Consider the following 513,799-nt stretch of genomic DNA (forward strand, 5'->3'; position numbering starts at 1 on the left):
TCGAGTAGAAAATGGGTTATTAGCAGCAGGACAGATCAAGGCATAAGCACCTTGAGACAAAAGGCTAAAATGCTTGTGTTTATCCAATATATCCTATATTGTTTTTAAGGACCGTTTTTAAAAGTCCACAACGGGCATATCAATTAACTTACTTGTTGTTACTGCGGTGTTTTTTTGCTAGATATATATAGGCTGTCTTAAAAAAATCTGTTTTAAGCCAAATACTATTTTCACTCAGCGACTGAGCTGTCGGTAAAACCAAAGTTAGTATAGACCAAGTTACTGTCGGTAAAACTTGGGTAAAACTTACTTGTATGCCGCACGTGGTTAAAAGTAACTCCTATCTGTTCAGTCATGCTTAAACATTTATAAAAAATATAAAATGTTGATAAAATAACCCGAAAAATAAGGTAATTTAACCGGGAATGATAAATAAACTGTTATTTGATGCAAAAACTACAGCCAGACAGCAAAATCCATTCATAAAACCGTGACGTAACAATGTATTATATAATGGGCATTATTCGCGTCAATATGCCTCTTATTTTCTGAGCAGTTTCGGTGTATTCCTAGGCCGTGTATTGAGTTGGCCATGGGGGAAACTGTATGAATATTAAACATAAACTAAATACTGCACTTCCCGAGTATATACATACATGTACATTATTGCGGCCGACCGTACCATGATACCTGTGACCTACTGATAACTACATGCAGAAAAGTATCACGCGTGCAAATATAGACTTCTACTTTTACAAATACAAAACATAAAAACCTAACAACATAACACTTCATCATTGATTACAAGACACAAATAACATCTCAACGTGATTACGTGCTAATGCCGATACACGTCACTTTCCTATTGATCCGTTTTCATCAAAAAGTCGGTTGTATTGTTGTTATTTGCCACGATCATTTCCACATATCTATAAATTCTTCACTTAGTCTTAAACTTTTTGACTAAAATCAAATCATAAAATAAGTTAAAATTATGTGGTTAAATTATATGTGGGAATGTTTAGGTGAGCATGAATTACTACCATTCTCCCTTTATTAATTAAAAACACTTCAAAGCTACATCATTCGTTATAAGACTGTTGTTCCAGTTCCTCACACACGAGTTATCACATGTAACGTGTATGGTCCTGCACTACATTCTAACGGCCTATACTGCCAAATAATAGACTAATGTAAGCTTTCATAACCAATAATTTAATCACGTATTTATGAAAAGCAATAAAATGATACGCGGATATACAAGGTTCGCTCTTACACAAGACAAGTACCAACAAAATTCACCAAAACAGTCCAATCCCGATACCATCATGTATTGTAAGTTGCACAACAACTGCCGGGTTTGTCCAAAATCAGTCCGGATGTAAAAGTCACAAACAAAAAAGCGCGCCAATTCACCAAGATCAACTATCAGCAACTCGTGAAGTTACATCAAAATACATAAAAGCAACATACATATAACAATGAAAGAATAAACACGACACATTACTATGACACGGTGATAAACGCAAATGGTGGTTGGCTCAGAAGATAAAACTTTATGGGTTTAGTTTGGTGGCGAAGTTGTTTAAACCATGTTAGTCATCGGTATGGATATTTCATGTATTCCACCTAAAACAGTATCATTAACTTAGGCCTACATGTTAAAAATATTGTTTCTTCAACTAATGGAACACACGAAAGTGAGATGCAGTTAATGTTAATAGTTATCTAGCTTCTTTAGTTTAATTATTTTGCATTTACCTATTTCAATTTAATTATTCTGCTTAAATATGGGTTTCTTAAACTGTTGGGCACACAGTTAGTGTTGATTGTTTTGTTAGTTTTAAACTAAAAAGTCGTTTTATTTGGGCATCATATTTAAAAATAATTGTTGAACCTGTAGTAAAGGATGTTGTACTTTCGCTTCTTCCAATGAACGATGATCGTTACTTGTAAGATTTACCTCACTAATACTTAATTTCGATATTTTATCAAGACATCGGAACATTGGCCTTATATGTTTGGTTGCTGGCCCAAATATTGATATTTCAATCTAAAAATATAAATAACGTAGTAAGGGAATGTTAAACAACTTGGCCTGTATTTAGTTATCTATACATGTTATTGCTATTTCTACTTTTTTTTGTCGATTCAATATTTTCCTGGATATATCTTCCATGTAGGGGTTCAGATTCATGTCATTAGAGCTAGATACCAAACGAAGCTTATCCATCACATCAAGATGAGGAAGAAGGGCTTGTGTCGTTAAAGTGCCCATCCGCACATCATTGATGTTTAATTCTTTGATCTACAGTAAAATGATCATTCATTTATCAGGATTTAATTTCTGAATCCAAACAATATTTTGGCCAATGCAATTCAGAAACATACTGTGATTACAGTATGACAAAATATAAAAGCTACCTGACAAACTTATGTTTATTAATCTAACGGAATATTTCTAATAATTTTTACTTTTCCACGTGGAAGTTGTAAGATTTGCATTACATCGTCATCAGGTTGATATTTATACAATTCCCAATACTCTGACCACCGATGACCAATGATGCCATTCACTGTCAAACTCTAAATAGTTGGAGCAATTAAAACCAGACTGTCAAATAAAATAAACAAGTTAGGTATTGTGTGTGGCAATCAAGTTTGTTTTCATTTAAAAAAGCATGATGTTCTGTATTTATATACAGTAGTTGTTGATTCGATAGCGACCAGATTAACAATATTTCATTTAAAGTGCGTAAACACACCCCCGTTACTTTTATTTTTTGTGGTAAATTCAAAAAGTGACCGTTTTATTGTTTCCAAAAATACGTTGCTTATTCAACTTGGTCCAGTATAGGCGTAGATATTCGTCCTCAAACAGTGATCACTAGCGCTATCCTTTTTATTACTACGAGCTCCGGGATTGTGACGTGGAAACGTACTAGTCACGTGACTGATTCATTCGTAAAAGCGAAACCTGCGTTTTTTTTTTGTTCTCTCGTTTTTCGCTGAAAACACTTTTTTTCCACGCAGCTTTCAAATCAGTTTTATTAATTTCACGATGTTTGATGTGGAATATCTTTGGTTATACAGAACCGATTAAAACAAGTAAGGTGTCGTTGAAATCAGAAAAACACCCTTTCGATTAAAGCGATGTACATTTGGGGTGTGTTTAGGCCTTTTAAAGACGAAAAATTAGACACACTGACTTGTGGGTTTGCATGTCGTTCAACAGCTTCGTGTAAGATGATAAGACTTTGTACAGAAAGTTTTCTCTCGTCCAAGTCAAGTTTGTCCATCACATCAAGATGAGGAAGAAGAGCTTCTGTCGTTGAATCTGTCATCTGAACACCTCTTATATCTAATTCTTTGATCTAAAATAAAAACATAATTTATCAGATATTTCTAAATTCAAACAAAAGTTTGTCGCTAGTAACAAATTAACCCATTGTGATTACATTATGATAACAATAAAACACTGGTTCTTCTTTGTTAGATGATAAACACATTGATATTCATCCTTTTATATTATCGATTATCGTCAAAAACTTAAACAGCGAAATCGGCCGTTTACCATGCTTTGCCTCGATAGCATTGTAGTCCTGCAAAACACGCCGAGTCACCAGCAGTTGTTTTACTCGGTACAGCAGTTACTTTGCTATCGCGTGTCGCTGTCGCCTTCAGTTTTTGATATGCTATATGTTTGATTGATATGTTGCAGATTTGCATCGTTTTAGTTAGTTCAACCCTACTAAATGTTACTTAAGTTAATAAAAAAAAAGTAGATTTGGGAGTTTCCGAAACACACAAACAAAGGTAAACGTTTCTACCTTCGCTTGCCTTCCATGTAATCCACGAAAGAAAGTTTCAGGTGAAGCTTCATCCAAACCACGCATGTTGAGGTTCAGGTCGTGAGAAGTTGTGAAGGAGTTGAACGCAAACGTAAGATCAGAGGCTTCTGTGGGATACATAGGAAACTTCATCCTTATATACTGAGGCATGCACTCTTGAAATCTCTTCGATATTTCTGCATCGTTGGCTTCATGCACCCAACCTGAAAATCTGATGACTTCTTCACTTGTTTCATCATCTTGAAGTGAAAACAAAGACTTAAGAATATTCTTCTTCTCTTTGTAATCTTTTATCATCGAAGCTGGGAAAATCACTTTCAGATCTTCATATGAAGTGGAGTTGCACATACCAAACAAAAATCTTGTGACCATTACCCAATGCGGATTGTCGAAAGTGCGCATACATTTGCGGAATTCTTTCTGCGGCATGAATAACATTAGGTGCCCTGCCGCAAAAAACTCCTGCCAGGTGAGATGAGTAAAGAAACTTCGTTTCTTTCCTTCCAAGATCCTCATTTTTAAATGATGGGACTTCTCAACATAGGTGTGCAGAAATATATCAACAGTTTGTTCGTTGATTCCCACTTCCTCAAAGTCGGCTTGCTGAAACACCAACTTTCTTGCGGATAGCCCTTTGTACGCAAGGTGAGCAAGTTTAACCAGTTCTTGTCCAAGTGCACGTTCTGACATGTTTGTTCTTACATGATCCGAAGCTTTGTAGTTAGTAAGAGTGTGAATAAACACGTCAGTCATTGAGTTGATCTCACGACCCGATGACACGCTTGAATGAAGACAAGCCACAATCTGAATACAGTTGACTGGAATTGAACACAAAGCATCCAAATTTGGACGCTCTGCCAAAACTTTTTCCACGGATTCAAGGTTGGCTTCACCACAGATCTGTTTAGTAAGATTCTTTTTTGCAGGTTTGTCCATACCACGTACCTCAGAAATCAAACCTTGACGATAATCGGGGTGAAGCTCGTAAAACTGCCCTGGTCTTGATGTGATAAATTTCACAGCATTAGGTAGAAGATTGCCCATTAACAAGTTCTTAACAAAGACCTCAGGTATTTGCCTACTTTCCAGTTTACACGCATGTAACTTTTTGTTGGCTTGTTGTGTACTCAGTTCATCCCATCCATCAATTAATATAACAACATTTGGATTGTTGTACAGGAAATGAACCAAGGCTTTGTTCTCTTTATCAGAATGATTCCACTCACTTAAGTTGCCATATAGAAGAAATTCTAGCAGACTAACTTTCTCATCTGGATTAAAATTCTTCAGTGAGACGTGGAACAAAAATTGTGTATCTGGTTTTACTGATTTATCTACAATAATACAGTTGATCATCATCTTTAAAAGAGTGCTCTTACCAACCCCAGGTAGTCCAACCGCACAAACAATGTTACCAAATTTTACTACATGCATGGCTTTGGCTGCAGGTGTATTGCACTTATTGATTGCTTCTTCTTCTGCCACTTGTTTTGCGACATCAAACAGTTCCTCAATATCTATAGAACCCCATGGTGTGTACATACGTTGCAAGTCCTCACGTTGGTTTCTATGTAACTTCCATTCATCATCTGATATTTGTCGGACCTTGGTTATTAAAAGTGGAACAGGCTTAGTGATACGACCTGGAACTCCCGCTGGCAGGAGGGCTTCTCCGCGATTTTCATCTATTAGTCTTTTTAACAGTTCTTTCAATTCTTTAACTGCAGAAAATTAGGTATAACCAATAAATGATTGTAAAGCGCAAACTAAACGCCACTCTGTATCTAAAATAACAACGAAGCAAGGTATGGGAAAAATGAATGATTCTTAGTATTGTATAAATAACTGAATGAATGTAACTTACTTTATCCTCGCGTGGCCGGAAAACGACAATCGTTATAACACGGGTGTGCACCTCGCGCCAGCTTACGAGTTACCAAGTATGTTACTTTGTGGGTGATTATTTTTTTTGGATTTTTATGTATGGCTGATAATTCGGACAACCCATTAGTGACCACTGGGTTGGAGCAATTGCCGTTCAGTGTCTTGCTCAAGGACACATACGCCCACAATGGTAGCAGCGACGAGCCTTGAACCCATTACCTCTGGGTTAGAGGCAGGCGCGCTAACCACTACGCCATGGCGCCGGACGTGAAAAGGAAATTCGGACTTATAACAAACTTAAAAGTTGGAAAGTTTAAAAATATAGCTGACTTTTTTTCTGTATCAAAAAAGCTAAATAAGGTTAATATAATCTATTTTACGCCTTCCCACAAAAGAAAAAAGGCAAATATTTTTACAGTTAGTGTGCCAACTAATAAACTTACTCAGTGCATCAATGGTTGAAGGTAGCGTTTGTAGTTGGTTGATTGTTTGTTGAGTTTCCGATGACTGCTGTTGTTGCAGTTTTCGCCGTTGTTGTCGATGCGGCCGTTGTTGCTGTGGCTGTTGTTGTTGTGGCTGTTGTTTTTGTGACTGTTGTTGTTGTTGTGGCCGTTGTTGTTGTGGCTGTTGTTTTTGTGGTTGTTGTCGATGCGGCCGTTGTTGCTGTGGCCGTTGTTGTTGTGGCTGTTGTTTTTGTGACTGTTGTTGTGGCTGTTGTTGTTGTTGTGGCCGTTGTTGTTGTGGCTGTTGTTTTTGTGATTGTTGTCGATGTGGCTGTTGTCGTTGTGGCTGCTGTTGTCTTCGCCGTTGTTGTCGATGCGGCTGTTGTTGTTGCTTTTGCGGCTGTTGATGCGGCTGTTGCTGTTGTTGTGCCCGTTTTCGTGGTTGTTGTGCAATTTGTGAACTTTTCTGCTGTTGTTGTTGTTTTTCATCAGGTATTCTTTGGTGTTGCACATACTGTAATTGTTGTGGCACATTCTGTTTTTGATGATCAATGGTTAGATTTTGATGCATTATTTGCACGGTTTGCTGACAATAGTGGTGATGCACATGTTGTGTTTGGTGAAGATGAAGTTCATTTTGTGTTTGCTGGTGAAAATGGACATCTTCTGGGTTGTTAATCGTCACGGGTTTCTGTTGATCATTTGTTGTGGTAGGAGCAGGAATCGTACTTACATCTCTTCCTTCCTATAAATGTCAGGCTTGTATAATGTTACCTGAACAGCGAAAAGTAAAGATTGTAATTCACCTGAGTGGAGTTGGAGGCAGGTATGGACACATTCCGTAACAAAAGACTAGGTTGAGATCCGCTTATCATAGGATGGTTGGTTTCATCGTTGCTTGGTGGAAGAGCTTCATCAGAAATTCTTACTACCTGAAATAATTAAGATCGATAAATGCTTTACTGTTGTTAAATATAGGTAGTAACTTTGAGTAGAAATGCGCAGCAATATAGAGTATGTTGCTATTTTCCAAGGGTAGTAACGTAGGGGGACACAACCCCCGGACCAAATTTAGAATGAAATCAAATCTAAACTTGATTTGGTGAGATTATAGGAGGCCGTCGTAAACGTTCATAAGTGCACGTGGACGCGAAGACTTAATTAAAGATCATTTGCTTGGGAAACCCCACAACCTTTATTTCTGTAAACGGCAAGATGGGACTCGGCGTCAGGCGTGCCTTTATCAAAAAATCCACTTTTACCGATACCCATTCAATGTTAGACGAAAATTTGTTACATTATTAATATCAATAGTATTCTTATAGTAGCGTGTTAATGAGTACGACATTTTTAAATGGCTAAAGTAAGCATACAAAAAAATGTTCGTTTTAAATGCTGGTTGAGTCATTTTAAAACTGCCGATTTTTGTTTTGCGAGCTTTGAATCATCAATCCAGTGGTCTAATAAAATTGGCTGAAATATTTCGTACAATTTAGCCTCATAAAACTAGTTTTGAATTAGTACTATCATTCCTTTAATAATTGACAATAATTACCAATACGAAAATATATTGAAACACACGAGAGAGTTATTTAGCTTTGGCGATTCGCACAACAGGTGTAATTTTACAAATTCAAAAACAGCACGCAGGGTAAGACGGGACAGTTTAAAATCGTTTATATTTTTAACAAAACTAAAACTAGTTTTATGTGACAAAATCAAAATGTACGAAATGTTCAAGTTTTTTATGAAACTATGAAACTAGTTTAATCATTCGCACTCAAACTACAACATTTCTTCGGCTTTACTATGATTTAGCGAGCAATAAAAAATGGCACCTTACTATTTCGCATATTTTTACCTGTTCAAAATATACTGTTTCTGTTTTACATATTTTTATAATAGCCTATAGTAGGGTGTGGGGAGATGGGACACCATTAGCACATAATATCCAGATATCTTAATCGAGTTTTAAACAATTAACAACGGTCTATGAGAGTCATGAGGACATAGTTTGATATTTCTTGAATGTTTTTTGTTTACTACTAATTGGGACGAGAAAATAGAGTTAAAAGTGTCTCATCTTTCCCCATCCTACTGTATTTAAAAATAGTATAATCGGCTTTGACGCGCGTTTTAAAAAGTCGTTACAATGCTGTCAAAAATTCTGTAACAACATTTTTCTGTTTATTATTAAATAGGGTTCCGTAAAAGAAAAGTTAAAAAAGTTTTGTCTGACAAAGTGTCCCATCTTCCCCCACCTTACTATGTGAAAAATATACGAAATTTAGTCACTTATACTTAGAGATAATTTATAAGAAGTTGCGTGTGCAAAAAATAGTGTTGCAATACCCAATTTTTAGTAAAAATATAGATTTAAATAATATTTATACCATGTTATTACGGACTGTCGCGTGTAGAAAGTAATGACATTTTTTCAAATCCTTCCTCAAATATTAATTTATAGCCAAGCAACCATCCGTCCCGGTGGTAGCTAGTGCCGCCACCTTAGTTACGTTTGTCACTTAAAGCACACTAGATATCCGCGTTCATGAACTAGCGCTTACTCCTTTCGGTATTACGTTATTTTAAGAGTTAAAACCTGAGGTTTGGTCTATTGGGTATTTTGTCATTGGCGGTAAGAAACTTACTTCCAACATAATATTCTGCGCCGTGATGCTTGTAACATTGCTTATCGCACCCGGATGTACGCACGTATACGCTTTGTTTGGAAAGGCATGAACGCAAACATGACCTTTACCAGAATCCAGACAGTATTGTTTTAATCTGAACGTCTTAAAGTTAGAGTCGACATAACCGAACCATTACCAAGTTTATCCTATTTATAGTAGGATGGGGTAAGACGGAACACGTTTTAATCTTTTTATGATCCCATTTGGTGGTAAAAAATAATGTTTACAAAATTATAAAACCGTGACCCGCGACTGTAAAAGATGTTGTTAAGCCCACACATGTCAAGCACCGTTTTCACATTTACGTAGTTTTGAGGAAATTCTAACTTGGTAGTTTTTACCACAGTCAACATACTCGTATCTATACCGGTAAGAAATGTTATTGTATCTGCGCAATATCATTGTAAACATCATGCTTACTGTGGGCTGGCAAATCCTATATGAATCTGAGGTACATTAACACACGTAACGCAGAAACGGACTATTTGTAAAATTCAGTACATGTTGTAACTTTAGTTGATTAATATTTCTTTTTATCATTAAATATTTTCATATTTACGGATATGTATAATTTATCCTAAACCACTTACTTCAGTTTGATCCTCAGTTTCCATGTTTTGGATTCTTTATTTACAGAATAACATCTAACACTTTCGCTTTACACTACAAAAAAACAATTACACATCAGTTGAATGAATGAATGAATGAATGTAACTTACTTTATCCTCGCGTGGCCGGAAAACGACAGTCGTTATAACACGGGTTTAACACCTCGTGCCAGCTTACGAGTTACCAAGTATGTTACTTTGTGGGTGATTATTATTTTTTTTTGGATTTTTTTCATTTTTATGTATGGCTGATAATTTGGACAACCCATTAGTGACCACTGGGTTGGAGCAATTGCCGTTAAGTGTCTTGCTCAAGGACACATACGCCCACAATGGTAGCAGCGACGAGCCTTGAACCCATTACCTCTGGGTTAGAGGCAGGCGCGCTAACCACTACGCCACGGCGCCGACACAATACACTTACATTAATAATATTTTTTTAAACATTCTGAAACATTACGATGCTAAGAAAAACTTTATATCATTTAACTACCTGATAAAATAACTTATACTATATAGGTTTAACAAACTAAAACCATAGATATCTACAAACAAACAAACGATATAATACATTACAATAAACCTAACGTAAACGCCATTACAACAGTAAACTACAGCTCTACAAATTAAACTAGCTGGTGACTGGGCGTACAACACAACAAAACCGTTAATTACATGTCGCAGGCAACAGGAATAATAATTCTATCGAAGCGAGACGAGGTATAGTGAGTGAACTACTACCACAGTTAGTTTTCAATACTGATTATAACATTCAATATTGTACTCTAGTTGGTGTATCACAATCTTTATCTTAATAAACAACAACGTAGCAAGTAAATTCACAAACAAGTTCTTACTTACAATATGTTTACCAGCTTAACGCCTTTAGCAAATAAAAGTTTAGACCTATCAGTTATATCAACAGAAGGACTAACAAGAGAGCACAACCCTAAGCACAGTCGGGCGTAGCACAGTTGGTTAGCACACCTGCCTCTAACCCAGAGGTAATGGGCTCAAGGCTCGCCACTGCTACCATTGTGAGCGTATGTGTCCTTGGGCAAGACATTTAACGGACATTAACGGACATTAACGGACGGGCTCCGACCCAGCGCCCATCAAATGTTTTCATTTTTAATTCTTTTTTATACAATATTAATTCTTTTTTTATACACGGCATACTAGGCCCTACTCTCTAGTAGGCCGTGGTACACAATAAAATTATAGTTATTTTTTACCGTGACGAAGCTCGTGTCGTGAGAGTCTGTTAAACAGAGAGCAAAATCCAGTCACAAGAAACTGAATCCTGGTACTAAAGGTGTGTGAGTGAACAACAATGGCTGAATTCAATTATAGTAGGTTTTATTGATTGTCTTTAGCTTTTAAGAGTTTTTACAATATTTATGTATTTTCTCAATAAATTAAAAGCTACACAAAAGATTTCATCTCCTATAATTTCTCATCTATATGAATTTAAAATTCATTACATAACGTTTTATTTAAATAAAGGAGTTGTAGCGGTTGTCTGTTGTTTTGAGCATAGATTTAATCATATCAGTTACCCAAATTTAACTTAAACCTTTTCATTCTATTTACTCGTCAATTATAAAACCGTATTATTACGACACCTATAGACCGTTGTTAATTGTTTAAAACATGGTCACGATATTTTGGATATTATGTGGCAAAGGTGCCCCGTCTTCCCCCCACCCTACTGTAGGGTGGAGGAAGATGGGACTCCTTTTTACTCTATTTTCTCGTCCCATTTATCGGTAAACAAAGAACATTCAAAGATTTATAAAACTATATCCCCACGACTCCCATAGACTGTTGTTAATTGTTTAAAACACGATCAGGATACTTGGAAATTATCTGCTAAAGATGTCCCATCTTCCCCCACCTCACTATATATAATTAAGCGACATATCTTGTGCTTTACCAGTGACCATAGGAAATTCCATCCGCCCGTTCGGCGAATTGACGTCACTTTCACCTCATCCCCAACAGATTCGTGAGTTTCAACCATTAAGAAACATCTTCCAAATAAAATGTTCTTTACAAGCAGTAGTCGTTTGATAACACATATAAAAGTTATTAAAACAGTTTAGACAAAGGAGTTTTAACATAATGACAGACGTTAAAACATGGTATAGGTAAAACTATCTTAGAAACAGTAAAAAGGCTTGTCTGTCAAACGCAGCACAGGAACAATATAATAAGCTCACAGTGCGTTGTATTCCATTTAAGCAGGAAACTACTTCATGAATAATTTTGTCTGATTACATCAAAACACTAACAAGCTTAGTTTAAATGTTCACACTTTAACAACAAATAACAAACAAACTGAAGATTTCTTACGTCATTTCTGATCTATTTTAATTACCACAATACAACATATGATAATCATATTATTTCATATGGTGTATTGTATGTATTTCACCTTATTTAAAATTCAATAAAACTATTTTTTTTTACTCAAATCACACAAAACAACCAATTCAAGGCACATTTTATTTATTTGTGATATTTTGTTACAAGATATTGTAAATCAATGATTGCAAGGTATCCTAATAAATAATGTGAATTACAAAACCATAACTTGACTGTTTATAAAAGCTTTTAACCGACACCAAATATTAAACAACGGTCATGAAAATATGAATGGAATGAAAAAAACAATTCACAGTAAAATATTTAAATTATGTATTTGAAGTGAAATAAAAATGGTCAACACTCAGTATCCAAATGTGAATACATGTTAGCCACATGTGCATTACATCCCAACATCTACATAAGGTTACTCCAAAGTGCTGATCAATATTTTTAATTCACGAAACTGACTTCCAATTTTTCCTGAAGTTTGTTGTTTGCTGTCAAGTAAGACTCTGATGTCAGCCAGATAGGAATAACAAGATTTACTCTTTTTGTGTCTGAGGAGAATAATGTATGTGATCATCATGTAATGATATAGAATAACCAACAGAAGGAGATAAATATAATAATAGCAAGCAATAGACATAATGGCTACAAAATACATATCCAACAAAATCAACGCCAACAATTTGTACGTTCAAGTTTAACAGATATTTCGCCTAAAACGGCATCATCAGTTTCTTTTTTAAATGGAGATTTTAAAACTCATGGACTTGATTTTCTTAGTTAGGTCTTTCATAACTAGATCGTGAATGTTTACAAGCGACTTCATTATCACAAGGTCAGGGTTAGATTTACACAATTTATAAGCAAGTACTATTATATTCAGCTGATATCTTAGTCTTATTAAAGCACAGATTTAGTTTGCGATTCTGTCTTCACTATTCCACTTATACCCTTATAAATGAAACCAAGTATATGATAAATGACAATATTATGACAAACTGACCTTTCCTCACGAGATATATCAACAACTGTAGGCGGGGTTTTCAAGTTCGATCGAATAACTTGAGAAAAATTCTTCAAAATTAATTTTAACGCGGAGCAACCGACGGAAACATACCTGGGGTAAAGTGGGTGAAGTTGGGGTCGGGGTCGGGGTTATAATAATAAGAACTTACGTTTCATATTTACTGCTGATTAAACTTTTAACCTGGGGAAGCATCACCACACAGAGATCAAGCGTCCATAAAGACCTGGGAATAATATGAAATGAATTTGTAACTTTAAATTTATATATTGTAAGTGAGAGTTTAATAAGATGCATCCCTTGCATTATACATGGCTGTTTTGTTTCATAACCAAGAATAGTGTAGCACGCACATTCACTAAATGGTAGCAGCATCAAACACAGTGTTTTGTTAGAAGTCGAGCTGTTTAAAACCCAAGCTACTGCATTGATACTGTCACCTCAAACCCACAATAATATATTAATGTTGAAAGAAAAAGTGAATAAGGAAATTTTAATCAAAAATATCAAACTAAATGAATATTGTACAAAAAAAAAACTGCAAACATGATTCAATGTCAATGTACGGTCAGGAGAGTTTTACATAAATAATGAAATGTTATCATTTCATGTCGTTTGTGGGAAGTGTTGCAACAACTTACGGTTTAAGCGTGAGAACGTTTAATAAATCCACAATCAGCGCCTGGTCGTCCATTTTTACAGCAGAGTTAATTGAAGTCTAAATGAATATACAAGATTAAGGATAATATTGTGTTTGTGTATTAAAATAATAATGACTTGATTTATGCTTAGAATCAAATAAATTAATTTCAACACATGGTAATTCATGTTGTCCTTTTACAAGCTGCAACCTATAACATCATGTAATAAATCAAAACAGAAAATCACTGAGACAATATATAAGCAAAGGTATAAGATATTTGAGGGTCAGTTTTGGAGTTAAAATACACTAAGCATAAAACACTAAGAAACGTTCTCAACTCAAAAAAATAATAAACTAACAAAAACGAACCATAACGTCACCGGTTGTCCACAGAGCTCGGACTATCTCAAGGTTTTTATGTCGGTTCGTTAAAACCATCCTCATGGAAGATACTCCCTTAGTTATGGTGGTGACAACTTCATGGTCGGTTTTGGTCGCACAAAACATGGATGGCTTGTCTTTCTTGGCCTGGAACATGGATGTTAACATATGATGTAACACACATAACAGTGTAAGGCATACCTGGCGATTATAAATTGGGCAAAACTTATTATAAAGCCATAACCCATGTTCTTTCCTGTATTTTTATTTCGATGTATATGACTGCAGGTTTAGTGTAACAAAAAACATAAAATAAAAGTTCTTTATCTTCACACCCAACATGATGGACAACCCATTTACATTAGTTTGTTTTGCAAGATGTCAACTTAAACAAACACACAATATTATTGGCAATGAAAATGTTCACAATGGTAGCAAGTTGCCCAAACACACAACACTTAATCAATAAAGTGACAATCTATATTACCGGTAAAAAAGCGTTCATATCAAGACCAATAGGATCTTGTCTGTCTGATGGAATAACGGTTGAAATACCAAGATCTGACGCCGATTTTGTTGGCAAGTCATTTGGCTGCAAAAATATAGTTGTTTATTTATTTTGTTAATTTAACTATTTCCAATGTTGTACTTTATATGAAGGGAATCTTGAGTGTTAATTCAATTCAACAAGGATCTTAGAGAAGAAACCCTTTTATTAGCAATCCAATCTCAAACAAAAGAGTATTTATAGCTTTAATGAAAGGTCAATTGTATTACGACTTTAAATACGAAAAAGAGGTATAAAATATACATTGCAAAGTTTGTAAGGTAAAATACTGTAAATAAAATCACCACTATTAGCAATTCGCATAAAACATTAATTTGCTAAACCAGGTGGTGTTATATGTTAGGATTAATTATGAAATGTTTAAATAGAAGTAATTGTTCTTATATTATGTAGAACATACATGATATCAAAATACTGGTTGAAACATACAAATATATTATGTAGTTCTGGGATAATTCTTACTTTTTGTTGAAATATTTTCTTCGAATCATCGTTTGTCAACAAGTTACATGCACCAGGTTTTTCAGGAATATTCTGATCAGTTGATTGTAATTTGTCCCAATTTAATATCGTGCTTGGTTCATTATTATGTTGGGCATGAGGTGCAGGGGTTACGTCTGGTGTGTTCGTGACAACATTGTTTGGTTTCTTTGGTTCTTGTGCTGTGGGCTGCACATTGCTGGCAGGTGTTTCATCGATATTTAATTTGCGCTGGTTTTCATGAAGGTTTGTTGTGTTTGTGGGGTTGGTTTTATCCTTGGTTTGATCTGTGTAATAAATGATATGAATGTGCTTGTATGATGTCACTATATTTCCTTGGTGTGTCAACAGTGATTGAAGGAAGATTTCAAATAAATAATTCACCTAACTTATGAATGAATGAATGTAAATTAGTTATATTATTTTGGGTTTATCTTGAATAAAAAATATGTTACATCTAATTTAATAAACTAGACAAGAAGAGAACAGATGTAATGAATGAGCACATATCATTATAATATGATCTATGAAGAATATGTTTAAATACATGTTGTTCAACACTAGAGATATGTTTCGAATTATACGCATTTAAATTCTGAATATTTTATTTACATTTTAAACTATTTTTATTTATTTTTTTATTATTTTTTAAACTTATGTTGCCATTAGTTAGTAAGTTACAATCATAAAACTTTACCTTTTGTTGCGTTGTTGTCCTTGTCTGGTGATCTTGCTAATATGGAAGGAAGAAAGATTTAAACATATGATATATTCAAATAATATGAATGTTGTTGCCACCAGGTTAAGTATTATGTGAAAGAAATGTTCGGGCGTCTTTGTTTTTGTAATCTGCTTAATGGCGTTGGTTCTTCTTTAAAATCACAAAATGAAAACCGCCAGAAAATTTCTTTCACACTTATAATTAAAATAACTTGTGCTGAAAAACAATATATTCTACTCATTAATCACAAGGTTCCTAACATAATATGAAAAAATGAACACACGCATACAAAAGTAACAACAATTGAGTCTACCTAATACTGTAACGATTAATAACAACTCATCCTTTCATTCAAATATAATCATTTAGAACCATAATACAACTGTGGGGAAGATGGGAAACTATTAGCATATAAATCTCATATTTCCTATGTGGTTATATATAAGAAGAACCATCTTACTTCACCCTACTATGTGTTATATAATAAATATCTAAACACTAAACTTACCAAGTGTTGACGTTGGTTTAAATATTTCATCTTTGGCTTGAGGGTTGATTTGTTTAAATGTAGATTCCGAATTATTGTTGTTGCATTGAACAACCTTGGTCAAAAGATAACAATTTCAGTTTAAATGTAAGTTATTGCATCTTTGTATTAAAAATGACAACAAATAAATCCTATTCATTTAAAAATAATAATACAGAGCCTTGACTATATTTATAAAGTAAAAAAAAATAAGAGTTAAATATTCAAGCGCTAATTTAACATACAATACTAGGAATGTGCCAAGCCAAGCCCAAACTCAGTTATAAATTTTTTTTAATCAAATATTTTTTGTATGAAATTTACATTTTGCAACACTGGGAATTATAAAACTAAAAGTCTCTTTAACCCCAAACTAGGTGTTCTGTATTATTTTGATTAGGAACCTTTTTTAACTGATGAGGAACATTTTCTATTTAAGTCTTCCTCGTTAATGGCAGCATAGGCGCTCGGCAATAATGTTTATGGTGGGAGGGGGAGGGGGAATTTGGACATTGAGGCTCGGCGAACCCGAACTTTTACAACTTCAGCACATTCCTATGCAATACCCTTTCTTTATACCTTAAACATTAATAGTAAAATACACGATTTATCAAATATATGAACCAGTATCACCTGTGGTGGATTTGGCGGAAACTTGGCAGGAACTCCACATGTTGTGTGCGGACGTGTTGTTACATTTAAATGTGATCTGGTGGAATAAACATAATGTTATGTTATAGTGGTGGGGAGTGGTTGCAAGCATTACATCAAAAAACATAGTTGCCAATTGCCATGTTGTTTTACGAGGTTTAGTCATTTCTCATTATATTAGGAAATGTTAATCAAGCTGTAAAATGGAGCATTTTTTTTAATAAACAGTTTAAAATCTCGCCATATTTTTACAGAAGGCACTTTTTAAATACATCAACAACACTTCAAAATACCGCCATAAAAAGTTTAATATTTACCTTGAACTTGGTTGATTTGGTTTGGCTTCAAACTTAATGGACTCTGATTCATGGGTGGGCGATGTTTGAAGTGTCTGTTGCAATGTGATCGAATATATGTTATATGTGATTTCTATTTGAAGAAAAGACTGATTATGCCATTTACATAAATGTGGTACATAATCAGCCTTGGTGTTGGGGTAATGGGACAAATCCGGCATAAATTCCTTAACAAAGAGCTTACCCACATAGAATAAATCATTGTGTTTTGAGCGAAATATTTATATTTTATACAATTCGTTTAACTTAAATTTGGTCGGTTACTTTTTCATAGGAATTGATCATGGTGGATGATACATATTTACACTATCATGCTATAAATGATGCACACTGGTAAGTTGCCACATATGTAACTTTGTGGGTAATTATTTATTTTGTATCAAAACTATATTTTTGGACAACCAATAACTGACCACTGAGTAAAAGCAACTGCCCAGAAATACCAAAAAGTAATAAACTTTAAACATTTCTAGTTTCTTTTAGTGTATTGCCCAAGGAACACATACGTTTATAATGGTAGCAGCGACAAGCCTTGAATCCATAACCTCCAGGTAAGAAGCCCTACACTACTGTGGAACTATAAACACTCAACATATATTGAATTTAGATTAATGGATCTATAAACAATAATATAATAGACATAAAACCTACTTTACCTTGAGGTCAATAATATGAACATACACAATGTTCTGATAAAATGAACATCCCATCTGGAAATAATTTATCATAAGATAACTTATGTTTAGGTAAATATCTTAGCATTTAAATAGGATCTTATTGCATATTATATATAAGTTATTATATTTATATATATCGTGGTTTAAAGTTACATCTACTAACTACAAAAAAAATTCAATTAAATTGACATATAATAAATAAAAAAAAATAATCCAAGTAGAATTATAGAAAAAAACAAAAATTTAAAGATTTCACTCACAAGTTTTTCCCCGGATATTGTGATGTCAGCGGGTTTTCCCCATTTAACGATGACCGAATCAAGATGGTAACACATAGGATCATACGTGTAGGTTTTAAACATATCCTACAATATTGTTCATTAAATAGAAAGTAAAAAACAACATAACTATAAAAAATGTAGATTATTCAGTTAAACTTATTGATATTAACGCACAAAAAAAATATAACAACAGACAAATAGCAGAACCTGTGACGCGGTATATATCTGGTCACCGGATTCTGAAAACATAATTTTTCGAATTCCATTAGCTTCCAGTGGTGAGGTTGATAAAAGCTTGAATCTTTCAACATCGTATATGTTCGTTGTTCTGTTGACATATGATAGTATAATATAGTAGGGTGGGAAAAGACGGAACATCTTTGATTCTTTTCATTCTATTTTCTGGTCCCATTTGGTAGTAAACACAGAACATTTAAACAATTATAAAACCAGATCCTTTCGACTCTCATAAATTGTTGTTAATTGTTTAAAACACAATCAAGATATTTGGATATTATGTGCTAAAGGTGTTCTGTCTTCCCTTACCCTACTGTATAACTAAATAACATTTTAATGAAAATGTGTTTAAATATTTCAGTTTTAGCAGCCAGGCTCTTTATTATCGTAGCTTTATTTATCTTATTTGTTTGTTATAAAGATGGTTATGTAAAGTATTTATAGAGTGATAGATTCTGCCCTGAATTCCAGGTCTCATGGCATGCTATGTTGTAGGACTTCACCCATACAGAGCAAAATGTGAACATACAATGTTGAAGTAATGGGAAAACTGTGGAATAAACCCCAGGTTTTAATGGCATGTCCTGTCCTATGACCTTTCATAGAATGTACATAACATACATATAACATAATATGGCCACCTGTCAGTAGAGCCGGTAGCAAGAAGTAATTCACGAGGATGGAAAGTAAGGCAAGTCACCCCCGCACTGTGATCATTCAACTCATGTAATAATTTACCAGCTGTAATATCCCATAACTGTGACAAGGAGATTTGTTAAAGAAATAACAGGAGGGTACTTTTATATATTATATTAGTGAATCAGTAAATATTTATAAATTATTAAATATAGGAGGAAAAAGTTTTTAATAATTTTGTTTAAGTTTCAAACAACCTAAATAAAAGATATGACAACCAATTGATGCCAAGTATGATTATAACATCGTGTTGATTTGAAACAATGTATAGGATACATATACTCTTAAGACATGTATGTCATATGTATGCATATATCTGTAGATGTTGAATTGGTAAAATACCTATAAGGTAACTAGGTGAAGTAATTTTGCACTTTTAAATCAATGAATTAAACATATATTCAAATACATTAGTTTTAGCCACGATTGAATCTTACCTTACAGGTCTTGTCATTAGACACTGAGCCGATCCATCTTCCATCGGGACTAAACTGAACACAATTCACGCTATCTTCGTGTCCCTGTGAGTGGTGGGGTGATACCATAATAGTATAAACATATTTGATATATATCTCTTAGAAATTGATAGTGAAAATCATAATATTTAAACAACGAAGAGAATCAACAGCAAAACAACATTGTTAAAACGCGCTATGAATAAAAAGGTGTAGGAGAGACTGTCAGTTAAATACATGGCTGTTGCACCCAAATAAACAACATATATGAACTGGCATGGGCGTAACATTATTCCTAAGGTGGCATGTCATTCTCATCTTTAGAACGAGGGTGACATAATGTGATTTAGCACTCCAGTCTTACATCCCAATTACAACGTTTACAAACAGCTTTAAAAACACAACCTCCATGCATGTATGTGTGTGTTGTAGCATCAGCAGTCTTACAGAAGATGCATCACTTTTGAGGGAAGCACTTTGAGTGGAGCAAGCTATTTTTTTCCTGAATTCAAACTTTCTCAGAACTTTTATAATGTAACACAAGAAATAGCTGCACGTGTCTGCGCCTAACCTTGGGTGGCAGGTCTTGAATAAGCGTCCAACTATACCTGCCTTTCCTATACTTAAAAATATTTTCCATATTTGTCAAGACAACCATGCTAAATGTCCAGGATTGTCTTGCATACACTATATAAATAAACCAATAGATCACCTTATAAGTGAATATGCAGCCCTTCCTCCTGATATCCCACATCCTTACTTTATGATCATCCGAACCTGATGTAACAAAGTCACCATACGAATGAAAATCAACGGAACGAACAGCAGCTTTGTGACCCGTTAGTTGACGCACAACTATCAAAACATCAATATATTTACACATTTAATATTAATTATTTTACACGCCATATTTTCAACAACAGACACATAACTTCCACCATGTTGGGCAAGAAATAAATTATTGAAGTAGATATTTATTTCTGATGAATACGAGTGCACAACATATATTGTAGTATTCATAGCATATTCATTAATTTTTTACACTACTAACTTCGTGGGCTCAGTATATGCAGCATGGTAAATTTTAAATTGTGATAAATAAGTAAAAAATTTAAATAAACTAATAAATAAGTTTAAATCAACAGGATTACTAGGGATGCACATTACAGAATAATTAGGTATTCTAGGATATCCTAGAATACTTTATTTCGAATCTAGAATTCCGAATCTAGAATTTCGAATCTTTTTTTATTTATAGGAAAAAATATTTTTACCCACATAAGTCAGTTTATTGAGTCTCTCATATTAGTCTTGTTTGATAATGAGCTGTAAAATGATCAAAAATTGTACTATTGGGTAGTTTTTGCGTCATGAAACGTATAGCAGGCTATGAAAAGACGTTGCAAAACGTTTACTCTCGAAAGTCCCACAAACACAAAAATTTTTTTTTTCAAAAATATTAACTTTTAAAAATTCTTAATATAGTGTATGAGATGACACATGATGACGTCATTAATAAGAATACCGAATCCCGTAATTAGATTCGAATACAAAAGGATTCGAATCTTACAGATTCGAAATTCTGTAATGTGCATCCCTAAGGATTACAACATTGAATCCACCTTTAGAAGCCGATAGATTCCATATTCTCAATGCTCCTGACCTTGAACCAGCGCAAACAAATTCTTCACTTGAATTAAACTGAAGAGTTTCAACAGCTGATGTAAGAGGGGATAATGTCTGGAATGAAATAAATATTAAAATAAATATAATGCATTATGTTCGCACTTCCTTAGTGCAAAACCACTTGCTAGTATGTTGATTATGCTTGTAACAGTCTTTATAACACGGACGTTCTGTTTCACCTCGTTCATGTAACTATTGTTTACAGACAGACATTCCAACCACTCTGCCACAGCGGTATTTATAATTTCTAGTACTGCATACTGCCAATAGAAACCCATAGATCTATATTATAGATGTTTAGTGCATTGCTTTAAATTATCACCGATGCATCAAATTATTGCTAATGCATAAGCTTACGTAAAAATACATAAAACTAAAGTGTTAGATTAAGGTTATGGGTTTAATAGACCCCGTCAATATTATATTTAAACAACCTACCATGATACAATTAGGTGACCCAACATGCCACATGTTAACTTTCCCATCTTCCCCACCAGTGGCCATCACACGACCTGACTTTTTACCAAGCGTTGCGGAAGTAACCACCGACCCATGCCCAACAAACTCCTCTAAAATAAAGTAACGAATATAAAACTAAATCGTGTAACTAAACTCATTAGGCGAGAAATATAATTACAACACAACAAAGCTTTAACGCCAATATATAAATGAATAAACGAGACGTATATACCGGGGTCAAAAAAATTGTGTAAAAGTTGATCATATAACGTAAAAGCGCAAATGTTTTATAAGCAAACGCACAAAAACTTGATGTAACAATTGCAATTATAAAGCAATCGTTAAATCTGTTGTGCAATCAAAGCTAAAATAATTGACTGAGCTTTGTCTGCACAGTTCGGAGTCGAGTACCGCAGTTGGAGCAAGAGGGCCACCTGCACCTCTGCCCACACACATCATGTCGTGTATTTATACGAATCCATTGATTTTACATAAACTGAACAAAACTATATGCAACTGTGCTTAGCAAAGTATTTTCATGTTCGATATTAAAAACTAGTATTTTCATTGATGAAATTTCCCGGATTCGCGCAGCTGGTGAAATACATTAGAAACGATAATAAGTCACAAAACCTAGTTATACAAAATGTTGCTACATTTTATCGCCATAACACAACTTCATTCTACTTACGTAATTTCCATGTAGTTTTGGTTGAAGATGCCATATGTTCGTTGTATTAGGGTTATCTATCAACGAATAATAAATATAATCAATCCAAATATAACGAAAATTACGAATCAACCCACCTCGTATGCAGCATGCAGGCAACAAATTGTTCAATAAACCACAGCAACAAACTTTATAAAATGTGCTTATAATAAGTTTGCTTCTACACAAACATAATTCAATAAAATATAAATTTGTTATATATATCTGTGTGCGTGTATGTTTAAACGTTACAACCAGAAAGCAAAACAACTTTCATTCAACAAACTTCGCCGACATCACTAAGGATTATTTGCACTCTAAATCAAGCTGTTTGTTCAACTAACATAAAAAACATACACAGGCGGGAACAATTGAAATTTAAAAATATTCTTTTTTTCATTTACTATGAATGTTAAGTTATAATAATGTGAAATTGCCCAACAGCATAGACAAAACTTCCCACTTACCAAATCCAAAAGTGGTAAAAAAGAATAGGTAGTTATTATTATATGACTGACCAAAATTGTGACTTAGCATTTTGTAATTGTTTAAGGCGGGGTCGGATTCTGGTTTAAGATACTTCGTAAAACAATATAACATAGTTGTTTTCACGGTACAGAAATTTAGATAAAAAAACAATCAATACCCACAGTGTCTATTTATTATACCTTTACCCTCTTGTTTTTTATTTCTTATCGATTTTAAACTATAAGCATCTTTTAAAACAGAGTGTATAAAATGACCATTACCAGCCAAGTAAACTTTTACTTATTATAAACCAGTCAGTAAGCAAAGAGATTGGTTCAAATCTCTTTGCAGCAAGTAATCCATAATTTGGCTGTTTACATTACAGTGGAAATTTAGAGTTGGAAATTTAGCAAGTTACTAATCTTTTCTTATCTATTATTAAAGCAAGATAAATACAAAGTATATGTTTCACGTGGCGAGCATCGAAGACTAGACAATAGATTGTTGCCAGTTTCGTTTACAAAACTTCCCACCACTATTTTTATAATGATGCGTGCCCGGTCATTAGAGCTTTGCCCTCTTGTTATTAAGAATCACCATTAACTCTGTCCACTGACATAAACATCAAGTATGAAAAACAAGTAACGCAGATCGCCACACAGGATAGGTGTAAAGCAAAAAGGAACTTCGAAAAATAAAATATGTTTTTCAATTATATTTGGCAGAAAATTCTACACCTAAAACAATAAATGTGCAGAAAGAAAATTTGAAACATGATAAAAAAGAATCAAAACAACGTAATGTTATCACACATGAACTTATTAATAGAATCACAGTGCGTGTAATATTCAAACAACTTCATATCAGTATTTCTAAACCTGCAAAAAAAAAATTATTTTAAAAGACTTTAACAAAGTAAAAATAGTAAAATTAATAACATTAACACCTGGTGATATATATGATTATTAGTGATTGTAATACAATATATAATTTATCTGCAAATGACATTCATGAATGTAACTTGCTTTATCTTTTAGTGGCCAGGAAACGACAGTCGTTATAACATTGGTGTTCTATTTGAACATCTCATGCCCGCTTGCGAGTTACCATGTACTTAACTTTGTGGAAAATTGCTATTCTGTCTGGCTGAAAAGGGTTAAATCAATTGCCAATCATTGTTTGTTCAAGGGCACATACGTGACGATACTTCCACTATGGTAAAGCGACAAGCTTTGTACCCGTTACCTCTGGATAAAGGCAGAACCACAAACCAACTTTGCTACAGTGCTTGTGGAATTTTATGCTTACAATGGCTACCACATAATGTTGGAAAGCTACTTCCAGAAATATTATGTTTATTATAATGCAATGATATTTATTTAAACTAACCAATATCAGATGTGTCTTTCACAGCAATAACTAGGCAGTAGTGTTGTAGCAGTTGTTGCAGTAATTCACTTTCATCCAGCATTTCCAATCTCTCGATTCTCTATAAAATTCAAATTGCTTTTGTCACTGATTGGTAAAAGTTATTTGTTCCAAATATTCAGTATAATATACAATTATAGTACTACAGGATAAATGTGTTACTGTTAGCACCTAAATCCTATTATAATTCACAATCGTTTTTACTAATAAACAACTCTCTATTTAAGTCAAATGAGAAAAGGGTATGGAGACATGTCCCATCTTATCCCACCCTACCATATATGTACGCAGAACGTATCTAACAATGCTACAGATATTGATATCAAACCAACACAAACCTACCTGGCGCTCGGGTAATCTGTTATATATCGTCCACATGTCGTCGCAAACAACTTTTGGCCAACCATTATGAACAAATCTTTCCAACTGAACTTGTTTATTCTCACAAGCACCAGCCCCATCTAACCAACATTGTCGCAACTGTAAACATACATGAATGTTAACAATAGAAAAACCCTATTAGAATGACACTGTATTGTAAGAAAATCTGGAGTGACTTAAAAATGCTTACACTTACGGTAGTAAAATATCATACATCCATAAAAAAAAATATTACATACATGGTAACTTGTAAACGGGCACGAGGTGTATGAAACAAAACACCTGTGTTATAACAATTGTCATTGCCACACCATGCAAGGGTGTATAAGATAAATTCATTCGAATCACGTAGACATATTAAAAATTAGAACCTTGGTCTATGCCACACCTTTAACAATAATAGATAAATTTGAATTGTATTATTTAATTTTAATAGATAACAGGACTGGTTTAAACATTTCAATGAAATCTTACTTTTAAGTTATTGATCATGACTTGAGCGAAAGCATCATTCATGTTTACTTGTTCATAGTTGATGAAAACACAATCTTTAAATTTGTCCGAAGCCCATTTAATTATTTTGTTTGACTTGTCTGGGGCCATGTATATTAAAACACATTCAGTGAGAAACAGGGTTGGGTAACTGGAAAGTAATATTTTAGAGTTAAGGACAGGGTCAAACAGTCTTGTATGAAAGTCGAATATAAATCTTAATGTATGTTGGGGTAATGAGTGAATGAGCCAAATCAGGCTTTCTTAGGTTCTCAAAAAGACCTCACCCATATAGAAATAATTATTGATGTAAATTGATTAAAAATCAACAGTACATTTAACCATTTCGTAAAACTATTACCAAGTTGCTTTAGGTCTAAGTTGCCCTGTCATACATTAACAAATATTACATGATATGTTAAAACCTGAGGTCAATTTCAGCATTCACAAGTTGTTCTTCCAGTTTCAATGTATCTCTAATATCACAGCTCAACAAACGATAAGGACCGCAGTGTAAGTAACTTTCATCTGGAAATATAAAAAGCACAATGGGTCCAAATTTAAAGGTTTGGGCAGCCAAATCACATTTTAACGCTGCTACCATTGTGGCGTATGTGACTTTGGGTAAAACAGCAAACAAAAAAATAAGACTAACGGTGTAGAAATGCTTATAGATGAGATTTTGGGCAACTACCATCATATCATTATAAACTTAAAATCTCTTGTTCAATCCATTTTAAATAGGAATCTATAATGTTAGTAATTTTTGTGTAGTGGCACTTGTTGTATATTGCTATGACGGGATCATCTAACAACACGACTATGAGTGCTAGATCAGAAATACAAACAACAAAATCAATAACCATTTATTTTAAAGAAAGTTTTAAAATGTAATTAATATTTTACCACGTTGGGTTTCAATGTTTGGCAAGCACGAACGAAGAGCGGGGTTTCTCCTGGAATATTTAAACTGAGTTACAGTTTTTGTTATTTACAACAATTCTATTAATTAATTTTTATGCATGGTTTAAATCATGAGAATCAAACCAACACAAGAGAGGAGTTAAGAGGTTTAGATATGTGGTGGGTAAGTCAAATGTATCAGAATTGAAAAACTTTGGCATACATATATGTGGTATTTTATTCTTGTTAGTGGTGGCTCTTTAGTGGTAATGAAAAAATGGGTGCAAGGATATTTATTTTAATACTCTGGTGCTAAAAGTTAAGTTTAAATGATCTTAGCAAAAAATGTTTTCTTTAATGAGTGGAAATTAAACAACATTAAGCACAGTCCTAATACTGATCTAAGTCTTAGCATGTAACACAATGTCTAGTAATACCCATGTTACAATTATTAGCATAGGTAATTTACAAAAAAGAGCAATCACACTCTACACTCCACAGATATATAAATAAATTATCAGTAAATATATATTTTGGGTAATTAACAGAAATAAAAGTATTCAAATACAAATTAATTCTAACCCAATGCATCGCATTTTTCTTGCAACAACATCAATAAAATCGACTTCAAAATATCCATAAGGAGTCAGGCCTGCTGCATGCAATCTCCAGTAAGTTGTGTCAAGCCCTGCACCAAGACTTACTATCTGACACCGACGCTCAGTTACCGACACAAACTGTACAAGCAACTTCCAAATGGCTTCAGTTCTTGCATAGTAGCCTGTAAAACTTGTATAAATCAGACCACGCAATCAGATTAGGAATTCCCAAGTTTTTTGATCATAAGAGTGATTATCTAATTTAACTCAACAACAAGTTAAAGGTTTTCTGCGAACTATGTACAAAAACTAGATTCATATATGATAGCTTTATATTCTGACGAGGTACAAGTACAAATCTTTCGCTTGTTTAATATTAGCTTTATATATGACAACAAGTACAAAGTCTGGTGCCGTGGCTCAGGCGCCTGAGTCAAAAACCAAAGTGTCCCTGGTTCAATGCTTAGCAGTACTAACACTGATCAGCATATGAGTCCTTGGGGAAGACACTTATCAAACATTGCTCCAACCCAGCGGTCACTAATTAGTTGTCCAAATTGTAAGCCATATCAAAAACAAAAATCATGCACAAAGTTGAAAAGCGTGTTAACTTGTAATAAACAAGGATAAAAAAATGGTGCAAAAACTATGCTTCGGGTGCGATTTGGTGTCGCTGCATCGGTCGCATAAAGGAATAAGATAAGTGGCAAGGTATAGCATGAACTACGATGTATGGACATGCCTCTACTTATCTCTGGCTGTTTGCGTGATGTTGATCTATGAACCATGAAATTGATATATTCATCTTTCCAATAACCTCGACTGACGGCGTATCTGGAAGTAAAGAAATATATCAATAAACGTTACTTGTTTGTCTTGTATGGTGGAACAACAAGATTCATTATAACATGGATGTTTGGTTTCGCACACCTCTTAACAATCTATAAGGTGCCATGTAAGTAAGTTGTGAGTATTTATTTGGACAGTGCATATGGAAGCAAGCAAAATAATATTTTAACTTCCCTTTTAAGAACACTAGTTTGTAAACAACCATATTAAATCCCTTAAATCTTAATTATTAACAGACTACTTGCTAAAACCATTAAAAACAGTAATTACTAATTAATATTCTCAAATGATTTTTTAATGAACTAATGTTTGAGCGTGGTAGCCTATGATAAGTGTTATCCTTATTCTATAAAAGATATCTGAATTTCAATTAAAGTTGATTTAAAACACAAAAGATTCACATTAAGTATTCTTGTATAGTAGAGTGCGCAATATATTATATAAACAGTATTTTTGTTTGTTTTCAATTCTTACCGTTTGCACATCGATGCATCATCACATGTACTTTGTATTGCTACATCACTGCTTTGAGACATTCAAATATTCTTTGTTTACTTTTACTGTGAAACAGATGTTATAAAAAACTGGAATTAATTCTTTCCTTAAACCAACAACAAGGATCATAATATTTATCATAAAAATACACAACAACAAGATATACTGCGGTAATATAATAAGTTTTCTAGTACAATCTATCATCTTTATTTTAAGTATATATATACTTAATATTGTATAAATACAGCAGCAATACAAGCGGTTCACATAAAAGCAGTAAAGGTTGATATGTCATCATACAAATAAAAAATATCAATATTTCATTTCAACTGTTGATGTAAATTGTAAATTTTGCCGAGAACAATTCTGTCACGCAGAGTTGTAAATAAAACATAGTAACTGAAAAACTGTAACAACGCAGGCACAATTAACTGGTCCCATTTGCTCGACCAAAGCAATAAATGGATTTGAAACATAGCAGCAGTAAAATGGAAACCAAGGAGCCAATTGATCATTCGTAACGGGTGGTCAAACATGAAGAAGAATCTACAATGTGAGGATTCAACAGGCACTGCTGTGTTGTAATTTCCAATGGACATAAAAAGTTTGTTTTCAAATTTGATCACGATACCACGAGGGTATGCACTTGCTGGGTTCCATTTATATGGGACGACATCATCTTTGTATTCTTTCTCCAAATCTATTTGATCAACAAGTTTGTAACCACCCAATAAGCTTGCACACCTATGCATGCGCTCGAGGTATGATGGTGGCAACAAATAGTACGTCAACATCGAAAATGAATTAATCAAAACTGATGCAGTGTGTTGAAGCGACCACACTACGTCATATGAATAATTAGATTTGGTGAAGAACATAGGCACCAAACCAACATAGTAAGCACAAATCATAGAAAAGAAAACAATTTCCGTCATTTTAAAGTTAAAATCCTTTCGTAAAAAAACAACACGTTCACGTATTTGCTCAGGGTCAGGTATTGTATCAAGCCCGTTAAAAGCATCTTTGGCCCAAAAAGTACAATCAGGCTGGTATTGAAATTTATTTGAACAGTTTGGCAAATTATAAGTCTTGCTTCGAGGCTTGGGTTTTTGAAACAAAGAAATAAATTGGCTAAGTTTGTTTCCTTTTGCAAACCCACACAAAGGAAACCATAATGCCACGGGATAACATAGGAACAAAAGTTTCAGGCCCATGCCCAAACCATACAGTACATAAAGATTCTTAACCAGTTCCATAAACCATATACTCCAGATAATAACTGAACATACAATCCACATCAATAGCAATAAAGGATTGTCAAAGCCAGGCCGCAACTGGTCCCAGAGTAATGTCCATAAAACTCTTCTTGAAAACAAAATAATAAGAAACGTTGTAAGGTTGCTGTCAATTAAATGAAAATTTAAAGTTGTTGTGCTCGGTGGTAATGTATTTGGATACCACCATACCGTCTTGTATATATAGATGTATTGCCCAAACAAAGCTAGCAGAAGATATCCGAAGAAGAAAGCTTCAAAAGCTAATCTATTCATTGTAGGGAGTTCGGGTAATATCGGCGGTTTGACAACAACAGCAATGTCATCATTTCTTCCGCAATTATCCATTGTATTGGCATTGTTGGTCAAACACGGTGCAGATTTTTGAGAGTACTTGATTTCTGGCCTTAACCGTTGACCGTGGTTTGCTTGATAAACGGCTTTACGAACAGGCATTTTGCAATACTACGTTTCTATTAACTACTACTGTATCAATAATAACGAGGTTTTACCAAGGTATACTTAGTGTATAGTACACACACACAGCGGCAACTTTTGAGGCCATTTACGAGACTCTCTTATGGTAATATCATAGAAATCTAGGGACCTGGAAAATTGGCGTTAAAGTCTTTAATTGAAAAAAAAAAACACGGAAAACAATATTGTAAAACAAAATCATACCATATTTAAACTGAATTCTCCTAATTTTTTTGGAATGTCCGTCTCTTATCTTAACCAGAGCCATAGAAATACCGAGTAGTCTAACCCATTGTTACGTAAAAGACAAATTGAACGGCAATTTGGGTCCAAAATAACACAGTAGGTATAGGGAAAATGCAATTTGTAAAAAACAAGTGTTATTTGTTTTCTGTATCAAAAAAAGTCAAAAAATGGAATTAGAAGCGGTTGATTTGTGACATTTTAGACATTTAATGGGGGTAAATTTATATGTTTTTTTTTCAAAAAAATGTTTGGTAATGTAAATAGAAGCTGTTTTACGCCTTTCCACAAAAGGAAATCGCAAATAAAACTCAACAAGTTCGTTTAAATTCATTGCGAAAGTCACCGCTTTTGCTCTATTTTGAACACACACAGACGGCAGTTGGACTACTCGGTGTTTTTACGACGATCTTAACCAGATACTTACTGCCGCAACAACATAACCAAAGTTTTTATGGTAGAAGGCGCCATGTATTAAACTCTATGAATACGTTTTAAAGCAAATTTGAAAATTCTTAATAATTATTTTTTGTTGTACTCCACAGCCAGCAAGTACTTTGTGTTGTATAGCTGCATAATGCCCGGTGGGAACCGTGCAATAAAACCCAGACTTCATCCATATGTATCTACGTGCATGTAAAACCATAAAGACGAGACGAAACGTGATCAAATGTAAAAGCTCTTTCTGCTCTCGTATTCTCTTTTCTAGAAATATTTAATTGTTTCCTTTTATACGGAAATTTACGTGCAAATTGTATTTGCTCATGTACAAACGCAAAGAGAAAAAAGCAGAAGCTTATAGTTATCTTTAAACAAGCTAACATTGCTTCAGACATCTCAGACAACTCAGCAACGATAAACTACGATGAATCGCAAAGTTCTTTTCCTTATGCTGCTTCTCGTCGCTGTTCAGGTAAACTCTGCTGGAATTCTACATTCTTCCATAGAGTAGTATTATTTAAATAAAACTAACAACCTAATTGTGCAACAGGTGGACTCTTCATCCGCTCGTCGTCGAAGGATGTGGATCATTTGGGACGAACAACCTAATGAAGAAAATACATTTGAGTAGGTTGATTATGAATTCTGAATTTTAACATTGTGCATCGTTATTTGCTACCAAGGATAATTTTTGGATAAACAGATACTCATGTCGTATAAGTACAACCTGATATAGCAGGCACGGTATAGTGGCCTCATATAAGTTGTTAAACCATCCTCTATAGCATTAATGTCGGGTTAAACCAGCAGAGCATTAATGTCGTGTTTATGAAATGTATCTGGCTGCCGTGTGGCAGTTTGGGCGCAGCAACGCTTATTTCTTTTATCTAAAACGCCTTGAATGCAAGACTCTGGGTTTTTGTTGTAACCAAAAAGACAAATTAAGGTAAAATATGAATATTATACAAACTTGGGTGCTGAAATTAGGTGCTATACTGTCTTGTGCTTAATTATTGTATTGTTTTCAGTATTCTCACCCAGTTGATAGAGGACCACCCCTCAATACCAAGCAATTATGTCGAATAAAATGGTAACGTAAATTACAAATTGATTATGTGATTCAATACTCATATGTTAAAAACAATCGGCAAGTATAAACGAAGTCCAATAAGTGTTTTATCCGCTTAATATTAAGAAAACCTTTATATTTTAAATATTTAATTCAGAAAACTTACACTGTAGGGCTAGGCCGCCAAACAGCGTCAAGCTGATTAAATATAAGTAACATAAAAGTGATATATATTTTTACAGCATTGGCAGTTGTACGAACTTGCAACAAATAAACAAAGAATCAAACACATGCTTGTTCTATCCTTTCGGTCATATATTCGGTAGTCGTGTCTTAGTGACTATAAAGGGCACAAACAAAGTAATGTCGAAACCGAAGTATATCGGGTTCGATGCTCAAATCAATTTGCTTGTGTCATTCGGCAGTAGCATCGTGGTACAAATATATCAGTAACCAACAAAGCGGTTTTCAGTTGCCATTGGTGACTGTGAAGCAGTATGGTAGAACCATAAATATCTAAATATGTTTAGGTATCTATTGTAGAACGCATTTTTACATGTATTATAAAAACTTATTATTATTACGTATAAGGATTGAGTGATTGGTAAAGAACATGTGTAAATACGCTTTGTACAACTCCCGTACCCTTGTATACTCACATTAGTTAACCTTGTCGTTGCTTAAAATCGCTTGTTTTCGTGAATTTGGATAAACCAAAGAGATTAAAACCATCTCTTTGGATAAACCGTGGTTTTAATCTCTTTGGATAAACCGTAATCACGCAGTAATTAGGTAATGTTGGAAGTTAATATTAATCATATGTTGTTGAATTAAAAATATTGTTTCAATTAAGATTAAAAATGTTTGCTAAAGTGTCCCATCTTTCCCCACTCCTCGCAGTAGCAAACTATAATAGTGCATGTTAAACGTGGCTCAAGTTGTATTCCACAGCCAGCAAGTACTTTGTGTTGTATAGCTGCATAATGCCCGGTGGGAACCGTGCAATTAAACCCAGACTTCATCCATATGTATCTACGTACATGTAAATCCATAAAGACGAGACGAAACGTGATCAAATGTAAAAGCTCTTTCTGCACTCGCATTCTCTTTTCTAGAAATATTCGATTGTTCCCTTTTATACGGAAATTTCCTTTTATGTTTAACAACATACAGATACCACGTTGGAGACTCACCACTCGATTTCCCTTCGTCTTGTTTCACTAGTAACGTAGAATGTAGATAACTACACTGGTATTAATGATGTGTATGATATTTTTGTTCAATGAATAACGAAGCGATAGACTCCTTAAGATAAGGACTGGAACCTGCTATGCTGTTTGTAAATTAAGTCCGAGGGTTAACTTAAGTCCTAGATTAACATGACTTCTAGATAAGTCAAAATCTTGGTCTTGTCTGCAGTTTCTTCAGCTGCCCACACCTTTTCAGCCCTCGCTTCTGACGTAGACGATGGTGCTGGGCGTCAGACTGACGTCAATTGCTTCAGAGCTGATTTAGGTACTACAGGAAATATTGAAGGCGGTTCTTTAGGCCGTTTTGCCGCCACCAACTGACACCCGTTTACAGTTGAAAGGATTTCTTTTGCACTTGGCATGATAATACTCATATCGTGCTCTCCTTAGGATCTATAAAAAATACGCTTTGTACAACTCCCGTAGCCTTGTATACTCACATTAGTTAACCTTGTCGTTGCTTAAAATCGCTTGTTTTCGTGAATTTGGATAAACCGTAATCACGCAGTAATTAGGTAATCTGAGAAGTTCATATTATTCATATGATGTTGAATTAAAAATAATGTTTCAATTACGATTAATGATAATACGGTATAAGAATAGTGCATTTAATGCGTCCCCACTTAAATGCTAATAGTTTGATTCAGTCGTGATTCGTTGTGTGGATTTCTTATCTCACAAACACGTGCCGTCCCAGACATTGTTTCCGCTATGTAAAGTGCATAAGGAAAGTAATCGTTAATTAATCGCTCATCGTGCGGTTTTAAATCTGAAAATACAGTCTAAAAATTATAAATATATATTATGATTTGATTTAAATCAAGAGATTAAAAACAATGCTAGAATTAAGAATTGAGATAAGTGCGGAATAAACTCACGAAAACAACAACAACAACAACAACAACAAATATTCGACGAAAAAGGATCTATATGACCACTAACGTGCTCAAAAGCTATAGCAGTAAGGTGAGGAAAAGACTGTTTAAACTAGATTTTCAAAGCGTACAGTATTGTTAGGTGTTATCTACGTGTATTCCTAATAATAAAATTACTTATTAGTAAAAATAAACAATGATTATAAACTGTTTCATTTTACCCTGTGTGTTTTAGAAATCGTTAATTTACGCTTGTTGTGCGAATCGCTAAATAACTCCTCGTGTGTTTTAATATATTTTGTGAATTGTTCTCAATTAATAAAGAAATGATAGTACTGATTTGTAGTATTACCCAAAAACCGTCTTGTATTTTGATTTTGGAAGTATTGGACAATGTGTGCTAAAGTGTCCCATCTTCCCCCACTCCTCGCAGAAGCAAACTATAATAGTGCATGTTAAACGTGGCTCAAGTTGTATTCCACAGCCAGCAAGTACTTTGTGTTGTATAGCTGCATAATGCCCGGTGGGAACCGTGCAATAAAACCCAGACTTCATCCATATGTATCTACGTACATGTAAGACCATGAAGACGAGACGAAACGTGATCAAATGTAAAAGCTCTTTCTGCACTCGTATTCTCTTTTCTAGAAATATTTGATTGTTTCCTTTTATACGGAAATTTAAGTGCAAATTGTATTTGCTCATGTGCAAACGCAAAGAGAAAAAAGCAGAAGCGTTTATAGTTATCTTTAAACAAGAAAACATTGCTTCAGACATCTCAGACAACTCAGCAACGATAAACTACGATGAATCGCAAAGTTCTTTTCATTATGCTGCTTCTCGTCGCTGTTCAGGTAAACTCTGCTGGAATTCTACATTCTTCCATAGAGTAGTATTATTTAAATAAAACTAACAACCTAATTGTGCAACAGGTGGACTCTTCATCTATTCGTCGTCGAAGGATGTGGACCATTTGGAACGAAAAACCTAATGTAGAAAATAAACTTGAGTAAGTTTTTTTTTTATGAATTGTGAATTTTAACATTGTGCATCGTTATTTGCTAGCAAGGATAATTTTTGGATAAACAGATACTCATGTCGTATAAGTACAACCTGATATAGCAGGCACGGTATAGTGGCCTCATATAAGTTGTTAAACCATCCTCTATAGCATTAATGTCGGGTTAAACCAGCAGAGCATTAATGGCGTGTTTATGAAATGTATCTGGCTGCCGTATGACAGTTTGAGCGCAGCAACGCTCTTTTCTTTTATCCAAAAAGCTTTGAATGTTACACAATTATTGTATTGTTTTCAGTATTCTCATTCAGTTGATGGAGGACCACCCTTCAATACCAAGCAGTTATGTCGAATAAAATGGTAACGTAAATTACAAATTAATTATGTGATTCAATACTCATGTGTTAAAACAATCGGCAAGTATAAACGAAGTCCAATTTATCCGCTTAATATTAAGATACCCTTTATATTTTAAATATTTGATTCAGAAAACTTACACTGTAGGGCTAGGCCGCCAAACAGCGTCAAGCTGATTAAATATAAGTAACATAAAAGTGATATATATTTTTACAGCATTGGCAGTTGTACGAACTTGCAACAAATAAACAAAGAATCAAACACATGCTTGTTCTATCATTTCGGTCATATATTCGGTAGTCGTGTCTTAGTGACTATAAAGGGCACAAACAAAGTAATGTCGAAACCGAAGTAAACCGAGGAAACCGCTAAATAACTCCTCGTGTGTTTTAATATATTTTGTGAATTGTTGTCAATTAATAAAGAAATGATAGTACTAATTTGTAGTATTACCCAAAAACCGTCTTGTATTTTGATTTTGGAAGTATTGGACAATGTTTGCTTAAGTGTCCCATCTTCCCCCACTCCTCGCAGAAGCAAACTATAATAGTGCATGTTAAACGTGGCTCAAGTTGTATTCCACAGCCAGCAAGTACTTTGTGTTGTATAGCTGCATAATGCCCGGTGGGAACCGTGCAATAAAACCCAGACTTCATCCATATGTATCTACGTACATGTAAGACCATGAAGACGAGACGAAACGTGATCAAATGTAAAAGCTCTTTCTGCACTCGCATTCTCTTTTCTAGAAATATTCGATTGTTTCCTTTTATACGGAAATTTCCTTTTATGTTTAACAACATACAGATACCACGTTGGAGACTCACCACTCGATTTCCCTTCGTCTTGTTTCACTAGTAGCGTAGAATGTAGATAACTACACTGGTATTAATGATGTGTATGATATTTTTGTTCAATGAGTAACAAAGCCATAGACTCCTTAAGATAAGGACTGGAACCTGCTATGCTGTTTGTAAATTAAGTCCGAGGGTTAACTTAAGTCCTAGATTAACATGACTTCTAGATAAGTCAAAATCTTGGTCTTGTCTGCAGTTTCTTCAGCTGCCCACACCTTTTCAGCCCTCGCTTCTGACGTAGACGATGGTGCTGGGCGTCAGGCTGACGTCAATTGCTTCAGAGCTGATTTAGGTACTACAGGAAATATTGAAGGCGGTTCTTTAGGCCTTTTTGCCGCCACCAACTGACACCCGTTTACAGTTAAAAAGATTTCTTTCGCACTTGGCATGATAATACTCATCTCTTCCTCTCCTTAGAATCTATTGGAAAGAATATAACCTTTACATAGGGCGTCCCTTCATAGTTGCCTCTGCAACCATAAAACAACTGCAACAACATGACATATCCACCAAAGCAGAAAACAACACCCAAAACCCTATGGGATCGCCAGCTATACAGTTTCAAAAAGAGAAACAAACAAAACACACAGTTTTAAACGATGATAGATATCAACCATTACATGCAGTTGGTGCTCAATATTAAACTTCGTCACAGGCTTGTTTAAAAATATTTTTCATCAGCGGTTAGACGCAAAAATAGGGGAAAGTGACACAAATTTAGTTATTTCACTTTAAAATAGATTTTTTGTTCTTAAAAATGACCTCAGTTGTTCAAAGTATATATCATCATTAAACTTTCTCTCAAATACCCTAATATTCTATTCTTTCTCAAATACCCTAATATGGGGTTAAATACCCTAATATGGATACCAAGGTTGTGTCTCTAGCTTCTCTAGAAGTCATTTTAGCCCAGGACTCAAGTTACAAACCCCGAGGTCGTAACCTTTCAGTCCTTATCCTAAGGAGTCGATGATTGCAGGTAACATATTAAAAAATATAAAAGTTGGGCGGGTAAAAGAACGTTTAAACTTAATTTTTAAAGCGTGAAGTATTATTTCGTGTTATTTACATGTATGTCCAATAATAAACTCATTTATTATTAAAAGTACAAATAATTTTAAACTGACCCGATTCACCCTGTGTGTTTTCAAATTTGTTAAAATTCACCAGTTGTGCTTATAGACTTCATTCATATGTATCTACGTGCAAGTAAAACCATGAAGACGAGACGAAACGTGATCAAATGTAAAAGCTCTTTCTGCACTCGTATTCTCTTTTCTAGAAATACTTAATTGTTTCCTTTTATGCGGAAATTTCCGTGAAAATTGTATTTTCTCCTGTAAAAAAAAACAACAAGAAAAAAGCAGAAGCGTCTATAGTTATCTTTAAACGAGAAAACATTGCTTCAGACATCTCAGACAACTCAGCAACGATAAACTCCGATGAATCGCAAAGTTCTTTTCCTTATGCTGCTTCTCGTCGCTGTTCAGGTAAACTCCGCTGGAATTCTACATTCTTCCATAGAGTAGTATTATTTAAATAAAACTAACAACCTAATTGTGCAACAGGTGGACTCTGAATCTGCTGATCGACGCCGAAAGACCTGGATGGTTTGGGACGAACAACCTAATGTAGAAAATAAACTTGAGTAAGTTTTTTTTATGAATTGTGAATTTTAACATTGTGCATCGTTATTTGCTACCAAGGATAATTTTTGGATAAACAGATACTCATGTCGTATAAGTACAACCTGATATAGCAGGCACGGTATAGTGGCCTCATATAAGTTGTTAAACCATCCTCTATAGCATTAATGTCGGGTTAAACCAGCAGAGCATTAATGTCGTGTTTACGAAATGTATCTGGCTGCCGTGTGACAGTTTGAGCGCAGCAACGCTTATTTCTTTTATCTAAAACGCCTTGAATGCAAGACTCTGGAAAGACAAATTACGGTAAAATATGAATATTATACAAACTTGGGTGCTGAAATTAGGTGCTATACTGTCTTGTGCTTAATTATTGTATTGTTTTCAGTATTCTCATCCAGTTGATAGAGGACCACCCCTCAATACCAAGCAATTATGTCGAATAAAATGGTAACGTAAATTACAAATTGATTATGTGATTCAATACTCATGTGTTAAAAACAATCGGCAAGTATAAACGAAGTCCAATAAGTGTTTAATCCGCTTAATATTAAGAAAACCTTTATATTTTAAATATTTAATTCAGAAAACTTACACTGTAGGGCTATGCCGCCAAACAGCGTCAAGCTGATTAAATATAAGTAACATAAAAATGATATATATTTTTACAGCATTGGCAGTTGTACGAACTTGCAACAAATAAACAAAGAATCAAACACATGCTTGTTCTATCCTTTCGGTCATATATTCGGTAGTCGTGTCTGAGTGACTATAAAGGGCACAAACAAAGTAATGTCGAAACCGAAGTATATCGGGTTCGATGCTCAAATCAATTTGCTTGTGTCATTCGGCAGTAGCATCGTGGTACAAATATATCAGTAACCAACAAAGCGGTTTTCAGTTGCCATTGGTGACTGTGAAGCAGTAGGTAGAACCATAAATATCTAAATATGTTTAGGTATCTATTGTAGAACGCATTTTTACATGTATTATAAAGACTTATTATTATTACGTATAAGGATTGAGTGATTGGTAAAGAACATGTGTAAATACGCTTTGTACAACTCCCGTACCTTGTATACTCACATTAGTTAACCTTGTCGTTGCTTAAAATCGCTTATTTTCGTGAATTTGGATAACCAAAGAGATTAAAACCATCTCTTTGGATAAACCGTGGTTTTAATCTCTTTGGATAAACCGTAATCACGCAGTAATTAGGTAATGTTAGAAGTTAATATTAATCATATGTTGTTGAATTAAAAATATTGTTTCAATTAAGATTAATGATATTACGGTGTAAGAATAGTGCATTTAATGCGCCCCCACTTAAATGCTAATAGTTTGATTCAGTCGTGAATCGTTGTGTGGATTTCTTATCTCACGAACACGTGCCGTCCTAGACAGTGTTTCCGCTATGTAAAGTGCATGAGGAAAGTAATCATTCATTAATCGCTCATCGTGCGGTTTTAAATCTGAAAATACAGTCTAAAAATTATAAATATATATTATGATTTGATTTAAATCAAGAGATTAAAAACAATGCTAGAATTAAGAATTGAGATAAGTGCGGAATAAAGTCACGAAAACAACAACAAATATTCGACGAAAAAGGATATATATGACCACTAACGTGCTCAAAAGCTATAGCAGTAAGGTGAGGAAAAGACTGTTTAAATTAGATTTTCAAAGCGTACAGTATGGTTAGGTGTTATCTACGTGTATTCCTAATAATAAAATTACTTATTAATAAAAATACCCAATGATTTTAAACTATTTCATTTTACCCTGTGTGTTTTAGAATTCGTTAATTTACGCTTGTTGTGCGAATCGCTAAATACCTCCTCGTGTGTTTTAATATATTTTGTGAATTGTTGTCAATTAATAAAGAAATGATAATACTGATTTGTAGTATTACCCAAAAACCGTCTTGTATTTTGATTTTGGAAGTATTGGACAATGTTTGCTAAAGTGTCCCATCTTCCCCCACTCTTCACAGAAACAAACTATAATAGTGCATGTTAAACGTGGCTCAAGTTGTATTCCACAGCCAGCAAGTACTTTGTGTTGTATAGCTGCATAATGCCCGGTGCTGGGAACCGTGCAATAAAACCCAGACTTCATTCATATGTATCTACGTGCATGTAAAACCATGAAGACGAGACGAAACGTGATCAAATGTAAAAGCTCTTTCTGCACTTGTATTCTCTTTTCTAGAAATATTCGATTGTTTCCTTTTATACGGAAATTTCCTTTTATGTTTAACAACATACAGATACCACGTTGGAGACTCACCACTCGATTTCCCTTCGTCTTGTTTCACTAGTAACGTAGAATGTAGATAGCTACACTGGTATTAATGATGTGTATGATATTTTTGTTCAATGAGTAACGAAGCCATAGACTCCTTAAGATAAGGACTGGAACCTGCTATGCTGTTTGTAAATTAAGTCCGAGGGTTAATTTAAGTCCTAGATTAACATGACTTCTGGATAAGTCAAAATATTGGTCTGGTCTGCAGCTTCTTCAGCTGCCCACACCTTTTCAGCCCTCGCTTCTGACGAAGACGATGGTGCTGGGCGTCAGACTGACGTCAATTGCTTCAGAGCTGATTTTGGTACTACAGGAAATATTGAAGGCGGTTCTTTAGGCCGTTTTGCCGCCACCAACTGACACCCGTTTACAGTTGAAAGGATTTCTTTTGCACTTGGCATGATAATACTCATATCGTGCTCTCCTTAGGATCTATAAAAAATACGCTTTGTACAACTCCCGTCGCCTTGTATACTCATATTAGTTAACCTTGTCGTTGCTTAAAATCGCTTGTTTTCGTGAATTTGGATAAACCGTAATCACGCAGTAATTAGGTAATCTGAGAAGTTAATATTATTCATATGATGTTGAATTAAAAATAATGTTTCAATTACGATTAATGATAATACGGTATAAGAGTAGTGCATTTAATGCGTCCCCACTTAAATGCTAATAGTTTGATTCAGTCGTGATTCGTTGTGTGGATTTCTTATCTCACAAACACGTGCCGTCCCAGACATTGTTTCCGCTATGTAAAGTGCATAAGGAAAGTAATCGTTAATTAATCGCTCATCGTGCGGTTTTAAATCTGAAAATACAGTCTAAAAATTATAAATATATATTATGATTTGATTTAAATCAAGAGATTAAAAACAATGCTAGAATTAAAAATTGAGATAAGTGCGGAATAAAGTCACGAAAACAACAACAACAACAACAAATATTCGACGAAAAAGAATATATATGACCACTAACGTGCTCAAAAGCTATAGCAGTAAGGTTAGGAAAAGACGGTTTAAATTAGATTTTCAAAGCGTACAATATGGTTAGGTGTTTTCTACGTGTATTCCTAATAATAAAATTACTTATTAATAAAAATACCCAATGATTTTAAACTGTTTCATTTTACCCTGTGTGTTTTAGAATTCGTTAATTTACGCTTGTTGTGCGAATCGCTAAATACCTCCTCGTGTGTTTTAATATATTTTGTGAATTGTTATCAATTAATAAAGAAATGATAGTACTGATTTGTGCTATTACCCAAAAACCGTCTTGTATTTTGATTTTGGAAGTATTGGACAATGTGTGCTAAAGTGTCCGATCTCCCCCACTCCTCGCAGAAGCAAACTATAATAGTGCATGTTAAACGTGGCTCAAGTTGTATTCCACAGCCAGCAAGTACTTTGTGTTGTATAGCTGCATAATGCCCGATGGGAACCGTGCAATAAAACCCAGACTTCATCCATATGTATCTACGTACATGTAAAACCATAAAGACGAGACGAAACGTGATCAAATGTAAAAGCTCTTTCTGCTCTCGTATTCTCTTTTCTAGAAATATTTGATTGTTTCCTTTTATACGGAAATTTACGTGCAAATTGTATTTGCTCATGTACAAACGCAAAGAGAAAAAAGCAGAAGCGTTTATAGTTATCTTTAAACAAGCTAACATTGCTTCAGACATCTCAGACAACTCAGCAACGATAAACTAGGATGAATCGCAAAGTTCTTTTTCTTATGCTGCTTCTCGTCGCTGTTCAGGTAAACTCTGCTGGAATTCTACATTCTTCATAGAGTAGTATTATTTAAATAAAACTAACAATCTAATTGTGCAACAGGTGGACTCTTCATCTATTCGTCGTCGAAGGATGTGGACCATTTGGAACGAAAAACCTAATGTAAAAAATAAACTTGAGTAAGTTTTTTTTATGAATTGTGAATTTTAACATTGTGCATCGTTATTTGCTAGCAAGGATAATTTTTGGATAAACAAATACTCATGTCGTATAAGTACAACCTGATATAGCAGGCACGGTATAGTGGCCTCATATAAGTTGTTAAACCATCCTCTATAGCATTAATGTCGGGTTAAACCAGCAGAGCATTAATGGCGTGTTTATGAAATGTATCTGGCTGCCGTATGACAGTTTGAGCGCAGCAACGCTCTTTTCTTTTATCCAAAAAGCTTTGAATGTTACACAATTATTGTATTGTTTTCAGTATTCTCATCCAGTTGATGGAGGACCACCCTTCAATACCAAGCAGTTATGTCGAATAAAATGGTAACGTAAATTACAAATTAATTATGTGATTCAATACTCATGTGTTAAAAACAATCGGCAAGTATAAACGAAGTCCAATAAGTGTTTTATCCGCTTAATATTAAGATACCCTTTATATTTTAAATATTTGATTCAGAAAACTTACACTGTAGGGATAGGCCGCCAAACAGCGTCAAGCTGATTAAATATAAGTAACATAAAAGTGATATATATTTTTACAGCATTGGCAGTTGTACGAACTTGCAACAAATAAACAAAGAATCAAACACATGCTTGTTCTATCCTTTCGGTCATATATTCGGTAGTCGTGTCTTAGTGACTATAAAGGGCACAAACAAAGTAATGTCGAAACCGAAGTATATCGGGTTCGATGCTCAAATCAATTTGCTTGTGTCATTCGGCAGTAGCATCGTGGTACAAATATATCAGTCGGAACGAATATAGTAGGATGGGGTGAAGATGGGACACCTTTTTATTATATTTTCTCGTCGCAGTTGATAATATATGGTAAATATATTCGAAATTTAGTCATTTACACAGATAATTTATGAGAAGTGGCTTGTGCGAAAAACATTGTAGCAATACCCAATTTGTAGGAAAAGGGTAAAATTTACTAATAACTAATATCACTGTTCTGTTATTGAAAACGTTAGTGGTCATATAGATCCTTTTTCGTCGAACAGTTGTTCTTGGCTTTGTTGTTGTTGTTGTTGTTGCTGATAGGGCGATTATTTTCCGCACTTATCTTATTTCTTATTTCTAGCATTTTCTTTAATCTCTTGATTGAAATCAAATCATAATATATATTTATAATTTTTAGACTAAATTTTCAGATTTAAAACCGCACGATGAGCGATTAATGAACGATTACTTTCCTCATGCACTTTACATAGCGGAAACACTGTCTGGAGTTTGGAGGGGAACGACCTGTTATATAAGATAAGAAATCCACACAACGATTCACGACTGAATCAAACTATTAGCATTTAAGTGGGGACGCATTAAATGCACTACTCTTATACCGTATTATCATTAATCGTAATTGAAACATTATTTTTAATTCAACATCATATGATTAATATTAACTTCTAACATTACCTAATTACTGCGTAATTACGGTTTGTCAAAATTCATGAAAACAAACGTTTTTAAGCGACGACAACGTTAACTAGTGTAAGTTTACAATAAACACATGGTACAGGAGTTGTACAAAGCGTATTTACACATATTCTTTACCAATCACTCAATCCTCATACGTCATAAGTTTCATTAGTTATAATACATGTATAAATACATTCTGCCTACTGCTCCACAGTCACCAATGGCGAATAGAACCCGTGTTGTTGGTTACTTCAGATTTGTTTTTGATCGAGCCCAGTCGACCGTTGTAGTAAAAGGATTAACTAATATAGCAGGGTGGGGGTAGATGGGACACCTTTTTATTTTGTTTTCTCTTTTCATTTGGTAGTAAACAAAGAATATTTAATGAATTATAAAACCGTATCTTCACGACTTCCACAGACCGTTGTTAGTTGTTTAAAACACGATCAGGCTATTTGGATAATATGTGTTACAGGTGTCCCATCTTCCCCGACTCTACTATCTTATGCTAATTAGTTTAAAACGTGTTCATTCATTAGATCTGTGATCTCTTGTTGCAAGGATAATGACTTTATCATTCAAACAATGCCAATTTTTCAAGCAATATATTTACTCTAAAACAGAGTACTATGATAATATGAAGCAAAAATGTCTATAGTTCATTAAGTTGTTTATGCTTGTGACAGCGTGACACCAGTGGAAAGTCCCTTAAATGGCCGCTCATGTTGCGGCTTTGTGTACTATATACTTGAATTACTGTGGTATACGTTAGGGGTTTACGATTTTGGGTGCCAGTGAAGAATCTCCACCCCCACCTTATTTGGTAACCCCTAACCCCTATAACCACTAACCCTAACCATCAACACCTAACCACCTAACCTAGGGGGTTGGGGGTTAGTGGTTAGGGGCTAGTGGTTAGCAAATAAGGTGGGGGGGGGTTTTGATTAGTTCGACTAAACAGAAAAGGTTGAAGAGCACTGCATTAAACAACAAGCAGTATTATAGTTTGAACTATATTTGCATTCCAAAATCGTTAGGAACACGAGGTTTGCGGTTAAAGAAAAGACTAGTTTCGCAATTCCAAGTGATGCAAGATATAGAATGCATATAAAAAACTGTGGAAAAGTGGCTAAATTTGTTTAAAATGTTCAAGACTGAATATTATTGCTGAAAGTTGGTGAACTTTGGGTGCTAGTGAGGAATCCTCCCCCCCTTGCCTATAGAAAAAACGAGAGACTAAAAAAGGAAAAAAGAAAATCATTGGACCGTAACGGTATTTCCCCATAAAAATCATATATTAGTAAATATATCATATATTATTAAATATCCCGGGTTATGGTACACCTGGAGCAGCAATCTTGGTGTCGTTGGAAAGAAGAAGCGACACTTTAATTACGTATCAAAAAATATATTAAATAATCAAAGTACTTTTAGTTGGGTGGGCCGTCAAAGTTGACACGCGATAAAATAAAAAAATCGCTAACAAAAATTAACAAAATTTTGACACACGTTGATGTATAGCAACATGCAGAACATATTAAAAAATTGGGGTAATACCGCCACTAGTTTTCACTTTATTAATATTTTCGCAACCCCCACTTTTAGCGTATTATTCATAGACCGATTCCATCGTCGCTGCACCTAGTGAAGTCGACTCCCCCCCTCGAATAAAAGAAACTACTTCTCTTTGAAATTAAATATCTCAAGTTATAGTAAGGCTAAAATAGCAATCTTGGTGTCTTTAAAAAGAAGAAGCGATACTTCATTTACGTATTAAAAAATATATTAAATAATCAAAGTACTTTTAGTTGGGTGGGCCGTCAAAGTTTATCAAAGTTTGACACGCAATAAAATAAAAAAATCGCCAATAAAAATTAACAAAACTTTAACACACGTTGATGTATAGCAACATGCAAAACATATTAAAAAATTGGGGTAATACCGCCCCTAGTTTTTGATTTATTAATACTTTCGCAATCCCCACTTTTAGCGTATTATTCCTAGACCGATTCCCCCATCAACGGCCCACCCAACTAAAAGTACTTTAATTATTAAATATATTTTTTGATACGTAAATGAAGTATCGCTTCTTCTTTCTAACGACACCAAGATTGCTATTTTAGCCTTACTATAACTTGAGATATTTAATTTCAAAGAGAAGTAGTTTCTTTTATTCGAGGGGGGGAGTCGACTTCACTAGGTGCAGCGACGATGGAATCGGTCTATGAATAATACGCTAAAAGTGGGGGTTGCGAAAATATTAATAAAGTGAAAACTAGTGGCGGTATTACCCCAATTTTTTAATATGTTCTGCATGTTGCTATACATCAACGTGTGTCAAAAGTTTGTTAATTTTTATAAACGATTTTTGTATTTTATTGCGGGTCAACTTTGACGGCCTACCTAACTAAAAGTACTTTGATTATTTAATATATTTTTTGATACGTAAATGCAGTGTCGCTTTTTCTTTCTCACGACACCAAGATTGCTATTTTAGCCTTACTATAACTCGAGATATTAAAGTTCAAAGAAAAGTAGTTTCTTTCATTCGGCGGGGGGGAGTCGACTTCTAGGTGCAGCGACGATGGAACCGGTCTATGAATAATACGCTAAAAGTAGGGGTTGCGAAAGTATTAATAAATTAAAAACTAGGGGCGGTATTACCCCAATTTTTTAATATGTTCTGCATGTTGCTATACATCAACGTGTGTTAAAGTTTTGTTAATTTTTATTGGCGATTTTTTTATTTTATTGCGTGTCAAACTTTGATAAACTTTGACGGCCCACCTAACTAAAAGTACTTTGATTATTTAATATATTTTTTAATACGTAAATGAAGTATCGCTTCTTCTTTTTAACGACACCAAGATTGCTATTTTAGCATTACTATAACTTGAGATATTTAATTTCAAAGAGAAGTAGTTTCTTTTATTCGAGGGGGGGAGTCGACTTCACTAGGTGCAGCGACGATGGAATCGGTCTATGAATAATACGCTAAAAGTGGGGGTTGCGAAAATATTAATAAAGTGAAAACTAGTGGCGGTATTACCCCAATTTCTTAATATGTTCTGCATGTTGTTATACATCAACGTGTGTCAAAATTTTGTTAATTTTTGTTAGCGATTTTTTTATTTTATCGCGTGTCAACTTTGACGGCCCACCCAACTAAAAGTACTTTGATTATTTAATATATTTTTTGATACGTAATTGAAGTGTCGCTTCTTCTTTCCAACGACACCAAGATTGCTGCTCCAGGTGTACCATAACCCGGGATATTTAATAATATATGATATATTTACTAATATATGATTTTTATGGGGAAATACCGTTACGGTCCAATGATTTTCTTTTTTCCTTTTTTAGTCTCTCGTTTTTTCTACAGGCAAGGGGGGGAGGATTCCTCACTAGCACCGAACTTTGTGATGTACCCTTGTAGGGTCCCTTTAATTAGTGCATGGTCAACTATGTCCCAAACATTTACTATGTCCACTGTGTCCGCTATGCCCGGCTTTAGACAGCGAACCTGGTGGACATGGTGAATACAATAGCAGACATGCACTAATTAAAGAGACCACCCTTGTATTTGTATACCCTTTTGCACTTGCACACCCAGGGGTATTTATGCGCCGTGTACACCAGAAAATCACTGATATATTGTGTTATTGTGCGCAGTTGTTTAATGTGTCAGCAATAAATGAAATATATAATAATCGTCTACAAATTTAATTTTTGTTATTTCGTACATGGTAACTGCCAACTGGTAAGTGGGTAGTACATTGTGTAATAAACAAAACACACATGTTATAATGACTGTCGTTCGAAAGACTAATATAAACATTGTTTTTGTTCTTTTTCTATTCAGCACTCAGCATTAAACATGAGCAATCCACTAAATGTAAAGATTTCTTTGCAACCTTTGTCTGAAACAAAGATTCAAGAAATTGCGTATAATGGTCGTGAGACGTTTATTCCACCCCTCTCCATGTCCGAGAGCTTGACAGATCTTGCAAACCGAATCAACTTTTTAGCTGAAGATGAATCAGACGTAGATCAGGATGTGGAGAGAAAACTCACCCCAGGCAAGCAGTGGCCATGGGAAAATATAAGATCGCATTTACAGAGTGCGCTGATTGAAATGAATGTGTTGGTTGATGTGATGGCCATCGCACAAAATAAGGACAGCACGTCCAAAGATAAACAGGAATCAACCGACCCAAATCGTTACTTGATGTTTAGCTCTGTTGCTAAGGAAGCAGAAACACCCAAACCCATGTTACAAATGATAACTAAAAAAAGGTGCTTAGGAGCTGCTGGGAAAATTCTTTTAGATGGAGCAGAAAGACTAAACAAAGCTAGAAACGAACTTTCTACTCAACAAAACTTTCACGCACAACTGCTCAAGTTAAGACAAAGATGGAGAGTACGTAGACACGGAGATAAAATTCTTGGGGACTTGAGTTACAGAACAGCTGGTTCTGACTTCTTGCATCATGGCTCATTTGAAGTTGTGAAAGTATCAGCGGATGATATGGATCATGATGATGGAAACGAAAATCTCCCGTTGCGTGTTGTGATGAGTCCAGATTTAAAAGGAAGATCAACAATATCCGTGATGATCATTGACACTTCAGGCACAGATCAAATCACAGACATGGCAAGCCTTAACTATAATGATGAAGTTGGGTTTAATACTTCAAGTATGCACGACCCATCCTGGCATAAGAAGCTTTGCCAGGCTCAGAATGTATTGTATTGTAAAGAGCTGTTTGCACATTTGACCAAAGAAGCTGTACAGTATAAGAATGTTGGTGCAATCGCACCCATTGTTGTGATAAAGGACACAATTTCTACTGAAATATTCCCATCCATCCGATTAGTAGTAAAACTCATTCATTCTATGGATACTGATAACCAGCAAAGCCAAACTGAAAATCCATCTGCATTGGAAACTGTCTTCAGTTTAAAGTTCACCTTGCTACAACTTTTGCAAGAAGTGCATCGAAGAAAACTAGAAATATCGCCACCTCGGCCTACAAGTGCAGTGCTAGGGTTGACGCCACATATGCGAAGAGCGGCAGTTCAAGGTAACACCTTGAAACAATTGACATTGGCATCGGATAAGAACAACATATCGTTCATTGAATCTTTGTTGAAAATGGCAAAACATCATGTTGTGCGGAAACGAGTTGTTTCATTGATTCAGACCGTCACTAAATCGTTTCAAGATCCAGATGTGCAAGCACATTGGTCAACTATTGGCAACATGTTTGAATCTAGCGTTCGAATTTTAATTGCTAGTTCTGGTTTTGAAAGTTGTTACCGCACCGTTGTCCAGCTTACATTATATTCTGATCACATCAAAGCGTTGCAGCGTGAGGGTCGTGTACTAACGCTTTCAACAGAATATTCAGATCTCTACCTTTACTTTATAACATTAATATCATCACACCAGCTACAAACGGTTCAAGCACTTTCGAAAATATTAAACTGGTCATTATTACACATGGCACCTCATGCAGGGGTGTGTATAAATAACAGCGTTATAAACCGAGGAACGATGTTGCTTGCTTCTCCATCCAATGATAGCAAGTTATCACTCAGTATTACCCACAACACAGACCACTCAATTAGCCACAATGTCCGAATCCAATTCTCAAAATCTCTTGATTTAAAGTTAAATAATCAGGTCTTCACGGAGACTCAAGACAACCTTACTTTGAGTTCGAAATACCTTGGGTTGGGAGGAGAATGGAAAATAGTTAACTGGCAAAATTTGCATGGCCGGCATTTTGTGCAAAAAATGGAAACTTTATTAACAAGTTTGGTTTCTAATTTTTAAAAAATATTTTGTTTCAATCCTGTGCTATAACAGTTCAATATCTGTCACTACCCAGTGCTCACTACATTAATAAAAATTGTAGTTTTTTTATTTTATTCCTATTCGTGTCCTAGTCAATCATTTCTGTTTTTTAATTTGTATTAGCGGGGTCATAATTTTTTCTTTTTTTTCTGAAACTGCCATAATACTTTACATTCATAAAAACTTGCTTCACATTAGCAGTTATTATTAAAACTGTTTACATCGGGCAGATAATGGCATATGACTGATATGATAATACTTTCACTTTTACAGATTAAAAAAAATTGCCACCTAGTTATATTTTAGAACGATTATATAATGTCAAATGACATTGAAGAAAAACCACCAAACGTTGAATGTTTAGTTGATAACGATATCGATGCATCGCCATCTAAACATGTGGTTACTAAAACACGAGCTGCTCAATTGGCAAGGTCGGAAAGAAATCGACAAAAAGCTCTTCTTCTGCGACAGTCCAAGTTAGCCAATCAACAGATTAATAAAAAAGATGGAAAAACTTCTGTTGGTTGCACAAGGTAAAATAATGTTTTGAACTCTTGTTGGTTGCTACAGTGCAGTGAAATATATGTTAGAACATTTATCTCCTAATTAAAAGATAAAGTAATTCAAAGCTTTATGCATAAACCATTGTAAGTATGGACTCGATAATACTAATGTGCTAATATTTTGGACATATGTGTTCTTGGATAAGACACTTAATGGCATACCATGATAAAGTCTCACTGTATCACAGACGAAACAATGCTCTTTTAAAATCACCAAAAAAGCCTTTTTTCCTTTCACTCTTACATTTTTGATATTACATACTTGTCGGTTAATATTCAAGTGCAGGTTTCATGTTGTATTGTGCAGGGTTGTTGACTCGGGTGCCGGATTCCTCATCGAGGAAAACTCACAAGTTGAAGCAAAGAAAATGAAAGTAACAGAAGAACCTGCACCAGTAATAGCTGGTGATCTCACTATTTGTATAGAGTGCGACAAACCTTTCCTGGATTCTTATCTATCAAGCACATATGATCATCCAGTGTGTGACAAGTGTAAGGACACTGAAGACAAACACTCAGTTATTACAAAGTCTGAAGCAAAGGTGAAAGATGTTGCAAAATTTCTTTAATACAGCTTTAAAAACTGTATACTTTGAGGAGATTTGTTTTTTATATGTTTTTAATAAGTTTATATTTTCCAGGAAACTTATTTGTTAAGTGAGGTAGATCTGATGAAACGCGAACCACTACTTAAGTGTGTTGTTCGTCGTAACCCAAGAAACAACAGATGGGGTGATATGAAGTTGTATCTTAAGCTACAGGTACTACAGTTTTTCTTATATAGCCTATATATCAATGTATGTGTGCTGTGACAGTGGTTGGCAGGCGTGGTTATGACCTAAATGTTTTTGGTTCAAGACCTGTCGCTGCTATAAATGGAGGTTTGGGTCTTTAGTTATACTTGTATAGTCATATACATATAGTTTTTGTATCATTTTTATATTGTGAAAACTGTGATAGTTTGTACTAATTAAACCAATATTGGAACATACGATTTTATTTGTATTTTTTATCAGAATGCAAGTATCTAAACCACTGAGTCATGTTTTCGGACTGGGAACAAATATATTACAAAACAGATTTGTATGTTACCCTGTAAAAGCTTCCGGGTACAATAATTAAATCTTGTACATACAATCTTGTATAACTTCAAAATTAGTTTGTTTGCACAAATATATATGCAATACAATGTGCTTGGTTGGTTTAAATAAAAACACAGTTTGAATACAGTTGGTAATATGCTCATATGAAGTAGTATTGTCCCCCATCCACATACATTAATAGTAAAATACAAAACCAAACCTTTTGTGTTGAATAATTACTTTAGTTATTTATCTAAGGTTGAGAAGCGAGCACTGGAGGTTTGGGGAAGTGAGGAAGCCATTGAAGATGAACATGAAGTGCGGAGAAAGAAGAAGGAAGATGCAAAGATAAAGAAGTTTAATAAAAATATGAAACAATTAAGGAAAGAGGTGCGAGTAGTATGTATGGTAGAGTTTATCACTGCCACGTTTTTATGAGTGATGGATGGGTTATTAGTTGGAACTAATCTAAGGTGTCTTGAAGCTCGTCCGATTAATTCACTGTAGCTGAAACGTTGTGTCTGTTTCTCGTATTCACAACAACACGTAACATAGGCGGCACTCAACGTATTTAGTTTTACTTTTGAATCCTATTATTTTATTGCCTGCATTTCCATTCTCTGCCTACTACTAATCACAACACGCTTATATACGCTACAATCACATGACGCAAAAGAGACAAAGAAACTGCATGATAACTGCAATGTTTAGATACAAAACTGCAGGAATGTTTTGTTTGCATCCAGACTTTGCAGTTTCGTTTTAAAATTTTCATGACACGTTATTAGCGTTTTTGATAAGCTGATAGAATGACCCAGAAACTGACGCGCACGAAATATACCAACATTCGACGCAATATATTTCTGATAAATTTAGCCTATATAGTATATACTTTCTACTAATTAATTGACCATGCGTCAGCAGTTGTTTTAGTTGAATAGTTAACTTTATTATCATCAGTTAAACAATAACTCCTCATGACATGCAGGTCCGAAGCAGTTTATACTCAGTTAAAGTGCAAGGCCACCAACATAGTTACGGTGAGGAACAACATATAGGAGGAGATGAATATAACAAGACTTGTTCAACATGCGGACACCAAGTTACCTTTGAGAAGATGTAAAGGTATTGCTGGTATATTTGAGCATGCTTTGTTTTATGTATAATGAAATTCATTAAATGCATTCATATACTTACATTATTATAACGTAACCCAAAAGTGGTCCAAAAATATGTATTCATTTTGATCTCTTTTTTATTTTTCTTCCTATTTATACGTAATAGTAATGAAAAGTGAAAACCAATAAATGATGTAAGTTGTTAAAAACATCTATGTATGTATAAATATATATGTATTATGGCGGCATAAACCATGTGCATTTAAATTGTACTGCAACATTTTTTCTCTCTAAACATGTGCAGGGAAATTAATAAAGCAACCATAAATATTAAAATAAAAAGTAAACAATAAACCTGTAAAAAAAGGTGACGTCATATGTTTAAGCACCCCACTTTTAAACGTAAAATTGATTAAACTTTGCTTTTGGATGTCTATACAAACAAACAGAGCCGAAAAATATTGTATTCACCACATTAATCAATGAGGTTCCCTTTGCTTCACAACTATGAATGTAACTGTATGTTTACAAGGTCATCTGTGACGCGTATAGATGCAAATGTATCAGCCACATATTCTACTTTAATTATAAACAATTCTTTCATAGAACATTTCATTGTAACATCAGGTATCATGTATTTAAGTAATATTGTTGTTATGCATACTAACAAACACCGTCATTGTTGCAACCCCTTCCACCCGATGTCTCTCTTCACTAAACATTCCCATATTCATTCTTCACCACTCAGCACCCAACATCCTTAACTTGCTCCCGCATGTTTTTCTAACTTCCAGTTTTTTTGTTGCAGAGTTTTCGGGCAGAGTTTAGCCGAGTTAATGGCTGCCTTCGAGGGTTTGTTGAGCGAATGTATATTTGTGCCACTAGATGGATCCAACACTCGCAACATTGAGGTGTTGGGCTTGTGTTTCGATTTAACACGCTGGCTTGGAACTAGGGGCGGGGGGATATATTTGAGCAATACGTATTATCACTGTGCTCTTTTAATACAATCCTAACTCAAAATATATTGTTGGTTTTGTGGTATACACAGCTCTATAAGGTATGTTTTGGTGTTGTTATTTCAAACACATAGTACTGTGAGGTAAGATGGGATACCGTTAGCAACTAATTCCTACTTTTTCTAATTGATTTTTAAACAAATAACAACGTATTTCATGGTCGCTTGGTGCTGATATATATCTGTAAATATTCTCTGTTTCCTACCAAATTAACGAGAAAAAAAAAGAATGAAAACATGTCCCATCTTACCCCACCATCCTGTATACAGAAGAAATCCATGATAGCCCAACTTACCCCATTCATTATCAGAGGAAGAATACAACGTAACAACTTCAACCACGTCATCATGATATCTGGATATTTCATCACGGTCCGATGAAGTTATTGGACGATTAGTTTTCATTCGTCGTTGAATCTCTGACCTTGTTAAGCTGGCCTTGCGGTTTTGTTTTGTTACGTTTTGTGTCATGAAGTCACTGCACCGGCGAACTTGGTCATTGTATTGGAGTCGCTCTGGACTAGGTGACGTATCACTGCTGTCACTCATGTAGTGACGCGGTGTTTCTTTACGAGTTCTACGCAAGGTTCGCCACTTACTCCGTTCTTTAACCAGATCATCAAAGTCAAAATCTTTAAAATATAAATTTAAATGATAACGTTTATGTAAACAAACGTTTCAACGTTTCTCGTTCCTTTCAGTGGTCATTTAGGAATGTGAAATATTATATGCTAACGTTACCCCATTTTACCGCAGAGTACTGTGTAAATAAAAAAGAAGCAAAGTCTATCATGTTAAATTATCGGCGCCATGATATACTGTAGTTAGCGCATTTGCCACTAACCCAGAGTTTATGGGTCAAGGCTTGTCGCTGCCACCATTGTGGTCGTGGGCGTAGTCGTATGTGTAAGACACCTAAAACGTGTAAGAAGTTTAAACGACTCTCGTTTCTTCGTCATGCGAGGATAAGTAGGTTACATTCATCCATTCATTACAAACAATATAGATACCCGAACTTTGGTCTCTCAAATTTCCCCAACTTTCCATTCGCCCCTTATGATATTGGAGAGGTTTAGTGAATGAACCTTCTTTGTTGGTTACTACAGAACTTGAATCGGAGGTGTGCTGCGTCTCCCTAAACAACAAGTAGATTGGTGCAAACTATATAATATTTACTGATTTACAATAAACTTGGCATATTTACATTGGTGTGAGTGGTTTCTCGGCTATGTCTGTGAATCGCATCCCCCGCCTTCTATGAGGGGACCCAATGTGGAGTAAGTTTGGTAAGTGAGTGACTTCATCAACGTTATTTCTGTTCATTGAATGAACGTGGCCCATGTCTTGGGGTGGGCAACTTGCATGGGTAAACCTTGGGCGCATACCAATCAAAACCTGTTGAGGCTGACTGGGATTATTCTGTCTTTGACGAGTCATCGTGTTCATGCTTTCGAAATTGTTCCAGCTGTTTTGACTGTTTATGATTTCCGAATCATTTTTGGGTCGTGGGTTTAATTTCACAAGTTTTTGTCTTGGCATAGGTATTGGTTTTTGCATTACATTCTGCATATTGTGTTTGTGTGCATAATGAGTGGCATTAGGCATTTGGAAGTTGTCATGCATATTAGTAGATTCCCATTGGTTGAAAAATGGTCTTTCTTCAGAAGAATCGTCACTACTGCTACAGTATCGTGAATCTGGCCAACCGGCAGAAGGCGGTAATGAGTCATGGTTCATATTTGCAACTGGTACCTTTGATTTTTGATTACTCTTTTTTACAGTCACGGTAATATCAGAGCAATTGTTACCAACAGTTTTAATTGTGGCAGCACTTGAATTTATGCTCGCAATTTTAGTGAAGTCGGATGTTTCCATACCCAAATTACGCGATGGCTGTTGTGTGAAGTCATCATCCGGTTGATATAATTCGGATTTGGGCAAATCAGAACTCGAAAATTTCTTACGCATTCGTTGTACATATCCAGGCTCTATACTACCATATTCTTTCTCATCTTTAATTTTATTTCCACGTGGTTTGCCTTTCTTTGGTAGTTTTGTCATCGAGAGTATTGATTCGCTCTTGCGGTACCTAACAACAGCCTCATTTTTTGTGTACATGGCGCTGTTTAGTAACGTGTTCACGACTTCACTTGCCCCACTGCTGTTATTTACTTTGTGTTTGTTCTCTGATTTCAGAAACGGGATGATATAAACATTTGATTCTTCTTTTAAATTATCTTCGTCTTGCTGTATACCAACAAACACACCATGCAAGGATGTTAAACTGCAATCTGAGTTTTCCGTTCTTGCTTCAAAGTGCCTGATATTTAGAGATGCGTTGCGCATACTGTCGCTTGTACAGTGTTTCAGGCAATTAATCAAATGCGATCTGTCTATTTTTCCAAGTAAAAGGTCGTTTATAAATGCTGTTCTTTCGGAATAACCAAAATCTGCTATATTTACACCAAAAGCACCTTGGAAATTTTCTGTACGGTAGCTAACCCCATCGTCTGCATCCATAATTCATTTTTATTTAACTGTACCAAATAACTTGCGGCTGAACTACAGTTACAAATGTAATAATTCAATTGATTCAAATTGTTAATAAACAAAGGGTATTATTTTGTAATCACCGTTTTTCTAATGCCATAGAAACAATCGTAAATAAAGTTGATATAAACTTAAAACCCAAAGCTGTATAAGCTACCGATAAGAAGCATGTGAGATTTTGGATCCGTTGTCGCGAAAATCTGATTTCCATCGGCTATTAAAACTGATTTTTTAGGAAATCTAACATTCTGGTTCCGAATAAAAACAACAGTTGTTGGATGCGACATATTTTTTTAAAGATTTTTCTTCTTAATAAAAGAATGATGCTGTATTTTACACTAAATTATGACGTATATATGACCATCAGTGACCACTACCGTTAGAAGGTCATCAACAACGAAAAAGAAAGATAAAACATACATTTTTACATTGAATAAAATAAAAATCTAAAAACATGTATATATTCAAGTAATCTTCGTTTGGGATTTATAAATATCTGATAAAATTGTCCCGTGTTTGCGCATGCGCAGTAGCCGATGAAAATCAGATTTCCGCGATATCACCAAGGTGGTCGAATTTAATTTAAAACGAATATTATTACGAAGGGGACGTATATAAATATTGTGGAATGGCACAATGCAAAACACGTTGTCTGCAAGAAACTGTGAAATAAGCTTTTAGGTCTAAAACTAGGTACTGACTGCTGTCACCTTTATAGGCGTGTGTGTCCTTTTAGGCAAGGCATATTTGGAATTATCTAAATCCAGGGGTTCTTTAAGGGGTATCTAAATCCGGGTGCTTTTAAAATACGATATGTTTAGGTATTTATAGTTAAACCTAATACCCACAATTTAAGTTAACATATTCTCTTATTGAAATGGACAAACCAAAGAACACGATACAACATAGTGTTGTATAACTATATTGTATAGTGTTCTTTGGACAAACCACAGTACATTTCAGTCACAGTATACACGTTTACCAACTATACATTGTAACCACTGTACTTTAGTTCCTGAACTTTTCTAAAAGAAAGTTGCTGAAACACGTGTCTCCGTTTACATTATTTTAGAAGTGATTGCAAAATTTAAAATGCCATCTGAAGATAGCGGAATAAACTGGGCAGATGCCGCCGATGCAGCTAAGTCAAGTTGGGCCGATCAAGTCGAAGAAGAAGAAACAGTTAACGGAGATTTGCCGCCGTTATCGCAAAGTGTTGTGGGTGATATCAAAACTGTCGTCGAATATAAATATAATGAAGACGATAAGAAAGTAAAAGTAGTGAGAAAGTACAGAATAGAAACACAGAAAACATCAAAATCTGTAGCGCACAGAAAGTTGTTGAAGAAATTTGGGAAATCTTCAAATGACTTGTCTGGACCAAATAGAGCTACGACCATCATCTCAGAGGATGTTCAAATGCAGTTCGTAAGTACAAGAGAAGAAGAGATGATGCAAGAACAAGAAGATCCAACATTATCCAAGTTCAAACACCAGTTGCAATATTATATGTTTTTCAAGAATTTCAAAGCGACCGCTCCCAAAGATAAAACCACTGAAGAAGAAAGGAAGCCAGAAGAAGAGAATGCAAGTAATGCACCAAGCAAATATGTTCCACCGAGCATGAGAAGCGGAGGGAATACTGTTGGTTCATCGATGCCATCTGGACGAGGCAACCGCGATGAACAAGCTACCATTAGAGTCACAAACCTTTCCGAAGAAACCAAGGAATCTGATCTTCAGGAGCTTTTCAAACCATTTGGTCCACTTCAAAGAATCTATCTTGCGAAGGATAAACATACACAACAGTCCAAAGGTTTTGCTTTCATAAACTTTTACAACCGAGATGATGCAGCCAAAGCTATTAAGTCTGTGTGTGGGTTTGGGTATGACCATCTCATCCTTAATGTTGAGTGGGCCAAACCTTCCACACCATCAACAAGCTAACTGTTTTCTTGTTTTGTTAGAAAAGTATTTTAAAAGAAACTTTTTGGGGGTGTAAAGAATAGTCTACTGTATCTTATTGTTGTTAAAAAGAGAAAACTTGCAAAGTAATATGGGCTATAAGATGTTTGTTAAAGCATGGTAAAAATATTTGGTGAAACTGATTCTACTATTTTGTGAATATAATGTATGTCACAGAAATCTTTTGAGTGATAAAGAAAAGATTAATGAATGGTTGAAATATTTTGTTGTCAGCCAAGTGCTTAAATGAATGCAGCCCCTCCCCAGTCTGCAGAGTATGGCAGTTCATGACGAGATCTCTCGCGTGCTATCATCAAAAATCGGCGTGCAAACCACATGCACCACAATCGGAAATTCCACTTAAGTTAATACGTATTTTTTCATTGTTTAATTAATTGGCGTGTGTGGGACAAATTATGGCGTGCATCACCAAAAGTTGGTAAAAAAACGCTGGTGCACCTGCCATACTCTGCAGACTGGGCCCTTCCTAACCTGATCATTTAAATAAAAAAGTCACATTTATCAATTAAAAGCTTTTGATTGCACACCAGAGTTATTGAATATAATGCGTTTAAACAATGTACATAACAAAGTTAGTTTTACTAGAACAATCAATTTCACCATAAACATAACATGTGTAAAAAGGTGAAGTCAAAAAAAAAATAATATAGCAATGAAGAAATAAGAAGCTGACAAGAGTCTTAAATTCCATCACCATGCAGAAAAAATGTTATTAACAACACAAACTTCTTCATAAAACACTTGTTGCTTAATATTTTCAATTTGTAAGATGACGTTTTCCATAAAAATTGACTTTCTTTTCAAATGCTGGCGAATCTATGTTAGTGTTGATTTTGTAAAATGGATTCATCACAAGCTGTAAAGAAATATGGTGGATTGTAGTAGATACAAATACAATATTAATAACTGGAGCCTAGACTAAACAATATATATTAAATGAGAATTAAACATTGAGTTGTCAGAATATAACATAAATGTCAAATATAAGAAACAGTCGGAAAAAAAATCTTTACACCTTTACTAAATCTTGTCAAAGTGAAAAAATACTGAATTAATGCATAGAATGAAAGTATAGAGACGACCAGGTTTAGTGGAAGTTAGTCTCCACATAGCGACATGTTTCAATGAAGCTTTACCTTGCTATAAACATCATATACATCATTAAAGAATGACTTAATCCCTTCTTCATTTCGAACATTATGTAATATGATAAATCGCATGCGACTCGCAGTTACAAATGCTGAAACAAACCTTGATCAAAAACAGAGGTGTTACTTTCACTAAAATACTTCTAAATGTTAGTTTAAGAAATTATTTATTTAGGTTCGGTTCATAACTTTTTCCTTTGGGTAATAATATTAAAAAAAACTTTATTTGTTTCTACGATTACAGTTTGAAATTTTTTTAACGAACAGTTGTTAAAACGCACGTACAGTTAAAACTGTATACTTAACCTTATAGGGAACGTACCTTATGTAAATCCCATGAACACTCTTTATTCGGTATATTACCAATATTACCAGGCATCTTATCTATTTGTCAGTAAAGTCACAAAGTGTATGGTATCATTACTTTTGGAGGAGCAAAACAACAACGAATGCAAACTTGTATATGGATAGAGATTCAAAATAAAGAACTTTTCAACTGAACCTATAGCGACATGCCAGATTATGTTCAATTTTTCAACTTAATTTACGACAAGGATTCATTTTTTCTAAAGAATTGATGCAGCAGGTAGAATTGGGATATGATAAAAATGTAAAATAGAAACTTTATTATGTTTTAAACTCTTCAAAGTATATACTATGCTAACTTTTTCTCCCATTGGGTAATTTTAAACAGCATTTATTATATTGAATGAATGTTTATCATAAAATGTTCATTATATCTCGCTGGTACTTACTGTATCACAAAGGTATAAATGTTACATTTTTTTTCAGTAAACTAGAAACGGTCAAAGTTGTTTGAAACTTTTTTTACTACATCAGTTTTTTTTCTCACATTTTTTTTAGAAGCTGTATTGTTTTTGAAATTTTGGTGGTACCTTTAGTTCACACCAACGTCACGTTAGAAATCAGCGCTTGTGTCCGCCATTACGGAGCCCACAGAGCGTGAATCGCCTATACAAATGCATGGTCGACGTGTGTTTATTTGGTTCTTGTAAGCAATACAAAGCTAGAAAACATGTATAGCTGTTGTTTTAACATTTAAAATTAAAATTCTAATATAAATCTTGTTATATAATATTAAATCTAGGAATTAATGTGAGGTAAACTAGTATTTTGACTGGTTTTCAGCGTACAATGTGGTTTAACAGGGTACTTTACGTTGGCGATTAATACTAGCAGCAATCAGCTTGTTTTACCCAATAGTATATGATCATACCTACGAATCTACAGAACCATTCTTTACTACATTTATAATCCAACATGAGTGGACATGCAGCTCCAAACTGCAAGTACTAGTAGGTAAGGCGTTCACGTTTTTTAATTTCATAAAGTCCCGGAACACCGAAAAGGTAGCTTATTAATTCAAGTAGAGGACCAAAAATAGTAACTTAGTATTGTTTTCCTCAATATCACTTCGATAATAGGCAAATTTTACAAAGATACCTTAATTTTCGTTGCCGGGTATACGTGTAGGGATGCACATTACAGAATAATTAGGTATTCTAGGGTATCCTAGAATACTTTATTTCAAATCTGGAATTCCGAAACAAGAATTTCGAATCTTTTTATCTGTATAGGAAAAAATAATTTTACCCATATAAGTCAGTTTATTGACTCTTTCATAGTAGCCCTGTTGGATCAGATGCTGTAAAATGATCAAAAATTGTACTATTGGGTAGCTTTGCGTCATAATTTGGGTAGTTTTTGCATCACGAAACGTATAGCAGGCTTTGAAAAGACGTTGCGAAACGTTACTCTCGAAAGTCCCACAAATACAATTTTTTTTTTTAAATTATTAAGTTTCAAAAATTCTTGTTATAGTTCATGAGAAGACGAGTGATGACGTCATTAAACAGAAAACCCAATCCCGTAATTAGATTCGAATATAAAAAGATTCAAAACTCATAGATTTGAAATTCTGTAATGTGCATCCCTGTATACGTGTTAAGTTTTTGAGCCCAAAATAAAATCAAGGCAATTTACTCGCAAAACTGCATCTAGATACACCAGTATATGTTAGTGTTATGCGTTTTTGTTTGTATTTTTATATTTTAAACATGTTCTTTTATGTTTTTGGTTGGTATATTTGATATTTCTGATTTTTTCGATCGAGTGTTCAATAGAATTTGATTTTGTATGTGAGGTTTATTATTGTGATAAGATATAACATTAGTAGAAAGCCATTTTTATGCGCAGAAGTGCTGACAAAAACAGCACCCAGCAATGATAAAATGCTATGCCGTGGGCTCCGTAATGGCAGCGACTATGACATCATAGACAGGGAGAGCAAGACTCATTGTTTTACAATCCGTTTCCTAACTTGGTCTATACTAACTTTGGTCCACACATTTGAGCATTTCTACCCATATACAAATTTTCTTTTTTAGTATTCCCCTTAAACTATACACATACCATTCATTAAACTTATCAACAGTTTTTAAATACATAGCATTGGTGCTCCACATGTGTTCATCAACCAAGTCTAGTGAAGCATGAGCAATGAACTGGTTAAGATGCCGGTGGTCTTCTCTCTGAATAAATGGTTGGGAATATAATCATTTTTTAAATAAATAATTGTCATTTTTTTATTCTCTAAACAATGCAACAATAGTTATTCCTCAGGTGTTCTGTGTTGTATGAGTTGGCGACTTTGTCCTTATGTCTGATAATTAGGACAATAGATTTAATGAAAAGTGGATAGCTATGGCCCACAGGTAACGGGTTCAAGGTTCGGCTCTGGTACCATTGTGGGCATATGTGTTTTCGATCAAGACACTTCAACGCAACTTTAACAACCAAGTGGTCACTAATGGGTTATAACGAGTGTAAATAGATTTTATTTATTTATTTCTTACCTTAATATCTGATGCTCTTGAAGTCAATTCCATTTCAAACACTGGATTGTCATTGTGGCCAACAATAACGAAGTAATAATTCCCGGACATTGTGAACAGTTATCGATACCTGTTACCAGTGTCTGTTGTGCGTATATTTAATAATACGCGTATGTTATAGAAACATTTTTCACAACCTATTTACAGTTTTGATTAGTTAGCTTTATGTCGCCCTCAAGTGATCGATCTTGGTCAGGGATTTCCCCAAAGACTTTCCCACATAATTGTGCACGCTGGTGTCACTATCAATCGTTTAGCGTTAAACAGTTTTTGCAATCTTCTTGATTGCAATCAAATAAGAATGTACATTTTCCAAAACAAAAATACAGCTTGAAATAAAAATTACGTGTTGCATGACAGAACATGATCACTTAAGTCTTAAAAAAATCTGTCACCCTATATTTAATTTGGTTAGAGGGTCTGTTAAGGTTAACAGTCGTGTCCGATGAGAGTAACACTAAGCAAACACAGGTTTTGAACACACTATAAAACAAAAACATGACAAATATTATTTCTATTCATTAGACGATATTTTGTTTCCTGTCAGTAAACCGTTCAAGCTTGTATTAGCCGGCAGTGCAAAAAGGTTATGGTGAAAAATATTACACCATACCGAAACTTATTGTTGAGATGTTTTTATACCGGGTCAAAAAACTAAAAAAACGCCGCGGCAGCATTTTTGCAATTGTTTATTGTGAAATGCAGCTCAACATTAACATTTAGCCTCGTTGCTGCTACCATTGTGGGCGTGTGTGTCCTTCGGCAAGACACTTAACGGCAATTGCTCCAACCCAGTGGTCACTAATAGGTTTCCAAAGATAGCAACACACAAAAAAAATCCCAAAAAAACAATTACCCACAAAATAACATAAATTTAAACCTTGTAAGCTGGAATGAGGTAAGCTGGAATCTTCCGTGTTACAACGGCTGTCGTTTTCCGGCCACTAGAGGATTAAGTAACTTTTATTCATAGTATGATAAAGTAACATGAGACGTAATAAAAAAAACAAACAAAAAAAAAACAAAAAAAGCATGAGACGTGTTTTATTCTTTTTTTTTCGTCCTGTTTGGTAGTGAACAAATAACATTTACAAAATTAGATATAACCGTTAAACCATATCCTCGCGACTCTATAAAGGCATTGTTATTTGTTTGAAACATGTATAAACATGTGGGATGTGCTAACGTGCTAACGGTATTGCTGCACAGTATAGGCTATCAGAAGAATCCTGCCAACGGTAATATCGTCAGGTCGGTGAAGCATGTATTACCCAAAATTCAATAGTCGAAAGACTTGATCAGCAAAAGACTAATTTATTGATTTGATTCTGTCATAATGAGCAATTAAAGAAACGAGTCCTATACTCTATATGCAGTCCAATATTTTATATGGTGTTGCTGCAGCTGTTTTCTTATTCTTTTTGGCTTTTGGTCTAAATTTTTGTGTTATAAACGAGTCTCATGTAAAAATAACCTAAGATGGCGCGCGTATTTAAGTGCTGCTCCATGATATTAGATAAATTTCTTCAACGGGGCCCCGGGGCGCTAATTATAGTACTGTGGGTTAAGATGGGATACCGTCCCATTCTACCCCCACCTGCTATACATGTATTGTAATAGACAATATGCGACGCTACCGATTGTGTAGGTGTAATCTATGAATGTATTTTCGGGTTAAAAGAAATATTTGTATTTATGTTTGTCGGTATAAACCTTAACAGTTCAGTTAGACACTGAACTTATTACATAAGGTTTTTTATTATGTTCAATCGATCATGTGGTTTATATGATAGGGTGGGGTGAGATGGGTGGTGTTTTCAATCTCTCTTCTTGTCCTATATCTGCTAGTAAACAAAAAGCTTTCACAGAATTATTTAAAAGTATCCTCACGACTCTAAGGGCGTTGTTAATTGTTCAAACCACGATTGGGAAATATGGGAAATTCGATGCTAACGGTATCCCATCTTACCCCTCAGTACTAAATGTACAAGAAGCATTTATTACACAATATATTAGATAATTTTTTTACAAAGCAATACGCTATATTCGGTGCGTCACACGTCAAGCGTCATGCGACAAGGTTTAAATTAAGGTCCTATGCGCCAACTATAACGCATTGTACGATAAATCAATTGATTTCCCGTGGCACTAGTAATTATAATAAAGTCGATAATTTTAGCAATTTTAAAGCTTTTCCTTTTGTTGCTTTAGTTTTAAAGTTTTAATTATATATCTGCGTTTTGTTGGTGTATATTATGAGAACAATACGTCATCTCGTTATTAAAGTAAAGATTATTTTTGTAGATGCAACTTCTAAAATAACGCATGGTCGGGTGTTTAGGTATATTTCCCATGTGGATATGACGTTATAGTTAATTATTATTCTGTATGAATATTTTATAAAGGCAAAACCGACACGACTACAAATTAATGATAAACGCGCACCTAAAACAATAGATATATATGCTGTACGTTTGCACGACGTTTATAGTTGTTCTAAAATAACAACCACATCGCAGTTGGTCCTGACTGCTATGTAAAAGCAATTACATGTTCCCTAATGAGTGTACTTAACTTTATTCGGTAATTGGAGCGATTATATTAAATGTTGTTTTAAGACGTGCACGTATTGCACAAGTCTATATAGATATTAGATGAACACAAAATATGGGAATTTATTTGACTGAAATATCAGTGAGGTTTATTCCTAAATGGTGTGAACATTTTATTGACTGTAGGCAACTAAATTGGCAAAACAAACGGTGTAAGCCCTAAAATGGCATTGTTGTCGCTTAATCCGGGTTTTCTATGTTTAGCACACATTGGAAATATCGACCTGCTTATTCGGTGTTTCTGGTTGAGCCGCTACGATGCAAAATATAGTAAATTATTAATGCTGCCGTATCTCGTGTGGCGAATGACATGTCCCCCCAACAGACCCGGGTTGCAGAATTACTTCTCAGTAGAGAATAGTCGCCGCCAGATTGCAACAGCATGCGTGTTTGTCTTATATGTAAAGTAGTCGTTCATGTATGTTTAATAATTAAATAATTTTATTCCATCTTCTGCAGTGAGCGTACCAAGTTTTGGAAATTAAAGCTAAAAGAAGCAAAAGTACTATTGTATCATTTTGTCAGAAATTGTATTTGTTTGTTTTGCTTTTGAAATTGCGATTGGTTTTGCTTTGTCAGTTACATACAGATTGTACGGATACCGAATATTTTACAGATTTGTTTTATGTGATAATACGCCGCAATGGAAAACGAGAAACCCACTAAAGTGTCAAGAACAAAACTTAGCTTGCTAAGGTAAAGTATTGGGACAATTCGTCGTTAATATTCTGTGTAAAACTTATAATCTTTTAACTTAACCTTTTTTGACATAGAAGGGATACTGTATACCAAAGAGACAGAAACAGTAAATATTATTATACCCTTTTTGCATGGTAAAAAGTTAATGCGAATAACGATCCGCATTAACTCGTCATAAGATAACTCGCTTACCGCGTTGTTTTGCATGGTCATTGGTTTATGCGCGTATCAACATTGAGTTAGCTTATTTTAGCGTAATATTGTTAAATCTAGTTTATAAAATAGGTTTTAATACTTTATGGGGCTATTACCAGCTAAAAACTGTAAAAATAATACCCGAAAAAGATTGGGCTCTTAAAAGTAAAACTGTACTTTCACCTTACTTTTCTTTACTCGCATAATGCGAGTAACAACCAACCTCCTACAGCAGATGACACGCTTATGACGTTATGCGTGTTAACTTTGTTTTTGCGAGTAAATATGAGAGTACTTACGCGCAAAAAAGTGACCATGCAAAAAGGGTATTAGTATTACTGTATACAGTACTATGGGGTAAGATGGGACACATTTAGCACATACTATACAAATATCCTGTTCGTGTTTAAAACAAGTAACAACGGCCTGAGGATACGGTTTTATAATTCCTTGAATTTTCTTGTTTACTACCAAATGGAACGAAAAAAAAAGACTAAATGTGTGTTTCCATTTCTCCCGCCCTATATACTTTAACCTTACACTAATTGTAGATTCTGCAATAGCATAATTCTAGTGAAAAGCTGCGAAAGTAATAATATCATATTCAGTGTTATAATAATGATTTTTTATCGATTTTTTACGCAGACAAAAACCTCTTGAGGTTTCTACTGAAAAATCACCGTTGTTGGATAATGTTGAAAGAATTTGTGAAACGCCGGTTACATCAGGTATATGATAACTTTCAACTTTAAAAACTGCTTTTTTTTGCATCGTCAAATTGAAGCACTTCCAAGTACAGTTGGGTGGTGTGAAATAGTCCATGTTTTTATATTCTTCTATCGTCCCATTTGGTAGTAAACAAAGAATATTTACAGAATTTTATAACCATATCCTCACAAGTCTATAATAGAACTTTTTATTGTTAAAACACGATAAGGAAACATGGGATATTATGTGTTTACGGTATTCATCTTACCCCTTTGTATAATGAAGGTTTTAATCAGTTGGTCGCCTTAGAACAGTCCAAACCCACAAGCCACGTATATGTCTTGTAGTTGATGAATATCTTGTTGATCTTTTTACATTTCCAAATATTTCCGCATTTTAAACGAGCATTTTTATCCAACAGCACGAAACGACAACCCAAAGTCGATATTTTCTGTTTCGAACAACAACGATAGACAAGTAGTGAAACTACAACGAGGTTTGTTGAATAGTAAGTGGACGTCATCTCAATCTATGGAAGAACCAACCAATGCGTTTGAAGTCAAACCTCCGTTGGCTGCCCAACCTAACAATGAAACACCAAAGCAAGACACACCGATATTAAACCCGCCATCCAAAGCGAAGTCACACGACGAGTATACGAAAGGCATCCTTGCTGCCTTGTTGGGTGCTGGGGTAATGTATGGGTTGACAGGAGTGTTTGTACGTTTGGCAGGTGATCATGGGGTGGGATCTATTGAGACTCTACTTGTTAGAAGTCTGGTTCAGGTGAGAATCAACATAGATTATAATGTGTATTAATGGCTTATAATATATTTTGCTATATTAGTGTTAATGAGTCAGTTATTTTCCCATCTCCCTTCTCTACTCGATGTTTTAATTAACCCTTCTTAGGCATTATAATTTAGATGAGTACAATTATGTTATGGTATATTACTGTGGGGCAAAATGGAAAATGTTAACACAAATATGTTTTCAAATCGTGTTTTTTTTAAATTACCGCTCTTTTAAAGTCGTAAGCATATGTGTTAATATTCCTTGTTTTTCAAATGAGAGGATAAAAGTGAATGGAAACATTAACCGTTTTACCCCACCCTATACGATATGTATGACAAAACACTATTGTATTTCTAATATTAATTCATATACACGCAGTTTCTTTTATTTGGCTCGTTGATTGGAGCTCACAAGATATCGTATCGGCCACCAGAGGGCAGAGTGTGGTATTGTGTTTTAATCGCAGTGATGTACAGCCTTGCCACCATTTGTTCATTTGAAGCTTTCAAGTAAGTTTTGTGACCAATTTAAACAAAACAACATTTTAAGAATGAAAAAGAGTAGTCGAAAGAAAATTGTATTGCGGCCATACTAAATGTTCTTTGTCAAAATATTGCAGAAGATGCTAAATGAAGGGACCAAAATATTCCTAATTTCTTTACCGTTTTGCTTTTTACGACCAAAAGAACATTCCCGCATTTATTTCATAGACATTTCTATAGTTTTAAATTTTAATGAAAAAATAAATGAATTATTAAACCCCCTTATATCTACATTAACAATAACTCAAGAAAATTTGGAGAATTTCAATTTTGGCAAACTTATTTTGACAAAATTTTGAGTCAAAAGTTAGTGCCAATTTTCCGTTTGTGTTTTTGGTAGATACGAAAGGATACGGTTATCTAAGTTCCATAAATATCCTGTGTTTACTACCAAATATAGGGACGATAAAATAAAATGTTAACATATTCCATCCCCACCTTATTATAGTAGTTTAAATATATTGTAAACCTCATGATGGATGCATCAACATTACAGCGTCATTCCACCTGGTAACGCAATTGCAACACGAGGGGCTTCAAGGACAATATTTGCTGTGGTTTTAACTTTCCTTATCACACGGGAGAAGATCCAAATAAGAGATGGGGCCGCCGTATTAATATGTATGAGTGGGATCGCAATGATAATAGGTTGGCCCACTTTATATTTATGTCTGTATGGGTGAGGTCTTACAGCGAAACACGCCATGGAACCAAAGATTTTAGCCAGAGTTTGCCCATTACCACAGCAAAGTATAATGGGTGATATTCTACAGAGTAACCTGAGATTTTGGCTAGAGGCGAACAATTGCACAACTTTTTTATATTACTACTTGACAATTAAATTTGGTTGAAAAGAAAAAAATAGGAATCTAATTTAGATTTCGTGAATAAACCACGTGGTTCATTATTCAGCTTCCAGTTTGACATCAAATGAAAAAGATTACGTAGTTCCTCATGGGATGTCAGATAACAAGGTCTTAGTGAACGTGTATGGATACATACTTATTGTGGTTGCTGGCATTACACGAAGTCTCGGCATGATCACGGTGCGGAAAGTCAAAGGTGAGAATATACCAATGTTTTTATTGCATGAAGTTATAGGCACCGAAAATATAGAAACCAATTTTGGATAAAATTAAATAAATAAATGTAACTTATCTATCCTTACGTGGCGGGGCAACAACAGTCGTTAAAACACGAGTGTTCCACTTTTGTACCGCGTGCCCGCTTAAAGGGCCTAAACACACCCCACGTCACTTTTATTTTTTATGGTAAATTCATAAAGCGACCGTTTTATTGATTCCAAAAATACTTTGCTTATTAAAATTGGTCCAGTATAGGCGGAGATATTCGTCCTCAAACAGTGATCTCTAGCGCTATCCTTTTTTTACTACGAGCTTCGTGATTGTGACGTAGGAACGTACTAGTCACGTGACTGATTCATTCATTAAAGCGAAACCTGCGTTTTTTTTGTGCTTTTTTGCGTTTTTTTTGTTCTCTCGTTTTTCGCTGAAAATACTGCCTCTCGCCTTTCTGAATGAGAGCGGCCACGCTTCAACAATTTTGTGACGTGTTTGTCACGTGGGTAGTACACTTCTCAATTTTTTTCGCCAAGCAACTTTCAAATCAGTTTTTGAATTTTACGGTGTTTGAGCTGGAATATCTTTGGTTATACAGAACCGATTAAAACAAGTAAGGTGTCGTTGGAATTAGAAAAACACACTCTATCGATTAAAGCGAAGTACATTTGGGGTGTGTTTAGGCCCTTTAAAAGAGTTACCACGCATGTTACTTTGTGGGCGATTGTTAGTGACAAACGCACAACCACTGCGTCACGGCGGTGGAATAATTTAAACACAATGCAGACTTCATAAAATCCGTTAAATAATTTTAATTGCCTTACTCAACAAGATGTACTTAGTTTTCAATATGTGTTAAACAATCATTGTATTTTGAACATACTTTGCCGCTATGTTTCATTAGAAAATAAGGTTAAACATCCATGATTTTACTTCCCCTTATTTACTTTTATTAGAAGTTGAAACCAAAAGTACACTAAGTTTAATTTAAAACTATTTCATGCGATGTAAACTTCAGAAATCAGTCAAATATTATGAATTGACTAAACATATAACTTGACTTAATTCAGGCGAAGTTCATTCGTTCTCGGTTGTTCTGTATCACTCAAGTTTAACTTTCTTAATATCCATCGGTCTAATGTTCGTTCGTCCGTTCCCATGGCCACCAAGCGCAGCAGGGATCGGTTACACGGTGGCTGTGTGTGCGACGTCATCCGTGGCAACCTGGTCATCCAACTAGTAAGTTAATATTTGTAATCTCCCGAATATTTCTATGTTTTAAATATAATGTAGTAATTATATATTTTTCATATTATGTTAATGAATGTATGTGACTTTTTATTTCAATGAATGAATATTTCGGTTTATTTAACGTTCGTTATAAGACCTGTGTACTATTTCATACGTTATCACCTGCGTATAACTTGACGGGTGATTATTTTATGACAACCCATTAGTGACCACTGGGTTCGAGAAGTTGCCGTTAAGTGTCTTGCCCAAGGACACATACGCCAACAATAGTAGCATCACTTAGACTAGAACTTTTTTTTGAAGAGTCAGGCAACCACTTTGTCACTCCGCCCGTTGTCGCCAATGATGTCACATTGAATTTAAAATTGATGATTTATCTAACTTTTCCTGTTTTACCATCAGTGCTGTTCAACTTATACACCCTGGGTTGGCGGCGCTTGCCCAGAACGCCGACCTTGTAGTTAGTATCACCTTGGAACATACAATCTTACAAGTGGCCCCTCAGCTGCTGGAAATATTGGGCGCTCTGCTTATTTTGTTTGGTGTGTCTGGACTCACGTTTTTAAAATGGAGGGAAAGCAAAAAGGAAGCAGAGTTAGGAGATGAAACATAGACTTTTTCTAAGAATGTAAAAATATTTTTCTATCATGATGTGTCGTGTTTTGTTGTTTGTTTTTCACTTCAAGTCTTTCTTGGTCGTCCAATATGGTTTACCCGCAATCTAAATAAACCATTTCAAACTCTGTGAACTTTGATTATATATAATGGCTCATATAAATTATACCACGTACAATTTCCAACATAACCTATACCTAAAATTCTACTCGTTTGCGCAGTAGTTCCGATGCGCAATATAACTTTTACGCAATCATTGCTGTTCGAAGTCACTTTCAGTTTTGCACGACCACCGAAAAAGTATGACGATCAACAATCAGCATTTTAATAACCTTTGGGCGCGGGATTGCTTTTCGTATTTTTTCCGTTTTTGACCAGGTCTCACTTAATTGGATTTTGCAAGCAAAGCATAGCAGCTAGACCAAAACTTTTTTAGGAAGTTAGTGCAGTGTGAAATTATCTTCAAATTCATATTTTTATTTTTTTGATGAGGTCATCATAAAATTGATGTCGTCATAATAAATCTTAGATTGTTGAATATTTCAGAAAAGAACAAAAATATTAAAATATAATGTATTGTAAAAACCTTCTCTTTGATGTATGATTTGTAAAACAAAATCCTTTAATATGTCGATTCTAAACCACGTACTAATGGGACCAAAATGTATTGAGTTAAGTGAGGTTTTTAACTTATGGACTGTTATTGCTACAATAAAACCAACAATAAACACAATTTTAATAACCAAAATCATTGAAACTTTTATAAAACCATCTTGGAAATGTCTTTTAAAAAACGATGAATGTTTGACAAACTAAACGATAAACCTAACAGATTATTTGGAACTCGCATTGTAAAATTCAATCTTAATTTTATTCGATCAAAAATAACATCATAAACCTTCAACTGAACAAGTATGCATGTTTGCGGTCAACGTCGATTAAGTAACTTGATTTTTTTTTTTTATTGTAACAAGAACTTTTAAACTTCTGCATACGTGTAAACATTTTCATAAGAAATAAAGGAATACGAGATACAAAGAATCAAAGATTGGATTTCTAGGTCGATAGTTGCCGGAACCTTTAGTTGGTTCCTAATGCAAAGCAATTGAAATTCTTACAGCTCTGTGTGTGAGGACCAACCCTCTTACAAAACAATGTAATCTCTACGGAAAAATCTTATTTAGATTCTAAATCGGAAAATTCAAAAAATATATGAAGGAAAAATTGCCAACTTCGACTTGCAACGGCATTAACCGGTGAACAATATATAAAGGTTCCGGAGCTCCATCTCTTAAACGTCATATTTTACATTTAATAAGCCATACATACAAACAACGCGGCCCTTGATGGCAAATCTGATTAGACAAAAGTATAAAAACTGAGGTTGCTGAATTAACAAACATAGTTGCCAAATACACAAGAGAGGTATAAGGTTAAATATGCCAAACATTAAGTTAGCATAATGTCATTTAAAAGTTACTTGTCACTTCCGTGTGGACATCAACGTGTCTTAAAGACTAATGACCAGGTTTGTTAAAGAAACAAGTTGTGTCACAAACGAAATAGTGGAGATTGTGGATGAACATGATTTTCATAGTTGTTGCCTTATGTTTGCCCCATGGGAATCCCCCTAACCCCTGAGCCGTAACCCCACGGATCGAACCCCATAAGTAATGGTTAGTTGCTGGTTAGGGGATTATTTGGTGAGCCGTTTCAAATATAAAACAACCGTTTCATATTCACACAACTGTTGAAATAACTTCAGATATTCTGTTCGATTCATTCTTGGCTTTCACACGAATCTTATCCTCGACGTCACTGCCGTCAGAGCCGATGACGTCACCATGATGACGTAATACTTTAAATCTCTCCAACACACAACTAGCGGTGATTCTAGCTTCAGCGTCATATTCCCATGTTTCGTTCAGTATGGTGTCAACGAATTCAGAGAGACCCTTTATAGGGAAGCATATTATTAACCCCTTTTTATCGATTTGTTGTGTGTTAATCTGCCACGCTAAGATCCAACATTTATTCATAAAAACCATCACACACATGGTTGTTTTCGTGAAAAATCGTAAGCAGGCACGAGGTACATAAAACGGGCTGTCGTTGCCCCGCCATACGAGGATAATTAATTAACATCCATTCATATATTTCTTGGGTTTTATAAAAGGTCGCAATAAACACAGTCGGTTTAGAGTCAGGTCAAATAAGTAAGGTTCATAAATATAATCCACCTGGTGCTTTTTCCATTTCTCTGGAATACTCGGTAGTTGGCGCTCTTTGCACACAAGAAGCAGCATTTGATCTTTGGTGGGTCGGTCGTTTATTTTGTCTCCAAACGGTGGTTTATACGGAGACGCCATGCCTGTATTTACATTGATAGGTAAAGATTTACAGTAAGTAACCAAGGTAGCGACGTGTTCGTGTGGAACTACAATATGCGTGCACTGTAGGATAGAATAACATAAGCAACTCCCATAGCATGTTATACAACTCTGGTATAACTATAGACTTTGTGATATAAAATAAATCCCATGAACATTAATTAACATTATTTTTGCTACAAGTTTCTATCGCGTTTTATACGAACCTTCTGAAGTTTCACAACGATTCGCCATCTCCCACAAAACTAAAGCCATCGCGTAAACGTCCACTCGCTTAAACATCTCAATATCTGTGAGGTTAACCAGTCTTTCCAATAACTCGGGAGCCATGTACCTTGATGTTCCAACCTGGCCTGGTGGTAAACAAGTTGGTGAGATAGATAAAGATAGTTTTACACAGATGTGATATCACATGTCTGCTCGCTAAGAATATGTAGCAGTGATTTTGAACTTGTAGTACATTGAATGAACAAATGTAACTTATTCATTACAACAACAGGCGTTATAACACGAGTGTTCTGTTTCATACACGTCGTTCCAGCTTACGAGTTACCACGTTTGTAACTTGATTAAGTACTTTTGTTGATATTTATGTGTGATTGATAATTTAGACAACTCATAAAGGGCCACTTGGTTAAAGCCATTGCTAGTAATTGAGACAATAAATGATTTATTGTTTTGAAGACACTGTGCACCATTCAACGGTTGTCCATTTAAACAAAAACTCACCAGCGTTTGCAAGTTCATCACGACTCAACTTCGGGTCCAACTTGAGTGAAAGCCCGAAGTCAGCCAACACGCATTCTCTCCTGCCATCTTTCACAAGGATGTTACAACTTTTGACGTCTCTGTGGGCGATTGGTATCTTGGGGCGACCCACGTCATCTCTCTCCGCATGCAGGTATGATAACCCTGACGATGAAATAAATTGAATGAATGAATGAATGTAACTTATTTATCCTCGTGTGGGTGGGCAATGACAGTTGTTACAACACGGGTGTTTCGTTTCATCCACCTTGTGCCCGCTGTACGAACTACCATAAAGCAGTTTCTTTGTAGGTCCGGTGCCGCTGCATGGTGATGAGCGCGTCTGCACTTAGCCCAGAGTTTTTGGTCTGTAGCACACAGTTTAAATTGCCAAAAAACATTCACTCACTAAGTGCACACGCGTTCATCACTTTGCCACCGGACACACAAACAAACGGTTGCTTTAACCACTTTATTGAAAACCCTGATCAACCGATATGGCAACAACTGAGTAAATCGATGTAACCAGGTTGACAAAATACGCAAGATATTTAACGCTATGAATATATACATAATAAATACTTAAATGCTTTGTTATATTTTTTTGCACATTACCTTTAGCTATTGAGGTTGCCATGTCACAAAACTGATCCCAGTCAAGAATATTGGAGCCCAAAAAGTCAGCTAAACTTTTCTCTTGATAGTAAGAAGTTATGAGCCAATACTGCAACCGACCTCGCACTGTGTGTTGCTCAGAAGCATAAAATTCAATGATGTTTTCGTGTCTCATCCAACTACAAACAATATATAAATATTAGAATTAAATATTCAATAATGTTACTGTGGGGTAAGATGGGATACGGTTAGTACTTAAATCCCATATTTCCTGACTTTGTTTTTAACAATTATAATACATAAAGGTGGGGTAAGATGGGACACCTTTAACACATAATATGCGAATATCCTGATCGTGTGATTAATTCTTTGAATGTTTTTTTTGTTTACTACCAAATTGGACGAGAAAATAGAATAAAATGTTGTTCCATCTTCCCCCACCCTACTATAACGCTCAATAAAACAAACGCGAGAGTATCCACAATTATGCTTATAGTTCTACATCAAGGAATTTAGGCTTCCTACAGTATACCATCTTACCCCACCTTAGCCAACAATACTATATATATGTACAGAGGCGAAAAAGTCCAGATAAAAAAACTCCCACCTTTCAGTTAGCATGTCTTTTTCTTGTCTCCACGCCCCATAATTGTGGAGACGAAATACTTTCACTGAAACAACTTGAGGAGGAGAAGCATCTTGTTGTAGATTTGCTTTCCAAACCTCAGCGAATCTTCCTTTGCCTTGTAATAACAATGATAATTACCATAATCTTGTTTAACAAATTTCATGATCGATGATTCACAAACGTTTTTATCTTGATGGTGATAAATCAAGAAGTAATCCTTTTGTGCAGAAATATTAATTACTACTGTGGATGGCTTGCATTAACACATAATATCCCATATTTCTTGTTTTTAAACAAGTTAACAACTTTCTTTTATAGTCATAAGGATATAACTTTGTAAATACTCTTTGTTTACCACCAAATGTGACAATAAAACAAACACGCCAAATATCCCTTAATCCCAACACTACATGTCGCACTCGCCTTAAAAACAAAACATTTCTCGACTTGAAAACCAAGTATGTTTCGCGATCATGTATTGTAGGGTGGGGGAACTGGGACACTTTAAAACATGTTTTAACAGCAATAAGCATAAAAAGAATTCTTCCTACATTATTTCACGTCCCACTTTACCCCACCCTACTATATATGTTGTATAAAGCAACCCTTACAAACAACCTTACCGATTATTTTTTGAAGTTCGATCGGTAAATGTTGGTCGTTATGGTTGAGTACGTTTCCACGTGACCCACGACTATACTGGGTAGCAACGCTTGATGAATATCTATTAGATGATAATGGTTATAACCTCGCTGTCACTGAACAAGGTTTAACAATTTCGTTATAACTTATGATACCTGTATCCCTGGTATAACTTGCCACACTTCACAATATAGGAATCATAGTCATTACAATACAATATATTACTTCAAAGTTTACCTGTAAGCTGAGTAACTATGTTTCCCACTATCATCCCAACCATCAATAAGACTCGCATCATCGGAGGATAGTCTGCTCCCGGATGTCAATTTACTCTCAAATTCTTCATCTTTTAACCTTCTATACCGGCCTACACTGTACCACACCACAGCCACAAGAAGGCAAAGGAGGAGAAATCCTACCAAGACACCAACGATGATGGACGACAAATCTGTTGTTGAAATTTGTGTTTATATCTAATCTACCATTTCTTGTATTTACTCATAATCAAAAAATATTTATTCTTGCCTGGCGAATAACAACAGTTCCTTACGTGCTATTTCAACTTTGTGGTTAATATTATTTTGGCGTTATTTTTGATTTTTCCAAAACGTATGACTGAAAAGTTGGATAACTCATAAGTGACCACTAAGTTGGATAAATTGCCGTTAATTGTCTTGCTTGAAGACACATACGCCCACAATGGCAGCAGCGACAAGCCTTGAACCCATTACCTCTGGGTTAGACGCAGGCGCATATATTACCCTCGGTATTAGTGACATAATATGTAGTAGCGTCAAAAGCACAATTTCATTACGATTAACTTACCGTATTTGTCTTCAATTATTATATCTTCGTCATCGATTGTGATTGGTTCAAATGATATCATGTGATTGCAGTCATCTGAGGCACATTCACACGTCACAACACCCTTGCTTACGTCACAATACCCCTCTATCTGACGCTTAGTGTAGAGGTTTAGATAGCTGGCTCTTGTTGGACATAACTAAAAGAAATATTAACTTAAAGATATTTGTTCACGTTTATTTCAGATGAAACAAATAATAAAGTTCATAAAATTGGTGGCATTCATTTTAATTTGGTCGCAAAACTAAAGTTTTATGGACGAACCAAATATCCCAAATCAATAACGGTTTAACGTGGTATTAAATAAACTTAAAGTGGTGGCAGCGACAATTCCTTAACCCGTAGAACAATTGGCACCCACGTCCACGTAGTGACCGAAAATGCCCGCTGCGAAAAAGTGATAAAACAAAATCAAAGAAAAGCAAGAATTAGTTTATCACCTGTTGTATACAAGCCGCCTGTACGGAGTGTTTGCCAGTGAAGTTTAGAATAACGTTGGTGTAACACAGACCAAGGCAGCTACAATCAACGGTGGGACAAGGTATTGTACATGATGTTGAATTGCAATCGTTGGCATCTATTTCAGCGCTACATTGCCGACAATGTATGGATGAACCGGTGTGTAAATATGACAGCAAGGATATTAACATTAAACACTTCATTTTGATAAATAATTGTTACTGTTGAAAAGTAAATATTAATTTAAAACTATAAATGACTAAATACAATAGGAGTGGGACATGGTATTCGGGTGGGGTAAGATGAGACATGTTTTTATTCTATTTATTGTAGAAAAAAAACAATATTTTATAGGAATTATATAACATTATCCCCACAGACTGTAAATGATTATTGTTCATTGTTTTATGTAAGATGGGATTAAGAAGCTAAAGGTATCCCATCTTACCCCCACAGTACTATATATGCATAAGCTGTTAAATGTAACTAGTGGGACCTCGTATAAAGGTTTATAAATGTTGGAAAGCCTTGGAAAATAGGATCGTGTGATAAAACATTGCAATTAACTTTAACGCGACATCGCGATTCACCAGGTTAAATAACGAACATAATGTACAATAACATTAGTAAATACTAAAAGTAATTAGGTTTTTTATTCTTTATACGACCCGGATAAAGACTATTAAAAATTAATGACAAAAAAGTTTGAGACGAAAAAAAGACGAATGTTGGAATAAAATGATTTTGTTTTTCAGATTAGCCAAAAAGATATTACTTTTAAATCATTATGGTCGCATATCTATCTAGTATTCCTATATTACAAGCGAAAAACAACCGAAAAAATACGATCAAATGTAAAAAATGAACACTTCGTGCAAAGAAATGCTTACTTAAGGCACTTCCCGTTTGTTTTATTATTTAAAAAAATAATAATGAGTTTTGTGATTAGCAAAGTTGTTGCGATTTGACCTAGATAAGGAAGGGTCAATTTATAGAAAGGTAGCTGTCTATGTATCTAGTCAACATGCTTTGTCTTTATTTCCGCCTCACTCAAATTCTATTATTACGTCATGAATCGCCTGTGTGACGCGCCAACACATATTATTCTCTTTCATTCTCCTCGTGCTCGCATTCCTCTCAGGCGAGACAACTTCGGAAACGAAATAAATAAAAACCTTAGAATTTTCAATATTTTTCACAACAGGCATAAGATACGGTAACAGAAAATTAATTTATCGATAAATTTCTAAAATCGTGGCAACTTTATTTATAAACGTTGTCGAACATAGGAAACCATGTCTTGCAATCCAGAATTACAAAACTTTAAATATAATCAACCTCGTAGTTTTATTCCTAAAATAAAATATAGTAAGATGGGGGGAAGATGGGACATCTTTTTTTATTCTATGTTATCATCCCATTTGGTAGTAAACAAAGATTATTTACAGAATTATATAATCGTAGGTTGCCACATGACACTAAAGAAGCGTGGTTAGTTGTTAGAAACCCGAAATATTGGACAATATGTGCTAACAGTTTCTTACTCCACAAAACTATATAATCATACCAACTCGGTAAAGATATTAGGTAACGAGCTTTGTTGAAAGATACGGCGATATTTATACATAAATATACCTTTATACTTAACTGTAAAAACAAGCTACATATACTGCACTAACTCACTCAAGCAACTTAATTACAACATTAAGAAATGGTGTTATTGTAGTGTTTACTCCGCCTATATTATGCGTCAGGGGATTTCACACCAAACTAACCAACCAACTACAATCCGTTGTCGCCTCAAGCTTTCACTGTGTTTGCTCACGCGTGTCGCTTCAACAGTTGGGAGAAAATGCTTGATTTGAGAAAACTAAAGGAGTTATTTCGTCCCCGCTGATGGTAATATAGGACTTATTACTATTTTCCCAGCCATAAGTATCAGATAACATACTATCAACAATATGTATATAATTGCGAAAGATGTTACTCTGTTTCTATAAAATAAATACTTACTTGTTAATTACATTCCACAATGCTTTTGAACCTTTGAGTTAATGTATGGAAAGCTTCACCATACAACATACATTCATGGATTCTTTTGTTTGTGTCTTGTTCTATTTAGTTGTTGGATACAATCGGTTAATGATTGTTAGACATTTCATGGAGTCGTAATATAGAATTCGACAACCAGACCAATCCAGTGTTTGATCAAACTAACGAGCCAACCTATATTGATACAGTTAGTAATTCTAAATAGGAACCAAATATAAAGTAGTTAATTGAACTTAATGTAGAACAGTTGTAAGCCGAACATAACAGGAGTAGAAAGTTGACAAGACAGAACGAGGCTGCTTTATCTTCACGGTGTGCTCAAGGCCATTTCATTCTGTGTGTTTGTTAGGTAGATAGCAAGTTAACAGTAATATGCGCTTACTATGCTTTATGTTGTAAGTCGGAAAATACGGTTTCAAGAAATTTGTGTAATTAGTAACAATGAGACATCGTAAGTTAAACCATTAAGTATAATTATTATGTTATAAATAATATGATTGTTTATATTACTTATATTACCAAGTTTTCGCGTAATCCGCAGCATAGTTTTATTCACGGGTTTTCGTAAACGTGTATCGTCAAAAATTAATAGCCTGTCTAAATGGTAAAGCTAGTTTCAATAAATATTATGGAATTGATTGAATGAATAAATTAAACTTATACGTTATGCTCGCGTGGCCGGAAAACGACAGTCGTTATAACACGGGTGTTCTGTTTCATATATACATCGTAGCAACGTACGAGTTGCAATGTAGGTTACTTGTAAGTGATTTTTTTACTTTTTTTATGGCTGATAATTTGAACAACCCATTTGTGACCCAAACCGTTTATTGCTTATTTCGTTTAAAGATTTTTTCCCAACTACTACAACTTACACCAACACTGAGGTTACAACCGATGAAATTATTTCAACAAACATCCGCGGACTTCGCATTCCATTCACAATTATTGGACTTCTGTTTTCCGTAGCAAGTCTCTATGTTTTTCTTTCCATTACTATTCACCGCCTGAGGGCGATAAAGCGCCAGAAGAAAGAAGAAATCGCCCAGCGCCAACAATCGGTGAGATCACGGCGAAGCAAAGGTAATATCTCAACTTTTATGAATGAAATTTATTCTATTTCCTTAGTTATATATGGCAACACAGGTGTAATGTGGGGTAAGATGGGATACCGTTAGCAAATAAATCCCATTCATCCTGATCGTGTTTTGAAGTCGTGAGATTATACGTTTATATATTTCTGTAAATATTCTTTGTTTACCACCAAATTGGACAGAAACCAAAGCATGTCTCATCTTACCCCACTCTACTCTTATATCTTGTAAGTTGGCACAAACATTACAACCAATATGTTCCCCTGTCACATTATAACCAACAGGTACTTCACCTTACATGGATAACCTGAGTGTGGTAGCTTCCATGTTCGCCTTCATGAACTGTGTGAGTGACCAACCTTTGCTTTATATCAAGTCTCCAACAAACGTTACTTGCAAAATTATTCAGGTATTATTAGACATATAGGTGTAATGTAACATGAGCCTTTAGTTGTATATATTTGTTTGTAATGTACGTACAACCATTAAAATATGATATAACCAATTAGGTCTAAAACACGCCCAGTATAGCACATAAATAAAAGAATTCTTGGGCGAAATTTAATCATTTATTTAAAACGTATCCAACTCTAAAGAGATTCAATTATGTTTTGCAAATTCTATTGTAAAACAATTAATATTAACTATCGATTCTATGATTTGAACAACACAGAGTCTTTCTTTCGTGTTGTATTCGGCTGGAATAGTTTGCTTATATTCATTCTTATGGTTTCGACAACGAGCTTGCTACAAGAACCCAACATTATCTGAAATGCATGGCAAGTTCGCTCGTATTCTAAGCTCTATCATTCTACCTTTGTTTATCATCATGATGCTGGCAGGTAGGTCTTATTATAATTTATAATAATAACTTTGATTTATATCGACGATTACGGTGTGGCGAAGATTAATTTATTACAATTTATTATAATTATTACAATTTTTATTTATAATAAAACTTGTTATAGTTTATTAGAATTTATAATAATTTATTACAATTTATTATACATCTTATATATTTAATATAGTTCTAATTGTATTATTATAAATGAAATGTTATAGGAATGATTTTAACTGGGGCATTATGGGAGTTTACTACAAGTGACATTGGTTGTGTGGAAGTCGCCCAAACTCGAACTCCGTTGATAGTTTTATTTACTGGCGCTGTTGCAATGCAAGGAACTTTACTCACGCTCTTCGTTTATCCTTTAAAACGACATGCAGGGTTTGCAACGTCTAACGTATTGTAAGTATTTGCTAGATATGTTTTATCAGTTGTATTACTTCGAATACCCACCAACCAAAAGTAGACTTTATGTTATAATTTATTGTCCTGTATCTCAAAACAATGAAAGTATAACGAACCAGGCGAAATGAGCATTGTAATGACAGCAAAACTTGTTTCTACAGTCAATGCTTACTTTTATTACAGGCCATCCGATAAGTTACTCATGGCACTGGTGAAGCGATCTATTATAACAACAGGTCTATGTGTTCTTGCCGACGCCCTTGCATTTATAATTGCCGTTGCTTTACCGACCAACACGCCGTTCATAGTAACGAACCTTCTATACGATGCTAACTTAGTTTGCAACGTTGTGTGTGTGGTCGGTTCATTCGCTGACTGGCGACAAAGGTTAGCACCATGGCTGCGGAACAACGCTGATCGTTGCGAGCTTATTGGTTCGATGTCGAGATCGAGTCGTACAACTGCCCTAACTACAACGACTGTTGTCTAGATTAACATGAATGAATGTTTCTTGTCCTAACCTCGCGTGGTAACGAAAATCGTTAGTAACCACTGGGCTGGAGCAATTGTCGTTAAAGTGTCATGCTCATACGTCCCCAATGGTATACCAGAAAGAGCCTAAAGCCGACCTATTCGTTGGGGGCGCGCCACTAAAACCACAGGTCGTTCTCTCCTAGTGTATGATTCAAATCAAGGTTGGTAACAAATTTGTTGAAATTTGTATCAAACATTAAAACCTGTGACCACTGTTGTTTTTCGCAAAGATATCTCTTCAACATATTTGTACTACCTATACAACGCTATATAGTTAAATACATTAGATGGCCTTCACCCCTTCATGTGATGAACTATCACCACGACACGTTGCTGCGTCAGCCTTCTCTTTGCACGGAAAATATCATAAAAATCTGCAAACTGATTTCCTTTTATTTAAATATAGGTCTGATTGAAATGACAAATTAACTCAGACAGTGTTGTCGCAGTTAAAGGGTCCAGCAGACGATTATCTGATCTTACAAATGGAAGTTTATCTTACATGTATAATAATATTATATACTCCTGTGGGGTAAGATGGGATACCGTTAGCACCTAAATCCCATATTTCACATTGGTGTTTTTAACAACGCTGTTTTAGAGCAGTGAGGATACGGTTATAATTCTGAAAATATTCTTTGTTTACAACCGAACGATAAAATAGAATGCAAACATGGACCGTCTGACCCCACCATACTATGTATGCACGTTGTATGACAAAGGAAAACTGCTTTACTGGACCCGCGTTTAAAATATACAGACTGACGTACACGCAGCAGTTCCTTTTTCACCAATCACACCGTCATGTTATGCTTTTCTTTTACGTATTTCCATCGCATGTCCAAGCACCATATACGCATCAACCCCTCACCGTGCGCAATCGAGCTATTTGACATTTGTAGGATACAATATATCAATTGATGTTCTAACAATACCGATTGTCGTTCAAACAAAACTAATTTTCATACAATAATATACATAACATGTTAAAAACATAGCAGAAGGGCAAGAAAAAGAATGTTGAAACTTGGATTTAAAACTGTTTCATATTATTTCGGGGGTTTACATGCATAGTTCTAACAATAAATTCACTTATTAAAACTCCCTCACCGAAGCGGAATCGAGCGATTTGATTGCAAACGTTGCGTACCCAGTCTGTATGTTAGATAATCGCATACTGATCGAGCTCGTTGTAAAGCAGATGACAAACTACGAAGTTGAAATGTCAAGGCTTACTTTACATTCAAACTACAACAGCTAAAATATAAACAACAAACCTTTTATTTATATTTCACAATAAATACATCAAGGAAATCGAGTGTTTAAAGTTAAATCATCGTTTCATGCAAAGCTTGTGTAACAGTGCTTGCATTACCTTTTAGAAATCTAAATAATGTCAAAGATATAATTGCAGCAACACGGTGGAAGAGGTTTTGGATATTAACCAAGCCAAGTATAAGTATAGTAACGTGAAGTTGCCCATCATTTTGTAAACGTGTAAAATAAATTCGATCATGATATTCAGTTTAAAAATGCAATAAATATCCCGGTGATCACCATCAACGTTAACGTTGCTACAACATTGCAGTGAGCGAGAGTACCTACCTTAGTGCGAAGCGGTCTGACGTAATACGAACCACAACAAAAGCTTTCTATACACCATGATGTAATAGGCAAACATGACGTATACGTGACAAATATGTTCTCGGTGTATTTACAATTAGCATATTGAGTAAGCTAAAACTGCGACCAAACCTTACGCAATGCCATTAAAATTGTAAAAATGTTTTATAAATTTTCCAGGTTAATTTGATGCATAAAGATGCCTTGTGTGTTATACTCGAATTCTTACTCGCGGTTTTTACAGTACTGTGTATTGTGTATGGTGGGTTTTTCTTTATTTACTAATAAGTGGGACGATAAAATCTACCAAAAGCGAATGATAAAATGTACCATCTTATCCCAGCCACAAGGTTACACTGGGATCGGATCAGCAGTGATTCCCCATTTCTCTATGAAGTATAATTGATACTTCTTCATTTCGTAATCGGTCATGACAATGTCTTTGAAAAGCACAAATTCACCAACCGCTCCGTGTAAGTCCCTTACTAACGGTGAGTTACGACGTGTGATAACACCGATTGCAAACTTTGTATCAGATGGACTTAATTCTGCTTGAAATCTTTGAAGTAACTTTCCGTTGCACCATACACTGCTAGCATCGACACCGCCATCCACATTCCACTGGACACTGACAACGTTCCAAACATGAAGTGCACTTGGGTTGGCGTTGGTCAGGTTAGAAGTGATTTGTATATTATACCCGACGGTTCCTGAAACAACTATTCTGTCACTTGCCAATACAATAAATTTATCCCACCCACTGTTGTGTGTTCCGAATAGCCCTTGCCAATTACTTGCATCATTTTTAATGTTTTCTTTCAAATTGTCGACCCGGTAAACTATAAACACGGTAACCAGGTCGTTTTCTCCATTTTTAGGATTCAGATCAAGGTTGGTGATCAGTTTGTTGGAAGTTTTATCAAACACCAAAAACCTGTGATCATTTTGTCTTTCTTGTGACAGACGTGGTTGAAATAGTGAGTTCTTTTGTAATGCTGGCAACGGGGATAAACCTTCACCATAAACCGCTGATACATTTGATGTTCCTGAAATTTTTACATCTGTGTCGTAGTCCACACGGTATTGCACTGTAGCGGTTGATGTTATGTAATCTGAAAAGGGCCGGGTTAGATTTTGAATTTATTATAATACAAACGATGCCCGAGAACTTAAATCACAATGTTGTATAGAAGGGTTAGAGAAAACAAGATATTTTTAATTTTTTAATTTACGGTATACCGTTTGATGATAGACAAAACAGATGTTACAGTATCATTCAACAGTATTCTCACGGTTCAACAAAGAGAGTGGCAAAGACAGTTGCGGCGTTGTTAAGGGGGCAATACGGCTTAAATTAGGAATTAAATCGGCAAAAATACTGCTTTGAATTTATATATTTAAATATAATAATGAGATAATGTATGAAAAATATATTTGAAATTTAGTCATTTGCACATGAAGATAACTTGTCTTGTGGGAACAGCAATAACCGATTCGTGGTAAAATATAAACTTTATTGAAAGTTATTTTCAAATTTATGTGGTTACTAGTTTATATGCATTTGTAGGATGCAAAATTTATCAATTCATGTGCAAATAATTCCCTTTGTTCTAATAATACCCACTATCGTTCAAACAACGCCTATTTTTATTTAGTAGGGTGGGGGAAGATGGGACACTTTGTCAGACGGGACTTTTTTTTAAATTTTCTTTTTACGGAGCCCCATTTAATGATAACCAGGAAAATAAGGCTACACAATTATTCGAAAGTATTATCACGACTTTATAAAACGCCCGTCAAAGCTGATTACTGTTTTTAAATATTAAAAAATATGTAAAATAGAAACAGTATATTTTGAACAGGTAAAAAAATGCGAAATAGCAAGGTGCTATTTTTTAACGCTCGCTAAATCATAGTAAAGCTTTATTACGTGTTATTTACGTAGATTCCTATTTATAAATACACTTAAAAATCAAAATTAACAATGATTTTAAACTGTCCCATCTTATCCTGTGTGTTTTCGAATTTGTAAAATTTCACTTGTTGTGCGAATCGCTAGATAACTCGTGGTAATACCGTCATATATTTTAATTCATGTATTTTATATTATATTTTAATTCAGCTTGAATATACTGGACAATATGTGCTTAGGGATTCCGCCTTACACTTCACTATATTATATGAATGAATGTAACTTGCTGCCTTATCCTCGCGTGACGACGAGTCAACGATATCAGTCGTTACAAAACGGGTGTTCTGTTTCATACATCCAATGCTCGTCTACTGATTACCACGTTTATAACTTTGTGTCAACAAAGATTCTGTATGACTGACAATTTATACAGCTGATTGCCCAAGAAAACATACGCTAATAACGGTAGCAGCGACAAGCTTGGAACCCGTAACATTTTGGTAAGATCGGGGCTGGCGCGCAAACTACTGTACATTGGCGCCGGACTTTATTAAGCAAGAATACTTTATTAAGCAAGAATTTTGTTTAAATGCATCGGTAAAACAAACACACGGAGACAAAGCCGATCAACAGAAGACAAGCAATTTGTACCCTGATAACTATTGTTAGGTAACACAGTTTTCTGTCACCTGAGATATGGTAGATGGCCCACTGCACAGTGAAGAGCATTTCCCCCCATCCTGAATCCTGATCAATTCGTTCCAATTCCAACACAGCGTTATAGAAATTGATTTGAATAACAGTAACGTTAAACTTCTCAACACCTGTGATGTATTTGGGATTTGCTGTTGCCTCGATATAATAAGGCATCGAATCCAAGCATATTTTGTAATCCAGCTTCACGCTTAGCTTCCTCGTTGTGGAATGAAAATTCATTTCAACAAAACCTCGTTTAATTGTTGAGTATTCTGCATAAAACACTTATGTAAATAACCACAGAATCTGGTAAAACTACGAAAGTTAATCTGGTAAAACTACGAAAGGTAAAACTACGAAAGACTCTCACCTTTTAACTGAAATGTTTCTGCAGGCCAAAGAAGAACAACCACAACAAACAACCAAAACATTGCAATCCGGTTTCTATATTAGCTGTCTCGTGAACGGTGTGCTTGCGACACTCATAAACTCAACAACAATGCCGCTTTAACAAACGGCATACCAATGTATGCCCATGTATGCAACAGGCCAAACAAGGCAGAGTTCCTCTTCATTAACCGGGATATCCATTACATACCGTAGGACAAGCGTTATCATAGGACAAACGTCATCCAAATTACACTGAACTAAATGCTGGCGTGTATTTATTACACGGAAGTCTCCAATATTATGAAATGTTTAACCATCTACCAGGAGCAAATAAAATACGGATTTAGAAAGTAAATTGTCAGACATCTTGTAACACATGACCTATAACTATAAGTACAATGGGGAAGATGGGACATTTAAGCACATAAATTTCCAAAATCAAAGTGTTCTGTTTCATACACCTCGTGCCGCTTACGAGTTACCACAGCATATGTAACTTATTTATCCTCACATGGCGGGGTAACAACAGTCGTTATAACACGGGTGTTCTGTTTCATACACCTCGTGCCAGATTACAAGTTACTATGTATGTAACTTTGTGGGTGATTGTTTTTATATGGGGTCAGCCCGTTAGTGACCACTGGGTGTATCAACTGCCGTGAAGTGTCTTGCCTAACAGACCCCCACAATGTTAAAAGCGCCGATTCTTCAACCGCATGGTTAAGGGTAGCTTATATCAAGCAAGAGGTTTACAATATTTATTAACCGGAAAATCCATTACATGACGTAGGACAAGCGTTATCACATGATACCTACGTCATCCAAATTTCACTAAACTAAATGTCATACACGGTGTATAATACAGTAAGGTGGGGTAAGATAGAACACATTTCAGTCTATTTTATCGTCCCATTATTTGGTAGAAAACAAAGAATTTTTACATAAATATATATGGGCATATCCTGACGATCGTAAAATAGCGTTGTTAATTGAAAAAAAAACACAAGTAGGAAAATATGTTTATACTAATGGTCATCTAACCCCAGAGTTCTTCACCTATGTTCGTGAAGAAATTAAATTGCAAAATATCCACCGAAATGTTAAACCAAACATTAAGAACAAAATTTCTGTATAGAATCATATATTGTATTCGTTTTGCTTCGATTATATTCGTGACGTAATAACACAACAATGACAAAATACTGACGAAACTTTATTATAATGACGTCATTAAAACCGAAATAAGTTTATATCAGTGTTACGTCACAATTTTATAAATATTCACATAAATAAATGATGGCGTGATTAAATTATTAGGCTTGCTGAATAAAATAATTCCGATCCGAATTCGGGAAATAAACATAAAACACACGAACGGTGAAATTTCCGCGCGAATATAGAAAATACATCGGGTTTTGGCGATCAGTTTCAGCACAAGTTCGACTGTTTGCACATCAGTTGTGCCGGTGTTATCAATAATACGATCGAGCATAAATACAATGTCGCAGCGCAAGCTTAACAATATCGTCAAATCATTTCAAATCTATTCATATTTACAACAGGCAGCTGATGCGGGAAATCACTCATTTTGAGATATTACGACGTCATCACCATTGTGACGTCATACACACGTGACACTGCAGCGCGATAAATGAATGACAACACTAACATGAGCGACAACATACGTTGTAATGAAAGATGGTTCGAAACAAAACACTGGTTAGTCGTCAATGTACGGTTAGTGCATGCAGTTATACAGAACATGCAGGCCAGCCACGTTAGTAGATAAAACTGTTTCGTATAAAACGAAGTAAAGAGTTAGTTTAAAATCAGTGTACGTTATTTCACCTGCAAAGATATAAGTTAACTTTGTAAAATGTTTCATTTGATCAACAAAGTTTTAAAAACGTTTTGTTGAATACACCACGCATCACGTGTCATGCTTTCAAAACATGCAAACTTAGGGAGTGAGTACAAAAGGCTGGAACAGCTGAGCTGTTCCAAGCGCTTACATGCACATTGCACAAGCAATATACTCACAACGTTTGGTGACGTGGAATGTTGTTTCATGTATTACTGAGGCTATGTATGTATATGTTTGTATGTTTGTATGTGTGTGTGTGTGTGTGTGTGGCGCATAGCGCTGAATGTTTTACCAATGTTTGTACATTGAATATTACTCAACTGCTGTGGTGTTGTCATCTGAAAATATTGATAATATATTTGGGTTAGATTGGCGACACACGGCAGCAAAAAGTTGAATTATAAAATCTTCTTGCTACGTGTTTAGAATAATACTGAATATATGCGGGTTCGAAGCTACTGTGCTACAAGAACAAATCAAAGGGATCTTTATTATTATTTGCCTCCGTGGTGGCTGGGTTGGGGGTCGGGGTGGAGAAAATATCAAAGGGGTCAGTGGGGTCAGGGTGGGTAAGGGGGGAAACACCATTCGAACATGGGGGTTGGGAATTAACAGGGGCGATTTGGGGGCCAGATATTCCAAGCAAATCAAAATCCATGATAGAATCTTGTTTTGGTGGTTTGTTTATTCCATGATTATCACCATTGATCAAATCAACAATGGGTGTGTCGTCATCATACGGGTACTCGAAGTGTGGTTTGTCAAAGTCATCATCGAACGACAAGAGTTGCTCACCTGTTTCAACACCGTTGGTGACGACTGGTTCTTGTTTCATTTGTTTCGATGAAACGTCTTCATCCACTTCAACTTGGTTTGTTTCAATATCTTGTGCTTGCGACACTTGGTCCTCTGTGATTAGATCAGTAGTTTGATATAATTGATCCGTGTGTAGCGCATGTTCATTCACATCTGCAGCTAAATCGTTGTTTTCATTCGTCATATCTTCGTTGTTTGAAACTTCGACAGCAATATCTTTATCCTGTTTGTTGGAAAATTATTAACAAAATAGAAATAAACAAAACTAACAAACATTACATTAACTTCTGCTTCTTGTGTCTCTGGTTCATCTGTAATAAAAACACAATGTTAATTACATTGATCACAACAGACAAAGTGCGTTAATGAATACTTTCTACCAAGCATGTTAGCTTGTACTTTGAATCAAGTCTTCTGTCCTTGCTGGAAGAATATATAACCTAGATTTGATATTTTCTAACCATGTATGAACAACTACCAGGGCTCTTTAATATAAAGTCGAAAGGGTGTGGTTATACTGGTGTAAATATTCTTTGTTTACTCCCAAATGGGACGATAAATAGAATAAAAACATGTCCCATCTCACCCCACATTATTATACATGATATCTTATAGTTCAATTATACAGCCTACCTTCAGGTGTGGGGCTTGGTACAGCCACACGAACTGGCGTAACAGCAGCTGCTTCATCATGTTGCTCAGATATTTCCCCCTGTTTATAACGACACGTATCATATAATCACCGTTTATCGAGTTTAATAAATTGTTGAGAATAATTTATACCGATGACGTAAAAACGGCGGTTTGATTGCGACCAATAGTTTATTGTTATAACTTGCGACGGACGACAAGATTAATTTCATTGGTGGCGAAATTTATTTAACTTTGTACCACTTGTAGCGTAAATGTGCATTGCTAATTCTTTGTGTTTGTACAAAAGAGACGATAGCTCAGTGGAAATGGGGATAAATAGAAAGCACCACAGTTGTACTAGCGTGTTCGATACGCAAACCCGTGTTAACCGGTAAAAAAATAAAATATTTGATTTCTTCTTTGGCCAGCAAAAAGTTTTATGAGAAAAAAAACTGGTGACGATTTATGGGAGTTCGCCGTTGTTATAGTAACGGGTATGCATTGAAAATAAATTTACCTCTTGAATATTTTCTTGTGTGGTTTGTAATACGTATTCCCCTTCATCGTCCGACTCATCACGTGGTGTGTCCTCTTGTGACGTCACAGTAGGCTCGTTGACGCCACTTTCAACAGGTTCCAAACTGGTTGCTGGCTCAGGTTCGGGCTCGTTTTGCTCCAACGTTGAACTGGTTTCAACTGGTTCTTGTGGTTCCAGTACTTGTGGTTCCAGTACTTGTGGTTCCGGTTCTTGTGGTTCTGGTTCTTGTGGTTCCAGTTTTTGTGGTTCCGGTTCTTGTGGTTCTGGTTTTTGTGGTTCTGGTTCTTGTGGTTCTGGTTCTTGTGGTTCGGGTTCTTGTGTTGTTCCTTCTGCTGCTTTCTTTGCAAGCTGTAGCAAACATATTATATAAAGCGAGGCTTGCCAATATTTCCATGTTTTCTTTTATCGTCACATTTAGTTGTAAACAAATAATATTTACAGAATTAAAAAACCGTAACCCCGCAACTCTAAGAGACCGTTGTTAATTGTTCTAAACACGATCGGGAAAAGGAAAATTTAGATGTTAACGGTGATCCATCTTACCCCACAATACTATTTCTTGGTGGACATAATGATTTACAAAGATTATTCAAACGTCAAATGATTGTTACGCTTGAACTCCCTATGGGAAGTAAGATGACACCACATGCTTATTATTTAACGTGAGTTGGTTTCCGTGCAATAGTTTCGTCATTCATCGCTCATTTATTTACTTATAATAACTGGTGAAAGTGGCGTAAAGGAAGTACTTGTGGTGGCCCTGATATTTTGTAGTGAGCCAATTGTAGAATAAATCCCAGCTCCCATGACGTACCTCGCTGTAGTACCTCACCCATATACACTATACACCTTACTTCTCTCTCCCTCTCCACAGCTTCCCTGGCTTCCGTCTCAATATCAATGGGTTGCTTTCGTTCCTCCTCTTGTGCGACATCTTGCGGTTGGTCGAACATGTCTTTCACAGATCTACATTATTATTCAACAAGTTTAAACGAATATAACTTACTTAAACCATGCGCGGCCGAAACACGACAGTCTTTATAACACGGATGTTTATACACCTTATACCAGCTTAGGAGTTAACACGCACTTGTAACTGTTCAAATAATTGTTTTTTTAAAGCTTTTTTTAATGCAAGGCTGACAATTGCCGCTTAATATCATGTCGAACGAAGTCTATATATATCATACCATGGTGTAATTGCATAAGACACAAACACGGAAACAACTTTTATAGCCACGGCATGTGCGGAGGAAAACCAAGTAGCAGTTATTCATATACGATAAATCAAATCAAATCAAACCCATACACTGCGATATAAGGGACACATACTTTAAATTTTGTGCGGGGACGATATCGGTGTCGTCACGAGTGCCTGCCGGTGGAGGGCGCACCACTTCGCCGGTTGGTGTCGCTACAACTTCCGTCGTTCGTTTGGCGGGAACAGGTCTGTTGGTTTGATGGTCGTTAAGAAGGATATATAATGTAATGTATGCTCATGGTTGGTATAATGTAATGTATGGCTGATAATTTGGACAACCCATTAGTGACCACTGAGTTTGGAGCATTTGCCCAAAGACACATACGCCCACAATGGTAGCAGCGACGAGCCTTAAATCCATTATCACTGGGTTAAAGGACATATCAACGAAAGATCGAAAATTTTTGTACAGACAGAGATGCACATAGGTGATCTAAAGGTATCACCAGTATTTCAAAAAAACGGAACAATTTCGCGTGAGTAAAAACAAATTCAGCCTTGCGGCACAACATGAGATTTTTTATTAAAAAAATTCACTGAACTTGACCGTTGTTTTGTAATCACAAAGAAGAAGCACTATACCAATTCCGAAACTGAAATTTTCCTTACACGTTAAAAAACTAAAAACGGTCAAAGTTGAGTGATTTTTTTCTGATATCCCATGCATTACCGCGGGAAATCCCATGCATTACCGCATGGCCGACTTTTTTACTTCAGCGGTTGAATTTGCGGCTTTCTTTTTAAGAAGCTGTTTCGTTGTTGAAAACTTTGGTGGTACCTATATATCCCGTTTGAGTATTTTTAACAATAAACAAATTAAGTTTCGTCGGTATGCCCTTTTAAATACAGGCGCACTACTGCGCCACTGTACCGAACAAATGTGACGTCACTTACATCACGTGACAGTAGCAACCACGAAGTAATAATCGTGATCGGCAACATTTATATAAAACCACCACGAACAAATATGAAATGCTAATTGACTTTAAATAGCATAGACATTCTAATGTATAACGTTGTGTGAACATTTCGGTATCATAAATTACAACTAATTCTTCAGCAATATATAACCAGCGTTTAAATTTATTTATCTCTATTTCACACAAAACTTTAGAACAAGGTTTGCCCACCAGACGACGAGATATTTTATACGAGATTTTTTGTTTTTGATTTATGTTTTAGCGGAAAACAACCAATTACAAATTTGTTCTTTAGAAAAATTGCTACATGACGATATTTTGATTTTATATTTTTGAATTGAATGTCGTCATCATGGAGAGGACTTGCGTATATGAAGAACTTATGTTTTTGTGACGCAATAATAGAAAATAATTTGCTGCTAAGTTAAACATGAACTTACCGTTCATTAGAAGGGGATGCCCCTTCCTCGAAAACCTTCTTTGCGTCTTTAAGACTTTGTGAAGGAACGTATTCGTCTATCTCTGACTTACCCGCCTCGTTAACAACGTCCTGTGTTGTTTATATTGATTGAATGAATATATCTTGATAATCCTCACGTGTATAACACTAGTATTCTGTTTTATAAACCTCGAGCCCGCTTACGAGTTACCACATGTGAAACTTAGTGGGCGATTACTTTTTTATGTTTGGCTGATAATTTAGACAACCCATTAGAGACCACTGCCGTTAAATGTGTTGCCCAAAGACACATACGCCCGTGTAGTTTACCATAGTAAAAACATCAAGCATCAAACCAAGCGCCATCCGGTTATGCCGTTGAACTTTGTCAAGCCACTAAGACAACCGACACAGCCACACACAACAACGCACTCACCGCAACAACGGGTTTCTTTTCCACCTTGATCTTGTTCTTTGGTGTATATTCGGTTTTAGTGGGCGAGTCAAACATAGCGGCACGTGACTTGAGAAAATCTTGTGACAAACTGTAAGCGGGAAGCTCCTTCGTTCCTGCCGTTGGAGGGCGCACTATACCACCTATATAATGAAAACAATAGTTGTTAAACTTACAACAATTTTATATTAATATCGCCGTGGTTCGCCACCCTGCTTCTAGCCCAAGGTATAAGGATTCGAGACTCGTCGCTGCTACCATAGTGGGCGTATGTGTTCTTGGGCAAAACCTTTAACGGCAATTGCTCCAACTCAGTTGTCAATCACTAATGGGTTGTACAAATTATCACAAAGTTACATACAACTCGTAAACTGACACAAGGTGTATTAACACACGTGTTATAACAACTGTCGTTTCCACTCGAGGATAAATAAGTTACATTCAACATTAGGATATTAGTCCACCGCATATTAATTGTGAGCTCACAATCAAATATTGTTGGGTTGGGTTAGTAAACATGCTGCAAGGTTCAATATAAATGACGTAAACAACCTTAAGCCACGTATTTAAACGGTCAATTAACATGATATGGTATAGTGAGGTGGGGTAAGATGGTCCATGTTTGTACTTTTTCATTCATTTAGAGATAAACAAAGCATATTTACAGAGTTATATAACCGTATACTTGAGGCTCGTGTTGTTAAAAACATGGTCGGTAAATATGGGATGTAGGTGATAACAGGATCCCATCTTACCCCACAGTACTATACACGTGACATCGGTTCAATATTTACCGATACCTTCTTTCTCTTCATATGAACCCTCAGCAACAACTTTACGTTGGTTTGAGCCATCATCGCTACTGGGGTAACTCACTGTCGAATACGAGGTTAGTTTTAACATGCGGGTTTTATACAAGGTGGTTTGATTAATATATACTTGGAATTGGAAATATTAGTTTCTTTTAAACCCTGAAATGATGAAACATGCATAGCATAGATATGAAGGTTTGTTGCATCTTTATGCCAATTATACTATGTGACGGTTTTGAATAAAAAGTTTTGGTTTCGAACCTAAGTATTCTGTTAATATTATTAATGAAAACTAAACAGTTTGTGATGTTACGGTATTATTGCAATTGTTGTTGAGAAATTAGGAAAATAAACCTTCACTTACATGCGGTGAAACAGATTCATTGTAATAAACAAAGGAAAAATTTTTCATACAAACAATTCATTCAAAGGAAATTTCCAATCTAATTATTTCCAACCAAATATTAAAATAATAATCAAGAAACGAAACATGGGATGCACCTGTCTCCTCATTACCGTTCACCCAATCCTTGCTCTTTAATCTTCGGGGTGGGGGGGCTGATGACGTAGGTGATGACGCAGTTGAAGATGGTTTTTCGAACATACTTTTCATGGAGCTTACTTTAACAGCAGGGACATAGTCGGGTGATTCCTTTGTACCAGCGGGTGGGGGTCGAACTACATCCGCCATGTCTTCGTTTTCGCTGACGTTTGACGTTCTATCGCTGTGCTGTTGACCCGGTGACCTTGAACGTGACCTTTGACCTATTGATGACGTAGATGCGGTGCTGTGTCGACTGGTGCTACGCGCTGATGCGGTGGGTTGGGGATCAGGGCTTCGACCAATTCGTGGCGGGGAATGAATGTTCGAATCGCCGCCTGAGCTAGCAGATGGGGGTCGGGATCGCCTTGGCTTGTTGTCGCTTGTTTCAAATATAGCTTTAGTTTGCCGAAGGTCGGTACTGGGTGTGTAATCAGGTGTTATCTTTGTACCGGCAGGTGGCGATCGCACGATCTCGGTGGCCACTTGTACACTTGAAGTTTCAGTTGTTGTAGATTCAGTGTGAGTTGTAACAACAGGTTTATTTGATTTCTGTGAACGATAAACAAAATGTTGCCAATCAACATATACTCCAAGATAACATGGGAAACAGTTGGCTACTAAATCCTATTTTCTAAGCGTGTTTTCAATAATATTGCTTTAAATGAGCTGTGAATAGAATTCTGTAAACGTTCTTTGTTTACTATCCCTTGGGACGAGAAAACGGGATGTCCCATCTTACCCTACCCTACTGTATGCGGGGCATATATAACAATATATAATGACGTCATATAAACAATATAGCGACAAATTTGTGACGTCACAAGAACAGATTTATAATTATTAGAACATGAAACACTATGGATGATTATGGTCGACAACTATATGACAAACATAAGAAAATCCTTCTATATTACGTCACAATGATATATTACGTGCTATGGTACCATACACAGCATGAGAGGCGGCGGTAATTGAATTTGCAGTGAATTGCTTTAGCGGTTTCGTTTTCCGCACAGACAGGTCGGTTGAGGTTGACAATCAATAACGTAGCATCTGTGTAGCGTTTAAATATAATGGACGCTCAATATTCAACAGGGCTCCACTTTCAGTTTAACTTACGGCGCAAAAAACGCACTTAGGGTAAATGCCAAAGCGTCTTTTGTGACGTAATAATAACATCAGGTTGTTCCAAGAATCGTAAACCACAATAAATTATCTGTGGTTACTTTATATATACGACTAATATTGTTATTATGGGACAAACGTATACACTAAACAACATATGGTGGTTTCGAATCTTTGACGTTTTCCAAATTAATATGTCTACTTTACTTTTCGATGTTAAATCACTGTTAGCTGTTTATATGCTACACATAATATAAGGTATTTACGTTACAACATCGTCATTTATCTAAATAACACCAAACATAAGCGAAGTATCCATCACACACCGATACCAACACATGTGAACATAAAACCCTCTAACTTAGCTGATATAATAATGGTGCTTGCCTCGCTAAAAAAATCAAAAGAAAATGATACTTTGATGATATAATGCAACACATACAAACATTGGTATGTACTTTACTTGCGACATCGATATAAACGTAGCTGAGCTCATAAACCGTGTATTTAATACATAACTCATCGACCTCCAGGTTATTACACAGGTCGTCTGATAAAACGTCCCTTGGTACAAGGCATAAGGAAAGATAATGTTGTAATGCTGTTGGCTGTGGGGAAAGATTTACCTCTTGTTTTTAACAATTAACTAAGTCGGAGGCCACGGTCATAACATGCTGTAAATATTTCTTTTTTATCATCAAAAATGACAGGAAACTCGAGTGAAATGTCCCATCTTACCCCACCGTATTATACGTATTATACAATGCATAACTTGATTAAAATAAATAAATATACAATCTACTTGACACATTTACATAGATACATAGATAGAGACAGAACACAACTTTTTACCAAGTTTGGTTTGAAACCAGTCTGCCTAAACCAAACCTGAAGACGCAAATTCACCTTCAATATTTGTTATTATCATACACATACCTTTCCAACAACGTCTACAATTCTGTGAACTATAAAATGTTTACACTTTCAGTTTAAACTATAAATAATAATAGCGATGTAAAAAAACAAACAATTCAAATGTAACGTTTAAATAATATCAATAAATAACCATTAAAAATCAAACCCTCTTATGGCGTCACATATGATTGATTGACTTACTTTAAAATAAGCATTTCCCATCTTGGTGTAATTGCTCACTTACTTTTACCTTTGCACCCGATAATCATATGAAACACACGGATTGTACTCAAGCATAAGTGATCTAACACCACAAGCTTCGATACACCGGTCACTTAGTTTCATCACAACATCGCATAATTCATGAGTTGGACTCCATTGTATAATTAGCTTGTGCATCAATTATTTGTATGTGGGGTTCAAAACTCAGGCGTGTTGTTGAACAAACGGAAAATACACCAAGTTTAAATGACTGAAATACCTGATCGAATGATTTGAACGTATTTTCGCCTGTGTAGTTTCATTCGCAACTTTACAGGGCAAAAATACCACAGAAAATTTTGTTTCGAATAAACACGGCAATACGAGCACATAGAGTCATAGATGCTTTTAAAACTTTATACACATTCTTGTTGAACAAATAAACAATGAATAAACCTTCAAAACACCCCAGCCGTTGATCATGGTCATACATTCCTACTTTTACTAAAACACAACATTTTCGACATCTTCAGCCAGGTGCCGGTATAGCGATGACGTCACCATTCACGTGACCACGCATATGAATAATTCAAAGAAATCCAACACAGGCGACACAACAGTCTGCAACGTCACAATTGCCACGCCAAGTTACGTGATATATCTATATATGGTAGGGTGGGGTAAGATGGGACATGTTTTCATTCTCTTTCTCGTTTGAATTAGTAAAAAAGTAAAGAATATTTAGATAATTATAACCGTATCCCGCCGTTCTAAAACAGCGTTGTTAATTGTTCAAAACACGATAGGGAAATATGGGATATTATGTGTCAACAGCATCCATCTTACCCCCAGTTCTTTCCCTACAAACATATAACGACATCCATAATATCCGTAAACGCCAGCAAGTGAAAGTTACGTGTATATAGATTCCTTGCCTGGCATAACATATAGAAAAGTCAAATACATGATAATTATAGTCAGCCGAACCCACATGTATTAAATATTACTAACGAACAAGATTTATATTCCCTTTATTAACTCAGCAGTTAACAACCTTCGGTACCAACACGCCCAATATCTTAGATATGTCTACAATGTGTAAACACAATATTGAAACACGACGACTTCCGTATACTTATCATGGATACGTATCTATATTACACTGACAAGCAGAATGTATATTTTAAACTGCGTAACCAAATGATATCCGCTTATAACTGAATATAACATGGTTTATATTACATTTAGAAATGACCATATTTTATACTGTATAGTTTACAGCGTGTACCCGGCTCATAAATGATCATACTGTAACACGTCTCTATATTTCATTGACCGAATAATATACATTATACTACATAACCGGCTCATAGCATCTTATATTAAATGCAATACTTGTAGTAATAACTTACTGACCGCTCTGACTCAAGTGAATCTCTAATAAACTGACTTGCCGGCCAAGCGAGTCAAATAAATGACGTCACCCGTCAAATAAACGTGGCACGCATTGTATTTGTTGGTCACAAAATACTAAATTGGGTTTTGTCGTTTATAGCACTTTCTAATTGGTACAAGTCGCAGGGCGGTCGTAAACAAACTACACTACAGTGTCGTAGTTGTCACACACTACAAAGCACTGCTGCGGTGAAATACGTTCAACGAAATCTTGTGGGGGAAACAGTTCGGTTTAAATGATTACATCTGTTCTTGCATGGGGAGGGAATGTATGGGAATAATATTTAGGTAAACAAAGATAATGCTGGGAAATCTGATTTTCCCATTTCTCTGCACATTCCCACTCCCATGCCTTATAAATCAAGCCACAGTTAAAATACGACGTTTGACTATAACATATACAACTGTGGGACAAGAAAAAAAGGGGATACCGTTAACACCGAAATCCCATATTTTCCGATCGTGCTTTGAACTCGTTTAAACTCGTGAGAATACGGTTATACATTTCTGTAAATAATCCTCGTTTACTACCAAATGAGGAAAGAAAATGAAAACACGGACCATCTTACCCCGCCCGACTATACAACATTCTGTTTATGTCAAACTAACCTGACATTAAAATTACGTTAAATTAAATCGACTTGTAGACAAGGAAACACGTATGCTGTGAACAATCCAACAACATGAGATCACATGTGTTGTTCTGCCGTGGTTTGATTTGATAACTTCCTGGCTTGCTAATATTGGAACCAGGAGTCTGTATTGAACTTCCTACACCGATGCACTGGCTATGCGGGCGATCATACGTGTGCTGCTGAAACTTATAAACAATTCGCCAGCTTGTTCCCTTATAACTCGTTCGGCGGTAAGACCGTTTACATCTGTCCACAATTCAATATTGTAAGTCGTATTATCTCCTCGCAGCTGTAAACTAGCTGTTTTGATCGTCATACTGCAGCATATTAGACAACAGACGGCCGCATTGAGTGAAATAAATAATTCACAGAAACCATTTAAACCAGCGGTGTTTAGTCGCAACGATGGTTGTAATTGCCGATCAATCCTCACAGCCGAACACACGTTGAAAGTAAAAACACTTTAAATGAAACGCTTTTAGTCATTACACGGTATAGGCAACATATGCAATATGTTAAGTGAACAATTAAACAATGGGTTCCCGTGAAACGAAATATGAACGTGGTTTTGTTCACCAACTAACATATATACTTAAACAAGTGGAACAGATCCCGCTAAAAGGCATGCCTAATACACCACCAGTCAACCACTGTGCTACACACGACCACGCCCTAATATATGAACACCTTATCTCACAAGAAATATTTCACAATATTCTCCTCCTAACCTGACGACGTTATATGCTTTGCTACAACAAGATACCAAACTAACAAAAAGTCCATGATTGTGTTAATTCCATCTTTAACTTAAAACACTTCCTATTGAGGAAAGAGCAGAAACACAAATATTTTCGACCACGCAACACGTATGTCAATATTAGATCTTGATATGCACATGAGAAGATTTAATGTGTTCGTTCTGCAACGTATCTTGTCTTGAGTGAAACCTTCTTATGGCAAAGCTGCCTCATTTCTTATTCTAACACTTCGTTGGTTTTAATAATGCAATAGAACATGCATACATATGAAGTATCAACATGATAAAATAACTTTGCTTGTGAAATAAAAACGTCTGACTAAAATACTTGCCCAACTATTTACATGGCAGAGCAGGTCTAATTCAAGATAAAATTATTATACGGCGTGTCATAATTTGAAACTATGTTGTAATTAAGTATGCGACGTTATTTTAACGTTTAAAGAATAAACAACAATAATAAGGTTGATGTAATGTCAATGTACATGAAACAGCGTAGACATTTGTTGTTCGCAGAAATATATTAAAGGCAACTGTATACACCAAGTTAAATATGAGGGGTATGACGGGACATCTTTATCACATAAGTTCCAAATATCCTGATCGTGTTTTATTAAACAATCACCAACGGAATATGGAAGTCAGGAGAATAAGGTTATAAAATAATTCTTTAAATGTTCCTTGTTTACTACCACCTTAACCGAGAAAATAGAATGAAATAGTGTTCCATCTTACCCCAACCTACCATATCCACCAAATATACCTCACTAGACTCAAAACAAATTCAACCAATATCTCAACTATCTTAATTGGCCTTGCATTGAAACGCACATTAATGCACATATAACTGGTGGTGCTTCACACTGCAATGTGGGCATAAAGGGAAAGACTTTTCATTACAGGAAGCAAGAACGATCAACTACGTCATGTGTTGCTAAGCAACCATGCAACGCATAAAGTGGCTTGTGGTATGCATCATACGTAAGCGGTGACTGAAGTTATGAGTCGTTACATTTACTTCTCGTTACTTAGGTTCGTAGGAATATGTTGAGTAGATACCACGTATCATAGTATAAACAAACCTCACTCAATGTAAATAATGTCATGCAAAACAAATACTTATTAAAAGCAAAACTTACTTTTCACCTTTGAACACCAGAACACTTACAAGTTGTTACGGTCTAACTTAAAAATGACCAAATAGATTACAAAGCCCAAAGGGGTATATAAACAATAATAGAACTAAAACTGTGGGAAAATTTGATTAGACTAAGTTTAACAAAACGACCACCTAGTTTAAACTTGTAAGCAAAACGTCTAAAACCTAGTTAGCGGCAAATAGGGTTCACGATGTATAGATTTAAACAAACCAACATCGTGGTCCTTGTAGATCCTACTGGGTAGAAAATCGACATCCATGCCCTAATATAGAATATAGTGACGTAACACTTGCACCAATGAATCTCATTGGCTGAGAGTTTTTGAGTCATCGATTTTATTCGACGTGAGCAATCAAGCCGGTGTCTCGGTATGTCTCATGGGATATATAGTGACTTGTTGAAAGAAAGATACCTCGCCAACTTGTTTATTTGCCTGTCACCTCAGTCATAAGCATGCACAAGCACAACCCACTGAACCCAGTAAGATTAAGTGTTACTGAATACGTCATCAACAAATATCAAACACATCGTATTTTGTTGGGTTTGAACTTATGATTTTAAGCAATGGTGATAGTTATAGACAGAGCAATCATATTTAAAAAAAAACAGTCTCGTTCACTTCTTTGATTGTTATAACTGTGAAAAAGTTTACCCTGGTCCAGTGATCATGAATTTGGATGAAATAAAGGTCAGGATAGTAATTCAGGATATAATCGAATTGTGTTGTATGACTCTGATGTCAGTTTTGGCTAAAATGGCATCACCGGTCTTAATATAAATCTAACAGAATACAATTCGTTGAGTTATGTCGAATACGTGTTTCGCATGGAATTTGATCATGACTGTTATTATAACAAGGTATTAGGGAGCTAGTTAAACTAAAATGATAAGAAAAGACGACTTTGCAATTCTGTTCTAGATTGAACAATATTATTTATACAAACTAAAACAAAAACTAACTTTAAGCTGTTACATTGTGACGAATGTGACGTATTAAACTAATCAACTATCATGGAAACGAAGACACCCATACACAATAATTACTACGAATCGAAATGTTATAACAGACTTCGTGTCTTCGCGTATATCACGATACCTGATTATTACGTCACGGTAACACACGAACGTTATATTTATGATATTATAATTAAAAGAAATTGTCTTTTAAATAAAACGTTCATTGAGGGAAATATTAACATTTCACACGACTATAATTACCACCACTGACGCCTGACCCTATACTTAATTTTAACAGCTCACTTGCCCCATCCAGTGGGAACAAGTACTAGAAAAACCATCCACTATGTGGAGGTAAAGGGTAACTTACATGCATATATTACACATGTAGTTCCAAACACGATTGTCGCAAAACATAAATTGATTATCAATCGTTATTAAACAAACGCGGTAAAGAATATGTTTCAATTTAGATTACGTGATTACGTATAACTAGAATTCGACTAATGTAATCTACAACACTGGATATTTCCCACAGTCGTATACTAATGCATTATTAAACTTAATACACAAGTATCTCCTACCTTCTGTGATATACGACGTTCCACCTTCGGTCTGTTTGTGACGTCACTCTGCGTCATAGACTTGTATCTGCGAAGGGGAATTTATATCACGTGTTGTTTGAAAATGTCAATAAAACATTGAATAAAAAGAATAAGCAGCACATGGGGTACAAATGGAAAAATATTAATTAATTACACTTGGCTGATGTAAGCCAATCAGACTTATAACACGGGTAATATTATTATTTTATTGTGCACATGGCTGTGCAGTAGCTTCATACACCTTGTTCTTAAATACGAGTTAAGCTTCGAACAAGGTGTATGAATATAACGGTGCAACTTGTTTTCGTGACACCAATCATAGCGTCACATATGCTTGACTGCTCAACATGAATGAATGTAACTTGCCTTATCAACGCATGGCGAGGTAACAACAGTCGTTATAACACGGGTGTTTGGTTTCATACACCTCGTGCCTGCTTACAAGTTACCAAATATGTTACTTTGTTGGTGACTTTTAAAAAGCGGATAATTTGGAAAGCTCATTCGTGACGACCGTTTTTGTCAAAGAAAAATTGTCAATGAAAGGTTTTTACAACGGTAGCCGTGATAAATCCGTGAACTCTGAGGTAGAAACGAGCTAACCACTCTCCCACGTCACCGGACATTCATCAATATTAATATCATGTTAATTGCATTGTTGATTGGAAGTCGGTTTAATAATTGCTTTCGTAATTTCGATAAGTGTAATACACCGTTAAGTAAGTTTGTAAATAAACGCAAGCGATGTTGAAATAGAAAAAAATGCTTGGTTGTTAAATACGAGCATTATACATTGTAAAAAATCAAAGAAAACACAAAATAGTGAATCTACATCTAATTGGATTAAGATGGAATAACGTTAGTTCATTAGTTCCTAATTTCCCAAGCGTGTTTTTAATAACAAACAATGTTTTTTTAGAGTCGTTAGAATGCGGTTGAATGACTCTGTAAATATTCTTGGTTTAATAACCAAATGAGACGGCAAAAGAGAATGAAAACATGGACCATCTTACCCCAGCCTAACAGCATTAAGTTCAACCAATTGTATAATAAGAGATATGTTTCGTGTAAATGCATTGTCAGTCTCTCTTATCCAAATATAATGTTACCTTTTCAATCTATCTTTAACCGAATCCTCCCCTATCATTTCATCATACACGGGTTCCGATGACTTAACCGTTTCAATGTTGCGGGAATCTGTGATAAAAAAACATCAATGTGATTGAGATGGTCACTTAAATACCCTCGCATGACGTTATAACATGGGTGCCCGCTTATGAGTTACTACGAATGTAACTTTGTCTTTGTGGGTGATTATTATTTTGGATTTTTTTGTAGTGTTGACAATACAGCCAATAAAGACATATGGGTTGGAGACACATTAGTAAACAATACTAAATCAAAATATACACATAATTACAACGTAGTTTGATTTATATTTATATAATTAGAACAATCTCACTATAAATACGTATGTGGGTATAGTATAGCCTATTGTTTCGTATGTACTGAATTAGTAGTATTACGAACACGTAGCAGTTAGGCACCCGCCACCCGCTACTCTTACTTAGTGTTAAATATTCAAACACGTTATATATCGGCAATTATAATTAATAAAGGATGTCGTTTGTGTTTATAACTTCCGGGCTGAACAATAGTTTGCATTATGCGTGCCGTGTGCAAATATATTGTTTATAATTCATTGTGTCATCAATGTTAAAGTTTTGCGCAAATCTCATTAAATAAAGTTGAATTGATTATTTAACTTTTTAAAAAGGATAGCGAAGGTCATATTTAAAAAGCGAAGGAAAACAATAGTAAAACGAGAGTCGTTTAAAACGCGCTATGGATAAAATGTGTGGCATATCAAGGAATATAAACGCTAACTATAAACGAATATGTTAAGAGAATATGAACAAGTTAAGTATATATAAGAGCAACAAGTAGCATTCTACCAACTTACCGTTTGTCGGCAGGAAGTTAAAATGAAGTTCTAGGTTTGTTTTGCGAGACAAAAATATTCGCATTTTTGTCGGGGTCATTTTAAACTAACTACAAGACTCTAAATTATGAACGCTGCAAAACACGAACCTTCTAACGACGTCTTTACTTCGTAATGAACCTTTGTCGCGGGTTCCTTGGGTTTAATCTGTGAAAAAAAGCGGTGGTAATAACGCAGTGATGCAAGGTATCAACTAGTTATAAAGCAAACCATACATACGTCATACAGGTTGAAATATATTGGTCAACACTGTATTCGACCTATTGATTATAGGTCACAACTACAATGATGGTATATTAGGTATCAATACATGGTAACTTTGTTTCAGTCAATACACAATCCATTTAAAAGTAATTGATACGCGAGATTGGAATGTGTTTGATTACCGATGGGGACGTGTGTTAAAGATTTCTGGTGGAATATATTTGTTTATTTTAATTCATTTAAAAGGGTTATAAAGTATTGTTTCTGGCACACCTGATATAATAATTAATGAAGTTTGTTTGGTAAAATATATTTCTAGCTCAAGAACTATTTAGCTTTAAAACTTGATATATTGAACCAATTAAACATTGAACAGAATTATTATGATTTAGAAAACTACCATACACCCTACCATGCTTGGTTGGACATATAACATACACCACACAAGTTTTCTATATCCATTCAAAAATAACTTTATGACACAGAAAATTCAAAATTCAAAATATTTTAAAACAAAATTGTGATGTTTTTTTCGCAGAGACTGATGGTGTGATGTAGGTGATATCTTTTATTAAACAATTGCTTAAACTTGAATTTTGTCTGTTACGTTTTTGTAGAACCTCATTATATTGAAATGCGTGTTATAAACAGAAGACCTTTAATTACTGGGTTAAAAGCAGGTCTGCTATTATAACATTTAACTTTTTATAACATTATAACATTTGATTATAACAAATAACACAGATTAATGATTGGGTAACACTAACATGTTCATATACATCATTGTTGTTGCCTCCATTTACAAATAACTTAAGGACAATTTCAACTAAATATGTAATGCAGGTAATAAATACTTAATTTGAATTAAAGTTTTCTGTATATTACTTCAGTTGCTATTTATAAAGTTGATGCAAAAGTAAACAATTACTTACCTGTTCTGGTTTTGGAACAGACGAGTTTTCGAACTTTTTCTTTAATTCACCAAGTTCAACTTCATACACCTCGTCCGTGGGTGCGTCATCCGGGCGGATAACATCTAACGTCACATGGTTAATTGGTTCCGTTGTACGAGCACTGTGAATGCATGAGTAAGTTGATATCTGGTTGTTTTAATTCATTGTAATAAAAGATGGAAGAACTGTTGAATGGCCAATCCCCACAGGTTGTATAGTAGGTAGAAAGTATCCACATATAGCTGTGTGAAACATGGGTTATATTGTTTTGTATGTGGGGATAAATACGAGTTACCAACTTTGGGGGTGTTTATTTTATTTTAGAACTTAGATTAGATTAGTGACTACTGTATTGGGGAACTTGCCGTTAAGTGTCTTTCCTAAAAACACATACAACCCCAATGGTAGCCTCTGCTATAGGAAGGCATGGTAACCACTGTGACATCGGGCTTAAAAACATTTCAAATAAAATTTACATATGTGTGTTCCTTGTGTCGGGGCTCCTTGGCGCCACCGCCTGTTCATCTTTCCTTATCTCGAAGTGCGACTTGATGCTCGATAAATCCACATTAACCCCGTCCACATCCACCCGTGGTTCGCTTGTCTTAGGTTGTTGGACAAATATTTCATCTTGAAACCTGCGGTGTATAGTAGGGTGGGGTAAGCTAATGTGTAAGAAAACTATCCACACGTTTAATCACTTGTATAGTAAGGTGGGATAAGATCAAGATATGCGTTCATTCCCTTTTTTCATTGCATTTCTTGGTAGATCCACAATTATTTACACACATATATATATATATATATAATGGGATCCTCAAACTTTACAAGAACATTCATAATTGTTAACACAATTAGGGAAAATGGGATATTATGTTCTAACAGTATCCATCTTACCCCACAGCACTATAAGTTGGTCATAATGCAACAGCTATGAGCACATAGTTAGTTTATAGATATCGAGTCATTTCCTCTTGGGACAATCTGGCATCAAGCAAATGTATTATACGGCATTATGTTAATTGTTTGGAAAGTTAATTTCATTTTTAACCAAAGACAAGTTATAAAAAAGATTGGCATCAGTGATATAAGAAAGTATGAAATCATCTGAAATTAGATTTTAATTTTTAAAGATTTAAACATTTTTTAAAATGTAGGTGGCATTTTTGCTGTAAATTTATATATTGATGAAACAATTAATATGGTGGGAACTGTGAAAGTTATTAACTGTATCAAGACAATGGAGACGATACAGGACAGTGAACATGATGGTGGAAACATCCCCCAACTTTATTGCTTGAAAATATGCTGCTATTTACGTGAAGCAGAGACACCCATATTTGCAGATGGCTGACTATGCTTTGTTTGTTGTTAATGATTCACTAGTTACTGCACACGCCGGTACTAAGGTGATGTCATATTCAATATTAAAACATATTTATTAACCTTGATTTAAACTTTCTCGTCATGCATGGGAAAATTGAACGAGAAATTGATGAATAGTAATAAAGGCAAAGATATTTTTCATTTACTTATAGTCCTGTTTGGTAGTAAATAAAGAATATTTACAGCACTGGACTATGGAACTAAATAATCGTATCCTCACAACCCTCAAAAAGAGTTGTTGATTGTTAAAAACATGATTGGAAAATATGAAATATTATGAATTAAAGGTGTCCCATCTAAGATGATCTCACCCCATGGTACCATGGTATAATATTCACACATAGTAAAACCTGTGTAACTATAAACATACATTTAATAAAATGATTAGATTTGTATGGCAGTTAAATATAAAGGGCATGCAACTACAAGCAAAACATATATCATGCTATGAAGAATGATTGAAGTTTAGAAGAGTGACTTGCTGTAACTAATATACGTCATGCACCTTATTTTTTTCATTTGTGGTTGTGAAGACTTTCCTTTTAGTGAAGAACTTTTCCTGTTATATAGTTAGTAAGGAAGTAAAGTTACCGATATCTAGCAGAGAGAGTAAAAGGTTACAAAGTTAAATAGTTGTCCATGCATGCTGTGCGAAGTGTAAACAAGGCAAGTTAAATAATAAACCAAAAGTTAGCTGCATGCAAAACAATTAGTGTTTCAAACAGCTTAGTTATGTTCATTTTAAAACACCACACATCTATAACAAAATTATAATTTACAAGTGAAAATAAAAACAAGTTTTAAATTACGTTTAAGTTGTGTGTTTGCAGGGTGTATGCAATGAATTGTATAAATAATTGATTATTGTTTCATCTTATGATGGATATATACCAAGGAGGGAACGTTCACCAATTTAATGTAATTCACTTGCAGACAAGGCCTTAAAATATTTATGTTGATAACGCAGCAAGTTTTATGGAATAATCGACCTGCCACAAGTTGATTATTAATCACACACACCAATGTTGGGTAATAATAATAAAGCCAGCCAATGCTAAGGTCATGTAAGGGAATGATAAACAGGCTTACAAACTGTCGTAGTCAATGCTCATATTACACTTTTATCATAAACATTGCAAAAAAAACGTGCATAACACAACACCCTACACAATACAAAGAAACACAAGCCCATTATATGCACCACACCTGGTGTGGCTCAGTAGATGTTTTTTGCATTGCATTAACATTAAGACCAAAAAGTTTATTTTATTTTTTCAAGTTTTAGGAATGTGTGTCTAACTACTCCTGGATCTCAGGTTATTTCAAAGTTTAGCATATGTACCCCACACGTGTATATCTTACACAGACATACATTCCCCAAGTATATCATAAGTAACCAACATATATTTGCCATACATACTTTGAAACGGAATCTTTGATAGCTGTTTTGCTGATGGGAGACTTAACAACGTTGGTTGATTTCGCATTTGATGAACTCTGTAAAACATGAAATTATTCCCAGGAATTTAACTAAGATATTTTGGTTTGTGGAAATTTAAGTCTTTAAGATTTGATGATTGTGGGTTAAAGGTAGTGATTGGAAATTAGCAATTGTTAGCTTTAAATTAATGAGGAATTGACATATTACAATTGTGATTTAATTTACACTGTAGTAGCATTTGAATAAAAAGTAAAAACTAATATTATGTTTCTTTTACTGAAAGATTTTATACTAAAGCCGTGTATATCCCTATATTTAGGGAAGGCCATTTATTATGTAGCACTATAGCAGTGATTAGTTGGTGGATATTGAATAGGTGGAGAAAAAATATTCAGCAAAACAATTTCCATACAAGTACAATATACAGTAGGATGGGGTAAGATGGTCCATGTTTTTATTCTCCTTTATCGTCCTATTTAGTTGTAAACAAAAAACATTCACAGGATATATAGGGGTGGCCTAAACACTCTGAAAGGGTGTTGTTAAAAACATGATTAGGAAATATGGGATTTATATGATATCCCATCTTACCCCAAAGTAACATATTGAACCAGTTGGTGTCTTGGGAAGCAAAACCCCCTATCACAAATAAGCGGAACAAATATGTTAGTGGACTTGGAGGTTAGTACAGAACATAAAACACTTGGACACATAACTAATATACCAACAACAACTGCAACGACAACATAAATGGATAATTAAATGAATAAATAAACAATGACTCCAATATATTGCAGTGAATATATTGTCTGAAACAAACGTGTTAAAACTTTCCGAGCAATAGACAACAAGTGAGCAGGCTTCTCTTACCCAGGTACTCGTATACACCACTGGTGTTGGGGTTTCCTTTGTTTCAAACTTGCTACACAACCGACGTAAGCGCGTACCACGAACTACCATAGCATAGTTAGCAGTATTGCGGCTCATTACGACACACTAATAATCCAAAGCAGCAATAAAGCAAAAGTTTAGCCCAACATTAAAACTTAAGACAAACATATCACACACAAACATGAAAAGTATGCTTGATAGATATTTATGTTGCATTCTCTTCACTTTGACCTAATAAGTTCCAATAAACATATCATACTACACATATTGCATGAACAAATATAATACCGGGTGTGACATTCTCCGCTACTGACTAAACTAGTCGCCGCCTTATTAAATATTCTTTTAACTTGTTTATAAGATCATTTATATGTTTATTGTATCTTTATTTACAATCCACAACTTATTGTATATATATTCAAACAACAAATATTCCACCAATAGTGATGTTAGCAGCCCACACCATAATTTCTCTCATTAACCAGATTTTAAATATACAAGACAAGTAGACAACAAACGCATCACTTTCCAAACAATGCTAATACTTTGTATAAACCAATAAACCACTAACTACAAGCAATAAACAAATCTTTCATCTTTCCATCATAACTATCTATAATGGTTTATATACAAACATTAAAGTAATGGCTCATTGACAGCAATTGAGAAAAGTGGTATAACATGATGTAGAGAATATAATAACAGGAAAATTAGGCTTTTAAAGATGCTTGATTAAAAGTTGTAAGTGATTTATTGTGAGTGTGTAATATGAGTGAACTCGCTGTTTGGTTTATCAGAGAAATAAGGGAAGGCAGATAGATCAATTATTTGCAAAGTAAGTCAACAAGGAAGTAGGCTATTCAATAAAGCTATTCATGTAAGGAATTGCAAACAAATGAGGTGTTGTCATCATAGATGGTGAAGTTTTTATAATACAGGGAAGGCATGGATATTTAGACACACATCATTATGGAACAAATTTGAATCCATTGCTACTGATTAATCTACTGTAGAAAATCCCAGTGGGCATGCATGACACCCCAGGTTTGGGACCAATATCTCATATAAAGTTGACACATGCTAATTCACAAGCATAAAACACCTTTGTTAAAAAGCTGATGAGAATTATTGTTCCAACCAGGACTAAAATCAATGCACTAATTAACTGTCAATCAAACAGTAAACACCTCATACCTTGGATGAGTTTTCAAACTGTGCCTTCAGTTTATTAAGTTCCACGGCATAGTTTTCTTCTTTAACTTCTTCTCGGTTAACAGGAACTATTCAATGAAAAATAAAAGTTTTTATAATGTTGGCTAAAACATGTAATATATATAACATGTGTTTTTACAAAACATATTATGTAAAAACCCTTTTTTATATGATGCAAACTGTAATAATAAATTATTCTAAAGGAGATGTTCCGCTAATTTTGTGTGTGTATACACGTTTTGACGCCCTATTGAATATACTTAGAAATGACACAACACCCTAATTATGATAAAAATAATATAGTGGTTTTTCCACCACACAGAACAAATAAAGTTACATTACCAATATTCTCGGGTAGTAATTGTCGTTTGACAGATTTTTCCCTTGCTAATGCAACTGCTGCAGGAGCTTTATGACTTGGTGATGGGGCAGGTTGGGATGCATTCGAAACCTCCCATTGTGACCTCATAGACTTGATGTCGGGCAACTCATAATCTTCAACAACCTGGTTAATATGAGATGTATGTAGCAGGTTAGTATTATTAATAGATGCTAAAAAGATAAAACAATTATTCAGCTACAAAGCTACATACATGACAACTCAAAAACAGAACACCCGTGTTATAATGGCTACCGTTGTCCACTAAACAAGTTACATTCATGTTGATAAAACTAATCGTAAACTGTAAACATCAACAAGGTATAATTACTATAACCATTGTGTGAATTATAAAAGAATTTGTATATATTTATTTATTCTAAATTACTTTGTGCATAAACAGTATTACCATATTTGTAAATACGCAGACGCACAGTTACAAATACAGGATAAATCACACGGTACGAAACAGACCAAGCATAGCCTTATAACCATATAGAGGAATGTGAACGAGTGCTAAGACAAGGTGTGACCTACGCGACACGAACTCTGAAGGAATTTGCTTTCGTATTATCGACATTCCTAACCGATGTCGTTTGTATAATCCATGTTATATGCAACTGCTACCAGTCATGGTCGCGCTTAAGTTGGGTGCATGGGGAAAAATAAACAAGAAATGGTAAGATGGTTTCATAGCTAGTTGGTTGATGTTGTTCAAATGTGCGTGTAACATTAATGGGTGGATGTCGGTTGTATTTATAAACTAATCATCTACATTCTGCAAGGAGACTTCTAAATATAAATTCGCCTCAAGGTAGAAAGTTTTTAAATTCACTTTCGAACAAAGCAGGACGCTTCGCTGCACAATATACGGCTCGTTGGTTGCACTTTGTCAAAAACATTGAACAAGCAACAGCGGGCAAATAAAACGGTCGGTTACCCTTTATATATACTCGTCTTGTTTACACGATAACTCAACTTAACGAGAATACGAAAATTTTATTCCAGACCTTCGTAGTTTCTTTCTTGCAAACAATATTACATTTTTACCAAAACAAAGACATGGATTCGATTCCGGATTTAGTATTTCTTTATAAATATATTAAATACAGAATTTGTATCTTGTTTTACGTTGACATAAGATGTACACAAAAAGGCATTAAGTAAATTAATTTAATGGAAAAAACATTTAAATTGTGAAAACTTAAGCGATCTGCAATTAATTAATCTTCGTATTGTAGCCGAAGGCATTTAGTTTCCAAGCCGGTAGTTACCGTTTAAATTGGCATACTGAGCTAATGTAGCAGTTTTATATTTTTACTAACAAGAAGTTTGCCAAAAGTCTTTGAAACATAGTCAGTAAAACACTAAACTATTCATGGTTTGCATTTTTATAGAACGGCAGTAAAACGACTGTTAAGTTAAAATGTTCGCTGTGTCCTATATGCGATGTTTTAATAAACCCATAATTAAACTCATGGCGCCCATGCATGACGTAACAAAGAATTCTTGTTCGCCAATCAAGAGGTGTGTTATTATAAGCCGAGATGAAATACGAATTCCACCTACACCGTGTGCGCAATGAATAATGAAAATACTTGATGCGAATGAAATATATATATCATGATAATTAATATATAATGAATATTGTGTGTGAACGATTCGAAAGTCATTTTTTTATAAGATGTTTTAAAACCTGATCGATCTGTCAATAGTTATAAAAGTGGCTACGTTTCATCAACACAATGAAACTAATTAATTCGTCTTATTAACCAATCAACGTAACGTTTTATATCAAATATTGAGAACAACTTAAGCGAGTGAGGTTCTGTAGTTTGCCCTGGATCAATAAATGCATTAACAGAAACTAAATTAACCATCACGCGTTGCCATGAAAGTAGTCGTCCAGTTTATTGATTAATTAATAAAACTGAGTGACAAAGTTGAACTACGTAATGCAGTGACAAACCACATTTTGCACCTAATTATAACGTAATGTGGAGAAAATCTCATATTTTGTGATTGTGTTTTAAACAATTACTACTTTTAAAGTCGTGAGAATATGGTAAAATACAATTCTGTCAACATTATTTGTTTTCTACCAAATAGGGAGAAAAGTGAATAAAAACTTGTCCCATCTTAACCCACCCTACTATACGTAAAGTTCATGCTTTTATCAACAAAACGACATGGAAGCATAACAGTGTAGTATCGGTAACAACGCTCTAATCTTCCCCGTAACCCCTGGGGAGTGATCACATTAATCCTACGAAAGAACAGCCGATGCAACAAATCCGATGCCAAGGGTCGCCTAACTGTGTCACGCCCTTTGTCCTTCTATTAATATTCTTAGTGTTTCTGTGCCCTGGTTTACACGATGTAGAAAAACTTTTATTTGAGTGCATTTAAAAAGACAGTTTAAATAATTAAATATGAATATAAAGATTTGGTGAGTTTGGAAAATTGATGGAAATCGAATCTTCAACTTAAACATATTTAAATGGTGCTTTGGTGCATATAACGACATAATAAAACTTTTCAAACATAATTTTTTAACCATTTGAATGAATGAGCGAATATAAGTTATTTGTCCTTTATATATATATATATAATTGTCAATAGGGCATTTCCCATTAATATATTTTTCTGGGAAAACAATTTTCCCTTCCAAAACAGACTCACACACAAATACATGTGTAATAGTGTACAACTAAAACTAATAAAAACATCCCATTTGTTCAATATAAAAGCAAGCAACAAGGACTCAAAATTTATAATTTCCTTTTAGGACTGCAATATAGAAGCATGCCATAATGGATATAAACACATTAAATATAAACACAAGCATAAAATAAGGTTCAGGTTTTTAATTTCATACAACGTTGAAGAAAGGTTTGCATTTTGTTTTATATGAATCAGAGGTACCTTTGCCAAACATATCTTTATATTTATAACAAAGCAGATATAAAGAGGTAACGAAATATAAGTTAGTTTGGCCAGTACCACTGCATTCAATCAAAAAAAGTTAAAATAGCAGTGGCTCCCAATTAAGATAAACCTAGTTAAAAAATATATATATTGAGAGCATTTTTCGAAATACTTAATCATCCGTAGTAATCTTACTTAATGAAAAGCTTAAATATTGTAATGCTCAACTTAACGATTAAACTGACATGCAAATACAAGAGCTAATTTAGCTTCAAAGCACTACAAGAGATCAAAATAAACAATATAATTAAAATTAACTTATAGCACTTTTGTCTAGATACCAACATTGTTTAAATTTGTGAAAATCTTTTCAGTGAATGAAAAATGTTAATTTGTTAAGAAATATGAAAATAAAATAAAATGAGGTAAAAAAGTGAAACTATGCCAACTCAGAAGCCTACAAAATTGAAATCTGTCTGAAGATTAATTAATTTATAAATTGATTAATATTTAAGTGGTTTGTTTGTACCGGCATTTTTAAAGAGAATGTGTAAAACCTCACTTACATGTTAAATAGTAGGTGTACCAACTAAAAAATGTAAGTATATATATATGTTTTAACAGATATGGACGCTATATCCTGTCCTTTCATTCTATTTATCAATCTTTGCAACCAGAATTAAAGAGACAAATAAAGTTATTAATATATTATTATTCATAAATGTATATTCCTAAATATGAGGCAATACTTTCCAACACACCTGTTCATCAGCCTTCACAACTTCGGCAGTCGTAGTATGTGTTGTAGCTTCTTGTCCACCATTTTGAAACTTTTCATTGGAGGGACTTTTAGGTGAAGCAGTTTTAACCACAGGTGACTTAGGTGCGAGGTAATCTATGGTTCCTATGTCAGCTTTTGAACTCCACAGTTGTCGTGTCCTGTAACATAGATATATTATATATCTTTGTATATATTAAACATATCTATATCCTTGTTGCTTATGAAGCACATAAAGACTCCAAAGTTACATTCAGTCGTTCATAAAGTATAATATTAGTAGGATTAAAATTATCAATGTTAAGAATTGCTTATAAAGAAATTAAACTCATGCTTATTTTATTTATTTTTCCGAAAAGATAAGGTGTTATTTATATCACTTCATTATTTAGAGATTGAGCGAAGGGAATAAAACATTGCCAATTTAAAAAGCCAAGTAAAAGTAGCTTGGTTTTTGGACAAACTTAGTTACTTTTTATTAAACATTACGACTTTGGGGAGAAATCTAAATAAGCAATAGTTTGACTCACTTGTTTAGATTGTTCAAGATACTTTCCTCTTCATGTTCAGAGTCTGACATTTCAACTTACAAGTTACCAGACTCACAAGAAATCAGGAAATCCTAATGAACTAACAGACAGAATGTTACTGATAAAATAATATTTACAAATCAAACTAATGGTAATGATATGAAGACGTTAAGATGGCAGTTTGACATTTATAACCAGCAAAACACTCTTTGTGACCAAACTTAATGGCGAAACTTGTAGTGGTATCAAAAACATACATACATGCTTCTTAGTAATGAACCTTAATACAAAGAACTAATTCACTACGTGGCCGAAGCCATACACGATACTAATAAAGCACACGTTGAGAATGCCACAAGAATTTATTAACATACCAAAATATTACACATGACGCCCTACATAAGCGCTGCAAAACTAACAAACGAAGTAAACTAACTCAATAGAAAACTAAATACGAAGCCATATAAAACGATGAATCTTACAGCATGAAGCAAATCGTACAACACAACCATATACGCTTACAATGTAGTACCACTCACATACGACCACACGCCACTACATTCATCTGTCTAATATGAGACGTTGTAGTGACTTTGGATTTCAAACTCGCGTCTCACATGCTCGTATAATGCTCAGTAGCGCCCTCTGACGGTTGATAATAAATAAACTAGCTCTTGTATATCTTTCGAAACTGCATCAGTATAAGTATTTTTTATTAGTTACCGTGTTACCCAATATGTCAGTTTAGAGCCGAAATAAATGAACGACCATCTGTTGATATGCATTAAATATTGCGACGGCATGATTATGATATTGACGTAATATTTCCCAGCAAGCTAAAATGGTAGTTTTTCTCAAATTTTAGTTTCTAAATTTGGTCTAAGTATTTTTAATATGAATGAAATTAACTTGCTTTGTCCTCACGTGGCTGGAAAATGACAGTCGTTATAACATTAGTGTGGTTTCATACGTTTCGTGCGAGCCTACCAAAAGCTAATGCAACTTACATTCATTAGGTTCATTCATTCACAATCTATGGGATTATGACAGTATTTTATTCCGATTTTGTGTTTAATTTTTGTATTGTGATTATTTTAAAAAGGTATAAAATTGAATAGCGATTGAAACACAGGGGGTATAAAACCTTAAAAATCATTTAATATTTGTTCACTTGAAGATTAAAAAAGATTTTGTAATACTTGTTGCTAACTAAAAAATAAAATAAAAATTGAGAACTAAACTCTGGTTGACATTCATTCTAGTACAAGTAATACAACAAAGATAAATAAAAAAGTAGAAACGTCAGGTCAGTGATGCGTAGGTAAGGTCGAAATAGCACTGCATGGTTATATAAAAATAGTTAGAAATATTAAAGTTAGAATTGCACACTGTGTGGTATGCCTAATTATAATAATTTGGAATATCTTGAAACAGATCCACAGAGGTGTCTAATAAGTCAACGATGGTTTTAACTTTATGGTAACCAAATAAGTCCATCATGTGTCCACATACTGACTGTATGTTAAGTACCATAGTTAGGTTTGTGTCACCCCTCCATTTAGTAGCTTGTTGTGTAATGTTTCGCTTCGTGCTGTACATGCCATTCCCTGTCGCTTGGGTGTTTTTTTGCAACCAATCAAGGACATCCTTGTGCTCAAAATTAAGACTTGTGGAAACTCCACTATTAAGAAATGCTGACATTTGCTTTAACACTGTTTTGGGATCCGTTAAAATATCTTCATATCTGCAAATAATATAATGACAATGATATACAGAAATACACACTGCTATAATTTGATTAAATAAAAATTTTAATGATTGTGTTGAAAATAAAACAAGCACTTTGCTGTATTCTGTCTCTGACACTTCGTTAAACCCATGAAATAGCCAACCTTGCCAGCTACTTAACTGCAACAACTAATTTCTAACACCAAGCAACGGTAAAATAAACAGCAGACCTTGATTAGGATTGCTTTAACCACTTTAAATGATGTCCAGTAATATAAAAAGTTCTAAAGCTGAAATTTACTACTATCCTCAATCCATTATACTAAGATGTTACATGGAAAATTTATGCTATAAATAAGAAGAAATGTAGAAACCTGCACAATGAAAGCATCAATATGAATGCATTACCTGACAACCATATAGTTGCCTTGTAGCCATTTATTATTCGGATTCGATCTTCTGTTTTTAAATGCTTCTAAGTTAGATGCGTCAAATTTACAATTGACTTTCATTTCTTTGGTTATATTCCCACGTCCAAAATGCATTCGTAGTCGTGACAACGCAGTGGCGCGGGGGTCGCGAACCAAGTGAATGATTTTAAAACTTGTACCAACTTTTGCCCTGACACTGCAAAAAACAATGTTTATTAGCAATAGTATTTGCCAAATGTAACCAAACTATAACATAAAAATACACTATTGTTTGAATTAAAATTGGTTGACTTTATATGAAATTTTAAATTATATGTAATTAAAAACGAAATTCTATATAAAATATAACGGTAACTAAATAAATAAACTAAAAATAATGATGAGATCAAAACCTTGTTAAATGATCTAAATGGCACGCTCGAACGGTTTTTATGACTCGTAAATGGGCATTGTTACATTTCATCTCTATCTGCCTCACAGTTGGGTGCTTGTTACATTTCGAACATGTATTGGTAGATGGGCACAAATCTTTCGTACATAATGCTTTAGTGCTGGACCTGTGGTAAAAATATAAACATTTATTGTCAACCAACAGTAACTATTATTTTTGCGGGTTAAAACCAAAAATAAAACCCAGTGTCATGCCGCATTAGATAAAGTCACTTAGTTAAGGAAGACAACCAGATTTAAAGCTGATATAATTATAAGCCTCTGTGTCATACACTTTAAAAAACATGTTGTCAAAATAAAAAGCACTCGTGTTATTCTATTGGTTTTACATAAGTACATTATTATAAACTCAATAAAAGAACACGAATGAATATAGCTTCTTTATATTTGTGTGGCCTGGTAACAACGGTCGTTATATAACTTTGTGGGTAAAACTTTTTAGTAAGTTTTTACACAGCTGATAATTTAGACCTTCCATTAGTGACCACTGGGTTGGAACAGTTCCGTTAAGTGTCTTGCACACACAAAATTACAAATGCAACAGTGACAAGCATCAAATCCAGAATACTTTGGTTGGGACGTGAGGTATCTAACCCCTTTAACCAAAGTGCCAGGTTAAACATAAGTTTCAGTCGGCCCACACACCTCTATAATGATAACAACAATGACTTACAACTGACCTGAAGCACACCGATGATTGCTTGCATTTCATCAAGTTAGTTATTCTACGTTTAAGATGGTCTTTATCAGATGATTTGTGAACCAAACTCTTGGCCTCACTTAAACTATGTTCTATAATTTCCACGATTTTGTTCATCTTACAAGTCAATGCACTAACTAAAGTAGAAATCTTTTCTTGGAGATTGACATCACATCTGTTAGTGAATTAAAACTATTTACAGATTAATACATAGTAATATATATATACTAATTTGTTTAAGTACAAACTTTTTTATACTTACAAGTATAATATAACAATCTTACCTATCTTGCAATGGAAATAAAGGTTCAAAGAAATAAAACACATCAGGATTTTGGTTAAATAGTTGCCCGGTGAATGAAGAACCTGTTCTCATGGATGTCAATATAACAAGACCTCTTCTTTGCATGTCATCCATGAAACTTGTGCTTTGGTTCGTATTTGCAGCAGCGGCGTTTAATGCATTCATAATAACTTTGTCATTATGCAAGTTAAAGCTTCTAATATTGTCTCTTTCATCTTCGAAACTGAACTTCACAGCAGTAATGTTTCTAACCGTAACAATTTTCTTGTCCACGTTACGATACCGAACATAATACAACCACAAGGACGCGCATATTATAAACAACATCAGCAGTTGAAACAGTTTCAGCTTTTTCCACCGACGCATTTTAAACTATATCTCCAATTAAGGCGTGGCAATTGGTTAGGCCCAGTGACCAGCTCAGAACTAATGCAAGGCAATCGGACAGCAGCGCAATGGTAGCCTATTCGACCGCTATCGGGCTAGTTAGAGATACAGTACCCACAGAAATAAAAAAGAATAGAAGGCGCATCTCCAATGTCGGCAAAGGAGAGAGCACGATACACTGTCTCTCTTTCGCGGGTCGTTCCCGTTTACTATTGTAGTCAATGGAGTCGATGACGTTTTGTGTAGTTTTTCTTCGTTTTTTGACTTAATTTAAAGTTATTGTGTAAAAAAACTATTTCCTAATACATATATATTTCTAAAAAAACGTTTGTTTGAAATTTTTAATTAATTTTTTTAAATAATTAAATTTCCTAAACAAGTCGTAAACTGTAAGCGTTAACGTACCAAATAACTAAACCAGCCTAACAAACTTGAATAGTTGGTGTAGTTTTTAAAAGAAACAGCTAAAACCGTCCAAAAATACTATGCGCCTATCTTTTACAATGGAGACGAAGGGAAATGGGGACGGAGTTGGCGGTCACGTGAATAGAAAAAAGAATATATCACGGTTTTGGAAAGTTGCGCGTTCTACTCTTTTTTATTTCTGTGACAGTACCCCAAAAGGTAACGAAGCGCAAGGGGGCGCCGAGTAAAAACTGAATACCCACTTTTCATCTATCATACCTCATGGTCTACTAAAGATATCATTAGCATTTTTTGAATTGTTGTCAATTAATAAAGAGATGATAGTACTAATTCGTGGTACCAACCAAAAACCGTCATGTATTTTAAATTTAGAAATATTGGGCATTTCCATCTTCCCCCCTCTATACTTTACTTTTTAACATAAAGTGATTTAACCAGCTAATCCGCATGTCCATTGCAGCTATACCGATACCTACAGGGAGTATCTTTACCTACCTACACTCCCTTACAAAACATGAAGGCGTTTCCATTGATCCGCAAACCGTACTCTACCGTACTTGGTATTTGATATACAATTTTAACAAACCTCATGGTTCAAAATGGCTTGAAGCAATGGTCGTTATAAGTGTACAGCGTACCCATATGCGACCACAATAATGGTAACAGCGATAAGCCTCGAACCCGTATATGTTCTGGGCTAAAAGCAAGGCGTTAACCACGACTAAATGTAATGACCGAGCACAGGAAACGTACAAATAGTTTGTTTTGTGCTTCAGATTCAACTAAGAATAATATCTCGGGTATTGAGGCGTGTGTACATAAGCTACCATTGTTCGAATCGTCAGTGGTATAGAAGCGCTTTGCTGTAACTGCAGTTCTTAGCTTGTGTTTATTAATGTTTACTTTTCCAGCAAACGTATAAAGAAAAAGGTAGTTTACTTATGTTTAAATAAACGAAAGAATTTATGTGTAAGAAGTTTTGTAAATTGCTTGCAAAAAAATAGCACTAAAGCAATTGCTGCATAAAAGACATTCCTTATACCGAAGAAAGCAAGCTGTTGGTTTGGTACATCATATCTTTATATGGTGTCAGTGTACAGCGTGCTACAAGCTAATGTTTAAAGAAAGTTGTGCTTCGGTTTCGTTCCTCGACACAATACAAATTAGATCATATTACATAGCTATGATTGTTTGTGGGTATTTAAACCGATCGTATCACAAGTCAGCAGTGTTTACCGTAACATTTTACATAATGTTTAACATTTGAAGAAAATTACAAGATAGGCAAATATATCATTTATTTATTTTTATTTTAGTTTTTTTAAATAAATATTTTTTTTATTTTGGAAACACTGAATTGGCTTTTGGAACAATCTGGGCTTTAAATTTCACGCTATGGTGTTCGAGCCATCAGTTGACGTGGGTTCAGCGCAGGCAGGGTGAGTATGTTTTTATATGGGTTATATAGCTGTTCTTATGTTGGAACTTTTATTCGCAGAAAAATGGGCGCAAATAAAAGCAAGAATAAAAACAAGAAGAAGGGAAAGTCGGATGAAAATACAAAGAAAGAAGCAACGATAGCGGAACTGGCACATTTAAGTAATATCTACTTATTGAGCACGGTAGTGGTCATATAGATCCTTTTTCGTCGAACAGTTGTTCTTGGCTTTGTTGTTGTTGATAGGGCGATTTTTTCCGCACTTATCCTAATTCTCAATTCTAGCATTTTCTTTAATCACTTGATTGAAATCAAATCGTAATATATATAGTAGGGTGGGGGAAGATGGGACACTTTTTCAATCTATTTCCTCCTCCAATTTGGTAGTAAACAAACAATCAACGATTTTTTATAAAACTTTATCCTCGTGGCTCCTATATAGACCGTTGTTAATTTTTCAAAACACGATCAGGGTATTTGGATATTATGTGCTAAAGGTGTCCCATCTTTTCCCACCCTACTATATTTATAATTTTTAGGCTAAATTTTCAGATTTTAAACCGCACAATTAGCGTGTGTGCACCGAAGCGTAGACGAGTGCTTTTTTCTTATCGTCAGCTTCGGCATAAACACCGCGTCTCTCGTTTCTTCGCTCGTTTAGTTTACTGCTTGTCTTAAGTTTAATGAGTTATAATACACGAATAAATGTATTCTATCTACTGCTCCAGAGTCACCAATGGCGACTGAAACCCGCTTTGTTGGTTACTTTTGATTTGTTTTTGATCGATCTCAGTCGATCATTGTAGTGATAGGGTTAATTAATAATATGCTAATTAGTTTATACCGTGCTCATGCATTAGATCTGTGATCTCTTGTTTAAACTGGTACGTTAGACTAAGATGAAAGGTGTTTATATTCTCTATTTATAAAAAAAAAACAAAGAATATTTACAGAATCCTATAACTGTATTGTCGTGATTCTATAGGAGGGTTTGTTAATTTAAAACACCATCAGGAAATACGGGATAATATGAGCTAACGGTATCAATCTTGCTAGTCATATTGAATTGAATAGTTTATATAGATGTGTATGATGTTTAACTTTAACAGATGAAGATCGTAAAGATATTCAGGAAGATGAAATAGAAGAGAAAATTGAAGAAAATGGAAGTTCAATTATCGGTGAAAAGAAAATGAATAAAAAGAGAAAGTTTAAGAAAAGAAAGAACAACAAAGATCTTGAAAGGGAAATTGTGTTTTCGAATCGAACCATCAGCAATCTATCACGAGCTCTTGCATCTAACGAGTGGCTCAAACTTGCTTATGCTTTGGGCTTCCTACCACAGGTAAACTTATCTACTTATCACGATTAACCTATTGTGGGTATATGTGTATTCGCGGAAGATACTTAACGGCAATCCAGTGTTCCCTGATTCATTGACTATATTGCCAGGCTTATATATTAAACATAGGAAACATCAAATAAATTATTGCTACGAAGTTACATAAGCGGTAACTCGAAAGCGGGCATGGGGTGTATGGAACAAAACACACGTGTTATAAATAACGACTACCCGATACACAAGTTAAACTCATCCCTCAGGTATATTTTGCATTATTTTCTACATATCCAGGGTATTGCGCACTTTACTGGAAGGGCAAGCTCGGCACAGAACTCGTACAGTCAGTGTAGTTTAATGTTAAAGACATGGAGGGGTCTGACGTCACACGAGGAGATTCTGCCTCGACTCTGCGACGCCCTCCAACGGATAAGGAGACACGACTTGGCTTTAAAAGTTGGTCTTGAGTTGGCTATTAAAGGTATGAATTGTGTTTAATATATTTGTAAGATATAAGTAGATTCAGTACAATCATTGCACCATAACCAAATGCATTTCTAAAACAGCACGTCCTTAAACATATTTATCGGAATGCATATATAATAGATTTTGAATGAATGTTTTACCCTCGTATGACAGCAATAATAGCAGCGTTGAGTCTCGAACCCAGATTTCTGAGTCAAGCACGCTAACCATTTGCCACGTGCCGGATTTATATTAGTCTCTTTGCCCCAGATATTATGGGCATACATATTATTATAATACAACTATAATATTCTGTATATTATTTCAGCTTCACCAGATAAAACCAATCAAAAAGACCCCACATTACTTCCCGAGTTGTTGAAACTAATATCAGAAAACAGCGATGTTATAGCGCCACCTTACGAGTCGAGCAAGATGACATTATCCGACTCAAAAATAAGTTTCCTGGCTCGACAAATATTAGCAAGAGAAGAATGGAAACGACTGGCTTACGCGTTAGGATTTATACCAGAAGAGGTAAAATTTAAACGCATATTTATGCGCGCTTTGATATAATATTTAGTACTGTGAAGTAAGATGGGACACCGTTCTGTTAGAGCGCAAGGCTTCGGTTGTATAATTCTGTAAATAATGTTTGTTTACTACCAAATGTGATGAAAAAAGTAAATAAATTGATGTCCCATCTTACCCCACTTTTCCATAATACAAAACCTTATTAGTAACCTGATATAGTGAATGACATTGAAGGTTAAATGTTGCCTATAACCATTAGGTTTTCCTTTTCTTAGTTGATATTTATTTCTTTTTAAAGGCTTCACAAATTATCGCATCCGCAAGCAGTTCACAAAACCTTTACACACAAGCACACATGATGCTCACTAGGTGGCGTGATCGCACAGCCCCTGAAAAAATCACGGGGTGTCTGAAAGCAGCGTTCATTAGGATTCGAAGACACGATCTGGTGTTCTTGCTCGATATTGGCGCAATAACCGCCCCTGCAAACCAGAATGGGGATTCACTTGAAGATAAAATAAGAAAGTTGAAAGATCAAATAGACAGAGAACCGAGTAATAGTCTCGGTTCGCAAATCGTTGCAAAGTTCAAAGATCTTCAATTCTAATAAAGTTAAAACGTGTTGTAGTTGTATCATAAATCCGCGTGTTTGTGCATTTACAAATCGGACAAATTGAAATTAATAGTTTACAATTTACATGATGTATAAAGTGGTTATAGTGCGGGTAAGTTCGAAAAGGATGAATGAAACTTATTTATCTTTGCGTGACGTGGCAACGACAGTCGTTATAACACGGATTTAATTGTGTTTTGTATTTAATAAAATGTATTAAAAGAATTACAACCAACCTTTGTTTGAATGTAATTTCAATAAATATATAAATAGAATGAAAAGGTGTCCCATCTTCCCCCACCCTTCTATATATAAACTGCTGTGTAATACCCGATATGTAAATTATAGTGGGAAGTCGGTAGGTGCTGTTTGGCCTCAGCGCTAATAAGAGAGCAACTCCATGACAGTAGTATAATGTCACCAACATGAAATTACTCTCCGACACGCACTGGACAGTTATATATTTTCCAACTTGGCGAGCCTAGTGTAACAATGGGGATCTTACGACAAGATCCTACTTACACGTACAAGTTTCACAATATACCATTTGGCTGAATTTAAAAAAACAAACATTGAAGCTATATACGCAAACTTTGCTAATTGCTCATAGGCACGTATATAGCAACATAACTTAATACTTATTGTGGTGTATTTCATATCAACATTAAGTTAACGCACGATTGTAGCAAGTCTGTATTAAAACAGTTCAAACGTTCACACCTGCGGATTACGTTCATTTACATTCCTACACCTGGCATTAAAACACGCTGGGGTTAAGACTACCTAGTTACAAGATAAGAACGTATATTTCTGCTACACCCGCTTCGCCATATCTATACCTCGGAAACTAGCTATATGCTCTATTGCGACTCTCCAGTTATCTAAAGATGAGAATAATTAAAGTTTCGCGTACACCGCTTTAAGTATATTATTTATGAAAACATTAGCTCGCACATTCACGTGTGTCTGCTTTTGTGTTCAAGTTGTTCTAACGCCACGTAACCATGGTGGCTATAACGGCAGGTATACGAAACACAAAGCTTTTTTATATGGTTTGTTAGAAAAGGGTTTTCTGGTGCGACCATGGAAGCAATACCTTATCAAAATAAGAGGAAGCGACAAACCCAGCCCCTCATACGTAACGGGCAGCAGATGTTTATATTGGCAGCAAGGCGAATAGACCAGGCTATTCAAGTTCGTTATACGGAACGAAGCAAAAAAGCAATTGTTCCTTTCTCCGCCACGTTGTAACCAAATCGTAATACTTACTATATATATGCGTGGATATGGAAACAAAGTTAATATACGATTTTATTACATAACGAATTACAAACTATATCACCATGCCCCCAAACTCCTATATTGATTCTCCACAAATATTTAAATAATAATATTCTGTATATTAGAAACCAAAATCTTATAGGCTTTAATTACTTTTAAATTTCCGATTTAGACAAATTAAGACAAACATCAAGTTACGAAACATTGATTAACAAAATTTTATCCAATATTATTTAGGCGCTTATATCTTTCATTAGTACGCCCCTTTTATAAGTAACTACACCTTCGAATATTTGACTGCATAACAAACCCACTACCAAACGCTGTGTGCTGCTGGGTTAGAACTTCTGCCCCTCGCTGTCACCTATGTTGCGTGACTCGAACTATGCGGATTGAACCTCAATCTCCGGCGGGTTGGGTTGACGTTTTCATGTGCGGTGTAGCAAGGAGGTTACGGATCGAAGTTTGAATTTGTAAAGAAAGTTAATTACTTCAAGAACCACAGGGTGTGCTATGAACTTGGCGGGGCGACAAACAAACTAAAACATAAAATATTTTTGATCTCTCCGAATACAGTTACAAATATAATTGGACAACGAGTAAAAACTATTTGAGTAAAACTGTCAACTACGTTTTGTTGCTGCACAAAAATTTAAACGGAATGGAGTAACAAGCGGTTTTAATTGTTCTTAACACGATCAGAAAATACGGGATATTATGCAAACGGTATACCATCTTACCCCACTGTACTATATACGCCTTAAAACCACTGCGGTTTTCATTATATTACCAAACGCTTATTTCATACGATTTGATCTTAAATGGAAAGGAATGTTTGAAAAATAGAGATTTGCTCTGACGTCATTAATTTTTTTGACATTTTGTCAGATTTGCTTGTGTTGGTATATTGATCTTATAATGTAGTAATGTATCATGGTGGAGGGTTAGTACTAAGGATGGGAAATATTAAGTTTATAAATAAATCTGTAAACCTTTGAGGTGTTTCTGTTTATACTATATCGCGATAAATATTTACATTTTTCCCTTTGTACAGTGGCCCATGTATTTAATACCTTGCAACAATTCAAGCGAGACAACCAAGGGGCTTATGCACGCATTGCGTGGTACACAGTTATTGCGATTACTTGCTGCAAAAATACAAGGTCACAGCATCACCACACAAACCACTACAAAAAGAATATCCTATGTAAATTTAAATTGTTGTGTGGCTAATTGTTCAAAACACGATTAGAAAACAGATAATATGGCATTTAGGGGCTAACGGTATCCCATCTTACCCCACAGACTGCTGTGTAATAATCTGTACAAATATGACAGAATAGCGATTTATTATTTTACCAATATACATATTTCATATTATTACAAAGCACTATAGTCATACTTAGTACCGATGTTTTATTCCTTGATTCTAATACTCACTGTAGGGGAAATCCAGGTAATTTGTTACTGCCACGAAACTTAACACTTACATACTGACAACTTAGTTCACACGCGTATCTGCCTATCGAAGATCTGTTTCATTATTACACGGACCATTTGTTCAGCAACACCAAAACCCTTTGACTTTCCTGAGATTACAGGTTTGAAACATTGCCGTTAAATGATCTCCGCGAACCGGGTATAAGGCTCATGCTTCGCCGCCATATAGCACGCTTCAACTATTACAACGCCCGGTGACGTTGGTCACGTGCCTGTCTCGCACTTGGCGTTTCATAGAGGCTTCAGTGAGATACTCGATTGCGACCCGGGGTATATGGGGTGCATTGCGCGACTTCGTGCGTACATTCTTCGTCGTTGGCGGCGAATGAAACTTTCGTCGTGGCCATATATGTTTAAAATCAACACTACAGCAATAACTGGTATACGATAAAACAATATAAATCTTTATTTGTTTTGCTTTCAAACAAACGAAGATCAGATTAATTAAAACGAAGGGAGGGAAATTAACAGCAATACGACCATTGTTAAAACAAGGTACGAATAAGTTGTATACTTCAATGAAAGTGTCAAATAAAACATACTTGTCACAGCATATAATCATATATTGTAGCAAAAACTGTGACGATCAAATATACAGAGAGGAATGACTTAGATAAAGTTCAGTTAAATCTATAATATCAATGCTAATCACATAACAAAGTTGTACGTTGTATACCATTGGTATACTCACTTACAGACAATAGTTATCTCCCGAGGTTTTTCGTGCAATTTGACTGCATTTCTTTTTATTGTTAATCAAGTGCGAATTCTGGGCAGAAAACATAACTTGTAGCAAATACAGCATGTTGTAATTTCAAGAAAGCTGTTAGAGACTAGCCTGCCCCAGTTCTATTTAGAACGATACATTTTCGAGAACCTCCTTAACCGTTAATTATTTGTGTATTAGGCTATGGCTAAAATTATTTTCTTACAGTTTTGACGAATAGGTTTTTTATCGTATAAAAATTTTAATGTTCAATTATTTTTCATATTTTTACTGTTTAAAGTTTTAGCGAATATTCCATGAGTCCCAACAAACAGCGATTGTGCAACTCGGGACGCCCACTTGCGGATTGAAGAAACCATTCTCTTAAAAATAGATATTTTCAATGCCCCACGGCCGGGTCTGTCTTTTGTTTCTGATACCAGAGAACCCATGTCGATATATTGCTGATGACGTAACATGGAGTACTGTTAGCACTTATATTCCATATTTTCTACTTGTGTTTTGGACAATTGAAAACGTTTTATTTACAACGCTGTTTTAGAGCAGTGGGAATAAGGTTATATAATTCTGTAAATATTCATTGTTTAACAAGTGGGACGGTAAAAGTAAATGAAAACATGTCCCATTTTACCCCAACCAATCACATCATTTATTATCAATACTATAACTATATTTACTACATATAGCGCCGTATAAAGTTGATGTATATATATCTATATATATCAATATAAATTAAAACGTAATTAAGCAAAGTATAAAAATGTTGTTTCGTTTTTGCTCTTATCAATTCTACCTCCTGTGTTTATTACTCAGAAATTCTAGGAGAAAATTGACGCCTCTGGTTTTTCCCATTTCGCACAAACCACTTCTAAGAAATTATCTCAATGAGCATGTGACTAAAAAAATCTATTTTCCATTCATTGTCTTGTTCCTATAATGGTATATTTTAGTTGAAGTACCCCTTGGGTTTAGATCACTAAATTACCAAAAAAAAAATTTTTTAAAGTTTGTCCCCCAAAAAAATGCAAAATTGCAATGCGGGGCAAAATGGCGAACAGCATAGAAAGGTTTTGATATTTATATTATTCTGGGCTTTTGCTGGGCGTTAGAGTAATGAGAATACTGTGAAACAATACTGTAGCAACTTCAACAAATGGACGAACTCTAACTGTTATAAAATCATGGCAAAAACCAATTAACCCTCTTTATTTTAACTGCTGCAGATAATTATTATGTTTAACATTCTGTCGATTAGAAATACGTGGGCGTGTCCTTAATTGCTATAACTATTAATAAAAAGAGATATACTGAGATTCAGCTCTTTCAATTAGGTGTTTCACGCAGACTAATATTTAGTTCCGTTCAATTACAACAATATTCACATTTTATCGCAATCCTAAATATGACATTACGAGACGTAATTTAAATTAAGATAATCTGATCAAGGAGTTCGAATAGCCGGAGGGGGGAATTTACTTTAACGTAAGCAAGCCTATATATATTGATTTGCCAAAGTTTCAAATTTATAATTAGTTTAGCGGATATAATGTGAAATTGGTATGTATTAGTTTGGGGAAAGATGGGATCTTCATGTTTGGGTAGAACGGGCTATACGTGCCCGCTGGGGTAAGACGGGAAACATAAACTGGGGTAGAATGAGACAGCTGGGTTATGGTGAGATGCGACGCTGTATAGAATGTTCGATTTTCATTCCCTTATAATATTTTGTTTGCTTGTAAACTAAGAATATTTACAGAATTATATGAACGTGTATCCCAAGACTCTGAAAGTCTCCATCTAACCCTACAGTACTTTAGCGCCGCGAATGTAAAAGACAGTCGTTAATTGTTTCAGACACGACAAGGAATTATGGGAACTTGTTGCTCACAATATATCTTATCCCACAGTATATAGGTATAAGTTTTAAAGGAACCGTCATGAGGTTTTTAGAGTATCTTATATTTGCAAGCTTTGTTTCGATATCAGCAGCATATCTGCCAGGAGGTAATATTTTAAAATTGAACTAACATTATTTTGCTGCATGTTATTCCAGGATTATTGGAGAGTGTTCTTACGATTGATGCTCGCACCGAAGCCGATTGCCGTTGTTAACTATTAAAAATCTGTGTTAAAATACTGGCACAAATGTATTTAAGTGTCCCAATTTCCCCCACCATACTAAATATAGTAGGATGGGGAAAGCGGGAGACTTAGCTCGTAATATCTAAATATATTAATAGTATTTTAAACAACTAACAACGGTCTATAAAAGTTGTGACGATAAGTTTCGAAATTCTTTGAGTGTTATTCGAACACCAAATTGGACCAGAAAATGAAATGAAAGGTGTCCCATCTTCCCCCACCCTACTATATTGGTTTAACTAAGAAATCAACGCGCCATAAATATCAAGTAATTACTTTTTTAAAAGCATGTGAGTTATTTACTTTATTTACACATGCGGATTTTTAATGTTTGGATGAAATAATCGTTAGAGCGGAGGCTTATAGTAGGGACGAATTTAAACGGGAAGTTTTTGTTTTCTTATTTGCTCAATTGGTAGTAAAAATATTATTTACAGAAATATATATACCCGTATCCCGCCGATTTGTTAATAGCACGGTTTGAAAATATGGATTTTAGATGCTAACTACATCCCACTTTACCCCACCGAACTATATACTTTGTTAATATGCTGACTCTGCTAAAATAACTATTTATGCGCTCAACTCTCTTGTTATATTGCAGCTTCTTCGCATTGCCCCCCTTTTGTAAGGCCAACTGAGTTTGTGACTTTCCGCCACCAATGTTTTAGTAAAAGCAATGCACTTGGTACCATTTGCATTGTTTATTGTCAACCGGGCTACACTCATTATGGTATACGATTCTCGCAATGTATGTCCGGTGGTCAGTGGAGCCCTTCACGTAGCAATGTCCCAACAGGATGCAGACGTACCGGTATGTGCTTTGTGGTTCTTAGTTTATTTAAGTTTTAGCAATTAATTCGAGTATAATTTTTCTCGGCTGTTTAATTTTTTGCCAGGTGGTAATGAAAACCCGTAAACCCCCCTACAATTCCTAACACTTCCCGCCGGCCTAAACTGTCAATGTTACAGAGAATTCTTTACAAATGCATGTTGCCACTTACGCACTGTTATGTTGAGTTTACATGCATCGTACATATATTATTGCAAACCAAACTATAATTAATTTTAATTAAGAGAAAAGTTCTGCAAACTACAAAGGATAGATTTTCTCTAATTGATTCAACAACCACGCATTTAACTGACATTATTTTTCACAGTTTTTATCCTTGGCTTGTTTTAACGACTGCCGTTTGGTTTAAGATATAGATAAAAGTTGTGTTAAACATTAAACACAAGATTTTGAACAGGTACTTTCACTCATTGCCCTCAATTTAGCAACCCTGTTCCATACAGCTATTCGTGCACGAATAACAACGTAATAGGTTCAGTATGTAATATTTACTGCCCTAGTGGTCAACAAATTAACAATGGTGGGATTTCCCAAACTACATGCCAGGCAAACGGACATTGGGTTTTGTCGCCTTCTTCCACATATTGTGTGCCCAGTGGTAAGATGGTACATTTTTATATAGTCACTTTTGTTATTAGGCATGAAGAAATCAATGTAACTTAGACAAGAAAGTCTTTGGTTCCACACACCTTGTGCCCGCTTACAAGTTACCGACTTACTGTCTATCTAACTTTGTGGCCAATTGTTTTAATGTGCGGCTTAAGGGAAAAAAACTCATTGGTGACCCGTGACCACTGAGTTGCTCAATTTCCGTTAAGTGTCTTGCCTGAGGACACGTTCATAATAGTGGCATCGACGTGCGTCGAATCCATATCCTTTTAGCTGGAGGCAGACGTGCCACTGCTTACCATGGTGCCAGACCCTCAGACCCATTTACAAAATTAATAAGTGATGGCATTTTTTACAATACAAACTCTTCTTATAACAATATTTCAGTTCAATGCCCAGTCTTACCAACAAACGTGGTTTATTCAACATTTTGTACAAATGGTAACAACCAAGGATCTGTTTGTAACTTTCAATGCCCACCAAACCAGGATATGTTTGGAACAAATTATTCAACTTGTGGAAGAAATGGGGAATGGTATCCAGCTATCAACACTCAATGTTCAGGTACTGCTTGTTTAGAAATTTAAATTCCTCTTGGCCTTGCAAAAGTGAACGGGGCTTTCCCTATAACGAGAATCTGATGACCCTAATCTAAAGAATTGTCTAAGTTGTCAGCCATACATTAAAAAATATAAAAATCTAAAGAACTAATTCATGAATAATTAAATATAACTCACTTTATCCTTACGTGTTGGAGAAACGACAGTTGTTATAACACAGGTGTTTCGTTATAATTTTTTAGTAATTACAGACTTTTCTACTTGATATTGATAGACGATAGTTGTCTGATACTACCTTAAGTTAATTAAGGACATCATTTAATAATATTACCTAAAAGTTTGTTAAATTTTCAGTTCGTTGTTTACCGGGTGTGCCAGTGGTTCGTTGTTTCGCCCCCCCTTGTGGAAACGCAAGATGTCCGATTTTATCCAACGCTGTGTGCCAGGATAATTACTGTGGGGGGTGCAACTTTAAGTTCTTTGTTAACGGGACTGAAAAGTCACGTCAGGAATGTATTATACAAGGTAGTTATTTCTGGATCTAATTATTTTAATGGTTTAAAATTTGGTTCATATATTATAGCCGCAGTGTTGTATTTATTCTAACTTCCATGTTTAAACTATAACTAAGAAAGAGAGTGTTGTGGGACGTGGGTTATTTAAATTTAACAAATTAATGGAACTTATTTATCCTTGTGTGACAGGGCACCGATAGTCGTTATCACACGGGTTTAAAACCTCGTGTCTATTTACAAGTTACCAGGTATATAACTTTGTGGGTGATATTTCTGGTAATGTGCATATTTTTTTAGACCGAAGTTGTCCTCTCGTAAGGGATCTTAGATGTCCGGACACTTGTGGAGTCGCAACATGTAATGGTCACCCACGTGCAGTGTGTAAGATGTGTGGCTGCAACCCAAGGTTCTATGATTATAATACCTTGCAACAAGTTACATGCATAGGTTGGTGTTTCGCACAAGTTTTTCAACAATATTCAATACAATGCTTCAATGTTTACGAATGAATGTAATAAATGGAATTTAGGGGTTGATTTTTCTTGCACATAAGTTTTATTTTTTGATGAGTTTTTATTTATTGTAAGCATGGCTGACAATATATAGGCACCTAACGTGGGTACGTAAGGTATACGAGCATGCCCTGATAAAACAGGGCACCAATGACTTGCTATGATTACCCAGAATAAATGCGTAAACGATTCAACATCTCACAAAGTGGTCTTAAAATCAACATTAATAACACAGTGGTGAAAGTGCAATGATCAGTCTTTCCCAATTCAATGTTAATAATGTAACAGCTAAGGATTGATATTAATAAATTTTTGCATAGAAACAGTTAGGGTTTTCACCCAGCATAAGCTTTGCAACTTACGGGTAACTTTTCAATGTTTATGTATGTTGACCACTTTTCCATGGTGGCGGGGTCTGGAATAGTGTAAACCTAAATCCAATTATCTGTATCCTGCGTATCATAAATAGTTAAGTTACATACGTTTGTACATTGCTTGTTCCACAGTTCAATGCCCAGCCTTACCAACAAACGTGGTTTACACATCATCCTGTACAAATGGTAACAACCGAGGATCTGTTTGTAACTTTCAATGCCCATCAAACCAAGATATGTTTGGAACAAATTATTCAACTTGTGGAAGCAATGGGGAATGGTATCCAGCTATCAACACTCAATGTTCAGGTATATTAATTATTACAACAAACCATAGACATTAGAGAAGATGGCTCCCAAATATATTTGTACTTTTTAAAATATCTAAAAAAGCAAAATATGTTTTTGGGGTTGCACCACTGCTGCCATTCTCTTGGAATAGTAAAGAATCTGTTGGATGCCGATGCGGCAAATATGGGCAAAAGTTCTGTTTACTCTTTACAAAGTTTGTTTATGTGACTTTGTGTCTTGTCCAATGACACAAATGCCTCAACAATAGCAACGACGAGCCTTGAACCCATAACCTCTGGGTAACAGGCAATCAAGCTACCTCTGTGTTGAAACTGCTTTGTCTGACTATTAATATTTATTTTGTCCAAAAATAACATGGAAATATATTTTAGTTCGTTGCCTTCCCAACCAACCCCAAGCAGCATGTTCTGAACTCCCATGCTCCCGCGCAAGATGCCCCGCCCACCCGAACGCTGTGTGCCAGGAGAATTACTGTGGGGGTTGTAACTTTAAGTTCTTTGTTAATGGAACTGAGATACATCGGCATGCTTGCTTGCCTAATGGTTCGTGTTTTGAATGAAAGTAACTTATTTATTGTTATGTAGTAGGGCAAAGAGAGTAGTAGCAACACAGGTGTTCTGTTTCATACACCTCGTGTCTGGTTACAAGTTACCACATATTTAACTTTGTGGGTAAATATTTTTTGATTAGATTTTACTGAAATTTTTTTTAAAAGAAGCAGCGACTTTTAAACACAGTATGGCAAGCTGTTGAAATTCTTACCATAACCATGGTTTCTACAGAACTTCTGTTAGTTGTAACTTTTATAATGAACACCAAGATGGAAAAGATATTATCTTTATATTTACTATTGATTGTTGTTGAAAAATTGAAATATGATATAATATTACTTAAGTATTTATCTCTTCGAATACAAGGATGAAAATCTAATTCAACAAAACAACAAAGGGCAGGAAATTAGCAGTAGAATGACTGTCAATAAAACATCTACTAGGTAAAACTACTTAAATGAAAGTTTTAACAACATAAATATTCCTTTAGATTGCTTCGATCCACCCCCCACACCATACGACTCCTCACAACGTTGTTTAGATCTTTGTTTAATTCTGTGTGATGACCATCCTAATGCTCTATGTCAGCCTTGTGGTTGTGAACGTAGGATGTATGATCATACAACGTTGCAGTTACTTAATTGCTGAGAATATGGTCCCCTCCTAATGTGGCGGTGATTTATTTTGAATAAACTTTCATGCATGGTAGATGTTCCTAATTATTTCCTGAAATCAAACTATCCAGTGAAAAATATTTTCGACATAGAAATTCATGCAGCATATCTATTTTTTATACATAGGCGTTTTAATATTAGGCAGCCACACCTTTGCATCTTATTATCATTTTGCTTTATGACAATGTGGTAATGCAAATTGTATCGGTAAGTTCATGCAGTTGATGGGACGACTGCTATGTTCAACCGAATGTCGTTCAAACTCTTTAATCAATGAATCAACATTTCCAATAAACCTAATATAACACAATAGTTCAACTTTTCTTAACACCACATTTACAAAACGTACAGATCTCACCCATTATAATATGTAAGTCAAAGATATTGTTGCTGTTTTTAGTCACATGACCAGCGCTTTACTAGTTTGAAAACTTGTTTTGCTATATTTTGAGCCTTCAGTATTCAAAACTGTAAATATTCTTAGTTTATTACCAAGTCAGACGTTAAATGGCATTAAAACATGTCTCGTCTTACCCCACCCTACTATTCTAATCGTAACTTGTAAGAATTTGGTAAACGGCTTCAACGACAATTGATGGTTCGATATTATATCAGGATAATTTAATTAAATTAATTGAGAACTTTTAACAGTGGAATCCCACTTCGTGCTCTGCGTAAAACGATAGGTTAACACTATAAATAAAACCAAAGTCTAAATATTGCAATCAGGGCAACGACATGAGGTTTACGTAACTTTATTATTTTAAAGTACGGATGGGTTTATTTACGCCTACATATCCTATTCATCCGGCAATCAAGGAAATATATCAATGCATATCTATATAGACGATATACAGTTCATGTGAGGATCTATTTAACAACGTTGTTTGCTTCCAACACCTTGTTTACACCATTATTGCAACAAGGCCCGCTTACTGATGTTACTAGTAGTCAACAACGATTTCTTTGAATTGAGTATTTCCTCATTTAGTGGCGAGGCAGTGCATATAGTAACTACAATGCCATTGTAATTAATTATAGACAACGATTTAAACGTAGTGAAAAAAGTTTTTCGGAAATTTATGACAATAGGTTTTGAAACTTTGAACAATGAACGAACCAATAAGTTATGAATACTACCAACCAAGTCACGGTAAGTTATATTATTATTATACGTGTTATTTGTGGGTACAATACTGTGGGGTAAGATGGGGTACTTTAGTCTCTTTTTTTATCCTAATTGGTGGTGAACAAGGTCTATTTACAGAATTATGTAGGTGAAGCCCTACGAAAAGCGTTTTTAAATGTTCAAACACAGTTAATAAGTTGTAAGTTATGTGCTAACGGTATCCCATCTTACCCCACAGTACAATAGACACCCATTACGTTGCATATATTTACTGCTCGGTTGTTGAGTAGTTGCAAATGTTGCAACCATAATTATTTATGTTTTATGTTACTTTGTATAAAGCCAAAGGGGAACAATTGCAAAGTTTACGCGGAAAACGATCAACACAGAGCGTGGATCGTCCGAAATATTTAGCAAAACTGTCAACTATTATTTGATAACAATGCATTCATGGGACAAAAGTTAAACGGTTTAGAATTACTGTAGTTTCAGCATCGCATGGACACAATACTATAGCTCGCTTGTGCATAAATATTAAACTGCATTATACATGACAATATTTTCGATGCTGTCGCTGTTAGATACATAGCAAGGATAAGCATGGTGGCTGTTACAGTAAATAACGGGCTTTATGCTTTCAACTTTTTGCGGAATATTTCATTATTAGACGGGAGTTACACACTTGAGGATATTCTGCAGCTAACCAGTAAGCAATTATATAATGTATATAGTGATTATACTGTTTAATATATGGCTTAGCTATATATATATGAAGTCTATACTTGCTATAGTACCTTTAACCAAACGTAATATACTTGCTATAGTACCTTTAACCAAACGGCTATCGTTGTCCCTCCATGCACATAAATAAGTTGGATTCATTTATTCATGATATTGTAACGTATTTCTTGTAGTGTAACGTATTCGTTGTTGTAACGTATATTCGTTGTTGTAAGGTATTCTTTGTTGTGTCTGTGTGCGGTTTGAGTTGCATCTAGCGGACATCCGGGTTCTATATAGTCTGGAATCTGAATAACCTTAGTTTTCTCGGTCATTATATTTTGGACACGCTAGCGAGCGGTCCGTTGTAAACCGCTGCCTAGAATACCGACATAATAAAAGCTCTGATTGTGACAAGTTTGTTACAATATATAGGTTTTGAAATACGGTAGTTATTTACATAAAGGTAAACTCCTGTAGTATTGATATCACAACGTTAAGTGTTCCGGTTTTATATGCACGTAACATCATCTAACTTACTCCATAGTATCAGATGTGTGAAGTCGCTAAATAACAAATCTTTTACTTTATCGGGATATTGATATTAATAAAGCGCTACGTTTTGTTAACATTTAAAAAGTATTGTGTATGCTTAATTCGATCTTTCACTACTTTACGAACAATAGTTTTAAAAACAATATTTGCATATTATAAACAACAGTATATACGCCAGTGTCGACGGGAAGCAACACTCTCAGTAAAATAATTGGAAAAGCAACCACGGAGGTTTGATGCATCCTGCTTGTTTTGATTGAAGCTTTATGCGGTTCTTCCTTAATAGTGGATGTTGCTGTTGTAGTAGATTGGGGGAAGATGGGACATCTTTAACACTTAATATCCACATATCCTGATCGTGTTTTAAACAATTAACAACGGTCTGTGGAAGTCGTGAAGATACAGTTTTATAATTCATTGAATTTCTTTGTTTACTACCAAATGAAAAGAGAAAACCAAACGAAAAGGTGTCCCATCTTGCCCCACCCCACTGTATAATATATGAGTTCACTAACCAAACTACAGACTTTAATTTAACGACGATTTTACAAATATGACCGCATGGCTGCATCTATATAAAAACATAGGCTACGTTTTTGATACATAGCATTATGGAATAAAACGGCTGTTGTAGGTGTAGGGCCTCAAACCCATTTTTCCTATTCGTATTTTTTACAATTAACAACGCTCTTTTAGAATTTGCGGATCTACGGTTTTATAATTCTTTTAACATTCTTTGTTTACAACTGAATGAGACCAGAAATGAGAATGAAAGCGCGCCTTATATTTCCCCACGCTACTATATATTATACACGTCAATTCTTACATTAAACCATTATTTAGATATATAAAATGCCTGTTGATGTCATTTGCAACTAGTTTTGCAAGTTTGTGCTAACATTCTGCCGATTAGCTTGAGTTATTGGTACTTTTAGCTTCTCTCCCACAAAGTTACATACGTGGTAACTCGTAAGCGTATTTATATTTTCAGAAAATTTCAGTGAATACAATTTGGGAAGTCTCCCACAAAATGATGAATGCTCTGCCGTTCCTGCTGGCCCAAAGTGGTTGCCTGCACTTCAGATCTCTATCGCCCTCTGCGGGTTAATATTCAACGCCATTGCAATGTTCGTGATTATTATGCTGCAAGATTTTAAGAAAAGCATTTCTCATTGGTGGGTTTATATTTGGTAAAATATATGTCATTATATTATTAATGGGTTTATTGTATAAATAAATATAACTGAAAACACGCATCATACCTGGGACCTCGGTAACCACCATCATCACAATAAAATCATCACAACACTTCGAAAACAACAGCAAAAATTATATCATGTAAACAACGCAGAGAAGGAAATTATGCGAAAATAAAAATAGAGATTGTTGCATCGCCACGCGAAGATAAATACGTGACATTTTTTAAGGTTTAATCCCGTCTTTTTCACCAGGTATGTTCTACAGCTAGCCATCGCTGATTCACTCTTCCTAGCCATGTTACCATTCAAAGCATCCGAATCGTTATCTGGTTCATGGAATCTTCCTCATTTCCTTTGTCATTTACAACAAGCGGTGTTTATGCTCAACTACTATGCCGGCATCTTCTTTTTAACGGTAAGGCTACGATGTTGTTAAAACAAAACATTTGTTTAAACATATACAAAACATCTATTTGCCTAAAACAATATAAATGAATGAATAAATGAATGAATGGGGTCACTTAAGCTAACTTCGTGTGGCGGACAACGAGAAACGTTATAACACAGAGTGTTCGGTTTCACTCTTCTCCCGTTTACATGTGACCACGTATGTAGCTCAGTAGGTGACTGTTTTTATACTGGCCAACAATTTGGACAATCCCATTATTAACCATTGGCTTAAAGAGATAGCCATTTACTGTCTTGCCTCATAACACACACGCCCACAATGGTAGCAACGACGAGCTTTTCGTATCCTTTGAGCTACGATAACTGTAAAACAAACTGATATTTGTAGGTAATGAGTTTTGACCGCTATGCTGCAATCGTGCATCCTGTGTCCGCGCCTTGGCGGAGGCTACGAACTCATGGAAATGCTGTTCTTATAACGCTTGCTGTGAGTTTTGCATTAAATATATGTTTTAATAAATATTACTGTTTATTTGTTGATTTGTAACATGCACTTTTTCTTTATAAAACTAGCAACAGTGGGTATAATTTAGATTAATTTATATAAACTTTATTAAAATACTCTATATGTTTTAGAGTGGGATTATATAGTTATTAGGTGGGGTAATATATGGTATATACAGATAGCACCGATGGGAGATGGTTATATGGGCCATTCTGTATACTTTTGGCACCTGTATCTCATATTTGCTGATTGAACGCTCTTGTAGAGTCTTGATTAACCTTTATAAAATTCTATAAATATTCTTTGTTTACTACCAAATTGGACGAGAACATACAATGCAAACCTCTCACCCTGCTACAGTATTATAAAAACAACCTCGCCCTTGTTGTATTACAGGTATGGGCTTTGGCTATTGCGGTTTCTATACCCCTGTTCGTTTGGTCAGATGTAAAGCATTGTAAATGTACGTACATGTTCCCACGAAGTGCTGAGGAGTTTCAACAACACCATGGCGTCAATAATTCAACAGGCAAGTGATACCTACTCGGCCATCGGGAATAATTTGGCAAAGCATTTGTTTTTAGTTAAATGAATGAAAGATATTTGTGCTCGTGTAGCCGGGCAACGACAGTCGTTGTAACACGGGTGTTATAATTAATACACACCTCGTTCCCGCTTACCAGTTACCTCGTATGTATAACTTCGTTGGTGATTGTTGTTGTGTATGGCTGACAATTTAGACAATCTGCTATAGTTACCACTGAGTTGCAACAATTTCGTTAAGTTTCATTTCAAATGACACATACTCCCACAAAATGTGAACTATAAACCTCCGGGTTAGAGGAAGGCGCGCCAACCACTGCGTCCCTCACCTTTTAACATTATTTGCGCGCTAAACTATCCTCGCTGCGTAACTTTAATTAACAACTCCTTCGTAACCTGTGGGAGCTACCATATACGATATAAGCCTTTGTTATTGTAAACTTTGGTTGGCCTTCCACGCAAGTTTAAATAAGATGTTTAAACAAATGACAACGTTCTTTTAAAGTCGCGGGAAAATGCGGCTAAATAATTTTGTAGATATTTTTTATTTACTACCATGTTGTACATTTGTACAATTAGGTAAAATGAACACATGTACCATGTTAACCCAACCTATTACAGTTTGTTTTATTTGTAAATTTTCTTGTTTCAGATTACGTCGATTACGAGGAGTTTATGAATGTGAGTATGAAGTTTGTGTTTTGAAAAGTAAATTTCGAGCAAACATGTTCAAATTCAGGTCATGAATGAAATGAGCCAAGAAACAACAGTGGAACTTCAAAAAACGGCCGAAGCGAATGTGAGTTGAAAACCTTTGTTTTTTGATCATGATTTTAACGAATAACAAAGATCTCGTGGGGCTACGGTTATATGATTCGTTAAATATTCTTTTTTTAACTACAAAATGGAGCGGTAAAGGAGAATGGTCTCTATTATACATATATAATGAAAAAGAAATTTTACCGAACAAATGTTATTTGGTTTAATATTACAGCCGATGGCGTGTGCGAACGAACCTTGGGTGTCCATGAAGATTTGGGCGGGAATGCATTTCGTGTTCGCTTTTCTACTGCCTTTCATCGTCATGACTGTTTGCTACAGTTTAATTACATGGCGGGTATTCCATCCTGCCGTCAGCTCGGCTAACAGGTACAACAACGAGAAAGATGTTTTGATTTTGTTTCACATATTATTACTATAATTAGAAGAAAGTTTCTATTTTTCAATCCTGTGCATATGTTAAACCAATCATTACCATTTTATCAGGAATCTAATATTTAAATAAATATAGGAGGGCTGGGAGAAGAAAGAGCTCATGTGCGACACCTCGTGCCCGGTTGTTTAGCTCGTTTCAGTTCTCAACAAGATCAAATAGTTCGGGGAGCAAAAAATATCCAGGGATAACCCAGAAATCAAGAGTGACGATTATTGTGGTAAGAATATTGATCCGCGGTTCTTAATTTATCACGTTTAGGTTATTGATACTATCAAGTAATAATTTGTTATACCCTCAATCGTTGTCTACATCCGTTTCCAGACAGTATAACGGCTGTTTCGACAGATTGAAGGTCTGGACATGGCTTTAATAGTTAAGCCTGTGGAAACAGATTATAATGTCACCTGTTTGATCCTCCAGCGAAACAAATATTTTGTATTTATTTTTTTTTACTAATTTAAAATTACACTTTGAATCAAACAATAAAGTAATTGTTAATTATTTGCTAATTTTGCGGTTTTAAATCCGAAAGTCTATTCTAAAATTTATGAATTTATGTTTTGATTTCAATCAAGAGATTAAAAAATGAATGCGATAATTAAAATCTGAGATATGTGCAAAAAATAAAGGCAAAGAACAAAAACAAGACCAACTGTTTGACGCAAAAGGATCTATATGACCACCAACGTGCTCAAAGAAGCCTGTGTTATAACGACTGTGGTTTACCAGCCACGCAAGGATAAAGTAGATTACATACACACACATCTGAAGGCTCTGTTTTACGCAGGTATCTCTTGTTCTGATGTTTTTGTTATGTTGGCTACCTTACAACATCGTCCTGTTAGCCAAGTTCGCTGAGCTTCCGTATTCGGGCGAGACTTGCACCTTAATAGAAAACGTAACCATCGTGTTGGTGTATTTGAACAGCATGATCAACCCTGTGCTTTACACTTTCCTTGGTAGGTGTTCATGGTGTATTATATAGTTCTCATGGGTCAGATGAGAAACCCTTGGCGCACAATACCCAAACGCTCTATCAGCAGAGTTACGAATAACGGTTATTTAATCTGGTAATAATATTTGTTTATTACCTAATGAAACGATGAAAAACATGTCTCATCCCACCTAAGCCTATTATATCTAATGTGATGTTAACTGGCCGTTTAAATATATGGCTTAACCGTTGTTGTGAACACCGTGGCTGCATTGGTTCAAGCATCCACTTATTTACAACACAGAGTATAACCAATTTCGGTGCTATACCACTCTATAGTTGGCGTAAGTGTTACTACACTAAATTGTCATTGCTTCAACCCAATGGTCAGTAAATAGCTTTCATATAAAACACACACATGCACAAACATTCGACTACAAGTCATTAGTTAGAAACAAAAGTCTACCGGAAAAAATTAGGCCCCTATATACTTTGACTTTTTATAAAACTTCCAAATCCATATATATATACTTTTGGGTTATGTAGTAGTCGATTAACTTCCTCAAGGCATCGTATTATATTGGTATTACCATATTAAGGATCCCGGTTCTTCCGACGCTTCAGCAAGGCCCGCCTTGTATTTTGTCGCAACCGGCAGTTTGGTGGATCGGCCAATTCGTCCACCAATCGATCAAACACATTTCGACAAAGATTGGGCGAAATCAGAGCTTGGAAAACAACTTCAGCAAGAGTAAGTTGAAAGTGTTTTGTCAGTTACTATGTTCTGTCCATTTGTGTTAAGTGGACGCAAAGAATCTCTTGTTATTTTTAAAAATAAAGTTACATACGCGGTAACTCGTAAACGGGCACGAGGTATATGAAACGTCTGTAGGGTGTAACGGTCACGCCTTTTATCCAAAACATTATTTCTTTCTTTTTTTATCAATAAACGGGTTTTAAAAACTGTTGTTTTACCGTTACAACCCGTCTTTTCGCCTTTGTAGCCACTCTTGTTCTTCGTTATCGTGACCGAAGAGACGAAATAAATTTCATTCATTCATTTATTCAAACAGAACTATTGTCGATTTCCCGCCACGCAGGAATAACTAAGTTATATTCATTACTTCATTTTTCTATAGAAAATATAAACAGTATGACAGTACATTATCTGTGCTACGATTTAACAAAACAAATTTTCTGTAAACAAGGAAAAAACATTCAACTAATGCTTTATGTTCTATCTCTATACATCAGCGTAAAGCCCTATATATAGTAATGTGGGGTAAAATGATACCGTTACCACAAAATATCCTACATTTCATAATCGTGTTTTTAACAGTTAAATACTCAAAAAACTTTTTTTAAGTAGTTAAAAACAATAGAGAATATAAAAGCAGGGTTCCATCTTACCCATATACCCTACTATGTATCTTCTTTTTTAGTTCTCAGAAACCTCCACAACACAACAACCCCCATGTTCATCTCGTATATACCAACCACACGATAACAAAGAAGAAGTGTTTGTCATGCATAGGACAAGGAGTAATGATGAACACGAGCCAGAAATCATTGTGGAAACGAAGTTGCTTTCACCATAGTTGTCGCCAGAGAGATCAATGCACCAATGCTGCAGAATTTCCGTTGGCTTTCTTCAAACGATTTGACTTTTTCTTACTGAAGGGGGTTAGATGGAACATTTTCTTCATCGACTATTTTGTAGCAAACAAACAATATTTTAAGAATTGAATAACCATAACCCCGCATCTCTAAAAGATCGTTGTTAATTGTTCAAATCAGTACCATAAAAATATGGCATATTATATGCTAAAGGAGTCCATCTTATCCCACAGTATTATATACCCTGTTGAACTTTTTAATACTCGGAATGTCTTTATTTGTAAACTAATGTGTTTTTTTTCAAATTCATTTGTATACCCAGTGGTATATATGCGTAACGAAATAAACAACACGGAAATATTTGTTCTCTAACTGTATGATCGATATGTAGCAATGCGATGTATCTGTGTTCACCTGTTCGTTAACAAAACCAAAAAAATTCATTATTTCCCTGTTACTGTAAAACATTTTTAGGTTTTCTATGCTACCTTATTAACTAACATAGATATCATATAAACGAAGTCCTATCCACAGAAATAAAAAAGAGTTCTTTCCCACCAAAAGATAATTATAATATGGTTGTCAAAAATGCTTATTTTTACTTGGACGCGTTCAAAGTTAATAACCAGTTACAGTTTTGTTTAAGTCGATTTGGAAATTAATTAAAGAATTTGTCAAATTCGAATGTGCAAGCGGTTTATAGGTGCCTAACTTTTGTTGGTTAATTAGGTTACTCATATTATTGTAGGCATTGGTGTCGATTATTTATTGTCTTTGTTAACTGGGGTGCACAATTTTTTTTGCAGGCATCCCAAAAGCAATTGTTTAAATGTTTTTATAAAGTTGATGGTTCGTCTTAATCGTGTTTTATTGTCTAATCTTAATAAAATATGCACGATACTGAAATAATGTTGCTGATGATCAGTACGTGATATGTTTGCGGTAATACTGCCGCTGGTGACCAGTAAAAATTTTTGTCTCAAAATGTTCCTTTGTCTCCCTGTACTAGCAATTTAATTTTTTTTAACCTTATGCAAGTCAGGCAATCTACGGTGACGAAGCATGTTTCGCGCATTTTCAAAGTTAATTTTCGACACGAATGCCCAAGTTTTTTCGAAAAAAAATTATACAGCGGGATATCAGGAAGACGTTAGGAACATTTTGAATCAAAAATTTTCACTGGTCACCAGCAGCAGTATTACCATGTTTGTGTTGGTTTATTTTTAAATTGTTAACATTTAAAATTCTAATCCCATTGAATATTTGTTAAGGTGTCGTGTAAACATTTCATTACGATTGCTTGATTTAAAGATAGTGGTCCATCAAACTATAGTCGCCATTTATGTGAAATTTATTCCTGATCCTGACCACAATATTCTATCAAGAAACTAAGATCAGGTGGTGAATAACAAAGTAATGGCTCAATCACAGTGTGTTGGTAAGTTGTTGTTGTTGGATAGAATGACATTTGAATACCAAAACATGTTGGAAAAAAGATGTTTAATATCTTTGTTGAAATTCACATAATTTAGGTGGTTGAAGTGTAAGGTTCTTGATGAAAATCGGTCAAATTTGTTCGTAACTTTTATCCAGTGGTGCAGCTAGAGGAAAAATAAGGGGGTTACCATTAAAATTGCTTGAATACAAAAATATATATACAGTCAAGTGGGGTAATAAAAACAGAAAACATAAACTTTCGATTTTCTCCCCAAGTAATCAACTAAAATAAAATATTTTAGTCTGGAGGAACAGTATTCATCATACCTTGATGTCCAAAAAAGATTGTAGGATTTCTATGATTACTTAAAATTTTATTTGAAATTTTTTGCTGTTTTTTATTCCCCAGGATTTGGGGTAAAAAACATTAGCGGGGCAATAAAAAACAATGTTTTCAAAAGCAACTTAACTTTATCTAAAAGAAAAAAATTAATAATAAAAGTACAGGGTAATAATACAAATATTAGTCATACAACTTCGGTATTATGCAGTCTATATTTTCTCAGAAACCTCAACTTTTTCTATAATAACATTTATTAGACCTGAAACAAAGCCCATAAGTTCCATAACCTATATAAAGCACCAGAAGTAATCGGAGCATTGCACTTGATTTAACTAAATTATAAAGGCTTTTGAAAATATAAAATGACATCTTGACTTTATACAAACTAAATTCAGCAACATAACCATAAAAATGACCTGTAACTAAACAGTATTAACCCTAAACATCAATTACATTATTAGAAAATGTAGGCAAAGCTGTAAAATATCTGTTTTTGATACTTGGATACCTTTAAAATCAATTAAATCATTAATTAAATTAAAATAATTTACATACATAACTTTAAAATTAATTTTATCACAAAGTTATATTGGCTGGGAAAGAAAAAATAAAAAACAAAAAAAAACACAGTTGTTTTTTTTACCCCTTCCCATAAGGCGATTTTGGGGTAAAAAAAACAAGAGAAAAAATAATAAAATAATCATAAAACTTAAAATTAAAATATACCAGCAGCAAGGTACTTAAATATGTAGCAAGTACCTGCATTCATAATAAATTTATCACGAAAGGCCTTTTCACAAAAAAAGTTTACGAAACCTCATAATAAGTTGTTTTGGTCAATTTTTTGTTTGATTTAGTAATTTGTGTTTTACCGAAAAAATAATTACCACCTATAAAGACAGTTAGGAAAAAAAATAAGCCAAATGAATGTCTTTTTTACCCACAAAAGCTGTTTGCGATAAAAATGATTTTTGAGCGCGCTAGGGGGGTTGTCCTTTTTTACCCCAAGTACCCCATTGTTTTTTATTACGGAACTTTACTGATCACTGAAAAAAGTGTCATCACCCAAAAATTACCTACGTGGTAACGCCTAACAGGCACAAAGTGTGTAAAAAGAAACCAACAGCTCGGCCAAGGGGATAATTTCAGGGACATGTTGGCCCTATTTCGCCAACAATTGTCGGTCCCTATTAAATGCAACGTCAGATCAGATCTCAATTAATAAGTTCGAAAGTATATAGTGACTGTCGTTTTCTAGATAAATGAAACAACCTTAAACAAGCACATTGTTCATTTATCTGAAAAAAAAACATTTAATATTTTTCTTTAAGAGGTTCCTCGCAACTTTGTGTTACTGGAGGAATTAGATGAAGGTATCCAAGGAGGTGGGGGTGGAAAGGTTAGCTGGGGGCTGGAAAATCAGTGCGATTCAAGTCTAACTTACTGGAGAGGCACCATTATTGGCCCTGCAAAGGTTTGTTTAAGCATTTAAAGCTGTTTTTTAAAGAATTCACATATTTCACGTAAACATTTACCTCTTAAATTGCCTATGTAAAGAAATGGTAGTAAAAAGCTGTCACCTTCGCGAACTAAAGCTGTGCATAAGTTAGCCATAATAGAAACTAGATAAAAAGTTGACTCTGTGAGCGTCGGATACACACATTTCTGTGCTGTTCAAGGGATTAAATAATATTTATACCAAAATATGAGCAATCTTTTATTCAAATTAAATAGGCTACTGTTTTCAGACCAAATTTGAAAACAGGATTTACACTCTGCGTGTGACTTGCGGTGAAGATTACCCAAAGAAACCACCTTCTATTCGCTTCCTTACGCGGATTAATCTTACTCAAGTTTCAAGTGCTGGAGAAGTGAGTTGTGTTAATTAGGAAATGTAAAGTTCTTCTGCAACCTGTTGTATTTCACATTATTATTAAATTAATACGCCTCGTCTTTGCTACCATTGTGGGCGTATGTGTCCTTAGGAGAGATATCTATCGGTAAATGCCTTAACTCAATGGTCAGTTTTAACCTTAAATGTTTTACCGACCGTCGTTTGCTGCTAGTTTCCTATTCATCGTTGTTTAAATTAACTTGATATTTGTTACCTTGTTTTAAATGGAAAAATAAAAAAACATTTAATGTTTGAAAGAGGATTTATATTTTCGTTTCTGTTAACTAACTATACCTTTTTTCAGTTGGACAAATCCTTTTTAGTTAATTGGAAGAAGGAGAAGAGAATCAAACACGTGCTTACTGAAATTCGTAACTTCATGTGCGAAAAAAATAACGCAAAATTGAGCCAGCCACCAGAAGGCTCCTCATATTAGTGAAGACGAAATGCACAAAAATCTACTGTACAATATTAGGATGTGGCTCCAATTGACACATGTTGCTTCAGCATGTGGACAACCCAAGTATATTTGTGAAACATTGAAGGTATAATGTACCAGTTATTTAAAATGAATAGGGAAACCGCAAATCATGTAATAGATTATTATCGAGTTCCCAAATCTTAAATTAATAATCACGTTGTAATTCAACGTGGTGTGTTATTGTCTTCTTAAACGGTTTAAATGTGGTTTGAAACTTAATACTTGTCTATATTTAATACAAATGTATTAACAAACTTTTGTGCAAGTTTTATAAGTTATAAAAGTATAGCAGTGTAGCAAAAAATTTAATTTTTTATTCCATTGACCCCACATAATGATTACTTGTTAAACATTCACTGCTGTTATACCGGATACTTCTCGCACGTTCGTTGTCGTCTGCTTAATACAGTGGAAAATTAGAAAATGACATCTCTGGTACAAATCCTAACACGATTGTTGAAAACTTAAAATTGACATAGGTTTAACAAGAAAATCTGGTTGTATTCGTGGGAGCAGGTCTGAAACCGGCTGCTATACGATTTCCATTTGCAAATGCACCAAACACCTATACATTGCAAATGGAAGTAGTATAAAAAACACTGAAACCAACAGAAGGTTTATAATCCAGTATTCTAAACACTGTTTTAGAGGAATAGTGGAAAAAACGAACCAGAATACTAAATATTCCAACTCAGAGTCCAGGAAACATTTCTATGACCATGATCCAACCCATTGTTACGTAAAAAGCAAATTAAGTGGCAATTAGTGACTAAAATAACACAGTAGGTATGGGAAAAATGCATAGATTTTGCTAATTTAAAGGAAAACTTGGGAACAAATTTAAAGGTTTGAAAAACATTCGTTTTCTGTATCGAAAAAAAGTTGAACACAAAATTTAGAAGCGATGAACAGGCGACATTTTAATCATTTTATGTGGGTAATTTTATATATTTTTTGCAAGGAATATTTAATAAGGTAATACAAGCTATTTTACAACTTCTCACAAAACTTAACAAGGGAGCAAAGCTCTAGTTATCTTCTTAACAATATTGGTCGACCCAGCTTGATCCAAAACAAAAGTAATCAACACAGCAGTTTCCAATCGCCATCGGTGACTGTATGAGGGTTGGGTGATTGGTAAAGAATATGTGTAAATACGCTTTGTACAACTCCTGTTCCATGTGTTTATTGTAAACTTACACTAGTTAACGTTGTCGTCGCTTAAAAGCGTTTGTTTTCATGAATTTTGACAAACCGTAATCACGCAGTAATTAGGTAATGTTAGAAGTTAATATTAATCATATGATATTGAATTAAAAACAATGTTTCAATTACGACAAAAGTTTGATTCAGACGTCAATCGTTTGTGTGGATTGCTTATCTCGCCAACATCCGTACTTCCAAAGTTATAATAAGTTTCACTTGAATTATGTTTTATTGCAAATTTAATCTATTAATTTGGTAACATTTTTGTGCTTGTATAACTGAAGCACTTAGTGATCGTATCCATCTACACATTGAAGTGGTTGTTGTAGGTTGTTATCTCTACCGTTCGGGACGTCCTAAGAAACAGCAGATAAGTTGAATATAATAACTATGTAAGTCTATAGAGTTATAGACTTCTTTAATACGCTATTTCTTATAAAGGCTGGGGTAAAAATGGCATGTTTTCATTCTGTTTTATCGTTCCATTTGATACTAAACAAAGAATATTTACAGAATTATATATTATTATCCTCGCGACTTTACAATACCTATATTGATAGGAAACATTGGATGTTATCTGCTAAGGGTATCTATCTTGCCCCACATATGGGTACCGGACTGTTGAATTGAAAAAAAACAGGAACATTAAGTAAGTACAGAAGCGTTTACAGAGGCATACCAACGAAAAACTAGAAGTTCTATATTTGCAGAAAAGCTCAAGTGTGGCCTAAAAATGCCTTAAAGTTTTTCAAAACGACTCAACAAAAATTGCCTGAAAATAAACCGCTGGAGTAAAAAAATCGACTGTTTCGACAAAGCATGGTATTTCCCATTAGAAACAAATTTCACTCAACTTTGATCGTTTCTAATTTATAAAATACTAAAAAAAAATTTTATATTTTGATTTGGTATAATGAATCTTTATTATTAAACGTAAACTTGTTTATGTTAAATAAAGAAGCGCGTTTCGTCAACAGGCATTCTCAATTTGTTTCCAAATTCGATAACTTTGTGGAGTTACTATAAAATGGTAGTTAGTACTGTGGGTATAAGACGGGATACCGCTTTCCCCTAAATCCCATTTCCTCATCGTGTTTGGAACAATTAACAGCGCCCTATTAAAGTCGTGGGGTTACGTTAAACTTTTATTTTTTGTTACAAATGGGACGGAGAAAAAGGGATAGATGTTCCGTATTACCCCAGCCTACCATGCTTGGTGTACCTCAACAGAATAAACTCTGACGTAATCCACCCACATCTCAGCATCAGGGTAATTCCACACGGTGCTTGGTGTTGGGTCATCTAAGTACGTGCCTCCAACAGCCACGTTTAATATCATGTAGAAGTATTGATCAAATGGCTGGCCTGTAATTAATTCGGACTTTGTAACAATTTTCTGCTTTTAAAAAAGAAGTTTGAACACAATAGTAGTTGGCATAAGAAAGGAAATACTTTAAGTAAAATAGATAGGATTTAAAATAATTAATTGTGTTTAAGTAAAATATGAAAACCTTTAACATACCAGGTTCGTTATACAGGCGACTTATAACACGATCCAGGCTCTGGCTGTAATATGGTTTTCCATCCAAACTGTAAATCTGAAAATCGCAATATGTTAATAAGCTAAACTGAATAATCGTATAAGGGTGTGTTGGGTGTTTTACTCTGCTTTACGCAAACTTTTAAATGTTCGTTGTGTCTTTGTTTTTATGTAATTGTCGTATCCTGTTATGTGTGTTTGCTTGGTCAAATTTATAATTGGTAGCAATTTGCATTGCTGACAATTAAGACAAACTATTAGTGACCACTGGGTTGGAACAGTTGCAGTCAAGTGTTTGGCTAAGGACGACACAAGCCACAATAACAGCTGCGGCAAGCCTTAAACCCTGTAACCTATTGGTTGTAAACCAGAAATCCTTTTTACCAACTCAGTTGGTGTCCAATCCAAAGTGTAAACATGATATTGATCGATTGAACATTGTAATTGCACGTCGCCGCTTGTTTCCAAGTAATGAATGCCATGAACTATACCGTAGTGAATAGTGCTACCAAACTGATGAAGTTCTTGTCCTCTCGCTTCCATAATGTCGATCTCGCCACTTTCCGGCCAATCACCGTACACACTGTCTCTGGAATAATTAGTGGAGGTGTCTAATAGATATAGTAGGGTGGGGTAAGATGGTACATGTGTTTATTCTAGTTTCTCATCCTATTTGGTAGTAAATCAAGAATATTGATAGAATTAAATAACTATATCCTCACGAATCTAAAAGAGCGCTGTTAATTAATAAAAAAGGTTCGGAAATACAAACAGTATACCATCTTACCCCACAGTAATATAAAAATATATACAGCGCAAATCAAGCAAAATTTTTGGTTTAATTTGTTTTGTTCCTGGTTAACTTTTCTATTGTAATTTGTAATGAATCGTAAACTATATCCACAGCAATTGTATATAATATGATGTTTAGGTGTATTACTGTATTATCGCTCTTACTGATTTACTATAAGCTTTTGCATTTTATAGTAATTATAAATCTTATGTTATGCCAGGTAGCTATTCTGCGACATCAGATATACCATCACCCCCAACCCAGTGGCCACTGATGGGTTGACTAAATTGTCAGCCCTACAATACATACACATAAAAAATTACCCACAAATTTGCTTATGCGGTTACTCGTAAGCGGGCACGAGGAGTATGAAACAAAACACCCGTGTTATTACGGTTGTCGTTTTCCGGCCACGGAAGGACAAATCAAGTTACATTTATTTGTTTTTTTTACACTACAATTCTACAATTGACGGGAGCAACTTTTGTATTTACACTAACCTTGGCATCATCTAGATAGCCGGCCACAACCCGTATCCATTTGGAGATTTAGCTCTTACTTCAACTCGTCCATATTTCCACGCAAACTTGCTATGAATTCTTCCGGATGTATATTGTTTGTCATCATAGCTGACAGAAAAAGGGAATTATTAACTTGTACCAAGGCTAGAATTAGTCCTTTGTGGACGAGTTATGCAAATATGCATTCTGCAACAGGTGTTCACTAAAATATTCATAAGTTCACTTAATTAGTTGGTAAAAACTGTCTTTGTATTTAAAAGAGGTAGAAATTACCTATCAATAAAAAGTTTGGAAATGGCAGCATAGCATTTTAAGTTTGTAATAATTACAATGATATTTCGGGACCTACTTTTCCTTGAGTGGTGTTATGACCAAGTGTCCATCTTCAACTCGAATATTATCTGTTCTATCGGTATAATACTGAAGCTCATTATTGTGGGAGTTAGATACAACTTTGATAAACCATTTGGAAGAATCGAAATAATCAAAATTGTCTTCGTAAATAAGAGTACCTGAAACGAAATACATAACCAGGTCCGTGTATAGTAGGTTACTTCAAAACTTTCATTCTATTTTCTTGTCTCATTTGGTAATAAACAAAGAATATCCAAACTGATATAAAACCGTATCCCCACGACTCCCATAGACCGTTGCTAATTCTTTTGAAGCACAATCAGTTTTTTTTTAGATATTATGTGCTAAAGGTTTTAGATAATATGAGGTATATATCTTATAAAAGAAAAAATGCAAACAAGCCCAATTTTACCCTACACCCTAATCAAGTCAGTTTATATGGCAGGTTAAAGAAACCTTCTACCGTAAAGCATTCGTTACCAACCGGTTACTCACTTGCGGCGTAAGACACAAGCGCAAGAAACAAAAGCAGTCTTGAAGTCATTGTCAACGAAGTCGCTAACTATAAGGGGAAACACTTTAGAATTAAAGGTTTATATACCAAAGGTTTATTTAGAATTAAGGTTATCAGAGGGGTCATACTCGTCACATTGCGTAAACTCGAGCGAATGCGTAGCCGCCAGTTTAGTTGCCTAACTTGTGCATATATGTGTTGTAGACAGAACAACTTTTCTTGGTCGTAAAACAATTAGAAAAGACCGCATGTTAATAATGCGAACGTTATTTTTATTACAGAAAAACAACTGCTGTCGTGGTGGGAGACAACAGATGCTAAACCGACGTTTTAACCGTTGGGTTAACCTACATGTTTTAATGTCACCTTTATAACAGTGGTAACGGTGCAGTGAATTAAATTTCCCTCATTATATTCTTTAATTGTTTTGTAAATTAAGTTTTTTGTTTGTAGTTTCTAGAACGTGCTTATAGTTCTATAATGTTTCTATTTTTTGTCCTATATAAATGTATATGTTTTCTAGGTTACCATATTTTATGTTTGCCTCAATCAGTGTATGTTTTATATTATGTCTATGTTGCTGCATAAGCGTGATTTCATCCCAATATGACATAAACTAACGTTTTCGTCGCCAATTTTGAGTTGAACCCATAAAATATAGAATCATATGCGGCCTTTTTATTATCCTTGCTTAATCGTACACCAGTTAACTTATAATAGATTGCAACAACAAGACACTTACATAACAATTAACATATACATGTGTATTACTGTTCTTTCACCAGAGATACCCATGTCTGGAGAGATGAATCAATGCAATACGGAAGCGACGAAAGCCCGCACACCAATTTACAATAGCAGCCGATTTCCAATGAAGAACTTTATGCTGAAGATGGGAATTGCTGTATATTTCCTGTCTAGACCCTTCAATACATTCGTACGTGATGAAGTGTTGAATTATATGCTGTACCGAGAAATTACAAGAACAGATTGGAAAAAGGCGTTGACAAGTTTGGCGAACAAAAGGCGAAAACAATCACCTTGTTTGGAAGACAGCGGAGTTACTCTGTTGCAACATTTGTACAACTAGCTGTGATTAATATTTATTTTTGCAGATGAATAAGTCAGCACTACTTCTCTTTCTTGTATTAGGACTGCTCGTTCTATCCGAAACAACGGATGCTGCCTGGGATAGACGTCGCTGGATCCTTGGCGATACTCAAAAAAATATTCAAAATCGTAAGATTTAGTTGCTAATTATGAATCTTTTATAAGATAATATACGGGAAGCAAAGTTTTACAAATCATGATTTTCCTCGAACGAGCGGCAACGACAAACAAATTGTTTCGTATGAGAAAATATTGGAAAAAATTCGTTAGTGACTTATATATATATATTATATAGATGCCGGTAAAACCACGTTTTATATTTAAATAAACGTTTTACCTTTTCAGTTGAAGACATGAATGAAGATGATTTTCTATCATGTAAGTTATAAATATAAACATTTAAAATTATGTAGCTTCCAATATTAGGCAGAATTTTCTATACAATTGTAGTAGCTATATTGCCGTTATACAGCACATTCACGGTAAGGTAAAGTAAATATCGTTAACACACTCTATCCGATATTTTAAATCGTGAAACAGTTATCTACGCTCCTTAAAAGAGGATATAGAATAGTAAATACAAGAAATATATCCAGGAATATTTAGCTGCAATCAATAGGAATGACAAAAACAAAATATCAATCTCGAAAAGGTAAAAATAAACAGTCAAGTAAAAACGAACAAAAGGGTGAAAAAAACAACTTAACTTGGAGTGAGTATAACAAACAAAAAAAAATCAAAAAACGGCGCCACCATTTTTAGCGTGCAGCAGCTCTGGGTATATTTCTGTATTGTTTGTTTATTTCCAAATGAAATGGGAAAAGAGAATGAAAACTTGGTTCATCTTACTCAAACGTACAACATTGTTTTTAGCCATAGTTATGTCAAGACACTTTTATATGATTTTCAGTTGAATCTTTGAACTTTGAAGATTAAAGAAACGATGATCGCCGGTTAATTCATCGACGGATGGCATTTACATGCACATTTAAAATTAAATTGAAAATAAGAAACTACGGTATTATGTGTTGTGTTTGATTACAAAAGTTTAGCGATCAACATTTTTAGCAGAATACAAGCGTTCTGATTCATCGCAGTTGGATTAAATCTATGTTTAATTATTCGCTAAATGCATGGTTTTAATTCTAAACCTTCTGTATGAACATACGTAAATAAATTTTATATTTAATTTAAGTCCGGAGATGTAAGACATAAGATGTGAAAATAGACGTTTAATGCTGATTAGTAATTGTCTTGCCCAGACACACGTCCGCAAACTTGGCGGATTCGACCATCGAACTCGCTATTTTTATGTTTAAATAAAACGGATGTTCCTACATAATGTAGAATAAAGAAATAGTGTACGCTGCCGATTGACATTATATTTATTAGTTTATAAATTGTTTTGGTGTAACATCTACATTTGTTTAAAATCGTGATGATACGATTATAGTAGGTTGCGGGAGAAGATGGGACACTTTGTCAGACAAGACCCTTTTTAATTTTCTTTTACGGACCTCCATTTAATGATAATAATCATTTTTCTTGGGTCTTTGTGTGTTTCTTAACAAGACCATAGATTTGCTGGAGCACATACAGGTAGCCTGCATATGGGCTTTTTTAACCAGTCCACTTTCTCCATCAGGTCAATAATTGCATTAGAATTGTTTTCGAAATCTTTTATATTTACAGTGGGTTGAATAGCTGCCAGATCAAGAATTTTACTTGTGAAATCCTTATATATGGTGCTGCCTTGTCAGTAAATCACCAAATAGCTCGTCCAGAAAACTTTCGTTTAAAGAGGCGAGGTCATTGTATACATGCTACTCTATGATAAATTTTTAATTTAATTTTCCTGATCCTTTTCGTATATAAACATACAAAACTGCTTAAATACATTTAAATACAGACACTTGCCTAGCAATGTTATATTGCCCCGTCTGGCTGAACTGTCGGGCGAAGTGTTACTGTGGTCTCATGCGTGAAAAGTGGTCCCGTGGTCTCGTTAGCGTACTATTACTTCAGTATACTATGGTTTTACGCAAGATTACGGAAATATATTTGCGTTACCTACATCGTGTCTATAATGAGTAGCTACTACCAGCACAGAGATGATTCTCGAGCTCAGGATTCACATGGAAGTAATAGATATAGAAAACCTCGCACCCCGCTACGTGACGACCAAGAGTCGAATTTCTTATCGAGGTATGTTTATGCTCATCTCTTGCAATGGAAAACAATGTGTTGATTTATAATCTACTTTAAATATTCCTAAACACTGTAAGACAACTTTTCTTAGGTGTGTGAACAAATGAGGTTCCCTATGTTTCATGTTATGTAAGTGCATTCAACAGTTTCATTTCAGAGTTTGTTCAAAAAGCGTGACACTCTGACACCTATATATAAAAACTATTTTCCATAATACATAATTGTATTGAAATTTATGTTTAACTTGTTAACAGTCGAAGAGAGGAACGAACACAAATAAGCGAGAGAGGAGTGGAGTCCGTGTGGGCGCTTTCACCTTCACAACCTGATTCAGAGTATGTTCCACAAAATCTTTGCTTTATTTTGCTTGTGTGGGTGTCTGTACTCTTATATTTCTATTCCTCTAACTCAGTGGTCACTAATGGGTTGTCTAGTGTCTGCCATACAAAAAAAATCAATAATAAAGTAACGTACATGGTAACTACTAGTAAGCTGGCACAACGTGTATGAAACAGAACGCGTGGACCGTGATATGACGACTGTCGGTGCTCTACCATTAGAGAATATAAAATGCCATTTAATGTATGGTTCTATGAAACGTGTATGCCATCATTGAAGGTATTTGTGTTCTAGTGAACAGTAATGTGCTGTCCAAATTCATAAGAATTAGGAAAAAAATGACCCACAAATTTACATACGTGGTAACTTGCTTAAGAGCACGTACAGAACATTATAGACACCTGTGTTATAATATTAATCTTCGGCCACAAATTCTCACCACACAACGATAAATAACGATCTTGATATTTTTTCTGCAGTTCAGAAGATGAAATAGGTCTCCATACACACCAACACAATCATAAAAATACATCAGGTACCTTTGATTTAAAGTAAAAAGAATTATTGCCAAGATTGGGATTAGCATTTTGCGACATAAATTGTTCAATGTATAAACAGTTACCACAAGTATTAAAACATAGCTTGCGAAAGGCTATTCCACGCCAGTGGTGCACCCAGGGAGTTTAGGTGATTAGTTCCCCATTTTATGGCTGCTAACTCATTACACAAAGATATGTTTGACCCGAGCGTGTGGTGTGCTCCGCAGTCAGGACCACACGGAAATCTTGGCCTAAAGTAAAAAAATGCTGTTCTTTGGAATAAGGGAGAGTTTATATTCTGATAATTGCATTCTTGGCTATGCAAAAGTAAATGCTTGTTAATCTTTGTAACCCTTGTACTTATAGTTTGAAATAGAATGTAGTTACAAAAATGTTGGGGAAAATTTTAAATTTGTAACATGCTGTGGCTGTTCGTCTGTTGTATTAGTAGCTTACAAACGCAACATAAAGTCAAACAATTTTTGTATGGCAGAAATATGAAGAATACTGTTGGTATTTTATTTTACTCAGCTTATTAGTTTGTGGTATCTGTTTTCCATTCATTAGGTTATAAATGATTTTGTCATAACTGTTGACTGACTATCTGCAATGATTGAGATTGAGTATTCACTAGCAGCATGTTATAAATATACAGGTTTTAAATGAAACAAATGAAAAACTAATTTATGATTTTCTATATTGTGTACAGATAATGGCAAGGCAAATAAGAAAAGGTCGCGGAAAAAAAGTGAATCTTTGGTAAGCATTGTGCTGTATTAGTGATGGTATTACACCTTTAACTCTAAACACCAGCAAATACTCTATACACAAGAAGTAAAAAAAAGTTATTCTAACAAACAGCACTTTTTTCGCCGAACACACATGTTATTGTTATCTAAACATTATTTTATCAAACTCAGTGACAATTTACGCTTATATTATAAACAGATGTGTTACGTCATAATCGCCAATCTAACATTCAGACAAAGATAAAATCACAGACCTCACCTGTTTTGTAACATTTTTTTACTCGATGCGTGAAAACCAGATATGTGATGTAGTGAGGCGAGGCTATTACTAGCCTTGTTTTCTACAAAAAAGGTGGTCTAGATCACCAAAACAAACCTCTCTTAGAAATATGTTCAATCTTGTTATAAAGTTAAAATGTCTGATGATCCACTGTTTTCCACAAATGAAGACTCATGGCCACCATCCCTTCTATTAATTCCTCCCTTGTGATTGAAGATTTCTATGTTCATAAGCACCTTGTATAATTGAAATGTCTTTGTTTATAACAGACAAGCTCGGAATCAAATATTTCAGATTCAGAAGAAGAGAGAAGGAAAAGAAAAAAGAGAAAAAGGAAAAAAGAGAAAAAACACAAAGAAAAGTAAACAATTTTACAAATAGTTTAAAGTTAACTGTTATGTTAAGTACTAGTATCCTAAAATTATCATTTCGTAAATTTAATATTTTTAAAAAGAACATTTTTGTGTGTTATGTAGAGTGAAAAAGCATAAGAAGAAACATTCGAAAAGAAAAAAAGTGAAACAAGAAAGTGACTCCTCATCAGGTGCAGAGAGTTTAGTTTGGGAGGAAAAAGAAGTTTCAACGATTAAGAAAATTGAAGGTAAGCTCAAATATCGTGAAACATGAGTTACTAATATATTATGAATGTTATACCTGCTATAGTGGGAATTAATTGAAATACAAAAGCGAGGAAATATAGCCATGCCACCCCAACACCCCGTAACTTGGCGCCTATGATTAAGTGTATTTATAAATAGGAATATACGTAAATAACACAAAATAATACTGTACGCTTTGAAAATCAAATTTAAAATTTATTTTCTTGCCCTACTGCTATAGTTTTTAACATGTTACTAATACATTATATTATTGCATAACAATTGGTATTGTTTGAACGACAATGGGTAATGTTGAACATCAATTGATAAATATTGAATCCAACAAATGTATAGGAACTTGTAATAACAGAAAATGAATAATAACTATTGATACAGTTTACATTTTTGTCACAAATTGGGTATTACTACTCTGTTTTTGGCACAAGCCACTTCTTATAAATTATCACCAAGTGCAAATGACTGAATTTCGAATATATTTTCCAAATATTATCGTTTTATTATATCAGTACCTTATAGTAGAAAACCCCCTGAGGTACAAATTACTAAATTAAAAGCAAACATTTAAAGTTTGGCAATGAAAACATACAAAACTACAATGTGGGGAAAATGGGACACTTAGTTGAAATATATTTACATTAGCAGTATTCTGCAACTTGTAGTTAACCTACCGAGTTTAACAGGCTGTGCTAGTTTCTTTGCCATGTAAACTTTATATATATAACTTGAAAACAGTATTTTTTTGTTCTTTTTATTTCAAATTAAAGTCATATTGACCCCTGCCTATTTTCTACATGCTTATATCTCAGTTTTTTTTACAAAACTGAAATTAGTTTTATGAGACAACGTCAAACGTACGAAATATTCAAGGTTGTTTTATGAAGCTATGAAACTAGTTTAATCGTCCACACTCGCAAACTACAAAAATTCATTGGCTTTAGTATTATTTTTGCGACATTTAAAATTAGCACCTTACCATTTCGCAGTTTTTACCTGTTCAAAATATACTGTTTCTATATTACATATTTTTTTAATGTTTTAAAACAATAATCAGCTTTGACGGGCGTTTCATATGGGGGTCCGTAAAAAGAAAATTAAAAAAAGTCTGAACTTACAAAGTGTCCCATCTTCCCCCATCCTACTATATATTAGTAATACGAGCTTTGTGTATTTTCCAATGTTCTTGGTTAATCAAAAGTCCTTGTTACTGTTTTACTTGTGTTTGTTTTTCTACTTATACAGCCAAATAATACTATTATACTGGGTAATAAAATAAACACTGTATGGCATTTAAAGAAACTCTGGCCATTATTAATATGTTTGTTGTAACTTCCTATTTATTTCAGATCCTCTCATAGTTGGTTTGAATGAAACAGGTTTTGAGGAGGAAAAAACCAAAACCAATGATTTGGTTATTGGGCCCATGCCGGAGGGGTTGGAAGGAGCTTCATCTAAACCATTGAAGTATGTCATATATAATGTTATGTTTATATTTCTACAGCACTTGCAGAGGATGTTTTAATTTATTTTAATATATCACTTGTGTGCTTGATGACATTATACATACATATTTTATGTAAACTTTGAAGCATTTGAACTTATGGGTATTGGGTACCATGACGTTTCAAAAGTTACACCACTATATTTGTATCCCGAGATGTTTGTACAATATAGTTATAAAAATTCGGCCAGCTAAGTATTTATACGTAAACTTTGGATTAAAAGGTATACGTTTACTAGTTGTGTATCATTATACTTGAACACTATGCAACAACTGCATATGAACTAATCAATCATAATCAATATACTTTACTAATATATATTATGAGTAACATGATAATACTTTTATAGTTTCGGGCATGCTTTATTACCTGGTGAAGGTGCCGCTATGGCTGCCTTCGTGTCAGAAGGAAAGAGGATCCCACGCAGAGGTAAATAAATAAATGTAACTTATTTATCCTTGCGTGCACGAAAAACAGTTGTTATCAGTATCACACGGGTGTTCTGTTTCATACACATCGTGCTGCTTAGGAGTTATGAATGCCGTTCATGCGAACAGTTTGACGAAGTAAATCTTGCAAGCAATAACAATAGTATATACTTGTACCTACATACTTATATTACAATTCATTACCGTGCAGGTGAAATCGGACTCACAAGCGATGAAATTGTTAGTTTCGAGGACCAGGGTTATGTCATGAGTGGAAGTCGCCATCGTAGGATGGAAGCCGTGAGACTTCGGAAGGAAAACCAGATTTACAGCGCGGATGAGAAAAGAGCATTGGCATCTTTTAACAAGATAGAAAGGGACAAACGTGAAACCAGGATTTTATCTTCGTTTAAAGAACTTGTTAATAACAAAATATCAAAGGAATGACAAATATTATTCTGCTGTATGTTGAACAGCTTTTTTTAATAAAAGACTCATTTTTATTGCGTTGTGTATTGATTGGTTTAATGAAGGTGTGTCATTTATCCTCACATGGCGGGGCAACGACAGTCGTTACAACACCGGTGTTCTGTTTCATGAACCTCGTGCACGCTTATATGTTCCGTACTCGTGTTTAATTTTGTTTTTATATAATATTTGGACAACTCATAAATGAGCAAATTCGATAAGTTGTTTGCCCAAGTACGCATTCGCTCACAATGATAACAAAGTAATTGCCACTCGTCCAGTGTCAAGACTTCCCTAACCTCTGGGTTAAAGGCAGGCGCCCTAACCTTGGTTTCCTTGTTTTAGAAAAGACTAAATAATATTCCATTATAAAATCATTTTATTTTCGTGCTGCGTAAAATTTCGGTTTATTGAAGAATATTGCATTCCATCAAATATTAATAATGTTGTAGTTTTGTCTGAGAAGTTATCGGTGTTGTGGTCCACATATTATTAACAATGAAGGTTTTCGAAAGCTTTGGGGCATTTGGTTTGGTAGCCATCCCCGAAATGAGCTGAAATAATTAGAAATTATTAAACGACGAGGTTATGGTTAAACAAATAAAAAATCCGCATCACAATGCTTAAGTGCGACTTTTTAAAATTCGAATGAATGTGGCGAGGCAACGACAGTAGTTGTTACACGATCGTTTTGTTTCATACACCTCGTGCCCGCTTACTGGTTACCACGTATGTGAATAGATATTGAACAAGAAGTTCTACTTTATCAAAATATGTTGGAACCTTGATTTATTAAATTACCTGGCACACATTGAGCTCTCATGCACTTGGCACAATGGCAAACTCGCGCGTGGTCGCAACTCAACTGACCCGAACCCGCTGGACAAGACGCTGCAGAACACGTTCGAAAACAAGTTTTATGTTGTTGCCCACTACGAGTGCAATCGACCAAACAATCACTGAATTGTTGGAAAGCTGAGCATTCTTCCGGGCACAAACTCAAACACGCAGGATTGTTCTTACCACGACGCACGCACTGTCGAACTAAGAGAGAAATGATTTATGTCATTGATACAGTAGGGTGGGGGAAGATGGGACACCTTTAGCACATAATATCCAAATATCTTGGTCGAGTTTCATTAAAAAAAATCAGTGTTAAAATATAAGGCAATATTAAGGGTTCCAATCCCCCTACAGTAACTATTCTGAATAATTTGATATTATATATAAGCCGTATTGAGTATATGCTTATATGTTTTATAACAGAACTAACCTTTAAATAAATGATCCGATGCGGAGGTACTTACGACTGTACAAACCAAAAGAACAGCAACAACTTTAAAAATCATGTTTTGATTATACGAATACCTCCTACCTAATGTTTAAGCAACGTGTAGTCTGGGTTGAATTTACCAAGTGGCATTCTTGCAGCAAATCTCTTTTATTTCATGCTTTCCATTTTTTCTGTCCGTCCCACTTTTCTTTTTAATTCACATGAAATCGAGGTCGCATTTATTCGGCAAGTGTTCCGTTACTCGTGTCTCATGACGCACACACAGCTGAAACCGGTACAAAACAAAGTGTTCGGACATCCCTTATTGGGGGGAGTTTGACAAACCATAGAAAACTTTGAAAAACTTAATTGATCAATATATTGATCGCTCCAGGAAGTATCGCTGAATAACATTTTGCAGCCGTAGCATTTTTCTTCAATTGAACTTTAAAAATTGCAACCGCGTCAGGTTTTTACAAACAAGTTTGAATTAAGATGTAAAACTGCTTGGCAACACTAAAATATGGGTAAGGGCAGTTTGCATGCATTGCCTTACATTCGCCCATGCAGAACGTTGTATCACCTCGTGATATACAGTAGGGTGGGGGAAGATGGGACACATTTTGCCTCTATTATCTCGTCCCGTTTAGTACTAAACAAAGAACATTCAAAAAATTATGAAACTATATGACTATGACTCCCATTGACCGTTAGTAATTGTTTAAAACACGATCCGGATATTTAGATATTATGTGCTAAAGGTGTCCCATCTTCCCCCACCCTACTATATATATCGGTACCAGGATGAAACAATAACCGTCATGCACCAGTATTGAATAAAAGCAAACACCGATAATGGTTGTTAGGCATTGAAAGGAAATTCCCAACCACAAAGCTACACGCAAGAATAAACAACAAGTTACATTCTTTTATTTATTGTAGTCTAGTGACTCTAGTCAATTGAAAAGAGAATCAGTTTCACGATCTCATTCAAATGTATGTCAAGAGATTACTAAGTTAGTTTCATCGTATGTTTCCTTTGTTTATACTAGGACACTAGGTCACCTTGGTTTTTGCCTTCACGAAAGTTTTGACAATCTATCGTAAAATAAAAAACATTTTAAATGAAATTAAATCAATGAATAAATGCAGCTTATTTATCCTTGCGTTGCAATGGCAGTCATTACCACACGGTGATTTGTTTTAAACAACTCGTGTCAGCGTATACTAGTTACCGCGTGTTTGTAACTCAGTGGGTTTTTGCGTTGGGTTTTTGCTTTTGTAACATGTTATAAATTGAAATACCTAAATAAAACTTGAGGCAAATTTGCTGCAAATGAATATACATCAATATACGATTACTAATTATCTAGTTTCGCCTAATTACTATTTTGGTTTAATTTTAAAACAAATTAAAACCAGCAGTTTGTGACGTGTTAGCTATATACGCATTTATGACGCACGTCGCACGTCACATAAACCGATACCAAGCAGTTCAAAATTATATTCAAATGCATTGTTATTTTATAAAAGATTATTTTTAAACCTATTCCCTAGCAATCTCAATTAGTGTTTATCTACATCTACACCCTTAATTAACCGCCGTGTGTAACGTCATACATATGACGTCATTGTACATGCTTAAAGGGCCTAAACACACCCCAAATGTACTTCGCTTTAATCGATAGAGTGTGTTTTTCTAATTCCAACGACACCTTACTTGTTTTAATCGGTTCTGTATAACCAAAGATATTCCAGCTCAAACACCGTGAAATTCAAAAAACTGATTTGAAAGTTGCGTGGCGAAAAAAATTGAGAAGTGTACTACCCACGTGACAAACACGTAACAAAATTGTTGAAGCGTGGCCGCTCTCATTCAGAAAGGCGAGAGGCAGTGTTTTCAGCGAAAAACGAGAGAACAAAAAAAACGCAAAAAAGCACAAAAAAAACGCAGGTTTCGCTTTTACGAATGAATCAGTCACGTGACTAGTACGTTCCTGCGTCACAATCACGGAGCTCGTAGTAAAAAAAAGATAGCGCTAGAGATCACTGTTTGAGCACGAATATCTCCGCCTATACTGGACCAATTTTAATAAGCAAAGTATTTTTGGAATCAATAAAACGGTCGCTTTATGAATTTACCATAAAAAATAAAAGTGACATGGGGTGTGTTTAGGCCCTTTAATGTCACGTGTTGTAGGTGGATCAATGCAGTTTCACTATTTGCATCACAAGCTGAATTATTTAACCAGAAGTGGAGTCCTTACTTTTTGTTGCTATGTAAGGCTCTGGTATAACAGTGCATACTCTAAATATCAGTTATATATTTTTAAATTACGTAAATGCAAATAAATAAAAATTTAAATGCAAGTAAGTAAATACTGCAATGCTTTGTTATTATCTCCTAAAATAGTTAATATTAGGGGGGCAAACATGACGTAATATGGCACTTCACTGTATGAAACCATAAAGCGAAAGCGTGGGCAACTGTTTGTGAGGATGATTCGTCACTTTCCCAGAAGATGTCGAATTAAAATTAATTCCAGCTGTTGAATTATGTTTGAACTTCATAATTAAGTGCCACGTCATAACAATAATTTAAGATAAATTGTTTAACTTAACATAAACAAACCATTTGTTTATTGCGTCATACTGTCAGCGGCGTAGACTTATATAGTGGGCTGGGGTAAGATGGTACATTCTGTTTTATTGTCCCATTTGGTAGTAAATAAAGAATATTTAAAGAACTATATAACCGTATCCTCGCATCTCTAAAATAACATTGTTAAACGTTTAAAACACGTTTAGTAAGCATGGGACATTATATAGTAGAGTGGGGGAAGATGGGACACCTTTTCAAGCTATTTTTTTGTCCTATTTGCTAGTAAACAAAGAACATTCAGAATGTTATGAAACCGTATCCTCACGACTCGCATAGACCGTTGTTAATTGTTTAAAACACGATCAAGATATTTGGTTATTATGTGCTAAAGGTGTCCCATCTTCCCCCATCCTACTATATGCTAAATCTCATTTTCGAATCTCATTACCATATGATGTAACAAACTGCACTTTAGGATTTGTACAAAAGTTTTATTTCAACTCATCACTCTAGAAATCGACGAATTTATAGTTTCGGGTTTCCCAGACTTTTAATTTTGGTGGTGCGTATTTTAAGGTTTTGTTTTATTTTGGGTCACATTAATAATTTACGTAATTTTCATGAGTTATGTTGAACAAATACGTAAAGATTTTGTTGTGGACAAAACAAATGTGCAAAAAATACGTGACAAAAACTCGTGCTGATCTACACGACAAATATAAAATAACGGAATCACGACTGTTGTAACGCATTTGCGCATGGCACGACATTAGGCTGTTTTACATTCATCCAGCAAGCAAGACAGATCATTAGTAACAAATTACAGCCGTGTTTGAAGCTTCAGGTTCGTGTGAAATTTTCTACAATGATTTAGCCCTAGTGTGTGAAACTAGTTGGGTATATTTGTGAGCGAATAGTCGTAGCATAATAATATAACTACAATAATATTTTTCATTATTTGTTCATTTATATTTCTATTGAATGTCGTTCTATATGCATCTTACTGTTGTTGTTACTGTCTTAAAATATCTTTAATCGGTTTTTATGCCTCAGGCGATTTGGTGAAACTCAGTTCCTTCTCCGGGTTTAAAGTTGATTCATATGTTGTTAACCATCATCTAGTGCGGCAGATGCATTACAAGAGTTATAGGTGCTTGAGTAAATTTTGAGACATGTTTAAGGATTTTTATTTAAGTCAGGTTTTTTGTTTAAATACCCATTTTATTTGAATAAGAGACCAATGACGTCATTTAGACGAAATATATTCAAACGAATTTGTTGAACTTTATTTTGATTTGTTTGGCGCTTGATTCTAGTAATAAAAAGATATTTTTTCTCAGGTTATAGTAACTGATATATAGTGTGTTGCAACAAACACCATGAACAACAATGTGAACTTGTTGATCGGTCTCGCAGTTTTGTTATATATTCTACCAACGCAATCTACTGTTATTAACTTCGACCCCCGTGGAGGTACAAACCTAGCAATGCCACCTCCAGTAGATACACCAGTTCTTATAATAAACGGAACGCTCTCACCTGCTGATCAGCACATAATACTCTTGATATATAACAGCACATTAAAAAGCACCGATTCATCCACTAGAAACAACACGACAGCAACGGTGATTAAAACTATTTTTTATTGATCTCTAAAAAGCAGTGGTCGTTTTGCTGCTGACTTCTTTCTCTTCGTTGTATTAATTAATTTAATCTTCGCTGTCGCACTCGAATATAAAATAAATGTTATGTTACATCACTTTATGTAAACTCCATATTAACACCAACACGCATGTTTCAGGATAGTCGTTTACTCCCCATAGCAGTACAACAACCATTGTACTTTCAACAACTGACTGATATTCTTAACAACAGAACATTGTTTTTAGGTAAGCATTATTATTCACTTTTATATGTGTTTTATTTATTAACTTATTTACCCTCGTGTGGCGGGGCAACAACAGTCGTTATAACACAGGTGTTTAACTTCCTACACCTCGTGCCCACTTACAACTTACCACGTAACTTTGTTGGTAATTATTTTGAAGGATTTTTCTTTTATTAATGTATTGTTGGCCCTCCTAATAGTCTAGACCCTTATAGATAATAATTTGTACAACTTGTTAAACAGCATTGATGCCACCGTCAGCAATACCTCCGGGTTATTTGCAGAATATTAACCGCGTAGGCGACCAATCTACCGAAGTTACAACAACACAGCCAGTAAATCCGAACCGAAACCAAATTATTGTTGGTAAGTAAATGTAAAATATTTTACAGTGGGGTAAAATGGGATAGCGTTAGCACCTAAATCCCGCATTTGCTAATCGTGGTTTTAACAGTTAACAACGCTCTTTTAGAATCGAATCGTGAGGCTACAGATATATAATCTGTAAATATCCTTTGTTTACTACCGAATGGGACGATAAAAAGGAATATCCCATCTTACCCCGGCCTACTATATAGCAACTATTTACTTTAATCTGATACAAATTATTACGATTTAATTTCTAATGTATTGTAATTGATTCATTAATAACGTTCAATATATTCATGCATCCTCACGTCCGAAAGTTTATTTGATTAATAGCAATGCCCATATTTGGCATACATTCCATAATTAACTTCTTGCCCTGTGCAAGCAACCCCGCCACATCCGCTTATGTCAGTTTAGATGCGATTCTTACGTCACACAGTGGTTTGTACGTGTACATTGTTACGTAGCATGTCGTCTGGACACGCTTGTTGCGTAGGCATGTCACGTTTAATGCGACCTCTATCTTTGTCCAGCTTTCGTTTGTTTGAGAATGAAACAGCAATTTCTACAACGCAGTGGTAACTTAAGGATGTCCCTTGTCTAAATTGTCAGCTATAGATTTCAAAAAACAAAAAAAACTTCAAAAACCATCACCTCCAAAATTACATATACATAGTAATTCATAAGCGGACACGTGGTATAAAAACAGAACATCCGTGATATAGTTACCGTCGTTGCCCCGTCGTGCGAATTACATTCACATTGTGTGTTAATATATTCTTCTCAAACCAACAGAACCTCCATACGATCCAACGTCAGGTGCTGGTGACGTCACATCTACTTCTGACCCAAAAACAATAACAATACCTTACATTCTAAACCCAAATTCTCAGTGTGGGGTATTTCCCGCATGCAGTATCGGATTACGAATAAACGAGAAATCGGAACTAACGGCCGTGACTTGTCATAAACCAGTGGTTGGTTTGTTAGTAGCCATCGTCATCATCTTATCCATCGTGATCGTGCTCAGTAATGTTTTGATCATCGTGGTGACGATGCGAACTCGTTCTCTACGAAAACCACACGGATATTTCAAAGTATCTCTGGCAGTTTCAGGTAAACGTTCAATTTGCTGAAAAAATATAATGACTGAAAATTTTTACAATATTGTTGGTTTAGCAGCCGCGCTTTTATTTGAGGATTTTTACTCTTAAAGTGTTAACGACTATCGCTGCTAACTTCCTATTTGTTTTTTTGTTTAATCTGATCTAAGCAAGCATATTCGTTTTTCTCTTTTATTTTCCCGTACAGTTGGTACTGACAACTGGTAAATGGGCACGTAGTGTATGACACAAAACATCTGTGTTATAACGACTATCCTTGCCCGTCATGCGAGGATAGCAACATTCATTTAACTAACGAATTATAAAACACATCCCATAGATTTATTAATGGGTTTGCTTGTCCTACCATCGGTTGCACACAACATATTGAACGGGATCAAATACCAGCAATCAGATTACAAACAACTGATGTTGTATAGTGAGCACACTACTGTAGAAGGCGCAATCTTTGGCATTGTGGGGATAATCTCTTCAACAACAACAGTATTCGGGTGAGTTTGCTCTAAAGTTTCTTTAAATTACTTTTTTTCTAATTTAAATCAAATTTGAAACAACATACGCGTATTTTTATTAAATAAAATCAAATCATTTTCAAATGAATATGCCAAGAATATTTAAATCTAAACGATGTTCTAAAATAAAATATGTCGTTTCTCTTTTTTGTGGTAAATTGCACATATATGTATATATATATACTTCAGGAAAATGAAAATTTATGTGCACAAACAACTTGACTTGAGTGGAAAAAATAAGTTTTAGTTTATTTAGTTTATAAACTAAAACGTTTGAAAAGAATTATTTACGTTAACTTTACATAATTCTGTTTTTCCAGGTTGTTTCTGCTCACAATCGACAGCTATTTGTCAGTGCGATGGCCAGTCAAGTATAGAGTAGGTGATATTATGACGACACCAAGAGCTTTGTTTCTTGTGGCGTTTATTTGGATTATTGGATTGGCCGTGTCCGCTCTACCTATATTAGCAAAAGACTTTCTGGAATACAGACTCGTGTATTTCACCTTTATGTATATGCCATACCTTAAGCCTATACCGGTAAGTTAATGATGTTTCGTTTAAATGTACCCAGTAGTATTTATTGTAATTATAAGCATGTTACTAGTAATGTTTGTAATTGATTTACAGTCATTATTTATAATCAAATACAACGATCGCTTTTAATAACAATTGTGATAACAGGGAACTGAAGGACAAGCTTCGATACAAAGGTGAGAACTCTCTCCGTGTTTTATAGAATTTATTGTGCGTTGGTTGAATTAAAACTTGAATGTAACTTATTTACTTTCGTGTGGCCGGAAAACGACAGTCGTTACGTGTGTTCTGTTTTATACCCCTCGTGTCAGTTTACGAGTTACCAAGTATGTTACTTTATAGGTAGTTATTTTCCTGGATGTTGTAATATGACTGACAGTTTAGAAAACTCATAAATGACCACTGACTTGAAGCAAGTTTTCTAAATACTTGATCATTTATTCTCCAGATATTTACACGGAGTGTTGTACGCGGTGTTCGTGTGGGGATTACCCTTCATTATCACATGGATCTTAACCATCATGACGTCGTGTGAGAGCATGCGTATGTTGCGTCATATGCGTGATGCGCGAAGACAAAGCGTCCGATCTACGAAAGCACTGAACCGTGTCGACCGTGACATTCGTCGAACCGTTGCCGTCGTTCTACTTCTCTTCACAATCACAGTGCTGCCCGTGTTTGTTGTTATTGTTACCTTCTTACCTTCTGGAAATGAGAAGTGTCCGTCAAAAGCAAAATCCATCGCCTACTACGTCACTACTATTCTATTAGTGTCCGGGAGTTTTTTTAACGTCATCATCTACAATGTTTGCAACAAGGAATTCCGTGAAGCTTGCTTTAAGTTGTGTGTGGACATGCTACGACCTTGCTGTTTCGAATCCGTCACCGCCATGTTCGAGCACCAGGACCGAGCATCGAAGCGACGCGCCGATTATTGGAAATCTAACGCATCAAAGAAATCGGCGAAAATCCGTGATGCAAATAATGACGGGAAAAGATCTTTATCTGCGTCGACAGCTGTTACTAGTGAAGGACGAAGTAAGTCGGTAACCGATGAATATTCAGTGAAAGCCACGGATACAACGAGCACATCTTACGAGAATGAACAACGAATCAACAACAATAGCAAATAAATGAACCAATAATTCGAGCGTTATAACTCGACTGTTTTGAAAGAAAAACGAGAGAAACTGCAAAAAAGTGTTTTGTCAATATTTATTGCAAAAATAGATGTACAGTTTATAGATGTTCCTTGTGTTTTGTTTTCTGTTGTCGATAAATTGCTGATACGGGATTTTTCTGGTCTATTTAAGGTAAACATATTTGCACTTATGTATTCAGTTGTTCAAGCTAACGAAATGTTACATATTGTAATTTAAATTGATTTTTTTGCTGTTTCAAAATTATTCTGTAAAGTGTACATTTCAAAGTAATTTAAAATATTCTTGTATATTTAAATTTAAATAAAAGTAAACTGTAAAAAGGTGGGGGGGGGGCTAATTTAAACATTATAACATTTCGTGCAATTTGAAACACGCCTATGATACAGTAATTGCGTCAGCGTCGCATGTTCGTAGAATTGCTTCTGGCTGAAAATGACGTAGAGCGGTTTAAAGGGGAGTTCCTTACGTCATAATAACACAATTATAACGTCACAAACGTATTCTGACTGCAGGCGATAGACGTAAGTTATACGCAAGGTATGGAAGTATGTTTCTCCTTTAACACACATAGTATGAAGTCAAGGATGTTTCAGTTTAATCCTGAATAAGGGAAGGGCATTTATTCACTTATTGCGAATCACTTTTAAGTTACATGAAAACATTTGTATTTGATTAAAAATCAACTTTGAAAAAAAAATAGTTTTTAAAGTTATGCTTGCATTAGAAACCACAACACCAAATTTAATATGTGAATAATAAGACTTTCATACCTACATATTGCAGTTGTACATAAGTGCAAATACGGAACACAAAACAATTTATCAAGATAATATTACGATGAGTTCTAGTTATAACTCCTTCGAAAACGAAACTGATGTAAACAAAATTTCATCCAACCATTGTGGGCGTATGTGTCCTTGGGCAAGGCACTTAACGGCAATTTTTCCAACCCAGTGGTCACTAATGGGTTGTCCAAATTATCAGCCACACATAAAAAAACATACCCACAAGGTACAATACGTGATCAACTCATAAGTAGGCATAAGGTCGATGAAATAGAACACCCGTGTTATATAGTAGGGTGGGGGGAAATGGGACACCTTTAGCACATAATATCCAGATATCCTGATCGTATTTTAAATAATTAACAACGGTTTATAAGAGTCATGAGGACATAGTTTGATATTTCTTTAAATGTTCTTTGTTTACTACTAATTGGGACGAGAAAATAGAGTTAAAAAGTGTCCCATCTCCCCCCATTCTACTGTACCAACTATCGTTGCCCCGCCATGTCGGGATAAACAAGTTACATTTGTTCAACTCGCATCCAAAGTCCATTGGATAAGATTCTTATCGAACTCAGATGTTGTGACGATTGTTCTTTGGTTTGGTAGAACATTTAAACACGTCACCGCTGACGAATGGTGGGAACTGTCCAAACAACGTTAGTGTTTATATAATGCAGGGGTTAATATACAGTAGGATGAGGGAAGATGGGACACCTTTAGCACATGATATCCAAACATCCTGATCGTGTTTTATACACTTAACATCGGTATATGGGAGTCGTGAGGATAAGGTTTCATAATTCTTTAAATTTTATATGCTTCCCACCAAATTGGACGAGAAAATAGAATGAAAATGTGTCCCATCTTCCCCCACCCTACTATTATAGTAATGCAAATCAGGTCACCAAATACTGGTTATTAGTTGATGGTAATTATTCCACCGTAAAACTGGTACATAGGTTGGTATCCTAGCCTAAGACTGTTTACTTTTTGTTTCGCAAATACAATATTCAAAAAATTGAACCAATGAAGAAAATGGACATAATAAAAAATCGTAAGTCGTTTATAAATACGCTGCGGGTGAACACTATTTGAATAAAAGCTTCAAAATACAAGTGTTGCTGCACTCATAAACGAAAAAGTTTGACAACAAATCACCTTTTCAACGTCGCTTGTTGTTTCCATGAAGTGCATGGATAAGTTTGACAACAAATATTCCCTGTGACGTCACCTATGACGAGGGTCCGCATCAATGACGGGTTAGTGACGTCATTGTTTTTATCGAGAGAAATATCAGGATCTGTTGATAGCGTGCTGATGTCTAGAGACTTGACTTCATTTGGTGAATAGACCTCCCATATTCCTGCATGCACAAAGCTAAATACATCAAATACGTCTTTATATTTAATTTCAAGAAACCTTTTGTGGAATAATCGAGATAGCAAGAGTTAGTCAACCATGCAGTCACGTGGGACACGTCAGCGACTTCTTTCACGGCATCTTCGGTTATAAGCCATGATTTCAACTCTGGCTCTGCAGTTTATAACATATAAATTCATTATTTTTTTATATTATATGTTTAAAGATATTAATTTAACTATAGGGATTAAGCAGCAAAACAAAAGTTGTTAAAAATACGCTACAGGTAAAAGCTACTTGAGTAAAAGTGTCAAATAAATTCGTGGTGCTAAACGCATTTTTCAACAATTTAACCATATTTAGATGTCATTATTTTAAACAAATTAAGTGGTAATTGGAAAATAATAAAAACAATAATCTACTTTGCAATTACTTGGTAGTAACGACGACGATCGTAAGTAATAATTGTTGGAATGTTTCTTTCTTGACCAATCCACACCAGATATATTGGAGTTCTGATGTCCAACACATCTGTAGATGAAAAAACTATATGAATTGGAATTAGAATGTTAAAGCAAAACCTCTTTATTAGTAAATTGGTGTAAGCAAATTAAATCAATATATTACACGTATAGACGCAAATAAACCAGTATTACATCCACATTGTAGTAGAGTGAGGTAAGATCCGAAGTCTTGTGACTTTTTTAGGTGGTAACGGTATCCGTTTGACCAGAAAAAAGGGTATCCCGTTTTACCCCATGATAGTTCAACATTCTTTATGAGCCATTTCCCGTTATATACTTTTTGTTTGGTTATGAGTAAAAGCTGTTTAAATCATTATAGCCGGTGTTGGAGAGGCGCTATGGTAGAGTGGGGTAAGATGGGACACTTATTATATATAACCAAAGTTAGTATAGACAAGTTAGGAAACGGATTGTAAAACAATGAGTTTTGTTTTCTATTGTCGCGCGTCTGTGACGTCATAGTCGCAGCCATTACGGAGCCCACGGCATAGCATTTTATCATTGCTGGGTGCTGTTTAACGTCTAAATATTGCGTATTTTTTAGAACTAAGCACTTCTGCGCGTTAAATGGCTTTCTACTAATGTTATATCTTATTACAATAATAAACCTCACAAAAATAATCAACTTTTATTAAACCCTCAATCAATTAAAGAGTAAAAAACAGAAAATATCAAGTATACCAAATAAAAACATAAAATAGCATGTTTAAAATATAAAAATACAAACAAAAACGCATAACATTAACATACACTGGTCTATCTAGCTGCAGTTTTGCATGTAAATTGGCGTGATTTTACTTTTTGGCTCACAAACTTAACACGTATACCCGGCAACAAAACTTGAGGTATCTTTGTAAAATTTGCCTAATATCGAAGTGACATTGAGGAAACAATACTAAGTTACTATTTTTGGTCCTCTGCTTGAATTAGTAAGCTACCTTTTCTGCGTTCCAGGTCTTTATGAAATCGGAAAACGCGAACACCTTGTCTGCTAGTACTTAAGCAGTTTGCAGCTGCATGTCCACTCATGTTGGATTATAAATGTAGTAAAGAATGGCTGTGTAGATTCGTAGGTATGATCATATACTATTATGTAAACTAAGCTGATTGCTGCTAGTCTTAATCGCCAACGTAAAGTACCCTGTTAAACCACACTGTACGCCGAAAACCAGTCAAAATACTAATTTACTTCACATTAATTCCTAGATTTTATATTGTATAACAAGATTTGTATTAGAAATTATATTTTAAATGTTAAAACAATCGCTATACGTGTTTTTTAGCTTTGTATCGCTTACAAGAACTAAATGAACACATGCCGACCATGCATTTGTATAGGCGATTCACGCTCTGTGGGCTCCGTAATGGCGGACACGAGCGCCGTTTCTTAACTTGGTCTATACTAACTTTGTATATAACTGCAGACTTACCTTCCAAATTCCGAAACGGAATCTCTTCGAACAGACAAGATAACAACATCATAGCCAACAGAAACCGCTATTTTCCTCCCGCTTGGTGAGAATTTAACGCTAACAATAGAGGGGTTTCCCCCGCGTAAGCATTTGTATTTGGTTTGAGGGTAAATCTAGTAAAAAAACATTTCTTATAACATATTTGTTGTTTTATATATGCTTAAATATAAGAAACACTAAAGCGGCATTCAAAGTTGTTCAAATAATAAAGCAAAATAAGCAGATATCGAGATATGACAAAGTCGAAAATATCCCTAAATAAATATGAATACGCTCCAATTGTTTCCTAAGTCAAGTTCACAGAAGTTGAAACAATGACGAAAGATATTTCACCTCGAAATCATTGAGATTCACACGAACAACTACCACAGAGCCGGTGTCGGTACCAACCACTACAAGGTTCCTTCTACTGCAGCAATCTAGTGATATGACGTCACCAGCTGTAGGTAATTTACATCGCCCTACGACGCTATATGAGAATAATGTACCGGTTAGGATACGGCAAAGTGGTTATAGAGTTTACTGGATCAAAGCTAGTCGCTGCTGTGATAGTTGTCTAAGTTGTCGGCGACACCGAAAACCATGCCCACAAAGTAAGGTGTGTGGTAACTCTTCAGCAGGCACGAGGTGTATGAAACAGAACACCTACGTTACAACGACTGTCGTTACCCGCTACATTAAGTTACATTCATTTATAAAAGCCGTTTTGTACAAATTGTTTAGATATTTTATATTCAACAACTTTTACCTGCGTTCTGTTGAACTTAGTAAGAATAACCAGCCATTTGTGGATGACGTCACGATGACGTCACCACATATTCTATTTTTCTCGATAAAAACATGGTGGTGATAAACATGGTTGCTTGATGCAAATGGTGGACAAAGTCGTTTTGTTAATTCCTCCTTCTTACTTTTCTCCCTGGAACAATATTGTTGGTGAAGTGGTTTGAGATTTAACACAGTTTATGGTTAAATTCATTCACCAACACATGCAGTAGATTTCTATTTTTCGTTCGATTTGGTAGTAAACAAAGAATATTCATGTTGATAATATCTTACTTTATCCCAACGTACTATATTCAAATACAGTCTGCTTATTATACGCGCTCGTTAAAGTAGCACAAAGGAGGAAATTCTTACTTTTGTAAAATTCTCTCGTGCGCCCACAAGCGGGGAGTTGTAGGAAGGCTGTTGTGTTTTGATTCAAACAAAATACTTGCACGAGATTTATCTTTCTGCCATGCGTAATGCTTTCTTTGTTTAGGGGTTTTCCCACGGTCGTAGGAATACTGGCCAACTCTAATTTAAATGTTGAAGTTTTAGTACAAACAGTTTAACCAATCCTTATAATTATTTTTTATTTCGGTATAAAAAGTTAAAACCATCTTTAGTGATGTAAGAAGTTTTAGACAACAACAAATATATAATTTTATTTTTTTCTTCCACCACAGTAACTAAGGCCAGATTAATTAAAACAACAAATTAGCAACAAAGACAGTCGTTAAAATATGCTGCTGGTGAAAACTACTTGAATAAAATCGTGGATTCTTGTCCATGTATGCATTGAAACTCAGTTTATTGAGAAACCCGTCTTTTGTACACTTAAGTAAAAAAATCTCTATTTTCAAAGAATAAATTTTTACCCAGCGCGCTTGCTTTCTTTCATTGTTGTGAAACTAACTTGGGTTTCTGGATGACATGGTTTCGATTGTTCCACTTCGGATGATGCAACTGGAATAATGGGTAATTGTAATACTAACTGACGAAACAATATAAAGTCTTACGTAAATACATTTATGTAGATTAAAGAAAAATAAATGTTATGCTACGACCTAATTTTGGGTTGTCTAAATTGTCATCCAGCATTTGTTACAAAAATATATATTACTATTTCATGTATAACTCGAGAACGAGGTGTATAAAACAGAACACCCGTGTTATAACGAATGTGTAGCTGCCAAGATGAATAAAAAAACGTGAAAATAATTGATAAGCTGGCACAAGGTGAAGACAACAACGACTATCATTACCCCGTCATACCGGCATAAATCACATTTATTCATAGAAATCTCACATAACCACACCTTTGCCTATAAAACAAAAAATTAATATATTGACCGAATCAACTTAAATTACCTTTTTTCCGCCTGCTGTGTTTTACCCTCATACAGGCCATTGAACCAACACACGTGACACCACTTTCAAACCCTCTTGCTGCTTCTAATTCCTCCCAACTTGAATCCGTGGATGTTCCGCTTTCATCTGTTGTTAGTTGTGATTGATTTCTTAAGTTTGACATCGCCACCGGGATTCGATGCCCGTACCTATGGGCTGATGCCTTTGCCTGGCTTGCTGATACATCGTTAACCACTTTAAACACAGGTCTTTGACTGCAGTTCACATGAACGGATAATATGAATTGATACTCGGTTGCCACAAAAAGATAATCATCAACGAAAGCAAGAGCGTTTGCAGACCCTGCTCTTGTAGGTATCTCAATCGAACCCCAACATTCCAGTTTAGACTTGCGAGCGTTGAAAGCTTTAACGAGCCGGTCACGTGAACCAGCTGTGAATATTAAACCTGCAACATAAAAAAAAAACATTTAGGAATATTTGACTTTAACACGTATATAATTTAATCTATATAATATGTTTTGTAACTTTGTGTTTTGCAATATTCAGTGGGGAAAGATGAAAAATGTTTTCATCTTCATTTATGGTCCCATTGGGTGGTAAACAAACAATATTTACAGAATTATATTCACGTACTCCGGTCACTCTAATAGAACATTAATTGGTAAAACCACGATCAGGAAACATAATTTATTAAATAAAGGTATCCCATGTTACCCCACAGTAATATATGTGTGTGGTCTATTTTAATAGTAATATTATTATAAGTCATCTAGTTTATGGGTATTTACCATCGCTGTTGACGCACACAGCAGAAAGATGGCATTCATGGGCGTGCGAAAAACCCTTCGTTGCAACTTTGTTTTCCTCCGACCACACAAGTAAAGTTCCGTTAGAATCCCCCGTTACAATACTACCATTCAAAAATCGTGTGGTGGCCTGACAACAAGTCAAATACTCAGCTCGGAAAAAGTTTTTCCCGAAATCGCCCCTAAATATAAAGATAGTTTAGCTGTTATTACAGCTACTTCGGGGTAAGATGGGTATCATTAGCACATATTCCACTATATTTTTATATCGTACTAACATTTAATACGTGTGGATGAGGTTGTATCATTCTGAAAAAAACGGTCTTATAAAATAATTATTGTTACGACCTGTTAGTCTCGTTTTACCCCGTGTCCCATATTACCCATCCCACCATAAATTCCATTATTACCACACTCATACTCACTCCACAGGTCCAGATATTGTCGGTTCCATATTATCATCTATCGCGCTGAAATCATTGGAAACATTCCAAAATAAAATATTTTGTTTTCCCGCTGTAACAAAACCTCCATCCGCGGTCAAGCTTGCAGTGATGGATCTTATACCGGCCGAAGTACCTGCTTATATTATATATTAAATAAAATCTACAGTCGTTATATAGTGCGTATATAGCACGTCTTCCGCTAGACCAACGGGGTTATGGATTCAAGGCTCGGTGCTGCTACTATTGTGGGCGTTTGTGGCCACACTTAACAGTAGCTGTTCCAACCCAGTGATCAGTATAAATAATTGTCTAAATTGACCATGCATTTCCCCAAAAAAACATTAAAACTCTATTAACATATTCGCAAACAAATTTACGTATGGTAACTATAAGCTGTCACAAGATGTATGAAGCAGATCACCCGTGTTATACAGACTGTCGTTTTCCAGCCACGCGAGAATAAATAAGTTACATTTATTCATTATAATAAACATAAAAAGTAGGAAACATACACGATTTTGAAGATGTTGGTTCTATCTCAGGTTGTCCTTCATTTATTGCAACATCCGTGTTTGGTTTTATTGCGTTAAATGTGTCCATACTTGTCACCATACACCCACCATCCCACACTGTTAGAGTAGCTTGTTCATTGTTTTCCAAAACAACAAAATATCCCTGAAGATTGAACATGGCTTATGAGATTTAAGAGAATTTACATGGCATTACTGTTTATTGCAGTTATTCATATAGTTATAATTTTAAAATCAGCTTCATAGGCTACGGTTCAGTTTCTATTGCTTTGCAAAACAGATAAGACATCTGCAACTGAGTTTAGTTTAATATAATTATACAAAATGGCCGTTACTGACTTACAGGCAAGTTTAGGAATTGCATTCTTTGTACATTGTTGCGAATTGTTCCAACTCCAATCACGTGTAAAGTTTCTAAAGTAATAACATCCCATATTCTAATGTGAGTTTTCCCGGAGGAAAAGTCTTCGTTTGGTGAGCTGGATCGTTCCCAAACTTTGTTCTCGGTTTGTGCCGAACCAATTTGCCCAGCAGTAGGATGTACAGCGATACTAAACAGAGAGAATGAATGTAACTTGCTTTGTCCTCGCTTACTTCGCCCATCTAGTTTGTCACCCATACAACAACAAAAAATCAATCAATTACAAAGTTACATATACTAACTCGTAAGCTGACACGAGGTGTATAAAACAAAACACCCGTGTCATAACGACTGTCGTTTCCCCGCGCAATATAAGGATAAATAATTAACGTTCCTTTAAACGTGTGGCATTACCTCGTAATTTCTCCAGTATGTTCACCATAATGCCGCTGTGTTTTTCGTTGATGGTTGTAAAGTATGACAATACTTCCAGTGTAATAAACAAGTTCGTTTGGTTCAACAACTGCAAGCGACTGATCATGACTAACGTTGCAACCATACCTTTATGCATGCAAATAATAATCATATAAATGTAGGTCCAAGGCTCTTACAAAGGTATGGAAATTTGCTAAACACCATATTTCATTATGTAATATTTAAATTAACAATGTTCTTTTAGAGTGCCAGCGATGCGGGTATATGATTCTGTAAAAACAATTTCTTTACCACCGAATGGAACGAAAAATAGGATAAAAAATAAACTCTGACCCTTCTATTTGTTAGACGGGGTATTCAACCGAAGCCAATGACAATTACTTATTTACTTACACCCATTCCATAGTAAGTTGGGACTTGGTATGCCTTGCGTGGATGGAAATCTCATCTTTACCAAACAACTTCCCGGGGTACAGTTCAACAAACCCTTCCCCTACTCGTACTTGCTCACATTGTCCGTTTGATATATCTTGCATGTCATCATCAAGGTCAACCATATCTTCTAACGATGACTGAGTTGAGATAGAATCCACATCAGAGCGATCGCATGGTTTACTCTCTTCACCAAGTTTTAAACCTCCTGCTTGCGAAACACCCAGGTCTTCCTCGCTTGGATTAAGCTTTATTTCATCAGTTTTCGCAACTTCGTCATTTGGATTCTCCACAACTTGTTTTGTTTCAGCGATGTTTGTAATTGTTTCGCCTTCAATAGAATCATCCAAAACTTGTGGACTTGTTTCATTTCCTTCTTTGTTGTCAATTTGCGATACATCATGCTGTTCGTCTTCAGCGGAACCTGGTGTTTTAACTTCATCAACGACTTCATTATTGTCCCCAACAGCTTGAAACGATTCCCGGCATTTCTCCTCATCACATATTAACTCTTGTTCAATGTTTTCGGAATCTGGTGATGTCGGTGTGTTGATATCATCTTCCTTAGGTGGGTCTTCATGCGCACACAAAGAATTCAAAATATTATTCTCCATCTGTTGTTCAGTGCGTTCCTTGTCGCCAATTTCTACAATATCCAAAACACTCTTGTTCTTGTTACATTCAAGGTTGGTTGGATTTGCGCAACAATCCTCACCGGTTTGTTGCGAAACTTCGCCATCAGGCTTGCCATTAGTAGTTGTTGTAACAGTGTTTGTATTTAACTCTTTGTTCAAACAAGATTGCAGATGTTGATGTTCGACTACGTCATCATCTTTCACATTCAATGTTTCAATTGAATTATCTGCCGTGCTGATTGTGTTTTCTGGTTCGTTAGAAGGAACCAATTTAATATTTCCCTCAACATTTTGGGTTGGTGTCGCAATTGGAACAATATTTTTATGTTTCTCAGGTTCCTCAACAGAAGCATTCTTTTCATTATTTGGTTGAACCTTGGTATGACCTGCCTTGTCTTGCTGTATTTTCATTGGTTTGTTGTGATGTTCGAGTTTTACTATTGTTGTATTGTTGGTTAGATTTGTTGAGATGATATTTTCTTCCGCAGGTTCATCAACTTTTGCGTCATTCATTGTTTTCTTTTCTTTAGGTTTCGTATTTTCGTTTTCTTCAAGACTTACAAGTGGTTTGCTTTTTTCTTTATCTGATGTTTCTGGATATTGACAAGATGTTTTTAATTGTATTTTAGTTGCATTTTTCTTTAGATTAAAACAATAACGTATTTTTAAATGAATATCTCCACGCTGCATATTGTTTGTTAGGTCTAACGTCTTAACCGATGTAACAAAATCCGTATATAGACGTATTATGTATTATAATTCTTTATTCTTCGCTATAGTAATCGAAGAGACAAGTAAAAAATATTGATATTAAAAGTTATTATTTTCTTTATACAGTTATGCTTCAAGTTAGGTTGACCTTTATCATTGGTATCCCTGCTTCCAACATCAACATTCTTCAAAACATTTTCTTCTTCACTTTTCTTGTTCATCACCACAGTGACGTCATCGGCTTTCTTGATCTCAGGATCTTGAACCGAGGCACCGAGTTTAAAAACTGTTTTAAGTTTCCCGATACCGGCAGCCTTTGCTCGAAATTTATCCAACTTGTAGTTTCTCGTTGTTTTAGTTGCTTGTACAGCTTCGATGTTCAATACGGGTGTTGTGGCGATTGGCACGAGACCACTTTAGAAATAATAGATTATATCTAATGTACATTTAGCTATAAAATACAAATCTGATATTTTAAATATTCTGTTTTAGCAATTACCAACGCACTTTTAGTGTACAGTTTATAAATAATTAAGTATTCTTTGTTTACCACAGTCACGATACCAATATTGTCCCCCACCCTTGCAAGCCATGGTAGGAACCTGAGATTTGTCGCAAAGACTTTGAACAATTTGAACATAACAGTAACTGTGGGGTAAGATGGGATGTCGCTAGCACATAAAGATCCTAAATTTTCGGATTATTTAATCGATAAATATTCTTTTTTTTATTACAAAAAACGGACGATTATAGAGAATAAAAACATGACCTATCTCACCCCACCTTACTGTAGTGTTTTTAGCTTACTTAGAACTGATAACTTAACTTACACGTTTTCCGGAGCCACTTTAGTTGATGTATCCGATATATGTTTCAGAACCTCCACACTATCTCGCCCAGTTTTCCTTTGCGCATTCTTCAACGTTCGCATCGCAGTTTCAATGTTAATACCTCGGTTGTCGGTGATAGTTTGTCGAAGCTCGCCCCGCAGTCTGTCGTCAAGTCTGAATTGAAATGCACAAACAAGTCAGAAATCCAGGGGAACATGTGTTAAATATTTCTTTTCAATCTTAACGCTCTAAGTTCCAGTGTATGTTGTTGGTGTAAAAGTCCCAGCCCCCTACAAAGAACCAGCCCCCGAAAATACCCAAGAAACCAATCTTTTAGGTTACATACGCATCATGGTAACTTGTAAGCGAGCATAAGGTGTATGAAACAAAACTTATTTTTATTAACCTCTTCGAATATGATCACGAAGATCAAATTAACAAGGAAATTAGCAGGAAAAAAACAGTCGTTTAAACAAAGTTTGACTCGAATGTATGGAAATGATCATCAGTTAAAAGCGTGACTTTTGAACCGTGCAACCAACCAACGTACTCAATTCCATGAAAGTGAATCAAGTTCCAGAAATCAGTTTCCTGTGTAATCCTTGAATCAGTAGCCAACTTTTCCATATCCATCTTCAAAGTTCGAAGTCTTTGAAGACTAACTTGTTTTAAGGAATTCACCAAGGCGTCTTCTCCGAATTTATTCATTATTATTGTGTAGTGCTGCAGTGTAGAAAACCGTTAGCAACTTATTATTTTCTAATTCTTAATAATTACCAACAAATAAATCTGTGGTTTCTCTTTAATGACTACTAAATGGGACATTAAGTATAAACATAGCCACCCTACTATATATTGCTCTTACTTGCTTAATATACTAAAGTTCTGTAAATTCGAAGAAGGTCCTACAGTTGCGAAACCATTGCTCGGTATACAGTTTAACTTCTTTATCTCATTCACAAAACAAAAGTTGCTTCTACACGGATTGTAAGAAGCAGAGTGTAATATGAGATGGTTATATTGTTTGAACAGAACTTAGCACGTACAAACCTATCAGGTTACATTATCTTAACAAAATACTAAAACAGACAAAAGTTAAGAGATGTTTAAATAATATGTGGTTACAGATCAGCACTGAGAACACACGTGTCATCGGTCAAGCGAATTAATAAAAACAACTTCTTTATTTTCGCGTTGCGAGGCGTGTCAGCTTTAATGTAAATAAATATTCTTTGTTTACAAACAAATAGGACGTTAAAATAGAACGAAAACGTGACCATTTTGCCCAACACTTTATAATTTTTGTTTTGTATTACGAGATGATGGTAGCAAAGCATTGGCAAGTTAATTTATAATTATTATAATTGCAGTGAGTGTTCGTACAAGTTTGTTACATCAGTGAATTTACAATCTCAATCTTCATCGATGATTTGCACTGCATGTTCCTTTACTCGACAATATAGATATGTTTTATACATGAGGTAGAGTAGTATGGCTAATAGTGATGCAGCCCATGCAGCCATGCCCATCCCAAGCAACAACATGAACATTGAAAGTGTTTCCTCTCGACCAGTGAAGTAACCAACTCGCTCGATAAACTGCAACCTGTAGTATAGAAGTTAAAAGCGAAATAACCAAACATTAATAGAGATTTGTGTGCTGAAAAAATGCTCAAGTGTAATCTAAATAAGGTACAAGCTAAGATTCGAAAATTCCAAAGTTAACTTAGAGGAAATGAGCAACCACATATATATAAAATCATTTTGCAATTTAAATCCAACACATAGAGTAGGGTGGGGGAAGATGGGACATCTTTTCAATCCATTTTCTCGTCCCATTTGGTTGTAAATAAAAACATTCTAAGAATTCTTAAACTGTATCCTCACGACTTCCATAGACTGTTATTAATTGTTTAAAAGGCGGTCAGGATATTTTGATAACATGTGCTAAAGGTGTCCCATCTTCCCCCACCTCACTATACTATAATAACGAACGTAACCGGTATTGTTGTGACTTGCCAAAGTATATATACGCCAACAATGGCAGCAGCGAAGAGCCTTGAAACGGTGACCACTTAGTGGCAGACGGGATATACTGTGGTAAATATTAAACCTGAAGTTAATATAAAGTCTTACCTGAACACCCCGATCGCAGGAGTTATAACTAATAGAGTTGACACAGTGACGCATAATATAAATGCGAACAAACTAGCTATCACCCTAGCAGCATACCACCACAACGTTACATTGCCATGTTCTCGCCATAATATTCGTAGAACCACCTGGAATATTAACTCAATAAATGAATGAATCTAACTTATTTTATCCTTGCGTGCACGGAAAACGACAGTTGTTATAACACGGGTGTTCTGTTTCAAACACCGCATGTGGCAGCTTACGAGTTACCACTTGCTTGTGTTTTTTGTGGGTGATGTTTTTTGGGGGATTTTTATTTTATTTTTTTTATGCGTGGCTGATAATTTGGACAATTGATAACCACTAGGTGTAATAAATTAAATATGGTCCTTATCTATGCTTATGAAGTTGGACGATTGTCGTAATAAAATAACATTTCGGATCCATTGCGTTTAAATGCATGTTTTATATAGAAGGGCAGGTGAAACCTACAAATATCAAATCTAACGAGTTCTATTGTTTGCCTGAAACGACAATATCAGCGTTTTAGCTAAATACAGCATGGGGTAAGATGGGATATCGCCACAGTTTTATAATTTTGTAAAAATTCTTTGTTTACTCACAAATGTTACAATAAAACAGAATGAAAACTTAAACTATCTTACTCCAACCTTTTTGCTCTTATACAACTTTGTTTATATTTTTGCTAAATTCATATCATTAACACTATGATATTAATAATGGTTGATTTTAAATGCTCTCTTACAATAAATAAAACGCATCCCCCTGCTGCGCCGTCCAAACCTTTCGCTGCTGTTGCTACAATCAGACTCATGTTCACGTGATCGTTTAACCATGACAACGGACTGACGTCAGAACAATCGCCTTCTAACGCACAATGCCAACAACTGGAGGTAGAACTGAGCGTTAATTGATGATTGAATGTAACTTACTCCATCCTCAGGTAATGACAGTCATTATAATACGTGTGTTCTGTTTCATACACCTCATGCCCGCTTGATTAGTAAATATGAAACAGTGACTGGTTCTTTTTTTTTGCTGTAATATTTTGGACAATTATTAGTGACCATATAAGGTAACAACAGTTGTAGGCTTATTGTCCAAATACGCCAACATAGCCTTAATATAAAATATATTTCATAAAGTAATTCACTCACGAGAAGCCGAACTGTCCAACGTGGTAAGCTGCAGAATTCACTCCAAGTGCGCCAGTAACAAGTTGTAGAGGCATGCCGGCTATGTTGATTACGTAAGCAGATAGAAAGTGATTGTGGGCAGTAACCATTACCACTAATCTATAATGATGAAATAAGATTTTGAACGAATGAATGAATGTAATTCCTTATCCTTACATGACGATCGTTATATATCATAAATTCTGTTTCACACACCTCGTACCCGCTTATTAAAGAATTCTACACATGTTACGTGCCCGATCATTTAGATACCGACAAGTGTCAAGACTCACCGTGCAAAGATGCAAAGTAGCAATGATGGGAAAGACCCGATGATGAAAACTGGTTCGAACACATCGATGGTCACGTGTCTGTGCGCCTCCAAGCGTCGTGTCGCCTCTGGTGTTTTCATGAATTCACGAATCGCACTCTCATTCGCACACGCAAACTCAGCGCTTCCTTTTGGCATGAATGAATAAAATTAATTTTATTCTTACGAGCAACGTATACATCATCCCATGCCGGGGCAACGACAAACGTTATAATAAAGGTGTTCTGTTTCATACACCTTGTGGCAGCTTTCGAATTAGCTGCACATGTGTAATTTTGTGAATGATTACAGACAGCCCATAAAGGACCATTAGGTTTAATCGAATGTCGTGAACAAGTGTCTTGCTCAAAAATACATACCGTCAACAAAAGTAGTGGACCAGTAACCAGCTTTAACCCCCAAATCTATGGGTACAGTGGCAAGCATGAGCTACCGATAAAACATAAGAAGTGTTCGATGTATGTTGATATATATTTACATTTACCAGCTTTCTTTGGGAAGATAGTTGTTTCCAAGGCGAACACCGTTGTGTCGTCATTGCTGACGTATTTCGTGACGTAACTTGGAGTCGGATTCTGGGAGCGTTTGAACTTTCCGTATTGTTGTGGAACAATGTATTGTACACCAACGGGATTTATATTAGTGTTTATGTTGAATGGACTTGGTCGGTCGTCGGGTTGACTTTCTATTGGTAATGTAGGGAAGGAGTTCCAAGTGTCGAAGTCTGATTGCCGACGTCCTCTTAGTGGTGCTGGTGGGTTAGAATGGTGACTTACTCGGCTTGAATGGTGCCCTCTGCGCTGTGAGCCATGCCGCACAAATGAAAGTAATGTAGGTTGCACTTCAGCTACAATATACGATGCTCGCTTGCTCCCCTTCACTTTGGTGAGCACGTTAGCAGTTTCGTTGTAATGGTCGCTACACATGACGTAAAATGTGACGTCAGCAACAAATGAAAATAACGGGCATACGACACATAACACTGCTGTTAATACACTGAACAACCACGCTGTGGGGTTTCGTTTGCGTTTCGAGTTGCCTTGGCACAAACACAAAGTCGTTATGTGCATACCTGCAAATAAAGATAGGAGATTTTACTTCATTTACAAATAATAGTATTATTGTGCGTACACTACTATCATGTACCTAAGTAAAAAATGTGAGAATGAAACAGAATGTACCAGACAAAAAATGCCCTTTGGTTTATAAATACTTTGGTATTTTGTAACAATTTTCAATTTTCGCAGATAATATAATAAGTGAATTTTTCAGCAGGTTATAAATAATTGACCACCCCTGTCACTCTACTTTGGATCTATATTGAATGTGAGCATTGATCTGCTCTCTCTCTTTCATAATTTATTATAAGAATTACTCTTGTCACTAAAAAGTAAGTGATCTGGTAATTTTGAAGCCATCAATATAACAAGAAATCTTTTGCTGCCAGAAAGTGCATGGAGGAACTTAAGTTGCAAATGAAGTCATCATTTATTCATGAGCATTCAATTGACGACCCGACAAGTGCATAAGCCGACGAATGCGATGCTGGTAAATAAAACCATAAATTCTAGCCTTCGTCATACTCCGGTTTGTGAAGATTATATTACATTTAGCCTGGAGTTGATTTAGGCAAGAACAACCAAATGAAGTATAGGTTGGGGTAAGATGAATCATGTTTGTGTTCTACTTTTTCATCCATTCGTTGTTGTTTGTTTAAAATATCATCAGTTGCTAATTAAACCTCATCTTACCCCACAGTAATTATATTCACACATACTACATACCCCTAGTAGCACGATGATAACTCCTTCCACTGACATCAGTCGTCATTATGTCAGGGATTCCTCTACGGATTGACTTAATATGATAATTTCTTGGTCGTCGAGCTTCGTTTGTTTCATTGCCGGTTGATCTTGACCCGCGGTGTTTTCCACTCGTAGACGATGTTTGTAAAACACGATCGGGTACTCCGTATATTCCACTTGATCCTTATATCAAATATTCTGATTATTATTTAAAACGTATCTCTGTAGGTTTAGTATTTTATGGTAATGCGGCCGCAAAACTATGGTTAAAATCAAGGGCGATGAAATACTAATTGAAAAGTCAAGTCCAACAAATAGTGTATATACTATAGTAGGGTGGGGTAAATTAAGAGACATGTTTAAATTCTCGTCTTATTTAATGGTAAAAATAAAAACATTATTTAATTAATTATATAACTGCATCCCCACGACTTCAAAAAAGCGATGTTTATTTTTTCAAATCACGATGATGAGAAACATCAATGCTAATATCCTGTCTTACCCCGCGAGTACATGATGTTATACAACAGGAATAAACGCCAAATGCATGAATTTGTTTTCCTAGTGAGTATTTTAATCACTAGCTACATGGTAATATTCGATTCTGCTCTAGTTTTCACCCAAGTATACACTACTATACACTGGGCGCCATACAAAGGTAAGATCCTTAACATTAAGCAGTGTTGACATGCGGTTCGGGTTATATTAAACGTTTACAAGTGTTACAACAAATATTAGTTTTTTAACAATAAAAAAAAGGTTTATTATCAAAAATAAGTTATGTAACAACTTTTATTATTATACAATGCATATAATATAATATGGAATTAAATAAAAAGTTTTATAATAACTGTAATAAACCTGTTATAGTGCTCATGCAACTAGGAGCTTCCCCCTCTAATCTATCAGAAGGTGACTGCACACACTTGGTTGGAGCAACGGGTTCATCGGACGCACCTGCTCCTAATTTAGCAAAGTCTTCGAAAGTTGCTGCACCTTTGACTGTGCAGGGTCGTGGTTTATTTGACGCTGTGTTGTCAACCTTGTGCTTGTCTTTCTCAAAACTGTTTGACTTTGTTGTTTTTTCTTTCCTTCCATGTAAATGAAGTGCTCCCTCGTCAGGTCTTGGAACAAAGGTCGTATTCGAGCCCTGAGTATTTATTTCCGCGCTTTTAGGAGCGTCCATTAATCGATCGTACAGTCTGTTTCCTGCTGATTATTCAAACAAACCTAAATAATTAATAGGAAGGAATGTAGTATATACCTCATTGATCTGCAAGTAATGAAACGTAATTGCATATAACAATGCTACGAAACAAATATTTGACCTCATTCTTATTGTTTAGCAACAAAAGGAACGATGAAATGGAACGGAAACTTATTTCATCTTACCCCAAACTATACTATAGTTCCATATACTAGCACTAAATATGCAAGTCCTAACCACTAATACGTTGAATATATTGATCCACTTACTAATTATATTTGAAACTGTCGGTTAAATTCCTGCAATATGAGGTGTCAATCATGGCATAAGTATGGCTTACATTATAATGTAGGTTAAAGAAGATCTAAACTATTGTGATTCGGACATATAATGAGTGGGGTAAGATGGTCCATGTTTCCATTATCTTCTCTTGTCCCATTTAGTTGTAAACAGAAAATATTTACAAAATTATAATCTCACGATTCTAAAAGAGCGTTGGTAATTGTTCAAAACACGATCAGGATATTATGTGCTAACAGTATCCGTCTTACCCTAAAGTAATACATCAAAGCAACTGCACCTAAACACATATAGCGTAACAACGTAACATTGCTTACAACTAAATGGAACGAAAAATGAGAATGTCCCATCTTACCCCACCCTACTCTATTGCACGCGTACAAACCACAGTGCGACAAACTTTATACAATGCAGAATAACATAACATTCGTTTATACTAGCTGCAACGACACCAGTCACTTGCGCTTAGTTGCCCATATTTGTAAACGCCCAGGGCAATCACATATTAGAGACTCCCACCACTGTTATATATAACACATTCTTTCACCTGAAAGTGCATTGGCCTTTCTCTCATGTGACTATGCTGTGATGAAATAACTTGAGATAAAAACTGTTCTGTCAAAAGTTGGCAACAGTAGACAGATGTTTCATAGCAATGCATTATTAAAGCTTGCCAAGCACCTCAAGTAGAGGTATTGTTAGGTCGTTATCCATCCCCAGCCTTAGCGACACCCGCTACATTTCTATCCATAATTTATAAAGCTTCCATCACTGTAAGTGATGAAAGTTCAATGCATTGTTCAAACTGTTGCATCGCATGTAAGAAATACTCAGCCAACACAGTAGCGGTTTATATATTTGCTTGTTTTAATGTCCTATACTTTATAGCAATACTGTTTATAGATAACAATAATACATTTAATTTAAAACACGTTACAATGCCTTTAAAAACTACTTTTTCCAAAATGATAGGGTTATAATGTGTGTATATCAACAGAATGCGGTTTTCAACTGAGTGAGTTTTGCCCCAAATATGCTGCTTACAATCCAATCAGTTTTCTAGAGATCTTATCAAAGACTAAATTAATTCCTTCTTCGACGAATCGACTTATCTGATTGTTCGTCATACATTGCTGTTGTGACGTATGCACCGTTTTCTTCGGAGGTTGACGGTTGTTTCTAATTCAAAAAATTATAAAGTAAGAAATGTCCAAACGAGCGACAGCAGAAGGGATTTATAGTTAACCCCACAAAGTTACATATGTGGTAACTCGTAGGCTGGCACGAAATGTATAAAACAAAACACCCATGTTATCATGCGAGGATAAACAAGTTACATATGTGGTAACTCGTAGGCTGGCACGAAATGTATAAAACAAAACACCCATGCGAGGATAAATAAGTTACACACGTGGTAACTAGTAAGCAGACACGAGATGTATGAAAAAGAACATTCGTGTTATAACAGCTGTCGTTGCCCCACCATGTGAGGATAAATAAGTTACATTATTTTGTTTATCTAATTAATTAATGATCCGCCACTCACTTTGACTCCCTTGGTATTGTATGTACTATGAAAGAAATTGGCGAAGAGAATGAAATATGAAACATACATCGCTACACCGAAGAAACCATGGAACTTAGATGTTCTGCAAGTGTTATCATTACCATTCATGATAATGTAAGAAATAAACCCACACCCAATGACCATTTGGACAATCTAAAAATAATATTCAAATTAAAGCTTACTTTACACGAGGTATAAAATATGAACATAAATGTAAAACTTTTTTTATACTGTTTATATTAGTGTGGGGTAATATGGGATACCGTTAGCGCATATTATCCCATATTTCATGATTGTGTTTTTGATACGGTTATATAATTTGTAAATATATTTAGTTTACTATACCAAGTGTAACGACAATAAAACACGGTCTACCTAACATTCCTACTCCTATCTAATGTATGTCTAATACAAACACTAAACTGTAGACATACAGGAACAAGAACTAACATGTTTTTATATTAGGCATATACCTTTCTTTTCATGGATATGCACTATATAGTTAATTTCGCGACAGTTTGCCATAGGTTTAGTTAGTATTATTTGTACCTGGAATATCGTAACAGATTTGCTAAGAAATCGAGGTAGTTTATACTCGGCTGCCTTTAATGAATAGTAAGTGTACATTACTGCGTGGACGGCCGAGTTAAGAGCCATGAAGACACAACTCCCTGCGATACAAAAGGGAGTTTGAATATCAACAATATAACAGATATTTTGCTACATACTAACTCTGCTTATAACCTATGAGATATGGGTTCAAGGCTCGTCGCTGCCACCATTGTGTGCATGTATTATGTTTTCATGGACAAACATTAATTGTTGCAACCCAGCAGTTACGAATGGGCTTGTCAGCCATATATAAACCCAGCAAACTGCATAGTTTAATTTAATAAACAACATTAAACTTTTAACGAGAAGAATAATGTTTGTAAAGACAACTTTATTATTACAATTTCAAAGCAATAAACACACGAACCTGCATAGTCATTTTTGACGCTGAGCCAACAAAACATAGCTACTGTTAGATGGTGGTACCAATGCAGGAACAACAGTTTCTTCTTTCGGAAAATAATAAACACTGTGTCACCTGGTAATATTAAATTTAGCACTTTAATATTTTTTATTTTTAAGATGCAGTAGTATACGCGCACTTTTTGTATGTTCACCTGGTATTCGTTAACATAACATGGTATCTATTTGTAAACCAATTATAAAATTTGACTTTAGTTTCCCTTAAACATAAGTTCGTGGCAACGTATACGATCATTTGTTTAAATTACTGTTTTTTGCAAGTTGTTTTTATTTTTACATTTCGTATAATGCATAGACTAGTGGAGTAAGATGGAAGTTCTTTTCACAATCTTTTTTCGTCTAATTTGGTGGTAAACAAAGATTATTTACAGAACTATGTAACCGTAGAGGCTCACACGTTCATGACATGTGGGATATAGCAGCAAACAATATTCCATTTTACCCCACTGTACTTTAATGGCTTGTGTTTCAATTGAGTTTGTTATTTTATCCTACCTTAACTTTTAAACAAATGAAAATATAAAACATATTACCGTATTCGAGAAACTTGCTGTATAGAAATGCGAGCGTCCAAAGTGGGTGTATATGAGTTTCCATGTCCCCACCTGTGCATATAACCTTATTCACGCCACCTTCTCCATACAGACGGGTGACTAACATTAAAAGCCTTGCAGTTCCAACAATACTAAACGAAGCCAACATTATCGACCAGTATAACATCGGTTTGCGAAGATCATAACTGTATATAGAACAAAACGAATTAATACAATTTTTTAAAAAAATGTCAATTTTGTCTTGCAAATACATAAATAAATTGATTTATCCTTGCGTAACGGGGCAACGTTATAACACAGGTGTTCATTTTTCATACAAGTTACCACATATTTAACCTTGCGGATGACACTCTGCTGTTTTTCTTGGAAATCATTTTATTTGGTTTTCCATGTGTAAACCCATGTATATAAAAAAAAGATCTGAAACCTTCATTTTAAAGCCTTAAAACACAGTAATACCGGGACACACATTCACACCCATTTAAAATGAGCTGAATTCACTTAAATGCACTTGTAGTTGTGCATAAGTTATTAACAACCATGTTGATAAGATGTGTGTATTATATTGAATGTTCAAACTTATTAATGTTATATCGCGACTACTGTTCTATTAAAGTATTAGACCATATGCAATAGAACTTTTCATAGATGGATTAGTAGATGAACCTCGGGCGCCACCTGCCGACAAGTTTAAGACGAGTGGCCGTTAGACTTATTTACTTATCCCGATTGGAATATCACACCATATTTATTTATGCCGAGTACACATAAGTCGGTCAAAGTACAATCCAAGTTTATTCCCTTTCTCCTTACCCAATGTTTGAAAATTTAAGATAATGTAAAGTAAATTGTGCTGAATTTGCGTTATATTTCTAAAAAGTTTATGCTAGAGTGATATTGCTGATTAAAATATTCTATAAATGTAACGTGTGTAAATATTTGCGCCTAACATATATATAACTTCAGTAGCCCGTAAGCGTGAAATGTAACTTAAAAAACGGCATCAGTGGCCAAAGCGAATACGGTAGAGATATTAAAACAGCGGGCAATCAAATTTCTTATTCAACGAAAAAACACAAAAATAATGTAAAATAAGCATTTTTTACCTTTGTCTACTCTTCATAAATTGCTGACCCTTAAATACTAACATCACATATAATATTCCCATTATTGCAGGAACACACCAGCAATCTGTATACTGTTTCAGTATCGCATTCATTTTCCTTTTAGCAATTGCGTAACCCTAGCCTTTCTAATTATGAATAGTTGTCAATATAACATATGTTACTGCTGGACTGTATAAAAGCAAGGTATTTTTTAGATAATCTAACCAGGCATTGTATAACGTAGTAACTATAAACCTAATCCGAATAAATACTCCTTTTAAAGTAACGCCAACATATATATATGGCTTAATCATTAAATGCCCTGTGCATACTAAAGGAGAGATTGAGGTTTATACTCATAAAGAGCATTCGGGCGTGCCGTTCTCGTTTAAATATAGGGTGGAATATGACACTCTTTTGTGGTGTATTAATTAACAATTGCTGCGGCTACAGTATACACTTTCGTTTTCCAACGGAAACCGCTAATGTTTGGGCATTATAAAAGCTGATTAAAAACACAAACAAAAAATCTATATAAACGAAAAACATTATCTGGTCTCTAATCTGCTCGGAAATTTGGAATATCGGTTTTACCAAAAAATCTTTAACTAATTTTACCTGGTACCTGTACATGATGCAACCTTTCCGTATTTTACATAAAATGCTATTCTTTTAGGCGCAGTCTTATTTTCTGTACCGACATTACTGTTATTGGCTATATAGTTCTATATTTATACAACCTCTACCTGTTAATCTATTTGTTTTAAAGGGAAAAAACACCTTTTTATGCCAACAAACATTATCTAATCCACTTTACTTACTGCAAATAGTAAAAATAAGTTTTTATGTCAAGGTAGATTTTGTTTATTTGTAGTTTGAAAGTTTGTTTAATAATAAATAGCATTGTTACGTTCAATTGTATCAATACAACATTTTACACACACATAATTTGACGGTAATTAAATTAATTAATAAGCATCTGTTCATGTAATTAGCTCTATGGTTAACAGTTTGAGACTATTTTCGTCGGCGAATAGTTGTATTTTGATCTATTTCATTTGCGAAAGTAACTTCTTTTGAATGGATTTCCTGAAAAAAGGTAAATACATACCAAATAAAAAAAAAGTTAGTATAACGTAAAATTTCAACACATACTTCTTTCTGAGGAGAACTGTTGGCCCGCTTTTTCACGTATGAATTGTAGAAGAAATGAATAAACAGCACAAGGTAAGAAGCGTACATTATAACGCCAGATAAAAGATGATGGTCAGTAGTTCTGCAACTAGACTCACTTCGCCAAATAACTAAACCGTACATTGTAAGACACCCCACCACCATTTGTATGATCTAAAGTTAAACAAATGCAGAAGCAGTTCATAACAATCCGATCTGAAATCACTAATTCGTTATATAACGCTCAACGTCTATTGTTCCAACCCGGTGGTCGCTGAAAAGGTTTTCTAAATTGTGAGCCATACATTAAAAAGGAAGACAAAATAACCACTTACAAAGTTACGTGGTTGGTAACTCGTGAGCAGAGGTGTATGAAACATATCACCCATTTTTTTACCCACTGTTTTTGACCTGCTGTGCGAGAATTAATGAGTTTTTAATTTATTCATAAACGCTTACTTGGCTCCCAGTAATAACGATGGACACAAAGCGCGGCAATTTTACACCTGCTGCTCGTATGGCATAGTATGTGTACATCATGGCATGAATAAAGCAGTTGAAAGACATGAACACGGCACCACCTAAAACAGTAAATTGTGTTTGTTTTTGATGCTAGCAATTGTAAAATTTTTGATGTCACCAATGTTACTTTATTGGAGTTCACTATCACACATATAAACTATAAAACTATGCCCTTTTCTATCCTACTGCTCTCGTTTTGGAAACGTTATTCATAGTATATGGGCCCACGCTTCTTTTTGGCTTTTAAGGGTAAATTTATCAGATTGTGTAGTTAACAAGTGAACATAGAAATTAGAATGAAAAATCACTGAATGCGACTTACCAGCGTTTTTCCCGTCATAGCATGACCAACAAAACAGAGCAACTGTTAGGTGGTGGTACCAGTGTAGAAAAATAAGGTTTTGCTTCCGAAATATGATAAAGAGCGTGTCCACTGCGACAAAAGTATTTCTGACTACGTCGTGTTGATTACGAAAAAATCGCAACAACTAACCGTATTCGAAGAACTTGCTATACAAAAATGCGGCGCACCAAAAACGAGTGATTGGTCTGTGATATAGTCCCGTATCACACACAATTCGACGAATGCCACCTTCGGTGTACAAGTGTTGAAGCATAATAAGCATCCTGGTTGTGCCGATGATGCTGAATACTGCAAGAAGAATGGACCACGCTAGCATTGGCCTTCGAAGGTCGTACCTGGACACAAGTTATTTGTGCGTGAACAGGGAATCTATGGTATTTAAAGATACCGTTAGCACGTAATATCCCATATATTACCCGGTACATTTACTTTTCGGCAGTGAGAGGAGGTTTTAAATTGGCATACCAACAAAAATGAAAAATTGTATATGGATAGAGATGCCCAAATGTGACCTAAAGGTACTATCAAAGTTTTCCAAAACAATACAGCTTCTAAAAAAACGCTGAACTAGAAAATCAGCTTATTCGACAATGCATGGGATTTCCCTTTAGGAAAAAAGGCAATGAAGTTTGACCGTTTCTGGGTTCTTAACTAATAAAGAAACTCGGATTTAGTATAACGAATGCTTCTTCTTTGTAAATATACAAAAAATAAAAATGTAAACTGTAGAATGTTTTATTTTTTCGATTGGACCTATGGCTATATCAGGATATGCAGCAGGTTCCAGTGAGACGTTTTAATATATAAAAAAGTGTTAAAAATTAACTAATAGGTTAAAAAGTGCTGAGTCAGCATTTTACGTAGCTATGTTCAATCGAAAACTTAAACATAATAAAGTCTATGTTTTACAATATTTGTTTATATATTCTTGAAGGAGCAGCATTGATTATACCAAACAGAAAATAAAATTTGATTTTTCTTTAGTATCTTAGGAACTAGAAACGATCAAAGTAAAGTGAAATTATTTCTTATGGGAAATCCCATGCATTGTGCCAATTTTTTTTTCACTCCAGCCGTTGAATTTGTGGTTTTGAGATTTGTTTTTTTTTAAGCTGTTTTGTATTTTAAAACTTTGATGGTAGCTTTAGATCACATTTGAGGGTTTCTATCAATACACAAACTTTGATTTTTCGTTGGTATTCCCCTTTAAGATACAGAAGTCGTATGTTCTGGTCTGGTGACTAATAATATGACGTAATAATCAAACAGTTCTAATTGAGATAATCTAATTCTTATTACATCATAGTTGACATTTTGTCGTCACCATTTAGGAATTTATCGTATACACAAGAATAGTTTATTAGTTTAACATATTTGTGTATACAAATGCAAACACCCGTTTTATATCGTGTATTTTCGTGGGCCCCTAAGTTTTCTTTAGATCACCCGATACACCACTGTCCCCATATACACACATGTACACTAGACACACCTATTCCGTGTTTCCATACATTTCTTCCCAGCAACCACAATCCCAATGTACATTATGGAAAGGTAAACAGGGAAATTCCAGTTCATGGTTACGACCTTCAAGTCAATGTCGTCTAACGCCTTTTCGAACCACCATGGCTTATAATGTCCGTATCCTACAAACCACAACTGTTATGTATACAGCCATAGTGCAACAGCAAATATTGCCACTAACCTTGACTTGCATTCATGGCCAACTATAAAACGAGTCCTTCGATACCCTGTTGATATGAAACCTAAAACTCTGAACACCGCGTCTGTAGACACACATATTTTACTGACAAATCACATTTTAGTGTAAACACTAATCAGAGTTAACTTGAGTTTAAATATGTGGCACCACCGGTTCAAAGAATAGTAAACAAGCTCCTACGTATCAGGTCAACGCAGTTATTCAATATTCGTCCTTTCATTTACTATTTGTAACCTAAACTCGATTTCATTCCCCACTTTGTCTTAAGCTTGATTCGAAACTTCCCTCTTGCCTTACTACAGAAGCCACACTTGCGAACTAAACCCTTTCTCTCAGTGAACCATTGTCTGACCTGGCATACCATCAATGTTTTCAACTCAACATAGCGTTACCTACCCGGTTCGTTTCATTATGAGTTTCAACGGTTAACCTCTCACCGATACAGCTTCGTAGGTAAACACAATTTTACACAATCGGTCAGATTTTACTTCAGACTATTTACTCAGTAAACTTATATGGCTTGGTCAATATAAATCAACGTACTTATGAGTGGGCGTGATTATGATATTTTGTGGTTCATTTTAGAAACGTTTTGGCCGATGTGTTCTCCAAATTGTTACAATATAAATGTTTTATAACGTTTTTTTGTGGACAGTATTGTCTATAATTAAAAATCCGCGTAACTTTATTTAATATCAAAAAAATGTTGTGCAGTCTAAATTGGCCAAGTTTTAGTTAAAAAATATAAACTCAGTACAATGAAAGGTGCGAAACTTACCAGCTAGCAAAATTAATGCAAATACTTATTTTCGCTCAAACATACAACGTACAAACAAGTATTTGCGTCATTGGACTCGGTGTAAAGTCCGCCATCCAAGGTTATCGACGAGTTTTGTTTGATGGGTGACTTGCTTGATTCGCAAACCATAACTTGGCCTCGTATTTTGAAAAAAAAGGGAAAAGCAATCATGGGTTACCATGAATATATTTATGACTTGGAAAAGGTATTATCACATCCTGAATAATAAAAATACACACATAGTAACAGGTCAACTGTTGGTAATAATGACGCATCAGTTAAAAGCAATACCTTATAAGCATATATAACCCACATAACACCAAGAATTAAAAATTTAGGGACATTCATGCACTACATATTCAAGGTCATGTTAAGTTTGAGGCCAAACAAACTTTAAAATAGGTGTTCATAAAAATTGCTGATGCAACAATTGTCCACCAAAGTCCAAAAACTCGGCACCAATAAACATCATCTATATTCGGTAACCCGAACATGTTAGATTCCATGAAGATCCTTGTTGAAGTAGCTACAAGTCCCACGAACCTAATATACCCCCCGCTCCCGCACCCTCCCGCACCTTGACTTGTATTTATACTTGTCATCCGCTTGCCTTCTCATGACTACCGTCCACAACAACAATATCGTTTGCAGGAGCCATCTCTTTGGTTACAGTAAGCCGCTCAAGGTAGGCAAGGAAATCTAAACCTAAAACGAGTTCAAGGTTATAACTTCGGTTGCATTACGAAATTGCTATGTTTAACATGTTTATACGTGGACTATATACATTGTGTCGTAAGTATGTGCAATATCAGGGTTGAATATACCAATAATATTTTAGTCGACGCCCATAATCAGCTCGTTTAAAGGGGCTTACAACGAAAAGTATTTATATAGTAGGGTGGGGGAAGATGGGACACTTTGTCCGATAAACCCTTTTTTTAATTTTTTTTACGCCCTTTTTTTAATCTTTTATCAATTATTTTTTTTCTTTTAAGGACCCCCATTTAATGATAATCAGAAAAATAAGGTTACAGAATTATTCGACAGTATTATCACGACTTTATAGTCAAAACTGATTACTGTTTTTAAATATTAAAAAAAATATAAAAAATAGAAACAGTATAGTTTGAACAGGTGAAAAAATGCGAAATAGTAAGGTGCTATTTTTTAATGCTCGCTAAATCACAGTAAAGCCAATGAATTTTTTTAGTTTGCGTGTGCAAACGAATAAACTAGTTTCATAGCTTCTAAAACAACTTTGAATATTTCGTAAAGTTTAATTTTGTCTCATGAAACTAGTTTTAGTTTTGTAAAAAAAAAACTGAGATAAAAACATAAAGAAAATAGGCAGGGGTTAATATGACTTTAGTTTGAGATAAAACAACAAACAAAATATCGGTTTAACGTTATATATGTGAAGTTTACATGGCAAAGAAACTAGCACAGCCTGGTAAACTCGGTAGGTTAACTACAAGTTGCAGAATACTGCTAATGTAAATATATTTCAATTTAGAGTCCCATCTTCCCCCACATTGTAGTTTTGTATGTTTTCATTGCCAAACTTTGAAAGATTTGCCTTTAATTTAGTAATTTATACCTCAGGGATTTTTCTACTATATTGTACTGATAGAATAAAAACATAATATTTTGAAAATATATTCGAAATTTGATCATTTGCACATGGAGATAATTTATGAGAAGTGGCTTGTGTCAAAAACAGAATAGTAATACCTAATTTGTGGCAAAAATAAAAACTTTATCAACAGTTATAATCAATTTTCTGTTATTACAAGTTCATATACATTTGTAGGATACAATATTTATCAATTGAAGTTCGAACAATACCCATTGTTGTTCAAACAATACCAATTGTTATGCAATAACATAATGTATATATAGGTAACATATTAAAAACTACAGCAGTAGGGCAAGAAAAAGAATGTTTAGACTTAATTTTCAAAGCGTACAGTATTATTTCGTGTCATTTACGTACATTCCTATTTATAAATACACCTAATAATCAAAATTAACAATAATTTCAAACTGTCCCCTCTTATCCTGTGTGTTTTCGAATTTGTAAAATTTCACCTGTTGTGCGGATCGCTAAATAACTCCTCGTGTGTTTTGTTATATTTTTTAAATTGTTGTCAATTAATAAAGGAATGATAGTACTAATTCGTGGTATTAACCAAAAACCCCGTCATCTATTTTAATTTTGGAAATATTTGACAATATGTGTTTAAGTGTCCCATATTCCCCATTGTACTATATGACCATTTTTAATTTGAAAAAAAGACGGTCAAACTTCGATGGTGACGCTTTTACACTTTTTCTTACGGTAACTTTCAATGTTGCTTATTCAACATAACACCTTCATATTTGAATGGTTGTTCATCCTCGCGTTGCGACAGTCGTTATAACACGAGTGTACTGTTTCATAAACCTTATTTCCGCTTACGTGTTACTTTGTGTGTAACTTTTGGGATAGATGTTATTTTCGTAATTTTTTTGGAATGTGGTACCAACAATTTAGACAACCCATTAGCGACCACTTGTATTAACAACTCACCTTCCAACACTCGCCCGAATACAACACTTGTTCCATCGAATGAAGTTGAAGGACCGAACGTGATGTAAAACTGAGAGTTGAACTTGCTGTCCGAGTTATTCTTTAAACCCACAGTAGCTAATGTACCAGCCGATAAGTGGCGAAGCTTAAGATTTTCATTCTCAAATGGAACGTCTAATGCACTCCGTCCGCTCGTACCGTTGTTATTTATTATGTCGCCACCCTGTAATAATAAAACAAACGCTAAGTTATAACACCTTTTATTCAACTGTTTTTGTAGTTAAAGTAAACAAACATGCGTAAATATTGTTTACAGAAGCCCGATATAGTCTGTTGCTAATGTACAGCATTCACGTTCGGGGAATATGGGCGTGCCTCGCTGTAATGAGACATTGTCCACATAGAATACAATATGCAAATATCTACATCTTATACTTGCCATTATCATATGTCCTGGAACCAAGAGATAGAACTTCGAGCCCTTATATCCGTATCCTTTCTCATGGGTTGCCAACTTAACAAAGTTTTCCACGGTAAGCGGACACGACTTTCCATATAAACCAAACACCAGTTCCCCTGTTTTCCCGCCTTCCACCGATATTTTTAATGTCACCTTGAAATTGAAGTTATTATTAAATGTGCATGTTGAATCCAATAATGTCTTTGTATAGTATGAATAAGTGCAACTTATTCATCCTCGCATGGCGGGGCAACAACAGCGCAGTTATAACACGGGTGTTCTGTTTCATACACGTACAACCTCGTATAGTTATCACGCATGCAATTTGTGTGTGATTTTTGTTAGGCAACTTTTTGTAATCCCTTTCGGTTGGAGCAATTGTCGTTACTTGTCATACCCAAGGAGACATACGCCCACACTGGTAGAAGCGAAGAGCCTTGAACCCTATATCTCTGGGTTGAAACACTAAAAATGGCAATTGCTTTAATGGATTGTCTTTATGTCATCACTGAGTTACATAAGTCGTAACTCGTAAGCGGGCACAGGGTGTTTCTGGTACAACGAATGTTGTAATGCTATGGTAAATAAGTTACATTTATACATTCATAAAGAGTAGCAAGCCATGCGTTCTTTCTCCACATGTGCTGTGGTTCTTACCTTATCAGTAACGGGCGGGTGTTTTATTTGATTTCTTTGTTCCAACGAATCCGAGGCAAAATAGAGCGCTCCAGAAATTAAAACAAAACCAACCGACAATATAACGGCCAGTGGATGTCGCCTGCACAACGGTCGTATCGCCAACCATACTTGCTTCACGCAAGATTGAACATTATCTTTTTTTCTTTTTTCCCTTAATCTATCCTCTCGCCTCTCTCGTTTCTGTTCTTTCTGACGAGTAACTTTTCCTTTGGCAGACAGTGCAGCTTTTTTCTTGTTTGGCGTTGCTTTTGTATTGTTTAAATCGTCTTTAGCGGCCGCTTCCACGTTTGCTCTTTTACGAGTTACATTCGTTGAATCAGTTGCAATCTCAGGTTTAACTTCGGGTTTTGTTTTTGCCATTTTTAAACCAAAATTATATTTATACTACAGTACTGTGGGGTAAGATGGATACCGTTGGCACCTAAACCCTAATATTTCCGGATTGTGTTAAAGGGGATACCAACGTAAAAACAAAATTTAGGTAATGATATAAATGTTCAGATATGACCTAAATGTGCCACCAAAGTTACGAAACAGCTTTAAAATACCGGATTCGGTATAAAGCATGCTTTCACTTTGTGAACGTATAAATGTTGTAAAATATAGAATCATATGTCGACTGAACATAGCTATACAGGGCTGTATGCACTTTTTCTACTATAAATTAATTTTTAATTTTTTTATATTAAAATGTTTGTTATGTCACACTCACACTGGTATCTGCTTTTCTTTTGTAAAAAAATCGATTGTTCGTGTTGAAAATTAAGTTTGAAAGTGTGCTGAGTCAGCATAATCGCAAAATTTCAGAAGCTGTTTTGTTCTTGACAGTTTGGCGGTACAATTAATCACACTTGAGCATCTCTATTTATAAAATTCCACCTTTTGTTGGTTCTTTAACAACGGTCTTTTAGAGACACGGGAAAAAACGACGCTACTACAATTAAAAGCGATTTCTCCGTTACGAATTGAAACCTGAAACATTTTCGTTTGAGTGTTGAGGATAAGGAATGTCAAAAAAGTTTCAAAAGATTTTACAAAACAAATTTTATTACTTTTTATGGCCTGCCAACTCGCGTTTTTCTTACACTGGCTTAAATATCTGAAGTTAACTCCATCGTAGCTTTAATAAAAAACAAGAGAACTTCTATTACATAATACGATGAGGTAAGATGGTTCATGCTTTTCAGTCTCTTATTTTGTTCTATTTGGTAGTTAACAAAGAATATTTACAGACTTTAAATAGCGTTGTAGAAACTCCAGGATATGATGTGCTATAACGACATCCATCTTACCTCACATTACTACATCATTCTACATCACCATTTACACAAATGTAAAACTGCAATCCTTACCTGCTGTGAGCCACGTTCTTAATCACGTGACATCATCCGCGACCAATCAGTGTCGAACATCGGGCATGGGTTGTTGGTATAGCGTATACTTTCAAGTATGTGTGGATGATTACGACAATTTAACTTGTGTTACGCAGCTGGTTTACGCTGTGGCACAACTGCATTACAATTTAGAAATTGCAGAACACCGACAGTCGTTAGCACGGATGTTCTGTTTCATACACCCGCTCACGAGGTACCACGTATTTTTTTATTTTAATGTATGGCCATATTTATAAAACTTGGTTGATCCTAAGCCGTGAAGTGTTTTTCCCAATGAAACATATATACGCCAAATGATAGCAGCGTCATGCCCGAACCTGTAACTTTTGGGATACAGGCAGGCATGCCAAATACATGCACAACTGGATCAAGCACATAAACAAGTTAGCAGAGCTTAAATTAATAGGTAGGTGCAATTATAAAATATTCATAAAGATGAGATGTAAATGTACATTGTAAAATCTTTTTCACCTTTTGCTAAATTGTTAACTTGGCGTTGCTTTGTTTTGTGAACCTGATTGAATGTATAGCTGATAATTGAATGTAACTTACTCCATCCTCGTGTGGCCGGAAAACTACAGTCGTTATCACACGCGTGTTTTGTTTTAACATCTCGTGCCAGCTTACGAGCTACCATGTATATGTTACTTTGTGGGATCTTGTTTTGGGGATTTTTTTTCATTTTTTCTGTATGGCTGATAATTTGGACAACCCATTAGTGACCACTGGGTTGGAGCAATTGCCGTTAAGTATCTTTTAGTTATACCCAAGAAAACATACACCCACAACGGTAGCAGAGACGAGTCTTGAACCAATTACCACTGGATTGAATGTATGAATGAATGTAACTTACTTTATCCTCGCGTGGCCGGAAAACGACAGTCGTTATCACACGAGTTTAACACCTCGTGCCAACTTACGAGTTACCATGTATGTTACTTTGTGGGTAATTATTTTTTTAGATTTTTTCTTTTTTTTATGTATTTCTGATAATTTAGACAACCCATTAGTGACCACTGGGTTGCAGCAATTGACGTTAAGTGTCTTGCCCAAGGACACATACGCCCACAATGGTAGCAGCGTCGAGCCTTGAACCACTTCGACACGGCGGCGGAATTACTCGGTAAAGAGGTGGTTTACGAAGCTGGGATTAATCGTGTGATGTTTAGGTAAAAATAAACAGAAGTGTTTTTAGTTTTAGGCTTATTATCACGATTGGGCATTGTTTGGTTGCGATCTAGTCGCAACTCACATGTGTGTATATTCCCTCTCTTATCCATGCTCACATTCAATCAGGTTTCCATTCTCCTCGTTTAAATATACTTGCGATACCAACAAATATTTCACCTTATTTTCATTTCTTAGTTCGTGGAACTACCATATGTGTACTGGTGTTACGACCACTACTTATATAATATACGTGCGTATAGCTATGTTTGTTGTTAATGTTTGTATTGCTACACACAGTGCACACATTACTCGGAACTGTGGTTCACGTGATGCATGACATCACTCGTATATTGTGTGCGCCTCCGGTCGGATAGCATTGTGAATCACTCAACTGCGGCGAACCGTCCGTGGATAGGCAGATTATATATGCTGTTTAAAGCATCAGCAGCTGAGTTTTATTTCGCATTCGTTGTTAAAGAGAAATGCTGCATTAGTTTTATAACATAAATCCTATGTTGAAATATATTGGGTATATAATGTTGAGAGCGTTCAGCATAACCCATGACATAAGTTTAATCTACGATAGCGATCGTCGCATTAAATTAAAACAACGAAGAGAAGAGAATTTACACCAAACATTAGTTTGCAATGATTGTTACAGAGCAAAAACTGTTCATTTAGTTTAATAATGTGTGTAACTATATTGCACACTACTTTAAACTTTGTCGCAATATTGAAAGTTCAGTGTTGCTTAAAATGTAAAACTGACTCCAAACTTAAATTATTTTACCAGCTACGTATGGTTAAGGTTCCAGGCGAATGCATTGCAAACCCAATGATTGTCGTTTTTGAAAAAAGCGGCGACGCTTCGGTAATTTCACCAACTGGTTCCTGTTTTATACAAACTGACAGTTCAGTGATGCGATCAGTATAGATCGCAGCTTTAGAGCAAAATAATTAGTTAACATTTTAACAGTCGAAATATTAAGGGCAAAAATAGATATAGTAGGGTGAGGTAAGATGGGATACATTTTTATTCTATTTTTTCGGCTCATTCGGTAGTGCAAAGAATATTTACAGTATTTCACCGCATCATTACGACTCTAAAGAGTGTTGTTAACTGTTTAAAACGCGACCCCTAAACATAAGATTTAGCTTCTAACGGTTTCCTATATCTTACCCCACAGTACTATATTGCATCACCATTTTTTCTGCAAACAAGTTCTTTGAATTAACAGAAACTTGTAAATGTGTTACCATTATGGCTTAACTTAAACTAACCAACTCATTTCGTAGCAGATCTATGTTATATTAATTAACAAGAGTTATAACTATGGTTTTTGAAGCATGGCGTACAAATGGCGGGCCCACCCAACACCCAGCAATGCCGACCGCTGTTACTTCTGATGTGTTGGAGATTGGTTTCGTGTTCGCATTCTGCATTCTTGCGTTTTCATTCGTTCTCATAATACCCGGCTACAAAGGAATATCTGTGAGTTAGCAGTAACGTATAACATTTATATCAACGTATGTAACTTGTCGTAGTTAATGGTAATCGTTTAATAACAATTACTGTTGTTTCAATACAAACATGGTACCCCGTTTGTAAGATAGCATGATGTTTATTTTAGACGTTAACTCATGTTTGTATTAAATCTGTCCGGAAACCTGAGTTTCATCCACCTAAATTACTGTTGTATTTTGCGGAACTAAACTTCGTCTAGCAAACTAAAACGAAAGTTGAAAACAAAGCAAACCACATTGGTGTTACGTAAGCCAGGCGTGTGGTTTGCTATAAATACATCACTAAAGTTACGGAAACTCCCGACCGCTGGGTTTAGGGTGACTTTGTAAAAACTTTCCACTTGAAGTTTCAGTTTGATGGTTGAACTAATGTCGTCGCATTCCTATATATAGTACTTTGGGTTCCGTTAGTAAATAAGACCTCGCATTTTTAATCGTGTTTTTAACATTACGAACGCTCTTTGAAAGTCTCAGAGCTACGGTATAATATATTTCTGTAAATTTTCTTTGTTTTCCTAAAAAAAGTACGAAGCATGTACCATTTTACCCCAACCTGATATATTTTGTGTACCACCCACTTTAAGAGATTCTAATACACATCGCTACCCAAGCGTAACATGAACGCTTAATGAACGACAGAAGTATTTTATCTTTAGTCCAACAATAATGTTATAACTTTCCATATTTCGGTTTCTTTTTTTATTACAAAAAATTATAATATCTTGCTCATTAAATGTAAAATCTAAATATATTTGCAGCGATTGTATTTCCTTCTGCGTGTCGTGATCAGTTTGTTCATTGGTGCTTCAATATTTCGTAAGTAAATCGTTCCCTTAAAAATCCATTCATTGCTAACTACTTTAATATTCATCCATTATTACGTTTGTATACAAATATAAGGATATTATGTTTGCCATTGTTTATGTTGCACAGTGGGAGTTTTGGGGCAAGATTGGGAGAGCGCCGAAATCCAGACGAAAACTGCTTACAAGGCGTTCACAAACACAGAGATCCACGCTAAAGTTGGAATGAGGATCGGGCTCGGTTCGGTGAACGTAACGCTCAAAGGTTCGGATCTAAATATATGACTTGAAGATTTTCGGCTTGCACTAACAATATAGGGGCTTAGTGACGCAACAATGGCACAACCTCGACGATCCGTGTATGGGTAACAACAATGTGTGATCATTTGTAACCAAAGTATTTTTTCACAAACAAAGTTAAATACGTGGTAACCCGTAACGGGCACAAGGAGTATGAACACCGGTGTTGTAACGATAACGACCGCCTTTGTCCCACCTCGAGAAAATAAATAAGTTTCATTCATACGTTTGAAAAGGTATTTGTGATGGTATTTGTGACTTTGAGTCATGGCGTAAAAGTTTACATTTGAGTAGCGTTCATTAAACATATGTGTATGCGATTTAACCTCAAACGTTTCAGTTTAAACCATAACCCATTTTATATGATGTAAGTTAAGATGTCGTGTTTATATTGAGACTGAACCGTCGAATTCTTCATTAAAACCTGTCCAGAAAAATCTTATTTTGTTTAAAATAAAAGTGTTCAATCTTAGTATGCACCTGTTTTACGAAAGCAACATCTTTAAACAGGAACGCCAGTCTATCAAACGGTTGGACACAGCGACAGCGTCAACTTCACTGAACGCATCGACTACAACGAAAGGTTCCACTGGGCATGGAGACAGGGTCGCATTGGATTTGGACCATATTGTATGAACAACACAATGTTTTTTATAGTGAAGGGGAAATTTATGCTTTATCGCCTTATTTGGTGGAAAACAAAAGACATCTTAAATCCTTTCTTTTTACCTCACAGTAAACTAGATATATATTTATACATTCGGTCTAAATATTCATAGCGAGCACATATATAGTAGAGTGGGAGAAGGTGAGACACCTTTTCATTCTATTTTCTCGTCACACTTGGTTGTAAACAAAGAACATTCAAAGAAAATATCAAACTGTATCCTCACGACTTCCATACACCGTTGTTAATTGTTTAAAAGAGATCGGGATATTTGAATAATATGTGAAAAAGGTGTCCCATCTCCCCCCACCTTACTATAGATTGTTTTTTATGTTTATTCAGCTGGTCGAATAAACCAAGAATTTCGAGATGCTCAGTACAGGGGAGTCCCCCTGCCAATACAATGGGTCGCCGAGTATTTCACATTGGACGGTGAGTTAATACGATGGGGAAGATCTTACCGTACTGCTGGCTGGTTTGCGAACGAAGTTTTATGGTAAGTTTGTCAAATAATATGACATGAATCACGGCCTGCCGTGCATGAATGTATACCGTGGCAAAGTATTGTAGATAGTGACTATCTATATATAGCCACGTGTACATAGGCTTGATGCTGCTGCCGTTGTGTTCGTATGTTTCAACACCATGGTCACTAATGGGTTGTCTAAATTGTCAGCAATAAATTGGAAAAAATCTAAAAATTTTAAAATAACAATTACCCAAAAAGATACATACTTGGTAACTCTTAAGCGGGCACAAAGAGCAGGAAACAGAACAATAGTGTTGTGACGACTTTAGCCCGCCATGTGCGGATAAATAAGTTCTATTCTTTCATATTTAATACGTTTATTTCAGGACGGCCGTACCAGTATGGTTGATAGCTAATATCTTATCTGGTGTTGTTTTATTCTATGCTGGCTGCATGTTCATGTTAACCTCAGTGTTCATGTTTGTAAGTTTGATAATATGGTCCACCATCAAATGGGGTTACCAACCACTAAGCATCCCGTTTGAGGACGATGTTCTCCACACACATTATGGGGCAAGTTTCTGGTTGGTTATGAGTGGAGGTAAGATGGCTACACTGACGCTTTCTTCCAGGCTTAGCAATGGCGTTTACATAGCGGTGACTTTTATCACTCCACTGCCATTTCGTTTTAACTATTTTTTATTTTTCGTTTTCGTAACCAAGTTACCGATGATACAAATAAAAGTTTATATTATTGTTATAAACTTATTTTTACATAAACCTAATTATTGTCTACTTTTAGTTCACTTATACGTACAGTAGTTTGTGTGAGTTGCTTGTGCCACATTTTATATATCCCATCTTACCCCACACTACACCCTACAACTATAAGTAGCGCATACTATTTTTCCAGGAATTGTGTCTTTCTTATACGGGGCGATTATAGTGGGGGCGGATTGGTTTGTACCGCAACTAATAGCTGATTTCTTTGGAACCGATGTTTTGCAAGATAATGAACAGTTTTACCACAAAAAGGAGGAAGAAGCGGTCCAACCATTAGGTGGGGATGCAAGTTATGATGATACGAGAACATTGTGGTAACACATCAGTTCTCTGTGCGACGCATGTGGTAATAGTTAACCCGTCTGCCCTTAATGTTCGCGCGTTCGAGGCTCGTCGCTGCTACCATTGTGGGTCAGGTTATTCTTCTCGGAGACACTTAGCAATTTTGTTTCAGTCCAGTGGTCACTAAAGAGTTGTCTAAATTGTCAATCGCACAAAATTTTCCCCTAAAATAACATCACAAGTTATAAGCGGTAACTCATAAGCGAGCACGGAACAAAATGCCCATGTTATAAAAATGCTCCTTGGCAAGGTCACTTTTCTTACTGAAATCATAAAAACCTATTCTATCATCAATGATTTGTTTTAGATATTGAAAATAAAGGATCTCAACACCAGACGGTAGGAGGCGTACAAAGACGGGTAAGAATTGCTCGCTGTCATTGCTATATAATTGCTTTTATAAATTTACAACACCATAAATGTTCATGACATTTCTGAAGATTATGTTAGTGGTAAAACCTTAACGTGATATAGTAAACTATATAGTAGGGTGGGGTAAGATGGGTCATATTTCCAATCTCTTTTATCGTTCCATTCGGGGCAAACAAAGAATATTTAGAGATTTATATAACAGTACTAGCACGCCTCTAAAGCAGAGTAGTTAAATGTTAAAATCTTGATAAGGCTCATTATGTGCCAACGGTATCCATCTTACCCCACAGTACTATTTTGGTGTTAATACTGTGCATACAATAATAGCTTGCCACAAACATCACGAGCACGGCCGACCGCATGGCGCGTGGTTGGGCGAGCCGGAGACGCAAATCTCGCGCTACATTGAAAAAGGATCTGCATTTAGACAACGAAGATTCTGAACGTAATGGAGGCGTATACAGCAACCCAGCTTTTGAGGAAGAAGCGTCTCACGTCCCTAGACGAAGCGTAGGGTTCTCAGATGTTGTGCTTCGTGTTGCAAAGCCACCTGCGGAAAATTCCAATGAACCAGATTACGATCTGGCTGAAGATATACCGACACCTAGCGGTGGAATTCTGTACGAGAATGAGGCGTATGAGGACGCTGCGGAGTTGAATGGAAACGAGGTCGGTAATAACAACACATCTGTAGATATTACCGAGAACTTCATCAACAGCACAGCAATGTAGATGGGGAATTTAAGACAAAATCGGAGACTTAATAAAACAAACCTAGCAAATCGACTTTCATTTATAGGAACACAATAAGATTTATAAAGCGACTCATAATTTTTACCATGGTCTTTATATTATAGTTACAACAAACTAAACCCAGTTCCATACAACACAGTGTGCATGTGATTGTTCGACCAATAGAAATACTTTTCCATCAATACCACACGCAGCTGTTATAACGGCAGATGTTGCTTAGTATAATCCTACTTAACTGCATGCCATTGTTAGCTGCGTATTATACGACCTTGGGCGACAATTGTTACTGATTGATCCGCCGAAAGTAGGTCGTAACGATCCAGCTGTTTCATACCGGGACCCGGTTTCATGTTTCCCAAATTAAAAATTGATTTTTAGATCGATGTAATTAACGAATACCATATGTTGAATGTACAACATGCACCTTTATAACAAGCCTGTACAAACCTGACGCACTTCTTTGTCTTTGTATAAACTGCCTTATGCGCTATCAACGCACTTAACATTAGTAGTCTTTTGTACAGTTCATATACTCGACCATTATAACCTTTGTTTGGCTTGCAGTTATGCAAAACAATTTTGTACAAATAAACTTTGTGAGTTGATGAAACTTCACAATAATTTCATGTCTATACCAGATGTGTTGTGATGAAATTAGTTGTCATGGGTTGTTTTGTTTTGTGAACAAATGCATATTTAAATATATGTATATTTTATATTTCGGTTGCAGTCAAACATAAGAAAGCTAAAACAGAAAAGATGGGAGGTAAAATTACAAAGATACCAATATATATGTCGTATGTACCGATAGCACCTTTCCCTACCGTGTTTTTTAACAATTACCAACGCTATTTAAAAGTAAAGATTCTTGTTTCCAAATAGCAAGGAAAAAGGAAAACAAAACCATATTACCCTGATCTAGTATATAGTAGGGTGGGGAAAGATGGGGCACCCTTAGCACAAAATACTCAAATATCCTGATCGTGTTTTAAATTAAATTAACAACGGTTTATGGAAGTCGAGAGGATACGGTTTATAATTGCTTGAATGTTCTTTGTTTACTGCCAAACAGGAAAATAGAGTGAAAAGTTGTCCTATGCCAGGGTTGTGGGACATTTTGGCCAAACGCCAAGTAGTTCAACTGCCGCCATTGTGTGTCCGAAAGCGAGCAAAAGCGGCGACTTTTGCAATGAGTTCAAAGCACAAGCTTGTAAGGTTTTGTTGGCTTTTTCTTTTGTGGTAAGAATGAAAGTAGGTTATATTTTTTTATTGACCAGTTTTTGTACAAAAAGTTATAATAGTACCACTATTAAATGGTAGAAGTGTCACAAAACAACTTTTTCTAAAAAGAAATGTTTGATGGGTTACACGATGAACGCGCAGTGATAAATAATGTATATATGTATTTGTTCTTTTCGTAAAAACTGGAAATGTAAGTTTGCCTATCCATAATTTAGACATTTGCCTTTTTCTTTTCCAACCGCTGGTTTGTGATGCTGATTGGACAAAATACAATTTTCCGTCACGTGGTCTGATTAATCACGTGATGGCCTACTTTGAGGCGTGGACGTTGGATGTAAGCTGCAGAAGAAGTTAAGTCTATTATAAAGTCGACTTTAATAGGTTGATTCAACAGTTGGTTTATGTTATGCCGACTTACTGTTTGTGTGGTTTATGTCTTGCGAATCCACGTTTGTTTTAAGGAATAACGGTAATCATTTAGCTGGTGTTCAAAATGTTGCTTATGGGCCCCAATGATACCTCGTGTATGCCGAAAATTACCTTTAAAAGTAGTCCTGTGTTAGAATGTATAAATATGCGTTTCATTGATAATGTTACAAGTGTCAGCAAATTATAACAATAATATTATTTTATAGGAGTATAGTGTAACTAATATAACCTTTCATTGGAAAGTTAGTTCGATTGCAAGAATATGTCGAATAAAGATTCTGACAGCGATGCAGGAGAAGGAAGATGCCAGAGTTGCATGTCATCAACGAAGGACAAGTTCAACGGATTCCTCAGTTTCTTGTGGAATCCTCAGGAAAAGACAGTGCTTGGTCGTGGGGGCAAAAGCTGGGGTAAAATATTTGTTTATAGAAATAACTAAAAATGCAATTTTTGTTCCTCGCTAGTTTTATACAGAATTGTTGTATGTAAAATTTATTTCGACTCCTAATTAATGTCCACTCTTTATTGGCCTAATTTCCTTCTCTTCGCTGTTATTAATCTTATCTTCGTTACTGCATTTAAAGAGATAAATCAAATAAATATTAAATAAATATATATGTTAAGAACCTAGGTTATATCAGCTGGTTTCATACAGCATGTGGAGGTAAAATGTTTAAATAAATTGTGAAATTCACATAAAAATTCACCAGTAAAATAATTGTTTCTGTTTCATTTAATATTACGCAAAAGTAAAACAATATTTTTACATAACATTGAGCGTAAAAGGTTTACTCATTTGAGTCATTTCAAACCAAATTGAAATTCAATTTTTTATCAGTTTGCTTCGGAATTTGTACTAACAATTACTTAAACACCTCGAAATGCTCTTTAAAGCTTAACAAACCACACCAGGTTAAAAGTGTTTAGTACATGAAAGCTATTATTGCTTATTCTATAGGCCGAAAGTTTTTTAAATCTATAACCTAATGTTAGTGCTTTATTGTTATCTTTTAAACTGGATCACTAAAACATGTATTCATGCACAAGAATAAAATATGGTATTTGGTTAAGTAATGCTGATACAACTGGTAGTCCTGCATGGTACGAAGCAGGTATATTTAAAATGACATTTATGGTAATACTAGGGGTGTCTTACTTAAGTTGTGTATTTTTGTCGCTAAAATTGATTGTATTACATTTTGCTTATTAAAGTGAGCTGTTTGAACAGATTGGGCTAGTGAGAACTATAATATGGAGCTATCATCTAACCAATAACATTTAAAATCTTTCTAGAGTTCTAATTTACACCAATGAGTTTAATGTCATTGTTTAGCTCAACATTATAGTTCCAACGTATTAACTTGTAGTTTACAAGACTACAGTCTACTGGTTTTAATAAACCATAAAAATACCCAGGACGATTTTGGACTATTTTGTGAAAACAGTTCTTGCCCAAATAAAGCATTGTTTCTAGTTTTTTTTATGTTTATAGGCTTTAATCGCAGACAATTTATTAAAATTTGCTACATCCCTATTTTGTTGCGTAATGAATGAATGTAACTTTATCCTTGCGTGGCCAAAAAACGAAAGTCGTTGTAACACGGGTTTACCACCTCGTGCCAGCTTACGAGTTACCATGTATGTTACTTTGCGGGTGATTATTTTTTGGGGGATTTTTTTTTATGTATGGCTGTTAATTTGGACAACCCATTAGTGGCCACTGGGTTGGAGCAATTGTCGTTAAGTGTCTTGCCCAAGGACACATTCGCCCACAATGGTAGCAGCAAGCCTTGGATCGTATTGGTTTTAATTAAGACATAAAGGTTTGAGATAATTCACATTAGATTTGGATTTAGAATACCCAGACCTAAATTACTCAAATAATTTTTAATGTAAAATTATTAGACAACGCAATAAAATCCGCCTATGTCGTATTTCGTTTGCAGTGGCGCATAAAATATTTGCGTGACGTAAATTTCGTTCCGGTGTAGTGGTGCATGTTGCGTTAACGCGCTGCCGCCGATGCGTAACTGTGAAATAAGTTCCACCGCCACAAAACTGCGACGCCCAATATGACCGCGCATGCGCAGTAGAGACGATTTGAGGAAGAGAAAGCGAATCTTGTCTACATTATACAAGGCATAATAAATATACGAACGTATAAAATATAAACAGTACATTTACAGTATTTGTTACTGTATGCATAATCGGCGATTATAAATACACAAGACGCGTTTACGTTTAATCTTTAAATATGCTTAACTTGCAACAAAATATTCACCCATAGGTGACGCATTATACTTAACGTTTTAAAAACTTTTGTTCGGCTTTCTGTTACATTCAAATAAATATAAAATTACAAACTCACCGATTATAGCACGAAGCAAACCCCATCTCAGTGACTTGGTGTCACTATAGCACGAAGCAAACCTCATCTCAGTGACTTGGTGTCCATCGTCCGCACTTTGTTCAACGGCTTCCGTTTTATTCCATTGATTAAAATGATTTATCACCAATATATTACTTGGCAACTTTCTCATTTAATTTGTTCCTCTTTACACATTGGATTCGGCGAATTTGAAAACCGCCTTCTTGTACAATAGAAGTATCGGGTGACCTTTTTACACGCTTGGATGAAGCTACTCTGTACACTCCATCGCTCAAGGGCATCGCAATGTCGTCACCTAATTTACTGTTTTTACCAGATTGCAACAGAACAACCGTTGTCTTTTATCGCTTCATTTGGTAATCGCACGCATTATTAATCGTTTTGATTAATTCTTCGGTTGTGGGGATTTAGTTTTTATCACAATTGCCGCGCAACGATTGTTCCATTAGAACACTAGTCGTCCTGCGCAAGTGATCAGATGAGTGATTCTTGTGTTACCGGTAACAGGATAGGGCGTTTTCAGTCTGGCTTGCCACGTTGTAAAGAAAGTTGCTTTGCGCTCACTTAGTTTGCGATTAGTTTCGACTAGGTTCACTTTACAATACCTTGAGAATTGTTGTTCATTTTGTAACTTACTGAAAAAGGATTCCAAAATAGGTCTTGATTTTAAATTATTAGATATTAAATATCTGGTCAGTAAAATTAAGCAATGGGTAAAAAGAAGGAAGAAGAAAGTCTGATTGAATCGGCGCAGAAAAATCTGCGCGGTTTCATGCGGTTCCTTTATAACAAGGAAGAAAAATCAATTTTGGGCAGAAATTCTGCAAGTTGGGGTTAGAACTTGTTTTATCTCTGTGTTGTATTATCTGATTCTTTGAAGTCCTAACTATTTCTCATGTAACATTAAACTCGATTTCGTTCAGTAAACTGAAAAGCGGCCGCGCCTTTATTTGACGCTAAGGTAGTTTTTATCCACGGCGGTTTTTAAAGACTCTTATTTTGCATCTAATTCCCTTCTATTTTTTGTTTTGATTACCTTAATTTTTCCAATATTGGGAATTACAAATAAAAATTCATTACGTCATTACGTCATCAGCAAGTTAAAACCTCATTTTCGATCCCCAGGTCGTATCCTGATCTTCTATATGTTCTACTACGCCTTCCTTGCTGCCCTATTCGCCATCTCAATGACCATCGTACTTGGAACACTCGATCCAGATGTACCAAGATTCCAAACCCGACTTCAAGCACCAGGTATTCACACAGTAACATACGTGGTATAAGTTTCGATAAATGTGTACTGTAGTATAAACACTAATAGACTGTAAATCCTGAATGGCATCGTTGTGGCTTTAATAGCTGTTGCTAATACAAAATACTTCTTGTTGCAGTGTTAATAAATCAAGAATCTGTATTTTTCTTATTCATCACGAAAACAAACCATTTCTAATCCTTTTGTTTTAACCACGCATAGGTATTTCCGTTCAACCGAAATTAAACACAAAAACCGAACGAACATCTGAAATTATTTTCAAGCAATCCGATGCCGGGTCCTACCAGAAATACGTGGACACTTTGACCGATTTTTTGGCACGTAAGTAACATTCAATTTCTAAAACATTATGACGTTTAGAAAGCAATAAAATTGTTTACTTTTTTATTTTTTTTGACCAGTTAATATTTGCGTGTGTTATTTCATAATTTATAATCGTATTGCTTATAGTGGTTTAAGTTTAAAACTTCCAGTTTCCAACCCTGTATTCATCGCAGCTTACAGCAAAGCGAAACAAGTCGATCTTACCGACTGCCCGCTCAACGGCTCGGTAAAAATGAACCAAGCCTATTCCAAGGACTCCCCACCTCCTGTCTGTAAGTTTGACATCGACAACCTTGGTCCTTGCAAACAACCTCCATACGGCTACGATAAAGGACAACCCTGTATCCTGGTCAAAGTGAACAGAGTAAGAACAACTTGTTCAATGGATCAAGATCCAAGTTAAATCGTTTGTCTTCACGTGGCTGGCAACGACAGTTGTTATAAAAACGAGTGTTCTGTTTCATGCACCTCGTAATGTGCTATCGTTTAACTTTTTGAATAGAAATTAAAACTTATGGTTGCAGCGTTTCTTGTGTAACTTAAAACTTCGATTTTTAGATCATCAATTGGTTCCCTGTCGGTTACACTGACATCTCGAAGGCTGTTGGTAACGCTGATTCCAACGCACCGCCATTGAAGGACGTCCTCATGGCAAGGAACCGACCTTACAACCCGAAACGATTGTACATCTCATGTTATGACGCGGTAGGTTGAGCTTCAAAACAAGATATTTTATATACTACTGTAGGGGAATATAGTGTTAGTTAGAACATAAATCCTTTATTTTCTAATCGTATTTTTCACCATTAACAACGATTCGTGAGGATACGGTCACACGTAATTATCCGTTGTTTACTACCAAATGGGATGACAAAAGAGATTGAAACCGTGTTCCATCTTACTCTTATAAAATTAACAAACATAAAAATATCATACGCTTGCTAAACTGCTATTTATTGTGTCAAAAACTTAGTTTCATGTTATTTCAGACAAGTGGAAACAAAACCAATCTAAACACTGCAGCTGGTGTGAGTGCAAACACCGTCTACTTCCCAGAAGACAACGGCATGCCATTCACATATTATCCATATTATGGTCTTAATCTCCAACCTGAATATCGTTCACCGTTGGTTGCTGTGCAGTTTATGAACGTCAAGGTAACTGCTTTGTTACAACATTAAAATACAAAGGTTCAATTGTTACGTAATACGCAAACAAAAATCAAGTCCAACGTATTTTGTATTACGAGGGATATTTTGCCCAAAATGACATCAGCTTCTTATTATCTTTATTTAAATAAGAGAATACTCTTTTACGCGAATTATTTGACTTTTAACAGACATAAGTCTATGGTACGTTTTAAATCAAGCTGTTAAGAATCTGTCATAACCTTTACCGCGTTCGTTCATATTTGTGTAAATCAATCATATATTTGCAGAGGAACGTTGAGGTTCGAGTCCGTTGTAAGGCGTATGCTTTGAACATTGTGGACAGCAAACGTATGAGTACAGGATATTTCACCTTTACACTGCAAGTCAATGAATAAAATGAAAACACAAGGAATATTTCGCTGATTAATTGGCGATCACACGTTTTCTTCATAAAACATAATTGTTGTTATATAGTAGGGTTGGGGAAGATGGGAAACCTTTGTATTCTATTTTCTCGTCCCATATGAAAGTAACCGAAGAACAGTCAAAAAATTATAAAAACGTATCCTCACGACTCCCATAGACCGTTGTTGGTTGTTTAAAACAAGATCAGGATATTTGGAAATTCTGTGCCAAAGGTGTCCCATCTTCCCCACCCTACTATATATTTGGTAACTTTTAAAAACATGAATAATTTTAAGTGACTGTCGAAGCTGTTTGCCATTGTAGGAAATTACACTTTACTGCAATTGTAATAAATTCACTTACAACAAACCGTTGGATATTTGTTAATAGTTAGCAAGTTACTTGGTATGTTGTCAATTATTAATTCCAACTCGTAACGTTGAACATACACCGGGTAACTATGGTTACAATCTGGAATATTAGTTCACATGATGTTTTAATGATGTGTTTAAATCGGTGTATCGCTTGAAAGATTAGATTAATTAAAACGACAGAGATATTTGCAACAAAGCGACCTAAATCTTGAGCTTCTCTCGTAATAAAAACTTGTTTTAGTATGTTATTTTCACCACGAACATACGTAGACGTTTGTAAGAATTCACACAGGATAAATAAGTTTTTCCTTGATGAGAAAGGTTCTAGTTTGGCTTCAATCCACAAATTATTCATTTCGTGCGCACCCAAAGGACGCATTAGACAAGCGCGCTATTTTTGTAACATAACTCAAGATTATAAATTAGAACTGTAGGGTAAGATGGCATACTGTTAGGACATAATATCCATATTTCTTGATCGCGTTTTAAACAATTAACAACGCTGAGGCGATTAAATATTTTTTGAAATGTCTCTGTTTACTACTAAGTGGGACGAGAAAAGAGAATGCAAACATGGACCATGTTACCCCACCCTACACTTTTTACCCCACACGACTGTATTTCTTTGAACACGACAATGATCCAATTGATTGTTAAGCGAAGAGATTTGTCGGTTAAATAGATTAAATACCACTTAACCCATATTCTGATTCCACTCGCGAATGTTAAAATTAGGCTAAAACATTACCAGTGTAAGCTACCAAGTAAAAGAACGTTGTCAAATGTTCAAAACACTACTAGGAAATATGGTATTTAGTTGTTAACGATATCCCATCTTATCCCACAGTACTATATTAATCTGATAACATTTTACAGTGTATTTATAACTAATGTACAAAAGGTATAAATGAAGTTTAATATACAGAAGTTTCCGCATGACCCCAATACGTTCTAGTTAATGTTTAACGTTTCACCTTCGACTGATACTGAACAAATATAATCCCAATGTGTTGCGCAACTTTCATACGAAGGGGGTATACATATGTATGTTTACATATGACCTGTATACATACGACCACATCAACAGCAACATTTATTTTATTAGGGAAAAGTTTTACACATTTAAATACCATAAGCAAAAGTAGAAACCAGCTAAATATCGAAAGTGTTCAAGTCGGTTCAATTATAGCCGACACTGATTGAAACCAAAACGTTCTTGTTCAACTATGTCGGCACAGTCGCCGTCTTGTTTTATTACGTGGAAAGTTCTTAAATGTACTTGAACAACCTACATTGCATGCCGCAAGGAAGCACCACGCTTCCATGGTTTATATTAGCTTTTTATATTAAACCAATGAAGCAATTAGATTGACCTGAGCGATCAAAGTTGGTGGCCTCACTAGATGTCGCTCAGGAGTTGTTCTGCTTCGATTTGTTAAGGTGTCGTGATATATTCGTTCCGATCGATATATTTGTACCGGGTGCTATTGCGCATGCGCCGCGACGCTAATATGACCACCCGGTCCAAATATATCACGACCCTTCGTTGAAAACGTTTCAGACAACGACGTTCACGCGTTAAAACGTTAGTTTTTGATTTAAAGTCAGCAGAACTGAGTTGAGTATGTTATTTGTAGCCTACAATAATCAAGTACTACCAACAAACTTATTTTAGATTATTATAAACTAACACATTTCTCAAACAGGATGGCTTACATGCCACACTTTTCTCATTCATTGTACAATTAAAATAAAAAATATGCTGTGTATATAAAAAAACGTAACATTTGCTTCAGTATAAAAATATATCAGTCCAAACAAATAAATCACAGCAACGACATACGAGTCTCCTGACGCAGTAGATCGACGTTAAGTCTCGTAGGGTTTAATTCTAATTCCTTTTGGTATATTTAGCCTCGATTATAAGGAAGACACGACCAGCGTTACCTCTGTGTTGAAAATCACTCGAAGGTATTTGAGTATATCTTTATTGTTGGTTCGTATTTGTCACAGCGCGGATCATTTATTGATTATTTTCGCCCTTTTGGATAATTTTTCATCAAGCAGTTGTACTGTGTGTATATTTCAGCCCCACAATAACAGACTAGGCGCAAATTTACCACTACCACGTACCAGCTGGTACGGTGGCCAATAGGTGGGGTAAGATGGCACAACGATACTTATTGTGCCGTTTGGTTGCTTAAAGCTAAGATATTTTCGCTTAGCATATATATAGTAAATGGAGTGGGGCAAGATGGGATACTTTGTAAGACAAGACTATTTTAATTGTCTAATTCCGGCCCCCAGTGTTTTGTAGAAAACACCGCACGCCAACCCTTTTATATGAACCTGTGGATTTCTGCCTTTGCTATTTAACGCGTCTTAAATAAATGAAATTTTGCTACTAATTTTGGTAGAAAACTTAAAGAGACAGCGAGAAGTTATAGACTTGTTGGGGCTTCTAAATTAGCGGTTCTTAACCTTTTTGTATGCTTTACCGTTTAACAAAAATGAATATCGGATTTTTCCTATCTTTATGTACTGTTCTAACTTTTAGTGCTGTGGGGTAAGATGGGATGCTGTTAACACCTAATTCCCATATTTCCTGATCGTGTTTTAACAGTTGACAACGCTCCTTTAGGGTTGACTGAGGATATGGTTGTATAATTCTGTAAATATTCTCTGTCTTTACCAAATGGTCAAAAACCCAATGAAAATATGTCTCATCTTATCCCAGATTATACTTACTAATCTTGACCAATAGGTGGTCTCTATTTATAAAAACAGTTCACGATTCCAATAGATTTCGGTCCCATTAGATGAATCGTAACGTCGAGTTGCAACACGCTGTAAACCATTGTATAGCAGGGCGTTAAGTATGTGTTTGATCTATGCACACAAAACAATAAATGAGGTTGTGTTTTAGCAATAAGCATTATTTAAAATTGATTTTTCGACATAAAATATTAAAATTACTGTTGTGGAAAATGATTGCAAGGGCCAAGATGTTCCCAAAAATGTATGTTCAGTAGTAATGTTTGGTACACTATTTACTAAAGCTACCTTGGTGACTTTATTTAATAAAAAAATAATGATATGGATTACATCGCTTAGATTGTTAAAATAACTGTGAAAATGCCAGTTTCCCGTGAAAAACGTTTAGCACAGAGTTTAAAAGTTCGATCTCCTGAAAAAGGTTGGTTTACAAATTTCATTTGTTTTAAATATGTCAGTGATAAATCTTATTTATACACGTCATGTAATTACTTAACCAAGACCCTTACTTCAATACCCGCATACCTCTAACATCAAACCTTAACTTAATTTACTACTCTAGTACTATAAAGTTTTATAAGCCCATTGGTTTCTCTTTCTTACTTTCCATGAACCACAAAGGTTTTTTTGTTAGAACTTCAATCAACTCGACGACTTTTCACTCCTGCTGTTTTCATAACCCTTCATAAATAATAAACATTTTTTTATGGGTAATACTTGTAATATGTTTATTTTTAAAATTTGGGAAGGCGTAAAACTCTTGGTAAGCTCACTAATAAGCTGGCCTACTTCCACATGCCACATCTAACTCATCTCATTTTTTAAAATTTACTTGTCTTGGTTGTTTGTTTCTTTAGTTGACAAAATTATATTACGAATTTTATCACAAACTGGCCCCAAAGTTTTGAGGGTATTAGCAGTGTGTATTGTTCATATAAGTGTAACAATAACATATATAAACAAAATTGGTTACAGAATTCTGCTTGTTCTAACTATTGTCTTTAGACCAAAAATACGCAGGCGCTCTGATTTTCTAAATATCTGGGGTATGCAGGGTGCACCTTGGCGTTGATTATGACGTCGTATATTTGTATATGCACGGTGTATGCATATTTTTTTCGGTGGGAATTCGCAGCACAAACTCTGCTTACAGTTGCGTGTGTTTTCATAAGCAGCATGTTTGTTACGTAATAGTGGGGATTCACATGTGAATTCATTGCATCATAATAGTGATTGTTCGACCTGGCAACTGAACTGATTACGACATAATAGCAATTTACATGTTGGTTATTTGCTTCCTAATAGTGATTGTTCCCTTGATTATTTGGCCTGCAGCTGCTTAAAAACAAGTTGGATATTTGTCTTTACGTATGTGATCAAGTTTTGCAATAAATACTTCGTACGCGCCTGAATGCAAAGTATTACTCTTCTGCTTTAGTGATTAGAATGAGACGCGTTCTAAGAAAATGGTTAAGAAAATGGGTATGCCGCATACCCAGGATTGGCATCCATGACCATCTATGCTGTATAGCATTTGTGATATTTGTATTGCATGAAGCAACGTGAGTGTTCACCTTGAAATTTTGTTGTAAGTTAACCCTACTATGTTAATAGCAGTGTGCTGCCACTACACAAACTTACCAACACTGTATTGAGATTGTTTGTTAATATAAGATATGAAGAGTAATTAATACATATTCTCATTGTTCAGCGCATAAACTGTTAAGTATTAATAATTCAATCAAAGTGTAACCGTGCTCCCTTTGCATTGTTTGAATTTATTTCTGAACCTCTGATTGCAAATCCTTTGTTTAGTGGACATAAAAATATTATATTATTGAGATTGAAATGGTTAATAGGTTACTATTAACAAATCTATTCTCAGTTCTCGGGTTAACGTCATCAATTTTTCATGATTCAGCATACGTAAACATGTTGCCGTATTGAGTTAACAGCTAAATGTATACACTAATACTAATGTAATTGCCTACCAGTAGCAGGTTGCAGTTTATATTCAGTTCCTGTTTATCTGAGGTAGGTTGTGCTTTAAATTTAGGTCCTGTATTCTATTACTTGGAACTGATTATACTTTAGTTTAACCTCGTCTTTTTTCTTGGTATATTTATTTTCACTCTACCATTCTATACAACAGCTCTGTTGTTTGCTAACAGTTTGTTTCACAGTCAAAATATGTCTAAATTAAAAAGATTGTACAATAGTTTTATGTCGTCTAAAGTGAATTATGATATAAGAAAGGTTTCGTCATTGTCGTCAGTTTATTATGATGATGAAATAAATAGTAACACTCGCCAGTATTTTGAAGGTACAGTGTGTTGTCTATCTTACTTGTTAATACAAAAACATAATGTACCTGTCCAGCACATGTATCTGACATTGTTTGGTTGATATTTACTGATAAGGTTTAATTATCTTTGAGAGTTATGTAGTTACCTACATTGGGCGTCTTATAAATACGTACAAACGTCACCATTAACACCATTATTTAACCAACCATTATATGCTTCGGTTTTCATGAAGTTGATTGTTTCAATCAAGTTGTTCAATAAGTTTACTTTTTTATTTTGAACCATTATTTCTTGGTTGCAATAACATAAGTTAGTTTGCAACAGGTTAAATATTATAATATCTCGATATTAGGATCGATAAAATGGAAAACTCTTAGTAAAACAGCCTCTGGTTATTTCAGATAAAAGTAGACGTTTGTGTTGTTGAATAAATGTTTAACATATTTATCCCGTCACCACCTGCTTGGTTAAACTGCCACATGTGACTTAGTGACTATGTGGGTGATTTCACGTTTATGTACGCTTGATGCAGCTCTGATTAAAAATCCACATTAGTGACCACTGGGTTGGAGTAATTCTTGTTTGGTGTCTTGCCCAAGGACTAGGGATGTGCTGAAGTTGAAAAGCTCGGGTTCGCCGAGCGCCGAGCTTCAACGAAAAGCTCGGCACGAGCCCGAGCCCGAGCACCTATGACGTCATCAAGGAGAAAGGCGTACGAGAATGCGTTCCTATTCAGCCGAAAAGCGCCGCTAATCAAAATAATACAGAACACGTGGTTTGCGGTTAAAGACGCGTCTCGCTTTTCATAATTCCTACTGTTGCAAAATGTAAAATTCATACAAATAATATTTAATTAAACAATTATTTATAACTGTTACAGCCAGTGGCACAATTAGCAAGTTTCTACGCAAGTTCATCTTGGATAATGTAACGGTTATTTACGTCAGAATAAACCTTTACGATCGTTACATCACAAACGAGATTGTTGGAAAACAATCGTGTTTTATTCGCTTCCATACGATCTGTAGTTTGTGTATAATTTTTGTTTCTGATGATTAGTTTAATGCAGGTAAATCGCGATTATGTTAATTTTAATTGGTGCAAATATAAGAGCGAGGAGCGACGCTATCAGTAAATTGGAACCAACATAAATTGTAATATGATATTACAAAGTATCGTCCCGGTCGAGCTTGGACAGAAGCCAAAAAACATCGTTTGATGGCGCCGCACGAGAACCAGAGTTTCATTACGTCATTTTTCACGAGAATAAATTCACAACGATTGCTTCGTTTGTTACGTGTGGAATGTATGCTACCGCATGCGTCTTCCTTCATTTCATACGCCGGCGCAGAGTTTAAAAATGTGACGCTGATACACGATGTTTTGATCTCGTGGTTGGTTGGGCTGCCCAACTTGGGCAGTGGGCACATTCCTCCCAATTGTTATATTATAAAACGTCATAATTAATAGTTACGTTGCGATAGGACACGTGACGTAACAATTGAATGAAAAATTGTTCTAATTCCAAGCGAAGGAATGTTATATTGAATGCAACGCGTGTGTGTGCGTCTTAGCACTTTCTGGCTGCGTACGTGTCTGCGGTAAAGGTGGCTTAGAGGTTGCAAAACTCTGTGGTTGCAAAACCGTGGTTGCAGCAATTTATATTATTTCATTATAAAAAAGTTTAAGAGTTTTTGGCTTTTATTTAAAGGGCCTAAACACACCCCATGTCACTTTTATTTTTTATGGTAAATTCATAAAGCGACCGTTTTATTGATTCCAAAAATACTTTGCTTATTAAAATTGGTCCAGTATAGGCGGAGATATTAGTCCTCAAACAGTGATCTCTAGCGCTATCTTTTTTTTATTACGAGCTCCGTGATTGTGACGTAGGAACGTACTAGTCACGTGACTGATTCATTCGTAAAAGCGAAACCTGCGTTTTTTTGTGCTTTTTGCGTTTTTTTTTTTGTTCTCTCGTTTTTCGCTGAAAACACTGCCTCTCGCCTTTCTGAATGAGAGCGGCCACGCTTCAACACTTTTGTGACGTGTTTGTCACGTGTGTAGTACACTTCTCAATTTTTTTTGCCACGCAACTTTCAAATCATTTTTTTGAATTTCACGGTGTTTGAGCTGGAATATCTTTGGTTATACAGAACCGATTAAAACAAGTAAGGTGTCGTTGGAATTAGAAAAACACACTCTATCGATTTAAGCGAAGTACATTTGGGGTGTGTTTAGGCCCTTTAAAATGTGATACGAAAACATTGGGCGCTCGTGTAATTCGACAACGGCTGTAATTCGATATGGGCAAATTCGCTGACGTTGCGATTCGTTACTTGCGAGAGAGCAAATTCACAACGAACGAAAAATAATTAAAGAGAAAGCTACGCTGACTAGTCTCGTTATCTCCTCGTAGTAGCTTCACTTTTTTTTATTTTTAATATTTTTCGCTCTCGCGTGCAACATTATAGCAAAAGGCTCGGCGCTCGGCCCAGTTTTCAGCCGAGCGCCGAGCGTCAAAAAAGGAGACGCTCGGGCACGAGCTTTTGAGTTCGGGCTCGGCTCGGCACATCCCTACCAAGGACACATACCCTCACAAGCCACAAAGATCTTATATGCTTTGGTTAAAAAATTCAAACCTTTATCTGAAACTTCTTTTAACTTTTAATATTCATTATACAGGAACTGAAAAGTTCAAACGAACGGTGAGTGCATCAAATATCCTCACTCGTTCAAACAGCAACGATGGACAGAAGTTCAACTTAATAACAGAAGGAAGTTTGCGATGTAACTTCTACTTTGATCTTTCCACTTCCAATATCATGGAGAAGATTATTCACCAAACTAAAACATCGCATTCATGGGAGACACATACAATATGTCTGGATGAAAATGAGATTAAAACTCAAGTTGTAAGTTTGATTTATTGGTGTATGATGAATGTAACTTGCTTAATTTTGCGTAGTGGGCAATGACAGTTGTTATAACACGGGTGTTCTGTTAATCTGTTTTGTTAGGGTTTTAATTAAAAAAATAGGGGTCGATTTCAATTTACAACTTTTGTTTTTTTTAAAAAAGGGAGGGTTTCACCCCTCAAACCCACTGGCTGGTTACTGTTAGTCTGTTGACATGTTTCTATATTTTGTTTGTTTTGTTTCTACTTTAAAACATAATTTGATTATCAACCTGTCTATTTGTGCCTGAGTGAAGAATAATTCATGTTATGTTCACCAAACACACTTGAATTAAAAATCTCAATCTGCTTTTTTTTCAAAGGTTTCAAATGGTTGGTTTAAAACACCAATCCCATATTCGAAAATCAAGAGAGTAATCGCTCACAACAAAGCTCTTAACTGTGTTAAATTAGAAACTGATAAAGGAAATTATTTGTTACAGGTTTGTTCTTTAGTTTATTTTAAAAAAATGATTTTTTTAAGTTTAGCAATAAAATATATATTGGGTATTTGCAGAACAAAAATTGTTGTGCGTGTTGTTGTGCGTGTTTTGTTTTAAATTGTATTTAAATAAGAGACTGATCATACCATTGAGGCGTACTATGTCTCTTATATTCGCCTTTGCAATTATTTGAACTTGACATGTGTCTGTTGTTACTGTTACGTTTTCTAGCACCAAATCCTGATTCAGGTTTTGGTATTTTTTTACATTTTTAACATGATTATTTCTTATGATGCATAGTATTGTATTAACGTTTTTACGAGCCATGTAATTATTCAGGCATCGAACAGCCATCAAAGGGATCAATGGTTTCATTCTTTGCAATGGAAGGTAATCAAATACACAATAAATATTATTTAATAACCGACCTCGTTTTACACCTTGATTGACGTACAAATGATTAAACCTCCTTGAAGAAAGAATGAATTATCGCAACGGCACTTTTTAATTAAATACATTTTAATTTCCCCTTGCCAAAAAATACATATATATTTTATTTATATATATAAATTAAATATATATAATTACTTTTAATTTTTTTTAACTGTGGGGTTGTGAAATCCCCTAGTTGACCAAATACATTTAATCTCAGGTTACATTAGAGCAATACAGAGGAATTCTTTTAAACGCAACATCGGCCACATTAGTTCAAGATCTGAAGGTATGGGTAAAATAAAATACACAATAATTTGATTTGAATTTGTACAACTATATAATGTTTATGCACAAATACTTCAACCCATAATATATGTATGTAAGATGTAATATTTTCATCTCGAACATTTCGAAGATGTTTTTAAAAGAAACATTTAAGATAAAAATCATATATATGTTGTCATGTTTGTATTAAACCTGAACCTAAAATTCATGTTTTCTTCATCGTTGTCTAGTTACTTGTGGCATTAGCAGTTAACTCCCATCTCTATATATCGGACACTTATCTTCCAGTTCTTAACATTGTTTCCCAACTGTTATCCAAGGTAAGACAGCTGAATTATTCTCATCAAAATCCTGTTTTGTTTTTATGGTATTTATTTAGTTACAAAGCTTGTGGTAATAAAAAGAGCAATGAATTAACAATGAGTTAAAAATAGGTATATTTTATGTTTAAAGTTATATTAAGGAAGCTTCCCTTAACAACAGGAATGGGAACGTACCACAAGTTGTATCTTGATAGTTGTAGTTGATACAAATTCCTATTGATGGTGTATTTTATAAGATAGTTGTTTAAAATAAATGTTTGTTGGTGTTGGTTAGGTTTTAATAGGCATGGTATGAACAATAATAATCGGTGGAATGAGTAAAATTTCATTTACCTACAGTAGGAAAGCCAGAAAAATATAGATGGGGATTTTCAGTGGCAAAAAAAATATAACATATTACATGTATATATATATATATAATATATATGTGATATATAAGCCCAGAAAAATATGTGTGCCATGGGTGGGGTCGCTGGGATGTTTAAAAGAAAAAACAAATTTTATGTTTATATATATAATTAAATACGTATATAAATATTGTTTTTTTTGCATTTTTAAACGGGATCGAGAATCCCTAAATCAATTACTGCATAAAGATATTCATATTTTATCGAAATGTATAAAATATTGTTAAAAGTTTGGCATTATTGTTAGCTGAATTTAATTTTTGTGTTTGTAATAATGAAACGAAATATCAGCAACTTTTATATTTGATAGAAATCCGCTTCGTTGAGCAATATATCGCATGAAGATCTTATCACGGTAAGAAAAATATAATTTGTGTTTTAAATTTATTTTTGTAATTTTTAGGAATCAGGGATTTTGATTTTTGAACCATTAAACCAGGTTTAAGTCCAATAGACTTCCTCCCACTTTTGTGCAACAGTTAAATAAAATGTCAGTGGTTGAATTTGTTCGTCCATGTCCACTGTAGTGAGTAGTGATCTATAAAAGTAGTTAGTGGTTAATAAACAAAGACAAAAATATTGGTAAAAGTAAATTTTGGAATCCCTACTGGCTCAGTTTCATTTATTCAAAATCCAACTCAAAAGTTGTTTTGATTTTAACTTAGATAATGCTAAACTTGAAAAGTGTTATATCATAAGTTTTATATGTTTAGTAGTTTATTTATAAGTAAACCCCCCAAACTCCAGGCACTCGCCCCATTAGTTGAAAACAATCAACCAACGCACGAGATTTGTGACTTTTTTATAAAAGTAAGTATTTTGTTAGATCACCTCAAAAATCTTAAAATTTAAAACACTGTAAACTTTTAAAAAGTTGTAAATAATATATCTTATGTAGTGTGAAATACATGGCATTCGGGTAAGATGTACTTTGTAAGATACCGTCAAAGGTTATGTTTTCATGTTTCATGAATAATTAATTGCAGTTTTCATCCAAGGTCCCGTGTAGGAGTTAGTACGTCACCTATGCATAATAAAAACACATTTGTTTACATTATTTAGCATTAAAAAAGTAGAAAACAAAAGTTAATAGGGTGGGTTGGGACAAGTTTTTCCTTTGTTTTATCGCCATATTTAGTAGTAAACAAATTTAGTAAATAACACAATGAGGAAATATAGGATTTGATTTTTATCGGTTTCCCATCTTACCCAGCAGTAATATATTATAAGTCATTAATGTTATATCTATGATTTTCCCCAATATGTTTCCTCAGCATTGCCGTAACGCCCCACGCTCCTTAATCGTGCTCGACACTTTCACGCAGATAGTTCATCGAATACTGAAGGAGAATGTGGTCAGTGTTGTGTGTTTGCAACTTTATTATTTATAAAGTTCTACCTAGTTAACAAATGTTTATTCATCTTCCCCACAATTCGAATCTTAAACCTAAGTTATGGCAATAACCAACTGGCTTATTTATCCAGTTATATGACATCGCATAGCCATATTTATGATTTTCATTCTAAATGTCTTGGGTTAAATAATAATCTGTCGTATTTGAATCTGGTCAAAAACCAGAGGTTTTTGCGAAGGTTTTTATAGTAGGTTAACTTTGTAGCTGTTTTTTTTGGTTTCATTAATTGTTTTTGGACTTCATTGATTTTAGCTGTAAGGTTTGAACAATTGGTGTTGCCACATGTTGTAATCGTGCACTTGTTTCACAGAACTTTGGTAAATCATCTTTCTTGAGATTGTTTGTCATCGAATACATACAAGCTCTTAACTGTCAGAACAATCCAAGTGAAGCCATTGAAAAGTTTTTACATCGAGTTCATGGCCCATTAAGCCAGTGTCCTCACCCACGGATTCTTAGCAACTTGGTGTCTGTTTGTCTATCGGCGATATACCACTGTTTTGGTAGTGAGATAGAAAGAAAAAGGTAAAATTTTACATATTTCATCATTCAGTTAAAATCTCCTGGCCCAACATTGAGGTCCAATCATGTCTTGCATTTTCTATTTAGTTAAAAATTGTTAACATGTATATTTTTTACAATTTAGTAATAAACAATTTGTTTCATATTTTAAATTAAAAATTCGTAAGTTACCAGTGTAACACAACTTTTGATGTCTAGGAATAAAAAAGGAACAAAAGTCTCAAATCTTCACCCAGCCGTTGTTTCTCATGATTTACAATCAGTTTATATTTTAAACAACCAAAAAACATTGTCCACCAAGTATATGAAGAATAGTTTACAAGAAGGGAAAGTAGCCGACGATGTCAAAACAATCAACACTGAGAATTCAACTTTAGGTAATTTTCCCATTTTATGATTCACGTTAATGGTTCAATGTAATATAATGAGTATTTGATTCTATTTTAAAAAAAAGGCTGATGATGTCATTTAGGCGAAATATATATCTTTTATATTATACAATTTATTGGGAAATTGTTATTGTAAATTTGTTGTTGTTCATTATATGGTTTTATCTAAATTTGCGGATCTAATACTAATAAAGTATCTATTAATTTAAAAAAAAAACAGAAACAAATTCCATATTTTTGGCCAACCAATGAAAATGTCCTTGTTAATTTTGAACTTAAATATATATATTGTATTAATTACAATTGCTTCTAACTTTTGTGTTGATTTGTTAATGTGTAATAAAACATAGACATGAACCTGAAAGAATCCCACAGCAAACAGAAGTTGAACAAATGTTTAGAGGAAACAACATCTGTGTTTAATATTGAGACAATGAAACTATTCGTGTTCGTCATGGATAAAATGTGAGTCATTACTTGTGCTGGCTATTTCAAATGAGTGATCAACCAATCTTGGACTTAAGTACAAAGTGGAACAAATACAAATAAATCAATGAACGTAATTTATTCATTACCTCGTAACAGGGCAGCGGCAGTCATTGTAACACAGGTGTTTTGTTTCATCCCCCTCGTGCCTGCTTAATTCACCTTGTGCCCGAGTTGCCACGTAAATAACTTTGTGGTTTAACCTTTTTTTGTAAGTGGCAAACATGCACTTTGCAACAAAAATGGATTTAATAACTTTACTCTTCTCTCACTGGTAGTTTAATCAAACTGTCTGTATATAAATTTTCAATTTTTGCATAGGTTCGCACAAAAAAATAGATTTTAATATTTTGGAAAATTTTTCTTTTTTTAATCAATTTCACTTCTTGTTAAAGTTAAATTAGGTTCAGGTTTTATTAGTTGTAATAAACCTTAAAATAAAGTTAGTTATTATATTATGCTGATCATAGGCACCAAACCTGGGGTGGCAGGGTGGTCAGGGCAACCCTGAACTTTCTAAAATCAGTAAACATTAAGGCCATTGAGTTAGATTCGTTTTTATAGGAATCGTGTCTAACTACTCCTGCCTCTTCTGCATTTAAAAGTTTGGTGCAAACATATGATTACAGATATATTGAGGAAAATATATTTAAGATATCATGTTTATTCCCTTAGATTACAAATAGATGATTGGGGGCCAAATGTTGCTGGATTGTTGCAACCTTTACCTTTCCCTGATGAGTAAGTACATACCTTTACTTTATATACTTCAAATAATATCTGCACGATTGTTTCCACTTTTGTTTAATTTGTTGATAATGTTTATTTATTATTTTAAATAGGGGTCTAAGTTGAATTTAAAATATGTTAAAAACTATATCACATTTCATTTCATCGTTTAAAAAACCCTTGTGATTGTACGTTGAGTTTCAATCATGTTTTGTGGTTTATTTAGTAAAACATTTATGTATATAACTCGCATATAACTTTTATTTCTTCTTTATTCTGAATAAATTAAATTTCATTTAAACTATTTATTTTTTTCCACAGAGCACTCAACAACAAGGAATTCTTAAGGTAAGCTGTCATTCTAACAAGTGTTTACACAACATGTACTTAATTATTACTTGTGATGTTATTTGTATTAAATGATGGTAAAAATGTAACACGTTTGGGTATAAGTTCTTTTTTGGGAAAAAAATGAAATATATATATATATATATATATGTTTGTTGAAAATGCAGTCGCGTTATCTAGTTCTTTATTCAATAGGTGGTCATAGTTTCTTAAGTTAATTATGATCAATATCATGCTTACATCGAATATATCCATTATCCATTTACTAGTTAGACATGTGGTAAATATGTGATGAATATTCTCAGTGACTAGGAAGGAAACTGTTCTATATATAGACTTCATTTACGTCAATGTTAGACATGCCATATCCTACTATAGTTGACCAACAACTGCGTCATAGCATGCACATAGTGTATTTTACAAGTTGTTTGTATATTATAAACACACAATGCATGTCTGGGTCTTCACTCAGCTTAATGTTTACATTTTTCTATTTAAACCGTTTCCGACTAGTTATTGTTATTTTTTATGACGACACTGGTGCTTTTGTCTTGAGTCAACAATCGTCTATGACTATCAGCCATGTATTAAGGGGATTTTGTATGAAATACGGCATGGAACAACCAAGCTTCATTGCATATGAGTTTTTCACACGTCATAAGTGTTATATAATGTAGTTGGATCCCCTTTGTAAATATTCACACCTGATAACCACCAGTTTTCACCCACAGAGCCATGTACCCCCTTGTTGAACGAATAACTCAGGATTCACGTGATTATGTGATCAAAACACTCCAGCATTCACGTGAGGGTAAAGATGGCTGGTTACAACTGTACAGCTTGAACTCGCCATTATGTGAGGACAACGGAAAACTATTTTCATCAATGGTGAGCATTAAATAAACCAACCAATATAACTATGATGAATTCATCATAGCCCTGATCAAGATCTCATGAAGTTGGATCATTCTCGTAGAAAAAAACATCCAATGCTCCAAATTACGTAACCGACAAAATTTAATTCCAACCAATTGTGTATAAGATATAAATGTTTCGCCTAAAATGGCATCACATACACTAATCTCGTGTGGGTGAGATAATTGAAGAGGATTTTGGCCAAATTTACCCCATTACCCCAACATCTAGTCTGATTACTTATGTCATTTATGTGGATGGCATCATCATTCTCATTCTATTTTGTCATAGAACTTAATTCTGACTGTTATTTCGTGGCAAAAATCGTTTACCTTTATGAGCACTAGATCAGTTTTAATTCATCAAATATATTGGTTATAATTAATGGAATCAAGTATAACAGTATATGGCATGGAACAAGAGTATAGTTATTAGGATAACATCTGTTGCACAAACAGGAAAAGGTTAATTAATATTCAACTGTTATCAGGTGACAGCGTTGCTTCTACCTGGTGTGCAATCAGGCAAACGTAAGAAGTTTCTCACCATGCTTGCCAACTCCCAACTACAAGCTATTATTACACTTGCTGTGAGAGAAAGTGAAATAATGATCCAGGTATTTATATCATATCCATTATATTATATGTATATCCATAGGCACCAAACCTGGGGTGGCACGGTGGGCGAGCTTACTCTGAGTTTTCTACGCGGCATTAATCAGTAAACATTACAACTACAGAGCTAGCTTTGTTTCATAGGAATGTGTTTCTAACTTTCCCTGCCTCCCCTGTGTTTTTTGCTGCCTGTTATTAAATTCATACTCGAGAGCATTAAACAACTTTAACATTGTTGCAAGCGGTTGGTGCCACAGCATTTTTTCTGCCGCAAACCATTGTTGCAACTGCTTAATTTTTTCATGAACAATATTTGTGTTTCAATTTGTCGACCGTTTCCAGTTGTTGGGTGAATTTTTGGAGTTAGATATAATACCTGATGAACAGAAGCAATTACAAATAGTTTCCACGCTCTTGTGCACTGCTAGTGGCAATAAGATGTACACTGAATTATGTTCACATAGAGATGTCATTCACACCATGGAAGGACCAACGTATTTTAAACTTGCACCAAATTCAACTGTGAGTATTTTCATCGTAGTTGTGCAGATATTGCTACTAACATGCTAGCGAACAAATGCATTAAAACTTAATTTTAATCATTGTTATTGTTTAATTGTGTGATTGCTGTGTTAAGTTTTTGTAACAAAACATAACAATCTGAATACAGTATAAAAAAAGTTAAAACTAATACGGAAAATAGAAGAGTGAAACGTTAAGCTGTGATAACGCTTCGATTAACCAAAAACAGTAACGTAAAATGTTAATAAACTCAAGAAATCTTTGGTGTAAATATTAAATATTTTAAATTTATACAAATATTGTAATTACATGTGCGTAACACACGTAAGGTGCATTGTTTTAACTTCAATGCATTGCGAATATTTCAATGACTTCTTTAAACAAGATCAGTGGATGCCATCAAGCACAGGAAACAAACCAAGCTTCATCAATTATTAATAATGACGTTTTGTAACACAAACCATACGTTGAAGTCCCTCCCACTTACTTGATGTCATGATCATTGAAATTTACTTCCCCAGATCGTCGATTTGCAAGTTTTGCTCGGCACAGGTTCGTGGGGTAATTTACGTGAACTTGATTTATCCTTCACTCGCCCCACAGCCGGCATTGCTTCAACATTATCACGACTTAAGAATCTCAAACATCTAAACCTCAGATTCACAGATGTTAGTACTTGCTTGCTTACTTTATTGTTTCATTCCTTGCAATATTGCACAGTTTACATCACATGCTGAATCCTTGTGCAGTTCTCTTAAATTGCAGTGGTTACTAATGGGTTGCCTAAATTGTTTGTAACATTATAGAAACAAAACACCAAACTTTACATACATAGTATTTAAAGTAGGGTGTGCGAAGAAGACCGGTGCTGTCATTGTTAGCAGCAATGAGCATTGAATCCATAACCTCCAGGCAACCCCCATAACCATTATTCTATGGTGGTGGGTGTTATTTAATGTTGTTTCACTCTTTAATTTAGTTCAATGATAAAGACTTGAAGGGATTGTGTGACAGTAGTCTTAACTTGGAGTCATTAAACTTGTGTGAAACTAATGTTACTGATGATGGCATACAACACTTATGTGGTGAGTAAAATATGTGGCACAAATTTATAAACCTAAACTCGCGTCGTAGCTTATTCAAAGTTGATCATGCCTGCTTTCTACTGGAGATTTTCTATTACATGTAACTTTCTGCATCAATGTTATATTAAATACCCTACTAGTGTAACAAAACTATTTATATTGTGCTTTTCTGTAGTTCTCAGAGTGATTAACAAGAGTTGATTTTCATTAAAACTATAAAAAAAAAAAATTTAAAAAAAAAAAACTATTCTAATAGTTTGTGGGAATAAAAAAATTGGTTAATGCTTTTAAGTAATATGATTTTGGAAAATAGTGTTATATTTACTTCATTCAGTTACAAATATATTAGCTTAGAAATAATTTAATGTTGTTATGGTTACAGTTATGAGCCATCTGAAGTACTTAAATATGAACAGCACGAAATTAAGTCTCCCCGTGTTTACTACTTTGAAAGGTTCGCTCCCATCTTATGTGAAGTACGACGTCACATACACAGAAGCTTGGTAAACTTGATTACTTTTCTATATTTTCCATAAATCTTTTCACCCATCATAAGCAGTGTTATATTTGTGCATGTGTTCGCTGCCTGATGTCATTATTATGACATCACACAACTTCTATCTTATGGTAAAGTGTTAAAATTGTTTTTTAATTTATTTGAAATATGCCCATTGCATCATTTTACACCAAAAGTTACAGTGTGTGTCAAGTTATATAAACACACATGGAGAACATACTGTTTTTACGACAGTTGTTGGATTCTGTATAAAATCAATCTGCTGAACAATAAATATGTTTCATAATAATCAAGGTCAATATCTAGTGCCTGTTATCACTTAATGCAATATCCGCTTGAATGTAAATGAAGCCTGCAGTCGTCGTTTTGTTTGTACATTATTTCTTGCCTTTCAATTTTTTCAACGACAATCTGTATTTTCGAACATTTCTTCAAATAAATCTCTTTAATTTCGTATGTTTTGCATTTGATTTTCAATATTCAATAAAGTGAATTTATTCACATGGAAGTTTTATATTGGCTGTGGTTGTTACATGTATGTAACTTATTTATCCTCGCATGGCGGGGTATTGACAGTTATTATAACACGGATGTTCTGTTTCGTACACCTGGTGCGTGTTTACGAGTTACCACGTATTTAACTTTGTGGATAACTGCTTTTCTGTAAAAAAGTTGACCAGTCCAATAGTGCCCACTGGGTTGAAGCAATTGCCGAAGTATTTTGCCCATGGAAACATACACCCACGATGGTGGGAGCAGCGACGAGACTCGATCCCTTATTTCTGGGTTACAGGCAGACGCGGCAACCACCGTACCATGGTGCCTAATTAATTGTTGCATACGTAATTCCTTTAAAAGATTTGCTCCACGTCATCTTTATAATAAGCGTGTGTTTCATGAGAATTGCTTCTTACATAGTTTTAGAACCACTTTGTTAACCAATGTTCATTTATTTATCTAAAGTTGTCATAGCGACTGTCGTTTTGTTTCTCTTCGCTATGCTAATTAACTACAACCTTTGTTTTTGTAATGGAAAAGATAAATTTAAAAACATTCATGTTATCTTTATGAATCACGTTGGTATATATAATTAATAACGCCTATTTATCGTAGCTTTGTTTCCTTGTGTTAAAATAAACTTGTTTTAAATCCCCAATGTAGGGTGTGCTACATTATGACGTGTATTAAAACCTAAGCCGAGAAACCGGATTATTCTTAACTAGAACTCGCGAATCTGGTTGTACATAATGTATATTTAGAAATCGAACTATATTTTGTTTCGCAATAAACGCTGACGTTAGCTATTAATAAATAAAAGCCAATTTTATAAATCAAACATAACTTTTTTCCGACACATCAAAAAAAGATTTTAATTCCGATAAGAAGATGAAGCCGAGATAATAATAAAATAAAACGCTATTTTTCTGGTAAAGTTGCGGTCATGTCCTTAGGGAATATTAGCAATCATTCTGGCTAGACGTCTACATTAGAACAGAGACAGCGTGAGTTATCTTATACACAATGTTGGTTTCAGATCAGATAGATGTTACACAGATTTCGGAAACTAAAATATAAAATGCTATCAGCAGTTTTAGTTCAAACTAATGCAATTGTGTGAATTTATTGTATTGTTTATTGTATTTCAGATTGCTGCGTCCAATATAATGTACAGCTTTGTATTTAAGCTCATATGTGTTTCGGTTATCTGCTTTAACTCCGTTCAAGGTATGTGGTTATTGTGAGTGAAACGTCCAGTTTTGCATAACTATCTATAATATTGTGTTTTAGAACTTCAGTTTTGCAATTTCAGTATAAGATAGTACGGTAAGATAGGTGTTGACACCTAAATGTCAATTAACAACGTTCTTTAGAGTCATGGAGACACGGGTATATTACTCTATAAATATTCTTTGTTTACAAATAAATGAAACGATAAAAGGTATTTAAAACATGTCCCATCTTACCCCACCCTACCATACGTAGGTTGCCATTATGGGGAATACAAAACACCTGGTCGAAAGAAGCGATCGACAGATGTAGCATTATATGATTCAACGAGTCTTATAATATGGTTTACCAACTGCATGAAGCGAACGAGTGCGGCAAGTACAAACGATTGGTACAGCGCAACAGCATGGACGATAGCTGATTCGAACTGGTTCTTTTACACAGAGAACAAACACTGCAAAGAGTAAATATTTTCATATTATAAAAATATAAATAGTATGTTTATAAAAATACCTTTCTTGTCTTTTCGAATACGGCAGCAAATATTAAAAATAGTTTAAAACGTAAAGACAGAATATATCCACAAAACTGCAGTTGTTAAAACAATAACGGTTGACTTGTTTATATTCTTTATTTTTCTACACGCAGTTCAAGCACCAATACCCAAGAAACCGAGTGCTGGATCAGCAAAGTAAATAGTTTCTTCCACGACCCAGTTGCAACAACAGTCAAAACTTGTATCTATGAATATCAAAGAGAAACTGCAAAGTCAGGTGAAAGCAAAACTTAATTAAACTTTATTATTTCTTTTATTACTTAAGGTTTTAATTTAATTTTTTTTAAAAACAAATAATGTTGTATATTATAATAAATATTATAAAAGCTAATACTGTTTATAGTGGTTTGGGTGAAACCAAAGCTATTTAGCCAAAATAATAACACTGCCGCTGATCCATCGGCGTGTCCTTGGACAACAGCAATTGCTTATGTCCAAATTGCCAACCATACAGAACCATCATCACACTAAGTTACATATGTGGTAACTGGTAAGCGAAGACGAGGTGTATGAAACAGAACACCTGTTATGACTTTCGTATTCCTGCCACAAACGAATAATTCAATGTAAACATCCTTCATTTAGTAAGAGCTAAACGTATATACGTTTGAACAGGTGTAGCTCCAGCGACTCTGGTATTGAAATCAGGCGGTCGCAAACGTCGTCAATCAGGTGTTACACCGACATTTCTTCCCACATCGCCCCCTGTATGTCCCGTGGTTAACTCCACCAACTACGAGAATGGTCTCGCATTGCAAGTTCCACCCGACAGTCGAACCGATCTCCCACCAAACGAGAACTTTGATCTTTACTCGGTCTCTCAGTTTCTAAGAAACAACACTTCATGCTCGTAAGATGTTTGCTGATACTTTTCGTTTTGCAATCACACGAATATTGGTCTGGCTTGATAATTGAAAACATAAACAAAGATATATGCTGGTACCCAAACCAACGTTTTAAAGTTAGCGCATATTTTGTTCTGTGGGGTAAGATGGGATACTGTTAGCACCTAAATCCCAAATTTAATTCTGTAACTCTACTTTGTTTACCACCAAATAAAACGACAAAAGGTAATTAAAACACGAACCATCATACCCCAACTAACTATATCTTCACTTCTTGGAGTCTTACTTATTTAGATATAAATAATAACGCTCCAACTAAACCATGCTGTTTAGAATTAAATTATTTCCGAAGTATTTTTAAGACTGAAACGAGATAACCTAATTTTTAATTTGTCAACGTTTAATGATTTCTCACAACGTTCAATTAAGTTATTACCTATGTTTTACTTCAGCGAGTGCGAGACATACCGACCACGGAATGTACCTGCGTCAGAATGTTGGGCTCAACATTTCTCACAACAAACACGTGACCTCTCTACTGTTAAATTCCCGGTCCAACGAGTGAATGCACGTTACGCTGATGGTAAACACGATGATTAAGCAATTTGTTCCTAACGATTGTTGTTTTGTTGCTAACTCCTTTTTCGTCGCTGTTTGAATAATATGAATTTCTAAAACTGTTTTCGAAGATATCAAAAAACGTTAGGTTATGTTTTGGTTGGGAATTCAATTAAAATAAAACAAACATAATATCCCACATCCATATCTTTATAACATTAAATGTTGCATCTGTTAAAACTTGTAGGCGGTGATATTGTTGGTGCGTGTCGTGGCAACTTCTTCTGGACCAAATGGTATAACACTGACGATCCCGACAGCGACGATGGAGACAAGGAGTTATTACGGACAGTTCTACTTCGGCAGCGAACCATGGTTTGTGAAACACCAACAGGGATTCAAGCCAGAGTTGTGCAAGGTAACTGTGGGTTTATTACAAGAGATTTATTATATAGTCGGGTGGGGGGAGATGGGACACCTTTAACACATAATATCCAAATATTCTGATCGTCTTTTAAACAATTAACTACGGTCTGTGGAAGTCGTTAGGATACGGTTTTATAATCTATTGAATGTTCTTTGTTTATTACTAAAAGTAATGAGAAAAGGTGTCCCATCTTCCCCCACTCTGTACCCAATGTATGCCTTCTACTAGACGCGATTAGCCGTAACAAAGTTATAACGAGATGCCTCTGGCTTAGAGTTTTCTAGCCATACTTAAATCCACCACAAAGTTACATACGTGGTAACTCTGGCACGGGGTGTATGAAACAGAACATCCGTATGATAACGACTGTCATTGCTCTGCCATGTGAGGCCATGGTAGGACAAAAATAAGTTACATACACCAATCACGCCATTACACGTATGCGTGCCGACATTTATAGCTTAAGGTTAAGTTACCGCAGTTTATAAAATACATAACGCAGGTGATCTGCCGTATGGAAAAGCGAACCAGAACATTCAAATAAGTCCAAACCTTGGATTAATTTGTTACAACAACGAACAAACCGATGGAAGATGCAAAGATTATCGTGTACGGTACTGTTGCTCACGTGAGTAAGCAGATTTAAATATAAGTTTCCAGTGGTTCGTGCGGAGATTTAATTTAACCGCGACAGCCAAATAACTCTTACGCATTATAGTCTGGCACAAGTAGCATACTTAAACGAACCTGATAATTTGGTTTCGCCGAAATATCTATTTCGTGCTTTTAGCGTTGTTAGTTTCTACACATCTTAAACCTGTTATTCTACCAAACCCTAATATATATTCATGAATGTATAAAGTACAGCGTGAAACCTAATTTCCATATTTCCTGATCGTGTTCTAAACAATAAACATTTTTTGACAGTTTTGGGACCACGTGTATCCCATCTTACCCCTACTATATCTGCTTTGGTTTTTATCACAAATGTTGTTTTGTCTTAAAACCCATGCGTTTGATTTGTTTATGTTGCCTACAACTTTAAACAAGTTTAGTAAAGTGGGGTGATATGGGGCATGTTTTTATTCTTATTTATTCGTTCCTTTGACAGTAAACAAAAAAACATTTACAGAAACATATAACCGTATCCTCGCGACTATAAAATAACGTTGTTATTTGTTAAAACACGATTTTGAAACACCTGGATTTGGTCTGGATTTGGTTTATTCTTATTATTGTTATTACTGGCAAACGTTAATTCTTCACTTAATCCTCACTGGTTCCAACACGCCCGACTTATGAAACCTCACTGGATAGATTACGTGTTTTCCACATCGTTGTTGTGATGAACCTCAGTGTTTATTCTACTTGTCCAAGAACCTATTTATCCTCGCGTTGCAACGGCGGTCGTTATAACACGGGTGTTCTGTTTCATACACCTGGTGCCTGTTTACGAGTTACCACGTATCTAACTTTGTGGGTGATTGTTTTTTATGGTATATTTTACTGCGTATTAACATTCGGCCGAACTTTATTCGAAACCGCCATTCAAAGTTGAAAATATAAAATCCCATTTGCATTTATGGCTTGTGATAAATTGAAACAAAATAATATTTTCATAAGTTATGAAACCTGCACGCATTTAAAATGTGCAGTCCTGATTTTTGTTGTTTGTTCCTGCATGAAGCAAACTTGTTAGCCATGAATTTGACCGCTACAAAGTAGATCTTCCTATTTTGACATCACCAAAGTCAACAAAATAATGGCATTTTTCACGGCTTTAAAATTAGTGTATTTACAAATTTTAGGTAAAAATACAGAAACGTATAATTTTCACATTAGAATATACTCCATATTTAATCGTAACATTTATCAATAAATGTGGTTACTTATATTTTCCAGCTGGTGTCGGCCGATGCCCTCTAAGATATGGATGGTCTCCTTTCTTTGATCATTCAAACACAAGTGCTTATGGAGACAGTGAGGTGCTTGAGCAGCTACGCGTTTCATATCCTGGTAGAATATGTGAAACACCTGTGGCTATTGGAGCTGAAACAACAGCAGGGAAACCTTACCAATCATCGGGCAACATAGTCAAAATCTCGCCAACGTTTGGCCTTCAATGCAGAAACAGCGATCAAATAAATATCCGTTGCAACGATTTCAAAGTCCGGTTTTGTTGCTCAGGTATTTGAAATTTGCTAATGTTTAAACATAGGGTGAGGTTGTTATGGCGAGACGACCAAATGTTACCCCAGAGTTTACGGGTTTAGGTATCGATATTGCTAACGTTGTGGGCGTGTGCTTCCTTGGGTACACTTAACGGCAATTGCTCCAACCCAGTGGTCACTAATCCAAGTTGTTCACCATGCGTTAATAAAAGTAAAAAAATAATCACCCACAAAGTTACCATACGTGGTAACTCGTAAGCGGGCACAAATTGTATGAAACATAACACTAGTGTTATACGACTGTGGTTGCCCCGACGCGAGGTTAAAGAAGTTAGATTCATTTATTCATTGACTACTTTAACTTGTACACATGGTAGTTGCCATATTTTCGTCGTACAATAATTATTTTTCCTACAGACGTTGTTGGAAGTTGCCCTCAATCAACTCATCAATGGTCGCAATGGTTTGATGATGGGACTACTGCTGCAGGTGACGACGAAACACTTGTGCGTATTCGGCAAAGCAACCCGGGTTTATGTTCGAACCCGACAGCCATACAAGCACAAGTCAACCACACCAGTATGCCTTATGTAACAGGGGGCAACAGACTTCGTGTGGAACCACAGTTCGGTCTTGCATGCAGGAATGATTTACAAAACTCCGGGAGTCTCTGCTCAAACTATAAAGTTCGGTTTTGTTGCGGTCCGACTGTTATAACGACCACTGAAACAACAACAACAACAACAACAACAACAACAACAACCCAAGAAGCCACAACAGCGACCCGAGAAGCCACAACAGCAACCTCAGCCGCCATTAGCTCACTGGTCAGCACACTAAGAAGATATTTCCTTATGCTGTACAACTACCTGCGAAACTTGGCAAAGTAAAGCTTCGTATAAACAGCTCCCAATATATCCACGTTCAATATGTATATTACTTAAACGACACACTTTGATGATTGTGAAATTATTATCCGATATCTTATTCACATGAAACACGGGGCTTTAATACAAACAAGTCAGATTTCATTCTGATTTTTTACATCACTCAAGACTTGTAGTTTTTAAACCGGAAAGTTTGAGATGAAATTCTTATCATTCATAAAAGCTGCTATGTTTGTATTGAAATGGTCCGATAAATAATGTACTTATTCATAGAAATGTCATATAACGTTAACTGGGTTGTCTGTCCGTAGAATGGAACTCATTTATTGCGCAAGAAATCCTAAATAGTTTTGCATTAAAATTGCAACAGGGAAACAACATAAGCGTTTATGTTCATAAAATAATAAGAGTATTGTGTGAAACCTCTAAACAACACATGTTATAATATTATAATATATGCCGGTGTTGCTCATGCGAGTTGTCGCAATATATACAATAAAGTTCAGGTATATTATAACAGGTTGGAGTAAGATGTTTTCATTTGTATATACAGTAGGGTGGGGGAAGATGGGACACCTTTTACCTCTGTTTTCTCGCCCCGTTTAGTAGTAAACAAAGAACCCATGACTTCCATTGACCGTTGGTAATTGTTTAAAACACGATCAGCATATTTAGATATTATGTGCTAAAGGTGTCCCGTCTTCCCCCACCCTACTATATAAAAATAAATATAAATTGGGTGAGATTGGACATGTTTTTTACTGTATTCCCACGACTCTAATTAAGAGCGTTATTAATTGAAAAAACAAAATTAGAAAACATGGGATTTAGATGATAAAAGTGTCCCATCCTACCCCAGCAGTATGCCACACACGTATATATATATAAAGCTGTTTCAGTCAGCATAAATTTATTTATTAACAAGCTTTATGTGTCAGGTGAACTTGAAGTAATCTTGGAGTTTCCATGAAAAACAAACCTCGAACCTTAAGGCGTTTTTTTTGTTTCTGTAGAAATGAATCAGTTTATAAGCCTGAGGCCAATCAAGTTATTTGTCACAATGTCATAGCAGGTGCAGGCTTGGTAAACACACATAAATATCATTAGGCAGGTCCAGTATGAAGTTCATAAGTAACATTGGAATGTGTGGGTTAATGGTGATTATATCATGCTGGCTCACTATAATACAAGGTAAGACCACTATATTCTTAAGTTTGTGTTTTCTAAATTTGTGAAGTTTGTTTAAAAAGTATCTTAAATAATATTAGTATTGTGGGGTAAGATGGAGATCGTTTATACGTAATATCCTATGATTCCTAATCGTGTTTAACAATTAAATATTCTTTGTTGACATGAACCGTTTTACCCCAACCTGCCTTAATTAAAACTTTTCTTTATTTTAAGCTTGTCATTACGCGGAGTATCTGGATAGAAGGAAACGAAGCACAACAACAACTAATAGTTCAAGTGATTCGTTTGATAGCAACCGGTTAATTTATTGGTTCACTGTTTGCATGCAAAATAGAAGTAGTTTGGGTTCGTACGATTGGGGAAGTGTAGCCGAATGGACGGTTACAGACTCGAACTGGTTTTTCTACACTGAAAACAGTAACTGCAAAGAGTAAGTTTATTATTCTCCACTCGTTGTATATGTGATCGCTGTCATTACAAAATATAAACCAAATTCACTTAAAAAACGACGAGTTAACAACTACGATGTTACATAATAAATACACCATAAGTCGCATATAGACCACGCGTGGCACAAACTATATCATTAATTTATCCGCCATTTTACATTTTATCTATACTCTCTATTCGTTGGTCAACGTTAAGATAATTAGAATTATGAAAACATATTTTTGTTTACAACCAAATGAGACGATAAAGTAAATGGAGACCTAGATCATTTTACCCCATGCACCCTTTAATGTACATTTTATCAATTGCGTTCCCTTTTTATATTATTTCCATTTTTTGTGAATATTGAAACAAATTTAACATTAGCACCGAAGGCGTCGAAGAAACGGAATGTTGGATCAATCGAGTTTCTTCTTTCATCGACGATCCGGTCGCTTCTACATTAAGATCTTGCATTTATGAATATTCATCGTATAAATATTCAAGTAGAAGTAAGTAGCTTATGGCATAAAATAAAGGAAAGTTATTTTAGGTTTGTTACTATGGGGAATAAGGTGTTATTATCTCGCATTTTCCAATCATCTTTTAGTAATTAACAACGGACCGTTAGGATACGGTTAAGTAATTCTGTAAACATTTTTTGCTACAAAATAAAACGATAAAAATAGAATAAAGACATGTCCCATCTTACCCCATCTTACTATACAGAAGTTATACTCATAGGTGAGCATGTGTAGCTGATGAATTGTTACATTTTAAATTCTAGATGGTTCTGTTTCCCGTAAGAAAAGGCAGACAATACCATCGCCCATTCTTCCCAGCATGCCACCTTGCCCCAATGTAGTTAGAAGGTTATATCGCATGGCGTTGTTGGAAGAAATACCAAGGAAAAAACGAAGACAAACCTCCATGGGTGTGCCCGAGGTGCCTGACTTTGACATCGATGCAGTCTCAGGTTTTGTCGAAAACTATACAACATGCAGGTATAATATGGGTTGCTTTGGATTGTGCTGGTCTTGTAAATATGTTTTGTTTGCTAACACGGAAATGAGAGCATAGATCATATCACTCCATCCTGCTATTTGGATTAACAATTTTAAAATCGACGTTCTTTAGGGCGTGTCGTTTCGTCGCTATCTTTTTATTTTTGTTTAAATTATTTTATCTACGCGACTGTGAGAGACAAATAAATTTTATTATTATTGAATGGTGGGGACAATTTATAATACCATGTTTTTCAATATTTGGCGCGCTCTTTATATAGTCGTACTGCCGAATATTCCTGTAAAATTTATATTTGTTTATTATAAAATCAAAGTCCTTAAAAAATATAAAATATTCCACTTTCTCCGCAAAGTTGTACCACTTTGCCCCACCCTATAACATATTAAAAGGTAACTTGGTGAAACTTTGCAATTGTAGCGAATGCAGTCGATACAACGAGGGTGAGGCCGCGGCTCAATGTTGGACGAACAGATTCGATCAACTGACCAAGGACAACTCGGTCCTAAAGGAGGCGATTCAAAGAGTGAACGCTCGGTTTGCTGGAGGTAGGAATTACATCTGTTACCAGGGATGGTATACTCGGCTACCGACTAAACTAGTCGCCGCCTAAATTTGATTTTGCTTTTTTAGTCGCCCGACTAAAATTTTAGTCGGCCGATTCTGAGCGACTAACTTCTGTAATGAGTAATGCACAGAAACTTAGTCGGCCGACTAAATGTGAAAAACCACCGACTAAAAAAACGCGGTAACCAATAGTTACCGCGACCGACTAGTTTAGTCAGTAGCCGAGTATACCATCTCAGGTGTCGTTTCAAAATGACTAACACGCTTCTAACCCAGACTTTATGGGTTCAAGAGCCAACAACGCCCTTTTAGAGTCGTGAGGATATCGGTATATAGTTCTGTAAATGTTCTTTGTTTACTTGCACGAGAAAATAAAATAAAACATGTACCATCTTACCCCAACCTACCATGTATCTAAGTTTGGACATACACAATTGGGGACTGCCCTTTATTCATTCTTTCATTCGTTACCTCTTTGTTTTAGGCGGATCACGAGTTGGAGTCTGTAGAGGAAATGTTTTCTGGACACAATGGTATAACTCGGATATTCCAGGACATGGTTCATCGGGTGGTGATTCAGAAACACTTGCTCACGTGTTGTCGTCGTATCGAACCAGAGTGTGTCGCATACCGACCGGCATTCAGGCTCGAATCGCCTCAAGTGAGTGTTTGTATTCATAATCAAAGCAGATAAAAATATTAATTGAATAATCTTAAGTGATATAATGTAACAATGGCGTTTTTTGCCCAATCACGCATATACGCCCATGCTGATGGTAGCAACACCGGGTATTAAAGGCTTAATAGTACGTGGGGCAACGCGTCGACCCCTATACCTGTTTTTAGCAAGAATATGCTATACACTCATAAATTAGGCTTTATAATGAAATCACATACCAGGTAATTTGTTTAAAAAATATTTGTTTCTGTTCAGATGATTTACCTTATGGTCGAGCAAACCAAACCCTTCTCATCACCCCACTTACTGGACTTATATGTTTGAATAAGGATCAAGATAACGGTCAATGTAGGGATTATAAAGTGAGGTATTGCTGTTCAGGTGAATTATTTATCTTGGTAAAGTAAATCTGGTGGTGTATTTAACTTGCGCCAATGTATTATTAGATGCTGTCGGTCTTTGCCCGTTAAGACATGGATGGACACAGTTTTTCGACAACGACGACCCTCGAGGATTCGGTGATTTCGAATTGTTATCACGCATCAAGAGGCAAAACCCTGGCAGAGTTTGCTCCACCCCTGTTGCCATATCCGCGAGGTTACTCGATGGTAAGCCTTACCAGGAGGGTGGGAATATTCTTCAACTATCACCAAGCATCGGCCTCAGTTGCTTTAACTTCCAACAGGGCAGAAGGAATCGCTGCAAAGATTATCAAGTCAGATTTTGCTGTTCCGGTAACTTATAAACTATTGGTTGTATTTTTATTTAGACTACGTTCTATGTTTTAGATTATTTAAATTAATAAAACTTTATTCTCGCATGGCGGAACAATGACAGTTGTTATAAAAAAATTCTGTTTCTTTGATTTTAGGGGATTTTTTTAATGTATGCTTTGCAAATTTCTTTCAGACTAGCAAAGGTTAATTCACGCCACGAGTTACCTGACTTATTTGGTTTACTTTGCAGATACCGTAGGGTTTTGTCCAAACAGAAGGATGTGGACGCGCTGGTTCGACACTAGGAACTCGGAAGGAGATCTCGAACATATTGACAGAATTCGTCAAACTCGACCCAGTTTTTGTCCCAACCCAATGGCGGTGAGGGCGCAGGTTTCGAACACACACCGATCATTCTACACAGGCGGTGATCGAGTACGAATGCTGCCGAATGTTGGGCTTATCTGCAGAAACTCTGAACAACGTAATAATAAAAGTTGTTCAAATTACAGGGTCAAGTTTTGTTGCTCTACAAACTTGATCGAAGTTACATTAGCACCTGGGACAACGACAACAACAACAACAACAACAACAACAACAACAACAACAACAACAACAACAACAACAACTGCTGTACCAACTACAACTAGAGAATGGCGTTGGTGGTGGAATCGACCAAACAACGCCAGAACCAGAGGGTAGAAATTTCAATTATAAGTATTTATAATGTAAATTAAGTATGAGAACAATGGCAAATAAATCAACAAAGTTACAATCCCAGGAGTAACGACTGTCATAAAGTTGAAAGTGTTGATCATTTGTAAGTAACAAAAAATAAACCCGACTTGATCAAATCCATGGTTATATTATAACGAGAATTAATATGAAATATATAGATCAGTGATTGTGCAGAACATAAGATAACTTTGATGCACACCCCATGGTTAGTAGTAGCTTGAACATGGACAACGGTGTCACGGTTAGGTGGGGTAAGATGGGACATGTTTTCACTCTCTTTTCCAGTCATATTTGATAATAAACAAGGAATATTTTCAGATTTATGTAACCGCGTCCTCACGACTTTAGACCGTTGTTAATTGTTAAAAACACGATTAGGAAATTTGGGAATTGTGTGCTTACGGTATCCATCTTACCCCAATGTACTTTATGATTACCTTTTACTTGAATTTATTGCCGTTTCATTTGTTTATTTATTCACTGAAACGTCACTCTCTTACTTTACAACAAAACGTACACCAAACAAAATAAACTGAAAAGAAAATAAATAGAACATTGAAAATCTACAAGCTTTTTATATCCATGTTCCGCCCGTGTGCCGGAAAATGATGTTTCTGTTAAATACCGAATTTTCTTAATTTACATTTTTTTCGTTTATTATCCAATGCCCATCCATGACATGTGTATAAGCGAGCCATCTCGCGCCATCTTTTCCACCTAACTATATTTTGCGTAACTTCCACTACGAGTATATATATATATGCTAGGGTTAATGAACAGTAACGCGAGAAAAAGGGCCACAACATAAAAGTATGTGAGCGTCCATTGTTACGTCAGTACATGTTACTGTGACTTAACATTCACAATGCACCGCCTGTTGTTGTGCAGCTTTGTTGTTGTCTTAGTGTTGTTACAACATAACGTTGTATTAGGTGATGCAAACGGTGGATCAACGTGCGCAGGTTTGTGTGAAACAAAAATCTTAAGTCACTTATTAGACTTTATTATGATAATAAATTATTTTGCATTCATTCCCATCGGATGTTTACTTAAATATTTATTGTTTTCCAAAGCTTGATCGTAAAATTATTTGTAATCGACGTCTTAATTTTTTTTTTTTCTTTTTTTTTAATTTTATTGTCAAGAACTGATTTTAAAGAAAAAGTAAAACAGTTTTGTTTGTATTTTATTTTCGTGTGTTTTCTTTTATATTATGAATGGCATATAACATTAGTAGTATGGTAGGGTAGGGACACTTTTTCAGAGAGACTTTCTATAATTTTTCTTTTTACGGATTTTACCTGTTGTGCGAATCGCTAAATAACTCCCTGTGTGTTTTAATTTTTTTAATTGTTGTCAATTAATAAAGAAATGATAGTGCTAGTTCGTGGTATTAATCCAAAACCGCAATCTGTTTTCACTTTAGAAATATTTGGCAATATGTGCTTAATTGTCCCATCTTCCCCCACTCTACTATATTATAAAAAGTGTTATCTAAATATGTATAATGAAGACCACCCGTGATCGTGGGAAACAAACTATTTACGCAACACAAACAACATGTGTTGTGCAGATGGCGACTTTCCCAGTGCACGGAACAAATGATTCAATGGTTCATTAATGGTTTACTTCTTCTTCGTTTAAATTGGATTCGCCACCATATACGCATGTAACTTTGTGGGTGGTTGTTTTACTATGGCTGACAATTAAGGCAACCCATTAGTGACCACTGGGTTTGAACAATTTCCAAGTGTCCAAAGACATACACGCCTACAATGGTAGCAGCGCCGATCCTTGAACTCGTCACACGCGGGTTGAATGAGGCCGTATCACTGTACCGGTGGCAACTTTTAGCTAGGCGACAAAAAAGCGCAGCGACGGTTTAACTTAAGACAGTAGACGAGAGTGTCACATCTAAACCAACTATTTATTCACAGCATGTTCGTTGATTGTTGGTTTGGTCGAACAACTTGCTCAAGTTCATTCCACCGATGTTATAACAGCGGCTGAGCAATATCTCTGCAACAACTTGCCGTCTCCACTTGATTCAACATGCACAGTTTTATTGGATAGATTTGGCCCATCACTTATTGATGATGCTTACCACAAACAAACACCCGATATCATATGTCATAATGTTAGCATGCGATGCGTCTTAATATTAAACTTCGGTCTAATAACTATCTTTTATAGATCGGGCTTTGCACTCAAGAACCAGGCACCAACTTCTGCCATTTGTTTCCATTGCCCGATGGCTTTAATGGTAATTACAAGTCACGACCATATCCGCCTTTACTTTTAACGAAGGAAGTTCGATCTATAGATGATTATCCTATGTGTGATCTACCAGGAGTGAAAGATATTTGTGAACACATTAACCGGTCAGTCCTCCAATTAAACATTTATTCTGGTTAAACAATTATTATTTTTTCATTTTTTTTATAGTAAATTCTTCATAAACAATAATTTAAATTCGCCAATTACAATTGAGCTGTTCTAGACACCCTTACCAACGAATCTAAATTTATATTTTCTTATTACGTGTAAGAGTAAAACATGACAAGCTATATTTTATATTTCTATATTATTATGATTACTATTGGAGTTGAAAAGTAAAATCGACTAATGAATATTTCTAATAAATCATAATAATAGATATTTGTATTGAAACATAAGATTAAGCTACTGGTGCTAAGAATTGTTTTCCATATCAACACAAAGTATATACACCAGTTTAATATCCACCCACCCACCCACCCATCACGTACAACACACACACACATACACACACATATACATCAACAACGTTCCGCGTGCGTCACATGCTTATCCTGCAGCTACATTTCCTTCTAAAGAGGAAATCTTTTGTTTTCGTTTTCGAAATCTTCTGGAAATTAAGAGAATCAGACCTGAACCTATTATGCTTTTTCAAGTCATTGAAAAATGTTGTAATTGTTTAACACAGATTTTAATACTTAACAACAGTTATCATCTTTGCCGAGCACTTTGTTGGACCGTGAGAATACTGTCGAATAATACTGTAACATTTTTATGGTCTATCATTGAATGGGGACCGGTAAAATGGGATTTTTTAAAAAGGCACGTCTTACACGGAGTCCCATCCCACCACCTTATTATAATAGTTTAATATTTGAAAGCTATAATGAGCAATAACTTGCTATAAATATAAGTTTCGAATTATAATTCCCATTGCATCTAAGGCGTGTGGCATGCTCCGCCACATTGGCCCTTTATGTATTGTATAAATAGTCAGCCATACATTACAAAAAAATAATCACCCACAAAGTAACATATACTTGGTAACTCGTAAGCTGGCGCGAGGTGTATGAACACCCGTGTTATAACGACTGTCGCTTTCTGGCATGCGAGAATAAATAAGTTTTTTTCATTCATCCATTCATTCATTCATTCATTCTGTTCCATTAAGATTCGCGGACGGCCATCTTCCCTTACAAGATAGCGACCTCGACAAGTATAGTGTTGATCCAACATTGAGAGGATCTCATTGGAGGGGAAAGGATTGTGACGACACAAGGAGTGACGTGTACCCAGGAAGACGTCCAATCAACATGGATATTACTTACGATTCTAATTGCAACGGAATATATGTATAAACTTTACTGTACAACCCATGCTTAAGTTTAACGCATCTCTTAACATATAGGGTGCCGATCCACAAACTGGCCGTCCATACGAAGAGCTGTATTGCGCAAACACAAATCCAAAAGGTGTTGTGATATTAGGCGATTCAGCAGCCGCACATTTCCATTTACCACCGGAGTATTTTATGGCAGAAGTCTTAAACAAGGTATGTAATATATATAGTAGGGTGGGGTAAGATGGGATATGTTTTTAACCTACTTTGGTGTTTTATTTAGTAGTAAGTAAAGAATTTTTACAGAATTATTTAACCGTATTTTTACGACTCCAAAATAGTGTTGTTAATTGATAAAAACACGACTACGAAAAAGTGATTTTGGCGCTAACAACATTCAATCTTACCCCACAATACTACACTCATATAAATAAACAACATAATGCATAACTTGGTCTTGATTTTTAGGATACCTTCAAAGATGTTCTGATGTTGTTGACTGATGAGTTCGATTGGCCGGAACTATCAGCAATCACAGGTGTTTCCTAATAATCTTAATCGTCGTTTATGGGTTGTATAAGATATCAGCTTTGCATTACAGGAACAGTAAAAACTATTTAAAGTTGGCATTTGCGCTGTGAAATAGTGCTTAGATGTAACTTTCTTACACAACATGTTATTCTGATTCGTGCCCATTCATTTCGGCCGGCCTGTTTTTTTAATCATTTTTTTACGTTGTCAGTTCCCGCACAACACAAATCTAAAAGCTTAGATCTCAAGTTTCAGAAATCAACGACCGAGAAAACACGATCTCGGGGTTTATGTTAAAATAAAAGTTCATGTGGTCATTCATTAAAAGTTAGCTTTCTGGTATTCTATTAATAATATGTTTTTAATACATTAACAAAATATCTGTTTAGCTAGTATATAAAAACGATAATTTAACAGTTATACATACTAGATGCTGAGTAAAAAAGAACTTATTTCGCAACATAATGGTAGCAAAAGTAACAGAACATTATTATTTAGCCTTCACTTCAAATGAGTGGCCAGAATCCATCGACGGTCCAGTTGATTCCATATACATGAAGTTATACGACAGGAATAGATGCATTCACAGGGATTTCCAAAATATCGGTGTAAATGGCGCGCGGTCGGGTTCGATGACAGAAATCGTGAAAAGCTTGGCTCGTAACGCCACTCATGATTATCCGCTATTCATTGTACTGGCACTAGTTGGAAATGACGTTTGCAATGGGTTGGTATACCAATAGGATTTTAGCTTTTAATATATGTTTCTTATTATTGTTATTTTAATCCTTTTTCACCCACAAAGTAACATACATGGTAACTTGTAAGCTGACCCGAGGTGTTAAACCCGTGTTATAACGACTGTCGTTTTTCGACCACTGTAAAGTCCCGATTATGTATTCAGACACCCAGATACAATCGATCACATGACCACACCCGAAGATTATCGAAGCAACATGATGACCACTTTACGTTATTTGGACAACAATATTCCTAAAGGCAGCAACGTTATGCTTGTTGGTTTGGCGGACGGCCGTGTATTGTGGGATACTTTACACGACAGGTATCTCCCTGTAATTACGAGAGTTTGATATCATTTACGTCATTCACCCAGTAGTTGAAAGAGAGACCTTGTAAGCATAATAACTATGATATATTCCATGGATCTGGCCATTTTCTAAATAACTGTCAGGAATAAGTGATACGAAATATGTTATGATATATTGTAAGAGACATATTTTTTATTTAAAACTCAATAAGCAACTTAGCGTCAGTAATTCTGTTTGCAACTTTCTTCGAAATGTCAATACAGCGCTAATAATGTCCATGTAAGTCTATGATGTCTCTATACGTCAATCAAACCAACAAACGTGTTACACAACAATTCGTTTCAAGCCATAATGTTAAATATCACGATTTTTGTATTCCTACACGACGTCTGTTTGTTGTATGATCCCGGCGCCGTGGCGTAGTGGTTAGCGCGCCTGCCAGTAACCATTAGGTAATGGGTTCAAGGCCTGTCGCTGCTACCATTGTGGACGTATGTGTCCTTGGGCAAGACACTTAACGGCAACTGCTTCAACCCAGTGGTCACTAATGGGTTGCAGTCATACATAAAAAAATGAAAAAAATCCCCCAAAAAATAATCACCCACAAAGTAACATACATGGTAACTCGTAAGCTGGCACGAGGTGTTAAACCCGTGTGATAACGACTGTCGTTTTCCGGCCACGCGAGGATAAAGTAAGTTACATTCATTCATGATAAAAAGTATCAATCTAGTAAAAAACGTCGTAGTTTTCGTGCTCATCCATTATAGCTTTGCTCTCCTGTACATATGCGATGATTATTTTAATACATCTGCATTTTAATATCTCGTGACTGAAATCAAATCATAATATATTAAAAATTTAAATCATGTTTACACGTACCTTAACGCCTATATAATTTAAACATGTTAATACAAAAGCGTTTTTAAAAATTTATTAAACCTGAATAAGTGACAACAAGAATAACAGTGTGACAAAAAATTATAAATCCTATATACTTGCTCAGCAGTTCACATGTCTAACGTTAAGTTTTATATCTGTATTTGTAGAATGCATCCAATCGGTCAATTAAATAACGATGTGTCGTACAAGAACTTATACGATTATTTAAACTGTTTGGAAGTATCGCCTTGTACTGGTTGGATGAACAGCAACGAAACATTGCGCAACTTAACTTCACAGGTTTGTGGGACATATATAGTAAGGTGGGGGAAGATGGGACACCTTTTCATTACATTTTCTCGTCTTATTTGATAGTAAACAAGAACATTCAAATAAATGTAAAACCGTATCCTCACGACTACCATAGACCGTTGTTAATTGCTGTTTAAAACACGATCAGGATATTTCGATGTTACATGCTAAAGGTGTCCCATCCTCACCCACAATACTATACAACATAGTTCATGTATTAATAAATTAATAAATGTAACTTGTGTTAACCACGGGTAGCATGGTAACGATAGTCGTTATAATACGACTACGTTCATACACCTCGTGCCCGCTTACCAGTTACCACGTATGTAACTTTGTAGTAAGTTTTTTTTTCTGTGTGAATAATAATCTATACAACAACTTTCCACAGAGAGCGCATAACTTAAGTATTCAAGCAAAGAACATCGTGGACACCGAACATTTCCAAAACTTTACCATGGCTTATATGGATTACGATGTTCGTGGATGTAAGTTGTTGGTTATCTACTTATATACAGGGTGTAACATTTGCTTATATTATTATGTTTAAAGAACCGTGACAGTGAGGCTATATATGTAAGTAATACAGTACTGTGGGGTACGATGGGATACCGTGAGCTTCACATATCATCCCATAGATGGAATACCGTGATGATACGGTTATATAATTCTGTAAACATTCTTGGTTTACACACCAGATAAGATGGAAAAAAGAATGAAACATGTTCCATTTTATGCCACCGCGTACTGTACATAAGACGCTATAATTTTAATGTGTTTCTGCGAAAACTTTAGCGATTACGACATGGTTTATAAATAACAAAGGGAATAAATTCAACAGCAAACGACAGTGGTTAAAACGCGCTATGCTATGTACAAACTGGTTGGACATATGCCTCGTGTTAAATATATGATATATTACATAAGCCTATAGTAAACAAATGAAATTGCTTGCCCGTACAGTTACAAAGAGTGACTTTCTGGGTTTATTTTATTTAACTTTTGAATTAAATTGAAACCGCGATTCCATGTTTAGTTATGGACATGTGGGAAGACATGGGTGGACAGGATTGGGAAGTCATTGAACCGGTCGATGGGTTTCATCCAAGTCAAACCGGACAATCGTTAACCGCACAATACATGTACGACTTGCTCACTACTAACTTCCCGGATGCTATCGGCAAAGTCAACGAGAACAATGATAAAATAATAGCCCAGTTCGGTGGTCAGGGGGGGTATTAAAGTGGAAGGAAATGTAATGTTGGTGATATTTGGTAATTATTATTTTGTGGTAAATATGTGCGGTGTTATATTGAAACGATAATAAAATAAATATGAGATTAACTCATTCTTTATTAATATGGTAAATAGTATATATAGTAGGGTGGGGTAAGACGAGACATTCCCGTTTCATTCAGTGAGAAACAAAGGATATTTACTGAATTATAACTAAATCCACACGACTTTGAAGAGAATTTTTAATTAATAAAAAAAAAATTAGGAAATGTGGAAACTACATAAATATGAATTCATTGGTTGCCTCACGGAACCACTGGATTGCAGCAATTGCTGCCACGTGTCTTACCCAAGGAAACATACGCTCACAATGGAAGCGCCAAGGAACCTTTCCTCGATCGATATTCCATCATTATGCATTAAGTTGTAATTGAGCCCACTACGTCCGCGTGTAAGGTATATAGTAGGGTGGGGCACGATGGGACTCGGGCAAAGACGATACATTTTTTTAAATTTCCATTTTTGGGTATCCAATGGATGGTTAACAAAAACATATGTTTGAGTATTATTCGACAGTATATTCCCACAGTCGAACAAAGTTCGCGACAGAAAGGAGTTTGCTGTTGTTAAGTATTAAAATTAGATGTTAAACGAATGCAATTTTATGTTTTCAATGCCAAAATTTAAATGGTTTGTTTTGAATTCAGTAATTTATACATCCGGAAAATGGATGACAAAAATATTTGAAATTCAGTCATTTGCACTTGGAGATAATTTATGAGAAGTGGCTTGAATAGTTACATGTATAGCAGTAGGGTAAGGAAAGAATGTTTTAACTTGATTTTCAAAGCGTACAGTATTTTTTCGTGTTATTTACGTGTATTACTGACAATAAATTCACTTATTAATCAAAATTAACAATGATTTTAAACTGTCCCATCATTAAATGTGGTGCGGATCGCTAAATAACTCCTCTTGTGTGTTTTTTTGAATGGTCAAACAATGAAGGTCCGACACATATTTTAAGACACAGCATTTTGATATACTTACTAACATAATTCAAATTTATTAACTCAACACAATGTAATGGAAGACACATACACGTCGTAGTTCAAAACGAAAGATTAACAAATGGAGATTTATCATGCATTAAACAACTTCAAACAAAACATGCGTTTATTAAAATTATGAGTTGATACTATACGAGTGAGGTCATACAAAGAGGCACGTCACGATTAATAATAAATAAACAGCAACACATATTTAATGATAAGGCAATATTTGAAATTCATTTTTTTACATTGTGTGTTCAACATTATATATTTTCGTCGTAAAAAAAACGAGTAAAAATGACACAAAGTAAAGAATGTTAACAAGGCAAGATGTGACAAATATAAAGGAGAAACAATACAACATAAATCAGTGAAAATTAATTAAAACTGAAGAAAAGGAGAATGAAGAAATATTGGAGACAATACTGTACTGCAAGTGTAAGAAATACCTGAATAAAAGTAACTTATTTATCTTTATGTAGTGGGCAACAACAGTCTTTATAACACGAGTGTCCCATTTCATACATGTCGTGTCCGCTTACCAGTTACTACGTATGTAGCTTTGTAGATCTTTGCTATTTAAGTTTTAGGGATATCTATCAATTTAGACAAAGGTGACCACTTATTTTGAACAAAACACGAGGTTCTGACCTCTCTACCACCCCCTAAATATGCTCCTGATTTTCATGGTGGTAAGTCAATCCACTTATTTACCAAGTTTCAAAGGATCGAACGCATCCAGCGAGCTTTCTGCTTCTTGCATTGTAAGGCCTTTGCTAAAACCTTCCTGGAAACATAAGATTTATTTAAATATTGAGTGGTCTTTACGTTAAAAGTGAAGTTTATGTGGATGCATTAATATCCCAACTTAATTTATTTTAAACTTAGTAATGGAACTTGTTTACCCTGGGCAACACCAATGAATAAATAACTTAACGCAACGAGAATCGTTGTAACACGGGTGATCTGTTTCAAACACCTCGTGGCTGTTTACAAGTTACAATGTATGTAACTTTGTAGGTTATGTTTAGTGAAGCGTAAATACTCTCTTATTTAATTAAAATAGTTGTGTTACGCAGAGAGAAAGAAGAAGAAATGATAAAGTGAAAAAGAAAATTTAAAATACTTCTAAGATTTTCATTTTTCTATTAAAGTCTTCCCCTCTGTTGAGATTCCTTTGTTTGTTTCCACTCCCATGAGCTTTGTTAATTAATTTATTTCCTTGTTTTCCTGATTCACCGCTACATTGTGCGCTAACTGATTTGTTTTGAGAAGCAGGTTGGGTAGCGTGTGGTAAAGTGGAAGAAAGTTGTTGAAGAAAGTTGGAAAAAGTTGGTGAAGAAAGAAGGTTTCCGATTAATTCCGATTTCTTTGTTTTGCTTGCACTCTGATAAATTGAAATTCAATTCACTGTGTAGCTTTGCTTGTCAAACATTTGTAATTACTATTAAAATGAAATAATAGAACACATATTTATATGGTGCACATTGCAGGATGTGTCAGTCTATTTTCATTACTCACATTAAATCTATTGAGTTCTTCATTTAGTTTCATTAAATCACCAATTGAGTCAACATTTGTTTCCAGCAAATCTGTTGAAATACATAATTATATAAATATATTATATAGTTATTATTTGAAATAATGTGAACATTTAAACAAACTTCAAAAAGGGACGTTTTAAAGCTTTTAATTAAAAAAATAAATAAAATAAAATGATAATTCATCATGGGGAAAATGAAATGGCACATTAGTGAATAATTGGATCAGCAAAAGTAAGAAAAACTTATACATTTCCAACATTCTAAATTTAAATAAAAAACAACAAAAACAGTTTCAAGGATAATCAACTGGGATAAAAATTCTTAACATTATAAACACTAGATATATATATATATATGATTCTTATAAACAGGATATTTAAATTATTTTAATAAATTGAATAAGTTTCAATACAAACATGATAGCCCATGTGTGCAATGTGTTTTAGTTTAATTATACATCTGACCTCTCATACTTGCATTGAAACTAAAATACTGCGTTTTTAAAAAGTTAATTTTTCTTACTTTTTGTGTCGTGGTAAGTAGGCGAGCTAGAAGCCGATAAGTTCTTGCTGGTTCTCGCGGTTTGGTTTCCTTGCAGTGGAGAAGAAGGTTTAACTAAGGTTGGTTTTGGTGGGAGGAATGCTAGCATGTCAAACTCATCTTTCACCGGTACAACAGGTGTGCTTGGTACATTGTGGGAAGTCTAGAGATAAAATCATTGGAATAATCAGAAAAACTTGATTAAAATAATAAGTTAAAATAATGAAATCACCACCGGTATAAAAACCTGTGCAATTATATAAATCACACTTGTTCTTAACTGTACGCTTACCCTAAAAACATTACATTTGATTATTATTTCCAATTAACAAATGTTTTTATTCTGTTAAAATTAAAAACTATTCAATATAACAGGGCTGAGAAACGAGGAAAACGACAGTCGTTATAACACGGGTGTTCTGTTTTATACACCTCGTGCCCACTTACGAGTTACCACGTATGTAACTTTGTGTGTGATAAATGCTTTTAGGTTATTTTTGTAATATATGGCTGATGATTTAGACAACCATTAAAAAACCACTTGGGTTGGAGCAATTGCTGCTGAGTGTCGATCTGAAGGATATATGGGAAAAATAATAACAACATCAAACATAGTGCCCATGTTGTACGCGTACTACCCACATAGAAATTATACACCATCCCTACTGTTTGCTCCACTACAGCAACCATTATTTTTAATCTTGTGTAAATGTTATAAAGGAATAAAAGTTGACATTAAAGGAAAAGAGAAATTAGAATAAAAGATAGAAGAATAATAAGCTGACCCAAGGTTGTTGTCCTTCCATCCTCCCAACCCCATGCCTTGTGTTGGCATCGTATGGTACAAAACCATGCACTTGTCGCCTCTTGTGTTTTTCAACAACTTCTTGTGTGTTGTTTAATCCACCATCACAAGGAGAATTAAACATCTGTGATTTTGCAACCGCGTTTTCTTTCCGGATTGTCTCCATAAGTTTTTGAACATTGTCATATACAGAATCAACATAAACGTCTCCTTCACTTTCACCAACCTTTTGCTTTAGTTCCATGTACCCTTCCTCTCCTGACAACCGGTTTAATGTATCAGAAATATTGCCGTCCACAAACGTATTGAATAAACTTTCACTATCCACAAGTTTTGATCGATATTTCTCCGCACAATCCAATTCATGAAGTTCTTCACTTTTCGCAGCAGGTTGGTTGACAAGAAATGGAGAGTTAAAATAATAAGCGTTCCCACTTAATGCGTCGGCCGATGAACTGATGTCACTGCTGGAAGTTGAATAGACGGAACCAGAAACATGGCCGAGTGATACAGACTCTGAACTAAAAGCAGGTTGCATGTTCAAAGGCTTAGGTGGGATTGGAGGGGGTAACAAACTTTCAGTGGGATCTATTTTGTTTGACGCAGATGATTTTACAAAACACAAGTTTTCATACTCCCCCCTTTCATCAGCTGATCCCAACATATCAGATAAAATAGTTTCAGGTAAATTATTTTCTCGCTGATTCTTTCTTTTTACCGCAGTGTTCTTCATTTGTTTTTCCACTTTCATCAAATCTTCAATGGTGACCATGACTTCATTTAAACCAGCAAACAAACTAGCAGCACTTGTGTTATCAGCTGCAGGTTTTGTAGCTTGGGGTTTTAAAGTTTGCGAAGAATTGAACATCGAGTATCCGCCATCATTTAAACCATGCGTTTGATTGACAGGTGAGGCCATCTTGTTTCGTTCCGAAATATTGACATCAGCGCAACTATCCAATGATGAAGATACTTTTGGTTGAACACAAGTTGTTGCAACACTTTCACCACTGCACATAGAAATAGGAGATTGTCCGTTTACATTCCCCATTCGTTGCTTCTTACGTTGTTTCACAAATTCCTTCAAATTCTTTAAAGAATGTTTAGCTTTTTCCACGGAAGCGATAGTTTGATCGATGTAAACTTGTTTCTGTATTTTCCGTGCTTGTGATGTGCTGCCTCCAAGTGATGGTTTATCTATATTGTCAGCTACATGTGACGTCAATGATGTTTCTTTCAATGCCTCGGGATTGTTTTGATGATCCAACATAGTTGGGGAACTTACGTGTCGTGAGCTTCCACAAGCCATGGAATCAACCCCTTGTAAACCTTGCACAGACTTAAAACAAAGTAAGTTTAATAAAGAGATAAGTGGGAGAAAAGTAAAAAAAGATAATAAAGAGTTGCTAGAAAGATTCTACTAAGGTTGAAACATTTATTTTAGAATTTATGTTTAACCCAACAAGCAGGTACCAAACGCAAACCAATAAAATTAAAATTAACTTTGATTTAACTATTAGTTCCTGCTAACCTACAGTTATGTTTAACATTACGTGTTTAGGTTTCATGGATAGTAATGTGGGGTAAGATGGGATACCGCTAGCACATAAATATCTCGGTCATGTTTTAACAACGATCTATTGAGTAGTGCGGTTATATAATTCTGTTAACATTAGAAATAAAAGGAAATCAAACCCCGTCTTTCCCCACCCCACTAAACTAAACATAAATCTGTATTTAACATCAAGTTAGCAAAAACCATATTTAAATATAGGATAAAGTTTCCAATGCTTTATATTCTTACATATTCTAATGATTTATTTTCCTTTTGCGCGATAGGATCTTTTTCAAGTTCAGATATCCGATGTTTTAACATGAAATTTTCCTTTTCCAAATCTTGTATCCGTTTGTTTAAATCCATAACCTAAGTCACAGGAAAAAGATAAAAACAATTACCATACACTCTACATTATAAAGTAAAGTGCTAGAATTCTATAATAAAAAAAATCGAATAAATATTTAATAAACTTTATAATTGTTTAACAGGTAACAATATTTCCACCTGTTTAGAAGCAACACCTCCTTCATCACTTTTGATAACACTTGTGTAAGCAAGTTGGAAAGATTGACCGATAGTTAAAGTGATGTGGTTTGCCTGGGATGTAGGACTTCAATTAATTGATGTTGATTGAAAATTTTAAAATTTTAAATGCATTAACCTCACGTGGGAGGAAATGACAGCAAGCAATTGCGTTAATTACTTGTCCAAGAACATACGAACGATGGTAGCAGCGACGAGCCTTAAATTTATAACCTCTTTGTTACAGGCAAGCACGCTAAACACTTTTCCACGCATTGTTGATTTTAGGTTAAAAGTTCTGATTTTAGGTTCAACTTTGTAACTCCTTTTAAGGCACTTTTACCCATGGCCCGATTTAATGATTGTTGTTTTCCCGAATCTCTTTATTGGATTTTTAAATAACACGATCTTTGCTGTCAATCAAGAAGAAATAAATAAAATTCTGTTATGTTAAGTTAAAATAATCGACTTTTATAACCGCAAAGTTATGTAAGATTTGTTTCAGCAAAAGTATGAACAGCACAACAGGTTCAATACAAGAATAGAAGGCCATCATAATAATGTAAAGCAAGACACGACTTCACTTATGTAAACTACTTAGTACTTGCCTCATGTTGGGAATCCAGTCCATAACAATAATGTTTTCCATCATCAGCTCTTGCAATGAAAGAAAACAAGCGCGGATCCTGTTTATCGTCTGCACAAAACGATACTCGCTCTAATGGAATGTTGTGAAGAATCCCCTGGTTTTATAAACATAGGGTGTATAAGTATTTTCACAACTTTTTTTTCGATTCATGAAATTCACCTCGTATCACCATGGCAACATACTTGCCATGAAACCTCAAGCTACCACTACAATTTACTGCATGTCTGTTTTTAAACATGCTATATCATACTTAGGAATATTAAATATAAATTTTAAACAACTCAAATATGCCTGAAGTGGTTGCCTGGTTGGTACTGGTGAGATTTTATTGCGCCACAGAAACCAATACCATTGCAGCATTTGTTTAATACTGTGGTAAATTTCATGAATTGTTTATTTTACTATGGTTTTAACAGAGAGGCCAGCATTGATATTGCCTAAAGTAAAATATGAATTAGTTTTACAACAAAATAAAATAATAGTTTTAGCATATCTAATCTATATATAAAAGCAATCAGTTTCAAAGTTTTAGGAATATTATAACACAAGTAGGTTGAATACACAAGGGAATATAAGTCACAATGAGGTCAAGTGCTGCCAAACTAATTAACACTTGAATGAGCGAATGACTTTGTGATAAAAACTAAAGCAGCTGCAAACAATCAAATATATAGGTTTGAGATAGTTATAGGTTTATTAACATATTGCTCTAATATAATTTAATTTGCAAGCATTGCATAGAAAAATATGGGGAAATAATCCGATTTAGGATTACCGTTACGGAACAAACATATATATTGTTGTTGAAATGTTTTCCCGTTCATCAAAACATGGACACGACTTACTTTTGTCTTCACATCTGTGATGATCAACCCATGCACGTTGATACTCAACTCAACTTTTGCTGCTTTATTTCCTTCAGTGTGTTTAATATGATGGGAAAACTTAAGTTTTTGAATAGCTTCCCTTACAACTGCCATGCCACGAGGTCCGCTTGCTTCAATCACACCAATAAACTGGAATGTTGCGTTATTTTAATAACCATATTACAATGGATTTTTTTTAAGGGGAACTTTTCTGCTATCCAAAAAACTGGCATGTACATAGAAGTTAAAATAGTAAGTTTAATTTGAGCCATGTTTTTAAAGCTAAATTGTTGGGTTTATAAAACACCAATCCCAAACAAAACATTTCAGAAGGTCAATAATGAATCCAAATTTACTAAGTCTCTCCTATTTCATTTCCTCTATTCGTAAAGATGAAAGTATTACCCACATAAACCAATTAAAATACTCCAATCACCCTACAGGTATCCCAATAATGCTCAGTATTCAGAGGCACAGCCAGAAAAAAAGTTTTTTTTCAAACATAATTCCACTCTCATGCATAAGAGAAATAGCAAGTTTAAATTTTAATCGCCCAAAATATTCTATATATTATATATATAGGATATCACAACCTTTTAACTAATTATAGCACAATTTTGCTATTATGTGGTAAAACAACAAAAATGTGGAATTCGTGTTTAAACTGTCAGATAACACTTGCTTTACCTTGGCAATGTAAACGACTTTGTGGTTCAACAAAGTTGTGTCTTGATGAATCCATTTGTTTGGGCCCTGGTAGATAAACAATATGAAAAACACATCAAATATCAACCAATAACAGAATATTTTTAATAGATCTAAAAATGAATAATCATTTATTCTGCACCAAACTGGGCAACAAACTTGTTTTACACAAAGTATTTTATTATAGCATCAGTATGATTTTTTAGGTGTTTAATTTGCAAATATTGTTGATAAAACTAATGTGATTGTGTAATACAATATATTTACCCAACGTGAGGAACAACTAAGCCAACATTTTTACTGCTCACCAGCTTCAAGACCAGCATATATGATACACCGTAGTAAAAACCCACTTACCAAAACCATGGTTGACCAACTTAAGTGTTAAAAGGAAGATTTTGTAAGTAAAGCCGTAGCCTGTATGATTCTAAAATTTAACAAAGGGAAAAATGTTAACATATTTAATTGATGTTCGGAATAAACTTAAAACATAATATTGGTAACAAACAATAATAATACAACAACAGTAGAACAATAAAATAATATAAAGCCCATCTTTTCAATCAACTTCCTTAACATTGTTGTTACAATTAAAATGCAATTGTTGCAGACATGAAATAGTAAGGAGGAATTTCATTTAGGGGTTAATGGCATATACTATATTATAAGTATGAAGAAAAACATATATATTTAGTCACAAGCACAACGATAAATTAAACATAAATATATATATATATATATATACCAGAGTGAAAGAGTCGAATAACTAAGGACTTTGGTAAGTAAGTATTGTGGGTTTTAAACATTTCCTTTACATCTGTCGAAATACAGCTGTGCCAATCTAAATAGACTGCCAATAATACGAATAAAAAAATAACAATAGAGTTCTGCCTGAATTACACAGAATATTATCCATCGCTGGCATTCTGGCAGAATCCTGATCAACAACGTCAAGGGCCAGTGATGCCGAACAAATCTGATCCCCAAAAAGAGACTTTTTATTTCTTATAAGGCAGGGCCATGGAAATACCGAGTAGTCCAACCCATTGTTACGTAAAACACAAATTGAACGGCAATTTGGATCCAAAATAACACAGTAGGTATAGGGAAAATGTATGTTTTTCGGCAAATGACAGAAAAACTTGAGCATAAAAACAAATTTAAAGGTTAAACAAGAGATCACAGATCTAATGAATGAGCACGTTTTAAACTAATTAGCATAATATAGTAGAGTCGGGGAAGATGGGACACCTTTAACACATAATATCCAAATAGCCTGATCGTGTTTTAAACACTTAACAACGGCCTGTGGAAGTCGTGAAGATACGGTTTTATAATTCATTAAATGTTCTTTGTTTACTACTAAATGAAAAGTGAAAACAAAATGAAAAGGTGTCCTATCTACCCCCACCCTGCCATATTAAGTAATCCTTTTACTACAACGGTCGACTGGGCTCGATTAAAAACAAATCTGAAGTAACCAACAAAATTGGTTCTACTCGACATTGGTGACTGTGGAGCAGTAGGCAGAATGTATTTATACATGTATTATAACCAATGAAACTTATGACGTATGAGGGTTGAGTGATTGGTGAAGAATATGTGTAAATACGCTTTGTACAACTCCTGTACCATGTGTTTACTGTAAACTTACACAAGTAACGTTGTCGTCGCTTAAAAACGTTAGTTTTCATGAATTTTGACAAACCGTAATCACGCAGTAATTAGGTAATGTTAGAAGTTAATATTAATCATATGTTGTTGAATTAAAAATATTGTTTCAATTAAGATTAATGATAATTGTTAATTAATCGCTCATCGTGCGGTTATTAATCTGAAAATTCAGTCCAAAAATTATAAATATATATTATGATTTGATTTAAATCAAGAGATTAAAGAAAAATGCTAGACTTAAGAATTCAGATAAGTGCGGAAAATAGTCTCGCAAAAAACAACAACAAGAACAAGAACAACTGTTCGACGAAAAAGGATCTATATGACCACTAACATGCTCAAAAATGTAGAAATCATGTGTTATTTGTTTTCTGTGTCAAAAAAGTCAAAAAATAGAATTAGAAGCGGTTGATTTGCGACATTTTATTCATTTAATGCGGCTAAATTTATATATTTTTCCAAAAAATGTTTGGTAAGGTAAATAGAAGCTGTTTACACCTTCCCACAGAAGGAAAACACAAACAAAACGTAACAAGTTCGTTTAAACCCATTGCCAAAGTCACTACTTTTGCTCTATTTTGGACACACAAAGACGGCAGTTGGACTGCTCGGTGTTTATACCACTCTGTTATAAGGAATCCAATGCATTGTCAATCAAACGTATATTGACTTCTTTCTTCAGCAAAGACTATCTTCCCTTTGTATGTTATTTACTCGCTAAAGTGTTAAGGATTGGGTTCCCTTCAAAATATTGCATGGAATAAAATCAGTAATTTAAATATTTTAAAATATCATTTTCCTTTTAACTGTTCAGAAAAACATGGTAACTACATGTACTGTTGCTGTCAGATAAAACACTCGTATTTTGACTTTTTGTCAAGAATTTTGCAGACCGACTTTGTGACGTCCTGTTCCATCGTTTTCACCTGGGTGAAATGGTTCCCAATTACTTAAGTACTTGTTGGAAGAACATTAAACAATGTATGATCTATTGTTTAAATCTTGGGAAAGCAAAGATCATATTACTGAAACTACGAATACAAGGGAATCAATTGAGTTTTACTATGCACTGTTTTTCACACAAGCCACTCATAAATTATCTTTAAGTGCAAATGACTGAATTTAATGTTTATTTAGTTATTATATCAGTATCTTATATTTGAATAACCCCTAAGGTATAAATTATTTATTTAAAAGAAACATTTAAAAGTTTGGCAATAAAAAAAACTACAAAACTACTATGCGGGGGAAGATGAGACATCAAATTGAAATGTATTTATATTAATTGTATTCTGCAACTCTGATCATCATGAAATTGGGTGCGTGAAAAAAAATTAAAAAGGTCTTGTCTGACAAAATGTCCCATCTTTCCCCATCTTACTATTATGATCATTACTTATTTCTCCGCGCATGATTTGACTGAAAAAGTTTAAGTTTAACAGGAACCTTGTGTTGGTTGAATCGTCTTTTATTTTGTACCAAAGTTTGGGCTTGTGGTAAAAGGCACATCGCAAAGTACTTAACTGCAGGAAAAACACCAAACACTCCCTTTAAGTTTTTTATTCAATTTGTATGTTTCATTATCCGGACAAAACAAAAACTGAATAAAATAAAGCAATATTAAAATAGAGCTCATAACATTAAAGGCCTCAAAAATATATATTGTAAAACAGAAGAAAATTATGTTTATAAATAGCTGGTTTATACAGCTGACTGTACAAAATTTACAATAACGAATATTAATAAAATAATGTGCAATGCAATAATGAAATACAATTTAATTAAAATAAAATTTTATAGGTTCCCACCACCCTACTGTAAAAATTTCAAAAAAATAAATAAATATTCGTTTCAATTATTACCACATAAAAATTCTCATTATATATTTAGTTAAAATGTAAAATTTGGTCCATATCATGGGATTAATAAGATCTTTATGTTGTTTAGTTGGTCTTAAGAGTTGGTCCATATCATAGGAATATGAGTCAGTGATTTAAGTTATTTGAAGAAGGTGTGACACTGATGGCAGTAACAAAACAACAAGAAAAATAAGTTTATAAATTCAGTGCAAAATTATACAATGAAGTAATCAAGGTTAACAATCAATAAAAGTTTACAATGATCAGGTTGTACATAAAAGTCATTTTATAAATAAACATAAAAATGATCTGATGTTTATAAAAGTAAAAGGATTGACAAAGGAACTTTTTGGTTGTACAAAATAAGTTTTAAAAATATTTACATCAGGAATAAGAAAACATCATTTATTTATTTATTGCGATAACTTTATCAGCAAACTCTTGGTTACAATCATCAATGATAATGATGTTTACATCTGGTTTGCTGTCTAACCAAGTCATAACTTTGTGGTTAAGGCCTGCTTCCCAGTTTAATAGGTTGCTACACAAACCACCGACTATAGTCATTGTATTAGGAGTCAATATACCTTGTGAGACATACAGAACATCAGATGGTTTGTTTTTGATATTCTTCTTAAGTAATTTTATGACTTCTGTTGAGTTTTGTTTGTTTAGCCAAGGAGATTTTATATATAATTGGTTCCAAAGCAGGTTATTTGGAACCGGATATTTGTAAAAAACAATCACTTGCTGTGATTTATTGTTTAAGTTGGTGAGTGTAACATTGGCAAGGGTGGGTTGGCGAGGACATAGTTTACCGGCAAAAATACTCGTAATCATTCCAATAAGTTTGCGATGGCAAGCCTCATCTTTGAACCCTAATAAATGGTTAAAATCTAATATAACAACTTCTGAAGGGTGGTAGTTTAGAAACTGATTAATATTTTCAAGGACACTCTGGACTGCTGGACCGTACAGACCATGAACAAAATATAAATCCTCGCTATCAGGTTTTGAGGCAATCCTCAAGTCAAAATAACGAATGCCGATATTCAACTGATCCATGATCGGCAACTCCTGCGTGATACTCCAGTTATACACCACACCTTTAAATGGTTCGAAATATTTCGACTCGTCTGGGGCCAGTGGTCCATTTTTATTCAAATTAAAGGCACACGAATCGTGGCTTCCTGGTATGGCCAATGACATCAATGGGGCGTCTTTCAAATGTTGTGGCAACTCATTCATCCAATTCCAATTCATTGTAAACTTTGTATACACAGAAAAAAAATAAAACTTTTCTGGGAAAACAGATATTGGGTAAAGTTATTTTTTTATTATGTAATTAGTTTAACTGTATCGCCTGCTGGTGTAAAGTTATTTCTTCGGCGCCGTGGCAAAGTGGTTAGCGCGCCTGCCTGTAACCCAGAGGTAATGGATTCAAGCTTCGTTGCTGCCATTGTGGGCGTATGTGTCCTTGGGCAAAACACTTAACGTCAATTGCTGCAACCCAGTGGTCACTAATGGGTTGTCCAAATTATCAGCCATACATAAAAATCCCCTAAAAAATAATCACCCACAAAGTTACATACATGGTAACTCGTAAGCTGGCACGAGGTGTATGAAACAGAACACCCGTGTTATAACGAATGTCGTTTTCCGGCCACGCGAGGATAAAGTAAGTTACATTCATTCATTCATTCTGCACTGCACGTATATTCAATATGTCGGTTTATGTTCATGGTATAACATGTTTTAATGGGCCATAGGTGTTAGTTCATACCTTATAGCATATTGATAGTATACACAAAATAAGGACGACTAGAAAAACTAGGAAATAAACAAACATTAAAAATAAGTTTGTATTACAAACAAAAATGTCAAATCATTTGTTGCATTTATCATAATCTGCTTTAACAACTTTGTAGCAAGACATTTTAATCGAATCGGCTTTGCATTTACTCTTATTGTTATAATAACATAAGATATAAAATAAGAAAATAAAATACAAAATAAGGATGCTAGTCAAAAATAGGGACATTTATTTAAAAAATAAACAAAATTAATGTATATATACCATATATAAAAATATATATAATACCTTGTAAACAACAAAACAAGTGCAAATCGTAAAAAGCCTATAGCGTAGTTTAAGATTAAAAACAACTTTTCCAATTGTCTTTGCTTAAAGTAGTTAGTGCTTCTGTACACGGCAACTATTAATTAAACAGACTCACGTTAGTCACGTATTAAAACTCAACCAGTATAGCCATCAAAATTGGCACCATAAAGTATGACGGATTACGATAAAACGTTAACAAGCTTAGCTTAAACTCTCAACAAAAATATGTCTACGTTTACAAACCACAATACCTTACACATATATATATAAATATCAAACTATAACCGAGGGGATTTCCGCCTAGGTTAATTTTCGTCAGCGCGCCGCTATGCGGTCGAGAGAAATTGAATTTTCTCCGCTAATAAAACTTTCGTATAGTGAAGAGCTTGAGTGTAAAACGACAGTTGTTGCCCCGACGTGAGGACAGTAAGAGTGTAAGAGAGCTCCTACTGTCTCACATAACAGAAATTATGAGGGCCTTTATAGCATGGAATATGTACGCGAACACAAAACTCGGAAAAGATAATGGACACCAAAGAATGGTAGAATGTCATATCATTTCCTTATTGTGATAGGAAACACGCAGGATGTGTCGCTTAAACATAAACAAACGGTTTGTTAGAAATATTTATATTGGAAAATAGTTGTTTTACACTATAACTTTAAATCAAGTCAAAAAACGAAGAAAAACTACATAAAACGCCCTTGATTCCATTGACTACAATAATAAACGGGAACGACTCGCGAAAGAGAGAAATGTATCAGCTCTCTCCTTACCGACATTGGAGATGCGCGTTCTATTCTTTTTTTATTTCTGTGGGTTTTACTTGTTCAAAACATATAATGTTTCTATTTTACATATTTTTTTAATTTTTAAAAACAGTAATCAGCTTTGACGCGCGTTTTATAAAGTTGTGATAATACTGTTGACTAATTCTGTAACAATAGTTTCCTGATTATCTTTAAATGGGGGTTCGTAAAAAAAATTTAAAAAAGTCTTGGCGATGACGCTTGTCTGACAAAGTGTCCCATCTTCCCCCATCCTACTGTATGTCTCGATACAGATATACCAAACTTAAGAACGATGCGAGAGACATTCGCGATAACACTGTAGATATCGCACCTACGCTATAACATACAGCTAGAACTAAATGAGGCGATATTCGAACAGAAACATCATGACATACACAGCGTCATCGCCAAGACCATGGCACAAATTCACTCAGATACACACAGAAGGAGACAAATGTACAAAGACGCCATCGACAGCTTGGTAGAAGCCATCACCTAGCAACGGTAAAAAAAGGAACATCGACATCTGGTATGTACCTCTAGTGACCAGTCTATGCTTTGTTCTACAACCTTTTCGCTCGTGCGCTTTCTTCTGATAAAAACACGTGATAATTATAGCAGTAGGATATGAAGGGCATATCACTGCACACCATTAGCTTCCTCCTTAAAAACCGGGACCTGTAGGAACCGGACCCCAGTGACCCACGTTTTTGTTACCGAAAAATTCCATTAGTGTAAAATCTAAACTAACCGAGCCCCGTGCTCTTTTTTTCTTTCATACGATAAACATCATTCTTATAAATGATTTTTATAAAATGCTAACTGATAACTCCAACTACGGTTGGCTGCTGAGGAAATGGTATTCCTGGAACTTCAATTTCGACTTAATTTTCCTAATTATTATTATGTATCCTGCTTTTAAACATTTGCCCACGGAATACATGAACTTATATTAGATAAACATATCTAAGTTAAAAATAACCTGTTTAAATTAAAACAAACAAATTAAATGGAAAAGTTGCTTTATTGGGTAATATGTAGGCAATATATATAATAGCTTTATACAGCATTAAAAACGTTACACCATGCAGATAATACACTTATGTTGTAAGATTGACTACACATAGTGCACTACATGTGTTAACAATCGCAAACAGATGACCCTTTGTAATTATTAAAAAGAAATAGTTCAAATAAAATGAACAATATAACTAAATAAAATAGAAAAGCTTTCACTTTTATAAAAACCGATGTAGAAACCATTAGAAATTTGCTGAGATATTTCAGCACCATATTAACAGCACATATAAATCACGATAAGTAAAAACAATTAGGCAGCAAGAAAACACAGAAGCTATTGGAAGCACCAATGAATAAAATCCTTACAGCGACTCCATCCATTACTTTTGATACAAAACCAAATATTCGCGGTAGATTTTTCACCAGTTGTCCAAAAAATCATATCCAGATTTCCTTACAGAAGTTGTGTCTACGACTGCAATCTAAGGATTTGTTTGAAAAAAATTTAAAAATTACATAAATCTTAATATTCTGCTACTATTGCTACCAGGCATGATGTAAACTAATCTTTTAGAGGCTCATCTGGTATCTAAATTTATAATTTTGATTTATACACTGGTGCTGTGGCCCAGTTAATAAGTTGTAATGATAACAGATCTAACCCAGTGGTCAGTAATTGTCTCAATTTGTCAGACATATGGAAAAATCATCCACAAAACCCTGCTTTGATGAATAAGTTACATTAATTATTCATTTACTTATATTATACAAAGCAGCGTGGTTGGTATGAAAATAAAATTGTTTATTATCAAACCTCTGATCTTTTAAGCAGGGGAGAACATTCTTCACTTGCACTTGAAGATTTTTGTTCACAAGAAGATACGTCATCTGTCATCTGTGTGTTATGTACAGGTATTTAAATTATAATTGATTGTAACTTACTTATATTTCCATGGCTGGGCATCAACGTTGGGTATCAACAGTTCGTTTGGAAAACCTTATTGTGACCACTAGGTTGGAGCAATTATCATTAAGTGTCTTGCCCAAGGACACATACTCATACATAACCTTGAAATCGTTTTTTTAAAGAGATAAACAATGATTTATGTTACGTTATGTCCTATGGTGGGGCAAGTTGGGACAACAGTTGGTCCATAACCCCAACATGCATAAGTACCTTGTATGTATCTGGATTACTGGATGTTCTTGTGTTGCTGGATTGTCGCGCCACTTTCATTTTATTCATCTCCACATATTTATTTTGTTCCTGCAGTGCAACCTCCAGGTTCCTAATCGCACCTAGTAACAAAAATGTTTAAACATACCAATTTTCCATACAAAGAAAAACAGAAAGGGCGTCCAAGAACATTTGAAATGTTGGAACAACAAATGCAAATAAGAAAATGTACATTTATATAGACAAGTTGAATTGATAAAAACTATCGTACCACACAATTGAATATTGTTTACTTAAACACTAAGATAAAGCAGTTCAGTGTTAAGGGCACTGACGAATTTAAACATTTCTCGTGTTAGATTGACGCTAAAAGTACAGAATGATGTTAGATTAAAGGAGCAATGTCGCTGCATGAAGATAACTTACCAACTATGTGAAATAAAATTACAATATTTCTATCATATTAAATTCTACTAGACTACATGTGACTTTTTATTTACACCACAACTAATATTACCAGCTGATATAGTTGTCGTACACCAACACATTATAGCAGCTTAACATAAATGTGGAATATATTGAAAGCATTGTCAGCCGTAAGCTTGAAGATTAGGTAAGCAACGATGCAGGTGTATCAGGTGCAAATGCGGACATCAGGGGGGGGGGGGTAATGGGGGTCAGGTTAACCCCATATTAAAATATTCGGAAATTGTTTTCTCTTCATTTTATTAACTTTGTTTTAATTTTAACAAAATTTGTATTTCTAAACAAGTTTTAAAACCTGTCCTGTGACTAATAAAAACCTAGAATTGCTTTGACTGCTATCGTCTCCACACAGCTAAAAAAGTATACAACGTTATTACAACTATCCTTTTGAAAAAGCAGGGTTTCGGCAAGAATATATTAGCAATTATTTGGTATAACGTAGTTGGAAATTAAGAAAAAATACAATCGTTGCAAGCCTAATAACACAGAAAGCATGGGATATAAAAGAAGCAGCCACCCGAAGATAGACAGGCAAATTGGGAAGAGAGAAATTGCATGCGTTTGATTGCGCTTGAAAACCTGCGTTACCTGGAGTATCTTCAGCGTTAAGTTGTTCAGTATCTGATAATACCTTGGTAAGTTAAGATTTGACACGGATGTCACTTAACAGTGGGAGTGGGGGGGAAATAAGAAATGAGTTTCAAACAAGAACTGCTGGTATTGGTGTTAGTTAGTTAACAAAATGTGAAAAATATGACGAAAATGTTCCACATCAGGAGTTTCGTGTTAATTTGTTCGAATGCCATTTACCTCAAACAACACATCTTAAAAGGTATTTAATAATCTTATTTTATAATTGGCTCAAATATATAGTTTGACTATTTGAAATGTTTGTTATGTTGATTATTGGATCGTCAATGCAGATGAATGTTTTAAAAGTGCAAATTAATAATGAGACAACCAGTGTAACATGATAAGTGCACAACATTAAGTAGTTTTAACATAAACAACAAACATAAAAACAAAACACAAAACACAATGTTTTAAAACTCAGAATTCTACAAATTTTAAACAGATTTAGAATTATGTGATCTGCAAAAATGACTTGAATTATATTTTTAGAAATCTTACCATCCAGAGTAAGGGAAGCTCTTGGGTTAATCCTGGAAGATTTGTTCTTCTGATAACTAGATGACTGGGTGTGATCTTTAGTGGGTAAGCTGTATAAACGTGCTCCTTCTGTAGTTGACTGTAAATATCAACGGGTTAACAGGTTCCTTCATACAAGGTTTAACAACCAATTTGCAAATGTTTTAATAAATGTAACTTGTTTACGGTCGCATGGTGAGGCAACAACAGTCGCTATAACATTCGTGTTTTCTTTCACGCACCTCATGCCTGCTCTCGACCTACTTGCACATGTATGTTTGTAGGTATTTTTTTTCTTTGAGGAAAAGTTTTAACATTTTCTTAATGTATGACTGATAAAACAATGAATAATGAAGTTACCTGATGTGTTTGATTGTTGTTTCGGTTCGTACGACTCTGGTTTGTTGATGAAGAAACATATCTTGAAGAAAGAGTTACACATGCATCCAATAAGCATATTGGTTGTAATGTTTGTACAAGAACTTTTGGTTAATTTATACAAAATTAATAGTTCAGTTTGACAGTTTACACAACTATTCGGATAATTTAAAGTAAATTTTTAAGTTAAAAAATATAATATAATCAGTTGATTAACACACCAATTGGCAACGAAATACAGGACCCATGATCAGCCACTCTGGGAGGCCACTCTGCCACCCCAGGTTTGGCGCCTATGATTACCATAATGGCATAATAAAAGCAAGCTTCTACACAAATTGGTATTTGAATAAACTTAATACAAACAATATAACAACATACTTGAGTTTAGTAGGAGCTAATTTCTTTACTTCTTCGTGTTTATCATTGTTTGATGAATTAGTTACGTCAGATAAAGTAGAAACACCATTAGCTGATATGGTCGCATTCACAACTTTCATGTTTGTTGTGTTTGTTTTCCCTTCATTTGATTTGCGTTTTATCTTAACAGGAGCTGTATGAAAACCAATGTTGAACAACTGTAATCATGTAAGCACTTATATTATATCAAATATTTATAATTACTTGCTTACATTTATTGGTTATAAAGGTCATTAGGTGAGTACTGCATTCAGAGATGTCCATTGGTATAACGAAAAATTAAAAAAATAAATTTGAATTTACATATCATTTTTTTTAATTTGGGTTCTTCTTGTATATGCCCTGTCTGTGGCGTTACATATTAGTCTTTGTAGGTTAGGGGTTGGTGATATATGAAGATAATCCTTCACTAGAACTTCAACGGTTACATGTCTAATTATTTCTACAAAGGCTGAACCAAATAACCTGATGCTTACTCGTAACTTTCCTTGCCACAGGGGGAGGCATAACCATGTTCATTTGGCTCCTTGTTTCCCAACAGAATGGATCAGAATGTTCATCTTTGAAACATATTTCCTGACACAAATTTTTTATCTTTACAACTGAAACTTATTCATCCTCACATAGCGGGACAACAACAGTCTATATAACACAGGTGTTCTGTTTCATACACCTCGTGCCGTTTCAAGTTACCACGTATGTCACTGATTTTAAAGATTTTTAGATTTTTTGGAATGTATGCTAACAATTTAGACAGCCCACAACATAAGTGACAACTGAGTTGGAGCAATTCCCGTTAGGTGTCTTGCCGAGAGACACATACGCCCACAATGGAAACAGCTTTAAGCCTTGAACCCGCAAGCTCTAGGCGTTTTCACTGCTACCTCATTCTTAGCGTCATCCATCCGCTTAACAATAGTCTGTCCACTGTGCATAATAAGTGTGGGGAACACCCTCTCAACGTGCTCTAATGGTGCCATTTCAGAGGTAACTGATTTGTACCTGCAACAAAACATGTACATTTACTGCAATAATACTAAATAACATGTATTTAAAATTATACAATCACTGCATATTAACCCTTCAGGGAAGCTACACTTGCTACAAGACTGCATTTCGATTTGTTTGATGACATCATCAATAAACTTGTATTTGGGTTTTAGGCAAAATCTACAAGAAGAATCCATTCCTGGTTAGTTTACTAACAAACTAAAGGGATTTACTGAATCATTGCCAAAAAATTATATATTATGTCACTAATCAAATGCATGATGACAGTAATTGTAACTGCCATGTGTTAGAAGTTATTTTTTTCTCTAAAAACTTGCTGAAATCCATTTATCAGGAAAATAAATTACAAGATAAGCATACAACAACATGTAGCAGTAAAAAGAAGTTGGATCATACACAATTAAACATAATTTATGTATAGATTGCTTAAAAATATCAGTCCTGGAGACTCCCTTAAAAGAGTGTCAACAATTACTTGCCGAGGGTTGGGGTTTTTAAACTTAACATATTTTTCATGACTGACAGAGCAACAATTAATCGTTATAACACAGGTGTCTTCTATCCAAAATATAACCCTAACAAAATTACATGCGGGCACGAAGTGTATGAAACAAAACACCTGTTTAATAAGGGCTAACGTTGCCAGCCACATAAGATTAAAGTCACACTCATTCAAGGTTAAGTTAGCCAACATGTACCTGGAACTCGCATCTGGAGTTATAATATATTTATCCAACATCTTTTCTTGCTCAGAGCAGGAAATGTTGTTCCAACGTTCTGTTAATATTAAGCAATCTTTACCAAGAAACTTTATAATATAACGGAGCAAGTAGTTTCAAAGCAAAGTGATTATGTGATAACCGCTTAACGACAGTAGTTAAAACACGCTATGGATAAAACGTGTGACGTAGGTAGGGGATTTGACAAAAGCACTTTTGATTTAAAGCAACTTTTAAAATATTAAATACATACGTACAGAGTTTATACCTTCGCCGTATGACAATTTAATGGATTCCTTTCGTTCAATTATCCTGGTTGCCATTGAACTCATGCCGGCGAAATATGAATTGACATAATTCGCCTTTTCTGGGTTTTGCGTCCAAAGTGCCATCGTTGAAACTACGTATACACCACTAATGTAAACTTGAGTAATAAACAAAGCCAATGGAAATTATGTTTTCTTCACAAAAAAAAAAGAATAGAGCGCGCATCTCTAATGTCGGTAAACGAGAGAGCTGATACACTCTCTCTCTTTCGCGGTCGTTCCCGTTTACTATTGTAGTCAATGGAATCGATGGCGTTTTATCTAGTTTTTCGTCGTTTTTTGGCTTAATTTAAACTTATAGGAAAAAAACAACCCTTTCTAAATATTTGTATATTTAACAAACTGTATGGATATTTACCAAAGTATGAATGAATAAATAAATGTATATATGAATGTAACTTACTTTATCCTCGCGTGGCCGGAAAACGACAGTCGTTATCACACGGGTTTAACACCTCGTGCCAGCTTACGAGTTACCATGTATGTTACTTTGTGGGTGATTGTTTATTTTTTTATGTATGGCTAATAATTTGGACAACTCATCAGTGACCACTATGGATTGGAGCAATTGCCGTTAAGCGTCTTGACCAAGAACACATATACGCCCACAATGGTAGTGTAGCGGTTGAGTGTGCTCCGAGCACAGATATTTAACATATATATATAATTATCTAAATTTCACTATATGCATAAAGATTGTTCTGGTGTTTAATGTATATCTCGCGTGTAATGCTTCTTCTCACATTTTGCATTCTCGCCAATATATAAGCCCTACCCTGTACTGCATAAGGAAGCAGTCGAAGCCAGGGCAGGAGTCGTGACCTGTACTGCTTGCTGTTCCCACTGTTATCTGTATCGTGACGTCAATGTTGTAATGTCGAATAGACTGAGTTGTGACCTAGACTTGTCATGGAGTCGTTGCTGTTCTGCTGAAGTCGGATTTCTGTTGAGTGAGGTGCGGATACAGCAGAGCTCGGGACACGTGAGGGCCGCACGGTTCCGAGCCGAGTATACGACAGGTGACTTGAGAAACCAAAATAGTCGTCCATGTAAAATAATGGCGTTTACTTTTGTAATGTTTAGTGTGTGTATAGTACTCGTTATAGTGTTTCACAGTGTTTAATTTCAGTCGCTTGCTGTGTGTGTATTTTTTTAATAAAAAAACAGACTTGGGAAACCAGCTGCGCCGCACCTCTACGCCCAGCACGGCAGCAGCGTCGATCCCCAAACCCATTACCTCTGGGTTACAGGCAGGCGCGCTAACCACTATGCCACGACGCCGGTATAAATGTTAAATACTATATGTAAAATACTATTTTGAGGCCCAACTGTACAAGCGCTAAACTGTAAACCTCAACCTACCAAAAAAATAAACCGGCTCGATAAACTTAAATAGTTGGTGTAGTTTCTTTAAAAAAAAGCTTAATCTTTTTATAACCACTATGCGCCTATCTTTTAAAACAAGCGAAATGGGGACGGAGTTGGCGGTCACGTGAAAAGAAAAAAGAATGTATCACGGTTTTCAGTTGCGCGTTCTACTCTTTTTTATTTCTGTGGTTTTCTTTGAGGTATAATCATAAACATCATATATTATATAGGCTATCTGGTGCACAAATACAAGCGAACCTAATACAACTCGCATAATTGCTTTTAATAACCACACATTGTCGAAACACCATTTAAAGTGGTCAGGTGTTCTTTAGGACCTTCCTTTGTTACTCTTTAGTCCTTTCTTTGTCCACAAGCAATCCCGTATTTATGTAATTCATAATCAGTATTTTTATGTATAGAAATCTGTATTCATAATCTGTATAAGATTATCAGTCGTTATCTAGTCAACTCTCTTGTTTATCGCCAAGTCCTTTATTATTTTCATATTTGTATTATGTTGTTATTTTATACACTTCCGTATTGATGTAATTCCTAAACATATTCATATAGTTTAGTTATTGTTGTTTATATTAAGAAAAACAACAAGCAAACCTAGCTTCAGTGAAGGCCAAATGTATTACCACTTCTAGAAATGTACATGACAAACGTACATATACACACAGTTGTACGATAAATGAGCACCCTTTTATATATTGGGGGTAAATCCGATATTGTCCCATTGTATGGGTCGTGTCTTTACGCACACTTTTGTTTCAATTAGAAGTTTAACTTAATTAAAATAAATGGCTCGTTTGTCCGCTAGGTGTAGCGACCACGCTTATTTCCTTCCAATTAGATGTAAATATGTTTTTACTGTAAGCGTGTTTTAACAACTGTTGTTTTTTCGCTATATTCTGTCTTTTCGTTTAAAATATATATTTTTAAATCTTCGCTACCGCAATCAAAGAGACAAAAATTCCATCATATTATTATTATCTAGCTTTGCTAAAAGGTTAAAACATACAGAAAAGTTTAAGAATCCTCTGTTTAGTTTTTGAATAATACAGACGAATAAGGCGAAAAGAAATAACCTTAATAAAATCAAAACGGCATTTCGTTACAATTTAGTTTTCTCTCGTTGATAATGGGCTAGGTTGACATGTTTATGCAGTCGACTCCAATTTCTCCAGAATATTCGAAACGTCATCTGTAAATACACGTTTAATAATACAACCATGTATGCTTTAAGTACAAACTAATATTCCACATTACCTTCGGCTGAGCTCTCTTGTTGCTTGTGATTGTAACTGAAAAATGATTTAGTGTAAACGCTGATTAAGTTATGAATGTACCTTGCTTTTTCCTCGCATGCTGACGGGGCAACGATAGTTGTTATAACACAGGTGTTCTATTTCATACACCTCGTGTCTGCGGCTTACAAGTGGGTGGTTATTATTTTGATTCATTTTAAATGCTAGGTAACCCATAAGTTAACACTGGATTGGAGCAATTGCTGTCAAGTGTCTTGTCCATAGGCACATTCGTGCACAATGTTATAGCAGCTTCGAGCCTTCAACCCGTAACCTCTGGGCTACAATCCGGCGCGCTAACCATTGTGCCACGGCACCGTAGTAACATATGTTGGTGAACAGGAAAGCACGAACCCCTACTGCGTAAATGGGACTTACGAAGCCTAGCCATGAGACCACCTGTTTTTTATATTAGATTATACATATAGCAAAAACATCCGGTAGTTATGGGTTTTGTAAGATTGTTTTCAATGAACCCGAACTATATACCAGGGTTTAAATTGCAACAAAAATAAGATCTGAATTACCTCCGCCAACTTCCCGCGCCGTTTCTTCGACTCATAAACCATGAGATGTCTGACGAAATACTTTGCTGGTTTATCTCATCTACATGGGGCTTTCCGCCATTGCATGTATGGTTTACCAATATGATGCAAAGCAGAGTAAATAATAGAGAACATAAAAGCGAATTCATTCTAATCCTGGCACCTCTGTCTGTATACAATAATGGGAATGAGTATACTAATCAAACAGAACAGCACGGTCCGGCTTACATCACTTTATTCTTTATAAAATTTAAAGTTTAAACATATTGCACCCAGGAAATTATGTTCATCGCCGTCTTTACTGTTCTTTCAAATCACTTCAGTTTCTGCACATTATCGGCAATACGTGATCGGAGTCATGCCACAATGTTCAACTCATTTGATCGCGGCACAACTTATATCGTTATGCGCAAACAACATGCATGAAATTTGGCTTCATAAGATTCAACGCATCTATCATCTAAACACTTAACCAGTCCTCTTTTTTTTAATACGCACTGTGCGAAAAAATAAAAAGCTCTTTTATTATACCACATGGTTTCTATACATACAGCCAGTAAATTACCTTTAAATCTGTTGGTATGTTGCACGGTTTAATAAAATTTGGAAATTTATACACCCTTTATTTACAATGGCACATTCATTCATTCATTTATTCATAATTCTATGCGACTAAACGATTATAGTCTGTGGCTGACGCATCAATCGTTGTGAACTTCCAGATAAACAACGGTAAGGGCTAAAGGGAAATTGTTTTTGGTTTTAAAAGTGTTGGAAAACATAAATGAATGAATGAATAAATGAATGTAACTTACTTTATCCTCGCGTGGCCGGAAAACGACAGTCGTTATCACACAGGTTTAACACCTCGTGCCAGTTTACGAGTTACCACGCATGTTACTTTGTTGGTGATTATTGATTTTTTATTTTTTTTATGTATGGCTGATAATTTGGGTAACCCATTAGAAACCACTCGGTTGGATCAATTGCCGTTAATTGTCTTGTCCAAGGACACATACGCCCACAATGGTAGCAGCATCGAGCCATGAACCCATTACCTCTGGGTTACAGGCTGGCCAGCTAACCACTTTGCCACGGCGCCGGACGAATAAAACATATATGAGTTGATTTTAGTCAAGATACAAGCAATGGGATGTGAGAAATATGAACCACGATGTGTCAAATGGACTGACAAATAACAAGAATAACAGTTTGACGTAAAAGTTTCTATATAGCCATCACGTGCCCATTAACAGCTGTGACAAGACGATCCGTCGTTTCCATCACTGATAAGAACGCGGAAAATGGTTTCCGTAGATTTCTTTGATTGAAGGCTGTTGATGGTTCGTCTTGTTAGATGTGTAGAAACCAAGCAGTTTTGCTTGATTGTATTTTTGTAACTTTTATATAAAAAACTTAGGTGGTATTTACTTTCACATTCTGGCTAAAAATATTAATAACAATGCATCTTTTACCTTAGGTATATATTTACATGTAGGCACGCGTATAAGACATACATTATACCACTTATACGCGCGGCATTTTTGGTTGGATAAAAGGATCACTAAAAATGTCGGATGAAACGAAAATAGTTTATTATCTTGGCGATGAACAAACTCCTTACGTCAGCAAGATTAATTTACCACCGGATTCAATAACATTGGGGGATTTCAAAGCAGCAATTAAAAAAATAAATTATAAATTCTTTTTTAAGTCAACAGACGCAGACTTTGGGTAAGTATTTTGAGGCACAAACTTTAGTTTTGGCTTTTGCAATGGTTGTTGAATGTAAATTGTATATATATAAATAAACATATATTAAAAAACTTGCACAGAGTTTCATTAAAACACAAATTTTCTTGTTCATTTTAATACAAACATGATTGTCCATATTTTTTGCGAAAAATGCAGGTGCTTGTGTTGAAAATTAACTAAAAATGTGCAAAAACATGATTCCTCAGGTTTACTACTAAAACTTTCTGTTATTGTACAACGCCATAGAATAAGTCACAAACGGTAATACTGCCGCTGGTGACCAGTAAAATTTTGGTCTCAAAATGTTCCTTACGACTCCCTGATACTCGCTGTATAATTTTTTTTTAAAAACTCGAGCGTTCGTGTCGAAAAATAACTTTGAAAATGCACGAAAACATGCTGCATCACGGTAATTCGCCTGACTTGGGTAAGGTTAACGATATATTACGTCACAATAGCGAATGTTACGTCACAGTAGTGACATATTACGAACGTTACAGCAAGTTATAACCTTGTTTTTCGCACTGTTTTCTGCTAGGGAAAACCCCAAGCCCTTAACCCAACCCTAACCCCTACTTTTAACCCACAACCCCTAAATCCCCAAAAAACTAACAAATTACGTAATCTGTAACGTAGAAATCAAACGTGGTAATTCGCATTCTATGACGTCATAATCTAACCTTTGTTTAATCCATGACGGCTCGTGTGGAAAATACGGTGACGCAGCACGATTTCGCACATTTTCAAAGTTAATTTTTGACACGAACGCCCGAGTTTTTTTTATTTAAATTATACAGCGAGTATCAGGGAGACGTAAGAAACATTTTGAAACCAAAATTTTCACTGGTCACCAGCGGCAGTATTACCGTCACAAACAAGAATGAAATATAAGAAGAATTATTATCAGGACTAAACATGTATTTTAAATGCAACAGCCTCACTTTTAACTGGTGCTCTTTCCCACACATTTTATTCATAGCCTGTTTACATAATCTGATCGTTGTTGAGACAAATAAAAAATCATGTAATATGCAAAGTATGGAAAAACATTTTTTAAAAGTAAAAGTAGTTTAAAAGGATTTTAAATTTAATTTGAAAACACTGTAAACTAGATAAATATATTTATCTGGCATTTTTAAACTTTTTATACAGTCTGAATTATTAAAAAAATGTTGCTAATTCCCTTCTCTTCATTGTTTTATTTAATCTAGTCTTCGTTACTCTAAAAGAATCATCAATGTTATGTTTGTATTATTTATACATGTTTATAAACAGGGTTGTAAAAGAAGAAGTGACAAATGATAAAAGTATTCTACCTCTGTGCGATAATAGAATAGTAGCTTGGGTAAGTTTAATTGCTTAATCAGGAAGTTATTAGGAATATCTTCCTTCAATTTAATTCATTGAATTGTTCCGGTACATCATGAGCGTGTTGCTTTTGTTTTGTTGCTTCCACCACCAACAATAATGTGATATTTATGATCATGTTTCGGCTCATCTGATTAATAATTTTTCACCTGCCATCCCGGCAACACTTTATCTTGGTTTAAAAAACTTAGATGGTGATCTGGTATTAAGTGTTTTAATGGTTTATTTGTGTTTAGTTATTTAAACACTATTATAAAACCATACACAGTGGGCATGAGGCATGGGATATTTATAGAGAGAGAGAGAAATTAGAAATAGCAAATTTTGGCCTTTTTTTTAGCCTATATAAAATCATATTTGTAGTAAATAGTAGTAACTTTTATTTATCTCAAAGTTGAAAGCTCCAGATATGGATTCAGTATCTCAATGTTCGGTGAATTCAAATACTTTGCCAATGCAAGATAAGAATGAAGATATGCAACTAAGGTAATGTTGTCTCAACACTTTTTCACTTTTCAAAACCAGAATATACTTGATTTAGTTTTTAAGGTGGTTTTAATATTATTTGATGGTCCTATTACTTAATATATTATTAAGTTAATCTCATTCAGTTGTATTTGTACAGACCCAACTCGTCCAATGAAGGAGAATTATCAATTGAAAATAAACGAGGTTTGTGTTTATTTTAAATTATCTGTTGGTGCAAACCATGTAAATATTGTTCTATATCTCATCAAAGAAGCTTCGTAAGAATTCAAACACCTTTGAATTTACTTACTAGGTGTCTTGTAACAGACATTAAGATTTTACAATTATTGTAACAGACATGCTGTAAAAAAACTGTTTGTTTTTTAATTTACGACTTAATACAACTTAAAACGTATTTCATGTTAAATTCCATTATTATTACCTATACAAATAGGATATGATTATTTATATTGTGTATATGAGCAGTATTTTGGTGTTTTGGCAAAGTAGGACAGTTTCAAAAAGTTTCCATGTTAAAGCTTCACTGAATATAAAGTCCTGTATTAATTCCACTTGTGTTTTTATTTTAACCTAGATATAGTCCTGTGGGGTAAGATGGGATACTGTTATCAGCTAATTCCCATGTTACCTGATAAAGTTTTTAACACTTAAATCTACGAGCCGTGAAGATACAATTATATAAAATATTCTTTGTTTGAATACCAAATGTAACGAGTTACCCATCTTACCCTAACGTACCATATATGTGTCCCAGTTTCCCCACATTACCCGTTGTACAATCGATATGGAAGTCAATCCACACTCATGAGCAGTGATATTGAAACCACATCATGGGATTCACGGGATGATATGAGCGAGTAAGTTTAAACTTAGCATAAGTTGGATGGTGAATGAATAAACAAATGATTGAATGTAACGTATATACAAGGGTCAAACTAGTGCAGTGCATTTTCTCTTTGTTCAAGTTCGACATTTTTATGCAAGATTTAACCAGTTTCGTGTTTATGTTTAACACTCGTTCATTGTGCGTCCCATTGTTGTGTTAATAATGACGCCTGCGCTAACTTTGAATCCTAACATGTCAAAATCAACCAATATTGTGATAATAATCAACGCAACAATCTAACTGTTCATTGAGACTCAATCAGTTTTTTTTATATAAAATGTTGATTAAGTTATTTATGATAAAGTAGATATTATTATCATCCAGATACAGTACATGCACAGACATGACTGCTTCTTCAAGGAGAAAACCTCGTCCGAAACGACAACGTTATAAGAAGAAACGTCCAAGACCTGGATCGGATACTGTGAGTTGGCTGGGTGTCTAATTTCTTGATTGTTAGGTTTGGTTAGAAAGCTGTGAGAATGTTTCAATCAACCGGGGACAGCAATGTAAAATGATGATTAAGTCTATGTTTAACATAAATTTAGGTCTTATATAGTTTGTGCTATTTTCAATAATCAACCGCCAGACAGAAAAAAGCCGTGTATATATTTATACAAAAATAAACAAAAACAAATAGTAATTGCACATTTTTCTAAATAGATAAATAATACATATATATGAAACATCAATGTTTCTATCCCCCAAACTCCTTTGACTGCGACACCATTCCCAATATTAGGTATGGTTAGCGAGCAGATGATAACTATATTCTGGTTAAACGAGTTCCGAATAATGTAGTTGGCCATGTAATAATAGGTATTGCTGTATAAATATGTGTAATTAACATTAAACTTTATTTAATGTTAGACATCAACTTACTCAAGTAGTATTACTGATTCATCAATGTCACTGAACATCCTTACTGTTACTTTAAATATGGGTAAGTTACATCGCGTGTCATGGTTTTTATAGAACTGATTAACTGTAATGTATTCCCTTAATCTTTTACTTAAACTCATTATTTTTATAAACAGACAACCATTTTCTATTAAATGTCATTAAATCAAAGTATGAAAGTTTGTTGTTAAAATAACGGTGATAATAACATTAAACGGGCCTTGACTAAGCGTTCCTGAATTCGGATGATTTTCATAACAAAAATAACAGAATCGGGTGCTGGGAAATGTGTCCAACTAAAATCATGTCCTGTGCAAACTGTACTGGAAGAAATGTTTATTTTTGTTTGTTTAAAATTACATCATCAGTCTGTGTAAAATAGGCAATAAAATTCTTTGACATAAACTGCCGATGCAAATTTAGACGAAATAAATCACAGAATACAAAATTTAGTTTTTGCAAGTAAAGAATTTTATCTCCCTCAATATTTGGATTATTTCTAACAATTTGTTTGAACAGAGAAATATAATTTCCTTGGAATAAGCATAGTTGGCCAAACCAATGATAAAGGAGATGGTGGAATATACATTGGATCAATCATGAAAGGGTAATTTATCTATTTAATTCGTTTAAATCTTGGTTTTGCTTTCATTTAGTTAATATACCCTTGGCTTGAAATTTAATCAGGTTTTGCATTTTTTGCAAAGTATTTATATAGTTAGCCTTTGTTTGACTTAGTTTTGTTTAATGTATAACGCTGTTTAATTAATTCAATGCCTGGTTTACAATCATGTTATATATTGGTGCTATGACACAGACAGTAGTTACACTTTGCCTTATGTACAGAAGGTGCCAGGTTCAAAGCCTTGTGTTGCTATTGTTTGTGTGTGACCAAACAAACTTGCTTTAGTTCAGTGGTTCGTAATTAATTGTCTCAAACTGCAAGTTACACAGAAAAAAAAGTTAAACAAACAAATAACCAACTGCAATTTTATTGAAAACCAACAACTCCCTAAGTTGTATTGTAGGGTCACTCTGCCTGTGCCGCAGAGGTTGCTGGTTCAAGGCTCGTTGCTGCTACCATTACGGGCGTGTGTCTTTGAGCAAGACACTTAATGGCAATTGCTCCAACTCAGTGGCTGCATATCATAGAAAATATTCATCATCAGTATCTATTAATGTTTATCTTAAATATTACAATTGTTTCAACAGTGGGGCAGTGGCAGCCGACAATCGTATTGAACCGGGTGATATGCTGTTGCAAGTAAATGAAGTCAACTTTGAGAATATGTCCAATGAAGATGCAGTTCGCGTGTTGAGGAATATTGTTCATAAACCAGGGTTTGTTTTATATATTGTTTCGTAACTGTATGGCTACGATTTAGTTATGGGAAAATGTGTAATTCAACTCTTGCATATTTGTATTTCTTCTTCTTGAGGTTACTAATGAAAAAAAATACAAACGAAAGTGAAATTATTAAAAACACATAGAAGAACAAAATAAGAAATTCTTGTTTCAATATATTCTTGTCAACATTAAATATAAAGTTAAATTATGTGCGTGTAAAATCTAGATGCTTCTTTCTAGTAAAAGTAAATGACATTACCCATGTAGGCCGATTACACTCACGGTTGCCAAATGTTGGGATCCAAACCCAGACAATTACTTCACGATTCCTAAAGATGAACCCGTACGACCGATCGACCCAGCTGCATGGGCCAACCATATTATGACTGTTAAAGGTTGGTATGAATCAACTATTTTGTTAATTATTGAATTTAGATTCAAAACATGTATTTTCTGGTCAGTTTTGATACAAACATGGCAGTTCACTTTAAATATCAGTACTACTACTGAGTAACGCTACATGGACTTTAATTAAATGTTTCCTTATTATAAACAGGTGACATGCATGGTCCATCACCACCATATAGTTTGAACCCAGAATCCAGCTCTGCAAGTTCGCTGCCTGAATCAGAACGTAAGTCATGCATTGTGTATTGGCCATATAACTGACTAACATAGGTATAGTCATGCCCTGAAGTTAATTATGATACACCATGTGAATACTAGGTTACACATAGTAACAGGTTAATTTGGTAACATCGCATCAATTACCATTAATAACATGAGCATATTGCATAAACAGCACCTTAGTTTTTCCACAAGATAAGCACATATGGTATTGTCGTATCTACTTTTGTATAATACACCTAAACGTTTCACAGTTTTTGTAGAAATTCTTTCTTGAATCAAAACTTGGTTTTCATGGAATAAAAGCAGTTCATTGCTTCCAATTTCAAACATGCATTAATAGTAAAATCACATACTTTATTTTGTAAGCATGTCATAGTAAAGAATTTGCACGGGTAACAACAGTCGTTATAACACGGGTGTTCTGTTTCATACACCTCGTGCCCACTTAACAATGTATGTAACTTTGCGGGTAAATGTTTTTCTTTTTGTAATGTATAGCTGGCAACCCATAACAGACTACTGGGTTGAAGTAATTGCTGTTTACTGTCTTGCAAAAGGACATATATGCCCAAGCCACAATGATAGCAGCACGAAGCCTTAAACCTGTATGTTAGAGGCAGGTGTGCTAACCACGATACCATGGCACTATTATGAAGATATACCATGTTTGTTCACCAGGTTATGACATGCCATTATCAACATGCACTGATATGGGAGCTGTGGTTAAAAGCTTGAAGATGCCTGATAGTGGACTTGATGTTAAAACACGAATGTGGTTGAAAATTACCATTCCCAACGCTTTTATTGGTAAGGTGGAGTGCTGTTATGTGTTGCTTGGAAACTATGTTACAAATATGCGGGTTGTTTACATGTGTCACATTATATGCTATGACATTAAAGGAAATAAATATATCTTTTATTTTTAGTTTTCCCAAATCAATATTTTGCTGCTAAAATTGTATTATTTTATTTTTACATTTTTGTCAGTTATTCAGATGCCTTCTATTTTTAAACCCCTAATAAAATATTTTAATTTAATAACACAAGCAAACTAAAACCATCTTCGGTGATGTCCGAATTAAAAATGCATCAAAACGTTTGAAATAAAATGTCATGTGTTAACTCCTATTCAACATAAGAGCTATCATGTCTGTGTTAAAACTGAGCATCAATTGAATTGGTTTGCAGGTTCAGATTTAGTTGATTGGCTGCAACAGAAGGTTCATGGTTTAACAGAACGTAGAGACGCAAGGAAATATGCGTCAAGTTTATTAAAAGCTGGATACATTCGACACACTGTTAACAAAATAACATTTTCGGAGCAATGTTATTATGTGTTTGGTGATTATACCGGAACACTTGATAAAGGTAAATATTTTATTTCCATTCATTTTTTTTAGTAAATGTAAACATTTTTTTTTACTCTAAGCGTTGTTTGTTGCTTTACCTTGGTTTTTAATTTTCGATAACATGTAAATAGACACTCAAAGTTATTATTATTTATTTCAATCGTTTAGACATCGGTTGCATTTGTGGTAACTCGAAAGTGGGCTTGAGGTGTATGAGACAGAACACCGTGTTGTAACAACTGTCGTTTATATTTATGTCTTTTTAGCATTATGGCAATCTTAAATTTGTAAATAAAAGTTTTATGTCATATATATTTTGATGTTATGCATCATGGTCTTGTTTTCCAGACATGAGCAATTTGTCGCTTGTTGAATCAAACAGCGACCGAGATTCTGACACGTTGGGTCCATTACACGGCCACCATAACACCCAACCATGGATGCATCAACCTTCCACAAGCAACCATGGATATGCTTCATACTCGCAATACCCGTACACACAGAGTGGTCAGCTTAGTGTGGGCCCACCAATACCACTTAACAATGGAATATCAAGCATGGTTGATTATTCTTCACCACCTCCTACTTATCCAGGGTTGGCAAGCCATCATTCAGATGGAGACAGTAAGTTAATTATGTTGATGTTTGTATGTCTGAGGTCCTACAGTGAGGCACACCATGGACCTGGGATTCAGGACTGATTTTTCCCATTACCCCATGGCCCAGGGGTCCAGGCCCAAATAACAATAAGTGAACAATATCCTCCAAATGTTCAAATAACTCTTGTTTCAGATTTAAGCGTACACAGTGCACATAGTTTGCACAGAGCTGCCAGTGAGGCCTCAACATACAGACAACACTTGGCCACATTTGGTGCGAATGGAAACAACAGCGCTGGTTCAGAGAGTGAGAGTCGATACAGTAGTCGTAGCGGGAAGTCGGGGTCAGGTGGTTCCGCCAAACCAAGGTCAAGATCGGGAAGCGAAAAAAGTTCCGACGTTTTGCACCAACAGGTTGGTACTTGTGATTGATGGCACAGTGTTTCCTTGATTATCCATGACTCACAAATGAGTTTCAATTATCTGCTCATTCAATAAAGTGACTCCAATGTTAAAATATAAATCAAACAACATGTTCAGACCATAGTTGCTTAACATGGGAAATCATCAATTATGATATCTTTATGTGAAGGTTCATAAGGTGCTGGGTAAGCCAGGATATTCAAGGAAATACTCAATTACCTACAAGTACTGTTACATAATTCATTATTCCACTAAAATCACTTTTTGCTGTTGATTTATTTGTTATTAAGTATTTGTAACTGGTAAAAGTAATCGCTAAGGCTGTAGCAATAAGAAATTGTTTGAGGTAATGACGTTGTATATTAAAGTTTTATTTTATTAAGGCACGCAGTTGATCTTTGTGAAGCAGGTAAACCAGCATGCCACTTTGTCTAATTGCTGCATAATATGCTCAATTAATTGTCTGATGCATGTCTGCTACTGGCTTGTATTATTCATTGTTATATTGTTAAATGTTGAATCCATATTATTGTATGGGGTGTTTGAATTACAAACCAACCACCCAAGGTCATATAATCAACAAATCTATAAAATATTAGGAATACACACGTCAATTCGGGTTAGTGAGGCCCCACTTTCTTGTACAAATTTGCATTTGGTAAAAAAACACAGTTAAGCCATTTCTTATTTTACCAAGGCACATCAATCAAGGTGTAAAAGGGGGTGTTTTAAACAAAAAAGGTTTAAAAAAGTTTGATTTTAAAACTGACCTCTTCTTTTTTCTGGCTCTGCCATTGATCACAAGTAACAATAACATAATGTTTGTGGTGGAAACACAACATGCATCCATTTGTTAAATTGGTATTTTGGAAATTAAATGTTTTTAGACTTTATACTAAATATGTAAAAAAATGGGTAACTTGAATTGGTTTTAAAGTTGAAAAATGTTTAAAGTTGATATATTTATCATGGAATATTATGTTCTTGTAACTTTGTAAGTGTGAACTTGTTTATTGTTTCAGTCAATATATTATGGTTTGTAGATCAATTACGTCATGGTTGTGAAATTTGTTTCCACAAATGCACCTTGTTATCGTTGTAGTTAAAACATAAATGAGATAATAAACCTAAAATACCGTGTATATATATATATGTATATATACATTCAAAATTAGATGAAATGATTTTATTAGTTGTTCACATTAATGTTTGTATATACAATATATTGTGTTTTGGTGTATACTGCATACCGGTTGCATGGTTAAGGCATTATATATGCATGTTTGCAGCTATTGGCAATATTGGCTAAGTTTTATATTATGTAATATAAATAAATTGACTGTCAAGGGAGGATCTCCCATCCATTATCATTAACTTCCTTGTCACCTTCGAGGAAGCGACAAGAGCCAAGCGGCTTAAAAATCTGGTGGGGACTGTGAGGTTCATGTGGCAGCACCATGGGTGTTGGGGTAATGAGCCTATCCCGAGATCCCATGGCATGTCCCACTGTAGGACCTCACCCTTATTAGATTATCGAATATAACTAACATCCCATATTTGACCACAGATGGCTTATGGGGGAAGTACCTCCTATCATAATTCTCTTCAACGATCAAATCATCCAAACCAAAGAACGAACCAACATAGTCGGCCACTAAGTGCGATCCCACCAAACCTAAGTAACAGCCAACAGTCATTTCAACAAGCGATGGGAAACCCGTGTGATTATTTTGTTGACGTCATGTAGGTGTCATGCCACACACAAGTTGGCCATTTCCATCAAAACACAACAAGTTAAACAAGAAGATACAATGTTGTTCTACATAACTACCTACCATTTATTGGAGGGTTTTTAGAAATGTCGTCTTTCTATTAATGATAAGCATGTTAAGTTTAAACTAACTTTTATTTTTACCATTTGTTTTTATCACTTTATACATTTTATCTGGTTTGTTAGGCACACAAGATTTGGTTTTGTAACATTTCAGCGTAGATACATAGCCAGTTCATGAAATTCACCATTACATTAAATGACACAAAAATTGCCAGTAGTAAATAATAAAAGAATATACGATTTGTTAAAAAAATTGAATATAAAATTGCATCTTCAATAACAGACATGCAGTAAATTGTCGTGGTAGCTTAGGGTTCCATGGCAAGTATGTTGCCATGGTGATACGAGGTGAATTTCATGAACCGGGGTCTTGGATGTTAATTATCTGCCACAATTAAATATAACTTTGAAATTTAAGTGTCCATGGTGCTTGCTGCAATATTTTTAAATAAAACAAGTTATTTGTACAGTATTATTAACCCTGGGCCAACCTAAGACTAATTCCTTTCACACTTAACGTCTTTCTTTTTCACAATAAATATCAAATATTATATTTGTGCCATGATTAAAGTGAATGCTCAGATTTAGACCAACACTCACTCATTTTTGTAGTTCAACAAACTTTAGCTTCAAATAATAATGAAAGACTTAGCTGGCCGTATATTAAACCATATTACACACAGCTTTTAGGATAATTAAACGGTTACCGAACCAAACAGCAAGTAAGCCTATGTTAAATCTAATAGCTCACATAATTTCAAATGCAAAACATGGGTTTAAAATTATTGGATAAGGCAAACACTTGAATGTAACTTGTTTCACCAAGCTGTGATGTTCCGTTTCATACACCTTGCGCCCGCTTACAAGGTGTTAATTCTATAAAGCTGACAATTTAGACAACCCATGAGCATGTTTACCGATTAATGCAGTACAAAAATTTCAAGTGTATTGCCCAATCACACTTGGCTTAAAATAGTAGCTGCAATGAGCCTTGAACTCAGACCCTCTGGTTTAGAGGCAGGCAGACAAAGGCTGACTAAAATAGAGCGTTTATATTTTAAACGCTACTAAAAATAAGCGCATTGATTGTTATGGAGAATACAGCAGGAAATGACAATTGTTATTTAAACTCGTTTATTAATTAACATAAATATCTGAAATTATTATTCTTGAAAGAAAACAAGACACAATATTGGGAACATACATTGCATAAACACTTGGATGTAAAACATGTGAAGACATCTTAGTTGTGAATGTTGGGGATTTATAATGCATAACTGTGTAATATGAGTGTAGATATATGTATATGTGTGTGTATGTGTGTTATATATTTCAACCCTGATCACTCAAATAATATCAACATACAATATATACAAGTTAAAGTAAATATTACTTAATTAACTTTAAACGCTTCTTGATTAATCTATGCCTAAGATAAACACTTTGGTGTTGCAGAAGTAACACACTATGTAGATTTTTATAAAAATATATTTAAATATTAATTTTATTTACCATAATCATAACATGTGCTTAAATTGCATATCATTTGCCTTAACATATTTATCAATTCTTTTTATAAAACTGTCTGTTTTGAGGATTTATAAAATGGGTATTTTAATTTATTTTGATATAAATCTACATAGTTTGGCAGTTATACACTGCATACATGGATATGTACCTTGGAACCATGATATTATTCTCGGTGTATGAGTAAAAAAAACTACAATAAAATAACAACTTTAATGCATAATAGTCTACCTGAAGGCAATTAAATGAAAATATTAAAATTATGTTAAAACATAGAAATACAATCGGCAATGTTAAAACTTTCGTACTTGTAAGTGCAAAATATTAGAACAGTGAAATAAAAACATAATGTTTAATATATTTAATCAACTTTTTTCTGTTGATGATTCTTGTTCAAATCACTGCATTGACATGCGGGAATCTCTTTGATAAAATCAGCATGTATGCTCCTCGCTATGTATATGGCAAGGATAATGCAATACACTATGAGAGCAAGTGCACACGTGCAGAACAATTCAAATGTTGGGAAGTCATTCTACATAAATGAAACAAGAATAAATGAATGTAACTTATTTACCCCGGTGTGATAGGGCAACAAGAGTTATTATTACACAAGTGTTCTGTTTCATACACCTTGTGCCCGCCAGCATCAAGCCTTGAACTACAATAGTTAGATACCCGCTAACCACTGTGAGACATCACCATGCAATGATCAGGTAATGTGATGTTCACAATCTTATAATAAACACAACGTACTTGATGTTTCAATGCGTTCCACGGCCCATTTATATCCGTCACATCCATGTGAATTGCTACAATCTCAAAATAACATGACAGTGCCGCAAAAACATGGAATATTTGATGAGAATGGCCTGTTATTAACCTAAGTTGTAAATGTATGAAACACAAAAATTCTAAATAAATAAAATCTCTGCTGCTAGAATCAAACAGCCAAATAAAAGTCAATATTAAAATAATTTTAATCATATGAGATACCGTGTGCACCTGAACCAAAACCTATATATATTTTAAGAGTCGCATGGGAACGTTTATACAATTTTGTAAATATTTTTTTGATCACTATGAAATGCGACGATAAAGTAATTACTATCCTATTCCACCATACTATATTATTGTGAAATATTTAGATTTGTCTAAAAAATATGCAAAGATTTTAATTGTTTATAGAAAAGATAAACAAAGCAGAAAGGAAACATTAACAGATCACAGGAAACAAAACTGATGATTTGTCTGTACCTACGATGTCAAACTTCCCGGGCCATAATTTTTGTGGCAAGTCCGATGTATAGAACAACGGGCACAACAACATGCATATAAACTGCAACTTGTGGTAATATAATGCATGGTCATTCTCTGCGTTGATCAAATATCTGGAATATTTCAATTAACTTAATCATTATTATTACAACAGGATTGCATGTGTATTGAAGTTGGTCGTATATGTGGCAAAGTAAAATTTTGTTTTTAGTAAAATAGTAAAAATTTATGTTTCTTGAAAATTAATGTCTTGTACAAGGAGACATTCGCCTACTTACAGTGGTAGCAGCGGCGAGCCTTGAACCGATTACCTCTGGGTTAGAGGCATATGTGTTAATTAAATGTCCTATGATGCCGGACGTGGTGTAAACAGGATGTACGACAGCAACAATAAAATGTTATTAACATGTGGTGTCACTTTACATTGTTTATACACAACATACACAATACACTTTATCAAACACATATTTCTTCTTTATCAAATTATGTGTTTCCAAACAAATGGATATTTAAACGACACAACCTAAAAACATGACAAAGTAATCATAGCTGCCAAACTTTGTAAAACACAGGGGAGGCAGGGAAAGTTAGAAACACATTCCTATAAAACAAAGCTAGCTCTGTAGTTGTAATGTTTACTGATTAATGCCGCGTAGAAAACTCAGAGTAAGCTCGGCCACCCTGCCACCCCAGGTTTGGTGCCTATGAATATAGATATAGCCATGGATAATATTTTTTCCAATATAAGCTGTAATTGTTTAAGGTCTAGGTTTTAACAATAATCATTGAATACTACCATCATTGTTTAAAATCTGGTTCGCATTTCACGAATCATCGTTTTCTTTTCCTTGAATTATGACGACAATTTTATAAATTAGTCAGTGACATTTTGAAAAGCTGCTTCACATTTGGTTTAATACAACCTATATATTACCAGTATCCCGTGTGTTACACTTGGTGGTTTTATATGTTGTATAATTTGTAATACACATAGATAGGCACCAAACCTGGGGTGGCAGGGTAGACATGCCAACCCAGGGATTTTCTGCATTACAATAATCTGTAAACAGCGTTCGATTTGTTTCACATGATTGTGTTTCTAACTATCCCTGCCTCCCATGTGTTTATAAAATCTAATCTTAATTATAAAATGCTAACTGACCTATGCATAATAGGCAACATGCCATATAAATAACCAAACACAGTCGACCATAGTTTCATCTTTCTTGCGTTTTCCACCGACTGCCATCTATTGCCTGCTTGAGTGAACGACATGCATAAGAACCCACAACACGCGATCAAAGTGAAGACAAGCAAGTTCAACCAACCGATCCTGTTTATTAAGTGTTAAGTTGGTAGCTTAAGATCAAGTGGTTTGCCTGCCTTTAGCAGTGAGTTTGGATTTAAGGCCCCATGCCATTATTGGCGTAAAGATGAATGGTAGGTACGGTCTTGGACAGGACACTAAACTACAATTGTTGCAACCCTGTGGTCACTAATGGAGTGGGTTCTCCAAATTGTAAGCCATACAGACATAATCACTTTCAAAGTTGCATACATAGTAACTCTTAAGCGGGCACGAGGTGTATAAAACAAAACACTCGTGTTATAACGACTGTCGTTGCCCCGACATGCGAGGAAAATTAACAATCTGTTTTGTGGGATGGAGATAAAAACAGATTGGTGGAAAACAAGTTATAATCATCTTATGTCATCTATTTTCCAACAGCATGAACATACCTGTTGTAGTAAGACAACTGTGAAGATGCAAAGAAGTGAGATACCGTGGATGAATAAGCAAACGTGGTGATGCCAAAGTAATCAACCATGAACCAACAACAATGTTGGAAGCTTGACCTGATGTTATGGAACATTCGTAAGTATGATACAGGGGGTGAAGGGGGGGGCTGGACAACCATCATTTTGATGGAAAATAAAAGTCAAAACAATTATACGTTATTGCAGGGCACATCTGGGTATTAAGCGGTGCGTTGTGTGTTAAATATGTTTTAAAATACAGTTGCCCCACCCCCCACTCTTTATAAAGATTTCTAGATACACCAGTGGTAATATAAATAAGGTTTTAAATGTAGGTTACCTGGAATGAAAGAGGTGAGCTAACGAACTACACAGAGTAAGAAGAATAGCAGACACAGTTACAATGAGCACCGGCCATGATTCAAACAAGTTTAACGACTGAAAACAAGGACAGATAATTAATTGTGACATCGAAATATTGCATAACAAACATATACATTCATTTATCTTTACGAATACAGTAACAAAGACCAGAATAATTAAATTGTTATGAAGCCTTTATTACATAGTTTGGTGTTTTGTTTGTGTATATATTTGCTACAAATATAGTGGCGAGTGCAACATATAGTGCAGCCGAATATAAGATGCAACAGACCATGCTACCACGGGGATTTAACACAAGTTGAATCTCAACTCAGTTTTACAAATAGAAAAAACTTCTGCTCAATTGGTAAAAAAACAAGCAGTTATTTTATTCCAACCTTTTGTTTGCTATTAACCAAGACTTTATCAAGGTTTTAAAAACCCCTACATGTTATTGCCCCGTAAACGCCTATAAACGTCTTTATATTATACCAGATGGGATGGGACAAAATTATTTTACAACATGCGGTTAGTAACAGGAATATTTTTAAATGAAATTAAAACTTTATAAAGATAAATTGAATTGTACGTTTCAAAAATTAGTTGGATTGAGTTTTAACTTGTACAAACAAACATACTATACATCAGTGGTTCCCAAACTGTGGTACGCGTACCAGTAGTCGTACACGAGCAACTCATTAAGTGTAATTGGCAATTATTTTACATGCAACTGTGAGAAAGGCAGTTCCAAGTTTGTGTTGCGTAAATTATCAGGCCCCACTTTTTGGCCTAGAGCCTTTAGTAATGTAGGTGGTATCCAACTTTTTGGCCTAGAGCCTTTAGTAATGTAGGTGGTATCCAACTTTTTGGCCTAGAGCCTTTAGTAATGTAGGTGGTATCCAACTTTTTGGCCTAGAGCCTTTAGTAATGTAGGTGGTACAAGAACGCTACATGAACCAAAAAATGGTACGAGAGATAATAAAGTTTGGGAACCACTGCTATAAAGTGATCTTGCATGCCATGTCCTATAACTGTTTACATTAAGTTAATGTTCATAGAACTGTTAGTTTTATTCTGAAAACACGACAACACAGACGTCATTGTGATGCGTACAGATGTCATTATCGTGCAGTATTGAGTTATAATAAAGATGCATAATTCAATCATGTTCACCTTTTTTTTATAACTGTATTTTACTTTTAAGTGCACATGCTACATTAGCACATTTGGCATTAGAAATAATGTGGTTATATTAATATATAAAATACTTTAAGAACACGTATTTTTTGGTCAGTGTTGATACAAGCATGACGTGACATGCAAATTTAATTTTAACTCAAGCTTTTTCTTACAATAAAAACCATCCTTAGTGATGTCATTGGTTCAAAACAAATGATTATATATATTGTTAACTTGTTAGTTACCTGGTTAAACTGATATAACATGGAAATAAAGAATAAACAAGGAAACAAGTGAGTCCAAACATTGAAGAACTCGTTGTTGGGAATCCAAAGAACTTTGAAATAATATCTGTGGAAATTGGAAAGTTGGTTAGGATTCGGTTGATGAAATTTACCACAGTATTAAACAATTGCTGCAATGGTATTGGTTTCTGTGGCGCAATAAAATGTCACCAGTACCAACGAGGGGCAAACACTCCACGCATATGTTAGTTGTTTAAAATTCGTATTTAATATTTTTAAATTATGATATTTAAATTATGATATATTTTAATTATGATATTGCACATTTAAAAACAGACATCAAATTGTAGTGGTAGCTTGAGGTTTCATAGCAAGTATGTTGCCATGGTGATACGAGGTGAATTTCATGAAGGAAAGTTAAAACAGAAACCACCCATCTCCATATCAAGGCAGGTTTTAATAGAGTGCAAAAATACCCAAGAATGTTCTGTCCACTTTTTCACAACATTGGTCATATTTGGTGGGAATCCACATTAAAACATGAGACTTGGAATATGCAACTGGCGTTTAAGGTTTAATCATTTTACTGACCAACCTGTCAAGCACATAACGCTACCCACCTTAGTGGCATATGTGGTAGAACGTATCCCTTCAATATGTATGGTTCAACACAACACTGTGGAACATTGTTGCAACTATTCTTCAAAGCATGGAAATAATCATCGGGGTCAACCATCTTCCCTTCATTCATATCATGCTCACTGTTTCTTGCTTCTCTTTGGGATTTGACCAGATTTTGGAAATAACTTGTAACACATGATAGTCGACCAATTACATTTGAACTGTTAAGACTTGGGTTGTTATTGTTTTCTGCATTTCCTGGAAAGTAGAGTAATTGTTATGCAGGTATATTATATATATAAAACAACACATTGTATTACACTCTCCGACTAAAGTCAGTCAGCCAGGGTGGCTACGGTCACCACATTTTTTGGTCGGCCAACTAATATTTGGTCATTGTTTTTTCACGTTTCATCGGCCAACAGAATTTTTGTGTATTATTTAATATTTATTTCAGAAGTTAGTCAGTCAAAATCTACCGCATGTATTTTGGTTGAGCAACCAAAAAAACGAAAAGTAGAATTAGCAATTAGTTTTAGATTGGAGGTTAAAATGTGACGTATAAAGTGCTTGCGTTACTTAAGCAATCAAATCTGGTGCATGGAAGATGATGCAAGCATATAGGCATACATACCTTCTAACTAAAGTATGAAATAGAAATTAGAAAATTAAGTTCTTACTATAGCAGAGTACAAATAGCGCACGTTAATTGATTTACCTGTAACGTAGTTTTGATATAAATATTGTTTTACTCCAACATTAGATACATCGTCTGCAACTTTTTGAAAACTTCTAGGTAAGTATTGGCTTAAATACAAGTTACGATACGCCATGATCCTACACTGATACAAGCTGTAAATGCAATCTTTAATCAACAGAAAGTATTTACCAGCAGAATCCAGGATACCAAACTACGTACAGTTGCTACTGTGTTGTGTTTACATTATGTGAGTATGGCGACCAATAGAAAGCAAACCCAGTTGACAAAATTCTTTAAACAAGAGAGTTCAGCTCTAATGAGTAAGCACGTAACAAAATTATCACAAATATTAAAACTACTCTCTTTGGAATGTTAATCACCAGAGTCGTATAAACACCGAGTAGTCCAACTGCCGTCTATGTGTGTCCAAAATAGAGCAAAAGTGGTGACTTTGACAATGGGCTTAAACGAACTTGTTAAGTTTTGTTTGTGTTTTCCTATTGTGGGAAGGTGTAAAACAGCTTCTATTTACCTTACCAAACATTTTTTAGAAAAAATGTATAAATTTAGCCGCATTAAATGACCAAAATGTCGCAAATCAACCGCTTCTAATTCTAATTTTTGACTTTTTTTGACACAGAAAACAAATAACACATGTTTTTTACATTTTTCAACCTTTAAATTTGTTTTTAGGCCCAAGTTTTTCTGTAATTTACCGAAAAACATACATTTTCCCTATACCTACTGTGTTATTTTGGACCCAAATTGCCGTTCAATTTGTGTTTTACGTAACAATGGGTTGGACTACTCAGTATTTCTATGGCTCTGTTATTCACGTGGAATTCAGGTTATGTTATAAGTTAATATTGAATGAATGAATGTAACTTATACTGATCCTCGCGTGGCCGGAAAACGACAGTCGTTATTACACGGGTTTAACACCTCGTGCCAGCTTACAAGTTACCATGTATGTTACTTTGTGGGTAATTATTTTTTTGATTTTTTCATATTTTTATGTATGGCTGATATTTTAGACAACTCATTAACCATTTAATGTTTAACTTAAATAATGTTTCATTTACGATTAATAATAATATGGTATAAGAAAAATACGTGAAATGCATCTGCGCTTAAATAACTTTGGCCCTGGCACTTTTCGTCTTGTAGTTGCCAAAGTATTGTAGGTGATCAACTGATATTCAACCGCGTAAGTATTTAAATATTTAAAAAGTTGGTCAACTAATTGTATACCCAAATAAAATACCTTAGCTGTAACTACAAGATGCGTTATAATATGTCAAAAAGGGCGTAATACATGTATTACAAATTTTCATATTAAGTGATGTAGAAAATGCAACCGCATTAATAAGCATGAGGCAATCGATTAATTCGCAAAATAAAGTAAAATATGTCCGGTGTAATTATGAAGCATTTCATCAGGTGACGCGCAAATATAGTGACGATGTTTTCTACAAACTTAACAATAAAAGCATAAAATTCGTTATATTTGAGACTCTACATCGATTGTAAATAAACAAAGAGATAGGAAAGAGATAATTTACCATTGTGTTTCCATATCGTGTGTAACAAATATAATTCCGATTTCCAATTTTAACATTAAACATAAGCGAAAGCTTTTAAAATAATGATTGCAAAATATTTGTTTATGTCATAAATAAATGCGTTTGGGCAAGACAGTTAACAGTTATTCTGCTCCAACCAGGGGTCCCAAATATATTGTTTAAATTATTTTTTTTATATGTTTGCAAAGCAACAATAAAATACCACACACCGCACACAAAGTTACCACGGCCTACTAGAGATATCTCTAGAGATATCTCTAGTAGGCCGTGAAAGTTACCTATTTTAGAGTGGGGTAAAATGGTACATGCTTTCACTCATTTTTTTATTGTCCCATTTAGCAGGAAAGAAAGAATATTAACAAAATTAAATATCCTTACGACTCTAAAAGAGCGTTGTTATAAGTGTTCAAAAGATATTTAGGAGAGATGGAATATTCTATGTTATCAGTCACCCAAGTTTACACCACAGTGTCATACGTGGTAACCCGTAAGGGTAACCATAGCGAACACGAGTTGTGTGAAATAGAACTTCCGTATAATAACGACAAAAAAGCAAGGGTCGAACTCGCGTTTTGTGATAGATAAGCTTACTTAGGAATGGACAAACAGTTAGCAAACGTATTAAAAACTGTCAACTTCGTGTTCAAAGCTGGTGTCCTCGCAGTAAGGTCTTAATAAGTTACATTAGGTTAGTTGAACACAGTTGTGTCGTCATTAGATGTCGGGTGATCATTCATTATTCCGTGGCTGGGACTTGTTGAAGTTGGTGCTCTGATGCGAATCAACAATTTGGTGCGCCCTTGGTCTCCACTATCTCTTGACGGATAACCAGCAAGGTGCCAATCTCCATGGTAACCAGGTTTCCCGCTGCTCTGCGTCACTGTATCACGCTGTGGATAAATAACAGAGATTCTAAATTTTGCAGAATACTGTTAATGTAAATACATTTTAATTTGGTATCCCATCTTCCCCCACCTTGTAGTTTTGTATGTTTTTATTGCCAAACTTTGAAAGGTTTGCTTTTATTTCATTAATTTATACCTCGGGGGTTATTAAAATATAACATACTGATATAATAACAAGGTAATATTTTGAAAATATATTCGAAATTCGATCATTTGCACTTGGTGATAATTTATGAGAAGTGGCTTGTGTCAAAAACAGAGTAGTAATGCCCACTTTATAGCATTGTCGTTCGAACAATACCAATTGTTATGCAATAGTATAATGTATAGGTAACGTGTTAAAAAACTATAGCAGTAGGGCAAGAATGTTTAGACTTAATTTTCAAAGCGTACAGTATTATTTCGTGTTATCATAGCCTACTCAATACACGGCCTAGGAATACACCGAAACTGCTCAGAAAATAAGAGGCCTATTGACGCGAATAATGCCCATTATAATACATTGTTACGTCACGGTTTTATGAATGGATTTTGCTGTCTGGCTGTAGTTTTTGCATCAAATAACAGTTTATTTACCATTCCCGGTTAAATTACCTTATTTTTCGGGTTATTTTATCAACATCTTATATTTTTTATAAATGTTTAAGCATGACTGAACAGATAGGAGTTACTTTTAACCGCGTGCGGCATACAAGTAAGTTTTACCGACAGTTTAGTTTGGCTCAGTCGCTTAGTGAAAATAGTATTTGGCTTAAAACAGAAGTTTTTTAAGACAGCCTATATATCTAGCAAAAGAACACCGCAGTAACAACAAGTAAGTTAATTGATATGTCCGTTGCGGACTTTTAAAACCGGTCCTTAAAAACAAGATAGGATATTGGATAAACACAAGCATTAGCCTTTTGTCTAAAGGTGCTTATGCCTTGATCTGTCCTGCTGCTCATAACCCATTTTCTACTCGAGGTTTTTTTTGTTAAAGCAGGACAGAGGCTCTTCCTCGAGGTCCAAAAATGGGTCATACAGCACATCATCAATTAAGACTGTTTAATACAAACAAACTCACGATAGCCTCCCTTCGTACTTAAGTGTTGTGTCTAACTTTAGACCTTTGTCGCTGTTTAAATTTTACTAGTGTTCCTTCCTGACAGAATTATTTACACATGTCTGTTTGTTGTTAAAGAATATATTGATGATGTTACTGATTGAAGATCTTTTTGCCACTGCTTCATGATCATAACATGCAAAGATGGTACCCTTATCCAAATATTTTTATCCAACTACGGAACACCTATTGACCATGCTTAAATAGCTTGCTTAATAATTCTGGTGGCTTAGAATTTAATCTAAATAAAATTATAAAGGTGTGCTGCATTATAAAACTTGCCAAATGCCTCTCTACTAAATTAAATATAATCAAAACGTAGGTTTTCTGTGTTGGTAAACTGAATCTGATTGCTCGTCTCTCTTTATGCTTAATAAACTGATATTTATATACTAATAAACCTTTTGCCCTGCTTTATATGTCTGGTATGATTTTAACTAAACAAGAAAGTATCCCTGCGACACGTTCTGTGATAAACTGTAAGTTAAAACAACCTAGAACTGGTATTAAACCTACCAACAACTGCAAACTGCATTCAAAATGAAGGAAATCCATTCATAAAACCGTGACGTAACAATCTATTATAATGGGCATTATTCGCGTCAATAGGCCTCTTATTTTTGAGCAGTTTCGGTGTATTCCTAGGCCGTGTATTGAGTAGGCCATGGTGTTATTTACGTAGGCTATATTTCCATTTATGAATACACTTAATAATCAAAATTAACAATGATTTCAAACTGTCCCATCTTATCCTTTGTGTTTTCAAATTTGTAAAATTTCACTTGTTGTGCGGATCGCTAAATAACTCCTCGTGTGTTTTATTATATTTTATTAAATTGGTGTCAATTAATAAAAGAATGATAGTACTAATTCGTGGCATTAACCAAAAACCGTCATCTATTTTGATTTTGGAAATATTTGGCAATATGTGCTTAAGTGTCCTATATTCCCCCACTGTACTATATATATAGCATTATACTAGGATGGGGAAGATGGGACACCTTTTCATTCTATTTTCTTGTTCCATTTGGTAGTAAATAAAGAACATCAAATGAATTATAAAACCGCATCGTCTGGACCTCCATATAGACCGTTGTTAATTGTTTAAAACACGATCGAGATGTTTACTGGTCATACGTCATAATCTAGAATTTAAAGTAAAATATGTTATCATTTTTTTAAGAAGATAAATATGAAAATAGAAATGCACAAAATATGTCATTCAACAAATGTTATTTTTAGTCGGAACCAGAGTTCTAGATTTCTCAGCCGATGGAAACCAGTTTTTCTAAGCTAAGGGAACCAAATTTCTGCGACACCGGATGTAATAAGGACGAAATACGGCCGTTTAATAATCAACCTTTACTTAAGTAAAATTTAGGTCAACCAAATCCCTAAAACTGTACTGAAAGCACTGTCTACCGCTTCAATACCTTGCTTTATTAAATTCGGTCATACCGAGTACTCGACATAGTATCGATAAAAGCTTACATATCGGCCGGGCAGGGGCTCGTAACTGCCCGCTGTGAATCCAGGCTAAAAGCAAATGGCAAATTATATACCAAGAACCCAGAATACACTGGTACAGTATTCTTTCCCAGAACGAAATCACGCGGTAGCAGTGTGACGTCATTTGATAAATCGTATCCGCTGTGTTGACAATGTGTATTGTGACGTCACTTTAACAGTTCAGTTGCAACAGCATAAAAAATCCAGTGTGCAAATCATGGCAGGTGCACGATTCGGTTACAAACTTTTGGTTGTTCAAGCCGTAATTTGGAACGCAACTTTAAACAATGAACCGAGTATGTATTAAAGTTATTTGGAAATGTTAGTTTTTAACATTACACGCGCGCATGCGAAGAACGCGCGAGATGTCGTCTAGAACTGCAATCATAGAGCTGCAATGTTCTGCAGATTGGTATAAACAGGTCACAGAGATGTAAGTTACGTTACAGTCTGCAGTGTAGTGACGTTTTGCTTGGCTGGTTTATACATAGCATTGTTTTCTAGCGTGACAGAAAAATAATTTGAGGTACTGTTTTGGCACGAAGATACAGGGCAGAGTGTGTATATAATATTGACTTTTATATTTGTCTCTTCGAATATTATAGCGTAGATAAAAGAATAGTTTAAACAAAAATACACTGGACATATCGTCAAAACGACAGTCGTTAAAACACAATTATTTTAAACTTATTTACATTTAAATGAAAGAAAGAAGCGTGGTCGCTACACATAGCAGACAAAGAACAAGTGATTTATATTTTATTATTTCCAAGTTAAACCTCGGCTTATAAGAGATGTCTGTAGTAGGCCGTGGGTAAACTTCTAACAAACAAAAAAAGTTCTGTGTGCGAAAGGTCACGGTCTAAACAAGAGTAACATTATGACGTCAAAATCAAATGCGCATTATTACGTTTTGTATTAATCAAATTTATGATTACGTTATAGGTATTGTTTGCTGTAAAAGTAACACCCATACACCAACATAAGTAGCAAAGCTGAGCCTTGAACCCCGTACCCTGTGATTTAGTGGCATGCCTTCTAGCCACAGTTTTGCTGTTTATCCTTGTTGATTAAATAAAATGATCTTCTGTATATATATATATATATATATATATGTTTTAAAATTTATATATATGTTTTGTTATGTTCGCTGTGGCAAAAGGGGCTAGCGCGCGTGCCTGTAACACAGCGGTATTGGGTTCAAGGCTCGTCGCTGCTACCATTGTGGGCGAATGTGTCCTTGGGCAAGACACTTAACGACAATTGCTCCAACCCAGTGGTCACTAATGGGTTGTCCAAATTATCAGCCATACATACAAAAATGAAAAATCCCAAAAAATATAATCACCTACACAGTAACATACATGGTAACTCGTCAGCTGGCACGAGGTGTTAAACCCATATGATAACGGCTCTCGTTTTCCGGCCACGCGAGGATGAAGTAAGATTCATTCATTAATTCGTTTATGTTTGACTGGGGACCAGGTTTTTCTAACTTATATTTAACATTAGAGTGCGACAGTATGTATGTGTCAAACCTGAATATTTAAGTAAAATATGCCTTTTATACCACATGCGTTAGCTCTTTCTGTTTGTTTTAAATTTTCCAAAAAAAAAAGTTGTAAAAAATGGTAAGTTTGTTTGGAATTGAAGTTTCAAACAACCTGGTTTATGCGGTCCTGTTCGTGGTGTTTGTATTCACGCTTGTTTCAAGCCAGAATGTATGGGACAAAGTCCTCCAAGTATTGTTCATAACAATAGGAATGCTGATGCTATGTTTTCCATCATGTTGTCACACCATTGTACAACACGTAAGCATCGCTGCTTATCATACATTTTGTCGTCATATGCTATATTAGGAAATATGGGACTTTTGTTTGGGCCTGGGGTGCAACTAATTGTAACCAAATTTCTTGTAACTACATTTTAACAATTTCATCCCAAATTTGTGAGGCATGAAATTAAAAAAAAAAAATATTTGCAACCTGATGTGTTTTGTATATTCCAGTCTGACACTGATCCAACCCAAGTCCATACATACCTCGTGATGGCAAGTGGAGCAACGTTGTTATGTTATGCAACTCCCTTGTTATTGGTTGGTTGTACAAACACACATGTTAAAAACTCACTTTCATTCAGCAGAGTTTTGGTAAGAATATATATTTTCATGTTTTTTCATCATTATATTTTTGATTGTTACCATAATCAAAGAGTAATAATTTTTTTTAAAAAGAAGTAATGCATTTATTTACGAATGTGAATTACATAAGCAAAATATTTAGGTGCAGCTGTTAACGGGTCAAAGTATTGCATTCACCATATCTCGGTTTGATCACTAGGAGTGTGACATATATTTACAATGTCTCGCTTTTTTGGGATTTTTAAATATTTTAAAACCTGATGCATGATTTAAATAAAAATTAACATATGATGATGTATTTGTTTGCTTGAATTTAAAATATATTTTAGTTCAAATTATATACCAAGAACCCAGAATACACTGGTACAGTATTCTTTCCCAGAACGAAATCACGCGGTAGCAGTGTGACGTCATTTGATAAATCGTATCCGCTGTGTTGACAATGTGTATTGTGACGTCACTTTAACAGTTCAGTTGCAACAGCATAAAAAATCCAGTGTGCAAATCATGGCAGGTGCACGATTCGGTTACAAACTTTTGGTTGTTCAAGCCGTAATTTGGAACGCAACTTTAAACAATGAACCGAGTATGTATTAAAGTTATTTGGAAATGTTAGTTTTTAACATTACACGCGCGCATGCGAAGAACGCGCGAGATGTCGTCTAGAACTGCAATCATAGAGCTGCAATGTTCTGCAGATTGGTATAAACAGGTCACAGAGATGTAAGTTACGTTACAGTCTGCAGTGTAGTGACGTTTTGCTTGGCTGGTTTATACATAGCATTGTTTTCTAGCGTGACAGAAAAATAATTTGAGGTACTGTTTTGGCACGAAGATACAGGGCAGAGTGTGTATATAATATTGACTTTTATATTTGTCTCTTCGAATATTATAGCGTAGATAAAAGAATAGTTTAAACAAAAATACACTGGACATATCGTCAAAACGACAGTCGTTAAAACACAATTATTTTAAACTTATTTACATTTAAATGAAAGAAAGAAGCGTGGTCGCTACACATAGCAGACAAAGAACAAGTGATTTATATTTTATTATTTCCAAGTTAAACCTCGGCTTATAAGAGATGTCTGTAGTAGGCCGTGGGTAAACTTCTAACAAACAAAAAAAGTTCTGTGTGCGAAAGGTCACGGTCTAAACAAGAGTAACATTATGACGTCAAAATCAAATGCGCATTATTACGTTTTGTATTAATCAAATTTATGATTACGTTATAGGTATTGTTTGCTGTAAAAGTAACACCCATACACCAACATAAGTAGCAAAGCTGAGCCTTGAACCCCGTACCCTGTGATTTAGTGGCATGCCTTCTAGCCACAGTTTTGCTGTTTATCCTTGTTGATTAAATAAAATGATCTTCTGTATATATATATATATATATATATATGTTTTAAAATTTATATATATGTTTTGTTATGTTCGCTGTGGCAAAAGGGGCTAGCGCGCGTGCCTGTAACACAGCGGTATTGGGTTCAAGGCTCGTCGCTGCTACCATTGTGGGCGAATGTGTCCTTGGGCAAGACACTTAACGACAATTGCTCCAACCCAGTGGTCACTAATGGGTTGTCCAAATTATCAGCCATACATACAAAAATGAAAAATCCCAAAAAATATAATCACCTACACAGTAACATACATGGTAACTCGTCAGCTGGCACGAGGTGTTAAACCCATATGATAACGGCTCTCGTTTTCCGGCCACGCGAGGATGAAGTAAGATTCATTCATTAATTCGTTTATGTTTGACTGGGGACCAGGTTTTTCTAACTTATATTTAACATTAGAGTGCGACAGTATGTATGTGTCAAACCTGAATATTTAAGTAAAATATGCCTTTTATACCACATGCGTTAGCTCTTTCTGTTTGTTTTAAATTTTCCAAAAAAAAAAGTTGTAAAAAATGGTAAGTTTGTTTGGAATTGAAGTTTCAAACAACCTGGTTTATGCGGTCCTGTTCGTGGTGTTTGTATTCACGCTTGTTTCAAGCCAGAATGTATGGGACAAAGTCCTCCAAGTATTGTTCATAACAATAGGAATGCTGATGCTATGTTTTCCATCATGTTGTCACACCATTGTACAACACGTAAGCATCGCTGCTTATCATACATTTTGTCGTCATATGCTATATTAGGAAATATGGGACTTTTGTTTGGGCCTGGGGTGCAACTAATTGTAACCAAATTTCTTGTAACTACATTTTAACAATTTCATCCCAAATTTGTGAGGCATGAAATTAAAAAAAAAAAATATTTGCAACCTGATGTGTTTTGTATATTCCAGTCTGACACTGATCCAACCCAAGTCCATACATACCTCGTGATGGCAAGTGGAGCAACGTTGTTATGTTATGCAACTCCCTTGTTATTGGTTGGTTGTACAAACACACATGTTAAAAACTCACTTTCATTCAGCAGAGTTTTGGTAAGAATATATATTTTCATGTTTTTTCATCATTATATTTTTGATTGTTACCATAATCAAAGAGTAATAATTTTTTTTAAAAAGAAGTAATGCATTTATTTACGAATGTGAATTACATAAGCAAAATATTTAGGTGCAGCTGTTAACGGGTCAAAGTATTGCATTCACCATATCTCGGTTTGATCACTAGGAGTGTGACATATATTTACAATGTCTCGCTTTTTTGGGATTTTTAAATATTTTAAAACCTGATGCATGATTTAAATAAAAATTAACATATGATGATGTATTTGTTTGCTTGAATTTAAAATATATTTTAGTTGTTATCGTATCTACAAATTTTATTTTCTTGATTTATGTAAAGAGGTTTTTGTTGAGACAGTTTTTAATGTTTATATTGTTTATCAAAACAATATAAGTTTTATTAATCTTTGTGTGTTATCAAAATATTTCAAAGAATTGCAAATTAAAATATGTATTATTTTAATGTATTATTTTAATTTGTTTGACAGGGGTTTGGGACAACGGGAATGTTATTCGTGCATGCAGCTGTGATGGATCATTTCAAAAACGTAAATGTTATGAAATGAATTTATTTGGCGGGCCAACGCCAGTCGTTATAACATGGGTGTTCTGTTTCATATACCCCATGCCTGCTTACCAGTTACCATGTTTATACCTTTTTGTCGGTACATATTTTTTTAAGTAACTACTTTGCCATGAAGAACACACTGAAATCATACGTACTGTTTATAATGGATAATATTATTTGTCATGTTTGGCTGAACTTGTGAAAATGCATTAAAATATCAAAAATGTAGCATATTTATCAATATCTAATTTATAAATTAAAGAATGGTTTAATAATGTTGAACACATACTTAACTCTTGTTTTTCCTTCACATGACAACAGTAAGCATGGGTGTTCTGTTTCATACACATCCTGCATTCGTGCCCACTTACAAGTTCACACGCATGTAACTTTTCACACACGCTAAGGATAAAAGTTACCATTTACTTTGTGTTAACTTACCAATCGTACATTCATATAGCCAGGGTTCCCCATAATGGCTTGCCTCATTGGTGTTCTAATATTCGGTGAAGTGTTGCACATGTCAAAGTTCACAGAACAAGCTTATGTACCTGGGAGAACTAAAGTCGCATGCCTGATGATTTGTGCATCACTGGGGTTTCTGTTCGGAGCTTTCCTCTTTGCTTTCCCCGATCTTTATTTATCATTCAGTGTAAATTGAAATCTATTTAAATATTTAAGTAGTTAATGAATGTTTCTAATTTATCCTGGCATAACGGGGCAACAACAGTCGTTATAACACAAGTGTTCTGTTTCATACACCTCGTGCCAGCCTACAAGTTACCACATATGTAACTTTGTGATATTTACTTATTTCTTAATGGTTTATTACCTTTATAGCAGCAAACCATGTATTATGCATCAGTTCATAGAAACTTTACCAATATAGCAACCAATATACTGCACAACTTAAACGTTTGCGGTAAAAGTTTATAAAATATATATTACCTATCTATTGGAAAGTTTACAACATTTTCAAAATAGGATGGTGTTAAAACCAACAATACAGTATGGTATAATTAAAAAAAGCTTTCTTTTTTTCATATACAAATTTACTTTTCAGATTAGTTCAGAAATAGATGATGCTCTCTTGTTTTACACCCGCTTGTTTGGTAGTCTCTCTGGTGGGATATCCATATCTTGTGCGTGTGCTGTTTATTTCAATGGAAAAGATCAGAATTCTGTTATTGCTGCCACTATGATTGTAAGTAAATATTTACAATTTTTTTTCTCCCACATCAGGGTTTTCTGACACACTGTAGGATAAAGTGTGTTTTTACATTCACCCGATGAACAGAAAAACAGATTGTTTCACAATGTGCCTGGTAGCAGAAAACTTAGTTTATATTTGCAGGACGTTTTTTTGGCCAAAATTAATCTATTGCCCTTTCTGTTTAGACACAAGCTGCATACGTCTTGCTTGCGATTTACCATCATACTCAGTTCAGTGTGTTTCAAACTACTGGTCATATTGTTGACACTACAGTTCATGCTTTTATGTTGGTTAATCTTGTGGTTGGTTATATGGGAGATGGCAGTCAAAAACAAGAGTGATTTTATTCTTCTTGAATATTTGTAATATATGTTTAACCAGTTAGGTTTATTGCAAACATGACAGACAAAATATATATATCAGATTTTCATGTCAAATGTTCGTAAATAACAATTGCATTAAAAATATGGAATGTCACGTTTGTAATGAAACTAACCACAACGTCTTGTTTTGCATCTATTCACCAAACAGTGTGTTTCTTATACTTACATCTTTTCTTGCCAGTATTTAATAAGTATTTCACAACCGTAAGTATACATTATATTTCATATTTTGAAGTGTTATTAAAGTGGCTGTACACAGTATCTGGAATTCGTCCGTTTTGTCTGGATTTTGCTGTTGCATACGACTTCGCAAGCGACTTCACATGCCGGATACTGTGTACAGCCACCTTTATACTTAAACATGCTATCATTAATTGTACTTTTTAATATTTAATCAGTATTTTAACATTTATGCTCGGTAATAACAATCATATTATATACATAAACTTATTGTCGTAAACACGAAATCTAAAGTAGCTTTTATTTTTGCAAAAATAACAAAGCAGTGAGGAGTTAAAATGACCCTATATAATTAAAGTAATTTAAACCAGTAAAAATAAAATAATGATTCAACCAAACAAATAATCCATTGCTTTGGTTACGAGGCCACTTGTTTTCTGGGGTGTTCTTGTTTCGCTTACAACCTTAATGGAAAAAAAGGGGATTTAACAATATTTTAATCGCTTACAAAATCAAAAAAGGGGCAACAGTAGTCGTTATGAACAACATGTGTGTTCTGTTTTATACACCTTGTGCTTGCTTATGAGTTACAGTGTACTTTTTCGATAATTATTTTTTTTTTTGCGGACAACAACAGTCGTTATAACATAAATATAACTGAGTTGAAGCAATCACTGTTAAGGCTTAAGGGCCACATAAGCCCTAAACAGGTCAACTGTGGGGAAAAGACATGCGCAGCTGAACTCTCAGATGTTAGATTCAACTGTTCCACATACTCTATTTAACCATCCATTTCAATTTCTACCTCATATATTTGGTTTATGTACCAGTGCCTTCGCTTTTATGTATGGGTTCAAGGCTCAATGCTGCTATCACTGTGGAAGCAAGTGCCCTTGAAAGACAACTGCTCCAACCTAGTGGTCCATTTATTTATGTGAAACTTTACCTTACTTAAAAATATTTGTATAATATATACTAACTTTATGAAGAAAATCCAAACACTTACTTTAGTATCGCTGGTAGAAGCATTATACGCAGCAGTTAGTGGGCGTATAGAGGGGGGTTTTGGTGTGGTTGGTGTCGATATACGTGATATACTTGGGTGGGTTAGAGGGGTGTTGTTGGACATCGGTTTCAACGGAGTTCTTTCATTGAACCTTGACATTATTTCCTGGTGAAATCAAAACAAAATTTCCACATTTAAGTTATATAGTTTGTGTAAACAAACAAAATAAAATTTAATTTGTATAGCCACATTTAAGAACGCAAACAATAGTTTTAATACTTTTAAAAACTAATTAAAATAGGGAGCTTATAAAACCTTTCGATGCCACAATTTATAAATTAGGTTTTTATAAACTACTCACCACATCGATACAAGGCACCACACCAATCATAACGTTTGTTCCAACAACTTTCCCGTTACGACTCATGGCTTTCTTCACTTGCAATCTACTTTCATAATGTATGTGCATCCAATTCCCACTGTCTGCTGCCATCTGGTGGTGAAGGATTGAACCGTATTGTGAGAATCGCTGAAGCACGAAAGACGCAGATGACGGAGGAAACCTGTTAAGAAATACGATTTTTATTTTTAACTTTTATTGTTTAATGCACTGAAAAAAAAACAGTGGGTTACTGTGTTACAAATTTGTTTGGTGGTCATGAAATTTTGTTTCCTCCGTTCTTTGTGCGAAACACACTTATTGAAAACAAAAATGACTAAAATCTTCCAAAACTAGATATTATAACTGAGTTTTAATCAATATATTCCATGTATAATAGATTAATTTTATTTTGATCACCCTGGCCGTGTTTTATCCATGTTTATGTTTGGTTTCGTTTACACAGATTATACGAAAGTCGTTCAACCAAAAATAATTCCCTAAATTATGAAATCAAAACACAACTTTTTAACAAATACTTAATTGATTGGTCCCAAGTAACTTGAACACATGTGTAAAAACAGGCAAGACTTAATCAAGATAAGAAAATTTTGATTAAAATAGGGGTGACATTTTGTGTTTAACAGTTAGTACCCAACCGTATACCATATCCTTAATACAGATTTTACCCTGCTGTTAGGTGTCTATACAAACAAGCAGAGCCAAAGTATATTGCATTCACCACATTAATCAATGAGGTTCCCTATGTTTCAGGCTATGATATAGTTTAACAATAAACTACAGATTTTAACAAAATATAAAATATGACACCTATGATATGTATTGGGAACACTCACATATTACATCCAATTATTTAAAACAAAGTTTACGAACCCGAACACAGTGACCCAGGTATCATCCAGTTTAACATCGGGAGTTAAAGCTTCACCCTGGGTGTAGAATGGGTCTATTTGGGCAGGAGAAGGGGGGCTTATACACTTCTGACCCCAGGTATTGTTGGGGGTGTTTGGGGTGCCCGGAACCGGGTGAAAAGATTCTAAAGGTAAAGTTAAAGAGTTTTTATGTATTGTTAAAAACGAAATTTTCTTTATTACTTCAAATACATAGAGTAAAGATCAGAATAATTAAAATAAAGACTACAGGTTAAAACTACTTGAGTAAAATTGTTCAATAGAAGAAGAAGTGATTAATTGTGTACGGGCTGCAATATTTGTTGCACAAATGTTCATATCAACTTACTGTGTGAATCATTGACGGCAAATGAACGGGAAAATGTATCGGACATTTTACCAGTGTTGCCATCTAGATTTCCAAAATCTTCCATCAATGTTGCAACAGGGGGAGCTCCTACTCTTTCTTTAGATGTGGAAACACTGTAATATTAAGTTTTTAAATAATAATAAAAAACATTTCAAACTCCCACCTTTTAACATTACAACAGTGCAGCAATAACAATTGCTTAATATGTTTCATGGCCTGTTATAATCTCACCAACACAAGAATAAAGTGCTACGTGGAAATAAATTAAATTCGAAATATATTATTTCATGAATAATAAAATAAACTTAAAATAAAATTATTACTTTGAAAAATTCACATTTTTTGGTGAGCGTAGCGTTAGTTTCTGACTGTTGGGTGAAGTTCTACTTGTAATTCCAGTAGGTGGAGCAGGAGAGCCATGGTAATGCAAACCAGGGGAGCCATACAGGTTGGTTGGGGGGTGGGCAGGTTTTGAACGGTTCAAAACTGGGGTCTGATGTAAAAGAAATGATTTTAAAAATTAAATATTATCAGATGAAACTATTATGCAGAACAAGAATGTAGATCTTAACTGTGTTATCATGCAAAGCCTACTACTTCTTCAAAACAGTAGGCATGTAGGTTTTTAAATTTATATTTATTGGCACTTCTTTATATATATATATACATAATAGGGTGAGGGAAGACGGAATATATGTAGCGACGATGCTTATTTCTCGTTGTATATATTGTAATGATTCATTTTTGAACGCACGCGAAACACGAAAAAGAAAGGCAAATAAAAAGGGGCGTTTCGCACACACACGCCCGCATACAGGAATAAGCGCTACACACCTCCCCCCAGAAAACGACCTAATTTTTTCGAGGCCGACCACGCTTTTTAAGGTTTGGAATTGGTAAAGGTTGGGATAGGTCAACATAATATCCAAATGTTCTTCTCGCATTTTAAAACAAGTAACAACGTTCTATAGGAGTTATGTTTTTTGTTTACTACCAAACGGGATGAGAAAATAAAATGAATATGTGTCCCATCTCCCCCCCCCATACTGTATATTAATGCTTCATAGATAATTATTTTAAATTACTGTACAATGGTCATGCCATGTGTATTAACATGGATATGTAGGAATAAAAACTTATGATATCTTTCCATACCGTGGTTATTGTAGGATCCCCCATCAAATATCCAGGTAGAAATTGGTTCCCAGCTGGTGATATATGACCGGGGTTACCAACGGGAGATCCCAACATCATTGGTTCTATCAACAAATAGTCAAACATGAATTAACATGTAGAAAGTGTGATATTAATAGAGGGGAGTTAAAGTACCACAGACTACAAACTTTTAAAAATGACAGATTTTCGCAGTGTAGAATATACCAGGGTAGGCCTGCCCCTGCCCAACTTTAATAGGTCACTACCACCTGCCAGTTAATTGCTGCAAGCACATTTGAAAAGAAAGTCTTTCATGAAGTCTAATTTGCACCAGCGCGGGGCGCTTCCTATAAACCAAGCGATTGGGAGCACTGAAAGTAAATAGTCTTTGTATAACCTTTACGACTATGACTTTGTTTAGAATGTTTTGATTGGATTCTTGGCATAAACGAGGAGACTAACAACCAAAACCCGATATTAACAGCAACAGGATCGGTCCTATTAGAGTTGGACGTATTAAATAAAAAAGAAATTTGATTTTACTTTTTTATCAAAAGGCGTTTTTTTCGTTTTATTAAAAAAAGTTTGGGAGCGTACAGATTCTATACCGGCACTGTGGTTAGTAGCTTGCCTTTAACGAGGTTGTACCCAAAGTTGGAGGGTTCAAGGCTCCTCGTTACGGATATCTAATATGAACATCTACATTATGGACATCTAAAGCTAAGAGGCGTATGGATAATTGCCAAAAACGATAATTGGTCTCTTATGGGTTGTCTAAACTGTCAGCCATACAGCAAGGATAATTCATTGTGTTGTAACAAATTTTCTTATATATATTTATGTTGATAAAGAGTGCTAGTCGCTCCCATCAATAAATATACTGGTATTTATCAATGTTAAATTGACGCCAGCAGTTATAGTTTGAGACAAACTGTGTTATTAGCATAAAAGCAAAGTATTATGCAGTGTATACCTGAATGCTCCATATTCAGATATCAAACCGATGTTTCTTTAGCAGAAGAACAGTCAGTAAAACAAACAAACTTAGGCAAAAGTTTATGTAATTGACCTGAACAACAAAACATGTAACAATGCACATTGTTATTACAAGTTTGAAAAGTGACAAAACTACATAATATATTCCAAGTGAGCATGGTTACAACCTGCTATAAATATGACATTACGTTGTAAAATGGCTACAAGAGTTGTCATTGCATTATGGCAGGAAGATACACAAATATGATGAAACATTGTTATTAACAAATCATTTCAACATGCATTGTCCATGTGATGTTGTTCCATCAAACCGCATTTAGAATCGAAGCTTCTGGAAAAACCACTTGTTCTTTCCAGTCTTGTAGCGATTTTCAAATTGGGATTTGATTTCACGTCGTGCCTTTCTCCTGCCAGTCGCATCCCGGATTGCCTCTTTGTTCACAGATGATTTGTCAATTGGAACATCGACGGAGTATCTTGTTGGCATCAGGTGGTTGTAGTTAACGACTTTGACGAAGGTCTTGATCTTATTCCTCTTCTTAATCTTCTTTTTTGACATCCGTTTCGTAACTTTGCGTGGATAACGGTCGATTCCAGCAACAAGCGCATGTCCGTAAGGCCTGTCGTTCGTACCCTCATCCTGATTTTTGACGATGATACCTTTTCGGCCAGCATATCTTCCAGCAAGGATCAAGACGACCTTGTTGGGTTTCATAAACTTTCCCATGATTAAAACTGCCTCACTTAACCTGGGTCAGCAAAAAGGAAGAAACGTGTTGGCTTGCTTAAAATTCGCATGCATCGGCCGCATGGTGTCGCTTTTTGTTTAAATTAGGGACAGTAGTATAAACATATATATATATTACATGTTATACTATTATGCACAATATATTTGTATTCCGTTATTTTTGTACTGCATCGAGCTACTCAACAACACATAGTTATAATAAATGCACATTAGTTTAATTACTTTTCTGTTAGTATTTCATAAAAGGAAAACAAAAAGCAGGTTACAAATTTACCAAATTTAATTAATTTTTAAAGTTTTTAGTTCCTGAAATACTGAATTTAGAAAAACACTTCTTTTTTGTTTAATAATTTGCTTGGGTGACTTACGTTGCTACGTTACCAAAGAACATGCTACAGCGATATTTGTAACGCCTTCACGTTCGTAAAGCTGAGTCGTGTAAACAACTTTATAAGGTTACTAAATCGTTTAGTTTGCGTTTGATTTACTTTGGTAGTGTAATTAACGTTTGATTATATGAAATACTTTGACAGTCTTTTTTATATGCTATTTAATGCACGTTCTTACTATTTAATTGTGAAAAACTACTCTAAATTTACATCTGCTGATCTGCACAGTCGTACAGAAGCAAAGCATGTAGGTAGTTGTACAAAACAACACACTATAAGGATGGCTGCGATTAAAAGTCATCGAATGACTGGCTTGAAGTCGTCAAAGAAAGGCACAATGTTGGATGAATTTATTAGTCCTGTAAAGAGAATAAATGTTCCGAACCATATCCTGGATACAAGTATTCCCATTTCATACGTTATGTTATAAATTTTATTTGTTTTAACAAATATTTTTAATATTAAGTGGCTGCAAGATTGGAAAAAATAGCGGAAATGGAAAATTTTATGTTTTGCACAAAATCTGTGTATTTTTTTCTAATTAAGCAGAAAATCTATGCACAGATCGTGTGTAATCAACACTGCTGTATTAAGCCTTAAACACAAAAATTTAAGCAAAATTGCACAAAATAAAATATTTTTGAAAAAATCCGCCCGAAAGAATTGTTAAATTAATTAAATCCCCCGCACAAATAACAAACTTTTCAATCTGGGTTGCCAGAACAATATAAAAAAAACTTTTCAAACCATATTTTTATAGCCATAATACCTTTTTAAACAAAAAAATCAGTTTTAAAACATCAATTTGTATTTTGCAGAAATCTTCAATAAACTTTCGCAAAATTCTGTCACGAAAATTCAACCTGATGTTGTTCATTTTTCCGGCTACAAACTTCATAAAACTCATAAAACTTCGATCAAAATATGCAACGCGTCTCCTCAAAGACAGAACCTTCATATTATCCCACCTGCAACAAAGTATTTTTCCATCCAATACACTAAACCGGTATGCTGGATTTGCTATATATTTGTCTGCAGTGTTTGGGTGATTTAAATACAGATTGTGTCTATATGTGGTTAAGGCAACATGCTTATTTTACACTTGTAACATGTTAAAATAATAATTATTTTGATTTAATTTGTTCCTTTGATTACAGTGGCAAAAATAAAAAAAACATAGATAAAACCAAAAGATAGGATATAGCAACAAAACAACTGTTGTAAAACACGGTAACGCGCTTACGGTAAAAACATTTTACACTTAATGGAAGAAAGAGGTGTAGTTGCTACACCTAGCAAACTTTTACAATGTTAATGAAGATAAACCAAGTTAAATTAAAAACGGCAATTAATTAATCAAATAATATTGTAATGTTTCAGTTTGCAAATAAACTATTTATATTTCTGTACAGGATAGATTGGTTCCTGGGTTTACAATTGAAGTAATTATCAACTTCACAGCCGATGAATGGAGATATTATTATGATTGTATTCGAATACATTGCAAGGTAATCGTATTAATATTTACCCATTATTGTGTGGCCTTGTTGTTTAACACAACTAGTTTTATTTGTTGGGCTTATAGTAACCCCTTTTGGAACAGTTTTCTTCAAACAGTTGTTCTTGTTGTTTTTGTTTTTAAGTTCAATTTCTAAAGTTTAGACGTACCCCTTCATTAGCGCTATGCTCTCTTGTATAACATGTTTATTAAACCTCAGGGTGAAGAAAACTTAATAGTTCCCCTTCATGCCTTCCCTGTCATGGACACGAGTAAATTTCCACGGAAACTTGTTTTCCCTCAAAGTGGGATTCGACTCGGTGAGAGTTGTCGTAAGATCCTCCCCCTGCGTTCCCACTCACCTGTGGAATTTGAATTCCAAATCTCTGTGTTACAATCTCACCCATCCATTGTCGTCAACCCTCTGTCAGGTGATTGTTGTCAAACATTCGGTTCAACTTGTTGGGATTTTGTTACTTTTGTGACAATTTTTATTTTGACATATCTATTTCTACCTTTTTATTTGCTTGTGTTTAGTTTTAAAGCATGTTTGGTTTGACGATGTTTTTATAGTTGTTGTCAGTATATAGTCTTGTATGTTGGTAAATGTAGTACAGCTTTGGAAAGACACTTATACTTAGTTACGTTGTCATGGCAAAGTGTTTAGTGCTTCTAGGTTGGACCATAAACTACATTACAAAAAAATATTACCACCAAAAATATATACCCAAAAAATTACATTTGTGATTGTTTTGGTAAACTTAGAGGAATGTTTTATGTTTATGCCATACAATGAGACCTATCTACTTGGCCACATATAACAACTATAGGTTCTTCAAGGCATAATATAACTATAACCCCACACAGGTATTGTACCTGGTGAAGGAGGAACCGATATTTCAGTAACTTTCACCCCAATGGAATATGTGACTGCCCACATGACCATGCAACTTGTCATATCACAATTCAACACAAAACCTTTGCTTTGTGATGTCACAGCAAGTTGTTCTCCTTCTGCTACTGTACAACTTACCAGGTAAAGATAACTTTATATTATTGTTCATGGTAAAAATGAAGATCGTAATATTTAAACAATGAATAGAAGGAAATCAACAACCAAAGGACAATCGTTACAACACAGTAAGTTGCCATGCAGTTGGATGAAAAGTGTGCATTGGATTGTCTAAAATCTAATCACCACAAAGTCACACATGTGGTAACTTCAAACTTGTAAGTAGCACGAGGTGTATGAAACAGAACACTCGTGTTATAATGACTGTCATTGGCCCACCATGCGAGGATAAATAAGTTTTGTTTGAAATCAAGATATAAATATTCTCAGATCAGTAAAAGATTTGGATGAAGTTTACAAACAAACCAAACTTCTTGACCCTCGATGTATTTCGCCGATACAAATAGCTCGGAGGAGACAACGACATAGGAACGTTCCGTTGATACGAAGTAAGTAGTTTGATAAATTTGTTTTGTAGTTTTAGTTATTCATTATTCAGTAAAAAAAAGTTGCACATGTGGATGTGGCAACTCATAAAAATGGTTATAACAGTTGCCGTTGCCTCGACGTGAGGATAAATAGGTTAGGTTTATTCGAAACAAATATCTAATGAATTCTTTTTACGTACAAGTACTATTATAAGTTTGTTTTCAATTGTAGAAACTGCAGTTTTAATATATGCTTCATTTTTATTTGTATAGTGCAGTAACTTGTTTTATTTAACGGCTCTCGTTTTGCTGCTAATTTTCTTGTTTGTTTTATGTATTTTGATCTTTATTATCAGATTTAAAAAAAATCATGTTATCTTAATGTTGTTACTTGTAAACATAAATTAAACAGTTTCTAAATTTCAGGTTTTCCAAACAAAGATTTTGAATATGAGGGTTTACAATTCTCAGCAAATGTAAATTCTCAACACGCTGTAAACAGCGTGCTTATGCAACACAAGGGGAAACTAAGGGTGAAGGATCTTAGAATAAAACAAGGTAAGATTCTTCATTCCGACTTCCTCCTCACTGTATGGGTTGTGTCTTTACACAGATTTTGCTTCCAATTACAGTTTAATTTGTTTTAATTAAAAAAAGCTTAATATGAGTTAATTTATATTCTATTGTGGATTTGTTGGCCTTACTTTTATTTGACACTTTTACTCAAGTAGTTTTTACCTCTACCGTGTTTTAATATCTTTTTTAGTGTTTGAAAAAACTGTCGTTGCCCCTGCCATAAAAGGTTAATTAAGTTACACTTTTTCATTCTTTCATTTGTTTTGTACCATGCTATGAACACAACATTTAATTTCAGAAGCGGAGTCGACGTTAGTTACTACTGTTGCAACGAAATCCACTGACTCACTCACTTCAGTTAACAGCACACGACAAATGAAAGAAGCTGCGTTTGAGAAAATTACCCGACAAGATGCGATAGATGAAAGAGCCAACCAGTTACGATGGTGAGCAAGCTGCGTGATATTTAATGTTTTATTAATTTATATTATTTTTATTGTCCTGTAACGTCCTTATGTGAAAAATGTAAAAACACTGTTTGGGTTAATGTTATGGCATTTAATTTTAATACGACTTACTGTTCTATTTAATACAACTTGTTATTTCATATTTAAATTAATTTTACAATGTAGAGAGACAGGTTATAATCACATGAAGCTTACAGTTGTCGGTGTAATTTATTTGTAAGCTAAATAGAGATTGTCATAAATAAATGTAACTTGATTTATTCTCGTATGCAGTGGCAACAGTAGTCATTATAACACGGGCAGTTTTTCTTTTATTTTATTGTATGTTTTGTATGGCTTATAATTTAGAAAGTCCATTAGTGACCACTGGGTTGAAGCAACAATTGTTATATATTGCCCCAGAGCACATACACCCACAATGGTAGCAACTTTTGGACTGTAAGCTTTGGGACAGAGGAAGGCGTGGTAACCACTGCCCCGTTAACTACAACCATCATTACCTCGCAGGCAAGTTCATCTTGGTGAAGATCCGATAAGTGACGAGGCTCGAGTGGATGTTGTGGAACAAAGGAACCTTGCGTTGGAGGATTACAAATATATGAAGATGATGAATCCGCGTAAGAACCAAGAGTTGGTGAGGTCAAAGTCGAAGAAAATATTCAGAAGAACTTTGCGTCGTGCTAACAAGGTGATTGTGTTAGAGATTTAAATGTCTTCTTCATAGGCAGCATTTTTTTAAATGCAGGGAAGGCAGACACATAATCCTGTGAATTTGCTTATAGTATTTACTAATTAAACTCAGGGTCAAAAAGTTAGGCCTGCCTGCCTTGCCACCCTAGGTTTGGTGGTTATGGTTTTAATTACTGGCTACATGTTATGTTACATAAAATATTTTGTCTCAAAAAATAGGTTTTAAATTCCATATAAACAACCTTTTATATCTTTTAATTGAAGTTCCTTCTTTCTTGCAGTGTTACTGAAAATTTTGTTATTCAAATAGAATCGTAACAAATTAGAATGGTGTTTTATCTCTCAAACGAAAAAACCCAATCAAATATTAGGTTAATGTTGTTGAACCTTATACAGGAACCTGAGGCATCACCCCAGTTTGATTTATACAAGAACAAATCATGGACAGTGAGACATCGGGCACTTGCACGGTTTCAACAAGCAGCACGCACTATACTCATACGATGTCGCGCTGATAAAAAAGTTGTCATGCTGAGGAAACTTGTGGAGGATTTTGGGAAAGGATTAAGTAAGTGTTTCAATCATCTGGTTAATTTAATCATCTGGTTGTTTCAATCATCTGGTTGTTTCAATCATCTGGTTGTTTCAATCGTCTGGTTGTTTCAATCGTCTGGTTGTTTCAATCATCTGGTTGTTTCAATCATCTGGTTGTTTCAATCATCTGGTTGTTTCAATCATCTGGTTGTTTCAATCATCTGGTTGTTTCAATCATCTGGTTGTTTCAATCATCTGGTTGTTTCAATCATCTGGTTGTTTCAATCATCTGGTTGTTTCAATCATCTGGTTGTTTCAATCATCTGGTTGTTTCAATCATCTGGTTGTTTCAATCGTCTGGTTGTTTCAATCGTCTGGTTGTTTCAATCATCTGGTTGTTTCAATCATCTGGTTGTTTCAATCATCTGGTTGTTTCAATCATCTGGTTGTTTCAATCATCTGGTTGTTTCAATCATCTGGTTGTTTCAATCATCTGGTTGTTTCAATCATCTGGTTGTTTCAATCATCTGGTTGTTTCAATCATCTGGTTGTTTCAATCATCTGGTTGTTTCAATCATCTGGTTGTTTCAATCATCTGGTTGTTTCAATTGTCTGGTTGTTTCAATCATCTGGTTGTTTCAATCATCTGGTTGTTTCAATCATCTGGTTGTTTCAATCATCTGGTTGTTTCAATCATCTGGTTGTTTCAATCATCTGGTTGTTTCAATTGTCTGGTTGTTTCAATCATCTGGTTGATTGTCATGTTAAAACTTCTGACACAGTGGTTAGAGCGCCTGCTTATAACGAAGAGATTACTGGTTGGACAAGACACCTAACGGCTATAGCTCAAGCCCAGTGGTCACTTATGTCTTATAGGTTGTCTCAATTGTCAGCCATACATTAAACTTAGTTGTAAAAAAACAATCGCCCACAAAGGTACATAAGTGGTAAAAGTTAAATTTATTCAATAACTTGTGCATGCAGTACCTTCTGAGCTTCCACTTGCAACAAGTAGTAAGCAACTTACAACAGGAATGTCTCCTTTCCAGGTAAAACAACAACTTGTGAACTAACACAACTTTTATGCTGGTTATAAAAATATTTGAACACAAAATAGTAATCACTGATAGATCCACGTGTGTCATAAATCTTTGGCCACAGGAGAATAAAACAAGTTACATTCATTTACTCATAACTATATTTTAACGATGTAACTTCATGTATTTGATTCATCCACCAGGTGGAAGCGCATGACCACGGAGCAACTGCAGGCTCAGACACAAGCAGGGAACTTCTCATCAACTTTACCCCAAACCAAGTTAAACCGTTCACATTCCCTGTGTATGTTTCACCGGATACCAAGGAAGATATTGTAAGTTACGTTGTATTGCGTGTAACTAGATCTATTATTGCTATTGTACAAACCAGCATTACTATTGTGTAATAAAAAAAACTACCAATAACTGTTCAGGCTCCAGATGCATTAGGTGAAGTTCCAATTGACCAAACAGAAGTTGCAGCGAAACGAAACATTCCATTCCATGATCTGGTGGTGCCACGTTATTATGAGCTAGCTGGATACAAACGACATAACGTTGACGATGCGTTGAACAATTATGTTTCACCAGGGTTGGCACGACAACTAAGGACAGGAGCTGAGGTATTACCGCACCTAGCAATAATTGCTCCAACCCAGTGGCCATAAGTTGTCTAAATTGTCAGCTATACAGAAAAATATCACCCACAAAGTAACATACGTGGTAACTCGTAAGCGGGCACGAGGTGTATAAAACAGAACAATTGTGTTGTAACGACTGTCGATGCCCCGCCACGCGAGGATAAATAAGTTACATTCATCTATTGTTGTTTGTTTCTTTAACCAAGAAAACAGCTTTTGTTTTAGTAGCTGTTATAAACTGCCAGGCATAAAAAATGTGGCTTTATTTAAGAAACTGAGGAAGATGTTAAAAATATTATTATAAAAATATATTTCCTCAAAGAATGGTTATAGGTTTGTATTTGTCTATACACAAGTCATTGGTTTTTCTCCACTTATTTAATTACTATTTTAGTATTTTTATACGAGGGGGCCACTTGATCAAAAAAAAAAAGTAACATAATAAAAATATATTTATACTATTTATTTACAGGATGAAATAATTCAAGTGATTCTTCCCTCGAAACAAAACAATGGAGGAAGTGATTCAAAAGTAAGGGCCAACAAAACATTTTTTGTTAAATTATTTTTTTTTTGAAAAGCTTTTCAAAAACTCATATTATACAAAGGAACTGCCATGTTTGTGTTAAAACTGACCAGAAAATGCATGTTTTATGCTTTATTATTCAAGGAGTTTTAATTAAATATGTAATTAAAGATGATAGATGATGAAACAAGTGAGATGTTGCTTACTGAGGAACATGAGTCAACCAGTGGTCTCATACCTCCAGCAGGATTGTTCAAGAATCCATCTTATCATAAACTTCATGTGTTTGTAAGTTGATGGAATGGCTCTGTGGCTGACAACAAATTTGTCTACAAATACAGTTGTTGTCAGATTTTTTGGTGGTGTTTTTTAAATGATATATATAGAGAGAGAGAGAGAGAGAGAGAAGTTTTTTGGTTTTGATATTTTGATATGTTTTTATAAATGAGTATTTTGTGCAGAATCCTGTGCCTGGTTTATCCCGACATTACATTCCATTACAACACAGTGAAGTTGATCAGAGTTACCATCTCTGTCCAATACCAAGGTATTTATAGAACTTCTTAATATGGGTGGTGTGTAAGACACTTAAATAAATGTAACTTACTTATCCTTGCATGGAGAAGCAACGACAGTCGGTATAACACGGGTTTAACACCTTGTGCCAGCTTACGAGTTACTATATTTGTAAATGTGTGGATAATATTTTTCTGCATTGCTGACAACTCATTAGTGAGCCTCGTGCCCGCTTATGAGTTACTGTGTATGTTATTTTCATTTTTTCATTTTCCTGTCTTTGATACATTATGATTAACCACTAACCCACCCAACACAGATACAACCAATTACCAGCAGCCAAGAAATTTATTGATCGTGAGGTAAATATAATGTTTGGTAAATAATTTGAAAGTTTGATTATTTTGTTAAATGCCAAAATAAGATAAGAACAAAATATTTTATTCTGATAACACTGAAGATGGTCTTAGTTTTTAAACCGAATGTTTGAAATGAAAGTCGTATCATACAAATGGTATGTAATGTTTGTATTGAAACTAACCGCAAAATCCTATGTACATCAAAACACTTTCAAGCATTTCAATTTTAAATACTTTGTATTTTCCAGGATGTGATCAAAGGAATTATGAGTTGGAAGAAATTTTCCTCGCACGGGCTCGCTGCTTTATCAACCACGCCCACTTTATCCGATGTGTGGCTGCCACGATGGTGGGTCCATAGCTTATAATCACCAAGAAACACAACAGGGGGTTGAAAAGCAATGCCACAAAACAAAAAAAATTTTCGTTTAAAAAATACCCCCACTTTTTTACTTTGATGTACTTTGTAGCAGAATTTTTAATCTAATTAATTTGGGGATAAAAAAGCTTGGAAATCACACTCGCTGTGCTACTGCTCACATCTATGTTGAAAAGTATTTTTATCCCTTTGTGGCGGGCAAGTCGTTATACCACGGGTGTTCTGTTTCATACACCTCGTGCCCGCTTACCAGTTACCACGCATGTAACTTTGTGGGTGATTGATTATTTCCACTGGTTGTAGCAATTGCCGTTTAGTGTCTTGCTCAAGGACACATATGCCCACAATGGTAGCAGCGACGAGCCTTGAACCCATTACCTCTGGGTTAGAGGCATGTGTACTAACCATTATGTAACGGCGCTAAAAATTTCAGCCTTTAAATTTGTTCCTTAATATTTGGCAGGAGCGACAATTTTAGTCAAGCCATGTTACCAAGTGAAACACCTCGGTTATTAAATCAACTTCCACAAGACGATCAAATGTTTCTAACTGAGGAGTAAGTTATGTTGGATAATGTGGTTTCATTTTGTGCTGCATAAAATAACATGATTTATCTTTTTGAGTGTTTCAAAGAAGATCAGATTTAATAAAAAGAAGATATTATCAGCAAACGACAGTTTTTGTAATTATTATGGGTAAAAATTAGTAACCACAGAACACCTGTGTTATAACGACTGTCGTTGCCCCACCATGCGAGCATCAATAAGTTACATTCATCATATACTGTTGTTACAACGATTGTTTCCACTTCAGAGAAGAAGAAATAAATGTGATTTCACCGGAAATGATCGCTGCTCAGTTTGCCATGGAAGAACAACTAAGGTCGGAGGTTGAGGAAGATGGAAACAAAGTGTAAGGGACTATTTACTTTACATTAACTTTATTTATTTAAATACATGAGCGAGGATCAATTTAATTAAAAGCAAAAAGAAGGGAATTAGTAGAGAATGGACATCAATAAAAACTACATGAGTAAAAGTGTGGCTGATTAACCCACAACTTACTTTAAATATGAAATACACGATATACATGGGGGTGGTATCTTTATGCAAACTTTTCATTAGATTAGAAGTTTCAATGCATCTAAATATGAATACCTTGTTCTTTGTTCCCTAGGTGTAGCGAACACGTTCTTTCATTAAAATAAATGTAAATAAGTTTTAACCGTTAGTGTGTTTTAACGACTGTCGTTTTGACGATATGTCCAGTGTATTTTTGTTTAAACTATTCTTTCATCTACGCTATGATATTCGAAGAGACAAATATAAAAGTCAATATTATATACACACTCTGCCCTGTATCTTCGTGCCAAAACAGTACCTCAAATTATTTTTCTGTCACGCTATGTAGAAAAGTAGAATACTATGTTGCGTAAAATACCTTTTTATTTTAGGTTTTGTATGTTTAAACATGATGAAACTTCATTTTATTTTCAGAGATGAATTTCCAAACTCATCAAAACTCCCAACAAACAACATTGGTATTTCAACTCTTGGACCAACATCAAGGTAGTTATTGAGCACGTAGCGCTCGTTTCGATTATTTTTCATCAAACAGTTGTTCTTGTTACTTGCATTGAAAATTTCGGCACATCTCAAACAAAATTTCAAAAGCTTGGGCTCGGCTTTAACGTAAAGCTCTGAACCGAGCACTAATGATGTCATCAAGGAAAAAGGAGTATGAGAATTGTTTTTTTTTTAGTCGAAACATTCATATTATAATGACTGTTATTGCCCTGCCAGGCGAGAAACTTATATTTACTAATTCATTACAGGGAAGGCAGACAAAGAGATCTTGAAGTTTTCATTCAAAACAAATTTGACAAACTTGGTGAAAGAATGCTGGAGCAAATTACAAAGACAGGGTTGAATGAATTGTAACGTGGGGTTTAACAGATTTTATGAGTTGTTTGTATAAACGATATTTTGCTGATAAATAAATTTATTTTTGCACTTGAAATGTTTAAATTAAAAGATACAGTAGAAGATAGAACTTACATGCTACGATAATTATTAAAGTGTTTGACGAGTAATTAAAGTTTATAAAAGCGCTTTACCAACAAAGTTACATCAGTACAAAGTCACAACAAAACCATAAATAAATGAAATGATTTAAAACTACTTTATTCTAACTTTGAAAACTCCTTTCTTAGTTAATCTGGATAAACAAGTTGAAATAAATCACGAAAGAAATTATTTTAAATACGACCATAGTTTTAAACTTATAACAAAAATATATTCTCTTTATACAAAACTCAAAATCAATAAAAGCAAATTTTTACAAATATGAATATTATGCATTATTTTAACTCTATTAACATAAATATTAAAACTCACCTGAATTCTCATTAAACAGTAAATTTGAAAATAATATTTATGTAAAATGATAAATGCGTCAGTTTCATAATATATTTCGTCTGGCTTTAATCTAATCCGCAAAAATGAATTCTTTTGAAAAATAAACAGATGATAAAATTTCAGGCTAAATATAAATCTCACAGACTAAAATTCGTTAAACTCGATTTTTTCGTACATTGTACCACTTGATTCTTTATATAAGTTTTGGTGAGATTTTCATGAATGTGTTTGGTTAATATATAACAGTTATTTTAAAATAACATTCAGTGTGGACCTTCGTAATTCCTAAGCACTCAGTCGCTACTATTATGAGGTTTGAACTTTTGTGTTTCATCATCAAGAAGTCGCGTTTCATCCTCACTTTCCTCACCAACCTGATGATTGAGAAATATTTCAATCTTGATCCCGTGATCATCACTTACTGCTCTTCCCGATGGTGCGGACTTTATCCTCTCATCTACTTGTGATGAAACAACATGTTGTTCCTCCACAGATACATTGCCATCATTTTCATCGTCACCTGGTTTGGTAATAAATTTTACAAATATAATAAGTTGGGGTAAGATGGGACATCCCGTTTGGTAATGAACCAATATTTACAAAATTATGAAACTGTAGCCCTGTGACTCTAAATGAGCATTTTAATTCGTTAAAAACCTTATCATTTTAATGTTTTAATGATAAATATTAAACACCATAAAAAATATTTTTCGAAACAACATTTTCCCCGGATGTAAATTAAATGCACATAAATACAGCAGTCATATATGTTCATGTTTTATGTTTTTATTAAAAAGAAAAATTAAAGATTCTTGAGAATTCTATTTCTAATAATCTGTCATATTTAATATCCCTCCCAAAATACACTAAAGCCTCACCCGTAATATTATTCGAATTCTCTCTTGCAAAGTTATCTGAACCATCTCCAACTTTTGTATCAACTGTTGAACAAATATTATCTTGTTCTTTATCAACAACTGTTGTGTGCGGTTCAACCAAGACTTTGTCTTTAACATTCTGTTGTGTTGGACTTGCTTCTGTAGATTTAGGAACGATAACTTTCCGTTGAGTTTTGTTTGTTCTCATAGTCGGCTGTGGGAGTTTTCTTCCAGAAGATTTCGGAAAACTTTTTTTAAACTGAACATTGTTGGAGGGTTTGGTGACCACTGTGTTGCTTTGAGATTCAAGACTTGTGGAGGAAATTGAACCTGGATAGTTGGATGGTTTCTTTACTTTGAAACCACTTCCATTTCTTGCATTGGAATTTAAAACGTGGTTGTTTTTTCCATATTTCCCATTTTCTTGGCCCTTCTTCCCAGGTTTATTCAATTGTTTTTGTTGAGTTGCTGTTTTCTTACTTTCTACTGACTGAGGTTTTAATTTCGAACCAAGATCGGTAGTTGCAGTATGTTTGACAAGTTTTGTTTTTGGTTTAAATCTATCATCAGTTTTCCAAAAAGCAATTTTCGACGGCACACTCGCGTAACTTGAAACTCTAGGTTTGGTTTGACTCGAAACACGTTTGCTTCCTGACGATGGACTTTTAATACCAGGAGATTCTGAAATATTTGAAGCTAAACTGCTCGCTAGTTTCTGTTTAGTTTGTTGTGCGGTTGTTTTGTCATTTTCACTTGGCGGAACAACTGGCAGTTTTCGTTTCACTTTTTTGGGCGGACTTTTAGGAGATGAAACTAATTTACTTCCAAGTTTAAGTGAAGACTGAGTATTTGTGTCAGTTGACGCTTTGCTTATTTTACTACTTGGTGTAACTGGAAGTTTTCTTTTAGATTTTTCTTTTCCATTTAAAACTTTTGACTTATTTCTAACCGCTGCAACTTTATCATTTCTTCTACAAGGTTGTTTTTCAAAGCGTTTGTATTCGGAATCAAAATCCTTTTCTGTATCTTTAAATTTTGAATAACTTAAAGTTGGTTTATGGTTGGGTTTCATTTGAATATCTTGTGCTAATACTTGAGTATTGTCATCACTGCTGTCATGGTGGGTCGGGGTTATTTCCGCGACTTCATTTAAAGAAACATCATATTTAAGCAACTCACCCAACAAACCAGGTGGTTCAGAATTACTTTTAACATTCTTTACGTCATAATCTTCAACACAACTGTCAGAAAACTCTGAAAACCCTTCATCAAGTTGAAGCTTGTTCACACTTTGGTTGGTTTCAATTGCTTTAAATGAATCTTTACCAGTGTCATCAGATTTATTCAACGGATTTCTTTTATCAGGAAGAGTGATGTTTTTCCAGTTTACTGTCAATAAATTAATTTAAGTTATTTGGAAATTGCTCCAACCCAGTGGTCCCTTATTGGTTGTCTAAATTGTCAGACATGCAAAAATGCAAAAAAATAATTTTGGCAGAACGACTGTTGTTGCCCCGCCATGCAAGGATAAATATATGTTGTTGCATTATACACTTGTCCAGGTATGAAATATCTTGGGTGATTACTTTGTTACTGGCAGTTCTTTCAAGCTTTTAGTAGCCACCTTTTAGTTAGCCAACCATTAACCCTCTGACAAATTTTACAACTTAATAAATATTTAACATAATATAAAACACTAAACAGCAACAAGATATATAATAAAAATAACTTACACATCGTTCTTGCTTTCAACCAGGCTCTCTTTAGTCTCGCTTTCTGTTCTGCCTTTTTTCTTAATTCTCTCGCTTCCATCAATTCAACTTGAGCTCTTTCAAGCGAGAGAGATTCTTTACGGAGTCGCCACTTTGTAAATTCACTTTGTGCCAACTCTTGTCTGTCAAGCGCCATCCACTCCGACACGCATTGTAACGACTCCTTTTGAGCATTATCCATCATGTTCAAACTGTCAAGTGTTAATGAATGGAACTTATTATACATGGCGGGGCAACGACAGTTTATTATAACATGAATGTTCTGTTTCATACACCTCGTGCCCGTTAAGGAGTTACCACATGTGTAACTTTGTAGAATGTTTTTTCTAAATGGATGAAAATTTATACAATCAATTAGTGACCACTGGGCTAGAGTAATTGTCATTTGGTTTCTTGCCCAACGCCCATAATGGTAGCAGATGGGAGCAAAAAGGTCAAAACATTTAAAGTTTAAATAAACATGGCCACACTTCATATAAAAGCTTTCAAATATATTTCCATAAAAATTTGATTCACCGTTTTTCTTTCTGTTTTTGTTTTTTCCATTCTTCAAAGGATTTTACTCGACGAGTTTTTTTCCAATCGTCGTAATATTGTTTCATTTCCTCCGTTTGTTGTTTGGTTTTCTTCTCTTCCTCTCTCCTCCTCTTATTTGTTTCTTCCACCTTACTCTTGTACCACGCAGTAAACTTTCGCTCGCGCATTTCCTCTCTGGAGGATTTCAACAAATGTCAACCGTGCATCAAGAATCATTATAACACAGTTAGTTTCATACACCTCGTGCCCGCTTACACAATTTAGCATGTATTTAACTTTGTAGTTGACTGTTTTTGGAGATTTTTTCATCTTATTTATGGTTCACAGCCAGTAAACTACTTAAACTACCATGTAGTACTCAATATGTTCAGCTGTAAATGAGTATTCATAATACAACTTGCAAATATTGGACCAATATTAGAAACAGAACACCTGCGTTATACGACTGTCCATGCCCCACTACAGGAGCATAAATGTGTTAGGTTCATTTACTCACAATTTCTGTTTTTCTTCTTCAGTTTGACCTCGTGTGTTCAAAGGTTTCTCGACGCTTTGTCTTCGTTTTTCTTTCATCCAATCATCAAATGTCTTACCATTTTCAAGAGATTTTGATCTTTTATGAAAAGTTCTGTTTGTATCCAAATCTAAAACCGAACCACTTTTAATTTGGTAAAGCATTTCAGGGCCTGTGGTAAAGTAGTCCCTGCATCCAGGTTTGAGTTTATCAGTTTAAAGCTTGTCCATGCTACCATTGCTGCTTGTTAGTGTCCTTGGGCAAGACAGTTAAGGACAATTGCTTCAATTCAGTGATCACTAATTGACTGAAGCAATTGCCTGAGACCTAAACTACAGTCTACAGTATCGGCATACATTACTAATAACTAAAAAATCTTCAAAATACAATCACCCACAAGTATACACCTCCGGGTTATCAAACAAAACACCTGTGTTATAATGAACTAATACAGAGACACCCACTGCTTAAGTTAAGCAACATAACTTAGAAACAAACCTGTTTTGGTTGGTTGTTTGTTCTTTTTAGTTTCTAGCCATTGTTCAAATGTAATTTCCCAACTTCTTGGTGCAAAGTTGGCAGTTTCAACCTGTTACATAAAATGATGAACAATATCTCAGAGATATTGATGATGACTCGTCGAATGGCAGATGAAACAATTTTGTTTTAAATCATAAAACAAACAAAAGCTTTTACCCTGCTGATAGTCTATATAAACCAACAGAGTTAAATATTGAAGTATTCAACACATAATTGATTCTGATTCACAAATATGATTATCTTACCACATTTAAGCAATGTTGCCCCAGATTTTGTGCAAAATTCAAAACATTACGCATATGTAAAAACTTCTATTACAACTGTGTTTAATATTAAACCAATATTCTTACTTTAGTAGAAGCAACCAGATTTAATTTCATTTGATTTGTTTCATTATTTCTGTGTTGTATGAATTGTTTATGCTTAGATGCTAGCCACTCCTGGTACGCCTTTTCACTTTTATCTTTTCGTATTTCTTTCTGCTTTTCACTGTTGGGTATAAAATAAATGTGAAATTTAACTAAAATTGTGAAGAAATTTCTATGTATTGTGTCACAATATACCTATGCATTAAAATATTGTTTTATCTTTCTGAATAAATCACTAAATTGTTTAATTAAACTTAATTACATAATCTTACAGTTCGCGTTGCTTTTCCTTAGCAACGAGATGATTTTTTTTCTTTTTCTCGCTTGAAACTCTTTCATGAGCAGAATAAGTAGATTGGCTTGGTTGGGAAACTTCTTTCTTTTTCTCCATAACGGAGTAAAAAAGGTCTTTTTCTTCATTCTCTGGATTTAGGTTTTGTCTAAATCTGAAAACATATTTATTATGAGTAAATGCACTACATAAGTAAATAAACTGTAGGACCAAATGCTTTTTTTTATTATAATATAAATATATTTTTATTAATTATCTAAAATAAGAGGCTTAGATTAATCGAAGAAAGAGGAATTAGCAGCAAAACCATTATTAAATCATTATTAAATGTTAGTTAAAATCTGAATAAAACACTAACATTGGTTCAACAGAGTTGTTCACTTGATCTTTATTTCCATCATCATTAGTTTCTTGATTGACTGGTTGATCTTTATTTCCATCATCATTAGTTTCTTGATTATTGACTTCAATAACTTCAACTCCTTCTTCACGACTGTAATGATATTTACTTTTATACAATCCTAACAAAATGCATATAACGCAGAAAGCTACCAGGCATAATGTAAATTTATCCTTTTCCTGCTAATCTGATATAAAAAAAACTTTAATTTTATTTGAACATTGGGTCTGTTATTCAGCAAGACTTCTGCTGAATGTGAATTAAGTGAATGAATGAACGAATGTAACTTACTTTATCCTCGCGTGGCCGGAAACGACAGTCGCTATCTCACGGGTTTAACACCTCACGCCAGCTTATGAGTTACCATGTATGTTACTTTGTGGGTAATTATTTTTTTAGATTTTTTTTTCATTTTTATGTATGGCTGATAATTTGGCCAACCCATTAGTGACCACTGAGTTTGGAGCAATTGCCCAAGGACACATACGCCCACAATGGTAGCAGCAACGAGCCTTAAATTAAAATTTTAAAACACAAATACTTAAACAACTATTCCTAACAAGTTTCACCTTAAATATTGAAACATCTTAGTTAAACAGTTTAATTAAAAGTTTGTGGTTTAAGCTGACAAGTACCTTGCTCTGTATTTCAACTAAACAAACATCACAAATTGTTCAAACAAAAAGTAGATTTACAATGTGTCAATAACAAACTAAAACTTGCTTCAACTTTAGTAAATAAACCAGGCAAACCTTAAATCTGGTAACTTTTTTTATTTCTATTAAAACACTAACTGAATAATAAATAAACATGAATGGCTCGTTTTCTGTTAGGTGTAGCGACTACGCTTCTTTTCCACCAATTAAATGCAAATATGTTTTTAACTGTTAGCATGTTTTAACAACTGTTGTTCTGTCGATATATTCTGTCTTTGCGTTTAATGTTATTACTAAATCTTCGCTACCGTAATCGAAGAGACCAATAATGTTATTACTATTATTAAATAAAACAACATGCCTAAAGAGCTTTGTTATATTTATATAGCAACAGATTAAATATCAAATAAATGAATGAATATAACTTATTTATCTTCGCATGGCGGGGCAACGACAGTCATTATAACCCGAGTGTTCTGTCATTAAAACAAGTACTGTGAATTATCTTTCCCAAGAATACATTCGCCCAATGGTAGAAGCGACTAACCCCTAACCAGTCATTTTAGGCTCACTAACCACAGCATATGTATCAGTTCACACACAAACTTAAGCCAAACATCACCTTGTTTCAGGTAAATCAGCAGAAGCTTTGGTTTCAATTTGAGCACAGAGAGGTTTAGGTCTTGGTGATTTTTTTGGTGCGATATTTATATCCTTGTTTGAGTTGAGTTGAAGTAAGTATGTTTTTGTGGGGAGACATGCTGGTGTTGTGCTGTAATTGAGAATGGGTAACTAGTTATATATGGAGGAGAAACTCATGGCTGCTTGCAGGTAACCAACATAACATAAACTATCCCTTCGAAAACAATAACGAAGATCAAATAATATAAAAAATGTTGAAAAGAGATCAACAGCAAAACGACAGTCTGTAAAACAGGCTATAGATAAAAAGTGTGGAAAAGATCTTCATTTTGAAAGCTTGGCTGTTAAAATGAAAGAGCAAACTTTTTAGCGGCCTGTCCCTAACCCAGAGGTTGAAAGTTTAAAATTCAAAGTTGCTGCCATTGTGTCCATATCAAGGGCAATATATAAGAAAGTAAGTGGTGTTTGAAACACAACACCAGTATTATAATAACTGTTGTTGCTAGGTTAGGTCCAAAAATTGTTTTGGAACTTGGATATTAAATAATAATAAATTTTTATTTGTCAGTCCGATTTTTAAAGTTACGTCTATAATGTCTTCAACTACTCATACCTTGGTTGCGGGATAATAATGGGAGATAACGAAGGTTTGTTTGTGTTTAGACCAACTGCAAAATCTGGAGTATTTGGTGACATCCGTGTTTCATGCTTTGAAGGGATGGATCTTTCCCGAGTTACAACCGGTGTAATTCGAGGCAATACAGTCTTGTTTGTTGCTTGATTTGGTTGATGTAATATGTTCACATCAGAATTCCTGTCAACAAGTTCAAGATTGTAATTCTGATGTTCAATGATATAAAGCTCCTCAGCAGTAAACTGCCATTTTAGTTTTTAAATTATTCCTGTGATTGTGTTTTTATATATTTTTTTAATACAGTTTTTCAGATATTTTAGATTAACTGCCATTATCAAGTACTATAGGAAATACATAACATACAATAAACATGTTTAACGAACAGTTTATATAAGAAAAGTATATTCTGCCTAGAATAGTCTCTTTATTAAAAAGCTTCATTCTATTTTTGTCGGTTAGGTATTTTATATAACCTGATCCCGACTGTTAATTCGTTATGAGAAATTTCTGGCAAGCACTAGATCAGAAACAGATTTACGAAATTTATACCAGTTATTATAAAGAGCAAGAACCAAATATTTGAACTTATAAAAGTAATAAATAACTTGGAGCTGGCACGAGGTGTATGAAACAGAACACCTGTGTTATAGCGACTGTTAAATATAGAAGCAATAGAACCTTTTCCATGCTTGCTTTGGATGTGCAGGAATCCAATTAGGTGGAAGTGATTTACGCATTTTGCTTCTTTCCCAAATAGCTGGTGTTGATCTGGGTCGTTGTTTATCTCGATGCAGTGTTTTGTATGAAGAGATATGGTGAGAAACATGGTTTGGAGTTCTTAACAAACTGCTTGAGCTTGGACGAGGTTTATCTTGAGTGACATCATAAGTTTGATGATGAGGAGTTGAAATGGATTTTTCAGGATTTTTTCGCAATGAATTTTTAGTGATGCTTATGGACCACTGGTTCAACCATAACCATCTCGCGCATTCCATTAAACTCAACTCCACAGCGACATCAAGTGGGGATTTACCACGGATGTTTCGACACCTTTAACATCAATGAATCAATTAGTTTTTCTTTTCGGTAACAAAGTTCGGAAAAATCGAAAAGGGGGTAAATAATGGTGAAATAATAGTTGTTATAACATTAATACATAAAAGTTGGGAATAAAATTTATGTAAAATATAAAACTGTAAAAACAAGATTGATAGATAGATTTTTTAATATATACATATGCAGTTGAGTGAAATACTGAAACATTTTACGACTGCTTTAAACTTAATTATTGGCAATTCTGTTTCTAGATCATAGTTACAGATTCAATGCACGATGCTCACAAAAACAATCACCCACAAAGCTACATATAACTCGTAAGCGACACAAAATGTATAAAACAGAACACCTGTGTTATACAACAGCCCACCCCCTGAGGATGATTATGTTATTTTAAATTCATATAGAATACCTAATATTTGCTCCATATGCCACGAGTAGTTTAATAATATCCAGGTGACCATTATAAGTGGCTGAATGTAAAGCTGTATTCCCGATTACACTGCTTAAGTTTGGTTCAGTGCCTGATAAAACAAACATTATGTAAGATTTCATTCCTAATATACGTTCAGTGGAAAGGGGTCTCGTGGGTCGATACCATTCTCTTTGTATGCATAAAATGAAAAAATAAATATTGTATTTAAAATTTATTAGATTGAAACCACAGTTGCGATATCTAGTTCTTTGTTTTAGAAGATTTTTTATTTTAGTGAGATAATACAATCAAGGTGTACAAAGTGAGTTGTCAGATTTGGTACGAAAAATGGGTTCTTATTAAATAATTTCCTTCGCTTTATTATTTCCTAACTGCAACATCACATATGAAATATCAAGGCATGACCAAGTGGTTTCAAAACATAATTCTTACCGTATTTTAAAATAGTTTTGCACGTCTGTAACTTTCCAATTGCTGCAGCAAAAAACAAAGCACAAAACGCATTCTGGGTTAAATTATTTTCAACAGCGGATTCCAAGTTTTGCAAATTAAATTCTAAACCCCGTTTTTCCTTTGTATGATGCCCCAACTGCTTAAGTACATCTTCAATACGATCTTCGCAAACAGATTTCACAATTGCTTCATAGGCACTTTTGACTTTTAAGCTAAAAAGATGAATGAATTCTGAGAATGCTATAATTCCTATCTAGGACATACATGATGTGTGCATGATAACTTGTAAGCATGCACGAGGTGTATGAAACAAAACACCTGTGTTATAACGACTATTGTTGCCCCGTCATGAAAGGATAAATATATTCACCCATTCATTCAAAGTTTTAATGAACAGTAAGACAAGGTTTACGGGTCCCTTATCAAAGTTATATCAGAAAGGGACCCAGTTTGTTAATTATCATGTTAAACAATTTACTTTTACCAGACAATATTTTACCAGATACTGCCAATGTAATCTATGTTGTCTAAACAGTAATGCAAATTTAAGTGTTAGTTTAAATAATATTTTGAGTATTGTTTTAGAAATATATTTCTAATGTTACATGTTGCTTACTGCAGTGTGTCTCCAGACTTGATATTTTGACCAAATAATAAACAAACATCGTCATTGAGACATTTCCCGTCGATATCACAAAGCAGAGCTACATGCGATGGAATACCAGTCGTCAGCTCTAACGTTCCCTTTACTTTATAAACTTCAACACCTTGATGCAAATTGCGCAAAGTTCGTATTTCACCAAGTGATATGCTTCTCTTCTTAACATTATTCTCAGGTGCGACTTTTCTAGAAGTTTCTGTAACGGCATTTTTGATCGTAGCTCGTTTAAACTGTATTTGCTAAAGTAAACTATATAGTAGGATGGGGGAACATGAGACATCTTTTTATTCTTTTTCATCGTTTCAAAAGAACGATAAAACCGTATCCTCACGACTCGCATAGACCGTTGTTAATTGTTTAAAACACAATCATGATATTTGGATATTATGTGCTTAAATTGTGCCGTCTTCCCCGCCCTGCTTTATAGTAGGATGGGGGAAGACGCTATCCCAGATAAACCAACCGTAAGCAGGAACCGAAGGACATGATCCTGTCAACGATTTCATCGCAAAAGGAGATCAGTTAAAATTTATTGCTTTATTAAACAATTTAATGTATGTTTACCTGCATGTTTACCCACGCTTTTCCAAGCCGGTAGGCGAACAAATAACACGAACTCGTTGCTATCAGCCCGACTCCCTTCAGTAGAAAACTTGCCATGTTTTGGATTGGACGAAGTTTCAGTTGAAGAACGCAGCTCTCTTGTTATCCAACTTGGATATCGCGCCATTGGATAATCCAACGCGGTTGACATTCTTTAATTTCTAAGTTTAAGTTTGAAATCATATGATGCAGAACATTTCCTCTTTTTGCGCGCTCTAGTACACTAGCAGATAAACAGGATCAAACTCACGAAAAATAATTTTACCTACAAGCTACAACTTTCCATTGCAATAACTACAATACATTAACAGCATCAACTGACAATACGTGTCATGACAACTGTTCTATGATGGAGCAATGACCATGGATCGTAAGATAGCTCCAATGATCCAAATGTTTGCCTTGTACACAAGCAATTTACCTTCGACGTACATCGTGTGTGCCTGCTGTCCACAGTTCTTTTATGGTTTGTAGACAGAGTCTCGAACCGTGTTATTAAACGGCAAATAATTGTGACACAGGGTTTGGTGGCTTTGTTAGTTCTTCGTGTAATGAATGGGAGATATATGGTTGCCATGGTTTCAGGTAATAGAAAAAGGTTGAGAATCGATGATCACTAATATTGTGTAAGACATGAAAAGCGTTTAAATATTTACAACTTATGCGTGGTAATTGGAAAGTGGGCACGAGGTGTGTATATAAAACAAATCATTCGTGTTATAGTAGGGTGGGGTAAGATGGTTTATGTTAGCACCTGATCGTGCTTTCAACAATCAACAACGCTCTTACAGACGTGAGAATATAGTTTTGCAATAATGTTTAAGTATTCTTTGTTTACAACAAAATGGGACAATAAAATAAAATGCAACCATGTTCCATCTTACCCCACCCTATTATATAGGTTAATGTGAATGCTGTTAAACAACAAGAATTCCAAGTCTTTAAGGAAAGCTTTATTTCAATGGCAGTTGGTATTTACATTATTAACAAACAAGTGGTTTCTACAAAAGCAGGTTGGAACAAAAATAGTCAGGAGTTGTCGTAACGGGGAAACACAAGTTTTCACTTAATATAAAGATTATCTTACTCGTTCGAACGGTTGTAAAACACTTAACGAAACATATTAAAAAAACAAAACGGAATGCTTCTGTTACGTCATAAACCTCTTCATACAACAGAAACAGCAAACATAACGAAATAAGGCAGCACGAAAGCATGATCCGGGAAAAGTTGGTAAAATCTATTTGTATTAAAACTTCTTTAAAAAATAGAAACAACGATAAAAATCTTTCTATCACGTCTAAACTTAAGAGGGTGTTAGCAGTGCAACGTTTTCGTTAAAAAACACCTTTTAATATACACTTGCAATCTCTATGGGGTGCGGACTAAATCAACTTTGACACTGAGAATACTGTGGTAAAAAAACGAGACTTAAATTTGTTAAAACCAGCACCTTGTTGAAATGGCAGGGAACAGGAGTTGTTGTTGTTGATCTTGATTTACAAATTTGTTGCACAACATTTAGGTTGCGCTAATATTTATAGAGTCATGCTTCTCAACCAGAGCTGTGTGTTATGTGATAATTTGGTTTGTTGGTTGATTTGTAGAGTAACCAGTGTTATGTCCAGTTTTGGGGTTTCATTATATGTCTATGTTGTGTGATAATCTGGGAATCGGCTGTTGCTTGAAAATTATCCCAATATTTTAGCATGGAGCTAATTATTGATGTACACGTTAAGTTCATTCATCGCTTATCTCGCTGTCATCGGACGGAAGCAACTCGTGCATCTGGAACTTTTGCTCCACTAGAGGTCTCACATCACCAGTCTAAAAAATTAAAACCATTTTTATCTCTGTTGTTGAAATGAATGTATGTAACTTATATATCATCGCATGGTGGAAAAACAACAGTAGTTCTCACCTGTGTGTCTTGTTTCATAACCATATTGTGTCATACCAAAACAAAACTTAAGGCAAGACATCTGAATATAACTTTGAACTCAACACGATGGAATAACATTCATATGTATATACTATATATATATGTATATGTATACACACACTAAATACTAGAATAAATCCAACCTGTGTAGCCAGTGTTTCAAGGAAAGGAACTAACTTAAGTAGTTCGTTGTCATTTTTATCCGAGAACCAACTTTCTATTGGAATTCCGTTGGAAAGCTGAAATTTAAATTGAAGAATTAACAATAAGAAGACTCGAATTTGACATCAATAAAATAACATTTACATGCCCAAAGTATAAAATAACAAACAACAAAATGGTTTATTCAAACACATTAAAAATCTGATCAAATTCTCTGAACAATTTTATTTTATTTCAGAACAACATCTTCACGTAAACAATTTGACGGAGGCAACAACTTTTAATGTGAAGTTTGTACTCTATATGGTTGAGGTCTTGTAGCATGGCATGCCGTAAGACTCAAGTTTTAGGCCATTACCCCAACAGCCATGGTGCTACCACGTGGACCTCACCAGATTGTAATGTTTGTCCCCACCCCGAAGTTAGGCGACAAGGGCTTTAAAGATCTGTACCCACAAAGTGTTCTTGTACTTGTAAATAAATATCTGACATGAATTAATCACCTGGTAAGCAAAGGCTTGTGGAGAGTTATCTATGATCACTGTTTTGCTCAAGTCTCGACCCAGTATGTTCAAATCTTTGATATAATTTCCTTGGACACAAAGACAATGTTCACGAAATAAACGATGTCTGTGAAAAATATTAACTTTCATTATTTTCATGCAGTTTATACCAAGAAATAAGTGACTAATTTTAACTTATTTTACCGATAAACTCAACGTAGTTTGACTCTACTAGGACAAACCAACAGTTAAGGTCTGGTAACATTGAAACCAATATCACTATTCACAATATAGATATAGATTGTTAAGTTTAAACTGTATTTTCTACAACTAAACTTTAGATAAAATATCCCATTGTGATGAATGGTAGTTATGATGAAACAATACAAGCATCCTCACACCTGACATATTGTTTACCGCCATCAATCATGTTAAGCAACTTGTCCGCATAAACCTTTTTAGACGCCGTGAACAGAATAATCTGCGAAACAAATAATTCCATTATAAATGTAAAAAAGATTTTTGTTCCAGCTGTTTTATTATTTAATAAAGAATTCTCTCGGCCTCCATGGATCAGTGGTTAGCATGTGTGCCTTTTATTAGAGGTTGCGGGTTCAAAGCTCATCGCTTCTACCATTATAGGTAAATACTGAATGAGGATTTAATTTGGCAAGACACTTAAAATCAATTGTTCGCACCCAGTGGCCACTTACTTTGGCTAAATTATCAGCCATACAATAAAAAAATACCACATAAGAAAGAAACATCCACAAAGTAACATATGTGGTAACTTGTAAGCAGGCATGAGGTGTATGAAACTTAACAACTGTGTTATATTGACCGTGGTTTCCCACCATGATAAACAAGTTATGTTTTTTCATTCGTTTTATCACCAAATCTACTTGGAAAAAACATTCTTTAGACACATTAACGCTAATAGCTACAATTCATAATATATATGTTTCAAATGCTATAACAATTTTACCTCGTAATATTTGGACATTTTTTCCAGGAATTCCTTGTAGTTAGGCCGAGTGCGAACAAATACCTGCCATCAAGTTAAATTAGTTAAAACTAAATTCAACAAAGCAAAGTAAGTAAAATAAATAAGAAGCCTAAATAAAGTGAGAATTTCAACAAGAGACCGATGATGGCATTTTATGTGAAATATTTTTCCTTCGGTACACTATATGCGGGACTTGGGAAAAGAAAAAACATGATTGACACAATTTTTATTAAGCGCTGCGATCAGGATTACACAGGAAATCCTTGGCCAATAACTAAAAGCCGATGTTCGTTGGGACAGCAGAAAAAATGGAGTAAGCAAATTAAAAAAACAAGACTGTGTAAATTAAGTTATTTTTTTTCTTCTTTGGGATTAGTAGTTGGTTCATAATGTTACTTAAAGATTAAGTGATATATTATTTTTAAAAAATGGCAAAAGTCGCCCACAAACGCTGGCTAGTGACAGCGGCAAAATTGGCCTTAGAATGCACAATGTCTACGATTTATTTAAATATAAAGCATTATCAACTGAATTTATATACATGCGTGAATATACCTGGTAAACTATGTCTTGGAAAAGCACGGAGAAAGTCAGATCTGCGTCTTCCATTTCACTTAAACTACAATGAACAAGTGTTTCATCGAGATCAAGAACCAGTGAAAACTCGGGTGAACTTCGAGTTTTAAGTGGAAGGGCTGCGAGTTAAACATGAGGTATAAATAGTGGCTTGATTGTTAGATATTATGTATGTAGTGGGGCTGCTCGGGGGGGTTCGTTGGTGGCGATCTTCCACCTTTTACAATATATACAAAAACTATACTTATATATATATATATATGTTTTAAATTTATTTGATTAAAAAGGGATTTGCGATAATCTAGTTATTTGTCACTGCCCATATATTGGATAATTTGAACTGTGTGCAAATGCCTTTATAATATATTGGTATATAATGATCAGCCTATACATTCTAAAGCAAAACATGATTGTTTCCTTATTTTATAAATAACATCAACAGACCAGGTTGTCGACATCTCTGCTCCTTCGTCAATGGTGGAAGATGTTTAATGAAGTAAAACGGATCAAAAACTTCCCAATCTTCATCGTATTGTTGCTCACACTCGATGGAGCTAGAGGATGCCACCTCGTACGTGACGCCTGTCGATGCAGTGGTGTTTGACGGGGAGTCGGGGTCGTGGCTTGCATCTGGTGCCGTGGCAACTGTCAAACAAACTTATTATTTTACACAGTAATGCTCACTACAAACTGCCTCTCAAAATATGAAAATAAATTCCATGAATCTGATCCTGGTTTATATTGTGCATGAAGTTGGGTGATCCTCGTAAAGAAATAACAGTCGGGATAAAATGCTAGGAAATACTTAACAGACAAAAATCAAGTCTAACGAATAGATATTTCATACAAAGTGAATAGAAGACAACCTTCCACTTCCATATTCCCTGAGATTGGGTTCGCTACATCCACATCTGTTGTTGATGAAATCTCTGGAACCTGATCTTCCAGGAGGACACTCGCATCCTCTGTGCTTGTGCTGGAGTCACTACTGCTAACCTCCTCTTCTAATAAGACAAAAGATGATAAGTTTTGATGAGATTTATCATAGACGTTTGGTTTCAACACCAACATTTAATAATCACCCACAAAGTAACCTGTGTTAACTTGTTAACATGCGCGTGGTGTATAAAAAAGAATAGCCGTGTTATAACGACAGTCGATGCCCGGCACCACGCAAGGATAAATAAGTTACATTTATTCATATTTTCCAACCAAAACTTTAATGAAATCCTATTTTGTTTATTTGGAACAATTTAACATCCTACGTAGACTTAATATGATGTTAACCACTGCCATGCACTATTTATTTGAAACCAGTGAACCCCCTCACCATTTATTCCACCAAACAATTTATACACAGGTGAGAAAATACTCCCAAGCAAAGATTTTGTTGGAGGGGTTTTCTTCTTTCGTTTATTTTTTCGACCTGAAAATATTAAGTTAAGAAGTTGGTAACTGTGGACCTGCGGTAGCCACTGGAACTGATCCAGTGCAGTTAAACTATTCTCGTGATGAAATAACAGTCAAGAGCACTGCTTTATGAAAGTGTAAAAAAAGGCTGTGAATCCCTAAATTTAAAACGCCTGAAATCCTAAATTTGAAATGAACAAAAAAATAACTCAGCCAGAATAGTCCAATGAGAAACCAACAAACTTTAGAAAAACAAAGAAGACGATTCAAAACAAATGCAAAAATTTTCCCTTCAATGATTTTTTTGTTTTTCTTTAAAAGGGGGGCCTGCCCACAAACCACCCTCCTACCTACACCACTGAACAAATATTTAAAACTAATTTTCACACAAACCTTTTCTTCCACGCTTCTTGCGCACAGGTTCAGCGGAATTTATTTCAATTTCCTTCTGTTGATTTGAAGGCCTGCATGTAAGGTAAACTAATGAAATATTATTCACTTTTTTGCATGGAATGCATTAGCATTAAGCTTGTATACGGTTATGCATTAGCAAGAAACTTGTCACCAAAGTGGTTTGCGCAAAATAATGAGTTTTTTCAGCTTTTCTTAAACTGGGGTAGATTTACCCCTGGCGGTAAACTTCTAGTATTTATAGTGTAAATAAGCTACCAATCAAAATACATATTAGTTGACCAGACAGAAAAATTGTGCAAATCGTAGTACTTTATCTGACAATAAACAACTCGTTGCCAAAAACTTAGCGCATCCGTCGTATACCTGATGTAATTAGTTGTTTTTGCGTTTTAATATATGAGCGCCATAATACTCACCCTATTGGAGCTAAGCTTGATAAGCATCTTTGTTAAAAGGGTAACAAATACAAACAAGTTTAAGAACCACTGGGTTGCTTTATTTTAAGAAAGTATTTCTTAATTTACCCGTTTAATTGTTTTTAATTGGAAATTCTTAACAGTTTACTATAAAACCATCATGTTTGGCTGGACACTAAACTTAAAAAGTTGGAAACTATTTGAGCCTAATGCCTAGCTAGCTGGATACAAATTGTTAGAGACAGAGGCGCCAAACCTGGGGTGGCAGGGTGGGCAGGCCAACTCAGGCGTTTTTTAAACTACATTAATTAGTAAAGATTTGTTTTCCCCTTGTTTACATGACTAAACAGAAGCACGCAACAAACATGAACCTGATAGGAGTAGAATGTATAAAGTCATTATCGATGCTGTTGTCAATGGCACATTTCCTTCTCTTCCGAATTCTGTCAGCTTTTTCCAACTGAGGTGTGCGACCCTCGTTCTATGTTGCACAATGTAAGTGTTAAACGAAATGAAAAAGTGTTTGTTTCCAAATATAATTTAAAACTGTACTATATTTGCGGTTAATGAAATTTACAGTCCCATTAACCAATTACTGATTATTATCAGCAACATTGTTGATTGCCACTGAGGAAGAAAAATTGCTGTTGTACTAACCAGTTGGTGCGAATTCAACTTATTTAAACAATGTAAATTTGATATTTAATATGTTCAAAAAGACATGCAGCAAATTGCTGTAGTAGCTTGAGCTTCCATGGCAATTAGTAATGTTGACTTGGTGGTACGTGGTCTATTTCATTGATTATAAATAAAATTTAACACATAATGAGCAAAGCGTTGATACCTTTGCTTGTACAGATGTACCGGATATTAATCGTTTGATTGAAGTAAATATGCTGTCAGGTGAAACATGGACTTCTTCATCATCCTGAAACAACAATATTATTAAGTTGAATAAATTACAAAGCAATTGCACATCGGGGTGAATTGGGATAAAAACAGATCGGGGTGAATTGGGATAAAAACAGATCGGGGTGAATTGGGATAAAAACAGATCGGGGTGAATTGGGATAAAAAGAAAAATGCATCGGCTTTTCTTCCGACCTAATATAAAACATTTCTTTACTCAACAAGCGAAACCAGATGTGTGGTGTCATAAAGCATGGTTGGTTATTTTATGCTCGCGACGAGGCGGCTATGATAAGAAATCACCAATCTGGACTAAATGTAAATTAACGCCCAAAATATTTTAATAAAAAAGTGAATAAGATTTGGCTTATGAGATACTCACCTCGCTAGAAGATAGTTTCCGCTTTAATGATTTACGACTCGTTTGTTCCGAAGTTTGTTGATCGGAAATTCTTCTATCGCGTAACCTCATCTCATATTTGTTAATTTACAACAATAGGCTGTTTTGTATCAGCAAGCAAACTTATGATGGGAGAATATAATTGATCATTAGAAAATGCAATACTGAACGTAACTTATTTCCCATAGAAGTGCATGAACATTTTGTTCAGGTTTATATAAAAATACATACTTAGGTTAAATATGTAGTATGAAAGTCAACTCATATAAACTATGCTATGTGAATAAGAATTCAACGTAATATAGTTGCTTAGACTAAATATGTGTTCCGTAAGTTTTATGTTTAATATGTGTATGCGGTTAAACTAAACAAAATAACAAATCTACAATTTCCCGCCAACAAACAAATTGAATTCGGAGCAAAAATCAACAACATTCAGATTAAAATACCCCGGATGTGAAAATGAATTTATTTCCGATACGACGAAGGCACGTTAGCTTACTCCCCAATGAATTACACATATTTCGTAGACAATATAAAAAAGTTGAAACATATATATCATAGTATTCCTTTTTACTAAAATAAAAATATAAGCAACCTGATAAAATTTTATTCTTCAAGCATAACTGTGCAATACAACTAAAGATGATACAATATGCATGCACCACCCAAGGGCGTAGCCAGCCTAAAATTTTGGTGGGGGCCAAATGTTTTACGGTTGTATTTTGGGTTTGAAAAACCACCTAATTACAACACAAAACACGGGAAGGCGTACTGTGAATGGCATTTATTTTTCACAATTACGCCGCATGAAAACACAACGATCTACAACTACATTTAAAACTTCATTCGTTGCCTACCACCAGCCATTTTTGTCACAAAATTTGAGATTTGTTTTTCTTAGCTAGCAGGTAGACTGTTTATTACGAAATAGTATGGATTCACACGTGAATTCATCCATCATAATAGCGATTGTTTGACCTGGCAACTAATTACGACATAATAGCATTTCACACGGCGATTATTTGCGTCATAATAGGGATTGACACCTTATCATTTAGCATGTGTAAGAAATTTAAAAACATGCTTAAATGTTTTCTTTCTTTTTCTTTTAATTAGAAAAAAGATCCGGAACCGGATCGAGATCCCCCATTTGAACATCACTGTTTAGCACGTTTAACACTTTAATTTTATTTTTTCACCAATAACATTACTGTAAAACTCAAAATTTGGGGGAGGGCCATGGCCCCTCAGGCCCCCCCTTGGCGACGCACATGGCACCACCAGATTGGACCAGAGTCGTATAAATTCCGAGCAGTCCAACTGCCGTCTTTGTGTGTCCAAAATAGAGCAAAAGCGGTGACTTACTTTGAAAATGGGTTTAAACCTCTATTTAATAACTAAAATGTATTCATTCATAAATTCAATCAGGTTAGAGCAACTTGCTGTGTCTGGGCCAGGGGCATTCGAGCTAACGAACAATATGTTTCGCTCTATAGAACCTATCGAATATCGGGGACATGATTGAGAAAATTGCCCGTCTCATACACTAGTGTATCATACAATAATACATGCTGCAAAATTATTTCCTGGTGGTTTCTTGAATAACTTTCCAGTATAAATAGAAATCAATGCAATAACTTGGACGCGATCCAAGTAAACGTCCACACATTAGAAACTTTTGGCTTTTTTTACGTTCACAACAAACATATAAACAAATAAGAGTAGAATAATACCCTTCCGTATTTAATATTGAAAAAAATAAATATAAAAAATAACACGGCGAGTTTTGACCTTTAATATCGAGCTTCCAACTCCAAACGCTTGACGATTATTGGGCACGTAAATCTTTTTATTTAAATAACGCATAAAGCTGGTTAAAATTACAGATTTTATTATTGTTTTTATCAAAGCATGCAAATATTAAAAAATGCAACAACGTATAAGTTCTCCTCGCGATGAAAACTTTATTGTGACACAAAAGGGTCTGCAACCAGTTAAGTTGTCGCATTAGCGCTTGGTCAAAAGGTTCATGCAGCAAAACGATACAAACATTCCGGTGGAGAAGTAGGCGCTTCTGCAAAAATCCATAACTTAAAGGTAAATATAATTTGACATCATATATCTTTCTATTTGTGTGTATATAACAACTTCAGACGATACATATAGTCTTAGAATATCTGAAGCCATTTTAAAATCTATAGGGCAGGAAAAGATGTGACACCGTTGTATTCTATTTTCGCGTCAACAAGGAGCATTCAAAGAATTTAAAACCATATTCTAACGACTCCAATATACCGTTGTTAATTGGTTAAAACACGATCATGATATTTGGATATTACGTGCAAATGGTGTCCCATCTTACTGTACTATATTACTGTGGGGTAAGATGGGATACCGTAAGTACCTACATCCAATATTTCCCGATTCGGTTTTTAACAATTGCCAGCGCCTCTTTTGGAGTCGCTACACACATTAGCAGAATGGTAACAAGGCACTTTTATTTTAGTTACTGCGCAAACAGTGGTTTATATAATATTATCTGTTTTTTATTCTTTTTACTTACGACATTTTTCTTTCACGCAAGTGAGGCAACGGATTGGGTCCATTCCACACTTAGGGGGTGAACCATAGAAAACCAAGTTTTGTAAACTGTAACACCAATCATAGCAAGATTCAAATTCCTTGCATACTTTGTATGATACTGCAATGAAATATATAGTAGAATAAGGAAACGGAAAAGGTAAACTATATATTTTTATGTCCGCTCTAATTAACAAGTAGGCAATGAATCTAAAGTTTGCGAGCAAAGTAAATTGCCTAACATCGTGAACTCGTTAGTAATTCAGTAATCGAGGTGTTGCTTTATTGTGCTGAGACACATACAAGTTTACAAAAACGTCCGATCCCTCTTTCACACCTGTCGGCAACAACATATATTGTAAAGCATCTACGCCGCACGGTAACAGCATTGAGCTTTTAAATTGAACTGATACTTTTATATTATTCATTCCCTCCAAACAAATATATTTATATATAAATATTATTCATTCTCGCGTGGCATTGTAACGGCAGTGTTTGTCACACTAATAATACCCCATGCTCGTTTTCAACATATTTGACATTGGGCGTAAAATTGTGGTTGAATTCTACCTGTTGTTGGAATAGGACAATGTGCTCGAAGACATGAGATCACCGGCATAAACTCTAAGCATTGACGATCTGTGTCGCACTCGGTGCACGACCATGTTCGGATCATCAGTTCATCAGGACTTCCAGTTCTTTGCACTTCTTTAGATACAGAACCTGTAGTGGAATAAATGGTAATAAAACAACTTTGACACGTATTATGAATGAATGCAAGCTGTTTTATCTCTTTTGTTTCATACACCTCGTGACCACTTACGAGTAACCATGTTGGTGAATTTTAGGCAATTACTATTTGTTGATTTTTAAAATGTATTTCTGACAATTTGGACTATTCGGGTGGTTAACACTGAGTTAATTATCGTAAAGTTTCTTGCCAAGAACACACACGCCTAAAATGGTAGCAACAGCGTCAAGCATTAAAGCCCATATAATTCTATTAAACAACATGCATGACATAGTTAGCAGAGTTGAAACTTACGAGGGTGTGCAACGCAGTGCGGCATGTCATTGAAGGATTCTAAATAAACAATAAGTTTTAATGTAAATAACATAATATATTTTGTTCATATCTCTTATAGAGTACAGCACTTATAAATAGCAGCCTAACTGAAACAAGGAAAAGAAGAAATAGCAACAGAATGACACTCGTGAAACAAACTTGGGGAAAAACTACTTTAGTAAAAGTAAATATTTTTAAGTTAAATATTAAAGCTCTTTGTTGTAAAGTTAACTTACGACATTGTGGATGGCCCAACACGCATTCATAACATTGGAAAACCAAGTCGCATTCATTGGGACGTGGAATGTAGTTTGAGGTATATGAGCATTCGTCCTCGCAAGCATAAAAGTCAACACAATCTGCCCGCTTTTCTAAAACAGAAGAAACGTTTAAGTGTTTTTGACATATCTAATTTCAACTTAGTTTTGTACACGCATTTTACATTCAGCTTTTTTAACTACTGTAGTTATCTGAAAAGAGTGAAAGAGGGCCAGTAAAAGTGTAGCCGTTGAGCCCAGCATGCAGTGAAGTCACATTGATTTGAATCTTAAGATATTTTCTATGTTTAAGTTTGTAAACATAACTATCGAATAATAAACACTTTAACCGGTTAATTAGACTTAGAGGTTAATAGGCCATGAGAAGAACACCCAAAGTGCCTCATCCGTGATCAATTCTATAATCTCTATGGGGTTTTACCCCACCCAATGTTAGACACGATTATCTGCAGCCAACCTTCTTGACGAAGACAGCGTATGTATAGTCACAAGGCGAAGAAACTTGCACAAAGTTAAAATGAAGAAGTGAATAAATAAATTTATTTTCTCTTCGGTTACGACAATGAAGGTCAGAAAAAAAGTTTACGAAGTCGAAAAGTCGGAAAAACTTTCCTTAACGAGCATCACTGCAAATGCGAACATGATGTTTTAACATCTAAATGTAAACACTTACCAAACAATTGGCTCTGCGATCCGTAGTAGCATTTATGTGCACACGTTAAGTAATCATGTACAACGGCACATCGCGGATCATTGTGACACGGTTGACATATAATGGCTTGCCGTATTTTTAACTCGTCGATGCTGTATTGAACTGCTAAAACAAAATAAAACTTGAAAATGTTTGTTAAACTTTTGCTTTAACTTTAGGTTTGTTTTATTTTCATATACATAAAACCTATAGACGTGATTAAAATATTTTTGTAATTTGCAATTAAACAAATCGTATTTTTGTTGTTATAGTAAGATGGCACGGGACATCTTTGGCACACAATATAAAAGTATCCTGATCGTGTTTTAAACAATTAACAACCGTCTTGTGGGAGTTGTGACGATACGGTTTGATTATTCCTTAAATGTCTTTCAAGTTGGAACGAGGAAGTGAACTAAACAAGTGTCCCATCTCTCCCCATACTACTATATATCTTTTTGAAAGTATATTTTTTGAAAGTTCTTCTTGGTGCGGGGAATGAAGAACAAACAAACACGATCGAAACTTAATATAGTTGGTTGGTGAGATAATATGCTTTTATTCACATCGCTCAATTTGGTAATCAACTAGAAAATATAAAACGGTATCCTTACGTCTCTAAACAATGTTGGTAATTGTAAAATACGAGATATTATGTGCTAAGGCATATTCCACTTTGCCCCAGCACAGTACTGTATATATACTTCAAATAGCATACGTGGGCTTTTAACCCAATAACCGCTAATTCCCGTACACCAAACATATATACAAATATATCACAAATATTAACCAACCATGTTCTTTTAATCTTTGTATCCGTGTTGCTTCATACCCAGCCAGATTTGCAAGAACGAAGATTAATATCTTGGAGAATGAAAAGACCTTCATGTTTGTAGGGGGTAAACTTTTCAAATATTTTCATATTTAAGGAAGAGCAAGCGCTCGAGGGCGAGCTATGTTTGTTGTAAGTGATGTTTATTGGCGCCATGTGACGTGTAAAGTTCACTGACATGTTAGTTGAGTTTTGGTTGTGAATTTGTTAAACCTCAATAAATATAACTCGTTATTGGCTCGCGTGGTGGACACCACGACAGTTGTTATAACAAGAGCGTTCTGGTTTATGTCGCGTATATAAGTTACCACGTATATAATTTGGTGAATATATACATGATTTAAATTCATTCATTTCATTTTGTTGCTAATTGCCTCAAATAATCTAATCTTGTAGTATAACCCGAAGAGATTAATAACCAAATATCGTTATGTTACTAACTTAATATTTTCATTTATTAGTCTTTGATGGTTTTTGATCAGATGGTGTAAAATGGTATTGTTGTTTTGAGCTATGTATATATACCAATAATGGCATCTTTTATAAATACAGTACATTATATTAGAGTAAGATAATACATGATTACATGTTGGTATTTATTTCTATTTCATCGTTCCATTTGTTGGTAAACAATCAACATTTAACAAACTTTGTATGCTAACAATATTCATTTTACCCAACCCTGCAATATAATTTGATCAATATCTGTGAACAACAGTTGATATAAGTATGCAAAAAAAGAAACGTAAAACTGCTTAAAATAATCTGTTTGAATAAAGTAACAAAGACCGGATTAATTAAAATAACAAACAGAAAGGAATTGGCAAGAAAACGATATTCGCAATATAATACGATACGGGTCAAAACTACTTGAGTAAAAACGTAAAATATAAGCGTGGCCGCAAAACCCACAATACAGTATAAATCAACTCGTATTCAGTTGTCAAAGAGAACGAAAGTTTACGAGATAATTACCGACAAAGATACTCGAGTGAAAGTAATTTATATATTAGATCTATTTGCGGTTAAAACAACTATAATATGGCGGGGGGAATATGGGACACCTTTAGCACATAATATCTAAATATCCTGATTGTGTTTTGAACTATATTAACAACGGCTTATAGAGTCGTGAGAATACGGTTTAATAATTCTTTGAATGTTCTTTGTTTACTACTAAATGAGAAACGGTGTCCCATCTTCCCCATCCTACTTAACAAACAAACTCAATACAATTGTTCTGACCAACATCACATACCTCCGTTCTTGTAAAGAAAATCTTAAAATATTTCTCGTGTGTTATTTGTTCAGCAGTGTATGCAAACGTCCGAAACAAATTTAAATCAAAAGATTTCATTAAATAGGAGAAGACGATTATATGATTATGAAATTAGAAATCTCACAGAATACAATTATTTTGTCTTATGGTTGGTAACGTGTCTTGTATCTCCCGACTGTGATTTCGTTACGAGGATCGCCCAACTTTACGAGTATTATATCTGGGTCGGATTCATAGAATATTTCGGAGTTGCATATTAGGCGTAGTAGTTTAGTTTGTAGAAACCTATTTGTGAGCTCTTTAGAATGCCCAGCTTTGCTTTATCGCTATTTAAATGGTTCCCACGTTCTTTAAAAAGATGTTTATTTTAGGTTTAAAACAGGGCCAGACTTTAATCCTGCCTTAGGGTATATCAGTGTAACAAGGTGCTTCTTATGTTTTTCTCCGAAAACACTTACACACGGTCACACGAACTTTAAGACATATTTCAAATAAAAGCTAAGAGTTTTGCGCAGATGTTTTATTTCGACGAAATGTTTAGCTTGTTGTAGAGTTTGGCAAAGCTTTAAGCAAGCACTTGTGAACAAAACAAGTGGTGGTATGCTCAGTTGTCGTTCCTGTCGTCAGGTCTTCCTGGGTTGTAAGGAGGTGGCAAGCACGCAGGAGGTGGGACAGATGCTACAAAGAGGAAATGTGTTTAAGTTATCTTTATATATTATTGACACATTACAGATAATGACATTTGTTTAAAGTAATTCCATGTGATAATACTATAAGGTATTAGCTTCTAAATCGAATATTTGTTGACCGTTAAACAATTAACAAGATTCTTTTAGGTGATGCGGTTGTTAAATAACCTATGTTAGCTACCAATAAGACGAGTAAAGAGAATAAAAAAACGTCCCATCTTATCCCATACTATATTATACAAACTCCTGGCATCACTGAATATGTGGTTTAGATTTTTGAAACCAAAACGTTTGAAATGGAAACCGTACCTCACAAATGTATTGTTGTGTTTGTATTAGAAATAAATGTTAACGATTGTGTTTATATTGGTACAAAAATGGATACTTTAGAATGATGGATAAAACAGGGATGCTCGGGCGTTTTAATACAAACATAATAAGCCCATATATATCATACGATTTGTATCATTGAAATTGGTATCGTATACTTGTGTTCTCATGTTTGTAATGAATATCAAAATCAAAATATTTAAAATCTCACGGCAGTTTTCGTTGATGCAGGCTGCGCATCTTAAGCGATCGGTTCTACATCCGCCTGATGGTCGTTGAATAGAAGCCATGCATGCGCCAGAACATCCACCGAATTGGTTGCACTCGGATGCAGATGCTATAGTGGGGTTGGATAGGAACATGTGTGTCATACATTTATGTGATTTAATTAAAACAATAAGATGAACATAACTAACTTTAGACGGTAAACCTTCAATATAAGTTGACCAAGAGAGGTGATTAAGTGGTTTATAGTGGTTTATACAACACATACTTAATTGCTTATTTATTTCTTGGCAAAAAATACCGAATATTGAATTATTTGGAAGATAAGGGAACCAACAGTATATACGACACCGGTCGTTAATATATAATATTAATATTAGTACTTTTTAATTGCCTTTTCGATTCAATAGCGAAGATTAAAAAATGGTGTTGGCACAACAACAGTTGTTAAAACTCGCTTTTGGTTAAAGTATGTCCATGTTAAATAAAAAGAAGCGTGTTCACTACAGCAGACAAACAACAAGTCATTTATGTTTAATTCTTTTCAAATATAACATATAGCATGGTGTGATGGGGGAAGACGGGGCTTTTTTACAAATAAACTGTCATATAGTTTTAATCTGAAAATATTGGGCAATACGTGCTTAAAGATCCTGTCTTTCACCTCTCCACTATAATATTAAAAATAACGTAAAGTTAATATTTTTATACTGTGTATGTAATGTGTTGTGTTCTAGTGGTTTACCTGATATAGGTAAAGAACATCCACGTAGGCAAGTTATCAGCGGCTTGATAGTAGAACATCTAGTATCGTTATCGCATCTATTGCATGCCAATGAACGCAACAACAATTCCTCCCGGCTTTCAACCCTTTGGATTTCTAACGGGATTAATCCTATGAAAAGAATAAGTTAATCTTCATGCAAATGAAAGATTGTTATTCATCGCCGTGTGACTGGACAACAACAGTCGTTATAAAATTAGCGTTCTGTTCTCGTGCCCGCTTACCATCACGCACGTATAGGTTTGTAAATAGTAATTTTTTGAGATTTTATATGTAGTGCTGACAATTTAAGCAACCTAAAAGCGAGCACTGTGTTAAAGCGATTGTTGTTAAGTAACTTGCCTAAGGACACATACGCCCACAATTGCAGTATCGTATACGCCAGAACCCATGTTGGGCGGAGGCAGGTGCTGTGTGTGCAACTTAACGCCGATAAATACTTGGTGATAGTTGTTATATAAGTGATCGTTTATTATCTCGGCTATAAATATTAAACCCGTATCAACCAACTTGTCGAAACTGCACTAGTATATAAAGATACTTGTTGTAAACTGTTTATCGTGTCTGCTCACTGTAGACTTATAGCGCCTTACGCGCTCTAAGCTTTGTTGCCCGAGGTTGCCTTGCCGCCGCGTGTCCTTCTTTCCTTGTGTTAGACTAATCGTGCTGCAGTGTTCACTGTATTATAGTAATAGTATGCGAAGGTTGTTGTGTTGAGTATGGATGTAGTACCTTAGAATTACGTTGTATATATTGTGCGCTTTGTGTATTTAACGTTGTGTGCGTTTGCAGATGCAGTCCAATAAAGCCTATATTATTGAAGATTGTAATTAGGTTGGGACAATACTCATATCAAACCATCACTTACGAGGTTGTATAATGCAGTTGGAAACCTGATGAAAGGTTTCTAAAATAAAAGTCACAATTAATGTGTCAACGACTATAACATAAAATGTGGTTACTTACGGCAGTTTGGTTTTTCCATTGCACGTTCATAACAGCTGAAAAATTGATTCAAACATTTCTTGGCAGGGGCTGTCTTTATAAAGATAAAATTTTATGAGAATATTTAACTTATTTATCCTTGCATGGCAGGCAACAACAATCGTTATAACATCCCATAGACCGTTGTTAATTGTTTAAAATACGATCGGGATATTTGGATATTATGTGCTAAAGGTGTCCCATCTTCCCCCACCCCACTGTATTATATTTGTTATGTTAAATAACAAAAGCCAAATTTAAATGACTGAAATAACGTAGGAAAGCAATATATGTAGTACGTGCAAAAATAAATATATTCTATGACGTCGCCATTGCGAATATATATGTGTCTTGGACAAACGTCTTATAACGCCTGAGTACCGATTAATATTTTCCGATGGTGTTTTAACTAATCAACAGCGGTATTTTCGAGTCACAGGACAACGGTTATTCTGTAAATGTTCTTTGTTTTCCAACAAATGTAACAATAAAAGAGAATTGAAGCATGTACCATGTTGCCCCACCCTACTATACCACACATTCCTGCGGTTCAGAATTTATAAATTCGTCCGTTAAAGAATGAATAATTTTTGTTTCTTTATTTTCTATTAATTTCCTGCAAAGGTCTTTTGAACTCCCTTGCACGTGTATGTGCGGGTGTCTTTCTTTTGTCATTTCAATCATCTTTTCATCAGTCATGCTCTCGTCTTCCCTCCAGCGGAAGTATTTTCTGTACTCATCGTCGTTTTTATCGAGGAATTGCAAATACTCAGCGAGCTTTGCTGGGCTATCGAAGTCGTCGGTGTGAATGAAGGAATCGAGCGGAGCAACCGACAACACGTCGTCTTTTGTCGGACCCCAAACCACTGGAACCATGTCGTTCCTTAATGCATTGTCCCAGAACTTCTCCGTTATATAATCGGTACAATGTAACGCGTTCTCGAATGCAAAGTAAAACTTATATTCTCTCCACCTCGGTTCAAAGTTGGCGGGAAACGAGCGAGGGATGTGTTCAGTGAAATGAAAGCAACCTCCGAACCTTTTAATGTCCAGCCCGGCTGCGACAAGTGACTTAAAATATTCCATTCGTTTGTTTGCACCCACTGACCCACCGCAATGACTAACTCCCCAAAGCTGTGACAAATTACATAAATATATTAAATGAATTAAATTTATATACCGTTGCATGGCGAGGCAGCAACAGTCGTTTTAACACGAGTTTTTGCTATTAAGTCTTGCTCAAGGTCGCACGCGCCCACAATAGTAGCAGTGACGAGCTTTGAGTCCACAAACTTTAGGCTTGTTGCAGGCGGGCAAACGACTGTGAAACGGCTCCGAGCAAAATATAGTTACTTCTGCAGCAAAACTGCTGCCATTTATTTACTGTGGCATGGTATTGCGTAAACAACAACATACAGTATCAGCAGCCATTGCATGATGTGAAGGACTTAAACTGTTTAAACTTGTTTTTTTTTAAAACGTGCAATATTATTTGTGTTATTTAGCTTGTTTATCATAATCTGTTCAAGATTTTGCAGCGATCCATCTTACCCCGTCTGAAAACCGCGAATTATCATAAAAAAACAAAGCTGATTTACTTACCGCCATTTTCTTTTTATGAGAAATTATTTTATCAACTGCTTGATTTCCTTTTGCGACAAAATTCAATATTTCTCTCCGGGAACCATACAACCTTTGTACATCTGCATCTCGCTTATAAGTCCACGTCCAATTGAAGAAACCATCGAACTCATGTAAAGCATTGCGACCGAAAATGGCTGGAGCTTCGGCGCACCACCATATAAATATTTGGTGTTTATCCCTGGAGGTAATGAATGGATGAAACTTTTTAATGTAAATTCAGTCCGATATGAAAAAAACGTGCGTCGCAATCGTTACGTTTACATTCCCCTTTTCCCCATTTTTATACCAAATTTTAAAAGACTATTTGTTGAGCACGGTAGTGGTCATATAGATCCTTTTTCGTCGAACAGTTGTTCTTGTTGTTGTTTTATGGGCGATTTTTTCCGCACTTATTTCAATCCTTAATTCTAGCAATTATTCTTTAATCTCTTGATTGATATCAAATCAAAATATATAAACATATTTTCAGTTTTTAAACTAAATTTTTAAATTTAAAACCGCACAGTAAACGTGTGTGTGCCGAAACGTAGACGAGTGCTTTTTCCTTATCGTCATCTTCGGTGATTCGGTATAAACACCGCGTCTCTCGTTTCTTCGCTCTTTTAGTTTACCGCTCGCAATAAATCATTATGCAGCCGCCACAATATGAATAATATTAACTTCTAACATTACCTATAATACTGCGTGATTACGGTTTATCCAAATTCACAAAAACAAGCGTCTTCAAGCGACGACAAGGTTAACTGAAGTTTACATGTCAACTCATGGTACAGAAAAGAGCTTATTTACACATATTCTTTACCAATCTTTATACACCACGAATTTCATGTGTTATAACACATGTATAAATGCAAATAGTAATTGTCAAATAGTATCTTGTCCAAAAAACACGTGGCCAAGCCTCGAACCCGTAAACTCGGGGCTAGTAGCAAGCACACAAACCACTGCGGCAAAGCAATGAATCACAAACAGCTACTATTTCCGCAGTGAAACACATGTTTAACGTACCTATAATACCTCCAAGGCATGTCCCGTTTTCTAATTTTATCGAAGTGAAAAATCACGGCATCTGCGTCAGGTAATCTGCTTTGATCGTAGGTCACCGAGCATTCAATGTTCAGCCCAGCGTCTTCGTAAGTATTTCCCCAATACAAAATCAGAGGCTTGTTTTTACCCGCTGCACTCATGCGTGTGGACTCACTGTTTGAAGACTGCTGCCGAGGGATGAAGTCGAACCGCAGCATTTTTTGGATACCCCACAATAACAACAGATTGAAAATCACAACGCTTATTACAGTAGAAAGTCTCCAATGGTAAGGGTGTTTCATGTTTTTCTGTGTTTAGACAAAATTGCAAAACAGTAAATAAAGTTTCATTTAAACCAAAACGATAATAAATAAAGTAATGAAGATCAGAATAATTAAAAAAGCAAAGAGAAAGAAATTAGCAGCAAAACAACAGTTGTTAAAACACACTACGGGTAAAACTATACCTGAAATATCAATTATTAATTACTGTCATTACAAATAATAAAATATATACTACACATGATACTGCGCTATCATATAAACATCAGGAGATTTCATTTTAGCTTATGTTGTTGAACAACCCGTTTAAACAAAGCAATGAAGGAAGTTCCGTTGTATCCTGTCTATAGCTTTGTTTAAGTTCTCTATATGAATTGCTTTGGTTAAAACGACAAACAGAAAACGCATTTAGATTCATAAACACACACATATATATGTATTTAATACGGCTTCCATTTTAAAAAATTACGGTTTAAAAACTAAAGCCATCTTCAGTGATGTCGGAAGTTAAAAAGTTAATTATTAATTTGTTTTAGATAACCTTGACTGAGCGTTTACTGTTTAAATATATCTTATACCTGATCACGTTACACTTGAAACCTGTCTTATGGTTCACCGGTTTTTGAGCAGAACGTTCTTAGTGAACAATGTACAACAACCACTGTTATATTATGCACGATCAAACCTCGATACCCAAAGCAAAATGTAAGTTTAATATAATTTTACTTATGCAAGTACAATTCTAAACTATATTGTCTCTTCTAAGCAACATCGATTATTAGATAAATCTAACAATTAAAAGCAACACACCGCATAATACACAACAGAAACATAGCTGTAATAAAAGGCCTCAAGCTAATTCAACCGTGCGCATGCTGGCTTAATATAAGTAGACCTGGCTGTGCGGTAGAGACGTATGATGTTCATTCGTTACGAAACAATAGTAGTCCACCAACAAAAGGATACGTCACACGCACGCATTATCTCAGATTTCCTTTTAATTTACTCCGATTTAGTACAACTCAATATGACTGAATTTATACACTGTATTATGGGCTTAGCAAATAGCAGCCACGCTTTTATTTGTCACTTTTATTTTTTACCCGAAGCGAGTTGGTTCAATTAGATCTCTATTACTGTATTATATATATAAGATAAATAAAAACCTATGTTATGACTAATAATTAATAATTTTGTATGTTTTTTGCAACTCGTAATCGACCCTATATTGTCGTGTTAAATATATCGTGCGGTTAGTTAGTTAATATTGTCTGTAACGAGAGGTTAGGGGTTTAATGCGTCGCTGCTATCGTTATGGGCGTATTCGTCCTTGAACAGCGACTCTTAACGGTAATTGCTCCAACCCATAGGTTTCACTAGAGGGTTGCCCAAAATTTCGGCCATACAGAAAATGTTACCCACAAAGTAAAATACTTGGTATCTGATAAGCGGGCACGACAAATTTAAAAAAAAATAAACAAGAGAGCTAAAATCAAATAAATGCACACGTCTTTTAATGAGCATTTAGTAGGGGGGGGGGGAGATGGGACACTTTGTCAGACGAGACTTTTTTTAATTTTCTTTTTACGGACCCCCATTTAATGATATTCAGGAAAATAAGGTTACAGAATTATTCGACAGCATTATCACGACTTTATAAAACGCCCGTCATAGCTGATTACTGTTTTTAAATATTAAATAAAATATGTAAAAAAGAAACATTATACTTTGAACAGGTAAAAAATGCGAAATAGTAAGGTGCTATTTTTTAAAGCTCGCTAAATCACAGTAAAGCCAATGAATTGTTTTAGTTTGCGTGTGTGAACGCTTAAACTAGTTTCATAGCTTCATGAAAACAACCTTGAATATTTCGTACAGTTTAATTTTGTCTCATAAAACTAGTTTTAGTTTTGTAAAAAAAACACTGAGATATAAGCATGGAGAAAATAGGCAGGGGTGAATATGACTTTAATTTGAGATAAAAACAACAACAAAATATTGGTTTAACGTTGGGGTGGGGGAAGATGGGACATCTTTAGCACATAGTATCCAGATATCCTGATCGTAATTTTAACAATTAACAACGGTTTATGGGAGCCGTGAAGATATAGATTTATAATTGTTTGACTGTTCATTGTTAACTGCCAAATGGGACGAGAAAACAGAGTTAAAAGTTGTCCCATTTTTCCCCACCCTACTGTATATGAAGTTTACATGGCAAAGAAACTAGCACAGCCTGTTAAACTCGGTAGGTTAACTACAAGTTGCAGAATACTGCTAATGTAAATATATTTCAATTTAGAGTCCCATCTTCCCCCACATTGTAGTTTTGTATGTTTTCAATGCCAAACTTTGAAAGGTTTGCTTTTAATTTAATAATTAGTAATTTATGCCTCAGGGGGTTTTCAACTATAAGATACTGATATAATAAAAAGATAATGTTTTGAAAATATATTGTCCGGCGCCGTAGCGTAGTGGTTAGCGCGCCTGCCTGTAACCATTAGGTAATGGGTTCAAGGCTCGTCGCTGCTACCATTGTGGCCGTATGTCTCTTTGGGCAAGACACTTAACGACAATTGCTCCGACCCAGTGGTCACTAATGGGTTGTCCAAATTATCAGCCATACATAAAAAAAATGAAAAAATCCAATAAAAAAAGTAATTACCCACAAAGTAACATACATGGTAGCTCGTAAGCTGACACGAGGTGTTAAACCCGTGTGATAACGACTGTCGTTTTCCGGCCACGCGAGGATAAAGTAAGTTACATTCATTTATTTATATTCGAAATTTGGTCATTTTCACTTGGTGATAATTTATGAGAAGTGGCTTGTGCCAGAACAGAATAGTAACACCCAATTTGTAGCAAAAATAAAAACTTTATCAACAGTTATAATCAATTTTCTGTTATTACAAGTTCATATACACTTGTTGGATACAATATTTATCAATTGAAGTTCGAACAATACCCATTGTCGTTCACACAATACCCATTGTCGTTCACACAATACCAATTGTTATGCAATAATATAATATATATATAGGTAACATGTTGAAAACTATAGCAGTAGGGCAAGAAAATGAATGTTTAGACCTAATTTCAAAGCGTACAGTATTATTTTGTGTTATTTACGTATATTTCTATTTATAAATACACTTTGTAAGCAAAATTAACAATGATTTTAAACTGTCCCTTCTTATCCTGTGTGTTTTCGAATTTGTAAAATTTCACTTGTTGTGCGGATCGCTAAATAACTCCTCGTGTGTTTTGTTATATTTTTTAAATTGTTGTCAATTAATAAAGGAATGATAGAACTAATTCGTGGTATTACCCTAAAACCGTCATCTATTTTGATTTTGGAAATATTTGGCAATATGTGCTTAAGTGTCCCATATTCCCCCATTGTACTATAGTTTAAATTTAGTTAACAATTTACTAGCGCAGCTTTCGTTTCATTTGAACATTGTTTCCATCAATCTAACCTTTGTTATCGTATTCGAAGAAACAAGTTAAAAATAAAAGTAAAAAAGTATATATATGTATAAATCGAACAGAAACGTGCACAGACATAGAAGCGGGCTGAAGATCGTCTAAGCATTAGTTCCCAATATCACCTAATCAACGAGTAATGTTTTCTACTTACAACATGGGACGGAGAGAAAGCAACGATTGACACACCGGTATCGAACTTTATCGTTTATGTGACGACACATTGAACACGTTTCTTTTACACCTTGCCTCATTAGTCACAATGTAAAGATTAAATTAACCAAACATCACATAATTAATATTAACTACTAAATCTGACCAATACAACATTATTTGCGGGAAGGCATAACTAACGATCACAGTAAACATGAAAAGAAAACTCGCCAAAAACAAAACTATCTCCAAGCGACGCTGAAGAGGTGTAACAGAATTCTTCAGTGACTTCCCACATTGGCGAAGTGAACGGTTGAATGATACCGACGCGTGTTTCGGTTGAGAATTCCTCTGTAACTTGTAGAAATGAAGATGACCTAGTCGGTGCCTGTAGTAGTGTGCTCAAATTGTCAGGGTCTAGTGGGGATGATAGAAGCTTGAACTTGTATTTTAGACAAGCGTTCTGTTATCGAATGTAAACTGGTGGTTCCTGGCACAATGCTTGCAAACATACAATCGGTGTGATGATCATACTTCCAGTGGCAATGCGCAAACGTTTGTTTTGTACGGTTTGTGTTACGCTTCTGTTGGACTGAGATGCAGATAAATATGCTTCGATTTCATATCCAATGACGGGACGTATCGAAGCTCGGTAAATAGCAAGCAAGGCTGATTTTTGCGCTCCCCATTTCGATCTGCAAAGGATATGGAGTAGATTTATTCGTAAGTGCGGAAAAAAGTCGCGCAAAAATCAAGTATCCATATAACCACTAACGTGCTCAATAAATTATTTATTACTCAAAATTAGCAAGAATCTTAAACTGTCCGGTATTATCCTGTGTTTTTTTCAACTTTGTAAAATTTCACCTTTTTGTTAATTTGCTAAATATCTGTGTATGTTATAATATATATTTTTCGAATTATTTTTAATTAACAAAGGAGTGATAGTACCAATTCGTGGTGTATTTTGAATTTGGAAATATTGGGCAATATGTGCTTAAGTGTCCCATCTCCCCCCACTGTACTAAGACGGTTTATTGCGCCATTAATCATTTACAAAACTTAAATATATATATATTAAAACTCACCGGAAGTTATTTAGCGATTTGCAACCAAGGTGTAATTTTAGCAATTCGAAAACAAACAGGGTAAGAAGGAATAGTGAAAAATTCATGTTTATTTTAATTAATAAATGTATTTATTGTTGAAAATATATGTAAATAACATGAAATAATGTTTTGTACAATAATATTGTACAAATCAAGTTTAAATATTTTTTGTTTTGCTCTAGAGATATAGTTTGTAACTTGATACTTACAGTATGTTATTGTATAGAACAGCGCTCTTCAACCGGTGTGCACGATGCACCCTAGGGTGCACAAAAATATGCCAGGGGTGCACCAGTACAAAAAGGTATACAAGGGTGCATCACAAACTTCAACAATTTTCAGCAATAATATTCAGTTTTGAACATTTTTCAAACCTAGCCACTTTCCTACATTTTTTGAATGAATTCTATATTTGCATAACTGGGAATCGAGAAACGTCATTATTTTTACGTTAAAGCAATCAGGGCTGCATAAGTTCGTCGCGACAACTTTAGGGGTTCACCAACCCAAAAAAGATGTAAGAGCACTGGTATAAAAAATTTGAAATTAATGGCTATATTGCTTGGTATTGCACGCGAAGAAAACATGGAGAAAAACATTACCGCATTTAATATAGTATTTTCAAACTGCATAATATATTTATAAAATAGGACCCACATAGTTGTATACGTGGTAACTCTTAAGGTGGCTGTTCACAGGATCCGTTTTCGTCCGTATGCGTATACGCGCGTAAAAAATCGGTCCGACGCCTTCCGATGGCGTCTTTACACAGAATGTGTAACGTCCGAAACTTGCGAAACGTCCGTTAACACAGGCCATCCGACGCGATGCAACATGTTGGATATTTAGGCACGTACGCATGCGATTTTGCTTGTGTCAAAACATTTCTTGTAGTTGGAGGATTGTTTAAACAAACTGGAAAGGTCATTAACGAACTGTTTAGGATTTTTTTATGGCTAATATTCATATGTAATTAATAATTTTTTTTAATTTTTATTTTAGAATCGGTACCGCTGGGGTCTAGTGAGCACAGTGTCCAAATTTTAGTTTGGTGGCACCACAGAAATAAAAAAAGAATAGAACGCGCATCTCCAATGTCGGTAAAGGAGAGAGCATGATACACTCTCTCTCTTTCGCGGTCGTTCCCGTTTACTATTGTAGTCAATGGAAGCCAGGGCATTTTATGTAGTTTTTCGTCGTTTTTTTGACTTAATTTGTATTTATAGAAAAAAATAACTATTTCCAAACATATTTATATAGTTCTAACAAACCGTTTGTGTGAATGTTTTTAATTAAATTTATTAAAAAATTAAATTTTCTAAACAAGCACTAAACTGTAAGCGTTAACCTACCAAATAACTAAACTGGCCTAATAAACTTGAATGGTTGGTGTAGTTTTTGAAATAAAGCCACCGTGCGCCTATCTTTTACAATGGAGACCAAGCGAAATCCGGCGCCGTGGCGTAGTGTTTAGCGCGCCTGCCTGTAACCATTAGGTAATGGGTTCAAGACTCGTCTGTGCATTGTGGGCGTATGTGTTCTTGAGCAAGACACTTAACGGCAATTGCTCCAACCCAGTGGTCACTAATGGGTTGTCCAAATTATCAGCCATACTTTAAAAAAAATGAAAAATCCCAAAAAAATAATCACTCACAAAGTAGCATACATGGTAACTCGTAAGCTGGCACGAGGTGTTAAACCCGTGTGATAAAGACTGTCGTTTTCTGGCCACGCGAGGATAAAGTAAGTTACATTCATTCATTCATTCAAATGGGGACGGAGTTGGCCATCACGTGAATAGAAAAACAAATATATCACGGTTTTGGGCAGTTGCGCGTTCTACTCTTTTTTATTTCTGTGGGTGGCACCAGTACAAAGTATCGAAAATGGCCGCTATAATATCTGTATTTTAGGATCTCTTTGGTAGCAGTCTTCGGCCATTTGTTTACATGCGCAACCAAGCGTAAAATCGTGCGATGACGGATTCTATGTGCAACGCCCTTTAACGGATGGTTCGGTGTCGGTCCGTTTTCGGATGCGATTTACGCACGTTAACGCAATACGCATTTTGTGTACAGTCACCTTTACCATTTACGTTCTAATGAGTTGTTCTAGCCTTTCTATGGCTGTGGTATAAACAAGATATTTCAATAATTTAAAATCATAACGACGTGCCCAGCAGACTCTGGTGCCCAGTAACTAGAGCTTTTCTCTCTTGGGTTGGTTTTATACGGAGCCATAGAAATATCATATTCCCGAGTGCTAAAAGTATTTATTTTTTGCCTATAAATGATATAAAATTGTTACAAAATATTTTTTTATTATTTTTTTTTATTTTGTGTACTTTTTATCAAGTGAACATTTGTCATTAAATTCAGAGCCATAGAAATACCGAGTAGTCCAACCCATTGTTACGTAAAACACAAATTGAACGGCAATTTGGGTCCAAAATAACACAGTAGGTATAGGGAAAATGTATGTTTTTCGGTAAATTACAGAAAAACTTGGGCCTAAAAACAAATTTAAAGGTTGAAAAATGTAAAAAACATGTGTTATTTGTTTTCTGTGTCAAAAAAAGTCAAAAATTAAAATTAGAAGCGGTTGATTTGCGACATTTTAGTCATTTAATGCGGCTAAATTTATACATTTTTTCTAAAAAATGTTTGGTAAGGTAAATAGAAGCTGTTTTACACCTTCCCACAATAGGAAAACACAAACAAAACTTAACAAGTTCGTTTAAACCCTTTGTCAAAGTCACCACTTTTGCTCTATTTTGGACACACATAGACGGCAGTTGGACTACTCGGTGTTTATACGACTCTGATTAAATTTAGTTAAGTATTTTGTGTCGAAAACGCTCTATGAAATACGTTCCCGGCTGTGCGGCTGTCAATCAAATGCTCGCTAAGAATAGCTGTGTGTACTCTAGTGTAGTTAACTATGGCATTGGTAAACGGTATGGACAGCCACTAAATATTTATACTTTATTAACAGCTAGATAATTTGAAAATATTTATTTGCAAACAGTTCATTACAAATTCGTTGATTTAATATTAACTTTTTTAAGTTTGTTTGAATAGATTTGTGTGTGTTGATTAAATTTCAAAATTTGCTAAGCCATGCCTCGTGGAGGAAAACGCAGTCAAAAGGGCAGAGCCCGTCAATTTACAAGTGTGGATGAACTAGAATCACAGCGAAAACAGGAGCAAAACTGGAGGAAGAAACAAGATTCCTCGTCTGATGAAGATACTTCCGAAGAAGAAGAAAAATCTGACATAAACAACCCAAACCGAGTTATAAATAAAACGAAAAAAGCATCACAGTTAGATGAAATTGTTACCACGCCTACCACTGATTTATCACGAAGAGAAAAAGAACAAATTGCAAAACAGGAGGCGCAAAGAAGATACCAACAACTACATGCGCAAGGTAAAACAGATGAAGCAAGAGCAGATCTTGCTCGGCTTGCCATTATTCGTAAACAAAGAGAGGAAGCAGCTCAAAAAAGAGAGGCTGAGAAAAAGGCAAAAGAAGAGAGACTTCATGCATCAAAGGAAGCAAGTTTAAATGCAATAAAAGGAAAAACTGGGAAAAGAAAATAATCATTGTTTTAACCTGGTTTCGATTTTTATCACTACGTTTGTGTTTCACTATGCTAATTTATATGTCGTGTTGATACGAACTTGAACTGCTCAGTTAAGTTGCTGCAGGGTTGGTTAAGGAATCAAGTCAATTCGCAATGCACAAGATATTATGCTGCTTTTAATGGTTTAGTTGTATAATGGGGATATCTTAAACTGCAGAAGATTTAAATTTAAAACGAAACCTATGTTTTTTGGTGATTAGGTCTTGTTTAATTTTTTTTTTGGTTCGTGTGTGTTCACAGTTGTTTTATTGGGTTTGGAAAAGATATATTTCCGTTGGGACATTTCGATATGTTGTACTTTTGTAGCGTGTTTGGTGATGGAAAAGAGAAACACAACATTTTCAATTTTTTAGTTGGGAGTTTTAATTCTTTAATAATGTTGAAACTGTTACAGTAAATTACAATTTAATATTAAATCGATTCCAGATTATTTGTAGTTGCTGAAAATGGCAATAGTGGATGATCCCGATTGGTTATTGAACCACATTCGGCATTCTTTCATCACAAGTGATGACACCGGTATGTGTGAAATGGTGATACAGGAGAATGATTTGCTCACATTAGCAGAACACAGAAAGAAATTGAAGGAAAAAGCTTTAAAAAATATAAAAGGTAATCATTCGAAGTGTTTGAATAATACCTCGTGCGGGGTTAGAGGGTCCTTGGAAAAATCGCCCGGAGCCGTTTCGTGTAATGATGGTTTGTTTTACAAATCAAGTGAAGAGGATATTCCTGTTGCTCCACTTGCACCATCGCCCGATATTCAATCTGGGTGGGACTTTGGCGTCAGAAGAAGATCAAACACAGCACAGAAACTGGAGATGATTCGCAAGGAACGTCAGAGTCGCGTGCAAATAAAAACTGTCCATTGGAATCAACTCCCTGCACATTTAATTAACGAAAGTAAAGATTCAATGTTTTCAAAGAAAGTAACTACATCTTTGGTGCCTGATAATGATATAAGAGGATCAAACATTGTGGAAAATAGAACAGATGTGAAAAAAGTTCATATAAACAATGGTTTGGACATGCAGTTCTCTAGGGTTGAATCTAACAATGTAACAGTTGATACTGAGCTTACTTCTACGCATGTTGGGTTTAATGTGGCTGAGACTGAAGCCCATAGTGACTTGAATGAAAGCGATGATTATAACCACGAAAAAAAAAGTCACAAACGCTCTGTTTCAGCACTTTCACAGATGCTCATGCAGAAGGTCAAAGTAGCAGATAATCCATTCAAGGAATATTATAAGTTTGACGGCAGAGGGCATGAAGGTGCAACCTCCACCCAGCGTATTAATATGTTTGTATTTGTATACGGCGAACCACCTCCAACAGAACCAATGAAAGTAGTAATGCTCGTGTCCGGCGCAAAAATTATTGACTTAATTGGACTATCATGTTGGCAGTATGTTACTGAGAAATATTCGCCGCCAATCAAGCGTACCGATGTTCAAGGTTTCACGTTAAACATCGCCGAAGACGATGGTGAGGTAGATTACGGATTCCCTGCCTTAGAAAACAACGAACCAGTCGCAAAGTTTAGTTTTCCAACTCTTGCATTGATGGAAAAGCATGTGATAAGTAACGCTGGAGGTGTTGATGGAAAGTATTGCGAAAGCGTGTTCGTTAAAGTGAACGATTATGCTGGCTTCTCGCTTATTCAGGTTGATGATCTGAATGTTACTATGGGAGAAATTCTAAAGAAAGCATTAAAACGAAGAAAAGGAAACAATTTTGTTGGCAAATACAACCTTGAATATCAGGATAGACTGGGGGTTTGTGTGGATAAAGATCAGACACTTGATAGCACCGGTGCCATGGAGTTCTGCATGGTACGAGAACATAGTTCACGTAGTGCTAACAATATTCCTCAAGAAAAAGTTACAAGATCCAAAGAGAAGAAAGTTTCATCTAATAAAGGGCTTACTGGAATACAATTACAAACTATAATGTCAAGCAGTTAGTAGGCACCAAACCTGGGGTGGCAGGGTAGGCAGGCTAAAGTTCGAAATTTCTACACAGCATTTATCACTGATTACAACAAACGATGTTGATTTGTTTCATAGGATTGTGTGTCTCCCTGCCTTCCCTGTGTTTTAAAATGTTTTGCAAATATGTCAATGTCTGTAGAATTTACTTCACTAAAGGAGCCCCTTTATAAACTTGCTTGTATTCTTAGAACCGAAGTTATAATTAAACCCAATTTTAATAGATTCTATGATTGCCTAAGAACTGTATGTATATATAATATATATTTAGTTCATTATGTTATGTGAATGTTAGCATCATAAATATACAGCAGACGTGAAACAAATATTTGTTTGAAAGTTTCATTTGTAAACATTATGTACTGCATTATATCTTGTGCAATGTTATGTCTTGTTCTGTGCAATATCCTAGTTAACAGTGGCTCAGTTGGAAGGACCATTGCTTACTTTGCCAAAATTCCTTCTAAAGATTTTGAAATAAATTAAGAAATAAAAACCTCCCAAAACAAGAACAGGTCATCGCAACTGTGTTTTATATTAGATTAATTTCACCACCAACACCCAGAACCACTCCTTTGCGCCACCGTTTGTAAATATTCAACCATAATTAATTAATTATGTTATTAAACAAAGATGATTCTAATTAACTGTAGTTAATTCCAAGGTTGACCAATCTATTTCAATATTTACGTCTTTTTTTGATTGACTTTGAATGAATGAATGACTTTGTTAAGAACGAAGTAATTAATTTTAAAGCTCAAAATTAAAGTTCAGTGCTAAGTTGTCAGTTTTTTTTTAAAAAATGTTCAAAGTTAAACTATATATACATATAAAATGTTCTATAAATATTTTTTATGTATAGACTGATGCTGGCAGAGTGGCAGGCATATTTTACTCGTTTTGCAAACAGTTTTTTTCTTATTTTCATTTGAACCTGCGTCCTATACAGGTTGTTTACATTAGAGTAAATGACACTCAACAACTGTTCAATATAAAAATATTATATTTTCTTGTTGATAAATACATACACAGGTTTTTCTAAAAACAAGTTCTGTAAAATATGAATGTAAATCATACTTTGTTGGACCCACATTCGAATACATACCGACCAGGGTTTGGAGAGAGTTTTCGGAGTCTGTTTTATGTTTTGCTGCCAAGTGAGTCCTCTTTTAGTGATGTCAGTAAAGTTCCCAACTACATTGATGCAGTAAGTACTTGGTCGAATTTTCATTTTTGTTTCTTCTAAATATATCTTTGTTTTAATTATAGTAGGGTCGGGGAGGACGGGACACCTTTAGCACATAATATCCAAATGCCCCGATTGTGTTTTAAACAAATAACAACGGTCTATAGAAGTTGTGAAGATATGACTTTGTAATTCTTTGAATGTTCTTTGTTTACTACCAAGTTGGAAGAAAAATCGAATGAAAAGGTGTCTCATCTTCCCCCACCCTAATATAAGTACAACTTAATATAAGGTAATTTATATTGTATTGTGGGTTTAGTGGCCACACTTTCATTCGACGCAAGTAGTTTTTACCTACAACGCGTGTGTATAACTTTATCGCTAATTCTCTTCACTTTATTCAACCTGACTGTTGGTATGGTTATGCCTTTTGTAAAATAAGTTGTGTTCTTTTGTTTTATTCCAAGAACGCTTTATCGTTGCCTTCTTTTCACTTTTGTAAAGTTTTCCGATGATTGACACCAAATAGAAATCATTCATTCCTGGTTTAAAGAATTTTTAAAATACTACTGGATTGTTTAAATGTTAATTTGTTTATAGGCGTTACATCCATTCATTGCGCTTATTCTGCTTGAAATCGTTGTTGGATTATGGAAAGGAAAACGTGTAATGCGAATTAATGATGGGATTTCAAGCTTAAGTGCAGGAACTCTGTCACAGCTTATTAAGTAAATTCGTTTTTTGTTGTGTAAAAATAAATGAACCTAACTTATTTATCCTCAACCACAGTTGTTATAACACGGTACTCTGTTTCATATAAATTGTGTCTTTCCAGTTTTACCACCCTTTGTGGGTAATTATTTTAATGCATGGCTTACAATTTGGACAACTCATTAGTGACCTTTGGTTGGAGCAATTGCAGTTAAGTGTCTTTTCGAAGAACACAAACTTACAATGATAGCCGCATCGAGCCTTGAACCCATAACCCTAATCTAGAGGCAAGCGTGCAACTAATTTGCCACAGAAAATGATAAAATTGAGATGGTTGTTGTTTTATTAGTATAATAATACTACTACTAAATAAGTAAATACTAAATAGTAAGTATTTTTTCTACCACAGACTTGTCAGTGCAAAGTCTATAGAGGTTTCAATGTACGTGTATGTGTATGATAAATACTCCATTACTAACTTACCATGGGATAGTGCATGGCTCTGGATCGTTACTTTCCTCGGAGTTGACTTTTGTTACTACTGGTTTCATCGTGGATCACATGGTGTGGGTTTCAAACCTTGTAATGTTTTATAGTTGTTTTATCGTAATTGGTATGTTAGGACAATTTTATCAACTTAGATGTCATCATGCAAAGTTCTAATTAAACATTATTATTATACTTGATAATGTGCATAGAAAGAAAGCAAACCATGTTATAACAAAACATAATTTATTACGACTTAAAATCATTTGTTTGTTCAACAGCTTATGTGAAAGCAAATTCATGATAAAAAAGTAAACAAAGTTTTATATTTTATTAGAAATCAATATATTCTGGTCATCTCACCAAACACATCATAGTTCTGAAGATTATAATTTGACAACAGCTTTGCGACAATCTGCAATAGCTGGTCCTATCGTTATGGTAAGCAATGTACCTTAACATAGATATGTCTAAACTTAATTATCGTGCCTGCCTCTAACCCAGAGCCTAAAGGTTCTGGGTTCAAGGCTCGATGCTGCTGCCATTGTGGTTGTATGTGTCCTTGGGAACAGTGATTGCTACCTGGTACTTCATTATTGGTCTAAATTAGAAAACATAAGCACCGAACGGCAAACATGAAACTTATTGTTATTACCCTTAGCTCCTTCAGGTCAACACCAATTTAAAACTAAAACCCATTATTAATTTTGAATTTTCAAATTATAGTTTTTTATTAAACTATATATATATATATATAATTAGTGTTTGGAAATAAAGTTTTATTTACAAACAATTTATTTTATCATTGGTCATTAATTGTTATTTCTTTTCAGTTGTTTTATCTTCCTCTGGCTCTGTTTGTTCCACCACCGGTCTATCTTGTCCACAAACAGTTTAACTTGCTGTTTCAATTCTGGATTCACACTGAAATAATTGACAATCTAGGTAAACATAATATACTTATCAACGATTAATTTGTAACAGTTGAGAAGTTTCAGTTACGCTTGGATTATCTTCTGTCTTATTTGCAAACGTTTATTCAGACTTTTAAAAGCTATTTTATTTTCTTAAAACTTTGATGGTATCATTAAATCACATTAGAGCATTTCTATTCATATACAAATTCTAATTTTTCGTGGGTATGCCTTTTTAACTTTTAACATCGTTAGTATATATATATTATATGATATCTATGGCAGGCCCGCTTGAATACATCTTGAACACGCCGAGCCACCACAGGGTTCACCATGGTAGGAACGCTTATTGCATTGATAAGAACTATGCGGGGACACTCATTATATGGGACAGAATGTTTGGTAAGTTCAATTATTTCTATTTCACACCAACTTTATTATCTTACTTGAACAAATTTAACATGTTTATCCTTGTTCCTACTTATGAGTTACCTTGTATGTTTGTGCCGAATTGATTTTATTTTTTTAGTGAATGTCTGTCCACACAACTCAAGGGCTAAATCAGATTGTCTGAAAAAGTATTAAGTTTGATATCATTCACTTTTTAAATAACTTTTTTAAGTTCATTTATTAAACTGTTAAAATAAATTAGTTTATTGACAGGAACATTTGTGAAAGAGAAATCGAATGAAGAGATCGCATACGGCCATGTTCATCCCATCAATACATTTGATCCTATCTTTGTACAAGTGAGTTTCCATGCATTACATTATCCAACATCTATTTTTTCACAGCTTTCCCTAAAATGATAAACATTACATGACCAACTTAAAATTTTACTTTCTATTTTTTAACATTTTTATAGAGTTTTATTCTGCATTTCTGCAAACTCTTAAAAGTGTATTTTATCCGTTTGAAAACAGTGTGTGTGTTAAAACATGGTCGTTGTTTTTACCAACCTCCGTTTTGCTGTTAACTTTCCATTTTTGTTGTTTTAAATAATCTGATCTTCGTTACTGTATTTAAAAAAAAAATAAAAGTTGATGTTGTGATGAATCATACCCATGCCGGATTTTCCTGTATTGTTTTGTGATTGCCATTTTTCTTTTGAATTTTAATCCAAGCGTTTATTTTAACTTCTAAACATGGTTTTAGTTTTTAAATGAAATGCTTAAAAGAAAATATAAAAGACAAAAGGAAGCCATAATATGTGGACATGTTATGTTTGTATTGTGAGTGTTCATAAAGTTCAGCTAACTTATGTTGTATTGTTTACAGACTGGAAATTTACGACACCTTGTAACTCGATGTTGGCAAACTGAAGGCTTATGGAATAAGTTGTGTGTTGTTATCAAGGGACCGGGGTGGGACGTAGGGAAGCCATGGTGTGGAAACCCTCATGATATACCACCTGTGTGTATTGCTGCCACTACTAACATTCCCATACTTACTAACACAATATACATTTTATAATGAATGTATGTAATTTGTTGTTTCTTCGTGTGACGGGGCAACGACAGTCGTCATAACATGTGTGTTCTGTTTCATACGCCAGATTTTGTTAAGTGCCCAAGGACACATACAGGCCCAAATATTATCATACCCCACACCCTGAATCTTTAGAGCCAAAACCACTTTGTTAAATGTAAAACAATGTTTCTGTAAAAAGACTGTGGCCCTCTTTTATACACTGATCCAAAACTATGTTTTTGGATAATTGTTTTTTTGATATTTTGTAATGTTTGCCTGACAATTAGCTTTGGGGTGAAGCGATTGTGGGTAATTGTCTTGCCAGAGACACGCCAACAATGGTAGCAGCATCAAGCCTTGAATCAGCTAATTCATGATCAGAGACAAAGGTGCTAACTACTGTGGCACGACATCATACAACCAACAGAAACCTAATTTAAATCTATTATTTTTTCTTAGATTGAAAAGCCGATTAAAAGATACAACCATGATCTTCCATACTGGCTGTCCACATATGCGGTTGTTCATTACCTAACCTTGGTACCAATGTATGAAAGCATGATGAAAGCAAGGTTAATGTTGCCGGGATACATCATCATCATGGATGTCGCATATTTCCTTTTTTCTTTATCGTGTCTCGGATTTCTGTTTGACAAAAAGTAAGTTAAATTATGTATAAGTAATATAGTAGGGTGGGGAAGATGGGACACCTTTAGCACATAATATCCAGATATCCTGATCGTGTTTTCCACAATTAACAACGGTCTATGAGAGTCATGAGGACATAGTTTTATAAATGTTTGAATGTTCTTTTTTACTACTAAATGGAACGAGAAAATGAAGTTAAAAAGTGTCCCATCTTCCCCCATCCTACTGTATGTTTTACCAAGAATTAGAATATCGACAAGAGTTGGCCCATTACCCCCAACACCCAGGATGTTTATGTGATCAGTGTGGTTGTGTCCTGGATTAAACTTCCATGTTATCATAACATTATAATCTACAGTATTAAACTACTTCAGTTTAGATCAATATAACTTATTTATCCTCGCATGGCCGGGCACGACAGTCACAAGTGTTTTGTTCCATAAACCTGGTGTTCAAGTTACTACATATTTAACTTTATAGTTGGCTCTTCCTTTGCAAATTTTTTATTATTTGTTTTTCAATCTATCATTGACAATTCAGTCAACCCATAATTAACCACTGGTTTGGAGCAACTGTTGTTAAGTGTCTTGCCCAAGGACACATACGCCCACAATGGTAGCCAGGGCGAGCCTTGAACCCATTACCTTTGTGTTAAATATGCAGGCACACCAACCACTGCCACTGTATCGCCTGGTTTTCCGCACTTATATTTTAGCTTAAGGTTTTCTAAATAAAATTTTATATTTATTTATTTTCCATTAAATAGAGCATATGCACGTCATGTTGAATTCCTTCGTTGCATCGGGTGTGCTTTGTTACTTCATATGTTTCGTGATAATTTACAGCCATCGCACCACCTACCTTCAACGTTATTCACAGCATTAATCACTATATATGTTGCTTCAGTTGTTATATGGGTTGTTGTGTTGATGTATGGGTCAAAGAAAAAATTGAATTGAACCAAGATTTTACCTCATAGTTGTGCGGGGTAAGATGGGATTCTGTTTAACAATTAAGGTTTTATAATTCTTTAATATTAATTGTTTACCACCAAATGGCACAAGAAAGGAAGAATGAAAACGTGTACCATCTTACCCCGCCTTACTATATACTGCTGTATTAATAAGTTGTCATAGTTGTGATTTTTGTGCGAGTAATTTAATCAATACAGTGTTATGTTTTGTTATTAATTCTATATATTTTACTAATCAGTTTTCTGTATATTAATATGCATGATATATTTGAAGGTTTTTAATTTTCAGAATGCTGGTTATTTAGTGTATATGCAATTGTGGCAATTATTATATTATCATGTTAAATAAATTTCTTTGATTAAATGAATGAAATTACCTTGCTTACCCTCGCATGGAGACAACGACAGTCATTATAACGTGTTTTCCGTTTCATACACCTCGGTTTACAAGTTACCATAAATATAATTTTGTATTTTGATGCCTTTTCTGTATGGCTGACAATTTGTACAACTCATTGGTGGCCACCTATTGCCGTTAAGTGTCTTGCCCAAGGACGCATACGCCCACAATGGTAGCAACGATGGAAATATATTACACCTGAGTAAGACACAGGATCGCTAACCAACTATGCTACGGCGTCGTAGTATACTTCTTGTTTGTAATACAATTGATGAGTTAGCGGTTTTATATTTCTTTAATTTTTTTTGTTTACTAGACAAAAAAAAACAATATGTTCAAATCTACCAACTATTCAAGTGTGTTGTATAACATTCACTTATATTTGGCTGCTCGATTTCGATAACAGGTTAGAAAATAATACAAACGAAACGACAGTGGTCAAAACACGGCAGGGGAAAGTGGGACACATTTTTATTCTATTTTTCTCGTTAGTAAACAAAGAGTCTTACAGTATATTACTCCACATTAATCTGTGTCAAATTTAAGTTGTACAGACGTTAGTGGTTTATTCTGAAAAAAAACTTTTAAAAACAACGGAAATTTTATTGACGTTATTTGAATTTACGTAAATTTAAAGAGAAAGGCCTGGATTTCTTGTTACCACGACACGTCAATCAAAAACCGCAGTGCGTGCGAACGAAGATCTAATTAAGTTGTTGCTTTTATTTTATACAGAAAGGGTTGTCTGGTTTTTGTGGTTGACTTTTAACTGCTCAATATTGATTTAAGCAGCAAGCTAGAACGGATATCGCGCATAAAAATCTCTAAACGCTGTAATTTGAAATCTTTGACTGTTACTCCCCGTATTTTTGCGATGTTAAATACTGCGTGACCTTCCTGGCCGGAGAGACAAAATAAAGTCCGTCGTTTCTTAATCACAAATGTTTTATTGAAATTATTTCGCTCCATCTTCGCGGATGTTTTGATATCGACAACGTGTTAATGGATTACCTCGATCTTCTGTTATAGAAAATAAAGTAACGCGTTTCATTACTCGATTAAAAATTGATGCAAAAAGATGTTTTGAGTGCCGAATTTTTAGTAAATTCGCTCGTTGGGGCGTTCGTTCATGCATAATTTAATTAAAGGAATAATTATGTTTGCTGGTAATTCTGCTGCTGTAATTCACGTACATTTCATTTCAAAACAAAAACAAGGTTTATTTTAAACCAATTTTCCGATTCTGAACTTTATTGCGTGCGCGTTTAGTTTGAATTAATTATTAATCTTGTCAGCCGAGATTATTTATAAGGCGTAACTACTGAAAGAATAACGTCATAGTGTACCGGTATATACTCACAAGTGATTATTCGGTATTCGCTTTTGCAATCTGTATATTGCTTGAACATTACCACTATTTTTATTGCTTCACCACAGCATATATAATGGGTAGGGAAATTAGGCCATGTTTTCAATGACTTTTTCTCGTCCTCTTTAGGAATATTTAGGAATATTTATATGATTAACCGTAACCCACGAAAAAAGTTGTTAATTTTTAAAAACACGATCAGAAGATGGGTTTTAGGTGTTATAGTATCCCGTTTTCCCCACATCATTAATGTGCACGGTTTTAATAACGGTATATATATTGTATGGTGCCTAAAGCACGACCGGTTTTAATACAGACGTCACATATGTATGATTTTTGTCTTAAGCGTTTTGGTTTAAAAAGTAAACCCATCTTTAGTAATGTCAGGTTAATATGAACAGTTAAAATAAAACGCTAAAAAATAAAGCAATGACATAAAGGGAAAAGCAAGGGTAGCATTAGATATTTAATGAACGCAAAGTCATGAAACTACTGTTGTTTTTTATATACCCTGCTGTGATAAACCTTGCGCTCTATCCAAACTTAATGAGTTGTTATTTTGTTACAAATAGTTTCCAGGTTATTTTACAAAACTGATCCTTTGAATATATGTGTGTGAATCATCACGTCGAAACTATTTGCGCCCACGCTTACATTTTCAGGTTTAAACGGAGCCGTTTGGCTTTGGCTGAAATACTTTGTCTACTGAGCTATATATGTTTAGTCAGGCGTATATATGGCTTTAGCTAGACCATGGTTCACCACGTACCCCTAGTTAAAACCAATATTTTATCTGTTTAAATGGCAAACATAAATTAGATGTTATAGCTACATGACTTATATTTTTAATTTATCTTTATAAAAGTTATAACGAGGAACATATCATTTAAACAACGATGAGAAGGGAATCAACCACACTAAAACAGAAAAAACGTCATCAGTTAAAACTGGATAAAAAGTGTGGGAAGAGCGACAGTTGATAACTTAGTTGAATTTTTCGAACAAGTTGCGATATAAAGTACTTTGTGTGTCAGCGTGTGGTTTGTAAAGATGAAACGCGAATCAATACAATAAGTGTGTTTATTGTAATTTAATACAACGTTTCAGCCAATTAGGGAAAAAGAGAAGCCGCAAAAATTTGGTCGGTTCACCACAACACATATCATCATGCATCTGACCATGAGATGATCAAATTACAAATGTACAAAGCGAGACATCAATATAAAATGAATTACCATTTGACATAACATGCATACATACTCGTAAGCAATATGAACATTCATGTTGCATCATGTACCAAATATAGAACTGTGTGGTATAAGATGGAATATAGCTGCGGATAATATCCAATATTTATATTTTCAAGAAATAATAACGTGTTTTTAGAGTCATGAGGATACGGTTACATATTCATTTAATATTCTTTGTTTGCTACCAACTAAGACGAGAAAGTAGAATGAAAACAAGTTCATTTTACTCCACCCTTTTATATAGGTGCTGCGCAAACACACTTATTTTTCAAGTCATGAAAAATTAATTTGTTTTCAAACGATACATCGAAATCCAAATCAATTATACTTCGCCCACTCTAGTAAGGTTATAACCGTCAACACATGCGATGCACAACATATATATGATAACGTCGATAGATAACCGAAACCTTCTGTGTTTGTAAAATCTTTTTTGTTTTTTGATTTTAAACGTTTTATTTTATATAAAACAGTTGTGAAATAATTGTCTATTGGGCATAAATTCCATTTTGTTTTGACAAATTTACGATTAACTTGGAGTAAATATATTGAATCGGAAAGTAACTTGACCATGAACAGATTTTTCAAATTTGTTACTGATAGTCTTATCCTGCTTTCGGTTAAATTTACGTCACAGTGACGTCAGCGCCATTGTTTATTGAATTGAAGCACATAATATGAAAGGTTCGTTTACTTGGCGCTGCAAGCTACCACTGCCTTTTTCTGGTGGAGAAAAAGAGCTCGCTTCACGCTGCATTGGATTGTGAGGTTTATTGTAAGTGTGTACCCAGTTGTACAGCAAAGGCAAGTATGCGATGCTTGTGATAAAATACTGCATCGCGTGTAATTTGTTGAGTAGGTCACAATCATCAGCTAAAATGCAAAATAGCCAAGCCTGCGTGTGTTAAAAGTGTTTGAAGTATATCGCCTTACCTTAAGCAGTAATTGGATAGCAGATATTTTTAGTCAAGATCGCGTAAGCTATTATTATGGTTGAATTTTCGCGGGAAAACTGTAAGATAAAACCCGATCTTTCATTTATACGGTTCTGTTGACGTTGATAAAACACACTTAGTCAAATATTTTTGCCACACATATTTTGTTAGACATGTACTACTGTGGGGAAAGATGGGACACCATTTGCACATATTATCCGGATATCATTATCGTGTTTTAAACAATAACCAACGTCAGTTTAAAGCCGGGGGGTGCCGGTTTATAATTTTTTCATTTTTTTTGCTTTACTAAACCAAATAGCACAAAGAAAAAAGGTTTTTATCTTACCACAATCCACTATAAATGTTTAGTTCAAATGAATTGTATTTTATCTCTTATGTCGTTTTAGTAACCCAATTAAATTAGTTGGAGACTTTACATAGCTTAGCTCATGTTGTATTTACTGCTAGGGAAATATGCTGTGGACGAATATTATTATAAATTATTGCGGTGGCATCTACACCCTACATCCCGCCAAGTCATTAATCCAACCACGGTCATTTCCTTAGCTTTAACCCGCCGCGTGCTTACGGCCTTGTATTCCAGAACAACGATTAGTTTATGAACGACGTAGTAATAGACGCGTGCGGGCTAAGCTGTGGATGTTGAGCATGCAAGTGAGCTACGACTGTTTTAATATGTGAGTATAAAAACTTTAAAAATAGGGATGTTTCTATTTTTATTCTGGTAAATAATAATATTCATAGGATTATAAAATCGTAGCGCCGCAACTCTAAAGGAATGTTGATAATTGGTTAAAACCCGATCTGGAAATTTGAAGTTTAAAGCAGCGCTAACGGTATCCCATCTTATCCCACAGTAATATACATAAAGTTTAATGTATCGTTTATGTATATTAATCCTGGGATGATGACCATGAACAGTATATAGACCCGACATATTTTAAAACCCATGATCTCCCTGGACACGCCTCAATGACTTTCGTTCTCTCCAACAATGGAGAAGTGTTACGTCATATTATTGGCGGTAATTTTTCACCTTTAAATTTCTCTCATGCTGCCGTTAATAGTGCTTCAGTGTATTTATTTAGAAATATCGATTTTTAACTAAGTTAAAACTTAAGCTAAACCAACGAAAAAAGTCTCAGAAAACAATTTGCTTGCAAGAAAAAAAAAACAGTTTGAGTTTCAGGTCCAAGACAAGTTTTTGTGGAATATTAAAAATATGCGTGTAGTTCTGTTTTAACGTGGAGCAGTTTCTATGATCTTTATATCTCAAACTTTTATATAACATGTAAATAGATATAAAAGTGTGGGGTAAGATGGGATAACATATAAAAGTGTGGGGTAAGATGGGATACACTTATCACCTAATTACCATATTTCCTGCTTATGATTGAGCAATTAACAATGCCCTTTTAGAGTCGTGCGACTATACGGTTATTCAATTCCGTAGATATTCTGTGTTTACCACCAAACGGAATGATAAATAAGAATGAAAACATGTCCCATATTACCCCATCTTACTCTAAACGTTTTTCGCATTTTGATTTATTACATTTTCTCCAATTTATTTATGCTTTCCAATTCTACAATTATTACATAAACATCGTGCGTGTCAAAACCGTCGTTTTGTTTTATTTCCCGTGTTGGGTTGTAACATGTGAGGCTTGCTGCTGCATGATTGGATTAGTAGTGAGCGGTCGGTTCGGATTACTTGACTGGAAGACAACCATGTATCGGAAATCAGATTGTTTTGATGTGAAGTGACGTGCAAGCCAGCAACACCTGCAGGCAGCTAACCGCATCAAGCGACGTCTATATATGTTCTAACACATCCGTATATTGTGTTGATGCATGACATACCATGGAGAGTTGTTGTAACAATATGTGCAGACGGTTATTGTGAGTGAGTTGCAATCATGCGTTGATTAATAATTAACTGTTTTTTTTTTATAAATTATTGTCGTAAGAGGTTATTTATTAGGTGGGGTACGATGGTTTACGTTTTCACTCTGTTTTCCCGACCAATTGGTACTAAACGCAGAATATTTAGGGAATTTTAAAAACCCTGCGACTTTAAAGGCTGTCCCATCTTACCCCACAGCGCAAGGAAGGCGTATAATCAGTTGGGCAGTATTATACTGTATTGGAAAATATTTTTTTGATAAATGTGTTGTTGTAGTATCTAAGTTGTGTGGTGCAGAGGACAAAAGTAACAACTTCACCTCATTTAATCCACAGGCGGTACTTATAACTTGTATTTATCCACGCGTGGCGGGCCAATGATCTTTATAACACGGGTGTTCTGTTTCATATACACCATCGTGCAAGCTTACGAGTTACCAAACTTTGTGAGTTATACATTTGGAACACAACACATACTTTAAAGATTACGTTTAAATCAATTCTAATCACAAACCATTTACAGAAACAAGTCGTTTAAGTTTTATATCTGTGAAAATAATGAATCTTGCTTTTGCATCCTTGATATTTTGTTTGTTATGTATTGATTATTCGTGCGGAGGTCCAAACTTTAAAATTACCCAGTGTTCCAACTCAACTGGTGACAATTCTAATGGAATATGCGACAGCTGTGTTAAATACGACCATAATAAGGGTAAGTAGACATTTGATTTCCTTGAAGTTCATACACACTTAAGGTAAGTTGCTCAAATACGTTGGTTTATTTATGGGTTGTCTATAATCACCCACAAAGTTACCTACATAGTAACACGTAAGCTGGCATAAGGTGTATGAAGCAGAACCCCCATATGTTATTACGACTCTGGTTGCACTGTCACGCAAGGATAAGTAAAAGTTACATGCGTGGTAACTGGTAAACGGGCGCAAGGTGTATGAAACAGAACACCCGTGTTATAACGACTGTCGTTAATAAACAAGTTACATACATTCAATCATTTATTCTTTTAGTCGCGAGATAGTTGTGATAAATTGTGTTTACAGATTTGAAGTTTTGTTCAAGCAAATTACAGCTTTGTAAGTTCGAATTCAACTCCACAAACTTTACATGGCGGTATAATAAAACTTTCTGTGAAGCTGATTCAATATCTATTGTTCTTTATAACGAAAACATTAGGTGAGTAATTAGAACTGTGGACGCTGCTATTTATCCTTTCAGAAAATCACAGTCTTTTTGATTAATATGATCATTGTTATTGTTTTCGACTCTGTTCTAATTTAAGCCATTTTATTTTCGCAGAGTTACGGTTGTTGTATAATTTTGTGAATATATGCTTTGTTTTCCATCAAGTAGGACGAGGAATGGGAATGAAAACTTGTCCCACCTTATACTTTAAGTTAAATACCCGAAAGTTAGGTTTAAATATTTTACAAAATTTGCAGAGACAATCGTTTCGTGGAAGGTTGCTGTGGAGTCAAACTTGAACAAATGTCTTGTCAACCCAAACATTGCGAACCATCTGAACAGCTGGTTTATTTCGTACAAGATAAAAACAAAAAGATGTTGTGTGCCCACCAATATTATCACACGATAAAATGTCCAGTTAGAGAACGTAAGCTTTTAGAAATATATTCCTTTTAATAAAAGTTCCCCAAGTTGTTTGTCCTACGACTGCAAGCATCTGCAACTTTTTTCAACCTAGTGATTCCTAATATAAATTATAGAAATTGCTAGCCATATATAACGAAAAAGGGAAACATCTCCAATAAACAATCACCCACAAAGTTACAAACGCATGAAACCAGCATCTTACTATACATTCATCCAATTATTGTTTTAGAACAACAACCGAAAGACTTTATATGGTATTGCGCAAACGGTACAGCGGAACAAGAAGATTTTCGTAAGCGGTTCAACGCCACATGTTTTGTATACGACAAATTGAATGATAAGTATACGTTTCGTGATGAAGTACATACCGAGTACACAAGTCAGAAGGGGTTTATTACACATAAGAAAAGTGGAATGTGGAATGCATTTAAGGAGGCGTGTATTTTCTATTTAAATGAAGGTAATAATAACTACTTATTTATATAGTAGGATGAGGAAATACGGGACGCCTTCATCAAATAATACCCAAATATTCTAATCGTGTTTTAAACAATTACCAACGGTCTGTGGTAGTCTTGAGAATGCTGTTTTATAATTCTTTGCAGAAAGTTTTCTTGTTTACTATTAAATGGGACATGAAAATATAATAAAAATGTGTCCCATCTTTACCCACCCCCTATACTATAAAACCAAATGTTTTATCTTTTATCACAATAACGAAGATCATATAAAAACAACAACTAAAACAATGGTTTCAATTGCCGCAACTGACTCTTCCCGCACTTTTTATGCGCAGTACGTTTTAACGACTGCCCTTCACTGTTGGTTCCTGCTTTCATACGTTTTTTGAAATTATATGAACTTCTCTATAGTTTCCGAAACGATAAATAATAAAGGTTGTTCGGGGTGTGTTACATTTTTCTCTGTTATACAAAAACTTAAAACAATAATTTTGACACAGAAACTGTTTTGAAATATGCACACAACAGCAGTGGAAAAGCGGTCGATCTTCTGTTTCAACGCCAGGCATTTGATATGAGGACGCTACCAAAAGAGTTTGTTGACAATTGTACAATCCAAAAGTTTGGCAATGCCAGTAGTTTTTTCGACATGACGTCACCAACTAATGACTATATCTGTATGAGGAAGTGGTCAGGCTTTCAATTCCGATGTATTGAACCGGAAGGTAATGGTGTTGGATTAAAATGTAATGCAGTGTTTACAATACGCTTAGTCTTACATGCAAACTATATAAGTGTATTATTACATAAATTGTTGTGACTATATACATCATATATAGTACTGTAGGGCAAGTTGGGATACCGTTAGCGCATATTTAATATTTCCTGGGCGTGTTGTGAACAATTAACAATGTATTTTAGAATCGCCGGACTAGAGAATAAATCACCTCGTGCTCGCTTACGAGTTATACCACGTATGTGATTGTTTTTATAAATGGCTTACAATTTTATCAACCCATTAGTGACCACTGGGTTGGAGCAATTGTCGTTGAGTGTCTTGCCCAAGGACACATACGCCAACAATAGTGGCAACGACGAGGCTTGAACCCAAAGACCACTTTACCACAGCCGTTTTCCACCTAATGTTAATCTATCCATAACAACTCATTACGTCTGTATTTATTCAGTGACAAAAGCCGTGGATAATCGTCCAGAAGTCTCAGCCAATACTGAATTCACCTTCATTGTTGTTATTGTGGCCGTTGTAGGAATGGTATTTCTTGCCTTTCTTGTTTATTTTGGTTTCCCGGTTTGTGCTGTGCAAGTTAAACTATTCAAAGATACGAAAAAGATTGACCCCGTCACACAAGTGAGAAATATTATATTTATGGTTCCGTGGGGTAAGAAGGGACACCATTAAGATTAAAATCCCGCATTTCCTGACCATGGTATCAACAATAAACAACGTAGTTTGAAAGTCGCAGGGCTAAGATTATTTAATGTCCCGCCCCCACCTTACTATTCATGAACGTATACTGCAGTCAAAATTCACATATTCTTAATGCATTAAATAAGTCTGTGTTACCATGTATGTTACTTTGTGGGAGAATAATGCAGCTTGTTTGTGACAGGGGATGTTCAATCGTTCAGATTTGAAATATATCTTTGTCGACAGTAAGGAAAAAGAAATTTACGAAAGTGGGTTTGCAGGTAAAACTATGGTTGCTGTAATAAAATATCGAACTTTTGACAAAATTGTTTCCGATATTTAAATAGCCACGTATGGGATTTATTATGAAACGGCTTCTTGATTGGTTCGATACACACTACGTCAGTATCATGCATTACTCATATATGTTTTGCACGTAAACATAATTAGTTGTGGGTTGATTTTACCTGCTTCTGCTTCACCTCCTATTCCGATCCATTATATAGCAGATAAACATATTTGCATGAACCGGCATGATACTAAGTCATGTGGTTTATTCGTTTCCTAGTATTTAATTCCAGCATCATATTACTGACAGCTATTGTCGCTTCCCCAGTGCAAGCGGTACAACACCCGTGTAAAGAAACAAACATACCCCCTCTTTCATCACAAGCTGTATCTGGTAAGCGTTTATATTACACAGCAGGAAAACGTCGTTGACTAAATGTTTAAAGACTTCCTTTGGCCACAGATTAAGCTGTATTGTATTCAACCAAGCGAGGTTATCTGTATTAAATCGACAAGCCTGATTTAGGTTCCAAAGCAAATAATTTGGGATATTAACTTGATAATTGTAGATTTAGCAGCCACACGTAAATTTACATTTTCAATCGGGGATAGTTTTACCCCTATAGAGTGTTTTAACAACTGTGGTTTTCAATCACCTTTCATTTGCTGTATATACTAGATACTCGTTACTGTATTCAAAGAGATTCGTTACTGTATTCGTTTTGTTTTACAGACGCCCCCGCCGCACCCAACACCTTTCAAGAAGGGAATGGTTGTTTAACAGAAGGTATGGGATTATATTAATTGTATCTTGTATACGAACCACTAATGGTGTTTCTAACCGCAACCATAGCTATTGACTATGGAACAATGGGAGTCGGATTTTGGTTTCAATTCCGTATGACAATATATTAATGATTGAATGTAACTTGGTCTATACTCGCGTGGCGAGGCAACGTTTTACATGGGTGTTCTGTTTTAGTTTGTAAGTGAGTCACTTTTAGATTTGTTTTATTAGAATCTTTCGATATTTTTTTTAATGTGTGGCCGACTATTTGGACAACCTATATATATGTGATCAGTAAGTTAGAGCAGTTGTAATTTAGGGTGTCTTGCTCAGGGATATATACGCCACAATGGTGGCAGTGCTGACGAAAAATTGTTAGTCATAGAGAAAAAAATACACACAAAGTTGAATATACAACTTTCGTGTTCCCGCGCACGTGATGATAAAGTAAGCTACATTCATTTCTTTACTGTATATGCATGTTAACACGTGATCACTGTGTAGGTTACTGTCGAAAAGACGACATAGGAGTGAATGTTGCTGCAGAGACCCAAGCGTTTGTTGATTCGGGTATCACGAGTAGTGTGAGCAGACGATCATCTGACAGTCAGACATCTCTAGCTTCTAACAATTCTGGTCCATTATCTCCCGACAGCGGAATACCAGGGTCAGAAAGCAAATTCGAGTTTGGAGATTCGGTTTGCGTAAAGCAGATGAACAATAAAGATTTAGGTTTGGTGGATTTTGGTCCCCAGTGTTTATCGGCGTCTGCTAATTCTTTTACGCCGCTAGCGGTGAAGAAAAACTTGCAGAGTCCTTTCAACGAAGTTAAATTGTTATTTCCCAGCACTGTAAATCAAACTCAGCAGCAGGTAGTTCAAACCGGCGAATATCTTCCGAAAATGTAATCAACAAGTTTATAAACTACCTTTATGTTGTCTTGGGAGTTCTTCATAAAACGGGTTACCGATTACAATGTAGCGCAAGGCGTTAAAATAAATTCATTCACTCCTAAAAGCACACTGCCTTGATCTAATAGCATGTATTTAAAATTAATACATAACTCATATATATATGCTTGTAGCACATACATGAGTAGCTCCCATTTCACCGTTTTATTATACACGTAAACAATGTTTATTTTAGACTTTACATATGTAAAGTCATACGTGGTAACTCGTAATCGGGCACGAAGTGAATGAAACATAACACCCGTGTTATAAGAATATATCGTTGTCCCTCCAAGCGAGGATAAATAAGTTAAATTGATTGACTGTTTTGCAAGTGTGTCACTTGATCCAAAAGTTACCAATTGCGTTATTTTCTTGTTGCTTTAAATGGCTGTAAATTTAAATGCCCTGTGAATTAGATATTTTATTTTTTTTCTTTTGCGGTAAGAAAATGGCGTTTAGCTATGCTGTCCCCTACCGCATAGTTATGTGTAAAAGTACCGAGGGGTAAGATGGGATACTTTTGTCAATGATACCGTGTTTGTTTCAGTTGTGTTTTTAACAATTGACAAAGATATGGTTGTATAATTATGTAAATATTTAAATGGAGCAACATAAATTGAAAACATGGACCATCTTTATATATATTTGTATACAAATAAAACTGTGTTAATTTAAATTCCCATTTTATGATTGGCATATGGACGACTAAACCTTGAGAAATTATTAATATTCTGTTTGTCAATATTTACCAAAGTGAAAATAAAAGGAATTGTAAGCTTTATTTATTCATAACGAGAAGCGATGGCAATTAATACGGCCATCATGTGTTTTCCTAATCAATAATTCTTATAAGTGACGTTTTGTATGAACGTGGTAAATGTTATGTTATGTATTGGTAACAACGGCCTTCAAAATACTGCTATATCCGGCTATAGTTTACGAGTTGATGGGGTTGGTTTGTTTGCCTTGTCCAACGCTAATACAAGACAGAACTACAGCAATACCCATGTAAACCAACTATAGCTACTAAAGTTTAGAAAAGCGAAAAGACGGAAAGTGAAGGTAAACCGACAGTCATAAAAACACGCCTACATATAAAACACAAGTAAAATAAGTGACTCGGTAAACTGAGTGATCGTTACTTCAAACGATACAATGTAATACACAATTCAATTCAACAGCAGTTAGATTTTAATTTGAAAAAAGTCTGCGTAAAGATAGACAGTAAAACTAATATGATTGAGATAAAGTTTCATGATCAAAAGAAGCTCATGAAATCATATGATAGACAGCTGTCAATCATCCCAAAAAACGAAGATGAAACTTTCACTGGATATCCTGTTGATGTCACAACTCATTGTCCTTGCGTTGTACAAACCACATCTGCATACAAGGACGATGCAAGCATTATACAGTTCGATTTCATTCAAAACGACTTCTGCGACTGCAAAAGAACCCGCCTACCAGACATTAATGATCACATTCTTGGCTTATTGCTGATGATTTTAGTCGCCCTGATAGTATTAACTAACTCGATAGTTATGGTGAGCGTATGTAAGATTTTACACCGAAGTTCCGCACACACCAACAGTAGAAGACTGAAGATTAGTTGTATTTTCAATTTTAATTTATCAGTGGCTGATATTATGGTGAGTGGAATCTTTTTAAATATATTTTTGTTTGCTTATAACATATCAATTGATATTATATTAAAGTTTCTTGTTCTATCCTCTAGTTTTGTCACTTCTGAGACATATTAGTTTATCTTTAAAACGATCTAAAGGAAAAGTTATGCAGAATAGTTGTTATCCTCGCACGGCGGGGCAACAACAGTCGTTACATGGGTGTGTTCTGTATACACATAGTACCCGCTTACGGTTTATCGCAACTTTGTGGGTTATTGTTTACTTTATATTTAACAGTTTAGACAATCCTTTAGTGACTACTGAGTTGGAACAGTTGTCGTTATGTGTCTTGTACAAGAACACACACGGTAGTAAAAATGGTAGCAGCGACAAACCTATATAGAACGCCTTGATTATAGAAGCCATAGACGCAAGTCACTGTGCTATATGGTGCCGGTACGATCAACAAAGATCTATTTATTTTAGATTGGTGTTGCAGCAATGATATCTCTAGACGTTCAGGGTGGTCGTTCATTTTCAATTGGAACTTCGTACAACAAGTGTCTTGTCCTAATAACCAACTGTACGATGCCATGTGTGTGGTCTGTAGCGTCCATGACAACTATTTGCATCAATCGATATCTTATGATCATGCACCCACTCAAATACGACATATACTTAAATTGGAAAAGAGTGAGTTTGTTTTCACAATATACTGTTAACACGCCTTGGATGGCTTCGAACCCAGAGGTTACGGTTCTAGGCTCGTCACTACTACCATTTGTGGGTAGCTGTGTCATTGAGCAAAACACTGAACGGCAATTGCCCCAATCCAGTGATACCTTATGTTTTGTATATTTGTCAGCCAAAACATCTTTTTAGACTAATATATAGGATTAAAAACACCCACGTTACACCGACTGTTGTTGACTCGTCACGCAAGAATGAAATATCGCAGTCATTCATCTGTTTCTACTTACAGCATATGTTGACCGACCAAGTCATATTTACCCTTGTATGTGTGTTTAATCGACTCATATATTTTACTACCAAGTATATCCTGCCCACCTTTAACGCTTTTAATGAAACGGAATACATCAATACATGTTTAATGTCCAGGTTGTACAGTAGTATACTGTGGGGTATTATGGGATACTGATAGCACACGATATTTCGAACTCCTAATCGTATTATGACAATATCAACGACATTTTACAGTTGCGATGATACAGTTGTATGTTTCTCTAAATATCCTATGTTTGAAACAAAATGAGACACGAAAAGGGAATAAAAATCGTGTCCCGTATTACCCCACTCTACTAAATTCATTTATACGCACAGTTTTCCATTATACAGGCTCTTGTGATCGTGATGATCATTTGGATAACCGCCTGCATTGTTGGTTATTCTCCTCTCATGGGTTGGAATATATCGGAACAAGAATATTTGAAAAATGGAAGTGTGTGTTCGTTTTTATACATAGTGGATCCTACATACGTGGCATTCCTTTGCATTGGAACATTTGTACCACAAGTTTCACTTGTTCTGTACATGTACTTTAAATTATATCAAGGTAATGAATTATTGAATATAAACAAACACATTTGATTCCCATCTGCATTTTGAAAGTTACATACAAACAAACAAAAAATCGAATTTATTATTAAAATAGAGACGTTTAAATCCGATCGAAAAGCGACGAGTGATTTTAACTTTGGCATCACTAGAGTTTCAGTTTTTAAACTGAAACATTTGAAATAAAAATTGGATGACATGTGTGGACAGTGTTATGTTTTTATTGAAACTTACCAGAAAATCCATGTTTAATAAACATATTTTATTTTTAGTTTCGAAAAAACATAGGAAAGTAATGGACAGTTTCACCGTAACAACAAATAGGAAAACAGAATCTCCCGCATTTACTCGAAGAAACAACAACATTTGCACAAGAACTTCAACATCTGTTGCAAATCCATCAATATATGAATCTAGTTATATTGAAATTCCCGGGACAACGGTTTCTGTGATTTCCACCAGCAGTGTGAATGAGTTACACGCAAACATGGCTGCGCAATACAAGGTTGTATCTACTGGTTTTATCCTACCATGTTCTGATACGGTTTCTTCCACAAGCGGCACCTCACCATCGCATACACAGCATACACAATCGTTTTTCTCCCAGGTAACGTTGACATATATTAGAACGACGCTTATAGTAGAGTGGGGAAAGTGGAACATTGGGTAATATGGGACGTTTACTGCATAAATCACCCGTCCAAACTGTTATTAACTAATAAACCTGTTTAAAATATGGGGGAATATGTGCTTAAGTGTCCCCTCCTCCTCATTTTAGCCTACTGTATTAGACTGAGTTACTTTCTTGCGAAAAGGTTTTGTTTTTTTAATCATGGTCCAATCTTTGAATCAAATCTTTTTAAAGCCGAAAAAACCTGCACCTCTATAATGCACTCTAAATGTTTCAGGTTCGCAAATATTCGAAAGGTCACAATGTTGTTCGAAGAAATAGTATGGCGGACATACGGGCTTTGCAAACAATAGCTTTAATGATTAGTTCCTATGTTGTGTTGTGGGGACCATTTTTAATCGTATCGTGCATGCAGGTAATTCAAACATAATTACATTGTTTCTCTGGTGCCAATACTAACACAGTGGTCAGCCAACTTGGCCCGCAATCGTTTACGAGTAATGATGCTATTTATCCTTGCGTGGCAGTCGTTATAACACAGGTGTTCTGTTTAATACACCTCGTGCCCATTTGATTTTTAATGTATGGTTGACAGTTTAGAGAATCTATTAAGGACCACTAAGTTGAAGCAACAGCCGTAAAGTGTCATATACACACATTTATTCAATACATTTCAGGCTTTCTGTGGCTCAAGCTGTCAATTGCAACTCTTGGCAGGATCTTACATGTTCTTCCTTGGTATTTGTAACTCGGCAGTAAATCCATTCGTGTACACATACACGGATAGATCGTTGCGAAAAGAAGTTTCCATGCAATATAAAAAGTTGAAAACTAAAAAGAACTCGTTGAGAAGATGTTTGCATACCTGAAGAATAACAAATATTGTTGTATGGACATACAAATACCGCGGGAAAAGATACCGTTAGCCCCAACTTTAATATTTCCTGATCGCGTATTGAGCAATAAACAACAATTTTCATCGACGCGGAACTGCAGTAAATAATTTTTTGAATGTTCTTACTTAACAGCCGGATGGAACGAGAGGAGAATGAAAACCTGTCCCATCTTATCTCACCCTAATATAAACCTTAAGAATAAGCAAAGAATTGCTGGTTTTGGGCGTATATGCTGACACGCATATAGGGTTACAGCAATGACATAATGTTGGGTTAAGCTACAACATTGTTGTGCTAATTACGTCATATGGTCTGTACTGGGAATGGAATAACGATCGGTCATTCTGTGTAACTACGTCATACTACCTTTAATACACGAACAGTTATGCGGTAGGGTGGGGGAAGATAGGACACCTTGTCATTCTATTTTCTGGTCACATTTGATAGTAAACAAAGAACATTTAAATAATTATCAAACCGCATCCTTACGACTTCCATATACCGCTGTTAATTGTTTAAAACACGATCAGGATATTTAGATATTATGTGCTAAAGGTGTCCCATCTTCCCCCACCCTACTGTATACCAACTTTGTTTGTGATTATTTTTAGTATGGCTGACAATTTTGACAACCCATAAGGAACTACTGGGTTAAAATAATTGCAGTTAAGTGTTTCGCACAAGAGTACACACGCTTACAAATGTAGCTGCGATGAGCCTTGAACCCATGACTTTCGGGTACGAAGCGGGAAGCCAGAAAACGTACGGTAGTGGGGATAAAGGCGTGCAAATCGAAAAGTATTTTTTGTTTATCTAATGTAAAAAAAGAGAATAAAAACAGGTACCATCTTATTTCAAACGACTATGTATTAAAAAGCTGTGTAATAACTGTGCTTGTGCTGCAATGAAATAGCTGCAGATATATAGCATTGAATTGAAAAGCGCCCACACGACTAAGTTTGCTATATTTGCTATGCTTAGACAATCATACTTCCTTCTAGACAGGAAAATATAAAGTTTCAATTTCGGGGGCCTGGGGAAGAGGAAGAAGGTTTATCTTTATTGATTCTATTTCAGACAATAGTCGGCAATTCCCTTCATTGTTTTTATTTTGCAGACAATAGTTGGCAGAAGATATAAATTGAGACGACGTGAGGCATAATGAACACATACCAACCTACCAACTGTACAAGGTAAGCTTATGCTGTTGATGAGTTATAAACTATTTGTTGTAACATATATGTTGTATATTCAGATGAATACGAAGGCTTTGTTGTGTTTGCTCGTCGTCTGCATGCTGCTGGTTGACGTCAGCGAGTCATTCCGTCGAAGAAGAAGAAGATTCATCTACCGTAGACGCTTTCTATACTGCAGGAGACGTTTCTACAGAAGGTATGCAAGTATTTGGTTTATGATGATTTTAAATTCGGTTGAGCGTTTTGAAAATTTGAATATTTAGATTCATTCAAATTGTTTATCTTCGCAAAGCAGGACACAGAAGACAAATTCAAATTGCCGTTTAGTGTCTTGCATAAAAACATATACACTTACAATTGTAGCAGCTGCGACGAGCCTTAAATGTTCACTCTTAAGTGGAGAATAGCGCGCTAACTACTGTGTATGGAATACTCGTTTAAAAACTACCGTTTCTTTACAGACGTTGTTTTTATGGAGACCAGGAAGGTGCCGAAGAACAGCAACAAGGTGATTATATACACAGTATAACATATCTCGATATGAATAACTCTATATACGCTGTATGTATCATAATTGTAAACGTGTGGGTCGTTTAACAATTTATCGGCAATTATTATTATCTTATGGTTGCTTTAATGGGATTTAAAATTGTAGGTAGAAAAAAACGAAAATATGGAGTTAAAATATGTTTTAAAGTAGGGTGGGGCAAGACGGGAAATGTTTTCGTTCTATTTTCTCGTCCCATTTGGTGGTGAACAAAAAATATTCGCGTTGATATTTCTTAAACACCCGGTTAATAGCAATCCAACCAACAATAGCACTGCATTGTTTTCATTTATTTAATATTTGTAGATAATTTCAACGAAGAACCGCATGGAGATATGGACAATGACGAAATGCAAGAAAAACCACAAGAGTAAAAATCGTTTAAAGGTTGCAGTGGCATTGAATAAATAAACAGCAGCCATACTTTGTGTTTGTTAAACTTAAGGGAATAAGTTGGGACGTGGGGTAAAATGGGACTTTTTACAACTTTTTTTAACGGTTACCAATTGGCGGATGAACAAGCGTATTAAGATGGCTGTACACAGTATCCGGCATGCGAATTCGCTTGCGAAGATGATGCAAACGCATTACCGAGTTCCGCATGCGACAGCGAAATCCGGACAAAACAGACAAATAGTTTTATTTGAAAGTATTCTCGCTCTCCAATAAAGTTCGTGGCAAAGGCGGTCACTGTTGTTATAAATATTAAAATTCGGTGTTGAACGATTACAACATTTGTTAAGTAGCTGAAAAAACATAATAATAAGACTTTCGTTTTTAATGCTCGCTAGTTCATACTAAAACTGCCAATTTTTGTGGTTTGCGAGTTTGAATCATCAATCCAGTGGTTAAAATAGACTGAAATATTTTGTACTGAATTTTGTTTCATAAAATTAGTTTTGGTTTTGTGAGAAAAACTGAGAAATAAACTTTAAGCAAGATGGGCAGAGGTCAGTATGACCTTAATTAAGTGTGAAATCGGCACAAAAACATTGTTTTAGTATATTTATATATCTGAGTTATATAAAGTGATATATATATATATATATACGACAAGTTACGAGTATACCATTAAAATAAAAAAAATCAATTGGTTGTGCCATCTTCCCCCACATTGTAGTTTTGTAGTTCTTATGCCAGACTTTGAAAGGTTTGTTTTTAATCCATTAAATTATAACTTAGATTGTCAGATGTTATTTATTATAATATATTAATTTAATAACAAGATAATGTACAATATTTTAAAAATTCAGTCATTTGCACTTGGAGATAATTTATAAAAAGTAGCTTGTGAAAAAAATGGTGTAGTAATACATAATTTGTGACAAAAATTCAATCTTTATCAATAGTTATTATCAATTTTCTGTTATTACAAGTTCATATACATTTGTAGAATACAGTATTTATCAACCTTAAACCATATATTATAATTTTTTTATATATTGGGCAATATTTTCTTATGTATCCCATTTTACCCCCTTGTATTATATTATGATTATAACTATTGCTATTTAAAAGTAAGAACAAGAATGCCGATCAGTGTTTTAAAATTATAAACATTCGTGTTAAAAGATAATATGAAATATTTGTATTTAAACAGAATATCAAGTAATTGTTTTAAAACATAATACTGAATGCTTAGATTAAGCTATACTGTTGCTGAGATTTGTTTTTCATATCAACATAAAGTAACAACAGTTTTCCACCCACACACATATATACACAACGTTCCGCGTGCGTCACATGCTTATCCTGCAGCGACATTTCCTTCTAAAGAGGAAATCTTTATTTTCGTATCCTGGTCATCAGAAGATATAAATTGAGACGACGTGAGGCATAATGAACACATACCAACCTACCAACTGTACAAGGTAAGCTTATGCTGTTGATGAATTATAAACTATTTGTTGTAACATATATGTTGTATATTCAGATGAATACGAAGACTTTGTTGTGTTTGCTCGTCGTCTGCATGCTGCTGGTTGACGTCAGCGAGTCGTTTTATTATTTTAACAGAAGACGTTTATATTACTGGGGTAGAAGGTAAGCACGTATTATAATTTTGGTCGTAAATCAACTTATTTCAAGTTGCATTTAGTCATTTAGTTGTTATAATAATAATATTAACAAAATAAGCCGACAGCATCGTTTATATTTCATTAGACGCTGGATATACAACATCCCCCAAAACGAAGCAGGACATCACCGTGCAGGTAAAATATTATATTTAAATGAGTAAGTTAAACTCGTTGTTGGCTGTATATTATTGTCAAACGAATCTTATTTATTAAGTGTTGGAGCAAAGACAATTCGTTCAACCATTGTAAACCACTGGGTTGAAGTAAATTGCCGTTTAGTGTTGCCGCACACACGGCCACATGGTGGCAGGGTTAAATCTCAATTAGAGGGCGGCTTGCCTCTGAAATGTTTCGAAGGATTGACGCTACTAACATTGTGCAATGCCGAGTTGCCATACTTGGTAAACCAGCAGCTGGCACGATAAGTGTATGAAACAGAACACACGTGTTATGACCATTGTCGTTTTTCAGTCACACGAAGATAAAAATGACTTTCATCCATTTTAATTTTCAGGTCATTTAAACGATGAGCCAAATAATGGTATAAGGATGGAAATGAATGATTTTGAAGATATCGAAGCAGAGTAGAAACTACATGTCGTTGTTAAGGCAATATTTGAATTCGTAAAGCAAAAATAAACGTATTAAGCAGATTTACACACGCGTTATATATATGGAATATATGGTAATATTTTGTACACCGGTTGATTTATAGCCCCAGTAAATAAGCTTTTTTTTCATCTGACCCCACAGTATTATGTAGCGAAAAAGATTTAAAAAGTTTGGAAAATATTTCTTATCGCAAATATTCCACAAGAGTCGTTGGCGAGCTGTTTTAAAATTAAGAACCTTTAAATTGATTCTTTGACGCAGCGCAGTGCATAAGGTTGAAGATACGGTTTATGTAGATAGCTTTGTATTTCTAAAGTATAGTAGGGTGGGGAAAGTTGGGACACTTTTAGCACATAATATCCAAATATTCTGATCGTGTTTTAAACCAATTACAACGGTATATGGGAGTCGTGAAGATGTGAATTTATTATTTTTGTAATGTTCTTTGTTTTCTACCAAATGGGACGAGAAAATAAAAGAAAATGTGTTTCATCTTCCTCTACTCTAATATATAATTGGTTTTAAAGTCTGAAATCGTCTGCCTTTAGTTTCTAAGAATACAAAAGTCTTAATAATGTGGTTTACCACTTGTATAAAAATATAATGATATATTCAATGTATTTATTAAGGAGTTTGAGAGTTAGATTTATTTGAACTATTTAGACGTTCATTTATACGGCATTAATTTAGATCCCAGGTGTTAGGGAACGATCCGGCTTATTGGAGATAAAGCTGTGGTAATCTGGTCTCAAATCAGAAAGAAAATAAAGGCGATCAATGCATGCGAGAAAAACGCGCGGGTATAATGATGTTGCTCGGCAAGGGAGCGCAATTAGTTTGGTGACAGCCGTATACGGCTCAGCCTTTCCAACCGTAAAATAATCTAATACCTGGACAGGGAAGAAAATTAGAAAGGACTGGTTAAAAATGAAAGCAAATGTGATAACATGTTGTTGTATGCAAACTAAACTTAAAGTTTTTCACAAAATGTTGGTAAATGCCTGTTAAACCGCAGAAAAAGAAAGTTAACCTTATGAGTTTTAAGCAGATGGTAAAGAGAGAGTTGCAAACAACATTTTGTTGGGGGTGGATAAGAGAAAGCTTAGTAGGGTATTCTGTACGTTGTTAGTGGTATATACAAATCAATGGCTGGAGATTTCTACGGCTTTTTATGTTGTATTTACGGTCTGAAAATGGCATGTGTGCTTGTGTTTGCTTGGGACATTTCAGTATAGCCTTGAATTTAAAAGGAAATAAAGAAATCTATTTTAGGTTTCGATCCGAAGAATTGATTTAGTTTGTTTTTAATCTTTGAATGAAATTCCATGCAGCTCTTGTTGTATTAGATAAGCAGATACAATGTTTCGTACATGTGGGGGTCTAGGGTTGGTTTGCGCTGCCATGCTAGCTATTGGGACTCTCGCAGCCACCTTACCGAAAGAAAACGAACGTTTTGAAAATACAAACAAGAACATACGGGTAAATACTATTGTAAAGTGAGGTAAGATGGGACACCGTTTCATTCTATTACTCGTCCCGTTTGGTTGTAAACAAGGAACGTTTACAAAATAATATAACCGCATATTCACGACTTCAAACGTTGTTAATTGTTAAAAAGATTTAAAATTGTAGGTAGAAAAAAACGAAAATATGTAGTTAAATGATGTTTTTAAGTAGGGTGGGGCAAGACGGGAAATGTCTTCGTTCTATTTTCTCGTCCCATTTGGTGGTGAACAAAGAATATTCACAAAAGGCAATCGTAGTCTCGCGACTTTAACAGAGCTTTGATATTTCTTAAACACCCGGTTAATAGCAATCCAACCAACAATAGCACTGCATTGTTTTCATTTATTTAATATTTGTAGATAATTTCAACGAAGAACCGCATGGAGATATGGACAATGACGAAATGCAAGAAGAACCACAAGAGTAAAAATCGTTTAAAGGTTGCAGTGGCATTGAATAAATAAATAAACAGCAGCCATACTTTGTGTTTGTTAAACTTAAGGGGATAAGTTGGGACGTGGGGTAAAATGGGATTTTTACAACTTTTTAAACGGTTACCAATTGGAGGATAAACAAGCGTATTAAGATGGCTGTACACAGTATCCGGCATGCAAATTCGCTTGCGAAGATGTATGCAAACGCATTACCGAGTTCCGCATGCGGCAGCGAAATCCGGACAAAATAGACAAATAGTTTTATTTGAAAGTATTCTCGCTCTCCAAAAAAGTGCGTGGCAAAGGCGGTTACTGTTGTTATAAATATTAAAATTCGGTGTTGAACGATCACAACATTTGTTAAGTAGCTGAAAAAAACATAATAATAAGACGTTCGTTTTTAATGCTCGCTAATTCATACTAAAACTGCCAATTTTTGTGGTTTGCGAGTTTGAATCATCAATCCAGTGGTTAAAATAGACTGAAATATTTTGTACTGAATTTCGTTTCATAAAATTAGTTTTGGTTTTGTGAGAAAAACTGAGAAATAAACTTTAAGCAAGATGGGCAGAGGTCAGTATGACCTTAATTAAGTGTGAAATCGGCACAAAAAAATTGTTTTAGTATATTTATATATCTGAGTTATATAAAGTGATATATATATACGACAAGTTACGAGTATACCATTAAAATAAAAAAAATCAATTGGTTGTGCCATCTTCCCCCACATTGTAGTTTTGTAGTTCTTATGCCAGACTTTGAAAGTTTTGTTTTTAATCCATTAAATTATAACTTAGATTGCCAGATGTTATTTATTATAATATATTAATTTAATAACAAGATAATGTACAATATTTTAAAAATTCAGTCATTTGCACATGGAGATAATTTATGAGAAGTGGCTTGTGTCAAAAACAGAATAGTAATACCCAATTTGTGACAAAAATTCAATCTTTATCAATAGTTATTATCAATTTTCTGTTATTACAAGTTCATATACATTTGTAGGATACAATATTTATCAACCTTAAACCATATATTATAATTTTTTTATATATTGGGCAATATTTTCTTATGTATCCCATTTTACCCCCTTGTATTATATTATGATTATAACTATTGCTATTTAAAAGTAAGAACAAGAATGCCGATCAGTGTTTTAAAATTATAAACATTCGTGTTAAAAGATAATATGAAATATTTGTAAAAAATATTTGTATTTAAACAAAATATCAAGTAATTGTTTTTAAACGTTATACTGAATGTTTAGATTTAGCTATACTGCTGCTAAGATTTGTTTTTCATATCAACATAAAGTAACAGCGGTTTTATACCCACACATATACAACACACACACACACTCCTACATATACATCAACATTGTTCCGCGTGCGTCACATGCTTATCCTGCAGCTACATTTCCTTCTAAAGAGGAAATCTTTATTTTCGTATCCTGGTCATCAGAAGATATAAATTGAGACGACGTGAGGCATAATGAACACATACCAACCTACCAACTGTACAAGGTAAGCTTATGCTGTTGATGAATTATAAACTATTTGTTGTAACATATATGTTGTATATTCAGATGAATACGAAGACTTTGTTGTGTTTGCTCGTCGTCTGCATGCTGCTGGTTGACGTCAGCGAGTCGTTTTATTATTTTAACAGAAGACGTTTATATTACTGGGGTAGAAGGTAGGCACGTATTATCATTTGGGTCGTAAATCAACTTATTTCAAGTTGCATTTAGTCATTTAGTTGTTATAATAATAATATTAACAAAATAAGCCGACAGCATCGTTTATATTTCATTAGACGCTGGATATACAACATCCCCCAAAACGAAGCAGGACATCACCGTGCAGGTAAAATATTATATTTATTAGTAAGTTAAACTCGTTGTTAGCTGTATATTATTGTCAAACGAATCTTATTTATTGAGTGTTGGAGCAAAGACAATTCGTTCAACCATTGTAAACCACTGGGTTGAAGTAAATTGCCGTTTAGTGTTGTCGCACACACGGCCACATGGTGGCAGGGTTAAATCTCAATTAGAGGGCGGCTTGCCTCTGAAATGTTTCGAAGGATTGACGCTACTAACATTGTGCAATGCCGAGTTGCCATACTTGGTAAACCAGCAGCTGGCACGATAAGTGTATGAAACAGAACACACGTGTTATGACCATTGTCGTTTTTCAGTCACACGAAGATAAAAATGACTTTCATCCATTTTAATTTTCAGGTCATTTAAACGATGAGCCAAATAATGGTATAAGGATGGAAATGAATGATTTTGAAGATATCGAAGCAGAGTAGAAACTACATGTCGTTGTTAAGGCAATATTTGAATTCGTAAAGCAAAAATAAACGTATTAAGCAGATTTACACACGCGTTATATATATGGAATATATGGTAATATTTTGTACACCGGTTAATTTATAGCCCCAGTAAATAAGCTTTTTTTTCATCTGACCCCACAGTATTATGTAGCGAAAAAGATTTAAAAAGTTTGGAAAATATTTCTTATCGCAAATATTCCACAAGAGTCGTTGGCGAGCTGTTTTAAAATTAAGAACCTTTAAATTGATTCTTTGACGCAGCGCAGTGCATAAGGTTGAAGATACGGTTTATGTAGATAGCTTTGTATTTCTAATGTATAGTAGGGTGGGGAAAGTTGGGACACTTTTAGCACATAATATCCAAATATTCTGATCGTGTTTTAAACCAATTACAACGGTATATGGGAGTCGTGAAGATGTGAATTTATTATTTTTGTAATGTTCTTTGTTTTCTACCAAATGGGACGAGAAAATAAAAGAAAATGTGTTTCATCTTCCTCTACTCTAATATATAATTGGTTTTAAAGTCTGAAATCGTCTGCCTTTAGTTTCTAAGAATACAAAAGTCTTAATAATGTGGTTTACCACTTGTATAAAAATATACTGATATATTCAATGTATTTATTAAGGAGTTTGAGAGTTAGATTTATTTGAACTATTTATACGTTCATTTATACGGCATTAATTTAGATCCCAGGTGTTAGGGAACGATCCGGCTTATTGGAGATAAAGCTGTGGTAATCTGGTCTCAAATCAGAAAGAAAATAAAGGCGATCAATGCATGCGAGAAAAACGCGCGGGTATAATGATGTTGCTCGGCAAGGGAGCGCAATTAGTTTGGTGACAGCCGTATACGGCTCAGCCTTTCCAACCGTAAAATAATCTAATACCTGGACAGGGAAGAAAATTAGAAAGGACTGGTTAAAAATGAAAGCAAATGTGATAACATGTTGTTGTATGCAAACTAAACTTAAAGTTTTTCACAAAATGTTGGTAAATGCCTGTTAAACCGCAGAAAAAGAAAGTTAACCTTATGAGTTTTAAGCAGATGGTAAAGAGAGAGTTGCAAACAACATTTTGTTGGGGGTGGATAAGAGAAAGCTTAGTAGGGTATTCTGTACGTTGTTAGTGGTATATACAAATCAATGGCTGGAGATTTCTACGGCTTTTTATGTTGTATTTACGGTCTGAAAATGGCATGTGTGCTTGTGTTTGCTTGGGACATTTCAGTATAGCCTTGAATTTAAAACGAAATAAAGAAATCTATTTTAGGTTTCGATCCGAAGAATTGATTTAGTTTGTTTTTAATCTTTGAATGAAATTCCATGCAGCTCTTGTTGTATTAGATAAGCATGGTAGGTACAATGTTTCGTACATGTGGGGACCTAGGGTTGGTTTGCGCTGCCATGCTAGCTATAGAGACTCTCGCAGCCACCTTACCGAAAGAAAACGAACGTTTTGAAAATACAAACAAGAACATACGGGTAAATACTATTGTAAAGTGAGGTAAGATGGGACACCGTTTCATTCTATTACTCGTCCCGTTTGGTTGTAAACAAGGAACGTTTACAAAATAATATAACCGCATATTCACGACCTCAAACGTTGTTAGAAAAGCACGATAAAAATATGGATAATATGTGTTAACGATATCCCGTCTTACCCCTCAGTACTACATGTCTTTCTGTCACGATAAAATCCGTTTCTTTGATAAAGAATTCAATATTACGTCTTATCTATGATGTTGTTCATACATTATAGTCATTACCTTATGCGGAATATTAAGAGATATAATTCAGACACATGTTATATTATTAGTGGACTGTAAGATGTTGTTGTATTGATTATGTTTTACATTAGCAGAAACGTGTTATATCACATTGAAATATAATGACATTATTTAGATTATTATTTAACGCATTAAATAAAGATCGAACACCTGTATAAAATCTGACTGTTTTTCTGTCTTAATTTTTTCATTCTGTTGGCAATAAACAAATAATAAATTTACAGAATTACATAACCGCATCCTCACGACTCCAAAAGAACGTTGTCGTTAAGTTTAGAAAATGTAAGGGTCTGGTGTTACGAAAACGTAACAGACAAATATCGTAGGTCTCTTGTTTAAATAAATCTAATTGGACGAACTTGTGTTTTTGTCTGTTACATATTTTCGTAGCACCAGATCCTTACTGTATTTTACACAAGAATCGTTCAACTCTATGAGCATCAGATCAGGGTCATATTCGCGGAATTTAATACGGTTATTTAGAAAACGCGGGATTTAGATCCTAACATTATCCCATTTTAACCACAACGTTATAAATATTTTATAATGTGTCATATTAGTTGTACTTCATTCGTAAAAGATAAATTAAAGGTAAAATGCTTAAGTATTATCATATACACATTTCCTTAAGGTAAAAACTTATGATAAGCGAAACTTAAATTAGTGCATAATATTTTCAATGCCATATTTGCGGCCCTGTGGGTCAACACGGGAAACTCTTTCCCCCTTAAATCCAATAATTTCAGTTCAATATTCTTTATTTATCAATATGGGACGAGAAAAAATACGAAAACATGTTCCATCTTACCCCTCTACTGAAAATATACTTAATAGTCTAATCTCTCGACTTCAGAATGGAGATAATAAATAGACTTCGAAACAAAGTAAATTTCTTAATAGTTGATAAAAATAAATGACATGTACAATTTAGTATCCTATTGTGCAAGCAAGGGATATATTTTATGAACAATATCGATATAAATGTTTCAAACTTTTACGCGATAGATTTGTTCATTCATTAGAAAGGCATCTATAACGATACAACTTAATCTAGCGTTAATTCTTCTTTATTTAATTATTTTAAAAATCAATTCTAATAATTGCTTAATGCACCATTGCCATCCATGGGTCATTACCCCGTGAGCATATTTTTTACTATTGGAATCGATTTTGCCCGGGAAGAAATAATGAGATTACGGGAAGTTGGGATCTTATGTGATATCTTAGTGGTGGAACGGAAAATACGATGGATTCAAAATCAACGCATTTGTAAAAAAACAGTTACTTTACCTTGGCTGTATACTTTTGGTATAAAGATACATACGATAAATTTTATTTATCTCCTCGTATATAGTAGGACAGATCCGATTTAGAATAACAACGACGAGAAGGGAGTTAGCAGCAATACGATGGTCGGTTAAACACACTACTGGGAAAAACTACTTAAGATTGACTTTCAATTAAAAGCGTGGCTGGTAAACCAACAATAAAACATAAACCTTATAATCTATAAATTAAATGTTCTTTAAAAAATTATGAATTTGTTAGATATGCCTTATCTTTTAGGGTAGAAATTTGTTCCGAAAATGTAGTTATAAAGAAAACCAAAAATTTTAAGTTAGCAAAAGTCCGACCAGTTTTTTTTTCCATTAAAGAATCTATAGGACTTCTACAATTGTAGGCAGTCGTTAAAAATGGGAGATTTCAAAATTCTATAGAGCTGCAAATATTCTAAACCTCTTCCGGTTTATTGTAGCTTTGAGTATTGCGCTTAATCGCCCGACCGCGCGAGAACCTATTATGACGTAAACACAGGGGCGCTTATTGTCCCCAGCTAAGTGGCTTACACTATGAACACGCGTAGCAAGGAACGCCGCTCTGAATAATGCAAGGAACAATGAAAAATTAACGCTGGCCACTGCAGCCCATGCAAGAGTAAGCCAGTTGATCGAAGAGTGGCCTCACTAAAACCCCCGCGAGACATACCACTGCCATTGATGCGTTTCCCCTTGAATTTCATGACATTGTAATAACATACTTGCGCGGACAGTTTAGCCAAAGCAACACATTACGGTAATTATTGCATAAATTAGTCTCTTCTTGCAATTTTGTTGTATCTTGTCACTGCAGTTGGGACTAAACGGAATCAGATAAAAGATAAATGAGATTTCAAGTTGTGCTCGTTGCTCCTTTAATAAATGATAAGACACTAATGACTTTAAAATCATGTTTGTGGGTTTTAGACACGCTATGATAGATATTTGAAAATGCCTCATTAATTGAATGAATAAATGTAACTTAAATATCTTCGCACGGCGGGGCAAAGACAATCTTTATAAACCAGGTGTTCTGTTTCATACACCTCGTGCCCGCTCCCAAGTTACTGCATGCATGTAACTTGTGTGTGCTTATCCTGGATTGGAAACAAGTTACTTTCTTGCTCATGTTTTAAGTAGCAGCCAATTGTCGGCTTGTTTCTCTGCTTGTAATATCGATCGTTTGCTTCTTTGAATCAGCAGATTATCGACGTTTTAGCGTCACACCGTTTCATGCGGTGAACACTCACACTTATATAGCTCGACTGTTTCAATCTTTGTAAATATTACTTCATGCCCTTTCAAACGCATTTCAATTTATTTTCCGCAAGTCGTCTTATGCCTAAGCTGTAGCATTACAAGAACGGATGTTTAGATAAAATCAATTTGAAAAATCTAATCTCGGTCTAAAGCTTCTTACAAACAATCTTGAAACACAATCGTCTTACAAATGCAAACGCTTGAAATCGTAATCTATTGGTCGATCTATTGGATCGTGGTTTTAATTCATCTGTTCAAATATAAGATGCGGAATCGCATAAGCCGACACGTTGAGATTCAAATACACCTGAAAACCATTAGTAATATTTGTAAATGAACGAATGAATATTGTTTTCTACTTGCGTGGTTGGACAACGACAGTTATAACAGGGGTGTTTTGTTCATGCACCTTGTGCCCGCTTCAAGTAACCACGTATGTAACTTTGTAAGTTATTATTTTTTTAAGTCTTTATATTTTTATATTTCAATTCTCATTATAATATTACAAGACAGCAATACGTTCGTGGCATATTAGCTTGACATTCGTTTTAATGATAATATAACTAAGCTTCCAATGTCATGCACATAACCATGTGTTGGTGATATATGTTTTAAGCACATGTTGTTGTCAGTAAAGCAAGTCTTTCAAAGAACTTTTCATTTACTTTATTCATGACCCAGTGACTCATAAATAATAGAACACTTCTACGTTGTTCAAAGTGTCGGTTCCGGTTATAAATTAGCTCATTATGTTCAGTTCGTCTTGGGTGTATATGTTGACTTTGGGAAAGTTTACTAGAATTGGAATATTTAATTCGGAAACTTTCATTTCTTATCATGTACATTCATCGTTGTTGTTCGATACTTGCCTCCCCTCCTTTTCGAGATAAATCAACTTTGACAGGTGTAGCCCGTTGCAAATGGCGACTTAATTAGCCACGCCGTGAAGTGACGAACGGCTGATTAATCTTCTTCGCGCAAATGGGCGACGAGACACCAAACCTCTCAAAACTACTCACACACCAGAAGCTTCTGTCTTTGATAATAACTTCAATAATTCATCCGTTCGATTACAGCCGGTGCTAACGGTAGTGTTGCACTTGAAACGTCACGCGATAAACTTTCCATCTCTTAACCGCATCATCATATCTTGATCTGTAGAAAGTACCGGCGTTGCTTGGCGAAGACTGATGCAAGGCTGTCAGATGATATCTCAACATGTGCTGCTTATAAACAACCGTGTATGACATCAAGCCATGGTTCATGCATGAGTGTCAATATATTCATTAACACAAAGTAAACCAGGGTCACATATATGTTACCTAAAATATTAAAAAGAGTTAGATATTTTTTATGGTCCGACATGTCTAACTGTTCACACATTCTTGCATTTCCTACCGTCAAGTTTATGTTTGCGTGCCGACGCTTTCGGTATTCTGTGAATGGTTTATACAAAAAATAGAGAATGAAACGTTACAAATAAAATCGTGCTGATTGCTAAACCACGGCCTACTAGAGATATCTCTTTTAGGCCGTGGCTATAAACCTATTATACATTATAAGTTAAATGCATTAGGACACATTTAAATCACAGCACATATTGAGAAGGAGCGTGCTTTCACTCTGTTTCTCGTTCAATGTACCAGTACACAATTGTAAAAACACGCCTTGGAAAAATAGAAATTAGGTGCAAATGTATCCATCTTACCGCACCGTACTATATGTTAAAAATGTAACGTTGAATTGTCTTAACACAGAGGTTTCCGAATCCCTCCCTGACACCAAAGTTTCAACGCAAGACAAGGGACCTCGGTGGTTCTACAGGACCTCTTCAACAAGGCGGAAGATTACCTTGGCTTGGAGGAAGAAAGACTGCAGTTATTAGTTCGTCTCGTGTAAGTATATTAGCTGTTTCGGCAAATCAATGAATTAAGTCCTCTGCCTCATCGCCTGGCGGAGAAAAAATGTTATAACAGAGCGGGTGTTCTGTTTTATACACCCTATGTGCGCTTACGTGTTACCATGTTTGTAATTTTGTTGGTGCATATATTTCTTGTTTAGCTGACAATTTAGACAACTCATTAACGACCACTGCTTTGGAACAATTACCTTTAAACGTCTTGCCCACACAAACGCAGCGACGAGCCTTGAACCAGTAACCTTTAGGTTATAAGCAAGCTCGTACAATGAATATATACTTTAATCAGAATAATTGTTAATCAATTCACATCAGTCTAAACCTTATTTACTTAAGTTTTTAAAATTATGGCTTTAATTGTGTTTTCAACCAGAATCGTCCAGAGACAAACACGAAAGAATTCGTTTACACTTTTAAATATTCTGGAGAAAATTTTGTTCTGAATGGAAATGTTTCAATACGTCATCGTGAAGTTAATACTTTCAGGTTTGCGTTTTTACTTTTCAGCGCAAAAGTTTATGTTGTGTTTGTGTGTATGTTCATTGTGTGATAGTAGACTTCACATGCAATATTAAATATAGTAACATTTATAGTAGGGTGGGGTAAGATGGGACTAGAATTGATCTCTCCTATCGTACTATTTGTAATAGGTTAACGGCTCCAAAATATCGTTGTTTATTGTTTATAAAATACAATCAGGAAATATGGGTAGTGTGTCCCATCTTACCCCATCGTATGTTAGCAATATGTTGTAATGTGAATAAGTGTTATAACAAACTCGTAAATACGACACAGCAAACGCATTTAAACAAACTTGTCACAGAGTTCTTTTCATCTACGTACTTCGTGGGGAAGGAAACGCATCTGCTGAACTTGTAAGACAAGATTCGCCAACTATCGATAATTCAAGGTAAAAATATATAAAGGTAACTTATTTATCCTCGCGTGGCTGAAAACGACAGTCGTTATAATACGGGTGTTTTGTTTCAGATACGTGAAAGAAAAGCGCCCGAAAAGTTGTCACATGGGAAGAAGTGAGAACAGAACGGTTGAAATAAGCAGACCAAAGTGTGGGAAATACCCAAGTAAGAATAAATCGAACAGATAATAAACTGTGCATCTAACCCTAACCCTCTGCTTATTAAGTTGGACGATTTTCGTAACGAAATAACATTCAGGGTCAAGTACCAAGTAATTAACGAAACCAACAAGTCTCAACGAATAGCTTACTTAGAGAAATGTATTTCGCCTAAAATCGTATCAAAATTTTTATTTAAATATAATTCTATATAACGCCATTTATGATTCTCCAAGACTTGGTTTTACATCAAATTAAAAAGGCAAAAAGAGGGCAATCGACAGTCGTTAAACACGTTGCGGGTGAAACTTGATTATAAGAATATAACTTTTATCTTAGCACTAATAAACCACAACCTAACAGTTTAAAACAGATTAAAATTGTTCATTTACCAGTTAACGAAGAAAATTCAATAAAACTTCTAAATTAAGAAACTTGTACAATCTTTATATTTTCACGAATCTAGTTTGTGACGAAGTGGATGTTAGCATCGATAGATCTTTATACTTTGTGGTTGTAACCACGCGTTGTAAAGAATGCGAACCACGCACGTCATTAGCAGCTTGAAAGAACAGAATTTAATAAAATTAGAACGTAGATAATTAAATTTTCCGAGCTAAAGCTGTCCACCAGTTCCAAATAATGTTAATTCCCTTGTAATTTATTTTCAGATTTACAAAATTAAGCGAACCCGAGGCAAAATATATTTGTGCATAATATTCTATAATTGTTGAATAAGTTTCAATATCACGTGTTTTAACATTTAAATGAGAATTGAGTAATTAATAAACGGCATCAACCGATCGTCTTTTCAAGTGCAAATATTACTTGTGGGATTAGGATCTGCCTAATGTTTCTTGCGTTGTCCATGAAGCCAATCATCTAATTGCGCACAACCCGGCAGATTCCTGGCGTAGCAGCTTCACGAAAATCTATACCGTACGAAGTAAGGGCAACGGTAGAGCATAAATGATGCCAGCTTGCCGCAAAGTAGGGGAATTACGATTCTTGCAAACTGTTCTGACCGGAGTTTTTTCTCTATAGTTACTTTTTGTGACAATGACATTTACAGTCAATCAATAATGAGTTGAAATTGAGACGCAGGGTGCCACATTAACGTAAATGAATGAATCGAACTAATTTAATTCTCGTGTGGCGGAGTTACAATGGTAGTTATAACATGGATGTTTTGTTTCACACACCCTTAAAAGTTACCATGTATGTAACTTTGTGGGTGATTTTTTAAATCTTACAAAACTTTTTTGTCACAGGACAACATCAGCGACAATACTCAGCATCGAAGCGCATAAACACGCGACGAACACAACGTACAGATCAAAGTTTTGTTTCAAACAACAATATATCTCCATTGCTCCCCGCCAAGTTTCATGGACAAAAGTCTCTAGCGACATCTTTCGACCCGACCATATCCAGAATGAGTTATCGTCAAACTCCACTAAGAAACAGATACCGATCTCCTAGATCTTATAGAAGACGTTGTGTCATAAACGCGAGACGGTTTTCACAGTCATGGTTGTGCTTAAACCCTCCCAACCCGCCATGTTTCCTCATCATAGTCCAAGGTAGCGATTATAAAATCACGGAAAAAATTTGCCCGAAGAGATTGCCTTACCCGAAACAAAGCTCTATGTCGAAACTACTGAGTTGATTAAGGTTGCTTGAATGACGAGCAGTTATGTTTTAATGTGAAGGCAAGAAGGGAATAAGGCTTGCCGCAAGTTATACTTCCACCACTATTTGCAAAGCCTACTATAGATAACCATAAGTGACCACTGGGTTGAAGCAACAATTTCTTGCCCAAAGACACGACATATATGCCCTAAATACGGTGTGTGTTCTACTGTTTGATTTTGCGTATATTACACGACATAATTCTACGAATTAATGAAAATTGTTGTTGCTTTATTGTTTGAATAGTTTTTATTGCACATTAATGAATGAGTTTAACTTATTTATCCTCGCGTTGTAGGGGAACAACCACCGTTATAACAGTGATGGTTTCACCGCATATACAACACTGAGTGCAATTCATTTAAAATGTGTTTTATTAAATATACTGACATAACATACACTGTAAGATCGCAAAATAAACGAAGTCCTTATACTCGATTACATCGCTGCAAGCGCAGTCTATTTGATTAATTAAACGTCGTTTTATCTCGATCGTCTGTCTGATATGTCAGTCTGATTAAATCAGAGCATTTTTATCTAGAATTCGCAGTCACAATTATTTATTGAATATTTACAACATTAGGAAGTCAAATATATTCCGATAATTCACAAGAAACAAAATATGAGATGATTCGAATTAGAAATAAACACATTGCATAATTAAAAAGACGCGCGAATCTGCGATTACATTTCGCATCCCACTTCGAAGGTCTTAAAAATCAAATTTCGACTTTGGCAAGTCTGAAATGAGCGCCTTGAATATTTGCGAAGCATCAGGGGTGTAGATATGATCTTTGGATCAGTATGTGGAATATAAACACAACTGATATTAACCATAGTGCTTAAAGTTACCGCTTCATACAGCACGCAGTGATAATCTATATAGTAGACTGTCGGATAATTAGCTTGAATTAGATTAACCAATCTTTAATTTTGCTGCCGTGTTACTCCAATAATACTCGTGTGATCAAGAAAAACACAAAAGCAATAAACGTGAGAGAGCTTGGCTTGGCTGTGGAGCCCGCATTATCCAGTGAAACCTTCCCGTTCCCACTCAAGGTGTCTGTAACAATGTTTACATTTTCAGACACAATATTACGAGGTAGTAGCTAAGCTGAAGCACCAAGCACTTTTAACAATTGACTTAGCGACACCCGTAATTTTTGGTCATGAAATAATGATGAGGTATTATCGCTACGAACGTGTGTGGGTTTTTATCTGGTAAAGAAACAATATAGGTAAGGTAATAACATTAAAACAACTTAGGCACAACAAGAGACACTATAGTAGGGTGAGGTAATATAGGTGAGGCTTTTATTCTCCTATAAAGTTCCTCTTGGTTGTAAACAAAGAACAATTAAAGAATTGTAAATGTATCCACGCGAGTTTTAAATAGCGTTGTTAAACACACGATCAGGAAATATGAAATATTGTGTGCTAACGTTACCTCATCTTAGTACTAAATATAATATACATAACAAAAATGTTATTTACATCGGTTAAAACGATTGCGAAGATTAAAATAATTAACGAAAACGAAGGGAACTAGCAGCCAACAATGGTCGTAAAAGTTTGGTTTTAAAATATTTCGTGAGAAATTAAGTCTAGTATTTGCTGCACTTACTAGTCGGGGGTTCCCACGAGTAATCTGGCCAACCAACTACGTCGTTATTTTTCTTGTTTTCCTCTTTAAGGAAGTTCAAGAGTGGTGTAAAGTAATTAACAAGCGATGCAGATGTCATTTCCCTGGAGCCAGTGATTTGTTCCAAAGCATCCTCCCATTTTACGCTTGATCCAAGACGCAGCATCGCACTGTGAATGAATGAATGAATTTATTTTGCCCATTCAGTAATGAAATTTGGAAAAGTTTAGAAAAGCGAAGACAGTAACTAACGGTAGCGAGCCATTTTAACGCGTCGTTTTAATAACAACATTTTTTAGTTAATAGGCTTCACCATTACACCTTACAAACAATATAATGTAATAAACCATTTAATTAAACAACATTAAAATGCCAATCAGAAAAAAAGGTGTTTGCAAAGACACGGTGCATACTGTGTGACGTCACAAACGCTGGATTACGTTCAAGTTTTAAGCAGAAAGTAAGAATGTTTATTTTATCTTAATAATTCATAACAAGTCTTTGGAATGTAGTTGTCAACGGGCTATAATTACAACTTCCATGACACTGTTTTTAAATTTTACCCAACTGTATTAAACAGACGGTGTAAGCTATACATTTAGTAGGGTGGGGTAAAATGAAACATGTTTTTATTTTTTCTCATCCCATTTAAACAAAGAACATTTACTGGATTATTTAATCATAATCTCCCGACTCAAAAAGAGCGTTGTCATTTGTTAAAAACACGATCAGAAAACATGGGATACTTTGTTCTAATGATATCAATCATAATAAACCAACCCTAGTTTATCTCCGGCTGCTTTGGTTCCGTTGAAATCACATTTAAACAGATCCCCAGTGTGGTTGGCTTCCTTACATAGAGACTCATAGAACTGGAACTGCACAACTGTGCTTACAAAGTACCTTGGAAAATATGTACAATGAAAACTTTATTGTGTTTAATTTAAATGAATGATTAAAATTTGTTTATACTCGTGTACCGGAAAATGACAGTGGGGAAAAAATCACCAACAAAGTAACATACGTGGTAACTCGTTAGTAAGCAAGAGGTGTATAAAACAGAACACCCGTGTTATAATGACTGTCGTTGCTCCGCCAGGTGAGGATGAATAATTGTCATTCAACAAGTTATACCTGATGTATGGGACATTATTAGCGATGTGGAACTTCGCGCCAGGATCAAAATCGGTTTCATCTCTTGATTGAGGAGGAGCAACACCTTGATACTTGACCCTGTAATCCCACCAACCCTGGTTCATGTTTGCTTTGCTTATCTGAATACAAAGGTTATGATTGAATGTCAATTATTGTGTTATGAATAAATGAATGTAAAATTCTTATCCACGCGTAGCCATAAAACGACAATCGTTATAGCACAGCTGTCCCATACACCTTGTGCCCGCTTGTGAGTTACTACATGTGATTTTTTAAATGACTATTTTGTGGTATTTACTTTTAACAATACATGTTGAGTTTAAAACATTAGTTTAAAATGCTTAAATCACAAACCCTTCCACTAAATACGTCCCATCTCCATTTATCCATAAGGTAACCAAATGGTATGAATGCTAGTTTATCTAACGCGACACTCATTAAATAGTTGATATCGCTTTCCAAATCATCAGTTGGTTCATCAATTAAACCAAGCTTGTACATATGCTCGAGTGTTCCAACAGAAAGTGCCAGAGTATCACCAACCTGTTTTGAAACAAATTTAAATTTGGACTTTAAACGACTACAATAGCAGAGCAGGACAACAATCCACACACATCAATATTGACAGAGTCATTCATGTCACCTTCATCAAAGTTTATGATATGTATATAAACCATTATGTAATAAAACGAAAATAAATATATATTATAACCAATGTTGCATCATATGAACTCAATGCGAATATTAATACACGACAAAACTTCACCAACTTTTAGACTTATTTTATCTCTCTGTTGTAATTAATAACATAATATTACAAACTAATTATAAAAAAAATTCCAAAACAGAAAAAATTGATTATGGCGAATCAGTTTAAGTTAAGTCAGGGCTTTCTAAACTGGGAGTCACATGAACTTAAGAGGTTTGTGAAACCAGTTTTACACCAAGTATATGTTTTACTTTTAAATGTAAAAGGTTGGTTAACATTTCAGGGGGTTTAAAGGGAAGAAAAAAGTTTAGGAAGCCCTGAGATATGTAGAGAAATAGTGAATATTTGATTGAACTTACTGCTTCGTGGAAACCAGGATTTGCTCCGTCCCTGAACGTCACGGGCAGATGTTGGTATTGCATGTAATATTGGATGTGTCCTAACTCATGGTGGATTGTTACAAAGTCATTTTGATTAATTTCAGTGCACATTTTGATTCTGTGTAAATAAAAAACATCGTAAACAATAACAACATTTCTATTTATCGTTAAAATAACAGTGAAATAATATTATGGTACTGTGGGGTAAAATGGGATACCTTAATCACCTAAATCCCATATTGCTCAATCATGTTTCAAACAATTAACAACGCGCTTCTTAAGTCACAGGGCTACAAGGACATAGTTCTGTAAACATTTTTCATTTATTGCCGAATCTGACAGAAAAAGAAAACTAAAAGTCCTGTCTTACCCCACCCTACTGTATTCAGACAATGAAGAGAAGAGATTCAGCAACAAAACGACAATCACTAAAACACACCATGAATAAAAAGTTGGAAAAGGAGTCAAAAGTGTGGCAGTTGCTCCCAATGTAATATTCCACCAACTACGTATCGCACACAACTTGGTTTACTCAATGTTTTTATTGGTACATTTATATACCAGTGTATTAACTTGACTGTGACAGTAAATTCATTGTTCTTGGTTTCACTATTTTAATAGTGTTTTAAAAAGCAAACACTCTGCATTGTCTTTATGTAACCAAAACAACCAAAAATAATATTTAATTATATTTTATAAAAAAAACCTGAAATCTTTTCTGTTATAAAAGTCCCAAGCAGAAGCGTGGCACACGACTTCACGATCCTCAGGCTTAGTAAACATTGTTTTGCTCCAAAACTCATCAGGACATTTCATCAATCCCATGTCACCAAAGAAATCATCGGCAACATGGAACATTTTCTCGGCATTCCAACCCTACGGTGGATGAAACTTATTTATTCTCATGTCACGGGGTAACAATGGCCGTTAAAACACTTGGTACCAGCTTACCAGTCACCACATATTATTTATCCTTGCTTGGCAGGGCAGTGACAGTCGTTATAACATGAGTGTTCTGTTTCATACACCCTGTGCCAGCTTACGAGTATCTAACTTTGGCTTTTGAGTAATTGACGTGAAGTGTTTTGTCCAAGAACACATACTGCTACTATTGTGATCGTCCAAGTTACATTTTTTTCCCAGCATTTTAATTGGCAGTTCATTAATATTGGCTTTTAATTTACTCTAACCAGCATAAAACTACTTCAGTTTGGCAACCATGTAGTTATAAATATCATAAGGTGACCTTTTGTTGCAAACCAGGTGTGGCATCAGGTCGTGATTTACCACTATAAGGCTCCACGAGATTGTATATGTCAAGCCAACTTTGTGCCCACATGTTTCCCAACAAATGTGCAGGAATGGGACCTTTCAAATTGATAACTTCACTACCATAGTAGTTGTACAACTTTCTGTAAGTAAAACAAGTTAGGTTGTGTGTTTGTAAACATGCTGTTGCTGACAGGTGTATGTAATACAAATGTGAACGGGATCTCAGGGTTTTTGTGATCTTAAAGACCAATGTTTGGCACAATGGAAGACATCAACAGGGTTTGTTGTTAAGTGTATTCTTCAAGGACAAATGCACGCAGCATTAGGTTTAAAACTCGTACCTTATGGCTTTAACCACTGCGTCACGACAAATATTGTTTAAAAATAAAAACACACAAATAAAATGTTAACCTTCGTGTATAAGCGTGTAACTCCTCATACAGCGGCAACATTTCCTGCCAAACTTTTTCCAGCTGTTCTTCAATATCTGGTGTTTCATAATCAGCCCTCCAATATTCACCCATATCATGATAATCTGCATGGATTTAAAAATAAATAAAACTTAACCTGGTGCAGTAGGGCAATGGCGGTCATTACAAGAACCGTCGTTGTCCACCATGCAGGTATAAACAAGATAGGATTTTATTAAAAGTGTTAAAAATATTATTTTAATAATAAAAACGGGAGTTTAATTTAATTATAATAATATTAATAATATAATTTTTTTTTCATTAAATGACAGTAATAAAATAACTTTAAAATAACTATCTTACTGTTCAACACGGCTGCTTCATTCTCTAGATCTATATATGAAATATAATCATCGCGCATCGTTGATCCACTTGCATCGCGCCATGTTAACCACGCGTCTCGAAGTTCGTTATAATTCCTTGATGTGGCCATGATAGCTGTAAGATCTAAAAACACAATATATAAGGATTCTGCTTATGTGTATTCGGTATCATTTTGCATTTATCTATTTTCTTTTTTATGTAGTGTTTAGTATATTTTTTGTAATATATATGATGGTCATGTAATATATTAATGTGCACACAGAACAGGAGTTGCGAACTTTAAGTGAAATTTCTTTTGTTTTTTTTTCAATCAAGTTTTAATCTTCAGCTTCATACTAAAAGGTACATTCAGTATGAAGAATAGTTTAAACAATATTTTAAGTTAAAAAAAATCAATTTACAACATATTCAATTTTACACTTTTTTAAATTCATATTTCATATGTAAGATTCTGTCTTTCTTCACAAAAAATTAAAATTATATTCTTAAACAAGAGAATAAATACCAGGATCTAAAGGAATGCATTCTGATTGAGGTTTGTCACCAACCCCGCACGCTTTTGCTGTGCTGTATTTCGTTTGCATCTTCGAGTTTACTTCGGTTAACTTGAAGAAAGATAAAATATTATTTCATTTAATTAATGTATGGTAGATACAGCACTTTTTCGCGATATAAAATTGTAAAGCATAAACTTTTACAATTTGTAAATATTAAATTTATTTGAAAGTGCAAACAGATCCCCAATAACGCAGAAATCTGGTCCAATGTTCCTAAATAACTTTTTACGAGAAATCAAAAATAGGAGAAGTTAGGTGCAACATTTTGTACAAAGTTAAGAAGGTTCATTTATTAAAGTAATAGATTTATTTACTATATGAAATAATGTGAAGGCATTATTTTATTTATATATTTTAGATGAAATTAAACATTGAGTTTCGAACAAATAGTGTAGAAAGTAATGTTTGTGTTTAAACCAGACTTATAGATGAGATTCCTTATAAGAAACTTTTGTAGTATATGCGCAGTAGCTGGGTGAAACCAGGTTTCTGCTACACCAGTGTTGTATAATAGTGGTTGACTTGCCTCACCAAATGTTTAAACATTCTTTTAATTTTTCTTAAATGACAAATATAAAAAATTAGAACTCACAGCTTGTAGATCTGCATCAGGTAGAGCACCAGTGCCAACAACGCTAAGTTTTTCAATTAACCTCGTATTTGTTGGATCACTTATATCAAGTGGGTCGTATTGCTTGGCTAATACAGCTTGTTCTGCGTTGAACTGTGCTTGCTCCTGGCTTGCCACACCCTAATTAACACATGTGAATGTAGCGAGAATTACATCTTAAAATAAAAGTATACATAGGTGGTAAGTCTTAAGCGAGCACTAGGTGTAATGAACAGAACACCCAGGTTATAACAAATGTTATTTTCTCGCAACGCGAAGATAAAGTAATATTCATTTATTCAATAATAAGCAAAAACAATATATATATATGTTTTCTCCACAGTCAGTTTAAGAGGTCTGTGTACAACTCAACTACTTTCGTAAAACATAAAAAAAATTCATTTAAAAATACTTTAATCAACAAGCATTTAAAACTTTAGCAATATTACAAGTGTTTCGTAACGTGCTAAATAACCTTTTCTGTTTACCGTAATAAGTATTTTCTATATACCTATTAAGTCAAAACAAACGATTATTTCACAACATGCCGGAGGAACATAACATTTACAAATGTATCATATATTATATACATACACTTGCTGTTTGTGTTTGATCATTTATATTTGTGTTATATTCCCATTCAGCAGACACTGCTTTAAAATAAACATCTTCAGCAGATGAGTTGTAACTATCCAAGAAACCAACAACAGAATCTTCCAACTTGTAACCCACTATAACAATTACATTAATTAGTTTGATGTAATCATGTTTAGGGGGGTTTGCCACTGTTGTTGTTAATATAGGTGCATATGTCTTTGGGCAATACACTAAATGGGAATTGCCTTAACCCAGTACTGATTGTCAAAGTTTTAAGCCTAAAAAAACACATCAAAATAATGACAATCTGTAAGGTGTATAAAACAGGACACCCGTGTTATACTGACTGTCATAATCCCACCATGTTAGGATAAATAGGTTTCCTTAAATTAAAGTACAAGCACAAACTTGGTCTCCAATCCATTTCCGTCCACCCAGGCGTGTCCCCGTTTTCCAAGTTCTTCTGCTTTAACCAAGCTGTCAATGGACTGAAATATTCTTGAAGTGCGAGGGTGCTCATGTCCTCAGAACCAGTGATCTCGTTCATTGCAAACTGCCATGGTTTGCTGGAGCCAAGTTCCAACATTTTCCTGTTAAAAAAATTGTTTTGACTTTGTACCCCTAACCTCTGGGTTACAGGAAGGCTAATCACTGTGCAATGGCGCAATAAAATTTTAACAACAAAATGCTTTTTACAATAAAAATTTTGTTATACTATCCGTTATATAAAATCTGTATTTTATTAAACACAACCAAATATTAAATAACTATTTACTGTAGTTTTGCTCCAGCTTCTTTTGATTGGTAAAAGTCACACTTGTATAAAGGCCCTTGGTGGCCACTTGCATTGCACATGGATTGGTAGAACTGGAACTGAACAACGAAACTCACAAAGTACCTGGTGAAGAATAACAACTGTTGTTTAAGTATGCAAAATATTTTTCATTAAAAATAAAACTGATTACAACTTAAGGTTGTCTACCACAGTAACTAAACTTTCATTTAATTGACTAATTCTTTCAAGAATGGATGTAACTTTTGTACCCTCCCAATACCAGTACTATAACACAGGTGTTCTGCTTCATACACCTCGTGCCAGTTTGCTTTTTAATATATGGTTGACAATTTAGAATCTACAAGGGACCACTGAGTTAAAGCAATTTAGGTTAAGTGCCTTGTCCTTGGACACATATACGCCCACAATGGTAGCAGCGACGAGTCTTGACAAACAGGTATTTGCAAGACTTTTCCTTAAGGGTTAAAATGTTTACCTGATGTACGGAGTATTGGCTGGAACGTGATATTTTGCTCCAGGGTCAAAGTCCGTTGTTCCATCTCTTTCAACAGGTGGAGTTATTCCTTGCAAATCTTTTCTGTAACAATATTAATATTTATACAACATGATGTTAACGTTTGTTTATCTTTTCCAGTGTATGATTGTGTTTTGTGTTGCTGTCTAATTTTTTGAAAAAGAAAAAAAGAAGCAACAAGTTGAACAACATTATGAAAGTTAAATGAAAAAAGCTGGATAATAATGTTACAAAACACGACAATAAATATAAATCGAGCCTGTCAATTCATAAACGCCAAAGCAAACTAATAAATGTTGTAACAACTAAAACATTTTAAAGAAAAAAACAACACATGATTTACAGTCTTATCAGAGCAATTCAGCGGAAACTGTCCAAATATTTGCACAAACATTATAATAAATACAATGACTTGGCAGAAATAAATTCTCAGCAGATAAGTAGCAAACAACCTAGCAGGGAAAAGCAGATGTGACTTGTAAGATGAATATGTTTGTTTATGACAACAATGGGTGTGGGCACTGATAATCATATGTTTACTTCCTAATGGAATTTAGGTGAAAACTGATTAGTCGCTTTTGCATTTTAGGCTTTAGCCCTTTGTTTTTGGGCTTACTCAAAGTATGTTACTTGCTACCAGGCATGTTGTACAATTATTTTTTCAGCTCATCTGGTATATAAAACATAACTGATGTTGATCACATATTTACATTTATTCATAAATCGGAAGGGGCACGAGGTGTATGAAACAGAACACCCTTGTTGCCTCACCATCCCGGGGTTAACAGGTTACATTGATTTAACAAAATTTACCTCAACTGATCCCACTTTTCCTGGTATTTAGCTTTCGGGGTATCACCAGAAAAAACACTCCATCGCCATTTGTCAATCATCAAACCAAAAGGTAGAAAAGCAATCTTGTCCATCGCTTGGCTGAGAAGATAATTAATATCTGCTTCATCATCTTCTTCTACTTCATCCAGAAGTCCAATTTTGTTTAAATGTTTGGGCGTGCTCACAGACAAAGCTAGCGTGTCACCAACCTAATACAAAACCATGGGAACCAGATGCATAAAACATGGATTTTTCTTGTCAATTTCAGTAGAAACATGGCAGTCCATACGTTTGAAGTTTTATTTCAAACATTTTGGTTTTAAAGTTAAATGTTTTAGTGATGTCAGAAGTTAAAATGAAATGAAACATGTGTCTTGTATATGGGATGTTAGTATTCAAACTAAAAAAAATAACCCCAATAAACCCAAAAACTAGCACAACAAAGTTTAAACCATTTTTTATGTTACAACTATTTGGACAATTTAGAATAATTACAAATTATAAAATAAAATTAAAAAAAAAATTACAAATTATGAAATAAAAACAAGAATATAAAATACAAACTAACCGCTTCATGAAATCCTGGATTCGCTCCTCCTCTAAATGGTATTGGTTGATCTTTATATTGTTGATAATATTGAATATGACCCATCTCATGGTGTATGGTTATAAGGTCTTCCATGTTCACCACAGTACACATCTTTATTCTGATATAAACGAATAAACGTAACTTAACGGTCGTTATAACATGTGTGTTTTGATTTCATACACTTCATGTCTACTTAGTTATCGTGTATTTAACTTTTTGGATAATTATTTTTAGTTGTATGGCTGACAATTTAGATAACCCATTGGTGAGCACTGGGTTGAAGCAATTCTCTTGCCAATGGTAGCAGCGACAAGTCTTGAACCGATAACCTCTAGGTTAGAGACGCGTGCGCTAACCACTGCGCTATGGCACCAGATGTTCATTTATGAAATATGTAAATTGTTATCTTTATACAGTACTGTGGGGTAAGATGGTATCTATATTTCTGTTAATATTCTTTGTTTACTGCCAAATGGGACGGGAAACAGAATGACAAGATACACTGCCCTACCCTAAAAACTTTATGATCAAGTTAGAAATAGTAAACAAAATCGAACTTAAATATTTTAAAAATCTGAACTCCCAAATATTAATTTATCTAAAATATTAAAACTTTTTTCCTGAAATGTGAGAGAAAAATCACCTGAAATCAACTTTATTGTAAAAGTCCCAAGCAGATGCATGACAGACCACATCTCGGTCGGTGGGTTTTACAAACATTGTGTTTGCCCAAAATTCATCGGTCATTTTATCCAATCCCAATGAAACAAAAAACTCTTCCGAGGTTTGAAACATTTTCATTGCGTCGTATCCCTGATATGCAACAAGTATTTTAAACAACTTAAACCGAATGAATGTAACTTATTTATCCTCGGGTGGAGGGGCAACGACAGTCATTATAACACGGATGTTCTGTTTCATACACCTCGTGCCAGCTTACAAGTTACCACGTATGTAACTTATTTATCCTCGCATGAAGGGACATCGACAGTTATAACACGGGTGTTCTGTTTCATACACCTCATTCTTGCCTGAAAGTTCATGTATGTAACTTTCTAAGTAATAAATATTTGGTATAAGACAAATAATTTGAAAAATCCACTGATGGATTTGCAATGACAGTGTCTTATATTAGTTTTGTATTAGTACAACTTGTAGTTTCTACTAGGGCTGTGGAAAAGTTAACGGTTAACCGGTTAACCGAACCTATTCGGTTAACCGCTAAGGAAAAGTTCAAGTCGTCAACCGAACTATGACGTCATAGGGCATAAACGTATATCAATATCTGTCTTATTTACACGAAAGGCATGTGTTCGTGTTCGTTGATTGTTGTTTTGCAATAAGACAGAGTGTGCAGGGACGCTGTTGCTTTGATCGTGCCCTACAACAGCGATTACGCCATCAATCTTGATTGTTAATACCGCAGGCTAACTAGTTTTGCAACATTATATTGATGTAATATACACAACTTAAATGTTTTCCTCAGCCAAGCAGCGTGTTTATTACGAAAAAGCAGGCATTCACACGTGGATTCATTGCATCATAATAGCGATTGTTTGACCTGGCAATTGGATACGACATAATAGCAATTCACACGTTAATAACTGCGTCATAATTGCAATTCACACGTTGATTATTTAGACGGCAGGTGCTTTAAAACAGGTTTGAATATGAATAAGAAAGCATTACTTTAACGTTAAGAACGTTTGCCCGTGTATTGTGAGCATAGTCCATACCTTCGTCGTAAAGTTGCCTTTAAATACGCGAAAGAAAAGCGATAAACAAGACGCTTTTATTAGGATTACACTTGTATCGGTTAACCGGTTAACCGGTTAAAACTGAACGGTTAACGGTTAAACAAAAATAGGGAAAATCCACAGCCCTAGTTTCTACCCTAGTATAGCTACATATCTACAGCATACACAGATAACAACACTGCAGTGACAACCTTATATTGAGTATGCAGTAACAGCCAATACCGTATAATATCTACAAGCATCAAACAGAAAATTATAACGTCTGTTATACAGCCCTATAAGGAGAACTTAGTTGTATTTGTGATAACTAATCAGCAGGTGCGAGGTGTATGAAACAGACAACTGGTGTTTCGAATTTCTTTGCCCAATCAAAAAATTTGCCTATTACCTTCCTAAAAACATTCCCTCTTTTTTTGGAAACTCACCTGGCTCTGCATGGCAGGTGTGGCATCAACTCCTGTTTTACCCGAATAAGGTTCAACAAGATCATATATATTCCCCCATTGTTGTGCCCACATGTTACCTAGATTATAAAAAACAGTGGTTAAAGATATAACTGGCACTGTGATGCACGCCTGAATCTTGCGGGGTTTATGGGTTCAAGGCTCGTCACTGCTACCGTTAAGGCGTATTTGTCCTTTGGCAACTTAACCGTAATTGCTCCAACTTAGTGGTCTTTTATGGATTGTCTAAATTGTCTAAATACAAAACAATCTCTTGCAAAGTTACAGACGTGGTGTATGAAACACAACACCCATGTTATAATGACTGTCATTGCCCGCTAACCGCTGCGCAAGGATAAATAAGTTGGATACTTTCGCATAAAAGTAAATTAACAATATATTTACCAAGTAAATGCGCAGGTATTGGAGCTTTAAGGTTGATATAGTTTGATCCATACTTTTCATACAGTTTCCTTCTAACGTAAGCGTGAAGCTCCGTGTACAGCGGTTGTAGCTAAAAAAACAAACAGTCCGTAAAACCAGAGATTGTATTCTGTTATTCTCGTTGCGCCGCCTTCAACTCCCCTAGTCATGTGCATTAGTTATTACAAGTTAGTCGGTCTACTAACTAAATTTTGGTCCACCTAAAAAGCAAAACCTAAATTGTGCTGTTACTAGTTTAATCGGTAGAAGAAAAATCATGCTGTCTCTTAAAACAAAATGTTACATCAAATATATTACAAAAGGGTATTACCCGAACAGTGTTTCACCCAAACAGTTTTTTCTCTTGCTGGGTGAAATAGGATTTCAGAAGCGCATTGTGTTTAAATGTATACAACAAAAAAGTTAACAAACAAAAATGATTATTATCATGCAAAAGCTTGGCCTCGTGGCTCAGTGGTAAACACGCCTGTTCTTGCATCGAGTTATAGGCTTCGGTTACGAAGCTCAATGTCGCTACTATTGTTGGAGTATGTGTCCTTGGGCAAGACACTGAATGACAATTACTTTAATCCAGTGGTTCCTTTTAGGTTTTCCTAACTGTCAGTAGTGCATTTCAAAATGTACTTCATAAATAATCGCTTCCAAAATTACATACTTCGTAGGCTAAATGGGCACGAGGTGTATGAAACAAAACATCCGTGGTATAACGGATGCCGTTGCCTGCCACGCAAGTATTATTAAGTTACATTCATTATACTAACCTCGGCCCACAGCGCATCCACGGTTGCTTCTAACTGACCATTCATTTCATACCAAGATCTCCAGTATTCTCCCGTGTCAGCGAATCCTAAACACATTTGAAACCTCAATGCTCATTGTTTCATCACGCATAAAACTAACCACAACAGTTTCAATAGAAACATAGCGACCCATGTGTATGATAATATATTTATTTGAAACGTTTTGGTTCAAAAAATGATTTGGGACATCACTGAAGATAAAAAGTTACATCTGAATGAATGAATGAATGAATGAATGAATGAATGAATGAATGAATGTAACTTACTTTATCCTCGCGTGGCCGGAAAACGACAGTCGTTATCTCACGGGTTCATACACCTCGTGCCAGCTTACGTGTTACCATGTATATTATTTTGTGGGTGATTATTTTTGGGGGATTTTTTTTTTATTTTTTTATATATTGCTGTTAATTTGGTCAACCCATTAGTGACCACTGGGTTGGAGCAATTGCCGTTAAGTGTCTTGCCCAAGGACACATACGCCCACAATGGTAGCAGCGACGAGCCTTGAACCCATTACCTCTGCGCTACAGGCGCCACGGCGCCGGTGAATCTGTCGTATAACTCGTAAGCACGAGGTGTATGAAACGGAACACTCACCACGCGAGAAGAAAATCTTTAATTTTACATTCAGTTATATAATATGAGAATAATAAAACAATCTGTTGCATAGTTATCAATCGTTACCATCTGCGACACTTGCTTTATTAGACAACGTTACGAAACTTTCATAGTCGTCTCTGATTGGTCGACCAGCAGCTTCGTACCATCCTTTCCACGCGTATTTCAACTCATTGTAATCACGTGATGTAGCCATCAATGCAGTCAAATCTTTAAAAATACATTGTGCTCGTTTTGTTTTATACTCCAGCTAGTTTTAGAACTACAGTTCAATACTTTATCGTGTAGTTCAAAACGGAAGCTTATTTAGATTAAAGTAAGGTCGGGTAAGATGAGGCATCTCTTGTTTTGGCCTATTTAGTAGTAAACAGAGGATATTTAAAGAACTGTATAATTGTATATTCCCGCAACTGTAAAATGGCGTTGTTACTTGTTTAAAACACAATCAGGAAATGTGGGACATTACGTGCTACAGGTATCCCATCTTACCCCATAAGAGTGAACATGAACTTGTAATAAATTTGTTTATTACTGCGTGGGGGTTCAATGTTTAATGCCAACAATGGCGGGTTCATGTAAGAGCTGAAGCTATATAGATTAATGCATGGCAGGTTTATGTAACGGCATTTATGTAAGAGCAATGCATTTATCGGGAAACTGAGGTCCAAATTTATAATTGTTGAAAGTTACAAATATTCCCCTAGTGTGTTCAATCTATAATTTCAGTTTTTTTTTCTATTTAAGTCGGCAGGCTTTTATAATAATCTTGTTTGCACCGCGTCTATGAGTTTCCAACGATGGCCTGAAAGCCTTTGTTGCATTTTGGCAAATAATGTTTATGAACTTAATTTGTGTAAATCAAACAACAGAAATTTAAACATGCCTGTTATGTTATAACAGTATACTTTTTTCTGCACTCGTAAAATTATATTTATCAAAATCTTAATTCGTATTTATGATATCAATAAAAGATTTATTCACCTATAAAGTTACATACGTGGCAACTGTTTATAATGAGCCTCGACATGTAAGTGTGTGAGTGTTTGGGAGTTTTTATAGAAAACGCCAGAATACTAATGTACATGTATATTGCATTTATAAGGATGCGGGAAGATGAGACACATTTTAATATATTTTTTTTCTCCAATTTTGTAGTAAACAAAGAACATTCAAAGAATTATAAAAACCTTAAGTAAAACGTTATTTTTGCGAAATCGAAAGCAGCACTGGTGTATATTACTAGTTATATAATAATATTACATATTCATACCTGGATCTAAGTTTAGAACACGTCCGTCGGGCATTGTAACTGTTGCTGTGCTGTAAGTTGCTTCCATACCTCCAGTTAAATCATTGTACTGTAGAATAATAAGATTAAAACAAACAATATTCTGTATAGTTAGTAGTTACGTAGATATATGACAGGTTTTTTTGCCAACAAATTGTTTCGGATGTAAAACAAATTTACTGGCAAAGCAATTTATATTTAAATTATTCCAATTAATGCAATATGTTTCTTTTGCAATATATTGTTTGATGGACGTATGGCAGTGGTTAGCACGACCCCAAGTTTACGGGTTCGGGGCTCGATAAGCTACCATTGTTTGTCCTCAAGCAAGACACGTAACGGCAATTGCTCCAACATAGTAGCTTTCATTGGGTTTCCTAAATTGTCAATATGAGATAAAATTATGGACAAATTAAGTAAAATAAACACAAAGTTAAATACGTTGTAACTTAAGCGGGCGCGGGGTGTGTAAAACAGAACACCCGTGTTATAACGACTCCCGTTGCCCCGTCATACAATGATAAACAAGTTTCATACAGTATGATGAACAAACCTGGTTTAAGTCAGCCTCGTTTAAATTTGCCGTCCCAAGAATTTTGATGCTGTCTATCTGTCGCTGTTCACTTTCCGCTAAAAGACAAAATTCAAATTTTATTCGCGCACCAAGTTGTTTGTTCATAATATTTAATTACTTTGTTTACTTTGTATTCTATTTTATTTTTTTCTTTGATTAAGGTAAGTTAATGAAATATGATCCTTGTTATTGTATTTAAAGTAATGAATGGAAAAAGTTATGTTATTTTAATATAACAGAGAATATAAACTAGAAACTACTTTTTTTAAGCTTCTGCCAGAAATAAATGTTTTCTTTTGATATAAAATACAATTTATGAATTAAAGTTCATAAATTATTTAAATATGTTAAACTTGTAAATATTTTTTGGTATACCCAATTTTGAAGTGTCTGGAAATTCTGCTTTTGCTTGTTCGCCGTACATTTTGGTGAATGCGGCGGATTTAACGTTTTCGGCATTCTGTAAATAAACCATATTTGCACAAATATATTTTAAAATGGTGCGCTTTATAAACGTCTTACGTTGTCTCGCGCATTAAAAAATATTTGACTTTCATTAGCCTACCATATACGTTTAAAAAAAATATTCGTAGATGTTTAGAAAGGTCAGTTACAATACTACTGCCGTGTCTTATATTTGTTGAGCTGGGGTAAGATGGGATATGTTTTCATTCTCTTTTATTGTCCCGTTTGGTGGTAAACAAAGAAAATTTAAGGAACTATACAGTCGTCTGCCTATATACGACTCTAAAAGAGCGTATTAATTATTAAGATCACGTTTAGAAAATAGTGGATTTAGTTTCTAACGGTATCCCATCTTACCTCGCAGTATTATATAATAAAATATATAATATTATATATATATATATAGTATATCTTATACGTATGTACAATATAGCCAAACTTATATTATATTCAATAAAACGTTACCATGGCATTCAAGTTTTCCTCCGAGATACCCGTTTGGTAATTCCACGCTGCAAGGCTTGAATTGTAATAAACCTCAGCAGCGTCTGTGGAATAATTAGCAGTGAATGCCACAGCTTCACTATGTAAATCCGCCCTTGCTGACCTGAAATAATTACATTTTATTCAGTCACATAAACCACGGCATTTAAATACAATGCATTTACCCTGATAACAAGATTAGCAGAGTCAAATGACCGACCAGGTACCAAAACATATTTCCCTGGAACTTCCTATTTCGTATTCGGTAAATTTCTATAAAGTAAAAAAATACATAATAAAATATAAGTTTGGATAAACTTTGTAATTGCATACAATTGGCTGACAAAATAAAATAAAATGCAAAGTTACTTTCACGTGAACGGAGGTCTGTCTACAGCAGCCAACGTTCTCACGACACTAATAAAGTGACTTGTTTATCTGGTGCTCCACCAAATTACACATTAACCAGCAAGTGCCTGTTAGATAAACGCAGTGAAAAACTCAACAAAAAGAAGTATGTGGTGAAACGCATACTTGCATTGCAGTTCATGGTAAACATGTCAGAACTCCTGCTATAGCGAGACAGTATTTAATAGGTGTGCGAATCTATTGCGTGAGTCGTACGCAGGTCGCTTCGTTACATTAGGTAATTGTTAATTTCGCATTAATAAAACCATTACCTATAGTCCTATACACACTAATGGATAATCTAATTACAAACCACTAAAAATTACAAACCGATGTTGAATAATACCAGCATGTCGTTGTGCGGTGTTCGCGTCGAGTCTCTACTATTCCCACAGCATCATACATGCAGCATGCAATACTAAAATAGTTATAAACGTAACCGCAAATACAAATCGGAAAGGGCTTGAAAAAACGTACATCGGTTTATCGTATTAGCATAATTTATCAACTGTCTTATACAGTCACAGGTTACGGTTATACATTTCTGTAAAGATTTTTTGTTTACAACCAAATGGGACGATAACACATAATAAAAACATCGTTTAACACTATCTTTAAAATGAGATTACTTCCACAGAGCGAAGCAAAAAAGTTTAATTTAATTAAAGGGTTTTAAAATAATCGCATTATCTTTCGAAGATAATTTGTTTAACTTGTTGATCGCATTAAATGAAAACAATTTTATAATACGATGTATTTATTATTATTAAATGAACACCGAACTTTCGTTAATATATTATCAGTAATCTGTTGACACATGCGGTTATAATGCATAATGTAATGCTATTATTAACAACTATGACGTCACAATATATCGCCTGTCTGCAACACACGTGATGAAATATATGTTGTCGTTGTAAAGTTAAACAAATGGACTCAAATTACTGTTCAACTAAACAATAATTTGGAATAAGTTTTTGCCCCTTTTTTGTTTGCATATTTTAATTTATTTCCACAGTTTCGATATTACGTTAATAACATTTGGAGATAAATGTGACGTTCAATTGAAAACATTCAACCACAGAGGTGAGAGTTTAGGCGATTGTTTGTCTATGTTTAGATTTAGATAATGGACTTTGGACACTTGCTTCTGTAGAAATTACCCATGTTGCATTGCGGCGACTAGCAATAATACTGAATGGATTCAATCTTTGCTTCCAATCCTGAAACAAGTACACTAGCGCCACTAAATGGAAAACCAAGTTACTTCCAAGCACAATATTGGTGACGTACACTGTAGGTGACTTGTATATTGCTATGAAAGTGTAACCAACGATGTTAGCTGCGATGCACATGATTAATACTGCCACCAATCTTTTAATCAAAGGCAGAACGGATTTTGAATTAATGCCATGTCTCCCCATTCGTTTGCGATGCACGTAGAGTGGATATATAAAGTAGAACAGCAGGCAGCCTTGGCACAAAGTTGTGGTTACAATTAGTGCTATCCACTTTGCAACAGAACGGGAAGATTTTGTAGATTTTACGCAACCCAGTGCTGTTGTACGATAAGGTGAAGCAGTAAGAAAAATTGACGTGTCTATCACAGTCATTGCAACAAGCAAAGCGAATGTGACTTGACTGAAGAAGCGAAGTGATTTTCCCAAGTTTTCCCCGGTCGCTGGTTTAAGGTAAAACGCCTTCAGCATTCGTAGCCACAGAACCGAATAAATGCACATTAGAGAAAAGCCGAAGCAGACTACTTTTGTTTTCTCGTATATTGTACAATAAGGTTCATGCTGGCGTGTAATAAGTGGTAGCTCAAGAACAACGTAAAGCAGAATTGCAACCGCAGCCGACACAATGACTAAATCAATCCATTTTCTTTTAAAAATATCTGAAACAGAAATAATTAATTAATTATTGGTAAAAACTCGTCGCTATTAGTTTTACTTGCAACGGCGTGGCACGGTTGTAAGTGTACATGCCTACAACGCAGATACAATGCTCGTTGCTGCTACCAATGTTAGATTATGTGCACTTAAAAGTCAAGACCAACGAAGACAATTTACCGCATTCTTAATAAATAATTATTGTGTTTGGCCTAAGGATGTCCTACACAAAAATGAATCAGTATGAGGTGAATTTCGTAATATTTATAAAGCACATTGATGATGTGCGCAAATGCATTCATGATAGCATAAATTGTTGTTTTATAATTGCAGAATACAAAGTATGCAGCAAGCAAATTTAGCAGACAAAAAGCAACGTCTCATATTTTCCGTGTGTTGTGTAATCATGTCCGCCCTTTAACACAATAACAATGGGTTCGATGATTCATAGAATCGCACAACAGGTTGCATATTTTCAACTTCTCTTGATTTGCACAATTTGTCTTTATAGCAATGACAGTCTTAACTCAGTGGTCACTAATGAGTTGCTTAAATTATCAGCCATACATAAAAACAATCATCCACAAAGTTACATACGTGGTATCTCGTAAGCTAGCACGAGGTGTAGGAACCAGAACACCAGTGTTATAATATCTGTCGTTGCCAATCACACTGGTTTAATGCAACTTTCTTTTATTCAATTGTTAACAACATTCTTTCGTAGACATGAACAAAGAATAATTTATAAACGTCGGTTTTATTTCATCGAAAACATCGATCAATACACCCTGTGCCTGCTTACGAGTTACCACGTATGTTACTCTGTGGTTGATAAGTGGATATTATTGATTTAATTGAATACACTTTACCTGTACATCGTTTTGCTTGCTTTATCAAATGCACCATCATCGCAATTATCAAATACAGGACCCCCACACTTGAGAGCGAAGAAAATATAAGTGACGTCATCCACTGTACTTTGACGTCATTCCACGTTAAAGTTTCGTTGTAACTTGAGTTTGACATATTGTTCATGAAAAAAACCGGCTTAAGTACTGTGGGGCAAGATGGGATAGAGTTAGCACCTAAATGCTATATTCTCTAATCTTGACTTTATCGATTAACAACGCTCTTTTGGTCGTGAGAATACGGTTTTTAATACTTGTTCTTAGTTTACTACCGAATGGAACGATAAAAAGTCAAGAAAATATGTCCAATTTTACCTCGCACCACTGTTCATAGTACACCGACCTATATTTAAAGGAATTGTTGTCATTCCTCATAAAAATCACCTCATTCTTCTTCTTCTATTTAATCAAAGAAAATCATAAAGTTTGACAAAACATTGGCAATTATATGAGGTGGGGCAAGATGGGTTGTGAGGTGGGGCAAGATGGAATATATGTTCACTTACTTGTATCGTCTACTTTTATCGTCCTATTTGGTAGTAAGCAAATACATTTAGTAATTATTTAAATATCTTCACGACTGTAAAATAGGGTTGTTAATTGAAACACAAAACATGATAAGAAAATGTGGGCTAACTGTACTAGTAGTACTCCATACACTGACAGTTTAAATCTAAAACAAAGTATAAAAACTGCTATGAATTGTAAATTTATAAAAATTTCCTTGACACGCACACCAGGCACAAACTACATCTCAATAATCTGATGACTCATGTCTGCATACCTTGGTTTATATATCACAGAAAGAAGGTAACACACATTGTCATGAATCATTCTACCTGGCATGACCTGGTGTTCGGTAAAGGTAAATTCCTAAGCAGGTCATGCACTTCAAATGAATAAAGTATAGTTAACCATAGAATACTTCAGTATACTTTAACCTCGTATGGCGAGGCAACGACAGTCGTTATCACGTGGATAGGTTGTCTAAACTGTAACCAATAAATAACGTATGTATCCCAGGACAAGATACTTAACGACATTTACTCCAACCCAGTGGTCAGTATTGGGTTGTCTAAATTTGCAAACACGCAAAATGAATCACCTACAAAGTTACATACGTGGTGTTTGTAAGCGGGCACGAGGTGTAAAAACAGACCACCCTGTTATAACGACTGTTACTTGTTGCCCTGCCATGCCAATAAGAATAAGTTCCATTTATTCTTACAACAAAGTGTTTAACTCCTAATTGATTTTAAGCAGTTTCAACGAGACAGAGTCAAACACAAAACTCGCAACTAATGAAACTAGTCTTTATAACACGGATGTTCTGTTGACATCTTTACTTTTTTCATAAAAAGAAGTTTAGTTTTTATCACTCGATCAGATAACGACAAAATACATGAACACTTTTTTTTATAGATTTATTATTTTCTTGATTAGTACAAACCTAAAAGTGAGTTGAATATATAAGGTAGTGATTTGTGAGTATGAGTTTTAAAACAGAATATGAAGAGTTATAATATCTATGATAGCTATAACCAACACAGTAAAACACAATAGTGGTTCAAACTCTCTATAAACAAGAACTTCTATATAGTAGGGTGGGGATCGTGTTTTTAACAATTAACAACGCTTTTTTTAAGTTAGGATATAAGACTATATAATACTCTTAATATTATTTGTTTACTACCAAATGAGATGATCAAAGAGAAAGAAAACGTGTCTCATCTTACCCCACCCTACTATGCCAGATGTGACGAAAAAATAAATTTCCAAACTTATTCTTGTTTGTGATTGGGCGATTTAAAATAGCTTTGTTCTTTAAAACATCTGATCACCACAGAAACAGCAACGATGGGAATAAACAAGTTGCCAAGGACAACCAACCACTGTGCGTCTGGTGGAATGTGATACTTGGGCAAAACTCCTTCACAGAACTGAGGTATGAGGTGTATGAAGGTTCCCTGCCAACAAGGATTAAAGAACAAGAATATTATGATGTTCTTGTGTCTTGGTAAAATGGTTAACACGCCTGCCTCTTTAGCAACAAGGTTATTGGTGTAAGGCTTGACGCTGCTATCAATTAAGCGTTTGCGTCCCTGCACAAGATCCTTAACGGCAATTACTCTAACAAAGCAGCGCTGACAGGCTGTGTAAATTGTCAGACACATATTTTAAAAAATTAGAAACCGGTAAAGTTCTGTATGTAGTAACTCATAATGCAAAGGCGAGCATGAGGTGTATGAAACAGAACACCCATCTTGTAATGACTTTATTTTTTCTACATAAGTTACACTATTTTATCCATTCTAACGATTAAAACCTATAACAATATTGCAACACATTATGTTTCTCTACACACGAGTATGCTGAAGTTCTTACATGAATAGTGATTGCAGCATAGATTATACTCAGATCAAGAACCCAACTTGATCCAGGATTAAATAAACCAAAAACAATTGATATCTGAAATAACATGTTGATAGTTACAAGAATATGGTTTTTATTCAACATGGTTGTACTGTCTCTAACACAGAGGTAACAGATTTGTTGCTACCATTGTTGGCTCATAATTGCGACAAACCAGTGGTCAGTAATTGTTTTTCTAAACTGTTAGCTAAACATACACGGCAACTTGTGAGCTAGCACAAAGAGTGTGAAACAAAACACACGTGTTATAACAACTGCTGTTGCCTGGCCACACGATGGTAAAACAAGTTACATTCAAGTGTTTGCCTTATCCAATAATTTTAAACCCATGTTTTGCAACTCAAATTATGTGAGCTATTAGATTTAACATAAGCTTACTTGCTGTTTGGTTCGGTAACCGTTTAATTATCCTAAAAGCTGTGTGTAATATGGTTTAATATACAGCCAGCTAAGTCTTTCATTATTATTTGAAGCTAAAATTTGTTGAACTACAAAAATGAGCGAGTGTTGGTCTAAATCTGAGCATTTACTTTAATCATGGCACAAATATAATATTTGAAGGCAAGTTATATTCACATTGATTCATAACTTCAAATTAACAATAGTCACATTGGCAGGAGTAGATTATATTTCCGCATTAATTATCAGGTGCCTAAAAAACTATTATGTAAAAATATAGAGTTCATTTACAACATATATTAGTTAAAGTTTAATTAAATGGTTTATTACAATATACTGTTTGTAAGATGTAACATTCACGCTTTCACCGAGTAAGTTTTGAACTCCTGTTTTACGTATAAGCATAACTCCTGTTTTACGTATAAGCATAACTCCTGTTTTACGTATAAGCATAACTCCTGTTTTACGTATAAGCATAACTCCTGTTTTACATATAAGCATAACTCCTGTTTTACTGTTACTTATGTGTTTTGCTTTTTTTAAATTTTCGGATCTTTTTTTACTATGACCTAAGAGACAAAATAATGTCATTCATTAATCAATTAACGAAACGAGTTACCTGTAAAATTGATCCGATAATCATGAAATAAATAACCCATACAGCTCCAAACTTGCTTGGGTCCATTAAATATGGTTCAAAATCCTTGGAATAAACATTCGCGAGATACATTGGCGATCCAAATGCAGATAAACCACGTATTATTCCAAACACAAAAGTAGCAAACAATCCAAGACTAAGTAAAATGTCCGAGATTTTATATTCAGTTGATACTTTTCTGCACAATACAAATGTTTCTGTTAAAGTTCGTTTTGCCAATTTAAGGTTTTTATCAATATGTAGAAATAGAAACTAATATTTTTATACCATTGTTTCTCTGCCCATTTAAAAGTAAACCATGTACAGTAATAGATTTATTTTTTATGATAAAAAAATAAAATTAACAAAAGTACATCCATTTTTATTTTCATTGTGCCATATGTTCATATTATTGGTGCATTATAACGAGGTAACTTGTTAATGTGTAAACCCCCACTATTCACATACATTACCCTAACCTTTTACAGGGCAGCTTGCATACCCATGTTCGGCGCTTAAATAAATTATAATAGTGTAAAATCAATTGATTTTAACATGGTTTTGGAACATTTTCGAAGCTTGGTCATTTTTCCTCAGTTGTCCAAAAAAGGTTTTTAATTTTCGGGTAGCGAATGGTTCCTAATGTGCTTTTAAATCAACCTTCTCTTTGTTGTTTAAATAAAACTTTTGTAATAATATATTTATCTAACCAAAATAAAAGTTTTACCTGATTGTTTCTTTTGAGAATTGTCTTGGTTTGGAAACGAACTCAAGCAAATAATAAATAGGGGCCACGACATATGGAACATTAAGCCATGTAGATGGATATAATTGTTTACCGTGAGTCCCGCTAACTCCACCCACTAGGAGGCAGAAGAGAGAAGTAATCAGCGTTCCAGAAAAATACAACACAGCGTTTCGGCAATCAAGGTTATTATCTATTCTATAATAAAAACAAAAATAAACTTAAATGGTTGAACCTAATAACAATGTCTAAAGGCGTGGTATTGTTTAGCGAGCCTGCCTCTAACCTAGAGGTAACAGGTTTAAGGCTTGTTGCTGCTACCATTGGAAGGTAATATGTCATTGGGCAAGACAGACAAACGACAATTGCTCCAACCCAGCGGTCACTTATGGGTTGTCCAAATTGTCAGCCATACATAAAAAAATTAGTAATAATTACTTACTAAAGTGTCTTGCCCTTACTAAAGTGTCTTGCCTAATGACACACGCGCCCACAAATAACAACAGCGAGCCTCAAACCCTACATGACTACAAGCAGGTGCTAACAACGCTGCCACAGCGAATACCAAACACATGGTTTTTGCAAATGCATAAAACCAACTTAAATGGTTGGATATATCCCTACCACCCCGTGTTTGAAGCTCATGTATGTGATTGCGAACATGTTGTATAAATTACCTGTATATTATGATCAAATAAACAATGAGGTTTCCAAGCGGATCCCACAACAAGGCAACTGTTCCAAATGAACTATCTAAACCAATAGAAACAACTTTTAATTTGTTGCTTAGAATTAAAATATTTATGCATCTTTGTTTGCAGTTTTATTACTAAATTGATATAAAATTATGTTTATTTATCGCCTAAAATTGAAAAGTTATGTAAGTTCTGTACAAATTGCTTTCCGAATTAAAAATAAGGTTTATGGTCTGCGTGTTATTATATACGGGTAATGGGCCATTGGTAATCTGATAGATAGAACGGTGATTTACTTAATTTATCCATTATAGCCATTTAATGTTCATATTATTCCATTAACAATATTGATAATAACAGACACGTGTCTGTTTCATACACCTCTCGCTTACAAATTACCATGTATGTAATTGTGTGGGAGATTTTGCTTTTGAAGATTAGTTTTATCATTTGACTGACAATTTGGACAACCCATTAGTGACCACTGTGTTGAAGCAATTGCCGTTAAGTGTCTTGCCCAAGGACACATGCGCCCACAATGGTAGCAGCGACGAGCCTTGAACCCATTACCTCTGGGTTAAAGACAGGCACGCTAACCAACTGTTTCAGAGCACCAAGGTAAAATAAAAGGTCTCCAGCTAAAATACATGAATCTTACCTAAATATGGTTCACCATTTTTTAAATAAAATCCAATGAAACCATCAACCATGCCAATCACTTCAAGATAGAATATCAAATCAGTTACAGTGCACCATGTAAAGAGACAACACACAAAATACAAGCCACCTCTTTTGCACTGTTGTGTCATCCATGTAGAAAACATAGGTTTAATCTCTTGAATTAAATCAAACCATAATATATAATATTTATAATCAGCATAAATATAAATTTAAAATAATTCACAATTTAAATTTATTTTAAACATTAAACTATCAATAGCATTGGACCTTTAATATTAAACATGAAATATTTTGCGTACAACCACCAGGGGAACGAGTCATTTTCATTACTTATATATACATAACAATAAAAGACACGGTGTTTTATAAAATACTTAAAATATAATAAAAGCGTTCAAATTCTAAACCTTTTCTGGGTTTTCATTTTTCTTTTTTGGAGGTAGAATCTTGGTAAATAAAAAAAGCAGTGAAATATAGGAAGCATAACCCAATAAACACGGTGCCGTTGATAGAATCGGGAAAACTGAAGCAAGATACAAAACTAACCATGCACTTTGGCCTACTAATAGTGCAATTATAACACCAGAATAATCACCCATATTTCTGTCAGTAATAAACACAACGGAATTATAACACATTCGGATTTTCTATTAACTTGGCTATGTATTTACTTTTTTTTAAGTCAATTTACTAAAAAAATGCATTTTTTATTTAAGTGACCTCTTAAGTACTATGCACTTTGTTGGTGGCCAGTGTCCTTTCGTTTTACCTAATTTTTAATCTTTGCTACCGTAATCGGAGAGACAAATAAAAACTATACTATTGTTTATAAATAAAAAGTAAAGAATTTGCGTGGGACGAGCTCTGACGACACTTGAATAGATTTTCAAACATCGAAAATATTTTTAAGAGAAAAATTAAAATTGTTGGGGAACCCCCAACAGAGAAAACTTAAGTTTACCGGTAAAAACATAGACATAGCATAAATAAACAAACTTGCTTCACGTGACGGGAAAACGATGATCATTATAACACGGATGTTCTGTTTCATACCCCCGAGATGTAACTTCGTGGATGTAATTTTTGTATGGCTGACAATTTAGACAACCCACTGACCACTGGGTTGAGACTGAAGGGGGTGCGGTAATATACAGGGGTTAACGGTCGCGCCCATCTCAACGTATCGTGGCGGGAGGTACAGTAGTTCCGTTCACGCTAGCACCCAACGCAACGTAACCACTCTATAACGCTATGTCGACAAATAAGTTTATTAGCGGACAAACGAGCGGCATCAGGCTAGGGACAAACGTGAGGACAGTAAGAGTGTAAGAGAGCTCCTACTGCCTTGTCAACACAGAAAATATGAGGGCCTTTATAGCATGAAACACATGTGCGAAAGCAGTAACAGGAAAGAGCCTTTTACACTGAAAAGTGGCGTCTGTTCGCCGAACGGGCGGACTGGGCAGATAGTTTCCTGCCTTGTTGGAAAAACGCAAGATGTGTCGCTCAATCATAAACACAGTTACGCCAGATGGAATAGTTACGCAACACGACTGTTTAATGTTCGGTCTTTATACATTAAGTCAATTTGGAAAACTAAAATATATATCTGTGCTCGAAACACGCTCAATCGCTACAAGACAATAAGTGTCTTGCTCCACGGAACCACTCCACAACCAGAGCGATAAACGTTTAAACCTACAAACTATGAGTTAGAGGCAGTCGCCCTAACCACTGTGCTACGGCGCCGGATGGTTAGTACGTTGTGGTAAGATGGGACATGTTTTCTTTTTTTATTTTCTCCTCCCATTTTGTAGTAAACAAAGAATATTTACAAAAAATATAAACCTATTACTCCGCGACTCTTAAAAGAGCGTTGGTAATTAAAGTGCGATCAGGAAATATTGGATTAAGAGCTAATTAATAATATCCTAACTTACCCGGTTTATATTCAAGAATCGAGTGACTTTAAATGTAAGCCTTTAAACCTCAAGACGAACCCCGCGAACAGTTAATAAGGTTACATAGCATTGACCACATGTAAAGAAGCAAGGTTCCACATCCACAAGCCAGAACAAGCAGATTAAAAGTTGAAGCTCGACGACGACACATACACTATTTACTTTATCACTCGTTGGTGCTGTAACAATATTCATTGTGAAGTGATTATAAGAGAATGAACAAATATAACAAATTATCTCATTTTACTTTTCGCATCTTCGAGGTTGTTTTTCCTTTCTGCAATCTCTTCAGCTCTTTCATCATCGGTGATATCCTCTGCTTTTCCAAACGCTGTAATAGCTTTGTGAAAAAACTTATAGGCAGCGTTGGATCGGGAAGTGCGTTTCAGGTAAGCGAGATTGTACAAACAATACCCGTATATTGAATACTCCTTGAACACGCTCTCCATCATAACGATCTCTTTTTTTCTGTTTTCTCACGAGAGTCCAAGTCATCAACAAGATATTCACTATATTCGATCCGATACAAACACCAAACTTCCCGCAAACACAAACCTGCTTTCGATTGATTTCCGTAAAACTCGGCAGCAAGTTGATAAAACAAAATCGCTTCCACGTCTCTTACTTCACTTTTATTAGTGTTCGCAAATACTGCGATTTCAATTGGCGTGACTTGAGATTTCTCCTGTAAAAGCTGCTTCAGTTGATCCCTGGTTCGAATCGCTTCTTCCGCCTCTCCAACCAACATACGGCAACAATAATGGTTAGCAAGACTCTTAAATCCAATGAAAGCTGGGTCAAACTTCATACGACGACGGGATATGACGTAAGTCTCGTGATATCTTTGCTCTTGTAGCAGTCGACGGACTTTCTAATAAAATTCTGCTTTATTCCCAATCGTCAAAAAAGCTAAAAACAAGAGAGCCAACTGGAATGACTGGACAAGTATGTTACGTCTTAAAAAAAATCGTGGGTTTTTGTGTCGTCACTCGACCACCTGGATAGTTTGTTCATTAATTATTTTGCGGATTATTTTTATCAACAAACCTTCTGGATCAATTCGCGTATTTTGTAACGATGCGTTCACCCTCATCCTTGTGCTACGGAGACGAACAAGCGACAATAAGCGTCGTTTAACGTTTAAACTTAGCAAGTGGTGCTACACATTACATACAACAAACCTGCGATTTCTATGTGCATTGCTGTTGAACATCGGCCATTACGTTCTTTAGATATTGAAAATGTGTTAAACCAGATACTGTGTGTTACATCGTCATTTTAGAGGTTATTGCTTATTGGGTGGATTGATGGGAGGGAACACTATACCAACACTAACAGGAAAGAACTTTGCAAGCTTTAGTAAGTTTAGTTCAACATTATTCATAACATGGGACTATGCATAGAAGTAGGCACACAATATCACGATGACAAATTTGTTTTTCTAGTCGATTCAGAAACTGATGATTTGTGGTATCACAGCAGTGTTCGTATTTGTGTGGGAAATGCATTTGGTCGTTTAAAGGCAAGGTGGCCTATACTTTGCAGAGATTCGCTTAATACGTCGGCAACTTCGGTTTTCAAAATACGTCGGCAATATGCCGAGGATTTAAAAGACGTTGGCGGGGCGTGACGTCACTGACACGATGTCGCGCGCGCGTCTCAGATCACAAAATTCTTTTTTTTAACTAGTTCCGGTTTCTTATTACCACCGGACAAATCATCACAAACAACAACAACGTGATGGTGTAGATCTTATTCATCTTAAACATGTAAATCACAACAGAGTTTATTAGGTTAGAAACAGACTGGTGTTTAATCACGAACTCGGCATAAAAAAAAGAAAAGTTACTAACGAACTTGCCTACACTACATTCATACACAGAGCGCAAAAACGAAAGAACGTAAAGGAGAAAGAACGGTAAAGGGTTTTAAAACTCAAAAGTTTCTAAAACCCCCAAAAATCTTCATCCGAAGAGGACGACCACAAATCATCAGTTTCTGAATCGGTTTCTACAGATAAAGATGGAGTGCTACTGGAAGATTGTTTTGCCAACTTGGCAGGGTAATTAATGCCCTGTGGTCTCCTCACTCCCTTTCTGACTGTTCCGTCCAAAAACTTTCCAAGAAAGTCATCAACCGTGTGCTCGTAACGTCCGGGGGAGTAGTCGGTGTCGCATCGCAAGCGTAAAATGTTTTAATAGTCTCATGTTTCAAAGACTGTCTATCTTTTGCAAATACACGCCAAAGAAAGGAAATATTCGCTCCGTTTCGGAATTGGACAGCGGAAATGCCAAGCCAATCTCCGCTAAATGCATAATGTTAGTTATGCCCACCTAGTGCTGACGGGCAAATAACTGTTGCCTGACCCGGGACCTGTCTTTAAGTTTAGCAAATCTTGTCACGTAATCATGCACTATGCTCATTTCGAAAATAAGCTTATCTAGCTGGCAACCGTTTGCCCTGAGTAGGTTCGAATACTGATGGACTATGACGTCATGAAAATCTGGTGCTTGGCAATACGCATACGCCCGTGTGTCTAAAAATATTAAAATTGATTTAAACAGTGGGTCTTCTAACAGAGGAGACAACCTTGTCCCCAATGATTCTGAAGCAATTATAGTTGGTTGAGTTAGCCAGAGCGTTTGAGGTGGTGGGTTGCTCCCACTAGGTGTCGCTCGGGAGTTGTTCTGCTTCAATTTGTCACGGCGTGCGAGTCTCCTGACGCAGTACGTCGACGTTACCCTAAGTCTCGTAGGGTTTAATTCCAATTGTTCTTTTGGTATATCTAGCCTCGATTATAAGGACGACTCGACCAGTGTTGAAATCACTCGAGAAGTATCTGAGTATGTCTTTATTGTTGGTTCGTATGTGACGGTACATAGATTGCAACAGTGGGCATGGCTACTTATTCAACGTACTGTACATGCCCTTATTCTTATTCAAATAGAATACATTTATAAAATTATAAGACGGGTTAATTCAGCGGTTCCCAACCTTTTTGGTGCCGTGACCCTTTTATAACATTTGCCAAGTTGCGGTGACCCCAAGGATAAAATCAGTTGGGTCGCTTTTGAAAGTTATGTAGGCTAGGCTAGCTATCGTAGGCTACCTATGGTTGATGCCGGGAATTCAATAAAATCGCGACCTCAAGTCCAACTTTTGCCTAAATTCATTTCAGCAATCAGCAATTAAATTTTTATTTTCATGGTAAAGGCCTTTGTGACGATTAATGAATTACCTGAAATCAAACGAGTAAATCCTGTAATTTTTCATGGCCGCTAAACTGCCGTTAAAATCTTGCTTTCCGAGCATATTTGCCATTATTAAACGAAAATCCTGTAATGAGGCCCAGGGTGTTCTGGTTTGTCTAGTACTCTATCTAGTAAAATGGCGATGTATATAACATTTTGCGGCACTACAGTGATTATACATGCTTCCGGTTTCACACGTTACGAATGGGTCAGCCAAATAGGTCGGCTTGTGTGTGAACGAGGACAAGTATAGTTAATAATGCGTCATACATTAACTCTGATAGACATTTGGAAATATGAGACAAGAAATGTCTCCAATTCTACCAATTGTTCAATAACATGCTGCAGTTCGCACTTTATTTTTCGCTGCCAGTAAGTCCACTTAAACAATGTATTGGTGAAAAGTAACCGTAGCCGATTATTCTTCTCCGATGCCACCACATGTAAGAATGTACGATTTTACTTGTTTCAGGAAAATATATATCTCGATGAAATATGGCGGCGCCAAGATCTTCAACTATCAATTTTATGCTGCGAAGTTTGTTTATGACCGCAGCACATTTACTAATTAGATCGGGAGAAATCATCGACAGTCCTGCAAAGATTTTGAAGTCGAAATCGTTGGTTGCGTGCAATAACTGTCTATGTCCATTTTAGCTATTTTAAGATAATCGCGTTTAAAGTATAAGAATTGTATAATAAATTCAGAAATCGTCCTAGACACTTAAAATTTGGTATGTAACATCTTTAAAGGTACATCTAACCCGAGTAAAAATATTAGCTTATTTAATTAATTAACAACTGAATTACGCCGTGTTTTTGGACATAGGCATTAAATGGCTTAAAGTAATCCACTAAGCGGATAATACAGTGGACATAGACTAACTGCGTGGTGCATGTTATTGCGTTTGAACAATGTCATTTTTTATCTACGCTTCTTTACTGTCAAAACGAGTTTTGTTTTTATACACATTATCTGCGTAACGCAGTATTTAAGTGGTATAAATGCTACACGCCTGTAAAATCCCAATATTAACTTTCCATGCGTTTAGCCCAGATGGTCCTCCGGAGCAAAATATACACGTTGCTCCTCCGGAGCAAAATATACAGGAGCATATTTTGCAAAATATAATATGCTTTGGTGGAGCAAACATACAACAAAGCAAATACTACTAACATAAACTAAAAAAGGGTAAACTTAATTCTAGAACACCTTTTACCAAATCAACTACATGCAGTTTCTACAACAAAAAAACATTCTTGTGTACAAATCCGATTTACATACAAATTGTACGTAATTTGTTTTAATAAAACTTGCAGCAACCATAAACAATAAAACAAACCAAGTAAAATAAAAATATGTAACATAAATAACAACAACAACGACGAACAACGACGATAAAAATGGGTAAAGTAGTTTTCAACAATTCACACAATTGTACAGTTAAAAGGGCATACCAAGGAAAATCAAGATTTGTCTATATATGGAGATGCTTTAATGCGACCTAAAGATACCACCAAATTTCCAAAAAACGATGGTGTTTTCCATGAAAACAAATTGAAAGAAAATTGTTTAAGAGGAACTATGGAACCAGTTAAAGTTAAGTTTTCTTATTCCAGCGGTTCAATTTCACATTTTTACTCTATTTTTTAAGTAGCTGTTTTGTTTTTTGGAAACTTGGTTGTATCTTTAGGTCACATTGAAGCATCTCCATATACATATAAATCTTGATTTTCGTTGGTATGCTTCTTTAAAAAACTTGCATAGTTTACTCGTCCTCTTCAGAGTCATTTACTCCTGGTTCTGGTACAGTGTCTATAACAGACTTTAGTGTTTTTAATCCTTTGTACCATGGGTGTAATTCTTTTGGAACAATGTTTTGCCTACAAAGCTTGACCAGATCCTTTTTTTTAATAATAGAAATTGGAATTGATGTTTTAGGCTTTCTGGAGGGGCTTTAATGTAGGGCGACCAACTTTGTTCTTATAAACAAACAACTTCCGATATTCTTCACTGTAGTTATACCTATATTTAATAACACCTGGATCTGATTTTTCGTACTGCACAAACTTTTAATTAATAACCAGTTTACAGTTTATCATTTCCAAATTCATCCGTTTTTATGTTTTGAAAATAATCCTTTGCTTCTTTCTTCACATAATAAAAATCTTTGAAAGTCATTCTGACAACTTCAAATGGGTTTTTTTCTTCTTGCACTTTTAAAAATATTTTGTCAATCATGCATTGAGAAAACATCCACAGACTTTTTTGCACTTTCAATTGAAGAGTGCATGGAATAGCACTCCATGTAGCTGTGACCTGACTCGAGAAAATTAAGAGTAATTTTAGAAACGTTGGTGTTTTGCACACAGTATAGAGGCATGGAGGCAACGTTTTGACTGCGGTTCTGGCCACCACATGTGCCACTGTACAATGAAACTTTATTTACTTCTGGTGGCTGATTACAAATCCATTGATGAACACACGTAGCAATTTCATTTGAGCCTCTACCACCATCGGTTTCCGGCCAGCAAAAACAATGTGCCTTTGCATCTAAGTTGGTGCTGTAAAAGCATAAATTGTAAACACACAACTTGCGTGCACTCGTGCAGGGAATTGTCAGAACACTCTGCAAGTCGAATGAGGCCATTGAAAATTTCTGATCCGCTCTTTGTATTTTCTTTTTTCGTCTTGGGCTTCTTGTTTCCTTATGATATGAGCGTTATATTCGGGACGAAATTTCTCTTTTTCCTCTCCAGTTAAAATATTATGATATTTGACACAAGTCATGCACTGGTCTTTTTTCGGTTGAAAGAAAGATAAATTAAATTTATTACAAAATATATTTCTATACATTTTTTCATTAACCGGGACCATTCCATCTAATTTACATTTTTGCAAATAAAGTTTGTGCATTTTTCTGATACTAAGTGTTTTATCAAGATAGCGCCGCTTTGTTTGTTTTCTTGTATAGTGAGACTCTGTAACTGGAAAAGATTTAATATGGTCATAAACATAATTCGCATCAGTTTCTGAAATTTTATTTTTTGGAGAACGAAGGCCACGGTTATCATGTGCAACATAAACTCCTGAAACACCCCTGTCTTTGTGGGCACCAAATTGCTGGTCCCGTTGAAGAGGTAGTAAACCATTACCGATGACTTGCTTCTCTACATCTTTTAATTTCATTGTTTTCTGTTGTTTTTAATATAAAATCTTTTCTGCGTTCGTAAGAGCCAAGGCTCCAATACTCGGAGCAAATGCTCTGGCGATCTCTTTCACAGAAATTACTTAAACATGAATTTCGGCAATTTGAGCACGAACAAACTTTTGGTGTGCGCTGTGGACATTTATATCCAACAGAGTTAACATGCTGCTTTCCAAAGTTGAATGCTATTTTTCTTTTTTTTCCACTGGTCCTGATTAAATGACCTCCATCGTTTCGGACATTTATGAACGGCTGGATGAAAAAACATTTCAGTCGCCTCACAAAGTTGAATATCCGTTTGATTTCTGCTTGAACTCTCATCCATTTCAGCTACAATCGGAAAATTTGTATCAAAATATTTATTAGAAAAGTCATCCATGGTTACAGAATCGGTGTCATTATTAAAAAATGCATAATCTCTAAGTTTTGTTTTAGCAACAACTTCACCATGCTCGCCTGTTGATGGAAAGGAACAAGCCAGAGGTTCGGTAGCATCACTTTTAGACCAAATAAATTCTCCTGTTTTTTCGCACAGGGTTAAATTTCTATTATTTTCAGTGCTGGCATCAGTGAAACCATCATATCCATCAAACAAATCAAATGATGAGTTTAAAGCATCCGTTGAAGTATAATTAGAGCCATAAGGGACTCCAAACTCAAGCTCAATCTAACTGGTTGATAAACAGAACCATCCACTTCAGACATATTTGGCGTATAAAAAAAAATTTAGGGCTTCTTCAGCATCCATTGTGATATCCAGGCAGCTTTAGGGAAAAGAACTGTGTAGACTGCTGATATCTGACTAGTGTTAAACTGATAAATTATATAGCTTATTCCCTGATCTAAGCTTGGTCATAGACGAATATTCTAAATATCCCTATTTCATTTTAACGTCACAATTCTCACTATTACAACGCAGACGACGTAATTAACATTCCATGCCTCGTGCTGTACTGTTCAACCATTTTGCAACCTCACCTAGTTAAACCAAAGAGGTTTTAATCTCTTTGGTTAAACTGTGCTGTTGTCGTGTAAAACGATGGAATCTTTCCAGCATAAAAGTATCACCACATCACTATTAAATGCACTATAACAACTAAGAAGACTGAACTAACTATTAAACCAATCTAACAGCTTCTTCCATTTCTGATAAAAACTCTGAACTAAAAATGTGATTATAGTACACCTTTTCAATGCAGATACCATGCGCTGCGTTCATAAACAACAATGGACATAGACAGTTATTGCACGCAACCAACGAAATATTCTTTTTAATGCCAATTAGTTAAGAGCGGATATCCTTAATTGATTTGTTGTAGGGAGACGAAATTTGTTGGTTGCAATAACCGACCAGAATGGGCAAATTGTGAACGTAAGAATTTAAAGCAGCTGCCTGGTGTTCAGCCCAACGCGTACCGTTGGTCTTTTGTACATTTTGTGGCGGATGGACACAAATTCACCACGTCGCTTGACTAGGCGCCACCGAAGATTGGCCCTTTTAAATAAATAGTGCACCGAATTCAAATTGACCTCGTTAGCAGCATTCAGTGAGCTTTGCCTGAAAGCACCACGTACTGCGAGCTCCACCCTGTGACTCGGACATAAAGTAAGGACATGGTGATCTCCCAATTCCTCTTTTACGAGCCGGTGCAGTTTTAAGTTAACGGGTGCGCCGTCTGTGCGCATACCGATTTCGTGATGCTCCCTTCGCACAGTGAACTCCATTTTCTCTATAGCATGGTCCATGGCGACTTTTAAACCTTCGGCGCAAGTGTCCTCAGGTTCTTCAAGAGACAAAACGGAAAACTTGGGTTCGCCGAACATTGCCGATTTAAATACAAACAGCTCCTTTTCATCCATGGTTTTGGCTGACGAGCTGCCATCTGACAATATACTATAATATCTAATGTTGCCCTCATTTACCGGTTCGGTAATGCATTTTAATCTACTGTTTCGACTAAGATAAGAAGTTATTTTCTGCACCAGACTTTCGACCTAGATAAGCGGAGCACAAGTCTACATCCAGAATATCTTTATTAAATTTGCATATATCTTCGTACAGTTTAAATGACTTTGCTTTTGTTAATAGAAAGTGCGCTGTTTGAAATTTTCTAATCATCTAATTTCGCTGAACTAAAGTAAAATATGGCAGCCACGTCGTTAGCCCACCACTGGCACTAACTACAGTCGGTGTGCTGGCGGAGTTATTTTCATTGGTGGTTTCGTGAGTCTGTTCAATAAGCCCAGCTGTTTCGTGAGAACGGGACGAAAGATGGTCGCGAAAATTATTTTTCTTTATTACTGATGTTCCTTTTACATAGGAGTCTACCCATTTTATACCAAAACCTTTCTGTCGAATTTGGTTTCCATTATTTTTATAAAATTCACTGCATTTTATACACCAAATCCGCGAAACATTCCAGAGTCCGGAAATTCCCAGTTTCTTACAGTCGTTTCCTTAGGCATGATTAAATTCGTTACAACTGCAGTGCAAGTAAAACCGGAATCCGAACACGTGTATTGGTAATGTGAGTTTGTAATATTGTTACAACAGAACGAAAACAAAGGTGTTTATCACCGATTGTTACGTCATTTGCTATATGCGAAAACTATACGATTATAAATGTATTATTGTATCTAGTGTATTATATACTACCTCCCTTTGATTATTTATAGATTTTTCGCCCGTAATTTTTATAATCTGCAATAAATTGCCGTGAAAAGATTTCGTTCAAAACAAAAAAAAAAAATTTTTGCGCATTCTTTTTTATCGTCGGCAATAAATTCCCAACGGTTTGCCTAAATGCATTGGCAAAACCGTCGGCAATTGCCGACGTGAGTCTCCAGGGCTGAGTTTGTAACCGTTACCTCATTTCTATTTGCAAGTCAAGTATTTTGTTCATAAATATAACTAATTGTGTTTTGATACTATTATAGCTAACAAAGTTCATGTTATTGATTAAACAGTGCAAAATGTATTGAGGTACAAGAAGTAAATGAAATAAAAAACAATATAAAAGTTATTCAGTATTTCTATTGCTAGGTGATGGGTTTGGAGACATTTTTAAACCAACTGCAGGATTTAAACTAGAAACCAGTACATTTATGGCACGGGTGAATGTATCGTTCATACTCTGTACCATCATTTCCCATGATTTGCGGTCCTTGGCACATTCTTCTCTGTATACATCAATGAATTCACTCCATCCTTCCCTCTCTAAACATTGAAAAAAATGTAAAAAACTGTTCAACCTGTTTACAAGTAATATGTGAAGTTACCTTTACGTCGTTTTTCTTTGGTTCTTGGTCGATCTAAAATAATAAAAAATGACGGTGCAATAACTTGCACTTTTATCTTGGACTTGTTTAGTGTTTACCCAAATATAAAACCAATAGCCTAGTTTCCTGGTATCTACATACCTGCTTTGCGTTTTGTTGCTTTATGTTTTGTACCAGAACTTCCAGGCTGGGGAGGTTCTGCTTCTTCTTCTGTTGATGTAGCTGTAGATGTTTCAGCCTCATTTACTGTAAATTTCTTGACAATTAATACAAGCTTTGAATTATAAATATTACATTTTATTATAAAAAGCGAAACTTACCATTTTCAGTATCAACAAACTCTTGCGATCCAAGTCCTTCTTGTTCAGTAAATAAACCTTTCAAATATATATAATATATAAGACAAACATATAATTGTAGCAGTTTACATAAACCTACACAAACAAAACATCAACTAATACTCACCCCACTGTTGTACCATTGTATCGACTGTGATAGATTTTCTTTTCACTGCCTTAAAATCAATATATATTTCTCAATAATAGACCGCTCATCAGTGCAAAAAAATACCTTACTTTTTTCCTTGGGCGACAAGGCAACAACTTATTTAGCTTGGCAAAAAATGGCCACTCAAGAGCTTCCGCTGTCGATTTTGACTCACTTTTTAATATATTGTAATACTGCGCTTTGAGGTTCTTCCACTTTACCGATACTTGTTTCCTGCGTTGTAAACATTATGTATTAACATGTGTTAATATTACAAATTTACAATTTTAATGGTTTATGTAAAATCTGAAATTTCAACTGACCAATTTTTTTTTAAATGCCTTTGTGCAAATTCTTCAGCAATAACTTTATAGTATTGTTGATTTCGGCCTTGTCTTCCGTCAATTTTTTCGATTATGTTTTTTTCTTGAATTAAGTCTATCAGAAGCAATGTCTCCTCCTTTGACCAGCTACCCACACGTACTTTCTTACTCATGTTAAAATTGAATTCTGCAAACAATACTGCTCTGTGAGGTTTCGCAAAGTATATCTCCAATATTCAATTTATTAATTAATTGTGGTTCTTAACCCCTGATGTAAACTTTAATGGCAAATGACGCAACAATAGCTTTTCTATTGTAGTAATCACTTCAGGGGAAAACAGAGCAGGTGACCTAGACAAGAGAGCACAGCTCCAATTACGTATTCCAGACATGTCAAGTCAGTATTATTTTAATTACCCGTTTTACTACCACGGGCAAATAAGCTCAACCAAAAACGGTATTTATTCAATGACTAAACTGAGCACAAATACTCGTTCCTCTTTATTGCATAGAATTAACTTAAACAACCCGAATTCTTCTACTATAGTTTTGCTGCAACTCGACGCCTAAAGCGACGTCACATCACCCAACCACAATACTCCGTTAATCAATGTCAACACTGCGGATACGACTTATCTCATGGGAGACTATTCTAATGAAAACAAACCCCCCGTTGAACGATGTTAATGACATCCCGTTCAGCCGCTGACAGGCCCAAATCGATTCCATTTTATTGCATGACGTCACACTGCTGTCACGCGATTCTGTCTGGCATGGAATTCGCCTTTGCCGTAACACAATAACGAAACGAGAAGTACCCAACTAACGCCACTATTCGCACTGAGACCTCGAGGTCAGTCAAGGCTCATGGCGGGCTCTTACGAGTTCTTGCCCGGTCGTCAAGTAAGCTTTTGCCGATACTGTATCGTGTACTTGTATACCAGAAAAAGGAATAAAAAAAACGCAAGACATTATGAACTGTTTGGTATCTGGATATTTAAACAATTAGTACTACAGTAGATATAGCACTCCGCTGAAGCCTGTATATGAAGTCGGATCAGCACGGAGTCATAAAACCCAACCAGCAATCCTGTTTATTCAGTGGGGGCTATAGATTAATCCTACAACTTCTTTATTAAACTATGCCTCTACAACCAAAACGTGCTTGTTATGGATAAAATCAGGAGCGAATCTTTCTTATTATATTCGGAAAAATTAACGTGATGAGTGATACAAGAATGTTTATACGTTATTTAATATAATGCCGCTATAACACTGGCTGTTACACAGAGTGAGTCAAGCTATACATGGAGAATTCCCCTACGATCAAGCATGAATACCTGTGATAGTCTTGTGTGAATCTTTACTCCCAACGTGTGGCGTCAATTATTGAAGGAAGTTCTCGTGCTTCTTGTTTACGAATATATGAAAAAAGTTAAATATAAACTTAATTATGTTTAATTTTATTCGATTACCCCAACATCTAAATAAAAGATTTCAAAAGCTTATCAAGTTTTTATTAATCTAGAATTTTTATTAATTTACCGAAAAACGTGCATTTTTTCCATACTCGCTGTATTATTTTGGATTCAACATGGCGGCCAATTTGTCTGTTACATAACAATGGGTTGGTCTACTTGGGGTTTCTATGACTTTGACAATTAGTCGTTTGCTTTTGACTTAGCCGTGTAATCAACATAAAATTTAAACATAAACTTCTTAATGATTAGGGAAAATAATATCTTCATTAAGAACATCATATAGTCCACACAAAAATATATAGTTTTCTTAATAAAGAAAGGTTTAATTAAAGAAAATACTACTAAAAAGTCAACCTGCTGTATGGCTATTTAAACAAAATACAGTATAGGGTGGGAAAAATGGGTCACATCATCATTCTATTTTCTCGTCCCATTTGGTAATAAATAAAGAACATTTACGGAATTGTTATAAAACCGTATATTCAAGACTCCCATAAACTGTTGTTATTTTTATAAAATGCGATGCGGATATTTAGATACTATTTTCTAAAGATGACCATCTTTCCCCAGCCCGCTATATATATATCTTACATTATACAATTCGCTTATTTTTTTCGGTATTTCGTTGTGATTATTGACGTTATTTACGATTATGTTACCAAGTTATTGAACGATAATAGAAATACTGTTCGAACATCAATTGATAAATATTGCATCCTACAAATGCATATAAACTTGTAATGGCATAAAATTGATAATAACTAATAATAATGTTTACATTTTTGCTACAAATTCGGTATTACTACAGTATTTTTTGCCGAAGCCACTCTTTAAAATTACTTTCAAGTGCAATAACTGAATTTCAAACATATTTTTCATATATTATCTTTCTAATATAACATACTATTTTATCAGTATATATAGTATTTGAATTATCCCCAAGTTAGAAATTATTTGTTTAAAAGCAAATCTTTCAACGTTTGACATTAAAAACGCACAAAACTGTAATGTGTGGGGGGGACAGAAAAATTAAATAAGATGGGACATGAAGAAACGGTGGGGTAAGATGGGACGCGAAGAAACGGTTTTATAATTTACTAAATATTCTTTCTTTGCTATACCAAATGGAACGAGATAATGGTATTAACGGATGTCTCATCTTTCCCCACCCCAATATATTCCTTTGAAGTACTAAATAGTTGTATTACAGTAAAAAATCATTTTACTCAAAGCTGTCATATAGTTTTTTATGAGAAAAACGTGCTTATTCCCCACCCTGCTATGTGTATGCAAACACAAAACAAAATGAAAATTTATTTAGAGATATTACTGTGCTTAAGGGTTTCAACAGATTGTTTTCGGGTTGTGTCAGATTATCCTTGTCCGGCCGCTGAGTAGCATACGGCTTGGACACGGATAATCTAAGGAAATAGGTCACATTGACAAAGATAAACCGTTTCAACTAATTCCCTCGTGAACCGAAATGGAACGTGACAAGAACAGCTGGCGTTTAAGGAAATGTGCCGCTGTGTTAGTGCTTATAAATACGAATTCCTTGATTTGACCACTTTAGTAATAAAACTGTTAAACGTAATTATAACTAAGATTTATCATTTGTACGAACGAATGCTTCGTCATAGTTTATTTAATATGTTCCTGAGCAACAGCAAGAGGAAGTTGTTACGCAACAACGCGTATTTCATTACATATTGGCAGTTGCGTGAAGAACCAAAAGCGAAATTCTTACCTAACCATATATTATCATAACATGAGTTTTATGTATCTATTTGAATACACTAACGAAGAGGGTGATTACCACAGCAAAGAAAAAGGAGATAGCAACAAAACGACGGTCGGTATACGCGCTACGGATAAAAACTACTTGAGTAAAAATGTCAAATAAAATCGTGTCTGCTAAAAAAGATATAGGCCTACCCGGTTAATAAAGCGGAATATTTTTTACAGTGTTATAGTTACGATGTCACAACAATTACCAACCATGTACGTGACCAACTTATATAAAACCTAGATGTTAAACAAAAGAAATGGTCCCCGGTTACACCACATGTCCAAATAATGACTTGCGCGCGAAAAAAGCAATGACGTCATCACAGAAAATTCTCGAAGCGGTTCTCGAACCCTCGATCTGCCTTCTTATTGGTCGAGAGAAATGAGGAACCACGTTGTAGAAGATTCCGTTAGCCAAGCAACATATCGTTGATCAGTTGAGAAGTAACCGCCGCGCAGTGATAAGCAGAATTTGGTTTATGGAATATTCATCTTGAATACTTTGTATGTAGATTATGTTTTTATAATGGTTTATTTCCTATGTTGAACAGAATCGTGTTTATAGGCAATAAATTTAATTAGTTCAAATTAAAAACTTCAAAATGTCGAAAGGGCCAGCAGTTGGTATCGATCTTGGCACAACCTATTCTTGCGTTGGTGTATTTCAACATGGAAAAGTAAGTGATCTAATTATTTAAATAATGTTTTGTTGTCAGAAGACATTTTAACAATTATATTTTCAGGTTGAAATTATTGCCAATGATCAAGGCAACCGTACCACGCCCAGTTACGTGGCGTTTACAGATACGGAGAGGTTGATTGGTGATGCTGCTAAAAACCAGGTCGCCATGAATCCAACAAACACTGTGTTTGGTAAGATGTTTTTACACTTGTGTGGCCTAATTGGTATTTGTTTCTTTTAAAAGTATATTGGTGCCATGGCAAAATGGTTTGAGTGGCTGTCTTTAAAAATCTAGGAATTCTAGACTTCGTGCTGCTACCACTTAGCATATGTTTGCTTGGGCAAAATAGGCAATCGTTCCAACCCAGCGATCTCTAATGAGTTGTCCCAATTTATTATCAACCTCGAGGTAACATACATGACAATTTGTAAGCAGCACAAGGTGTATGAAACAAAACACCAATGTTATAACGACCATTATTGCAACATAGGGAAAAGCAATTAACATTTCTTTATTTTATATTTCAGACGCCAAGCGTTTGATTGGTCGTCGCTTCAATGACTCAACTGTACAATCAGATATAAAACATTGGCCTTTCACAGTTGCCAATGACAACACTAAACCAAAAGTTAAAGTTGATTACAAAGTATGTCGAGAATTCTTCACAACATTTATTTACCATTAAACATGTGATTTTTCGGCCCTTAGTAAAAGTCAGCACAAAAATTTATTCATTGCTTGAAAATATTCTAATTTAATTAACTTTAAAGTTTATAGTTTATGAGCAATTTTCTTAATGCTGCTAAAGTAACATAAATGGTAACTTGTAAGTGACCACAAAGTGAATTAAAACAGAACACATTTGTTTCAGCGTTTGCAAATTTTTCTGTAAGAGGATAAAACAAGTCGCATTCAATCATTTATTTACTCTAACAGGGTGAAACTAAAACTTTCTTCCCCGAAGAAATTAGTTCCATGGTTCTTCTTCGAATGAAAGAAACCGCTGAAGCATATCTCGGTAAAACAATCACCGACGCAGTGGTTACAGTACCTGCTTATTTCAACGATTCACAAAGACAAGCCACCAAAGATGCAGGAACCATTTCTGGTCTCAATGTTCTTAGAATTATCAATGAACCAACTGCCGCTGCCATTGCATATGGTTTAGACAAAAAGGTAACAGTTTTTATTTACAGAATCTTTTAAAAAAGCTAAATCTTTGTTACCTAGTAACAGCCATAAATGTACAATAAGCTTTTTTATGTATTTCAAATAAGCCGAAAGAATTTTTATAATTTCTAAAATGTTTTCTTCTTTCAGGTTGGTGCTGAGCGAAATGTTCTGATCTTTGATTTGGGTGGTGGCACCTTTGATGTGAGCGTGTTGACGATAGAAGATGGAATATTTGAAGTGAAATCTACTGCTGGAAATACTCATTTGGGAGGTTTGTATACAAATTATGTTGCTACCATTGTGTGTGGTTTAACTTAGGATTGTGGATGTAAAAGAACACCTGTGTTAGCATTGCCCCCCATGTGAAATTGAATAAAATGGGTTTACGTTATGCTCAAAACTTATTTTTAAAAACAGGTGAAGATTTTGACAACAGAATGGTGAACCATTTTGTTACCGAGTTCAAACGTAAACACAAAAAAGACATCACCACCAACAAGAGAGCACTTCGTAGGCTACGAACTGCTAGTGAGAGAGCTAAGAGAACACTTTCTTCATCTGCTCAAGCTAGGTTCGCATTTACCTCTGAAAATTCTGTTTTGATCAAATAATTCTGCTACCGACATAATTAAATATAAACTTTTTTAAGTTTATGTCGTAAAAATGTTAATTTTATTTCAACTTTGTCCATCACTCAGCAAAGACTTTATTGGGGTTTTTGTAAAATAATTTGTTTAATTAGTCTTTTCTTTATTTCCATACCTCATATTTAAAATGTGATTTTCCTTTTCAGTATTGAGATTGATTCTCTTTTTGAGGGAATTGATTTTTACACTTCAATCACGAGGGCTCGATTTGAAGAACTGAACTCCGATCTCTTCCGTGACACCCTTGAACCTGTCGAGAAGGCTCTTCGTGACGCTAAGATGGGAAAAGATCAAGTAAGTTTAACTTTTCTTTAAATTATGATGTCTTTATATGTTGCCACTTGCAAAATTACGGTTGTACATCAAGATGCATTAAACACGTGACTGGTATTTCATATCAATATATAATTCAAAAAATAAAATCTTGTGTGCAAGGTTGGAATTGTTTGGTGTTACAATCTTACTAAAAAATTTTTAATTTCAGAGGTTTTTTTTCAAAGGACTAAATTTTTACAAAGTGATTTTTCTAGATTCACGACATCGTTTTGGTTGGTGGCTCCACTCGTATTCCCAAGATCCAAAAAATGTTGAAAGATTTCTTCAATGGAAAGGAATTGAACAAATCTATCAACCCAGATGAAGCTGTCGCTTATGGTGCAGCCGTTCAGGCAGCTATTCTTAGTGGAGATAAATCGGAAGAGGTTCAGGATCTTCTCTTGTTGGATGTTGCACCTTTATCTCTTGGTATTGAGACCGCTGGAGGAGTGATGACAGCTTTGATCAAGAGAAACACCACCGTCCCAACCAAACAATCCCAAATATTCACCACTTACTCGGACAACCAACCAGGTGTGTTGATCCAAGTGTACGAGGGTGAACGTACGATGACCAAGGACAACAACATACTTGGTAAGTTCGAGCTCTCCGGCATCCCCCCTGCACCTCGTGGAGTTCCACAGATTGAGGTGACGTTCGATATCGATGCTAACGGTATCTTGAATGTATCTGCTGTTGACAAGAGCACTGGAAAGGAGAATAAGATCACAATCACCAACGACAAAGGTAATTTTTATACGTTGGAAAAATCTTGGCTTTTTTAATGTTACCACATACTGCCTAATGTTTCACCACCTCTTAAAAAATAGCCCTATATTACGATATGATATCATAAGCTGGGAACGCATTTAACAAATAAATTGGGTGATATTGCATCAATTAGACCAGGAGTAATATGTAGATACAATCTAAGGAACAAACACACAAAAGTTCTAGTAGGGTGATCCAGGTTTTTATTTTTAAATCCCTTTGGTAGTAAATAAAGAATATTCACTTAATATATATTTCTGGTTGCGCGACCGAGCAAGTTTATTTAAAAGGGAAAAATTAAATTGACATTCAGTTTATTTTTTTGACTTGTAATAACATTAAATTTATTGAAACATTTACATAACTATTTCACCAGGTCGTCTTAGCAAGGAAGATATTGAGCGGATGGTGAACGAGGCCGAGAAATATAAGGAAGAAGATGAGAAGCAGAAGGAGAAGATTCAAGCGAAGAACGGACTCGAATCTTATGCGTTCAACCTTAAATCAACGGTGGAGGATGACAAAGTGAAAGATAAAATTTCAGACGAAGATAAATCAGCGATTCTTAACAAAGCTAAAGAAGTTTTGGACTGGTTGGAAAATAACCAGGTTAGTTTTATAGTTGAGGACATTTATTTTGCTTGCTATAAAATGTTTTTACATTAAATATGCAAAAACAATATTTTAAAATTGTTGAAAATTATTCACTATTATGATTTAATGTTTGGCATATGGCCTGAAAATCACCCTGGTTTTTCAAAACATAGGCGCCTATGTTCAGGTTACATTAGTTTAGTTTGTAAGAACTGTTATTCACACAGCAGCTAAATGTTATTTTTTATTAAACAGACTGCCGAAAAGGACGAATATGAATTCCAACAAAAAGAACTTGAGAAAATTGCCAACCCTATTATGACAAAACTTTACCAAGCTGGAGGTGGAGCTGGAGCAGGTGTGTAACTTTGTGGTTCAATATATTTATATACAGTGGTGCAGCCAGGAAGGTTTGGTAGTAAAAATAAAATCACTATATATATATATTTCTAGTTAAAAAAAATGAACTGTTATATTAGGAGAAAAGTAGGGTTATTAAAGAATTTAAACATTCGTTTTTTTTCTGGCTGCGCCACTGGTTATTTGTTGTAATGATGAAACAACTTTGTGTCTAGGCCTCTGAACCACCATGTCGATGACTAGAGTCTCTGAACTCAAACAAATAATAATTATGTATATTCTGGTTTATTTTGTTTCTAAAATTTATATTTATGCAGGAGGACCCGGTGGTATGCCAGGTGGAATGCCTGGGGGCATGCCAGGTGGTTTCCCCGGGGGTGCTGGAGGACCCCCACCCCCCAGCAGTGGAGCTGGTGGCCCAACCATCGAAGAGGTTGATTAAAAGTTCATGGTTTGTCTGCTCCCATGTTCAATATCCAATCATAACAAATTTGTAGCTTATGAAAAGTTCACATGATAAATTGAAAGTTACCGAGCCTGCGTTTATCGCATGTAATTTGGTTTTGTAATATTTCGTTTTCAACTGTTCATTCGTGATTATGTAATAAAATTGCTCAGTGGGTAAAGTATTCGGTGTTAAAGAAAATCTTGTTGTTTCTACATAAGCGAATATCACGTCGTAACGTAAGAATGTTTGTCGTAATTATTATCCCCAGCTTTAAGTACGTATGTTGTTCGCTACCGTAACGTTAGTTACGTATGTGGTTCTATATAGAGATAAACGTGTGGCATTGCTGACGTCTGTTTCCACGAATTTAAATGTCGGTGTTTAAATGTGGTTTGAACTACGTTTTTCTCTTGAGTAGAAATTCGAAACCGGAGACTACATATGTCGTAGTGACACGCCAGTTAACCAGAAATTATTACCTTGAAATGTTGAGTTTGAATTTTACTGCGATTGTAAAACAGTATATGGTTAAGTTCCAACATTACAAGTATAAAGTCTAATATTCAGTTAATTTTAGAACGATTCGAGGTGTGGAATATTTTGTATTTTAGCTATTAATAAATCGGAAGTATAAACTATGAATCCGAACTCCACACATGATGTACCTCCGTGGAGCGAAATCAAAGGCTTATGGCTTGGTTCTATGATATTCTCCTACACGTTTTCAATACTGGTTGGATATATTTTCGTTTCAAACTTGTATTTTTCAATCAGCGTTCGTCGCGCACTAAACCATAGTGTGGCACAAGGTAATGTGTGAAATAAACATAAGTGCTAACAGTATCCCATCTCACCCCACAGTATATTTGAATTGTGATTTTAATATCTTTATTTTCCATACAGTTACTACCAGTCGAAAATGCAATATAGCAATGGACATTTTATTCTTCGTTGCAAATCTGGCGATTTTCCTTTTTATTTCGATGGAGCTGCCGTTAGTCATAGTTCAACATGGGATATTCTGTGCTGTTTATGAGAAAATCAAATGTGCCTGTTTTGGACTCGCCCAACTTGGCGTGTACTCGGTATTTTGGCTTCGACTTTTGACGGCATTTTATCTCAACACGATACTAAGAAACCACATCAGCAAAGTTATGCAAATGTTTGTGAGGGCAACATGCTGGTTTCTAATAATTATGACAATCGTTAACACATCAATATTTCTATATGCGCCGCCTTACCTAACAAGTCGTGTTGGTTGTTTAAAAGTAGGCAGCATTGGCGGTTTTCATCCAAAGTGGGCGGTACTTATTATAACGACAACATTTTGTCAAGGTTGTCTTCTGTTTTATTTCATGTATCCCATTCTACTGCACAAGAAAAGCATGAACATGACTGGAGTGAGGACGAAGTCATTAGTCACGCTTGTTAAAAAACTTCTCATTGTAATGATAATTTGTATGACCTCAAACTTTATCGGATACTCATTCCTCGCCTTTTACAAAAGTGTCACCGCGTACGAAACACACTTGGTTTTTAGTATTGGGCTGCTTATTCATCTTCTGGCTTTGGTGTTCTCTTTTAAAAACTGGCAACGTCGCATTTTTCCATTTTTGAAAAATACTTCTAAAACTTTGGATTCTATTAAATCAGTCAGTCGTACAACTGCGCGTACCCAGGTTTAAATAGAAGAGACCTTTTTAATGTAACTTATTTTCCTTTGCATGGCGAGGCAACGACAACCATATATAGCACGCGTGTTCTGTTTTATACACTTTGTGTGTAAAACACCATCCGATGAAGACACATTAAGTGTATTTCTACGTTTGTTTTTTGTTTATAAATTGTATTTTTGGCCTCGTATTTTATATAACAGATTTTGTCATACCCGAAATACACAACAAGTTTCCAAATTTGGTCTCTGTTAACACGTTCTGTCATGACACAGTATTGGATTTAAAACTTAGAAACGTCGTTGATGTGTATGTTTCACCATTAAGTATAAATATCCCACACAAGGCTACCAATTTATTCAGAGTTTCATTGTTTTTTCTTTATCTTCTTTTTGCTAACATTGTGGGTGTATTTTATGTGTGTCTTTGGACAAGAGTCGCTGTTGGTGTCTCAATTGCCACACAAACAGAAAACGGTTACCAACAAAGTCACGTACGTGTTAACTCGTAAGCTGGAACATGGTGTATGAAACAGAACACCCGCGTGTAATAACGACTGTTGTTTTCCGGCCACACGAGGATGATGCAAGTTAGATATATTTTTCTAGCAGCAGTTATATATCTAGCACCCTATCCAAAAGCAATTATTAACAGTGGAGCAAGTTATATTCATGCATGCATGTTTATTACAAATAATGTACAGTAAGGTGGGGGAAGATGGGACACCTTTTAACTTTATTTTCTCGTCCCATTAAGTAGTAAACAAAGAACATTTAAAGATTTATAAAACTATATTACAACGACTTCCAAAGACCGTTGTTAATTAATTAAAACACGATTAGAATGTTTGGATAATATGTGCTAAAGGTGTCCCATCTTCCCCCACCCCACTATATATATTTATCAGACTACTATTAATAGCGATGACGAAGTTTATTCACCGAACAGGCTCTTTTAACGTAATTCATTGTTTTTATAAGTCGAGGGCTTCGGTTTACTACCAAATAAAATGAAAAATAGCCCCACCCTATACTATATGGCTTGAACCGGGAGGTTTATTTAGAAAACCTTAACCGTGCGAAACTGTAACGGTTTTCAATCATCGCTACGTCATCCACCATCAATGTACACTAACTCAATTAACGCGTAAAAGAGTCTGCATGTTGTTAATGGTTTATTATTATTGTGATAGGTTGGAAAGCCATTTTTCCAACTTATTACAAAGTGCTTGGTTTTTAAAAAATCGCAATATTAAGACAAAAAACAGCACCCAGCAATTATAAAATGATATGCCTTGGGATCCGTAATGGCGGCGACTATGACGTCATAAACGCGGGGACAATGAAAAACAAGACCCGTTGTTTTATAATCCGTTTCTAACTTGGTCTATACTAACTAAGGTTGAAGCAATGCAAACTGCAAATTGTATTCATACCTAAATCAATATTAACGGCATTTCGCCTTTTGGCATGTGTATATATGGCATAGGACAGTACATTGTTAGCTCAAAATTCCATAAATTCTGATCGGTATTTACCAATTATAGCTCTTTTGAAGTCGCATGAGTACAGTTACATAATTATGTAAATAGTCTTTGTTTACTGCGCAATTAAACGCGAAAAGCAAGTCTTGTCTTATTCCACACTACTATATTTTTACTGGGTTATTTTAAAACCTTTTCAATTTGGAAAAGTACTAAATGGGGAAGTACTTAATACATGTTACGACATAAATATATTAAGAACACTAATGGAAAACGTGTATCCAAAGTCTTATGTTGCGTAAATATTACATTGCGGTCTCAAGAGGGATTCCACGCACGACTGGGCACACTTGGAAAAAACCGAAGTTTACACCGATAGAAAATAGTAACTACACTTTTAAAGTTCCTGTGAGTGTAAATAGCTGTCAGGTGTTCCGCTTTCAGTTACTTGTTACTTTGGATTAGAATTAGCTGAAAAGAAGTGGGTGCAAGTTTAAACTTGAGCAAGATTGAGTTTATAATGAAAAAGGCAATGTCGGGATATTAAGCCCGGAACAAATATAAGTGAAGTGGTAGCACAGACTGTGATTTGTTACGTCATAGACGTCGGGCAATTACGTTACGTTTTCTCTACGGCCATTATTCATATGCATTGTTGAACTATGGTATTATATTAAGTACATCTATGACTTTATAGGGTTAACTGTATACTGTACTTATGACGCACTGAGAGAATGTGTAAACGAGTTATTAACATTTGTATTAATCATCAGAATGTATATTGATGACACCACTACATTAGTTTAATTGCATGTGTGACTTGTTTATTTGCATCGAACAATGTTTGCAACAGAAAAATCGTCGTTTTCCAACAGCAGTGGTACAAATATCACTAATGGTATCAACACAAGAACAGAATGGATTCTTTCGACAACGTTTTCCGCCATTTGCTTCGTTTCTGTGTTTTATATTACTACAGCGTTGTCAATATACGCGCAGAGGAAACGTCTTTGTATATGCCAAGGTAAGTTATACAGTAAGCGTTATTATGAATGCAAGTTGTTTATCCTTGTGGCGGGCAACTAAAGTCGGTATAGAACACGGGTGTTATGTTTTGTTTCATACAAATACACCTCATGCTCGCTTACGAGTTACTGTCTCATTCCATTCGCCTTTAAAATATGATTTTCACTATTGTTTTTAAAGAGATATAATTAAACAAAATATATATAATTTGAACACGGTGGGGCAAGATATAATACCGCTAGCACCTTAATTCTATATTTTCTCGTGTTTTTTAACAACAACGCTTTATAAAGTCATGAGGCTACGGTTTATAATTCTTTGAATGTTTATAATTTACACTTGCCAAATGGGACGGGAAAAGAGAATGAAAACATGGCCCACATACTTGTGTGTAAAACAGTTTATATGCTGTCTTCTATTTTAATGTTTGTTCTTTATTTTAAAGGACAACTCAGTGGAAACGGAATAAAGGGACCTCGACTTTTAAGCTATCTATCAATAATAGGAATAATGGCCGAAATAATATATTTCGCTACTGGTTTAATTCCATTACACCTATTTGGTGAGCCTGCGTGTTCTATTGGACAAAGAATCACAATTTCTTGCGGTGTTATAGTTCTTGGATGCGTCTACTTCGGCCTATGGTTTCGTATTTACAGCATATTTTATCACGACCAAATCGTAAAGAAAAATCTGCACATAGTCGTTCGAGCCATCGGAAAAATGAGTTTTCTATTTTTCGTCGTAATGTTGGTGACGAATACCATCGTATTCATGTGGGCACCTGCTTACAAAACAACTCCAGCTGGGTGTCTAAAAGTTGAACAAAAAGATAGTTCGACTTTAAAGTGGTCGCTGCTGGTGTCTTCTACTGTCTTGTTTCAAGCAACTTTGTTGTTCTTGTTCATATACCCACTATGGCTGCATCGAAAGGACAGTTTGATTCAAGGCTTTGACTCGAAACGAACAATTCCAATTATCAAACGTGTGTTAGTAACTTCAATTATTTGTATTCTCTCCGACGGCTGTAACGCTATATTTGCACTCACTAACAAAAACTCATATTGGTATATTCGCCATTTGGTGTACGGTTTAAACATACTGGTAAATTTAATGGCATTTATTTTCTCATTTGTGGACTGGAAAAAAAGACTTTTTCCAATATTAATTAGTCGTCGATCGTGGCCCAAAAGTAGTAGACAGGCTACACGTACCCAAACGCAAATTTCCAGACTTACAACGGTATCCCGTTAAAGCAAATATTAATCACTCACGTGAAACTATATATCCCATGTTGTATTTAAAACTGTGCTATGGCTTCATATTTAAGATTTCGCAACATACTTTTATTTGTGTATAACACAGACCTTTATATAGTAGGCTGGGGTAAGATGGGCCATGTTTTGGCTCTCTTTTTTCATTCGGCAGTAAACCAAAAATATTTACAAAATTATAAAAGGAAGCTTCGCGATTCTTAAAAAGCGCACGATCAGGAAATGAAGGGTTCAGGTCGCAATACTATAATTATATATTAAACCATTTATAAAGTGGTGAAATCGCTTCAACAATAACTGTTCTGAGCTGGCTGCAGAAAAGAACGAACATTCAATATTTTGTTGTTATTTTTTGTATATCATCACCAAATACTGTATCTGATGTATAACATCGTTTGGTGAATAATAAAAGTCAACTTTTACTTTAAGTTGTGCTTGACACTTTTGTGCAATATAGGGCGGGTACAACATGTGTTGGCGTCACTGAGGTCACGAACGCTCGTATATTATCCAGACACGAATCAGCAAGATTCTAATGTTCTTAAAAACACTCATGCGTTGTATCAAAACTATCAAGAGCTATTAAATATGAAGTAGTTATAATATTGATCGGACATTGTTCCAAATATACCAACGTATGGAATAGTTAACTGAATTCGTTCTTAAAGATATAAAACACATATCTGGTAAAAGCAAACATTGAATGAACGCGGCATCGGTATTGTATATATTACAATGAAAGGACAAAAGGTTATTGTTACGATATCACCTATGTGTCGAACGAACGATAGGCTTTCACAATATAGGGTTGTGCATACAGGCCGTGGTACATATTGTACAAGATATATGTTCTGTTGGTAAAGACATTAAAAAAATTAGCATTTTCTTAAATACGGAATGGAAACAGAATTGTCAGTTTTTGGTTTTTGATAAATTGTGAAAATGTGTCGGTGGGGATGCGTGTACAATGACACGGTAGGTGGTAAATATGTTGTGGTATTTTTATTTATTTCAACTAATGTATATAGTAATGTGTTGGTAAGATGAAATAATACTAAAATTTAAATTTCATATTTCTGATCGTGTTTTAAACAAATAACAACGCTATTTTAATGTCGCAGAGTTACGATTATATGATTCTAAATATTCTTTGTTCACTACCGATTAATACAAGAAAATAATACACAAACATGTCCCGCTTACCCCATCGAACTATATATTGTTTAGAATTTTTTATTCCAAATTTTTAATTCACAAAAACTTTGGTTTTAGACTTATATGTGTCGGTTTTGTGGTACAAGGTTTTGTAACGATTGTCTCAAAGGAGAATTCTACGGTTTAATGAAAGAAGCTTCACATTGCAGACAATGTAACCAGGTAAAGTAAATATTTGCGTGAATTAGCAGCAACGCTTTTAATCAAGTAGTTTTACCCGAAGCATGTTATAAACAACTATTTGTTTGCTACTAAATAAATACCTTCTTTATCGTATTAACTAATTTGATTTCGCATTCAAACAGATAAATATGATTCATGTTATGTCTTTTTCTAAGAAATAAATTTGACTCACGGCCCGTTAAAGATATCTCTAGTAGGCCGTGTCTTATTTAAACATGAACACGTTTGTCTAGCTGTATTAAACCAAAATACAATTTCTAGCAACCATATAATACTTCCTATCGCGTTTCTATTTACCGTATTACGTCACAATCTACATTGTAGTGAAATAATATTTTTCCAACAAGAGCAATATTGACAACGAACAATCATCACCATAGCGTTTGTATGCTTTCTTCGTTGAAGTGTTTAGATAAATTAGAACGGGATTTTGGGGTTTCCAAGAAAAATTTGCTACGTTACCCTTGACTGCTTCTCAACTTGTTTTCAATAAACAGAATATTGTTTCACGCCAAACAATCGTTTCTTTAAAAGTGTATTTAATTATCAAACAATTTATGAATGAATAAATGTAATTTACTTTATCCTCATGTGGCCGGAAATCGAGAATCGTTATAACTCGGGTGTTTTGTTTCATACACCTATCGTACCAGCTTACAAGTTACCACGTATGTAACTTTGTGGGCAATTGATTTAAGGGGATTTTTATGTATGGCTGATAATTTGGACAGCCTATTAGTGACCCCTATCGTACCAGCTTACAAGTTACCACGTATGTAACTTTGTGGGCAATTGATTTAAGGGGATTTTTATGTATGGCTGATAATTTGGACAGCCTATTAGTGACCCCTGGGTTGAATCAATTGCGTGTCTTGCCCAAGGACACATACGCCCACAACGGCAGCAGCGCCGAGCCTTGAACCCATTACCTCTGGATTGGTGGGTAGCGCGCTAACTACTTTGCCACGGCACCGGACATTATGAATTATTTATGTTACAGAACAAATACATTTCGCACATTTTTGCAAAAATATTTAATTACGGAGCATCTAAAGTGCCTACCGTGTCGGTGAATACATCTAGTAAAACTAAAATTGAAGTTTTATATTTTTCCAAAATGCAATAGAAATCACAATGAGCTGCTATGCTGAAGTATTTCACGCATCATGTAATAAATGAACATTGTTGGCAAACAACAAATGTTTACTTGTATTTTCTTGCAGGTACAATGTCTGGGCAGAAGAGTCGAATATGTTGCCGGTAAAGGGCCTTCCGCTGAAGCAAAAGAGAAATACGCAGCCTGGAAAGAGAAGCAAGGAAAGAAAAAAGGGAAAAAGAAAGGAGGGAAAAAAGGCAAAAAAGGAAAGAAGGGAGGGAAGAAAAAGAGAAAGAAAAAATGAACTTGTTTTCCAAATAGTTTTAGGAAAATATTGATTTCTATTGAGCAGAAAATATTATTCATTTATTGACTGGACAAATAGTTTAACCTTGCTGCTGTTGCCAAAACACAGTTTCCATGAATTGTCACATTTTATTATACCAAAGAAATTCAAGATCCCAGTTTATTTATAATAAGTGCAATCACTGATCTGCACTTAAATACATTGAAGCAACCACGAGATATGATTGATACGTAAGTGTTGTTCTTACTGAACACTCGCATGAATATATTACTGTTATCATGTTGCCCTCAATCCCACAGTTTGATCTGACTATCCCAGCCACAAGTTATCAGTTTAGAGGTTTCATGTGGATGCCAAACACAACCAATACAAACACTCTCGTGAGCTTGAAACTTGCTGTACATTCGAGTAGTTTTCCAATCCCAAATAAAAACTTTACCATCTCCATCTCCAGAGGCAACATATGACATATCGGGAGAAAATGTCATTTGGCAAGCGTAACCTGCGACCTGTGATTGTACGCGTTAAATATAACATGCATAAAGTAGAAAATTGTTTTTAACCACAAAGTCACATACATGGCAACTTGTAAGCGGGCACGAGGTGTATGAAACAGAACACCCGTGTTACAACAACTGTCATTACCCCGCCATGCGAGGATAAATAAATTACATTCAAGTGTCATAGCACAGAGGCTAGCATAACAAAAGTTTATTGTTATCACCATTGTGGGCAAGTTCCTTATAGGAAAAGACACTCAACCTTAATTGCTCCAAATACTAATGGGGCGTACAAAACTTATTGAGGAAAACTAGCATATAAACCTAAGGTGTAAATAAATAGTTTTTAAACATTTGAAATAAAAACTGACCATATTAACACTGATCATATTATATATTGAAACTCTAAACATACGAACATACAAACCATATGCCCTTTGAAAATTTTCTTTCTTTTGAGTCGAAACCTTCCTTGAACGTCGAATATCATGATCTGGTTGTCCAAAGATTGACAACCAAGCCATTTCTCATTAGGTGAGAGGGTGACCGATGGCATGGAGTGCATGGTGGGATCAGCGATGTATTTAAAATCAACTGGTATGTCCCTGGATTCAATAAGAAGATGGTTAGTTGTCAAAAATTAGAAAAAATATTTAATTTTTTTTTATAAATGTTATGATTAAATTGTATTTTTATTTTGCCGGTGGCCATGGCAACAGCTAGCGTGCCGGCTTCTATCAGAAGAGGTTATGGGTTCAAGACTTGTCGCCGGTACTGTTGTGGGCGTATGTGTCCCTAGGTAACACACAATTGCTGTAACCAAGTGGCTCCTTATGGGTTTTCCAAATTGTCAGACATACATTACAAAAGTCCCCAAAAATAATTACCTAGTACACGTGGTAACTCGTGAGCAGGTACGAGGTGTATAAAACAGAACACCCGTGTTATAACGACTGTCGTTGCCGCGCCATGCAAGGATAAATAAGTTACACTCACTTACAGTGCGAATTGTATGTAAACCTTAATTGGGCGACAATTGGATTTACTATGAAAAAAAAACAAAAATTGTTTAAACAAAAAATAAAAAGGTTTGCCTGCTTAAACTTACCATTCCCAAACCCTGAGACTCTTGTCATCAGAAGTTGAAACAAACTTTGTATTATTGTCGACAAATGTTATCGTGTTCACTGCACCCAAGTGTCTGTCGTATTCTTGTACAATATCTTTGGACCGGGAATCCCACTGTTTAATATTTTGATGATTAATGGTTATAAATGAATCAGTTAAACTGCGGCCCTGATAGTGCTTATTAAGTTGAACGACTATCATAACCAAATTACACCCAGTCAAGATATAAAAAAAGTTCCCAACAAAAATTATTTTCAACAAAATATATTCTGTGAGATATTTCTTCTAAAAAATAAACCTCGCTAAAATTGGTTGTTTTGTAACCCAAAACGTATTCAAAATATATTAACTGTTGCGACCGGGCATACAAACTTGAATACAGCTGTCTTTTTACATGTTGTATCCTGGCCATGTGTGTTGTTATCCCAGTTTTTTAAAAACAAAAGTGATGTAGAAATTGAAAACAGGTAATACAGCTTTCACCCTCCTGTTAAGTGTCCATAAAAACATACACAGAGAAATAAAAAAGTATTTGACAGTTTTCCAATATTTTACTTCATTAATGTAACTTTACATTTTAACATATTCACCCCAAAATTTTAATAATTCAAAAAATTGTGAACTAATATTTACGTTTAAATATGTTTAATTGATAATTTACCGTCACAATCTTTTTGTCTGACAATCCCGCTACAAATAGATGTTGTTTATTTTCATCTGGATTGAATTTCACACAATATGGAATTTTCTTATTTGAAAAACGTGATATACATTGGCCTGAAACACAAATTAAAAAACTTATATTTTCTAAACAAATGTTTCACATAATATATCATAGATTTGTTTTAGGGTTGGAAAATTAAAGTAAAACCACCGGCATAGATCTACTGCACTATATTTACAAATATAATAAATGAATGTTACGTCTTATTCATAAGTGGTGACTAGCGGGGCAACGACAGTCGTTATAACATGTGTTCTGTTTCATACACCCCGTGTTCGTTTATGAGTTACCACGCATGTAACTCGTATGCTTTTTTATTTTTTAATTGTATGGCAACCCACTGGGTCCACTGTGTACAGCTTAAACTTGCTACCTCTTGTTAACAAATTTGTTTAAAAAATATGAAAAACAATAATGTAGATTTTGTGCAATTATGACCTGACTATGGTTAGGTTTATAAAAAAAGAAACAAACAAACAAACAGTTGCAAATATGACAATAAATACAACAAAACACTTGTGTCTTGTGTTATAATAATAACTACCGAGTTGTCCTGCTTTAAAAAGACCAAAAAAATTATTATTTTAAATAATTAGTAATAAAAAACTTGTTAAATTAAATTGTACCGGTCTCAGTGTCCCATAGTTTAATATATCTGTCGTACGCAGCTGATAAAAACTTTGACCCATCATTGTTGAAACTTGATTCTCGAACAGCTTTTCCGTGCCCACTAAACGTTCGTAACAATCGACGTTTGTTGTAAACTTCCCATAACTAGAACAAACAACAATAATATGATTAATATAACTTACTTTCAAAGAAAAAAATTTTTTTATCTTTTTTTTAAATTTTTCTTTGGCTATTATTTATTTGAAATATAGCTATAAGAGCTTTAAGGAAAACCTTTATGATGTAACAATTTAGTGTTGATTTATGAAACATCTGAAACACTAAATTGCAGTTCATGAAATTCAACTTGTCTAAACTTCAAACAGCAGTATGATAACATGACCGCTAATAAACGGTCATGCTATGACAGCCATGTTTTTTTAAGATGCAATATCATATTTATGACCTCAAAAGTGTTAATATATATATTTTTAAACAATCCAAATCTGCTACGAGCGTTTACCACCACAACGCTTCAGCAGTTTTTTAATATTGTAGTCAATTTTATAAACTGTAATAAACCTTAACAGTTAACAATATAAAGTAGCAGATAAAAGTGCCAAAAAAATTGATTGGAATATTTACTGATTTATGCAGTGGAAACAAAGTTGGCACCCAAGGTGTGAAACCTCTGTCTCACAGTTTCTATCCAATAAAACTCACTTTGACTTTACAATCCATCGAAGAGGAAAGCAATAGGTGACCTGACTTCGGAAAAAGTTTAATGCTCGATACTGCCTTCGTGTGACCACTCCATGTATGGATAAGTCGCTTGGGTAGATAGCATTTATCGGGAGGCATACTTGATTTAAGGTTGACGCCAACATCTTGTGGGATATGAAGATATGAACGACCCTGTTATTGTATGTGTAGGTTAAAAGTTTGCCAGAAAAGTGGTGTTGAAGTATAAACAAATAAAAATAGAAAATAAAGGTAAAAAATATAAGTGGAGACAACTTGAACTTGCATTTCATGTAACCATGTTAGGCTCCTATGGTTCTTAAATAAATTAATTAATCAGTTCAGAACCATTTTGTTTTAAGCTATATTTTCTTAAAGGTTTTTTAAACCTTTTAAATCATGACTTTATATGGTTTTAGTTTTGAAACTGGAACGTTTAAGATTTAATGTTGATTGTTGAGTAATTGCATTTTCTTACTTGATAATCGTGGGGATCTTGAACGTGTAACGTCGTTTTCTCTTCAACAAACTTTTCTTCAGCTGGTTTTCCTTTCTTTTGTCGCTTGGCTGTCATCTCATCAAGTTCTTTCTGTGTTTCCTGGAAAGCAGTTTCGTAATCTTTTAATTTTACATAAATGTAAAATTCCAAACTTTTTTCCCAAAAAAGAAAAAAAGGAGAATTAGTAGAAAAATAAATGCAATTAAAAACACCCGTAGAATACACTATAAACCTCATATTGAGTGTTTGTATCTCTTCAAACAAAGTCACATGAAGATGAGAATAATTAAATCAGCAAAAAGAATGACACAGCATAGTAAACATACCTCATCCGGTTTAGCTATTTTCTGTTCATCAACAAAACCCCCCCATGGTCCAAGGAAACCTTCGATATCCGCAGCGTCATTCTGTCGAATCCGTTTCCTTTTATCTTCAGGACGAGCCTTGATCTTCTCAAACACAGTTTTTGCATCAGAAGGATCAACTTGTTTGGGTTCCTTGGGTGGTTTGTCCTCGTCAGGGTCGTGGTCAAAATCAACATTCGAAACTAAAAAGTTGAATGAATGTAAAAATTAGAAACTAAATAGTTTAAGGTAAATCAATTAGTATCATAAGACAAGTAGAAAGGTCAATTAAAACAGTTTAAAAACAGAGTTTTATTTATATTGAGGGAATAAATGTAAGTTCACCAACATGGTTACGTATACAATAAGTAGTAAACGTGCACGGGTTGTGTGGTACACAACACCCATGTTATAACCATTGACCCTGTGTAATATGAACTACATTGGCTGTTGAGCAGCTTTGATAAGATCTATAAAAATAGACTCACCAACAATTTTGTCTCCAGCCTCCGTTTCATCATTTGATGGATCTACAGCATAACCTGTGTATATGTTTCAACTCATTTATTAGGTTATTTTTATAATAAAGTTACTCAAAACAATTCTGCACACAAAAACGTTTTTTTAAAAATGTATGAAAAGAAATCAATCTTTTGCATTCCTGATTTTGGTAATTATAATTTCTATGTAAAATAATTCAATGTAAACCAACCATAGCTGTGGAAAGTTCTTCGTTGATTTTCAAATGTGAAGTGGTTGAAATGCGCTTCTTGTACAAACCCTGCAAGCGTATTTTTCTGCGCCAACTGTTGTTTTGTTTTGAATGGATTAGCAGGTCCCTACATTGGAAGAAATAGAAATAACATTATTTGTCAGCAAATGTTTCGCTGGTAATTTAAAATGCCTTAGATTTATCGGCATTGCAATAAGACAACTTTAATTTAGCTCTTTGCGACCGACTAAGTTCAGTAATAAGTATTGCACAGAAATTTAGTCGACCGACTAAAAAACACTAACTAACTTTAGTCGGTAACCGAGATCCTATCAGTAATTGCAGGCAAAGGTGAAAATCTTGGGTGGGGTAGGGTATGCAAGCCTAATATTATATAAATACAACAAATATATAATAAAATATATATAAATATATTCGCATGTTTATAAAGTAACGCAATTAATAGCTCTTCATGGTTTTTGTCTTTAAAACCAAAATTTATTTTGTTTTCTTGCCACGGTAACAAAGGGCAGAAAAGTTAAGAAAAGCAAAAACACAGCTAGTATAGTATTGGGAAAACAACAATGGTTACAACAAACTTATGCATGAAACAAAATCCCAAAATTACACACAAATTGATAAATTTGATTTCATTCACCTGTTCAGGGGCGTGCATCTCTTCATATGTTGGGTTAAACATCACCATCTTGTTTTCAACATGGTCAATTACGTTTACAGAATGAACATCTTTCTAAGATACAAGAGGGAAGATAAAACAAGAGTAAACAGACATTATTTTACAATATTAGGTAGAAGGGTCTCTAATGACAGCATGGTATCTTCCTTCTAAGCAACACATTTAGGCATTTTCAAAGTAAATTTTTGATATGATCGCCTAGCTTTAAAAAATTAAACAGTGGTTATTAGAGTTAATATTTTAAACCAAAATTTTTCATGATTACCAGCTATGCTAAGAGCTTGGTGAAGTTAAAATGGTCCAACTGTTGCTTTGTTTTTGATTTACCGATATGATTAGTTAAAAAATTTAGACTAAAATCCTGTAATTAAAAATGTTAAAAATTTGAGATAGCAGGCTTACTTTGGTTACAACGTCTGGTGCGGATCTAATGTTGGCCATGGTTAATGTTGTGGTTGATTGTAAAGGCTTTAAATGAAGGAGGTCGTCTTCTGTAGAAGCTGTACCAGAATCTGAATTGTCACTATCTGATGCACTATCGTAAGCATTCCGCAAAGCAGCAATCGCCTCCATATTGAAGTTATTTCTAACTAGTTATGCCTAATCCCCTGGTGTAGCAACCCAAGCAACTGAAGTAAAAAATTTAAACCTACGTGGTTACTGTGAGTGAGCTATACACATACCGTTACATAAGCGATGTGATTAATACTCTTACCGAGACGCGGCCAACTCGTTAAAAATATGTTAAGCTGCGTACAAATGTATATACAATATATACTTTATACAAACAACCAATCCATCCTGCCAGAATTCTGCTCAGGCACTAAACCGTCATTTTGACAAAATTTGTAGTTGTACGAAAAAAATGTTGCCGGATTAAATAACAATAAAAACGCAGGGTAGAAAATACCGGTAAGAATGAATGAATGTAGCTTAATTATCCTCGCGTGGCCGGTGTCGTGAGATATTCGTTCCGATTGATACATTTGTACCGGGCGCCAATGCGCATGCGCCGAGACGCTGGAGCATGTGCAGTAGGTCGGAACAAATACAATACGAGCTCTAATAAATACGTACCGACTGAAAAAATCCCGGGGAAAATACTACTTTATTGTCTTATTTTTTGAATTTTTTTTTTCGATAAGATTAACATGCTAGTAACCTACATATATGTATGCGTAAGTTATATTTTTGCGAAAATATATAAACATTTAATATTCGTATGATTCAAGTTATGACCATACTTTTTAATATTTGACACCCATTCCCGCAAATTTTTATAGAAAATGATGTTTCATTTTTTAGGTATTACGTAGCGCTATAACATATTCAAAGCTGGATCAGTAGAAACTTCTATAAATATGTTTTTATGCCAAATATTAATGTTTGTAGGTATTATTTTTTTGAATTAATTATTCTTTTAGAATCGTTACCTACTGCGCATGCGCAATAACACGCTCGGTACAAATATATCAATCGAGACGAATGTATCACGACACCCCGGTAAAAGTGTTAATTTTTAAATGATCCCGCTAATAAAGCTCTGTAGCGTTTAATAGTAAAAAGAAAAATAACGGATCTGGGTAGAGTGAATGTATAAAAAAATTAAATCGCGCCCCCCTCGTACATTTGTTTAAATCTAGTCAACATTATTATCACAGATATAAAAAAGAATAGAACGAACATCTCCAACGTCGGCACTGGTAAGAGATATTTCCAAACATCGCGCCTAAGTCAACATTATTACAGAAAATCGCAAACTTTGACCCAAAAAGTGGTGATGTTCAAACAGTCCTGCTAGAAAAAGTATAAAAATAAGTCTCATTTATATCTTGCTGTAGACTTTAAATTGATTTTTAGTGCTATATATATAAAAGGTCCCTCTAAAATGTCAGTATGCGCGGTGCGCGGAGTTTGCTGCAACGCGCTTGGGGTTAAAAATGCAAAAAAAAAACTACCTGTTTAACAAGAGACCAAAGATCTAATGAATGAGTAAGGCTTGAACTAATTAGTACATTACTAATTGGCCATTTTACTACAACGCATTTTACGTTTTTTACAAACCGACTTCTACCTACTACGTGTTTTACAACCCGACTTCCCACCTAATATAAAATCGCAACCCCCACATTTTTATAAAAAAAGGCGCCACTACTATTGTACGTCAATTAAAACAATTTTGATTTTTTATTTAAACCAAACCAGTGCAATAAATTTGTAAAGAAAAAACACAAGTTCGTCAAAAATTAATATAACATGTTTGTGAATATTAGTTTATTAAACTTTTATTACCTAACTGCACACATATATTTGTATTTTCGATACTATAAGAAAACAAAAAAAAGAAGCATTTATATAAGTTGGCATCGTTGTCATTTCAGCAATACTGAGAAGACAAGTTATTCTCTTATTTTTAAAGCTGGGTTTACAAACCCACATTATATGTTTAACTTTTGTGTGCCGCAGTGTTTCTGAAGTGTAACCTAAACGTTAACAGAAAACTAGTTTGGGCTCACCGTAGTATGTTGATAACTGTACAGTCGTGATACACTGCGCACACTGCGGCACACTGCGGCACACTGCGGCACACTGCGGCACACTGCGGCACACTGCGGCACACTGCGGCACACTGCGGCACACTGCGGCACACTGCGGCACACTGCGGCACACTGCGCACACTGACATTTTAGAGGGACCCATTTTTTACAATTACCACCAGCTATTTTTGTCCCAAAATTTGAGATTTGTTTTTCTTGACTGGCAGGTAGACTATTACGAGATAGGAAGGATTCACACGTGAATTCATTGCATCATAATAGCGATTGTTTGACCAGGCAAATAATTACGATATAATAGCAGTTCACACGGCGATTATTTGCGTCATAATGTAGTGACTGACACCTTATCATTTATTAGCATGTGTAAGAAAGAAAGATGTATGTGTAAGAAAATTAAAAACAGGCTTAAATCGAAATGGTAAATTATATTATTTTCATCATTAACCTTAGTGGCCACTTAAAATTTGGGGGACCATGGCCCCTCAGCCCTTTTTTCAAAGTTTGGCAATGAAAACATACAAAACTACAATGTGGGGAAGATGGGACTCTAAATTGAAATATGTTTACATTAGCAGTATTCCGCAACTTGTAGTTAACCTACCGAGTTTAACAGGCTGTGCTAGTTTATTTGCCATGTAAACTTTATATATATAACGTTAAACCGATATCTTTTGGATTTTTTTTATCTTAAATTAAAGTCAAATTGACCCCTGCCTATTTTCTCCATGCTTATATCTCAATGTTTTTTTACAAAACTAAAACTAGTTTTATGAGACAAAATCATACTGTACGAAATATTCAAAGTTGTTTTATGAAGCTATGAAACTAGTTTAATCGTTCGCACACGCAAACTTAAAAAAAATCATCGGCTTTACTATGATTTAGCGAGCATTAAAAAATAGCACCTTACTATTTCGCATTTTTTACCTGTTCAAAGTATACTGTTTCTATTTTACATATTTTTTTAATATTTAAAAACAGTAATCAGCTTTGACGGGCGTTTTATAAAGTCGTGATTATACACTGTCAAATAATTCTGTAACCTTTTTTTCCTGATTATCATTAAATGGGGGTCCGTAAATAGAAAATTAAAAAAAAGTCTTGTCTGACAAAGTGTCCCATCTTCTCCCACCCTACTATATTAATATTCGTCTTAAAGAAACCTATTTAGAGACTTTTTTACCGATCTAGCTTTTAATATGTTATAGCGCTACGTAACACCTTACAATGAATCATAGCGACGCCAAAAGTACAGATGGTAGAATATGTTTTGTAATATTTTTCTCCCGGAACCTCTTTTAGTCGGTACGTATTTTTTTAGAGCCTGTATTGTATTTGTTCCGAGCTACTGCGCATGCGCAATAACACGCTCGGTACAAATATATTAATCGAGACGAATGTACCACGACACCCGGGTAAAAGTGTTAATTTTTAAATGATCCCGCTAATAAAGCTCTGTAGCGTTTAATAGTAAAAAGAAAAATAACGAATCTGGGTAGAGTGAATGTATAAAAAAATTAAATCGCGCCCCCTCGTAACATTTGTTTAAATCTAGTCAACATTATTATCACAGATATAAAAAAGAATAGAACGAACATCTCCAACGTCGGCACTGGTGAGAGCATGATACGCTCTCTCCTTCGCGGGTCGTTCCCGTTTGCTCTTGTAGTCAATACAATCGAGGGCGCTTAACGTAGTTTTTCTTCGTTTTTTGACTTAATTGAAAGGTATAGGGTAAAACAACTATTTTCTAATATATAGATATATTTCCAAACATCGCGCCTAAAAAAACATATTTTTTTAAGTCAACATTATTACAGAAAATCGCAAACTTTGACCCAAAAAGTGGTGATGTTCAAACAGTCCTGCTAGAAAAAGTATAAAAATAAGTCTCATTTATATCTTGCTGTAGACTTTAAATTGATTTTTAGTGCTATATATATAAAAGGTCCCTCTAAAATGTCAGTATGCGCGGTGCGCGCAGTTTGCTGCAACGCGCTTGGGGTTAAAAATGCAAAAAAAACTACCTGTTTAACAAGAGACCAAAGATCTAATGAATGAGCAAGGCTTGAACTAATTAGTACATTACTAATTGGCCATTTTACTACAACGCATTTTACGTTTCTTACAAACCGACTTCTACCTACTACGTGTTTTACAACCCGACTTCCCACCTAATATAAAATCACAACCCCCACATTTTTATAAAAAAAGACGCCACTACTATTGTACGTCAATTAAAACAATTTTGATTTTTTATTTAAACCAAACCAGTGCAATAAATTTGTAAAGAAAAAACACAAGTTCGACAAAAATTAATATAACATGTTTGTGAATATTAGTTTATTAAACTTTTATTACCTAACTGCACACATATATTTGTATTTTCGATACTATAAGAAAACAAAAAAAAGAAGCATTTATATAAGTTGGCATCGTTGTCATTTCAGCAATACTGAGAAGACAAGTTATTCTCTTATTTTTAAAGCTGGGTTTACAAACCCACATTATATGTTTAACCAGGTAACCTGGTTCAGCTCACCGATGTGAATAATTATTTGCATTATATAGTTCACTATGAAACTTATTTGTATATAACAAAAAGTAAAACATGCTGTTATTGTATGATAACAATGTATTGAATAACCCCTTGAATGGTAATACCCAAGAACTCTACCATTGCACAAAACTAAACAGTGATTTAGGATTGACATCGTGATTCACATTTAACAAAATCTGGGATGACGTGATTAAAATGCGATTACAATCACAGCTTAAAACATAAATAAACTTCATTGGGTAGTATGAATAGAGTATGGTTTTGGCCTGATTGTTTCTATAGACACTTAACAGCAGGTTAGAAGCAATAGTGACTTGTAAAATTGGCATGACAAAACACACTATCTCACTCTTGTTTTGAAAATTGGGGTGCCAAGGCACCCTTGAAACCTCTAACTGAACGCGTATGAATAGTGCTACATAAATATCATTGGGTGTTATACTGCTATAGTTAACTAGATTACAGATTATATACAGAATACAATGTGACTTACACAAGGCAACGATAAATATTGGTACATGTCAGTCTTCGCGAAAACTACGTTAACAACTTAAGTAGCAGCATATAACCTATATATGTAGATATTTAAACATTTCACTTGCATGCTGCTGCTATCAAGTGAAAGCATGTAAACATTGGTGTATTATTCTATTAAAGTGGCTTTTTTAAAAAAAACTCGTAATAAATTAATGCTTACATGGGATGGTATACTCGGCTACCGACTAAACTAGTCGGCCGCGCGGTTACCGCGTTTTTTTAATCGGCCGACTAAAATGTAGTCGGTGTATTTTCACGTTTAGTCGGCGACTAAATCCCTGTACAATAACCATTGCAGAAGTTAACCGACTAAAGTTACGCGCACAGTAAGAAACTGAGAAGTGATGAGTATTACTATAATAACAAAGCTAACTTCTAGTTATATTTAAAGTTATTTTTAAGATTATAGTTTTCCATTGTGTTTTTATTTATTTTTATTTTATTTTTTTTAATATTTGGTATTATGGCTGCATCTGTTTTTTTCCCGAAGAACTTTCAACCAAAGAAAAAAAACCTTTACAAGAACTGAGTGAATTGAAATTTAAACGACTGTACAGACTGACTAAGGTAATTTTCGAAAACTGTGTTTAAGAATTTTTGAAAAGTGGGTTTGATAATTTTTTATAGAATGCAACACAAGAATTAACCGAAGAATTGCGGGAACATTTAAAATCGGACTCCTATAACTCAACAGCTAAAAGCAGATATATACTAAACTAATAAATAAGCTGCACGTTTCCTAAACCTAAAGGTGCACATGTCACATCTAGTCATGCCTTTGGTTTTTCTAATCGATACATTCCAAAACTTCATGTTTGTACATAATTGACTCATACACTGATGCAATTTTGTTTTAGGTTCTTATTGGCCTTCGATTGCTATCGAGTGGATCCTTTCAGAATGTTATAGCAAGCGATTATGGTGTTAGTCAACCCTGCGTTTCCAGAGTGCTTAATAAATTTCTTGATGCAATTATACAAATTGCTGAAGAGTGCATTAAAATGCCTTCCACAACAAGAGAAATAATAATAAAAAAACAGCAATTTCGAGCAATTAATGGATTAACTGGTGCAATTGATGGAACTCTCATTCCTATTGAAAGGCCACATGAGAATGAGCATTTGTACGTGTCAAGGAAAGGTTATCAATGTCCAGGTATATATATCACGTTAATTATCATATGTTGAATTGATATTTTAACTGACTTTCTTTTTAGGCAATTTCAGATAGTGATCTTGTTTTCCTGGATATTGTTGCAAAGTTTCCTGGATCCACTCATGATTCGTTCATACTAAGAAGGAGCTCCTTATATGATAAAATGCAGCGAAAAGATTATGAAGGTTGGTTACAGCAATTTAGGCCTGTATCATGAAGGTATCATGAATTCAATACCTTTTTTTAAAGGTGATTCTGGGTATCTTTTGCTGCCATGGCTTATGACTCCAATTCAAGAGTCCTTAGTTACTGGAGAAGGCCAAATGAATTATAACAGAGGACATAAATCAACAAGGTAACATATACAATAATGTATTAAATGAACAATTTCTGTACTTTTATTTTAAGGGTGGTAATTGAAAGAGCATTTGGAGTTTTGAAAAAAAGATGGAGGATTCTAGATCACTCTGATGGAAAGCTTTGTTACCAACCGGATAAAACCGCCAAGATTGTGATTGCTTGTGTGGTGTTGCATAACATTTGTCGTATAAAAAATATAGAACTTTAAGATGCTGTACAGGTTTATACTTGATCAAGTTGAAGAGGGTACTCACCAGAATGACCACACAAGAGGACTGGGACAACGCAATATTCTTGTAAATTTTTTTAGTTAATTTTTATTGTTAAGTATTCACTACTAGTAACACACACAAATCGGTCCCTTTAATTAGTGCATGTCCGCTATGTTCGCAATATCCACTGTGTCCGGTATGTCCATCTATAGTTCGCTATTGGTCATAGTGGATATTGTGGACATAGTGGCCCTGCACTAAATAAAGGGACCCGACACAGCCTATATTTTAGATACTTTTATGTTTTTATATAAGTTTACGTTAATTGATATTTTTGTATATATTTGTTTTATTTCTTTTTATCCATTGGTATTTTTGTATATATTTGTTTTATTTCTTTTTATCCATTGGTATTTTTGTATATATTTGTTTTATTTCTTTTTATCCATTGGTATTTTTGTATATATTTGTTTTATTTCTTTTTACTAAACTCTCCCAACAATCCAGTGAGTGTTCTCAAACTAGATGCCTTGTCTTCTACTGCTACCCTAATACGCTTTGTGTCTTCCGCTAAATTGTTCAGATTCTCATCTTTAACTTCTTCTCTCTTTCTTTTCTTCCCACTTCCTGCCTTACCTATTGGCACTGTTTCTTCAACTTCAGATAAGTTTAAAAGAACGTAGCTGTTGGCTTCCTAAGAAAAACTATTCTAACTTTGTTAACTACAATTTACAATAACTGTACTGCTGCTTTTGATCGTGGTGGTGTGTTTAACTGTTGGCTGGAGCGTGTTATGAATTTCGTTTTTTCTAGACATGTAAGAACAATTAATAAAGTGCTAAAGTACACATACATCGTTACGGCATACCTGTTGTATCTATGCCACCAGAAAATCCGATTGCAGTTTCCACGCCGATTATCTCCAATTCACTTGGTGGAGGTGCTGGATTGGGACCGCCTCCAGTTTGAGACCTACCTTTAGTAAAATCGGCAAGTCTTTCTCTTCTCCTCGGAGATGGACAACTCTAAATACCACAATACAGCACATACAGGTTAAACATGTAAACAACTACCCGTTTAAAAAGCGCGATCGCTCCACTTATAGCAGACAAGTGTTGGGTAGGAATAAAGAACACGCAAGTCTGTAGACGTGTCGGAGTTGCGATCACGTGCGCCGTCCGCCCGGGATTCGACCGGAAGCCTTCTCGACGCAGCCTTACCTCCCATCATAACGCGCTATCCGACTCCACGTGTTTATAAACAGCTCAGTTTATTTCACGTTAACATCGAGCGACATTATGCTTGCGGAGGAGATGTTGGGAACAAGAAAAAGTTACGGCCCTGCCACCATATACAGAAAACGCAAGGGTTTACATAATATTTAACACAGACCACACAATGAAGACAAGAAGAAAAGCAGGACGTAGTTAATTGTTTTTAATCAGTATGTATATTACATATAAACAGAGCACATAGTGCAGTTTTCTCTCTTGTTTACTGCAATTTTCTCCTATAAACCAATGCCTATTATTAAGCAATCCAAAATCGTGTTTTAACGTGGCTAAAGCAGCATGCCTGTTTACTGCTGTATTAAATGCTCGGAAGCTTGTAAAAACAATTGTGTGGAATGTTCAGGATGTTATAAGTGGATACATTTCACTTGTGTCTCTGGTCGTTTTGAAGCAAACGCATGGTGTAAAAAGGGGGTAAATTTCTACTGCCCCAAATGTGCATTTGGTCCTGACAACGTGTACAGTTTTAAAAATGCATTGATGAGGATTGAAAAAGCTATTAAAGTAAATTTAGGTTAAAGTACGTTTGAAAGATTGGTTCAAACAAGAAACTCTCCTAATGGAAACTTATTTTGTGGATACGCGGCTCAAATCTTTTCAACAACAATACTCGATCGATCACACAACAGTCAATTTTTTGGAAAGGTTTAAACCAGATTACCTTAAAAAATACACACCCATTGCAATTATGGGTGATGGTAATTGCTTTTATAGAGCACTGTCACAAATAATAGCCAAGAACACCATTTGCGCTTGAGGTTGCTCACTTCATTGGAGGTCCTAAAAAATTCGAATGATTACGATAATCCAACGTTCATTACGGATCAACGCATTGTGTTACCAAATATTTTGGATTTCGTAACATCAACGGTGAAACCGGGTGAATGGTCAGGTATTTTACATATGTACGCTGCTGCATCAGCGCTGAAAATTTCATTTATTCATTCATGCCACAAGTCGGTCCTAAGATATTCGACATAATTTGTATACCTTACATATACGCAGAAACGGTTTGACGAAACAAAGCAGTGGGACAATCATGTGGACCTCGACTAATCGAAAACGTTTTAATCTGAACCACTTTGTATATTTACGCCCGAATTCTAGCAGGTCACTCATATTATCATCGTCTTTTTCAAGTGACGTGACAATACATCAAATATTTCCTGATCCCCGAACGTCATCTCCCTCCAGGAGATTTATAAAGGGTTGCACCTTACCTCCAGTCCTTCGTGGCGAGAACAATTGCAGCTTATCATCTACCCCTCACGTTTTTAGCGGTAGGTCGTAATAATTTTGGACCGGGTGGTGGTCATTGAATTTGTTCCGATCTACTAGGCATGCGCAGCAGCGTCTCGGCGCATGCGCAATTATGACTACCTAGTCCAAAATTATTACGACCCTCCAATGAATACGTTCCAGACAAGATGTTTACACGTTAGAACTTTAAGCTTTTGATTTAATGTCATCAGAACTGAGTTGGTATGTTGCAGCCTAAAAAAAGTAAGTAGGCCTACTGTAACAAACTTATTTTATGCTAGTTTAATAAGAACATAATTTACAGGTGCAGGGTTTAACGGTCACGCCTTTTATACAAAACAATATTTCTTTCATTTTTATCAATAAGCGTGTTTTAACAACTGTTGTTCTACCTTATCGTGACCGAAGAAACGAAATAAATTTTATTTATTCAAGTGCTGGTAAACCAAGGTGTTTCTAGAATACAAAAAAATACAGCGGCCACTTTCGATAACTTTTATTCGTACTACTAACATAAAATTTGGACACTCTACTACCTAGAACGCGGCGGTAATGATTTTATAATAATATTTTTATTATTAAAAAAAAAATTAATTATAAGTATAGTACAATGGGGAAAGATGGGACACTTAAGCACATATTGCCAAATATTTTCCAAATCAAAATAGATGACAGTTTTTGGGTAATACCACGAATTAGTACTATCATTCCTTTATTAAATGACAACAATTTATGAAAAAAAAAAAAACACACGAGGAGTTATTTAGCGAATAACCTCATTACAACACAAAACATGGAAAGACGTTCTGATAAGCATTTATTTTTTACAATTACCACCAGCTATTTTTGTCACAAAATTTGAGATTGTTTTTCTTGACTGGCAGGTAGACTATTAGGAAATAGTAGGGATTCACACGTGAATTCATTGCATCATAATAGCGATTATTTGACCAGGCAATTAATTACGATATAATAGCAGTTCACACGGCGATTATTTGCGTCATAATGTAGTGACTGACACCTTATCATTTATTAGCATGTGTAAGAAAGAAAGATGTATGTGTAAGAAAATTAAAAACAGGCTTAAATCGAAATGGTAAATTATATTATTTTCATCATTAACCTTAGTGGAAACTTAAAATTTGGGGGGCCATGGCCCCACAGCCCCCTTGGCGGCGCCCATGCAAATTAAGTCTAAACATTCCTTTTCTTGCCCTACTGCCAAAAATTAAAGTCATATTGACCCCTACCTATTTTCCTTATGCTTATATCTCAGTGTTTTTTTTACAAAACTAAAACTAGTTTTATGAGACAAAATCAAACTGTACGAAATATTTAAGGTTGTTTTATGAAGCTATGAAACTAGTTTAATCGTTCGCACACGCAAAGTAAAAAATTCATCGGCTTTACTATGATTTAGCGAGCATTAAAAAATAGCACCTTACTATTTCGCATTTTTTTACCTGTTCAGAGTATACTGTTTCTATTTACATATTTTTTTAATATTTAAATACAATAATCAGCTTTGATGGGCGTTTATAACAACTCACAGACATAGGCGTCGATTTTTTAAAGAAATTCATATTTTTTGGGGTGGCAAGACATTTTACAACCGCTGCGAAAAACGCGTTGTCAACAAAGAGAAAACATTCGCCCTTCGCGTGTGTGCGCGCGCACGTGCTTCCAACGAGTATCGTGCTGGAATTAAAGCCCCGTTTTTGTTCGATTTTGTCTAGCGCGATGGAACGAATGCAAGTCCTTAGGTAACGTTTCAAAGAAACAGTTTATTAACAAAAAATGATAAAAACAGAACGAAAAAATAATACAAACACAAAGAACTACAGTCAAATAAATAATTTAAGAACCAAACCGGTTTCGTCGAGTTTGCGTTTTACTAATGAATTCATCAACAATGCTGTTTATGTCCATTGCTTTAGCAGTTTTGGAATGAATATTTAAAATTGCAAGGTTGTTCAGCCTCTGCTGGCTCTGCGTCGAGCGCAAATAAGTTTTGATACGGCGCAGGACGCTGAATGAACGCTCCGCCTCACATGATGTTGTTGGAAGCACAATGTAAGTGGTTAAAGCAGTGTGCATATTCGGCATAATATTTTTCGTCATAGGAGCTTTCAGGAATTGGTCGCGAAGCTCCTTAATTGAGATGTTTAGATTGTCACGACGACATCGTGCAAACCACTGAACTCGCTCTCTCTTTATATCTTCAGTGTCCCAATCACCATAAAAATTTGAAATTTTTTGTATATTGAATTCATTCAAAGAAGAGTCTACTAACAGGCGTCGCAATAAATCTGCCAGGCCGAGCGACTCCGAATCATATCTTGCAGATATAGCCTGGGCAGCAGATTGTAAAACATTTTTGAACATATGGGCAAAATACTCTTCGATTTCTGTTTCGGTTACGTCCGATTGTCTTCTCGGTCTTCGAGGCAGGGCAGGCAAATCAATCTGCAGTTCTATTGCAGATGCGGCCGTTTCTTTAAAAAATGCTTTAGCGTTTACAGCGGACGATGCATCGGCGTCAAGATTCCCTGCCAATATTGACATTGCATCTTGCATGTCTCCACTGAGCACTTTCCGTCCCTGGCACAATACATGGGTTGATTTTATGATGCTAAATAATCGCTCCAAAAGCCGCCAAGAGAAATACGTACTATATTTCTCCATGTATTCCAGGTAAGACAGTGCATTTGAACGAATGCTGCTTTTTTGAGTGGTGTCCTCGCTAGTTTCATGGAGAAATTCCAATATGCTTTTGTAGTTTGTTAGTGCTGCCTGAAGACTACTCAATCTTAATACCCAACGTGTAGGACAAATTGGCCGAATTGTAGGAGAACCAACATTTGACGAGCCAGCAATTATGTTATTAAATTTGTTAAGTCGTTTGGGTGAATCTTTAATAAAATGTACAATGCAATTTAAAGAAGACATTGACCGTTTTACGATCAGGTCTCTTTCGCAGGCATCTTGGCATACGAGATTTAATTGGTGGCCCGTGCAATGCATATATAATGCTTTAGAATTCACGCTAGATATTCGGTTCTGTAGCCCTTTAACTTTTCCCGCCATATTCGAACCACCATCGTATCCTTGCCCACGAATTTGTGACATTTTTAAACCATAACGTATTAGGACGTCCTTTACCAGCTGAAATAGAGTAGCACCGTCACAGTTGCTTGATTCATAGAAGCCAGTAAAAACCTCGTTGCTTTGTAGATCTTTATCACAGTACCTGATGCAAAAACTAACTTGGTTGGACCGAGAAATATCAGACGTTTCATCGATGATAACGGAGTACAGTACACTTGAACAAAGCGACTTCGATTCTATTTTGATTGTTTTGAGCAACTGACGTAACACAGCGTGGCCAAGCATTGATACGATTTCGTTTTGGACATCTGGAGACATAAATTTTGACGTGGAGCATTTAAGAAAATAATCTTGAATGGTTGAATTATATTTCCCAAGCAAATACAAAAGTGACCAGAGATTGCCGGTTTCTTTCTCATCCCCATGACCACGTAATGCCTGACCCGTTACCCCTTGATGTCGGACAGCGTCGAATATTGCTGTAAGTGCGAGACGATTATTTTTATACTTTTCATCTAAATTCGTATTCACTAACGCAGCCGTAGACGATTCTTCAATGACAATCTATAAATAAAAATAAAAATATTCAGTGATTGGAATGAAGAAGAAAATCGACCAAAAGTTTTACCTTAAGCGAGGAGGATGCATTTATGTGGGCTTTTGAATTTGTGTGCTTCAGGATACACTGCCTGCCCTTTTTAAAATCACGCCAACCGTTTGACGTCAACACCCATGGACTCGATGCCAATGCCTCAATGCTTCTCGGGTCCAGACGGTTGCTGGCAATAGCCCAAACACACGTAGAACAACAACAGCTTTGGTCTTCATTAAGATGTAAAAACAAGAATTCCTCAAACCAATGACGTTGCGCACTTCTTCCAGACCCATCTTTTGGCATGAGTTGAGGTAATACTTGTTTTTCGGGCAAGCACAAGTCGGACGGTTTTGAGGCACATCGATGCTGGCTAGTGATCTCCGTCACGTGCGATAGAGGCACCGGTGCCGACGAAGCCAACTCAGTTGCACTTACTTGACTTACACTACCTTCACTACATTTTCTTTTTTTCGCCGGAGAGAAAAAAGCTTCCATACTCGGCTGACTCATAGTTAGTTTTCACGAACGCGGTTATCAATAGTTCGCGATAAATCAGTTTATTACAGATAAATATTTTATTGTAGTATAGTTTTCATATATACTTTTATTATAAACAAAGCATCATTGTTGCGTGTTTAATATACTTTTATTATAAACAAAGCCCCATTGTTGCGTGTTTAATATACTTTATGAAAGCATGCGTATGGCGCATGCCAGTTAAGGTTCAAAGTCCAAATCCAACGAAACAATAGGCTGTATTTCGTCATAATGCCATTTTTAATGTTGCAAAACCATACGGTGAGACGTTTTTGATCGTAACGAACGTTTACTTCGAACGAAATTAATCGCGTAAATGCGACGACGCCAATACAGCGTTAGGTTTTCTGCCATCCTAGGCATTCAAACTGGGGTGGCATGCCACCCCTGCCACCCCGGAAATCGACGCGTATGCTCACAGATGTAAACAATTATTTGCATTAAATAGTTCATTATGAAACTAATTTGTATATAACAAAAAGTAAAACATGCTGTTATTGTATGATAACAATGTATTGAATAACCCCTTGAATGGTAATACCCAAGAACTCTACCATTGCACAAAACTAAACAGTGATTTAGAATTGACATCGTGATTCACATTTAACAAAATCTGGGATGACGTGATTAAAATGCGATTACAATCACAGCTTAAAACATAAATAAACTTCATTGGGTAGTATGAATAGAGTATGGTTTTGGCCTGATTGTTTCTATAGACACTTAACAGCAGGTTAGAAGCAATAGTGACTTGTAAAATTGGCATGACAAAACACACTATCTCACTCTTGTTTTGAAAATTGGGGTGCCAAGGCACCCTTGAAACCTCTAACTGAACGCGTATGAATAGTGCTACATAAATATCATTGGGTGTTATACTGCTATAGTTAACTAGATTACAGATTATATACAGAATACAATGTGACTTACACAAGGCAACGATAAATATTGGTACATGTCAGTCTTCGCGAAAACTACGTTAACAACTTAAGTAGCAGCATATAACCTATATATGTAGATATTTAAACATTTCACTTGCATGCTGCTGCTATCAAGTGAAAGCATGTAAACATTGGTGTATTATTCTATTAAAGTGGCTTTTTAAAAAAAAACTCGTAATAAATTAATGCTTACATGGGATGGTATACTCGGCTACCGACTAAACTAGTCGGCCGCGCGGTTACCGCGTTTTTTTAATCGGCCGACTAAAATGTAGTCGGTGTATTTTCACGTTTAGTCGGCGACTAAATCCCTGTACAATAACCATTGCAGAAGTTAACCGACTAAAGTTACGCGCACAGTAAGCAACTGAGAAGTGATGAGTATTACTATAATAACAAAGCTAACTTATAGTTAAATTTGTTATTTTTAAGATTATAGTTTTCCATTGTGTTTTTATTTATTTTATTTTTTTTTTAAATATTTGGTATTATGGCTGCATCTGTTTTTTTTTTCCGGAAGAACTTTTAAGAACTTTCAACCAAAGGAAAAAAATCCAATACAAGAACTGAGTAAATTGAAATTTAAACGACTGTGTAGCGGTTGATGTGGGAAAGCAGTAGATTAAACTTTAATTTAATGCCATTACAAAATATACTGAAGTCTCAAGATCGAGTGTGTGCAACTAACGTCCTTCTAATAACCGGTTTTCCGTGTACAACATTCTGGCAATCGTATAAATTTTACGTCTTCTTTGTGTAGGCTTAAAAGGAGACAATTACAGTACCATCAAAGTGTAGATAAAACACTCCCGATTCTTTTTATGTCTATTTTCTAATATTTACTGGCGTTGCATGCCCCAGGGTCAAATTATCTGGGCGTTTTACTATCTTTTTACTGTGTGTGTTTTTGTTATAAAATAGTTGCCCAAATATTGGACACTACGCATTTGGACTAAACTTTTGGGGAACGTATTCTCGTGGCCTGTGTTTTCCGTCATCGTTGTTCGTCAATAAACGAGTCAAAAACCGTTGAGCGGGTGGTTTGTCTTTACTGCTGCGTCTAAGCAACCGAGAAGAAAGTTCACGGCGTCAATTAGCAACCAAAGAAGGATCAACTACGCACGGAGTCAACGTCAACCGAGCCAACCAGCCCACGTTTCACGCCGCCCCCAACAACTGTACAGACTGACTAAGGTAATTTTTGAAAACTGTGTTTTATAATTTTTGAAAAGTGGGTTTGATAATTTTTTATAGAATGCAACACAAGAATTAACCGAAGAATTGCGAGAACATTTAAAATCGGACTCCTATAACTCAACAGCTTTTTCTTGCAAAAAGCAGGTATATACTTAAGTACTAAACTAATAAATAAGCTGCACGTTTCCTAAACCTAAAGGTGCACATGTCACATCTAGTCATGCCTTTGGTTTTTCTAATCGATACATTCCAAAACTTCATGTTTGTACATAATTTACTCATACTGATGCAATTTTGTTTTAGGTTCTTATTGGCCTTTGATTGCTATCGAGTGGATCCTTTCAGAATGTTATAGCAAGCGATCATGGTGTTAGTCAACCCTGCGTTTCCAGAGTGCTTAATAAATTTCTTGATGCAATTATACAAATTGCTGAAGAGTGCATTAAAATGCCTTCCACAACAAGAGAAATAATAATAAAAAAACAGCAATTTCGAGCAATTAATGGATTAATTGGTGCAATTGATGGAACTCTCATTCCTATTGAAAGGCCACATGAGAATGAGCATTTGTACGTGTCAAGGAAAGGTTATCAATGTTCAGGTATATATATCATGTTAATTATCATATGTTGAATTGATATTTTAACTGACTTTCTTTTTAGGCAATTTCAGATAGTGATCTTGTTTTCCTGGATATTGTTGCAAAGTTTCCTGGATCCACTCATGATTCATTCATACTAAGAAGGAGCTCCTTATATGATAAAATGCAGCGAAAAGATTATGAAGGTTGTTATTGCCAAAACAATAACATTATTTGGTTATTAGGTTAGCCATTTAGGCCTTATTAGGTTAGCATTATTAGGTTAGCTTATTAGGTTGGTTATTAGGTTAGCAATTTAGGCCTTATTAGGTTAGCATTATTAGGTTAGCATTATTAGGTTAGCTTATTAGGTTGGTTATTAGGTTAGCAATTTAGGCCTGTATCATGAAGGTATCATGAATTCAATACCTTTTTTTAAAGGTGATTCTGGGTATCTTTTGCTGCCATGGCTTATGACTCCAATTCAAGAGTCCTTAGTTACTGGAGAAGGCCAAATGAATTATAACAGAGGACATAAATCAATAAGGTAACATATACAATAATGTATTAAATGAACAATTTCTGTACTTTTATTTTAAGGGTAGTAATTGAAAGAGCATTTGGAGTTTTGAAAAGAAGATGGAGGATTCTAGATCACTCTGGTGGAAAGCTTTGTTACCAACCGGATAAAACCGCCAAGATTGTGATTGCTTGTGTGGTCTTGCATAACATTTGTCGTCTAAAAAATATAGAACTTGAAGATGATGTGCAGGTTTATACTTGATCAAGTTGAAGAGGGTACTCACCAGAATGATCACACAAGAGGACTGGAACAACGCAATATTCTTGTAATTTTTTTTAGTTAATTTTTATTGTCAAGTATTCACTACTAGTAACACACACAAATCGGCCCCTTTAATTAGTGCATGTCCGCTATGTTCGCAATATCCACTGTGTCCGATATGTTCGCAATATCCACTGTGTCCGATATGTCCATTTAGTTCGCTATTGGTCATAGTGGATATTGTGGACATAGTGGCCCTGCACTAAATAAAGGGACCCGACACAGCCTATATTTTAGATACTTTTATGTTTTTATATAAGTTTACATTAATTGGTATTTTTGTATATATTTGTTTTATTTCTTTTTATCCATTGGTATTTTTGTATATATTTGTTTTATTTCTTTTTACTAAACTCTCCCAACAATCCAGTGAGTGTTCTCAAACTAGATGCCTTGTCTTCTACTGCTACCCTAATACGCTTTGTGTCTTCCGCTAAATTGTTCAGATTCTCATCTTTAACTTGTTCTCTCTTTCTTTCCTTCCCACTTCCTGCCTTACCTATTGTCACTGTTTCTTAAACTTCAGATAGGTTTAAAAGAACGTAGCTGTTGTCTTCCTAAGAAAAACTATTCTAGGTTTGTTAACTACAATTTACAATAACTGTACTGCTGCTTTTGATAGTGGTGGTGTGTTTAACTGGTGGCTGGAGCGTGTTATGTATTTCGTTTTTTCTAGACATGTAAGAACAATTAATAAAGTGCTAAAGTACACATACATCGTTACGGCATACCTGTTGTATCTATGCCACCAGAAAATCCGATTGCAGTTTCCACGCCGATTATCTCCAATTCACTTGGTGGAGGTGCTGGATTGGGACCGCCTCCAGTTTGAGACCTACCTTTAGTAAAATCGGCAGGTCTTTCTCTTCTCCTCGGAGATGGACAACTCTAAATACCACAATACAGCACATACAGGTTAAACATGTAAACAACTACCCGTTTAAAAAGCGTGATCGCTCCACTTATAGCAGACAAGTGTTGGGTAGGAATAAATAACACAAGTCTGTAGACATGTCGGAGTTGCGATCACACGTACGCCGTCCGCCCGGGATTCGACCGGAAGCCTTCTCGACGCAGCCTTACCTCCCATCATAACGCGCTATCCGACTCCACGTGTTTATAAACAGCTCAGTTTATTTCACGTTAACATCGAGCGACATTATGCTTGCGGAGGAGATGTTGGGAACAAGAAAAAGTTACGGCCCCGCCACCATATACAGAAAACGCAAGGGTTTACATAATATTTAACACATACCACACAATGAAGACAAGAAGAAAAGCAGGACGTAGTTAATTGTTTTAATCAGTATGTATATTACATATAAACAGAGCACATAGTGCAGTTTTCTCTCTTGTTTACTGCAATTTTCTCCTATGCCTATTATTAAGCAATCCAAAATCGTGTTTTAATGTTTTAACGTGGCTAAAGCAGCATGCCTGTTTACCGCTGTATTAAATGCTCGGAAACTTGTAAAAACAATTGTGTGGAATGTTCAGGATGTTATAAGTGGATACATTTCACTTGTGTCTCTGGTCGTTTTGAAGCAAACGCATGCTGTAAAGAAGGGTTAAATTTCTACTGCCCCAAATGTGCATTTGGTCCTGACAACGTGTACAGTTTTAAAAATGCATTGATGAGGATTGAAAAAGCTATTAAAGTAAATTTAGGTAAAAGTACGTTTAAAAGATTGGTTCAACAAGAAACTCTCCTAATGGAAACTTATGTTGTGGATACGCGGCTCAAATCTTTTCAACAACAATACTCGATCGATCACACAACAGTCAATTTTTTGGAAAGGTTTAAACCAGATTGCCTTAAAAAATACACACCCATAGCAATTATGGGTCATGGTAATTGCTTTTATAGAGCACTGTCACAAGTAATAGCCAAGAACACCATTTGCGCTTGAGGTTGCTCACTTCGTTGGAGGTCCTAAAAAATTCGAATGATTACGATAATCCAACGTTCATTACGGATCAACGCACTGTGTTACCAAATATTTTGGATTTCGTAACATCAACGGTGAAACCGGGTGAATGGTCAGGTATTTTACATATGTACGCTGCTGCATCAGCGCTGAAAATTTCATTTCATTCATTCATGCCACAAGTCGGTCCTAAAGATATTCGACATAATTTGTATACCTCTTACATATACGCAGAAACGGTTTGACGAAACAAAGCAGTGGAACAATCATGTGGACCTCGACTAATCGAAAACGTTTTAATCTGAACCACTTTGTATATTTACGCCCGAATTCTAGCAGGTCACTCATATTATCATCGTCTTTTTCAAGTGACGTGACAATACATCAAATATTTCCTGATCCCCGAACGTCATCTCCCTCCAGGAGATTTATAAGGGAGATTTATAAAGGGTTGCGCACTTTACCTCCAGTCCTTCGTGGCGAGAACAATTGCAGCTTATCATCTACCCCCCACGTCGACGGCGATTGCAGTTCATCTCCTGCCCCTTGTGTCGACGGCGATTCCAGTTCATCTCCTGCCCCTCGCGTCGACGGCGATTCCAGTTCATCTCCTGCCCCTCGCGTCGACAGCGATTACAGTTCATCTCCTGCCCCTCGCGTCGACGGCGATTGCAGTTCATCTCCTGCCCCTCGCGTCGACGGCGATTGCAGTTCATCTCCTGCCCCTCGCGTCGACAGCGATTGCAGTTCATCTCCTGCCCCTCGCGTCGACAGCGATTGCAACATGTACCCTGCTGCCCCTCGTGTCGACAGCGATTGGAACATGTATCCTCCTGCCCCTCGCGTCGACAGCGATTGCAACATGTACCCTGCTGCCCCTCGCGTCGACAGCGATTGCAACATGTACCCTTCTGCCCCTCGCGTCGACAGCGATTGCAACATGTACCCTGCTGCCCCTCGCGTCGACAGCGATTGCAACATGTACCCTTCTGCCCCTCGCGTCGACAGCGATTGCAACATGTACCCTGCTGCCCCTCGCGTCGATAGCGATTGCAGTTCATCTCCTGCCCCTCGCGTCGACGGCGATTGCAGTTCATCTCCTGCCCCTCGCGTCGACGGCGATTGCAGTTCATCTCCTGCCCCTCGCGTCGACAGCGATTGCAGTTCATCTCCTGCCCCTTGTGTCGACGGCGATTCCAGTTCATCTCCTGCCCCTCGCGTCGACGGCGATTCCAGTTCATCTCCTGCCCCTCGCGTCGACGGCGATTGCAGTTCATCTCCTGCCCCTCGCGTCGACAGCGATTGCAGTTCATCTCCTGCCCCTTGTGTCGACGGCGATTCCAGTTCATCTCCTGCCCCTCGCGTCGACGGCGATTCCAGTTCATCTCCTGCCCCTCGCGTCGACAGCGATTACAGTTCATCTCCTGCCCCTCGCGTCGACGGCGATTGCAGTTCATCTCCTGCCCCTCGCGTCGACGGCGATTGCAGTTCATCTCCTGCCCCTCGCGTCGACAGCGATTGCAGTTCATCTCCTGCCCCTCGCGTCGACAGCGATTGCAACATGTACCCTGCTGCCCCTCGTGTCGACAGCGATTGGAACATGTATCCTCCTGCCCCTCGCGTCGACAGCGATTACAACATGTACCCTGCTGCCCCTCGCGTCGACAGCGATTGCAACATGTACCCTTCTGCCCCTCGCGTCGACAGCGATTGCAACGTACCCTGCTGCCCCTCGCGTCGATAGCGATTGCAACATGTACCCTTCTGTCCCTCGCGTCGACAGCGATTGCAACATGTACCCTGCTGCCCCTCGCGTCGATAGCGATTGCAGTTCATCTCCTGCCCCTCGCGTCGACGGCGATTGCAGTTCATCTCCTGCCCCTCGCGTCGACGGCGATTGCAGTTCATCTCCTGCCCCTCGCGTCGACAGCGATTGCAGTTCATCTCCTGCCCCTCGCGTCGACAGCGATTGCAACATGTACCCTGCTGCCCCTCGTGTCGACAGCGATTGCAGTTCATCTCCTGCCCCTCGCGTCGACGGCGATTGCAGTTCATCTCCTGCCCCTCGCGTCGACAGCGATTGCAACATGTACCCTTCTGCCCCTCGCGTCGACAGCGATTGCAACATGTACCCTGCTGCCCCTCGTGTCGACAGCGATTGGAACATGTATCCTCCTGCCCCTCGCGTCGACAGCGATTGCAACATGTACCCTGCTGCCCCTCGCGTCGACAGCGATTGCAACATGCACCCTGCTGCCCCTCGCGTCGACAGCGATTGCAACATGTACCCTGCTGCCCCTCGCGTCGACAGCGATTGCAACATGTACCCTGCTGCCCCTCGCGTCGACAGCGATTGCAACATGTACCCTGCTGCCCCTCGCGTCGACAGCGATTGCAACATGTACCCTGCTGCCCCTCGCGTCGACAGCGATTGCAACATGTACCCTGCTGCCCCTCGCGTCGACAGCGATTGCAACATGTACCCTGCTGCCCCTCGCGGCGATTGCAGTGCATTCTCTCCCCTTCTTGATAATTGTTCCTCACAGCTTAGCCCTACAAAGAAACTTTCGCCACTTGAAAGTTTTTCCAAGACTTTGCCGAATAATGCATTGCTATCCTCAAAGGAAGTTGTCAGTTTATTGAGTAGAAACGATAAATTCTACCAAGATACTGCACTGAACGATGTTCCTTATGGAAAGAAAACGTATATTTTTTCATCTACAACACTAGCAACAGAAACAAGAGGTCAAACAACCAATTAAGGAACTTTACGAATGATTGTGGGGCTTGGATGGCAGGAAAGGTTAACTACATTCATTTCATAAAAAAAGAAAGAAATTTAGAAAATGTTTTTAAACATAAGGGTCAATTATGCAGGCGATTAAGAATAAAGGGCACTCCAATACAATACATCCCTATTTTGGACACAGAAACAACAAACACAGCCATCCTCCTCGGGCGCTACTTTTGCAAAAGTAAAGGAGACCTTTTATACTGCAGAAGAATCACCTGGATTGAAAATTCAACAGTTTTAAATTTGGCAGCCATATCGATACGAGTATTGCGGAAAATATCCAGGGAACGAACAGCATGGAAACTGCCAACTTTCAGGATCGTCATCCGGTGTTCCCATTTATATAAAGACTTCACAAGCTGTAAAAAGAAAAATTAAGGAAAACATTTATACATTGCCACCAAAGAAGCTCTATGTCAAACTAATAAACGAAGCAACTGAAATTGAAAGTGCACCCAGAAACGACCATCAAATTCATAATTTTAAATATCAAGGAAAAGAGAACAAACAACCTGCAATGAACGTGGCGGATGATTACCTTAAAGTTATTAACATGCTGACCACTCATCCTATCCTTTTGTACAAGATGTAAATTGTTCCAAACAGGATTCCTTTTCAGCAATTTTGTACATGAAAAGGCAAATTGATAATATTAAAAAGTTTTGAATGTCCGGAAAACCCGTCTTGGGTATAGAAGACATACAACCTAAGCCAAATGTTTGCAACTGTCAGTAATTGATGTAACAACAAAAAAACATCCATTTTTTTGGGCCTATATTCCTTCACACATATTCAAATCAAAAATGTTTTTCATATTTCTTTAACCACATGGCAAATCAATTTAAGATGCATCAACACTTGCAATTTGGCACAGATGATGAAATTGCCATCCATAAAGCATTTAAGCTCAGCTTTCCAGATGCCAATCATATTGTGCTACAATCACCTAAAAAATAATTTAAAAAATTATCTTATCGACAAAGTTGGTCTATGTGAGAGAAAGATGCTTGTAAAACTTGTTTCTCAATGTTTGGACACCGAGTCAGATAATACGTTTGAAAAAAAAACAGGAAGAAGTGAAAGCCTATACTGTCTATGTAATAATACGGAACAAGCATTAGGTTATATAAGCAACAGAGTTCTGCCAAATTTAAAATCAAAAGTATGGCCATATAAATTGAAAAACGGATCTGCCAATTTAATGTTGAAGGTTCAAACTCAGTGGCAAAAAAAAAACAACATCGGATCTTATTGAAATCATCTATACATTAGTTAATTCTATGTACCTGGATATTGAGCGCAGTTTTACCGGCATGGGTCAGTACGTGCTCTTTGGAGAGTTTCGAAAATTCCAACACTCAATTATTGATTGGATAAACCTGACAGAAAAACAAAAAGAAGCAATTTTCATTAGTTTTTTCAAATTTGGACCTATTAAAGATAAAAATCAAACAACAATAAGCAGTAACAATAAATTGGTTGTAAAAAAACACCACTTTCACCAGGAAAAAAAAACAAAATAAGAGAAGAAAGGGACACTAAATTTATTCTTCTGCTTTTAATCATGTTGTAATTATTTCGTTCTTTTTTATATCTTGTAGTTACTAGTTATGTCGTTCTTTTTTGTACTTGTAAATATTTTTTTCAATCATATTTGAATCACACAGCACTTGAAAAAAAGAGGAAGGCTCTGGTCAAAGGTGTTTTTGGTTTAATGCTCAAAGTTCAAACCCAATGGCAATAAAAACAATTATTGTTATTATTACATTAAAAAAAGTTTCACACTGGCTTGGGTCAGTACATTTTGTCTGGACGACCCTTATATGACAAACACAGTAGCCTACTACCTTTTTTTGCATTGTAATTAATTCATTCTGTACGGTAAATGTTGAATCGACAAAGAATAGGCTTATTCGAGGACAATACTCGGTCCCTCCACCATTTTCCTCCTTCCCTCCACTATTTCCCTACCGTCCCTACACTTATTTGGGGTAAAAATAGTTTCCACCAGTTTCCCTCCTTTTCGTAATGCGCTTCCCTCCTTTTAGCGTTGTCCGTTATTCGAATACAGCAACTAAGTAAACTTTTAAAAATTAGTCAACTAAAGTCCACCAGATTAATTTATGAGGTTGACAATCACGATGACTATAACCAACGGTACACATACACGTTCGGAATGTGGTAATTCCCCGTTATAAATTTACGCCTCTAAAATGTCATCTGTTCACCGCGTCACGCTTGATCAGGTATCGGCCGCGACGACAAACATTGCAAGCATCAGTAATAATAATAACAATAATAATGGAATTCAATAGGTTGTAAGCTTTATGTTCAGCACCATATTGTACCAACAGGTATCTTTAATCTATATTATATAAGTAAGAGTAATAATAATAATTAACATGGATGAATTGGCGGAAAATCTTGACGAGATATTGGAAACAGTGCTGATAGTAGACTTTGAGGACACATCACCAACCATAAAAAAGAAAAAGCGGAGTCCGAAGTCAAAAAACAATTTGAACTACTAACTGAAGCAAAATTAATGCAGTTTGTAGAAATTTCAATTAACACATTAAAATCCGTTTTTCCAAATTACAACATTGAAGTTTTCAACCAAAGTTATGTAAAGAATATTGTTTTACTCTACAATTCGAACAAAACAGCAAACCAATTTTCAAAATGTTACATTCAATTGCTAAAATCTGATCTTCCAATTGACCTAAGAAGCTTGTTGATAAATTTATTATCACATTTAATGCAATATCGATTATGCAAAATATCCAAACAAATTTTAAATACAACTGAATTAACAAAAGTTGAAGTTGAATTAGCCAGTTACGTGGGTGGAAGAATGGTAAGAACTCTGTTTCATCGCACTAAAGAAACTTTCTATCACGCACTTAAAGAGCCAAGCACCGATCATCTTTGGCATTTAAATGAAATTGGTGTATTCTTTTTTGTTGAAATGGAAAAAAAAGTAAAACAATTGCTGTCTCTTACCAAAACTGAACTGGATGCTGAGCTAGTAACTTCACAACTTTTGGAGGAAATTGGGATGGAACAGGTTGAAACAAAAATAGAACAACTGCACGAAGTCCAAGAATATGAGGTTCAAATAAAACTATTGGAAGGCATGCTTCAAAAGTATGTTCGATTTAGAGGCCATGCATTCGCAAAGCACTTTACAAATTTGTTTACTGCAAGCAAGAAGCAAAGTAGTGACAAAGGACAACGGACATCATTTCGAGATGATTTATTACAAAGTTCAAAGTAAAAAAAGGTGGATGTTCAATGTAATGATTGTAAGCCAAGACATACCACTATAAATCAAAATATTACATTACCTATTTTAACAGTTTTATAACAATACCACTTATGATTTAACATTGAAACCGGAAGACAGCTTAATAGATTTAATTACATTTGCTGCATTTGCTCTTTCTGCAAACTGAACTCTGTTTGGATTACGGTTGGGTCCATGCGATCTTATTTTTCCAAAAAAGCCTTCTAAAACATCTTGAGAAATTCGTTTTACGATCACATATTTAGCTCCTCTTTCAAGCAATTCTCTTACTATCCCAATAATCGAGCGGGCAGTGAATTTTAAACCCGCCAGAGTTTCGCTTGACAAAATCATTTTCTTTTTTTCAGGTTTGCTAAATTTGTCACCATTTCTTTTCACCCGGTCTTCAATATTCTGCTCCCAATTGTCAAAATAAGCAATAAAAGAATTTTCCAACCATGTAAGCCTGGCATCAACAGAGGATTTAAATGGTGCCATGTTAGGATTTCTATGACCAATTGTGCTATTGCATATATCAAAAAATTTGTCCATCAGCAGAAAAAACTCACTCATAACAGGATGCTGGTGTTCTTTGAGGCAGTTACCCACCGTGCGAGACAGGACTTGAGCAGCAAGGCTTACTTTCATTTTATCAAAACTATTTGGATAGATGTGACGAAACGTTATCTTGTGCAGTTTTGTGAGATTTTCACTGGATGAGTCGCATTCATCATGATAAACGTTTTTAACAATATCCCACGTCATGTCCCCCTTGTTCCACAAATACCTCGGTGCTAAAGTTACTGCCTTGCTTCCCAAAATATTGTTGCGTGTTGTTTTAATCAAATGACTGGGGTCGCTCACCATGTACAAGTACCTGAAAATGTAAAAATACAAACACCTAAATAAAAATACAACATAAAAGCTTATCATACCTTTTTGGGTCTATTGGATGAACTGTTCTAAAATCTTGACTACCATCAGAAACAGAAATAATCAAAAACATAGATCGATTCACATGACAGCCATCACCTGAAATTTATGATTCAATAGTTAGCTTTACACGCCTCTCAAAAAAATAATGCTGAGTTAGGACTACAACCGTTTATTCATTATTATTATACATCCCGATTTACTCTAATATAGACAGCATGTAAAAGAAATCCATACCTATCAGCACCATTGGCCAAAGATTTGACAGTCTGTGTAGAAGATCCATGACATTTAACACAATAGCAGCAAGCATATTTGCATTTAGACCATCTGTACCATAATGACCAACAAGATGTGAAATTTCATTATTTGTAATTCCTGGGTAGAAATTACTAGTATTATTATACATTATTTTTTGTCAATTCAAAGACTGCCAACCTTTAACATAAATACCCAAAACATGTGTGGCTAGACTGTTGCTCTGGTTAATGTTTTCTCCAACAGCAATACCATCAACGAAACCAATGAACTTCTTAGAGTTTGCCTGGAAGACCAGTTCTTCTACAACAAATGAATATTTTCTATTTACATCTTTTAGCTTAGCACATCAAAAATATTTACTCGTGGGTGGCTGTAATTGTTTATAGCTGAAGGTAATAATATTCCAAATTCTTTTTTTTATTTACATACCGGTATATATAGCACTAATGTCAGTACTGCACAAACCAACTTCAATCTTTGTTACCTTTAATGGACATTTCATCAAAAACAACAGAAACTTGGTGATCGTGGTCTTCAATCGAACCAGGAGTGTGCAGAGATTTTAAAAGATCAATATTGATTCCACTTTCATTTTTCATGTTATTTCTGTTAAATACTTTTGTAAGTGGTTGTTTGCTACAGTGTGTTAGAAACACACCTGTACTTCCTCAGGGTTCTTTCTGAAGGTAGCTTAAGAATACCAGAATCTTTTAAAAGGCAGTAGCTTCTCCGACTATGCGAATAAAGAAGTAACGCATATCTAAACAGCAATTAGGAATATCTTGTAAGTGTGGCTTGTAATTTATCAAAAATAAATATAAACCTCATTAACTCGGGATGGAATCGATATCCTTTATTTTCGCGCTTGTTTAGTTTTTTCTGTTCGGACCAAAACAATTGATGAAAATCATCAACTTTCCCTTGACTTTGTACTGAAAATAACCAACAATAGTATGAAAAGTGTAATAATAAATCAATCAACAACTTACCTTCATTAAAACAGTCATTGATATCGTTATAGTCGTTTTCCGTGACGGAAACATACAAAGATTTTTCATCAAGTAAATCAGCCACTTTTTTCTCCAGATCTTGTATTCTGAAATAATTTGACATTGATAATTGATATTATCGATATACATATATATACAGTACTAACATCATATTTTTTTCTTTAATTGTATATTTTATTCTATTGGACAAATTCGAACTTGAAATCTTTTTCAAAGGTATGTTCTTGGTTTGATTCTCATAGCTTTCCTTGTCCTGTTTTTTCTTTCTTAACTTAGCATTCATGGCAACACAGCTCCCGCAGTGATTATCAATACCATGAACAACAGATAGAACGCAAGATGTACTCCTATAAAAACATCAATTTAATGCAAATTATGGGTCTTTTTTCTATATTCTAAAATGAATCTATCCTTGCAATTTTTTGTTGTGTTGTAATATTTGATAAAGGCATAAAACATCCCTGAAAGATCCTTACTAAACTGAAACTATACCTTTTTGCTAAAACCTTCTCTTGAGAGTGTTCACCAAATGGTGTTGGTTTACACTTCACTGAATGTAGAACAACTTCATTAAAATATTTTGAATATTCAATGTCTAATCCAGCACATATCTTCATTTTTGTTACATTTGCAATAAAAACAGCAACTGTAAAACACTGAACTTCAAAATTAATCTTGCCCTGCCAACCATAATAATAATAGTCAACTTCAAATTGGCTGTTGATAAATAGCTCATGCTCTGGCTGGTAAAACTCAGAACGCTTTGTGAGACATAATATGCCATTCCCTTCCATAAACTTTGTAGACCAATCTTCTTTCAAATGAAAATATTTTGTACATGCTTTCATAAAAGCTGCTAGATCTTTATAAACTGGCACTGGTGAACTCTCAACTTCAGAATATGTTCTTTTTCTCCTGTGTTCTTCTTTTGTTAAAACTGATTCTTTTGCCATAAGCTTTTTAGGAATCGCACCAACTTTAAGCGTTTTTACTCCACCTGACAAGCAGAAAATATACTACAGTTTAAAATATACAAAACAGCATAAAAAGGTTTAAGGTAAAATTTGAAATAAAATGCAAAACTTACGTGCAAGTATAAAGTCTTGTTCGTCAAAATGAATACCACAAATTTTGACCAAGTCTGATTGGTATAATTGATTAAGCTTTTTTTTATCATCTCGACATCCTCTAACAATTCGTTCAAGTTTATCGGCCCAAATATGTTTTTCCCCGCTGCAAAACTTTTTATTGGGTACCTTGTACAGTGACATTGAAGGTTTTTCACTTGGGCACCCAGGAATACAGCACATCCATGAAGTCATGTTATAATAATTCAGCAGACAGTATATAGAACTTTTTATATTATATAATACAACTAGCTGTAGAGTACATAGCTACTTTATAACACTGTTCAAGTATTCAGTCTTGCCCTCCCTGTAAGCTGTAACACGTAGGATGCGCAAATAGGTGATTGAACTTTAACGGTAAAAAACTATATTCTCAAAAGATAAAGTAGTTCAAAACTATAACGGACTCATTTACGAGTAAGTCAGTAACATTACATTAACTTATTGATCCACCAGAGTGCATCAACATAGCAATATTGCATGTAATACAGATACCCCACGATAGCGTCGTATTTCTCCACAGTGCAGAAGTACTAATAACAATCGCTAACCAAGCGTGACCGATATCTGACGAAGCGTAACGCGGTGAACAGATTGCATCGTTAGAAAAAGGCGAGAGTCCGTACGTGTATGTGTACCGTTGCTATAACGGACGCACCTTATAATTCAACAAGAATTATCGTAACACTAAACCAAAGATTTAAAAATGGCCGTTCCGTAACGCATGGTGATTTTGAATTAATGGTGGGGATAATAAAATAACCGTAACAAACGCTCTGGTATCCCGTAAGCGTTGTGTAAGCTTTGGTATCCTGTATGTGTTATGTTGTATTATTAAACTATGGTTCAACATGCCGTTTGCGTGTATGTTCTTTTTAGCACGTTGCTAGCGTGTATGTGCTCTATACAACATGATGTTCGCGTGTATGTGCTCTATATGCCATGCGTGTATGTGCTGCTGTATATGCTCTATACAACATGATGTTCGCGTGTTTGTGCTGTATTGTGGTATTTAGAGTTGTCCCTCGGAGATCCCTCCATTTCTTTATACATTTTTCCTCGATCCTTTCGGGAAAATGAGGTAGTGTAAACAGCTGCCACATCAACAACCACCCCTTCCCATGCCAACTTTTTGGACGTGTTTGTGACCTCAAGTTGAATTGTTTATTTTAATGTAAAATATTAAAAATAATAAGTGATCTATCTTAATTCTGAACTAGTCTGTACAGGTGATTTAGCAGTAAAGAAACCTTGCTGCTCAGTTGGCTCATATTGCTTGTGTAAAGCCTCCTTTTCCTCTGCTGTCCAGTTTTTGCTTTTGCACAGTGCCGTTTTTTACAACAAATGCATACAAGAACTATATTCTCTGATCCGGGTTGACGTCATAATGCGTCTTGTGATTTGAACCTGCAGCCTTAGAAAAACGTAAACAAACTATGAATAGCATTGGCTAACATTGTGAAACTAGTAAGTACGAGCGATTTTGATGCAAAAAGCTAACCAAACAGAATTTTACTTACTTAAAAAAGTTAAGTTACTTATAGGGATGTTTTAAACCAGGGGCGGGCAACATACGCACCGCGGGCCGAATCCGGCCCGCAAACAGAATTTTACTTACTTAAAAAAGTTAAGTTACTTATAGGGATGTTTTAAACCAGGGGCGGGCAACATACGCACCGCGGGCCGAATCCGGCCCGCGTTGGGATTTTAAGCGGCCCGCAGACAGTTTCCGGTCTTACATGATAATGTGGCCCGCGGCCCAAAATTAAACATAAAATTAAAGACATGTTTGGAATAAATTATTTTTTTTCGTTGAGTTAGCTATATTCTCATGCTGTTGGTGAGTTTTTTAAATCGAGGCGTTGCTTTACGCGCGTACGAAATATTTTTTGCAAACTATCTATACTTTAATGCGCATACGTAAAAAGGCAAATATATTCAACCTGTTTTCAAGCACCTGCAGGCAAAATAAACAGGGGACAACCGGTATCATGCGCAAATAATCAACGTGAGTTGCTATTATGTCGTAATCAATTGCCAGGTCAAACAATCGTTATTATGATGCAATGAATCCACGTGTGAATCCCTACTATTTCATAATAAACATGCTGCTTGGCTGAAGAAAACAACGTCAATATACAGCAGTGCTACTTCTGGTTCAAGGCTTGATTATTTTAAGACTAAAATATAGAAGTTACAGTAAATATTTCCCCATGGATTTTGCCAAGAAACGTAAAGTTGACAAGGAGTGTTGCGAATTTAACAAAGATTGGATGCCCAAGTACTTTAATATTAAAAATAATAAGTGATCTATCTTAATTCTGAACTAGTCTGTACAGGTGATTTAGCAGTAAAGAAACCTTGCTGCTCAGTTGGCTCATATTGCTTGTGTAAAGCCTCCTTTTCCTCTGCTGTCCAGTTTTTGCTTTTGCACAGTGCCGTTTTTTACAACAAATGCATACAAGAACTATATTCTCTGATCCGGGTTGACGTCATAATGCGTCTTGTGATTTGAACCTGCAGCCTTAGAAAAACGTAAACAAACTATGAATAGCATTGGCTAACATTGTGAAACTAGTAAGTACGAGCGATTTTGATGCAAAAAGCTAACCAAACAGAATTTTACTTACTTAAAAAAGTTAAGTTACTTATAGGGATGTTTTAAACCAGGGGCGGGCAACATACGCACCGCGGGCCGAATCCGGCCCGCAAACAGAATTTTACTTACTTAAAAAAGTTAAGTTACTTATAGGGATGTTTTAAACCAGGGGCGGGCAACATACGCACCGCGGGCCGAATCCGGCCCGCGTTGGGATTTTAAGCGGCCCGCAGACAGTTTCCGGTCTTACATGATAATGTGGCCCGCGGCCCAAAATTAAACATAAAATTAAAGACATGTTTGGAATAAATTATTTTTTTTCGTTGAGTTAGCTATATTCTCATGCTGTTGGTGAGTTTTTTAAATCGAGGCGTTGCTTTACGCGCGTACGAAATATTTTTTGCAAACTATCTATACTTTAATGCGCATACGTAAAAAGGCAAATATATTCAACCTGTTTTCAAGCACCTGCAGGCAAAATAAACAGGGGACAACCGGTATCATGCGCAAATAATCAACGTGAGTTGCTATTATGTCGTAATCAATTGCCAGGTCAAACAATCGTTATTATGATGCAATGAATCCACGTGTGAATCCCTACTATTTCATAATAAACATGCTGCTTGGCTGAAGAAAACAACGTCAATATACAGCAGTGCTACTTCTGGTTCAAGGCTTGATTATTTTAAGACTAAAATATAGAAGTTACAGTAAATATTTCCCCATGGATTTTGCCAAGAAACGTAAAGTTGACAAGGAGTGTTGCGAATTTAACAAAGATTGGATGCCCAAGTACTTTTTTTACACAAGTCGGCAAGAAAGCAGTATGTTTGCTGTGCAATGAAAGTGTTGCCGTGTTTAAGGAGTACAACATTAGCCGCCATCATGCGACAAAACATGCCAGGCTATGGGGATATTTTATCATTAGAGGAACGGCAAGCAAGAGCAACAGAACTGGACAGAAGACTTCTAAGGCAGCAGAATGTATTCATAAAAGCCAATACAGCCCAGAAAACTGCCACTCGTGCCAGCTTTGTGGTCGCATACAACATTGCTAAGCACAGCAAATCGTTCTGCGATAGTGAATTTTTCAAAAAGTGCATGCTCAAATGTAGCTGATCTAGTCTGCCCAGAACAAAAAAAGAAGTTTGAAGAAGTCAGTTTGTCGAGAAGAACTGTAGCTCGCCGCAATGGGGCAATGGGTGAAAACCTGACATCACAACTGAAAGCGCATGCACTTTCATTTCAGCTGTTTTCCTTGGTAATCCTTTAGCTGGTGGCCACCTGAGATTTTGGTCTCAAACTGTTCCTTAGGACTCACTGCATATTTTTTTTTTTAAATCGGGCGTTCATGTCGAAAATTAACTTTGAAAATGCGCCAAAAAACTGCTGCGTCACAGTCTGTGGCTCCGTGAACCTAACCATTATTGTGACGTCACACTAGGCTTTGGTTGAAATAGTGTTTATGACGTAGACAATGGACAAGTTGAATCGTATGCTATACGTTTCTGCGTATATAAATTGTTTTACATCTGTTTAAAAGTGAACCCAAATGCTCTAGCCCTGAAAAGAGCTGTTCAAGTAAACAAAATAAAAAATCCTTAATTATTGACTGGGTATGCACCAACGATCCATTCAAATAATCTGTTTAAAAGTGAACCCAAATGCTCTAGCCCTGAAAAGAGCTGTTCAAGTAAACAAAATAAAAAATCCTTAATTATTGACTGGGTATGCACCAACGATCCATTCAAATAACTTCTCTAACAAATCAATGTGGTTCCGGTATAATTTTCTGGCCCAAAGTTCCGCTAAATATGACGGAAGTAATCCTGGATCGACACCTCGCATATCACGCAAAAGAGTTGTCTTCATGTGGTGCCAAGAGCTTTCTATGCTATACACCTTTTCGTTCAACACATAATTTTAATACTTAACGACGGTAACAGCCTTCGCCGCGAACTTTGTTGGACCGTGGGAATATAGTGTCGAATAATACTGTAAAATTTGTTTGCCATGCTCTGTTATCACTTGAAGAATGGAACGTAATGTTTGCCTTGGCAGCTTCAGGAGTTGCTCGAAACGGTTAAGGCTTCTCCTAAACTCCCGTTTGGCTCCCACGGCTCTAGTCCTTTTCCGCTGTTGTTGACCAGACGGGACCGTGGGAATATAGTGTCGAATAATACTGTAAAATTTGTTTGCCATGCTCTGTTATCACTTGAAGAATGGAACGTAATGTTTGCCTTGGCAGCTTCAGGAGTTGCTCGAAACGGTTAAGGCTTCTCCTAAACTCCCGTTTGGCTCCCACGGCTCTAGTCCTTTTCCGCTGTTGTTGACCAGACGCCGCCCCACTAGATGTAGTTGGACGGTTGTTGCCTGGATTGCAACAACTTTTTGTTGCCTGGATTGCAACCACTAGATGTAGTTGGACGGTTGTTGCCTGGATTGCTAGATGCCTCTGGGTTATCGCAAGAAGCCTTTTTACAGGCTTTAACGCGTTGCCGTTTGGCACGACGCTTTGCACAAGGGTCGACAAATTTCTCCGATATTCCAGGATTTAAAAACTCTTCGATGTTTCTGGGATGCATCGCTTCTTCCTGGCTCAAGGCCAGGGGCTCGCGTGCTGTCCTTCGAAACCTTGAGGCTTCACATTTTCTTGTTCAATGCGTCACTTACCTGCCCAGTCTCATGTAATGTCAGAGGGACTGATAGGTGTTTTTACTGGTTCTAGGCTATATCCCCCCAGGCGTTTTCCCACCGGCGATTCCCCCCGTGACTATCCCCCCTCGGTGACTACTCCCACCCCTGACTATTTCCCACCGGCTAATTCCCCCCCGTGACCATTCTCCTATAAAATGTCCGCACGGTGACTACTCCCACCCCTGACTATTTCCCACCGGCTAATTCCCCCCCGTGACCATTCTCCTATAAAATGTCCCCACGGTGACTACTCCCACCCCTGACTATTTCCCACCGGCTAATTCCCCCCCGTGACCATTCTCCTATAAAATGTCCGCACGGTGACTACTCCCACCCCTGACTATTTCCCACCGGCTAATTCCCCCCCGTGACCATTCTCCTATAAAATGTCCCCACGGTGACTACTCCCACCCCTGACTATTTCCCACCGGCTAATTCCCCCCCGTGACCATTCTCATATAAAATGTGACATAAGCTACTTTGGTTTTACCTCGACAATATACTTTGTTCCGCTACAAACTTACAATTTCTTATAAATGTAAATAAATGTTAAAAACCTATATTGCAATCTCTCAATTTTTGTGTGTGGAAACTGAACAGTTTAACCAGTAAAATGTGATATTTGATTTTTATTAGCCCTTTGCCTCGACTATGTCGATCTGTCCTGCTATCCTACCTAATACATCGTTTCTCAAGGTTTTTTTGATAAAGCAGGACGGAGGCCCTTCCTTGAGATCAATATTAGGATCATAGGATACAAACAACTGCTAAAACCAGTTGTAAATAAACCACATCTAGATTCCAAATGAGCGGTTCAGTCCTAATATAGAGGGCCACATATTTCAATACCATCATAACATTACTCCTTGTAAACAATACCAGATCCAAGATTAGTAAAAGCAGCAGTGACATTTAAAATCTTATCAATGCTTGCCAACTCAGCATTGGTGCACTCCTCAGTAAGAGACTTAAGTGATACCATTGGTATGGGACCACTCAATATCTTGAAACGATTTTTTATCAAGCCGATCACTCTTTCTATATGATTTCGAACTGATGAAATTTGTCGCGATACCTCCACTTCTCTTGCAGTCAATTGCGCTTTCCCTTTGGTAAAATGAGGGATTATCAACTCAGCACCACGCTTTCCCTTTGGTAAAATGAGGGATTATCAACTCAGCACCACAGTTCAATGCAAAATCTTCAACCAACGTGAAACCACGATCTGCCAGAAGTTGATCACCAGGAACATGGTATTTGGGACTGATAAAATTTGAACGTCTAACAATTTCAATATCGGATGCTCTGCCACCCCAGACCTACTCCTTGTAAACAATACCAGATCCAAGATTAGTAAAAGCAGCAGTGACATTTAAAATCTTATCAATGCTTGCCAACTCAGCATTGGTGCACTCCTCAGTAAGAGACTTAAGTGATACCATTGGTATGGGACCACTCAATATCTTGAAACGATTTTTTATCAAGCCGATCACTCTTTCTATATGATTTCGAACTGATGAAATTTGTCGCGATACCTCCACTTCTCTTGCAGTCAATTGCGCTTTCCCTTTGGTAAAATGAGGGATTATCAACTCAGCACCACAGTTCAATGCAAAATCTTCAACCAACGTGAAACCACGATCTGCCAGAAGTTGATCACCAGGAACATGGTATTTGGGACTGATAAAATTTGAACGTCTAACAATTTCAATATCGGATGCTCTGCCACCCCAGACCTTGGACAAAAATGTAATGGAACCATATATGGATTGCACATTATAAACACTTTAATTGTAGAATGTTTTTTGTGAGCACGAGGTTTTAAGCCTTTTGGTCTGTCAATAAAAATTTCAAAACAATCCATTATTCCCGTTAGTCGTGGAAAATATTGGTGAAATACACGAGGGATGGTCTTTCTAGAAGCATATGTATCTGGCCAATGTATCAAAAGATTTATCCACCTCCAAAACATTTCATGCACCGAAGTACTGGATGAATGAAACACATAGGGTAAGTTGAATCTAACCTTCATCATTGTCAGCATCAACTGATCCTTCATTGCGACAGGAGATTTACATAGCCCCAAATTACATGAAATTATAAATGTAGTCAAAAACATATCACAGGTGATCCCGGTATAAAACTTAAATTTGTCTGCATCATTCCGAAACATTTCATATGAAAACTGCTTGCTTCGGAGATTTTGTATTTGTTGTTTTAATTTCTTTGTTTCTGATCTTTAATTTCTTTGTTTCTGATGTGAGACTATAAACTTCATCAAGCAACAGACGATTCAATTGAACTGCTTCAACTTCTTTATCATTTTCCAGATCTACATCGTTCAGGGTGATCAACTGCTGAAATGCTGGTTTCAGCTTTTGTAGTCGTCGTTATATCAGTGGTTCTGGAGCTCATTCTTTGATACCTATCCAGCTTAGTTTTCTTTTCAATTTCAGACATTTGCCTGAAATTTCTTTTCAATTTCAGACATTTGCCTGAAATTAAATAGAGCAGGCGAATGAGGGTTGTCCTAAAAAGCAGCATACAGTCAACACTCAGAAAAATATTAATGTTTATGATGGAATAGCCAAATAGGTATAGGCTAAGCACTTTTTATCTCAATATGATATACATTATACACCTGTACCGTAACAGCCAATACCTGTAATAAAGTGATCCTCGCAAATATAGGTGTGTTTGCTTGTTGGATTCCAGTCAGATCCATCTTTTGCCTTTCCTCTTACAAGCAACGATCCACTTATTTCTTCGCAATGGATCGGTGTTGGAAAAACGAAACAAGCCCTTTTATGTTTTTTTTTGTGCTATTGTTGTAACAGCCTATTGCTACACAGCTTGGCATTTTTAATTAATAAACTCTATACCTCTATTTATTAACTCTTATTTACGATCTCGTCTACTGTACACTGCGTTATACGAGTTTTCTAAGGCTGCAGCAAAACCGTGACTATGACGTCACAATATATCGGTGACGCAACCCGGATCAGAGAATAGAGTAAACAAATGTAAAATATTGCTGAGTAACCACAGTTTATTTACCACTAACCGATTATGACGTCATAATATCGACTTTACTACAAGTTAGTCGGTAGCCGAGAATACCAAAAGTTAGGCGTTTTTCGACCGACTAATTTAGGCGGCGACTAGTTTAGTCGGTAGCCGAGTATACCATCCATGGTCATTGAAAATAATCCGTAGTTCAAAATACCCAATCTCTACAGTGCTGAGTTGTAAATGTAACGAGAATTTTTCGTTAGGGAGGTTTAGGCACCCTGCTTTAACGGCCTACCGCTAGACCTACTCGCAATCCCACTGATATTATAAAATGCTATTTAATTGAAGGCGATAAAAGCTATAGTTCGTATACGTATAAAACTTGCTCAAAACACAACTCATATAAAACTTGCTAAAGACGCAACGAAAAGGCAGCATACAGAGAATCTAAAACAGTTGCATACAGTAAGAAGCCCGAGAGAGAATTGACCACGTTCTCGCTTTTCCAAGCGGCTGCGCCTCGGTATGCCTGCAGCCGCTCACGTGACACAATATACGCCCAATTGGTAATTACGGGAGAAGGAATGTGAGAAAAACAATTAGTAGAAACACGTGAAAGAACTCAAAACGCCACATAACGGAAAAGGAAACACAAAACGAAGAAAACACATTAACTGGATACAGTGAGGTGATTTTGACGTTACATAAATACCAACCTCATTGCACGATGTAAACTGTTCTTGACAGAATTTCTCGCTGTTTTCATACAGCATAACTAAATTTGTTTGTGAAAACAAGTGTACCAAGCTCACGTGACACAATATACGCCCAATTGGTAATTACGGGAGAAGGAATGTGAGAAAAACAATTAGTAGAAACACGTGAAAGAACTCAAAACGCCACATAACGGAAAAGGAAACACAAAACGAAGAAAACACATTAACTGGATACAGTGAGGTGATTTTGACGTTACATAAATACCAACCTCATTGCACGATGTAAACTGTTCTTGACAGAATTTCTCGCTGTTTTCATACAGCATAACTAAATTTGTTTGTGAAAACAAGTGTACCAACTAGCGGTGACAATTTTAACGTCGAAACTGTAAACGGTTTTCTAACCAGACCAAACGAAAACATAAACCATAGATAATACATATACAGATAGCAAGCGATTGTTCGTTTCTCCATGCGAATAATAGAAGATTGAGTTGGCATGGTGCGCCGCTAGTGGTAGCGGTACAATTTTTAACTGGTGAATGAAGTTGCAAAAGCGGTAGTAGCTGTATATGTTCGTCTTACGCTGTACTTTGGTGGCGCTATACATTTTTCGCGATTATTTACTGAACAAGAACCGCACTTGAATTATTCAACGGCCACATTTTATTAGGTTTAACGGTAAGCATTGATTTATGGATCCCTAAGCCGTAAATATATACAAATTATAAGGAACAATTTCTAGATATTAGTGATGTTTGTATTCCCATACTTGTAGCGGGTAATTGTAGTTTCTGGTTTAATGCTGATACATAAGTGATAGAAATAGTATAGTTTATGTAAAGACTGCTTATAGACTGGCATGCATCATTGTTTTCTTTGCCATATACATTAGGAGTCTTAATTGTTCTTCTATGTATGATCTGTTAGGCAACGCAAGCTTAAAGAGAAGCTGATGCAAAGGTCACGTGGAGCAAGGATCCAATCACAACACTTTCTGTTATATACCAATATTATTATGAACTATTCAATGCAACTACATTTTTAACATTTGTAAAATAGTGAAACATAATGTGCCATTGTGAACCCAGTTTTACAATGGGATCGGTACATGTCAGGTTAGACCGGCAACTTAACCATAATTGCTTATTGCCAACGATTGCAATAACTTACTTACGATATAACAAACATAGGCACCAAAGTTTTGTAAATGTAGGGGAGGCAGCAAGAACGTAGATTATGTAAAAATTCTCAAATTATCTGGCTTATATACAGTATGTATTTATTATATACAGCTAGTGTACCACGGATTTTTAAATAAGGTGAAATAAATCATGTGCTTTAAACAAAGGCGGTGCTTATTGATCAATGCTCAATTGTACAGGAAAAATGACAACCAAACGAGTTTTAGGAAACTATTGTTGCGTACCACAGTGTACAAATAGTCAAAAAAAAACTCTGTTTATAAGATTCTGTCAGGAAAAAAGGTCAGAAGCTATGATACAGCTACACGGAGAGAGGATATGCTTCGTATCATTTACAAGTTTAGGGTCCCATCTGTAAATGGTTTCGGAAAAAGGGTCAAAGAAGGCAAAGTTTTTATTTGCACTGATCATTTTGAGCCTCAGTGTATAGTTAAAAGTAGGTTGTGTTTATTTAGCCAAAAAACTTTAATTAATAATATTATGCTTTATGCATTGTAGCAGAGAAAAAATGTCATGGTTAAGGAACGGGGCATTGCCAACAAAGAATTTGCCTAAAAAGTCTTGGGATACAACAAAACCAAGAAGGGAAATAGTGATAAACAAAGCAAAAGATTTTTGCACTTCCTTAAAAGAAATCAGAAAGCAGTTCAAACCGAATTGGGGCTGGGTTCTTAATACAGAAAAGGAGGAGTTTTTTGAATTTGTTCATATTTCCGAGGAATTCTGGGCTTGCTCTTTTAAACTATTTTTAAGGATCTTTCACATAAACTAGTCTTAAATGGAGTCCCAGTTAAATGTACTTCCGCACCATCGTTAAGAAATACTCCGCTTAAAAAGTTCCTATCTACCATTCAGAATATTAGGATGTGCAAAGGAATCGATGAACCTTTTAGGAAAGGAAGTAATATCTTTGACTCTTTTTCGAAAAAGTCAATTCGACTTTACAAGTCCAGTAGTTAGGTATTTAGCCCATAAATCCCAGTATACAGAAAACCGTAACTAGCCCATAAATCCCAGTATACAGAAAACCGTAACAAGTAAAAAATTAAAGAAAGATATGGTGAATACAACAATACCAAGCAAAAAATCGAAAGAATTTGATGTCACTTAGCAAAGATAGGCTAGTGTCAGCTTTTAAACAGCAAAGAACTTTGTATGTGTTTTAGTACAAAAATGCTTTTGTTAAATCATTTTTTAAGACTGGAGGAAATAGAGTGTAAATATGGCAAATCAGTATTGGTTGGTGATCAGTGTGATCATTTTTGGGAAGTACTGCTGACAGCTGCCAGGGAGATGATTTTTTAGGCTTTTGGTGGAAGAATCAAGCTGAATTGCGCAAACTATCGAAAAACCAACGAAGATATCCAGCATCTGTTATTAGGTAAATTCAAGTTATTAATTTCCTTATTATTAAATTACTTTCTTTTCTGCATATATACAACATTTATCTGTCAAAACTTGTTAGGTATTGCATGAAGATATTCAACAAGAGCCCGTCAACGTATAAGTTATTGAGAGAGTCAAAGCTGCTCGTTCTACCATCCAGACAGAGACTGTGCAAAGAAAGAAATTCGTTTGCACCTGCTGTTGGATTTCAACAACATAACTTTGAAAGTTTCAAACAAAAAAGCTTAGGATGCAAATTTGATCATGAAAAGTGTGCTTTGCTTGTAATCGATGAAATGTCTATTCAGGGTAAAGATAAATTAATAGAAAACGTGGTGTTTAAAAAAAAAAACGGAGAGCTAGTCGGCTATGTTGATTTTGGTGATGAACAGCTTACTTCTTTGTCAAGCAATGAGAATTGCATAGCTAACCACGTTCTTGTTCTCTATTTGAGAGGTTACAATAGCTCAGTTGTGTTAGTATAAACATGGGCCTCTTATGTACTAACATAAATTTTACGAACCCAAGAATTACAAACAAAGAGCTTGATGGGGTTAGAACCCAAGAATTACAAACAAAGAGCTTGATGGGGTTGTAGCATACTTTGCAACCAAGTCATTGTGTACACAGTCTTTATTTTTTACAATTCTTGAGGCAATTCTTCAACTTTTGAAATGGCCAATATTAAAATAGGTATTGTTGGTGAGAAATGTGTGACTGTAAAACATAATGGCATTTGTTAAGTTAAAATGTATTTATTAACAGGGTATGGTTTGGCAGTCAACAAAACAACATTCTCCTTGTTGGCTCAAAATAAAACCGACTCACTGTCTTACAGAATGAAAAACCCTTGTGATCTTACCCGGTAGTAACCAAGAAGCAAATGATTATCTTTGTAACCATTTTCTGTTGACAGATCCCGGTAGTAACCAAGAAGCAAATGATTATCTTTGTAACCATTTTCTGTTGACAGATATATATACTTTATACAAGTTCCCACCACATGTATTAAAGACAGTCCGGAACAATCTTTTGTTCAAAAATAAAAATTTGTGGAATAACGGAAGCATATCATGGGAACCAATACGATAGCTGATACTACAAGATATTAAATTACTACAGTCAGGAACAATCTTTTGTTCAAAAATAAAAATTTGTGGAATAACCGGAAGCATATCATGGAAACCAATACGATAGCTGATACTACAAGATATTAAATTACTACCTAGACGTTTTCCAAAGTTGACATATTCACATGCATGTCCAAATTCCCATGAAAAAATGAAAGTTAATTAATTTGGCTGCACAAGTGGGAAATTAGATTTTTGTTGTATAATGTATTTTCTATCTGTGATTGTTGTTATAGGTATTGTCTGAAACTAAGGGTACACACAGATGTCTGACTTTGTTTTAAAAATTGATCACTGGTTTGACCTACTTAACACAGGCTTGTTAAAGCCACAGCTTAAACCTTATACAAACATTAATGATGAAAGAATAACATGGTTAACAACATTTCCAGGTACCCATTGAGCAGTTAAATTTGAAAATACATATACCACATAACTAACTTATTGATTTTTAGAATATATCAGCAACTGGAGAAAACAAGCTGAGAGCCGTTCCGATTTCCATGAATCAATGGTTTTATCAAAAACAACAGAGGGGTTAATAATGACTTCGAAGTCTGCAGACTCTAAAAAATGAAGCTGAAAATGCGATTACACGACGTTGTAATCAAGGTATTCTTTTTGCATATATTCAGGTCAACTGATGACATTTTTAAATAAGACTCAACTATCATTTATATTAGATTGCCTAGAGTCCTACTTTGGACAGCGAATGTTAGGCAGAAGGTCAACCAATCCTTCACTGTTTGAATGTGGTTATAATGTTAACGCCATCAAATGTAGGCGAAGTTTAAAGTCCAGCAACATTGTGAAGGTACTTGAGACTAGATTTTTGTTTACAAACATATGTGACCTATAGAAACTGCAAGTATACGCATAACATAATTTTAGGCAGAAGGTCAACCAATCCTTCACTGTTTGAATTTGGTTATAATGTTGTTTGAATTTGGTTATCATGTTAACGCCATCAAATGTAGGCGAAGTTTAAAGTCCAGCAACCTATAGAAACTGCAAAATCATTTATTGCAAAGTATACGCATAACATAATTTTAAAACTAACCAAACTATAACAATGACTGACAAAAACAGTTTAAAGGGAAGCTGAAGTCAAATTTTATAAATGGAATACAGATAGAGTACTTACAGAGTTGAAACTACATTTCCAGTTGTTTTCTTCAAAACGGTACCGCTTTCGAGTTAATCTCGCTTGACAGATTGACTCTCAAGCGAGAAGCACCTTTGCTGTCACCGGTGAAAATATAAATGACAATAACTCGAAAACGGTACCGTTTGGAGAGAAAAAAGTGAAATTGGAGAACCAACTTAGTAAGATAAGGAGGACCATCTGTACACAAATATTAAAATTTGACTTGAGTTCCCCTTTAATTAAATTTAGGAAAAGAAGATTATGGCTTGTTGGTTCTGAGATGAGTAACACGTTTGGCATGACTGTATAACCTAGTTATGTATGTTTTTATCAATTTGATACCAACTTTATGGATTAGAAATTCAGGATATTGGTTACACGCTGCTGGAACTAGAAATAATATTGTTTAAAATCTGTTGTGTTTCCTGTAGAAGATGGACAATGCTTGTTGCCGCGGGCCACAAGCCACCACGGTTCCTCTGAGAGTAAGACGCGCTGGAAGCTCCCCACTGCTCAGCTCTTTAATTAATTGTCTGAAAAGAAATGTTTTCTCATTTATATTAAACAATGATGTATTTATAGTTATATTTACACTCACTGCTCCATTGGGTTGCTCGGTTTTCTCATTTAATTGTCTGAAAAGAAATGTTTTCTCATTTATTAAACAATGATGTATTTATAGTTATATTTACACTCACTGCTCCATTGGGTTGCTCGGTTTTCTCATTTATATTAAACAATGTATT

The 513,799-nt window shown here is 35.2% G+C and overlaps 64 protein-coding genes, 11 long non-coding RNA genes and 1 pseudogene across 120 annotated transcripts; 39 read left to right on the forward strand and 37 right to left on the reverse strand.

Annotated features, from left to right (window-relative positions):
- Positions 1 to 1,194: 1,194 nt before the first annotated feature.
- On the reverse strand, positions 1,195 to 9,919 carry LOC149733251 (uncharacterized). The gene is made up of 9 exons (XM_089881414.1): positions 9,462 to 9,919; positions 6,985 to 7,110; positions 6,179 to 6,923; positions 3,831 to 5,572; positions 3,210 to 3,374; positions 2,476 to 2,586; positions 2,138 to 2,308; positions 1,898 to 2,053; positions 1,195 to 1,629 (listed from the first exon to the last, which is right to left on the reverse strand). The coding sequence occupies exons 1-9, from the start codon at positions 9,483 to 9,485 to the stop codon at positions 1,600 to 1,602; spliced, it is 3,270 nt and encodes a 1,089-aa protein (XP_089737540.1). The 5' UTR covers positions 9,486 to 9,919; the 3' UTR covers positions 1,195 to 1,599.
- A 2,054-nt stretch (positions 9,920 to 11,973) lies between these two features.
- LOC149733252 (katanin p80 WD40 repeat-containing subunit B1-like) lies at positions 11,974 to 22,696 on the reverse strand. Of its 2 annotated transcripts, XM_089881223.1 has the most exons (21): positions 22,504 to 22,694; positions 22,388 to 22,443; positions 21,676 to 21,806; positions 21,174 to 21,291; positions 20,264 to 20,406; positions 19,534 to 19,617; positions 19,042 to 19,157; positions 18,371 to 18,491; positions 18,143 to 18,247; positions 17,862 to 17,915; positions 17,167 to 17,240; positions 16,832 to 16,907; positions 16,181 to 16,274; positions 15,649 to 15,684; positions 14,934 to 15,238; positions 14,391 to 14,495; positions 13,892 to 14,050; positions 13,521 to 13,597; positions 13,031 to 13,105; positions 12,859 to 12,972; positions 11,974 to 12,406 (listed from the first exon to the last, which is right to left on the reverse strand). In XM_089881223.1, exons 2-21 carry the CDS (start codon positions 22,419 to 22,421, stop codon positions 12,274 to 12,276), a joined length of 2,154 nt encoding a protein of 717 aa, XP_089737349.1. In that variant the 5' UTR covers positions 22,422 to 22,443; positions 22,504 to 22,694; the 3' UTR covers positions 11,974 to 12,273. The 2 variants fall into 2 exon arrangements, with proteins under 2 accessions (XP_089737349.1, XP_089737350.1); XM_089881224.1 differs by lacking the exon at positions 12,859 to 12,972 and having other exon boundaries at positions 22,504 to 22,696.
- An 877-nt stretch (positions 22,697 to 23,573) lies between these two features.
- Positions 23,574 to 28,141, reverse strand: LOC149733253 (leucine carboxyl methyltransferase 1-like). The gene is made up of 9 exons (XM_089881233.1): positions 28,000 to 28,141; positions 27,419 to 27,510; positions 26,660 to 26,858; positions 26,081 to 26,130; positions 25,600 to 25,702; positions 25,157 to 25,325; positions 24,644 to 24,781; positions 24,263 to 24,362; positions 23,574 to 23,751 (listed from the first exon to the last, which is right to left on the reverse strand). Exons 1-9 carry the CDS (start codon positions 28,059 to 28,061, stop codon positions 23,732 to 23,734), a joined length of 933 nt encoding a protein of 310 aa, XP_089737359.1. The 5' UTR covers positions 28,062 to 28,141; the 3' UTR covers positions 23,574 to 23,731.
- On the reverse strand, positions 28,120 to 29,884 carry LOC149733254 (transmembrane protein 39A-like). Its single transcript, XM_089881228.1, has one exon. It carries the CDS (start codon positions 29,748 to 29,750, stop codon positions 28,341 to 28,343), a length of 1,410 nt encoding a protein of 469 aa, XP_089737354.1. The 5' UTR covers positions 29,751 to 29,884; the 3' UTR covers positions 28,120 to 28,340.
- A 358-nt stretch (positions 29,885 to 30,242) lies between these two features.
- On the forward strand, positions 30,243 to 35,464 carry LOC149733255 (uncharacterized). 3 transcript variants are annotated; one of them, XR_016385332.1, is made up of 5 exons: positions 33,333 to 33,740; positions 34,423 to 34,503; positions 34,582 to 34,658; positions 34,966 to 35,027; positions 35,241 to 35,464. It is a non-coding gene; the product is annotated as an uncharacterized LOC149733255 (long non-coding RNA). The 3 variants fall into 3 exon arrangements; XR_016385333.1 differs by lacking the exons at positions 33,333 to 33,740; positions 34,423 to 34,503 and adding an exon at positions 30,243 to 30,927; XR_016385331.1 differs by lacking the exons at positions 33,333 to 33,740; positions 34,423 to 34,503; positions 34,582 to 34,658; positions 34,966 to 35,027; positions 35,241 to 35,464 and adding exons at positions 30,502 to 30,927; positions 31,006 to 31,082; positions 31,484 to 31,545; positions 31,767 to 31,815.
- A 1,539-nt stretch (positions 35,465 to 37,003) lies between these two features.
- On the forward strand, positions 37,004 to 38,247 carry LOC149733256 (uncharacterized). Its single transcript, XR_016385330.1, has 4 exons — positions 37,004 to 37,371; positions 37,450 to 37,529; positions 37,916 to 37,977; positions 38,199 to 38,247. It is a non-coding gene; the product is annotated as an uncharacterized LOC149733256 (long non-coding RNA).
- Positions 38,248 to 41,240: 2,993 nt separating this feature from the next.
- LOC149733257 (uncharacterized) lies at positions 41,241 to 43,337 on the forward strand. Its single transcript, XR_016385334.1, has 4 exons — positions 41,241 to 41,598; positions 41,676 to 41,752; positions 42,058 to 42,119; positions 42,341 to 43,337. It is a non-coding gene; the product is annotated as an uncharacterized LOC149733257 (long non-coding RNA).
- Positions 43,338 to 46,102: 2,765 nt separating this feature from the next.
- On the forward strand, positions 46,103 to 49,374 carry LOC149733258 (mediator of RNA polymerase II transcription subunit 17-like). The gene has a single exon (XM_089881225.1). It carries the CDS (start codon positions 47,098 to 47,100, stop codon positions 49,057 to 49,059), a length of 1,962 nt encoding a protein of 653 aa, XP_089737351.1. The 5' UTR covers positions 46,103 to 47,097; the 3' UTR covers positions 49,060 to 49,374.
- A 19-nt stretch (positions 49,375 to 49,393) lies between these two features.
- LOC149733259 (DNA repair protein complementing XP-A cells homolog) lies at positions 49,394 to 52,871 on the forward strand. The gene is made up of 6 exons (XM_089881236.1): positions 49,394 to 49,616; positions 49,954 to 50,188; positions 50,288 to 50,407; positions 50,987 to 51,118; positions 51,717 to 51,853; positions 52,655 to 52,871. Exons 1-5 carry the CDS (start codon positions 49,399 to 49,401, stop codon positions 51,849 to 51,851), a joined length of 840 nt encoding a protein of 279 aa, XP_089737362.1. The 5' UTR covers positions 49,394 to 49,398; the 3' UTR covers positions 51,852 to 51,853; positions 52,655 to 52,871.
- LOC149733260 (uncharacterized) lies at positions 51,847 to 55,569 on the reverse strand. The gene is made up of 4 exons (XM_089881239.1): positions 54,069 to 55,569; positions 53,875 to 53,999; positions 53,161 to 53,496; positions 51,847 to 52,797 (listed from the first exon to the last, which is right to left on the reverse strand). The coding sequence occupies exons 1-4, from the start codon at positions 55,382 to 55,384 to the stop codon at positions 52,607 to 52,609; spliced, it is 1,968 nt and encodes a 655-aa protein (XP_089737365.1). The 5' UTR covers positions 55,385 to 55,569; the 3' UTR covers positions 51,847 to 52,606.
- Positions 55,570 to 56,395: 826 nt separating this feature from the next.
- LOC149733261 (eukaryotic translation initiation factor 3 subunit G-like) lies at positions 56,396 to 57,559 on the forward strand. Its single transcript, XM_089881235.1, has one exon. The coding sequence runs from the start codon at positions 56,507 to 56,509 to the stop codon at positions 57,359 to 57,361; it is 855 nt and encodes a 284-aa protein (XP_089737361.1). The 5' UTR covers positions 56,396 to 56,506; the 3' UTR covers positions 57,362 to 57,559.
- A 338-nt stretch (positions 57,560 to 57,897) lies between these two features.
- LOC149733262 (trafficking protein particle complex subunit 2-like) lies at positions 57,898 to 61,661 on the reverse strand. Its single transcript, XM_089881237.1, has 4 exons — positions 61,425 to 61,661; positions 60,982 to 61,100; positions 58,537 to 58,651; positions 57,898 to 58,256 (listed from the first exon to the last, which is right to left on the reverse strand). Exons 1-4 carry the CDS (start codon positions 61,512 to 61,514, stop codon positions 58,158 to 58,160), a joined length of 423 nt encoding a protein of 140 aa, XP_089737363.1. The 5' UTR covers positions 61,515 to 61,661; the 3' UTR covers positions 57,898 to 58,157.
- Positions 61,662 to 64,223: 2,562 nt separating this feature from the next.
- LOC149733263 (solute carrier family 35 member G2-like) lies at positions 64,224 to 70,089 on the forward strand. The gene is made up of 8 exons (XM_089881229.1): positions 64,224 to 64,771; positions 65,615 to 65,697; positions 66,099 to 66,463; positions 66,851 to 66,981; positions 67,511 to 67,662; positions 67,927 to 68,076; positions 69,164 to 69,332; positions 69,747 to 70,089. The coding sequence occupies exons 1-8, from the start codon at positions 64,719 to 64,721 to the stop codon at positions 69,955 to 69,957; spliced, it is 1,314 nt and encodes a 437-aa protein (XP_089737355.1). The 5' UTR covers positions 64,224 to 64,718; the 3' UTR covers positions 69,958 to 70,089.
- Positions 70,090 to 70,902: 813 nt separating this feature from the next.
- On the reverse strand, positions 70,903 to 78,068 carry LOC149733264 (TGF-beta receptor type-2-like). Its single transcript, XM_089881227.1, has 10 exons — positions 76,286 to 78,068; positions 75,807 to 75,984; positions 75,219 to 75,429; positions 74,963 to 75,063; positions 74,319 to 74,454; positions 73,712 to 73,890; positions 73,079 to 73,261; positions 72,556 to 72,702; positions 72,200 to 72,330; positions 70,903 to 71,914 (listed from the first exon to the last, which is right to left on the reverse strand). The coding sequence occupies exons 1-10, from the start codon at positions 76,505 to 76,507 to the stop codon at positions 71,699 to 71,701; spliced, it is 1,704 nt and encodes a 567-aa protein (XP_089737353.1). The 5' UTR covers positions 76,508 to 78,068; the 3' UTR covers positions 70,903 to 71,698.
- Positions 78,069 to 78,447: 379 nt separating this feature from the next.
- Positions 78,448 to 81,618, forward strand: LOC149733265 (uncharacterized). Its single transcript, XM_089881232.1, has 6 exons — positions 78,448 to 78,807; positions 79,206 to 79,439; positions 79,735 to 79,859; positions 80,124 to 80,292; positions 80,513 to 80,696; positions 80,883 to 81,618. The coding sequence occupies exons 1-6, from the start codon at positions 78,798 to 78,800 to the stop codon at positions 81,187 to 81,189; spliced, it is 1,029 nt and encodes a 342-aa protein (XP_089737358.1). The 5' UTR covers positions 78,448 to 78,797; the 3' UTR covers positions 81,190 to 81,618.
- Positions 81,619 to 82,510: 892 nt separating this feature from the next.
- On the reverse strand, positions 82,511 to 86,827 carry LOC149733266 (uncharacterized). Its single transcript, XM_089881231.1, has 3 exons — positions 85,835 to 86,827; positions 85,458 to 85,736; positions 82,511 to 83,968 (listed from the first exon to the last, which is right to left on the reverse strand). Exons 1-3 carry the CDS (start codon positions 85,893 to 85,895, stop codon positions 83,208 to 83,210), a joined length of 1,101 nt encoding a protein of 366 aa, XP_089737357.1. The 5' UTR covers positions 85,896 to 86,827; the 3' UTR covers positions 82,511 to 83,207.
- Positions 86,828 to 86,978: 151 nt separating this feature from the next.
- Positions 86,979 to 114,806, reverse strand: LOC149733267 (uncharacterized). Of its 10 annotated transcripts, none has more exons than XM_089881215.1 (23): positions 114,650 to 114,806; positions 114,103 to 114,280; positions 110,377 to 110,539; positions 110,017 to 110,102; positions 108,802 to 108,927; positions 107,911 to 107,987; positions 106,996 to 107,049; positions 105,581 to 105,742; positions 105,084 to 105,225; positions 104,037 to 104,094; positions 103,055 to 103,142; positions 101,925 to 101,991; positions 94,108 to 94,684; positions 93,580 to 93,654; positions 92,762 to 92,922; positions 92,327 to 92,436; positions 91,038 to 91,154; positions 90,560 to 90,671; positions 89,685 to 90,053; positions 89,168 to 89,246; positions 88,814 to 88,845; positions 88,514 to 88,757; positions 86,979 to 88,056 (listed from the first exon to the last, which is right to left on the reverse strand). In XM_089881215.1, exons 1-23 carry the CDS (start codon positions 114,697 to 114,699, stop codon positions 88,031 to 88,033), a joined length of 3,153 nt encoding a protein of 1,050 aa, XP_089737341.1. In that variant the 5' UTR covers positions 114,700 to 114,806; the 3' UTR covers positions 86,979 to 88,030. The 10 variants fall into 10 exon arrangements, with proteins under 10 accessions (XP_089737341.1, XP_089737340.1, XP_089737339.1 ...); XM_089881214.1 differs by having other exon boundaries at positions 93,574 to 93,654; XM_089881213.1 differs by having other exon boundaries at positions 94,093 to 94,684.
- Positions 114,807 to 115,685: 879 nt separating this feature from the next.
- Positions 115,686 to 118,935, reverse strand: LOC149733268 (carbohydrate sulfotransferase 3-like). Its single transcript, XM_089881230.1, has 5 exons — positions 118,243 to 118,935; positions 117,939 to 118,133; positions 117,201 to 117,365; positions 116,786 to 117,004; positions 115,686 to 116,393 (listed from the first exon to the last, which is right to left on the reverse strand). The coding sequence occupies exons 1-5, from the start codon at positions 118,626 to 118,628 to the stop codon at positions 116,051 to 116,053; spliced, it is 1,308 nt and encodes a 435-aa protein (XP_089737356.1). The 5' UTR covers positions 118,629 to 118,935; the 3' UTR covers positions 115,686 to 116,050.
- A 1,413-nt stretch (positions 118,936 to 120,348) lies between these two features.
- On the forward strand, positions 120,349 to 123,703 carry LOC149733269 (uncharacterized). 2 transcript variants are annotated; one of them, XM_089880587.1, is made up of 6 exons: positions 120,349 to 120,514; positions 120,574 to 120,674; positions 121,623 to 121,858; positions 122,147 to 122,333; positions 122,646 to 122,854; positions 123,150 to 123,703. In XM_089880587.1, exons 1-6 carry the CDS (start codon positions 120,471 to 120,473, stop codon positions 123,456 to 123,458), a joined length of 1,086 nt encoding a protein of 361 aa, XP_089736713.1. In that variant the 5' UTR covers positions 120,349 to 120,470; the 3' UTR covers positions 123,459 to 123,703. The 2 variants fall into 2 exon arrangements, with proteins under 2 accessions (XP_089736713.1, XP_089736712.1); XM_089880586.1 differs by lacking the exon at positions 120,349 to 120,514 and having other exon boundaries at positions 120,521 to 120,674.
- A 5,112-nt stretch (positions 123,704 to 128,815) lies between these two features.
- Positions 128,816 to 134,386, forward strand: LOC149733270 (P-selectin-like). The gene is made up of 9 exons (XM_089881031.1): positions 128,816 to 128,976; positions 129,719 to 129,928; positions 130,365 to 130,565; positions 130,964 to 131,140; positions 131,491 to 131,661; positions 131,949 to 132,098; positions 132,670 to 132,846; positions 133,221 to 133,391; positions 133,891 to 134,386. The coding sequence occupies exons 1-9, from the start codon at positions 128,910 to 128,912 to the stop codon at positions 134,046 to 134,048; spliced, it is 1,482 nt and encodes a 493-aa protein (XP_089737157.1). The 5' UTR covers positions 128,816 to 128,909; the 3' UTR covers positions 134,049 to 134,386.
- Positions 134,387 to 134,950: 564 nt separating this feature from the next.
- On the forward strand, positions 134,951 to 143,260 carry LOC149733271 (nociceptin receptor-like). 2 transcript variants are annotated; one of them, XM_089881030.1, is made up of 12 exons: positions 134,951 to 135,227; positions 137,470 to 137,653; positions 137,930 to 138,092; positions 138,474 to 138,572; positions 138,987 to 139,119; positions 139,786 to 139,814; positions 139,873 to 139,932; positions 140,128 to 140,282; positions 140,425 to 140,566; positions 141,137 to 141,308; positions 141,883 to 142,034; positions 142,726 to 143,260. In XM_089881030.1, exons 1-12 carry the CDS (start codon positions 135,185 to 135,187, stop codon positions 142,879 to 142,881), a joined length of 1,488 nt encoding a protein of 495 aa, XP_089737156.1. In that variant the 5' UTR covers positions 134,951 to 135,184; the 3' UTR covers positions 142,882 to 143,260. The 2 variants fall into 2 exon arrangements, with proteins under 2 accessions (XP_089737156.1, XP_089737155.1); XM_089881029.1 differs by lacking the exon at positions 134,951 to 135,227 and adding an exon at positions 135,729 to 135,909.
- An 888-nt stretch (positions 143,261 to 144,148) lies between these two features.
- On the forward strand, positions 144,149 to 147,309 carry LOC149733272 (ubiquitin-conjugating enzyme E2 variant 2-like). The gene is made up of 4 exons (XM_089881044.1): positions 144,149 to 144,338; positions 146,012 to 146,154; positions 146,429 to 146,551; positions 146,879 to 147,309. Exons 1-4 carry the CDS (start codon positions 144,317 to 144,319, stop codon positions 147,008 to 147,010), a joined length of 420 nt encoding a protein of 139 aa, XP_089737170.1. The 5' UTR covers positions 144,149 to 144,316; the 3' UTR covers positions 147,011 to 147,309.
- Positions 147,310 to 149,409: 2,100 nt separating this feature from the next.
- On the reverse strand, positions 149,410 to 152,013 carry LOC149733273 (glucan endo-1,3-beta-glucosidase-like). The gene is made up of 5 exons (XM_089881241.1): positions 151,965 to 152,013; positions 151,465 to 151,627; positions 150,186 to 150,390; positions 149,784 to 149,859; positions 149,410 to 149,626 (listed from the first exon to the last, which is right to left on the reverse strand). Exons 1-5 carry the CDS (start codon positions 152,011 to 152,013, stop codon positions 149,466 to 149,468), a joined length of 654 nt encoding a protein of 217 aa, XP_089737367.1. The 3' UTR covers positions 149,410 to 149,465.
- A 384-nt stretch (positions 152,014 to 152,397) lies between these two features.
- Positions 152,398 to 154,949, forward strand: LOC149733274 (uncharacterized). Its single transcript, XR_016385308.1, has 3 exons — positions 152,398 to 153,222; positions 153,439 to 153,471; positions 154,004 to 154,949. It is a non-coding gene; the product is annotated as an uncharacterized LOC149733274 (long non-coding RNA).
- Positions 154,950 to 155,089: 140 nt separating this feature from the next.
- Positions 155,090 to 160,258, forward strand: LOC149733275 (uncharacterized). Its single transcript, XM_089881039.1, has 9 exons — positions 155,090 to 155,298; positions 155,556 to 155,636; positions 156,120 to 156,175; positions 156,889 to 156,938; positions 157,478 to 157,569; positions 157,685 to 157,809; positions 159,172 to 159,289; positions 159,677 to 159,756; positions 159,967 to 160,258. Exons 1-9 carry the CDS (start codon positions 155,180 to 155,182, stop codon positions 160,200 to 160,202), a joined length of 957 nt encoding a protein of 318 aa, XP_089737165.1. The 5' UTR covers positions 155,090 to 155,179; the 3' UTR covers positions 160,203 to 160,258.
- Positions 160,259 to 160,584: 326 nt separating this feature from the next.
- LOC149733276 (uncharacterized) lies at positions 160,585 to 161,660 on the reverse strand. The gene is made up of 3 exons (XM_089881045.1): positions 161,497 to 161,660; positions 161,025 to 161,267; positions 160,585 to 160,777 (listed from the first exon to the last, which is right to left on the reverse strand). The coding sequence occupies exons 1-3, from the start codon at positions 161,570 to 161,572 to the stop codon at positions 160,716 to 160,718; spliced, it is 381 nt and encodes a 126-aa protein (XP_089737171.1). The 5' UTR covers positions 161,573 to 161,660; the 3' UTR covers positions 160,585 to 160,715.
- A 3,747-nt stretch (positions 161,661 to 165,407) lies between these two features.
- Positions 165,408 to 170,013, forward strand: LOC149733277 (uncharacterized). The gene is made up of 8 exons (XM_089881025.1): positions 165,408 to 165,723; positions 165,900 to 165,987; positions 166,230 to 166,352; positions 167,151 to 167,471; positions 167,799 to 167,970; positions 168,312 to 168,531; positions 168,676 to 168,704; positions 168,977 to 170,013. The coding sequence occupies exons 1-8, from the start codon at positions 165,478 to 165,480 to the stop codon at positions 169,659 to 169,661; spliced, it is 1,884 nt and encodes a 627-aa protein (XP_089737151.1). The 5' UTR covers positions 165,408 to 165,477; the 3' UTR covers positions 169,662 to 170,013.
- Positions 169,947 to 182,165, reverse strand: LOC149733278 (uncharacterized). Of its 3 annotated transcripts, none has more exons than XM_089881013.1 (20): positions 182,024 to 182,165; positions 181,709 to 181,881; positions 181,159 to 181,332; positions 180,477 to 180,742; positions 178,944 to 180,210; positions 178,530 to 178,676; positions 178,098 to 178,305; positions 177,737 to 177,899; positions 177,204 to 177,360; positions 176,761 to 176,960; positions 175,971 to 176,417; positions 175,478 to 175,565; positions 174,975 to 175,133; positions 174,583 to 174,753; positions 174,168 to 174,303; positions 173,793 to 173,947; positions 172,272 to 172,369; positions 171,899 to 172,012; positions 171,638 to 171,842; positions 169,947 to 171,122 (listed from the first exon to the last, which is right to left on the reverse strand). In XM_089881013.1, exons 2-20 carry the CDS (start codon positions 181,864 to 181,866, stop codon positions 171,008 to 171,010), a joined length of 4,428 nt encoding a protein of 1,475 aa, XP_089737139.1. In that variant the 5' UTR covers positions 181,867 to 181,881; positions 182,024 to 182,165; the 3' UTR covers positions 169,947 to 171,007. The 3 variants fall into 3 exon arrangements, with proteins under 3 accessions (XP_089737139.1, XP_089737137.1, XP_089737136.1); XM_089881011.1 differs by having other exon boundaries at positions 177,204 to 177,357; positions 181,936 to 182,074; XM_089881010.1 differs by having other exon boundaries at positions 181,936 to 182,074.
- A 272-nt stretch (positions 182,166 to 182,437) lies between these two features.
- Positions 182,438 to 188,488, reverse strand: LOC149733279 (uncharacterized). Of its 4 annotated transcripts, none has more exons than XM_089881020.1 (8): positions 187,487 to 188,481; positions 186,605 to 186,808; positions 185,305 to 185,892; positions 184,783 to 184,948; positions 184,472 to 184,609; positions 184,060 to 184,213; positions 183,294 to 183,439; positions 182,438 to 182,763 (listed from the first exon to the last, which is right to left on the reverse strand). In XM_089881020.1, exons 1-8 carry the CDS (start codon positions 187,809 to 187,811, stop codon positions 182,571 to 182,573), a joined length of 1,914 nt encoding a protein of 637 aa, XP_089737146.1. In that variant the 5' UTR covers positions 187,812 to 188,481; the 3' UTR covers positions 182,438 to 182,570. The 4 variants fall into 4 exon arrangements, with proteins under 4 accessions (XP_089737146.1, XP_089737147.1, XP_089737149.1 ...); XM_089881021.1 differs by having other exon boundaries at positions 184,060 to 184,201; positions 187,487 to 188,479; XM_089881023.1 differs by lacking the exon at positions 183,294 to 183,439 and having other exon boundaries at positions 187,487 to 188,488.
- A 493-nt stretch (positions 188,489 to 188,981) lies between these two features.
- Positions 188,982 to 193,203, reverse strand: LOC149733280 (very long chain fatty acid elongase 3-like). The gene is made up of 6 exons (XM_089881043.1): positions 192,395 to 193,203; positions 191,268 to 191,473; positions 190,679 to 190,789; positions 190,249 to 190,370; positions 189,679 to 189,852; positions 188,982 to 189,311 (listed from the first exon to the last, which is right to left on the reverse strand). Exons 1-6 carry the CDS (start codon positions 192,505 to 192,507, stop codon positions 189,216 to 189,218), a joined length of 822 nt encoding a protein of 273 aa, XP_089737169.1. The 5' UTR covers positions 192,508 to 193,203; the 3' UTR covers positions 188,982 to 189,215.
- Positions 193,204 to 193,223: 20 nt separating this feature from the next.
- On the reverse strand, positions 193,224 to 196,312 carry LOC149733281 (very long chain fatty acid elongase 6-like). Its single transcript, XM_089881041.1, has 7 exons — positions 196,159 to 196,312; positions 195,946 to 196,099; positions 194,583 to 194,788; positions 194,412 to 194,522; positions 194,027 to 194,148; positions 193,550 to 193,741; positions 193,224 to 193,483 (listed from the first exon to the last, which is right to left on the reverse strand). Exons 1-7 carry the CDS (start codon positions 196,172 to 196,174, stop codon positions 193,412 to 193,414), a joined length of 873 nt encoding a protein of 290 aa, XP_089737167.1. The 5' UTR covers positions 196,175 to 196,312; the 3' UTR covers positions 193,224 to 193,411.
- Positions 196,313 to 196,680: 368 nt separating this feature from the next.
- Positions 196,681 to 201,165, reverse strand: LOC149733282 (peptidyl-prolyl cis-trans isomerase 6-like). The gene is made up of 4 exons (XM_089881040.1): positions 200,662 to 201,165; positions 199,984 to 200,157; positions 199,545 to 199,767; positions 196,681 to 197,680 (listed from the first exon to the last, which is right to left on the reverse strand). The coding sequence occupies exons 1-4, from the start codon at positions 201,061 to 201,063 to the stop codon at positions 197,574 to 197,576; spliced, it is 906 nt and encodes a 301-aa protein (XP_089737166.1). The 5' UTR covers positions 201,064 to 201,165; the 3' UTR covers positions 196,681 to 197,573.
- Positions 201,166 to 204,534: 3,369 nt separating this feature from the next.
- Positions 204,535 to 209,901, forward strand: LOC149733283 (dual oxidase maturation factor 1-like). The gene is made up of 9 exons (XM_089881032.1): positions 204,535 to 204,759; positions 205,550 to 205,607; positions 205,725 to 205,859; positions 206,405 to 206,524; positions 206,904 to 207,057; positions 207,417 to 207,631; positions 207,944 to 208,090; positions 208,463 to 208,515; positions 208,855 to 209,901. The coding sequence occupies exons 1-9, from the start codon at positions 204,601 to 204,603 to the stop codon at positions 209,257 to 209,259; spliced, it is 1,446 nt and encodes a 481-aa protein (XP_089737158.1). The 5' UTR covers positions 204,535 to 204,600; the 3' UTR covers positions 209,260 to 209,901.
- A 70-nt stretch (positions 209,902 to 209,971) lies between these two features.
- LOC149733284 (uncharacterized) lies at positions 209,972 to 213,797 on the reverse strand. Its single transcript, XR_016385309.1, has 3 exons — positions 213,320 to 213,797; positions 210,941 to 211,523; positions 209,972 to 210,861 (listed from the first exon to the last, which is right to left on the reverse strand). It is a non-coding gene; the product is annotated as an uncharacterized LOC149733284 (long non-coding RNA).
- On the forward strand, positions 211,172 to 216,862 carry LOC149733285 (sodium/potassium-transporting ATPase subunit beta-3-like). Of its 2 annotated transcripts, none has more exons than XM_089881037.1 (7): positions 211,172 to 211,361; positions 214,466 to 214,594; positions 214,815 to 214,934; positions 215,111 to 215,301; positions 215,496 to 215,642; positions 215,927 to 216,094; positions 216,376 to 216,862. In XM_089881037.1, the coding sequence occupies exons 1-7, from the start codon at positions 211,214 to 211,216 to the stop codon at positions 216,481 to 216,483; spliced, it is 1,011 nt and encodes a 336-aa protein (XP_089737163.1). In that variant the 5' UTR covers positions 211,172 to 211,213; the 3' UTR covers positions 216,484 to 216,862. The 2 variants fall into 2 exon arrangements, with proteins under 2 accessions (XP_089737163.1, XP_089737164.1); XM_089881038.1 differs by lacking the exon at positions 211,172 to 211,361 and adding an exon at positions 213,935 to 214,173.
- Positions 216,863 to 219,906: 3,044 nt separating this feature from the next.
- Positions 219,907 to 234,853, forward strand: LOC149733286 (C-Maf-inducing protein-like). 3 transcript variants are annotated; one of them, XM_089881018.1, is made up of 20 exons: positions 219,907 to 220,063; positions 224,634 to 224,863; positions 225,228 to 225,347; positions 225,687 to 225,737; positions 226,000 to 226,068; positions 226,298 to 226,387; positions 227,108 to 227,152; positions 227,545 to 227,607; positions 228,072 to 228,152; positions 228,523 to 228,737; positions 228,933 to 229,111; positions 229,474 to 229,588; positions 230,285 to 230,350; positions 230,660 to 230,686; positions 231,418 to 231,574; positions 232,092 to 232,217; positions 232,558 to 232,737; positions 233,259 to 233,405; positions 233,717 to 233,822; positions 234,205 to 234,853. In XM_089881018.1, the coding sequence occupies exons 1-20, from the start codon at positions 220,003 to 220,005 to the stop codon at positions 234,327 to 234,329; spliced, it is 2,253 nt and encodes a 750-aa protein (XP_089737144.1). In that variant the 5' UTR covers positions 219,907 to 220,002; the 3' UTR covers positions 234,330 to 234,853. The 3 variants fall into 3 exon arrangements, with proteins under 3 accessions (XP_089737144.1, XP_089737145.1, XP_089737143.1); XM_089881017.1 differs by lacking the exon at positions 219,907 to 220,063 and adding an exon at positions 221,592 to 221,965; XM_089881019.1 differs by lacking the exons at positions 219,907 to 220,063; positions 228,072 to 228,152 and adding an exon at positions 221,540 to 221,965.
- A 1,052-nt stretch (positions 234,854 to 235,905) lies between these two features.
- LOC149733287 (mucin-5AC-like) lies at positions 235,906 to 241,902 on the forward strand. Its single transcript, XM_089881026.1, has 9 exons — positions 235,906 to 236,064; positions 236,323 to 236,530; positions 236,716 to 236,840; positions 237,239 to 237,473; positions 237,921 to 238,051; positions 238,274 to 238,444; positions 238,956 to 239,081; positions 240,356 to 240,640; positions 241,042 to 241,902. Exons 1-9 carry the CDS (start codon positions 235,944 to 235,946, stop codon positions 241,512 to 241,514), a joined length of 1,875 nt encoding a protein of 624 aa, XP_089737152.1. The 5' UTR covers positions 235,906 to 235,943; the 3' UTR covers positions 241,515 to 241,902.
- A 639-nt stretch (positions 241,903 to 242,541) lies between these two features.
- LOC149733288 (uncharacterized) lies at positions 242,542 to 246,822 on the forward strand. Its single transcript, XM_089881027.1, has 9 exons — positions 242,542 to 242,702; positions 242,916 to 243,132; positions 243,519 to 243,643; positions 243,919 to 244,135; positions 244,575 to 244,702; positions 245,206 to 245,382; positions 245,656 to 245,781; positions 245,847 to 246,134; positions 246,367 to 246,822. Exons 1-9 carry the CDS (start codon positions 242,630 to 242,632, stop codon positions 246,816 to 246,818), a joined length of 1,803 nt encoding a protein of 600 aa, XP_089737153.1. The 5' UTR covers positions 242,542 to 242,629; the 3' UTR covers positions 246,819 to 246,822.
- An 867-nt stretch (positions 246,823 to 247,689) lies between these two features.
- Positions 247,690 to 254,588, forward strand: LOC149733289 (acyloxyacyl hydrolase-like). Its single transcript, XM_089881028.1, has 11 exons — positions 247,690 to 247,816; positions 248,792 to 248,991; positions 249,048 to 249,235; positions 250,303 to 250,483; positions 250,540 to 250,683; positions 250,939 to 251,008; positions 251,500 to 251,728; positions 251,906 to 252,064; positions 253,100 to 253,232; positions 253,636 to 253,732; positions 254,281 to 254,588. The coding sequence occupies exons 1-11, from the start codon at positions 247,720 to 247,722 to the stop codon at positions 254,484 to 254,486; spliced, it is 1,704 nt and encodes a 567-aa protein (XP_089737154.1). The 5' UTR covers positions 247,690 to 247,719; the 3' UTR covers positions 254,487 to 254,588.
- Positions 254,589 to 255,515: 927 nt separating this feature from the next.
- Positions 255,516 to 263,672, reverse strand: LOC149733290 (uncharacterized). Of its 3 annotated transcripts, XM_089881014.1 has the most exons (12): positions 263,476 to 263,672; positions 263,079 to 263,149; positions 262,704 to 262,769; positions 261,996 to 262,166; positions 261,110 to 261,244; positions 260,484 to 260,576; positions 260,226 to 260,345; positions 258,402 to 259,760; positions 257,599 to 257,779; positions 257,054 to 257,124; positions 256,659 to 256,919; positions 255,516 to 256,319 (listed from the first exon to the last, which is right to left on the reverse strand). In XM_089881014.1, the coding sequence occupies exons 2-12, from the start codon at positions 263,085 to 263,087 to the stop codon at positions 256,239 to 256,241; spliced, it is 2,547 nt and encodes an 848-aa protein (XP_089737140.1). In that variant the 5' UTR covers positions 263,088 to 263,149; positions 263,476 to 263,672; the 3' UTR covers positions 255,516 to 256,238. The 3 variants fall into 3 exon arrangements, with proteins under 3 accessions (XP_089737140.1, XP_089737142.1, XP_089737141.1); XM_089881016.1 differs by lacking the exon at positions 256,659 to 256,919 and having other exon boundaries at positions 263,476 to 263,671; XM_089881015.1 differs by lacking the exon at positions 263,476 to 263,672 and having other exon boundaries at positions 262,989 to 263,118.
- Positions 263,673 to 265,943: 2,271 nt separating this feature from the next.
- LOC149733291 (PI-PLC X domain-containing protein 2-like) lies at positions 265,944 to 268,996 on the reverse strand. Its single transcript, XM_089881042.1, has one exon. It carries the CDS (start codon positions 267,515 to 267,517, stop codon positions 266,660 to 266,662), a length of 858 nt encoding a protein of 285 aa, XP_089737168.1. The 5' UTR covers positions 267,518 to 268,996; the 3' UTR covers positions 265,944 to 266,659.
- Positions 268,997 to 270,173: 1,177 nt separating this feature from the next.
- LOC149733292 (uncharacterized) lies at positions 270,174 to 276,032 on the reverse strand. 3 transcript variants are annotated; one of them, XM_089881033.1, is made up of 11 exons: positions 275,797 to 276,032; positions 275,508 to 275,586; positions 274,683 to 274,800; positions 274,275 to 274,374; positions 273,760 to 273,931; positions 273,361 to 273,421; positions 272,983 to 273,100; positions 272,440 to 272,472; positions 271,366 to 271,487; positions 271,003 to 271,083; positions 270,174 to 270,670 (listed from the first exon to the last, which is right to left on the reverse strand). In XM_089881033.1, the coding sequence occupies exons 1-11, from the start codon at positions 275,918 to 275,920 to the stop codon at positions 270,608 to 270,610; spliced, it is 1,071 nt and encodes a 356-aa protein (XP_089737159.1). In that variant the 5' UTR covers positions 275,921 to 276,032; the 3' UTR covers positions 270,174 to 270,607. The 3 variants fall into 3 exon arrangements, with proteins under 3 accessions (XP_089737159.1, XP_089737162.1, XP_089737161.1); XM_089881036.1 differs by having other exon boundaries at positions 275,786 to 275,927; XM_089881035.1 differs by lacking the exon at positions 272,440 to 272,472 and having other exon boundaries at positions 275,797 to 276,030.
- Positions 276,033 to 278,256: 2,224 nt separating this feature from the next.
- LOC149733293 (uncharacterized) lies at positions 278,257 to 279,510 on the reverse strand. Its single transcript, XR_016385307.1, has 3 exons — positions 279,063 to 279,510; positions 278,498 to 278,532; positions 278,257 to 278,432 (listed from the first exon to the last, which is right to left on the reverse strand). It is a non-coding gene; the product is annotated as an uncharacterized LOC149733293 (long non-coding RNA).
- Positions 279,511 to 280,539: 1,029 nt separating this feature from the next.
- On the forward strand, positions 280,540 to 291,212 carry LOC149733294 (segment polarity protein dishevelled homolog DVL-3-like). Of its 2 annotated transcripts, XM_089880467.1 has the most exons (17): positions 280,540 to 280,814; positions 282,111 to 282,180; positions 282,598 to 282,689; positions 282,829 to 282,875; positions 283,447 to 283,549; positions 283,903 to 284,002; positions 284,449 to 284,521; positions 284,998 to 285,085; positions 285,691 to 285,819; positions 286,094 to 286,221; positions 286,383 to 286,460; positions 287,135 to 287,263; positions 287,645 to 287,824; positions 288,154 to 288,429; positions 288,598 to 288,818; positions 289,211 to 289,236; positions 290,395 to 290,533. In XM_089880467.1, exons 1-16 carry the CDS (start codon positions 280,651 to 280,653, stop codon positions 289,220 to 289,222), a joined length of 1,890 nt encoding a protein of 629 aa, XP_089736593.1. In that variant the 5' UTR covers positions 280,540 to 280,650; the 3' UTR covers positions 289,223 to 289,236; positions 290,395 to 290,533. The 2 variants fall into 2 exon arrangements, with proteins under 2 accessions (XP_089736593.1, XP_089736591.1); XM_089880465.1 differs by lacking the exon at positions 289,211 to 289,236 and having other exon boundaries at positions 290,395 to 291,212.
- Positions 291,213 to 291,784: 572 nt separating this feature from the next.
- LOC149733295 (membrane progestin receptor beta-like) lies at positions 291,785 to 298,605 on the reverse strand. Of its 3 annotated transcripts, XM_089880480.1 has the most exons (9): positions 298,351 to 298,605; positions 297,632 to 297,890; positions 297,012 to 297,117; positions 295,565 to 295,662; positions 295,207 to 295,323; positions 294,629 to 294,799; positions 293,446 to 293,579; positions 292,945 to 293,060; positions 291,785 to 292,723 (listed from the first exon to the last, which is right to left on the reverse strand). In XM_089880480.1, the coding sequence occupies exons 1-9, from the start codon at positions 298,463 to 298,465 to the stop codon at positions 292,550 to 292,552; spliced, it is 1,290 nt and encodes a 429-aa protein (XP_089736606.1). In that variant the 5' UTR covers positions 298,466 to 298,605; the 3' UTR covers positions 291,785 to 292,549. The 3 variants fall into 3 exon arrangements, with proteins under 3 accessions (XP_089736606.1, XP_089736608.1, XP_089736607.1); XM_089880482.1 differs by lacking the exon at positions 292,945 to 293,060 and having other exon boundaries at positions 292,589 to 292,723; XM_089880481.1 differs by lacking the exon at positions 291,785 to 292,723 and having other exon boundaries at positions 292,945 to 293,071.
- Positions 298,606 to 302,909: 4,304 nt separating this feature from the next.
- On the forward strand, positions 302,910 to 305,869 carry LOC149733296 (uncharacterized). Of its 3 annotated transcripts, none has more exons than XM_089880506.1 (3): positions 302,910 to 303,727; positions 305,440 to 305,580; positions 305,714 to 305,869. In XM_089880506.1, the coding sequence occupies exons 1-3, from the start codon at positions 303,719 to 303,721 to the stop codon at positions 305,768 to 305,770; spliced, it is 207 nt and encodes a 68-aa protein (XP_089736632.1). In that variant the 5' UTR covers positions 302,910 to 303,718; the 3' UTR covers positions 305,771 to 305,869. The 3 variants fall into 3 exon arrangements, with proteins under 3 accessions (XP_089736632.1, XP_089736631.1, XP_089736630.1); XM_089880505.1 differs by lacking the exon at positions 302,910 to 303,727 and adding an exon at positions 303,871 to 304,872; XM_089880504.1 differs by lacking the exon at positions 302,910 to 303,727 and adding an exon at positions 304,884 to 305,242.
- Positions 305,870 to 305,994: 125 nt separating this feature from the next.
- LOC149733297 (uncharacterized) lies at positions 305,995 to 310,644 on the forward strand. Of its 2 annotated transcripts, none has more exons than XM_089880497.1 (6): positions 305,995 to 306,157; positions 307,870 to 308,010; positions 308,523 to 308,582; positions 309,063 to 309,254; positions 309,666 to 309,806; positions 310,001 to 310,644. In XM_089880497.1, exons 1-6 carry the CDS (start codon positions 306,149 to 306,151, stop codon positions 310,154 to 310,156), a joined length of 699 nt encoding a protein of 232 aa, XP_089736623.1. In that variant the 5' UTR covers positions 305,995 to 306,148; the 3' UTR covers positions 310,157 to 310,644. The 2 variants fall into 2 exon arrangements, with proteins under 2 accessions (XP_089736623.1, XP_089736622.1); XM_089880496.1 differs by lacking the exon at positions 305,995 to 306,157 and adding an exon at positions 306,979 to 307,672.
- Positions 310,645 to 310,662: 18 nt separating this feature from the next.
- On the reverse strand, positions 310,663 to 315,308 carry LOC149733298 (nucleoporin NUP35-like). The gene is made up of 8 exons (XM_089880487.1): positions 315,173 to 315,308; positions 314,200 to 314,303; positions 313,368 to 313,537; positions 313,024 to 313,157; positions 312,658 to 312,820; positions 311,746 to 311,947; positions 311,385 to 311,549; positions 310,663 to 310,842 (listed from the first exon to the last, which is right to left on the reverse strand). Exons 1-8 carry the CDS (start codon positions 315,183 to 315,185, stop codon positions 310,768 to 310,770), a joined length of 1,026 nt encoding a protein of 341 aa, XP_089736613.1. The 5' UTR covers positions 315,186 to 315,308; the 3' UTR covers positions 310,663 to 310,767.
- Positions 315,269 to 315,982, reverse strand: LOC149733299 (large ribosomal subunit protein eL27-like). The gene has a single exon (XM_089880503.1). The coding sequence runs from the start codon at positions 315,920 to 315,922 to the stop codon at positions 315,512 to 315,514; it is 411 nt and encodes a 136-aa protein (XP_089736629.1). The 5' UTR covers positions 315,923 to 315,982; the 3' UTR covers positions 315,269 to 315,511.
- Positions 315,983 to 316,377: 395 nt separating this feature from the next.
- LOC149733300 (cilia- and flagella-associated protein 221-like) lies at positions 316,378 to 327,014 on the forward strand. The gene is made up of 23 exons (XM_089880464.1): positions 316,378 to 316,398; positions 316,561 to 316,733; positions 317,151 to 317,338; positions 317,745 to 317,840; positions 318,051 to 318,261; positions 318,698 to 318,866; positions 319,173 to 319,291; positions 319,697 to 319,828; positions 320,145 to 320,292; positions 320,821 to 321,001; positions 321,400 to 321,571; positions 322,522 to 322,586; positions 322,778 to 322,909; positions 323,009 to 323,197; positions 323,688 to 323,747; positions 323,913 to 324,029; positions 324,203 to 324,288; positions 324,577 to 324,619; positions 324,865 to 324,965; positions 325,459 to 325,551; positions 325,809 to 325,907; positions 326,492 to 326,563; positions 326,830 to 327,014. The coding sequence occupies exons 2-23, from the start codon at positions 316,613 to 316,615 to the stop codon at positions 326,933 to 326,935; spliced, it is 2,700 nt and encodes an 899-aa protein (XP_089736590.1). The 5' UTR covers positions 316,378 to 316,398; positions 316,561 to 316,612; the 3' UTR covers positions 326,936 to 327,014.
- On the reverse strand, positions 326,979 to 338,272 carry LOC149733301 (uncharacterized). Its single transcript, XM_089880461.1, has 16 exons — positions 337,816 to 338,272; positions 337,207 to 337,447; positions 336,570 to 336,802; positions 336,114 to 336,225; positions 335,324 to 335,695; positions 334,625 to 334,825; positions 333,992 to 334,141; positions 332,672 to 332,806; positions 332,294 to 332,467; positions 332,004 to 332,142; positions 331,612 to 331,702; positions 331,096 to 331,243; positions 330,579 to 330,773; positions 330,024 to 330,253; positions 328,291 to 329,679; positions 326,979 to 327,932 (listed from the first exon to the last, which is right to left on the reverse strand). The coding sequence occupies exons 1-16, from the start codon at positions 338,003 to 338,005 to the stop codon at positions 327,706 to 327,708; spliced, it is 4,227 nt and encodes a 1,408-aa protein (XP_089736587.1). The 5' UTR covers positions 338,006 to 338,272; the 3' UTR covers positions 326,979 to 327,705.
- Positions 338,273 to 338,785: 513 nt separating this feature from the next.
- Positions 338,786 to 345,744, reverse strand: LOC149733302 (CTD small phosphatase-like protein 2). The gene is made up of 13 exons (XM_089880478.1): positions 345,575 to 345,744; positions 345,128 to 345,211; positions 344,655 to 344,764; positions 343,847 to 343,917; positions 343,374 to 343,469; positions 342,910 to 343,047; positions 342,488 to 342,688; positions 342,023 to 342,162; positions 341,447 to 341,509; positions 340,863 to 340,942; positions 340,462 to 340,588; positions 339,940 to 340,035; positions 338,786 to 339,681 (listed from the first exon to the last, which is right to left on the reverse strand). The coding sequence occupies exons 1-13, from the start codon at positions 345,662 to 345,664 to the stop codon at positions 339,595 to 339,597; spliced, it is 1,383 nt and encodes a 460-aa protein (XP_089736604.1). The 5' UTR covers positions 345,665 to 345,744; the 3' UTR covers positions 338,786 to 339,594.
- A 1,573-nt stretch (positions 345,745 to 347,317) lies between these two features.
- LOC149733303 (uncharacterized) lies at positions 347,318 to 351,161 on the reverse strand. 2 transcript variants are annotated; one of them, XM_089880500.1, is made up of 7 exons: positions 351,005 to 351,161; positions 350,193 to 350,333; positions 349,478 to 349,612; positions 349,221 to 349,259; positions 348,746 to 348,898; positions 348,159 to 348,296; positions 347,318 to 347,669 (listed from the first exon to the last, which is right to left on the reverse strand). In XM_089880500.1, exons 1-7 carry the CDS (start codon positions 351,096 to 351,098, stop codon positions 347,623 to 347,625), a joined length of 747 nt encoding a protein of 248 aa, XP_089736626.1. In that variant the 5' UTR covers positions 351,099 to 351,161; the 3' UTR covers positions 347,318 to 347,622. The 2 variants fall into 2 exon arrangements, with proteins under 2 accessions (XP_089736626.1, XP_089736625.1); XM_089880499.1 differs by having other exon boundaries at positions 350,193 to 350,336; positions 351,005 to 351,159.
- A 145-nt stretch (positions 351,162 to 351,306) lies between these two features.
- LOC149733304 (uncharacterized) lies at positions 351,307 to 353,689 on the forward strand. 3 transcript variants are annotated; one of them, XR_016385243.1, is made up of 2 exons: positions 351,307 to 353,098; positions 353,572 to 353,689. It is a non-coding gene; the product is annotated as an uncharacterized LOC149733304 (long non-coding RNA). The 3 variants fall into 3 exon arrangements; XR_016385245.1 differs by having other exon boundaries at positions 351,307 to 353,072; XR_016385244.1 differs by having other exon boundaries at positions 351,307 to 352,987.
- Positions 353,690 to 355,208: 1,519 nt separating this feature from the next.
- LOC149733305 (4-galactosyl-N-acetylglucosaminide 3-alpha-L-fucosyltransferase FUT6-like) lies at positions 355,209 to 359,300 on the reverse strand. Its single transcript, XM_089880486.1, has 3 exons — positions 357,986 to 359,300; positions 356,936 to 357,155; positions 355,209 to 356,467 (listed from the first exon to the last, which is right to left on the reverse strand). Exons 1-3 carry the CDS (start codon positions 358,303 to 358,305, stop codon positions 355,862 to 355,864), a joined length of 1,146 nt encoding a protein of 381 aa, XP_089736612.1. The 5' UTR covers positions 358,306 to 359,300; the 3' UTR covers positions 355,209 to 355,861.
- Positions 359,301 to 366,063: 6,763 nt separating this feature from the next.
- Positions 366,064 to 367,108, forward strand: LOC149733306 (28 kDa heat- and acid-stable phosphoprotein-like). The gene has a single exon (XM_089880502.1). The coding sequence runs from the start codon at positions 366,155 to 366,157 to the stop codon at positions 366,635 to 366,637; it is 483 nt and encodes a 160-aa protein (XP_089736628.1). The 5' UTR covers positions 366,064 to 366,154; the 3' UTR covers positions 366,638 to 367,108.
- Positions 367,109 to 367,122: 14 nt separating this feature from the next.
- Positions 367,123 to 369,105, forward strand: LOC149733307 (target of rapamycin complex 2 subunit MAPKAP1-like). Its single transcript, XM_089880477.1, has one exon. It carries the CDS (start codon positions 367,128 to 367,130, stop codon positions 368,646 to 368,648), a length of 1,521 nt encoding a protein of 506 aa, XP_089736603.1. The 5' UTR covers positions 367,123 to 367,127; the 3' UTR covers positions 368,649 to 369,105.
- A 561-nt stretch (positions 369,106 to 369,666) lies between these two features.
- LOC149733308 (alkylglycerol monooxygenase-like) lies at positions 369,667 to 375,441 on the forward strand. Its single transcript, XM_089880479.1, has 10 exons — positions 369,667 to 369,879; positions 370,459 to 370,586; positions 370,979 to 371,133; positions 371,393 to 371,496; positions 371,889 to 372,000; positions 372,255 to 372,371; positions 372,633 to 372,718; positions 373,248 to 373,382; positions 373,899 to 374,098; positions 374,854 to 375,441. Exons 1-10 carry the CDS (start codon positions 369,733 to 369,735, stop codon positions 375,044 to 375,046), a joined length of 1,377 nt encoding a protein of 458 aa, XP_089736605.1. The 5' UTR covers positions 369,667 to 369,732; the 3' UTR covers positions 375,047 to 375,441.
- Positions 375,442 to 378,853: 3,412 nt separating this feature from the next.
- Positions 378,854 to 387,269, forward strand: LOC149733309 (uncharacterized). 5 transcript variants are annotated; one of them, XM_089880473.1, is made up of 11 exons: positions 378,854 to 379,715; positions 381,467 to 381,655; positions 382,003 to 382,135; positions 382,402 to 382,571; positions 382,800 to 383,030; positions 383,532 to 383,756; positions 384,219 to 384,400; positions 384,663 to 384,741; positions 385,059 to 385,142; positions 385,482 to 385,535; positions 386,040 to 387,269. In XM_089880473.1, the coding sequence occupies exons 2-11, from the start codon at positions 381,502 to 381,504 to the stop codon at positions 386,441 to 386,443; spliced, it is 1,716 nt and encodes a 571-aa protein (XP_089736599.1). In that variant the 5' UTR covers positions 378,854 to 379,715; positions 381,467 to 381,501; the 3' UTR covers positions 386,444 to 387,269. The 5 variants fall into 5 exon arrangements, with proteins under 5 accessions (XP_089736599.1, XP_089736601.1, XP_089736598.1 ...); XM_089880472.1 differs by lacking the exon at positions 378,854 to 379,715 and adding an exon at positions 379,722 to 380,944; XM_089880470.1 differs by lacking the exon at positions 378,854 to 379,715 and adding an exon at positions 379,722 to 380,940.
- Positions 387,270 to 387,407: 138 nt separating this feature from the next.
- LOC149733310 (putative G protein-coupled receptor No9) lies at positions 387,408 to 393,381 on the forward strand. Its single transcript, XM_089881242.1, has 8 exons — positions 387,408 to 388,806; positions 389,470 to 389,707; positions 389,961 to 390,295; positions 390,597 to 390,734; positions 390,997 to 392,408; positions 392,471 to 392,607; positions 392,873 to 392,919; positions 393,265 to 393,381. Exons 1-5 carry the CDS (start codon positions 388,615 to 388,617, stop codon positions 391,186 to 391,188), a joined length of 1,095 nt encoding a protein of 364 aa, XP_089737368.1. The 5' UTR covers positions 387,408 to 388,614; the 3' UTR covers positions 391,189 to 392,408; positions 392,471 to 392,607; positions 392,873 to 392,919; positions 393,265 to 393,381.
- A 1,315-nt stretch (positions 393,382 to 394,696) lies between these two features.
- On the forward strand, positions 394,697 to 395,693 carry LOC149733311 (uncharacterized). Its single transcript, XR_016385241.1, has 4 exons — positions 394,697 to 394,829; positions 394,892 to 395,001; positions 395,122 to 395,171; positions 395,551 to 395,693. It is a non-coding gene; the product is annotated as an uncharacterized LOC149733311 (long non-coding RNA).
- Positions 395,694 to 396,486: 793 nt separating this feature from the next.
- LOC149733312 (uncharacterized) lies at positions 396,487 to 409,422 on the forward strand. 3 transcript variants are annotated; one of them, XM_089880493.1, is made up of 7 exons: positions 400,763 to 401,415; positions 406,054 to 406,191; positions 406,588 to 406,700; positions 407,038 to 407,124; positions 407,205 to 407,299; positions 408,197 to 408,282; positions 408,564 to 408,705. In XM_089880493.1, exons 1-6 carry the CDS (start codon positions 401,284 to 401,286, stop codon positions 408,259 to 408,261), a joined length of 630 nt encoding a protein of 209 aa, XP_089736619.1. In that variant the 5' UTR covers positions 400,763 to 401,283; the 3' UTR covers positions 408,262 to 408,282; positions 408,564 to 408,705. The 3 variants fall into 3 exon arrangements, with proteins under 3 accessions (XP_089736618.1, XP_089736619.1, XP_089736617.1); XM_089880492.1 differs by lacking the exons at positions 400,763 to 401,415; positions 408,197 to 408,282 and adding an exon at positions 396,487 to 397,127 and having other exon boundaries at positions 408,564 to 409,422; XM_089880491.1 differs by lacking the exon at positions 408,197 to 408,282 and having other exon boundaries at positions 400,780 to 401,415; positions 408,564 to 409,422.
- Positions 398,960 to 399,976, forward strand: LOC149733313 (uncharacterized). The gene is made up of 4 exons (XR_016385242.1): positions 398,960 to 399,114; positions 399,177 to 399,286; positions 399,407 to 399,456; positions 399,834 to 399,976. It is a non-coding gene; the product is annotated as an uncharacterized LOC149733313 (long non-coding RNA).
- A 92-nt stretch (positions 409,423 to 409,514) lies between the features above and the next one.
- On the reverse strand, positions 409,515 to 427,264 carry LOC149733314 (angiotensin-converting enzyme-like). 2 transcript variants are annotated; one of them, XM_089880463.1, is made up of 30 exons: positions 427,047 to 427,263; positions 426,678 to 426,784; positions 426,494 to 426,581; positions 426,291 to 426,432; positions 425,736 to 425,820; positions 425,340 to 425,416; positions 424,769 to 424,856; positions 423,565 to 423,708; positions 422,839 to 422,924; positions 422,039 to 422,147; positions 421,616 to 421,713; positions 420,077 to 420,246; positions 419,413 to 419,551; positions 418,824 to 419,053; positions 417,972 to 418,073; positions 417,476 to 417,598; positions 417,109 to 417,290; positions 416,698 to 416,834; positions 416,086 to 416,244; positions 415,442 to 415,541; positions 414,916 to 415,059; positions 414,554 to 414,677; positions 414,117 to 414,282; positions 413,577 to 413,746; positions 412,850 to 412,988; positions 412,136 to 412,324; positions 411,761 to 411,900; positions 411,407 to 411,529; positions 410,609 to 410,796; positions 409,515 to 410,047 (listed from the first exon to the last, which is right to left on the reverse strand). In XM_089880463.1, exons 3-30 carry the CDS (start codon positions 426,541 to 426,543, stop codon positions 409,929 to 409,931), a joined length of 3,723 nt encoding a protein of 1,240 aa, XP_089736589.1. In that variant the 5' UTR covers positions 426,544 to 426,581; positions 426,678 to 426,784; positions 427,047 to 427,263; the 3' UTR covers positions 409,515 to 409,928. The 2 variants fall into 2 exon arrangements, with proteins under 2 accessions (XP_089736589.1, XP_089736588.1); XM_089880462.1 differs by lacking the exon at positions 426,678 to 426,784 and having other exon boundaries at positions 427,047 to 427,264.
- Positions 427,265 to 427,700: 436 nt separating this feature from the next.
- LOC149733315 (uncharacterized) lies at positions 427,701 to 430,298 on the reverse strand. Of its 2 annotated transcripts, XM_089880490.1 has the most exons (3): positions 430,023 to 430,298; positions 429,478 to 429,663; positions 427,701 to 428,613 (listed from the first exon to the last, which is right to left on the reverse strand). In XM_089880490.1, the coding sequence occupies exons 2-3, from the start codon at positions 429,641 to 429,643 to the stop codon at positions 427,811 to 427,813; spliced, it is 969 nt and encodes a 322-aa protein (XP_089736616.1). In that variant the 5' UTR covers positions 429,644 to 429,663; positions 430,023 to 430,298; the 3' UTR covers positions 427,701 to 427,810. The 2 variants fall into 2 exon arrangements, with proteins under 2 accessions (XP_089736616.1, XP_089736615.1); XM_089880489.1 differs by lacking the exon at positions 430,023 to 430,298 and having other exon boundaries at positions 429,478 to 430,010.
- A 619-nt stretch (positions 430,299 to 430,917) lies between these two features.
- Positions 430,918 to 436,428, reverse strand: LOC149733316 (transmembrane 6 superfamily member 1-like). Of its 2 annotated transcripts, XM_089880483.1 has the most exons (7): positions 435,514 to 436,212; positions 435,084 to 435,222; positions 434,408 to 434,483; positions 433,713 to 433,928; positions 432,968 to 433,184; positions 431,902 to 431,985; positions 430,921 to 431,483 (listed from the first exon to the last, which is right to left on the reverse strand). In XM_089880483.1, exons 1-7 carry the CDS (start codon positions 435,742 to 435,744, stop codon positions 431,298 to 431,300), a joined length of 1,149 nt encoding a protein of 382 aa, XP_089736609.1. In that variant the 5' UTR covers positions 435,745 to 436,212; the 3' UTR covers positions 430,921 to 431,297. The 2 variants fall into 2 exon arrangements, with proteins under 2 accessions (XP_089736610.1, XP_089736609.1); XM_089880484.1 differs by lacking the exon at positions 431,902 to 431,985 and having other exon boundaries at positions 430,918 to 431,483; positions 435,514 to 436,428.
- On the reverse strand, positions 436,356 to 439,991 carry LOC149733317 (uncharacterized; annotated as a pseudogene). The gene is made up of 2 exons (XR_016385240.1): positions 437,315 to 439,991; positions 436,356 to 437,246 (listed from the first exon to the last, which is right to left on the reverse strand). The product of XR_016385240.1 is annotated as an uncharacterized LOC149733317 (transcript).
- Positions 439,992 to 446,479: 6,488 nt separating this feature from the next.
- On the reverse strand, positions 446,480 to 449,854 carry LOC149733318 (uncharacterized). The gene is made up of 7 exons (XM_089880498.1): positions 447,616 to 449,854; positions 447,382 to 447,526; positions 447,272 to 447,320; positions 447,127 to 447,183; positions 446,948 to 447,052; positions 446,807 to 446,839; positions 446,480 to 446,744 (listed from the first exon to the last, which is right to left on the reverse strand). Exons 1-7 carry the CDS (start codon positions 447,786 to 447,788, stop codon positions 446,548 to 446,550), a joined length of 759 nt encoding a protein of 252 aa, XP_089736624.1. The 5' UTR covers positions 447,789 to 449,854; the 3' UTR covers positions 446,480 to 446,547.
- A 1,548-nt stretch (positions 449,855 to 451,402) lies between these two features.
- Positions 451,403 to 456,056, forward strand: LOC149733319 (heat shock cognate 71 kDa protein). The gene is made up of 11 exons (XM_089880468.1): positions 451,403 to 451,561; positions 451,628 to 451,757; positions 452,095 to 452,213; positions 452,504 to 452,743; positions 452,888 to 453,011; positions 453,158 to 453,311; positions 453,534 to 453,681; positions 453,918 to 454,449; positions 454,850 to 455,082; positions 455,323 to 455,425; positions 455,745 to 456,056. The coding sequence occupies exons 1-11, from the start codon at positions 451,487 to 451,489 to the stop codon at positions 455,867 to 455,869; spliced, it is 1,983 nt and encodes a 660-aa protein (XP_089736594.1). The 5' UTR covers positions 451,403 to 451,486; the 3' UTR covers positions 455,870 to 456,056.
- A 152-nt stretch (positions 456,057 to 456,208) lies between these two features.
- Positions 456,209 to 457,788, forward strand: LOC149733320 (uncharacterized). Its single transcript, XM_089880495.1, has 2 exons — positions 456,209 to 456,684; positions 456,779 to 457,788. Exons 1-2 carry the CDS (start codon positions 456,513 to 456,515, stop codon positions 457,558 to 457,560), a joined length of 954 nt encoding a protein of 317 aa, XP_089736621.1. The 5' UTR covers positions 456,209 to 456,512; the 3' UTR covers positions 457,561 to 457,788.
- Positions 457,789 to 459,434: 1,646 nt separating this feature from the next.
- LOC149733321 (uncharacterized) lies at positions 459,435 to 461,757 on the forward strand. Its single transcript, XM_089880488.1, has 2 exons — positions 459,435 to 460,055; positions 460,503 to 461,757. The coding sequence occupies exons 1-2, from the start codon at positions 459,872 to 459,874 to the stop codon at positions 461,309 to 461,311; spliced, it is 993 nt and encodes a 330-aa protein (XP_089736614.1). The 5' UTR covers positions 459,435 to 459,871; the 3' UTR covers positions 461,312 to 461,757.
- A 139-nt stretch (positions 461,758 to 461,896) lies between these two features.
- Positions 461,897 to 464,348, forward strand: LOC149733322 (uncharacterized). The gene is made up of 3 exons (XM_089880507.1): positions 461,897 to 462,306; positions 462,604 to 462,708; positions 463,953 to 464,348. The coding sequence occupies exons 1-3, from the start codon at positions 462,274 to 462,276 to the stop codon at positions 464,127 to 464,129; spliced, it is 315 nt and encodes a 104-aa protein (XP_089736633.1). The 5' UTR covers positions 461,897 to 462,273; the 3' UTR covers positions 464,130 to 464,348.
- LOC149733323 (pre-mRNA-processing factor 17-like) lies at positions 464,241 to 470,849 on the reverse strand. Its single transcript, XM_089880469.1, has 12 exons — positions 470,489 to 470,849; positions 470,048 to 470,140; positions 469,390 to 469,516; positions 469,166 to 469,219; positions 468,660 to 468,880; positions 468,313 to 468,432; positions 467,817 to 468,008; positions 467,111 to 467,258; positions 466,422 to 466,537; positions 465,741 to 465,874; positions 465,060 to 465,237; positions 464,241 to 464,641 (listed from the first exon to the last, which is right to left on the reverse strand). Exons 1-12 carry the CDS (start codon positions 470,657 to 470,659, stop codon positions 464,420 to 464,422), a joined length of 1,776 nt encoding a protein of 591 aa, XP_089736595.1. The 5' UTR covers positions 470,660 to 470,849; the 3' UTR covers positions 464,241 to 464,419.
- A 5,546-nt stretch (positions 470,850 to 476,395) lies between these two features.
- Positions 476,396 to 477,077, forward strand: LOC149733324 (uncharacterized). The gene is made up of 2 exons (XR_016385230.1): positions 476,396 to 476,896; positions 476,958 to 477,077. It is a non-coding gene; the product is annotated as an uncharacterized LOC149733324 (long non-coding RNA).
- Positions 477,078 to 481,570: 4,493 nt separating this feature from the next.
- Positions 481,571 to 484,233, reverse strand: LOC149733325 (zinc finger MYM-type protein 1-like). The gene is made up of 2 exons (XM_089881243.1): positions 483,757 to 484,233; positions 481,571 to 483,692 (listed from the first exon to the last, which is right to left on the reverse strand). The coding sequence occupies exons 1-2, from the start codon at positions 484,231 to 484,233 to the stop codon at positions 481,878 to 481,880; spliced, it is 2,292 nt and encodes a 763-aa protein (XP_089737369.1). The 3' UTR covers positions 481,571 to 481,877.
- Positions 484,234 to 492,355: 8,122 nt separating this feature from the next.
- LOC149733326 (uncharacterized) lies at positions 492,356 to 494,000 on the reverse strand. Its single transcript, XR_016385381.1, has 3 exons — positions 493,831 to 494,000; positions 493,083 to 493,155; positions 492,356 to 492,903 (listed from the first exon to the last, which is right to left on the reverse strand). It is a non-coding gene; the product is annotated as an uncharacterized LOC149733326 (long non-coding RNA).
- Between the last annotated feature and the right edge of the window lie 19,799 nt (positions 494,001 to 513,799).

This window comes from Ciona robusta, chromosome 7 (genome assembly GCF_009617815.1).
Source record: "Ciona robusta chromosome 7, ASM961781v2".
NCBI lineage: Eukaryota > Metazoa > Chordata > Ascidiacea > Phlebobranchia > Cionidae > Ciona > Ciona robusta.

Coding starts and splice junctions, on each gene's coding strand:
- LOC149733320 (XM_089880495.1), top strand. CDS start 456,513: ATGAATCCGAACTCCACACATGATGTACCTCCGTGGAGCGAAATCAAA. Junction 456,685..456,778: donor AAACCATAGTGTGGCACAAG/GTAATGTGTGAA, acceptor TTTTCCATACAG/TTACTACCAGTCGAAAATGC.
- LOC149733270 (XM_089881031.1), top strand. CDS start 128,910: ATGAGGTTTTTAGAGTATCTTATATTTGCAAGCTTTGTTTCGATATCA. Junction 128,977..129,718: donor AGCAGCATATCTGCCAGGAG/GTAATATTTTAA, acceptor GTTATATTGCAG/CTTCTTCGCATTGCCCCCCT. Junction 131,662..131,948: donor TCAGGAATGTATTATACAAG/GTAGTTATTTCT, acceptor ATATTTTTTTAG/ACCGAAGTTGTCCTCTCGTA.
- LOC149733323 (XM_089880469.1), bottom strand. CDS start 470,659: ATGGAGGCGATTGCTGCTTTGCGGAATGCTTACGATAGTGCATCAGAT. Junction 470,141..470,488: donor CACCAGACGTTGTAACCAAA/GTAAGCCTGCTA, acceptor CTTGTATCTTAG/AAAGATGTTCATTCTGTAAA. Junction 465,238..465,740: donor AGTCTCAGGGTTTGGGAATG/GTAAGTTTAAGC, acceptor TATTGAATCCAG/GGACATACCAGTTGATTTTA.
- LOC149733282 (XM_089881040.1), bottom strand. CDS start 201,063: ATGGCAAAAACAAAACCCGAAGTTAAACCTGAGATTGCAACTGATTCA. Junction 200,158..200,661: donor ACCCGCCCGTTACTGATAAG/GTAAGAACCACA, acceptor TTCAATTTCAAG/GTGACATTAAAAATATCGGT. Junction 197,681..199,544: donor ATTCGGGCGAGTGTTGGAAG/GTGAGTTGTTAA, acceptor AACTCGTTTTAG/GTTTAGATTTCCTTGCCTAC.
- LOC149733322 (XM_089880507.1), top strand. CDS start 462,274: ATGTGTCGGTGGGGATGCGTGTACAATGACACG. Junction 462,307..462,603: donor GATGCGTGTACAATGACACG/GTAGGTGGTAAA, acceptor CTTTGGTTTTAG/ACTTATATGTGTCGGTTTTG. Junction 462,709..463,952: donor ATTGCAGACAATGTAACCAG/GTAAAGTAAATA, acceptor ATTTTCTTGCAG/GTACAATGTCTGGGCAGAAG.
- LOC149733273 (XM_089881241.1), bottom strand. CDS start 152,013: ATGACTTCAAGACTGCTTTTGTTTCTTGCGCTTGTGTCTTACGCCGCA. Junction 151,628..151,964: donor GCTTGTGTCTTACGCCGCAA/GTGAGTAACCGG, acceptor ATTTCGTTTCAG/GTACTCTTATTTACGAAGAC. Junction 149,627..149,783: donor TCGCCTGTATAACGAACCTG/GTATGTTAAAGG, acceptor AATTAATTACAG/GCCAGCCATTTGATCAATAC.
- LOC149733325 (XM_089881243.1), bottom strand. CDS start 484,233: ATGAGTCAGCCGAGTATGGAAGCTTTTTTCTCTCCGGCGAAAAAAAGA. Junction 483,693..483,756: donor ATGCATCCTCCTCGCTTAAG/GTAAAACTTTTG, acceptor TTTTATTTATAG/ATTGTCATTGAAGAATCGTC.
- LOC149733309 (XM_089880473.1), top strand. CDS start 381,502: ATGAATCTTGCTTTTGCATCCTTGATATTTTGTTTGTTATGTATTGAT. Junction 384,401..384,662: donor AGATTGACCCCGTCACACAA/GTGAGAAATATT, acceptor TGTTTGTGACAG/GGGATGTTCAATCGTTCAGA. Junction 385,536..386,039: donor GAATGGTTGTTTAACAGAAG/GTATGGGATTAT, acceptor ATCACTGTGTAG/GTTACTGTCGAAAAGACGAC.
- LOC149733286 (XM_089881017.1), top strand. CDS start 221,833: ATGTCTAAATTAAAAAGATTGTACAATAGTTTTATGTCGTCTAAAGTG. Junction 221,966..224,633: donor CACTCGCCAGTATTTTGAAG/GTACAGTGTGTT, acceptor TTCATTATACAG/GAACTGAAAAGTTCAAACGA. Junction 226,388..227,107: donor TTTCCCAACTGTTATCCAAG/GTAAGACAGCTG, acceptor TATATTTGATAG/AAATCCGCTTCGTTGAGCAA.
- LOC149733288 (XM_089881027.1), top strand. CDS start 242,630: ATGAAGTTCATAAGTAACATTGGAATGTGTGGGTTAATGGTGATTATA. Junction 245,383..245,655: donor TCAGGCTCGAATCGCCTCAA/GTGAGTGTTTGT, acceptor GTTTCTGTTCAG/ATGATTTACCTTATGGTCGA. Junction 245,782..245,846: donor AGTGAGGTATTGCTGTTCAG/GTGAATTATTTA, acceptor ATGTATTATTAG/ATGCTGTCGGTCTTTGCCCG.
- LOC149733263 (XM_089881229.1), top strand. CDS start 64,719: ATGGAAAACGAGAAACCCACTAAAGTGTCAAGAACAAAACTTAGCTTG. Junction 66,464..66,850: donor TTGTTAGAAGTCTGGTTCAG/GTGAGAATCAAC, acceptor ATATACACGCAG/TTTCTTTTATTTGGCTCGTT. Junction 66,982..67,510: donor TGTTCATTTGAAGCTTTCAA/GTAAGTTTTGTG, acceptor TCAACATTACAG/CGTCATTCCACCTGGTAACG.
- LOC149733287 (XM_089881026.1), top strand. CDS start 235,944: ATGCAATTGTGTGAATTTATTGTATTGTTTATTGTATTTCAGATTGCT. Junction 236,065..236,322: donor CTGCTTTAACTCCGTTCAAG/GTATGTGGTTAT, acceptor TACCATACGTAG/GTTGCCATTATGGGGAATAC. Junction 240,641..241,041: donor AGTCCGGTTTTGTTGCTCAG/GTATTTGAAATT, acceptor TTTTTCCTACAG/ACGTTGTTGGAAGTTGCCCT.
- LOC149733279 (XM_089881020.1), bottom strand. CDS start 187,811: ATGGACGCTCCTAAAAGCGCGGAAATAAATACTCAGGGCTCGAATACG. Junction 185,893..186,604: donor TTATCATCGTGCTACTAGGG/GTATGTAGTATG, acceptor CTTTATTTGCAG/GTATGCACATAACGACTTTG. Junction 183,440..184,059: donor GGGGATGCGTTTTATTTATT/GTAAGAGAGCAT, acceptor TTAATATTCCAG/GTGGTTCTACGAATATTATG.
- LOC149733253 (XM_089881233.1), bottom strand. CDS start 28,061: ATGTCTCAAAGCAGTGATGTAGCAATACAAAGTACATGTGATGATGCA. Junction 24,363..24,643: donor ACAGATTACCCGAGCGCCAG/GTAGGTTTGTGT, acceptor TGAATTTTATAG/AGAATCGAGAGATTGGAAAT. Junction 23,752..24,262: donor GAAAGACACATCTGATATTG/GTTAGTTTAAAT, acceptor TTTTTTTTGCAG/GTTTAGAAATACTGATATGA.
- LOC149733295 (XM_089880480.1), bottom strand. CDS start 298,465: ATGGCGTATCGTAACTTGTATTTAAGCCAATACTTACCTAGAAGTTTT. Junction 294,800..295,206: donor CAGTTGTCTTACTACAACAG/GTATGTTCATGC, acceptor CTTAATAAACAG/GATCGGTTGGTTGAACTTGC. Junction 293,580..294,628: donor ATGTTGCCTATTATGCATAG/GTCAGTTAGCAT, acceptor GAAATATTCCAG/ATATTTGATCAACGCAGAGA.
- LOC149733308 (XM_089880479.1), top strand. CDS start 369,733: ATGAATGTAAATCATACTTTGTTGGACCCACATTCGAATACATACCGA. Junction 369,880..370,458: donor TTCCCAACTACATTGATGCA/GTAAGTACTTGG, acceptor ATTTGTTTATAG/GCGTTACATCCATTCATTGC. Junction 374,099..374,853: donor GGATTTCTGTTTGACAAAAA/GTAAGTTAAATT, acceptor TCCATTAAATAG/AGCATATGCACGTCATGTTG.
- LOC149733306 (XM_089880502.1), top strand. CDS start 366,155: ATGCCTCGTGGAGGAAAACGCAGTCAAAAGGGCAGAGCCCGTCAATTT.
- LOC149733302 (XM_089880478.1), bottom strand. CDS start 345,664: ATGAGGTTACGCGATAGAAGAATTTCCGATCAACAAACTTCGGAACAA. Junction 342,689..342,909: donor AGGGAATATGGAAGTGGAAG/GTTGTCTTCTAT, acceptor TTTGTTTGACAG/TTGCCACGGCACCAGATGCA. Junction 340,036..340,461: donor CACAAGCCTTTGCTTACCAG/GTGATTAATTCA, acceptor TTTAAATTTCAG/CTTTCCAACGGAATTCCAAT.
- LOC149733264 (XM_089881227.1), bottom strand. CDS start 76,507: ATGAAGTGTTTAATGTTAATATCCTTGCTGTCATATTTACACACCGGT. Junction 75,430..75,806: donor AATAATTGAAGACAAATACG/GTAAGTTAATCG, acceptor TTTCAACAACAG/ATTTGTCGTCCATCATCGTT. Junction 72,703..73,078: donor TGATGAACTTGCAAACGCTG/GTGAGTTTTTGT, acceptor GTTTACCACCAG/GCCAGGTTGGAACATCAAGG.
- LOC149733303 (XM_089880499.1), bottom strand. CDS start 351,098: ATGAAGGTCTTTTCATTCTCCAAGATATTAATCTTCGTTCTTGCAAAT. Junction 349,260..349,477: donor GTTGGGCCATCCACAATGTC/GTAAGTTAACTT, acceptor TTGTTTATTTAG/AATCCTTCAATGACATGCCG. Junction 348,899..349,220: donor GCACTGCGTTGCACACCCTC/GTAAGTTTCAAC, acceptor ATTCCACTACAG/GTTCTGTATCTAAAGAAGTG.
- LOC149733315 (XM_089880490.1), bottom strand. CDS start 429,643: ATGAACAATATGTCAAACTCAAGTTACAACGAAACTTTAACGTGGAAT. Junction 428,614..429,477: donor GCAAGCAAAACGATGTACAG/GTAAAGTGTATT, acceptor TTTCTGTTTCAG/ATATTTTTAAAAGAAAATGG.
- LOC149733280 (XM_089881043.1), bottom strand. CDS start 192,507: ATGAATGCGATACTGAAACAGTATACAGATTGCTGGTGTGTTCCTGCA. Junction 191,474..192,394: donor TTTATGAAGAGTAGACAAAG/GTAAAAAATGCT, acceptor TTCTATATACAG/TTATGATCTTCGCAAACCGA. Junction 190,371..190,678: donor CGTCAAAAATGACTATGCAG/GTTCGTGTGTTT, acceptor TTTGTATCGCAG/GGAGTTGTGTCTTCATGGCT.
- LOC149733296 (XM_089880504.1), top strand. CDS start 305,060: ATGGTAAGTTTGTTTGGAATTGAAGTTTCAAACAACCTGGTTTATGCG. Junction 305,243..305,439: donor GTCACACCATTGTACAACAC/GTAAGCATCGCT, acceptor TGTATATTCCAG/TCTGACACTGATCCAACCCA. Junction 305,581..305,713: donor TTTCATTCAGCAGAGTTTTG/GTAAGAATATAT, acceptor CAAAATATTTAG/GTGCAGCTGTTAACGGGTCA.
- LOC149733266 (XM_089881231.1), bottom strand. CDS start 85,895: ATGTTTTGGTTGTTTGTTGTGGTTGTTCTTCTTTGGCCTGCAGAAACA. Junction 85,737..85,834: donor AGAAACATTTCAGTTAAAAG/GTGAGAGTCTTT, acceptor TGTTTTATGCAG/AATACTCAACAATTAAACGA. Junction 83,969..85,457: donor GGCCATCTACCATATCTCAG/GTGACAGAAAAC, acceptor GGCCCTTTTCAG/ATTACATAACATCAACCGCT.
- LOC149733316 (XM_089880483.1), bottom strand. CDS start 435,744: ATGTGTTATAATTCCGTTGTGTTTATTACTGACAGAAATATGGGTGAT. Junction 435,223..435,513: donor AAAATGAAAACCCAGAAAAG/GTTTAGAATTTG, acceptor ATGACACAACAG/TGCAAAAGAGGTGGCTTGTA. Junction 434,484..435,083: donor AAATGGTGAACCATATTTAG/GTAAGATTCATG, acceptor CTATTGGTTTAG/ATAGTTCATTTGGAACAGTT.
- LOC149733283 (XM_089881032.1), top strand. CDS start 204,601: ATGGTTTTTGAAGCATGGCGTACAAATGGCGGGCCCACCCAACACCCA. Junction 205,860..206,404: donor GGTGAACGTAACGCTCAAAG/GTTCGGATCTAA, acceptor ATCTTTAAACAG/GAACGCCAGTCTATCAAACG. Junction 208,091..208,462: donor AGAAGCGGTCCAACCATTAG/GTGGGGATGCAA, acceptor GATTTGTTTTAG/ATATTGAAAATAAAGGATCT.
- LOC149733307 (XM_089880477.1), top strand. CDS start 367,128: ATGGCAATAGTGGATGATCCCGATTGGTTATTGAACCACATTCGGCAT.
- LOC149733261 (XM_089881235.1), top strand. CDS start 56,507: ATGCCATCTGAAGATAGCGGAATAAACTGGGCAGATGCCGCCGATGCA.
- LOC149733318 (XM_089880498.1), bottom strand. CDS start 447,788: ATGAGTAAGAAAGTACGTGTGGGTAGCTGGTCAAAGGAGGAGACATTG. Junction 447,321..447,381: donor CTTGTCGCCCAAGGAAAAAA/GTAAGGTATTTT, acceptor ATTGATTTTAAG/GCAGTGAAAAGAAAATCTAT. Junction 447,184..447,271: donor TACAATGGTACAACAGTGGG/GTGAGTATTAGT, acceptor TATATTTGAAAG/GTTTATTTACTGAACAAGAA.
- LOC149733281 (XM_089881041.1), bottom strand. Junction 194,523..194,582: donor TAGCAAGTTCTTCGAATACG/GTTAGTTGTTGC, acceptor CTTTTGTCGCAG/TGGACACGCTCTTTATCATA. Junction 193,742..194,026: donor TCGTTATTACTGGGAGCCAA/GTAAGCGTTTAT, acceptor GTTTAACTTTAG/ATCATACAAATGGTGGTGGG.
- LOC149733254 (XM_089881228.1), bottom strand. CDS start 29,750: ATGCCTGTTCGTAAAGCCGTTTATCAAGCAAACCACGGTCAACGGTTA.
- LOC149733299 (XM_089880503.1), bottom strand. CDS start 315,922: ATGGGAAAGTTTATGAAACCCAACAAGGTCGTCTTGATCCTTGCTGGA.
- LOC149733285 (XM_089881037.1), top strand. CDS start 211,214: ATGTCGAATAAAGATTCTGACAGCGATGCAGGAGAAGGAAGATGCCAG. Junction 214,595..214,814: donor AACCCGACTTCAAGCACCAG/GTATTCACACAG, acceptor AACCACGCATAG/GTATTTCCGTTCAACCGAAA. Junction 216,095..216,375: donor TGCAGTTTATGAACGTCAAG/GTAACTGCTTTG, acceptor ATATATTTGCAG/AGGAACGTTGAGGTTCGAGT.
- LOC149733312 (XM_089880491.1), top strand. CDS start 401,284: ATGGTAGGTACAATGTTTCGTACATGTGGGGACCTAGGGTTGGTTTGC. Junction 406,192..406,587: donor CAGTTATTAGTTCGTCTCGT/GTAAGTATATTA, acceptor GTTTTCAACCAG/AATCGTCCAGAGACAAACAC. Junction 407,300..408,563: donor AAAGTGTGGGAAATACCCAA/GTAAGAATAAAT, acceptor TTTTTGTCACAG/GACAACATCAGCGACAATAC.
- LOC149733305 (XM_089880486.1), bottom strand. CDS start 358,305: ATGAAACACCCTTACCATTGGAGACTTTCTACTGTAATAAGCGTTGTG. Junction 357,156..357,985: donor ATGCCTTGGAGGTATTATAG/GTACGTTAAACA, acceptor CATTACCTCCAG/GGATAAACACCAAATATTTA. Junction 356,468..356,935: donor CTCATAAAAAGAAAATGGCG/GTAAGTAAATCA, acceptor AATTTGTCACAG/CTTTGGGGAGTTAGTCATTG.
- LOC149733289 (XM_089881028.1), top strand. CDS start 247,720: ATGCACCGCCTGTTGTTGTGCAGCTTTGTTGTTGTCTTAGTGTTGTTA. Junction 250,484..250,539: donor CTAATTGCAACGGAATATAT/GTATAAACTTTA, acceptor CTTAACATATAG/GGTGCCGATCCACAAACTGG. Junction 250,684..250,938: donor TGGCAGAAGTCTTAAACAAG/GTATGTAATATA, acceptor CTTGATTTTTAG/GATACCTTCAAAGATGTTCT.
- LOC149733275 (XM_089881039.1), top strand. CDS start 155,180: ATGAGTAGCTACTACCAGCACAGAGATGATTCTCGAGCTCAGGATTCA. Junction 157,810..159,171: donor AACGATTAAGAAAATTGAAG/GTAAGCTCAAAT, acceptor TATTTATTTCAG/ATCCTCTCATAGTTGGTTTG. Junction 159,757..159,966: donor AAAGAGGATCCCACGCAGAG/GTAAATAAATAA, acceptor ATTACCGTGCAG/GTGAAATCGGACTCACAAGC.
- LOC149733301 (XM_089880461.1), bottom strand. CDS start 338,005: ATGTCAACCGCGTTGGATTATCCAATGGCGCGATATCCAAGTTGGATA. Junction 334,142..334,624: donor ATTATTATCCCGCAACCAAG/GTATGAGTAGTT, acceptor TCTCAATTACAG/CACAACACCAGCATGTCTCC. Junction 332,143..332,293: donor AAGGAAAAGCAACGCGAACT/GTAAGATTATGT, acceptor TATACCCAACAG/TGAAAAGCAGAAAGAAATAC.
- LOC149733251 (XM_089881414.1), bottom strand. CDS start 9,485: ATGGAAACTGAGGATCAAACTGAA. Junction 6,924..6,984: donor CTGCCTCCAACTCCACTCAG/GTGAATTACAAT, acceptor TGACATTTATAG/GAAGGAAGAGATGTAAGTAC. Junction 2,309..2,475: donor TACAACTTCCACGTGGAAAA/GTAAAAATTATT, acceptor ATTTTACTGTAG/ATCAAAGAATTAAACATCAA.
- LOC149733267 (XM_089881212.1), bottom strand. CDS start 114,699: ATGTCAGACTCTGAACATGAAGAGGAAAGTATCTTGAACAATCTAAAC. Junction 105,226..105,580: donor GACACAAGGAACACACATAT/GTAAATTTTATT, acceptor ATGCATTCACAG/TGCTCGTACAACGGAACCAA. Junction 91,155..92,326: donor GCATCCCCTTCTAATGAACG/GTAAGTTCATGT, acceptor TCAAACCAACAG/ACCTGTTCCCGCCAAACGAA.
- LOC149733262 (XM_089881237.1), bottom strand. CDS start 61,514: ATGTCCGGGAATTATTACTTCGTTATTGTTGGCCACAATGACAATCCA. Junction 61,101..61,424: donor CAAGAGCATCAGATATTAAG/GTAAGAAATAAA, acceptor CCATTTATTCAG/AGAGAAGACCACCGGCATCT. Junction 58,652..60,981: donor GTTGATAAGTTTAATGAATG/GTATGTGTATAG, acceptor TTTTTGATCAAG/GTTTGTTTCAGCATTTGTAA.
- LOC149733260 (XM_089881239.1), bottom strand. CDS start 55,384: ATGGATGCAGACGATGGGGTTAGCTACCGTACAGAAAATTTCCAAGGT. Junction 53,497..53,874: donor TTTGAGAGACCAAAGTTCGG/GTATCTATATTG, acceptor TATATTTTAAAG/ATTTTGACTTTGATGATCTG. Junction 52,798..53,160: donor TTCCTCTGATAATGAATGGG/GTAAGTTGGGCT, acceptor CCCCGCCCCTAG/TTCCAAGCCAGCGTGTTAAA.
- LOC149733271 (XM_089881029.1), top strand. CDS start 135,804: ATGGTGGCTGTTACAGTAAATAACGGGCTTTATGCTTTCAACTTTTTG. Junction 137,654..137,929: donor AAGAAAAGCATTTCTCATTG/GTGGGTTTATAT, acceptor CTTTTTCACCAG/GTATGTTCTACAGCTAGCCA. Junction 138,573..138,986: donor CTGTTCTTATAACGCTTGCT/GTGAGTTTTGCA, acceptor GTTGTATTACAG/GTATGGGCTTTGGCTATTGC.
- LOC149733291 (XM_089881042.1), bottom strand. CDS start 267,517: ATGAATTGGAATTGGATGAATGAGTTGCCACAACATTTGAAAGACGCC.
- LOC149733290 (XM_089881014.1), bottom strand. Junction 260,577..261,109: donor GACTGGATTCCCAACATGAG/GCAAGTACTAAG, acceptor CCTACATCCCAG/GCAAACCACATCACTTTAAC. Junction 257,780..258,401: donor TGGAAGGACAACAACCTTGG/GTCAGCTTATTA, acceptor TTTTATCTCTAG/ACTTCCCACAATGTACCAAG.
- LOC149733292 (XM_089881033.1), bottom strand. CDS start 275,920: ATGGCACTTTGGACGCAAAACCCAGAAAAGGCGAATTATGTCAATTCA. Junction 273,932..274,274: donor TGTGGCAAGGAAAGTTACGA/GTAAGCATCAGG, acceptor GTTTTCATACAG/CTCCTGTTAAGATAAAACGC. Junction 273,101..273,360: donor ACAACAATCAAACACATCAG/GTAACTTCATTA, acceptor TGATATTTACAG/TCAACTACAGAAGGAGCACG.
- LOC149733258 (XM_089881225.1), top strand. CDS start 47,098: ATGAGCAATCCACTAAATGTAAAGATTTCTTTGCAACCTTTGTCTGAA.
- LOC149733321 (XM_089880488.1), top strand. CDS start 459,872: ATGTTTGCAACAGAAAAATCGTCGTTTTCCAACAGCAGTGGTACAAAT. Junction 460,056..460,502: donor ACGTCTTTGTATATGCCAAG/GTAAGTTATACA, acceptor TTTATTTTAAAG/GACAACTCAGTGGAAACGGA.
- LOC149733272 (XM_089881044.1), top strand. CDS start 144,317: ATGGCTCAATCACAGTGTGTTG. Junction 144,339..146,011: donor GGCTCAATCACAGTGTGTTG/GTAAGTTGTTGT, acceptor TTTTTCTTTAAG/AGGTTCCTCGCAACTTTGTG. Junction 146,155..146,428: donor CCATTATTGGCCCTGCAAAG/GTTTGTTTAAGC, acceptor TACTGTTTTCAG/ACCAAATTTGAAAACAGGAT.
- LOC149733310 (XM_089881242.1), top strand. CDS start 388,615: ATGATATCTCTAGACGTTCAGGGTGGTCGTTCATTTTCAATTGGAACT. Junction 388,807..389,469: donor TATACTTAAATTGGAAAAGA/GTGAGTTTGTTT, acceptor TCCATTATACAG/GCTCTTGTGATCGTGATGAT. Junction 389,708..389,960: donor TAATGAATTATTGAATATAA/ACAAACACATTT, acceptor TTTTATTTTTAG/TTTCGAAAAAACATAGGAAA.
- LOC149733278 (XM_089881010.1), bottom strand. CDS start 181,983: ATGTCCCATTTAGTAGTCATTAAAGAGAAACCACAGATTTATTTGTTG. Junction 175,134..175,477: donor AAAGAAAGCAAGCGCGCTGG/GTAAAAATTTAT, acceptor CATTTAAATTAG/AGTTGGCCAGTATTCCTACG. Junction 171,843..171,898: donor TCTCGATTATTCCACAAAAG/GTTTCTTGAAAT, acceptor TTGTGCATGCAG/GAATATGGGAGGTCTATTCA.
- LOC149733297 (XM_089880496.1), top strand. CDS start 307,490: ATGGTAAGTTTGTTTGGAATTGAAGTTTCAAACAACCTGGTTTATGCG. Junction 308,011..308,522: donor TTTCATTCAGCAGAGTTTTG/GTAAGAATATAT, acceptor TTTGTTTGACAG/GGGTTTGGGACAACGGGAAT. Junction 308,583..309,062: donor TGATGGATCATTTCAAAAAC/GTAAATGTTATG, acceptor ACATTCATATAG/CCAGGGTTCCCCATAATGGC.
- LOC149733265 (XM_089881232.1), top strand. Junction 79,860..80,123: donor TTACTTGCAAAATTATTCAG/GTATTATTAGAC, acceptor TGAACAACACAG/AGTCTTTCTTTCGTGTTGTA. Junction 80,293..80,512: donor TATCATCATGATGCTGGCAG/GTAGGTCTTATT, acceptor GAAATGTTATAG/GAATGATTTTAACTGGGGCA.
- LOC149733268 (XM_089881230.1), bottom strand. CDS start 118,628: ATGCGTCGGTGGAAAAAGCTGAAACTGTTTCAACTGCTGATGTTGTTT. Junction 118,134..118,242: donor TTATTTCCATTGCAAGATAG/GTAAGATTGTTA, acceptor ATTCACTAACAG/ATGTGATGTCAATCTCCAAG. Junction 117,005..117,200: donor CATTTAGATCATTTAACAAG/GTTTTGATCTCA, acceptor TGTTTTTTGCAG/TGTCAGGGCAAAAGTTGGTA.
- LOC149733314 (XM_089880462.1), bottom strand. CDS start 427,068: ATGCTGGTATTATTCAACATCG. Junction 423,709..424,768: donor TGTTCTAAACTTAGATCCAG/GTATGAATATGT, acceptor GTATTTTTAAAG/ATTTGACTGCATTGATGGCT. Junction 420,247..421,615: donor CACCTGCCATGCAGAGCCAG/GTGAGTTTCCAA, acceptor GTTGCATATCAG/GGATACGACGCAATGAAAAT.
- LOC149733300 (XM_089880464.1), top strand. CDS start 316,613: ATGGCTGCGATTAAAAGTCATCGAATGACTGGCTTGAAGTCGTCAAAG. Junction 321,002..321,399: donor CTTTGCGTCGTGCTAACAAG/GTGATTGTGTTA, acceptor AACCTTATACAG/GAACCTGAGGCATCACCCCA. Junction 325,908..326,491: donor GAGGAAGATGGAAACAAAGT/GTAAGGGACTAT, acceptor TTTTATTTTCAG/AGATGAATTTCCAAACTCAT.
- LOC149733319 (XM_089880468.1), top strand. CDS start 451,487: ATGTCGAAAGGGCCAGCAGTTGGTATCGATCTTGGCACAACCTATTCT. Junction 453,312..453,533: donor TCTTCATCTGCTCAAGCTAG/GTTCGCATTTAC, acceptor TTTCCTTTTCAG/TATTGAGATTGATTCTCTTT. Junction 455,426..455,744: donor TGGAGGTGGAGCTGGAGCAG/GTGTGTAACTTT, acceptor ATATTTATGCAG/GAGGACCCGGTGGTATGCCA.
- LOC149733252 (XM_089881223.1), bottom strand. CDS start 22,421: ATGGCATCTTCAACCAAAACTACATGGAAATTAC. Junction 20,407..21,173: donor GAATCTATCGGCTTCTAAAG/GTGGATTCAATG, acceptor ATGTTTTGATAG/TTGTGCGTCAACTAACGGGT. Junction 14,051..14,390: donor ATATGAACGCTTTTTTACCG/GTAATATAGATT, acceptor TCCATGTTCCAG/GCCAAGAAAGACAAGCCATC.
- LOC149733259 (XM_089881236.1), top strand. CDS start 49,399: ATGTCAAATGACATTGAAGAAAAACCACCAAACGTTGAATGTTTAGTT. Junction 49,617..49,953: donor ACTTCTGTTGGTTGCACAAG/GTAAAATAATGT, acceptor TGTATTGTGCAG/GGTTGTTGACTCGGGTGCCG. Junction 50,189..50,287: donor TTACAAAGTCTGAAGCAAAG/GTGAAAGATGTT, acceptor TATATTTTCCAG/GAAACTTATTTGTTAAGTGA.
- LOC149733294 (XM_089880465.1), top strand. CDS start 280,651: ATGTCGGATGAAACGAAAATAGTTTATTATCTTGGCGATGAACAAACT. Junction 286,461..287,134: donor TTCGCTGCCTGAATCAGAAC/GTAAGTCATGCA, acceptor TTTGTTCACCAG/GTTATGACATGCCATTATCA. Junction 288,430..288,597: donor CCATCATTCAGATGGAGACA/GTAAGTTAATTA, acceptor CTCTTGTTTCAG/ATTTAAGCGTACACAGTGCA.
- LOC149733277 (XM_089881025.1), top strand. CDS start 165,478: ATGAACAACAATGTGAACTTGTTGATCGGTCTCGCAGTTTTGTTATAT. Junction 165,988..166,229: donor CAACAGAACATTGTTTTTAG/GTAAGCATTATT, acceptor CTTGTTAAACAG/CATTGATGCCACCGTCAGCA. Junction 168,705..168,976: donor GGACAAGCTTCGATACAAAG/GTGAGAACTCTC, acceptor TTTATTCTCCAG/ATATTTACACGGAGTGTTGT.
- LOC149733276 (XM_089881045.1), bottom strand. CDS start 161,572: ATGATTTTTAAAGTTGTTGCTGTTCTTTTGGTTTGTACAGTCGTAAGT. Junction 161,268..161,496: donor ATCGGATCATTTATTTAAAG/GTTAGTTCTGTT, acceptor TTTCTCTCTTAG/TTCGACAGTGCGTGCGTCGT. Junction 160,778..161,024: donor GAGAGCTCAATGTGTGCCAG/GTAATTTAATAA, acceptor TAATTATTTCAG/CTCATTTCGGGGATGGCTAC.
- LOC149733269 (XM_089880586.1), top strand. CDS start 120,521: ATGTTTTTATATGGGTTATATAGCTGTTCTTATGTTGGAACTTTTATT. Junction 120,675..121,622: donor AGCGGAACTGGCACATTTAA/GTAATATCTACT, acceptor TAACTTTAACAG/ATGAAGATCGTAAAGATATT. Junction 122,855..123,149: donor TAGGATTTATACCAGAAGAG/GTAAAATTTAAA, acceptor TTCTTTTTAAAG/GCTTCACAAATTATCGCATC.
- LOC149733298 (XM_089880487.1), bottom strand. Junction 311,948..312,657: donor ACCTGGGTCACTGTGTTCGG/GTTCGTAAACTT, acceptor ATTTCTTAACAG/GTTTCCTCCGTCATCTGCGT. Junction 311,550..311,745: donor TGGTGCCTTGTATCGATGTG/GTGAGTAGTTTA, acceptor TGATTTCACCAG/GAAATAATGTCAAGGTTCAA.